At 42.8% G+C, this 576,716-nt stretch overlaps 16 protein-coding genes across 32 annotated transcripts in view; 10 read left to right on the top strand and 6 right to left on the bottom strand.

The window, feature by feature from the left end:
- Positions 1 to 18,781: 18,781 nt before the first annotated feature.
- c1ql2 (complement component 1, q subcomponent-like 2) lies at positions 18,782 to 20,149 on the bottom strand. Its single transcript, XM_085384284.1, has 2 exons — positions 19,443 to 20,149; positions 18,782 to 19,201 (listed from the first exon to the last, which is right to left on the bottom strand). Exons 1-2 carry the CDS (start codon positions 20,022 to 20,024, stop codon positions 19,022 to 19,024), a joined length of 762 nt encoding a protein of 253 aa, XP_085240410.1. The 5' UTR covers positions 20,025 to 20,149; the 3' UTR covers positions 18,782 to 19,021.
- Positions 20,150 to 42,021: 21,872 nt separating this feature from the next.
- Positions 42,022 to 52,138, top strand: lg16h2orf76 (linkage group 16 C2orf76 homolog). The gene is made up of 5 exons (XM_085383787.1): positions 42,022 to 42,215; positions 44,097 to 44,147; positions 49,414 to 49,451; positions 49,839 to 49,920; positions 51,644 to 52,138. The coding sequence occupies exons 1-5, from the start codon at positions 42,086 to 42,088 to the stop codon at positions 51,718 to 51,720; spliced, it is 378 nt and encodes a 125-aa protein (XP_085239913.1). The 5' UTR covers positions 42,022 to 42,085; the 3' UTR covers positions 51,721 to 52,138.
- Positions 52,139 to 61,445: 9,307 nt separating this feature from the next.
- dbi (diazepam binding inhibitor (GABA receptor modulator, acyl-CoA binding protein)) lies at positions 61,446 to 64,787 on the top strand. Its single transcript, XM_085385194.1, has 4 exons — positions 61,446 to 61,591; positions 63,253 to 63,370; positions 63,748 to 63,810; positions 64,440 to 64,787. The coding sequence occupies exons 1-4, from the start codon at positions 61,577 to 61,579 to the stop codon at positions 64,511 to 64,513; spliced, it is 270 nt and encodes an 89-aa protein (XP_085241320.1). The 5' UTR covers positions 61,446 to 61,576; the 3' UTR covers positions 64,514 to 64,787.
- Positions 64,788 to 74,019: 9,232 nt separating this feature from the next.
- On the bottom strand, positions 74,020 to 88,950 carry LOC146650375 (secretin receptor-like). Its single transcript, XM_085383539.1, has 11 exons — positions 88,774 to 88,950; positions 88,485 to 88,580; positions 86,931 to 87,040; positions 84,552 to 84,684; positions 81,318 to 81,471; positions 81,102 to 81,162; positions 79,140 to 79,209; positions 78,361 to 78,452; positions 76,164 to 76,302; positions 75,859 to 75,900; positions 74,020 to 74,193 (listed from the first exon to the last, which is right to left on the bottom strand). The coding sequence occupies exons 1-11, from the start codon at positions 88,948 to 88,950 to the stop codon at positions 74,020 to 74,022; spliced, it is 1,248 nt and encodes a 415-aa protein (XP_085239665.1).
- Positions 88,951 to 116,124: 27,174 nt separating this feature from the next.
- LOC146650374 (uncharacterized) lies at positions 116,125 to 118,087 on the bottom strand. Its single transcript, XM_085385521.1, has 2 exons — positions 117,581 to 118,087; positions 116,125 to 116,691 (listed from the first exon to the last, which is right to left on the bottom strand). Exons 1-2 carry the CDS (start codon positions 117,931 to 117,933, stop codon positions 116,421 to 116,423), a joined length of 624 nt encoding a protein of 207 aa, XP_085241647.1. The 5' UTR covers positions 117,934 to 118,087; the 3' UTR covers positions 116,125 to 116,420.
- Positions 118,088 to 156,964: 38,877 nt separating this feature from the next.
- On the top strand, positions 156,965 to 182,471 carry LOC146650373 (uncharacterized). 5 transcript variants are annotated; one of them, XM_085383843.1, is made up of 25 exons: positions 158,244 to 158,293; positions 159,405 to 159,547; positions 159,962 to 160,120; positions 160,201 to 160,338; positions 160,424 to 160,501; positions 160,607 to 160,665; positions 162,545 to 162,710; positions 162,800 to 162,906; positions 163,105 to 163,476; positions 163,559 to 163,685; positions 165,745 to 165,882; positions 171,289 to 171,437; positions 171,561 to 171,710; positions 171,785 to 171,863; positions 172,334 to 172,411; positions 172,513 to 172,659; positions 172,741 to 172,850; positions 172,948 to 173,244; positions 173,325 to 173,452; positions 174,345 to 176,419; positions 178,302 to 178,421; positions 178,520 to 178,669; positions 179,187 to 179,237; positions 179,377 to 179,439; positions 179,518 to 182,469. In XM_085383843.1, exons 3-25 carry the CDS (start codon positions 159,980 to 159,982, stop codon positions 179,743 to 179,745), a joined length of 5,151 nt encoding a protein of 1,716 aa, XP_085239969.1. In that variant the 5' UTR covers positions 158,244 to 158,293; positions 159,405 to 159,547; positions 159,962 to 159,979; the 3' UTR covers positions 179,746 to 182,469. The 5 variants fall into 5 exon arrangements, with proteins under 5 accessions (XP_085239970.1, XP_085239969.1, XP_085239967.1 ...); XM_085383841.1 differs by having other exon boundaries at positions 158,293 to 158,390; XM_085383844.1 differs by lacking the exons at positions 158,244 to 158,293; positions 159,405 to 159,547 and adding an exon at positions 156,965 to 157,204 and having other exon boundaries at positions 179,518 to 182,470.
- A 14,160-nt stretch (positions 182,472 to 196,631) lies between these two features.
- LOC146650368 (titin-like) lies at positions 196,632 to 415,036 on the top strand. 4 transcript variants are annotated; one of them, XM_085383778.1, is made up of 248 exons: positions 196,632 to 196,886; positions 202,591 to 202,694; positions 202,767 to 202,970; positions 203,921 to 204,208; positions 204,379 to 204,458; positions 204,706 to 204,917; positions 205,002 to 205,077; positions 205,674 to 205,829; positions 208,622 to 208,681; positions 209,406 to 209,664; positions 209,900 to 209,966; positions 210,060 to 210,257; positions 210,912 to 211,051; positions 211,157 to 211,305; positions 211,388 to 211,615; positions 211,901 to 212,142; positions 212,436 to 212,668; positions 212,767 to 212,931; positions 213,017 to 213,185; positions 213,272 to 214,968; positions 215,059 to 215,340; positions 215,424 to 215,690; positions 215,846 to 216,118; positions 216,214 to 216,477; positions 218,039 to 218,299; positions 219,424 to 219,684; positions 221,578 to 221,841; positions 221,942 to 222,202; positions 222,462 to 222,722; positions 222,974 to 223,234; positions 223,315 to 223,459; positions 223,588 to 223,756; positions 224,482 to 224,713; positions 225,880 to 226,164; positions 226,839 to 226,964; positions 227,314 to 227,502; positions 229,402 to 229,452; positions 245,787 to 246,065; positions 246,350 to 246,913; positions 247,149 to 247,430; positions 247,522 to 247,800; positions 247,883 to 248,164; positions 248,259 to 248,537; positions 248,758 to 249,045; positions 249,149 to 249,427; positions 249,544 to 249,825; positions 249,914 to 250,192; positions 250,362 to 250,640; positions 252,250 to 252,528; positions 252,615 to 252,902; positions 253,001 to 253,279; positions 253,570 to 253,851; positions 254,087 to 254,365; positions 254,450 to 254,728; positions 254,809 to 255,087; positions 255,175 to 255,462; positions 255,551 to 255,829; positions 256,140 to 256,421; positions 258,245 to 258,523; positions 258,639 to 258,920; positions 259,022 to 259,300; positions 259,525 to 259,812; positions 263,321 to 263,599; positions 263,884 to 264,165; positions 264,759 to 265,037; positions 265,131 to 265,418; positions 265,795 to 266,082; positions 266,217 to 266,507; positions 266,871 to 267,158; positions 267,308 to 267,418; positions 267,508 to 267,793; positions 267,913 to 268,096; positions 268,175 to 268,258; positions 271,072 to 271,339; positions 271,581 to 271,841; positions 272,206 to 272,415; positions 272,529 to 272,606; positions 272,711 to 272,737; positions 276,074 to 276,130; positions 276,301 to 276,339; positions 277,828 to 277,902; positions 278,072 to 278,119; positions 278,285 to 278,362; positions 278,456 to 278,527; positions 278,761 to 278,976; positions 279,133 to 279,405; positions 279,694 to 279,819; positions 280,064 to 280,162; positions 280,507 to 280,983; positions 281,546 to 281,623; positions 281,811 to 283,037; positions 283,288 to 283,374; positions 285,091 to 285,162; positions 285,402 to 285,509; positions 285,593 to 285,688; positions 286,110 to 286,154; positions 290,051 to 290,101; positions 291,608 to 292,003; positions 292,102 to 292,380; positions 292,717 to 292,986; positions 293,109 to 293,248; positions 293,346 to 293,472; positions 294,421 to 294,687; positions 294,817 to 295,083; positions 295,339 to 295,602; positions 296,152 to 296,291; positions 296,453 to 296,579; positions 296,677 to 296,943; positions 297,079 to 297,345; positions 297,565 to 297,831; positions 298,303 to 298,442; positions 298,556 to 298,682; positions 300,578 to 300,720; positions 302,802 to 302,925; positions 304,470 to 304,736; positions 305,600 to 305,697; positions 305,803 to 305,971; positions 306,486 to 306,755; positions 307,147 to 307,413; positions 307,838 to 308,116; positions 308,462 to 308,870; positions 310,333 to 310,457; positions 310,560 to 310,826; positions 311,000 to 311,269; positions 311,908 to 312,207; positions 312,880 to 313,182; positions 313,440 to 313,627; positions 313,935 to 314,049; positions 314,155 to 314,445; positions 314,546 to 314,697; positions 315,056 to 315,203; positions 315,385 to 315,684; positions 315,891 to 316,178; positions 316,259 to 316,555; positions 317,205 to 317,391; positions 320,406 to 320,521; positions 320,603 to 320,902; positions 321,840 to 322,139; positions 322,248 to 322,353; positions 322,589 to 322,785; positions 323,032 to 323,337; positions 323,422 to 323,575; positions 324,971 to 325,095; positions 325,191 to 325,309; positions 325,413 to 325,593; positions 330,030 to 330,332; positions 330,434 to 330,976; positions 331,086 to 331,388; positions 331,657 to 331,813; positions 331,940 to 332,082; positions 333,345 to 333,463; positions 333,576 to 333,753; positions 333,919 to 334,203; positions 334,288 to 334,581; positions 334,690 to 334,989; positions 335,148 to 335,456; positions 335,593 to 335,819; positions 335,920 to 336,234; positions 336,348 to 336,462; positions 336,597 to 336,905; positions 336,995 to 337,176; positions 337,367 to 337,496; positions 337,606 to 337,757; positions 338,000 to 338,147; positions 338,242 to 338,462; positions 339,930 to 340,026; positions 340,234 to 340,530; positions 341,015 to 341,314; positions 341,680 to 341,994; positions 342,232 to 342,455; positions 344,596 to 344,746; positions 344,834 to 345,115; positions 345,254 to 345,556; positions 346,042 to 346,347; positions 347,324 to 347,605; positions 349,018 to 349,205; positions 349,426 to 349,537; positions 349,644 to 349,782; positions 350,583 to 350,746; positions 350,833 to 350,984; positions 351,142 to 351,298; positions 351,412 to 351,693; positions 351,929 to 352,228; positions 352,490 to 352,783; positions 353,097 to 355,101; positions 355,235 to 355,922; positions 356,048 to 356,312; positions 356,495 to 356,821; positions 356,934 to 357,218; positions 357,343 to 357,642; positions 357,722 to 358,024; positions 358,165 to 358,440; positions 358,544 to 358,843; positions 358,928 to 359,230; positions 360,181 to 360,480; positions 360,566 to 360,853; positions 360,953 to 361,255; positions 361,538 to 361,840; positions 361,922 to 362,227; positions 364,514 to 364,801; positions 365,252 to 365,542; positions 365,686 to 365,973; positions 366,058 to 366,645; positions 366,972 to 367,076; positions 367,165 to 367,362; positions 367,506 to 367,802; positions 368,014 to 368,601; positions 368,999 to 369,301; positions 369,462 to 386,555; positions 386,650 to 386,946; positions 387,049 to 387,636; positions 387,756 to 388,058; positions 388,153 to 388,449; positions 388,580 to 388,867; positions 388,957 to 389,256; positions 389,439 to 389,590; positions 389,691 to 389,841; positions 389,930 to 390,229; positions 390,344 to 392,110; positions 392,259 to 392,552; positions 392,666 to 392,953; positions 393,086 to 393,385; positions 393,542 to 393,876; positions 394,052 to 395,783; positions 395,916 to 396,218; positions 396,607 to 396,918; positions 397,185 to 397,475; positions 397,560 to 397,859; positions 398,001 to 398,142; positions 398,245 to 398,408; positions 399,516 to 399,818; positions 399,913 to 400,194; positions 400,323 to 400,916; positions 401,014 to 401,304; positions 401,457 to 401,756; positions 402,081 to 402,383; positions 402,492 to 402,794; positions 402,916 to 403,184; positions 403,306 to 403,621; positions 403,771 to 404,076; positions 404,559 to 404,858; positions 405,152 to 405,727; positions 405,890 to 406,195; positions 406,423 to 406,805; positions 406,933 to 407,143; positions 407,271 to 413,048; positions 413,174 to 413,464; positions 413,705 to 415,036. In XM_085383778.1, exons 2-248 carry the CDS (start codon positions 202,604 to 202,606, stop codon positions 413,995 to 413,997), a joined length of 89,193 nt encoding a protein of 29,730 aa, XP_085239904.1. In that variant the 5' UTR covers positions 196,632 to 196,886; positions 202,591 to 202,603; the 3' UTR covers positions 413,998 to 415,036. The 4 variants fall into 4 exon arrangements, with proteins under 4 accessions (XP_085239904.1, XP_085239901.1, XP_085239902.1 ...); XM_085383775.1 differs by lacking the exons at positions 247,149 to 247,430; positions 247,522 to 247,800; positions 247,883 to 248,164; ... (29 more) ...; positions 297,079 to 297,345; positions 297,565 to 297,831; XM_085383776.1 differs by lacking the exons at positions 196,632 to 196,886; positions 202,591 to 202,694; positions 202,767 to 202,970; ... (43 more) ...; positions 297,079 to 297,345; positions 297,565 to 297,831 and having other exon boundaries at positions 211,370 to 211,615; positions 271,581 to 271,616.
- Positions 205,840 to 208,608, top strand: LOC146650372 (uncharacterized). The gene is made up of 3 exons (XM_085383786.1): positions 205,840 to 207,361; positions 207,453 to 207,566; positions 208,083 to 208,608. The coding sequence occupies exons 1-3, from the start codon at positions 207,032 to 207,034 to the stop codon at positions 208,410 to 208,412; spliced, it is 774 nt and encodes a 257-aa protein (XP_085239912.1). The 5' UTR covers positions 205,840 to 207,031; the 3' UTR covers positions 208,413 to 208,608.
- On the top strand, positions 229,821 to 238,895 carry LOC146650371 (uncharacterized). Its single transcript, XM_085383779.1, has 2 exons — positions 229,821 to 230,481; positions 230,618 to 238,895. The coding sequence occupies exon 2, from the start codon at positions 230,791 to 230,793 to the stop codon at positions 238,702 to 238,704; it is 7,914 nt and encodes a 2,637-aa protein (XP_085239905.1). The 5' UTR covers positions 229,821 to 230,481; positions 230,618 to 230,790; the 3' UTR covers positions 238,705 to 238,895.
- On the top strand, positions 240,949 to 245,778 carry LOC146650370 (titin-like). Its single transcript, XM_085383538.1, has 2 exons — positions 240,949 to 240,972; positions 241,263 to 245,778. The coding sequence occupies exons 1-2, from the start codon at positions 240,949 to 240,951 to the stop codon at positions 245,241 to 245,243; spliced, it is 4,005 nt and encodes a 1,334-aa protein (XP_085239664.1). The 3' UTR covers positions 245,244 to 245,778.
- Positions 286,161 to 290,044, top strand: LOC146650369 (uncharacterized). The gene has a single exon (XM_085383781.1). The coding sequence runs from the start codon at positions 287,999 to 288,001 to the stop codon at positions 289,616 to 289,618; it is 1,620 nt and encodes a 539-aa protein (XP_085239907.1). The 5' UTR covers positions 286,161 to 287,998; the 3' UTR covers positions 289,619 to 290,044.
- A 14,483-nt stretch (positions 415,037 to 429,519) lies between the features above and the next one.
- On the top strand, positions 429,520 to 438,597 carry LOC146650367 (uncharacterized). 3 transcript variants are annotated; one of them, XM_085383785.1, is made up of 10 exons: positions 429,520 to 429,760; positions 430,435 to 430,924; positions 430,994 to 431,143; positions 431,827 to 431,876; positions 433,014 to 433,145; positions 434,927 to 435,011; positions 435,302 to 435,489; positions 435,607 to 435,693; positions 437,657 to 437,732; positions 438,197 to 438,597. In XM_085383785.1, the coding sequence occupies exons 2-10, from the start codon at positions 430,486 to 430,488 to the stop codon at positions 438,385 to 438,387; spliced, it is 1,398 nt and encodes a 465-aa protein (XP_085239911.1). In that variant the 5' UTR covers positions 429,520 to 429,760; positions 430,435 to 430,485; the 3' UTR covers positions 438,388 to 438,597. The 3 variants fall into 3 exon arrangements, with proteins under 3 accessions (XP_085239911.1, XP_085239910.1, XP_085239909.1); XM_085383784.1 differs by having other exon boundaries at positions 431,737 to 431,876; XM_085383783.1 differs by having other exon boundaries at positions 431,647 to 431,876.
- Positions 438,598 to 439,517: 920 nt separating this feature from the next.
- Positions 439,518 to 515,524, bottom strand: fer1l6 (fer-1 like family member 6). The gene is made up of 45 exons (XM_085383780.1): positions 515,449 to 515,524; positions 511,181 to 511,292; positions 509,746 to 509,800; positions 509,441 to 509,572; positions 509,264 to 509,326; positions 509,077 to 509,155; positions 487,994 to 488,150; positions 480,317 to 480,503; positions 479,929 to 480,030; positions 479,695 to 479,785; positions 479,484 to 479,601; positions 479,095 to 479,317; positions 476,784 to 476,892; positions 476,392 to 476,638; positions 475,169 to 475,289; positions 473,762 to 473,862; positions 469,231 to 469,333; positions 468,773 to 468,892; positions 468,345 to 468,497; positions 468,075 to 468,246; positions 464,624 to 464,748; positions 463,568 to 463,702; positions 463,311 to 463,460; positions 463,127 to 463,234; positions 462,959 to 463,021; positions 462,735 to 462,833; positions 455,248 to 455,473; positions 454,546 to 454,694; positions 454,334 to 454,456; positions 454,192 to 454,234; positions 447,948 to 447,992; positions 447,357 to 447,448; positions 447,090 to 447,218; positions 446,857 to 446,997; positions 444,845 to 444,972; positions 444,600 to 444,770; positions 444,210 to 444,364; positions 443,676 to 443,818; positions 443,472 to 443,560; positions 443,288 to 443,386; positions 442,860 to 442,980; positions 442,632 to 442,752; positions 441,295 to 441,452; positions 441,100 to 441,200; positions 439,518 to 440,157 (listed from the first exon to the last, which is right to left on the bottom strand). Exons 1-45 carry the CDS (start codon positions 515,522 to 515,524, stop codon positions 439,977 to 439,979), a joined length of 5,616 nt encoding a protein of 1,871 aa, XP_085239906.1. The 3' UTR covers positions 439,518 to 439,976.
- A 16,085-nt stretch (positions 515,525 to 531,609) lies between these two features.
- Positions 531,610 to 555,687, bottom strand: prkag3b (protein kinase, AMP-activated, gamma 3b non-catalytic subunit). Of its 2 annotated transcripts, none has more exons than XM_085383753.1 (11): positions 555,410 to 555,687; positions 550,228 to 550,332; positions 550,048 to 550,129; positions 544,658 to 544,716; positions 544,389 to 544,434; positions 538,026 to 538,080; positions 537,552 to 537,678; positions 536,826 to 536,991; positions 534,723 to 534,760; positions 534,343 to 534,489; positions 531,610 to 534,091 (listed from the first exon to the last, which is right to left on the bottom strand). In XM_085383753.1, exons 1-11 carry the CDS (start codon positions 555,494 to 555,496, stop codon positions 533,975 to 533,977), a joined length of 1,029 nt encoding a protein of 342 aa, XP_085239879.1. In that variant the 5' UTR covers positions 555,497 to 555,687; the 3' UTR covers positions 531,610 to 533,974. The 2 variants fall into 2 exon arrangements, with proteins under 2 accessions (XP_085239879.1, XP_085239880.1); XM_085383754.1 differs by lacking the exon at positions 555,410 to 555,687 and adding an exon at positions 551,285 to 551,620.
- Positions 540,285 to 542,855, top strand: LOC146650365 (zinc finger MYM-type protein 1-like). The gene is made up of 3 exons (XM_085383752.1): positions 540,285 to 541,417; positions 541,842 to 541,956; positions 542,164 to 542,855. Exons 1-3 carry the CDS (start codon positions 540,432 to 540,434, stop codon positions 542,689 to 542,691), a joined length of 1,629 nt encoding a protein of 542 aa, XP_085239878.1. The 5' UTR covers positions 540,285 to 540,431; the 3' UTR covers positions 542,692 to 542,855.
- A 6,118-nt stretch (positions 555,688 to 561,805) lies between the features above and the next one.
- Positions 561,806 to 576,716, bottom strand: part of ttll4 (tubulin tyrosine ligase-like family, member 4) — a 19,285-nt gene continuing 4,374 nt past the window's right edge. For 6 of the 7 annotated variants that reach the window (XM_085383794.1, XM_085383793.1, XM_085383798.1 and 3 more), the window contains 18 exons: positions 575,399 to 575,549; positions 575,250 to 575,320; positions 575,053 to 575,107; positions 572,113 to 572,231; positions 568,912 to 569,022; positions 568,529 to 568,605; positions 568,248 to 568,442; positions 566,165 to 566,247; positions 565,950 to 566,078; positions 565,738 to 565,860; positions 565,312 to 565,410; positions 564,698 to 564,832; positions 564,479 to 564,616; positions 564,293 to 564,389; positions 563,817 to 564,027; positions 562,710 to 562,777; positions 562,550 to 562,620; positions 561,806 to 562,429 (listed from right to left, as the gene is read on the bottom strand). In XM_085383794.1, coding sequence (XP_085239920.1) covers positions 562,276 to 562,429; positions 562,550 to 562,620; positions 562,710 to 562,777; positions 563,817 to 564,027; positions 564,293 to 564,389; positions 564,479 to 564,616; positions 564,698 to 564,832; positions 565,312 to 565,410; positions 565,738 to 565,860; positions 565,950 to 566,078; positions 566,165 to 566,247; positions 568,248 to 568,442; positions 568,529 to 568,605; positions 568,912 to 569,022; positions 572,113 to 572,231; positions 575,053 to 575,107; positions 575,250 to 575,320; positions 575,399 to 575,549 — 2,087 coding nt within the window. In that variant the 3' untranslated portion in view covers positions 561,806 to 562,275. The remainder of the gene's footprint in view (positions 562,430 to 562,549; positions 562,621 to 562,709; positions 562,778 to 563,816; positions 564,028 to 564,292; positions 564,390 to 564,478; positions 564,617 to 564,697; positions 564,833 to 565,311; positions 565,411 to 565,737; positions 565,861 to 565,949; positions 566,079 to 566,164; positions 566,248 to 568,247; positions 568,443 to 568,528; positions 568,606 to 568,911; positions 569,023 to 572,112; positions 572,232 to 575,052; positions 575,108 to 575,249; positions 575,321 to 575,398; positions 575,550 to 576,716) is intronic. The other variant, XM_085383799.1, reaches the window with a different exon arrangement.

The raw sequence follows: 576,716 nt of genomic DNA, 5'->3' as shown, positions 1-576,716 counted from the left end.
AGTCCATGCATATGATATCCAGGAGCGGCGCTGCAACAGAGCAAGATTCACAGAGCTGGTGGCCTTCGTTGAACGCCAAGCAAAGATCATGTCCGACCCACTCTTTGGCGATCTTGAAACAGCAGTGTCAGACAAGGTTATAAAAAAGCCACAGCAAGGAAATAAGTTGAAGAAAGACATTAGACATGGGAGCAGCTTTGCTATCAAGGTTAACCAAGGTTCAGAAATGGACAAAAGAAGCAGAGTGAGTAAGAACCAGAGTGACCTTTCACTCAACTGCGCCTTCACAAGACCTTGCATGTTCTGTGGGAAACTTCATACACTGCAAGAGTGTTACAAGATTAGAGAGGAGACTCATAAGGATAGAGTGGACTACTTGAAGAAAAACGGACTTTGCTTTGGATGCCTGCTAAAGGGTCACATGAGCAGAGATTGCAAAAAGAAGATGGTGTGCGAGGTTTGTTCACTCAAGCATCCAAGTTTGTTGCACTTCTCAAGTTATGAGGAAGAGAAGCCTCCCGATGAGGTCAATATGGGTAGCACTGCTAAAGGCCCAGCAGGGTTGTCTGAAGAAAAGGAGACAAGTGCCTGTACTGGGGCTGGAGGCAGCTGCGTGCTTGCCATTGTACCTGTAAGGGTGAAGTCCTGCAAGAGTGACAAGGCTGTGGAGGTTTACGCTTTCATTGACCCAGGTAGCTCTGCATCGTTCTGCACCAAAGCCTTGGCAAGGCAGCTGAAGGTGCAAGGCAGACGAACCGAGCTAACGTTGAGGACCATTAATTCCAAAAGTCGAGAGGAGAGTTATGTGCTCACAGAATTGGAAGTCAGCAGTCTGGCAGACAACAACTTTATCGCACTGTCAAAGGTCTTCACACAGAAAAGTATTCCTGTTTCCAGAGAGAACATCCCACTCCAGAAAGAGGTTGACAAGTGGCCGTACCTACGCGAAGTGAGGTTGCCTCATATTGAGGCTGAAGTGGAGCTTCTCATTGGAACTAAAGAATACACCATATTGGAGCCATGGAAGGTGATCCCAAGTGAGGACAATGGTCCATATGCCGTAAAGACAGCACTTGGATGGATTCTGAATGGACCACTCAGAGAAACGGATACTGCAGCCAATGATGTACAACCATGTGCTATTGTGAACAGAATAGCCATCGACAACGTGGAACAACTGCTTGTACGACAGTATAACCACGACTTTCCAGAGCGTCACTGTGATGATAAAGCAGGAATGTCTCAAGAGGACCACCACTTTATGGAGTCTGTGTCAAGCTCTACTCGTCTCACTGATGGACACTATTCCATAAGTCTTCCTACGAAGAAGTCGTGCGTTCAGATGCCGAACAATCGAAGTGCAGTGTTACAGCGTGCACTGAGCCTTCAGCGCAAGCTGAAGAGGAATCCTGCACTCCATGAAGAATACACTGCCTTCATGAGTGACATGTTGAGCAAGGGATATGCCGTTGAGGTTCCAACAACACAGTTAAACCGCAAGGATGGAAAACAGTGGTATATTCCCCACCATGGGGTATACCATCCACAAAAAAAGAAGCTGAGGGTGGTCTTTGACTGCGCTGCCAGCTACCAAGGAGTTTCACTGAATAGTGAACTTCTACAAGGGCCAGATTTAACAAACTCATTGATCGGAGTGCTGACACGGTTCAGGCAAGAGTCTATAGCCTTTACAGCAGATATTGAAGCAATGTACCATCAGGTGTGTGTCCCGGATGACGATGCTGACCTGCAGCGCTTTCTGTGGTGGCCAGCAGGGGACCTCAATCGAGACATTGCTGAGTACAGGATGATGGTGCATATCTTCGGTGCGACTTCTTCTCCCAGTTGTGCCAACTATGCACTGCGAAGAACAGCAGAGGAGAACCGCAGCAAATCATCACCTGAAGCTGTAAGCACAGTTCTGGAAAATTTTTATGTTGACGACTGCTTGAAGTCTGTTGCCACGGAAACTCAAGGTATGGAGTTATACACAGACCTCACTGAATTGTGTTCTGGTGGAGGATTTCACCTAACAAAATGGACAAGCAACAGTCGTGCCTTGCTCTCATTCATCCCTGAGCATGAGAGAGCCAAAGATGTCAGAGACCTGAACTTGAACCATGACCTGCTGCCTATGGAACGTGCTTTAGGAGTTCTATGGTGCCCTGAGTCTGACGCATTCAAGTTCAGGATTAACATCAAAGAAAGACCTGTGACGAGACGTGGAATACTTTCCGTCACCAGCTCCATCTACGACCCACTGGGATTCCTTTCCCCAGGAACTCTCCCCGCAAAAGTGATCTTGCAGCAGTTATGCAGGGAGGGTCTTGCTTGGGATGATGAGATCCCAGAACAGCTCAGTCATAAGTGGAACAAGTGGTTACAAGAGCTGTGCCAGCTGTCAGAGGTAACCGTACCCAGGTGTGTGAGACCATTGGACTTCGGTCCTGTCGCAACAGCACAGCTCCACCATTTTTCTGATGGGAGCGAAAGTGGATATGGAACAGCATCATACTTGAGGATGACCAGCAATGACGGACGGGTTCACTGTACGTTAATGATGGGAAAATCCCGTGTGGCGCCCCTGAAGCAAACCACTATTCCACGAATAGAGTTGACTGCAGCTATGGTTGCTGCAAAGACAGACAAAATGTTAAGAACGGAGCTTCAGATGAATCTTCTTGAATCTACATTCTGGACTGACAGCACAACTGTGTTGAAGTATATTGAAAATGAAAACCTTCGCTTCAAGACATTCGTGGCCAATCGCGTTGCGGTCATTAGAGAGCTAACAAATCCCCAGCAGTGGAGGTACGTTGGTACAGCAATCAATCCAGCTGATTGTGCATCCAGAGGGCTTGCACCATCTAAGCTCATGAAGAATCTAAGCTGGTTCCACGGCCCAGCTTTCCTGAAAACCCCAGAAAGACAGTGGCCAGAAAGACCTGACAAGGAAAGGATTGATAAAGATGACAGCGAAGTGAGGCATGCAACCATGGTACATCTCACAAATGCAGCTGAGAATGTTCACACGTTGAACAAGCTGATCAATCACTATTCCAGCTGGCATCGAGTGAAGAGAGCTGTGGCATGGATGATCAAACTCAAAGACTTACTGCTACGACGATGTGAAAAAAGGAAAGAGACGTACGTTAAACAGAAAGAACAAGACAACGAATCAATGCAGACAACACTTACCCTGAAAGATTTGGTGCAAGCTGAGACAGAGATCATCAAGTTCTGTCAAGGTCAACAATTCCAAGAAGAGATCACCATGTTAAAGAAAGGCAAGTGTGTGACAAAGACTAGTCACTTGAGGAAACTTGATCCCGTGATGCAGGACGGAGTTTTGAGAGTTGGTGGTCGCCTCGCAGCTGCTGGGATGCCAGAACATGTGAAGCACCCAGTCATTATCCCAAAGGGCTCACATATCACCACACTGATCTTGCAGGATATACATGAGAAGATTGGGCACTGTGGAAGACTGTATATGCTTTCACGGCTGCGACAGAAGTATTGGATTCCATCCGCTAACTCAGAAGTGAGGAAGTTTCTGTCAAGGTGCGTAATCTGCAGGAAAACTAGAGGCAAACCACTGGAACAGAAGATGGCAGATTTGCCAGAGGATAGGCTTCTACCTGATGAACCCCCCTTTTCTAATGTTGGGGTGGATTACTTTGGACCGTTTAATGTGAAGCATGGCCGCAGCACAGTAAAAAGGTATGGTGTGGTGTTTACCTGCCTTACAACAAGAGCAGTGCACATTGAAATCGCGCACACTTTGGACACTGATTCATGTCTGAACGCCATCAGACGCTTTGTGTGTAGAAGAGGTCAGGTATCTGTCATGCGTTCAGATAATGGCACCAACCTAGTTGCTGCTGAACGGGAGTTACGCGAAGCCATTCAAGAGTGGAATCAGTCAAAGATTCTAGATTGTCTCATGCAAAAGGGAATCCAGTGGGTATTTAACCCACCCGCTGGTTCTCACTTTGGAGGGATATGGGAAAGGCAGATCAGAACCGTGAGGAAGGTCCTGAGGTCTATACTGAAGGAACAGTTGGTCAATGATGAAGGTTTACTGACACTAATGTGTGAAGTGGAGTCAGTACTAAATGACAGACCGCTGACTACAGTAACAGATGATCCAACAGACCTGGAACCACTGACGCCTAACCACTTGCTACTAATGAAGAAAAAGCCGGGTTTGCCTCCTGGACTTTTCAGAAAGGAAGACTCATACTCCCGCCGCCGTTGGAAGCAAGTGCAATATCTTGCTGACTTGTTTTGGAAGAGGTGGGTGCGCGAGTATTTGCCTATGCTTCAAGAGCGTCAAAAGTGTACTCAGGTCAGAAGAAATGTAACTGTGGGGGACATTGTAATGGTGGTCGACGAGTCAGCGCCAAGAAGCTCGTGGATGTTGGGGAGAGTTCTTCGTGTCATTCCAGATGCTAAGGGTCTGGTGCGGCGTGTGATCATCAAGACAAAGACTAACACCTTAGAAAGACCCATTGACAAGCTATGCTTGATCTGTGAGAATGTCATGTAACTTGGAATGAGAAAATACAGTATATGTTCTGATCGGTTACAGGTTTTGTGAAAGATAATTTGAATGACCATGTGTGATACAGGAAGTGTTAATGTTATTTGGCTCTTTTGTAAGTGTTCGCTAATTGTCAGTCTTCACGCCCTCCAATTAGGGGGCTGGAAATGTTAGAGCCAATCTATAGAGAAATATTTTTGATACTGTTTCAGTTATTGTTACATGTTTAATTTTGTATGATATGTTGTTAGAGAATAAATGCTGCGTGTTTAATTTGTGTCGGGTAAGAAAACATTACAGCGCATGTGTTGTAGCAGGTTAGAGTGAGCCAGGACGGCAATGGAAGTGTGCGCTGTAGCAGCAAATAGTTTTTTGACCGTGACATCTTTTGTTTGTATGTACGAGTCAGAAATAAATCTGAACAGCTCACATTAAGAAGTGGAAGAATTATTTTTTCGAAGCTTGGGACAGAAATTCGCCACTACATTACTGTACTGTTGTTAATTTATTTCAATCATGTAAACAATAATCAAAGTTCATTTAGCAAAGAAAGAAGAGAAAATCATAACTTCTTTTCTCTCAAAGCAAAAAGGAATTTGTGCTGTTTGGAATTTCACTAGATCGGCAAATTTTAATATTTCATTCGGTAACATAGTGAGTTTAGTCAGTAAGCTGCATTGTGGATGATTCGAGCTGCTTTTTTTTGAAGAGTAAAAAGTGAATGTAATGTAATTTTATAGTTATTGCCCCACACGTCTGCACAATAGCTTAAGTAAGGTGAAACCAGTGAACAGTAGAATAGGAAGTGATGTCCTGTCTAATACCCGCTTTGCCTTGTTTAGGACTGCAGTGCTTTTTGATTCTGAATATATAGTTTTTCATCTTATTACCCCCAGAAATATATTTATTTCACTGACTCTTTCAATATCAGCACCATTTATTTGAATATTTAAATTACTATTTCCAAATAACATCATTTTAGTTTTATTCAAATTTAATGATAATTAGTTTTTATCAAACCAGAACTTCACTTAACTTATTTCATTTGTCATCTCATCTAATAAATGCTGCAAAAAATCTTTGCATCGTCAGCAAAGAGAACCATTTTTAATAGTTTGGACACTTTACAAATGTCATTAATGTACAAGTTGAAGAATTTGGGGCCCAAAACTGACCCTTGGGGTACACCACAAGCAATCTGCATACATAAGGAGCAAAAACATTTAATTTCACAAACTGTCCTGGACTAGCTTAGTGTCAGAGGGCTAGCTTCGATTTAAAGTTAGCCCTCTGACACCATAACGTTCCAGTTTTCTTATTAATATATTATGATCTCTCAAGCCTATGAATAATCCAGCTACATAAAGCTTTTTCTCTATAGAATTTGTGATGTGTTGAATCTAATAGTGCCAGTGATGTTGATGTGCTTGATCTGAACCCATACTGACTTTCGGTGTGTAGTTATTCTTCATGGTCATTATCAGTGAAATGCTTGGGATAGTGTTTAGTCCAGCCCCACATTTTTAACACTGTTCAGTATTTCCCATAATCTTTTAATATTTTTTCTATTATTATCTAATTGCTTCTTATAGTATTCCTTTTTACTATATCTTAGTATATTTATCTAATTTCAGCATCTTCAGTTCTCTTTAAGAAATCTATGTATATTGCATTTTTCTTTTTACATGCATTTTGCAGACCTTTTGTTATCCATGGACAGTCATTATATTTGTTTCCCACTATATTGCTTTATTGGACACTTTGTATTATCCAATAGTGTAAATATTCTAAGGCAGGGGTTGGCAACCCTGCACTGCAAAAACTGTGACTAGAGGTTACTTTAAAAACCTATGGCAACAAAGTGACACTTAATTTACTTAAGTAGATTCTAATTTCAAGTGATTTATGTAAAATGTATATAAAGTGTTAATTAAATTTCAACAAAAAACAAAAGTAGATATTAATAAAATTCAATTGTAAATATGTGTTGGATTTAGGGATAAAATCCCAAATTGGAGGTTAAAATTGCCTAATTGTAACAAAAAATTAATTCATTTGAAATTAATCTCTGAGAAAAATTACTTTGAATTTACTAACAATCTGGCAAATGTTTAGTTAAAAATGACTAAAATATCCATTACAAAGAAAAAAAAATTTGTTTTTAAGTAAAACTCAAATTGGATTCAATAATGTTCCAATTAAACTTTATAAATAATGACTGAATAGTAAGAGAAAATCAAATTAATTTAACTTCTTTTCTGAGTAAAATGAATCAATTTCACAAAGAGAACATTCAAGCAGTAATTGTTTTTATTGTGGAATATAAAACATATACAAAATTTATAATATAACATTTTTCTGCTTAATTTACGTTGTATGCACTGAAATTCTTCACTAGTGCTCGCCCCAAAATAATAGGAAGAATAGGCCATAGGCCTAATTGAAAATAAAGTTTCAGCCAACTTCTCGAGAATGTCTGTACTTTGGAGGTGGGCAGAAGATTTCAACTCTTTTTATACTCCTTTGTGGCTCTTTCCAGGTACATTTCAGTTTCGTATGCAGGCTGTGGAATGGGGAACAGCTTTGGCCAGGGCTCACAACTTTCTGTGAACTTCTGCCTTTTGAGAATAATGGTGTCCTGAGAAGATGTGGTTGCAGCAGAGTCTGCATTGGATACAACTGGATTGGATGATGAGTCATAGTCAGTTGACAGTTGATCAGAGGGGCTCCCAAAAACTGGCAGGATGACCAGGGTGATGCCAACAACCTTCACAGTGTCTTTGTCTCTTATCTGGTCACTTCTGTGAATAGTGAAGTCGTCCTGAAATTCTGGATCAAAATACTGAAGACTGAAGTCGTTTGAAATCCCAAAGGTATCCTTCACAACACTTTGCAGCTCCTCTACTGTTGGTGGGATCCTGATGGAAGAACCAACTTCTCCATTTGGTCAACAGTGATTACATGGAGCTCTGTCTCGTTCAACCTAGAATAAAATGTAAAAGGGCAGAGTTAAGTTAGATTAAGTAGGGTCAACTTAGTCATTTTCTGCTGCTTCAATTTCAAAACTAGTAGTTTAATTTAATACAATCATCCATCACAACCTGTTTAAAATGCATAGTCTACATACTGATCAGCTGAATTTAAGTTGAGGGATTTTCCAACAACTGAAAAGAACAACTTGGTGACAGATCATGACATGAAATAACAGTATTTATATACTGTATATATCTTCCCATACTTGAAAAGAGGTCCTTTTAATCTACACAAGGTCATCTCTGTATCCAAACACCATTGGGTGTTAAACATAGAAATTATGAAAGACTTATGTCAGATTAAACACATATTACTATATTACTTCCTGAATGTACCTTTGTCTTGAAGATCGTTCTACAGAAACATCGTGACTGAGCATGGGTCTCACTGATACATCGACCAAGTTTAACTGGAACCTCCATCATCCCTCTATGTGAGCTGTGCCTGCACTAAAGTCACGGGGCTCCAACAGCATGAAAATGAAAACCAGTTATGTCGCTGGACTGAGCCACTTTAGCTTCATTACCACAGCAGAAAAACACTGCACACAAACACAAAAACACAAAAGCTTTGAAAAACTGTGACTGACAAAACCCCACACAAATGATTTTAACTACATCACTCACCACTCAGTGCAAAACGTTTTTGAAGGAAAAAAATGTCCATCCCGGTTTTCCCTCCAAGGCACGAGCGATAAGCAGAGTTCTGTCCTTTCCTTCTAAGATTCCTAATTATTTAAAGTAACACTCAGGTATGCCATTCAGCGTGTTAGTACGAGCTCGGGAGCAGCTTGGGAGAACAAGAAAACAGAGACTGCTTTAGGTTGCCTTCCCAATCGACTCAAAGGTTTATTAAGTATACAACAGCTTATATAGAGGAAAAAAAGGTTCGTGTGTCAGCAAGTTCTCAGTTCAAACCGGTACAGACCAAATAAGGAAACGTCTTCCTGCCTTGTGAGCAAAGAAGTATCCTGTGTGTAGTTTATCAGTTCAGCTACAATTTATGATCATCCCAGCAAAATACACTCCTAGACATAGAATACAGAGTTCTTTCATTAGTGAATTCTGAAACAAACCACCTGGCCTTTAACGAGCCTTTTTCTAAGAGATAAAGAAAAAGGGAGGATGGGAGTAAGGAAGTGGTCTCGTCTCTGTGGTGTTTTCGACCTTGGGGTACCAGCCTGTGAGTCTTACACATTAATTCTTGGGTCAGAGAGAAAGAGAAAAACAACTAGTAGATGGGCCTTATTGAGTAACAGTTTTCCTGTATAATATCACTATAAAACAATATCCTGTAAATGCTACCATGGTATCAAAATATCACAACAGTTCCCTCCTTTTATCATGAAATGATAACATAGTATAAAGACAGAATGTAGTAACATAATATAAAGACAAATCATAAACATAAAACAAATCATAAATGTAACTGGTCCTTCGAGTAAGCTTAATATCAAAAATTCTGAGAGCGTATACATGGTATCACACAACAGACAATAATTATCAACAACAAATAATACATGCTACAACGGTTACAAAGGCTACAATTAGTTCCTTCCATTTTCCAAACGTGTCCTGTAGCCACTTATGTAGCCACTGACCGTGGCCTGCATTGGCAATTAGTTCTATCTTCAATGCTTCAAGTCTATTCATAGCTTGTGTGAATGGACCGTTAGGGGCGGTGTTATTGGGAATGAAAGTACAGCAAACATCAACGGTTACTAGACCACAGGTACCGGTCCAATTAACAGGTAGGGCTAGTCTAAGAGTATTGTTGCACAACCAATAAGCATGTGGGATTGGTCTAGTTAGGCGCGTGACCATGTGTGATTTAACTAACTCCCCCCAGTCAGTATCATTTAAGACACCCTCTGGGGGAACAATGATCGATTCTCCGCTCGAACTTGAACTGTGTGTGTGTTCCTCCAGATATGATACAACTTCAGCCACAGAGACAGCTAGCCATGTCTCATTACAGCGTGCACCTGGGGAGTCAGAGAAGAATGTATAGTTATCCTTTGTATAATCTATGTGTGTGTCTGGGCCAGTTAACTTTAGTCTGCGCAGACATATCATACTAGTATTAAAATGGAGAGGGATCTGTCCTAATGGCAGTGAGGGTTTTAACCTATTCTTAGGGCGTTTCATTGGGGCGCAGGTCCCTGCGGTGTCATTAGATAACTTCAATAATTCGCCTAATGGAGTCTCAGGGTTAGTTGGTGTGTGTGTGTGTCTAAGTAGGCAGTCGAGAGGGCTCAGAGTCAACTGTAAAGCGTCTTTAAGGAGAGCATTATCTCCGCCAATTTCCTCTAGTCCCTCAGTGAGGGGGAAACCGGATATGGGGTATCCTACTATTACCCGTTCTGGATTAGCCTTTGAACAGACATAACAGTTACTGTTTCCTAAATCACGAGCGGCTGTTCTGGCATTTTCGTACCAGGAGTTGACTCCTGCTCTAGAGGGCGCATAAAATCGTTTATTAGTGGCGTCTATGTTGCTATTTACTGATTTTAGGGAACGTAATGAGTGCATTAAGTAGGTGTCTTGCAAAATAGAGCATGAGGTATAGTCAGCAAAATATGACCTGCAGAAATGTGAACATGGTTGCAGTTTACAATACAAAATAGCAAAGAAAAATCCTAAAGTTAATGCGATAGATATGATAAATAACCTAAATATATAAGAAAGACAGTTCTTCAGTCGTCTTCTGGCCTGGTCCCAGGTTCGAGAGACATAGAATAAGCGTCGTATGATGACAATGGGCATTTCATTTTCTCCATTATCAGGATGGAATAAGTCTAGCTTTATCAGGTTAGACATCATGTGGTACTTTTGGCTTTCTGTTCCTGCTGGATGTTTGAGTACCTTGTTGTTGTTCAGGTGAAGCATCAAAGAGCTCTTTGAGTCTTGGCTCTTTCAGGCGTTGTGTGTTAATCAGTGATTGTGTGTGTATGTGGATTGAATTGGATCCTGGCGTTGGCCCGCCGGAGATGTCATCTGCTTGATCGACGCCTGAGATGGTCCGATTGGGCTGGTCTTAACCCTGCTGGCATGAATCCACTGAGGTTGTCCGTCTGTGAGGATGCTGGTTCTTCGTCACTGCCAGTACAGTCTGGGGCTGGAACACGCGCGGCCTCCCAAAGTGTCCTTGGTTTTAGCGACTTCACCAACACGCATCTCCTTGTCTCCACTGGTGGAACTGTGGAGGGGAGAGGCTGAGAGAGACAAACTTTCTGATAGTTATTATTCAGTTTTTCTACCAGGTTGTGAACATCAGTGGACAATGCAATATACATCACCTTCTACTAGCGGTGCCCCTCTGGAAGCTGACCATGGTGTTGGAAATAGTCTTATTTCAAATGGAAATAATTTGGTTACTGCAGATGGAGTCATAATGTATGAAATGGAAAATCTGGTTTTGGTAAATGCTGATGTTTTGCTTTTGAGCTACCTACATTAGTTCGCGCACATGTTAGACAGGTTGCTAATATGCTTTTTACTGCATGTGATGTTTTCTCAATTACAAATCTTGATTTTATTGCCCCTATTACCCCTCTTTGTCCGACATGACTCACACAGTGAAAATGTCGGGCAAGGACTGGCATCAGGGAATATGGGAGGGCAATCAAACCCTTAAGATTTTGTATAAGCCATCTCTGTCATCTAAGGTACAGTCATTATTCTCCCAATAGGTGTAATCACATGCAGAGGCTTGCTCTTGTATGAATTTTAAATCAACATTTGTTCCTAAATAGTCTGGGAGTGTAACAAGTGGCAGCTGTAGGGGCACAGATAATACATCCTTCGGAGGTGGGAGCTGTGATGCAGCTGCAGCCTTGGCTGTCACGTCTGCTAAGGCATTACCTGTTGCTTCGTCTGTGTCAGCTGTACTGTGTCCTTTCGTTTTTACAACTGCAACGGCCGATGGTAGCTGTATAGCCTGAAAAAGTCTTTGAACAAAATCAGAATTTAGCAATTTATTTTCCATCAGCAGATCTAAATCCTCTCTGTCTCCACAATGTGCCAAAGTCATGCACAACGCCAAATGCATAGCGGCTGTCTGTGTAAATCGTCACATGCTTATCCAAATGTAGCTCACAGGCGCGTATTAAAGCCATGAGCTCTGCTTTTTGTGCTGAGTGAAATGGTAATGAGTGAGCCTCTAGTATGATGTCAGGCAATGTCACCACTGAATAGCCACAAAGAAATGAGTTGTCACTCGGCCTTGAACAGGACCCGTCCACATAAACCGTGGCTGAGTCTGGGATAGGTGTTTGCTCTAAATCTGGACGTGGTGCTGTGGATTCCTGTATACGTGTCATGCAGTCATGAACATCAAGCCTGTCTGAGCCATCCTGTCGGTCAGAAGAACACAGCATAGGATCAATAAATGTGCTGGCGAATCAGGTGTGCTGCTCGCTTTTATAGTGAGATTTGCATATGTTGTGTAGTTATGTTTGCTAGAATGGTCGTGACCTGGTGATTGGTGTGTAGAATAGTGTCATGTGAGAGTGTGAGCTTCTCGCAGTCCCTTATCATGATAGAGCAAGCTGCTACTGCCCTCAGGCAGGCCGGCATTCCCTGAACAATTCAGGCAGCACCTTTGAGTGGCGGAGGTCAGCACTCCCTTTAATGCATTGAAAGAGGCAGTCATTTCTGTGGATCACAGTATTCGAGGAGGCTTCTCTTTTTTACAACAGTCACGCAGAATGTGGTCATGAAAAGAACAGTCTGGTATCCACTGTCTGCAATAGTTCACCATGCCCAGGAAGGACAACATTTCCTTCTGTGTAGTGGGACGAGGGACGGAGGTCACAGCTTTGACCCTGTCTGCAGTCATGGAACGTTTTCCGTGAGACAGTGTGAATCCCAAATATTGAACAGAAGTCTGACAGTACTGCATTTTCTTTGCTGATGCTTTGTGGCCAGTCTTTTGGAGGTGCTGGAGAAGCATGTGTGTAGCAGTTTGACATAGTTTTTCACTTTCAGCACAGAGGAGGAGGTCATCCAGTACAGCCCTGGAGGAGTGAAGCTGTCCAGGGTAGCACGGACCACCATTGAGAAAGCCGCAGGGCTGTCTACCATGCCTTGGGGCAAACGAGTCCAAGTGTACTGCTTATTTCTATGTGTGAATGCAAATAACGGCTGTGTGTCTTACTGAGAAAAAGGAGCGGAGCATAAATCCACCACGGTAAAATGTGTATGCAATGCATGTCAATATGCTGTGAACATCTGAAACGAGAGGTGGCAGAGGAATGTTGACTGCATTAATTTGCCTTAAGTCTTGTATGAAACGCCATACGCCAGGTTTGTTAGGCTTTGGCACAGGATTGACAGGAGTGTGGGCTTTATTACTCCTGTAGTCAATAAATCTCCTATCATGACATCTAGGGCTGAGGCTTTTTCGACAGAAATGGGACATTGCCTGACATATACTGGCTTGTTGTTTTTCATGAGCTGTGCGTGATTAGGTATAAAGCCAATATAAGGTATAAGGTAGATCTATGTGTCGACATGGTTTAGTTATCGTAGCCTATGTCTGAGTTATGTGACAAAATCACTGTTTGACCTTCACTTGTGTGAGCAGTTATCATGTTGTTGAACAGTGTGAGAGAAACAAAAGTGTGGCTCCCAGTCATGGGATTACCTGGTAGTGGCGTCTGTACACGTTTTTTTGGCACAGTGTGTGACATAGAGTACCGGACAAAAAGGATGTTGAGTTCATTCTCTGCTGAGGGTCCAGCTGACACAGAGGATGTTCCTTCTCCATCATGTCGGTACATAGGGCAGAGAAAACATAAGCTGTTATCAGTGTCAGCAAACATTTCACCCTTTATGTTAAATGAAATACACAAATTCATTTTTGCTCTGGGTGTCTGCGGCTGCTGGAAAACTGAGCCACAATAAAAACACATATCTCTACTTTTATCCTTCCGTCCTCTGAAACTTCCTTGCTGTGCTGGAGCGGGTAATCCTGCATACATTAGTTTCTCACTTTCCTCTGAGCCTTCTACATCAAAATTCAACTTTATCTTAACACTTTTAGCTTTCGTGGTAGTATCTGCACTGGCCTTCAGTTTCACTGACCTGTTTTCTGGCGATAATCGTTCGGGATAGGGCTCCGGAAATAAATTAGAATGCATTGAACTTACAGTCCGTAAGTTGTAAACAAAGTCAGTCACATAAGCACTTCCGCATGTTCTGGATACGTGATCATGGAAGTCTTCACCGATTCGCGGACGTAGGTTACACGTAACCGGAAATGGGAGTTGTACTGAGCCGTTATTTGAGACTTTATTTTGTATTTTATTAATTTTTGGTTTTACAGGTACTTTAGATTTTTTATCGGACCTGTCTGTGGTCTTTGAATAATTCTGACCCATGTTCAGTGATTTCCAGAGGGGTTTACACGCTAGGAGGATTTAGGTTAGTATTTTCGCTGCGGCACAGCTGAGGTCACTTTAAATTTATTGCTAGCAATTTTTGTTTGGGTGAGCAACTCTCACTTAACGAGCAACTTCTCGCTTAACGAGCAACTTCTCGCTTAACGAGCAACTCTCACTTAACGAGCAACTCTCACTTAACGAGCAACTTCTCGCTTAATGAGCAACTTCTCGCAAAACAACAGGCAACTTCCTGTGTCTTTCTGCTTTTAATTTACTGCTTTTAACCCTTGAGACCCGTGTTTTTTTTGGGGGTTTTTTCAAAAGAAAAATTAAACAATTAATTATTATTATTATTATTTTTTACGTATAAATGTGTTGTGTCTTTCCACTCACTCCACTTGATTATAACTGATTTATTTATAACATTTTATATAAAAGAAAAACGAGAAGCACATTAATTCATAGTAATTTAACATAAAATTGTTTGATAGTGTTAATTTGGAAAGCCACAACTCTAGCGGGTCCACCAACACCACACAAGGGTTAATTTACTTTATTCGGGGACTGAGGAAGTCGTCAGTGTATCTCTCTGGATCACTAAGTGAAACTTCGTCAGCATATCCCGTTTTTTTATGGATCGATCACTGAGAGAGGTATAATAGGTCTTTATATAAATATGAAAGACGCATATTTACCTTCTGTCAGTCAATCCCACTTCTGACACCAAATTGAAGGAAAAAAATGTCCATCCCGGTTTTCCCTCCAAGGCACGAGCGATAAGCAGAGTTCTGTCCTTTCCTTCTAAGATTCCTAATTATTTAAAGTAACACTCAGGTATGCCATTCAGCGTGTTAGTACGAGCTCGGGAGCAGCTTGGGAGAACAAGAAAACAGAGACTGCTTTAGGTTGCCTTCCCAATCGACTCAAAGGTTTATTTAGTACATAACAGCTTATATAGAGGAAAAAAAGGTTCGTGTGTCAGCAAGTTCTCAGTTCAAACCGGTACAGACCAAATAAGGAAACGTCTTCCTGCCTTGTGAGCAAAGAAGTATCCTGTGTGTAGTTTATCAGTTCAGCTACAATTTATGATCATCCCAGCAAAATACACTCCTAGACATAGAATACAGAGTTCTTTCATTAGTGAATTCTGAAACAAACCACCTGGCCTTTAACGAGCCTTTTCCAGGAGATAAAGAAAAAGGGAGGATGGGAGTAAGGAAGTGGTCTCGTCTCTGTGGTGTTTTCGACCTTGGGGTACCAGCCTGTGAGTCTTACACATTAATTCTTGGGTCAGAGAGAAAGAGAAAAACAACTAGTAAATGGGCCTTATTGAGTAACAGTTTCATGTATGATATCACTATAAAACAATATCCTGTAAATGCTATCATGGTATCAAAATATCACAACAGTTTTCATAAAATGTTAAAAGTAAATGAGGGAGGTTACAGCCCATCAAATACATCATTGATATATTTTTTAATATGGTAAAACGTGGTTAGTCAAAGCTCTGAAGTAACACAGCTGTGAAGGCTTGGAAAGTGACCTTATGCTAGCAGTCCACTTCGTGCCATTTTGTGTAAAAATACGATACTGTCATTACAGTGGTCATTATTAATCTATTTTTGACGTATCATACTGTTTAGAGCTTTAACTGCTATACGTTATTGTTTAAAATGTGTCGTATTTTTGAACAAATTAAGATAATCTTACCTCGGACAAAGTGGAGGTCATCCACTGCTGAAGCCTGTGCGTCCTGCACGTGGCACAAGGACTATGGGCGGAAGTGTAGAATGATTGAAATGAAAATGTTTTCATCAGTTAAATCTATTAGATTTCTTCATGTTTCATGGCACTCATACAATTTTGTTAAATCTGCTCAACAAACTATTGCTTAATTTACCCCAAACAAAATTTAAATAACTGCACATCTCAAAAATGTTTCATTTTGCTTAGATTTAATTAAAACATTTAACTTTTGCAGGGAACTGTCACGGTGTGACCCAGTGTTTGAGTTTTATGTATTTTTTGTATTCATTTTCAATCTAGTTAAATCCCAGGTTGCTGTTCAGACCTTATTTCTTAGTTATTTCTGTCATCTCCGCCTGTACTCAGTCTCCCTGGTTCCTGCATCCATGTTTCATGTCTATACGGTTAAGTTCATGTCATGTTTTATCTCCATGTCTCCGTGTTTCCTGTTTTATTTTGTAAGAGTCTGGTGTTCTTTGTTCATTGTAGCTAGTGTTACTCTCCCCTGTATTGTCATTATGTTTCATTGGAGTCAGCTGTGTTCTCATGTGTCTCCACTTCCCCCACCTTATGTGTGTATTTAAGTCCTCAGTCTTCCTTTGTTCGTTGTCGTGTCGTCTGTGTACCTCCCCTCTGGTCAAGTTAAGTGGTTTTCAGGATTCTGTGCAGTTCATGTTTGCCATTTGGTTTATGTTGTTTTTCATGCAGCCGCACGATGAGGTTCCGTGCAGGTCATGTTCATGTCTGTTTCGTCACGCCACTTGGTTCAGTTTCCATGCATCTGCACAGCATTCTGTTCACAGTGATCATAGTTATTCCTTTCAGTCAGGTTAGTGTTTTCCAGTTTAGGTTTTTGGTTAGTTGCAGTCTCTGTCCCTGTTATGTTTTGTCTACTCCCTTCTGCATCAGCCCAAATAAAGGCTCGCTTTCAGTTTAGGTTCACTCCTGTCTCCTCGCCTGTGTTCGCGCCTGGATCCACCAAACACACTCTCCACACGGTCTGTCCCCGCTGGCCGTGACAGTGACTGTGCAGGGGCGGGTCTACCAAAGTTTTGCCAGGCAAAGGGGCACAAAGAAATACTTTTCTCATTTAAAATGTCTAGTTTTTAATAAATAAGTTTCTGAATCTTACAACTTTTTAACTTGCAAGACTTTAAAAGTTTTTATCGGACGTAAAATGTATAGAAATCCTAGATATATACCAACAAGACAGCGTACATCACTGTCACAACAGCGTTTGTTTTCATTCAAAGGCTTTATGGCTTTTCCTATAATACCTGGTGGGCCGGTCTCTTGTCAAAATGCCGATTTTGTGTCCCAGTCCAGCCCTGGGCACCACACGCAGTGAGTTAATCTGAGCAGGTGCATTAAAAAAATGAATGGGCGGGGCAGCGGTGCACATCGCAAATCAGCTCGCATAGACACATTAGTTGTGCCGCTTCTTAGTGGCGGTATCATACCTAACAACCCCAACTACCAGATTCAACTTGTAATTGGCTAAAAATAACTTAGCCTACTGGTGAGAGGGACGTTGCTAGCTGGCAGTTTTTTCAAGCGATGTTGAAATTTCCACATTCCGACACTTCAAATGCTTCAGGAGCTGTCGGCTCAGTGCAGCATCAGCACCACGGAAATACACGGAGACTGGAGACAGAATTCACAATGTGTTTTCGTGACTTTCAGGTGGACCAATTTTTTTCTTTTCTGATCAAACCAGAAGCTTTAATGAACAGCTGGTTTGTCTCGTATTAACTGGCTGGACACAGAGGACATCAAAATACAGCTGATTGAACTGAAAAGCTCGACTCTGTGGGGGTCAAAGTTTGCAGAACTACAGACGCAGCTGGAATCCACAGCTGTGCGTGTTCATGGAGCTGCATGTTCACCTGCTGGACGTCACTACTTGACAAGTTTAACTGTCTTCAGAACATTGCAGAGGCCTTATTGACAGTATTTGGCTCTACATGTCTGTGTGAGCAGATTTTCTCTCACATGAGTCCTCAGGTAACCCTCTGAATGCTGGACACTCGGAGACCTGTGTCTCTGAGTGGGAGCCCAGAGATCAGATTAACATGTGTATCTCTGTATTAACAAACATGCCATATTGGCTCAGTTTATTTTTCTTATCATTGTTGTGAGGAGACCATAAATAGCATTTGTATTTTCTGTTGTACAGTTCATTTGCTGTTATGGATAAAAAGTCTGTTTTTATTTCAAAATAGCTGAAAACTATTTGCTGACAGCTGCAAACATCTGCGAACAAATATAATTCTATAAAGTTGTTCTATATAGTGTGTAACTGTTCATATAGAGCACATTGACTTCTGAGGAAATTTTAGATGGCACTCATCATCAGAAAGGTTGCCTGCCCCTGTTCTAAGGAATTCATCATACGCACCATTAACGTCTTGTTTCCAATATATTTCTGATATATTTGTATATACCTACTTTTCTTATGTATTTATTACTTTTCACCTGCTCACAGGGGTTCCACTATGTCTACAACATGCTGTTATTACTGACAGTCACAACCCTCCATACCATCATAGAAAACAATCTTTTATTAAAGATAGTAAAGCGCTATATAAATACAGGCCATTTACCATTTATTGAAATTACTGACCAACACTTATACTGGAATGTGAAGCAATCTTGACACATTCGTGCAACAACAGATGGACAGTTAATTACAGCTTATATTAGTAATTTCTTCTTGAATAGATAAATACATAAAAACATACATCTGAATAGACTATATATCCATAAATTAGCACTGCTTCACGCATTAATGTCTTCTGTATAGGGGATGGGGGGCTCATCAACAGTTGAGCCATAGACACGGTGATGCACAAAATCCACACAGTTTGATTGTTTAAATATCTGCACTGTAAACACACACTTATAAACACACACACAGAGTCTTTGTTCCTAACACACACACACACACACACACACACACACACACACACATATATATATATATATATATATATATATATATATATATATATATATATATATATAATTTGCTGAATCTTGTATTATACTCATTTCACTTCTTTCTTCTTCAAAGGGGTTCCTATGCACTGGAAAGGATACGGAAAAATAATTAGCACCCGTGTTTTAAAAGGGAACTCCTAGAATTTAAATAAAAAGAAGAATCCATATCCTTTGAAGAAAGTTAGATTTTTAAAATTGAGTACAATGACAGGGGTTTTGTTGTTGGGTGGCAGCTTTCTTCATCAGTTTGATGAGCTGTGTTTAGAGGCTTTTTTCTCTCGCACGGCCTGTTGGAGTGGGTATACGTTCCCAAATTAGTCCGGGTACAGAAGGAAACCTGAAAACGTGCTGTATTTGTTGTTGTTTCCACCGTGCGCTTTTCCGCCGTCCAGCTTTACATAAATCTCGTCCCCGGAATCAAGATGTAGGACGACGCTGTTACTGGCATAGTCGTAGTTCTGGTCTGCATCCTGCGCTATAGCACTGGCCCGGACCTGCATGAAAGATAATTGGAGATAATTAGTATTACTCAAATCATGACAGGTTAAGCTAAAGCGAGAACAACCCATTCAGAATACAGAACATAGTTCCTCACTAGACTCTTGACTTGAAATGAGAGTGCGTAATTGCGCAGCACAGCTCCGTTGTGAAGTCCATTCATGCAATAAACAATCACTAAGAGTTTACATTTGTGCTTACAAAGCACGGGTTTTTAACAAACAATTGGGTATTTACCTGCCCGTTTTTACACAAGTCTGCCCACATGCTTGTCCCGTCCCCTCCGCGCATCAGCACATGATAGGTGAAGTAATAAATCCCGGACACCTGGCATGTAAACTTGCCGGTCGTCGGGTCATAGTGGTTCCCCAGGTTCGTGACAACGTCGTCGAAGCGCAGCACTTCGTATCCCTCGTGAGGATTTTTCAGTCCCACATAAAACGCTATCTTTGCCCCGCCGATAGCCGTGCCCAATTCTCCGGCAGTCTCAGTCCGCGCTGTGCCCTCTACTCCGGAATACCCGAGCTTTCCAAAATATCCTCTATCCCCTGGTGGCCCCCTCGGACCCGGTGGTCCCGGTTCGCCAGGTGGTCCCCTCGGCCCCGGTTTCCCCGACCGACCTGGCTCGCCCTTAGCTCCTTGAACAAAGCTGGGGGATGGAATGGCGCTCAGGTCCTGCATGACCTCCAAAGCCGCGGTGCTAGGTTTGGGGTTGTACGGGTCACAGATCATCCGACAGGTGCCCATCATCTCGTAGTGCGCATCGGTCTTAGAGGTTTGGACTAACAGGGGAATCACGATAAGGAGAGTCAAAACCATGACGATTCCAACCACAGCAGCGATGAGTCTCTTCCTCTGGAGAGTCCGAGAAGCAAGCGCTATAAAGTCCGTTTTGCTTTGGGACGTAATTATGGAAGGTAGTAAAAGCTCACTTGAAAAGAAAGCGGACCTAAACGAGTCACTCAGTCCCACGATAACATAAAGAGAGAGGGAGGAGAGAGGACAGCAAACGCAACGCCACCCTGAGCCCTCTTCAGCCTGCAGCGTTCAGCGCGGTGCCGCTGTCACTTGACTTTGCGCAGCTGACATATTCGTTTTGGCGTAGCTGGATGGCATCTCGGAGCGAGAAGACGCTTGCAGCAGGTTTTGTTCGTTCCCCCCCCCCCCCCCCCAAAAGTGAGAGGGGAGTCGGGAGCTGTTGACGCAGCAAGTTGAGGGCAAAGCCTGTTGCGTTAAGGCGGCAGCAATAATCATGTCATCTTTATTTATGAATTATAAATCCCTTTGCATAATTCTCAGCGGAAGGAATCAGGACACATTATTGACACTTTGAATCCCCAGGAGACCGTGGCACATTTCCCATTTTTTCTCCGTAAATTCGAGGAAATTACCTTAAAGATGGATTTTGTCTTTGAGAAGAAGGGTCGAATAAATAGTTTCAGATGAACAGTTCAGTGTAGTCACAACTTCAGTCTCTGTGTTTGAGAAAAAAAAGACCATTTGTTTTTTGACTAATGGTGAAACAGAATAAAACAAATTGACTGCTTCAGAAGTATCCAGTTCACAGCCAGTCACAGACGGAACCTTCCTTCGCAGCTTATTAATTCTGTTGGTGTCACCAGCTCCAATACTGCTCCCCTACCAGACCACAGCAAATTGAACACTGCGCTTGCAACAGCTGAGTAATAGAAAATGAGAGTGGTTTTTAGTGAAAACATTACTTTGAATAATTAAACAGATGGGACAAAAAGGCATATTAATGACAAAATGTAGTTTAAAAATAAAGATTTTTTGGAATTTGTTTTTAGAAATGCTTCCATAATAAAATTGAAAGCAACAGGTGAACAATGTGCATCTGTCAGCTTAACATCAAACAGAAGTGGGAAAAAAGCTGATAGAAAAAGTCTCGCTGAGTTTATTTATAGTCCCGGAGTGTTGGGGACCTCCTCAAGGATGTCCAGCTTCTCAAAAACATCAGCGGTTCTGCCTGATAAGATACGTGCGTTCATCTGAGTCATTTGCTGTGACCTCCACAGTCACCACATCTCAGCTTAGCTGAATCATCATCATACGCTATATGTTGACAGTGTTGTCCACTATCATCATTAAAAAAACAAATAAGGGTAAGAATGTAAGAATGGTGTCCATCCCTCCAGCTGAATTCCAGAGAGTGTAAAATACACTGAAGATGTTCTGACAGCACTCTATGCTGGCTTTTTCTTTAATTTTGCATAATCAAGTGTATACAGTGAGTGTAATAATTATTAGATGTCCTGCTAAATTTGTAAGTTTGCTCACTTACAAAAAAATGAATAGTGTCTATTTTTCCTGGTAGATTCATTTTTATGGAGAGAGAGAGACAGAATATAAAATCTAGATGAATAAATGTTATAATTTATAACCAGCTATTAAAGTTATGATTTGCATAAATATTTAATCCATGCAACAGAGTTATGGTTACCACAGATTGGCTGTGTGCCACATGATAATAAATAAATCCTGAACTAGGTGTATAAAGCACACCTTTCCACAGAAAGAATGTCTTCCATCCCAACCTCTGCCACCACAGGCAACAGCAAACAGATGTCAGGGATAACTCTGTAAACCTGCACGTGGAATTGGCTGCAAGACCATCGACAAGGACTTTGTCAAAAAGGTGACAACTGTTGATGTGATTATTTGGAAGTGAAAGAAAATATAAAATATCAATGACAACAATCACCCTCGGTCTCGAACTTCATGTAAGAGTTTGCGGATGAAAACGAGAGAGGTGGATCAGCTATTACACAGAAGGGGCTCATTGAGGATTTGAGGGCAATTAAACTCACAGTGACCAAGAACTATGGTGTAGCAGTAACACACCACACCATAATGGACTGAAATCTTACAGTGCACAAGGTTCCCCTGCTCAATAAGGAACACACACAGCCCATCCTAAGTTTGCCTGTAAACATCTAAATTCAGAGAAAGTTTAGGAGAAAGTGCTATGAAACCAAAATCGAGCTCTTTGGCATCAACTTGATCTGCTGTATTTGGAGGAAGAGAAATGGTGAGTCTGACCCAAAGACACCATCCCTACAGTCAAGCATGGGGATGGAAACATTATGCTTTTCCAATTAGGGGTACAGGAAGACTTATTTCAATTCAAAGCCAAATAACAACAGACAACTTCAAATCACTGTACACTGGAAGTTAAACACTCTATAATGATATATGACATGATACTGGAGAAGATCCAGAAAGTAATACTAATGATTAATTACAAGAAGTTCTATAAACACAGAGTTTAACACACTAAGGGACCAGTGGACAGGGCCACGTACCTCCCAAAGCCAGAACACCGAAGATGGTTTGTGGATGTGTTTTCAAGCATGACGATGATCCAAAACGTACCACAAAGGCAACAACAGATTTGGTGGTAGGAGCTGAATCTTCGAGTTACCAAGCAGCAGCAAGAAAACCCAAAGCAATTAGAGAGTTTCTGCAAACCTGGTGACTACTACAACAAATATCTTACCACTGTGCCAAATTGTGTTTTGCTCATATGACTTTTATTTCATGTTTCTTTTAGATTTTTGGCTGAAATTCTGTCTCCATCCATTAAAATGATTAAGGTTTATTAAAATTGGCCAGATTTCTAGAAACAAGAGCTGCTCTTTCCAAAGTGGGATGGATGCCAACTCTCCTAACAAGGCCAGGTTTTCTTATGGAGAACAAGACATGTCCATGGAAGTACCACCTAAGCTTCTGGGCCATGGCACCATTGAAGATGGCAACCCACCCACCATCTTCAATGGTGTCAACTGTATTTTTTTATGATCCAGAAGCCAATGGCGTGTCCAGCGGGGTGGCCTGGGGGGGCACAGGCCACCCCCCCAACCAGACTGGCCACCCCAGGTGCCACCCCAAAGGCAAAATAATAAAATTCAATCAAATATCAAATGTCCGATTATGTTTTCACGGTGACGCTCAGATATCCGAGTGTAAGTGAATGCAGCATCGGCTTCTGCGCTATGCGCATCACGTTAGCAAAGGTAGGAGAGCCAAGCGCGAAAGACGCACTGCAGGAAACAATTTTTCGGTGAAAGAAAATGACAGAATAAATGTCCCGGTAAGTAATATTAAGTTTGTTGAGTTTAGTAAACTTCGGTGAAATTAGAATACCAAGGAAAAAATAACACTTAAAGAATTATTGCAGCCGTCGAATATTTCAGACAGTATGCTACTGAGGGCAGCTAACATAAGAGTTATGAGTTATAAGATATAATCTAAGTCGTAACATTGCTGTATGGAGCTGCAGATTTGGTTGCAGGTTAACATAGCTGGACTGGCCATCGGGCATACCGGACATATCCCCAGTGACTTATTTTTTATTTTTTTTTGTAATGGCATGAACAATGAGAGGTGGTGGATTGGCCAGATGCAGGTCGATGTGTAGAAATAACTCCGTTGTTTGGTGGTGGCTATGGTGGGGCTTCCACAGAGGCAACAGGTGGATGAGGGAAGGGGAGGCAGGAGGAGAGCCCCGAGGCAGCCGCCAGTCCGAGTGTCAGGTGAACTGAACTTCAGGTAAGAAGTTATGACCTGCAGTCTGTCTGGGTCAGATATAAACCAAGTTTAGGTGGAGTTTATTTTCATGTTGCTGACTTTTTACTGTCAGTTGCAATAACTCATACTGCGTTTTAGCCAGCTGGGTGGGTGCTATGATGTTACTGATAGTGAACTTTATTTTATTCATAAGGTTAGTTAGTAGAGTTCAAGTTCAAGTTCAAGTTCAACTTTATTGTCACTTCAACCATATACAGTTTAAAAATACACAGTGAGGCGAAACAACGTTCCTCCAGGAACCAAGGTGCTACAAGACAAGTTAGTGCAAAAAAGTTGCCAACGGCTCCTTAAAAAAATGGAATGGTCCCTCATTCAGAGAAAATATTACACGTTTCGTATTGAGCTGAGAAGAGACGCAGTTTGTCCCGAACTTTAGCTAGGATGGAAAAAGACACAAAGCTGGATTTATTCTGTCTTTATGCTGCACAGCTGCCTCTTCTTCTCTCATTCTCTCCCCTGCCTCTCCTGTTGCTACTTCAATCATGAAACTGATCAATGATCAGCTGATCGGCTTTTCTCTCTTGTTTATTTATCGCCCACTTTGCACCAGAAAGAGGAAACCAGCGGATGTCGCGCTAAACAACAGCAGCACGTTTAAGCTTGATCAGCTGTTGTTAGAATTTATTTAATATTAATTTCTAGTATCAGCTGTTGTTTGCTGGAGCCACAGCTGTAAAGCTGCTGGTCATGATATCGGTTTGGATATGTGGTGAGAGGGAAACATGAAGATGAAACCAGGAGATGTCCTTACTGAACCATCAGAGCTGAACAGGTGATGGAGAAACAGGTTTACCTTTTAGGTGACATGGATGAGTTGAAGGGAAGTTATGAACTGTTTCTGAGAGACAAATAACACCAGGATCCTTTTTTATGTAGCTGACAGCTGGTAACTGTGCAGGGGCGGGTCTAGGAAAGTTTTGCCAGGGGGGCATGTAGGGCATTAACAGGGAAAGGCACAAAGAAATACTTTTCTTTCTTATTCTCATTTAAAATACCTAGCTTTTATTAAATAATTATCTAAATCTTACAACCAAAGTTTTATCTGACGTAAAATGTATAGAAATCATACATATACCAACAAGACTGTACATCACTGTCACAACAGCATTTGTTTTCAGTCAAAGTCTTTATGGCTTTAATACCTGGGGGGTCGGTCTGTAGTGAAAATGCCCAATTTTTTTGTCCCAGTCCAGCCCTGCAGGTTAATACTGGCAGTGTCACCATGCCAGCTGACTGTATTTCATCATCAGCCAGTGTTGTTCTTTATCAATATTACTAAAGTTTACCATAAGGCAGCATAGAAAGTATTTACTTGCTTTCAGGTTTTATTCAAATGTTAGTCTTTTCATTTGTTTCCCCACTTTTTTCCTGTTTCAAAATCAAACACCAGTTTGTGAGAAGATTATCTTCTTTTTTTAATAAGCAGATAAAGTTTTACATTGGCTAATTTGTCAATTGTATGTTAAAAATGTTCGTATTTTAATATTCAAAAATGTTTTTGCCCAAAACATATGTGCACTATATGTCAGTAAAAATACTATGTAAATATTGATGTCCTTGACTGCTGAGTAAACACTGACAAAGCACTGATTGTATCTCTTGTACTTTATCAACGCAGTATCTAAAAACTTTGCACCGTAGTGGTTAAAATCTCATTCTAATAAGAGTTAAAAGTGCATTTGGTTATTAGGTTTAATGAATTATGGTTAAGGGTTGGTAGAATTTTTTTTTTAAACATTATCTGCCAATTAAATCTGCCACCCTTCTCCAAATCTGTGCCCCTACCTGGCCCCCCCAACAAAAATTTTCTAGACACGCCACTGCCAGAAGCTTAGGTGGTACTGCCAAAAAAGCATTAGCAGCGGCAACGGCATCGCACTATGACCAACTCTATGAAGAACTGGACATGCCCGGGGGAGCGAACAAAGTCTACCGTCTCGCCAAATAAATGCCATCGAGCAATGCAGGACATCGGCCAGGTCAAACATATCAACAATGTCAACCATCAGATCCTTTGCGACCCACCCATCATCTTCAAACATTGGAGCAACTGCTTTTCGGATATCTGTAACTTGGAGTTGCCCCACCAGCCAATCCACAGCACCGAACCCGTCCCAGAACCCATCCCGTCAATTACCATCAAGGAAGTAGAAGTCACCGCCAAGAAAATGAAGAATGGCAAAGCAACTGGAATAGACAACATTCCAGCCAAAGTTTGGAAGCTACTCGGCCGCCAGGATGCCTCAATCCTAACCAACCTGTTCAACAACTTCATCAGAGATGGGGCTGTCCCAGCAGTCTGGTCAACCAGCAGCACAGTGCCCATCTGGAGAGGTAAAGGCAACGTGGCCGACTGCTCCAATTACCACCAATCCGACTCCTGTGCCACACCATGAAGATATTCAATTCAGTTCTATTCAATTCAATTTTTTTTTTTATTTATATAGCGCCAAATCACAACAACAGTTGCCTCAAGGTGCTTTACATTGTACAGTAGATCGTACAATAATACATACAGAGAAAAACCCAACAATCATATGACCCCCTATGAGCAAGCACTTTGGCGACAGTGGGAAGGAAAAACTCCCTTTTAACAGGAAGAAACCTCTGGCAGAACCAGGCTCAGGGAGGGGCGGGGCCATCTGCTGTGACCGGTTCGGGTGAGAGAAGGAAGACAGGATAAAGACATGCTGTGGAAGAGAGACAGAGGTTAATAACAGATATGATTCAATGCAGAGAGGTCTGTTAACACATAGTGAGTGAGAAAGGTGACTGGAAAGGAAAAACTCAATGCATCATGGGAATCCTCGGCAGCCTACGTCTATTGCAGCATAACTAAGGGAGGATTCAGGGTCACCTGGTCCAGCCCTAACTATATGCTTTAGCAAAAAGGAAAGTTTGAAGCCTAATCTTGAAAGTAGAGATAGTGTCTGTCTCCTGAATCCAAACTGGAAGCTGGTTCCACAGAAGAGGGGCCTGAAAACTGAAGGCTCTGCCTCCCATTCTACTTTTAAATACTCTAGGAACAACAAGTAGGCCTGCAGAGCGAGAGCGAAGTGCTCTAATAGGGTGATATGGTACTACAAGGTCATTAAGATAAGATGGGGTCTGATTATTTAAGACCTTATAGTGAGGAGCAGGATTTTGAATTCTGGATTTAGAGAAATCTGCTCTCTCTTTCTAGTCCCTGTCAGGACTCTTGCTGCAGCATTTTGGATTAACTGAAGGCTTTTCAGGGAGTTTTTAGGACTTCCTGATAATAATGAATTACAGTCGTCCAGCCTGGAAGTAATAAATGCATGAACTAGTTTTTCAGCGTCACTCTGAGACAGGATATTTCTAACTTTAGAGATGTTGCACAAATGGAAGAAAACAGTCTTACATATTTGTTTAATATGTGCGTTGAAGGACATGTCCTGGTCAAAAATGACTCCAAGGTTCCTCACAGCGTTACTGGAGGCCAAGGTAATGCCATCCAGAGTAAGAATCTGGTTAGATACCATATTTCTAAGATTTTCAGGGCCGAGTACAATAACCTCAGTTTGATCTGAATTAAGAAGCAGAAAGTTAGTGGCCATCCAGGTCTTTATGTCTTTAAGACGTTCCTGCAGTTTAACTAATTGGTGTGTGTTATCTGGCTTCATGGACAGATAGAGCTGGGTGTCATCTGCATAGCAGTGTAAATGTATGCTATGTCTTCTAATGATGCTGCCTAAGGGAAGCATGTATAATGTAAACAGAATTGGTCCTAGCACTGAACCCTGTGGAACTCCATAATTAACCTCAGTGTGTGAAGAGGACTCTCCATTTACATGCACAAACTGGAGTCTATTAGATAGATATGATACAAACCACTGCAGCACAGTACCTGTAATACCTGCAGCATGTTCTAATCGCTCTAATAGGATATTATGGTCGACAGTATCGAACGCTGCACTGAGGTCTAGCAGGACAAGCACAGAGATGAGTCCACTGTCAGAGGCCATAAGAAGATCATTTGTAACCTTCACTAAAGCTGTTTCTGTGCTGTGATGAGCTCTGAAACCTGACTGAAACTCTTTAAATAAGCCTCTGCAGATGATCTGTTAGCTGTTTGACAACTACTCTTTCAAGGATGTTTGATATAAAGGAAGGTTGGAGATTGGCCTATAATTAGCTAAGACTGCTGGGTCTAGAGATGCTTTTTGAGTACAAAAAGTGTACAAAAACGTGACCAGCACAGTCAGAAGCCCAGTGGGAACATCGCCACCTTTCAGCATCACCGTGGGCGTGCACCAAGGCTCTGCACTGTCCCCGCTTCTCTTCATCCTCTGCATGGACACCGTGACCGCTGACCTCCAAGCACCCCGCCCTTGGACACTCCTCTATGCCATTGATGTCTTCCTCGCAGATGAATCCCGAATGGAGCTGCAACGCCAAACGCAGCAATGGAAGACACGCCAGAGTGAGTACGGGCTGAGGTTGAACACCAAGAAGACTAAGTACTTAGAAGCCGACCCCCAAACCGACAGCACCATCAGCATCGATGGGGAAGACCTGGCAAAAGTATCTCACTTCTGGTACCTCAGATCGATGATCAGCAATGACGGCAACATCCAGCCAGACGTACGAGCCAGGATTAATGCGGCCTGGATGAAGTGGTGCCAAGTCACTGGTGTCCTGTGCGACCGACGAATACCTGACCACCTCAAGTCAAAGATCTACAAAAGCATAGTGCGCCCTGTGGCCCTTTATGGATCAGCGTGTTGGCCGTCCACCGCAAAGCACGAACAGGCCCTTCACACAATGGAAATGCGGATACTGCGATGGTGCCTGGGCCTGAAACTATGGGACCATGTCATGAACACCGACTTCCGAAAGCGGCTGGGCATCGCATCGATCACGGAGAAGATGCAAGGAGCGCAACTGCGATGGTATGGGCACGTGGTCAGAAGTGACAAAAACTTGGTGGCAAGAACAGCACTGCGACTCCGCCCCCAAGGCCGGCAACCAAGGGGCAGACCAATAAGGCGATGGATAGACCGAATCAAAGACGACGTGAAGAGGATCGCACCAACTTGAACGACGACCTTGATTGTGCTGAATGGCGGCGGGTTGCAGAAAAGCGGACCCTGCAGAGCGGGAATAACGCTAGGAGGAAGGTGTTATGGTCCCTCAGTCCTCACCAGGTTTTGATTCTTTCAATTTCACTGCTTCAGTTTCTATCGTCTTTCCTACCTGTGATTGTTAGTTGTTGTCTTTGCTCCTGGACATGACTTATTCGGGGTTCCTGATCTTGGCTCTACACATCTGTCTTCAATTTTCTCATCAGCAGTCATGTTTGAGGTAGTGGCTGGCTGCTGTTCACTGCTGAATTGTTGAACTTCGTAGCTGGTGAAGCCCTGACTCCTTTTGCTTCTGTTTATGCTCCAGTTTTGCCTCAAAGATACCGACTGCGTGTTTCCTTCTGTACAGACCTTCCTGGAGCCCCTCTTTGGTGAGTCTGCATGAGTTGTATAAAAGCAGAGTCAGATGAAGAGTAACGAATGTTTGGATGCCTTTTCTGGGATCCCTAGAGCCCCTTTTCCCCCTTTCACATTGAATATAGCACTGTTGCATTACTGTGGTATTGTAAATAAGTGAACTGTGATTTTCCTGAGACCTCCTCTCGAGTCCACTCTCTCCAGTGAACATGACAGCTGGAGCCATTTAAAAGTTAGCTGGTGCCTATTTCCTATTTGTCTGATCTGTTACAGAGGCACGACTTGCCTTCTGTTGTCAGGATCAGCTAATCCTTATCTCCACAGATCTGGGATTTAATCTCTCCTCATATCCCCTTGTCTCAGCAGGCTAAGCTAGCAACTAACAAAGCACCCATGTTTATTCTCAGGAGCTCCCCTGTACTGCTGATGACAGACACGCACACAAAATCAAGTGTTGATGCTGAACAACAAAGTCAAATGCACAAACATAGTCATAATAGTAATAAGTAAATATAAGTAAATAAGTGCACTGACACAAACAGGAAGCTAAAGAGCCCAAATAAAATCATCCCGTGTTGGTGATGAGCATCCTTAATGAAAAAAGCAAGAGAAGAGAAGCAGAGATTCACTTTCAGCTGGATGTTAAGAAGCTAAATGAATGCATATTGTTTGTTATTAGGTGAGTGTGTGGGGAAAGCAAAGGTATAATATGGCTTCACTGAGCAGTTCCTGGTATTTTGTCACTGTGGTTCCTGCCTGTTTTAGCTAAGTGACCTGATAGCCTTGTGCAGTTTGTTACTGGACTGTCTGTGTTACCTTGTGTTATTTGCACACAGTAAACAAAAGAACAAAAAAGGAAAACGTACTTATGCTATATTTTTATTACATTTATAAGATTTATATATAATATTTACAGATAATATAAAAATGTTTTTGTTATCAACAGATACTTTTTCTGCTCATTTCCAGTTCCGTGTTTTTATTATTTGACTTCATTAGAGTAGTTTTGCATTTACAGTTATGAATAGCCTCTCTTTATACTGTAGTACAAAGCTTCTCTCTCCAGGTTACTCCTGTCACTGTTTGTGTGAAGACCAGTGTTGGGTAAGTTACTTTAAAATAGTAACTTAGTTACATTACTAGTTACTTCTCTCAAAAGTAACTCAGTTACTTCAAGTTACTCGTTACTTTCAAAGTAACTAGTTACTAGGGAAAGTAACTTTGGTTTTACTCAGAATTCTCTTGTTAATGTGTTTCTTCCATAACTTTGCCAGTCTTCTAGCTTGCTTACCTGCCACAAGTGCACTGTGCCACCTACCAATAGAAAGGAAAAGATAATGTGCATATTTCCACGAGAGAAATCCCACGCCTGGACCGTCATTTACTGCTGCCATGATTCTAGCCTACGTCACAGTGTCATGTGCGCCTTTTACATCCAACACAAAAACTGCAGTCGTGGTGCTTTCGATTGTACTCAGAACTCGGAAATTCTGCCTTCTGAATAGGAAGATGTAGGCAACACCAGACTGCAGATGAGCTGCATACAGGGCTGGACTGGGACAGAAAATTGGCCCGGAGAATTTGACTAGAGTCTGGCCCACCATTATAGGAAAAATCATAAAGCCTTTGAATGAAAACAAACACTGTTGTGACAGTGATGTACACTGTTTTGATGGTATATATGCATCAATCTATCAATCGTTTGTTGTAAGATTCAGATAATTATTTTTTAAAAGCGAGACATTTTAAATGAGAATAAGAAAGAAAAGTATTTCTTTGTGCCCCCCTTTCCCTGTTAATGCCCTACATGCCCCCCTGGCAACACTTTGCTAGATCCGCACCTGCACAGTTACCAGCTGTCAGCTACGTAAAAAAGGATCCTGGTGTTATTTGTCTCTCAGAAACAGTTCATAACTTCCCTTCAACTCATTCATGTCACCTAAAAGGTAAACCTGTTTCTCCATCACTGTTCAGCTCTGATGATCCAGTAAGGACATCTCCTGGTTTCATCTTCATGTTTCCCTCTCACCAGATAACCAAACCGATATCATGACCAGCAGCTTTTTTGCAGCTGTGGCTCCAGCAAACATCAGCTGATACTAGAAATTAATATTAAATAAATTCTAACAATAGCTGATCAAGCTTAAACGTGCTGCTGTTGTTTACCGCGACATCCGCTGGTTTCCTCTTTCTGGCGCAAAGTGAGCGATAAACAAACAAGAGAGAAAAGACGATCAGCTGATCATTGATCAGTTTCATGATTGAAGTAGAAACGGGAGAGGGAGGGGGGAGAATGAGAGAAGAAGAGGCAGCTGTGCAGCAAAGACAGAATAACTCCAGCTTTGTGTCTTTTTCATTGTAGCTGAATTACGGGACAAACTGTTCCTTTTCACCTCAATAAGAAACCCGTAATATTTTCTCTGAATACCAGACGGGACGGTTGGCAACTCTAATAACTTATGAACAAAATAAAGTGCAACATCATTAACTTCATAGCACCCACCCAGCTAGAAACTCCGTCATGCTAGCTAGCACGCAGTACGGAAAAAGTCAGAATAACGAAAATAAACTCCGCCTAAACTTGGTTCATATCTGACCCAGATAGACTGCAGGTCATAACTTCTTACCTGAAGTTCAGTTCACACTTGGACCTGCGGCCGCCTCGGGTCTCTTTTCCTTCTGCTTCCCTTTTCCTTCATCCACCTGCTGGCCTCCACCACTTGCTAATGTTACTGAATCTGTGGAAGCTCCGCGATAGCCACCACACGAAGTAACGAGTAACGACCCTATCTAAATCCCAGTAACGAGTAACGCGTTCCTGATTTTGGCATAATAACTAGTTACCGTGCTCGTTACCACAATAATAACGTAGTTACTGTAACGCGTTACTTAATAACGCGTTAGTCCCAACACTGGTGAAGACTAGAGTTAAATACTTCTCCAAGAATAAGCACTTCTCAGCCCTGCTTTGACAGGCACGTCCTCGTGCCCTTAACAAAGAGTGGGCCAGCTGAGAGGCCAGCAGCTGTTTTTCTGGTTGTTTCTGCATCCATATTGTGGATAAACCTTTATTCCTGATAAGAAACTGATGGGAAACCAGCATGCTATTAAGCTGGGTCTGCTTTAACTACTCTGAGATCAATTACCATCTGTGCTTTGTGTAGAAACTGATAGCATTGGCAAGTAATGGAGGATTCTCTGATTTATGATTGTTTCCCTTTGGCCAACATGTTCAAATGTGTATCCTGAACCTCTGTGACGAGAATGTGTTGTGTAGCTACAACCTTTTAAGTTTATATAACATGTTAAGTATAACTTTATATAAATGAAATGTTCTCAGCATTAAAGGATACCAGTTTACATTTTATTTATATATATACAGGGAGTACAGAATTATTAGGCAAATGAGTATTTTGTCCACATCATCCTCTTCATGCATGTTGTCTTACTCCAAGCTGTATAGGCTCGAAAGCCTACTACCAATTAAGCATATTAGGTGATGTGCATCTCTGTAATGAGAAGGAGTGTGGTCTAATGACATCAACACCCTATATCAGGTGTGCATAATTATTAGGCAACGTCCTTTCCTTTGGCAAAATGGGTCAAAAGAAGGACTTGACAGGCTCAGAAAAGTCAAAAATAGTGAGATATCTTGCAGAGGGATGCAGCAGTCTCAAAATTGCAAAGCTTCTGAAGCGTGATCATCGAACAATCAAGCGTTTTATTCAAAATAGTCAACAGGGTCGCAAGAAGCGTGTGGAAAAACCAAGGCACAAAATAACTGCCCATGAACTGAGAAAAGTCAAGCGTGCAGCTGCCAAGATGCCACTTGCCACCAGTTTGGCCATATTTCAGAGCTGCAACATCACTGGAGTGCCCAAAAGCACAAGGTGTGCAATACTCAGAGACATGGCCAAGGTAAGAAAGGCTGAAAGACGACCACCACTGAACAAGACACACAAGCTGAAACGTCAAGACTGGGCCAAGAAATATCTCAAGACTGGTTTTTCTAAGGTTTTATGGACTGATGAAATGAGAGTGAGTCTTGATGGGCCAGATGGATGGGCCCGTGGCTGGATTGGTAAAGGGCAGAGAGCTCCAGTCCGACTCAGACGCCAGCAAGGTGGAGGTGGAGTACTGGTTTGGGCTGGTATCATCAAAGATGAGCTTGTGGGGCCTTTTCAGATTGAGGATGGAGTCAAGCTCAACTCCCAGTCCTACTGCCAGTTTCTGGAAGACACCTTCTTCAAGCAGTGGTACAGGAAGAAGTCTGCATCCTTCAAGAAAAACATGATTTTCATGCAGGACAATGCTCCATCACACGCGTCCAAGTACTCCACAGCGTGGCTGGCAAGAAAGGGTATAAAAGAAGAAAAACTAATGACATGGCCACCTTGTTCACCTGATCTGAACCCCATTGAGAACCTGTGGTCCATCATCAAATGTGAGATTTACAAGGAGGGAAAACAGTACACCTCTCTGAACAGTGTCTGGGAGGCTGTGGTTGCTGCTGCACGCAATGTTGATGGTGAACAGATCAAAACACTGACAGAATCCATGGATGGCAGGCTTTTGAGTGTCCTTGCAAAGAAAGGTGGCTATATTGGTCGCTGATTTGTTTTTGTTTTTGAATGTCAGAAATGTATATTTGTGAATGTGGAGATGTTATATTGGTGTCACTGGTAAAAATAAGTAATTGAAATGGGTATATATTTGTTTTTTGTTAAGTTGCCTAATAATTATGCACAGTAATAGTCACCTGCACACACAGATATCCCCCTAAAATAGCTAAAACTAAAAACAAACTAAAAACTACTTCCAAAAACATTCAGCTTTGATATTAATGAGTTTTTTGGGTTCATTGAGAACATGGTTGTTGTTTAATAATAAAATTATTCCTCAAAAATACAACTTGCCTAATAATTCTGCACTCCCTGTATATATATATTTTTATTTTAGTTTTGTTTTGCAAGAAGCTTGTGACAGTCGTGTGGTTGGCAGGATTTGAGTCCAATGCAGGACTCATGAGGCAGGAAGAAAATTGAAACAAAACTTTACTTTCTGGCAACAGATGGAGGAAAAAAGAAAAACGATAACAGAGCAGGGTCAGAGCAAACTGAGCCTGACGGAAGAACAAACAACCTAGAGGGATATTTTCACCATTGTGGAGGACTTTAACAACACAAACATGAAGTCTGTGTTACCAAAGTTCCACAAAAACATCCACATGGGAACACAGAATGGAAAAACACTGGTCCAGGTTTACACTGAGATCATGGGTGGTTACAAAGTCCACCCAGTCGCACACCTTTGGTCTAACCAGACTGAGGAGGATCTTCGGGTATATTTGATCAGTCTGACCTTCTGCTGAGTAAGAGTGAGCTACCAAATGATGCATCTGCATGTTATGATGTTAACTGTAAAAAAAACCAACATGGGGCTGAGTTGCGTTCCTTATATGAGAATATTTTAGAGTCCCTACCTGTGTCGAGCAGTTCATTGCCATTGCTGTATAAAGCTAAACCAGGCTGGAAGTTGTATGCTGAGGAGGCTTGGGTGGAGTCAGGGCGGCAGCGTTTCGGCCCTCTATTTGATCATAAGAAACACACAAATGTTAAGTTTAAGTTTGCTTCACGTTTTATTAAAAGGAATGAAGCTGCAGTGAGGGCAGACTCCCTCACAAAGATATTGGAGGTCAATTCAGTAAATGATTTCTGGAAAGAAATCAAAAGAATAAATAGTGTTAAAACATCTTTACCAGCTAAGACTGGTGGTGTAAGTGGCTCTGACGAGACATTACTGTGATCTATTTAACTGTGTCAAAAGTTCCATTTTTGCATGGATGAAACTGATAATAAGGAAGATGTTGTAGTGTCATCAAGAGAAATGTATGATGCAATTAGAACATTAAAAGTCAGTAAGGCATGTGGGACGGATAAGATATCTGCTGAACATTTGAAATGTGCTAGTAGGAAACTTTGTCCTGGTTCATAGTTCATTGGATTCTGCTGGAATCAATTGTTGCTGTCATGTTAGCAGCCATTATTCCCACAAGGTGGGAAAAATAAACAGCAAGGATAATTATCGACCTATAGCCTTATGGAGCATGTTGTCCAAGGTCCTTGAAAAGATTGTTTTAAATAGAACTGAAAGTTTCTATGCGGAGCCAAGTGGCAGAAGGCTTTCACTTGGGTGGTCTCAGAATCTCATCTCTGCTTTTCGCAGCTGATGTGGTTCCGTTGGCTTCATCAGGTGATGGCCTCCAGCTCACAGTGGAACGGCTCGCAGCCAAATCAGCACCTCCAAATCTGAGGCCGTGGTCCTCAGCCGGAAAAGGGTGGAGTGCCCACTCCGGGTCAGGGACGAGCTCCTGCCCCAAGTTTAAAGTATTAAAAAGTTTATTTGAAAAACAGTAGTATACTAAAAAAAAATGCTTACACCTTCTTGTTAACTACCGCTCCAACACAGCAGCACCGGCTGTTAATACAGCACAGGTGTGACAGTGCTGTATTAACAGAAAACAAAGCCAGATTCTACAAATAATCACTAATATATCATAATAAGGTCTTAGCGGAGCTTCTAGCTACAGTGTGCGGCACATTCTTTGTCATTTGAATTGAAATATTTGAGATTAAACAGATTTTTTTTTCTTTTTTCTGGTTTATTTTCCCACAAAACACTTCTGCAAAATAGTGCACTGAAGTGGAACAGGACCTGCAGCCAGCTGTGTTCTCACATGAATCTGCATTGTAAAACAGGGCCCAATAGGCAAATGTCTTTATCAAGGTGAACAGGGCTCTGACACTGTGGTCCACTGACCCACTGCTGTTGGGTCAGGGTGAGTAAGTATTCTAATGTGGATTAATGTGACATGGAAACATGCTGCTAATTTGAGCCTTATTACTTATACACTAAAAAAAACAGAGTTAATCAACTAGTCCAGATTCTGCAATCTAAGGTAAGGAATATGTAGGCAGTTAAGAAAATGGATTCTTTAACTTCTCAAAACAACAAAACAACGTTGGTGAAGTCTGGAGAGGCCTCAGAACCATCTCAGGCCACAAACAGCAGAACTCTCTGCCTGGGAGGGATGTGAGGTGGGCAAATGAACTGAATCATTTCTTCAACAGATTTGACTCAGCCATGAGGCAGTCTGCAACATCGGCTGCAGACTCACCCACCCCCACTGCTGCTGTTCCACCTCTGACACTTCACACCTCCTCTATTCACCCTGCTCACTCCCCCCCACCCCCAACAACAGCATCCAATACACACTCAACACAAGGCTCCAGCCTGTCTCTCTCAACCACCCAGGTTAGGAGGGAACTGAGGAGGATTAATGGCAAGAAGGCAGCGGGTCCAGATGGCATCAGCTCGAGGGTCGTCAGGTCCTGCGCGGACCAACTGTGTGGGGTGATGGAGCACCTCTTCAACCTGAGCCTGAGGTTGGGAAGAGTCCCACAGCTCTGGAAAACCTCCTGTGTTGTACCAGTGCCAAAGACTTCACGCCCCAAGGACCTCAACAGCTACAGGTCGGTGGCTCTGACATCCCACCTGATGAAGACCCTGGAGCGGTTGGTCCTGGCTCAGCTTCGGCGCCTAATAAGCTCATCACTGGACCCACTTCAGTTTGCCTACCAGCCTGGCATTGGAGCGGATGATGCCGTCATTCACCTCCTACATCGTTCCCTCGCTCACCTGGAGACCGCTGGAAGCACTGTGAGAATCATGTTCTTTGATTTCTCCAGTGCCTTCAACACTATTCTTCCCTCGGTTCTGAAGGACAAGCTGGTGAACTCTGGAGTGGACCATCACCTCACTACCTGGATCCTGGACTACCTCACCGACCGACCACAGTATGTGAGGACTCAGGGCTGTGTGTCGGACAGGGTCGTCTGCAGTACGGGGGCCCCACAGGGAACGGTTCTGGCTCCGTTCCTCTTCACCATCTACACTGCAGACTTCTCCCACAATTCCACCCAGTGCTTCCTGCAGAAGTTCTCTGATGACTCTGCAATAGTCGGCCTCATCACTGATGGGGACGACAAGGAGTACAGAGGTCTGACCCAAGACTTTGTGGACTGGTGCCAGCTGAACTACCTCCAGATCAACGCCAGTAAAACCAAGGAACTGGTGGTAGACTTCCGCAGGCACAAGCATTCTCCACTGCAACCACTGAACATCCAAGGTATGGACATTGAGGCTGTGGACAGCTACAGGTACCTTGGTGTTCATCTGAACAATAGACTGGACTGGACTCATAACTCAGACGCCCTCTACAGGAAAGGGCAGAGCAGGCTGTACCTGCTGCGGAGACTCAGGTCGTTTGGAGTGGAGGGCCCACTCCTGAAGACCTTCTATGACTCTGTTGTGGCTTCTGCTATCTTTTATGGCGTGGTCTGCTGGGGCGGCAGCATCTCTGCTGGGGACAGGAAGAGACTGAACAGGGTGATCCGAAGGGCCAGCTCTGTTCTAGGATGCCCTCTGGACCCAGTGGAGGTGGTGAGTGACAGGAGAACGGCGGCTAAGCTGTCATCCCTGATGGACAACATCTCCCACCCCATGCAGCAGACTGTGACAGCACTGAGCAGCTCCTTCAGTGGGAGACTGCGGCACCCACGGTGTGGGACGGAGAGATTTCGCAGGTCTTTCCTCCCCACTGCTGTCAGACTCCATAATAAAGACTTTAACTGATCAAGCACACACATCCATACATATGCAATAATACTAAGTGCAATAATCCTTTCTGTCATCGTTGTATTTTTACTCAGTTGTATATAGTATTTGTATTTGTATTCTATTTTATCTTATTGTATATTTATTTTATTTTATTCTACTGTATATAGTATTTTATTTTATTCTATTCTGTACAGTTGTGTACTGTATTTATTCTTATTGTATTCAAATTTTTGCCTCATAACTTTTGCACTGTCCACTTCCTGCTGTGACAAAACAAATTTCCCACGTGTGGGACTAATAAAGGTTATCTTATCTTATCTTATAAAATGATTTGCATCCTTCGTGTACAAAGTACGGTTGTCATGGCCACCTCTAGTACTGAGTAGAGTACATCTGTGTAACTGTAGTCACCTGCCCTGGCCATAATCTGTTTTGGTGGTTGTTTTCTTTGTCTGTGCCTTTAAGTCTTTGCAGGTCCCTGAGTGGATGAGCTGACGGCTGCCGATTGGTCCGCTGATCATGTGGTCGCAATCAAAATCCCTCCACCAGCAGTTGTCCCGGGGGCAGCCACTGACAGCAGCAGCAGACCTTACCCTGGCCTCCAAAGCCTGAGACATTTGTGCGACTTTCTGAGTTCTGTATATAGTGTGTACATTAGTTTTCATTGTAAAGAGCACATTGTAAATAGCACTGGAACAGAAGGGGTGAGCTGCCTTATTGTTTTCCTTGTACTGTTTTATTTTTTTATTTTTTTATTTAGGACAGTGCATGTTAATGAACATAAATGTAAAAAATAAAAATTTCATGAATGTAAACATATCAGATTATAGCCAAGGGCTAATTACCATCTGTTGTCCTTAAGCATAAAAAATAGACATCATTCATAAAAATTCATCATTCATTCATAATAAAAACTCCATCACCAAACTTACACATACACACCATTCTGTTCCCAAATAAAACATTAAAACTATACAACTCATACATGATCACACACTTGATTTGTCCATAACCAGTTTTTAACCTTTGCCTTAAACAAATTGAGTGTAGAGCATTCTCTAATGGGTTGAGGAAGACTGTTCCACAGATGGCCACCCTGGACAGAGAGGACGTTCTGCCCATAAACTGTCCGTCTGTGGGGTATAAACAAGTCTCCTCGGATTGAAGCTCAAGTGGTCCTGTCTGAGCTTTCTTTATGCCTAACAAACTGCTTTAGTGGTGGTGTTTATTTCAGTTAGGGAGTTAGGTGTAGCGCTTGTCTTTTGTTTGATGTTTGATTTCACATAGGGTTTTAGATAGCACCTCCTCCTGACTTAGCTTGTTTTGTTTGTTATTTTGGCCTTTGTTCACCCCGGAGCTTCATTTTTGCAGTGTAGAAAAATAAACCACCATTCACTAAGAGATTGGTTTTCCCTCTGTGTATGGTTTTGGGGACCAGGGCGGGGCAATCTTTTCAAACTTATGTTGCGTTCCTGTACCCCTAGACTGGGGCGTAACATAGATGTACACAGCGGGAGAGAGCTGGTAGTTAGATACAGTCTATATAAGCTTGATTAATTTACCAAACATGTGTGAGCAGATGGCAGTTACAGTGCATTTACAGCAGTTAGACAGTGATTACAACAACAGAGCCAGTGTGAGTGAGAAGAGCTTGTGAGAGTGAGTGGATTTAAGAAAATGGGTGACTCAGGTGTGCTTTTGAGTTTTGAGGTGAGTTGAATTCTAACTTAAGAATTTTCATAATTTAATTTACAAAACTTGCATATGATCTTTATTTTGTAGCTCAATCTATTGACATATGACACAGCAGCTGCAGCAGTCTGCTACTGCCACCTGTGGCAAAGGGCCAGGGCCTACAACCAGATTAACATGGCACACACATCTGCACCTGGCTCTGTCTGAGGGGCTGCATTTACACCTGCTGCATTCAAATCGACCCACAAACATCCTGCTCATAGATGCCAGCACAGCGGATTGTCAAGACTAAAACCAGTCTTTAAGCAAAGACAACGTCTTCAGTCTCAGCTGACTGCAGGTTTCCCCAAACTTAGAAACAGTACATTTGCATAATGACTGAAACCAGCCCACTGAAGGAACAATGGACAGTTCCCCAAAGATAACAGTGATAAATTGTTTAACATGCGTAACATCTGTAATCACCTTCTGCAGTGTCTTTAAAGTGCAAAGGCATGCAGGTTATCTCAACCACATGTTTTCTGTTGGTGCATCAAAGTGACATTTCACCCAGTGATGCTGAGGTGACCCATTCAAGGTGCTTCAGTCTTAGGTATTGATTTGGTTATTTTACCCACTCATCAGTGTCTGCAGCAGAGCTTCTTTCGCCACAGGCACGGCATAGCTGGGAAAGGTAACTGAAAATAGTCACAACAATGAGGATGTATGTATAAATATTTTAAATGAATATCCAGATGTTTCTGGGGTATACCTGAGTGTTTGAGCAGACAGATTGTGCTGGCAGTCCCCTCTTGGTCCACAGAGTACTGTACTGTTGTCCCCAATAGAATTTCTTCAGTAAGCTGGCCGTTTTCTATTCATTAGAATCTGTATTTATTCAAGTAAAATACTCCATGACCATCATAGCTGCCTTGCATACAGACACCACAGGATGTAACGTCCTGCTGTTTGAGATGTTTGTCGCAGACTCGTCCAGCTACTGCGTCACCCACAAATGTTTGTCAAATTAACAAAGTTAACACATCATTTACACAGACTGTATATAACCTCCAGCTCTCTCCAGCTGTGTTGATCAATTAGCTATTTTAGCCCCAAGTGTTTATTTCCAGAGAAAAGACAGAGGCAGACTACTGTAACAGGATGTGACGTTGCAACATGATATTAATGTGGAACATTTCTTGATGTTATGGGGAAAAAAATTAAATCATGAACAATGTTGTGGTAATTTCCAGAACTTTGTGTACATAATTTGGTATTTCTCAAGCACGAAGGCCAAAAATAATGACATAATACTGTTTCATTTGAAAAGCAAATCTACCACACATCTGTTTGACCGTCACTAGTTAATCTGAAACACCGTAAGTCAGTAAGAATGGCTTGCACTGTCAGAGGCTGAAAAGACAACGGCAAAACTTCAGTAACATGAAAATTAGACCTTATTGATTTATTTCAACTCAAGAAGTACACATTTTTAAAGATGGACTATAGTGTTTGACAGGATTTGAGGGTTTTGTTTGTTTGTTTTAACCTTCATTTCCATCCACAGTCCATACCAGTTTGTGGTATGTTTGCTATCTGCCATTAAAACTTAACAAGAAGAAAAAGGACAGCAACAGAGGTTCAGCAAACGTGTTACAGAATAAACATGATGGGACTTAAAAGTTGGCTTTTTATGGATTCCAGCTTATTTTGGAGTCAGAGCACATGAAATGACAGACAGAGCTGCAAAGGAAGCCACAAAAATGTGTTAGTTGACCTGGCTATTAACTTCTGTCAGACAAAGATAAAGAGTATCATAAGGCGAAAAATGAAGAAAAGTTTTGGGCAGACTGGTTTGAACACGACTTTATTCATGGCAGGTAAACATAATACAGGTAAACGTGACTACTGTGGAGAAGAGGAAACAGAACATGTGGGTGATCGTGGCTCAAGAGTTGGCAGTTTGTCTTGTAATTGGAAGGTTGACGGTTCGAGCCCCGGCTCCAACAGTCTCGGTTGTTGTGTCCTTGGGCAAGACACTTCACCCGTTGCCTACTGGTGGTGGTCAGAGGGCCCGGTGGCGCCAGTGTCCGGCAGCTTCGCCTCTGTCAGTGCGCCCCAGGGTGGCTGTGGCTACAATGTAGCTGCCATCACCAGTGTGTGAATGAATGGCAAACACAGGGGAGGTAGAGAGAAGGCAACTGATCCAAAACCTCAGAAACCTACAAATGAAACTGGATCTTATTGAGTAACTGCAAAAGGACCCAAGAAGTGAAAGTTATCAGGCTTTAAAACAGGGTAAATTGTTTTGGAGGATTTGTGAGCGACGTTGCAGTACACACTCCACACCAGTTGGTGGCGGTAATGCACCATTTTATTGTTTGCCAATCGCCAATAAAACTTAGGGGAAGAAGGACAGCTACGCGTTACCAGACGAGTGTTCGGGTTCAGAGCAGCATGACTGCTGAAGCTGTGGTCACCGTCCGCCTGGTGAGGTCCTTCGAACACAGGAACTTCAAGCCGGTTGTGTTTCACGGCGTCCGCTTGGAGCAGACCGTACAGGACTTCATGCAGCTCGTCAAAGACGGTGAGAGCCGTGCGGTGTGTACCCCGTGTCAGCATCTGTTCACCGAAACAAACCTTTAAAAACACTGCGCAGGCAGAAATCCCAGGATTCACTGCAGCTGGACGGGAGAGCTTCAAAACTTAGAGTTCTTTGGTTTTAACTGGATATGAAACACTTCATATATAAAGGTTAATTTACAACAATGAGCCCTGCTCTCTGTGTAGGTGGATATAAGAAACAAGTCCTTAATGTTTTAAGCACATGTTTGGCGCCCTCTTGCGGCAGTACAGAGCGTGACAGGCGGCACAAACCCCAACGTCACAGCTAACAGGCACATTTTCCTGTTTCAGGGCCGAAAAACGAAGACTCGCCTACTGCGCAGTAGACTGAGTGAAAGTGGGCAGTTTATATTATTAACCTAAGAGTGGTTGCTACAGTCAGAGGCAGCACAGAAGCAACGCCCTTAGACTGGTTTTAGTTTGTGTTCTTATTTTGCTGAGTTCTCGGTACTCTGTGGTTAACTAACATAAACTAATGTGAGTCTGTTGACTGCAACAAACAAAACCAGTGATGTCATGTTTAGAATAGAACAGAGTAGAGTAGAATAGAATGCCTTTTATTGTCACTATACACATGTACAGTGAGATTCAGAGCTGCAGTGCAAACGTGTGGGAAAAGAAAAATATACAGATATAGGGCAAAAATAAATGGTGTTATGTATTTACAGTGTGGGTTATTGCACATAAATTAAATATTGCACAGTCGTGATCGTAGTTTGCAGTCTGTGTGGGGGGAGTCCTTGGATTTGGGGTGAAACTGTCTTCAGTGCATGTGTGAGTTCAGGCTCTTGGAAAGAAACTGTTCTTGAGTCTGTGGGTCTTTGGTCTAGAACATAAAGGTGGTCCTTGATGTGCTGAAGCATTAGTATCTCGAAGCATTTCATGAGTACGGCGTGAGGGCCACAGGGCGGTCATCGTTCAGGCTGGTGATGGGAGACTTCTTTGGCACTGGGAATATCCTCTGTTACAGTGAGTGGAGCAGTGCAGGAACCAGGTGAGGATGAGGATGGGAGCAGGGCTGGAGCAGATGAGTGCTGCTGTTGAGATGTTTCTGGGCAAAGAAGTGATTTATCTCGTCTGCCAGCGGCACACTCAGGCTTTCTGTTTTCACAGCCTCTGTAGTTTGTCTCGTATGCCCTCCCACACCTCCTGTGTGTTGGCGCTGGACAGGTGGGACTCTGTGCTCCTTTGTGGTCTGTTTTGACTTTTTTAGTTTCCCTTTTCAGATCGGCTCGAGCAGCCGTGTACAGAGCTCTGACACCTGACCTGAAGATGGCGTCACAGACTTTGAGAAGTGAGCGGACCTGGCTGGTTTTTGGTTTGGGAAAACCCGAATGCTTTTGTCCACAGTCACATTTCTGATACAGAACTTGATGTAGTCCAGTACTGATCCTGTGACTGTTTCTAGCTCCTGGTGTTCAAATCTGTCCCAGTCTGTGTGAAGCAGGCCTGTAGTTTGGAGAGAGCATTTTCAGGCCAGGTTGTAACGGTCTTTGTGGTGGACCTGGCACTGCGTCTGAGGGGAGTGAAGGCTGGGGAGAGCAGGAGGGAGAGGCAGTCGGTCTCGTGGTGTTCGCTGTGTCGAATCGAGCGTAGAATACGTTTAGATCCTCCCACAGAGGCTGAGGTCTGCGCTTTCCCCTCTAAAGTCTGTGATTGTGTTTAGCAAACTGTTGCTCCACCCTGTGTGTGTCCCACATAGACACAAAAACAGCTGTGAGAAACCCCAGTGGGACAGATGGGGAGTCTTTATTAGACGAGTTTTTTAGGATTCTCGACCTTGTGTGTTTTCACACATGAATAAGAAGATAAAATCTTGATTGAATCCAACAATTTCTTTCAGATATTGCAACAAGGCCAGGATTTCCACCTCCTTTCAGGAAATATGGTTATGGTATGTATGCATTACTTCAATTGTCTTCATAATTTTTTACTGCTGTCATTAGAGCAATGTTCTCATCCTACCCACATGTCATGTTTAGATTGCTGTTGTTGTTACATAGAACTCACATAGTTACCTGGAGTTATAGCTAAACATCAGTAGTGATGTGTTTACTTGATACAAAATGATTTAAATAAACACACGAACACCAGAACAGAAATGTAATCACTCTTTCTTTCCGCACCCAAACAAGGACGGAAGTGTTGGTGAAACATCTCACTCTGTTATCAGAGATCCATGAAGTGACCCATCGTTCTTTTTCTAACTTTGCTCTGTTTCACTACGGGAGATATGGCCCACTACCGGATTGTGCCCAAAGCTATGCTCCAGCACTACTCCAGGATCTCAGGTTGGACCTGAGGCGCTAGATTCCAGGACTGACTGACCCAGGGATGACTGTGCAACATCCAGCCTATAAAACCGCACGAACTGGACTGATACACCTCTGAGCAAAGCCCAGGATGTTGCCATCCCGAGTTAGGAGAGGCTGGTCGGTGGTGTTAGAATAAGGGGGCGGAGCCCTGAGCACAGCTCAAACGTGGTGTCATTGGAGCTTCCGTAGTTGGTCATACCAAGGCGATTCCCATAGTGAAACACGGGGCAAAGTTAGATTACGAACTCCTCTCCTAGGTGTCTCACACCACCTCAGCTGGCTGTTTTCAGTGTAGAGGAGTAGCGGCTCTATTCTGACCCTCTCCCCAGTGACTGAGCTACTCACCAAATTTCTAAGACACCAGCCACCCTTTGGGGGAAGGTTATTTCCACACAGCTTGTAGGGCTGCTCAATTAATCGAATTTTAATCACGATTACGATCTGGGCTTTCAACGATCATTAAAAATGACTGAGCCGATTATTAGCCCCTCCCTCATTTATCCGCGACACCTTAAAGGCCAGTCCGTGAAAATATTGTCGGGCATAAACCGTCCGTGGCGCAAAAAAGGTTGGAGACCGCTGATTAAGAGGACCCGAGGGAAGCTCGGAAAGCTAAGCAGAAGTTATTTGGAGAGGAGAGTGACTGCTGTTGGTTGAAAAGAGTTAAAAAAAAAAAAAAAAAAAACTTCAGTGGTGTTGCACACTATTTTACATTATTTTTTTAAAGTCATTGTTAACCCTTTAAAGCCGGTCAGAGCAGCATGCTCCGTTTTGTGTAGCTATTGTTAAATCCCTGTAGAACCTGAACCGTGTAAGCTAGCGCAATAACCCGGAGGAGTTGTACTTACATCTGATGCCATCAGCTTGTCCTCGGTCACGGTTTCCTTCCACATAAAGCTTTACAAAAATTGCATAAAAAGCGCTTGCAGGAACAAAAACATAATATTCCAGAAACACGCTTTGCCGATCCGATCAGCTGTTCGTAACACTTCCCACAGTGAAACAGACGTCAGCGCGAACTACCGCATATCCGCCATTTCCTGCCCGAAACCGGAAGTGACGTCATTTTCGCGGAAATTGTAGTTTTTTACTCGTAGGTCTTAAAAACCTATACTGGTCATGTTTGACCTTTCTGAATAGTTTCTGGGATGCTTAGAACTCGAATTGCACAGCTGGAAATAGTTTATTTTGATGCACCTGCTGTTTTCTTTGCAAATTTGCATCATAGGATTGTTTTTTGTTTTTCCTGCAGTATATAAAAATTGCTGTATCTCCAAAATAAAACTATGAAGACACTCAAAATAAATTTCCTGTTGTTGTAAACTATTTTTTGCAACTTTTTTGTATTTAAAGTTTTGAGGGATAAACCTCTTAAATTTCTCAAAGTAGAAATATATGTAAAAAACAAAAACGATTTTCAATTTTTTTTGTAGTTTATTGCACTTTTTTGCAATTAATGTAGTTACTATGGACTTAATGCAGACATATTATTAAAATATGGGCTATAACAGTTGCATAGCAACTTGAAATGCTCCCACAAACGGCACTACAACATGTAAAAAGATAATAATATAAGCTCTGGCGGACTTGGTTCTATAGTAGGTCTTAAAGGGTTAAATAAATATCGTCAAATAATCGAGATCTCAATTTCAGTGAAAATAATCGTGATTATCATTTTTGCCATAATTGAGCAGCCCTAACAGCTTGTGACCATAGGTGGGTGTAGCCACAGCAGGCGCTGCACCAATCCATTACTCTAGTGATTCACTTTTCTCTTACTTGCAAGCAAGACAGTCCGATACTTAAATTTGCTCCAAATCCAGCGTGGGTCCTTCTGACTGAGAACCATGCCCTCAGACTCGTTTCCCACTCAGCTGCTAGCCTACTGGCTGCACCTGGATTTTCTGTCCATAAATAATATGACAGATGGCAGCCTGGTGGAGTCCAGAACTTCATGGGAGAGAGTTCGACTTGGAGTGTGAACACTGGTGATGTGCAAATCGATATTGAAATATTGATTCTTCTGATACCAGTAATTTATGTTCTAGAATCGATTCTCATCGATATTTTAGTAATTTAGGGTAAATTTGTAGTTTATCATTAACAGGAACACAGTGGAAAGAAACTATATCATTCGGATCGTCTACATAGTCATGTGTGAAACACGGCTGTATAAATGTGTTGCAGCCGCTGGCGTGCGCACTCACAACAATGGCTGAGTGAAACGGAGTCATGTGTGGACGTATTTTATCTCCGCAAACAGCCACGACACGGTTTGCGATACATGTGGCAAGAAAGTGAGCTGTTGTGGCAACACCACTGACCTCGTCAAACACCTCAGAGTAAATCATATCACAGAATATGACGAGCGTATGTTGAGACTGAAGAGGAGGACAGGGACAGGTGCTGCTAGGGCGAGACAGACGTCTCTCACGGAGTCCTTCAGTGCTGCAGGCAGGCAATGTGTTCAAATAGCCACAACTTCAGTTTTTTATTTCTATATGATGAACTCTGCATTATTAAGCAATAAGAACAAGTAATCTGATGTCCTGTAATCATTATGAAGCAATATTATTATATTATTATTACAGTTACATAATACAATTAATTATTGGATTATGAAATACAATGAAAAATTACGTTTTTGTACAGAGTATCGGATCAGTATCGTCGATACCGCCCTGAATTCTACTTGGTATCAGATCAGAAAGATAATCAGTGGAGTTGCACATCACTAGTGAACACAGCTCTCACAAGAGTTGTGAAGGACAGGAAACATGACTAAAGCTAATTATTGCATTATAAAATTGTGTTGTGCAATCCTTTTTGCTCTCTAACGACTTTTCCCTTGTTAATAAAGTGCTTATCTGATTGATTAAGACAATAAAACGAATATATACAAAAGGTAAAGATTGCCCAGTGTAAAAGCTGCACACACCGAGTGCTTCTTGTTCCTGCTGGATCTCAGGGCTGAACGGGACCTTTTTTTTTTTTTTTTTTTTTTTTTTTTTTTTCCCAGCCTGTCCTGTTTGGTTCTTTTGCCATCAGAATTATTGTCTAAAGGCAAAGAAAGATGCCCAACGGATTTACTTTACTAAATGGACCACCCCAGCCTATTTGATTCACCTTTTATTGTTTATTTTATTTTATTTTATTTTCACTTGCTACACACGGGACAGACTTGACTGGGGAAAGAAAAACAGCGGGGAAGAAGGACGGCGATGAAGGGCAAAAACCAAAAAAACAAACAGACAAAAAAATCCATGCTGAACGGGACTTTTAAAGAAATGTACATAGAGTGAGGCGATGCTCTTTTTTTTTTTTTTTTTTTTTTTTTTAAATGACATCAGAAACAGCAGTATGCGACATTACGTGATGGCAGAGCTTCAGTTCATCCTTTGTCATTTTTTTTTTTTTTTTTTAATAAATAGGACAGGGGGAATGAATGAGAGAAAGAGGGGGAGAGAAAGAAAGAAAACCAAAGGGGAGAAGAGACGGTGAGAAGGGGGGGGGAAGAGAGAGAGAGAAAAAAAAAAAAAAGAACTCCTGGGTCACCTGTATGGAGAAAAAAAAAAAAAAACAAACAAAAAAAACAAACAGAGGAGACAGCAAACAACAAAGAGTAACATAATAATAGAGAAAACAAAGCACCATCACAATAAACTAGCTAGCCATAGATATCAATATTTACTTGTGTCTGGGGGTGGGCGTCCGGGTACACACCGGCTCACTCCTTGGCGGCCGCTTGTCGGGGCCTGGGGCCTGGGGCTCGCTCGGGCCCCTTTGGAGGTGGGGTGCCCCCGGCCTCTCGGCCTGGGGCTCGGTCACTCAGGCGCAGCTGGGGGCCGGCGGAGCTCACGGGCGCGTCACTGCAACTCCCCCTGACTTCTGCTCCGCGGCTGCTGGGCGAGCCCTCATCTGGGACTCTCCTCAGCTCTTTCTGGGACAGTGGTGCGGCTGCCCCTCTGTTGGTCTTCCATGGTCTCTTGTGTTCTGGGGGCCTCTGGATGTCTGGAGTTTTGATCTCCTCCATACCCGCTTCACACCCTGGAGGACGGGGCTGTGGCCCCCCCCACACTCCCTAGCAGATCATTACATGGAGAAACCTTTGGAATGCAAGCATGCTGATCCACACAGGTATGCACACATGGGTATTCACAGACGCGGACTAAAGCTTTCTTGGCTGCTGCCTCAAAGCACACTGTGCGCTGTCTATCTTGCGTGCTGCACAATATCGTTTATTATTTAGTAAATATTGATATCTATGGCTAGCTAGTTTATTGTGATGAGGCAATGCTCTTAAGGGCCCGCTAACAGAGCTCTTAAAGTCAGAATCAAATTGTATTTGTATAAATAAATGTAATCACTTTATGAACATTTGGATATAAAAGAAAATGCACATGGGATCATTATATACAGTTGTGGTCAGAGGTTTATACTAGGACTGTTCGATACAACGACATATATCGGATGACGATATAAAAACGTCTGTTTCATTTTACGCTATCGTTTGTTTCGTGGTGTCGCAAAATAAACCGTTTACAGCAATTTTTTTTTTTCATCGTTTTGATGGTCACTGCAAGTCGAGTGACAGCACTGTTGTGTATCGAGCCTGTGTGGATTAGAGACAATGTAAAAATAAATTCACACTTTTGCACCCAGTTCTTGTTTGTTGGTCATTAAAGATGTCTGCTGTACAGTCATTCCACAGTGGGGGAAGAAAAACCATTAACAACTGAAAACAACCTTCATGATATCTGTAAAGTTTTGACCAAAGGTCTATGTAAACTTTGTTGGTGTGAAATTTGTGCTCTGAATCTGACTCCATCCTTTTTCCCCTTACAGACACGATGAAGATTATCCATCAGGCTCATGGAGCAAAGGTATCTGTGTGAAGGCTGTGGAGTGTCCGCTTGTAGGACACACGAGTGTTGTGGTCTGCCCTTAAGGAGTACTTTAAAAAATGACATTTTCAAAGGGACCTGACTATTTTGTCTTCCACTTTAATATAACTTCCCTCTTTTGTAATAGCATGATCCCTGTGAGAGAAAATAAAGGAAATCAAAATCTGTTCACTCAGCTGGTATTTCAACAACTAAATCATTTAATTCCCTTTAATCCACTTTCAGAATTTGGGATTGATCTCAGAATCAACTCAGTAATTTTAGCCGTACATTCCAGAAATATTATTTCAGTTATTATATAATCTTATTTCAGAAATAGTTTGCATTTCAAACTTGCAATTTTTATCTTTTTTCCTTTGTTTTCAGACAAACGAGTTAGTGATGAGTTTAGATGATGATGAAACTCTGGTTCTACATGAAGGCCAAACCCTCAGAGCTGCTGGTGTTGGTAAGATTTGCATTGCTGAGTGTTTGCTGTAGAGCAGTGTTGGTTATAATTTGGTCCAAAGTAACACATTACTGTATTCACTTTACATTTTTTCATGAATGTGGTAATGTAACAACTTACTGTTTTCAATTCATGCGCTATGCTGCTGACACATCAACGCTTTGCAAGCCTGTCCAAAACAAACATGCTAACATGAAGCTAGCAAAGAACACAGTGACACGAAAGCTAAACTTGTGTTGTCCTCAGCACAGCAGCCAGAGCCTGATTATAACAGGCAACAAAATCAGTAACAATGTCTGTCTGAGAGACGGAGAGATTATTTTCAATCATAAATCTAATTTGTCAAAATGAGCCTGATTCGCATCAGCACAGCCACCATCACCAGCCGACCAATGTAACTTTGAGTAACATCCCAGCTAACAGTCAGCTGTGAGCTGTGTTGACCCCAGTGACGTTAGAATTGTACAAGCTGTTTTTGCCCTGTTCTTATTTCCCATTTTCCTAGAAAATACAAAGAAATAAGGGGCGACTCAAAACATCTCTTTTTACATTTGTGCCTGTGATTATATTCACTGTTGCCTTTTGCTCGAGTTCATTGTTTCTAAACCCAAACCTTTCAGTCTATTTGCACAATGCCCCAAAATTCACCCTGTTCAAATTGAATTTCAAATAGAAGTAGTGATACAATAATAACATGTGGTTTGAATATCATGTAGTGAGAAAGGCCCGTGATGCGCATTCAGTGATTTCATCGTTGTTCAGTTTGCTGTTTCCAGAGCAGTCTAAACACAGTTCTTCATAACAACCAAAACTGAGTGGATTTTAGTTTCCTTTGTAAATGAATAAAACATGTCAGACTGAAATATCTGATTGGAGGCCGTATGATTTTTGGGGTTTGCTCAGTTGTCTGTGTATCATTTTAACGTCTTTACCTTATAATAAACAAATGATTTCAATAAATAAATATAAAGATATAAATAGAATTGAATGGCAAAAGTTGTCCTTCAGTGAGGTTCTTCCATCTCTATAAAGGAACTGGACAGTGACTCTCAGGTTTCTGCTTACCTAGCTTCATCATTTTGACTGCGATGCATTGTTTAGACTTGTTTTTTAATCTGTCAGTAGATTTATGCCTTAATCCAGTTTGGGTATGTTACACTCAGCAGGCAAATCTTTAAACATTTTGTTGTTCTTCTCTCGAACATACACGACCAGCTGTGGGACGGGCAGTTTATGAATTTAGTAGCAGTTCAGTCAAGACACATCTCAGATCCCACCTCAACTGTCCATTAAAAAAATAAATGGTAAATGGTAAATGGCCTGCATTTGTATAGCGCTTTTCTAGTCCCTAAGGACCCCAAAGCGCTTTACACTACATTCAGTCATTCACCCATTCACACACACATTCACACACTGGCGATGGCAGCTACATTGTAGCCACAGCTGCCCTGGGGCGCACTGACAGAGGCGAGGCTGCCGGACACTGGCGCCACCGGGCCCTCTGACCACCACCAGTAGGCAAACACGGGGTTAGTATCTTGCCCAAGGATATTTGGCATGCAGCCAGGATAATGAATAAAAATAACTGTCTTCTGACTTATATGAAGGAGAGCTGTGATTGACTGTGATCCATTTCAAACTTCATAAAAATGGAAGACTTTCTGAACATACCTGTTTAAAAATCTGAGGTGTGTTTTAACTTTGACATGTTTGTCCTCTTTAGCTCATGAGACAGAAGTGGCGTTCTTCAGGAAAGCAGACTACAGTCTCTATAAAGCAAACCCCCAAACTGCCTGGTGACTGCGTCAGAGGACAGTTCATATACACAGGTCTGCCTGGAACAAGTTTTGTCATGTTGCTACTGGACTGTTTTCATTTGTGGGATTTTTTTTTCTCCTTTAAAGTCAAAGCTTATTATCCAGCAGACTAACAGGCCTTTTTATTTAATATTAATATTTTTTTTATTTTATGTGAATATGACTTTTATGAACATCTTTCTGTTGTTGGTGATGTTGTAGATATGCTGAAAGTTTTAAAGGTTTTAAGGAACAATGTTACATCTCCAGCATTCGCTCTGCTCTCTGATCATGAGTAAAATGTTTGTGTTCTCAGTGTAATTCAGAGATGTTTTCAGAAGTGTTTATATTTTTTCATACTTTGTTGCCAATGTAATTGTGAGTGGATACTTTTGCTAATAAAATGTTGTGCGGTTCAAGAACACGATGTAGACCTCTTTGAAACACAGATGGAGAGAAAGATGCTTTGACTGTTCTCAGGGGAACATTCGTTTCAATAAATGTGAAATAGAAGAAGTTACATGAAACTTTAGGATTCTCTTGAAGCTCGTCATCCGTATAAACTGAGTGAACCTCGTAGAGCTTTGGAGTTTGTTTCACATTTTAAAGGACTCATACAGTATGACTGTCTGTACCAGAGACCCTGTACCCTTCTATGACTCTGAAAACGACACAAAGGTCTACACCCACAGACACACTTTCACTGAGAAGCTCCTCCCATTTTTGTTGTTTGGGGGGGGGGGGGAACGTTTGAAGCAACAATGGATGGAATAAAGTCTGTCAGACTCAGAATTCTCTATAATGTTCTTGGGAAGTTCCTCAATTGTTCTAATACAAGGGTCTCAAACTCGTGGCCTGGGGCCCGCATGCAGCCCACGTCACCCCTACTTGCAGCCCGTGTATTGATGTGATGGAATGTAATGCAATTTGGCCCTTGAAGTGACGTTTGTTAGGGAGGATTTGTTTGTTGAGTGCAATGTTAAAACAAATTCTCCAAATGACCGAATGTGTTAGTTCAGTGACAGGCAAACACTCATGTGGACACTCATGTCTGCAATTTTATTTTGTTAAATACGAGCAAAATGATAGAAGTGCTGCCACGTGTGTGGACAGGCAGAGAGGACCAATGTGTTTATTTGCTTCAATGAAAGGCTTCGATTAGTAAAGAGTGAGGGGGAAACTGCCTTCACGTTTGCAGTTTTGTCTTTTTATACAATATTTTTAATTTTAAAAGAACAAACACCACGTTTCCAGAAATATTTGTGGTTGTTTTCTTGTTTGTTTAGTGTTCAAGTAGCACAAAAAAACTGCGGCCCTCCAATGAGATGACAGTGCCAGCAATGGCCACAGCTCATTTAAGTCTGAGACTCTGTTCTAACGTTTGCCTTCACATAATGATTATCTGAGGTTTTTTACACTCTTAACTCATCACGTTATAGTCAAAGCAGAGTTAATGTATTTTATTTGAAGTAGGAGTCCCAAAAACTGAAAATGTGCTAAATAAAACCAAAAACATGCCTCTGATTGGTGGCACTTTGTAAAACCCCCTGCCCCTCACACACACACACACACACGTGCACATCCCCACCTAAAACCATTTACAAGTATAGATACAGACACACAGTGTTGTGAGAGTGTATGACTCTGTGTTTCTATGTCAATTAAGCAGTCTGACTAAGTGAGTTCAAATTAAACTCGCAGGGCAGAAAGTTTGAGCGTGGAAAAGTCATTTTTTTAGATTGTCAACCTCAACAGCAGGCGATTATGCAGTGGACGGGGTGATTCATGAAAAATCAAATTCTTCAAAACTTAAACTGTCATTGTTTGAAAACCATACAAGATATAAAACAATATAGAAAACAATCTAGTAATATTTTAATAATCCAAGGTCTTGGGAAAAAGTTTTAATTTTTTCTCTAGCACAAAACATGCTAAAATATTTGAAATATTCAAATTTAAACTTATTGAATGAACTTGCATAAGATCACCAAAATGTCGAGCGTGAGTGTAAAATGCAACAGTACCAAAAACTGAAAAAAGACGTGCTGAAATAAATGACACAGATCTGAAGTCAGCTCAGTGTGACTCTATAAACTCTAAGCAGGATGTTTCTGATTGTGATTGTTTGTAAACACCCCTCTGACACAAACACACACACAGGTGCATGTTCATATTTATAACAATGTTTACAAACATGGACACAGACAAACACACACGTTCTCTCACAGGTGGGTTGCGTGTGTGTGTGTATCCAGTACACAAGTGATGACGTGACGAATCCTGCTTTCGGGTCCAAACGACTCTGCATTTAATAAGGCTGTTGTGTTTTTAACATGTTTTAGTGCTTTGTATCTTGTTCTACACTCAACAAAAATATAAACGCAACACTTTTGTTTTTGCTCCCATTCCCCATGGGATGGACGTAGAGACCTAAAATTCATTCCAGATACACAATATAACCATCCCTCCCAAACAGTGGTCACAAATCAGTCCAAATGTGTGGTAGTGGGCACATCTGCTATATTGAGATAATCCATCCCACCTCACAGGTGTGCCACATCAGGATGCTGATCTGACACCATGAGTAGTGCACAGGTGTACCTCAGACTGCCCACAGCAAAATGCCACAGATGCCACAAGCAATGAGGGAGCGTGCAATTGGCATGCTGACAGCAGGAATGTCAACCAGGGCCCTGTGCTTCGTACGTCGCTTACTACATCCAAGATCAAATGAAACATCCAAGACCAAATCATCGCGCTAACTCTGAGCTCGCTATTCCGGTTCCCCGAACACACCTGTTGTTGACGATTAGTATAGCTGGATGAAGTAATGTGAGATCACTGGGTGGCCCAACAGGGGCTACGCATCGATAGTAGAAACATTGATCGGCAACCCTTTGATTGGTCGGCGAAAATGTCGAAGGAGCGCGCTCGGTATTTTTCGGCAGCAGAGCAAGAACTCTTGATTGAGGGATTTCAGGAGTTTCAGAGTTTAATTAAAACGCAAGGGAACACTGCAAAGGCTGCAAAAGCAAGGAGAGAGGGCTGGCAGAAAGTTGCTGACAAATCAAACTCGTAAGTAATTCAATAATAACAATAATAATGGAGTGGTTTTATATAGCGCTTTTCAAGGCACCCAAAGCGCTTTACAATGCCACTATTCAGTCACTCTCACATTCACACACTGGTGGAGGCAGCTACGGTTGTAGCCACAGCTCCCCTGGGGCAGACTGACAGAAGCCAGGCTGCCATATTGCGCCATCGGCCCCTCTGGCCAACACCAGTAGGCGGTAGGGTAGAATTATCATATCACACCATATTATCCAATATTATATTACATTATATTATATTATAATATGTTATATTATATCCCCTTTCACATTAGAGCCACAACAGGACCCACTAGAACATGGGAACAAGTAAAAGTGAAATATAAGAATATTCTACAGAATGGTAATATTTATCACTTATATTGCTTGTCATCTCTTGGAAAGAGACCCTGGAATACTCTGTTTGTTTGTTCATAACAGCAACCAAGAAAAGGGCAGAGCAAAAAAAAAGACAGGTGGTGGTCCTGCACCCCCTCGTCAACAAGTTGGTTAAGTAAATAATACCCTCACGGGAAAATCGATATCTCTCTATGAGCACACTGTCGCGCTGAGCTAAAGGATCCTGTCTGTCCCGCAATATACGCTGAATTCTGAGGACTCTCCTTATCAATCTTGCACCTTCCGCAATGGGTTGCTCGCGTATACGGACAGGATATGACTGCGACAGACTTCCCAAATCCACCTTCGCTTTTATAGCCGTGGTCTCTCATCTTGATTACACGAAGTAATTTACAATTACTACTCTGAAATATGAATTACATCTGTAATAATCACATACATGTAATAGAATGTTAATAGTACATTTCCCTTTTTTAGGGAATGACCTGTATGTATCTGTGTGAAATCAATAAAAGGATCAAGTGCTGCATTATCTTTGGTTACAGTGATGTTATTTATTTATGGTGAAACAGTGGTGGAATATCGCTGTTGCTTTCGTATGAATGACGCGGACATACCTGCGTGGCCGCGATCTAATCCTGTTTACATAAAGTAAACCTGCTCCCCAGCAGGTTTACGCTTACGGCTCTGTTGCTATGACAGCAAGTCCCGGATGGGCTTCGGGGAACCGAACGATCCAGGATCACGCGAAATCGTCAACAATCAAATCCAGCTAACTTACTTAGCGCGGTACGAAGAACAGGCCCCTGATCTGTCGCCCGTGCATTGAATGTTCATTTCTCAACCATAAGCCGTCTCCACAGGCGTTTCAGAGAATATGGCAGCACATCCAACCGGCCTCACAACCGCAGACCTCGTGTAACCACACCAGCCCAGGACCTCCACATCCAGCAGGTTCACCTCCAAGATCATCTGAGACCAGCCACCCAGACAGCTGCTGGAACAATTGGTTTGCACAACCAAACAATTTCTGCACAAACTGTCAGAAACCGTCTCATGGACGCTCAACTGCATGCCCGTCGTCCTCATCGGGGTCTTGACCTGACTCCAGCTCGTCGCCGTAACAGACTTGTGTGGGCAAATGCTCACATTCGATGGCGTCTGGCACGTTGGAGAGGTGTGCGCTTCACGGATGAATCATGGTTCACATTGTTCAGGGCAGATGGCAGCTGAGAATGTCCCAGTTCTTGCATGGCCAGCATACTCACCGGACATGTCACCCATTGAGCATGTTCGGGATGTGCTTGACCGGCGTATACGACAGCGTGTACCAGTTCCCACGAATATCCAACAACCTCGCACAGCCATTGAAGTGGAGTGGACCAACATTCCACAGGCCACAATTGACAATCTGATAGACTCCATGCGACGATGTGTTGCACTGCATGAGGCAAATGGTGGTCACACCAGATACTGACCGGTTCTGGGTCCCCAGACCCCCAATAGCGCAAAAAACTGCACATTCCAGGGTGGCCTTTTGTTGTGGGCAGTCTGAAGTACACCTGTGCACTACTCATGATGTCAGATCAGCATCCTGATGTGGCACACCTGTGAGGTGGGATGGATTATCTCAATATAGCAGATGTGCCCACTACCACACATTTGGACTGATTTGTGACCACTGTTTGGGAGGGATGGTTATATTGTGTATCTGGAATGAATTTTAGGTCTCTACGTCCATCCCATGGGGAATGGGAGCAGTAACAAAGGTGTTGCGTTTATATTTTTGTTGAGTGTATTTAATCTCAACAAGCCCCTAAAAACAGTCAGTGATCACTGTCTGCCTCTCAAGGTTTTTATTACCCTAATCATTTTAAAGTTCAGTTTTCAAAACCTTAGATGTAGCTACAGCCCAGCCCATGCAGCAGTATATTAATAACTAACGGCGTATTGTGGATGGATTATCTCTGTTGTTCTCCCGACTGGAGTTTGGTCCGTTTACAGCAGGGGTGTCAAACTCAAATACACAGTGGGCCAAAATTCAAAATGGAACAAAGTCGCGGGCTAACATTAATATTTATTGAAAAAAAAAATCTTCCTCCAGATATAAGAATGAATCTTTTCTTATGGACTCAAACAAGTTTAGCTGAAAAACTCAATATGGAACAAGCAAAGCTTAATACTAAACAATATATATATTAGCTGTATAATACCAGTAGGCCAGCTCTAATAGTAATTTGGTATGGCTTCGCGGGCCAAATGTAATTAGGCTGCGGGCCAAATTTGGCCCGCGGGCCAGAGTTTGACACCTATAGTTTACAGCATCCTGCCATGCGATTGCATTTGTCCCTAACCATCGGGAACCCTCATGTTAACTTTTATCGAGTGGTAAAAAATTAGCATTCATCCTCCAGCTTCACTGTGTTTATGTTATGCTAATGTAGCTGTGTAGCTAGCCACCACGTAGCACATCGTTACATATCAGCTAGCCCGACTTCAGTAACCCTACAAACGTCACTGCTGTTTAGTTTTCTGTCTTAATTTATGTCAGAAGTGATAGCAGAGCTGTACGTCTTATTTTGTTTCAGAAATCCCTCAGTCAGGACATGCTATATTGTATTTAGATGGAAGCTAGCGAGCTAACTCCCTGCTAACTTCTAACTCTGTTAAATGTCATAAATCCTGTTTTCATGGATGCCTGGATGTTAAACTTAATTGTTACACCTGGTAGAGCAGCAACGCTGATCATTTTATTACAGATGAAAGAATTTAGACCATTTTTCAACTCTCAGTGATGTTGCAGTGTTCGCTTGACTTATGGACCTGCACCAGAGTTTGGGACCGGACACGGCTAATGACGTCAGACTTAAAGACTGGATTTAAACCAATCAGTCTGAACCTGCTGAATTTGAAACCACCACTCAGGAGAAGCCTGTGTCTGCTTCCTTGGGCCATTTTTATGATGACCACACATTGCTTGTGTCGCAGGTGCTATGTGCATCGGTCAGACGTGCATCTCTTGTTTTTTGGTATGTTGCGCCGCGGCCATTGCAGCTGGGTTGAAGACACGAGTATACAAACATGCCGGTGGATACACTGTATTACCAAACGTATCCACTCACCCATCCAATCACTTCCATGGCCACAGTGGGTGCTCTCAAGAACTTCCGGTGTGGTACTGTTATAGGAGGCAATGCTTCACAAATGTCCTGTCGTCATAAATGCACTGATGAACGATCAAATGTTCCCATAAACGCAGTACTAAACCTTCATTCAAAAAGTGAAATTGGGTGGTTATTATGTTTACAAGAGTCTAACTTGGAATTTGAACAAAATAATTATATGTTTCTGTGGTGAACATAATTAAATCATATACAATCTGCATGAAATTCAACAACTTAACACTTGTTAAATTTATTCTTGTTGAGATGATGTGATACAATCCAGAAAGAGTGGTTAGTTGTCTGGACTCGTCATGTCACACGATCATGCGAGATTTCAAACCTCATTAAAGGTTAGCACTCTTTCCTTTCACCAAGAAGTTTCTGAGTTCAAATCCACTAACTGTCCACACAGAAAAGCCTGTGTGGAGTTTGCATGATGTGTGTGTGTAAGTTTTCTCTGGGTACTCTGGCTGCCTCCCACAGTCCAAAGACTGAAGACTAAATTGTTAGTGGGGTTTGGTTTATTGGTGATTCTAAATTGCCTGTGTGTATGAATAGTTGTCTGTCTCTATGTGTTAGACTGGCGACCTGTCCAGGGTGTACCCTGCCTCTATGACAGCTGGGATAGGCTCCAGACGCCCCTGCAACCCTGATAAGGATAATCAGAAGAGGATGGATGGAGTGGCAGCTATGTGAAAGTTGTTATAAGTCCATTAAAGTTTTATGTTAACCAGACTCTGGACTTGATGTTGAACAATCCAAAGAATAACTCTAATCACACCATGAACTTAAAATAATCATGAAACAGATTTCAACTTTGATAAATTGCTTTCTATTAGCATTAAGTTCTTTTGTTGGAAAATTGTCATTTGTAGGAATCAACTCAATGAAATTAAGTTGGACTCAACTCCAGTAAACAAGTTGATTCATCATTCGCTATTGGTATAAAAGGGGAAACTGATTCACAAGAGGCAAATAAACCATGCAAAAATATCAAAAGAAAATCAGCATCGAAAGCCAGTGAAGTAGCACTGCAAGCTAACTCTAGCCCACCTGAAACTCCAAGGCTACCCTGGACTGACGTAACACCGAGTGACCTTCTGAAAGACCTGAGGTCCGACCTCAAAGGGGACAACGACCAACTCGGAAAGATTATGGATTCCGTACATTTATTACAGTTTATATTAAAAGCAAACACGTTAAAGCAAAAAAAAAAAAACAATGTTGGAGAGAATGTGGTCATATTAAGGCCAATCACCTACACTTCTTTTGGTCATGTGATAAACTACAACCATGCTGGTCAGATGTTGCCGAGCTGATAGACGGACTTAAGACCTGTGGATCCCTGGGAAGTTCACACTGACAGATCCCAGAAGGTACGATTAAAAAAGAGAACATCTACATGTTTAAAATAATGACTGTGGCTGTGAAGAAAGTTATCACAAGAACTGGCTGAAAAGGAGTCGCTGAAAGTGAAATAATGGAGGAGATAAACTGAAGTTTCTATGACGAATCAAACTGGATGCCTTCGAACGGACCTGGTGGAAATGGACACTATATAAAGGGCTTAATGCCACTTCAGTGGTTGAGAACTGTTACCCTTCTTTTATGTTGACTCAAAATAAAGAGTAAAAATAAATAAATAAAATAAAGCAATTTAATCATGTGGATCATTATTGAATTAATGATTCCTTATTTCTTTATGTTTATTTAAATAGTTATTTTTAGTGTTGTGGAAAAGCTTCTTAAAAGAGCTGAAGCCGTTATAGCTGCAAAATGTGAGCCAAAATATTACAAGGCAGATGAGCAAATACTTTTGGTAATGTAGTGTAGTTCCTCTTCATGCTCCTTATCACTGTCTGTCCTCAGCTCCCTGAGGCACAGTTCATCTCAGGGCTTCATCTTCCTGATGTATTCATGCATGCCTCTGACACGCACTAATCCTCACTCTCTCTCTGTCTGTTGCTCATATGTCTTAGGGTGCTAGACCTTGGGTGGAGAAGTCCATGAATTTTATAGAATTTTCAAGTCGCATTTATGTCCTTTTGTGACCAGCTTATTGTTCCAGCTGGGTATCTGGCAGGCCATATATATTTACAGCTTACTGTTGAGGTGGCATCTCAATGCCTGTCTTACCATCTGGGGGTGTTGGAGATCATGTACTGGCAAGCGGGGATAAATGCATGTCTCGTGTTTCGGGTCTCCAGTCACCATAATGGACCTTGTTTTTATGTAGCCTTGCAATAGTTCTTGAAGTTAGCAATATAATCTAGATATAGCAGCACACAAGACTGAGATGTGCTCTTGAAGACAATAAGAGGTTTAAAAGTAAAACTCACCCAGATAAAATGAACTTGTTCTGTACAGTTCACGGTTACCATTAGCAGGACAATAACTGGCGTTTTATCCAATATTACAGAATTAGAGAATAATTCTGTAACAGTAACTGTTCAGGCAAATCCTCACATAGTTTACTGTTAAAGTGCATATATATTGCTGCATCCACATACACAATTGTATATAGTATTGTATATTGTAAATCAATGCATTAATAGTTTTTCCAGAAAGCACTGCTAGTGTTGTACCAAATAGTGATCGTCTGCCAAAAACTGATTGATTGCTCGCATTTAAAATGCTACAAATAACTTGTTAGTCTGTAATATTTGAACCATATGTGTAATGTATGCCTCGTGTATGATATCAAGCCATCTGAGCCACAAACAACATTCCTGTTACAAGGTAGAAGTCGCAATTAGCTGTTGGCAGTGTCCCTTATTTAAGCAGTTAAAAAAAAGTCTCGTTGACATTAAAACTTCATTTTTTAAGTGAGATCTGGCCATGAGGGCAGCAGAAATGATAACACATAAAATAAGAGTTTAGTAAACATATTTTAAGTGGCCAAAAGGACCGGACTGGCTATACACTGGATATATAACTCCTTTGTAAATCCTGCCGAGTGCAGTCTATTTACCAATATGAGTAAAGACATCATACAAACATTGGAAATCACGTGTTGTTGGACGATCACTTTTTGGCATAAGTCTCCGGGTATCACGTGACAGCGTGAATCCTGAACCCCGCTGACACGACTGCTCTGGTTGTAAGTACATGATTGGTTCCAATTGCGGTCACGTCATCCAGTGAACGGCCGAGGTACGTTATTGGTTTAGCCAATAGGAAGGAGGGCGTGAAGGAGGAAATGGTTTGACAGTCAAGTCCCCGGCTTATGTTTGTCTACTAACCGAGCATGGCTGAGCTCCAGGTCTGTATAAAAGAATAAAATTACTGGTTTATATTCCGCCGCCTTCTGTTAAGGAAGACCGTTAGCTGATGTAGCGGTTTAGCTGCAGGCCGTGTGTCCTGAAGTGAAAGCATCCCAGACAGCTGTGCGGAGTCTTTGTTCAACGACTTGTTAGCAGCTACAGAGCAGCTCATGCAGCCCGAGGGCGCAGAAAAAGTCGGTGTGTAACAATGGCTGCGGGGGAGCTATTGTCCCGATGCAGCTTTTCTTCATGTCTGTAGTGTTTGTGCAGGAAGCAGACTGATCTGGAGTACGACTTCAGAAAAATCACCCCACTGGGCATTTATAACGTCTTCTTCAGTCTGCCCTTCAGCCCACTTAGCCAAGAATGGGGCAGCTCCAATGTCGCAACCATGTGAGCAAACTGGGTAAAGGCAAATGTGATGTAAGCTCGAGTAAAACGGTTCTTTATTGCACCGATCACTTGCGAGTTATAAAACAGTGTTTCACTGTCTGGTTGGACTAGACTGATTCTCTATCCTGATTTTACTTTTATGCAGAGGAAGTGAAGCATTTCCTAAATGTCATTTATAAACATCCCAGTTTTCTTTTGAACACAATAACAAATTATTTCAGAAAAAAAATGACCAGGTCAGCCCACAAAAACGGACCTTTCTATTAACCCATAGCACTGAACGTTGGTGTTCACTGATGTGCTTTGTAATACTCAAATCAAGTTAACTTGGACATAAAGCACATCATGTGTAAAGGCTAATTTACACCATGGAGCACCACGTGCTCTCGAAACTGTGTAACCATAACTCAGGGAAAACAGCGGGACTAAGGGGTCACTTTTGTATTTCCCCAAGCTGTAACAATCAGTTTTGTCTACAGAATTTAAGGATATCAGAATACTTTATTGATCGTCAGGGGGAATTATATACAGTCGACTTCCACTCTCTCTCTTAAGCAGTAAGCGGTTCTTTGTGGTTTGGCTGGCTGCACTGACACAGGAAAATCCACCTGTTAGCCGTGATATTTGGTTTTGTAAAGCTTTATAAATGAAAACTGTGCCGAGGAGGAAGGCTCTGGGGTAAATTAGCCTTCATGCATGAAGTGTTTCCACTTTAAAACAGAGTTTTATCTTCTATTTACTCGCAGTATTAAAAACTTCACCTTCAGTCCAGACTGAAGTATGCCATGGGCAATCTGGAGTAAGATTGCACGTACTGGAAACACATCCTTTGAGATTAAGCTAGAGCCCTTTTGGTCATAGAGATGTTTTATGAAAGAAGGGCGGTGTACAACCCCAAAGAACCCCATTCCCACAGTGAAACACTTTGATGGCAGTCTTATGCTGTGGGGATGGACCTGGTAGAATCTCTTCCAGGCAGAAGGAATCATTAAGAAAGAAGGACGTGACAATTTGATTTCAAGCAGTCAGCAGCAAACTGGGCCCGGACAGTCGCTTTGTCTCTCAGCACAAGAGGTCTAATAATTTTGACCCTGGTACATTTAGTTTTTTCTTTCTGTGTGCAAATTAAAATAGTATAAGCATCCAGTGTAAAACAGGGATGTGTGGAAAAGCTGTGTTAAGAAGTCCTTCCTCTTCCAGCTGGGAAGAAAAAAATCTACCTTTTGCACGTAGCACTGTCCCAACGTTGTCGTCCTGTCTTCTACAGACTAAGTTTGATGAAGCAGCAGCAGAGGTCAAGCAGCTGAAGGCGAAGCCGACTGATGAGGAGATGTTGCAGATCTACTCGCTGTTCAAGCAGGCCACCGTGGGTGATGTGAACACAGGTGAGAAATTTCAAATGATACTGCGCTCAGCACTGTTACTGCTGTCACACAAACTGTTGATAAGAGTCTGACACTGGCTACGCTGAACATGCACCCTATAAGAACCACTGGCACATGCATGACGTACACCTGTACTACAGACTCTCTGAGGAGCTAGATCTGCTCCTGTGTATCGTGGTTTCACTTTCAGATTTCCACATAAATGTAAATATTCTAGATAATTATCAGTAGTGTTTATGTTTTTGTGTTGCAATGTAATGCAGCCCTTTGCTCTGTACTGAAGACGCTGGGCCTTAATGAATGTGTCCTATATTTATTTGACCTGCATTACACGGGATTCCACTAAATTGTTTAATTTGCTTTGTTTGTCTTTGAAGCTCGTCCAGGGATGTTTGATTTCACTGGGAAAGCTAAATGGGATGCCTGGGAGAAGCAGAAGGGTGAGTAAGAATGGAGGTGGTGGCTGTGGAGAGGGGGGTCTGGGTCAGGTCCCTGTGACCTGGCCCCAGATAAATGGAAGGAAATGGATGTGTTTAAATGATGTTTAAAGTGAACGCTTACTTGAAATATATCCAGCTGTAATTCTAAAAATATGACCTAATATAAATAAACCTAAAATAAATGTTAAGTTTATTTATATTCATTAATTAAAAATGAATTACAAATTTGTTAATTTTTTGTTTTCTTGTTGTCCTTTATTATTTTACTAAAAGTACAATTTCAGTACATTTTATTGCATAAAGGCTGAATAAGTTGATGTTACCTTAAACATAAAGGATGATTTCCTCAGAGTTAGGAGTGCAGCTCATTTGATTAAAAAAAAGTTGGGCTGGTGCGTTCCTCATCCTTTGTAGTAAATTGGATTATTGCATATTGTACTCGGCTGCATGCAGCCCCCTTTCAGGACTGCATGAGTTGTTGTAGTGTTGAGTTTGTCAAGCAGGGCTTTGAGTCCTCATGTCAACAAACTATGAAAAAGAGTCTCTGAAAGTAAAAGCAGGACTAGCTTGTTCATTAAGTCTGTCTGTCTTTTTTTCCCTCCATAACACATTTTTAATTTGTCTGTAAGGTAAGAGCAATGAGAACGCCATGAACGAGTACATCAGCCTGGTGGAGGAGCTAAAGCAGAAATATGGAATATAATGCTGTGTGATGACGACCAACTGGCCGGGAAATCTGCTCCGTGGACTGTGACTGGCACCAGTCTCCATCCCTGCACCGTTAAAACGCCTTAAAACTCAACAAGTGTGTCCGTAAACAGCTCACATGAACACCTGGTGGATGGCTTCTAGTCCTAGAAACTGACCCAAGTAGCTGCCGATGGACACATTTAAACTGTGTATATATCAGGTTTCAGTATTCATGTGTTTCTGCAGAAAGTCCTGTCATTTCAATAAACAGTAACCTGAAAGTGTGATTTTAGATCTTCAGCTTTTTTTTTTAAGTATTTGTTCAGTTCAATTTAATTTTATTTATATGGCACCAAATCACAACAACAGTTGCCTCATGGCACTTTATGTTGCAAAGAAAAGAGAGAACACCCCGTCATGAGCTTTGGCTACAGTGGGAAGGAAAAACTCCATAACAGGAAACAACCTCCAGCAGAACCAGGCTTGAGTGGAGGAAGACGAGGAAGGCAAGGCGTGGAAGAGAGCCAGAGAGAAGGCTCTGCCTCCCATTCTACATTGAAATACCCAAACCATAAGTAAGCCCCCAGTCTAAGAGTGAGCTGCTCTAATAGGGTGATAAAGTATTATAAAGTTATGGGGCCTGATTATTATTATCATTATTATTATGTAATGGGAAGGATTTAAATTCTGATCCTGGATTTAACGGAGCCAATGAAGAGAAGCCAAATATCAGAGATAAAGGAGATTTTTAGGACGTCCTGATAATTACAAATTACAGGCTATTAGTAACCCAAGGTAATGCCACCCAGAGCAGGAATCTAATTGGATACCATACTGGGCCGAGTACAATAACCTCAGTTTTAGCTGAAAGTAGAAGCAGAAAATTAGAGGCCATAAAGACTTGGATGTGGTTTAGCATTAGTTCTAATTAGTTACAGCACTTTCAGAAAGACATTTACCGTGATGAATGCTGTGTAATCCAAATTTAACAATTTAATAACAATTTGTGCCTTACATTTTATTACTGACTGTGGAATGTAAACCACTGTTGTGTCCTGTTGCTAAGTGGCTATTTTTGCGTATCCAGAGACTTCCCCATTGGTTGTTTTTTATATCTATAAAACTCTACTTGGATTGTTTCCTGCTTATCTGTGTGTTTTGGTATAAAAACAATTTCAATCTCATTGAGACGTTTACGTGGATAAATAAAGGATAACAATTGTCTACACAGAAATGCAGAATGACAGGATGTGGTGGATTTTGTGAAAAAAAAAACTTAATGGCTGTGGTGAAGAAGAACTCAATATAATTCAATTCAGTTTTATTTATATAGCGCCAAATCACAACAAAAGATGCCTCAAGATGCTTCATAGAACTAAGAAGAGGAACAAGGTAATAGTCTCTGATGACGTCATAGAACAGTTTGAGTGTAAGAGACAAGCTTTGGACCCTGTGACACTTTTGTCTTTATGGTCAAACTTGGATCACATGGATCTACTTTCTGAGTAAGCAATGAAACAGGTGTGAATCTGTAGGATCCCTGGACACAGGCAGAAGTGGTCAGTTGTTCACAATGGCTGTGATCGCAACCAACAATGTTATGTGCACCTCATGTGTGAGTTTGGAAGATCCCATATTAGGGTGTATGTACTTCACTGGTTCTCCAATCACCATAAACCTTCTGTATGCATTTTTAAATCTGGATTATCTAAAGACTCAATGAGCTCGATGTCTACAGGTCTGACACAGAGACACTTGAAGAGGACTGCCCACTGCATGGGTCCTCTTGTGCTATGGGCAGATATAGACTCGGGCTCAAAGACATCAAGACACACAACTAACGATGTGTCAGTTGGGAACAAAGCAGTTTGTAGAGCATCTCTGGTTCCTGCCTGGACCCAGAGATGCTTTTCTTTACTTTTTTTCTCTGATGCAGAACACAATGCCCTGTCAAAAAAAACAAAAAAAAACCATGCAAACTTGCACAACAAAAACATCATCGAGGCCATGAAGGGTAAACCACGTTATAGCGTGGTTTACCCTTCTATACTAGTCTATAGTAGAGTTCAAAATACTCTAGTAAAAGTTGAAGCACTGGCTTTGAAATATACTCAAAGTAAGAAAGTAAGAAACAGCTCCATGATGAACATTTCTACCACCTATTTCTATGCCAAACTAACTGAACCTTGTGCAATATTAATGTAATAATAAAACAATATTGAATGCAAACCTTATTTTCACTCTAAATACTGTTTCTAATTAAAGCTACTCAGCTTGAATCACTTAAGCAGAACATCAGGAAAATAAAAATAGCTCTATTTTCTGTTGCCTACATTGTAGAGAGTGACGTTGCCTCTAAACAGGAAAATGAGTAGGGAAAGGGTTAGAGTGGGATTCAGCTGGTGGGGAAACCCTCAAACCTGCAGGACTTGATGTGACTTGACTCTGACCATGAAACAGTCACACACTGCTCTTTACTGTAAATCCATCACAGTGCAGCAAACTGACCTGTTTATCCTGCACTAACCTGCAGAGGATTTTCATGCAACCTTTAAATAACACAGTTAGTCTTGCTGAGATTGTTTTGCAACTGTGTTTCGCAATATAAAAAAACACAATGTTTCATGTACAGGCCCAATATTTGATTTAAGGACTAACATGTAAGCTTCACATTTCCACTGAGCAGCCCTTACCTTTAAATCTAAGCTCTCTTCTTCCTGTCCCATCTTTCTTATCGTCTTCCATCTCTGAGTGAAGTTAGTTCTTTAAAATACAGCAGCTGGACCTTTAGCTAGCAACACATTGTGCGACAGGCTGCGCACAAACAGTTTGTGTGTTTGCTGATGTTTGTTACGCTGATGGAGACTGACTAAGGCACACAGTTTTGCCTCTTTCATCTCTTTTCATGCATCATCCCCTGGTGATTAACACATGAACATGTTACTGTTTAGGATCAAATCACTCTGAGGTTTGAATGCTGAAATAATAACTCCCCTCAGATGCATTAAACAAATGTAACGAGCCTGTTTTTAAAATCCAAGGAGTAGAAAGTACAGATATTTGTGTAAAAATGTAGGGAGTAATTATAAAAATTTATCAGAAAAAAACTACTCAAGTAAAGTGCAGATACCTGAAAATTCTACTTAAATACAGTAACGAAGTATTTGTACTTCATTACTTCCCACCTTTGGCAGTGACTCCATGGTAACTGACAAGTGTTACACACACTGATTATTATTAATTTTAGCAAACTTTGATGGATGTAACCGGATGTCATTACTGAAAATGTAAATTGTAATTTCATTCAGTCTTTCCTGCTCTCGCCCCTTGCACAATCCTTACTGTATGGCTAACTTCATAAGACTCAAAATAGAATTGCAAATAACCAAAGTATTCTCCTAGTGGGCAAAAACAATTAGAGACATGAATAGATTGGTGGTGTACCAGGGGCTTCTGTTTAGGACTATGCTTCCTCCTCACCGTAATCCAGCCAGCCTGTTTTCCTGGCTGCTTGGGACAATCTCTTGGGGGGGAAGCTAATGGTGGCTAAACTACGTTTGTCCAAACTGACTACAGGGGCCTGATTAGCTACAGTATTTTCCAATTCTCCAATTCAGTGAGCAGAACTGTAAAAATGGTACATTTATTATATTATTACAAAAGGAGGCCGAAGTGTAGCTAAAAATCTGCCAAACTGAGCAGGAAAATGAGGCCATCTTGCTAGCGAGTTGACTATGAGCTAAGCTAAGGTAGCAAATCCCTAAAGAAGTGTTTGTTCAGTGAACAAATACTGTGAATATAATCAGTAGGTGATTCAGAAGAGAGTCCATCCATCCATCTTCTTCTGCTTATCCAGGGCCGGGTCGCGGGGGCAGCAGCCTAAGCAGAAAAGCCCAGACCTCCCTCTCCCCAGCCACCTCCTTCTGCTTGTCCGGGGGAACACCAAGGCATTCCCAGGCCAGCCGAGAGATATAATCTCGCCAGCGCGTCCTAGATCTGCCCCGGGGCCTCCTCCCAGTGGGACATGCCCGGAACACTTTACCCAGGAGGCGCCCAGGAGGCATCCTTGTCAGATACCCGAACCATCTCAGCTGGCTCCTTTCGATGTGGAGGAGCAGCGGCTCTACTCCCTCCCGGATGACTGAACTTCTCACCCTATCTCTAAGGGAGAGGCCAGCCACTTTTCAGAGGAAGCTCATTGCTGCTGCTTGTATCCACAATCTCGTACCCAAGAGGAGAGCTGTTATAGATAAAGCACATGAAGTTTACTTTATGAAATAAGTTGTTATTTCATAGTGAAATGGTTATAAGTCCCTAAGTTTTTAATCAAATGGGCTGCATAGCTGCAAGGCTAGCTGTCTAAGCAGAGATACCTAAACCTTACTCTCCCAGTGAGTTCCCAAGCCAGCCAAGAGTTGTACTCTCATATCAAGTTGTAATGTCATGGGTAGGGATGGGTACCGGTATCCGGTGCCATGATGGCACCGGTTCTGACATTAACGGTAGTAACCAAACCGAAAAGCAGCGCACATTTCGGTGCTTTATTTCAGTGCTTTTTTTCCTGAGCTGTGATACACTTTAGATTCTAGCCAATCATTTTACATTTCCGAGGATAGTAGGCGGGCCCAGGTACGTACGTTCTTTTAGGGCAGAGCTACAGATTAAAAATGCCCAAGGCGAAGCGGTCAAAAGTCTGGCTGTACTTCACAGCAAAATATGCAAACTCAGCAGCAACAAGTGCTTTAAGCTGATACTGTGATACTGTCAAAGGAGGTAACACCTCAAATCCGATGAAACACCTGGCGACGCATAGCGTTTTTTTTAAAAGCCGAGAAATGCGCCGTATTTGATAGCTTGCTGCGAGACCTCACACCGAGCACATCTACTGCGGGTGTGGTGCCTGTTATCGGACCCGGAGTTAGCAACATCCCCCGAGAACCCGAAGAGGAGAGTCCTGGCCCCTAGCCCTGCCAGTGTAGCAGAAATGATGAGGATGATGATGCAGCAGCAGCCGTTCTTCTCTGCGTGAGTAGCTTAATGTTGTTCGTGTGTAACTCGCGTTGAGTAGGCTAACCACGTTATTACATTAATGCATGTAAGGTGAACTAGCAAACACCTTCATAGCTACATGCAGCTGTCTTCTTGTTTGATGGCAGATGCTCCCTTCACCCTGGCCAAAAAGGCTAAAATGACCAAAGAAAAAGTGGAAAACAGTTAAACATGAGAGGTTTTTGGATAAAGTTTGTGTTTTTTCCATTGTTTAGGCACTGCTTCCAGCCAAGAGGGATACCATAAATTGCAAAAAAGTGCAATAAACTACAAAAAAATTGAAAATCGTTAATGTTTTTTTTTAACATATATTTCTAGTTAGAGAAATTTAAGAGGCTTATCCCTCAAAACTGTAAATACAAAAAAGTTGCACAAAATAGTTTCCTACCACAGGAAATTTGTTTTGAGTGTCTTCATAGTTTTATTTTTTAAATACACCAATTTTTATATTCTGCAGGAAAAACTAAAATAGATATTATACTGCAAATTTGCAAAAAAGCAGCATATGCATCAAAATAAACTATTTCCAGCAGTGCAATATGAGTCCTAAGCATCCCAGAAAAGACACAGAAAGTCATAAAGTCAAAGATAACTTTTAAAAACACCAGTATAGGCTCATAAGGCCCTGATGGTAAAAAAAACTACATTTCCGCGAAAATGACGTCACTTCCGGTTTCGGGCAGGTAATGGCGGACATGCAAAAGTTCGCGCTGACGTCTATTCCAACGTGGGAAGTGTTATGAACAGCTGATCGGATCGGCAAAGCGTGTTTCTGGAATATTATGTTTTTGTTGCTGCAAGTGCTTTTTATGCAGTTTTTGCAAAGCTATATGTGGAAGGAAACTGTGACCGAGGACAAGCTGATGGCATAAGATGTAAGCACAACTCCTCCGGTTTCATATGCAAAAAAAATTATTGCGCTAGCTTACGTGGTTGCAGAGCTACCGGGATTTAAAAATAGTTACGCAAAACAGAGCGGCCGGCTCTAAAGGGTTAAGCACCGGCACCGTTTCAAAAGTACCAGTTTGGCACCGGTATCGGATAAAACCTAAACGATACCCATCCCTAGTCATGGATCTGCCCCAGTCTCCTTCCAGTAGGGCACGGCTGGAACATTTTACTACCTACAGTCTACCTATGTAGACTTACTTTAATGATTAGCTCTCTGTTCACCACAACAGACTCGGACACATCCCTTTATCTGTCCTGCTCCAGTCTGCTCCAGTTAGATGGCCCTGCCCCTCCCTGAGTCTGGTTCTGCTGGACGTTTCTTCCTCTTTAAGGTGAGCTTTGTGTCATTGTAGGGTCTTTACCTGACCATATAAAGCGCCTTAATCAACTGTTGTTGTGCTTTGCGCTATATAAATAAAATGGAATTGAATCCCAGATTCTTAGATATTGGGAAATAACTTTCCAACCTGGCGAGTGCACACTATCTTTTTCCATCTCATGGCCTGTATTTATATAGCGCTTTACTAGTCCCCAAGGACCCCAAAGCGCTTTACATATCCAGTCATCCACCCATTCACGCACACATTCACACACTGGTGATGGCAGCTACATTGTAGCCACAGCCAATAATAATTTATTTATTACATTAATTAAACATACAAATTCCCAGTTATTTCCAGACCGGACTTACAACACATCCTGCTGATATCCCAGCTGCACATGAGACTTACCACACAAATGGTGTGAAAATTACACAACACTGCAAAGCGTTACACCCCGTTTAGCGACACTGCAATCGATTCACCTGTGGCACGCTCTGCAAATAATTCGGGTCTCAGCACAGCTGGGAAGCAGCGCTATGCATGACCTGTAATCTGGAATATAAAGGGAAGTGGCACAAACAAATAAACAAAAAAACAAAGAAGGAGGTTAGTCCGCCCTTACACAACTCACTCCCAATCAATAACCGTCTTTACAGCTGGACGGACAACACAAACAAAATTCCAAATCAATCAAAAGAACGAAAAAAAAAGGACATCAGAGACAGCGCAGCTGAAAAACACAAACAACACTATCGATTAAAATATTACCCAATAAAATATCAATTTTATGAAACCATTCAAAAGCTAAAACACACTCAATATACCTACAATACTGATCAGTCTCCCTGCGCGCAGTCGATCTAGGGCTTGATCAATTCTTCCATTAAAACTCGTGGTCACACTAAAAAAGTCCAACGACACACATCAAAAATCAGCACCTACAATAACAAATGATCCAAACAAAATGGCAAAAGTCTCTTACCAACAGTAGACCCACTCGCACCCGAGTCAATTAATCGCCTCTGGGTTTTTTCCACAGAAGAGCGCTGACCTCACCCCACACACCCAGTACCTTTTCACAGCTCTTCAGCCAATCACCTGGCAGAGAGCAACAAACTGCCAGGTGACACTTGTTACATTAGCATTTAATTTTTTTCAACATGTTTTACACATTCTCACATTTTATTTTGCAAGTTCTCATAAAACATTAACAAGATCCTGCATGTTGCAACATATTATATATAACTAGTGCTAAGAAAGATAAAATACTAGAATTCTACTTCCTAAAACCACAGAACTGACTTCATATTCAGCAGCATTATCATTCATCAGATAATTCAATTAAAATATTCAAACAACAAACAGGAGAGGTCCACTCAGTGTCCTGCTTTAGCAGAGGCCAGACCGAGCCAACAGAAACTGGCTGACACTGAAGAGAATTATTTAGATACTTATCAATATCCAAATAATGTTGTTTCATCATTTACACACTGTACAGTTATGAATGGGAAACTATATATATATATATATATATATATATATATATATATATATATATATATATATATATATATATGTATATATATATATATATATACACACACACTCAACAAAAATATAAACGCAACACCTTTGTTACTGCTCCCATTCCCCATAGGATGGACGTAGAGACCTAAAATTCATTCCAGATACACAATATAACCATCCCTCCCAAACAGTGGTCACAAATCAGTCCAAATGTGTGGTAGTGGGCACATCTGCTATATTGAGATAATCCATCCCACCTCACAGGTGTGCCACATCAGGATGCTGATCTGACATCATGAGTAGTGCACAGGTGTACTTCAGACTGCCCACAACAAAAGGCCACCCTGGAATGTGCAGTTTTTTGCGCTATTGGGGGTCTGGGGACCCAGAACCGGTCAGTATCTGGTGTGACCACCATTTGCCTCATGCAGTGCAACACATCGTCGCATGGAGTCTATCAGATTGTCAATTGTGGCCTGTGGAATGTTGGTCCACTCCACTTCAATGGCTGTGCGAGGTTGTTGGATATTCGTGGGAACTGGTACACGCTGTCGTATACGCCGGTCAAGCACATCCCGAACATGCTCAATGGGTGACATGTCCGGTGAGTATGCTGGCCATGCAAGAACTGGGACATTCTCAGCTGCCATCTGCCCTGAACAATGTGAACCATGATTCATCCGTGAAGCGCACACCTCTCCAACGTGCCAGACGCCATCGAATGTGAGCTTTTGCCCACACAAGTCTGTTACGGCGACGAGCTGGAGTCAGGTCAAGACCCCGATGAGGACGACGGGCATACAGTTGAGCGTCCCTGAGACGGTTTCTGACAGTTTGTGCAGAAATTGTTTGGTTGTGCAAACCAATTGTTCCAGCAGCTGTCTGGGTGGCTGGTCTCAGACGATCTTGGAGGTGAACCTGCTGGATGTGGAGGTCCTGGGCTGGTGTGGTTACACGAGGTCTGCGGTTGTGAGGCCGGTTGGATGTGCTGCCATATTCTCTGAAACGCCTGTGGAGACGGCTTATGGTTGAGAAATGAACATTCAATGCACGGGCGACAGATCTGGTTGACATTCCTGCTGTCAGCATGCCAATTGCACGCTCCCTCATTGCTTGTGGCATCTGTGGCATTTTGCTGTGAGACAAAACTGCACATTCCAGGGTGGCCTTTTGTTGTGGGCAGTCTGAGGTACACCTGTGCACTACTCATGATGTCAGATCAGCATCCTGATGTGGCACACCTGTGAGGTGGGATGGATTATCTCAATATGGCAGATGTGCCCACTACCACACATTTGGACTGATTTGTGACCACTGTTTGGGAGGGATGGTTATATTGTGTATCTGGAATGAATTTTAGGTCTCTACGTCCATCCCATGGGGAATGGGAGCAGTAACAAAGGTGTTGCGTTTATATTTTTGTTGAGTGTATATATATGTGTGTGTGTGTGTATAGTACTACATTTGTTGTGTCATGATGCAAACATCCCGTTCAGAGGCATTTACCTGGATATTTTAACATGTGAGTGTATGAGGATTGTATATATATTTCAGATACATTTGGAAAAGTGTACTTAGTTTTGTTGCTCTGCCTTCTTTGCACACATTTGTGTCTAAAATGGAGAAGACATCATCTTGTATTTCTCTCGCTGAGGAACCTCGTATCATGCTACACCAGACCAGACTCGGGTGTGGAGGCTGATTTAAATAGAAGAGTGATGTTGGTGGGGCCCCGCTCAGAGCCCCCGCTCTGGCTCATGCTGCCGCACTTCCTCCTGTGCTCCAACTGCACGCGGTGCTTCATCTTCCACCTCCGCCACCTCCTCTGGATCTCGTTCTGCACCTGGAGAACAATTATTGCTATTAATTATTGCTACACTGGGGAAAAGTTGGCTCGCAGTTATATTTTAAGATTAAACACAGTCACAATGGTGATAAAGAAGAAATATTTTCTGTGGATTTAAACTTTTAAATTGCACCAGTTCCTCACTTCTTGGCCATAAAATTAAAAGCCAAGTGTTACTTTCCCAGATATTACATATTAATTACTATATGGGTTTATTATTATTATTGTTTTTATTAGGGCTGTTCGATATAACCACATATATCGGATGATGATATGAAAACGTCTATGTTTCAAATTACGCTATTGTTTGTTTTGCAAAGTAAACTGTTTAAGGTAATATTTATTTTATCGTTTTGATGGTCACTGTGGAGTTTCAAGACGTTCTCTCTTTTTCTTATATTTAATATAACCACACTACGGACGGACAAACGACTGTTTTTATGCGTTGTCGTTAGCAACAACGACGGTAAAACCATCGCGTGGCTCTGTCGTCCACTGTTTATTTCCACATAAACCTTTCACAATAAAGCTGAAGATCCTGTTTAGATTTTTCAAAATAAACGGAATCACATGACATAGAATGCAGAGTGTTTACAAAAGAGAAGCTAAAAAGAGCCGTCAGGTGCTAAAAACAAACAAATTTAGAAGCTTAGAACAGGCTTTTCCCCGCAGCACGCGTGGAATAAATACTCACAAAGAGAATTGAGGCCGTTACAACTTATGTAACACTCGGGTCCAGATACACACGCTGAGCTGAAAACACGTCACGCAAGTCGAGTTGCCCGAGATTCACAGAATTTACAGAAAATGTAAAACTTTTGTTATTATATATTATTGTCGGGACGATAAATGCCTTATATCGGGATATGAGATTTTGGTCATATCACACAGCCCTAGTTGTTATTATTATTATTATTATTATTATTATTATTATTATTATTATTATTATTTTCCATTTGATTTTTCAAGAACTAATCACGTCAGCAATGTCTTGTGTACTGATTGGTGTAAAAGTGCCAAAACTCCAGGAGGTTCAACAGTAAGTTGAATTGAAACTGTAAAAATTCCTGGGTGTACATGGGGAAAGATGTTGTATGAGCCTGAGAAAAATTAACACTGGGACCAGGACTATCAAAGAACCTTAACCTTGTGATTCTTTATTAAATGGCCAGTTTGGGCAATTTTAGTTTTTATTTCATATTTTTCTAAAAGCAGGCTTTTAGAAAAATGTTATGAAGCCTGCAGTCCACACATGCAGTGGTTCCAGGCAAAGTGACACTTGTTACAAATAGTGAAGATCTCATATATTGTTATTGTACAGATCTGGGCCTGCCCTGCCTTTGTGTAAGCTCTTTAAGAAAAACTTGGACGACTGTTTATTTGGTCTGTACCGAATAAATCAAAGTGATTTCTTCTAGGAATCTTTTGCAATTAAATATAAATGCAATGTTTGTTTCTGTGCCAGCTGTTTACCTAATGTGTTCAGTCATTTTTAAAGTTGGACTATTTCCAGGTTGTTTCTAGGATGGATGGTACAACCACCACACTGCTAATTAGACTTTGAAAAGTTTATTTTCTGTAATTTTGCATGTGAACAGTAAGCTTACATCTAGAAATGACAACATAATGTTTCATGGGTATAAAGGGAAAAATAAACCTTACCTCCCCGTTCAGGAAACAGTACAGAAGCGCTACGACAAATCCCTGAAACAACACGTACAGAAACATAACTGACAGGCTGCTGTTAGTGCATGTGGATATTTTTAGAAGCTTCCTGTTCTAGTCTCTCATACAATGAAGCTGCTGAATGCAGCAAATGATTCTTTAAAGAACACTTTCTTTACTGCAGGAACAAATGCACTGTTCAAATACACACCAATGTTCCTGCCGTGTACAAATAGACTTCTGTGTTAGGAGAAAATTAAAGGTGGTGATTAGACAACAGCTTACAGTTGGCTTTACTGTACCTGAGTAGAAGCAAAAGCCAGCTCAATAAAGTTCCAGATTTTATAGGTCCTGCCGCGGACTTTGTGTGGAAGGAAAGCAAAGAGAATGTAGTGTAAGCCAAAGAGCGACACCAGGAGGAAGGATGACTTGGCAAGTTTCCTGTTGTTTGAAGAATAACAGTGTATGAACCATTAGAATTAAAGTGAGAAAGTCTACAAACCTCTTTGAAAATATCAGACAAATAATAATACACAGACCACTGGGAAAAAATAAAAACCTGTGATCAAAAAGAGCAAACTTAAACACAAATGGACCTCAAATCAAAACTGAAGCAGATGTCGGCCCTTTTGCCCATTTTTAGAATATAAGCTAACATTTTTTAAAACTTTGATCAAAAGGTTGAGTGACACAGAAACTCCACAACACCGATTCATCCCGAATGTTAAGGATGAACGTACATGTGTTTTCTTCTCCAGGTTCTGTGAGTCAGGGCATTCGATTTTAAATAAAATAACACATCTAGCTGCAAACTGCAACACAGGGCGTAACTGCTCAGCTGCACAAATTCACCTCAGCAGCTTGATCTGACTATGTTATGAAGCAGTCTCACCTCCACCTCCACCCCAACACCAACAACATGATCTGATCATCCGGGACATAATAATGTCCCAGATGTATCCAATGGATAAAGTTCATGTTCATATTGCTCAGATTCAACTATTTCACTTAGTCCCACTTTTAAAAAAAAACAACAAAGCACAAATGTTATTACTGTGACAGGAGTATGAAGGAATCCAGTGGCTAACTCATGTCTTTCAAACACTTCTTCCATTGCTACAGTGGTTAAACCCGACATAGTCAAGTAGGACCTGAATGATTATCTTATACACATGCAGCTAGAGCTAAGTGGGGAAGTAGCTCACCTTTTATGGTGAGCTTACTGTGGTGTATAAACCCTCAAAGTAATGCATTACTGTAATCATATTGCATTTGTCTACAATGTAAAAATTTATAACAAATACTAAATTCAGGAATCACATTATAGTTACTAATAAAAAAAAGTGCTGCTGCTGCTTTTGTGTTCATCTGGAGTTGCATAGATAGTTAATAAACACTTAAAGCCACAGAATAAAGTATAGTACAAATATGTGTGTGGATGGGTGAATGATGCCTGTAGCAAACTTTTCTCTCCAAGTGTCAGTCCATTTGCTACTTTCCAACCTAGAGCAGGCTTAGATGTAATTACATTTCCTCTTGTCACCATAACGTTTTCCGAGCGTTCTGACTTAGGTGGAAGCTTTATGGTATTACTAAGATCTAAGGTACTAAAAAGAAAAAGATTTGTGAGCATTTGAAAAGTTTAGTGTTACACTGTTAACTGCAAGTGCCCAGGTACTATTACAAAGTAAAGGTAATGTAATGATTCACAAATTACTTTCTACATCAGTAAATCACATGGGTGTTTAAATGCAAATTTAAAACATAAGAGTAATATTTCATACTTTTATTTGAGTAGTGATACGAACACTGGACCTGTTTAATCAATGTTACTGAACTATGAGCATTTTTTTGAATAAAAGAGGCTTTTCTTATTTTCTGCTAGGTGAGCTGAAACCAATTACTTCTTCCACATAAAAGCCAGATTAATCTTTATACACTCATAAAATGCATCACCGCAACTTCTCTGCCTTCAACACGTCAGTGAAGAATGTCTGAGCACTCAAAGCGCTTTATACAACTAATTCATTCATCCAATCACACATTCTTCTAAGCTCTTAAGTGCTCTATCTAACATTCATACACCATTCACACTCTACACCACACACCAACCCCATGTTGGGAGAGCAACATGGGGTTGGTATCTTGCCCAAGGATACTTGACATGCAGACTGGAGCAGACTGGGATCGAACCACTGACCGTGGCTGACCTGCTCTACCACCTGAACTACAGCCACCCCACACATACAGTTTGTATGTCCTCTATCTCATTTCTTGCCTTCAGCAAACAAACGTTGGAGTAAAAGGTTTCATTGAAACAACATTTTGCACCACCCAGCTTCTTTAATTCAATTCGGTTTTATTTTATTCATGTAGTGCCAAATCACAACAACAATTGCCTCAAGGCGCTTCAGAGTCTCTTTCACATAATAGCTGGTTAGCTTTGACTGGGGCCATTTCACAGTTCTGTGGAATAGAAAACTGAAGTAAGTCACTCACCTGTAGTGATTGAATTCATTGCCGGGCATGTCTTGTGTCCTTAGCTTGGCCACCAGTATTTTTAGGATACACAGGAAGAACAACAAGTTCACCTGGAAAACAAAGCAGGCAGAGCTTCAGCTTCAGGCGCTGCTCCCTGGGATGAATGATGCTTTCACACAATTATTAGAAACTGCTGCCTTGCTACAGTGTAAACACTCTTTATTGGATCTCTGCTTTGTTGTTTTTGATGTGACTGTTTCCTGTTGCGCTCATTTCTGGAACCATTAAATCACTGGCCCAATAGTTAATTATATCATAACCCACAGTTTTAATAATGTCTTAAAGTGAAACTGTGTCTATGCTTATCATAAAAGATTAAGTATTTACAGCCATACAGAAATTTTAATACTAAAGATCCACCACAACTTTCTGTGAATGGCTGTCAAGTGATTGCCGGAGAACACCAACATTCTCCTTATACAAGGAAGAACCTGACTTGTCTGGCCATTCCATTTTCATGGAATTATAGTGAAACCTGAAGTTTGTGACCAACACATTTCACAGATACAACTTGTACTGTGAAGGCGAATGTTCTCCATTTCTGGTTTGTGTTGCACTCTTTGCACTTCCAATACCATTTGGTCAGTAGATTGTAGGTCCTTGTATTATGGTCACCAGAAGTTTGCATGAACTTCTGGTTTCCTTAGCAACCTGCTAGTGTCCAGAGCAATCACAAGGAAGCTTTCAGAGCATGCAATCATTTTTTTACAGAAAGATCAACATAAGGAAGAACTGACTATAATGAAGAGTAGAACAGGAAGTCTGAGAATCCACCAGATCCATTCACTCCTTCTCATCTCCCAGCAACTTAAGAGAGGAAACATAAACAAACACGATGTCAGTGACAGTAACTGATCACAGTAATTGGTCAGGATTTCAAGCTACTGAATTAAATATATGGCCAAAAATATCTAGACACAAAATATTTACAGTTGATCCCACCAACCTATATGTGGTAGTTTAACATTCCCAAACCCAATCCAATCAATCCCTAACTGTGGAGAATAACATTGAGTATCCTGCTTTTAAAGGGATATATAATAATAATAATAATAATAATAATAATAATGGTGATAATAATAATAATAATAATAATAACAATAACAACAACAACAATAATAATAATAATAATAATAACAATAATAATAATAATGATGATGATGATGGTGATAATAATAATACTAATAATAATAATAACAATAACAACAATAATAATAATAATAATAATAATAACAATAATAATAATAATGATGATGATGATGGTGATAATAATAATAACAATAACAACAACAACAACACCACCACCACCAACAACAACAACAACAACAATAATCTGACAGATGAGACTCAGGGACAGTCGTTTTTTCAGTCTCTTGATGTCAGCAGCTCCAGTGTTGCTCTCCCAGGACTGTACACTATGCAGACCATAAATTAGTCATAGATATTGTCCATAATTTTACAAACACTGAAGGTTCTCAGCTTTTCTACTCGTCCCCTTTTTGTATAAAGCTTCTGATCTTCCAATTTAGTCTGTTGCTGATACAGATGCATCCTGTCTCAGACGTACGATGGAGTATGAGGGCCACATTAAGAAAAAAAAAAAACAAGATCATTTTGAGAATTAACTCAAAATTTGGAGATTAAAATCAAAAATCTCTTATGAGAAAAAAGTTGAAATACTATTTTGGGAAAAAAATCTAAAAATAAAGATTACAGTTGTTCCTCTGGGTTAGTAAAATTGTACTTTAGAATCAGTTATAGTAACAAGAAGGGAAATTATTCCTGTTTTAGCACTTATATATGTATTTACCCATAAATTGAGCACTCCAGTTTTCAACAATTGGTGAGGGTGTACTCAGAATAGCGCTATCCACCCACAGTAAACTTTGTAGTGGTTTATTTCTAAATGAAATATTCCAAAATGTTATATTGGGCAGAAAATTAAAAGGATGAATTAATGATTTTACTTTATACACAAATTATGACGGTGCATTTTTCTAATAGGACAGTCTGTATCTGTGACATTGTTGCTCAAAGGTCTACCAGTTACATCACGCTTGCTTTAACATTGTTTTTCTTTCAAAACCTAAAGTTTTTCATTTTGCAAGCGGGCAGCTGACCCACAAATGTATGTATTACTGTAGGGTCTACCTTACAATATAAAGCGCCTTGAGGTGACTGTTGTTGTGATTTGGTGCTGTGCAAATAAAATTGAAGTGAAACTGAATTGAAAAGATTATTACCTGGTTATTAATTTGTTATTAAAAATTTAAAAAGCCAGCTTTGTGTTCTGCAGCTCTGTTTCCTGCCTATTACACAGAAACTACCAAAGGTAACTGAGTGGTAACAATTACCACATTATTAGAGTCTTGTTTCTCCTTGTTACTATTACCAATATTTTTATTGACGTGGTGCTAATATTCCTTCATACAAGAGAGATGGGTCATGTAACAATCTTCATTCTGAATTTCATCACCATCTCACTCAAAGTTGCTAATGACAGCACTTAATATGGCCATAAACTCCTGTATTTTAAATAACAGTTTGATATTTGAAATGAAGAGAAATCCTAGGAATCAGAAGAAAGGGAGGTATTTATTCCCAGCATGTAATCATTTTACATTTATTCCTTTAATGTCCAAAAACATGTGATCATGTGTACTGTTTGTACTATACAGTTTAATATGTGTTGAGCTTACCCTTCATCTTCATGGAGGTACTTAGCAAAACTCCAGCCACTCATGATAATCACTGGAGAACCTGGAAGACGAGAGAAACGTTAGCGTTTACCTTCTGCTATTATCAATAAGAGGACTATATAGATCAGCAAAATACTGACATCCAAATAAACAGAGTGAAACAAAGAAAAATAATAATAAAGAATAGTAACAGTGACTGCTACTGAGCTGTCATACCCCAGCCAAGGATGATGTACCACGACAAGTGTTTCCTCTGAGAGAACAGCGAGGCGCTGACAAGTTTGTACAGGTAGTAGCCCTCAGCCAGCAGCCAGCTGTAGTTGGCCATGATGCAGTAGTTAGACAGCACAGTGGCAAATTTACAACTGACCTTCAGGGGGCAGCAGAGGGCAGAGAGAAGATAAGCAGGTGTCTGGCACAGTGCACACAGTGTAACTCAGCGTTATCATGGTCATCTTGAAGCATTCTCAATCATCCAGGTGAGTAAATCTCCAAAAGTTGTTTCTGTTCATCTGGATGTTTTCAGTGGGAGAAACATTTCGTCATCATCCAGGTGACGTCGTCAGCCTCCTGTGAAAACCTGTGAAAACGCTACGTCCAGATGAACAGAATCAACTTTTGGAGGGTTATCATGGCCACATAAAACTAAACTAAAACTAGATTTTAAAAAGAAAAGATGACAGCTGAAACATTATTCACTGATACATTAGTGTTTCTACAGTATTTTAAACATTAACACATTTGGTAACAACTGATAAATATTGCCAAAAACTCGACTCTCGCCAAAAATGACCCACAAACGAGTTCTGTTGTATTATGAGTTCTGACCTGTGGTAGAAGATGAATATTGCCCATTTTAATCCACCACACACATTATGCTAGGTGGTACGTGGACCCAAAATATAATACAGTGTAACAGTAACTCCCCAAATTACATTATCAGTTAGATCTCCCACAGGTGACGTGAATCAGTTGTATAAAGACATACATGCTAGTTTTAACTGGTGATTCTAAATTGGCATTATATAATCATATAGTGATTATATTATATACAGTGGATTATAGAAGTACAGCTTGCTGACATTTTCACTGCAATACTTGGACTTGTGGTCTATTTATATGTTGCATCTGAATTCTTCCTCCAGCACTTATCTACTTGTGCTGGTGTAATCTAATGTTATAGCTGTTGCATCATCTCCTGAGGATTCGTCTCCTCCTTCTTACACTAATCATTGCTGTCAGAGGTTTTTCTTGTGACACAGATGGGCGAGTGTGCAACTGTTCTTCGGAAACATGCCAGAAATATGCGATGCTCAGCTCTAAACACTGTAGGTGAGGAAAAAGCTCAGTGAAAAACTGATCAGTGCAGCTAATCTTAGTGTGATTCATCTTAATATTTTCCTCCAAAAACCTTGGCTGTGACAGGGCCAGACAAAGAGCAATCCTGGAGGCTTGATTTATTGCACTGTGTACCCTGCCCGGGACAGGGTCACCAGGTCCCTACCCTGGAGCTTGGCCCGGCGTAGAGGCTCCAGAGTGAGGGTCTGGTGACTGAGCCTTAATCCGTATGGCCTGACCAGGCTCTGTGTCCATTCTCCTATGGGTCCACTACCACAGGAGTCTATAGGGGTTTGATACTCTTTGGATTGGGTGGCAGTCAGAGGCAGAGGTCCTGGCATTCTGATGCCCAGCTTCCAAAACTGGCCTGTGGCACAGGGAACGTCACCTCTCTGGTGGGGAAGGAGCCTGAGCTGGTGTGTGAGGTCGGGAGATACCGACTATATATAGCTGGGCTCATCTCAGCGCATAATTCTGGCTGTGGAACAAGGTTTCTGGAGAGGGATGGGACTTATTTCCACTGAAGATCCCCTATGTGAAAGGTGGTGGGCTCCTCAGGATTCGCTGCATGCATATTGGGGTTTTCCCTGGTGGACAAGTGGGTAGCTTCCCTGCACCTCAGAGTCAGGGAGTGGGTCCTCATGTTGTTTTTTCCTCTGTGCCAAATGAAGGTTCACTGTACCCAGGCTTCTTAGAGTGGCTTTGTTGTGTGAAGGACTCTAATCCACGGACTCCGCTGTTCTGCTGGGGGTCTGCAGGGTCACCAACATGGGAAGTGATAGTGTGATCTGGGGGGAGTGTGACTGAGAGAAACGGCCTATCTGATCTGCGATGACTCACTTATGACTGGGGGGGAGGTCACTGACATTGAATGTCCTTCACTGACATGCTTGAAGGAGATTCAAAGCTCTTCTTTGCATGTTTCTGCCTTTTGCTCCATTCTCTCTAAACATGATCGCACTTCAATAATGTTGAGGTCTGCGCTCCGGGGAGGCTAAACCCTGACTGATATTTTTTCATTGTGTGTTTGTGTTGGCAGTGTGTTTGAGATCATTGTCATGCTAAAATATGAACTTGCTGCCAATCAGACTCTTTCTACAAGGAAACAGATGGTGGATCAAAATCTGACAGTACTATGTTCATAATTCCCTAAATTTTGACAAGATCCCCAACAACCCCAGTCTGAAATGAACCAACCACGGCACAGCGTCCACTATCTTTTACAGATGACTCTTACTGTTGTGCCTCTTTCCTGATCTCTTGGGATTCATCACTCCATAAAACCCACATTTATCTTTAGTAGTTTTCAAAATGTTCATGTTCAAACTCAGCCTCAGATTTCAATTTGCAAAAAAAGGAAAAGAAAAAATAGCATGAAAGTGTGAAAACCTTTTAAAAAGTATATCTTAAAAACTATAAGATATCATTCTAAAATGAAAAACAATCATTATAACAAACTTTAAACATTTTATTCAGATCAGAGATGGTGCAGCAGAAAATATTCTAAAAATCTGAGACTGAAGGTCTTGAAATTGAAAAACACGCAAACATTTAACAAAATTATTCTCTGATTTATAAAAGTCCACGATCTTGTTCCATCTACTTGTATTTTTGTTTTTGCCATACAACGCGTCATATTTGCTCAGTCAGCATGAAAATTAAATAAAAGTGTCATGTTCTTCATTTTGTATCCAAGAATTTCATATTAAATGCTTTTCAGCGATGTACCATTCAGAAATGGTCACTATAGTGGTGCAGAGCTTGAATCCATAATCTATTTACATTAAACACTTTTTATCTATGACACAAACACAGTAGATAAAAACTGGGGAAAAGCCATGATTGGTGGATAACTTGCTCTACTTCCTGAGGCACAGCAGTGATCACAGGATCAACAGTTGATGCTGTGAAGTAGTAAACTCATTTTTCAGTATCACCCACTTGCATTAATTGAAGAACTTGAAGAAAAAAGTGGCACAGCATTATCTGAATGTGTCTGTCCCCACATGTTAAATGTTAATGTCTTGTCTTGTTAAACGTCTCACGTTACCAAGTCACAACATAGCATGTGCCCTCTCTCTCTCTCTTTGTTAAGACAAAAACAGAAAGTACCGTATAGATGTGACAGTGAAAACTGTCTTCATTTGAGAACAGAACTGCATCCCTAATAAAGATGAGTACGGCTCGGAAGATGAAGGAGAGGAAGAGCTGGACATGGATAAAGTTGCGTGTGCAGTGGAGCCTCCTGAGGATTGTGGGACACAGACATGGATCAAATGTTATAATCGTTCATGTTATTTGATAACATGTATATCATAGATAATGTAAATGTGTATATACATGCATATATTTGGTGGTGATAATATATACATGTTAAATTATAAATTATGTATTGAGAATAGATTATTTAACCCTCTAAGGTCATCGTCACTGGTAAACCTTACCATAACAAAAAAGTTACATTTTTGTTTGTAACCTTTTGGGCTCTACTTCTACTCCAATGAAAAGAAAAAAAAACAGTAATTATTGACAATTATTAACTGACACTTATCGAGTATTTACATTTTTCCACAAACTTTCTTTGCTTTTCTGCAACAGATATCAAAAGTTTAGGGTTTGGAGCTCAGACGGTTAATGTGACAACTGAAGTCTTCATGATTTAAGAGTGATTAAACGTGCTAATTTCTTCTTCTTAGTGAAGTCATCAGTTCATAGATCAAATATATTGTAATAAAAATATATTGTGAGGAATTCCCTATGTTGCATTCATTTCTCCAACAACAAAATTTCTTTATTTCTTCATCGTATTTGTGGCATTTCAGATAAAGTGGAGATTCAGATGCAGCACTGTGTTATTTTGCAACGCTGCAAATGTTTGACTCACAGTAATGACGATTTGTAGTTGGACCTTTAATTACATGTTTTATTATTAAAAGAAAATTATTGTTAAGAAAATAATTATATTGAGTTTTACTAAAAGGGCAAAAATCAGTCATCAACACTTGGGCCATATATGCTTACAGTACATAACCATTTGTAAAGTATAGATAACTTAAGGATTATAAATCTACCCTCTGGATCTATAACTGTGATCTGTAATGATTGTGCTAAGCTAAAAGGTTTGTTGAAGCCTGCAGACTCGAATACTGTACTACTCAGCCAACTCTTCCCTCTTTTTCTACAAACGCTTCACAAATCTACCTTTGCCTGAAGCATTTACCAGTGAGTTGCATAAAAGGTGAGATGCATTCATCAGAGTATAAATGTGTGTGAATGTTGGATAAGAAGCACTTAAGCATAGGAAAAGTGCTTGTGTGAATGGGTAAATGAGGCATGTTGTATAAAGCACTTTGCTCTGGGAGAGTAGAAAAGCACTATATAAGAATCAGTCCATATACCAGACATGCTAAAATTGTTTTCATGGTTCAGCTCTTATCATTTAAAGCTTTAACCTCCTAAGACCTGAACTCTTCCACGGCATGCCATTTGATATTTGGGCTGATTGGGACCCGATCAATGTAAAAACAAAGAAACACCAGATTTTTTTTTTTACCCAATTTTTGTTCCTAAGAAAAATGAGAGCCACGTATGAGGACATTCGTTTTAAAATTTGATGGAACAATGGTAGTATAATGTCCTCGTAAGTGGATATCAGGCCCTTGTAGAGCAAAATTGAGTATTTTGGTCTAGACAACCCAAAATGTGATGCCCACATATGTGGACGCCAGGTCCTAGGAGGTTGAAGTGGGCACAGGTGGTGTTGAAAGTTAGAAAAAAAAATCAGCCACAGATACAGGTTCTCTTTTTTTTCTATAGACTTTTAGATTTTGGCTGGACAAATGGGATGAGAGCAGAGGAACCTCCAGGATGCTGTGTTCATAGTTTAAATGATGAATTAAGACCAGAGTTAGCTGCTAAGGATCTCCATAAATCACTTGATGCTCTTGTTTTCAAAACTTTTTTCAAAAAAAGTGCTAACAAATCAGTATACTTACATCATTGACAAATAGCATAAGTCATTTTATGAGTTAAAAATACTTACACTGTACTTAAATTACTTACACTGTACTTAAATTTCTTGCAGTGCTATTTGTGTCCTGAAAAATACCTCAAAGTTATACAGCCTGCACCCCAGTACAGCATACTTACAGTGTAAGATGGGGAAGTATTGTTTGTTTTTCCAGAAATTACCATGAAATTATGAAGTAATCAACACGCACTTAAAAATACATAGGATGTTTTAAAATTACTTACAAATTACTTACAATATAAGGTGTTTTTTAAAATTCATGTAAATTCAAATGATATTACATTTAGTTACAGGGTAGTTAGTCATGGGCCTAATAGCTCTTATAATGTAAATGTCTTATAATAAATCAAATAACTACTTTCTAATAACATCTGTAATAATTGTGCCTCACACACAGTTGGTAAAGTAACAGACAGTGTTGTACGCAGATATTGTTGTTTGTTAATTCTCTCATCACTGACCTCAGAAGGGAGAGAATAGCAACAGCTGTGATGAGGAAGACAAGGGAAACACTGTAACCCACAGAGTACATGATTCTCACAAACAGGAAGTACCTCTGGGAGCTGTGCACCTGGGAAAAACATGAATATATCCAGTGAGTTCAGCAGCAGCAGATTTTTGCATGACTATGTATCTATTTATCTCATTGGACGAAAGGCAAGAATATTTTTGGTATCATAACTTTCAACACTGCCACAACACTGCCATGTAAACAGGATTAATTCAAACTGAACTGGCAGCCCTCACCCTGCATCTGCAGGGTTCCTGCACGTTCCTTCTATGTGCGGAGAGTGTGAGAAGAGGCAGAGGAAGACAGAAGACTAAGGCTACGTTCACACGTACACGCAGATTTTTCTATGCGTTTGCACCTTTTGTCCCCTCGTAAACGGCGTTTTCGGTCACTGAAAACGGAAAATCTCCATTTTCAAAAAAACAGAATAACGAGGGGATGGGAAACAAAAGGAAAACACAGCTGGAACTAATCTGACACAACGAGAAAGGGAGGAAGCAAAACTGAACACTTTGAACACAGGACAAGGGATTATCAAAAAAATAGGAAACATGAGACACACACTAAGAAGCGGGCTTGACACAAGGACTGGGAGGAAACAGACATGGGGACATAACCGAGTGGGGAGACAGGTTTTGTTACCGCCCCCCGTTCAGTTAGTTCGATGGGTGACTGAGTGCTACAGCATGAAAGGAAGAAGGAAGAGGCTTACTTCTAGAGGAAGGCTTTCATTAAAGCCATACTCGCATGCTATATCATGTGGAGGGTAGGGATCAGTCCAGCCAAGCTCTGTGCAGTTCCTGAAAACTTGCCCTACAGAAATGGAACACATACATACAATGTGTTTTATTGTTAACACATAAAAAACAATAGCAGAAATTTAGGTTTTTTTTTGTAATATATAGGATAAAGGTTAATCTAGTTCAACCCCCTGGAGACAATGAGTGTGTGAATCTAATTATACCACAATCCAAGAGGTTCACTCCAGCTCACCACGGACATCAAGGTAAGACCTACAGTATCTAACATCCCTGTGTTGTTGTTTCTTTGTTGTCAGGAGTGTTGGTCCAGGATCAACATTGCAACTGAACAATCATGTCTTTGTGATGCCATTACTGTGCAATGTGGGGGAAAATGTACTTGTTTATAGAAAACTCTTTTCTGGTAGAAATAGTAAGCATTTCAAGTGTTTTCTTTATTAATTTATACAATATATTAATATATTTATGATACATATAATAAATATATTGTGAACTTGGTTGTGCTGTTATATTAAACTTATGTTAGTTTGTTCATGTTTGCTTTTAATAACATTAGCTTGTTTCTTGGTTAATGCTAACTGAATGCTCAGACAGCATCACTGGTAAATTGTGATACTGATTCTAGACTTACATTATTATTATGATGTAGAAACTACAGCAACACAGGGATATCAAATCATGTGACTAACATAGCCAAGCTATGAGTTTAAAAATATGCACTACTGTATGGCCCTACTACTAACCAGTGGTGTGTAGAAATCCAGGACATGGCTGAGACACAACATCTCCAACTGCAGCATGGGGCCAACAGTTAACATGGTCCCACCATCCCCTGCATTCTGTCAAAAAAAGAAAATCAAATTTTCAAAGAAAATCAAATTTCACTTTGTTCACAGCTCAGGTGATTGCTAAAGCACAGCGTGGGTGTGGGAGGAGTTTGGTGAGGCCATGGAAACAGACTTTTGGCTTGAGGCAATTCTGGTGCAGGTGGAGTGCTGCTGACTTCAACTAGCTGGATGGTGGAGGGAATACTTTGATGACCTCCTTAATCCCACTGACACATTTTCTGTAGAAGAACTCAAACATCACTGGGGTCAAGGTCACTGAGGTAGTTTGATGGCTGGGCCCCTGGATGAGGTTTTCCCGGAGTTCCTTAACACTCTGGCTGTGGTAGAACTGTCTTGTTGACACACCTCTGCAATGTTGCATGGCGATCTGGGGTGGTGCCTGTGAAATGAGAGACTTGAGTGATAGTTTCTATATTTAAGAAGGGGGACTGAAAGGGTGTGCTCCAACTAGAGGGAGACGGCTCTCCTCGGCCTCCCTGGGAATGTTTGTGCTAGGGTAAAGGAAAAGAAAGTTTGTCCATTAGTCGCACTTCAAATCCAGGAAGAACAATTTGGTTTTCATGCTGGACCAGCTCTTTATTGAACTCACACATTTTCAAGTGTTTATGGGAGTTTGGCCATCCAGTCTACATGAGTTTTGTAAACTTGGGGGTGGCATTCAACAGCATCCCTTGGGGTATACTTAGGTGGTGCTTAAGGACTATGGGGCCCGTTACAAGCTACAACCGTGTACAATTGTGACAAGAGCTTGTCTGAAATGCCAACAATAAGAGGGATTCATTTCTGGTGAGGTGCCCTTTTTAGTGAATTTCTAGGTGAAGCCAAGTGACTGAAGGCTTGCGCGTTGGTGGCCTCATCGTCTCATCTGTCCCTTTTTTTGTAGATGATGTGGTCCTGTTGGTTTCATCAGGTAGTGTGAGCATCGAGCTCACACTGGAGCGATTTGCAGTCTATTGTGAGAGAATGGGAATGAGAATCAGGTCTGAGTTCATAGCGGTCAGCCAGAAAAGGCTGGAGTAGCCACTTCGTGTAAGAGAAGAGTTTCTTCTCCAAGTGGAGGAGTTTAGGTATCTCATTTGATCATGAGTGAGAGATCCTGACAGATGGATTGGATAGTGACCGAAAAACAAGTCGGGGAGATTAATTTTCCTCAAAGTTTTTGCTGGGCTTTCCTCTAGAACAGAAAGAAAAGTGAATAGTTCAGTGTGGCTCATTCAAGACAGGCTCAGAGTAGAGCCACTGCTCCTCCACATCGCAAGGTAGTGATGTGCGGATCGATCCTGAAATATCGATTCCTCCGATACCAATCATTTATGTTCTAGAATCATTTCTCACATTAAAATATCGATATTTTAGTAATTTAGGGTTCATTTGTAGTTTATCATTAACAGGAACACAGTGGAAAGAAACTATAACATTCGGATTTTCTAGATTCAAAGGAACTACTTCCTCTTCCGCCTTTCATAGTCATGTGCGAAATACGGCTGTATAAATGTCTCGCAGCCCCTTGGCGTGCGCACTCACGACAATGGCTGAGCGTAATTGTGCGGATGTATTTTACCTCCACAAACAGCTGAGACGTGGTTTGCAATAAATGTGGCAAAAAAGTGAGGTGTTGTGGCTATACTTGCCAACCTTGAGGCCTCAGAATTAGGGAGACATTCAAAAGGGCTGTTTGGGGGGATAAATATATTTTACAGTGTTTATTTATCGGATAAAATACGTTAAATGTCACCGTTATTATTGGCCGGCCCGGAAACAGCGGGGGTGTCCAAATTCAGAGGCTGCTTCCACCTGAGGACCCGGCATTCGCGGTCTAAAGAAAGTCGTCACGTATACGTCACGAGCTCCCTCGGTGGAGTGAAACTCTGCCGTCTGTTCCTTGCTCTCTAAAATATAACCGGGCGCTGACGTAAACTCTCGACCGTCTCTCACTTCTGTTTAATCATTTTCTGTTTGACGTTTATTCAGCTGTGTGAAAACCCCGGAGGAACCCTCCCGAGGGATTAATAAAGTTTAATTTAATTTAATCTAATCTAATAACTTTAATCTCAGCCAAACCGATTTACTCACGAACAAATAAAACACTGAAAAAGCCAACCAATAACATTTTTAAGTTATCAAAGTGACTTGTACATCATGTTTAACCCGAGTGGTGAAAGACCGCGGGGGTTTGAAGACGATGTGTCGGTCGGCTCAGATATTTGAAGTTCACACAGCTACATTCTCACCTGAAAATATGTTAAAAGGTTTTTTGCGACCCAGAAATAAGAGTAATATTAAAACTAAGACGCTGCCGCCATTGTTGGAAACTGGAATTGGCTGGGCCGCGCTATGAATTCTGCGATATGGTTTTTCAACTTTGTTGTCTGGGTGGAAAATCTGGAGAAAGGTGGTATTCTCCCGGAAAAATTGGGAGGGTTGGCATGTATGGTTGTGGCAACATCACTAACCTCGTCAAACACCTCAGAGTAAATCATATCACAAAATATGACGAGCGTATGTTGAGGCGAACTGAAGAGGAGGACAGGGACAGGTGCTGCTAGGGTGAGAGTCTCTCACGGAGTCCTTTAGTCCTGCAGGCAGGCAACGTGTTCAAATAGCACAACTTCAGTTTTTTATTTCTATATGATGAAGTCTGCATCATTAAGTGATAAGAACAAGTAATCTGATGTCCTGTAATCATTATGATGCTATAATTTGAGATACAATAAATAAAATCTGTTTTTGTACAAAGTATCGGTATCGGATCAGTATCGTCGATACCACCCTGGATATTACTTGGTATCGGATCGGAAAGGAAATCAGTGGTATCGCACATCACGATCGCAAGGTAACAGTTGCGGTAGTTCAGCCTTCCAACTAGGTCGGCTCCTGGAAACCTCCCGTGTGAGGCATTCCAAACGTGTCCTTCTGGGAGGAGGCCCCAGGGTAAACCTAAGGTACAATGGAGATATTGTATCTCTTTGATGGCCTGATATATCTCAGTGCTCCGGGGGATACGTTTGATAAGGGGCCTAGGGAGAATGAGGTTTGAGCTTCTCTGCTCAGGCTGCTGCTGCCACCGAATCACAATAACAGGTGCCTTTGGCGTTGTAAAAATAAAATAAAATTGAATTGAATTGCCCCCACAAGGCACCATTGGAGAGATGGAAAAAAGTATTTGGATGGATGGAGGGATAGATAATAATAATAGTCAGGAAAATGTGTAATATGTACAGTACAGACACCTGTTAATTAAAATTGTTCCTTATCTGAACATCTTCCAGGTTTTTGTGTCAAAGAATGTGCAAAAAATAAATCCACTGGTACTTACTGTCTATAGCTAAACTGAGAAATCATAAGGACCTTTTACTACAATCTATTCATGCAACACTTTTATACTATGCCTCTAAAACACTTTCTTACAGGTTCTTAAGGCATAAACTATCATGCACATACCAATGGATGCATCAAGAACTGTCAAAGAGACTGAGCTCCCACACCAGAAATGCCATACCAGGTCGTCATGCAGCCGGACAGAATACTCTCAATGCTGCATCCATATACAGGGAGTGCAGAATTATTAGGCAAGTTGTATTTTTGAGGAATAATTTTATTATTGAACAACAACCATGTTCTCAATGAACCCAAAAAACTCATTAATATCAAAGCTGAATGTTTTTGGAAGTAGTTTTTAGTTTGTTTTTAGTTTTAGCTATTTTAGGGGGATATCTGTGTGTGCAGGTGACTATTACTGTGCATAATTATTAGGCAACTTAACAAAAAACAAATATATACCCATTTCAATTATTTATTTTTACCAGTGAAACCAATATAACATCTCCACATTCACAAATATACATTTCTGACATTCAAAAACAAAACAAAAACAAATCAGCGCCCAATATAGCCACCTTTCTTTGCAAGGACACTCAAAAGCCTGCCATCCATGGATTCTGTCAGTGTTTTGATCTGTTCACCATCAACATTGCGTGCAGCAGCAACCACAGCCTCCCAGACACTGTTCAGAGAGGTGTACTGTTTTCCCTCCTTGTAAATCTCACATTTGATGATGGACCACAGGTTCTCAATGGGGTTCAGATCAGGTGAACAAGGAGGCCATGTCATTAGTTTTTCTTCTTTTATACCCTTTCTTGCCAGCCACGCTGTGGAGTACTTGGACGCGTGTGATGGAGCATTGTCCTGCATGAAAATCATGTTTGTCTTGAAGGATGCAGACTTCTTCCTGTACCACTGCTTGAAGAAGGTGTCTTCCAGAAACTGGCAGTAGGACTGGGAGTTGAGCTTGACTCCATCCTCAACCCGAAAAGGCCCCACAAGCTCATCTTTGATGATACCAGCCCAAACCAGTACTCCACCTCCACCTTGCTGGCGTCTGAGTCGGACTGGAGCTCTCTGCCCTTTACCAATCCAGCCACGGGCCCATCCATCTGGCCCATCAAGACTCACTCTCATTTCATCAGTCCATAAAACCTTAGAAAAACCAGTCTTGAGATATTTCTTGGCCCAGTCTTGACGTTTCAGCTTGTGTGTCTTGTTCAGTGGTGGTTGTCTTTCAGCCTTTCTTACCTTGGCCATGTCTCTGAGTATTGCACACCTTGTGCTTTTGGGCACTCCAGTGATGTTGCAGCTCTGAAATATGGCCAAACTGGTGGCAAGTGGCATCTTGGCAGCTGCACGCTTGACTTTTCTCAGTTCATGGGCAGTTATTTTGTGCCTTGGTTTTTCCACACGCTTCTTGCGACCCTGTTGACTATTTTGAATGAAACGCTTGATTGTTCGATGATCACGCTTCAGAAGCTTTGCAATTTTGAGACTGCTGCATCCCTCTGCAAGATATCTCACTATTTTTGACTTTTCTGAGCCTGTCAAGTCCTTCTTTTGACCCATTTTGCCAAAGGAAAGGACGTTGCCTAATAATTATGCACACCTGATAGAGGGTGTTGTTGTCATTAGACCACACCTCTTCTCATTACAGAGATGCACATCACCTAATATGCTTAATTGGTAGTAGGCTTTCGAGCCTATACAGCTTGGAGTAAGACAACATGCATGAAGAGGATGATGTGGACAAAATACTCATTTGCCTAATAATTCTGCACTCCCTGTAAGTTGGTGAGTATTCTGAGTAGGGTTGCCACGATTAGTCGACTAGTCATGATTACGTCGACTATCAAAATCGTCGACGACTAATTTAATAGTCGACGCGTCGTTTGAAGCTTTGTAAGATCACAAAAGACGCAGGAATAAGTAGCAGGATTTAAGAGTGCAATAAAGGACTGAAACAGAAGATGGCAGCACTGCATGAAGAAGGATGCCAGCTGCCGTTAAACCCCGAAGAAGAAGAAGCTGTGTCCCAGAATTCATAGCGCGGCCCAGCTCAGTTTCCAACAATGGCGGCAGCTAGTTAGTTTTAATATTACTCTTATTATTCTTTCTGGGTCACAAAATAAACGTTTAACATATTTTCAGGCGAGAATGTAGCTGTGTAAACCTCAAATATCTGCTCAGTTTATCAAGACACCACATATTTTCAAAAGCGCTCCGACGTTTTCAAAGACGTCTATTACCCACTAGCTCGATAGTTAGCCGGGGGCAAGGCTCACTAGAGCCGTGAGAACACCGGACTCCCGGCAGATCGTTTTCAAGCCCACCGCCATCTTTCGCTATTCAGGTTAAACATGATATATGAGTCACTTAGATAACTTACAAATGTTATTGTTTGGCTTTTTTTTAGTATTTTATTTGTTCCTGAGTAAATCGGTTTGGCTGAGAGTAAAGTTATAGTTTTTACACAGCTGAATAAACATCAAGCAGACAACTGATGATGTCATGGGGTGGAAAGGGACCAGAGATGGGCAGTAACGCGTAACAAGTAAAGTAAGGGATTACTATTGCAAAAACGGTAATTAGATTACCGTTACTTTCCCGTAGGAACACTGCGTTACTGCGTTACTAAAACCGTGATTTTTTTGCCAGAATGTCTCACGACAGTGACGTAAGCGAGTGTGACGTTAGTGACAACAGCTGTGTGCACATCAACAATGGATCATATATCGAGTGCGGGAGAAAGTATGAGCGTGCAGCGTTTAAAGCGTGGAAGTACTGACCTTACTTTGAGTTTGATTCCATAAAAAGTGACAAAAACATTAGTGTCCGCTGTGCGTGGGAAGAAAACTTCTTTTTACAGCGAAAAAAACCCCTAAACTTCCGAGCAAGCACCGAGTAGCTACGACGTAATGGGAAACTCACAGAGAAACTTACGGATTCTTCCACTGACCGCGGCACACCTGCACCAGGGTAAACCTCCGCCTACCCCACTCCTGCTTTACAGGGAGTGCAGAATTATTAGGCAAGTTGTATTTTTGAGGAATAATTTTATTATTGAACAACAACCATGTTCTCAATGAACCCAAAAAACTCATTAATATCAAAGCTGAATGTTTTTGGAAGTAGTTTTTAGTTTGTTTTTAGTTTTAGCTATTTTAGGGGGATATCTGTGTGTGCAGGTGACTATTACTGTGCATAATTATTAGGCAACTTAACAAAAAACAAATATATACCCATTTCAATGATTTATTTTTACCAGTGAAACCAATATAACATCTCCACATTCACAAATATACATTTCTGACATTCAAAAACAAAACAAAAACAAATCAGCGCCCAATATAGCCACCTTTCTTTGCAAGGACACTCAAAAGCCTGCCATCCATGGATTCTGTCAGTGTTTTGATCTGTTCACCATCAACATTGCGTGCAGCAGCAACCACAGCCTCCCAGACACTGTTCAGAGAGGTGTACTGTTTTCCCTCCTTGTAAATCTCACATTTGATGATGGACCACAGGTTCTCAATGGGGTTCAGATCAGGTGAACAAGGAGGCCATGTCATTAGTTTTTCTTCTTTTATACCCTTTCTTGCAGCCACGCTGTGGAGTACTTGGACGCGTGTGATGGAGCATTGTCCAGCATGAAAATCATGTTTGTCTTGAAGGATGCAGACTTCTTCCTGTACCACTGCTTGAAGAAGGTGTCTTCCAGAAACTGGCAGTAGGACTGAGAGTTGAGCTTGACTCCATCCTCAACCCGAAAAGGCCCCACAAGCTCATCTTTGATGATACCAGCCCAAACCAGTACTCCACCTCCACCTTGCTGGCATCTGAGTCGGACTGGAGCTCTCTGCCCTTTACCAATCCAGCCACGGGCCCATCCATCTGGCCCATCAAGACTCACTCTCATTTCATCAGTCCATAAAACCTTAGAAAAACCAGTCCTGAGATATTTCTTGGCCCAGTCTTGACGTTTCAGCTTGTGTGTCTTGTTCAGTGGTGGTCGTCTTTCAGCCTTTCTTACCTTGGCCATGTCTCTGAGTATTGCACACCTTGTGCTTTTGGGCACTCCAGTGATGTTGCAGCTCTGAAATATGGCCAAACTGGTGGCAAGTGGCATCTTGGCAGCTGCACGCTTGACTTTTCTCAGTTCATGGGCAGTTATTTTACGCCTTGGTTTTTCCACACGCTTCTTGCGACCCTGTTGACTATTTTGAATGAAACGCTTGATTGGTCGATGATCACGCTTCAGAAACTTTGCAATTTTGAGACTGCTGCATCCCTCTGCAAGATATCTCACTATTTTTGACTTTTCTGAGCCTGTCAAGTCCTTCTTTTGACCCATTTTGCCAAAGGAAAGGACGTTGCCTAATAATTATGCACACCTGATATAGGGTGTTGATGTCATTAGACCACACCCCTTCTCATTACAGAGATGCACATCACCTAATATGCTTAATTTCGAGCCTATACAGCTTGGAGTAAGACAACATGCATGAAGAGGATGATGTGGACAAAATACTCATTTGCCTAATAATTCTGCACTCCCTGTACAGGTGAAAATAGAGCAACAGGACCGCTAGTCTTTGATTTTATTTATTTTCTGCTGTGTTTTACTTGCATTTATTTGAAAGACTGAGTGTAAACACAAAATTTTTTTTATTTTAATGCGCTGGAATGTGCAGAAAATAGGTTTAAATATTAAACAAATTTCTTCCAGTCAGAGAATGCTGCATATAATTACATTTTTGCTTGATGCATAAAGTTAAAAGGTTAAAACTGATAAAACAAGTTTTAAAAAGAGACTTTTCCACTTGATTACATTTTGTATGATGAATTATGCAGAAAAAGTAGAATTGGGCTGAAAGATCTATCACTTTATCACCTATTCAGGTTGTAAATCATGTTTTTAAAAAGTAACTAAGCAACTAAGTAATTAATTACTTTTGAAAATAAGTAATCAGTAAAGTAACGGGATTACTTTTTGGGGGAAGTAATCAGTAATTAGTTACTGATTACTTTTTTCAAGTAACTTGACCAACACTGAAAGGGACAAGTTACCTAGGGTTTTATTGTGCATGTTTTGCTGTGTTTTACTATTTTAATATTTTAATATTGACGTCGACATCTGGTTATAGGCAGGTCAAGACATTGTGCTCTGGATGAAGCTCAGGAAGTAGAGATGGTCATCTACTAATCAGAAGGTTGGCGATTTGATCCCTGCATGCTAAATATCCCTGGATAGTAACAAGATAGGAACCCCAGTTTGCTCTTGCTTGCATCCATCACAGTACTAATGTGTGTACAATGGGATTGTATGAATGGGGGAATGAGGCAAGTTGTATAAACTGCTTTGAGAGCTCAGGTAGAGTAGAAAAGTGCTATATAAAAAATCCATATAGGGGAATACCCCTTGGAATCAAAGACTTGGACCCTTTAAATAGCGAGCTGATCCAAACTTCCTGTATTGGAGCAATGGGCCAATCCGAAGCACAATCTTGGGTTAACAACTCAGTTAGGAATATAATATAATGCCCTTCTAGTCCTCTTATTTTTGTAACATATATTCTGGTCAGTGTTTATTTTTCAAAAACACAGTTGTTAGTAAATGAAAAAGCATTGCACATTGTTGGAGCTATTTGTTCTGTTGGATGTTTGGTTGGCCAAATGAAAGGAATCACAACTACACACATAAACATCTTTTTCACTTACTAACAACTGTGTGCCCTTAGACCGCCTTTGCAGATGTGCACAAATTTAAGGAAAGTGTGCATAAAGGGCTTCAAATGTCTTCTAAATAGTCCTCAGATGCTGGGTGGTGGTCTAAGCCCTCACAGGCTTTGTTGAGACTGGAGGTGGAAGTCTGTGTGCCTTTTCTCAGTATTTGTCAGTTTTCATCTTGTGTTCTGCCTGTTCGACTGAGGACATTTTCTAAACACAAGCTAAACCAAACAAAAGATGACAGCTTGACTACTAAATAGTGCCTTTACTGTTAGACTGCTTTCCTCTCCATCAACCTCAAACTTTTTCTCACCAGTGCAGAAGGAGTTACTCTACTCCTTCTCTAGCAATATATACTTCAGAAAATAGACATTTTTCCCTAATTAAATTCTATCTAAGACTTTCTCTAACCTCTAGCTGAATACACAGTCAGAATAAATTAAGACAATTTTATTAAATATATAAAAAAGCTGCTGTTCAGTCAAATGATTTAATAACTAAATATTAATTATTATTTTTATTCATAATAAATTGGTGTCATTCCCCATTAAATTACTAATATAAATATAAAATATAAATATATGCAGCACTTTTTTGGACATTGCAAAATCAGAACTGCAATATTATTGCAATATTATTACTAGTGTTGTTGTATGTTGTACTGTGTATGTGACGAATTTAATTAAATATCTCACTTTTATATAATTCAGCTAATTGTTTTGTCAAACACTATCACCGGCACTACATTTTGTATATGTCAGTTATTATGCAACACCAGATTTAATTAAAAAACTTTTAGGGCGATACAGAGATGGCTCATTAAACATATCTTGTTCGACCTCAGTGATATACAATGTAGGTTTGGTAGGTTTTTCCCCTAAATAATAAACACCTAGAAATGCCACTTTGAGTTTACTTGTCATTTCTGATACTTAGATTAGTTTGATGATATGAAACATATACGTGTGCCAAACATACAAAAAAATAGGAAATCAGGAAGGTGACAAACATCTATGTTTTCTGTAACATAGTTGCAGTGAATGAGAAGTAGATTTCTTCTCTATATATTCATATCCACCCGAAAAGCCAAAGGAAACTTTCACATTAGCTGTAAATGCTGTTGAATTGTGAATTAATTTATATGAGTAAAAAGAAAAAACAACAACAATGTATTTGCTCCTATCACGACACTAGCAGTGAGCTCCACTCTCCTCACACTTTTCCTGACTTTTCCAACTCAGATTCCATCCACATTTCATCTTGGACATGATGAGCCTTGTGGGTGTTTTCAATTTTACATCAAGTGAAGTGCTAACATAGTTGTGTGGATATCCCCGTCTCAATAAACATATTCACCAATGATTCCTCTCACTTGGGATGTGACTAACCAGTATCGGATCGCTGTTGAAAGTACTACAAAATGTTTTTTGTGAGGTTGTCTTGGGATGTATCATGCTTCCTTGCCTGAGGTTAGCTTCTGTTTCTGGGGATGAGGGTAGGGCATGCTCTCTTATCTTCTCCAGGTAAGCCAGGTTAGGCTTATTGTGCAAGCTTTTCAGGTGGACTTTAAGGGTCATGGGATTTTTCTGCCTTTAGAAATGTCCCACATATTTGATCTTGTTCCACTACATGACACTTTTATCTGAAACATAGTCAATGGACTGGTTCTTATATAGCACTTTTCTACTCTGAGCACTCAAAGCGGTTATACAAAACTCGTTCATTTACCAAATCACACCCATTCGCACAAGCACTTTTTCTAAGCTTCCAATCTAACATTCACACACACATTCATACTCCAATGGATGCATCGGAGAGCAACATGGGGTTACTATCTTGTCCAAGGATATTTGGCATGAGGACTGGGGCAGACTGGGAATAGTCACATTCAGTGTGGACAGATCGGCAACACAGACGACGTGACTTTCCATCTGCTGGCATAAAGTAGCACAGCAAGAAAACAAACCAGAAACTGGACTTCATATTCACCCTAGATTAACATATGATCTCCCCACCCGCCCCCGCAAAAAAAAGACAAACGAACAAAAAACCCACACATTTTCTCTATAAATTCAGTTGACTTTAGTCAGTTTTGTGAATGCTCAATATAGTTTCAGTAAAAAAAAAATTCTGTGAAGGCTAATTGTTTTTTTCAGTTATTCAAATGTTTTTTACTTCTAGTTTTAATTATTTTGTTCGTTTCGAACGATAATAACCATGCCTGCAGTTTTTATGACGCTGTCTACCCATCACAGTCACAAACATCTTTATGTTTTTCATTAAGATGTTTGCTGTGGTAAACAGGTAAATGGTAAAACAGACTATTACTCATTGCCTTGTTTACACATTCATGCATGTGCTAAAAACTCTGAAAATATCAAAGGCAACTCAGGATTCAGTACCTACTCAAAGGATACTTCAATACGCATATCGGAGAAGCCGAAAAGAACTTTCAGCCATGTTTACAGTATTATTCTTTAAATAGGCCAGGGATGCCAAATTGTGTCGATATCTCACAACAGAGCAGGACTACTGTTAAAAACATTTAACATGAAGGATGTGTCTGTTATTCATTACTGGAGATTACATGATGCCCTTTGGCCCTATGGAACTCTAAAAATGTGTGATGTCCTTGTGTATGCTATGAATCCACCTATCAACAGAACAGCTAATGTAATTTCTCTTCAGTACTCTCGTTTCCAGAACCAACCTGGGAGTGGAAACCATGGCAACACAAGATTTTTTTGTACTGCAAATGCTGTTAGCTGACAGATCATGCTATTACCTGCTGCAGTAATGGGGAAAAAGTATGCTGGGTTTCTTCTCAAGTTACCACATTCAGTTAAAATCATTACAGTTCACCATACAGCATTGCAATACCATCTACTCTGTCAATCTTCTTTCATCTTCAAACCTGCTGTTGAATCGAAGCTTGGGTTTAAATAGACAGGGAAAGCCTGGATTTAAAGATCTAAACACAGAGGTTTCCTTCACTAAAGTCTTTGCACGGAGTAAAGGAGCCTTTAACTGATATTATTTAACTATAAACCAAGTTTACCCGTAGAAAAGATTTGGAGGGGAATGTTATGACAACAGCACTGCCAAGGGTGGAGAGGGAGCAACACTGGAAAAGCATATGGAAGGATGCAACACATAAGCAGGACCCAGTGACCATCACAGTGGCAGACATCTAAGAAAGAGTCTCACCTATGATGAAGAGTTGTACAGCACAGACCATGACATGAGCCACATATAGTGGATAAAGAAGCTAACTGCACTGTATGAACATCTGGCAGCACAAATGAAAAAGCTGCTAATGAAAGAGATGCAACCAGAAGCGCTAACCAAAGGCCCGGCAGTCCTGATCCCCAAAGATTCCCAGAAGGCTCCGATCCCATCCTACTATTAGCTCAATACATGAGTTGGGCCCATAAAGATCTTTTCTTAAACAGCAGTGGAACGAAACACCACCTGAATTGACTACCAGAAGGCCTATTGATTAATGCCTCATGTAGGGATCCTGGAATGCCTAGAACTATACAAAATCAACAGGCTGTATGAGCCCTCAGCAGGAATTCAATATGGATGTGACGAAAAATACCCTGCTTGGATAATAAGCTGACCATTGACATCAAGATGAGAAAGCTTCTAAAGCAAGTTTTCACTTATTGATTAAACCACTGAATGAACTGCACTGTCACAAGAATATGCATGTATTCATTTGGTGCTTTGGAAAATGTATAAATGTTTTTTAGGTGATTCTAGTCGCCTGATAAGTCTGTTTTACACTACTCAAATTCAAATTCAAATTTTATTTGTCACACACACACAACCATACACAGTATGACATGGGGGTGAAATGCTTGTAGCTGTACAATGCCCGACCATTAAATGACAGAAGAAAAGTTTTACAATATTTACAATTTACTACAAAAGTTTACAAATTAACTTAGGAATTTACAGTAAAGAACGTGCAAATAGCAGAAGAGATTATAAAGATAAGGATTATAAATTATAGGAATTATAGGATTATAGGAAATGTGTGGTGGTGCGTGTGGTGACGTGTGTGAGAGTCCAGTCTTATAGTGACGTGTTTGGGAGAGTCCAGTCCTACACCTGGTTCAGGGCCCGAATAACCTGGGGGAAGAAGCTCCTCTTCATTCTCTCTGTTTTGGCCTTAAGGGAGCGGAGGCGCTTCCCAGACCTCAACAGTGAGAAGAGTCCATTGTTGGGATGGGAGAGGTCCATCATAATCTTCCTAGCTTTGGACTTGCACCGCTTGGTGTAGATGGACAGCAGGTCAGGGAGCTCTGATTGAATGATGCGTTCTGCCGAGCGCACCACCCTTTGCAGATCTCGTCTGTCCTGCTTGGTGCTGTTCCCAAACCAGGTGCAGATGTTTGACGTCAGGACGCTCTCGATGGTGCAGGAGTAGAAGTTCTTGAGCACCTTCAGTGGCAGATGGAAGTCTCTAAGTCTTCTGAGGAAGAAGAGACGCTGACGGGCTTTCTTAACCAGGGTGTTGATGTGACAGGACCATGACAGGTCCTGAGTGATGTGGACACCCAGGTATCGGAAACTGTCCACTCTCTCCACTGGCGTGCCACTGATGATGAGGGGTTTGTAATTCCTCGAGGTGCAAGTGAGAAGAACCTGTTTGTTTTCTCTGGACTGTCCCATGAATCCCTGCCCCCCCCGCCCCACTTTCATATATTGCACCTGGTGACTGTAAATAAAGAACTATTTAATGATAAACAGTTCAGTGTATTCACAGTCTGCGATTGCTCGATCTGCCTGCCCTGACACTATCAGCTGGCCAGTCAGCTGCCTCTTCTCCTCTCATTCTCCTCCCTCTCCTGTTGCTACTTCACTCATGAAACTGATCAATGATCAGCTGATCGTCTCTCTTGTTTGTTTATCTCCCACTTTGCGCCAGAAGGAGGAAATCAGCAGATGTTAAAAGTTTATTTTGTGACCCAGACAGAGTAATATTTCAAACTCCGCCACTGTGTTCCTCCGCCACTGCCTCGTTTGAGTTTTGGACGAAATGGATTCTGGGATATTGCATTTCGTCATTTCGAGCTTATTGGAGACCAAAACAGCCAATCAGATTTTTTTTGCATCCAAGTCTGTGATTGGCTGGTTTTGTGGCACAAATATAACGGTGTAGAGAAAGGGTTGAGCGCGCACGGGCAGAAATGTTGAGGCGAGCGAGCGCAAGTGCAAAAACTGAGCGACAGGGGCTGCTGTTGTGTGTGTGTGTGTTTTTTCATGCAGCAATGAATTTTGTTCACTCAAATTTAGCTTTTCTTCGCTGAAAATAAATTTCTCCTCAAAATGCAACACCTGCAAATTTTTTTTTACGTGCGCTCAGAATAGTGGCACAAAAATAACACCATAGGAAAAGACTTCAGTTCAGCTCTAATACCTCTACAATGACAACAAGAAAATCTTAAGCCATTCTGTCAAACTAGCTGTGAAACTGAAGTTTATATCACAATGCTGGATTCTACTGGAGTGAACAGCCTCAGTTTCACTTTCGCTATTTGTACTTTTTGGTTTTGCTCCTTTTTCAGGTTTATTATCTGCGAGGTCAAATGTGATGTCATGTAATTCCCAGTAAGAAATGTAAATAAATTCAGTAAATTTACTGGCAGCAAAATTTATGAAAGAACAAACATGTGTTACTGGAAAAATACTAAAGTAGTTTGTATAAACAGAAGAAAAAATACTGTCTTGAGATTGCCCACCATTAAGAAGGCACAATAGCTGCCTTTCTGTTGCAAAATACAAATGTATTCAGTAATAACATAAAGTAGATGTTTTTATCAAGCTTAGTGGTTTGTTCATATTTGTTTTTTTAAAACCACATTACAACAGATATGTTTGGGGCAGGTCATGGTGAAATCTTCATTACAATATAAAATACAAGTTCTTTTATTTATTTTTAGTCTTTCTTTCTTATTACGAGATAAAAATGTGGTACTCGCCTTGTTGTTGTCCTTGGCTGATGAAAGTCTTGTTGAGCAGCTCCAAACAGGACACTTCATCTTGGAGCAAAATGTAGTTTGGGTCGCATTCAGGACGAACAGCTTCAACCTGTAAACACACTGAAAGACCTATAACGCTGGATATGCCCTAAGGCAGAGACGAAAACTGCCATTACTGCTATTTTGTGTTTAAAAACCCTACTAAAAGGTGTGTGTGTGTGGGGGGGGGTTAAATATCTGCTCACATGGGGACAGCGCTGCAGAAGAAGTGCAATAACTGTAATTTCTGTCGAGATTCCCATCGAGAGTGCCCTGATGAGCCACCTGATAACAGAAATAAAAATAATAATAATACAAAAATGTTAAAGGAGGAATTGACCGGTTTTACGTGGCGTTTCTAAAAGCAAACACATCTATGTCTCGTTTAAAGGAAGGATACAAATCGGACGTCCTCTTCGCAAACACAGCACAAAGTGTTTCAGTCACCTCCCCAAAGCGTCTGACTGCGTCTGTGTTGATGCGGGTGGTTCACATGATACACTTCACGGCTCACTCTCCGCGTCTGCCTTTTTCTCTCCTCCTTCCTCGGGAAGGACGATCACACATTAACGTTCCGGTGTGGAAATATTGTTTTAATTTGTTTTAATCAAAAACAGTCTTGCGCCTCTCCTGTAGGCGAAGGCGTGGGGTACAAATACATTTACTAATGTGCTAACTAGTTCTAAAGTGAGCTACAACAGTTGTATTCTGTTTCTCTAACCTATATCGTACAAGAGTGCACTTCCACAGCAATTAACATCAACACACAGGAATTACTTGGGAAAATATCACCCTACTGTTTGCAAAATGAAATGGAGCATTCCAGTTTTTGAGGAACAAGAGCAGCCTCCATTAGACTGCTCCACCACTGAACCATAATTTCCCCTTCACATCATCCCTGAATTCAAAAAGATATCTGGGGCTGAGCTCTAGATCTAGATCCTGGCCTAGTTTAGTGATTAAAGTTGAAATATTTTCGTGACAACATTAATTAATATGGTATTTCCCAATATTTGTCATTTGAATGTGTAATATGCAGTTCTGTATTTCTCAGAATTTCAATCTGACACATTCTTCACTCGTACTGATAATCTCTTAACTTCCTGAAAGTTTATCTTCACCCGCGGTTATTTTTCCTGTGATCGCTTCAAGACTTCAGAATGCTTTTAAAAGAAAACATTATGTTTCCACATGATAATTGCAATTATTTACAGCATACGACTTCACGATGGTTCCATGTAAATATCAAGTCAGTCTGATTTTACCTTCCAAAATAAAAGCCCTTTGAAATTGCCCATATATAACCTACTCTTTTAGTGACTTAGGAATGCTGGTGAAAGGAAGATTCCTGTTTCCACAGGCTAATTGCAGTGCATATCAACACCACACAACCTCAGTGGTATCCTGTTAATATCAAGTCTGTCTGATTTTGCATTTCAGAGTAAAAGCCCTTTCACTTTGTCTATATGAGCTACTTTTTCTATTACTTCCAAATGGCATTAAAAGGAAAACTCTTCGTAACTCTTCCACGGCAGCATTTTTAATTTCTCTTTGATATTTGGTCACATTGGGGCCCGATGAATGTAAAAACAAAGAATTGCCAGATTTTTTTTTTATCTTATTTTTGTTTTTAAGAAAAATAAGAGCCACATATGAGGATATTCCTTTAAAATTTCGATAGAACAGTAGCAGTATAATGTCCTCATAAGTGGATATCAGGCCCTTGTAGACCACAATTGAGTATTTTGGTCTAAATAACCCAAAATGTGATGTCCACATATGTGGATGCCAGGTCCTAGGAGGTTAAGGGAGTTATTTACAGTCAAAGGCTTGGATTTAAACACTACCCTTTTTTGCCCTAGCATTAATTAACATGCTATCCACGATATACTTTGCACCTCCTGTTTAGTTTCAATATTATAGGGCTTCGCGGTTTGATTTGATTTATTCAGTTGTGCTACTTTTGAGAATACGACACAATCTGCTTGGTAGAGAAGCTCACTAAGATTATTAAATTCCTCCTTTAGTAATTCAATTGTCATAAAGCCCTTCTTAGATTGTCAGGGGACAGTTCTAACCAACCTGCATAGAGGTGTGTTCAGGTAGCTAAGTGCCAGAATGACTGCTCTCCTCATATTACATTGACTTGTTATGCTGCTGCTGCTGGTGACGGGTCCTGTTTATGACTGTTCGACTGGTCACTGAGTCACGGACCATAAACTTTATGTTTTCTTTTTGGGGCTCATAGCCCACCTGAGGGTGACTAGTGTTCTTGGTCACCTCAGACGTATTTGTTTAAATGTTTATCGGCTGTTATTTTTATTTACTTCCATAACCCCCTATTGTATTTACAGCCAGCCTTCCAAATATTGTCCACTCGGTATTGAACTCCTGGTTTTAATAATAAGTTACTCCACTGTTATATGTCTGATACATACTGCATGATGGCGAATAAGTACCAAAGGGCCCTTATTCGCCATCATGGATAATTAAGACCAACTCATGGATAATTAAGGCCCTTTACATTCCAGGTCATTAAGGTAAGTACCAAAGGGCCCTTACCTTAATGACCTGGAATGTAAAGGGCCTTAATTATCCAGTTAAAAAGAAGAAGATCATGACATTTATCAAATCAAAAAAAGTTGACATTGTCTTTCTTCAAGAGACTCACTTGTCTCCCCAAGAGTCAGAAATACTTTGCTGTGATTGGGTGGGTCAGGTATTTTTTTTTTTGTGTGGCAGCAGTCAGAGTAGGGGTGTAACAATTTTGATTCATAAGCAGCTACAGTTTAAATGCATCCGGATGGTTAAGGACGAAGATGGGCGGACATTCAATCAATCTTTATTTATAAAGCACTTTTCATACAAAAATGTAGCACAAAGTGTTTTACATGGTTACAAGCAGCCCACCCCATCCCGCCCTCCAACTCACTCCCCACACTCTCATTAACATAAACGATCATGGATACGTCCGTCGGGGGGACGGACGTATCCCCCCCCCACACACACACAAGAGTAAAATTGGGCAGGGCACACATGAGCCAGGTGAGGAAACACTATCACAGGAAGCCGTCTGCACGTGGAGTCGGTCACAGACCGCAGCCTCCAGGCTGGGCACACAGCAGGAGGGAGGCAAAGAAGCCCCCCCCCCCCACATTGCTACTCTTGGCTGAGATTCAAGGCCATAGGATGATTTTAAGCAACATCTATGCACCTAACATTGACGACCCCCCCTTTTTTGGAAACTTGGAATGCAAAATTAGTGATATTGGCGACTACCCAATCCTGATAGTGTCATGGTTCTGGGTCGGTTCGACCCAGCATTTTGAGTTCCTTATGTTTTGGTTTATTTTTGAATGATGGATTGTTCTTTATGTTTCTCTGGTGCTTTGATTTTTATTACCGTACTTTCTGGACAATAGAGCGCACCTGTATATAAGCCGCATCCGCTCTATTTTTAAAAATTTTAAAAAAAAAAAGATATACATGCCGCACCCGGCTATAAGCCGCAGATATCTATGATGAAAAAATAGATATTTACTGCATGTACAGAACAATCTTGTACTGCAAATGTACAAGTATGTACCTGAACAGATTCTTTCCGAACAATGCCTTTTAACATGGCAGCAACTTTGCTGATTAAAACGTAACAGAAGCAAGAGAAAATAACCACTATTTATTTACCTCCACTTTTCCTGTATTTGAAACCACAAGTCACTTTAATCATCTTCGCTGAAATCCATGAAGTCGTCTTCTTCAGTGTCAGAGTTGAACAGGCTCAGAAGAGCTTCATCACATCTGCCTCCATCAGTCTCGCTCTCCGTGTCACTGTCATCCTCCGGTGAAGTTGGCTCTGAAGGTGCGCCGCTCTCTTCGCGCAGCAGTCCAGCCTTTTGGAACCCATTGGTGATGGTGGATTCTTTCACAGCACTCCACGCTGTTAGGATCCACTGACAGACATCAGAAAAGGATGCTTTTCGCATCGTCTGGTCCGATGGAGTTTTCTTGTCTTTTTTTCAACGAATTTGTGGAAGTTTTCAACTTTTTCCTGATAGTCAGGGGGGAGTTGCTGACAGAGAGTGGTCCGTGCCCTGATGGACAGGTTTTTACGTTTCATAAATCTGAAACACCATGACGGCCCACCTTTGAAATCTTTAATATTCATTTCGCGGGTGATTGTTTTGGCTTTCAGTCGGATCTGTACAGTGGATACACCTCGGCCACCTGCTCTCTGTGTGTACACCCATTCCTCCAGGACATTTTCAAGTTCAGGCCACTTGCTTTTATGTCCTCTGAAAGCTTTTCTCGACTTTTGGCATTGCATGAGCTCTTCCCGCTGCCGCCTCCAACGTCTCCCCATAGACTCATTGACGCTAAGCTTGCGTGCAGCAGCGCGGTTTCCCTCCTGGATAGCAAGATCGATGGCCTTCAACTTAAAACTTGCATCATACGAACTTCTTAGTGTGGTTTCCATGATGAAGGGGCGAGGATTTGAAAATAATTACCAGTTGGTAATTTGTTGTGCGTGTTCTATCTGCTAAAGAAAAAGTAGTGTATTCTTCTTTGCATTGATTTTTCATCTATCTTGTTTTTTATTCTAATTCTGGTTAGAGTCCCCCTAGTGGTGGAAGAAAAATCCACAGAATAGCCGCACCTTTGTATAAGCCTCATGGCTCAAAACCTAGGGAAAAAGTAGCGGCTTATAGTCCAGAAAGTACGGTATTATGAATCTGTGTTTCTGTATTAGGATCAATGTTCGGGTTGTATTTGGTTGTTATTGCAGGTTTAGCTCAGTGTCTTGTCTGCCTCACTCTGTCGAGTCCGTGTCCTAGTAAAGTGTGTCTTGTTTCCTGCTTTACTTTGGAGGTTCATGTTCCTGTCTTATGTCTGTGTGTCTAGCTTTGCTCCCCGTGTCTCGTTAAGTGTAATTTCTCTCGGCTGTGTTCCCACCTGTTCCTCGTTCCCTCTTATTCCTGCGTCAGTATTTATAGTGCGTGTCCTCCAGTGTTCAGCGTCGCATTGTTAATGTCTTCTGCCCTCACGCCCTCTGTGTGTTCTGTTTGTCAGCCTGCCAACCTGTCTATCCCTGGGGGCAGGGATAGCTCAGTAGGTAAAGTGGTCGCCCCATGATCGGAAGGTCGGCGGTTCGAATCCACTTAACGGCTACCCTGAGGTACCCCTGAGCAAGGTACCGTCCCTACACACTGCTCCCCGGGCGCCTGCTTAGTGGGCTGCCCACTGCTTCACTGAGTGAATGGGTCAAATGCAGAAAAAAACAAGTAATTTCCCCATGGGGATCAATAAAGTATCCATAAAGTATCCATTATTCGGTACTCCCAGTTTAGTTAGTGTTTTTCTGTTCTGCTTCATCCCAGCAATAAAGCTGTGTATTTTGAGTTTTGGGTCCTCTCTTCCTGCCTACCTACACGCAGCCATGACAGAACGACGTGACCACAAAATGGATCCAGCAGACTCAGTGAGGAGGCACCGCTCGGCTTTTGATGGGACCCGGCTGGTTCTTGGGGGTCCTCCGTGTAGCCGGTCGCCTTCATTTGCCACTAACCCCTCTACTCACTCTTCCGTTTCCTCCCCACTGTCGACGCCTGCAACCCGGACTCGAGGAAAGCGCCCGAGGCAGCACCGGGAGGAATACTATGAACCTGCGAGCAGCCGGCTCACACCAGCACAGGCGTTTTATAAGATGCTGGGGATTATCATTGTTCCCCCCAGTGTATCCAACATTTCCACACCGCAGCAGAGTTTGTCCACGCCACCGCAGCAGCCGGGTTTTTTCACATCACCTTCAGCCTGCCCTGCTCCCTCTTCAACAGGGAAGCGGCAGACACCCCGCCAGCGTTCACAGCTCCAGCGGGAGCCTGGATTTCTTTCTGTACAGCCGGCTAGGGTGAGTGGTGGGGCTACTCTTTTGGCTCCTGCTGAAATAAAAACTGTTAATTCCGGGCCGGCTTGTTGTGTAAGCGGCACTGGAGATGAAAGGACTGCTTGTTATCCCGACTCATTGAGCCATACAAACTGTGTCACTCCTGCTCCTTTTGAGCCTATCAATGAAACCAGGAAGATGGGTGTCTCTGTGCTCAATAACTCCAAAGATCCAAAGACTGTTTTTGTATCAGATGATTGTGAGCTACTAACTGAAACGAAGGGTCCTGAGGGTTCTGTTAAAAATGAACTGTGTTCCCCAGCCCTCAGCTCAGTCAGCAACCCAGTTAGCTACTCAGCCACCTTCAGCCCAGTTAGCCGCCCAGCCTGAAGCCCAGTCGCCACCTCCACCACATTCAGCCTCACTTCCCATAGCTCAGTCACTACCACAGCCAGACTTACTACAAACTTTGTTACAGTCCATGGCCCAGGCAGTACCTCAGTTGGTAGAAGAATCATTAACTTTATCATCAGTTCAGCCTCCAGTGTCCTCATTACCTGTAGCTCAATCATCTTCTCCACCACCAGTTTCATTCTCACTTCAACTGCCACCTCAGTCTTTAGCAGCTCCGTCTCTTGTTGAGCCGCCCCCTTTTCTCACTCATGTTAAACAGGAAGACGCACTCATAAAGACTGCTACCCTCTCCAGGGCCTCCCCAGAGGCTGAGCTCCAACCCTTAGCTGACTCTGGACCCCTGGAAACCAGGAAGCTGGCAAATCTCATGTTACCTGAAAACTCTGAGACCTCTCAGCCATCATTCTCCGCTGAGAGCCTGGGAGAGTTAATCCTGCCAGAGGTCTGTGCACCTGCTGGTTCTGTTCTGTCCCTGCCAGGGGCCCCCGTGCCTGCTGGTTCAGCCCTGTGTGTGCCAGGGGCCCTGGTGCCCACTGGTTCTGTGACTGTTTTCGCTGGGGGTCCCGAGGAGCCCGTCCAGCAACCTTCCTCGTCAGCTGGGGGGCCCGAGGAGCCCGTCCAGCCACCAGCTGCTCCACCACCTGCATCACCCACGCCGCCTGCAGCAGCAGCTTCATCCACGCCGCCTGCAGCAGCTTCTGCATCGGCTTCAGCTTCGCCTGGTCCAGCCTCTGTCGCCGCTGTTGCCGTCTGCACGGTCGGCCCCCAGAACTGTTTGCCCGTCACCGCCGTTGCCGTCCGCACGGTCGGCCCCCTGAACTGTTTCCACGCCGCTGCCGTTGCCGACCGTGCGGTCGGCCTCCGGAACTGAACTGTTTTGGCCCCGTGCTGTCTACCTTCGGGTTGACCCCCCGAACTTTTTCGTGGACTCATGGTTTGGCCCAGTCTAGTTTTGTTTTGTATATCTGGACTTGTGCTCCTGGTGTTTTGTTTTGTTTCGCCAGCCTGCCAACCTGTCTAGTTATTCGGTACTCCCGGTTTAGTTAGTGTTTTTCTGTTCTGCTTCATCCCAGCTAAAAAGCTGTGTATTGAGTTTCTTCCACCTCCTTGAGTACTGCATTTTGGGTCCTTGATTCCTGCCTACCTACACACAGCCATGACAGCTATCATGGTCAGGTTAAGAAACAATTATATCTTGCCATGTCTCCATGTTTGCTTTCGTTCACAAGTCTCTGCTGGTGTGGGCAGGCCACGAGTCGCTGGAACTGGTTTGCTGACAATCCGCGATGGCTGGAGAAACTGCCCAAAAGGTTTACAAACCTTCTCCCTGCTTTTCTTACATACAAAAAGGCCATCTCCAAGTCTGTTATGAATGAGCTCAGGAGGACTGGCAAATCTCAGCAGACATGGCAAACCAAATAAATGAACTCATGCACCTCAAGTACGAGCGAGCTCCCCTGGCGTACCTCCATGCCACAGAATCGGTCTGGGATTCTGAGGCAGGAGCCCATGGACAGAGGACCATTGGGAAGTTCCTGAGGAAGGAAAATAAGCCACCGGATTTCAGGTCTTAGGAAGACCCACATGCCTGGTGTGGCATCTCTGTGTCCAGCCATTACTTGACTGACTGCCTGCTCGACGAATTCCGGCGTCAACATCCAGCCATATCCAAACTCCTCCAAGGCACTTTTGGACACATCCACAGGTCTGACCACACCAGGAAGGTGGCACGAAAAGTCATGCTGGCATCTGGGGTCATGTCCAGATTTTCCATAATGAATGGCCTGCATTTGTATAGCGCTTTTTCTAGTCCCTAAGGACCCCAAAGGGACTCACACTACATTCAGTCATTCACCCATTCACACACTGGTGATGGCAGCTACATTGTAGCCACAGCTGCCCTGGGGCGCACTGACAGAGGCGAGGCTGCCGGACACTGGCGCCACAGGGCCCTCTGACCACCACCAGTAGGCAAACATGGGGTTAGTATCTTGCCCAAGGATATTTGGCATGCTGCCAGGAGGCAGCCTGGGATCGAACCACCGACCTTCTGATTAGTGGCTGACCTGCTCTGCCACCTGAGCTACAGCCACCCGCAATGAAAACTGGCTGATTGTTTCATGGGTCATGGTTCAGTCTGAGACGGAAAGGTCCTTGGAGCCCATGTACCAGGGAATGGCCAAGAGGTACAGTGATGCAGGAGTGGAAAAGGTCAGCTACATGTAGGTATGTATGTGCGTGTATGTTTGTATGGGTGTATCGCTGATTGGTTATGTCACAGACACAAACTGAAAATGGCAATCGCTCAAAAGACATATCACACACACGCCCTGAGATACCTGATTCGTCATGTCACACACACACCCTGCGATTCGTGTCTTTTGATCGGTGATCACTCATATGTCACATTAAACCCACGCCCTGCTATCGCTAATACGTCACGTCAAACCCACGCCCAGCGATCGGTGATCGCTGATAAGTTACGTCACAGAAACGCCTTGCAATCAGCGATCACTCATAAGCCATGTCACACACACATCCTGAGATCGGTGATATGTCCCGTCAAACACTTACCCTGCAATGAAACTGACCAATAAGACAAAAAAGGTTCACAAGAAAGGTTCTGCAGATGATCTGTTAGCCGTTTGACAACTACTCTTTCAAGGATGTTTGATATGAAAGGAAGGTTGGAGATTGGCCTATAATTAGCTAAGACTGCTGGGTCTAGAGATGCTTTTTAAGTGACAGTTTATCTACAGCCAGCTTGAAGGCCTGTGGATCATTAGAGAGGGTTTGATCATATTTAAGATCGAAGCATTAATTAATGGCAGGACTTCTTTGAGCAGTTTTGTAGGAATGGGGTCTAAAAGACACGTTAATGGTTTGGAGGAAGTAATTATTGAAGTTAACTCAGAAAGATCAATTGGAGAAAGATCTCTAAAGGAATATCAATGAATGAAAGTGGCTGTAGATAATGTTACATCTGTTACATGATTATGAGTGTTTTTTTCCTCTAATGGTTAAAATTGTATTTGTGAGGAATTTCATAAAGTCATTACTATCCATCTCTCCTTTTCATGGTCGCGGGCGGTGTTGGAGCCTATCCCAGGTGTCATAAGGCAAGAGGTAGGGTACACCCTGGACAGGTCACCTGTCTGTCACAGGGCCAACACACAGGGACAGACAACCATTTGCACTCACATTCACACCTATGGGCAATTTAGATTTTTCAATTAACCTTTCCCCACAAAGTGCATGTCTTTTGGACTGTGGGAGGAAGCCGGAGTACCCAGGGAGAACCCACGCAAACACGGGGAGAACATGCAAACCCTGGCCTGATGGTGGAATTGAACTCTGGCCCTTCTTGCTGGAAGACAACAATGCTAACCACCGTGCTGCCCGGTCTACTTAACGTTAAAGGAATGGTTGGCTGTGCTGAAGTGCAGTGTAGTGCTGAAGAGAAACCTAGGGTTGTTCTCATTTTCTTCAGTCAGTAATGAATAGTAAGATGTTCGAGCTGTACGGTTCGCTTTCTAAATCTGTGATCCTCAATTTCCTCTCCAGCTTACGAGTTATCTGCTTTAAGCTACATGTTTGAGAGTTATACCAGGGAGTTAAGTACTTCTGTTTTGAAGCTCTCTTTTTCACAGGAGCTACAGTATCCAGTGTCATATGTAGTAAGGAGGTAAAATTATAAACAAGTTAATCGACCTCTGGTGGAGTAGCGTTCAGGTAGCTGCTCTGCTCTTTGTTGGTACAAAGCATTGAAGATGATAACAGTGGGTGAATTATATTCTTAAACTCAGTTACAGCACTTTCAGAAAGACATATGAAGACATTCACTGTGATGAAATCTCCCCACTGCTGTGTAATCATTTATTGTATATTAAACTGTTATTAGAAAATGATCAGATAAGAGAGGGTTTTCAGGAAAGACTTTTAAATGTTCAGCTTGCATTAAGACTTATGGCACAAAGTGAAAAGATTTTCTCTTAGAGGTTAGCTTCGAATGTCTATTCAGTTTAACTTGATGGTGAACTGTGGCTGGGCTGTTGCATAATGGCTAAAACTGTTCTCCAGTGGTGTTAGTGTCAGTCATTATGGAAATGTACTGTTGTATAAGTTTGATTAAACCTGCAGTCAGCTGAGGTTGAAGACGTCACTCGGATGAGCGATAAAACGTTTCTCCCACTGAAAACCCTACATCCAGATGCACAGAGCCAACTTTTTGGGATTCCACTCAGTCTCATTAACTGTTTTCAGTAATACAGATGGAGGTTTATCAGAGGAGGAGACTTGATTATTCTACACTCACACTGGCCAGGGCTCCTAAGCTTGTTAAATAAAAAAGTGTAAAATTAAATTTCAATAAACTAACCATAATGCCAGCTCATATGCTCTTAACGCTGCATGTTTAACTCTTTTACAGGATTTGCAGTCTTCTGATTCCTGATGAGTTCAGTAAGTGACAAACTTACTGACTGTGTTTACTCTTCTGTGTATTAGGTATTACGGTGTGTTCACACCGAACGCGATGGACGCGAATAGAGCGTCAGGTTTACATGTAAAGTCAATGGAAAGGCGCGATGACGCGCGATTGCGGGTCCCGCGAAAATTCGGAAGCAGATTTGCGTCGCGAAAACGCCAAAACGCGTGAAACGCGCGTCAGTGTAGCGCGTCTGGCGCGTTTGACTCGCGAATAAAACCACGCGCGTGAGTTTTTGTGTTGCATTTTGTGCATACGCGCGTTTCGCGTCTACCGCTCGAGTTGGAAAAATCTGAACTCCAGCGTCAAATCGCGCCGCGACAACCAATCAGGAGCCTGGTGACGTGGCTGTTACCTAGGTCAAAGGGGCAGATCCAGCCAAAGCCTTTCATACTTCAATGGAGGGGAAGGCTAATCAATGCGGTAGCAAACAACTCGGAGCTGTACAACACCAGCTGCTTTCAGTACCGAGACAGGAATAAAAAGGACCGAGCTTGGAGGAAGATATGTGAAGAGATCGGGCAACCTGGTAAGTTCATTCATTTCTCTTTTGAAAGTTTTCACTGACCCGGGGAAGCCGCACAAAAGCTAGCAAGCCACCGCTATTTTCCCACTGACGTACAAATACCGTTCTGCTTTTATGCATGTTGTCATTTAGGAATATATTTTATTGTTTATTAATAAACAGCACACAGTGGTCCCGCTGTTCATCCGTCACTGCTTTGCTTTTTCGCTGATTTTTTATTGCACAGTACAGCATTGCATTCTGCAGCCTGATTGACAAATCTCCTGCGCTTGCCAAATTTATCACGTTTGGTTTTGATAACCATCGCGTCCAATAGAAAAAACAGCACAAAAACACCCATAACTATGAGCCTCATTCGGAAATAGACACCTGCACCGTGAGGGAAAAAGGCGCACGAAAGTGGCGGGCAGATGAAGACAAACCGCGGCATAATAATACTTTTACGTTTTGCAATCTACAAAGGTTTGCACTTTGAGAATCAATTGTGAGAACTGTGACCAGGGGCTAGTTATTCTGAGAACCCCTGCAATAAATGAGGGACCACTGTCTACTCTACGATTATTATATCCAACCTGTTAACATTTAATACTGTATTGATAGAACGAACTGATTCTGCAGCAGAGCATCCCCAGTCCCTGAGCTCCTGCTGCTGCACCCACAGATATGTACAGCAAGCACTGATACCTTTTTAGTCGGTGGGATTCCCTTGTGATCACCTTTACTAAATATCTACAACCAATCTGATTATATCCTGTTATTGTTTTTTTTTTTTTCAATGTTGAAATTAAAATCTAGTAGCAGCCTTCTCATTTCTTTGTGTTTTGTGCTGTTTTACAGGCCCACAGAGGAGGACGGCTCCGAGGCAGATGAGGGACGGGTCCCAGGACGGTCCATCGGCGGTGGAGCTGGCCATCCTGGAGTCCCTGAAGAGGCCACACCAGTCTCCAATGGAGCATTTCCTCCTCAGCCTTGTTCCTGCTCTGGAGAGCAGCTGGTCCTTTTTATTCCTGTCTCTCTGTAAATTCTTATATTTTATATATTTATGTTTAATGTTTTTCTGTTTGAGAATTTTAATATTATTTCAAATAAATGTTTATAATGACTAATGTCTCAGTTCTACTACACAGCAAATGTTGGCACACAACTTGACACATGTAGAATTTATTTCATATTATACTAATGACAAAATATACTGATACAGTGGGATGCAGAAGTTTGGGCAACCTTGTTAATAGACATTATTTTCCTGTATAAATCGTTGGTTGTTACAATAAAAAATGTCAGTTAAATATCATACAGGAGACACACACAGTGATATTTGAGAAGTGAAAAGAAGTTTACTGGATTTACAGAAAGTGTGCAATAATTGTTTAAACAAAATCAAGCAGGTGCATCAATTTGGGCACCACAAAAAAGAAATGAAATGAATATTTAGTGTATATCAATGTGTGTGTCTCCTATATGATATATGGGGTGCCTTTGTCTGGATGTGCTTCCCATCCAGAGCTGCACAGCACAGAGGGAAGTTCCAGCGCTCCTGGAGTCCCTCTGTGATGGACCGCCAGTCTCCAGGTGAAGGCACAGCCATGAAGTCGTCCACTAGACAGTCCCAGATGGACGTCGCTGCCTGGGGGGTGATCTGGCTCACCGTGGACACACCGACTCTGAAACTGAACGCGATGGTCCTGAAGGAGTCCCCGGTGACAAGGAACCTGGACAAAATTGTTCAAAATCAGTATTATGTGTACTGCAGTTACAAAATACATTATTCAAATTCCAAAATACTTTTGTGATGTCAGATTTAAATCACAAAACTTAAATCTTACATAAAACATTTTGTAATTATAAGGATAATTACAAAATGTATATTAGATAATATCTAAAACAGTTGTGTTTTGTTTTAACTTTAACATATCATAATTTGATTGGTAGCAACTTTCACAACTACAGTGAGCCAATCACTCACAATTCCTAAACATGTCAATCAGGTAGGAATGAAGTGAGACATTAATAGAAATAAAGAGTTGTGTGTTGACATGTAGCCCTTTCCTTGCTTAAATCATTAATATTTTTGAAAAATTAATCTGTGATAAGACAGCTTATCAAGATAGAACCATGTAACTAGAGATGAACCAAACTGTTCACAGTTTTATCTAACTCTGTTTTAATAAAGGCTGGTGACCCCTGTTATAGAGTCTGACAGCTGCAGGGATTATATACAAACATTCAACTATCCCAGAATTAAACCAGGTCTAAATAAAAAGGAGTGAGTATCACTACAAAGGTTAACTCAGTGGTCCTAATGCTACAGTTTGATATCAGCAAACACCGAGCGCATACATTGATGTGACACCACAGCCATGCTATCATGCAAACACTGATAACAGCATAAATCGAATTAAATCGGGACTTGATGAGACCTTCTGAGTATCACTAGAAATATTATAAAGAGTCGTCTCTGTACCACAGTTTGCTTTCAGTAAACACCGACAGCATTCACTGTTAGCATAGCACATCCATGTTAGCAGTGTATAACTGGATGGATTAGCATATTAGCACAGATATCAATAAAGGACTACCGTATTAAATAGTTTTACTAACCTCAGGCAGACGGACAGGCGCTCTGCAGGTGGGATTGAGCGCCTGTAGTTGGTGTCTAGGCGGGCGATGCTGGGACCGACGAGGGAAAGCAGGTCCTCAAACTGGCCGAGTGAATGATGGTGATAGCGCTGGAATCGGCCGTCATCCAGGCGCAGCTCCTGGAGCAAGTGGTGAAACTCACCAAACTGCTCATGCCTCTGGAGGACCTGATGGACCCAGGTACGGCGAGGACGTCTTTTACGCTGCTGCTCTGCTCTCCACAGTACATAGAGAAGGGAGACTCTCTCTTCAAGCGCTAGCTCGATAGCTGCCATCTTGCAAAGATACCGGTCTGGCACAACTCCCTCCCACATTCCTCCCACATTTCCGGTTCACGCGCGTCAAAATATGATATTTTGACGCGCGATGGATTTTTCTTGGACACGCGTTGAGACGCGAATGTACACGCGTCAAATTAGGGGCGTTTGGGGCGTTTTATTCGCGTCCATCGCGTTCGGTGTGAACACACCGTTAGGAGTAGGTACGGGTGCAGGGGAAGGCTGTGTCCTGGCTGACTCTATTCATGAAAAATATAATCTGTCTTACAACAAGATTGAAATTGAGACTCAGCATTGTTTCCCAATTTTCCAAACCCATATGAACTGTAACCTCAGCTTTCTGTGCTTAGCTGACAGGAGGGATAGCAGAACAGATGTGTTATAACATTTTGAGCAATGTCCTTGTACGATATTTAAGCTGCTTGTAAAGTGAAGAAAGTAGACACTTTAATCAGCCCACTCCTACAACCTGAAATGTGTGAAAGTCTAAATATTTATCAGAGGGGCTCACTAAAGATGATTTCAACAGGACAAAACTGCTTAAACTACTTCAATCTCCCACTGTGACCACTGGTGCAGGGCAGGATGAGGGTTTGAAGGTCAGTTCCTGCTATTGCAGCATCACTGAGTGTCTATCTTAAGATAAACATCATTTAGAGGGAAGCGAGCCGGCGCACTCGTGCGTTTGAGGAGACGCGGACTGCGAACTGCTCTTCCTGGGATCTTCCTTTCTAATGTACGCTCACTCGGCAATAAGATTGACGAACTGGCCCTGATGAGAAGCATGAACAGAGACTTTGCCTCCTCCTGTGTCTTATGTTTTACGGAGTCGTGGCTCAGTGAGAACATCCCAGACTGCGCGCTCAAGCTGGAGGGCTTCCATCTGCTGCGCGCGGACCGGCAGGCCGCTCTCTCCGGTAAGTCCAAAGGTGGAGGTCTCTGCTTCTACATCAATAGTGGCTGGTGCACAGATGTGACAGTGATTGCTCAGCACTGCTCTTCCTCTCTGGAATATCTTTTTATCCACTGCAAACCGTTTTATTCTCCGCGGGAGTTTGCTTCATTCATCCTGGCCGCTGTTTACATCCCGCCAGACGCAGATGCGCAGGCAGCTCAGTGCGCATTCGCGGAGCAGATTCTCCACACGGAGCGGACATTCCCGGACTCTCTCATCATTGCTCTTGGGGACTTTAACAAAGCCAATCTGAGCCATGAGCTTCCAAAACATAAGCAGTATATTAAATGCCCGACCAGAGAGGAGAGGACATTAGACCACTGTTACAGCACGATCAGCGGGGCCTATCGCGCGGTGCCCCGCGCTTCTCTCGGACTTTCTGACCACGTCATGATCCACCTAATCCCCGCGTACAGACAGAGGCTGAAGCTCTCCAAACCTGTCGTGAGGACTAAAAAACTGTGGAGCAACGAGGCTGTGGAGGAGCTTCGCACGTGTTTGGAGTCTACAGACTGGGACACATTGAAGGCTGCTTCTAACAGCTTGGACGAGTTTACGGACACTGTCACCTCCTATATCCACTTCTGTGAGGACAGCATTGTGCCATCACGCACCAGGGTGAGTTATAACAATGACAAACCCTGGTTTACTCCTAAACTCAAAAAGCTGTGGCTGGAAAAGAGAAAGGCGTTCAGAAGCGGAGACAGGGACTGCTACAGAGAGGCAAAGTACAGGTTCACTAAAGAAGTGGACATTGCTAAACATCAGCACTCTGAGAAGATGCAGCAGCAGATCTCAGAGAATGACTCGGCCTCTGTGTGGAAAGGTTTTAGGAATATCACCAACTACAAGCCTAAAACCCCCCACTCCACTGATGACTTGCTCTTAGCCAACACCCTTAACGACTTCTACTGCCATTTTGACGAGCCATCAGGCAGCCTTCACACCTCCAACGGCCCCAACAATAGAGACACTTTGGACACTAATTCCCCCACCTCTCCCCCCTCCATAGAGCCATCACCACCTTCAAACCGTTCACCTACAACACCCCCCTCCTCACCCCACACAAAAGAGGATTTCACACCACCTCCTCCCACCACAACTCTTCATATTCATGAAGCAGATGTGAGGAAGCAGTTTAAGAGTCTGAATGCTCGGAAAGCTCCCGGCCCAGACGGTGTGTCTCCTGCCACCCTCAGACACTGTGCAAACGAGCTGGCCCCAGTGTTTTCTGGCATTTTCAACTCCTCACTGCAGGCATGTCATGTGCCTGCCTGCTTCAAGTCCTCCACCATAATCCCTGTCCCCAAGAAACCTAGGATCACTGGACTAAATGACTACAGACCCGTGGCTCTGACATCTGTGGTCATGAAGTCTTTTGAGCACCTAGTTCTCTCCCATCTCAGGACCCTCACGGCCCCCCTCCTGGACCCCCTGCAGTTTGCATATAGAGCCAACAGGTCTGTAGACGACGCCATCAACATGGCCCTACACTTCATCCTGCAGCATCTGGACTCCCCAGGAACCTACGCCAGGATCCTGTTTGTGGACTTCAGCTCTGCCTTCAACACCATCCTTCCAGACCATCTCCGAGACAAGCTTTCCCAGATGAATGTGCCTGATCCCATCTGCCGGTGGATCACTGACTTCCTGACGGACAGGAAGCAGCATGTGAGGCTGGGAAAGAATGTCTCGGACTCCCGGACCATCAGCACCGGCTCCCCTCAGGACTGTGTTCTTTCTCCTCTGCTCTTCTCCCTGTACACCAACTGCTGCACCTCCACCCACCAGTCTGTCAAGCTAATCAAGTTTGCAGATGACACCACCGTTATTGGACTCATCTCGGACGGGGACGAGTCTGCCTACAGGAGGGAGGTTGAACGTCTGGTGTCCTGGTGCAGCCACAACAACCTGGTGCTGAATGCCCAGAAGACAGTGGAGATTATTGTGGACTTCAGGAAGCACACAGCCCCACTCCCCCCCATCATCCTGACTGACACCCCCATCACCTCTGTGGACTCATTCCGCTTCCTGGGTACCACCATCACCCAGGACCTGAAGTGGGAGCCCACCATCACCTCCGTCATCAAGAAAGCCCAGCAGAGGATGTACTTCCTGAGGCAGCTGAAGAAATTCAACCTGCCAACACGGACGATGATGCAGTTCTACACTGCAATCATCGAGTCCATCCTCACCTCCTCCATCACCGTGTGGTACGCTGGAGCCACTATCAGGGACAAACAGAGACTGCAGCGTGTTGTGCGCTCTGCTGAGAAGGTGATTGGCTGCAGACTCCCATCTTTGCAGGACCTGTACACCTCCAGGACACTGCGGCGTGCAGCTCGGATCTCAGCTGACCCTTCTCACCCTGGACACAGTCTGTTTGACCTGCTCCCCTCAGGCAGGAGGCTCCGGTCCATTCGCACCAGAACCTCTCGCCATAAGAACAGTTTCTTCCCCTCTGCTGTTGGACACATGAACAATAACCATATGACTGTACCCGCCACTAACACATGACCCTACGCTGTGTCACTGCATCATTCTATGTTTGGCACTGATCACCACCTGCACTCATGTATATATCTTTCAACGTAGCACTCTTAATTCTTATTCTCATGTATATATCTCATGTATATCTCATGCACATATCTTTCCACGTAGCACTTTTAATTCTTATCCCTACTTTTATTTTTTTCCATGTCTATTTAAGTGCTATTTATGACAGCATGTTTGCACTGAAGCACCGCAGCAATTTCCTAATGTTGTAAACCTGCTCAACATTTGGCAATAAACCCCATTCTGATTCTGATTCTGATTCTGATTATTTTTGAGGTCGGTTTTGATCAAGAACATAAGTATAGCCTGCATGAAACAACCAGAGCAGGAGGTTCAATCAAGAACACATATGACATATGACCAGTGTTGGGTAAGTTACTTTAAATTAGTAACTTAGTTACATTACTAGTTACTTCCATCAAAAGTAACTCAGTTACTTCAAGTTACTCGTTACTTTCAAAGTAACTAGTTACTAGGGAAAGTAACTTTTACTCAGACTTCTCTTGTTAATGTGTTGCTAACTGGATACCCAGCAAGAGTGCCAGTCTTCTAGCTTGCTTACTTGCCACAAGTACACTGTGCCACCTACCAACAGAAAGGAAAAGATAATGTGCATATTTCCACGAGAGAAATCCCACGCCTGGACCGTCATTGACTGCTGCCATGATTCTAGCCTACGTCACAGAGTCATGTGCGCCTTTTACATCCAACACAAAAACTGCAGTCGTGGTGCTTTCGATTGTACTCAGAACTCAGAAATTCTGCCTTCTGGCGCAAAGTGGACGATAAATAAACAAGAGAGAAAAGCCGATCAGATGTAGGTAACAGCAGACTGCAGATGAGCTGCATACAGGGCTGGACTGGGACAAAAAATCAGCCCGGGCATTTTGACTAGAGACCGACCCACCATTATAGCAAAAATCATAAAGCCTTTGAATGAAAACAAACACTGTTGTGAGAGTGATGTACACTGTCTTGATGGTATATATGCATCAATCTATCAATCGTTTGCAGGGGTGGAAGTAACGAATTACAAATACTCACGTTACTGTAATTAAGTACATTTTTTGGGTACTTGTACTTTTACGAGTAATTTTTCAAGTGTGTAATTTTACTCATACTTGAGTACAACTTACACCGTGTAATCTACTTCGCTACTTATAAAATCAAAAGTCACTACTGAGTACGCCCACAATTTGAATTAATATTCAAACCTTTCGTCTGCATTTTTGCAGCCAATAAGGCCGTGCAATCGCAACCGCGCCAATTTAAGACGTAAGCAAAGAATAAACTCCGCTGCAGCAGCAGGCACAGGTGTCTGGAGGTGCTAAATGGTGGAGTATAAACTACTTTATAGACGAAAGATTTGGAGACAAAGAAGCCAAAATGGAGACAGAGGACAACACTGTCAACCATGAAAACGACGTAGAAAAGACGGAGGACGCGTGCCCGTGGCCATACCTGGAGGAATTTTTCGTGTACAGAGGAAGAAAAGGAGACAGCGTCCAGATGCAGTGCAAACTTTGTTTGACCTCTACAGTCATTTCAGCTTACAAGACTTCAGCATCTAATCTAAAAAAACACATTGAGGTAAGAGGTTTTACAACTATACGTGTATGATATTGCTTTCTTATTTTTCATGTGTGTTAAGGTTACTAGTTTGGCTAAGATATTGTCACCGCCATTGGTTAGCCTGATATTAAAATAAGACAGAGCTAGCTAATGTGCGTGTGTGCATGCATAACTGAGCTACAATTCGTAGGAATGTTTTAGCTTATTATTTGGATAACCACCGTCATTACAATAAATTAAACTTGTAGTCATTTAAAAAAACAAACAAACAAAAAAACAAACAAACTTGAACACAATGCTGAGCTGCATCTCAAATTAATCTTCCAGCTCTCAGCTGACATGTACCAGAGCCCGATTGATGGATCAGTTGATCAGTATCATTGGCCTGATATAGGTCTATCATAGTGACATGGCTCTTAATCAGTAGGGTTATATGTTTCCCAATATGATATCTTTTTTTAAAGAACATAATGTGGATTGGTTTTATTTGTTAGCTGTATGGGCAGCATTTTTGTGTATGTGATCCCTTTTCTTAAATTAGATTTGCTAGATACACATATTTTGCTCTCTTAGTATTTTTAGGACCTGACTAATACTGAAAACTTTAGGGTGATACTGATAAAAAGGAGTTAAAAATTTAGATACTGATACATTGGTCGATACTCTTTTTACAGATAGTATACATATTACAGAACTTAGAATGTATACAGAAATTCATGTTTTTTGCAATGATCGTTCAAAATTGGTTTACACTTGTGAATAAATACAGCAATATATCTGCAAAATTTGACCAATTCACCACTCTTTTATACTATGCTCAACAATCAAAGATTAGCTCAAGTCTAGTTGAATGATGTTTTAAAAATGTGTTTTCTTTTAGTGTTAATCACAGTGATGTTATGAAGTAATGTATGAACCTGACGTATGATAATATTTATCTCTACAGAGGAAACATCCATCGAAGACTGAGCAGTACAATATCACTGTGGCATCAACATCTCGACAGCGAAAGACCACAGCCACACCAAACAAGCTCTCAGCAAATACACAAGCCAAGTTACCAGACCTGATGTTGAGAGCTGCAAACAAACATGTTCCACAAGCAACTGTTGACAAGCTTGTCATCAATTTCATATGTGAGGGTCTACAGCCATTTGCAGTGGTAGAACAGCCATCTTTCAAAGAATTGGTTACCACATTACAACCTCAAGCCAAAGTCATCTCCAGACCCGCTGTCCGTGCCAGAATCTGTGAAGCTGCTGATCACATGAAGATGACTTTGGTTGCAGCATTGGATAAAGTCAAATTTGTTGCTACCACTACTGATTGTTGGTCAGCTCATCAGAAAAGTTACCTTGGAGTCACATGCCATTGGATAGAGGAAGCGTCCCTGGAAAGAAGATCTGCAGCACTAGCATGCAAAAGATTGAGAGGGTCTCACACATTTGACATGCTTGCTGGTGCGCTTGATGATATCCATTGCCAATACAAGATTAGAGGCAAAGTTGTAAGAACCACAACTGATAGTGGATCCAACTTTGTCAAGGCCTTCCACATGTTTGGGGCACAAAATGATGCAGATGAAGCTGAAGATGAAGCAGACCCAGAAATTATTGACCTGACTGACCATAGGGACTACCATGAGGCAAGTGCAATTCTTGATGAAGACTCTGGTTTGGAGTATCAACTTCCGCCTCATCAGCGATGTGCATGTCACCTGCTAAACCTTGTGGCAACAACTGATGCTGCCCTAGCAGAGAGCATGAATGAAACCTACAAGAGGCTCTCCCGTGCAACCTTTGCAAAATGCCAGGCCATTTGGAACAAAACTGGCCGATCTCATTTGGCTAATGAAGTGGTAGAGGACAAGTGTGAGCTACAGATCATTCGTCCCAATGCAACACGATGGAATTCAACCTACCTTGCCATTGAAAGGATAATACGCATCATTGATGAGAAGGGGGAAGATGCCATCAGGAGCATTTGTGAGGAGTTCAAGGTGAAAATGTGAGTAAAATTGGACACCTACCAATATGGTTTCAAATTTTGTGAATTTTCCTTAATGGATGGTTAAAAACGTGAGCAGACTCTTAATATTAAATCAGAAGATCCCTATTATAGTCATGGTGGGTTTTGTTGTTGTGTCTTACAGGTTGAGTCCTGCAGAAGTTGCATTCCTAAGGGAGTACTGTACCACCATGAAGCCACTGGTGAAAGCTTCAAACATCCTTCAGTCTGAGTCCACTTCCTTTATGGGATGGCTCCTGCCAGTAATCCAACAACTACTGTCCTTCACTGAAATTTAAATAACAAAATTGTGTTATCTACTTGCAATTACAGCCTTGACATACATCAGACAACATCTTGAAACGACAGAGCATGAGAGTGAGGATCAGCAAAGAGAGTCATCTGATGAAGATGAATTCTTCTCCAGACCAATCTCCAGAAGGCTGCAAAGTGCAGTTGAGCTTGATGGTTATCTTGCTTGTGCCACAGACACCATGGAGCTGCTGCACTCCTTCTCAGCCATCAAAAACCTCTCTCTTAAACTAAACACAGCTCTGCCTGCTTCTGCTGCGTGTGAACGACTTTTTAGCTGTGCTGGTCTACTCTTCACTGCCAAACGAAGTCGGATTGCCTCTGTTAATTTAGAAAACCAGCTCTTGCTGAAACTGAACAAAAGGTTCAGAAAGTAAAGTGTGAAAGAAATGCTAAGACTTTAAGACACTTACCTGCCTGTTGTTCAGTGTATGGGGAAAAGTTTAAATGGTTCTACGCATGTTCAGAAACATTTTTGTCATTGTTTTAACAAACAAAATTCCTCCTTTTATATCTACATTTATTTACAAAACAAGTTACCTTTCTATACCTTGTTCATCTGAAAAATGTGCTTTGAACATAAATATTTATACTGGTGAATCGAGTTGAATGCCTGCTATTGACGACAGAATAAAACATCAGTCTGTTAAAAAGTTATTAATACTTACAGTAGTTTTTGAGAACAGTACTTTGTACTTTTACTCAAGTATTTTTTTAACACCAGTACTTTTACTTGTAATTGAGTACAATTTAACCAGTGTAACAGTACTTGTACTTGAGTACAAATTTTGAGTACTCTTTCCACCTCTGATCGTTTGTTGTAAGACTCAGATAATTATTTATTAAAAGCTAGACATTTGAAATGAGAATAAGAAAATATTTCTTTGTGCCCCCCTCTCCCTGTTAATGCCCTACCTGGCCCCCTGGCAACACTTTGCTAGACCCGCCCCTGCACAGTTACCAGCTGTCAGCTACCTAAAAAAGGATCCTGGTGTTATTTGTCTCTCAGAAACAGTTCATAACTTCCCTTCAACTCATCCATGTCACCTAAAAGGTAAACCTGTTTCTCCATCACCTGTTCAGCTCTGATGATCCAGTAAGGACATCTCCTGGTTTCATCTTCATGTTTCCAAACCGACATCATGACCAGCAGCTTTGCAGCTGTGGCTCCAGCAAACATCAGCTGATACTAGAAATTAATATTAAATAAATTCTGACAACAGCTGATCAAGCTTAAACGTGCTGCTGTTGTTTAGCGCTACATCCGCTGGTTTCCTCTTTCTGGCGCAAAGTGGACGATAAATAAACAAGAGAGAAAAGCCGATCAGCTGATCACTGATCAGTTTCATGATTGAAGTAGAAACAGGAGAGAGAGGGTGAGAGGATGAGAGAAGAAGAGGCAGCTGTGCAGTGTAACGACAGAATAACTCCAGCTTTGTGCCTTTTTCATTGTAGCTGAAGTCCGGGACAAACTGTTCCTTTTCACCTCAATACGAAACGCGTAATAATTTCTCTGAATACGAGACGATTCCATTTTTTACGGGACGGTTGGCAACTCTAATAATTAACCGTATGAACAAAATAAAGTTCCACATCAGTAACATAGCACCACCCAGCTGTATAGAAACTCCGTCATGCTAGCTAGTACGCAGTACGAAAAAGTCAGCACAACGAAAATAAACTCCACCTAAACTTGGTTCATATCTGACCCAGATGGACTGCAGGTCATAACTTCTTACCTGAAGTTCAGTTCACACTTGGACCGGCGGCCGCTTCGGGTCTCTCCTCCTCCTGCGTCCCCTTTCCTTCATCCACCTGCTGGCCTCGACCACTTGCTAATGTTACTGAATCTGTGGGAGCTCCGCGATAGCCACCACACGAAGTAACGAGTAACGAGCCTATCTAAATCCCAGTAACGAGTAACGCGTTCCTGGTTTTGGCATAATAACTAGTTACCGTGCTCGTTACCACAATAATAACGTAGTTACTGTAACGCGTTACTTAATAACGCGTTAGTCCCAACACTGCATATGACACATATCTGCTTGACACGAAAGCAGTGCACACTGAACTCAGGTAACATTTGTTATTAGAGGAGGTCAAAAAGTGTGTCAGTGAGAAATATCCATCAAAAGCATGATTTACACTAGCTGCAGCTCACAGTCAGCAACTCATCAGTTTTGTTGTTCAAACCAAACAAGAATTTTTCACATCATGTTGTCCTGCAGGAACTCACCGGATCACCTCTCCAGCACTTTGATCCCAAGACAGGAATACAATATGCAGAGTTAGTTTAATTGATTGGAATTCAGCTGTCATCTTCAGAGTGTTTCATTTGATAAAGTTAAGAACGAGAAATCAAGTGGTCAGAGCTATCATGGTGATATTCAGGGTCAGATTCTGTGCTAGTGCAAAACCTTCTTTTGGCCTGAAAAAGCTGCTGTGGGGTTTACAACAGAGGAGCAATTGAAAGCCTGCAGGTCAAATTAGCGTCAGGATGCATTTGCAAAAATGTTTCGTGTGAGTAGAAAGTTCTCTGGGTGATCCAACCATGCAATGAGAACATTTCAGTAATTAGCTGTTAAGTGTCACCCAAACATGAGGAGGCCAGTGAAGGAGCCAGTGACGGTTTAACAAAAAGAATACAGTGTGAGTGCAGGTTTACATGTTTCTCTCTGAGAAAAAGAGACGTCGATGTGTTTCTATTAGTGTGAAATCCTTTTTAGAAATTAGGCACTGTGTGAGGTCATTTAGTAAGAGTCAGTGAATCTTTCACAGTTGTAAAACACATAAAAAGAAACAACATAAGTAACGTATGTTTTTTCCCGAGGGTGGTGGGGTAGGACTTCATCGACTATCTCGATTCACCACACTCCTTGCCATTGGTTGATGCCCTCAGGCGTCGGTGTGTTGGTGGTTCTGGTGTCCGGGGCTGGGCGCTCAGGTATGTACCGGCTCACTCCCAGTGACTGCTTGGCGGGGTCTGGCACCCGTGGCTCCGTCAGGCAACTTCCGGGGGGTGGGGGGCTCTCAGTCCTCTGGCCTCTGGGCCTGTGGCTCAGGTCACTCTGGCACAGCTGTCTGCCGGCAGAGCCCACGGCCACATCACGGGCCCCCTGTGCTTCTGCTCCGTGGCTGCTGGGTGACCTCTAATCTGGGGCTCTCCTCAGCGCTTCCCAGGAGGGTGGCATGGCTGCAACTCCAATGGTCCTCCTTGGGCTCTCACATTCTGGGGGCCTCTGGGTGTCTGGGGCCTGGATCTCCTCCATGCCTGCTACATGCACTGGGGGACAGACTATGGCTTCCTGTTAAATCCGGAATTGAATTCAAAATCCTGCTCCTCACATACAAGGTCTTAAATAATCAGGCCCCATCTTATCTTAATGACCTTGTAGTACCATATCACCCTATTAGAGCACTTCGCTCTCACACTGCAGGCTTACTTGTTGTTCCTAGAGTATTTAAAAGTAGAATGGAAGGCAGAGCCTTCAGTTTTATCTTTTGTCCTGTCTTCCTCTGCTCATCCCAACAGGTTGTGGCAGATGGCTGTCCCTTCCTCGGCCTGGTGCTACTGGAGGATTCTTTCTTTTAAAATGGAGTTTTTCCTTCCCACTGTTGCCAAAGCGCATGCTCATCAGAAATCATATGATTATTGGGTTTTTTCTGTATTTTTCTCTCATCCACATCAAAAGGAGCAGGTTAAAGTGGTTCTGGCATCTGACAAGGATTCCTCCTGAGCGTCTCCCAGGTGAGGTGTACTGGACGAGCTCCCACCAGGAGGAGGCCCTGAATCAGACCCAAGACATGATGGAGTTCCCCTAGATAAGCTGGAGGAGGTGGGTGTGGAAAAGGAGGTCTGGAGTTCTCTGCTTAGGCTGCTGCCCCCACAACCCGGCCACAGATAAGTGAAATAAGTAGATCAAATATAACTTGGTGTTCTAAAGAATATTGTTGTTTCCTTGCAGGACACCAGGAGAGATGAGCCCTCCATCACAGATGGTGTGGTCACCTGCAGGTTCAAGGTCATTGCATCTCCAGCCCACATCTACTGCCACTGTACTTAAGGGAAGTTGGGACAATGTTAAAGACTTTCTTCAGACAATTGCATGAATGAGCTAAATTCATGACAGGCACTCAAGCAGTAATGCCTCGACTGACAAACGAACATACCAAGCTTCTGTGTTGTTTGAGCCAGAGACTGCACTTGTGGATGAACAATAAAAACATTTTATATTTATTATATTAGTAATGTAACTTGCAATAAAAGTTATGGGAAGCTTAAACTTAGTTTCAGAATAATTAAATCTGAGACTTTGTTTTATTGAAAAGTTATTAAAGTTTTAAAGTATGTGACAAATAAAATAATAAATTATTAAGTAACACCAGCTACAATATTGGAAATATGTGTGTTGTTCAGCAGAACAGTGTCCAGTATGTTGGCTGAAATGCTTTAAATTTGAAAATAAAAGTTGGGCTGATTTTAACGCATTACAAGGAGTGTTTTAATTATTATTTTCTAAATAAGCAGTGTTTATATTACGTGTAATGAAATAAGTTCAAGGATAATAAAAGGTAATGAGATTTAATTGCATTCAACTTATGTGCAGCAAAACTAAAAATAAGTTACGGAAGTGTTCAAATAATGTGTGCTTTTAAAAATGCTCGTCTATTTAAAGACTACACAATCTGTGTTAATTCTAATTATACCACAATCCCTTGCCTGTTGTGTTAAATATACATAAACAGTATGTGTTATCAGATGAAAGTACAAAACTCTCAAGAACCCCCCTCCTAAATTTCAGGTGGCATTTTAAAAACATGCCATGACATAACACACAGCTGCTATAATCATTCAGTGAGGTCAAATGTCAATTATAGTTATAGGTTCTTGCTATATGTTATAACATAAACACAGCGCAGTTGTAAGAATAATAGTTTCTAGGTTCTAAGGCTTTTTGTCAGTTTAATAGTGAGCTTTACGAGACTCATTTTCGTGCCAAAGGCTCGCACAGGCCTAAGTTCCCTTATGACAACTAGAGCTGGAAACAAGACCTCAAGCGATCCTAAGGCTAATTAGCACGGCTAGCATTTAAAAAACATCTGTTAAATGTTGTCATTGCTAGCATATACCTGTATTACAGCATGGTAAGTAGCGAGAACGCTAAGTTTTTGTTACCTTTGAAAAGAAAAATGTGAAGCTGTAATATTAGCATGAGCTATGCTAATGTTATTCACTGAAACAAACATCTCAGGTACTGACTTACTGCTTTCTAATATCTGTGTTTATTTCTGGATATACCTACATGGTTATTAGACATCCCACATAAAGGGTGACAAAGGCAGTAACTATAAATGACCATAACTTTACTGTAAATTACACTGATGGGCTCAGTTCATATAGTTATATCACGTGCACACGCATGTTAGCAACCGTAACCACGCAGGCTGTTGGTATATGAATGCTGCGCAAGGTTCCAGCTGTTCCTTTACACTTGCTCTTGGATTTGTCTTGACCTGCTCCAAGCTCAGCTTGTGGAAAGATAACTTTTGGAGAATATTTCTACAGAAAGCAGATTTTACTACAAAGCAACAACAACTACTGCATCTTTGGATCTTTTGTACTTGTGTTTCATCATAACAGCAAAGCTTGAAGATCGTGGACCCCGACTCCTCGACAGCCACCAGGTACATTTCAAAATTTCTTCAATTATTTCAAGAGTCACTAGATGACTATAGTAATTTTACAGGTTCCAGTGTGAATATCACGTTTTAATGTGATCAAAATAAGTGTGTTCTAAGACTTTTCCTGGCAAATCGCTTTTATGCTTTAAATTTTCCAGGAGAGGTGTAGAATTTATTACCGACTGGTGTATGAATGTGAAAAAAGGTTTTACTTTGATTTGAAGCCTTCAAATTTGACACTTTTTCCCAATGAAATGGTTAAAATGAGCTTAAAATTCGTAAAATGCCCCCCTCCCCAAATATACATATGTATATGTGTATATCGGTTTCTATGGTAACAGCATCTCCTCACAATGTTAGGACATATAGGAGTAAACACACCAGGTCCCCTGTAGGTCCTGACATCATTTTCTTCTCTGGATCAAAGGCTTCATTTAAATAAACTATAACTTTTTCCCAGCTACATATGCGATGATAAATAAAATAAAATGAAATAATATAAAAAAGAATATTGAAAACATCAATCATAGTAAAAAATATTCATGAAGTCAAACTGTTACAAAAATGTGTTTTATTTTTAAAATTGTGTGTGGAGTTCTACTGCCTTTTTTGTATTAGCAATATTTAGGACATGGAATTGGTACATGGGGAGATTAAATGTTTCGTTATATTTTACATCGTTAATGAAAGAATTAAAAAAAATATGAGAATGAGCTGCTAAATTATTTATGAATTTACTGCAGTATGCTATTCATGTCCAGTTCTTTACAAATCAGTACCTATTATCCATGACCTAGTCCAACGTAGTGTTTGCATAAAGGTTTAAAAAGAACAAATAAACAAAATGAATGTATACAAAATACAATACTGTTACCTTAAAAGTGTAGTGTGCACAGAGTGAGCTGCCTTGGCAGAGATTTGGATGCTTCACTTAATGATTGTGGACATAGTTGAAATCTTGTTTTCTTCTCACATGAACAAGTTATTTTATTTTTTTTATTTAACCTTTATTTAACCAGGAATGTCCCGTTGAGATCAAAGACCTCTTTTTCAAGGGAGTCCTGGCCAAGAGGCAGCACATTTCAAGACAAATACATACGAACAAACAAAGTTAAAATTACACAAAACAATTACACATTATTGAGGCAGCCTGTAGGCCTTTGAGTTTAGTTTTAAAAACATTTAAAGACAACAATTCAGTTAGTAAAGTAAAGTGTCATTCAGTCTGAAATGAATGTAGCCTGTAGCTTTAGCACTGGGTGCTTACTACATTCCTACTGTTATTTTAAACTTTGTTTCCTTACAGGCTGCCTTGACTACATTGTTGAACGTCCCAAGAACGAGACCTTTCTGAAGTCATCAGGATCCTTGATGACAGTCTCCTGAGCGCCATCTCTTCTGATGAAGTGTGGGACACTGATACCGAGCGTGTCAGTAAAGGTGAGTACATCGCCCTCTCATCCTCCCCCTCTTCTCATGAAGAACTGGATGCTGATGCGTGTCAGTGAAGTGGAAGGTGAGTACCCCCTCCCCACCTCGCTTTCTCGCACTGAGGTCTGCTTATTGTAAATATCTTGTACTTGTTTTTACACCTTTTCATGTCAAAGTTGGCCTCTGTGCTTTTTCCGTGTTGGAAAGACTCTTTCTTGCATTGAGGCCTGCTTATTGTAAATGTAGCCCTCATTTACTCAATACCATTAAATAAATGGGCTTTGGGTTCTTTTTCTAGTGTACTCTCGTACGATGTTTTTAAATTAACTTCTCTTTTGTTTCTGGGATCAATGAAGCTTATTCCTTACCAGTAGCACTACACGCGAAAATTAACACTAGTGTCTATAGTGCAGTAAATCATGTCATACACCATGTAAAGTAGAGCATTGCAACCCTCCTTTAATTTACCAAACAATGAAAACAAGAAAATAATAAAATGGCAGATTTCAGTATTCAGGCAAACCAAAAACACACACAGCAATTTACCCACTGTACACAGAATCTCCACACATACAGTGTAAACCACCAGTGATAAAACAATTATAGTCCCAAACTAAACCTAAAGCCGGCAGAGATAAACCCTACGTTGCAGGCCTGTATTGATACAGTATAAATCCAAAATGATCTCCCAACCGGAAGTTCTTCACTCAATGAGCAAAAGATAAATAAATAAACTCAGTACCTTGTGAGACGTGCAATTCCCACCAGCTTAATCCAGGTAACAAGTTGTCTTCACCTCCGTCAGAAACACTCCGCTCTGAATGCAGTAGCACAAAGATGAGGAAGGTCCGTGATCTCCACGTGCTCCACAAGCTACCTGTTTTAGCTTCCCACGTTGCCAGAGGTACTCTGAGTGACGCGGGCACTCAGAGTGACTATCTGGGGTGTGTCCGTCGTTATCCAGTTCGGTAACGATCCTCTGCAGCTTGTTACGTTCCACAACTACAGCGAAACGGCAGCCTACAGTAGTCCTTATTAGCGAACGGCTGGGTTAGCCTCACTTTAACTTAATGCGTGCACGGCCGCAAGAAACAAAGCACACAGTCCAGCAGACTCACGCTGAAACTTTACGTGTTATGTCACTAGCCTACCGACACTGTGACTTATCTGTCCGAAAAGTCAAAACACACTTACTCTTAGTACATAAAAACAAGCTAACTTCTCCGGATGCTCCGTGTAACTCATGCACCACCGCCCTCTCTTCTCGCGCTCTCGTCTCTTTTTTCCTTTTCCTTCTCCACCCTGTGTTACCTTCACAGACCTTACCCCCGTAGGAAATTACAGTTCTCACAAACAATTCACAAGAAAAGAAAGATAACTTATTTTAAACAATGCAAACATGTTTTTAATCATTTTACATGAACTCTTACCTTTTTAAATATACAAGAAAATTTAAATAAATGAACTCTTTGATATTTATATTCTCAGATTTCACTTATCTTTTACTATTTATGCATCTTTTTAACCCGGGTTACACCCTCCCCCCACTAAATGTCTGGTGTCCTCAACAGACTACCAAAGAACTACAAGAACTTGGGAAGTAGGATGACCTTTTTACGTACTATGGCTCTTAGTCTTTGCCTATAGTGATAACAACCCCTCTATGTATAATAGTGATAGGCTGATCTTTAGCTTTTCCTGGCTCATCATAGGTTAAACGAACTACTGGTTTAATCTGTCTCTTAGGCCTTAGTTTAGGAGTGTCACCCAACAAATTACGGTGTGTATTTGGTTTCTGAGTTCAGATCAGGTTCTGGGGCAGAATCTTGATCATCTTCTTCATTTTGGTCAGACTCCTCCTGAATATCCACCATGTGGTCGGGCTCAGTCTCACTGTCCCGATTAACGTCTTCATCCTCCAGTGGCAGTTCCTCCTTTTCACTGCGCTGATCAGAATCAGTTTCATCACTGACGTCATCCTGGTCTCTTGCACAATCCTCTTGTGGCACTGCTTGAGATCTAAGAGCCTGTCTTAATGCTTCTCTCACTCTTTCTTGAGTGTAGTAGTATCTCTGAGGCTCATAGTATTCACTTTCTGAGGACGAATCAGAATCCTGTGACAGCTGAGGGTCAGACGCAACTGTGGCCTGCTTTGGTTTCTTGCCCTTTGGTTTTTGTCTGTCACAACAGTTATTGCTTTCTTCAGGGATTGGCAATTTCACATGTTGGCCAATAGGAAGGATATGGTCTCTGTGGATTGTTTTCAGACGACCACTCCCATTCTCTTTCTTTAGTTGGTAGACAGGAAGGTTGGGCATTTTTCCAACAACTTGGTAAGGTATTGGACTCCATCTTGTTTGCAACTTGTGCTTCCCTTTGAGACCCCAGTTCTTTAGTAGGACTCTGTCTCCTATCTCTAGAGACTGGAAACAAACTCTCTTGTCATAGCCCTTTTTGTTCTTCTGATGGACTTTGTCTGCCGTCTCGGATCCTAGCTTGTAGGCTTGACGGAGATCTTCTTTAAGCTTTGACACATAGCGTGAATGACTTTCCTCAGCTTTGTCAATTGTGGTCCCAAAGCACAAGTCCACTGGCAGTCTGGCTTCACGGCCAAACATTAGGAAGTATGGCGAAAAACCAGTTGCATCACATTTTGTACTGTTATAAGCATGGACCAAATAAGGGACATGCTGGCTCCACTGACGTTTCTTTTCTGTGCTTAGAGTACCCAACATAGAAAGCAGCGTTCGATTGAACCGCTCTGGCTGAGGGTCTCCTTGCGGATGATACGGAGTAGTGCGCGACTTCCGTATTCCCATGTTCTTCAACAAGTCTTTGATCAGACGACTCTCAAAGTCTCGCCCCTGGTCTGAATGGATACGAGCCGGAAGACCATAGTGGACAAAAAACGTATCCACTAGGATTTTGGCCACTGTTTGAGACGTCTGATTCTTGGTCGGTAATGCCTGGGCGTAGCGCGTGAAGTGATCTGTGACCACTAAAACATTTCTCATGCCCTTGGAATCCGTCTCCATTGAGAGAAAGTCAATGCACACCAGATCCATAGGTCCACTGCTGGAGATCTGGTGAAGCGGTGCGGCTCTCTGGGCAGGAGTCTTGCGTGTTATGCATTCACCACAACTTTTGATATGGTCCTCAGTGTCCTGCAACATTCTTGGCCAGTAGAACCTTCGACGGAGTAAATCCAGAGTTCTCTCTATGCCCAGGTGTCCTGAGTCATTGTGTACTGATCTCAACACAACATCATGATACACCTTTGGCAGGACTAGCTGATGGACCTCCTCCCCTGAGTGACGTTTGGTGATGCGATAGAGCAGACCGTCACTCAGCAGGGTCAGCTTATCTTTCTCTCTTTTTAGGAGCGACAGCTCCGGAGTGTTGCCTGTCCATAAATTCTGTTGAACAGCTTTGACCGCTGGACCAATGACTGGATCCTCTTTCTGTGCCTTAGCGAGATCAGCTTTTGAGACGTGTTCCAGTGACTGTAACTCCATTGTAAGAGGAAATGCATAGATGTCAGGGATGCATTCCGGGGAAGCCCCGGTTTGGTCGACACATCTGGTGGGACACCCTGAGCTTTCTGAAACTTGTACTCTTTTGCAGATGGATTTAACAGCTGCTTCTGGTATAGTCTCCCATTCAGCATCAGTGTCAAAGTTTCTGGAGAGGATGTCTGCATCTATGTTATGCTTGCCTGGTCTGTAATGGACATCAAAGTCATACGTGGACAAAGCAGCTAACCATCTGTGTCCCACGGCATTGAGCTTTGCCGTAGACAGAACATAAGTCAAGGGGTTATTATCTGTTCGCACTGTAAAGCGCGCCCCATACAGATAGTCATGAAAGCAATCAACCACAGCCCACTTTAATGACAGGAACTCCAGCTGATGTATGGGGTACCTCTTCTCAGCCTGACTTAACTTCCTGCTGGCAAATGCAACTGGCCTTAGGTCCCCTTCTTGTAGCTGGTATAGGACAGCCCCCAATCCTTTGAAGCTTGCGTCCACGTGGAGCTCATAGGGCTTGGTAGGATCAGCGAAGGCTAATACTGGTGCATGGGTTAGGCAGTGGATGATCTGCTGAAAGGCTTTGCTGCAGGCGTCATCCCACCGATCTCCAAAGGGTTCTGACTCTTTCAAGTAGGACTTGTTGATGTCTGGACTCTTTTTCCTGCTCTTTTGTGTCGGAGCATAACCTTTGGTCAGTTCAGTGAGAGGTCTCACAATGGCAGCATAGTTAGCAATGAATCGCCTATAGTATCCGCAGAAACCTAAGAACGATCTCAGAGTCTTTAGGTCGTGGGGCTGAGGCCAGGTGGTAACAGCCTCAATCTTCTGCTGATCAGGAGAGACACCTTGGGCAGACACAATATGCCCGAGGTACTTCACCTGTGGCTGACAAAACTGGCATTTGTTCAGGGAGATCTTTAGTCCTGCTTCTCCAAGACGATCTAGGACTTTAATGAGCCGCTCTTCGTGTTCCTCCAGCAACTTTCCGAAAACAATCAGGTCGTCCAAGTAAACCAGGACTTGGAGGAGGTTCATGTCTCCGACTGTTTTTTCCATTAGACGCTGGAAAGTCGCAGGTGCTCCTGTTATTCCTTGCGGCATTCTCTCAAATTGGAAAAAGCCTAGGGGACAGATGAACGCCGTCTTCTCTTTATCTTCCTCTGCCATTGGAATCTGGTAGTATCCACTACGCAGATCCAGCACTGTGAACCATTTGCTCCCAGACAAAGAATCCAGTGCTTCGTCAATGCAGGGGGTCGTGTACTGGTCTGGCACGGTCCGACTGTTAAGGAGCCTGTAGTCTATGCACATCCGTATGGTGCCATTTTTCTTTCTAACTATTACAATTGGTGAGGCATAGGGGCTACGGGATTCTTTAATGATGCCGGCACAGAGTAACTCTTGCAGATGTTTTCTTACATCCTCTATGTCTGCAGGTGCCAGACGACGTGATCTTTGCCGAAAAGGTCTTGTGTCAGCCAGGCGGATGGTGTGCTCCACCTCTTTTGCAAGGCCAACGTCCCATTCATGGACTGAGAACACGTGGGAGCGTTCCGCTAGTTTCTGTCTAAGCCGGTCCTCCACTCCTCAGGCACAGGAGAGTCACCAAAGTCGATCTGGCTGCTGTCAAATGCTGTCGTCTCTGGTGCTTTGCTTGGCATGGAGATGACGCTTTCGGTGCGATAAAGGTGACCCATGACTGTTCCAACCGGGATAATGGTTTCCCTGGCGGACTGGTTCTGCACCAGGATCCTGAAGCTGTTAACTTGCACCGCATTGGCGGGCACAACCATGGGTTGAAGCAGGACATCACCCGGCAGAGGAGCTAAGGGAGAAGAGTCAAACATCAAGATCTCTTTGCCAACTGTCTGCTGAAAATGAACTTTGCAGGTTATTTGCAAGTCTTTTCCAAGGGGTAAGGACAAGGGATTTGAACCCTGCCAAGTCACACAGCCAACCTGGTCATCTTGAGAGCCTAGGGTGATGGAGTCTGTGAAAGTGGGTAGCGACTCCCTGTGAATTTGGATGCCCAGGCTTTTGGTTATGTCACGCCCCTCTTTTCTGCATTCCTGCACCAAATTGCGGACATGGCTGGTGTTAGTGCCAACAATGACAGGAATCTGCTCTTCTTTTGGGCTTGGACAGATCAGGGCAAGGACAGGTACTGTGTGTTTGGTGCCAGTCACTTCAGCCGGGTACTCAACATCTACCACAACATAGCCGAGGTAGGGGTAACTGACATTGGACTCACTTAAACCCCAAATGTTGAGACCAGTGACTGGATGCACTGGGGTGGAAGGCAGATGGGCTTTGTACCAGGACTCGAATATTATGGTGACCTGTGATCCACTGTCAAATAAGGCATCACAGGGCTGTCCATTCACTTTAAGTGGCACAATACTTGGGGGCCCAATCAGTCCCTCCGGAATTCCAGCTGGGGTGGGAGAAGTCAGAAGACCCTGCTTGACATGACAGTCAGTGTCAGGGGCATTACTTGTTGAAGTACCTGAACTTTCTTTCAGTGTCTTGACAGTTTGGATGAGCTTTCGAATAACTTTGCTCTGATTTTCAGGATTTTGACACTTTGCGACAAAATGTCCCTTTTCCCCACAACGGTAACAGAACTGCTCATCCAAAGGCGTTCTGTTCTGGTAAGGGGTCCTTGTCTTTGAGTTAGCCTCTACTGCTGCCATGGTAGCCAGTTTTAAAGAGGAGTCTGGAACAGTATCTCTTTGGGCTACTTTCTGCTGCAGTCTTTTCACTTTTTTTTTCAAAGCAGCCAGTTCCTTGGTGTCACTGGGCTCACTTGACTGCACTGAGGACGAGCCTTTCTCTTTGACATCAGGGGACTTAGTCATGCAGGTGGCTAACTTGGCCTTAAGCTCTTTAACTTCAGCTTTGAGACTTTGTATTTCTGTATTGTCAGTCCCTAAAGGTTTTGTCTGTACATGCTGGACTGAGGTATTTAGTTTCCTCCTTGATGCCTCATACTCTTCCTCTGTGCGAATCTCACTTAAGAGTTGGAGGAAAGTTGGGGGTTTGGACTTTCTCTCTCTCAGGCGCAGATTAATTAGCATGAGATCGGAAACAACAGCCCCTCTCAGAAGTTGTTCTAGGCGAGCTTTGTCTTTGCTAGAAGCTGGAAATCCTCCTCTCTGAACAACTTTACTGAGGGCCCTCTCCAGAAGCCTCAGAAAATCAGACAGTTTTTCACTTGGTTGTTGCTGCATTAAGCGGAAAGCAAAATAGAGATCATCCCCAGACTCAGCACTGCCAAAGGCGCTTTCCAAAGCCTCCAGGTATTCAACAGGGCCTGCCTCAGGGTCTGACTCACGGACCGATTTGGCAATCTCCAACGCTGGCCCCTTTAAACTTTCCATCAGCCTGCGCCTTTTCTCCTTGTCTGTACAGTCACTTTCCTCTACCATGAGCCATGCCTGCTCAAGCCAATGGTCAAAGGGGTCTTCACTAGGGGGAACTGGTAAGTTCCCTGAAAACAGCCTCAAACGCCGATAACCACCTTCAGCTTGTGGTTTACGTGCCTTCTCCAAAAAATCACCAACCGCTTGCAAGACAGACTCAGTGGAGTTTATGGAAGGATCAGAGCTGGGCTGCGGAGGAGCAAAGCTGAGAAATAAGCTTTGTATGTCTTCCATAGTCCTACCCTCAGTGTCTAAGAGACTCTTCAACTTCACAGCAAAATCGTCAGGAGCTGCACATTCTTTAAGAGTCACTATCGGCCATTTCTCACCACTGTGCTGGTCCAGCACTTCCTTGGGTGCATTATCTTTAGGTATACTTTGTTTGCACTCGCAGAGAACCATTAGGCAGCTCAAGGGGGTGTGGAACAAGCGTCCTCTAACCCGGACTCGCCCTAGACACTTAATAGTCTCCAAGGTTTCTTCTATCTGGGCTATTTCCACTTCTTCTGGAACCAGAACCAAGGGTGCTTTAGCTTCCTCCAAACCTACACCCCGACACCACCTCTTCAGCTCTGCAGCAAGCACGGTGTGGTCTGCCATACTCATAATAGCCAAAAATACTAAGAAATGTAAACAAGCTACTGTAGGTTAACTTATAACTCTTTTTTTTTTTTTTTTAGTGTGTGGCTCTGTTAATACTTCTATGAGACCCAAAAACATCCCAGCGGTGCCTCCATTTTATGTAGCCCTCATTTACTCAATACCATTAAATAAATGGGCTTTGGTTTATTTTTCTAGTGTACTCTCGTACGATGTTTTTAAATTAACTTCTCTTTTGTTTCTGGGATCAATGAAGCTTATTCCTTACCAGTAGCACTACACGCGAAAATTAACACTAGTGTCTATAGTGCAGTAAATCATGTCATACACCATGTAAAGTAGAGCATTGCAACCCTCCTTTAATTTACCAAACAATGAAAACAAGAAAATAATAAAATGGCAGATTTCAGTATTCAGGCAAACCAAAAACACACACAGCAATTTACCCACTGTACACAGAATCTCCACACATACAGTGTAAACCACCAGTGATAAAACAATTATAGTCCCAAACTAAACCTAAAGCCGGCAGAGATAAACCCTACGTTGCAGGCCTGTATTGATACAGTATAAATCCAAAACGATCTCCCAACCGGAAGTTCTTCACTCAATGAGCAAAAGATAAATAAATAAACTCAGTACCTTGTGAGACGTGCAATTCCCACCAGCTTAATCCAGGTAACAAGTTGTCTTCAGCTCCGTCAGAAACACTCCGCTCTGAATGCAGTAGCACAAAGATGAGGAAGGTCCGTGATCTCCACGTGCTCCACTAGCTACCTGTTTTAGCTTCCCACGTTGCCAGAGGTACTCTGAGTGACGCGGGCACTCAGAGTGACTATCTGGGGTGTGTCCGTCGTTATCCAGTTCGGTAACGATCCTCTGCAGCTTGTTACGTTCCACAACTACAGCGAAACGGCAGCCTACAGTAGTCCTTATTAGCGAACGGCTGGGTTAGCCTCACTTTAACTTAATGCGTGCACGGCCGCAAGAAACAAAGCACACAGTCCAGCAGACTCACGCTGAAACTTTACGTGTTATGTCACTAGCTTACCGACACTGTGACTTATCTGTCCGAAAAGTCAAAACACACTTACTCTTAGTACATAAAAACAAGCTAACTTCTCCGGATGCTCCGTGTAACTCACGCACCACCGCCCTCTCTTCTCGCGCTCTCGTCTCGTTTTTCCTTTTCCTTCTCCACCCTGTGTTACCTTCACAGACCTTACCCCCGTAGGAAATTACAGTTCTCACAAACAATTCACAAGAAAAGAAAGATAACTTATTTTAAACAATGCAAACATGTTTTTAATCATTTTACATGAACTCTTACCTTTTTAAATATACAAGAAAATTTAAATAAATGAACTCTTTGATATTTATATTCTCAGATTTCACTTATCTTTTACTATTTATGCATCTTTTTAACCCGGGTTACATAAATATCTTGTACTTGTTTTTACACCTTTTAATGTCAAAGTTGGCCTCTGGGCTTTTTCAGTGTTGGAAAGACTCTTTCTTGCACTGAGGTCTGCTTATTGTAAATATCTTGTACTTGTTTTTACACTTTTTCATGTCAAAGTTGGCCTCTGTGCTTTTTCAGTGTTGGAAAGACTCTTTCTTGCACTGAGGTCTGCTTATTGTGAATATCTTGTACTTGTTTGAACACCTTTTAATGTCAAAGTTGGCCTCTGTGCTTATCAGTGTTGGAAAGACTCTTTCTTGCACTGAGGTCTGCTTATTGTAAATATCTTGTACTTGTTTTTACACTTTTTCATGTCAAAGTTGGCCTCTGTGCTTTTTCAGTGTTGGAAAGACTCTTTCTTGCACTGAGGTCTGCTTATTGTGAATATCTTGTACTTGTTTGAACACCTTTTAATGTCAAAGTTGGCCTCTGTGCTTATCAGTGTTGGAAAGACTCTTTCTTGCACTGAGGTCTGCTTATTGTTAATATCTTGTACTTGTTTTTACACCTTTTAATGTCAAAGTTGGCCTCTGTGCTTATCAGTGTTGGAAAGACTCTTTCTTGCACTGAGGTCTGCTTATTGTTAATATCTTGTACTTGTTTTTACACCTTTTAATGTCAAAGTTGGCCTCTGTGCTTATCAGTGTTGGAAAGACTCTTTCTTGCACTGAGGTCTGCTTATTGTAAATATCTTGTACTTGTTTTTATACCTTTTAATGTCAAAGTTGCATATGTATGTATATCGTATGCACCTCTCCTTTTCCGGAAATGTAGAATAAAGATGATTTTTGAGCTTTGACCACACTGAGTCTGGTTCTTTCTCTGTCAGTAAAAGAATATCAAAGAACTGGATTTGATAGCATCCTTCATATTGATCGTGGTAAATCAATCCCCTGCATTGATGGCCTGACGCACCCTGGAGACCGTCAGTATCCCAGGGTGAGAGGAGGCAGACAGCAGCGGGGCTTTTCTCCCACTGCTTCCTGGTCTCCAAGTGGGACGGGGGTTTTCGTCCCATTCTGGACCTCAGAGGCTTCAATTGTTATTTCAGGAAGCAGTGGGAGAAAAGCCCCGTTTGGCGGTCCCCAGTGTCTACCTCCTGTATGGCTCTCTTTGCCAGAAGTGTCGCCAGTTCCTTCCGCAGCACCAGGGCCTGCTCTGGGTCGCCCACAGAGGTGAAGGTCGGGACAGTAGTTACAGGGGGTCTGCGGCAAAACTGCAGGCGATAACCCTGGGTCATGGTGGCAATAACCAGGCGATAACCCAAGTGTCCACCCCCAGGGCTGATCAAGCCACCCTGTGCTGCTCTGTAGATAGGGAGGGGGGCTGGGTGACCTGGCTCCAAGAGACGTCAGGAGGGAGGGTGTGGTGGAGGACGGCTGAGCCACATGCCACGACCAAGGAGGGCGTCATACCCCGTACATATGGAATATGTAACGGCGTGGAGAGATAGTCTCGATATGATAGAGAACAACTTTAAGGGTATCTTAGTTTTTTTTTTTTTATCACCTTTTGCATTTTTGTTTCTGCTTGTAGTTATCTTTATAGTTTATTCCCTGAATTTTATTTAATCCTTTCTCCATTGTGGTTCCTGTTGTTTAGTCTTCAGAATTATTTAATGAATAAATATACATTTTGTCACAGATGCAGTAGCAAACGTGTGGAGTTTGTGAGAGAAGGACCCAAACACAGGTACTGGCTTGGATGTGAGCAGACTTTATTTTCACAAGTTGAGGAGACAGACTGGCGTGGCGATGGGAACAACAGGAACTATGAAAAACTTAAATTGGGAAAACCTACAAATGAATCAGAAACCGCAACTCACAGAATGACATGCAGGGAGAAACTTGTACACGCACAGGAGCAATCCAGGAATGGGAGACAGGAGGGAAACACAGCTGGGAAAAATCAGAGCTGACGAGACAAGGAGAAGCAAAACCAGACACACTATACACAGGACAGGGACGATCAAAGTAAAATAGGAAATACAACAGGTATGCACAGACAACAGGGAGGGAACACAGAGACGTAGGACAGAAACAGAACAGAGACTTAACAACTATAAAATTTAATACAAACAGAAGACCATAATTCACAGAATAAACTTGACCGAAAAAATACAAAATACTGGGTCAAATGCATCTAGAGACTTACGCAGAACTTTGGTCAAATGTATTTAAAAAAGCATATTGGCACACAGTGTGTGACAGTCGGATTGCACCTAAATGTTTCATTTCAGCTCGGTGCCATAAGTCTTCCTATGTCTACACATAGCGGATTGAAAAGGTTATTGTTATGAAGATTTTAAACAATGGGAAGAATTACAAACTATTCTACAGGATCTCCACTTCCTGGTGGAGCTTCATGGTGAGTGAGACATCTGAAGAGGAGTTTATGTGTATTTTTCTTCTGCTTTAAACTGACTAGAATGAACTAAGGGATTGACAGGGAACCCAGACTGAAAATCTTTTGTTGGTTTGTTTGTTTCTTTTGTTTTGTGTTGTTTACTGAGATTTATGAGCCTGTAATGAGCTGAGAACTTCAGTGTTAAATAAATCGCTTGGTGGTTACAAAGTATATTGAGCTGGATTTCGTTTAATGTTTAGAGTGGTCTGAAAGAGCTCAAGCATCCCTTGTGCATGGTTTGCAAAACAAACTAGGGTTCATCTTATGTGTCTGCAGAGAAACCTGATTGGCACCACAGAAGAGGCAACTCATTGTCGAACCTCCTTGGCAAGCAAACGGGCACATAACAAAGTGGCATCCCGGATGGGACGCTGGCTTGGGAGAATAGCAAGCAGTATTGAATGTAGGGCTGCTCAATTAATCGAATTTTAATCACGATTACGATCTGGGCTTTCAACGATCATTAAAAATGACTGAGCCGATTATTAGCCCCTCCCTCGTGCTTTACGCTCGCGCTGCTCTGTGTGGCAAATCGAGCGCACCTCTCTGCATTTCGAACATGCGTCACAACAATTAAGAGGACCCGAGGGAAGCTCGGAAAGCTAAGCAGAAGTTATTTGGAGAGGAGAGTGACTGCCGTTGGTTGAAAAGAGAGGTAAAAAAAAAAAACTTCAGTGGTGTGGAAACATTATGGTTCACAGAGTCAGACGTGGATCAAGTAGACACAGTGTGTAAACTTTGCTACGGTGTCGTAGCTGCACCACAGAGCAACACTGCAAAGTTCACTAAACATAGATGTTTACATTTTTCATTTATTTTTTATATTGCAAACATTTGCACTGTTATCAGTATTTGCACACTGTTTTATATTATTTTTTTAAAGTCATTATTCAATACATTGTTATTGTTAACCCTTTAAAGCCGGTCAGAGCTTGGCCGATCCGATCAGCTGTTCGTAACACTTCTCACATTGAAAAAGAAGTCAACGCGAACTATCGCATGTCCGCCATTTCCTGGCCGAAACAGGAAGTGACGTCATTTTCACGGAAAATGTAGTTTTTTACTTGTAGGCCTTAAGAGCCTATACTGGTGTTTTTATAAGTCATGTTTGACTCTATACTTTTCTGAATAGTTGCTGGGATGCTTAGAACTCGAATTGCACAGCTGGAAATAGTTTATTTTGATGCACCTGCTGTTTTCTTTGCAAATTTGCATCATAAGATTGTTTTTTGTTTTTCCTGCAGTATATAAAAATTGCTGTATCTCCAAAATAAAACTATGAAGACACTCAAAATAAATTTCCTGTTGTTGTAAACTATTTTTTGCAACTTTTTTGTATTTAAAGTTTTGAGGGATAAACCCTTAAATTTCTCCAAGTAGAAATGTATGTAAAAAAAAAACAAAAAAAAAGTTTTTCAATTTTTTTGTAGTTTATTGCACTTTTTTGCAATTAATGTAGTTACTATGGACTTAATGCAGACATATTATTAAAATATGGGCTATAACAGTTGTATTGATGTATAGCAACTTGAAATGTTCCCAAAAATGGCACTACAGCATGTAAAAAAAAATAATATAAGCTCTGGCTGACTTGGTTCTATGGTAGGTCTTAAAGGGTTAAATAAATATCGTTAAATAATCGAGATCTCAATTTCAGTGAAAATAATCGTGATTATCATTTTTGCCATAATCGAGCAGCCCTAATTGAATGTAGTTAATAGTTTTGAATAATGATTACTGATAAGTGAAAATAGATGAGGAAAGTCGAGATCAAACGGCCTTCATCTGTCTCTTTGGTTTGTATCAGTTCGAGGTAATGGCATTTGGACTCAAGAATGCAGCCGCTGACTTCCAGAGACTGATGGAAATATTTCTGGGGATTTGCAAGGGGATGACATTATCATCTACTCCCCCGCTCTGGAACAGTATACTTCAGACATCCATGCTGTCCTGGATAAACTATGTGAATCTAAGTTAACTGTCAAAATGACAATTTTTTGGACCTACCTTAGGTTTTTGGGACACCGTTTCTTCTTCAAGGGTGGACGTGGGTCCTGAACAATCCTGAAAAAGAAGATTTCCCTTCTCCTTGAAACATAAAGTAGCTGCAGGTGTTCCTGGGAATGGCATGAGCAGTGTTGGGTAAGTTACTTTAAAAAAGTAATTAATTACTAATTACTTAATCAATATTGTATTTAAAATACTTATTTTATATTGTATTTAAAATACTGTATTTAAAATACTTTAAAATACTGTGTCTGAAAAGTAACTTAATTACTCAATAAGTAATTTAACTAAATACTTCTTAAAATCCCTCTAAACCTTGAGTGGACAAACAATAGAAATTAAACTCTTTAAATAATATTTTTTTAAAGACGGAGACTGTACAGTACGCAGCGGCAGCATCTCTTCCACAGTATAGGCTGCAATCATTTTTTTAAGCTCACCTTCAGACGCTGCTGAAGTAAAATCAAGTTTTGCCCGTGTGAAATGCACTTCACACACGCACACACACGCACAGTTGTTTGTCGCCAGATGCCACGTTTATTTCTAGTTTTCATTTATTATGATAGTCCACAGTCTGACAGCTCCGGTCTCAGCTGATTTCCAGCCTCCCCTCCGCTCCTCTCCCGTCTCACTATAAAAGGGAAGGAAACCATCATCAGTCCAAACGCCATCAGCTGTTCTCACCTGCATCTCCAGCACCGCCCCGTTGAGCTCACTGCACCACTCCTCCCCTGCAGCCGCACCCGGGACCACACCTCCGCCACAGCCTGCTTAGCAGGAGTGTTATCCATGGATGATGAACAAGAATCACTCAGAAGTGTTCGTCTATGCCAGGGGTCTGCAACCTTTAACACTGAAAGAGCCATTTGGATCCGGTTTCCAGAAAACTCTGGGAGCTGCAAATACTTTTTGACATCTAAAATGAAGATAACACTGTATATATTCTTTTTTACCTTTATGCTTTGTGTGAACAACTAAGGTGTGTTGCTTATGAAATCCATGAAGTGCTACAGAGAAAATTACATTTTATTTATGTAATTAACACATTTTGAACTCTTAAAGAAATATAACAAAAGGAAAGCTGAACTAAAATGATCCAGCAAACAAAAACTGTTGTGAGCCGCCCCCCTCATATCGCCTTTGGGCTTTTGGAGCCTTGACCTGACTTTTAAAAAAATAATTGGAAAAAAGCTCGATGCTGCTAAAAAATGAAAAATAGATATTTGCAAAATTCTGCCTAAATATGTATTTTACCTGGTTAAGGTGTGTGGCGGGGCGTGATCTGCAGCACCGCTGCAGGGGAGGCGGACGCACCTGAACGGCACCCGCAATCACGCCTCACCGCCTTAATCTCTGTGCTCTCTCTGCTGTTGTTGATGTGTGTCGGGCTGTGAGCTGAAAAGCTACAGCCGGCTGTGTGCGCACAGCAACCGTGTGTGAAAAGTGGTCAATAAAGAGATGCGGAAAAGGATGTTCATGGAAACATCGTCGGGTCTGCCATGATATGTTTACAACGGGTCTTCTGCTCTGCGCACAGCGTCTGCAGGTCGGGGCTGTACGAAGTGACTTTCATCTCTACAGGACTGTAAGCTGTCGTCTGTGAGGCGTGTTTGTTTTAACATAGTTCACAGTGGAGAACAGCTGCTGACATAATGTGGATCCCAAGATCCATAATTGGCCTACCTGGGGTTGAAAGTCTCGATAAATGCACGCCGTTTCGGCGGGTACACCGGTGTTATAGGCATGGCCCTTTAAGGATGAAGCCTGATGGGAAATGTATTCGGGATGTGTGTAGCGGGACTGTCTGGTGGGTGTGCGAGAGAGAGCGGAGAAGGAAAAAAGTAACGGTTAGCTACGGAAGAGACGAAGAGAAAATAAATAAAAGGAATATAATAACTCCCTCGACAGCCAGAGTTGTGTCGGCGATGCTCGCTGTGAGTAAACTGTTTCAGCCCACTGTACGCGGTGTTCGTGCCTTGGAGAAGAAATAAAGTTCGGTGAAGCAGTTTCCTACGCCTCCTTCAATCTTTTTGCTAGCAGAGTTGACCTGTATAGTAAGCTGTTGCCGGCTACGAGTCAGTTACGGAACCTTCAAGTAACTGCCAGAGGTTTCCTTACTGCGGTTCAGGGCCGCGGATCTGGCGCGGTAACACTGGGGGCTCTTTTCCGGGATTAAACTCCGCAAAGTGCCGAGAGAGAGGGAGCGAACTTTTTTTTTCTCTTTTCCCTCGGACGACAGAGAAAATGGCGGCTCCGGGAGATGCTGAAGGGGATGACATGGTAATGTACTTCAGTAAGAGCAGCAACCCATTTTTGTCAGAAACCCCAGAGAGTGGCACAGCTAATGTGGACCGTGCCACTTATGTAAACAATAGAATCCACAGCAGCAACCCCTTCATCACAGACATAGAGTTAACGCCAGCGGCGAGCATAGCAGCAGTCGATACGACAGAGTTTGAGGCTGCATGGCATCTCACCCCACCACCTTCAGCTCACACCAACCCTTTCTTAACACCAATAGCAAAGCAGAATGCAGTGTGCAGTGAGTTTAAGCAGTTTCAGTGCTCAGACTGCGAATGCCCTGGTAACACTACATCTACACCGATTACAGTGGGACAGCATGGCACACATGATCACCTATCTCGGATTGTTACATCTCTGCCATGCAGCCAGCCATTCACCGCCATGAACTGTACCTGCAGTGTCCCTAGAAAAACACAGTTTACTGAGCCAGCGAAGCTACACATTATGCCGGGTACACCCCAACCTGCGCAATACAGCTATGAAATGCAAGCTCAGGGCTATTTTCCCCAACACCTCGCATGGTAATACCAGCACCAGATGGGGGGTGTGGGCTTTGTAAGCATGGCCAGGGTCACAGTTCAAAACAAGCCACGCCAGTGCCACGCGGCTGTTTTCCTTGTGCAGTGCAAGACGGTGGTTTTGCAGATTGTAGTGCTGATGAACAGACGAGGGGCAAGGAGAAAATTCCCACATTACAACCAGACCAGTTCGATGGGTCAGGGTCATGGAAAGACTTTCTCTATCAGTTTGAGACCTGTGCAAAGGCCAACTGCTGGACGGAGAAGACCATGGCTGTCCAACTGAGATTCAGCCTGAGGGGCGCAGCTGGAGCCATAATCCACAAAAACCCCAAATCTGCTCGCTGGAGTTACCGGAGGATTGTGGAGGAGGTGGAGGCTGCCTATGGGCCGTGTTCAGAGCATGCAGCAGCCATTGGCATTGAGCTACGGCAGAGAATCAGGAAACCAGGTGAGGCCCTGCACACCCTCAGAGATGATATATATGAGAAGGTTTCCATTGTGTATGCCAACCGCTCTGAGCTGGAGCAGGACTGTATTGCTGTAGAGATCTTCACTAATGCTTTGGCAGATGCTGAAATGGTCCAGAAATTGTTGGAAGAACAACCACGCACCCTAGCAAGAGCCTATGAAATCGCCCACAGGTTCGAGACAACGAAAAGGGCCGCCAGGGCACTCACGCAGCTTATGCAGCCAGGGCCACGAGTCTCTGCAGCACAGGGGGCCCGAACAGCTGCATTACGGGAGAATGTTCATATGCTAAGTTATGAACCACCGGAGAGAGCTCAAAGACCTATCCAGCCTGGGCGCCAAAGCTGGAGCACATTTAACAAGTCAAGCAGGAAGGAGGCTGTTTGCCATAACTGCTCCGGCATAGGACATCTACAGAGGAACTGCCCCTCTCCTCGCTCACCTGCCCAAAAGCCTGTAAAAGCTACTAGAGGCCCAGCCCCTGACCCAGGCACAGTGTTCCACAACGGAGGCCAAGATGTGATGTGTGTCCAGATAGTAATACAAGGACGGGAAATACGGGCCTTGCTGGATTCTGGTGCACGGCGGAATGTGCTGCCCCTCTACTATTTTAACACCATCCCCGCAGAGTCAAGACCCCAGGTGCAGGCATCCATTGCTCAGACTCTACAAGGCATTGGTCCAGAGGGATTGGCCGTCCTGGGCGAGGTCATCCTGCCTGTACATGTGGGGAGCGGTGTTAAAAATGTAGACTTTCTTTTGGCCGACATGGCTGAGGGCACTGAAGTTATCCTGGGGCACCCTTTACTGCAACAATCGTGCGCTTGCTTAGACTACGGCCGCCAAGAGATAACCCTGTTTAATGAAAAGATACCATGCTTTGGCTTGTGCCCTCAACCCCAGGTGCTTGTTGTTAGGGTGGCACGCACTACGGTTTTGGAACCAGGCTGCGAGTATGTGGTCCCCGGGTTTTCCAGCTTCCATTGTGCCGCTCATAGAGACATGATGCTAAGCCCCACAAAGGGCTTTGTGGAGAAGCACCAAGTACTGGTGGCTCACGCAGTTGTGCAACCTCGTAAACCCTCTAGCATCCCAATCAGAGTCTTTAACCCTGGGGCCGCAGCTGTCACCTTAAAGCGTGGTGCCGTGGCAGGGGTTCTTCAGCCGGTGCAGGTCCTGGAGGGGTCGGGGAGTCACCCACCAAGGGTCTTGGCAGCCCTCGAGCTTAATGGTACTCCCCCTGCTTCTGTGCCGAGCCATTTGCAGGCCCTTTACGCCGAGAGCAGCCCCGGTTTGACTCACGTTGCCCGCTGCGATCTGGCAGGCCTGCTGAGGTCCTATGGTGATGTCTTCTCCACTGGCCCAAATGACCTTGGTCGCACTGTTGTTGTCCAGCATGACATCCTGACCACGCCAGGGCCACCAGTTAAGCACCCGCCGCGCAGGATGGCAGGGGACAAACAAATAGCGGCCGACCAGCAAGTACAGCAGAGCCTGGAGGCTGGGCTAGCTCAACCTAGCAATAGCGGCTGGGCTGCTCCAATTGTGATGGTGAAGAAGAAAGACCAGAGTCCCAGACTATGTGTGGACTATAGACCATTAAATGAGCGAACCCTTAAAGACGCTTATCCCCTGCCACGCATCCAGGACACCCTTGACACGCTTTCCACTGCCAAGTACTTCAGTACACTAGACCTGACTTCAGGGTACTGGCAGGTAGAGATGACCCCCAGAGCCCAAAAAGCAGCTGCATTTTGTACCCGTAAGGGATTGTTCGAGTGGAATGTGATGCCGTTTGGACTGTGCAATGCACCGGCCACATTCCAAAGGCTTATGGACAGAGTCCTGGCTGGGCTGCAGTGGGAGACGTGCTTAGTGTACCTAGATGACATCATTGTCCTGGGTCAGGATAGCACCCAGATGCTGGAGCGGCTCGAGCAAGTGTTCATCAGATTGCGTGGAGCCAACCTAAAACTGAAGCCATCTAAATGCTGCCTGTTTCGGGAGCAGGTGGCCTATCTGGGCCATATCATCTCTGCTGCAGGTATTTCCACAGATCCCAAGAAAGTTCAGCAGGTGACGGACTGGCCTGCACCGCGGACCGTCACAGAAGTGCGTCAGTTTGTTGGCTTAGCGTCATACTACCGCCGGTTCGTGGAGGACCACAATAGCCAAACCCCTCCACGAACTCACTAAGAAGTATGCCCGTTTTAACTGGACTGCTGAGTGCCAGGAAGCATTCCAGGAATTAAAAAAACGGCTTACAGCAGCCCCTGTCCTGGGTGACCATAGCAGCCTCCGCTGGCTGATCAGGCTAAGGGAGCCCGAGGGCCAGCTGGCCCGCTGGTTGGAGAAGCTGGCAGAGTATAACTTCCAGGTGCTGCACCGACCTGGGAAAAACCACCAGAATGCGGATGCACTTTCCAGGAGACCCAGCCGCGCTTCATGCCCGTGCACACTTCCAGAGCCCACCATCAACAGCGGCCGGTTCGAGCATAAAGGTGTGCAGTGTAACTTAGAGGACTGTTGTACCAGCATAACCCCCCCAGGGCAGCCCCCAGTGGGGGTAGTGGGGCCTGATGGTACCAATGGGAAAAGCCGGGTAGCAGGACCAGAGTGTGCACCCGTAGCAGCAGTGGACTGTTGTTCCGGTAGTAGCCACGACACCCGCCCAAATATCCACCGGGTGGATGAGTCACATCACACTAGCTTGTTCAGTGGCTGGACCCCAGAACAGCTCCTGGCTAGCCAGAAGAACGACGTGGATATAGGCCCAGTTTGGGAATGGAAAGAAAAAGGGGGAGGTCGGCCAGTCTGGGCTGATGTAGCGGCATGCAGCCCCGCAACCAAAGCCTACTGGGCGCAGTGGAAAAGACTGTACCTAAAAGATGGAGTACTGGTGAGGAAATTCCACTGTACAGAAAATAATGTGTTTTTCCCCCAAATCCTTCTGCCTCACGCCTATCGTTACTCCGTAATGCAGCAGATGCACGATGGCCCAGTGGGTGGCCACTTTGGGGCAGAAAGGACCCTGGCACGCCTGAAGAATAGGTACTACTGGTACAACATGAAAGATGATGTGACCCTGTGGTGCCGCACTTGCACCAGTTGTGCTGAAAGGTCGCGGCCCCTAAAAATCCCCCAGGCAGCGATGGGCACGGTACGTGTTGGCGCCCCCATGGAGAGGATTGCAGTCGATCTGATGGGACCGTTGAACGAAACAGAAAGGCATAACCGTTCATATTGGTGGTACAAGACTATTTCAGCAAGTGGGTGGAGGCTTATCCAGTCCCCGATGGACAAGCACCCACGGTGGCCGAAAAGGTTGTTGCGGAGTGGGTGTGTAAATATGGAGCCCCACAGTCTCTGCATAGTGACCAGGGCACCAACTTTGAGTCAGCTGTGTTCCAGGGGATGTGTGAACTGTTCGGAATCAAAAAGACGCGCACCACGCCCTTTCATCCACAGTCCGATGGCCAGGTAGAGCGTTTTAATGCTACCCTTCAGAAGGCCTTAGCCACCACCGCGGAGCGCTGCCACTGGGACTGGGTTATAATGATCCCATATGCTGTCATGGCTTATCGGGCAACTAAACACAGCTCCACAGGACTGACCCCAAACATGATGCTTCTGGGGCGAGAGATAACCGAGCCTATTGACCTGGTCGCGGGTCTGCCGGCCGACGACACCCCCAACTGCACTGCACCACAGTATGTGGTGCAACTCAGGGAAAGGCTGGAGCTTTCCCACCAACTGGCACGGGAGGCTCTCGGGAAATCTGTTGAGCGTGCTAAGAAACAGTACGATAAGAATATCTGCCAAGTTCAGTATCAAGTCGGCGCTGCAGTGTGGCATCTGATCAAAGGGATCAAGAGAGTGCGGCACAAGGTTCGCAAGTTTCTGCCTTCCTATGAGGGCCCCTACTTCGTAGTGGGCCTGCTGGATGATTTGGTCTACTGCATTAAAAAGGGGCCCCGAGCAAAGGCTAAAGTGGTTCATCACGACAGACTCAAGCCTTATCACTCACTCAAGAATGCCGTTGGACAACAGCTGGGTCTTCCAAGACTCCGACCAGGCAGCACCTATCGAGGTGCCTCCTCCAGCGCTCGACGAAAGCGATTCTGACATTGATTTAGGTCGTGTTAAAAGGCATGGCCCTTTAAGGATGAAGCCTGATGGGAAATGTATTCGGGATGTGTGTAGCGGGAGAAGGAAAAAAAGTAACGGTTAGCTACGGAAGAGACGAAGAGAAAATAAATAAAAGGAATATAATAACTCCTATATAATAACTCCCTCGACAGCCAGAGTTGTGTCGGCGATGCTCGCTGTGAGTAAACTGTTTCAGCCCACTGTACGCGGTGTTCGTGCCTTGGAGAAGAAATAAAGTTCGGTGAAGCAGTTTCCTACGCCTCCTTCGATCTTTTTGCTAGCGGAGTTGACCTGTATAGTCAGAATCAGAATCAGAATCAGAATACTTTATTGATCCCTGGGGGAAATTATTTTTTGTTACAGTGCTCCATTTTAAACCAACATTAAGACAAGACAGACAATACGCTAACTAAGAATAGTACAATATATACATATATATACATACATACATACATAAGTCACTTATAAATAAATATTTGGAAAAGAAACATGTGTAGCTGTAGCAGCAAACAGTGTGTTAAGTGGATGCGTTGTACAGGGAGATGGCCACAGGCAGGAATGATTTCCTGTGTCGTTCAGTGGTGCTTTTCAGTAATCTCAGTCTCTCACTGAACGAGCTCCTGTGACTGACCAACATGTCATGGAGTGGGTGGGAGGTGTTATCCAACATTGTCTTTATCTTGGACAGCATCCGCCTCTCCGACACCACCTTGAGGGAGTCCAGCTCCATCCCCACAACATTGCTGGCCTTACGGATCAGTTTATTAAGTCTGTTGGCATCTGCGACCCTCAGCCTGCTCCCCCAGCATGCAACAGCATAGAGGATCGCACTGGCCACCACAGACTCATAGAAAATCCTCAGCATTTTCTGGCAGATGTTGAAGGACCTCAGTCGCCTCAAAAAATAGTAAGCTGTTGCCGGCTATGAGTCAGTTACGGAACCTTCAAGTAACTGCCAGAGGTTTCCTTACTACGGTTCGGGGCCGCGGATCTGGCGTGGTAACACCGGCTTCTGCGAGTGTGACGCTTATTTTGAGCGATGAAAAAATAATAGAATATAACTTAATTTTTATATTTCAATATCACAATAATCTTCCAATGTAGAACTACAAGTTAAAAAATAACTAACATAAATAAAATACGCTTCAGCTAAATACTTCTCATTTATTTTCCCAAACCACGCGGAGCCGCAGTATAAGGACTAAAGAGCCGCATATGGCTCCGGAGCCGCAGGTTGCCGACCCCTGGTCTATGCTCTGTGTCAGGCGCTTCAGTAGATTACTCGTGCTATTAACAGCAGCCGATAGTTTTTTCTCCCCAGGACATAGCTTACATATTACTGTAATGTTCTTGTCTGCTTGTTTCAGAAAAGTGAAGAGACGGGAATATGTCCATGTCATAAAACAGCCACTCGCTTTAGAATACGACTGTGCAGCAAACTGCCGCGAAATGACGTACAGCTGCACTACAACGATTTTTTACAGTGGAATACAAAAAAGGCAGGTTTAACACTATGCCTTGACTATGTCTTTCTAGAGCTTATATGGATGAGTCACAGCCCTGTGCTATGGTACTCTGTTCCAAAACAAAACAAAACACTACCCTTCTGAAAATCACTGCTGAGGACATTTAGAAAACTCACCAGGAATATTTTTGTTGTCCAAAATCTATATGACAAAATTGTGGAAATGAAAGAAAATTCTACCTCAAAAATCATTCTTGTGGAAGATAAGGTTTACAACGTAGTTCAGCTACCCCATAAAACCCTATATCAAGTCCATGTTCCAGCTTTCCTCCATCAACAAGTATTTAATTACTTACTTACTACAATAATCTGGTACAGTCCCAATCAAAAGTTTGAGACCACTTGAAAAATGGCATGAAAATCATATTTTGCATGGTTGGTTCTTAACAAGGTTTGAACTAGAGCTTCAACATGCAACAAGAAGAAATGTTAGTGATACAAAACATATTTTTTCAGCACTCAATTTATTGAAAACATCGCTTAAACTGAAACAGGCTGATAATGGAAAAATGGATGGCTGGAAGTAGGTTTCCTTAACCTTATAGCCAGTTTCAGTCATTTGCATAATGACCGAAACTGACACCACTGACTAGCAATGGCCTGTGAGGTCATGATGCTTATGACTATGAGTACCATACACAGAGAGTTGGGGGATGGCTGCAATCAGAGTACTGTAAGATGGTACCCTCTTACCCTCTCTGAACAGAGGAGACCCACTCTTCATGTTTCAGAGTAGATTTGCCAGTTCATAAAACATGTGGCTTGGAATCCAGCTCCTTTATTGAAATTAAGCGCAAATAACACTTCAGCTCCTGTTTCTATGTAAAGTGCAACAAGAAATAAATTAGATAATAAAGAGATCGTCATCTGCTAAACATGTAATGTAACATATATTTGGACATGAACTTATTTTCCTGCTGCTAATTTCTTAAACCTAATACAGAGAAATAAGTACTTAAAATAAACATAATCTAAAACAACCATGAGGCCTCAATACCTTACTGCTTGCTATACATATACACAGTGCATCCACTGAAATGTGAATGCCTTCGTTTCCTCCATGCTGATATTGGAGAAGGTACATATTAGCGTACATCTTTCCCAATCTTACACTGCTGTGATTGTAGTCATTCCCCACCTCTCTGTGAATGGTACTCATAACCACAGGTGGGAAAAGTGCAGACATTCTGTATTTAAGTAGAAGTACAGGTACCTGTGTTAAAAAAATACTGCAGTATTAGTTGAATTACTGAATTAACTTCTTTATGCAAGTAAAAGTGACAAAGTACCTAAACAGGAAAATGGGTACAGGGTTAAAGTGAGATCTGCCATGTGGGGGAAACTGTAGTCTTGTCACAACTAACCATAATTTCTAATGTGAGCTCTAGTAGATTTTCTTTGTGTACATGCTGTAATCCGCTGACCTACTGCTCTTTGTGGATTTACACAACTGAATTTGCCACCATGTACAGTTTCAAGAGCCAGCTTGGCTGAGTTCCATTTTCTGCACTAACAGTAAACTTGATAATGTCTTTACACAAGACTATAGTTGGTAAAAAAGGGGAATTCACATTTATTTTCACTGCTGTAAAAATAAAACAGCGTGATTCTAGCTTTGTTTGTTAGTGTGTAAAACAAATCTGACGACAACTCCCAGAAAGCTCAAACTAAGATGACCCAGCCCCCAAACAACTACAAACCTTTGTTGTTATCACAACAAGCAGTGTTTTGTGCTTAATTACTAAGCAATTTAAACAACCTAATATATGTTAACAGGGTGAAAATAGTGTTTGCTGAAGGATGTACGTCTTAAAGCAGCTGCAAACGCGCTGACAAAGCGCAGAATAAACAGAGAAATGTAAATATTAGTGATGTGCGGATCGATCCTGAAATATCGATTCCTCCGATACCAATCATTTATGTTCTAGAATCGATTCTCACATTAAAATATCGATATTTTAGTAATTTAGGGTAAATTTGTAGTTTATCATTAACAGGAACACAGTGGAAAGAAACTATAACATTCGGATTTTCTACATTCAAAGGAACTACTTCCCCTTCCGCCTTTCATAGTTATGGGCGAAATACGGCTGTATAAATGTCTTGCAGCCGCTGGCGTGCGCACTCACAACAATGGCTGAGTGTAATTGGAGTCATCTGTGGACGTATTTTACCTCCACAAACAGCTGAGACGTGGTTTGCGATACATGTGGCAAAAAAGTGCTCCAAGAGTGAGGTGTTGTGGCCATACTTGCCAACCTTGAGACCTCAGAATTATGGAGATATTCAAAAGGGCTGTCACCGTTATTATTGACCGGCCTGGAAACAGCAGGAGTGTCCAAATTCAGAGGTTGCTTCCACCTGAGGACTCGGCCTTCGTGGTCTAAAGAAAGCCGGGGTACGTCATGCGCTTCCTCGGTGGAGTGAAACTCTGCCATCTGCTCCTTGCTCTCTAATATAACCGGGCGCTGACGTAAACTCTCCACCGTCTCTCACTTCTGTTTAATCATTTTCAGTTTGACGTTTATTCAGCTGTGTGGAATAATAAAGTTACAATTAATTTAATCTAATCTAATAACTTTAATCTCAGCCAAACCGATTTACTCACGAACAAATAAAACACTGAAAAAGCCAAACAATAACATTTTTAAGTTATCAAAGTGACTTGTACATCATGTTTAACCTGAGTGGTGAAAGACCGCGGGGGTTTGAAGACGATGTGTCGGTCGGCTCAGATGTTTGAAGTTCACACAGCTACATTCTCACCTGAAAAGTTTTTTTGCGACCCAGGAAGAGAAATAAGAGTAATATTAAAACTAAGTAGCTGCCGCCATTGTTGGAAACTGGAATTGGCTGGGCCGCGCTATGAATTCTGCAATATGGTTTTTCAATTCTGTTGTCCGGGTGGAAAATCAAGAGAAATTCGGGAGAATGGTGGCTCCGGGAGATTTTCAGGAGGGGCACTGAAATTTGGGATTCTCCCGGAAAAATCGGGAGGGTTGGCATGTATAGTTGTGGCAACATCACTAACCTTGTCAAACACCTCAGAGTAAATCATATCACAGAATATGACGAGCGTATGTTGAGACTGAGGAGGAGGACAGGGACAGGTGCTGCTGGGGCGAGACAGACGTCTCTCACAGAGTGCTTTAGTGCTGCAGGCAGGCAACGTGTTCAAATAGCACAACTTCAGTTTTTTATTTCTATATGATGAACTCTGCATTATTAAGTGATAAGAACAAGTAATCTGATGTCCTGTGATCATGATGACGCTATAATTTGAAATACAATAAATAAAATAAGTTTTTGTATAAAGTATCGGTATCGGATCAGTATCGTCGACACCATCCTGAATACTACTTGGTATCGGATCGGAAAGGAAATCAGTGGTATCATCACTAGTAAATATTTCCTGCCAGCAGGTGTCGCTCAAAGCGGAAGTTTCCGTTTCGGTGGGATCACATGACTGTCTATGTCCGGGTGAGAGGTGAGGTTCTTGGTTTGAATACGCTGACAACACCAGTTTGTGTTTACACTCTTAATGTTTTATTTCTGACATTTTCTGAACGAGGCAACAGTTTAAGGTACGAACGAATGAATGTATGTTTCCTGGTGTTAGCATGCTGGCAGAAGAAGTGTGCTCCCCGTAGTCAGAGGACGAAACGGGTTGTTGGAGCCATATTAGTCAGACTCTGGGATTATATCCGAGCAGCTACCTGCAGAGGGGAAAACTGCGCTTCCACGTTAACGAACATCCTGCTCAACAGTCAGGTAGTTAGTAGCTAGCTCATATGATGAGGAGGAAATCACGCCAGACCTGCAGAGAGACCAACCTCTGTTATAAAACGTCCTCCGCTTTATTTTGCTCTGGAAATAACGCTGCATAAGTATAAAACCTGCTTAAAACGATTAAACGCATCAAAAGTCCTTCATAACCTTTAAAACACGGTGACCGTTAAGCGACGTACGTTGATCGTGACACCCAGTGTCAATAACGTAATGTACACATACGTCTCCATCCGGTCAGCTGCTACGCCAAATATGGATGTGAGCGTTAATGCTTCCCAAAAGCTACGTGGATGTTGCTAATCCTGGTACCCCAGGCAGGTTATTTACATTCAGCACAAATGTAAAGAAATTTGTGTTTTCTCAGTTATTTCTTTATTGTAACAATAATTGACGGCCAAGCATTTCAATAAAACAGAGGCAGTCAGAAGAAAACCGTTTCCTCACCCTGTCAGCAGCAGTTAGGAAGTGCAGCAAGGTTTGCAGGACGATGTGGCCGAAAGCTCTCGACCCAGACCGAACAGACTGCACGCAGCCAGACGGCAGTGCCGGTGTTTGCAACATGTGCACGGAAACCTGAATATGTGAAGGCACAAGTTCAGCGAATGGTCCAAATTCAGAGTTAGGGTTGTTACCGCACCAGCACTGACTACCAGTTAACTTCTAGTGACAATAGCAACGATTAGTTGACTGGTTGTGCACATCCCTAATCTAAAGTTGTTATGGTTGTGTGTAACTTTTAAATGCCCTATTTGCATCAGCCAAGTCAGCGCTGTGTGTTTATAATTTACCTTGATTGTGTTTCATTTCAGTTCAAGGTTGGACACAAACGCCAAACAGTCGTGTGACATTAGTATGTAGTTTTGGAGGCATCTCAGCTTTGAGGGCTGTACCATGAAGTAAGTTCAGCATAGCTAGTTTGGATCAGCTGGCTCGTCAACACCTGAAATCGCAGGTGGGTCTTACAACAGCGTTTTTCATATTTCCTGCTTCAGTCTCTGCGTGCACTTGCATAAAATCTGTGTGAGACATGTAAGTTTAGTTCTGCACAGAATGAACTGATTGTGTCCCTCCAGCTATGTCAGAGACATGAGGAGGAGTGGGTGATGGAGATCTGTGAAGACCATACAAAATACAGCACAAAAGATTTGCTGCCTTTTCTCCTTTGCCCCATTGCGCGCGCACACACACACACACACACACACACACACACACACACACACACGGTCGAATAAGAAAGCACCTTTTTTTTTGCCAAAAAAAATTTATTGTTTATTTGTGTGTCCCCCCCCCCCCCCCCCCCCCCAAAAAAAAATGTAATTAATTCACTCATTTGCTAAAGTCATGTGTGTCTCCTGGTGCACTGCAGACAGGTGGACTTCCAAACATGGAAGAAGAGTTGTTGATAGGCTGGCAGGAAGAGAAGCTGCATCTTAATCAGGAGGTGTGTCGGCTGCAGGAGGAGCTGGCAGAGAGTCATGCTGAAAAAGATGAGCTGGAATCCAGGAACAGAGCTCTGAAGGACAGGGTGAGAAGGGGCAGGGGAGTTTTGCTGATCATTAGACGAAGTTAAGCCTTTACATCTTTCTCTCTCCATCCTCCCACCAGCTGTGGCGGTCGTTGTCTCCCTCACTTGCTCTCTCTCTGCAACTAGAGGGTGAGCAGAGGGAATGGAAGAAGAAGGTAAGGGAGGGGAGAGAGAGGGAGGCCAGGCAGGCCCTGCTGATCCACAGGCTCCAGAACAAGGTGAGGCCAAACAGTAGTGCTGTACTCATAATTGGAGTAGATGCAGTGGGAGATGGAAAATATACTGATTGTGGTTTTATTGTAGGTGTTGGAATACAGAGAACGATGTCAGCATTTGGAGCTTCGGCTGCAGGATAATCATACACAGATGCTCAGCACCGAGGTCAGACTCAAGTAATAGTATTTGCAGTACCACTAACACACTACGATACAGTAAAACTACCACAGTGAGTGTCGGCATACAGCTGTTGTGTGTTTGCTTTAACAGAGAATCATAGATGACTCTCTGGAAAGCGCCGTTCTCAGACTGGAGGAGGAACAACAGAGGTAAGTGGAGATGTCTGTCTGTGCTGGGTTAGACCTGCTGTGACCACATGAATTTAGACCCTCAAGTTCTGGTGACACGCCTGTGTTTGGAAATCAAAGCATGTAGAACTTAGAAACTATGATTCCCACAGTGTGCTGTGCATTGTCAGTATGTAGAAAGTACTGTGTAGTTTGTCTAATGAGCCTGGAAAGAAAAGCGTCTGGACTTCTTTAAGCTGCAGGTGTGTGCTGGCTCAGAAAAAGTCAGACATGCGAGTTACACCTTACAGCAGGTCTCCAGGGGAAGAAATAATCACCTGTGACAATCTCTGCTTCATACCAGCAAACGGTGGGAACAGTACAGAGGAATAAGCCCGAACTTGCCCCGCCCTCGTTCGTCTTCGGGATCATTTTAAATACCACAGGTGTCATCATTTGCTGCCGTTTAAAAACAGCATCCTCACTAACCTGTGGCATATATCCATCTGTGCTGATCTGACTCTGATCGTCAACTATAATCAGAATCATTTATGATTTTATTCATTTTTGCTCAAAAGTAAGTTAATGTAAAAGAGGTCGCATTGGCCTTACATGTAAAATGGACTAAAGAAATGGTGTGATGGGGTGAACTTTGACCCCAGAGTGTGATTATGTGCTTATTCAAAAACAGCATTCTGACTAAGGTTCAGCATACACCACTCTGTGCTAAGTCAAAGTATTTCCTGTTATTTTCAGTCAAAAACAGGGTGTCTGTGTAGAAGGTCTGCAGGCCCCAAACTGCAAAACGAGAAGAACATGAAACACAGCATTAACAATTTATACTGTATAGTTTAAATAACTGGGATCATTTTGACCCCAGAGGATAAAAGCAGGGCAGCATCAACAACTATTTATTGTTCTTGCTTTTAAGATGTTTCAGAAGTTCTCATCATTTCAAAATTGTGCAAACGTTTTCATGCAGCTGTGCACCAAAAGTGAAACTCTGCAAAGTTATCAGTGCTAATTACTGTCAAATCATTTTGCTGCTTCCTCCATGCCAGCCTCAGGCATTGTACATTTATGTGTTCATCAGTGTTCATGTTGGTCTGAATACTGAATTTTACAGAACACAACAAGCGATGTCAAAGTACAGAGAAGCTGAGGAACAAAGCTGTCAGGACCAGCCTGATGTTAGTTCACATTTATTATATAGTTCAGTGTAGTTTTTATACACGTCTGTGTGGTTAGAATGAAAAAAGTTCATGTGGTAAATTCAGCTCTTGATAGGAGGCTGAATCAGCTTTTGAGAGTTAATGCAATGATTTTATTTCTTAGGGTAATTAAAACACCTACAGTACAGTACATATACTAAACAGTCACAAAAATATTACAATATTTAAATGTAGCTTTTTGCTATTTTACATAAACGTGTATTGTTACTCACTCTAAGGAAACATTTGTTTAATCCTCTTGCTACATGCATAAGGACACTAAGAGAGTCTCGTGTCTGTCAGTCTGCTCCTCGGTCACTGGAGGAGCTTCTCCTCCTGAAACATGAATGAAATTCCACTTTCATGCGTCTGTTTATTTGAAAAGCAAACACAGGAACCATTTGTATTGAAGTTCTCCAAAGCTTTGTCTGAGTAAAGGTGCATCCATCCACTGAAGCTTGCAGTCCTTCATCTTTGTTACAGGTTTTCTTCTAGTGGCCAAAAGTCATAACATCATTTTATTGTATTTAAAAAGGCTTTATCAAACCCAGAGCCAGAATTACTGCTATAGCTGTTTCATTTAATGAAGTTCACTTATAATCGTGATTGTTCTACACAAATATTGTCAGTTTTTTCATGACAGTTTAAAAAAGAAGTTTGTGGTTTTATTTGAAGCTGCTGATTTAATAAATTATTGTCTCCCTCCTCAGGTCAGTCAGTTTAGGTGACACCAATAGTCTCCTTTGTAAGCAACTTGTCCAATCAGAGCAGGCCAACCACGCCCTGAAGGAGGACCTCCAGAAGCTGACGAATGATTGGATGACAGCTGTGGAAGAGGCAGAGCAGCGAGAGGCTGATTTGCAGAAAGAGCGAGAGGTCTGCAGTTTAATTGATTTTAAAAGTGACCATTCAGATGGCAGTTATTGTGTTTCTATATTTGTGTGTGTGTGTGCGTGTGTGTGTAGCGTCGGCTGTGTCTTGTGGGGGAGCAGCAGGCTTGGCTGCTGTCTATCTGGAGATCTGTGGCTGCTCTGAGACGGGACTGCCACGCTATGAAAACGGCTGCTGACAGGTACGTCTGAGGCGAGGCTGCTTCACTCAGAGCACCGTCTCTACAGTTGGTCCAGTTATTAGCACCACCAATCAGCATTCGGACGAATTCAAAGACCCTAAAGAAGAGAGAACTTTAGAAGAGGACAGGGTTCAGACCGTTTTCAAAATGACCAACCTGAGCTTGTAAACATGCTGACCCACCTGTCTGTGTCTGCAGGGACCTGTGGCAGCTGAAGGCCGAGTTTTCTCGCCTCTCATCCGTTCTCCTCTCCAGCTGTGACTCTGTCTCCTCCTCTCTGAGGCTCAGCACACTTTACATTAATCCTCTCTCCTTCTCCGCTTCTCCCCCTCTTCTCGCTTCCCACTTTCCTCCCTTTTCATTCTATTCTCCTCCTCCGTCCTCCGATCTGACCCTTTGTCCTCCGAACTCTTCTGCACCTCCTCTCCTCTCATCCACAATGCGAATCTTTTCTTTGGGAGAGTTGGAACTCAAAGAGGAGAAGGATGAGGAAAGGAGGGACGAGGACGAGCAAGGCACTTCAGAGGTGAAGTCTGTTCAGGAGACTCAAGTTTTACAGCTGCAGCAGAGGTAAATTAGCTTCTACCAGACGTTCAAACACATCCTGCACCTCCCTCTGTTCTCCTCTCGATCATTCTCCTTTCTTTGCCAGGATTGAGGCGCTCACTGGCTCACTGCAGACCGAGGTCAGTCTGAGGGAGGAGAGCGAGAGGGAGGCCGAGAGACATAGAGTAATACAGAGAAGCCTGCAGTCTGTGAGCCATGCTGTGATCAAACTGGTGAGTGTGTTATGTTGGTGAGATGTCCAAGGACAGCGTTTCTATTGTCCTGTTTAACGAAGTCAAATAGAAACTGGATCACTGCTGTTGTTACATGAGTACAGTTATTATTGAACACGTCACCAGTTTTATCAGTCAGTCTATTTCTGAAGGGGGTGTTGGCCAGTAACAACCAGTAACAACCAGTAACAGCCCATCCAATATTCAAAGACATCAAACCATAGATGTTCATACATTAATCTGTAATAATGAGAAATGACACAGGGGGAAATATTAAATACTGAAATGTATTTAATGCTTTGTTGGTGACGACAGCTTCAAGACACCTTTTGTATGGAGAAATTGCTCAGGTGGGATTTTTGACGCGTTCTACAAGCAGCTTTTTAAATCCTGAAGGTTGTAAAAAGAACTCAAGTGCAGAGATTTTCATTTGGATTCAGGTCAGCTGATTGGCCGGCCAGCTGTAACATCATCTCTGAAACCAACTCACCGTCCTCAGCTGTTTGTTTTGCTAAAACAATTTACTATTTATTATATATTCGTCTCTATGAAGCATGCCAGTGCTGTATGCTGAAAAACAGCCCACAAACAGGATGTTCCCACCTCTAGACTTCACTGTGGGTTTGGGGTTTTGGGGCTGATATGCGGTGCCCCTTGACATCCAAACATGGTGGATTACGGCATCTACAGAGTTCATTTTTGGTCTTGTCTGACCAAACTAAAGTTTACACTCACCATTTATAGGCATAGAGACTTCCAGAGACCTTACACGTGGAAATCTTGCCACCACACTGGGAGAGCACCATGAGGTTGTCCTCAGGGTGCTGTATCACTTCGCTCCCACACTGCAGGCTTACTTGTGGTTCCTGGGATGTTCAAAAGTAGAATGGGAGGCAGAGCCTTGAACTTTCAGGTCCCTCTTCTGCGGAAGAAACTCGCAGCTTGGATTCAGGAGACAGACCCCATCTGTACTTTTAAGATTAGGCCTTTTTGACAAAGCTTGAAGTTGGGGCTGGATCAGGTGACCCAGCTTTATTTAAATCCCTGAAAGTGATGACGTCTCTCCCAGGGACATCTACCTGTATCTTGTAGAGAAACGCTCCCCTTATATTGATGCCAGGATTAAAGCTTTCAAAGTGTGGACAGCTGTGTGTTTTCGACCTAGATGGGTAAACAATGCCACTGTGTAGGAGACGAAGAACAAGAGGTTGTTCACTGTTGAAGCACAGGTTAGCGCTACATAGCTAGCTTCAATGAACTCGCACTCGTCTTACGTTTAGTTGACTTTGATATTTACTGTGTAGGGTTAGAAAAGTTGTGTCATAACAGTGAAGTTGACAGAGTATTTTTCCGACGTCAGTAAATCATTCCTGCAGTTTGAATGAGCCACCACAGGGTTGCTGTGGAGAAGCAGGGATCGGTGCGATTTGGCCCGTAAGGCGGGGTTAGGAGAGCTGTGTTCACATACGGGTGCCATACTCTGTGTTCCCTCTGGCAGCTGTAAACGAGCGTCAGTTAGTGCATCCACCAGCTCAGCAGCTGTCTGTCACTTTTGCTATTTTAAACTAAAAGATGTTTGAAGGATCCCTGGAGGGCAAAGGATGCAATACCGTTTTGCCCTCCAGGTGGGCGTGTCCCAGTAGCTCTGTCGTCACGTGGAAGCTATGACGAGTCTGCGAGTGTGGGCAGGATTGGACACAAATATTGTGGGAGTGACAAACGGACAGGAGGGTAATGCTCAGAGGTAAAGTAGTCCCATGCATGGCTCTACTTCCCATGATGCAATGAGCATTCTTCTCTCACCATGTGTTTATACACCACTCTGCATTTAACGGAGTTATTTTTAATCTCTGGCTGTTTCTCTCTGTTATTGTAGGGTCTTTACCTTCCAATATACAGTCTATGAGGCGGCTGTTGTTGTGATTTGGCACTATAGCAATATAATTGAATTCTTGCAGTAGTTCGTGTTGATGGCTGGTCTACATGAAGCCCTAAGAGCCTCTGTCAGCAGCAGTAAGTGAAGCATTTGAAATTAGCTTGTGTTCTACTTTGTGTTCAGTCCAGAGTCCTGACCTCAGCCAGCAGTCAGTCGCTGAACATCTCCTCAGAGGGTGTCCTTAGCCTGGATCTGTCCTGCTTGCTTTCCGTCCTGTCTCAGACTGAGAGCGCCCTACAGTGGAGAAATGAGGAATTACAGGTAAACAACACAATATAGTTCTTATATGCAAAGTCACTACTGTTTTTATGATTGTGTCAGTGTAGCCACAATATCTGCCTCCTGATCCCTGATTGTCTACAGGTTTTCACAGTTTCTGTTGGATTGTGTGTCCACAGGTGTTTGTACTTTGCGTCGTAATAAAATGACGGTAAAAGGCTCCGCCCACTTCCTATCCATGTCTTACCATGCAACGACTCTGTGAATGGACTGGAGAAGTGTAGTGGTAGAGTCCTCCGTCAGGAATGAGATATGTGTGTCGACTTTTTATTCTCCCTTAAAATTATTATGCCATAACGCTGCACAGAGCAGCTCTGCTAACAGGTTATGGGCCCAGAGCAGCAGTAAAGAGATCCTGTAACTGCCAAAGGAAGGGCAGCGTTTCCTGAAACCGCAAGTTACCGGCAGGTGTTAAAAGTTTGGCACGATTGAGTGAGTAAGCGTTTTTGTGCATCATGAGCAGACACACGGCAGAGTCGGGCAGTCGATATTCCCGTTTGCAGTTTGATGGAGATGAAAGGAAATATGAGATATGGGAAACGAAGTTCCTTGGTCATCTCAGACTACAAGGTTTGAAAGATGTCATCTTAAAGGCTGAGGGTGATGAAGAAGCCGATGGTGAAGATGATGACAAAAATGCAGAAGCATATGCAGAGTTGATACAATTTCTGGATGACAAAAGTTTATCGTTAGTTATGAGAGATGCAGTTGATGACGGACGGAAAGCCCTAAAAATTTTGAGAGGTCATTATGCAGGAGTGGGCAAGCCAAGGATCATAAGTCTGTACACCGAACTTACTTCTCTCACAAATGAAAAGAATGAAAGGGTGACGGACTATATTATCCGAGCAGAAGCAATTATCACAGCGTTAAAAAATGCGGGTGAGTCATTAACTGATGGACTTCTGATCGCAATGATAATGAGAGGTCTACCAGAGACGTTTAAACCCCTGATTGTGCACGTTACACAGAGCGAAGCAAAAATCACATTTTCAGAGTTTAAAGTAAAACTCAGAAGTTATGAAGAAACCGAGCGAATGCGTGTGGCTGTAACTGATGACAACGTAATGAGGACAAAAGTGCAATTAGACCAGGATTCTACTTCATGGCGAGCAGATGACCGAAGATCAAAGAATAATGAGATTGTGTGTTTTAAATGTGGACTAAAGGGACACACTGCAAGAACGTGCCGATCCAGAGTATGGTGCAGTTTTTGCCGGAGTAGTACACACAAAGATGCGACCTGTAGAAGGAAGCTAAGACGGGATGAAGCGAGAGGGGTTGTGGAGAAGGACTACGCGTTCAAGACGGGCTCCGAACCCCAGAGGGTCCCGGACGGCGGCCAAGAGATGCTGAATAACCAGCTACTGGTGGATACGGGAGCGACGTCACATATCTTTACGAAGATCGAGAGTTTTAAGACTTTTGATGACACATTTCGACCCGAGGCTCATTGTGTAGAGTTGGCTGACGGAAGGCGGAGCAGAGGAGCTGCAAAGCGGCGAGGAGATGCTGAGATAAGTATGATTGACAGTAAAGGACGCAGTCACAAGGTAACATTGAAACAAGCACTCTACATTCCATCGTTTCCACAGGACATTTTGTCAGTAAAAGCAGCTACTAGTAACGGAGCCACTGTGGTTTTCAAACACGGGGACAGTTTTCTTAAACATGTTGATGGAACAAAATTCCCTATATATGAACACGAGAGACTGTTCTTTATAAACACTGTGCAAGAGTTTGAAGAGAAATGTAATGGATGTTTTGATATGCAAACGTGGCATGAAATCCTAGGACACTGTAATTATGAGGATGTTCAAAATCTGCAAAATGTCGTCGATGGAATGGACATTAAGGGTAAAATCAACAAAAATATGCAATGTGAAGCCTGTATACAAGGGAAGTTTACTCAAACTAGGAACCGAGAACCAGATGAAAAGGCCAGGGCAGCATTAGAGTTGGTACATACGGATTTAGCTGGTCCGATTACGCCAAACTCTAAAGAAGGGTTTAAGTATGTTTTGTCGTTTGTTGATGATTATTCAGGTGCAACATTTGTATATAATCTGAAACACAAAAGTGATACAACTCAAGCAACTGAAAGATTTATTGCAGATGTGGCGTCATATGGGAAAATCAAGTGCATTCGTTCTGATAATGGAACTGAATTTACAAGCAGTCAGTTCAGAGATTTATTAAGTAGACACGGCATTAGGCAGGAAACTTCGGCGCCATATTCGCCTCATCAAAACGGAACAGCAGAGAGGAACTGGCGTACACTTTTTGACATGGCGAGATGCATGTTAGTTGAGAGCGACTTGCCAAAGTCTTTATGGCCATATGCAGTACAAACCGCGGGAGTGATTCGGAACCGATGTTTTAACAAACGCACAGGTCAGACAGCGTATAAGATGTTAACTGGAAAAAGACCTGATCTTTCTAGAATGAAAAAATTCGGATCATTGTGCTATGCTTATAAACAAAATAGGGGAAAGCTGGATCCAAGATGCGACAAAGGTGTTTTCTTGGGATATGACAAAAATAGTCCAGCATATTTGATCTATTTCCCAAAAACCGGGAAAGTTGAAAAGCACAGATTGATAAAAATACTAAATCCCGTGACAATGGATCAACAAACACAGAGTGATCAGATGTATGAAGATGAGGTTTATGAATCCAGAAAAGATGGTGAACCCAAACAGACGAAGGATGAGGATATTCCAGATGGTAGTGAAAGCAGTCAAACTGAGTCCGAGGTTAAAACCGATGATAAAGTAGATGCTGGAGCTACACGTTATCCATCCAGAATCAGAAAGAGACCTGATTATTTGAGTGATTATATCACGGATGTGAAAGAGTGTGAAAATGAACAGATGCAAACCAGTGTTGATTATTGCTACAGATTGTTGTGTGAAATACCCACATCATTTAGCGAAGCTATTGTGTCAAGCAAGTCAAAAGAATGGGGAAAAAACGATGAATGAAGAAATCCAATCCCTTAAGGAGAATGACACATTTACTTTAACCACTTTACCAGAGGGTAAGAAAGCAGTGGGGGGTAAATGGGTTTATGCTGTTAAAAAGAACTCAGACGGATCAGACAGATATAAAGCTCGATTTGTGGCTAAAGGTTTTAGTCAAACAAAAGGAGTTGATTATGAGGAGACTTTTTCACCGACTGCTAACTTATCGAGTGTGAGAGTTTTGATGCAGAAAGTGGTTCAGGATGATATGTTGGTTCACCAGATGGATGTAAAAACCGCCTATCTACACGCACCAATAAATGAAGAAATATATATACAACAACCAGAAGGTTTTGAGACAGAATCAAGTGAGACTAATAAACTGGTGTACAGATTAAAGAAATCACTTTATGGGCTGAAGCAATCGGGTCGTAACTGGAACCAAACCTTACATGACTATTTAAGCAGTTGTGGATTTAGACAAAATATTGCTGATCATTGTGTGTATTCAAAAGAAACTGAAAGTGAAAAAGTAATCATCATAGTGTGGGTGGATGATTTACTCATTGCAGCTAACAATGAAAATGTGCTTTCAGGCGTGAAAGAAATGCTCTCTTCTAAATTCCAAATGAAAGATCTGGGGAAACTTAACCATTTTCTAGGAATAGATTTTCTTCAAGAAAAAGAATGTGTCAGAATGTCACAGAAAATATATATTGAGAACATTTTAAAGAGATTTAACATGCAAAACTGTAAGCCAAGGTTAACACCCTGTGAACAGAAATGGACTCATTCTGATAAATCCGAGACATTACCAGATGTGAGGAGATATCGTGAAGCGGTAGGATGTCTTATTTATCTGAGCTATTGTACGCGACCTGATTTAAGCTATGTTGTCAGCAAACTGTCACAACACTTCAATGCGCCAACTGTTGATGATTGGACAGCAGTGAAACATGTTCTGAGGTATCTAAAAGGTAGTCGAGGAAAAGAACTGTGTTTTAGGAAACGTTCAAGTGGAAAACTAGGTCTACAAGCATACAGTGATGCAGATTGGGCCTCCGATGTTTCTGATAGACGCAGTATGACAGGTTATTGTGTAAGCCTAAATGAAAATGGTCCTTTGATATCATGGAAAACCAAAAAGCAGACAACTACAGCACTATCAACATGTGAAGCCGAATACATGGCATTAGCAGCAACAATTCAGGAATGTATGTATTTGACTTATTTGATTCAAGATCTTGATGAGTTTGAGTATGAAATACCTATGATATTGGAGGACAATCAGGGAACAATCGCTTTGTCAAAAAATCCAGTGAACAGACAAAGATGTAAACACATTGATGTGAAATATCATTTTATAAGGTCAGCTGTACATGAAAGGAAAGTGCTCATTGATTACTGAACAACTGAGTCAATGGTAGCAGATATGATGACGAAACCAGTTTCAAAGTCTAAATTAGAAAAATTCTCTGTATTTGTGTTTGGAATGTAAGATGTTTTTTCCGGAGGATTGTTTTTCCCCAACCTGTGTACAAGTGGGGGTGTTGGATTGTGTGTCCACAGGTGTTTGTACTTTGCGTCGTAATAAAATGACGGTAAAAGGCTCCGCCCACTTCCTATCCATGTCTTACCATGCAACGACTCTGTGAATGGACTGGAGAAGTGTAGTGGGAGAGTCCTCCGTCAGGAATGAGATATGTGTGTCGACTTTTTATTCTCCCTTAAAATTATTATGCCATAACGCTGCACAGAGCAGCTCTGCTAACAGTTTCACACCAGTTTGTTGGAAAGTGTGTATTTGTCATGTGAAATACTTCAAAGTGCAGGTTTTAACACCAAAGTACTGAAGTAGTTAAAATTGTGTATACTGTTCAAAACTTCATGTTACTGAGTGTTGGCTGTGCAAACTGCCAGGATTAGTCCATCATCTTAAGGAGTTGTCTGTTTAGGCCCAGACTCTGCTGTAGTGTGTTACACTGATGTTCATGGTTCCCAGACAAAACAAGTCTGTGTGGACAGCGCTGTGCAGCTGATCCTAAAGTGACATGACAGCGCTTCAAACAAGTACGGACGGCTACATTGTAACTGAAAATGATCATTTTCACACATTTCTGATAAATTCAATTTTCCCTTAATGTTGTATTAAAGCGTAATTTTGTTGTAGGACAGCTCCTTAATTTTAACCAATTTAAATAAATTACATGAAATAAAAAATCATTATCACATTTAAAATATTGCAAATGTATTTTAGATGTCTAAAGTTACTCAGCCTGATGTTCATTATACAGTCAAAAAGCGGCACACGCACGCCTGCAGTCTGAATCAGTATGGTTATGTGTGTGCTAGTCAAAAGCCTTACTGTGTGCGTGTGCGTGCGTGTGTGTGTGTGTGTGCGTGTGTGTGCGTGTGTGTGTGTCAGGGGGCACAGCGATCTCTGCAGCAGCTCGGTGAGCAGAGAGCAGCCCTGCACCTGCGACTGAAGCAGCTGGAGGACGACAACCAGCAGCTACACACACACAAACAACAACAGCAGCAGGAGCTCGGCCACATTATGGACGTACTGAGCAGGTTCACACAGAGAAAATCAATTCAGATTTTTTGCTACACTTTTGTGTCATTCATGCTTGTAAATGAATTAGTGAACGACACTGACAGAGTTGACAGCTCTGTATTTACCGATGTGTGTGACAGAGAGAAGGAGACGGCGTCCTTCCTGCGTCTGCAGGTCGAGGAGCTGCAGAGGAGGGAGGAAGAGCTGAGGAGAGAACATCACAGACTGAGAAAGGAGAAAGACGAACAGGAAGAGAGGAACAGACAGCTGCAGACAGAAATGCGCAGACGGTACTCAGCATAGGTCACCACTGCACTGCACTGTGCTTTACTGGTTCATCAGCAATGCACTGGTTTTGTTTCAGAGTTGAGACTGAGGTGTTGGAGAACGTCCAGCTAACAAAGCGGGAGACTTTGACCCAAGCAGAAATGTATAGTCTGAAGGTAAACAGGCTCAGTCACTCAAGCAGTTTTTATACCTGAACTGAGACGGAGCAGTGATGTGATATTTTACGTGGAGACCAAATATCAGTCAATGAAAAGCATAATAAACTCCTGCGTCACCATTCTGAGAGAACGTTAGCCCAGCAAACGTGGCATAAATCAACAAAAACCATCCAGCATAGAATGACAGACCTGCCAGTCGGACCCCGTTCAGTTACAGACTGATGACTGGCTGTGTGAAAAAGGTGATAAATCACATTAAATGTGATTCAAATACTACGCTTACTGCAAAATGTTAAAAATCACAATCATATATTGTGAAACTATCGTATTGTGGGCGATTTAGCTTTTCTTCCATTTAGCACACAGCAGGAAATGGTCCTCTTCAGAAACTGTTGTCACTAAAATAAGTAGTGCATCATTTAAAACAGCTGAACATCTTCTGGTGTCGTCGTCCTCTTTTCTCGCAGGGAGCACTAGAGAGGGAGCAGCTGGACAAGCAGCGAGCCGAGGAAGATGCTTCTGATATGAGAGATGCCTTACAGAAGGTACAGACATGACACCGAGAACGTGTCTGTCCTCAGAGGAAGACTCGTAGCTTGGTCATTTGCATAGAATGACGCTCTGGCTGCCATCTTTGTCTCATCAGTCCAGGGAGTGCGTGTCGCGTCTGTCGTTGCAAGAGAGCGCGTTAAGACGGGAGGTGGAGGAGGGACGGGATGCGCTAGACAAGCTGTCCACCCTGAACTCTTCTTTGGCCTCAGACAAGAGAGAGCTGCACAAACAGCTGCTGCAGGTACTCCTCCCTACATGCCCCTCTCTGTGGCTTCCAGCTTTAGTGTACATCATGTAAGTCAGTTCACGTGTCTGTTACCAGCTGGAGTCTGAGCTGTCAGAGGGCCAATCACAGCTGCAGGCTCAAAGGTCACAAGTCAGTTCCCTGGAGAGGGAAGTCAAGACCCTAAACATGGATTTCAGCAAGCTCAGGTGAGGTCAGTTTGCACCCAAGTCGTCAGGCCAGAACAGTAAAGTTAATTTGATTTCAATCCTGAATAATTAGTGTGAATTGTGCTGTGTCTGTTAGAGTACAGAGAGAGGCTGAGGAAGATGCTGTTCAGCAGCTGAGAGGACGAGAGTCAGAGGAAGACAGGAGCTTTCCCTCTGTGGGTGAACAGCAGGTGGATGACCGGTCCTTTCAGCATGCCGCAATGTGTGAGGAGCTGAAGGAGGTGCAGGACCGGCTGGGGCACGCAATGGAGGAGGTGAAAAATGGGAGCATACAACAGCAGGAGCAGCTCAGAGAGAGTAGGCGGCTACAAGAGGAGCTGGATAGTCTGCAGAAGCACAAGGAGCAGCTCGAAGTTGATCTGCAGGAGATCCGGTGCTGAGCACGCGAAATAAACTCAGGGTTTGTTTGTACGGGTCGCATCATACTGACATCCTGTTTCTCTCTGCCTGCAGGTCTCTGTCGCTGTCTGCCCACCAGCAGCTCAGTGAGCAGCAGAAGCGTCTCTCACAGTCAGAGGTGGAAAAATGTCAGCTGAACACACACGTCCACACTCTGAAGCAGGCCAAAGACACCTTACATGGTCAGTGACAGTACGCCTAAAGTCATAATATCAAACCTTTAAGAATAATGAAAACATATAAATGTGGCACTTCAAACCAAATTCCAAAAAAGTGATGAAGATATAAAAACAGAATGCAGATCTCATAAACCAACATTTTATTCACAACATTAAACATGTTTGAACTGAGAAAATGGGCCTGTTTTAAGACCACTATTAGTCGGTAACACATCTCAACAAAGGTGGCATCAAAAGGCTGAAAAATAAACAGCACCAGAGATTTTAGCTTAATTGGCAACATGATTGAGTATTAAAAGACATCTTAGAGAGGCTCTCTCCCAGGGTGACCGAGCTCTGACTTGCCTCTCTTCAACCAGCTTCTCAGATGTTCGATGGCTTTATTGCTTCACAGGACTCGTTGTAGTGACTGGGCCCCAGAGCCCCTACACCCCACCTCCACAGGTTTGCAGCATGGCTTTAACCCCTGCCTCCAACAGTTGGCTACCACGTCTGCTTATTTCCCCTCTTTCTTTCCTGAGCCTCCTCTAAGCAGCTTTCCCACGGGACAAGCAACATGACAGGTTTAGACTCCTCAGACAGCAGCAGGCTTGAGTGTGCTGATCACAGTCCTGTCTCCCTCCAGTCTCCCACTGTTCCCAGCAGCCTGTCTCGAGACCACAGCTGCTCTCCTCCTCGGACAGAGTTGTGAGGATTGACTCGATAGCTCTGAGGACAACATGTCTCAAACTTTCTAACGTCCACACACACTCTGATTAAATGCAGTGTGAATGAAGTCATCCCAGTGAACACACTCAAGTGAAACATATCAGTTGTGCTGACATTAATAGGAACAACAGTGATTTTCATGTAAAGTACTTTAGTTGTATTTAAAACTTTTTTTGTCTTTTTAAAGGGGAGATCCAGTGTCTGAGAGGCGAGCTGGAGGAGATGATGTCCAGGGCAGAAGATGAGAAGAAGAGGAGAGAGATGAGTGAGGAGGAGAGGAAGGCACTGCAAGAGGACATGGAGAGGATGACAGAGGAGATAGAGAAGCTGAGGAGGAGGGAGGAAATGGAGAGGAAGGATGAGACGGAGACCGAACAGGAAGAAAGGAGTTTCTTTAGTGAGAACTCGGGGAGAAGAGAAGGAGCTGAGGTGCTGAGGATTTGCATTGAGGGATTAACTGAGGAGGTGGAGGAGAGGCAAAGAGAAGAGGAGAAAATGAGGAAGGAGGTAATAGAGATGAAGACTCGAATCAACCTCATGATAGAAAGAGTACAGCGATTAGAGGGAGAGAAGGAGGAACTGGAAGAGGAGGTAAGGAGGACAGAGGAAAGGCTGAGGGAGGAGAAGGAGTTTTGGGAGGAGAGGAGAAGAGAGGAGACGAAGCAGAGGGACAGAGAAGTGGAAGCCCTCTGTGAGCGGATGGAGAGATTGAAAAGGGAGGAGGAAAGGGAGAAGAAGGTGGACCAGCTGAGGACAGAAGCTGAGAGGGACAGATGGAGGGTGAGAGTGGAAGAACAAGAGGAGGAGATTAACAGACTGAAAAAAGAAATCTCAACATCACAAGAGGATGAAAGGAGAAAGAAAGACAAACTGCTCGAGGAGAAGGAGGAGGTGGTTGCAAAGCTGCTCGAGAAGCTAAAGGAGAAAGCGGCGGAGGCAGAGCTGATGAGGCAAAGGCTGAATGTGGCCAATGAGAAGTTTAATGAATTTAAGGCAGAGGCGAAATGTAAGGAGCAGAGCCTGGAATTACAGGTGAGGGAGAGAGAAGAAGTAGGGGAGGAACATCGGGAACATCTGAAGGAGGGGGAGGAGGAAGGAGAGAGGGACCATCGAGAGGTGAATGCCAGACTAAAGCAAAAGGAGGTGAGAGGAAGTAGGAAAGGTATGGAAAAAGATGACACGATCTCCTCCCAGGTTAGGGAGCTACAGGAGGGACAGACAAAGAGCGAGGGAGCAAGGAAAAGAGTAAGAGAAATGGAGGAAGCCCGTGACAGGCTGCAGGTGGAGATAAAGGAGTGGCAGGAGAGGGCAGAACACAGCGAGAGTGAGGCTACAAAGCTTAACCATATCTGTGTGGAGCAAGAGGAGGAGGTGCAGCGGTTAAGAGCTATACTGGAGGAGAAGGACGAGGAGAGAAGAGAATGGGAGGCACTAAGTAGAACCGAGAAAGAAAACACGAGGAGACTGCAAAGTAAGCTGATGGAGGTCGGGGAGGAGAAGAAGAGATTAGAGGAGAAAGTTAGGGAGGCCGAGGAAGAGAGAGAAGCACTTAGGAGAGCTGGGGAGGAGACAAAGAGGCTGGAGGAACAACTGTCTGAAGTAGAAAGTGACATGAAGGACCAAAGAGAGGTGCTGAGGAAGACGGTGGAGGAGAAGAGGAGACTGGAGAACACGCTAAAGGAAGTTCAGGAGACGACGAAAGGAGAAATGGATGAGCTGATGATACTGAGGGAAGAGAAGAAACGTCTGCAGGATAAATCGATAGAGATGGGAAAAGAAGCTGATGGACCAATGAGAGCCAAAGAGCAGCAAGCAAGGCTGTTGGACACCGAGGAGGAGGAGGCGTGGACTCTTAGGAGGGAAGTGCAGAAGGAGATGGAGAGAAGCAATCTAGAGATGTCGGTGCTTAGGGAGGCGGTACAAAAGGAGAAAAGAAGGAAGGAGGAGGCACAAGATGAGCTGTTAAAATGGAGAGAAGAAGCACAATATCTCAGAGAGGTGTGGGGAGAGGAGACGCAGGAAGAGCTGAGGACGACTAAGATGGAGTTACTGGTTATTAAAAAAGAGCTGCAAAAAGAACAAAATGAGAAGGAGCAGATAAAGGAGAAGCTACGGAGGACGGAGGAAGAGGTGACAGCTCTCAAGGAGGAAGTGCAGGAGATGGAAAACAACAAGCTGACAGAGACGAAAGATGACTTTCCTCAGGAGGAGTTGAGAGGAGTGAAGCAGAGCGTGGAGGTGATGGTGCGAAACTCCCTGCAGGTACTTCAGTCTGTCAGTCACACAAACACTGTAGAAACACAGTCATCCTGACAGTGATACTGCTTGAACTGAAGAAACCAGCCTGAGGTCAAACTGCTTGAACCCTCTGTAGCAGGGGTGTCAAACATACGGCCCGCGGGCCAGTATTCTGTCAGCTCCAGCAGTAACACGAACCATATATCAGTAAGAAGAACAACGTGCTGTCGTTAAAGTAAACCTCGTGTACTCACTGTTTGTCGTCTGTACGCTGAACTGAACGCTGGAGTTATTGTGACTAAAGCATTCTGCATGACTGAACACAGGATGTACAATCACATCCAGCCTGAGAGACGACACGTCAGCGAGCCTGATCGTCATCACTGCTGAGAATCCATGCAGGCAGGGGTGGGACTTTATTTTGATAGGCTCACCATGTGGCCAATCAGATGCACAGACAAACTGGGATCATACCATTACCAGTCTTATGGAATCTCAAATGGTTTGACTTTCCAAAAGACACCAAGTGTAGGTGTACAGGACAGGTACGTAGAAAGACGGGAGAGCAAGCGTGTTGGGAAATAGTGAAGGAAGGCGTGAAAACGTGCAATGAGCAAACATCTGGCTGCATTTCAGTGACACTGGGTGTCTGGATGAGTCTGTGTGCTTGAAGCCATTTGTTAATTCTTAACTTGTTTGATTTCTCACCACAAACAAGCACGAGCAGAAATTTTGAACTTTAACTGTTTGTTTTTCACTTTCTGCTGTAGAACGACTGCAGTTAAAAACCAAAGGACTGTCTGGGCAGTAGGCGGCCAGGACTTTGTCTGTAATTTTGCACATTTCTCAGCCCGTGAAAGTTTATCCATTAGTCAGACCTCAGATTCAGGAGGAACAATGTGGTTTTCACTGTTGTCTCAGAACACCTGACCAACTCTTTATCCTCTCAGGATATTTGAGGTGCAGGAGAGTTTGCACACGTGTGGGTTTTGGCTTGGAGAACTTGGGCAGTTTCTTGGGCAGTGTCCTATTGGGAGTATGAAATGTCTGGCCTGTTGTTACGGGCCACTCTGTCCCTGTACAACCATAGCGAGGGCTTGGTTCATATTGCCGGCAGTAAGACGGTTTCATTTTTGGTGGGTGTTTGACTCTGTCAGGCTCCCTTTTGTCATGATTGTGTTCATAATATTTATGCACAGAATATGTAGCTATAGCCAGGTGGTGGAGGGTCTCCCCCTCGGTGGCCTCAGGATTTCGTCTTTGCTTTTGTGGACGATGTGGTTCTGTCGCCTTGGCGACCTCCAGCTTGTGCTGAAGCGGTTCACAGGCTGGGATCCCATGTTTTACAGTTTTGGGTCGTCGATCTGTAGTTTATAGCACTCTCCCGTGTCCCTGTCTTCTGTCACAGCAACAAACACCAGTGACACAGTGCCAGTGAAAACCACATGCCCACCCATCATGATTCCAGCTGTCCACCCAGAGATTATCCAGATATTGTTTTTTGCAACCTGGAATGATCTCAAGACTCTTTACAAGAAGTAACAAAGAAACAGGTTATACCTGTTAATGAGTGAATTCTCTAACTGAAGCCTAAAACGTGTGTAAGTCCTCGTATAGTGTTTGTTCAATGCCTGAACTCTGCTATCAGATCAAACTGTGAATAATAGCACTGCCCCACTACACTGATCATTCAAACTTGTGTTATCAAGGATTTTATTGAAGTTGATCACAGGGTGTTAAATGCTTCTGAGCTGAAAACGTGCTACATAAGTTCACAAAGATCTGGGGTTGAGCTTAAGCATTATTATAAATAACGTCATCTTGTATATGGGTTGCATGTAATCGCTATGACGCTGTTCTGTTAATTTGACATTGTAATGTAACTGTTTTTATTGCTGATGTGCAGGTGGACACTCCGAGTCAGAGCACAGAGGAGATGGAGGAGGACCGGGATGGAATCGGATTAGCTGGATCACAGCAAACAGATGCAGCTTTGGTGGGCTATAAAAGGAGATCTGATACAGAGGTCAGTTTGTGGTCATGCTGTCAGTGCAGCTGTACTCAAAGTGCATCGACAGGAAACGGGTTGTAAAGTGGAGCTGTGTGGGGAAAATGTGTCTGCAGGGTTTGAAGGAGAGACTGACGGTCCTGCAGAGTCTGGTGGCTGAACTGGAACTGGATCAGAAACGACTGAACAAGAAAAACTTTCATCTGGAAAATCAGAAAGACAAACTGAAAAGAGCGACACACACACTGAGAGAGACGCTGCAACAGGTATACACAACAATGAGACAGGTACACGTGCACGCACCCAGAGAGACGCCGTGTACACTTCTACATTAAGCCACAGGTACACAGCAGGATGCAGTTTGTCTTAAGTGACCTGAGTTGATTGCAACCACATCCCAGCAGATGTGCCGCGGAGCTTTAAAGAAACGTTGCCGTGTCTTTGCTCCACGTCACGTAAAATAGTGTTGGATCTATTTTTAACACAAGAAGTGTCGAGTTGCACACAGCAAGGTAAAGTGGCAAGAACTAGGACCCAGGAGCAGCACAGAGAATCTGGTCAAACTATGTTCTGATATAGGATATAATCTGGTCACCATATTTGCTCCTGGTGTAAACAAAGGGCAAAAGAAGTCTGAGTCACAGACCCAGTGTGAGCCTAGGACGAGACAGATTTCAATATGCAGAGACACCACCTTGGCATACTGAGGCACACAACACTAAGAAAGGTATCCAGATACACAGCAGACACACTGACGTGAGTACACATTATTGTGTATTTCAGGTGGAGGAAGAGCGCTCGAGGCTCAGACAGCAGCTGAGTGAGAGCATCCAGGTGAGACACACAGTTCCCTTATTACAGTAATAATTACAGGTTGTGTTAGTGTAAGTGCATTTGTCCAGACTATGAGGTGTGTGTTTGTGACAAATGTCAATAGAGGCACGTGTGGTTGCAAACCTATTGTGTGTTTTAGGGGTCTTTAACCACCACAGAAGAGCAGCAACTGAGGAGCAAAGTGAGGGAGCTGCAGGACCAGGTGAGTGCAAAGCACCAAAAAGACTTCCTGGTGTTCTGATGTCAGGTGGGTGCTGATGATGTCTCTCCTCTCCTCCAGGTGAAGCAGCTCCAGTTTGCACTGGCTGTCGGTCAGCAACAAAGGGCAGAGTTCATTCAGCAGTCCTCCCGAAACAGCCAGTCAGTGCTCTCTCTGAGACTTGACCTCAGTGATTCACTAGCAACTATCACACAACATCCAATCCCATCCATCCTAGAGTCTGAGACACAGCGATTGGATCGTAGCATGAGGGAGGAGGAGCTCAGAATGTCCTTCAGCCAGCTGTGAAAATTCAGGACCAAATGTTCTTAATTACTTTACACTCATTAAATTGAGAGGTAGAGCCGTCTTGAACATTCAGGTCTCTTCTCTGTGAGCTCTTTACCTCATGTTTATTTATTTAACCTTTATTTATACAGGCAGTCCCACTGAGACCTGCTGTCTCATTTACAATAGAAAGTATAGGCTCTGCCTCGTACTCATCCAAATAGAGCTCTTCCTGTCAGAGGATTCAAAGCAACTAATTAAAACCAGCCAATCAGAATACAAAGGGAAATAATGCACATACACCTGCTTTTCTTGCTATTAAAGCCAAAACAACCTTTTCTGCATTGTTAGAATTACACAGAACTAACACGATTTAATAACAGTTCTGGTGATTATTGCTGCATCGTAGACATTACTTTGGTCTTCTTCTGTGACCTCATGGTTTCTTTTCTCTGCATCACACAAAGCAAAGAAATTCTTATTTTTCAAATTATTGTCAGTGTTTCTGCATATTTATTCTTCTGTTTTTGTTCTGTGGTTATACTGGTCATGTTTCACATGCTGCCACTTTAATACTTTTGTCTCATTTTAGTACCATTATTTCTGTATACAGTCATGTAATAACAACAGCACTTTTTACAGCCACGAAGCTTAAAAAGCTGATAAACGTTTACAGTCCAACAATGCCGCTTATTTATATTTGTTTGTTTTAATGCGCAGCTCTTCCTCGAGCATAAACCCAGACTCACCTGAGTCAGTGGCTCAGGTGAGTCTGGGCCATCATGTTGTCTTTTCTAGATCCAAAAGAGACAATTTTTTTAACACTACCTTATTAAGGTGGCCACCCTGATTACCAAGATGTATTTATGAATTGCACAGGTGTAAGGTGTACCCATTTATACTGAGTACTAATATTAATAAAATAATTGTCACTCTGCAAAACTGAAGGATCATGGATGCAATGTTCACAGCAGCTGTGATGCTTGGACACTGATTAATGCAGAACAAGTGTCACAATTGGCCAGTCTGAGGGGAAGTGCCACTAAATGTTTGCTCCAACCCTGAAATACATTGCAGTGCCTTCCCACAGTCCTCCAGTCTGAGCTTACACAGGCTCATGTTGAAGTCAAAGGTCAACTCGTGGTGTGTATTTGTGTGTAAATATGTGCGGCCAGCTCGAGGAAGCGTCCCGGGGGGGAAGGAAGCTGGTTTAGACAACACCCTGAAATCTGAGAGCTGCACCTGAATCAGCTGACGCGCCCTCCAGTTCATTTCCTGTTTCATCAAATCACTGTCAGTGCGTAGAGCAGCGAATTAACTTGTACAAGTTTACATTTTTACAAACACTGAAATCCCAGATTTATGATAGTTTGCTGTTTTTATAGTTATTCATTTGTCAACATAAGAGCGGAGACGGTGATTACATCACATATTCATCATCATCTCGTCTCATTTTCTGTTACACATTAATCTTGAGTGATTTGTCTTATAAGCTGACTGATGGAAAATTGTCACAGTTGCATCTTAGATGTAAACATGAGGCTAAAATGACTTTAACACTGAACGTGTGTGAAGTAAGGTTTAAAATGCAGCTGCAGACACTTTGTTCTGAACATTAGTTTGAGGTTCAGGTGTGATGCACAGCCCGGACAGCTTTAGTTTGAACTTAACAGCTACTTTTAAAAGTTATTTACTTGTATTTTATAATAAAATTATTCTAAAGTTGTCAAACATTTTATGCTGTCTGATTGTTGAATTCACAGAATGATACTGAAATAAATCATAAATGCTATTTGGATTTTTCTTTGTTACCTTTTTACAAAAATATATTTTAAGCAGCAGAAAAAACAAAAGCTTGTAAATGTTTCCAAAGTGGATGCGGTGGCAGATACCAGTGTGAGAAAATCAGAATAAATGAACATGTTAATAGTGTTTGTTTGTTTTTCGTGGAAACCGGGTCCAAATGGCTCTTTGGGGCTCAAAGGTTGCTGATCCCCTGGCTTAGGAAGACAGAGCCGGAGCCCAGTACGGGACACCTGCCTCTACATGCTTCACCTCTCGCTATCTGTCGCTGGGACTGTAAACAGTGTGGATGTAGATTCAGCACCTGACCGGACCTGCAGTGCAGTACTGAAACAGTTTAACGTGGAGCGCAAGAGGGTGGACCGAGATGCTGATGTCAAGCTGGGCGAAACAGCAGCGCTGTCCCTGTGATCACCATTAAAACCTTTACTGGGAAAAAGCGTGCAGGAGTCCTTCATCAAAGCACCTGATCAACAAACGACGTGAAGTTGTATTAAAATACTCTGGTGAACTGTTAACTTTGATACCATGTTTCAATTATAAGGGTTTCTAAAAGCTGAAGCGAACAGGGCTGAGTCTAAAGGGGGGCACGAGGTGTACTAGACCGTATTTACTTCAAGGTTTTCAAACCTTTTTCAAGTGAAATGATTTAAATTGCCGTCTCAATTAAATAGAATCAATGTTTAAAGTATAAAAATAAAGCTTTTTTCACAAGCCAATAAAAGTGTACAGGACTGGTAAAACACTGAGCCTCTGACCTGAGTGGTTTATTATTAATATTAATTAAAGTCTACACCATCATAACATCTTGTTTTCAGCAGCACAGAAACGTTGCACAGGGCAAACTCCAGGATGCTGATATGCTCCCTTCTCTTCACTGCAGCCTCCACATTCTCCTTTAAAGGCTTACAGACACAAACTCACTTAAACACACAGAAACACATGTAGAAAAACTCAAAGCCTTCCAATGAGAAACCTTAGATTTCATATTTTTCTTATTTTATTTGACTTTGACTGTACTTGAGAGTATTTGTATATATCTGGATCTAAGAAAATGTTTTCTTAAAAAATAAAATGTAATATGGCACGCACATACGAAGGGTTTGTTTTTGTTCTTGACAGATGTTGTAAGCAGTTAAACTTTAAAATGTGATTTATGAAATGGAAACCAATGAGCAGTTCATTCTGAAAGGCCTGTTTCATTGACGGTGAACAATCATGCCAATTTTCTTGTTCTACAATAATCCATCTCAGAGATATGACGAGAAAAAAAAGTTTAAAATCTGAGAGGACGACAGAAAAAGAGTCATAAAAAGCTTAATACTTTAACAAGTATAGAACTTATAAATACCAAAAGATATAGAGGGAAGGAGCAGAATATTTTAAAATTTGAACAGCAAAAATAGCCCAGAGTTTGTGGAAGTCGTTTCATGGCAAAAAACATACGGAAGCAATAAGGACAGATGATTAGAAAGAATGAACATGATATATTTACTTTTTTGTCTGATGATTGGCAGAAAGTTTACAGCGGTTTTCTTCTGAGAGATGCTGCTGAGGCTGAAATTAAGCCAAGAGGAAAAAAGACGTATACATAAAACTCTTGCTGATTGAAACACAGGCAAGGACATACTCAAAAGTTTAGCTCCTCTGGATGTTTCCATGGAAAAGAGTTTTATCACTCATCCAGGTGACTTCTCCAGTGTCACGCTTGAGTGATGAATCTTTCTCCCACTGAAAACCAGTGTGTCCAGTTAAATTCAATCGATTTTTTAAAGGAAAGTTGTTCGATGCTGTGTTCATGAGGACACTGGGTTTAACTTGCAGCACAACACAAAGCTGCCATATTTTGTCCAAGTTTAAAACACTTAATTGAGCAGAATCAAGATGCAGAAAAGCTGAAATGTAACGTCCTCGTATGATGACGCATCACACATGACGCAGCACGGGGTCATGTGTGATGTGTAACTGCCCTCTGCTAAGACTGGAGATAATACAAGGAATGAGACAACTGACAGCTGTTATTTTAATCAGCCTGTTTCAGTTCTGTTAAACTAAGTACCACAAAGTAATGTGGTAACATCTGGACTGACGAGTTTACTGTCAGCATTTTAATCAGCTAGTTTAAAGGCTGTAGGCTGCAGCCGTTGCTCTAACACTGTATAAATGTAACAGGGCTCAGTTCTAACAGTCTGAGCTGCTTCCAGCTTTATTTGTGAAGAGCGCAGCAGCTTCCAAAACACGCAGCGAGCTCGTACAGCTGGGAGGTAATATTTTCATAATCAGCTCCCATCTCTCCTGTGGACTCCTTAATGTCTCCAGTCTGAGATCAGCACAGCCCTGCCCTCCAGCACCACCAGCAGCAGCAGCAACATTGTACCCATCAGGTAAAACATCGGCTTCGTTTGCTTCACACTGTCCCCACATGATGATGATGATATAGTATGATGTGATCTGATTATTAGATTCTTGATGAATGTGGGTTGTTGTGTTTCAGCCTGGTTCTGTTTGCCCCTTTTTAACTCTGAGCCCTGCCCCTTCAAACAATGTCAGCACGGCTTAATCATGTGATTCCTACAGAAAAGCATCAATTTAATGTTTAAAAGGTGAACACTTCAAGAAATCTGTTCCTCAACAGACACATTGTTTGAATAATTCTTTTAAATAACACTAAGTAAAATATAGCAATATACACTTCTTAAGCAACAACCTCCGCCTTCATTTCCTCTGTTACATGCTGTGCTTTTTTTAACCCGTCCATTTGTTCACCTAATGGGTGACACTGTTTCATTGGGGTTTACTCTTTCAGCTGTCCTCAGCTGACGGATTAGTCATTGGACACTGCTGTTCCTCTTGTGAGAGGCTGACATGTCTGGCTGCTGTTAAAGCCTCCGACTCTAAAAATAATCTTACCAAAACTATATTCAGTTACACTAACACCAGGCTGGTTAAAACCCCAAGAAAGCAGTTATAACCAAAGCCCAGCAGTTATAACACAAAATGTGATAAACAATATACTGGATTAAAAAACAGCCCCAGGGCAGCTGTTTCTCACTAACCTTATTCACAATCTCTTGGATAGAATTTCGTGGGACAGTCAAAGGGGTGAACGCTTCAGTTATTTAAGCATCATATTTGCTTTTCATGTAATATGTGCTGCTGGTTTCATTGATGTCCTCCAAATTTCCATCCACGGCTTTGAGCCAGAGAATGTCAGAGACCCCAGTCCAAGTTGGACAGAAACTTTCAGCTCAAAGTGGGAGTTCATCAGTTTTCCCTTCTATGTTCCCGACCTCACCGTATCCACAAACTGTGGGTAGCAACAAAGCAATGAGATTTAGAAAAAGAGGGACAGAACTTCTGAAAGCCAGCTCAACGTATCATGAGTTTGGTAAGAGTTTGGTCATGTGGGAGACGCTCAGTGTGCAGCTGCTACTTCCCCACGTTGGCTGGTGGTGACCACTGAATAGCAGACAGCTGCCTCCTAACACACAGTCATCCATAATAATACTGGCTGACTGCAATATTGTCTAAATCTTTATCTTTAATAAAAGTGTGTGATTTGCATTCTCACCCTTCAGAAGCTCATTTTTAGCCAGGAAATCCCTGATTACTGTAATCCACAATCATGTTAATGCATTCAATCATGATATTAACTTCAGCCTTAACGTTGGTGGTCAGTTATGATTCATAAATACTCGAATCTGGTGACAGTGGTACGGAAAGCCAGCGCAGGATTCAGGATGTTTCTATCTGATAATAAGTTTATTGAACACATCAGATGATTTTTTTAGCTGAATCTTTGCTGTGACTCGTCTGGGAAACTTGATAGATTACACTGGCTTCTTTTTTTTTTAGTATTTCTTGCTGATGATGAATGATGAAAAATACACTGCAGTAGTATTATTATATGTTTATGTATATACAGTGGGAAAAATAAGTATTAAGTACCGATCATCAATTTATGATCGTGTTCATGTTTAAAAAATAAAAATAAGATTAAGAAAACACTTAAAAGCTTTTCTGTGTCCTTTTGCCTGTTAAATAAATGTCAAAGTGCATCACCGACTGCAGATTTGAGTTTTTATTGTGGACTTAGAAACACCTGCATTATATATATATATATATATATATATATATATATATATATATATATATATATATATATATATATATATATATATATATATATATATATATATATATATATATAAGAGCTAAGATACTGCGCAGGACCCTCAAGCTCCCAGGCCTCTGGTAGAGGACCCGAGCTTGAAGGATAAACCGCCCGCAGGGGCGTGCTGGGTGTTTATATATTTACATGCGGCTATAGTCGCTGCATTACCTACTAACTACATGAGATGCTGCACAGATAACAGAGCATCAACTGCTGTGCACCTTTTCCAGAGTGCTGATCTCTTTGGCCTCCCACAACGTGTCAGGGGTGATGAGTGAGAATATTGATATTGCACGGTTTATGATTGAACATCGAGGGCCAAACAAAGGAAGCTTTATGGTTGGACGAAGTGTGCATAATCAAAGAATTGAAAGATTGTGGGGTGAACTAAACAGAGTTGTGTCAGCATACTTTAAAAACCTTTTCCTTTTTATGGAAAATGTTGGGATTTTAGATAGCACTGACCCATTTCATATTAGGGCTCTTCACCATGTATATCTTCCAAGAATGAACAGATCTGTGGATGAATTTGTAAATGAGTGGAACCATCACAGCTTAAGGACAATGGAAAATCACTCCCCGCTGCAGCTGTGGACTGTTGGAATGTTGCAACTTCCTCAGCATCACAGAGTCTCAGTCAAGTGCACTTCAAACATCCTTCTTACCATCACCAGCAGTTGACGGCTGACTAGAGGCAGCTCGACCCCTTGAGTGACGATGGAAATCATGGGATAGAAGTTTTTTGACAGCATGCCGCATGCTTCAGTTAAGTTATTAGTAAATTTGTTTGTGTTAATTAAAAAATGTATTTGAGTGCCAGACACTAAAAATTGTGAAATATCATGATACTGAAAAGGGTCCAAGACTATTATTTAGGTAAAAGTAAGGTAAAAAGACTGGTTTTATCTTCATATTCACTTGTGCCATTTAAATCATAAAAGTAGACAAATAAAGTGTTTAGACTACACTTTTCTTTCATGACAAACCATAATTGTCACAATACAAAATGTTACAGTATATGTTACATATGATTGTATGATGTACTAATTTATCTGTTAATAAACAGGAATTATGATTCATTCATTAAATAAAATATGTTACACATTTTAAACTCTTTAAACTCTTTTTTTTAAAGACACAAATTACATAAAAAGTAGGAACACAGAACCCTTCATTTGTGTATTTCTAGTACCCAGAGGAAGGAAATAATATTCTGCAGTAATAGGGCTGGTCTTAAAAAAACACAAATGAAAGAGGGGGGAAAAAACCCAAACAATCTACAATGAGCCTGTGTTATCAAGTAGTATAGTAAAATATGCAAACAAAATCCTTAAAACACTCCCTGCAAACCAGGTTATGTTTATTATCATTATCATTATTATTGTTTATAATACTTTGACAACATATAATAATTTGATAAGATTGTAATGTCATATAGTGTGATATAATGTTCACATTTCAACCTGTAACATAACCAGGTTTGACCAAACCAATGTCTGTCACATTTATAGACAACTTTGCTGCCAGCGTTGGAGATACTGTCTTTCCACCCAGTGTTGCCAACTCCTCAGTAAGGAAAATCGCTATTGGCTGTCCTAAAAGTCGCTAGAAGTCGCCAAATGACGTCATCGCCTAATTTGCATAATTGGTCATGCTAATGTAATTGTAACCTACGCTGTTGGAGAGAGAAATAGCATCGTGGTAGAGACATAAGGTGAGTAAAAAACGTCCTAAATGCCGTTTGAATTTATTTAGAACTACATATCAGAGACAAAACATGCCATATAAGCAGGAAAACTAATTAACTACAATCACAAAACAAAAAATGCCTCACATGTATAAACTGAAACAAAATTATTCCATCCATTCTCTTCGGCTTATCAAATCCATGTCTGATTTGAAAGTAGTGTACACTGCATGAACTGGTATTTAAGCTGTAATTTGAAAGACACACATGAAGCTTATTTAGGCTATACAGTCCTACTGCTGTCCAGGGTGTACTCTGATGCGGGTTAACAACATTAACAAAAAAAGGAAAATAAAAAATGCATATGCAAAATAGAAAAAAAACCCCAAATCCTCATCATGTCAACAATCCTTAAGAAAACACATCATGCTCTTCCAAATCCTGGTGAATTCCGTATTGCAAAATCCATGTCTGATTTGAAAGTAGTGTACACTGCATGAACTGGTATACGAAGGATATTTTCACAAGTATTGGCCACTGGAAATCTGCAGTTAGTGACGAACTCAAGGCTTGGCTTTGGAGAGAAACCCAGGGCTGGTATGCTGTCACATCCAGTGCAGAAAACAAGAATATCTTCCAAAGAGACATCACTTTCAACTATAAGATAGAAAAATACAAAATGATAATGAGATTCTGACTAAGATGTTGATGTACAGATACATTAAATTACCAAAAGATTAAATCAAAAGTGAAACATGTATATTTTTTTAAAATTAAACTGTAATTTGAAAGACACACATGAAGCTTATTTAGGCTATACAGTAAAACCACAATGTCAAAAAAAGAAGTTAGTGAAGACCACAACATTAAATGTACGTGGATGCAGAAATAGCCTATTATTAGTACTCAGTACACAGGATTGGTAATAATTTATTTATTTAGTTATCCTCCTATTTATCCTGTTATTTATTTATCCTGTTAATACACTGAAGTCAAACTGAAATCACATTTGGATACAATGTTGTAAACCCAGCACTTGCATCGGTACCATCTATCTACCTTTTTTGTTATGGCGCCTATGTCTGTGATTTCATGATGCTGCTGCACAAAAGTGAGAATTTTGATTTATGGTCAAACAATGTGCCAAATAGTAAACTCACATTCTGCCTCCTGAAGATAGTCTTGCCAGAAAGCCAGAGTCCGGCACTCGTAGTGCATTACTCCCTCGATCGGAGTGAATGATCTGGAATAGATTCTCCCTATCAGTTGCTCTCAGAGCCATTCCAGCTTTCACGAAAAGACACTTCATCTGAAGAGGGTATGTCTGTAGAGCATCTAGGAGAGCTACAGACCTCAAGCCATCTCTGAACCTAGCCAAAATAAAACAAAATCAAATTGTATTTTATATTACTATTATTATATTTGTATTTGATGGGATTTGGAACCTGTATCATAACAAGAGGTTTTGAGGTTTTATTAAGAGAAATTTCTGAACTAATTACATTTTGCTTCCCTGTGGACTGCTGTATCAGAGGTGAAGAACATTTTCCCCCTTACAGGGCCAGACTGTCTCAGATACAGATAACGAATGCCTATACATGGAGCAACTGAGCTGAAACATGACACACAGGGACCTGTCATGAACTGGAGTAAAAGTGACACATTGCTTTCAAATACATCTGGTCTCTTGTTCCATTGGCATACATTGGCATTTTTATTTTTATTTTTATTTTTATTCCTATTTATTCTATTTATCCCCTTCGTATATTTTATTTATATTTGTCTCTGTATTTATATATGTGTGTGTGTGTGTGTGTGTGTGTGTGTGTGTGTGTGTGTGTGTGTGTATATATATAATATTCTGTAACTCTGTAACTTCTGTCGGTGCTGTGCTTTTTGGAAACCGAATTTCCCAGAGGAACCCACCCGAGGGATTAATAAAGTTTTATCTTATCTTATCTTATCTTATCTTATCTTATCTTATCTTATCTTATCTTATCTTATCTTATCTTATCTTATACCTTTTCCGTCAGTCTGCAGTCAACCCAAATGCTACTCAGTTTGAATCTATTTTTATTTACATATTTAAACACATGCCTACATCGGCACAGATACAACGTTTTATGTGAATTTTAATCTCATGAATGAAAGATATCTGTTTTGTTATGAACTGTACTAGAATGGAGCGCTACAGACCTGTACCACCCAAACAGGCTAATACCATTGTTTCACAACACAATGACTTTAGTTTGACAGGCTTAATTTTTTACCATGACAGTATGTGTTTAGACATGCCTTTCAAAAGGTGCACGGGTCCGTTGAAGGACATACCAGTGAGCAGTTTCTTGTTTGTTTTGAAGTGTTATGCAAACATTGTGACCAGCAAGACTGATCAAGCTGGCTGCCTGTGCAACTGCATCTTGCAGCTGTAGATCATTCTCGGCCTGTACGATCTAAAAACAATATGAGGAAATTAAAAAATGAATTATCTGACTCTACTATTTAGTAGAACATACAAAACTAATAGCTCCAGTGATTTACATTACATTAACCCTATGAAACCCCATAACCGATCAGGAGGCTGAGGTATAAGTTATTAAGCTGGAAAACAAGTCCAATCATTAAATTCTGAAAACTGAAACTTGGAGTTTCTTGGGCAGTAACCAACAGAACCACAACCTGCCACACACATTTTTATTTCTTCCTTCTTGTAGCCATTAAAATGTTTGATCTTTTACTAGAAAAATAAAAAATAAATAAAGACTGATAGAAAGGTGCAGGACTCGGGCAAGAAAAATTAGGGAAGTGTTAGTAAAAATGTTGGACAAGCAAAAAAAGACCTACAATGAAATTGAAAGAACCAAAGGAAAATATGCTCACAGACTGCACTTGTGACCTCGTGACCCTTTGGTGAATGACTTGCAGAAAACCTGCAGCAGGTAATTCAGTATGATTTCATCATGATGCAAGAAAAACACAGAAATGTTTAAACAATGCTGAGTTGGTACCTAAGTATACAGGGAGTGCAGAATTATTAGGCAAGTTGTATTTTTGAGGAATAATTTTATTATTGAACAACAACCATGTTCTCAATGAACCCAAAAAACTCATTAATATCAAAGCTGAATGTTTGTGGAAGTAGTTTTTAGTTTGGTTTTAGTTTTAGCTATTTTAGGGGGATATCTGTGTGTGCAGGTGACTATTACTGTGCAGAATTATTAGGCAACTTAACAAAAAACAAATATATACCCATTTCAATTATTTATTTTTTACCAGTGAAACCAATATAACATCTCCACATTCACAAATATACATTTCTGACATTCAAAAACAAAACAAAAACAAATCAGCGACCAATATAGCCACCTTTCTTTGCAAGGACACTCAAAAGCCTGCCATCCATGGATTCTGTCAGTGTTTTGATCTGTTCACCATCAACATTGCGTGCAGCAGCAACCACAGCCTCCCAGACACTGTTCAGAGAGGTGTACTGTTTTCCCTCCTTGTAAATCTCACATTTGATGATGGACCACAGGTTCTCAATGGGGTTCAGATCAGGTGAACAAGGTGGCCATGTCATTAGTTTTTCTTCTTTTATACCCTTTCTTGCCAGCCACGCTGTGGAGTACTTGGACGCGTGTGATGGAGCATTGTCCTGCATGAAAATCATGTTTTTCTTGAAGGATGCAGACTTCTTCCTGTACCACTGCTTGAAGAAGGTGTCTTCCAGAAACTGGCAGTAGGACTGGGAGTTGAGCTTGACTCCATCCTCAACCTTTCTGGCGTCTGAGTCGGACTGGAGCTCTCTGCCCTTTACCAATCCAGCCACGGGCCCATCCATCTGGCCCATCAAGACTCACTCTCATGTCATCAGTCCATAAAACCTTAGAAAAACCAGTCTTGAGATATTTCTTGGCCCAGTCTTGACGTTTCAGCTTGTGCGTCTTGTTCAGTGGTGGTCGTCTTTCAGCCTTTCTTACCTTGGCCATGTCTCTGAGTATTGCACACCTTGTGCTTTTGGGCACTCCAGTGATGTTGCAGCTCTGAAATATGGCCAAACTGGTGGCAAGTGGCATCTTGGCAGCTGCACGCTTGACTTTTCTCAGTTCATGGGCAGTTATTTTGCGCCTTGGTTTTTCCACACGCTTCTTGCGACCCTGTTGACTATTTTGAATAAAACGCTTGATTGTTCGATGATCACGCTTCAGAAGCTTTGCAATTTTGAGACTGCTGCATCCCTCTGCAAGATATCTCACTATTTTTGACTTTTCTGAGCCTGTCAAGTCCTTCTTTTGACCCATTTTGCCAACGGAAAGGACGTTGCCTAATAATTATGCACACCTGATATAGGGTGTTGATGTCATTAGACCACACCCCTTCTCATTACAGAGATGCACATCAAATTCAAATTCAAATTCAAATTTTATTTGTCACACACACACAACCATACACAGTATGACATGGGGGTGAAATGCTTGTAGCTGTACAATGCCCGACCATTAAATGACAGAAGAAAAGTTTTACAATATTTACAATTTACTACAAAAATTTACAAATTAACTTAGGAATTTACAGTAAAGAATGTGCAAATAGCAGAAGAGATTATAAAGATAAGGATTATAAATTATAGGAATTATAGGATTATAGGAAATGTGTGGTGGTGCGTGTGGTGATGTGTGTGAGAGTCCAGTCTTATAGTGACGTGTTTGGGAGAGTCCAGTCCTACACCTGGTTCAGGGCCTGAATAGCCTGGGGGAAGAAGCTCCTCCTCATTCTCTCTGTTTTGGCCTTAAGGGAGCGGAAGCGCTTCCCAGACCTCAACAGTGAGAAGAGTCCATTGTTGGGATGGGAGAGGTCCATCATAATCTTCCTAGCTTTGGACTTGCACCGCTTGGTGTAGATGGACAGCAGGTCAGGGAGCTCTGATTGAATGATGTGTTCTGCCGAGCGCACCACCCTTTGCAGATCTCGTCTGTCCTGCTTGGTGCTGTTCCCAAACCAGGTGCAGATGTTTGACGTCAGGACGCTCTCGATGGTGCAGGAGTAGAAGTTCTTGAGCACCTTCAGTGGCAGATGGAAGTCTCTAAGTCTTCTGAGGAAGAAGAGACGCTGACGGGCTTTCTTAACCAGGGTGTTGATGTGACAGGACCATGACAGGTCCTGAGTGATGTGGACACCCAGGTATCGGAAACTGTCCACTCTCTCCACTGGCGTGCCACTGATGATGAGGGGTTTGTAATTCCTCGCCTGCTTTGTAGTGAAGTCCACGATCAGCTCCTTAGTCTTGCTGACGTTTAGGAGGAGGTTATTCTCCTGGCACCAGGTCTCCAGGTTCCTAATCTCCTCCAGGTAGGCCGTCTCGATGTTGTCGGAGATCAGGCCCACAACAGCAGTGTCGTCAGCAAACTTGACAATGGAGGTGGTGTCGGATGTGGCTACACAGTCATAAGTGTACAGTGAGTACAGCAGGGGGCTTAAAACACAGCCCTGAGGCACTCCAGTGCTGAGTGAGATGGAGGGGGAGACTTGTTTTCCTACCCTCACTGATTGGGGTCTGTCTGTGAGGAAGTTGAGGATCCACTGACACAGTGATGAGCTGAGTCCTAGATCCGTCAACTTGGTGAAAAGCTTAGAGGGAATTATTGTGTTGAATACTGAACTGTAGTCCACGAACAGCATCCTAACATAATTCCCTCTGCCAGTGTCCAGGTGACTCAGGGATGTGTGGAGCAGGTGAGATATGGCATCGTCTGTGGAACGATTAGTCCGGTAAGCAAACTGAAGTGAGTCGATGGTGGGAGGAAGTGAAGAAGTGATGTGATCTCTCATCAGTCTTTCAAAACACTTCATCACAATTGAAGTCAGTGCTACTGGACGGTAGTCATTGTGGCAAGCGGGCTGTTGTTTCTTTGGAACAGGGACAATAATGGACCGTTTGAAGCACGTGGGAACCACAGCTTGGGCCAGGGAGAGGTTGAAGATCTCCGTGAACACCGGTGCTAGTTGATCAGCGCAGGCTCTAAGGACCCGGCCAGGGATTGCATCTGGTCCTGCTGCCTTCCTGGTGTTCACCCTCCTGAAGGTGTTCCTCACGGCATGCTCTGTGATGACGAATGCATTTTCTTCACTGGTGCACTCCGAGCGCGCGCAGCCGTTTGTTGTTTTAATTGCTGCGGCGTCGAAGCGAGCATAAAACGTGTTCAGCTCATCAGCCAGTGAAGCATCTGCATTCATCATTGAAGAAGCTGGTCGTTTATAGTCCGTTATAGTCCGCAGTCCTTTCCACAGGCTCCTAGAGTCGCACTGTCGTAGCTGTGACTCTAGTTTTTCCCCGTAGCTCCGCTTTGCCTTTCGGACCGCGCTGCGCACGTTGTAGGACGCAGCCTTGTATAGGTCCATATTACCGGAGACAAGCCCTTCATTGTAGGCAGCGGTGCGTGATCTCAGAGCGTCGCGGATGTTTTTATCCACCCACGGCTTCTGGTTGGGAAACGTTCGGATGATAGTTCTTTCTGCTGTGTCGTCCGCTAGTTTCCCGATAAATCCCACAACCGCTTCCATAAACATGTTGATGTCATCAGAGCTGCGCCGAAACATGTCCCAGTCTGCGTCATCCAGTGCGTCCTGCAGCGCGGCCACCGATTGGTCCGTCCAGCGAGCGACCTCCCTCCTGATTGGTGGTTGCTGCTTTAGCCTTTGTTTGTAATCAGGGATGAGGAAGATGGCGGAATGGTCCTATTTCCAAATGCCGGCAGGGGCTGAGCCTTGTAACAGTTCTTGAACGGGGTGTAGCAGTGGTCTAATGTCCTCGTGCCCCGGGTGGGGCAGTTGATGTGCTGGTGAAGGTTGTGAAATGTCCGTTTGAGATTCACTCTGTTAAAATCTCCCATAACAATGAGTGCGGCATCTCGGTGAAGTGTTTGTTGATGTGTGAGAGCCTCATGTAGCTCACATAAGGCAGTGTCCGAGTCCGCGTGAGGCGGAATGTAAACAGTGCAGGCAATGACCGCAGTGAATTCCCGAGGGAGATAGAAAGGGCGACACTTAACGATCAAAAGCTCCAGATTGGGCGAGCAAGAGCGTGTGAGTGGGGAGATGTTTGTGCTGTTGCACCATCTGTTGTTCACCATCAAACACACTCCACCACCTCTTTTCTTCCCCGACTCCATTGTCCTGTCCATGCGGTAAACCGAAAAGAACCCCGTCGGCTGCACGGCGTGGTCTGGTATCGCTGGGTTCAGCCAAGTCTCAGTGAAGCAGAGGAGGTTGCAGTCCCGAATGTCTCTCTGGAACTTGATTCTGGCTTTGAGGTCATCAAGCTTGTTCTCGATGGATTGAACATTGGCTAGCAGGATACTGGGCATGGGTGCGCGGTGTGCGCGAGCCCGTAGCCTGTTCCTGATGCCGGCTCTTTTACCTCGAGGCCGTCGCTTAGGGTCGCGTCCTTTGTTCTCTCTCAGGATCTCCTTTGGCCAGGTTGGGTCCGGAGTTAAACATGGTGAAATGTTCGTGTACTGCAGACCAATAGAAACCAAAGTGTCTCTACTGTAGCGGATTTGTGTGTTTTGCATGATGCCCATGCAAGATTATCGCAGATATAGCAAAAAGTGACGAAAAACTGCAAAAAGTGGAGAAGTTAGGGCAGAGCATCCAGCACGGCAGCCGACCTCACCGGCGCCATTTTGTATCATCACCTAATATGCTTAATTGGTAGTAGGCTTTCGAGCCTATACAGCTTGGAGTAAGACAACATGCATGAAGAGGATGATGTGGACAAAATACTCATTTGCCTAATAATTCTGCACTCCCTGTATATAAAGTGGTGAGCTATAGAGAAATGTAACAAGAACTTGCCGTGTAGTGATAGAATGTCAAGAGTGTGTTTGATACTGGATGAAAATTGCACAGTACTAAATAAAAGATACAAAACAGTGTTACAACTTGTCAACAGTATTTTGATTCTAACTCTTGTTTCTTACTTGCAGAACTTTCAGTAAAATGTTGGACGTAGTCCGAAGCTCTACCAGATTCAACAAAGGAGGCTCTGGATCCACATTAAAAATGACAATAAATCAGTTATTTACTCTAGACCTAAGAGTGGATAGGACTGACTTTGTGGTTTGCATGTTTGCTATTTTTTACAAATGACTTATTTTTTTGTTTGAGGTTTTTTTAGAGGAGGAATCATCTACATCAGCGGTCCCCAACCCCCGGGCCACAGACCGGTACCGGTCAGTGAGTCGTTTGGTACCGGGCCGCGAGAGTTGAGGCTCGGGTGTGAAATGTATGGTTTTCAGGGTTTTTATCGGTTTTTAGTGTTATTTTGTTATCGTTTTTATCGTTAACTCGGTTTTCCTGGGTCTTTTCACGTGTGTTATGAATAAATCTACTTTTTTCGGTACCGGTACTAGTTTTATTTTGTTGTATTTATCCGTCGTGCAAAAAATATCGTCGGGCATAAACCGGTCCGTGGTGCAAAAAAGGTTGGGGACCGCTGATCTACATGTACTAAATATTATTTTCAGACAGCTAACAATCAATACACAAGTCTCAACAATCGCCAATATTGCCAATAGTAACCTGGCAAGTTTACTAACTTACTTAAGTCAGTTTTTTCTTAGTTTGTAAAGTCGTCTGTCCCTTCAGCCTAATCTGCATCTTCGCACTCGGACCATTTTCACTTTCACTTATGAGAAACAAAAAAGAAGAAATTCACTCTGTGATCCTAGTCGTTAGCAGGTTTTAGACTCAGTTTTAACACCAGGTTAATAACTCTATTAGGCAGGTGGAGATTCTTAACATCAAAGATAAAATCAATACAATACATTTGAAAAGCCTCTTCAACTGATTGTGGAGTACATTAATGCATTCACATAGTGATAAGAAAAATCAACATCCAGGTGTTTGTTAGCGAGAGATAAAAGAGCAAACGTTGTATTATACTACTGAGTCACCATCAGATGAGCCCCCACCCTATCTGCAGAGAAACGTGGAAGGTTGGCATTGATCAGATGATCAGATTGAGTTTATCGATGACTTTTGTAACACTTCAACTTTCAAACAAATCTCCTGATTCTTTGAAGCACATACAGTGAGGAAGAGGCTGCCTTGAGTAAAGCAGCTGACAGGTGTGACGAGTTGCACAAAATGTCTGCCTTTCCTCCCACAATCCCCTGCATTGCTGTACAGAGCTGACCAATGTCATGTGGTGCCCTGTGTGATGTCACAGCAGTATAAAGGCCTCACTCGGCCGACCAGCTGCCCTGAGCAGAGTCAGCGTTCCCAGCCTGGACGCCTCGGCTGGAGGGACTGCTGTTACGAGGAAAACTACAAAACTACACGGCGGCGTAGGCCTGTAGTTTTGTTTTTTTCTTTGGGGTTCCTTTGAGGCTCAACTGTTCCCCTTTTGGATTTTCTGACTCCGTTTTCTGGATAAAGATTTTAGATTTCCTGCTGAGCGCCCAAATCTGGGCTTCCCAGGCATCCTTGTCCAGACAAGTAAGTGTCTTTAAAGTTTTTTAAACTGTTGTGAATAATGAGCTCCAACGGAGAACCAGACAAAGTGATCTTTTTATATTTTTTTAGCTGAAGGTTAGAGCAGGGCATCCCAGAATAGCCGCTGAGAACATCAGATTGGATCCCAGCTGAGTGGCTGATGGCTTTTTAAGGGAATCAGCAGCAGGGCTATCAGTTGCCCCTCCAGATATGTGCCACATGGTGCCTGTCAATCAAACTGAGATGTGTTGGGTTGGAGGTGGTGATATTTTTAGTCGTTGGCTTTAGCGCCCAACCCCCGGGCACGGGGTGGTGGTGACTGACTGCAGCAACACTTCAAGGAAGCTTTTATTTTAGATTTGAGAATAGTCAACAGCTGAGCCGAGTTTGTATTTTAGTTTTATTAAATGTATTTACAATAAATTTAATATCATTTAGTTAATATAATGTTTTGAGCTTGTGTTTTATTTTTCAAGTGGAGGTTCTTGCATTTGGCTCATTTACGCTGTCATTGCTTTTAAGATGTTTCCAGACGTGTCCTATAACGAAACAGCCCAAGAACATTGATTTGCAATCTTAAAAAGTACATAAAATCTGAGTTAAGTGTTTTGTTGTTGCATTAAATATATTTACTTTGGAAAGTAATTTATTTTAACTGTTTATAAAAAGCATATAATATGAATACAAATGAATAAAGTTAATTAGAAAGCAGGACTCAGGTTTCACAGAAAACGTAATAATCCTAAGAATTATTAGCAAGTCATCTTATTTCTGCTTCTAAAGCTGAAATGATTGCAAAATAATAATAATTCATTGTTTACATTATTATTGCTTTTATGCTTATTATAATTGAGCAGCAAACGAACGTTTCAGTCCAAACAGTCTGAACTCTGGAGGGGTGAGAGTGTAACTAATGTGTTATAAACGCTCCCCTTGCTTTGCCTCGGGCTCAGTTTCTGAACTGTGACATCATGTGCATCATGTGCATGTTCAGTGTTTCATTTCATCTGTTTAGCTATATCATGCTGTTATTGTTCAGTAGGTCCCACATCATAACTGTTATGATATTATTACTCCACATGATATAAAGATGAGAACATGTTTCTTAAGAGGTTTAAAAATGTTGAAAAACTCATGTTAATCATTTAAAAGTAAAAAATATATGTCTTTATGTTTTTATTCACATAATGTTTTTAGGGGCTTATGATAGTCCTTTTTGTTATTTATTACACAATGATTAATATAAATTGTTAATTATTTACTAATTTTAAATAAAAAAATTAAAATAATAAAATATATATACTGTTTTATGATGATGACATATATGATTTTATATATAATATTATTAATGTGGTTATTAAAATAATAAATATTAACATTGTGATTCTCTGGATGGAGAGTAAATTTTATGGTATTCAAAAGATCAGATTAATTAGAATGAACTGTCAGATATTCGAATGTTCATCTTTAGCGTGAAGGAAACAAATGAAACTTTACAATTGGAAATGAAATTAAATAAAAAATAAATAGATAAACATTTAAAAATTAATTCTATTAATGGCCCATTCTCCTTACAAAGTGAGATTAAGAATTTTAGCTCCATGGTTACGGCAATAAGATAATTCCACACATCATAACATCTCAAATAAAATTATTGATGTCTTTATGTTGAAATGATTCTTTATTTTCTGATTTGAAGCTCACCATTTTTTGTTTTCTTGAGATTTTCGACTAGTTAGAATAGAATAGAATAGAATAGAATAGAATAGAATAGAATAATCCTTTAATTTTCCCACAAGGGGAAATTTGGGTGTAACAGCAGCCAGAAAGACACATATACAACAAACAGTACACAGGACACAGAACAGAAACATACACAGTTTTTCTTACATATTTACATCGAGGACAGTGGTTACCAAAAACAGATTGCTGTACAGTTATTAAATTAAATAAAATTAAATACAGATAAGAGGCAAACCAGGTTATAATGTGAACCGGTTGATAAGATAGTGCAGTTACAGCGCTGACGTAAACATCTGTGTTTGTTGGGAGCAGTTCTGATCGTGCAGTCTGACAGCTGCAGGGAGGAAGGACCTGCAGAAACACTCCTTCATGCATCGAGGATGCAGCAGTCTGTCACTGAAGCAGCTCTGCAGTTCAGCAACTGTTGAAGTTGCTAAGTTGAAGCTGAATTACCTTAATAACCAGAGTGGGAGTTATTTCATGCCTCCAACAGCAACAGCTGTCAGTCTTTGTGCATTGTAAAGTTGACAAAACTCTCAGGTGGCCTGGACCAGATCCAGGAGGACTCCAGTGCCAGTCAAGACCAGTCAGAGCCAGTTTCACCAAAAAGGGCCAGTAAGACGCCCGGCAGAGCTTAGCAGTGCCAGTGAATGCTGCTGATAACGAATGAAACACTGATAAAGACAAACAAAATCCATAAGTTTTCCCTTCAGGCAGTGGGACAAATTCCTGTGTGACGGGAATGTCGCTGATCAATCAAACTAGGTCAAGTTTCACTGCCCTCGCTGACTCCAGTCTACTGATTTATTGACAGTTCATTAAATAGTGTGAACAGTTTCTAAATAATATAAAGCACATCGTTGACGTTCATCTTCTGATGTTGCCTGAAACAGAATTAATTATAATTAATGTGAAGAAAATTAAGCTCAAATAGGAAATGTATTCAGCCAAGTTAGACAAACAAATGTAATTCTTACCATGTTGTTCGTGTAAGTGTGACTTTTTCTTTCTACTAGCTTCTTCAGAAGGATACTGAGGCACTCCTAAAGCAGCAGAGTAATATTTGACTGATGAGTGGTGCTGTGAAAAACACTTTCTCTGTAGTTTCTGTAGTTTCAGTGCTTTTCCTAAACTTTCTGCCGTGATCCGGGACTAGCCTGGTTCAGGGGCACCTGCAGAGTTTTTCCGTAGGGGTGGCCACATGGGGGGTGGCTCAGCAAAAACAGAATTTTCAGTTTTATTATGCTGTTGTCAAATATAGGTTACTTGAAAAATATGTGTGTGTGGGGGAGGGGGGTTGCCTAGTTAATTTCCTGCTATTAAAGTCGATATCACTTAAAATAGGTAATTGATTGGTTGACTGAAGGTCCCAACCATCACTTTAATGATTCTCAGCACAGCTGAGCAGAAGCAGCTCAAGATTCTCAGACTGGAGCAAACGTGTTCAGGAAATAAGTATAAGATCATGGAAGAGTGTGAACTGCTGCTTGTCTCTTTGTTGGCAGTGATCCGTCCAGGGATTGGCACCAGCCCCCCTTGGTGCCCCCAGCTGGGTTTCCCACTGGTTGGACATAAACCTGAGAAACGTGCAGGATGCAGTCATACGTAACAGCTGCCTAATTTGGCTCCTTTTGAGCCCGGGAAGTTTAGAAGTTCATTTCCAATGCAGGCATCAGCAACAGTATTCGTTTGGTGACTACCAGCAGCTGTTTTGCTTCCACTCTCCCACCACTCGTGAATGAGAATCCAAGACGAAGCAATGCTAAGTGAGCTAGCCACCCTTACAAACATGAACTCAGACATAATGCCTGTGACTGTGGGCTGGAAGATGCCTTTATTAATCTGAAAGTGGCACTAAGAAACTTCTCATTTCAAACTTCCTGTTAATGCAAGTGGCTGATAGCAATGGCTAGAGTCACATTTGTAAAATACAGCCTTTACTGCTATTAAAGGGTCTTTGCCTCACACTATATAACACCTTGAGGCGACTGCTGTGGCTTTCCTTTAAGAATATGTAAAGTAAACATGTAAAATTTTACAATTTCATTTTTTACAAAAAAGTTCAATTATTAGATAAAAACCCTGAGGAAAAGCAAACTATCATAAAATCACAGCCCAGTCTACTGAACGAACTGAAACCTGAGAGCAGTTTCCCAGTTTTAAGCTGGTGTTCTGATCTGCCTGATCAGCTAGTGGTTTATCAGCCAGACTCTGAGGAGCCTGGACTACATCTGGGGATGTCGCTCCTAAAATAAACTCAGCAGAGTTCCTGTCAGCACACTAACCATCAAAGAGAAGCTGTGGACACAACATCTACAGAGCCTCAGATGCAGCTGTTTGTGTTTTTACATATGTTTTATTTACTGGAGTGAGCAGCAGTGGGATATTTGATGCAGTTTAATGAAGACAAAGATAGTGTAGTTTCATAGAGTGCTGAAAGATATTTGTTGTGGTCACATCTGAATATTTAAAAACTGATGCTGTGTATCTGTGTACTGTCTGATGGGCAAACTCTGTATGACATTCTGAGTGGAGATGATCTAATTCATCTGTGGTCGTTACCTAAACACAGGAAGATGTCTTCATTTTTGCAGATAAGAAATATAAAGACATGTATTTGGTACAGAATATGCAAAGGTTCATCCTGAAATATATTTTTCACTCAGATTATAGACCAGTGGTTTTTAACCTTGTTGGAGGTAACGAACCCCACCAGTTTCATGTGCGCATTCACTGAACCCCTCTTTTGTGAAAAATAAAATGTGATTTTTTTCAAATTCAAGACATAGATATGTTTTTTATTGGTGCACAAAATGAGCCGTGCATGTCACGGTGGAGGCTCTGCCGAACCCCTGGGATCGACTCACCGAACCCCTAGGGTTCGATCGACCCCGGGTTGAGAACCACTGTTATAGACGAACGTAATGCTTGTAACGTTGTTCTGCACATCCAAATGTGTCTTTCTTCATATCACCTATATTACCCACAATGCACCTTAAACTCATAGGACTCATATGTGAAGGTTACAGTATTACTCCTGTCACTGCATTATTGGGTAAAACTCTGCTGCAGTGGTGATTCCCTTTGAGATGTCCAAACTGAAGTAAAAGCCATCTTACTAACTTTGGAAGAGACAGCTTGTCTGAAGTCGTGCTGGTTTGACTGACAGCATGAAAAAACCCAAAGTCATCTCCCTTTGTTGCTGTTTCCAATGTAAAGGTAAAGTTAGCTTTAGATTTGTGCTTTACAGCCCTGTCTCTGTGGACAATTCAATAAAAAGGTAAAAACCATGAATTATGTCTATAAACAAAAATAGTTAGAGCCTATTTCTAAAAATCATCTGGACTCGTGAGTTAAACTAAGAAAATCTCAAGTCTTAACCCTATAATGAGTTTCTGAGACCTCGATCTCATCAGCATGATCAATACTTGCCATAATTTCAAAATGTTACGGACAAAACTCTTTTTTTTGTCTAACATTGTTGTTACCAAAAAGTTGCCAAAAACACCCAATATATGACATGCGATAAAAATATATAATAAATATAGAACAAAATATATCATACACAACATGATTTGGCAAAAAATAAATACACTTGTGGATTTTGTTTATGAGGGTTAATAAACATGGCTGGCTATTTTTTGATGGGTTGGGTCTTACAGGGTTAAAGACGACTCCTTAATTTTCTCCCAAACTGTAAAAAGCTAAAAACAAAGGTCTCACAACAATAGTTAGAGGCTGAAAACTGCTGAGCTGAACTGGAGCAGTCTTATAGAGTAGACCTTATTATCTCTCTGGACTGACTCCTGATGTCCACTTCCGAGCATGATGTGGAGTGATACTGATATGTGCTGCCGGGTAATGCCAACAATTCTTTGAAAGGACGTTTCATTTTATGCTGCACTAATTTGTTGATGTTGTTTGACGTGTCCACTGACTGTGTCTTTGTCTTATTTGTGTGTAGGGTGCCAGCCAACATGTCAACACAAGCACCGACATTCACACAGCCGCTACAGAGCGTCGTGGCACTTGAGGGTAGTGCCGCGACGTTTGAGGCTCAAATTAGTGGTAAGACAGCTTCCAGACTGAACCGACTCACATGTTGAACCCGACCATTTGTGACTGTTCTGTCGTCCACAGGTTCTCCAGTTCCCGAGGTGAGCTGGTTCCGCGATGGCCAGGTTCTTTCCACCACCACTCTGCCAGGTATACAGATCTTGTTCAGCGATGGCCGCGCTGTTCTGAGGATTCCTGCTGTGACGGCTGCACACAGCGGAAGGTTTTCTGTTAGAGCCACGAACGGAGCTGGACAAGCCACAAGCACCGCTGAACTCCTCGTTACAGGTGAGAGCAGGGAGGCTGGGACACCGGTGACCTGGGAAAACACAGGAAAAATACACTGAAGTATTTTCCCATTCAAATCACTGAATTCAGGCGTTCCAATCACTTACATAGTCACTGGCTCCTATAGCATTCAGGCTGCTTCTACAAACATTCGTGAAAGAATGGTTTGCTCTCAGACCTCAACCTCAAGGTCCGACAGGCCAAGTTTTCTAAAACCGTGGAAATGCAAAAGCCCAAGAACAACGTGATTTAAGTCATTCATTTCTTATACGTTACCTTTCTAGTACAAATCTCCATCATCTCCATTATCAGTTTGCAGTTTGCCTGCTTGCTCGTTGCTGTATCAGCATGGCAGTATTATAAAGGAATACCATCAAAAGCAACAGAGGCACAAATACATCCAAAAACAAATCATTAATGTTGCTATACGCTACAGTAAAGTGAATCTTAGATGAGATCCTCAAACTCTCTGTGGGTTAGTGCCAGTCTAAATGTATCCTGCTGGTCTTTAACAGGGGGGGGGGTCGTGTAACTTAATCCAGTGATAAACTCAGCATAGATGCAGCTGTTGCAGCACATCATTGCATAAAGTTATTAACAAACTTAAACCCACTGAGGTCTGAATCGTTGATTTTAATTTATTAACGATAATATAAAAGACATCAGGACTCATTTTATTATGTACACAGAGACACTTCTGGTACCAGGCTGGTTCAATTTCTTTCCATTTTTCAGTTTTTCATGAGATAGCAGGTGTTTTTGGTCCACACTGACACGACAGCATCACGTCGTTATAGCAGATTTGTTATCTGCACAGAAATGGATGTAAACTGCAGTTACCAGATTAGAACTCTTCATTTTTGTTTATTAGTCTTTGGTGCTTTTAGTTAGGTTACTGCTTGGTAAGGGCAGGTCAGCATTAAAATCAAGCTAATCTTCTATCTCTGCAGTGGAGACGGCGCCTCCAAATTTCCTTCAAAGACTTCAGAGTTTAACAGTGAGACAAGGCAGCCAGGTGAGGCTGGATGTGCGAGTGACAGGAATCCCAACACCAGCTGTGAAGTTCTACAGAGAAGGGGCCGAGATTCAGAGCTCGGCCGACTTCAGGATCCTCCAAGATGGAGACCTGTATACTTTGTTGATCGCTGAAGCCTTCCCAGAGGACTCTGGGACATATTCTGTGACTGCCACCAACAACAGCGGACGGGCCACCTCCACTGCCGAATTGCTAGTTCAGGGTAAGCACCACAGTTTAATTAATTCTTCAAATACGTCAAGTTTGGTCAAAATATTTTATGTGGACACGCATAATCCTCATAATAATTGAATACTCCAGTTTTTAATATGTGTTAAATGATAATTTACCATAATTAATCAACCTAAACTTTCATTTTTATTGTTGTTGCAGGTGAGGAAGCTGTGCCAGCTAAGAAACTGAAGACTGTTTCCACATCCCAAATATCGGCTTCCCAGAGCAGAGTACAGAGGGTGAGATAACCAAGTGTTCTAGGGAACAATTATCTGAGTTTAAGTTGATTAAAGTAGAAAGCATAGTTCTTAAATAGTAAATATGTCTTTTCCCAGTATTATTCAGGTACTTCTGCCTGATTGTCATGTTATGGTGACAGTACTGCTAAAAAAAATGCATGAAAAAGAAACAGAGTGTGGAATTAATGTTTAAAGGTCATGTTCATATCTCATTTCTTAGTAAATATAAAATGTTCCCCTTTTGAAGGTGGAGACTAGTTTCCAGGCCTCCACTAAGAGGGAGATCCATGTAGGAGAAGGAATGATCACTCAGCATTTGGCTCACAAAACCCCCCCACGGGTTCCTCCAAAGCCGACCTCCAAGTCCCCGCCGTCCTATGTTTCCAAGGTGACGGCAGGACGTCAGCAGTCCCCTTCGCCTGTCAGACATGTGAAAGGGCCAACACCGACACCTGTCAGGTATGCAAATGTGATCTCAGTGAAGGCAGGTGGTCATCTAAATTGACTACATGAACTGACTGATCTACGTGTTGTCGTCTACAGACCAGTGTCTCCATCCACCAAACTGTCTGTTTCTCCCATCCGACCAGTCAAGTCTCCCATCATGACCAGGAAACAGGTCAGAGCATCTATCTGGAGTCCACTTTCACTGTCAAGATGCTGTAACAGTGACTTAGTGTACATGCCTCGGTTTGTTTGGCTTTTCAGTTTGCTCATCAGCAAATACCAAAAAAAAACATGAAACGCTGCATATTCCATGTATTTAACTGTATTAGTGCCATCTTCAGGTGTGGGGTAGCAACACAATTAGTGACTCTGATTTTGAATACCAGCTAGTTTTTGTACAAATATTATTGATCACTGATGGAACAGTCCTGTTTTCTCTGGTATTGTTGTTCTTGTCTTCCTGCAGAGATGCAGGGTGTAAGTTACTGTTAGAAAGTATATATGTATATATGATGTAACTGAAATTACAGCATTTGGCAATAGTAATAACAATTTTTAGAGGCAACATGAAAATCTGCAGGAGATCACATGTAACATCAGGATACAGAGGAAAAATAAAACACAATGAATAAAGTTTGAAAACTGGTTCATAAAGTGGCTTTGATCTGTCTCTCGAAGCACACACACAACAACTGCTGTTAAAATCTGCAGACCTTCATTTTTTGAACGTGTGTTAGATAAAGCGTAACCTCAATCGACTACTTGCAGGTATCTACCTCTGCAGAGGTTCTGCCGCCCTGGAAACAGGGAGACTACGCGACTGAGGCGAGCTATACCAGCATGGCAAGCATGACCGCTGTCAGCAGCACCACTCAGCTTCACATGGAGAAGCACTGGGAGCAGCAGGTGGCTGCCACCAGAGAGGTGAGAGTGGTACAGCCTGCATGCTGGTTAACTCAACTCAATCAGTACATCCAACCTGACATGCGTTTTGTTTGTGACTGCAGAATGAACACGGACAAATACTCTGTTTTTAATTTTGCTTTTTAAACTGACATCACTAACTTTTATGTTGTGAACATGTTGGCCCAGCTGTGCCGATGTATTGGATGTAAAGTGAACATGCATTTATTTTCTGTTCTTTCTGTCTTCTTCTTTTCTTTTCTTTTAATGCAACGTTGTCCTTTCTTGGTTATTAGCTGTGGCTTCTAATGTGATTATCCTGTTTGCCAGAGTGTGACTCTTTGTCATTTTGACCCAGTCTTTCTTCAGGACATTGTTACTGTTTTGAATTCACTCATAACCTTAAAATCATATTTATCGAATTGAACTCATCATAGAGATAATATCAGTAACAATCAAGCTCTGGGCAGCAAAAGGGTCAGTTTTGAAAAATGTATGTTCAATCCAAAGAAAAAACAAAGCTCTTTTTAAGAAGGTGTGGCTGAAAAATTCTAAATCAGTTTGCAAACAAGACGTTTCTGTGAGATCTTTTAGAATTGAGTTTGTAGGCATAAATGGTAAATGGCCTGTATTTGTGCTTTACTTAGTCCCTAAGGACCCCAAAGTGCTTTACACCACATTCAGTCATCCACACATTCACACACATATATACTGCACTAGTGCGCTGCACTAGTCAGCAATGATAAGAGAAAAAAGGAAGGTCCCATTTTAACCATACACAGCAGGTTTATTGACATTCTAGTAAATAAGAAAAGTTTATTTATAGAGCACTTTTTACAGGCAAAAAAATCACAAAGTGCTGTACAAATCACAATTATTAAAATAGCCAGCACTGCATCATTTACATAAGAAGTTTTTGGCTCAGGATAAAGAGAGAGTGTTTGGTCACATTGTTGAGAAAATGACCCACATACTGAGGGCTCGAGTTCCTGCGACAGTGCCCTGGGTTTGTGTCTTCCCACAGCCACCTTATGCATTTAATTCATCAGGTGACTGCAGATCAGGATGGTAGAGCAGCTCATCTAATAACTGGAAGGATGATGAGTTGATCCATGGCTGCTCCGATCTGCATGCCAAGTATCCTTGGACAAGATACTGAACCTCAAGTTGTGAATCTTGGATAGAAGACTGCGTGATATTTCACTTCTGTGTTGCGTGACTTTATGGATGCTTTATTTGTCGTGTTTTTTTCAGTCCTTAAGGCTTTTGGTGGAGCATTGTCTTCTCTGAGATGTGTGTGCTGCTTGTTGTGTCTTCAGGATGAGGGAGAAAAAAAGGCTGAGGCAGTGGCTACAGTGGTGGCCGCTGTTGACCTTGCTCGTGTCCTCAAGCCTGTGCATGGGGAGGGTGTTCGGAAAGAGGAAGAGGAGGATGTGGAGTTGAGGATAAAGCAACAGGCGGCAGCAACTGCAGAGAAACAAGTTATTGCAACAAAAACACTTCCTACTGAGCCTGCTGTGTCTGCAGAGCAGCACAGAGTCCAGGTCTCTCAGGTTGGACGAGTTCCCTGAATTCAGTTACTTACGTCTCATTTTAATGATATGGAGCATCAACTATCCTAACACACTCTGTTGATTACTCCAGATTCAGAGAACAACAGAAATCTTCTCCTGTGTGGACACTGGTGTCGTCCAGCCCCCAGTTCCACATTTCACAGTTTCTAAAGTTTCTGTTCCTAAACATGAACCTAGACATGAGGTAAGAAGAACAGCTTGAGGCCATCGTCGTCCCAAAACCTTCATTTGAATGTGAACATCTTAACATACAGTTTTCCTTCAGTCTAATCCCCGTTGATCCCGTCCTCACAGTATCATCCATCCTACCACAGCATTTGTTTCTTTTGAGGACTACCCCATCATAACATCCACTAGCTATAGTTTGTGGTTATTATATAACAGCAATAGTAACACTGTTTTTTTTTCTTAGATATGACTTTGTGTTTTGGTTCAGAGTAGTAGTCTGTAGAATAGATGAAGCAGTCACCTCGTGGAAAAACCATCTAAATCAGCTATCATCAGATAATCCCACCTCACGGATTAAATCAGTCACAGCAAAGAAACAGTTGCTGTTTCTCAACCTGTTTCAGTTTTAGTCCGTTTTTAGCTGGTTTAGATTTCCTGTTTAGCTTCAGTGTCTCTTGCTCACTAATCCCCAGCAGAATTTGGACTCACTATCTGTGTGTGATGGTTAATGCTGTTCTCATTGGCTGATCAGGTGTCCCTTGCTGGCTCTGCCATCGCTACACTGCACAAAGAGCTATCCTCCCCTTCAACCCCCAGAAAGATCATCAAGCCAGTCAAATCTCCCAGTCCGTCTCGACAGGCGGCGGTGGAGGTTCATGTGATACCTGAGCCCTTCCCACCACCGTTCAGAGATGTGCGATATAAGACTCAACTTGACAGCAGAGGCGCTTATGCGTTTAGTGAGGAAGAATTTGAGGAATGGGAGCCTCAGGTTGGTCTGATGTCCTCACTGCTATCATTCCTATCGTTCCTCAACTTAATCCTGTGTGGATGTTCACCTGAGTTCTTCTACCTATCTTAACGCAGCAGCAACTGATATGCTGCCTTTCACCTGCCTCATGAAGAATCCTCCTCCTCTTATTCCTGTCTTTGCTGCTTCACCTTCATCCCTCTGTCCTCTTTATATGGTTTTTTGTCTACTCTAACCTGTTTTCTCCCTTTATTCTAACAGAACCCCATACTTTGTTTTTTGGGGGACAATTTTTTAAGTTGTCTTGTTGGTTTCTGCAGGAGGTGGCTGCAGTGCCTACAAGATCCCAGGAGCCTGTTGTTCCACCCACTCTTATTGCTGTGAGTACTTTTCCTATCTGCTTCCTGTTTCCAATTAAATTCAGCTTATTTATAAAGAGCTAGTTGGCAAGAATGTACCTTAAATATCAGAGAGAAAACCTGATCCAGCCCTAAACATACACTTTATCAAAAGGAAAGACCCAATGAATGTAAGGTAACATGTTTTGTAGTGAAAACTTTAAAAGATAACTGATCCTTTCACAAAGTGCTGCATCTGACTTCATAACAGCCACTGAAGGTAGCAACATTTAAAGCTCTTCCTGTCATCAGTTTTCATAATAATACTACATAATTACAGTTTGTGATTCAAATGTATCTATTTTACATTCAATGTAAGGAATAATATATTTTTACATTTTTTGCTGAGTGAACCCAATAATGTACGAGAACATGAAAACAATTCACAACATAGAAATATGATCGTTCTTTCTCTCCCTTAGTACTCTCGCTACAGCATGTAGGATCGATTTTTAACCATTTAACAGAGCTTATACAACAGCCTAATAAGGAATTACATTAGTCTGGCCAAGAAGTAACAAATGCATGAACTAGTTTCCAGCATGTGTTTAATTTTGACAATATTACAAGACGAGGACATTTTAACGTGTGAGTTAAAGAGCGTATTCTGATCACTATTTACTCCTAGTAGGCCTTTTTGTCTTCAGAATATAAATGTGATGTAAAATTGCCGTACATCCTATAAACTTCTTTATGACTATTTCAGGGACTGAAGAACCTGACTGTGACCGAAGGTGAGTCAGTGACCTTGGAGTGCAAAATCAGCAGTCACCCTTCCCCGGTCATAATCTGGTTCAGGGAGGACTACAAGATCGAGAGCTCCATTGACTTCCAGATCAGCTACGAGCACGGATTTGCCAGGCTGATTATTCGTGAGGCATTTGCTGAAGACAGTGGCCGGTTTACCTGCACTGCCACCAATGAAGCAGGAACTGTGAGCACCTCCTGCTACCTGCTTGTGAAAGGTATCTATACTGGAATGATAAGCCAAAGTAAAGCTGACAAGCTTGTATGGAAATGAATTTACTGTAGAGGAGAAAAACAACTGGATTTTTGCACGAGCCTGCGGTCACCTGGTACACTTGAAAATTGATGAACACAACAGAGTCAAATGTCCAAGTTGTGGACATGCTAAAACATGTTAAACTACAGATCATCAAGTTTTATACAAACTAATTTGACTTTCACTTTCTCTTGTAGTTTCAGAAGAAATCGAAAGCAGAGAGGAAACAGCTGTCACAGAAATTGCAATCACACAAGAAAAAACGTGAGTTGTAAAAGTCAGATTCATTCTTTGCAGATTTATTGTCATGTAAGAATCCAAAGCTGCAGAATTGATAAAGCTATTGCTCCTCTTCAGTGTTGCAGCTGAAACAAAGCTGCAGACAGTGACAGAGTTGAGCGCAGGAGAACCTGCAGCTCCGTTCTTCATCAAGAAACCCACTGTGCAGAAGCTAGTGGAGGGAGGAAGTGTTGTGTTTGAATGCCAGGTTGGAGGAAATCCAAGACCTCACATTATCTGGAAGAAGAATGGCGTGCTGCTTACCACTGGATACAGGTGATACAGATTATAAAATACATACAGGAAAAAATGGATCCCCTGCTGAATATCTGAGTTTGCTGACTTGCAAAGAAATGAACAGAGACAGATATCAACCAGAAATCTATTGATTTGCATGTCACTGAGTGAAATAAGTATTTGATCTCTTTGATTTCATCTCCTATCTGTGGAACAAACAGGAACAGTTATAGTCCTGCTCCGTTATGAGTCAGCTGTTTTGTAATGTTTGCAATATTTTTAATGTTTTAGATCAGACCTTAAAAATTACCACAACTGTGATAATGATCTTTATTAACATGTAGGTAACTTACGTGTGTTTAGCAGTTCAGATATTTTCTTTATGAGGTCCTTTTAACAGTGGTCCTCTGATGACCATGTCATTGCAAAGCAGGTTAGTGTCTTTGAAAAGACATATTTACATCACCGGCCAATGTTTTTTGTGGATTTGCTTAACTGGAGCTAGCTATCATTGTCTTTTGTACGTTGTACACTCTCTAACATATCGTTTTTTTATTTTTTTAAATAAAAATCCACTTTACTTTGTAAGTAATGGCAGTGACAAACCAAATATTAAGGTAGAACAATTTGTTATTGAGCCTTGAAATCATGCTGTGACGATGAAGCACTAGCTTGTTTTGGTTTTCTTATCAGATACAAAGTTGCCTACAAGGAAACTGGAGAATGTAAACTGGAGATCTCGATGACCTTTGCTGACGATGCCGGAGAATACTCCATCTTTGCTAAAAATCCCCACGGAGAAGCTTCAGCTTCCACCAGCCTGTTGGAGGAAGGTACTAGCATCCTTTTTTTGTTTTTTGCAGTTTTAAACTTTCTTTAAAAATCACTTTGAAAAGATGTGTCTGGCTTTATCTGCGTATCCGTATCTGTGTTTACAGAGGAATATGAAGCACATATGAAGCAGCACGATGTAACATATAAAACTGAAGTGACTACGTCAGTGGTTCAGGAACCCTCCGTGGTCGTGAGTCAGTATGAATTGGAACAGAGGAGGACAATAACCCCGATGAGCTTTGTCTCAGAAACGGTACTTGTGCTATAAACATTTGCAGTGCTGTGATAACAGATCTCAATCTACGGTTCATAATTAATGTCCATCATTTTTGCAGGAATTCCTCATTTCAGCCTTTGAGGAGAGGATAATACAGAAGATCGAACTGTGTATCATGACAATTACTTACAGAGAGCTTGTGGCAGAGGACGGAGAGCTGGTAGTGACTATAGCAGATGAGGAGGCAGTGCAGCCAGCCTTTGACACACCAGTGAAAAACTACAGGATCATGGAGGGAGTGGGAGTCACTTTCCACTGCAAGATGGTTGGAAAACCACTGCCAAAGGTATTGAGACACATTCATATAGTGAAACAACTTTCACTCATCCAACCAAAGTTGGGTATATCAGAGTGATGCTTTATAATAAATAATTTGGTTTGCCAAGAAATATAGGTTTTTGGCCTTTATTTATTATTTTGTAAATACCATTCCAGCGTTGCTGTAAAGAGAAACATTTAAATCTGACAGTACAACAAACAGCTATGTTTCATGCTTTCTGTCGAGTCATCGCACTCTCACAGTTTTATAGCGTTTAGCCAGCTTTGTTGATCTACTGTCATCTTGTGCCAGATTGCCTGGTACAAAGATGGCCAGCGCATCAGGCCCAGTGCGCGTTACCAAATTGAAGTTCTTCAAGATGGGCGAGCCAGTCTTCGTCTGCCTGTGGTGCTGCCAGAGGATGAAGGCGTGTACACTGCTTTTGCCACAAACATGAAGGGAAATGCAGTCAGCTCTGGAAAGCTTTATGTGGAGCCATCCGAAGCTGTAACGCCGCAGAGATACACACCACAGCCAGCAGTACAGAGGATAAGGTAATCTAATGATGGCACAATTAAAAAAGAAATTAAGAAAATCACATATCGCCATGAGAACTGGACGTTGGATGTTTTGGCTTATAGCTTAGCTTTTAAAAAAGGCAGACAATATTGGTGACTAGCAGAATAATAGTAGTGCTTTAATAATACACTAATAATACACACACTTTTAATAAGCACACAATATCAGGTTGAAAGCTTTCAAAGCTTCTATCCACTGCATGTTTTACATTAAAATTTGTTTTGTTTAACTGCAGCCATGTCAAATGACGACACTGCTTTTTTCTCAGATCGACATCTCCTCGTTCTCTGAGCCGCTCCCCAGGGCGTTCTTCCAGCCGATCTCCTCGCCAGTCTCCTGCCCGTCGATTTGACGAAACAGATGAGGCTCAGCTTGAAAGACTATACAAACCTGTATTTGTCATGAAGCCCTCCTCAATAAAATGTTCTGAGGGGCAAACTGCCCGATTTGATTTGAAAGTTGTTGGCAGGCCAATGCCTGACACATACTGGTTCCACAATGGTAAGAACAGAAAAGGTAGCAGAGAAAAATTTCTTGATGTCTACCTTTGTTTTCTGATTCAGCCTCTCAGTCAACTCATTTTGCCCTTCTTTTCCCAGGACAACAAGTGATCAATGATAACACACACAAGATAGTGATTAAAGAGGATGGTACTCAGTCCCTGATCATTGTCCCAGCCCTACCACAAGACTCTGGAGAGTGGACGGTTGTTGCTCAGAATAGAGCTGGACGGGCATCTCTCAATGTAACTCTTACTGTTGATGGTGAGTGATATATAGCACTCTTGAACTTTTTAGTTAACCAAAAGATCATATTGTTAGACATTGTGTTGTTTTTTGCTATCTATAGCTCAAGAAACCCTGGCACGTCCTCAATTTGTTGAAAAGCTGAAAAACATCACTGTAAAGCAGGGCACTCTGGTTGAGTTGGCTGTCAAAGCCATTGGAAACCCCCTGCCAGACATTGTGTGGCTGAAAAACAGTGACATCATCACCCCACACAAGCATCCACAGATAAAGTATGTAATATCTAGTATTTTATATTTTGTTTTCAGTGCAGTATAAAAGTGCTTTCTTCAGTATATGTGACCTTTTACTTTTTCAGGATTGATGGCACCAAAGGAGAAGCCAAATTCCAGATTCCATCTGCTTCAGGCTCAGACAGCGCCTGGTACACTGCTACAGCCATCAACAAGGCTGGTAGAGACACCACTCGTTGCAGAGTCAATGTTGAGGTGGACTTTGCTGCCCCTCAAACCGAGAGGAAGCTCATTATTCCTAGAGGAACCTACAAAGCTAAAGAGATTGCAGCACCCGAGTTGGAGCCGCTTCATTTGCGATACGGCCAAGAGCAGTGGGAGGAGGGTGATCTTTATGACAAGGAGAAGCAACAGAAACCACAATTCAAGAAGAAGTTGACATCTATCAGAATGAAGTGTTTTGGACCAGCCCATTTTGAGTGTAGACTCACTCCTATTGGTGACCCCAATATGGTAGTGGAGTGGCTGCATGATGGCAAACCTCTGGCTGCTGCTAATAGGTTGCATATGGTCAATGAATTTGGATACTGCAGCCTTGATTATGAAGTTGCTTATGCTAGGGACAGTGGTGTTATTACTTGCAGAGCCACAAACAAATGTGGAGTTGACCAGACCTCAGCCACCCTGATTGTCAAGGATGAGAAGGGACTTGTTGAGGAAACACAACTTCCTGAAGGCAGGAAGGGAGCATATAGGATGGATGAGATTGAGCGCATGGCTCATGAGGGAGGACCTGCAGGAGTCGGCGCTGATGAAGAATCTGAAAAGACAAAACCTGATATTGTCTTGCTTCCTGAACCAGCAAGAGTGCTGGAAGGCAACATTGCACGATTCCGCTGCAGAGTAACTGGTTATCCAGCACCAAAGGTTAATTGGTACCTCAACGGACAACTTATCCGCAAAAGCAAGAGATATAGACTCCGTTATGATGGTATTTACTATTTAGAGATTGTTGACATCAAGTCCTATGACTCAGGAGAGGTTAGGGTGGTTGCTGACAATCCTTTAGGAACAGCTGAGCACACAGTAAAGCTAGAGATCCAGCAGAGGGAAGACTTTAGATCTGTCCTGCGTCGTGCACCAGAACCAAAACTTGCAGAGGCTACACACGAGCCTGGCAAGATTGGATTTGATATTGTGAAGATGGACCGACCTAGTGAGGCTTCACAAGACAGGGAAGTGGTTAAGCTGCGTAAGACACAGAGAATTCTTCATGAGAAAACTTCAGAGGAGTCTGAAGAACTGAAGAGCAAGTTCAAGCGCAGAACAGAGGAGGGTTTCTATGAGTCTATCTCGGCTGTAGAGCTTAAGTCTCGCAAGAGGGATGACTCTTATGAAGACCTATTGAAGAAGACTAAAGAGGAGCTGCTCCATCATATGAAAGAGAAAGAAGAAGCTGAAAGGAAGAGGATGGAGGAAGAGGGTAAACTCACTATCCCCACAATAAAACCTGAACGGGTCCTGCTCTCTCCCAGCATGGAAGCACCCAAGATCCTGGAACGCATTGCAAGCAAGACTGTTGCTCCAATGGATGAGGTTCGTTTCAGAGTCAGAGTAGTTGGTAGACCAGAACCTGAGTGTCAGTGGTTCAAGAATGGCATTCAGCTGGAAAAGTCTGACCGTATTTACTGGTACTGGCCTGAGGACAATGTATGTGAATTGGTCATAAGAGATGTCGAAACACAAGATTCTGCTAGCATCATGGTTAAGGCCATTAATATTGCTGGGGAGTCCTCAAGTCATGCCTTCCTGCTTGTACAAGGTAAAGCAAGTTCATCTAAAATCATTTCTGCGCCATGCTAAATTTTCTTTGTCTTGATTTGTTTTTGTCTTCTTCATTTCGCTGTTGCAGCCAAGACAGCAGTTAGCTTTACCCAAAACTTGGAGGATACGAGTGCCAAGGAGAAGGATACCACGGTGACCTTTGAGTGTGAAACCAATGAACCCTTCGTCAGAGTCAAATGGTTTAAGAACAACACGGAGATCTTCTCAGGAGACAAATACAGAATGCACTCTGACAGAAAAGTCCACTTCCTATCTGTGCTAATGATTGAAATGAGGGATGACGCAGAATACACCTGTGTGATTGCAGATGATGAGAACATAAGAACGAGTGCAAGGCTTCACGTGGAAGGTAATTTATCTAGAATATCCACCGGAACTGTCCTGTTCCTGTAAATTACATAAAAATGGTTCGGTATGTTGTTCTGTATCCAGGTGCTGCTCTCGAGCTCATCAAACAAATGGAGAACATTGAGGTACCAGAATCCTATGCTGGCGAGTTTGAGGTCGAGTTATCTCGTGAAGATGCTGAGGGCAGCTGGCTCTTTGGAGACAAAGTTCTCTCACCCAGCAATAAATACATCATATCGTCACGTCGAGGAAGACACACTTTGTCTGTCAAGGATGTCAGGAAAGAGGACCAGGGAAAATACACCTTTGTATGCGGTGATCTGAAGACCAGTGCCTCACTAAAAATGAAACGTAAGCTTAAAATGTGAAGTGCATGTTACTGCTGCTGGCAAACAAGAGAATTTTCATCAGTGTATTTCAACAGCGTTCTGTTGTTTCACAACTTTAACCTGTTGAAAAACATTGTGGGTAATTGTCTGATTGCATGTTTTTACCTCTGCCTTCAGTGCGTCCAGTGACACTGATGCAGCCCCTGACTGATCTGATAGTCTGTGAGGGTGATATTGCTCAGCTGGAGGTCAGGTTTTCCCAAGAGAATGTTGAGGGAACCTGGATGAAGAACGGCCAGGCCATTTCTGCCTCGGAACGTATCCACATTGTCATTGACAAGATGGTTCACAAGCTGCTGGTGGAGAATATCAGCACAGAAGATGCTGCCTTGTACTCTTTTGTGGTTCCTGCCCAGGACATCTCCACCTCAGGCAAACTCAGTGTTCAAAGTAAGAGTTAGAATTGGGTTTGAATATAAACTTAAAAATATTTTGTTAAAAAAAATTGTGACTTTTGACTGTCATCTTGTTGCTCTTTCTTACAGCTATTGACATTGTAGTGCCACTGAAGGATGTATCCTCTATTGAAGGCACAAAGGCTGTCCTGGAGGCTAAGATCTCTGCCCAGGACATCAGCTCTGTCAAATGGTACCATAATGACAAACTGTTGACACCCAGTGACCGAATCCAAATGGTGGCAAAGGGAGCAAAGCAGCGGCTGGTCTTCACCAGAACCTTTGCATCTGATCAGGGTCACTATAAACTAGTTGTTGGCAAGGTTGACACCAGCTGTAGCCTGACGGTTGAAGGTAAGAAAGATTTTTAGTGCAGTGAAAAAGTATATGTAACCTTCTGGATTTTGTTTTTCATATATCTCATATTTAAATATTTCAAATCATTAAACACATTTTAATATTATAACCCAAGTAAAGGCAAAAATTTTTAAAGTTTTTAAATGACGATTTTATCTGTTAAGGCAAAAAGCTATCCAAACCTATCTGGCCTATCCTAACCAAATAACTGGTAAGGCCACTCTTGGCAGGAAGAACTGCAATGAAACATTGAATCTTCCACATCACTGTGTATGAATGTTGTCTGCCGTCTTTGTAGAATTGTTTTAACTCTGCCACATTGGAGGGTTTTTGAACATAAACGGTCTGTTTAAAGTCACGCCAAAGCATCACAACAGGATCCCAGTCCAGATTTTAACTGGATTTGACTGACTCCTGAACCTTTATTTTGTTTTTTGACCAGTTTAAAGGTGGATATGCTAAAGTGCTTCAGATCACCGTGTGGGTGTATAATCATTGTAATGTTTTTTGCCTTTTGGTCAACTGTGTCTTTTGTAGTCAACGTCTCCCTTGGATGCCATATTTGCACTTATGTTTCTTATTGTTAAATCATGAACACTGACTTTAACTGTGGCTGTAAAAGGTTGAAGTTCTTTAGAGGTTGTTTTGGGTTCTTTTGTGACCTCCTGGAAGAGTAATCAGTGCCTTTTTGGAGTCTGTAAACAGTAGGGATGGGTATCGTTTAGGTTTTATACGATACCAGTACCAAACCGGTACTTTTGAAACGGTGCTTGAACCGGTGCTTAAAGAATGGAGAACACACACTTTGTCCAAAAACCTCTCATGTTTAGCAAGCTATCAAATACGGCGCATTTCTCGGCTTTTAACAAAATGCTATACGTCGCCAGGTTCGTCGTCAGATTCGAGGAGTTACCTCCTTTGACAGTATCACAGTATCAGCTTAAAGCACTTGTTGCAGGCTGCTGAGTTTGCATCTTTTGCTGTGAAGTACAGCCAGACTTTTGACCGCTTCGCCTTGGGCATTTTTAATCTGTAGCTCTGCTCTAAAAGAACGTACGTACCTGGGCCCGCCTACTATCCTCGGAAACGTAAAATGATTGGCTAGAATCTAAAGTGTATCACAGCTCAGGAAAAAAAAAGCACCGAAATAAAGCACCGAAATGTGCGCTGCTTTTCGGTGTGGTTACTACCGTTTATGTTAGAACCGATACCCATCCCTAGTCAACAGGTCTGTTGGTAATTAGCTCTGGGTGTGACTATTGAACTCGGCTTTCCAAAATATGTGGCTAATCAGTTAATTAATGATTTAACAAGCGGGGCAATTACTTTTTCACATAAAGCCATGTAAGTTCAGGCACCTTTTTTCCTTAAAGAATTAAATTATCATTTGGTCTAAACTTAGTGTAAATTTTGCTGACTGAAAATATTAGTGTGAGAAAAATATATACAAAAAAATCATGGAGGGGGCAAATACTTTTTCACAGCATTGTACTTTCAGCGTGATACTGTTTTTAGGTTCCAGTCTCACTTTCATACTCTAACCATTTCATTTTTACAGAGGTACACATTGTGAAACACATGGAGGACAAAGTGTGTTCAGAGTCCCAGAATGTGACGTTTAATGTTGAAGTCTCTCACCCTGGAATTGACTCAGTCTGGACATTCAGGAACCAGCAAATCAAACCTGGACCCAAATCCAAGATTGAGTCAAAGGGAAAGGCTCACTCTCTGACAGTCATTGACGCCATGAAAGATGAGGAGGGCCAGTACATGTTTCATGCTGGTGAAAAGACATCTAGTGCCAAGCTTACTGTCTCTGGTATGTCTAACTTTTAAGATATTATGGATATTGTGTGTTTTACTCAGATGAAATCATTTACACAATCACTGATTTTAAAAAAGACTCACTGGCACATTGGGGTGGTAGTGCCCATCTTCAAGAAAGATCGCACTCCTCAGCCTCCCTGGGAGGATCTATGCCAGATTACTGGAGAAGGGAATACATCAGTTAGTTGAACCTCAGATTGAAGATGAACAACGTGGTTGTATTCCTCAACGTAAAGAGCTGGACAAGTTTTCTATCCTCTCAAGAATATTCAAGCATATTCTACAAGTGTTTTGTGGATTAGGAGAAGGCATTCGAGAACATGGGGTATCCATTGCTTGCTTGCTTCTGGGCCAGAGATGAGTTTTTGTGGAGGAATTTAAGAATCCTGGGCTTGTTCAGAGTGAGAGGAGAGGGAAGTAGGGGATTGATGGATTAGTGCAGCGACTACAGCGATTTGGACACTGTAACCCTCCATTGTGATGAAGAGAGAGGTGGGTGTAAAAGCAAAGATGTTGATAAACTGGTTGATCTACGTCCCTACTCTGTTCTATGGTCACACGCTCTGGGTAATGATCAAAAGAATGAGATCTTAACAACAAGGCACAGAAATTAGTTTTCTCTGAAGGATCGCTGTGCTCAGGCTTAGATATAGGAGCTCAGTTATCTGAGAGGGATTCATTCCACATAGAATGGAGCCAGGTAAGGTGGTTCGTGCATCTGATGTTTCCTGGGTGAGGAAGGGTAGACACGAGACATGCTGGAGGGATTATGTCTCTTGGCTGGCCTGGGAATTACTTGGTGCAACCTTGGATGGAGGAAGTGGGTGGGAAGAAGAAGGTTTGGTCTCTTCTCAGACTGCTGCTCCTTGACCTGCCACTTCAGATAAGGGAAATCCACACACTAGATGATAATTTGTTACTTAATTGTTGGTACACATTTCACATTTTGCTGACATTTATACCTACCCATACCCATCTTTGACAAAAACGTGGATTATTTTAAAGCAGCTGTTTTTTTATTATGACAGAAGATTGTGTGTGTTGGCATTTGCTGTTTCTGTGATTAGGACATGTGGTCAGAAGTGAAACAGAAATGTTACTTTCTGCTGCCATTAGGTGGAGCCATTACACGGCCCCTGCAGGATGTGACAGTGGCGGAGTCTCAGACTGCTGAGCTTGAGTGTGAAGTTGCAAATGCCAATGCTGAGGGCAAGTGGCTTAAGGAGGGCCAGCCCATTGACTTCAATGAGAATGTGGTGAGTGAGGTGAACGGAGCCATCAGGCGCCTCATCATCAACATTACCAGGCCACAGGATGTCGGAGAGTATACCTACCAGGTGGCCAACTCCAAAACTACAGCTAATCTCAGGGTGGAGGGTAAGTACTAGCTTCCCACTACCACACACACACACATAGTGTTCACATAACCAAGATAAATAAAACAGGACATTTACCGGGAACATACTGAGGTAAATTAAATACGACAATCAAAATAAAAGTAGTTATTGAAAGAAAATTTAAAAATTAACATTTTGTGGGAAAAATGCAAAGTGAGTGCTGAAAACTGAAAGATTTTGTCTGTTATATACAGCTCTAAAGGTTATCTGGGAATGTCCTGTTCATTTGTCGCAAAAAATAATGACTTGGTAAATGTTTGTTTAAACTTTTATGATAGTTTCAGACAGACTCACTATCACAATATTTGCAGTAGTTATTATACATATTATAGCTCTAGTAACTATAATAAGTGTTATATTTGTACGGTCGATCCATGGGACCAGTACTCCAATACTGGAAGTCGGGATTAATCCTAATCTCTGATCCTATGAGTTTTACCCAGAAGGCGGAGCAGATCTTAGATGGAGCGTATGGGTGAGGGGATTCATCCAGTAATAACTATCCCTCTATAAGTACTAACTACCATGGCTCCTCTCATTTAAAACAAACAAACAAAAAAAATGGGAGCCCTCAGTAACTTAGCAGCTTGTAAATCTAAGAATAATAGGAGCTATTTATACTAATATGGATTCATCCTCAGGTTTTTACATTTACTGTTTCACGAAAGTTTAAAAAGGTTCACAAATGAAACTTTTTGAATACAACGTATTTTATTAAAGCAAAAGCCAAAGTAAATTAGAATAATTATTACAGAATCAAATTACTTGAATTATTCTTACCTAATTAACTGATTCTGAGTTAATGCTGATTTTATTAGAATCTTTGAGAGGAGATGGTCTGAGGAGAGAATGGCCACAGACACACTCATCTCTGTGTGGATATTGTCCAATAGAAATAGAGCCAGGTTCATGGAAGTTGCATCCCATTCAGAAACAATGGAAATCTCAATCCTCTTGGATTTATAATCTCAAACGGCAAAAATAAGTAGAGAAAAAGTCAAAAATCCTAAATCCAATTAGTGAGCCCACAGTGTCGGCATTGGTTGTTCCTCTGGTGTTACTTGCTATAATTTCACCTCAATAACAGTGGCTGTGACATCCATCCACCATTACTGCCACCTCATCTGTCCTAACACATTCATTTTCTCACTTTTTCTCTTCATAACTCTGTTCATTTGTCCCATTATACTCAATATGATTTCTTTTATTAAATCCTGCACATTAAAATCAGACGTTCTTTTAGATTAGTGGCTTCTCCGGCTCGCTCACTTCCCCCTCCCATCCTCCACACCCACACACACCCACAGCCTCTGAGGTCATCTCCACACACACACTCAGTGAGAGGCCTGCACCTAGAATCATTATTATAGATTATATTTTCTTATTTGTATGTTGGTTAAATTTATACCTGATTATATTCTGATCACTATTAGGAAGCGAAACACGATTAACCACCAGCAAAATCCCCTCATGTTAATCTGTGTTTAACACTTGCAACATACTTCATGTATCATACAATCATGTGTGACACCAATGTGCCAAGGATGAAGCTGGATAATATCTGCACATTAGAATAAGTTTCATTCCTCATATTAATTAGACTTATATCTCTATTGTATGTTTGATTTAAAAAAAAGATGATTTATGAGTAAAAGCACATACAGATAGACTCCATTTAGCGCTCTGCATCACTTTTAACATAAGAGGCTGGATGTTAAGAACTTGTACTCTCAGATGTGATGAGAGGTAAGCCGGGGGGACTTCAGTCTCTGTCTGTCCCACCTCTCCTGACAGAACTAAAATGCTTCCAAAACTAACGAATCACCTCCGTGTGTATACATTAAAGTTAGCAGAGCTTTATATTTATATGCAGGAGTGAAGATCAAGAAAACTCTGAGGAACCAGACCGTGACGGAGACCCAGGAAGCAGTGTTCACACTGGAGCTCACACACCCCGATGTGAAAGGATCCCAGTGGATTAAGAACGGGGTGGAACTGCAAAACAGCGAAAAGTACGAGATCGTCTCCAGTGGCATGGTCCAAACACTGAAGGTCAAGGACTGCAACATACAGGACGAGTCTGTTTACTCCTTCAAACTTGGAAAACTTTCTGCCAATGCCAGACTCAACGTAGAGAGTAAGTGTCAGATTTTATCAGCATAACCAAGAATTGTGCACAATGTTGTCAGGTATCATCATATCACATGAGTGGTTTATCTGCTACTTTTTTCCTGCAGAAATCAAAATTGTGAAGAAGATAAAAGATGCGACGTCTCTGTTGGATGGCACAGCCTCCTTTGAGATGAGCCTCTCACATGACAACATCCCTGTTAGGTGGATGTTTAAAGGTTTGGAGCTGAAGTCAAGTGAGAAGTGCAAGATTCTGTCTGAGAGGAAAGCACACAAACTGATCCTGAAGAATCTGGACAGCAGCGATGCAGGAGAGTACGTGGCTGTGGTTGGACACTTGCAGTGCAGTGCTGTACTCACCGTGGAGGGTATGTAGCACTATAAGACAAACTGCATGTGAAGTCTTGCATTTAGATCGCAAGATAGTAACTCCAAGCTGCTCTCTGACACATCCATCAGAGTATGAATGTTAGATCAAAAACACTTAAGCACAGATTGCAGGTAGAGTGAAAAGCAGTCCATCCACTTACTGAAGAATATAAAGAATGTTTATGGTGTTTGAGACGAGAAGAATATTTGTCTAATCTTTTGTTATCCATGTCTTGTGACCTGATTTACTACATGCAGCTCTGCTGGTCACTAAACCCATGAAAAGTGTGGAGGTACCAGAGACTCAAGTGGCCACATTCGAGTGTGAAGTCTCCCACTTCAATGTGCCGTCCACCTGGCTGAAGAACGGAGTGGAGATTGAGATGAGTGACAAGTTCAGGATTGTGGTTCAGGGAAAACTCCATCAGCTGAAGATCATGAACACCAGCAGGGACGACTCTGCAGAGTACACCTTCATTTGTGGCAACGACCAAGTGTCTGCAACACTCACCGTCAACCGTAAGAATTCTGACCTCCCACAACGTGATATGAAAATACTGTATCAGAATGAGACTCAAAAGGGGGGTTAAAATAATTTCTAAATTATATAATCACCTAATTTAACATATTTTAAGCTTTAAAGTTTCAGAATTCTCGCTATATATTTGAGCTGCATATCTGAATAACTGCATACAGTAATAGCTGAAATTCTTCAAAAGCAAACACAGTGAATGTGTCTTTTTGTATTTCCCTCAAATTTCGTCCTCCAGCGGTTCTGATCACCTCCATGCTGAAGGACCTGAATGCCCAAGAGAGAGACACTATCACCTTTGAGGTCACCGTCAACTATGAAGGCATCACGTACAAATGGCTGAAGAACGGCGTGGAAATGAAGTCGTCGGACAGGTGCCAGGTCCGCAGTCGGCAGCTTACGCACTCCCTCACCATCCGAAACGTTCACTTTGGAGACGGAGGAGAGTACAAGTTTGTGGCCGGCTCTGCTGCCACCACTGCTAATCTCTTTGTCGAAGGTAACCTGGTGCTGAGCACGTTTACAGTCTGTAGAGGTGAGAAATGCTACGAAACGTCTCTGAAAATGTTGTTCTTTCAGCTCGTGTGATTGAATTCACCAAGAAGATCAAGGACATAAAGATCACAGAGAAGAAGAAGGCGATTTTTGAGTGTGAGGTTTCTGAGCCAAACATCCAGGTGATGTGGATGAAGGACGGTCAGGAGATGGACATGTCTGAGGAAAGGTCTGTCAGTGCTCGTCAAAGTTTGGCCACACTTAATCTGAAAATCACTATTCCCAGCGTCTCCTTTGGACAATGAAAGCTTTTAGAGGTTAATTGTGAGTTGGATATCTTCTGCCTTGAATCCAAAGGTATATTGTGACAGCAGAGAAGTATGTTCACCGCCTCATGATCCAGACGGTTCGAATGTCTGATGCTGGGGAATATTCAGTGGTAGCTGGATCAAGCGTCTCCAAGGCCCGGCTCACAGTGGAGGGTCGCGACATTCGGATCTCGGAACCTCCTGAGCGGGAAATTACGGTGAAGTGGTTTTAAAGTTCATTTACTGATGTTTCAGAATAAAACTTCTGTCTTTCAGGTAATCACAGTTTGAGGATTAAAGGTGATTCGCTGTTTTTTAAGACTGTTCATTTATTTAATTGCAATGAGTTTCATCTTATTTTAATCCTAAGTTAACTTTTGCAACCAAAGCTGCTCTGTTTCACAACCACAGGCGTTACGCAGAGAAGTTAGTGTCAGTTTGGTGCATCTATATGTTTTAGCTTGGAAAGACACGGGCGAAGTTTACAGATACTGAACCTGACATTAACATTTTTATTTCTCTTTTATTTCTTATTTAGAAATATGCCTTAAAGTAATAAGGCATAAAGATACACTAGAAACAGTGTGTAAATATTTAGATATTATTCTGTTCTCTCTGTGGAAGCAGTGACGATTGGCCATAAAAAAAAAAAAAAACTATTAATGTTTACATATGACCCGCTCAGGTTTGTCAGTCCCCCACAGCATGTTTTACTGCACTCACATTTTAAAAAGCAACTTAAATAGTAGAATTTTGGGTGCTTGGTGATTGTATTTACTGACATTTTCAACAGAAAATAGGGCCTTAACTCTATTATTGTAGGGTCTACCTTACAATATAAAGCACCTTGAGGCGACAGTTGTTGTGATTTGGCGCTATATAAATAAAACTGAATTGAATTGAACAGAGATAGAAATGTAAATATTTCACTATCCCCTCCTAGGTTCTGGAGAAACACCGTGCAACCTTTGAGTTTGAAGTGAATGAAGAAGATGTGGAGGGTCACTGGCTGAAGAACGGTGTGGAGATCCAGTTCTCGATGGAAGAACGATTTAACTACGTGACCATCAGGAAGCTGCATCGCCTCACCATCTCAGAGACCTACAGGAGTGATGCTGGGGAGTACACCTTCATCGCTGGCAAAAATAGAAGCACCATGCAGCTTCGAATAAACAGTAAGTCCAGCGTGACGTCACACAGAAAGAATGATGTACAGTATGAACACATAAAAACTGGTTGTTTCTTGTTTGTTTCTAAAAAGGCCATTTATTTCAAACTTTCTCATCAGTGATACAATTGTGCTTTGAAGGTTACATACACTCATCATTCTCACCATTTTGGCTTTATAATTATTTCTTTGAGCTGCTATTTTTAAGGGTAAAATGTCTGTTCAGCATATATCTTTAATGATTTAAATAAAATTAGAACTGGGTTTGAATTTTTTTAGGACTTTTCTCTAATCACAGGGTTAAACGTATATGTACAAGCTCAAGTATATACAGCGCTCCCTCACTATAACGTGGTTTGCCTTTCGCGGTTTCGCAGATTTTTTTTGGTGCAATTTAGTTTTTTGGGTTTTTTACAGCGCATTGTCAATTAATCTCGTGCTGTGTCTCCTGTACAGTACAGAATGCGTTCAGCTTGTCAAATTTACATAAATCTTCGATTGCTAGCAGCGTGACTCTGACGTGAAGTTTTCTCCCCAACAAACACAACAACGCTGAAAACGTCGTCACCTGCAGGTCCCTTTGGTTTCATTCTGTAATACTGGACTTATTTTTCTACAAGGCCTGAACTTTGAGAATATTTAAATAAGAGAGAAAAGTGTATTAAGTGTGTAGTGAGGGGTTTGACAGCCTTAAAACATCTACGTTAATTGTAAAAAATAAAGTTGGCTACTTTCGCCTATCGCAGGTTATTTTTAGAACGTAACTCCCGCGATAAACGAGGGACCGCTGTACACGCAGCTGAAGGTTCTAGCAGGCCTAAATGCAGACACGGAAGGATGGACACAAGAAAGCAATTTATATTACATCACAAAAGGTCCAGGAAACAAAACATGAAGCACAAAAGGGAAAATTAAATCCACCCACAGAGAACAGCAATCAGGAAAGTGGAGATGTGATGAAAGCAAAACACAGCTGAAAAGAAATGGATGATGAGAAAACTAAAAGCAAGGCACAGAGGACAAAGAATCCAAATAACACAGGAAGTGAAATATGGTGACCAAATACATAGACACACATGAACTTAATACAGGGGAAGTGACATGAGAGGATGGAGCAAGAATATCCGTATATTCCAGTTAAACTTTACCTCTAAAATATTCTGCCTCGTTCAGTCCCCGAGCCTCCTCAGATCCTTCGCCACATGGAGCCCCAGTCGGTGGAGGCTGGAAAACCAGCTCGCTTCTCAGTCCAGGTGAGCGGTGTTCCCCAGCCTCAGGTCTTCTGGTACAAAAACTCCCAGGCTCTCTCCGCTGGCTTCAAGTGCAAGTTCCTGCACGATGGCAACGAGCACACACTGCTGCTCATCGAGGTCTTTCCTGAAGACGCTGCTGTCTACACCTGTGAGGCCAAGAACGAGTATGGCACTGCCACAAGCACTGCAACACTCAATGTTGAAGGTGAGACATGGATGTGACTTGATAGTCAGTTTTGTATAAAACAGATTGTTGGTTTCTGCTGAAATCGGCATTTTTTCCTGAGTAGAGTGCATGCTCTCGCCATTAGCCCAACATCACAGTTTTCATGGACACAACTCTCCACCAGAAATAGGTCAGATCGTACCAGAAGGTGGAAATGACTTCTGCATATTTTTAAGTTGCACTTTATTATTAATTCAACGTGATCATTAAGAGGTGATGATAGCTTCAATATAATGCAAATGATGTAGGGCAGCAGAACAACAAGCACTAAAATACGAAAAGAAAAAAGTTTTCCTAAAGTTTTGGAAAAGATAAAGAAGAAGACTATTTGTATAAGAGTGTTCTTACCTGACAGCGTGTGGAGTTTTTGCATCGCTAACCAACCAGCTAATTAGAAAGTGTATGAATATGCAGTGCAAGCCTGCAGGGAGCCTCCACACTGCTCCCCCTGGTGGATACACATGCTTTTACCACTGATTGCTCATTAAGGGCGTTACTACTCATAGTTGTGTCGTCCACGTCACAGGCGGCAATATAGCAACCGTCAAGGAGACCAGTCAAGGATTGGCCGAGGACCCACCATTGCCCTGCCAGGGTCCAGGCAGACATTGTAAGTGGCTGTATCTGTACTGATTCAGGTTCTTGTGTTGCAGTTTCAGAGGTGGTTTCTCCAGACTCCCCCGCCACTGTTGCTCCCCCTGTCATCATCTCACCCATGGCCAGCACTTCAGCCTGCGAGGGCGCACCAGCTTGCTTCCAGTGCAAAGTCCGTGGAGATGGTAAAAAATACAATTTCTTATTGAGTGATGCTGTGATTTTTTTAATACTGAAACAAAGTGATGGTATTGCTCAGTTCCTGGTAGTTACGCTGCACAGAATTTTAAGTTGAAACTTTATTCAAACCTGTGGCCACTTCCTGTGAATGGAATTTCCTACCTACGCATAAGTTTCAGTAGTAGTGTGTCCTTTGGTCTTCTCTTGAAGCCATTGGGACTTCACTGAAACTTGATTATGGCACGCGACTAATTAACCACCTTCTGACTTATTTACTCTTGCTGTTGACCCACAGTGCAAATTTACTGCAGTATATTTACACAAGCCGTGCTTTTTCCTTTGTCAACCATCAAGATGTGAAGATAAGCTGGTTCCACAAGAAAAAGGAAATCAAACAGTCCGAATTCTTCAGGATATCTCAGTTTGATGACAGCTGTCAGCTGGAGATCTCCAGGGTTTATCCAGAGGACGAGGGCGAGTATACCTGCATGGCCACAAACAATGGAGGGACGGTGTCCTGCTCTGCAACTCTTACATTAGACGGTGAGTTTATTACTAAAAAGAAAGGCTGCTTTTCTTACTCTGAGACAATTGAAGTGTCACTAACAGAAGCTCACAGCAGTGCTGGTTTCAGATCAACACACTCTCACTGAATCTGTAGATTATGATTTGGTGTTGTGCTGTCTGGCGATAACAAATCCTGCACATTCAGTTTTCAGAACTTGTTCTTTGAGGTTAGGATTAAGTTATACATTAAAGTGAATCTCAACAGCAACAACAGTGGGCAAAGGAAAAAGGGAAAAAATCTGCCTGTGTAATGATGGCATTCATCCATCCATCGGCTGGAGCCCATCCCAGCTGTCTAAGGAAGGGCACACCCTGGACAGATCGCGAGTCTGTTGCAGGGCTAGCACATAGAGACAGACAACCATCCACACTCACATTCACACCTTTAGAGGTGTTCACAATTTAGAGTTACCAATTAACCTATCACTACTAATTGCATCACTTTGGACTGTGGGAGGAAGCTGGAGTACCCGGAAAGAACCCATCGTACTGCCTATGGTGGCATTGGAGGATCATAAAATGAATAATAATAAAAATGAGAAAAATGTGGGCTTTTGTGTTGGAAGTGTTTATTAACCATGTAGAATTAACTTTGTAAAATTACTCCCATTGCAATGTGTTTTATAGTTATATAGGAATGCAATGAAAGGTGACCAAGGCTCAGGGAACAATCTTTCATAAAAATACAAACAAGTAAATATCATTGTGTATACCTTTTCCTTTTTCACCTGAGTTCTGTGTCAAAGTTTTTATCCACGCTTTCTTTACTGAAATATGACCTCATGAGCCCTCAGTCAGTTTCAGTTTAGTGATTTGAAATGCTAGTGGGGACGCTCAGCCATGATAGTGAGGGATCATTTGCTCTGGTCCAAGTAGTTTTGGTTGTTTTGAGTATTTTTGTAGTTAGTTAGTTTAGTTTGTAGTTTTTGTTATGCTGTGAAAGGACAGAAGATATTCCCTTATTCCCAGCTCCTGACAGATCACACAAATGGTGCTTACTGGGATGTAAATAGAACAAAGTACACTGAGCCAATGAACATGCGTTATTTCAGGGCAAAAGCAAACGTGGGACAGATCAGCCACCACCAACATCACTCACCTAACGATACCTTCAATTTGCCAAAAGCCAATTTCATCCAACCAATCACAAGCTGTACAGTGCCACATGGGGGGAGGCCCACTTTTATCTGTGTGTAGCTAGCATGCCAAAATCAGAAATAAGCTGGTTCCACAACCAACACTCGGTTTAGCCTAACAAGAATGAAAACACTGTCTGATGAAAACACTCTCGTCGTAGTGGATGATTTGGCCAGTACTCCTGTAAGACTGCTAATACTGCTGAACAGGCCAGGTGCTCAGCCACACTCACCATAAACGAAGAAGGTAACCCGTCCTAATTAGCTCCAAGCAAAACTTGAGAGGATGTCCTGAACTGAGGTGCAACATTCACTGTCACATTAGTTACTAGTGGGTTTGATTCTCTGAAATTATTTTTCAATCAGAAAAATTTAACAAAAAAGCCTCAAAACAGGAACTGACAGAAGTTAGTAACCTGACTCATTTTCAGATACAGAATGTGAATTTGCTTCAAGGCAGCTACAGTAAGACTTACATTCATTTGAGTGTGTTTGAGCGCACTGCAGTATTAAAAACAGAAAAGAAAAAAATAGAAAATTATCCAAACACTCTGAGACCTGCTCAGAATAAAGATATGGAAGCAATACTTTCTGTAGGGAAAGACATTAAGAGGGGTAGAAAACTGTCAGTACACATGTAAATGTACATTATATGTGAAAGAAATGTGTGTCTACATCTGCCCATGTTGGGATCAGTGTGTTGATGAAAAGGGAATAAATGTCATGGCTTTCTTCACAGTGACTCACGTGAGAGAGCAGGCTGAAACCAAGACTGAGCTGGAAGTCAAAGGTAAGGTCATAAAGTTAACTTTTCACCACATATTAGAGCGAGAGCATTGCTCCATCATGGCTGGAGTGGAAAAACTACAGCTGGAGCAGATTTCTCTCAACTGAATTTTGATTTGAAAGTAGTCTGTCACTGGATAACTCCAAGCTGTGGCTCACTGAAGCAGATAAATTGTTTGTGAGAGCAAAGTGATAACCGCTACATGAGTGGATGCTTTGTGTTGGATCGTACTTGTCATGCGTCCATGCTTTTATCATCATTTCTATATTTCAGGATGAACTTTGACCCTCCACAGTTGCATGACATCTTTATATATATATATATATATATATATATATATATATATATATATACATATATATGTATAAACACTTTCTAAATTATCTTTCATATTCCATCTGGTCTTACTTTGATAATGTTGTGTGGTTTCCCTCAGGTGAGAATTTGTTGAACTTGAGCAGTTTGCATTCAAAAGTTTATTTATCTTTGGCATGAAAGTTCATCTGATTTTCTTCCCAGAAAAACGCGGGTCTGTATTTTTTAAAGACATGGAGGATTGCCGAATCTGGAACTGATACCTTCCTCCTGCAAAATATTTCTTAGCCTGGCTTGCAGATAGTGGAATGTGATTCCTGTGGTTTGCTTTCTAAATAACCCCAGTAAACCTATATTAGTTCGAATAAACGCCGTCTCACCAAATTCTGCTGCTTCATTGGTTAATTTTGGAATATAATATTTGTTTTTAGAGAGTTCTGCATCTCATACGTGTGCATCTTTCATTCCCTGTTTAAGTTTAAGGATTAGAAAGGGCGTTTATTCTTCTGTCTGCAAGTCAGGTAAGAAATATTCTAGCATAAAACAAGTTTCAAGAACTAAAACACGCAAACGGTAGCAGTCCATCTTGAAAATATGCTTCTTTAATCACAACAAAATAATATATGTTTTGAAGAAATTTCCACAGACGAAGGATCAAAACTTCCTGCAGGTTTCTAATAAAAAGAATCAAGTCTTGCGTTTATTCGAACAAATATGGTGAGTGAATTTTCTTATGGCATTGTGAGTCCTTGCATGCATTTAATATTTCCATTAATGATTCATTCAAGTCCTTTTTGCAGTTTTTACCCCTGGAAGCTGTGTTGGTCTGACAGTTGTCCATTTCTGTTTGCAGAACTGTTCTGTCCTCAAAGAAAAGAAGAAACTGTGCATTGCAGCACAGAACTCACTGCCACTTGGCAGCTTAGAGGAGCCTTCTCCGACACTGAGGATTTCATAGATCATGGCCTGGTGTCAGCCAATCGTTGCTCCAGCAGGACTTCATCCATCAGCTCATGGACAGAAAACATGAAACCATCTTTCACAAAGAAACTTAAGTTTCAGTCCGTCTTAGAAGGGGAGGCAGCAGAGTTCAAATGTAAACTGATTGCCTGCCCTCCTCCTACTATCCTCTGGTTTCATAATAACAGATCTATACCTAAAGAGCATAGACGCAGGATCTACACTGACAGCAAAATGCATGTTCACACTACCAGTCTAGTTATTCATGGTGTCAAAGAAAAGGACTCGGGCAGTTATAAGGTAATGGCAATAAACATAGAGGGTTCTGCAGAATCCACAGCATCACTTCTGGTGTCACTGAGGGAAGAGCAGTCTGCTAACTATCTTGGCTTTATTAGACGCACTGCTAAAGCCCACGAGAGCATCGATACCATGGCAGAGCAGAGGAAAGAGAGGAAGTTTAGGGTTGACCTCAGATATGTCGGGTCTCCTTTTGACAAAATGTCCAAGGTCCATCAGGGTAGATCTCGATCTAAGAGTGCTCTTGTGCGTACTGTGTACTTCATGCCTGGTTCCCATTCAGAAGACAAGGAACCAGAAAAGGAGTCTAAGCAGTTAGAAACTGCCTCTGAGCGTGCCCTGTCTCCTACCCCGATGTTTGACAGATCTGAGCGCTTCAACGACAGATTCAGTGACATCTACTGTGACCGACGCACTGGCACCAGATTCAGTGATAAGTTCAGTGACAGGTGCAGTGACAGATACAGTGAGAGGTTCAGTGACACTGAGAGTCTCCACAATGAGGTAAGAACAAAACTTACTACACTCCAAAAAGCTGTCAAACAGAAAAAGAGGCTTTCTATTTCCACCATGTCTTCCTCTGAGTTTGAGTTAGAATCTGTCGCCAGCGAGTCAAGCTATGCAGATTATGTCGAGAGACTTAGGGTCAAGCCTGCTTCTCTGCCTGATGTTCAGCATTTCAATCGACCCTTTGATTTGGGTGAGACGTACAGGGAGTTTCAAGGTAAAACCTCTAGCAGGGATCCCGCTGAGCCTTGTGTTAGACATTCATTCGAGCCTCAGTCGAGAACCAGGGCCATCCAATTAATGAGAGGTGAGCTGGTCAGTACAAGTGTGTCAGAAACAGAAAAGACATCAGACGACAAACATTCAGAGAAACTAGAGGATAAAACAGTCAAGGGTTTTGTTGAAATACAAGCAGATGTGGTTGATGACCATAAGGTGCAGGTTACAAATGTTGGGATGACAGCATGCAACCTTGAAGGACCGCTCGGTGAGAAAGCGGTTAATCCAGAAGCTACAATGTACACTGAAAGTGGGGAACGTGTTAAAAGTCTGCCTTCTCAAGAAGCAACATTACTCATACAGTCAACCATGCCAAAGTCAGTCACATCTACCAGAGAGAGGTTTCTTAGAGAAGACACAGCAGCAACAGAAACAGCTGATCTGTGTAAAGAAGCATTTGCTGGGGAGGATTTGAGGGCTTGTTACGAGAAGAGCCTGGAAGCTGAACGAATAGCTTGTGAGGAGAAACTCCTTGCCCTGAGGATCAGGAAATGGCAGCAAGGGAGTAGGATGTCAGGAGAGGAGACATATGATCCTGAAACTGATCTGCCCATTGTCCCTGAGGCAAAGTCCACAGAGCCCACAGGGCACATTTACAACCAGCAGGAGAAAAGAGCAACTGTGGAAACTGAGGCCATGCACTCCTCTTTTCATGAATCACTCAAAAAAGAGGCATGGGAAGATAATCCTGAAGGAATGGCTCAATCAACACCCACATCTACAATAAAGATGAGAAGCAGAGAGGTGGAAAGGTCTGCCTCTGTGGGTACAAAAGCTTCCACAGTGACAATTGGGCTAGAAGAAGACACAGCACCACAGACACTGATGCAAAAGTCCCAAAAGTCACCAAGAACAAGACCAAGGCCAGAGGACAGATTAAGAATTTCAGAGAGATTTATTAGTGAAAAACAAACACCAGACAGCAAAGGGGAAAAACAGGTTGAGCCATGTGATCAGTTTGCAGGCAAGTTTTTTAGAGCTCCGTATGAGAAGAAGCTAGAAACTGGAGGAACTGAATGCGAAGAGAAACGCCTTCCCTTAGGGATCAGGCAGGAAGGCATGAGAATATCAGAAGAGGAGACATTTAACTCAGAAACCGATCTGCCTATTCCAGCAGGCACACAGTACAAGGAGAGTGAGAAGCACATTCACACCCCACAAGAAGTAATGGAGAAAAAGATAGCTCCTGTGCCAATGCCTATGGCACCTAAAGTCAAAGGTGTAGCAGAGCAGCTTGAAACATCTGCCCAGTTGGTCAAAGGACAAATGAAAACAAAAGTAGAAGAACTGGAACATGAGAAACAAAAATTGCAGAGATTTAAAGCTAAAGCAGCAGAAGCTGAATATGAGTCTAGATCTGAAAGAAAAGCTAGAGCAGAGAAGATGCTGTTTGAGAAGACGAGAGCAGAAAAGGAGCTCCAGCTGTCGAGGGAAAACATCTCAGACCTGAAGAGTGAGAGTGAGAAGTTTATTAGTGAAGAGGAGGCTTTGACTCAGCGAATAAGAAAGTGGCAACAGGATGTTTTACTGGAACAAGAGCAGACTGCAGAACTTCAAGGTTACTCACCTTTCCAGGCAGGGAAGACCACTGAGGCAGGAACAAATCTCGCAGAGGCCTCTGCTTTAGAATTGGCAAACACAGTCAGAGAGAAATGTGTTTCTAGTGAGTCTGCTCCTGCTGGTTTCCAAGACCAGGAGGGTGAAACTCTGCAGTGGCCTCTGGCTGGTGAACTGCCAACAGAGGGCCGTGTGACAAGGCTGCAGAGGGACAGTGAGTACTTTGTAAGTGAGGAAGAAGCACTGGCTCAGCGCATATTAAAATGGCAACAGGATGCAGTAGAACAAGAGGATACAGCTGAGCTTGAGTCTGAGTGGCCCCAACTGCCCCTGACTTATTGTGAGCCCCATCATAGTGGCATGTCTCATGAAGCCCACCCCAGTGAACCCCCGCCTCCACATTTATTTTCAGCAGAAAAACCGTCAGTTTTTCAGCCCATTGCAAAGTGTGACCTGTCACCTCCTTTTGAGGCTTCTATGGCCAGGCACCCTGCTGCAGATGCTAGTTTGCTACACCATGTGGGTGCACCTGATGCCCCTGTAAGATATCAAAAGGACTCTCAGGCTTCATCAGTCCAGAAATACTCTCCAACCCAGCTCACTGGGCGTCCTTATGAGGAATATGAACTTACCTCTGCCTCTTATGAAAGCCATCGTGAGCCTTCCCCAGTCAGGAGAAGCTCCCCATCCCTTAGTCGACAGGATGATTCAGAAAGAGAGGGAGTGGTGAGGTTTAGAAGGGAGAAGCATGCTATGCATGTTGATAAATCCAGCAGGCAACACTTCCAGTCAGAAGTAAGAGAAGAGAGAGCTATGGAAAAGGAGATGGGAACTGCAAGAGAAAACACTGAATGGAAACAACAGAGGGATGAAAGAAGTGGAGATTTGAGAAATCTGAGATCTACACAGGGTAAGGAGATGAGTACTGAAATAGGTGCTATAAAGAAGGAAGAGAGAAGAGTTGAAAATGTGGAGTTAAACATAAAAGATCTTGGAAGTCTGGGAGGCTCACATCCAGTATTTGTTAAAGAAATATCTTCACTTAAAGTAAAAGTTGGCGAGATGTCTGAGTTTATCTGCCAGTTCCAAGGTGATCCTCCACCTACTGTGAACTGGCTCAAAGACGGCCATCCACTCGACCACAATCCTGACTATGATATCATACAGAAATCTAACAACTCAAAGCTCACCATATTCTATCCAACAACAGATCACGAGGGCACATATGACTGTATCATAACCAATAAACATGGCAAATCCATCTGCAGTGCTACTCTTGAAATCTCTAACAAAAAGGTGCCAAAAGTGTCAGGAGTCACACCGGATGTGGTAAAAATACAAGCACCAATGAAGGAGGAAAACCAGGAGAGTCTGATTGAGGAGCAGTTTCAGACCTACACTGATTCAGGAAAGGTAACGTTAAAGGTGCCTCGGATGGAGATCATTAAACGCCGCAGCTCAGACGAATCTTTTAGCACCTCACCCGTGGAAATTCGAATTACAGCTGCCACCCCCATCCCTGAGATGGCTGAGGATATTCGTGTGGACAAACCTCAGGTTTTTACAGAGGGAATGTCATCTGGACCGAGTAGTGAAGCAGCATCCCAGACCGTCAGACACAAATTTACTTTCTCATTTGATGTGGTTGGTGAAGCTCCCTGTGTGGTCACTGAATTAGAGAATATAACCTGTTCCGAGGGTGAAACAGCTGTCTTGAAGTGTGTTATAACTGGTGAACCTGCTCCAGACGTCACATGGTATCATGACCATATTTGCCTTGAAGCCACTGTTGGAAAATATAGTACTGAGATACATGATAAAATGTACATGCTGTATATCAGCAATTTTACATACCCTGATGCTGGACTGTACAAATGTGTTGCTAGAAATAAGTTGGGAGAGGTAACCAGTATCTCTGAAGTCTCCTATCAAGTTGAAAAACCTAAGAAGTTTTCAGGTGTTGATTTCACCCCATCGCAGACAGAGAGGAAGTCTCCTTATGGCTTAACTGAGGATTTCAAGAAACCTGACATCTTCCAAAAAGCTCAGGATAGTGTTGTGCTGCCAAAAGTTAAACCTCCGAGTTCACAAGCTCCAACAGACGTGCCTGTCAAAACTACTGTATCCAGACCCAGTCTCTCTAGAGAGCCTCAGGTTATATCCGGCTGTGGTCTGCAAGGTTCTGCTGCTGTAATTAAAGTTTCTCAGATTAAACAGACTTTCGAATCAACATCACCAATTAGATTAACGGAAAATCTTTCTCTGGAAGAGGAAAGAAAGAAAACACTGTTCCCAGAGGAGTTTATACCGTCTGTTACCATGTCTCTTAACCAGCAGGAAGAGGTAATGCCACATAAACCTGATACTATGCATACAGAGAGCTGTGTTCAGCTTGCTTCACCTACAACCAGAAGTGAAAGTTCTTACAAAGCCTCTCATGCTCCAGTAGAATCCAACAAGCCCGTCTCTTTTGAAACCTCCCAGGTCACTGATGTCAGTAAGGAAGTTATTTCAGGAGTAAGTTGTGGTGCAGTTAAACAGTTTCTTGAGGAAATGCGGGAGTCTCCAGAGGTGGTGAGACCAGGGTCACAGGAACTTGGCCTACTCCCTCAACACACTGAGGCGGGTGAAGCGGAGAGATTTAGATGGGAAACATTTGACAAAACTGGCAGCCACATTGCTTTCGAGTCTGAGAAAGTACCTGCAGGAAGCTGCCTTCCCACACTTTCTTCTCAACCTGAAGGAACTGTTAAGCCCAAACAAATTTCTAAATCTCTAAAACCAGCAAGCCAAAGTGCAGTTCCAAGGGTTTGCTCTGTAGAAAGTGAGGCTAAAATCTCACGTACGGCAAATTATTCTGACCATACTAGTGTTGGGGGGGTTTTAGAAGAAGTAGAAAAACATGTGAAGCGTGATGTGAAAGGATTAGAAGAGGAATTTGATTTAATGTTAGAGTATGTGCATAAGGAGGGTGAACTTTCTGGCGATAAGCTTATTTCCATACAGGAGCCCACTAAGGACAAAGCTCATAATGAGGAGCTGATTTCGTTCCCAGAAGTATCTATTGACAGCGGTGTTTTTGGTAGTATGCTAGAATCCCAGGATGACAAGAGAGAAGTATCAGAAAACACAGTGGCTGATGATCTAATTGAGTCTCCTACACAAATTAAGGGTGAATATGAGAAAATTGAGGTTCGCTTGAAGTCAGAACCAGAAACATTTATTGTCAAGCCTAAAGTACTCACAACAGCAAACCCACTTGGTCGGTCTAGAGCTGCTGCTGACCGTGGAAAGGAAGGAGATAGTATGGAAAGAGACTCAGCAGATCAAGCTGGGGGAGCAGCAGCAGCTGGCTCCATAGAGGAAGAGGAGGTCACTTTTGGTGCAGTGTACAACTACTATAGTCCTCCTCCAGACTGGGGGAGGCCGCTGTCCCCTGAGTCTGAGATGTCCATAGAGATTGGCAGCACTGTGAGTGAAGACATAGTTGAGGTAGCTGAGAGGTTCTACACCCCAGGCTCCTCTACTGAAGTCTCACAACCAATTGCACAGTCCTTTCACACTCCGAAGTCTCCCGTGTTCTTTCATACTCCAAGTTCTGATGAATCTGGTGGGTTTAAGACCCCTCAGGAATATCCATTCTCCCCTGTAGAATACAAAAGACCATCAACAGAAGACTCAAGTGAGAGGTTCTTCTCACCTGTTCAATTCCTAACCTCTCCTACTGACGAGGGCATCGAAAAAACTCTATCTGGAATGAATGTGGAAGAAAATCAAATCCTCAGCCAGGCCAGAGGGTCTTTGGGGTTGTCAACCCTGCAGGAGAAAGTGCAGGGGATCCCTCCGGCCTTCCTAAAACCTCTCATGAAGAAAAACGTGTTTGAGAACGACACATTAACATTTTATGCTGAGGTGTTTGGCCTACCTTCCCCCCAGGTGAATTGGTTCCGCAACAAAACCCAGCTGGTAGCGGATGACAGAGTTACTATAGAGCGGGATGGTGACAGCATCTCACTAACAATTCAAAATGTCACTAGAGCTGATCAGGGGGAGTATATTTGCGAAGCTGTGAATTATGTTGGCGAAGCCAGAAGTGTTGCTGTAGTGATCGTTGTATCACAGGAAGTAAGGTTTACACCCGTCCCACCTGCTGTCTCCCATCAGCACGTCATGAAATTTGATGTGGAGGAAGATGACTCTTCTCGTTCACCATCTCCTCAAGAGATTCTGCTTGAAGTAGAGCTGGATGAAAATGAAGTCAAAGAATTTGAGAAACAGGTGAAGATCATCACCATACCTGAATACACAGCTGACAATAAGAGTATGATCATATCTCTGAATGTGTTACCAAGTATTTATGAGGAGGGTGCTGTGGACTTTGTCACCCAGGAGCACGATGACTTGAAAATAGCATTTGAGGTCACCGAGATGCCCCCACGGTTCATCAATCCAATCTGTGACATGGAAAACCCAGAAGGCACCACTGTAATGTTTGAGTGCTCACTTATGGGAATTCCATCTCCCATCGTATCCTGGTTCAAAGGTGATAGAAAAATTCCTCAAAATAACAAAAAATACTTGCACTTTTCTGATAGTGACAATCATTTCCTGAAGATTTGCAAAGTCACAACACAGGATAGTGGCGTGTATACCTGCAGGGCAATCAACATTGTCGGAGAGACTCTATGTAGGGCTTCCCTAGTGGTGTTAAGTGCCAAGGATTTCTCGGGAAAGACCAGGGGCAGGGAGCTGACCGCTGTGTCCCTCGGCAGTGCCAAAGTCCAGCCCCAGAGGTTTGACTTGATGGTTGGCAACACATCATTTGATGGTGAACAGGTGTCAGAAATTGAGCTGGAGTTTGATTTTGAACAAGAAGCTGATGAGTCACAGCGGGCAGTCAGGTTGGTGGCCAACACTGACAATAAAACAAGTGAAGAGGGAGAGAAATATGTCAGCATTGACTTTGATGTATTTGCTGACACAGCAAAAGATGAAAAGATAGAATTTAAAGGTAAGTCCAGTGATATGTGTAGCTTCCAGTTTCAGGTGACTGAGACACCCCCGAAATGTATCATACCATTGACTGATGTAACGGCAGCAGTAGGGACACCTGTCATTCTCCAGTGTCTGGTTAATGGTAAGCCAAACCCCACTGCTGAATGGTACAAAGACGGAGACCGTATCACAGATAGCAGGTATATAATCCAGGTGAAAACTGCAGGCCACTTCAATCTGCTCATTACTAACGTGACCCAGAGTGATGCTGGTGAATACAAGTGCATAATCCAAAACACAGCTGGCTGCATTGAAACTGCAGCACTGCTGAAGGTGTTTTAGGGGTAAAGGTGCTGGGACAGGTCATATATTCATATTTTGTGTTGTATCTAAATTTTGCTTTCACAGTAGAATTAGATTTTGATTTGGGGAGGAAAAAGATGAATGAATGAAAAACAGAGTGTGAAGGAAAAGCTTATATTCAAAGAGACCGTCTGTGCAATTTATCTATACTATACTATATATATATATATATATATGTATATATATATATATATATATATATATATATATATATATATATATATATATATATATATATATATATATATATATATATATATATATATATATATATATATATAGTACATGAGGCGTAAGTTTTCTAGAAGTTTCCAGATAAGACTGGATAGAGGTTGGATGAAGGAGAAACATTATTTTTATAGAGAGCTTTTATAGAGAGCATAAAAATGTCATATTTCTCTGAAAAGAGAATGTTTTCATACTAACTAGTTTCTTAAAATTTTCTTACTGGTTTAGGATTGTGGCTAACAATAATATGGTTACCTGTCGTACATATAGGACATGTCTAAGAACAAAGCTAGCGCTCAAATAACTGAGTATGTATGTAGTAAATGTTTCTTTTAGCGTGTCAGTGACGGTAATGTGATACTTTACACTTTTGTTCAAAAAACATGGCTTTATGTGTTTCTCTATTTTCCGGTAACTCTTTGAAAGCAACATTATTGCCATAATGTCTTTACAATTCAGTGACAAAGTGTTGCATCCAAAATCTAAAAATGTTAGCAGCCTGTTTTTTTTTGTTATTTTGGTGTTAAGAGAAATTTGCACTAATGGAGATGATAGCAACAACACTATTATTTGTATTAGGCAAATTCTTTTTATCAGGCAAATATCACAAATACAAAAACCTGTGTGTTTGCTCAAAGGCAGCACCTATGAATAACTAACAAATAAAACATCATCTTCAAAATATTACTGATGTGCATCGGTGAGTTCGTCCCAGCCCTAACAACGCTAAGACAACACATTTTAAGCAGTGATCTTATCACAAATCAATTTGGAAACTTGAAGCTCTTTAGTTTGGATGAGACAGAAGTTTTTCTAGCAGAGTTTTTCTTTTTGTGGATTTTGTGTGATTCTAAGTTCTTGCTGTTTCTAAATGAAATTTATGGCTTTTTGAAGCATTTTTAAATGTCACAGAAGAGCAACTTGATAACTTATTTTAAAAATAGATAATACTGTGAAAAACCTTTTAAAAACAAAATATAAGTTTGGCATCTTGTAAATATGTGTAATTTTAGGGGTGTATGAATGTTTACCCAGTAAAATGCAAGATTCTGATATTAAGGTTGAAATCTTTCATTTATATGTACAGCTGTCATCTTGGTTTGTCTCAGTTTATATAATAAAATTTCTGATGCAGTCTGAGCTTGCTTTTTTAAACCAGCTTTCAAATGGATGATTTATCACTATGAACATTAAAAGAGAAAATTAAGTCATTAAAAGTGATGTTTTGTAGAAAAGTTTGCTGAAAATTCCTGATTCTGGGAGTCATACCAAACAGTCTTTATTCTGTGCAACATTCCAGAATGAAAGACAAAAATATTCAAGAAAATATAAATGCATGAAATACAGTTGCCTTATATGTCATGAATAAGAATGTAACAGATGATAATTATATACAGACTAATTGTCAATAAAAATCAAAGAAAGTATTTAAAAAACTTACTGAATTCAATGCACTGAGTTAATATTTTTATTCCCAAATTCAAGCTGCACACTGGACTTACGTGAGAAATCAGACATTAATCAAGCATTACTGGGGCTTAACTGGTAATCTGAAATATTGGGTATTTTCCCAATGGGCCGTGCACTTTTGAGCCGATGGGTCAATTAAAGGGCCGCTACTAACCAGCCGTACAAGTACTGACTTGACCATTCATTTATTTTCATTACTGATACTGCATTGCCCAATCAAATCTCTTAATGCAACCAGGCCCTCCCCAACCTTCACTGTGTGCACACCATGCAGAGCAGAATTTAGTGTGGAATAAGTGGTTAAAAAACAAAAGCTAAAAGAGAAAAAGAATATCAATTATCAAAGAAAATAAAATATATACGGAATATACGTAGAAGAAATTTTAGACATAAAACAAATTTCAGAATTATAAAAAATTGATACTAGTTCTGCTAATTAAGGGCAGCTGTGACACAATTCTTGCACTAGGTGGTGATCTGATAAATTAACACTGTAAATGGGTCGGAAGTCAAAAACAAACCAGAATGGTCAGAGCGTTTGTGTTTCATGTAATTGTTAATAGTTAATGTGCTTATTGTAGTTTTGTCACATGTCCTAGGATTGTCCTCATAATTACTTCAGCAGCTAAAGCAAAATTTTAATGTTTTTAAACTGAGACATTATTATAAGACTTTTCATTATTGTAATTTAAATATAAAGATATGTTTGCTTTCACTTTTACAAAGCAAAATACGGATTGAACTCAACAACTGACTGCAAAAGTCCTCTCTGCTGAGATTTGTTTTACATGAGGACAGTCCTAATATCTGATTTTGTGAATGAAGTGCTAAAACCATAGCTGCTGTCTTTGGATATTATTATCCAATGTCCTGCTCAATATTTCCTGACAGAGGAAACCACCATCACCACTGTGGAAGAACAAGAGGAAACCTACTACACTGGTGTCCAGTTACCACAAAAAGCTAAAACACTTGAACTCAAGCCAGATTCTAAACTTTACTCTTCCACTTTAGAGAAAAGAAAAGAAAAGCCCGTTTTCCTTACTCAGCTCTCCGGAGCAGCTGTAAACACGGGGGAAACCGCCAGGTTTACAGTTAGAGTATCTGGCTTTCCAAAGCCAACTGTGCAATGGTCTCACAATGGAAAGGTTGTAAAGAGCTCTTCTGTATACAAGCTGATAGAGGAGAAGGATGAGTACACACTGGTTATCACCCAAGTCACGTCTGAATATGAGGGCAAGTACTCGTGCACTGCCACGAATAGATTTGGCCAGACGACATGCACCACATACCTGGAGGTGAAAAAGCCTGAAGCCAGCCAGGCAGAGAAATGGGTTGAGAAGATGTTTAAGCTCACAGGTCAGCCTGCTAGTTTCACACTTCAGATACAACCCGTGAGGTGCTCAGAAGGAACAGAGGCTTCTTTTAATTACAAAGTCAGTGGTGATCCGGTCCCTGATATAAAGTGGTTCAAGGGGCCTTTCCAGATCCAGCCCAGTAGAAACTGTACCATTAGAACCAATTCAGATGGATCTGGTTTCATCATTATTAAGAATGTCAAACAACAGGACAGTGGCTTATACACATGTAAAGCCTCCAACCAATTTGGTGAGACCGCTTGTAGTGCAGAGCTTGTTGTATTCAAAGAATCAGTCTCTGCTTCTCACAAACAGGAGACAGCCGTTCAGAAGAAAAGTTACAAGGTTTTAGTGACAGAACAAGCAACAGAGTCACGCTTGTACCAGGTCAGCCTCCCAGGCCAGGATAAAGCTAAGTCAGATCAGATGGTTTACACCATCGGCACAGAAGATCGGCAGATCATTCCCAGCGAGCAAGTGAGCTCCCTTAGAGAAGTAGATGTCTCCACTGCCACCGTGTACTGTGAGAGGGTTACCCACCAGGCAGCAATACTTCAGGCACATGAGACAGAGGAACGGGTGTCTGTGGTTCCTACTCACCCAGACCAAGTGTCAGCTGTTCCTGCGAAACAGCTTCACATGGCAGCATTCACATCGTCTGTTGAAGAGAGTCAGGACCTCACAGAGCAGCACTGTGATGACATTCAAAGGCCAGATCTCATTGAGCTTCAGGCAGTCAGTGAAAAAAAGTCAAAACAGAAGTTAGCAGTTGTCGAGGAGCTCACACCACTTTCTGCTGTTAGCACAGAGCCACTGGGTGACAGGAAGTCTGCTACTGTTAAAATCACTTCAGAACCTAAACATCTAGTCAGTGGTCATCAAGTGAAAACACAACTGTCAATCCTGAAGGAGGAGTCTCAAGAGATCCCCAAACCACAGGAAGAGATGGGTTATAAGGTTAAGGAAGGTATTAAGATTTTATATTCGGCCCAGTCCACAGAAAAGCAGGTGCTTGCAGAGGGTCACACAACTGAGTTAGCAACAGCAGAATCTGCTGTTAAGTCTGCAATTAGAAAAGAACATAAGCCACCTGTCACAGCTTTAGTGAACGAGTCTAAGCAAACTCTTTGCAAGGAGTCAGAATTCTCTATTCAGAGGCCTGCTGAGGAAGCAGCCCATACCTGTAAAGATACGATGATGAAAGCAGCTCTAACTGCTGAAGAGACACGAATGCTGCAGGGTGAGTCCACACAGTTGCTTCCTAATCTAGACAGTGCCATGTCCATTAAGTCCCAGATAGAAGGAAAGCAGTTGCTACACCTGCAGGTTATAACAGAACAGGACCTCCTTCCATCTGAGAAAAGACTAACATATGAAAAACCAACACCAGAGCACGCAGGGACCAGAAAGAGTCCCACTTTGCTACATACTGTTAGTCAGGATGAGCAGAGAACAGTAGTTTGTGAGGCTACATCAGAGTTTGACTCCAAGGCAGACACTATAACCATAGAGCACCAGAAAGAGGCCCCTACCCTGCTGCATCTCCAGTCAACCCAGCCTGTGGAGGTCCTACCCAAAGAGGGCATTCTCACAGTTGAGAAGCCTGACCAGCTGGTGGCAATGCAGAAACAAGAAAAGGCAAGAAGCCATGCAGCTCTTTCAGAAGAGAAACCAGAGCTCACAGCTGATTTTTACTCAGAACTGGATTTGTCCTTGTCTGGAGTTCAGTCTCAGTCTCGAACTGAGCCCAAGCCACAAAGTATCCTCCAACTGTGCTACCAGCCTGTGCAGTTGTCAAAAGAGACACCAGTTAGCACAGAGTGCAAGCATCAGCGAGCTCTACTACAGAAGGAGGATCGCTGGAACGTGATGCATGTCACTTCTGTGACAGATGAACAGGCTTTGGAGGAGGGCCACACAGATCATTTAACAGCTATAGACAGATTCACATGTCAGACAACAGTAGAGCCAAAAGTACCCACTGAGCCAATCCAGATTGAGGAGAAAGAGATCTCCACTGAGAGTAGCGTCTTTCTAAAGGCAGCAGAACAGGACTTTGCTGTTCAGATCCAAGAGGGTCAGTCAGTCAGGCAGTCAGTAATGATGGACGAGAAGCGAGTGCTGACAGGTGAATTCTCTCAAGAGATCACCAAGTCTGAGACCACCAAAGTTGCTGTTAATGCACAGCAAAAGTTGTCCCTTTTGGCACCAGAATCTAAAGATATTACAGCTCTGCCTAAAGAGATGACATTTGTGATCCAGATCCCTAAATCATCCACTTCAAATATACAGCGTCAGCTCAGAGATGCTCTTCAGTCTGCTGTAGCCAGTGAACAGCCAGTGTTACTGGCTGACGTTGTAGGATACCTAAACGCTGTAGAAGTACAGGAAGTCAAGGTTCAAAGAGAGCCCAAGTGGGCCATGTTCACATATCTGATCACAACAACAGGTGCCCCTGTGGAGATCACTCTAGCTTTTGAGGGTGAATACCCTCAGACAGCTGACCTCAGGACTGAGGTTCAGGCAGCATTTCACTCCATGGTGTATCAGGAGGCCCATGTTCTTACTTCAGAACAGCAAGGTACTATGCAACTAGACAAACCTCAGAGGGCACAAGCCACCTCAGCTCGCTCTAGCGAAACAGTGTCATCCATGGTAAAGACTGTGAGCGTGACAGAGAGCACAGCGGATTTTACTGCTGTTAAATCTCATTCTGCATCGCTTCAAACTGAGTCTAAAATGGCAGTTGAGCATGCTACATTGGAGGAACAGGTTGTAGTGCAGGAATCCATGGACACAAAGGTAAAACGGTCATCCCATATCAAAAGTCAAACTGAAGCTCACATAGCTTCTGAGCAGTCAGAGCAAGTTTCAAGACAGGAGGTGAGGTCAACAATCATTACAAGTCAAGAAAAAGATGTAGAAGTGTCTATCATTACCACTTCTACTACCACTGAGCAGGCAGTGGATGTCAGCATTTCCAAAGAGGGCATCGAAGTATCCAGACCAGAACCGAGAGAATATCCTGTAATTGTTAATTCTCTCAATGACATACTGATAGAAGAAGATAGTAGAGTAACCTTCAGCACTACCATTAAGTACGTCACAAAGGTTAACTGGTTTTTCAATGGGCAATTGGTGCAATCTGGCAAAGAGTTCAAGTGTTCCAAAGACCATGACACGTACACAATGGTTATCAACAAAGTTGTCAAGGAGAGGCATCAAGGAGAATATGTTTGTGAGGCTGAGAATGAAGCCGGCAGGACAACAACATCTTCAAGGCTCACTGTGGTCTCAAGAGGTTTGATAACAGGACAAATCTATGTATCATTCACTCATTCATCCAATTCATTTTCTTTGACAGCAACTAATCATTCAGTGGATCATTCCAAACCTTTGTCTTCACATGAATATATGCATTTGTCACCTTGGTTCCTCTATTCATTTCATAGCTTGGCATGAGCAGTCTAAGCAGGGCACTGGATGGTACTAACTCACTCTCTTCTTTTTTCCACATCATCTTGGTCAGTATTTCCTTAAAGGCCAGAACCATCGCAGTCGTAATGTAATTTTATTTCTGAAGTGCATAAGCTTCTTGCTATAATGTTTGTCATGATCTGGCCATTAGGATGTTTACATTGGCATGCAAGTGGCACCAGACTGCTTTGTTTTAAACGTGTTTTCCCATGATCTGTCGCCATTCTCCACGTCCACAATGTCTCTCTGCATGTTTTAAGGGCTTCAGATTGCCTCATCTTTCACAAACCAAGAAAATCACGTACACTGATATCATCTTCTTTCAGGCTGCTTTTGGTAAAACCATGGGGCTAATGTTCTGGCATTTTTTTGGTTTTGTTTTTCTCCACAGTCACCTTGGCTTGCCATCCACCATTATTGTACATTCCACCATTCCTTTTCCTAATCTTTTGTTTGTTTGTTTTTACCTAAAGAGTAGCAGTAAATTTCATTACTAAAATGTGCTTTTTTTGTCTGTGTCTGCAACAGTGCCCCCTGTCTTTAGGCAGAAAATCACACCTCTGGAGATAAATGTCGGCAGTCACACCAAGTTTGAATGTGAGATTGAAGAAGCTCCGGACGTGGCGTTCAAATGGTACAAATCTGGCACCGAAATCAGACAGAGTGAAAAGTATCGGATCGTCAGCCGCCACACTAGTTCCTCTTTAGAGCTCCTGAACCCTGTCAAAGCTGATAGTGGAGAATACACCTGCAAAGCTTCAAATCAACACGGCACAGACAGCTGCACTGCCTCGCTCATTGTCACCGGTAAGATCCCAAAAGGACCTCATTTAAATTATCGCTATGCATATATGTGTTTGAGAGAGAGAGAATTATATACAAACACTGTGTTGTACTGTGAATTATCAAGGTCAAGTGTGGAAGGTATGCTTAGTTTATAGCGCTAAGCTGCTGTATTATTTGGCAGTATATCACTATTAAGAAGCAAAATGTTGCCATGTCATATTGATCACTGAGTTGCACAGGTTTATTTTTAATGGTGGTTTTTTAAACCTGTTGAACTTTTTGTGTGCTCTGCCTGCTCTCCATAGAGATGTACCCACCAGTATTTGTATCAAAACCAGACCCAATGACTTTATATGTGGGAAAACAAGCTGTGTTCCAGTGCTCACTTACTGGATCCTCGCCTATGGAAGTTGTCTGGCACAAGGACAACATAACAATTTCCTCTGAAAGGAACTATGTCATGAAATGTGAAAAGAACAAGTATTCCCTTCACATTAAAAGTCTTGAACTGACTGATCAGGGAGTGTACCTGTGCAAGGCTTCCAACAGTGTTGGTGTAGCTACTTTTGCAGTAGAGCTCAAGGTTATTGACAAGCCCCGGTTTGTTACGGTCATTGAGCCAGTATCTGCAGCTGTTAATGACCCACTGAGGCTGGAGTGCCACGTGAATGAGGACACTGGTGTGGCTGTCACCTGGACCAGGGATGGCAAAAAAGTCCACCAGAGTATGGAGAGTAAACTGTCCTTTGAGGACAAGGTCGCTGTTCTGGAGATCCCCAAGTCCAAACTAAAGGACTCTGGGAAATATGTGTGCACAGCTGCAAACGAGGCTGGCAGCTCCTCCTGTGAGGCTGTGGTAACAGTTCAAGGTAAGATCGTAACGGTGATCTTTCCATTTGCTGTGATGAAAACCTATGCATTTACCTGAAGTGAGGTCAATGTTGACAAGAGTTTTTAGCTAGCTCCAAGCTGATACTAATACTGTGCTGCTGTCTTATGCCTTTTTTGCATTCTTTTTTGCTTTCTTATGTCTTGGTTGACTTTTTTCTATATTTCACCAATGTATAAAAAGTCTTAGTGTTTTTGAACAAAACACTCTTTCAGAGCCCCCTGCCTTTGTGAAGAAAATGGAATCTAAGCTCACGTGGAAACAGGGCATAGCTGCACGCTTACAGTGCACAATCAAAGGATCGCCTGAACTTCACATCCACTGGTTCTGGAATGAAAGAGAGCTGAATAATGGAGACAAATATAAAATATCTTTCAAGAGTGGAGTCGCTACTGTGGAGATCATGAACCTTCTGGTCACAGACAGTGGCAGATACACCTGTGAGGTGTCAAATAATGCTGGGAGTGAAAGCTGCAGTACTCTTTTAGCTGTTAAAGGTTTGTCCAAGGATTTACTTTACATTTACTTCAGTTCAGACAAAAAACAAACTTTGGCATTAACTGCATTTACTTTACCTATGATGCATAGAGCCACCGTGCATTAGAAAAGACCTGCAGACAGTAGAGGCAGTGAAGGGAGCAGCTGCTCACCTGGAGTGCGAGGTCACAGGAACAGCTCCTTTTGAAATCACTTGGGTAAAAAATAAGAAACCCATCACCAGTGATCAGAAATATAAATTGATTTCCCAAGACTCAATAGCAAGGCTGGAGATTCAAACATTTGACACTACAGATATTGGAGATTATCAGTGTGTCATATCAAATGATGTGGGAAAAGTCACCACTAAGGCTATGGCTAAACTTAAAGGTTAGTAAACTCAAGCCCATCACAGCAGTTGCGGAATCAGATTTAATTCTGTCCATTTTTAACTTGTAATGTGTTTCTGTAGATCCACCAACTTTCTCAAAAAGGGTTGAGAGTGTTACAGCAGTCTTGGGAAATACAGTAAAACTACAAGGAATGATTAAAGGTTCAACTCCCATCACTGTGAAATGGATGAAAGACTCCAAGATGCTAAGAGATGATGATCCAAATATCAAGATGGTTTTTGAGAACGGTGTTGTGAGTTTGTCGATAACAACAGTTGCCATCAGCCATGGTGGCAAGTATTCATGCCAAGCGGAGAACGAGGCTGGGCAACAAAAGTGTGAAGCGATCTTGACTGTGCAAGGTCAGATAGCATCTTTGATGCAGCGATGCCTTTACATATTGTAATACAGGTTTTTATGTCTAAACTCTTTGTCTTAAAAACTGTCTTATCCCAGAACCTGCCAGGATTGTAGAACCTGCAGAGTCCATTAGTGTGACGGCAGGGGACTCAGCCGCATTGGAGTGCACGGTCTCTGGAAGCCCAGATCTCAAAGTGAAATGGTTTAAAGATGGGAAGGAGATCATTAGTGGCCGTAAATATAAGATGACTCTGAAGGATAATATTGCCACCCTGAAAATTCTTACTGCAGAAAAAGGAGATACTTCAGAGTATAAAATGGAAGTGGCAAATAAAGTCGCGACAGACCAGTGCACATGCTCAGTCACTGTCTTAGGTTGGCTGCTGGTTTCAGCTACTTCTGAAATTTCTTAAAACCTTTGTTTTAGCTGTGTGTGTTTACACGGAAAACACATTGTATTCATACATTTTGGGAAATGCATTATGCTATAGCCCTAAAATGTTGTGTGTACAATGTTATTTGCTTTTGGATTTTGCTCAGTGGTTCCTGTCAGTGTGAAACTGCAAATAAATGATTTTTCTTCTTTAACGTCCAGATCGGATAATGCCTCCAGCTTTCACCAAGTCGCTGAAAAGAGTTGACGGTAACATTGATAATCCTGTCTCCATGGATTGCAAGGTGTCTGGGTCACAGCCCATGACCGTGACTTGGTTCAAAGACGACCAGGAGATTGTTTCTGGAGACAAATTCCAGCCTGAATTTAAAGACAGCTCTGCTATACTGAGAATCATGTGGCTAGAAAAGGCTGACTCTGGTGTTTACAAATGCAGAGCCACCAACTCAGCTGGCTTTAAAGAAACCAGTGGCACGCTCTATGTGAAAGGTCACGAAGGCTTGGCTTATCTTATGCATTTGGTTTTTTTACGTGTAATCTCTGAATCATTTCATACTAACGTAAAATGTAAATTTGTGTTATTGGCCTCCAGAACCGCCAGCGTTCACAGTGAAACCACACGACCAGGATGTTATTCCAGGAACTACAGTTTCCTTAAGAACAGCATTCACTGGAACAGCTCCTTTAACTGTGAAGTGGTTCAGGGAAGAAAAAGACATAATTACAGGAGGCACTTATTTCATTAAAAAAGATGCCTCTTCAAGCTCTTTGGAGCTTCACTCTGTAAAGCCCACTGATACCTCGAAATACACGTGCGAAGTATCCAACGATGCTGGGAAGGTAGACTGCACGGTAGTCCTCTTTGTGAAAGGTGCAGTCTTTAGTATCATGTGCAACTTCATAAACCTGACTTCAGATTATGCCACTGATATGATATTAACCATAAATCTCTTCTGTCTCATACTGAATATTAACCTCTTCTATCAGAACCTCCCGTGTTTGTGAGGAAACCCGAGGCAACCAAGCTCATCACCAGTGGTGACTCTGCCAGGCTGGAGTGCAAAGTAACTGGCAGCCCAGTCATCGGTTTCAAATGGTTCAAGGATGAAATGGAGATCAGTGCCAGTACTAAATACACAATGAGCTTGATCGACTTGATGGCAACTCTAGAAATAGCTAATTGTACAGTAGAGGACACTGGAGATTATGTGTGTGTGGCATCAAGTGAGGCTGGAAGTGACCGTTGCACCTGCACAGTTATAGTCAAAGGTTGGTTTAGTGTTAGTTTTAACGATTTTACTTCTTCTTTTCTTGGTGATGTAACTATTTATATTACATGTCTGTTGTTTTGTTGTAGAACCGCCATTGTTTCTGCGTAGCTTGGAGCACAGGGACGTGGTGAAAGGTTCTGAGCTGATGCTAGAGTGCCAAGTCTCTGGTTCTGCTCCTTTTACTGTGTCATTTCATAAAAACTCCAAATTGATTCGGAACGACAAAAGACACAGGATTACTGTGAAAGATGACCTGCTAGCACTTCAGGTTCTGGTAGTAGAAACAGGAGATGTTGGTTTGTACCAGTGTAGTGTTGAGAATGAAGTGGGAAGGGCCTCCTGTGATTGTCACGTAACGCTAAAAGGTTAGTTTAGGTGCTTTTGTTGTTAGCTGCCATAAGCTCTTCTCCTTACATTTCAAAAGGCTGCATTTTAATCTGTATCATATTTTTGAAATCTTAGCAAGCACAGTTCTCTTTTTGTTCAGAAGGAATTTACTTGAGATTGCTCAGCTTTTTACATTTTTCTTTGCAGAACCACCATCATTTGTTCGAAAGCTGGAGAACCTCAGCTCATTGGCTGGCAGCGAGGTTTCTCTGATTTGCAGTCTGAAAGGTTCTGAGCCCATAACTGTGGCCTGGCTAAAAGACAACCATGAGCTCAAAGAGGCTGAAAACATTCAGATTACATATGAGAACAAGACTGCTCTACTGCAGATCACCAACTTACAGAGCAGTCACTGTGGTAAATACTCTTGCCAGGTGCAGAATCAGGCTGGCAGCCAGACATGCTCTGCTGTGCTGACAGTCAAAGGTTGGTTAAGATATTAAACTCAACTTTGTTTGCACCCTTATTAAAATCTTTGTATGCCTTCACAGGTTGATAAACTTGACTGTTTTCTTGCAGTCCTGTAAAATGGGAAGTGCACCCTCCTTCAATTCTAAGAGTCCACATATTTGGACATAATAAAAATGTAACTGGCCCTTAGTAGGTCTTAAAATTAGGAATTACCATAGGAATTACCGGGGTAAATAGCAGTCAGGAAGGAAGGTATGAATGCATTACAGGGTCCCTAATTGGCAGAAATTATTAATTTAAGCAGCAAATATATATTTAAATGTAAACGTGTTCCTGTGATCATTATGTTGGCTTGCAAAAAATGTCTCCCTCTGCTGGCATGGCAGCTTACTGCAACATATTGCAACTTTTGCAAGAGTGTCCATGTCACACTTTGAATAATATTAATTATTATTATAATGATTATAATGTAATTATTGGTCATCAGTCAGTTTTTTTCAAACACCATAAGACACAAAGTGCTCAGAATTACAATTAGATTAAAAAAAATACATGTAAAGCATATAAAATATTCAAGGTAAGGATGCAGGCTTTTACCTTTTAATCTAAACATATAACAGTATTCCTTATTTTAAATGGTCTTAAATTAAAAATTACTTATATCATCATCTGTGATTTTGCATGTAGACTTTTTGCACAAAGTAGGAACATTTCCATGCACATATTAGTAAATAAGGGTCAGTATTCCCAAGTACACCAGCAAAACTACAACATCATGGCCGAAAAAGAAAATAAAGGTATTGCAAAGGCTTAGTCAAAGTCCAGAAATCAGAAGATAAGAATTTAGTGATATCACTTATCAATCTTCTTCACATTTCAATTTGATTCTCTTCGATTCTTGCTTCGCTCTCATTGGCTCTCGTCACTAAATAGCATATCAGAGACATCACATTACTTAATTACTCACCGGAGAAAGTCATTCGTTACACAACTCTTTCCATTACTTTCTTGTTGCCTCGTAAAATGCCCTGAAATGTCTCATTAATGCCAGTTAAGAATATAAAAATCGGGCTAAAGTTCCACACACCAACACACATTTCTGTCCTAATGAGAGCAAACATACGCTCTTTCCTTCAGAAATGAACACACAACGCTGACAATAAAAGCAAAAAAGAAACTCGGCACACAGAGACTTCAAAGTGATTGTCACACAGATTCTACTGTAAAGCAGAAACAGGAATCTGATATAAATAGTTTGGTGGGACATTAAGAAAGTTATGCATAAACAAATGCTGGCAAACATCAGTAAACTGAGTTAAGCGAGAATGTCCTGATATGTGGAACCTTAGAATGAAGGTGTACTTTTTTTCACATGGCTTTCTAAAATCTGAATATATTAGCAGGAAGTTTCACTCAAGACAATGAGATTTGACTGAAACATTGATGACTTTTATACTCATTCATGCTTGAAATTACATGAATGTGACCTTGTAAGCTGACAAGAACCAAAGTGTAGAATCTTTAGTGTTCTGGAGGCTCAGGTTGAGGTTTGTAATTGATGTGTTGTAATATAGGAAGCTTTAAGATCTTTGCTGACTGTTTTTCTTTTTTTGGGACACCCCAGAACCAGCAAAAATCACAGAAGAGGTAAAGTCTATCAGTGTGACTCAGGGGGATCCGGCTACTCTGGAAGCCAGGTTCTCAGGCACAAAACCCCTGAAGGTCAGATGGCTAAAGGCTGGCAAGGAGCTGACCTCAGGCCAGAGATATAAAGTACAGAGCAAAGATACCAGTTCTGTGTTGAAGATTATTAAAACTCAGAAAAGTGATGGTGGTGAATATGTCTTTGAGGTTTCAAACGATGTTGGACAAAGTTCGTGTGATGCCACACTCACCATTCTCGGTCTGTTCTTAATGTCTGTCACCTTAGTTTTGTTTAATTTAATCTTGCTTTGTTTCTCACTCGCCTTTTTCTTTTGTCCATGTTAGATCAAATAATTCCTCCGTCTTTTACAAGAAAACTGAAACAGACAGAGGGTGTCAAAGGATCATTTGCGCATCTGGAGTGTCTCGTGTCTGGTTCTCTTCCAATAACCATACAGTGGTACAAAGATGAGAAAGAGATCCAGACCGATGACAAACACAAATGCACATTCTTTGAAAATGTTCCGTTTCTAGAAATCTCCAATCTTGACACTAAAGACAGTGGCAATTATACCTGCATTGCTACAAATAAAGCAGGAACGGTCCAGTGCTCTGGAGTCTTATTTGTGAAAGGTCTGAACACATTTTTGTACCATTGAGCAGATGGATGTGTACAAAGAAATATAGTTAGAAGCATTTTTACCCAGAATTGCTTTGTCTCTGTCTTTCAGAATCCCCGTGCATTCTTGAAAAACCTGAATCCATAAATGTTTTGCCTGGCTCAAAAGTCCAATTTAGTGTACTGTTCTCTGGCACACCACCACTCACCACCAAATGGTTTAAAAGCAGTAAAGAGATCCTGTCCAGTGCTGACTGGTCAGTGATCAAAGATAACACCTCGAGCACACTGGAACTCTTCTTCGCAAAAACCACAGATTCTGGAGACTATGTCTGCCAAATACAGAACGATGTTGGCTCCGCTTCATGCCAAGCAACACTCTTTGTCAAAGGTTATTAATCTTTATGTGAAACTGAGTTGCCAAGTATGCCTCCAGCCATCTGTTGGAGACATTTTTCTCACATTATATTTGACCTTTTCCCTTTGATTCACATTAAATCTCCACTTTCGACTGATAATTCGTACCTAAATTTTCCAAAACACCCCCCTTGCAAGTTCCCAAAACTTGCTATGAGTTTGCTTAAAATGTTATCAACACTTGGATGGAAACATGCACTTTGTGAATGTGTCCCCCATGTTGTTCATCTGATGGTTTATCAGTCACTCTCTTTTATTCCTTAGTGCCTCCAAAGTTTACACACATCCCAGCCCGTGTGTCTGTAGTTTGTCCTGGTCAGAGTAAGGTTTTTGAGTGCCAGGTGACCGGCACACCTGAGATTGACATCTACTGGTTCAAAGAAGGCTCTGAAATCAGCCCCACTGATCACTATAAGATGGCCTTTGTCAACTCTGTGGCAACACTGGAAGTCTGTGGGGCTGAAGTTAAACATAGTGGGCTTTACTACTGCGAAGCTCGTAATGAAGCTGGCAGTGAGAGCTGCAGCATGGAGTTGAAGGTCAAAGGTGTGTTGAATCAAAGTACACGATGTTCATTGTGCTAGAATTACAACAGCATTGAATTCAAAGCAGTGGTTTCCCTCAAACAAAGAGCTAGACTGATCTGATTTAAGTTAAACATAAAATAAACAACAGGGCTATCCAATATTTTTACCTATATGAACTGTAAACCTCTGGACCAGCAAGTATGGACCTGCTGGAGTAGAATAGGTTCATGACCGTTTGCTCTCCCTCATTTCAGAACCGCCATCATTTATTAGAGAACTGGCTCGAGCTGATGTTGTGAAGGGCTCCACTGCCATGTTAGAGTGTCAAGTTGCTGGGACGGGTCCCTTTGAGATAACATGGCACAAAGATGGAAAGGAGCTCAAACCCAGTGCTAAACATGCCTTCTCTCAGTTAAATGACACTGTGTGTCTTGAAGTGCACAAATGTGATGCTGTAGATATTGGTGAATATCAATGCACTGTTGCTAACGAGGTGGAAAGCTGTACTTGTAAGACTACACTAAGCCTCAAAGGTTGGTCTAAGCAGAAGAATAATTCTGCATATTTTCATTTGAGGTGAGGTCTTTAAACTTTAATATTTCATTCTTTCCTAATAGAACCACCAACATTCATCAAGACAATTGAGAACACTGCTACTGTTCTGGGTAAAATGGCAGAGTTTCAGTGCATTGTGAAAGGCTCTCCCATCACCTCTGTACAGTGGAAAAAAGATGAGAATTGGATATTGGAGGATCCAAAGATTCAGAGAACATTTGAAAGCAATGTGGCTACACTCCGGATCCCTGCCTGTGAGGCGATACACAGTGGCAAATACACCTGCCAGGTGGTAAATGAGGCTGGGCAGGATAAGTGTTTTGCCGCCCTCACAGTGCAAGGTAACTAGTTGCAGCTATAAAATCTTTTTACACTCTGGCTCAGAAACGTTCTGAATTGTTGACTTTGCTTGGGATTTTAGTGCCTCCGCAGATCACAGAGAAACCTGAGGTGGTAAAGGTTACAGTTGGAGATCCAGTCAGTCTGGACTGTAAGGTTACAGGCTCCCCTGAACTCAGGGTGAAATGGATGAAAGATGGCAGGGAGCTTAAGTCCATCAGGCAGCACAAGCTGATCTTTGAGAACAATATCAGCAGCTTAAAGATTCAGGCTGCGCAGACAGAGGATGAAGGAGAGTATGTCTTTGAGGTGGTAAACTACATCAGTAGCTGTACCTGCAAAGTCAAGCTAATTGTATTAGGTTAGTTTCAAAAACACGCCGCTGCTGCTATACATAATAATATGTTCACAAAGTCTAACTTGTGTCTTGGTGTTCTCTTGGCAACAGAGCAAGTAATTGCCCCAAGCTTCATCAAACCCCTGGTAGACATGCACGAGATATTGGGGTCCTTTGTTCAGATATGTTGCAAAATATCTGGTTCTCTCCCCATCTCTGTGGAATGGAAGAAAGATGGAACCAAAATCTCTAGTGGTCTAAAGCACAAGCTCATTCAGCAGGACAACTCTGTGTCCATTGAAATTGAACAGCTAGAGAGAGCTGACGCAGGGTTATACTCTTGCAAACTGACTAACGCAGCAGGAAGCTGTGAATGCAGTGGGTCCATCGTGGTCAAAGGTCAGACACTGCTTTTTTTAACATGATTGGTCATATGATCCTAAACCAAAGGTGAGTACATCTTTAACCTTGTTCATCTTGTGTTCAGAACCTCCAAGCTTTGTGACAGTGCCCGAGTCGCAGACAGCTCTACCCAAAGCCACTGCACGCTTCAAAGGCACTTTTAAGGGAACTCCTCCCTTCACAGTCAAATGGTTTAAGGACGACACAGAGCTTATGACTGGGCCTACTTGTTTAATAGGGCTTGATGGGCTGTCCTGTTTCTTAGAGCTCTATTCAGTGGGCGTCACACAGAGTGGAGTCTACTCTTGCCAAGTCAGCAATGATGCTGGCTCCGTACACTGTAGTGCAAACCTGACAGTAAAAGGTTGGATTTACATGTTTTAAATCAATCCTTGCAGAGATGTATTTATCTCATTTCTTCATCGCTGGCAATCCTTCAGTTACATTTTGTGTAGCTTTGCAGCATTTTGTTTATTATGTACAGCTTTTCCACTGCTGCGTTTTCTATGAAGCAATATATTTAGCATTTGTATGGCATTCACGCAGCCATTTTGCTTTTCCTTCTAACCCGTCATTCTTGGCTTATCTCATCTGCTCACCTCCTGCCCATCTTAACCATGTTAAATGGTGAGTGTTTCCTCAGCTGATAACATATCTGTGTTTTGGCTTTCCAGAACCACCTGAATTTCTACTGAAACTCCCTGCCAATAAGTTTTTGAAGCAGGGTGAGTCACTCCGCCTGGAGTGCAAAGTCAGTGGCACAGTCCCTCTGAAAATTACCTGGTACAAAAACGACACCAAAGTTACAGACGGTGGCAACTACAGGACGTCGTTTGTTGACTCAGTAGCAGTGCTAGCACTGGTCTCCACTAGTTTTGAGGATGATGGAGTTTACACCTGTGAGGCTCAGAATGATGCTGGCAGTGTGAGCTGCAGCACTACACTTACCATTAAAGGTTAGCATCCCGTGGACTTCTGAAATATATTTTATTATTCTGATCACAGTGGCTGTTCAGTGTATTGGTGGGTTATATAGCTGTGTTCCACTGCTTAAAGCTGGTATCCATAACTGATTGCACTACTTTATTTAACAATCCAGTATGGTCGAGGGTCATCTGAGGCTTTTCCCTTTCTTGTACCGCTGAAAATGTTAATCTGCAAGTCAAAACAGATCATTTCACTTGAGCCAATACATTTTACATAACGCTTCACGCTTACCGAGATGGAACCGTTTAAGTTAACTGTAATGCTCTTTGTTAAAATCCAAGCCATTCTACCTGTAGCTCCAGCAACATATGCTTGAACTTCTACAACTCTAAAGGAATTCACCATCCTGTCTGCAGTACAACAAATAGGTTTTTTTCCACAAACGTGCTGGCTTGTTGTAGTTTCTGATACATTTCTATCATTCCATGATCTTAGCTGCAGTGCAAGATAACATAACATCTCTACACATCTCAATAGTCTTACAACTGTGTCCATTTGTACTTAGAGCAACCGTTTTGGTATAAAAATATTTGAAGGTACATTTCTAAACTCCGACCCCAGTTCCATCAAAGATGAGACACTGTGTAAAATGTCAATAAAAACAGAATGCAGTAGTTCGTACAAGCCCTTATTTTAATTAACGATAGAACAAAAATGACACAGTCTCAGATGTATTTCCAGCAGACTGCGCAGCAGCATACCAAATATGTGTTTACAACTCTAACAGCTCATCTGCATCATAGTTCAAATTCACTTTCCCCAAAATTCCACACCAGTTTAGAAAAATTCCAAGTTCCGTAACAAATTTCAACAATTCCAAAATTTTCACTGAACTTAAACCACACTTAAATTACGCATTTGCTGTCACTACAACTTCCAACTTCATTTTCCACATTTCTTAGAGATCTGCTATTCTAATTGCAGTTCCAACAAATTCTAAGACCCCAGCAAAATTCCACATTCCAATTTTGTGTTAGGAACATGACCCAAACTCAGGACTTTCCTGGTAGCGACTGTGAATTTATTTACAGTATTAGAATAAACAGTGAGAAGCAAAAAGTGTTCAAAACAGTGGGATTTCCAAAATTCCCGTGATTACCTGACAAAACAAGACGTAACGATTTAGTAAACGTTTTCACCAGACGATGGCCTGAGACAGCTTTCAGTTTCCGCGAGCCGGGCTTGTGCTAACTTTGCCACTCAGCGATAGAGCGTTGATCGAAGCCCAGCCACACTGTTAAATAGCAGACAGTTGATGAGGATCGCTGGCAGCAGATGGATCCTGATTGAAGAGCAGGTGTGGCTGTTCGCTGAACGCCACCAGAGAACCGGCACACTGGCCACACACACAAACGCACACAGAGGGAAAGATAAGACAAGATAAGATAACCTTTATTAGTCCCACACGTGGGAAATTTGTTTTGTCACAGCAGGAAGTGGACAGTGCAAAAGTTATGAAGCAAAAATTAGAATACAATAAGAATAAATACAGTACAGTACAGAAACAGGGGACTAAAAACAAACCATACAAATGACATAACATTAAAAGCAGTTCGACCAGCGAGGACTGACGGACCATGACAAATTGTTCCATAAAATTTCCACATGAAATATACAATCTTTTCTAAGACTTAATGTTCTTACAAAAATTCCACCCGTTAATCTATAGTAACGTTTTCAACACTGGCAGCTTTGAGCTTCATTCAACAGTTATGGATTCCAGTTTTAAGATCTAGATATGAATTGTTTCCCTCGTGTATTCCTCTTTAACGGTTCCATCATCTTTCTATAGACCCCCCATCTTTTGTCAAAATACCCCAGCCTGTTGAAGGGCTGAAGGGTAAGGACGTAAGTTTGTACTGCGAGATCAGTGGTACAGCTCCATTCCAGATCACCTGGTTTAAAGACAGAAAACCTCTCATGGAGAGCAGGAAGTTTAAGCTGGTGAGCGAGGGCAGCTCAGCCACACTGCATGTCATTGGAATAGAGCCCTCAGACGCCGGCGAATACGAGTGCAAAGTGTCAAACAGTGTAGGAAGCGATACCTGCCAGACATCAATTAAACTCAGAGGTCAGTAGAAATCGCGATAGCATTAAATTAAAATAGTATAAAATAAAATTAGATTTTCAAATGACTTTGTCACCTTGCTGACTTTGCCTTTGCGCTGTTTTTCTCCTCTCTTCAGAGCCACCATCATTTGTGAAGAGACTGTCAAACATTACAGTGATACTGGGAGGGGAGGTGACCCTTGTGGCCACTGTTAAAGGCTCTGAACCCATTACTGTGTCCTGGGTTCAAGACAAGGATCACATTCTCAGGGACAGTGACAACAGGAAAATCACCTATGAAAACAACCAGGTGGCAGTTAAAATCTTTAACGCTGATGCAACTACGGCAGGCAAATATACCTGCCAACTCAGAAACGATGCTGGGAGTGTGGAGTGTTTCGCTAACTTGACTGTTCTAGGTTTGTAATCATATAATTCTCTCTCTTTCTGTTTTGTTTTTCTACCTGGAGCCTGAATGTGTGATTTTAAGTATTTTCTGCTCCCTCTCTGTTGACTCCAGAGCCTGCTAAAATAGTGGACAAGCCGGATGCTCTGAGTGTGACGGCAGGTGATATGGCTGCCCTGGAGGTCAAAGTGTGTGGAACCCCAGAGCTCATACCCAAGTGGTTCAAAGATGGTGCTGAGCTGGCTTCTGGGAGAAAATACAAAATCTCATTTTCCCGGATGATTTCGAGCCTGAATGTGCTGTCTGCTGAGAAAGTTGACTCTGGAGAATACACATTTGAGATTATGAATGAAGTTGGGAAGGACCTGAGTAAAATCAATCTCACGGTTTTAGGTAGGTAACGTCTTCGTACCTTGAGCTGGAATATGCTGATCAGTGTGTTCATGAGGGAAGAGGATTCATTGAAAGTACTTTTACCCTAGTATCGTATTTTTCAGACTATAAGGCGCACTGTCGATTTTGGAGATTTTAAGTGCGCCTTATAGTCCAAAAATTACGGTACTTTTCTTGACAAATGGATACTCTTTAACAGCATTGTTTGTTTCCCTCTGAAACAGATAAGACGATTCCTCCAACATTCTCACGGAAACTGAAAGACTGTACCACTGTTGTTGGAACACCTTTAGAAATGGAGTGCAAAGTGTCAGGCTCATCTCCTTTTACCATTTCATGGTACCACAATGACGAGGAGATAAAGAGTGGGCCAAATTATGAGATTTCATTCAGTGACAACAACTGTACACTAAGGGTGCTCACGCTGAAGCTGGCTGACTCTGGAGCATACAAATGTAAGGCTGTCAACAAGGCGGGAACCACAGAAACTACAGCCTTCCTGGTTGTTCGAGGTCAGTATCCCAATCCCAGTATCCCAGTCAAAGAAGTCTTTATGTTGCTGCTGTCTGTTGAATGTTTCAGCACCCGTTTCTCTGAGCTGCCTCCAATTAATTCAGTGAAAAGCAGTGGCGTGTCTAGAAAATTTTTGTTGGGGGGGCCAAGAAGGGGCACATATTTGGAGAAGGGTGGCAGATGTAATTGGCAGATAATGTTAAAAAAAATGTCTACCAACCATTAACCATAATTCAATAACCCTGTAAGCCTAAAAATCCGAATGTGCTTTTAACTGTTATTAGAATGAGATTTTAACCACTACGGTGCAAAGTTTTTAGATACTGCGTTGATAAAGTACAAGAGATACAATCAGTGCTTTGTCAGTGCTTACTCAGCATTCAAGGACAGCAATATTTGCATAGTAGTTTTACTGACATATAGTGCACATATGTTTTGGGCAAAAACATTTTTGAATATTAAAATACGAACATTTGTAACAAACAATTGGCATATTGGCCAATGCAAAACTTTATCTGCTTATTAGAAACAGAAGATAATCTTCTCACAAACTGATGTTTGATTTTGAAACAGGAAAAAAGTGGGGAAACAAATGAAAAGACTAACATTTGAATAAAACCTGAAAGCAAGTAAATACTTTCTATGCTGCCTTATGGTAAACTTTGGTAATATTGATCAAGAACAACACTGGCTGATGATGAAATACAGTCAGCTGGCATGGTGACACTGCCAGTATTAACCTGCAGGGCTGGACTGGGACAAAAAAATTGGGCATTTTCACTACAGACCGACCCACCAGGTATTAAAGCCATAAAGCCTTTGACTGAAAACAAACGTTGTGGTGACAGTGATGTACACTTGATATCTTTTTGGTATATGTATGATTTCTATACATTTTACGTCAGATAAAAACTTTGTTCACAAGATTCAGATAATTATTTAATAAAAGCTAGACATTTTAAATGAGAATAAGAAAGAAAAGTATTTCTTTGTGCCCCCCTCTCCCTGTTAATGCCCTACCTGGCCCCCTGGCAAAACTTTGCTAGACCCGCCCCTGCGCAGTTACCAGCTGTCAGCTGCTTAGAAAAGGATCCTGGTGTTATTTGTCTCTCAGAAACAGTTCATAACTTCCCTTCAACTCATTCCTGTCACCTAAAAGGTAAACCATCACCTGCTCAGCTCTGATGATTCAGTAAGGACATCTCCTGGTTTCACCTTCATGTTTCCCTCTCATTAGGGTGGCTGTGGCTACAATGTAGCTGCCATCACCAGTGTGTGAATGTGTGTGTGAATGGGTGGATGACTGGATGTGTAAAGCGCTTTGGGGTCCTTAGGGACTAGTAAAGTGCTATACAAATACGGACCATTTAGGATATCCAAACCGACATCATGACCAGCAGCTTTACAGCTGTGGCTCCAGCAAACAACAGCTGATACTAGAAATTAATATTAAATAAATTCTAACAACAGCTGATCAAGCTTAAACGTGCTGCTGTTGTTTAGCGCGACATCCGCTGGTTTCCTCTTTCTGGCGCAAAGTGGGCGATAAACAAACAAGAGAGAAAAGCCGATCAGCTGATCATTGATCAGTTTCATGATTGAAGTAGGAACAGGAGAGGGCGGGGGAGAGAATGAGAGAAGAAGAGGCAGCTGTGCAGCATAAAGACAGAATAAATCCAACTTTGTGTCTTTTTTTCATTATAGCTGAAAAAAACTGTGTCTCTTCTCAGCTCAATACGAAACGCGTAACATTTTCTCTGAATGCGGGACCATTTCATTTTTACAGGACGGTTGGCAACTCTACTAACTAACCTTATGAATAAAGTTCACTATCAGTAACATCATAGCACCCACCCAGCTGTATAAAAAGTTTGTCATGCTAGCTAGCACGCAGTACGAGTTATTGTAACTGACTGTAAAGAGTCAGCACAAGGAAAATGAACTCCACCTAAACTTGGTTGATATCTGACCCAGATAGACTGCAGGTCATAACTTCTTACCTGAAGTTCAGTTCACCTGACACTCGGACCGGCGGCCGCTGTTCCAGGTTAACTGGCGCTTAGATTAACTGGATTTGGTCGAACAGATGTGTGCCACACTTGCGTTTCAGGAGCTGCTACCGACAAGCCAGCAAAAAAAACGCCAAGTGTGTCACCTGTGAGGTTATCTCCAACACACTTTACCGACAGTCTCGGTCGTTGTGTCCCTGGGCAAGACACTTCACCGTTACCTACGGGTCAGAGGGCCCGGTGGCGCCAGTTTCCGGCAGCCTCGCCTCTGTCAGTGCGCCCCTGGGCAGCTGTGGCTACAATGTAGCTTGCCATCACCAGTGTGTGAATGACTGACTGTAAAGCGCTTTGGGGTCCACAGGGACTAAATAAAGCACTATACAAATACAGGCCATTTACCATTTACAATGAAAAACAGTTCTGTGACAAATAAATCCTACAGTCCATGCACAAAACCATCTGTGTCTGTTCTCATCAGAGTATGCACACAGAGCTCTGCAACATCACAAATCAAATCTAAAGTGACAATGTTCTTTGATTACTGTCTTTGTACTTATGACAACTAATCATAAAAAATGTGTTAAAAATAGTGAACTGATAAACTTGTAAAAATCTATATTTATGCAGAATGTATCTGATATATTCTTGGATTTTGACTGTTGTTAGAATGTTAGAAAACGGTTTCAGGCGTAACAGGTGGTGTTTTATATCAAAATTCACAATAACAGAATTCAATAAAATTTTATTTATTCATAAAGCACCAAATTATAACAACAGTTGCCTCAAGGTGCTTTATATTGTAAGGTAAAGACCCTAAAATATAGTGTTCACTACTGGCAGACCCCACTCCCAGTGGCTCTGCAGGTTCAAATGCACTGCAACCTAAGAAAACACCAGCAAATAGACAATTGCAGCAAAAGCACACAAAACAAACGGAAATATAATTACATTAAAAATTATTTAGGCGAGACAAGAGCTGTGGATTGAAAGAAGTGTTGGAGTAATGTGTGTGCTCAACACATGATTCATGCAATCCTGTAGATACACATTTGCTATCAGTCACCTTCTCAGCTGTTCCGTCACATTATTGTCTCCTTTAAATCAATATTGTTTTTGTGAGGTTTTGTTTTATTCCACTGTGAACATTAATTTGCAGTTTTCTACTTGCTGATGTTTTCTTTGGTTGCAAGGTGTTTGACTTGTCTGGACCACTGTACCAACCAGGTTGGGAAAAGATACAAGCACCCCACAGGAGACCACCTGTCCTCTGTGGTGCCCACACATGTGACGGGCCCCACCTCCTGCCCCCCAATACCTTTATTAAACAGTTAAGATAGAAGTAGAATCAGAATCCTTTATTATTCACTGAGGCAAAAATCACAGTTTTTGGCAACAATTCAGATTGTAATGCAGTCATCTTATCGTTTTAGCCCGTTCTGTTATTGCCCTGACAATTCTATGTCTGATAGAAATGTTTGATATTTCTGTTTGGACCCAGAACCTCCAACGTTTGTGGTGCCACCGCAGCCAGTGGAGGCCATGCCAGGCTCTAATGTGACGTTCTCAGCCATGGTGAAAGGCAGCGCCCCTCTCAAACTCAAGTGGTTCAGAGGGACGAAAGAGATCGTAGCTGGACATGGCTACGATTTCTCCCTGGATGATAACAAAGTTCTATTAGAGCTTTACAACGTGGACAAATCTCATGCTGGAGAGTACACCTGTCAGATCATTAATGACGCAGGAAAAGAAAGCTATCCAGTGAATCTCACTGTCAAAGGTTGGCCAGAAAGAACTTATTTCTTATTTCACTAAAAAATATATATTTTTAAAATGTGGTTAATCCCAGGTAAGGTTTGGGTAACTTTGTTACCTTTGGTTAATATTAAAACACGTACATGTGACAGATATTTTAAGATCAGGAAAGGGGCAAATATCTTTTCAGTGGCACCACACACCTTTCTGCTAGCAACATTAATTAGTTAAATGCAATCGACTTTAGGTTTTTCTTGTCTATAAATTTCTTCTAACGCAATCATTTTAATAACATATTGTGTTTTTCAGAGCCAGCAACTTTCTCAAAGAAGCTGAAGGACATATCAGTTGAGAAGGGCAAACCATTAACCCTGGAGTGTACATACACGGGCACCCCCATGATCACTGTGAGCTGGTACAAAGATGGCCAGCAGATCTTTGCTTCATACAAATACAACATTACCACAACAGAAAGCTCCTGTATCTTAGAGTGTCTCAGCACTGATGACAAGGAGGCTGCAGGAAAATACTGCTGCCAAGTGTGCAACGATGCTGGGAAAGACACGTGTGAGGCAGTGGTTTCTATCCTCGGTTAGTACAAGATCACTGAACCCACTCTGTTTGGGTTCATTTGTTGATTTGTTCCTGCAAAATATTCTTGGGCAAGCGTCCGATGCATCCACCAGAGTACAAATGTGTGTGAATGTTAGATAGAAAGAGCAACACAAACTGAATAGTTAAAAGAATGAAAAATGCCCCTTATTAGGTAATAATCGAGAGTCAAACTTTATACTCTCTTCAGAGCCGACCACCTCAACAAAGTCTTTCCTTCTGATTAGGCAAATCAGGAGACTCTACTTAGAAGCAGTGTGCAGTGGTTGTAAACCTGCAGTAATAAGTAACAAACTGATATCAGCACATTGCAAAGGTATAAAAATATGGAAACCTCAAACATACAGAAGCCAGAGGTTTTGCATTATGGATGTTACAGTCGCCCACTTTTATTCAGTAAAATTGCATATAAGACTATATGATGAGGAAAAGCCTGATAGGTTAATCTATAAGCAATAATACATACAACCACACTCAAAGCAAGACTTATTATATGTGTAGCTGTCCCAAAGCCTGCAGATCTGATTTAATTTACAGTGTGTCCCTATGTTTTCTGGCGTTTGCACACACAGAGCCACCATATTTTACTGAGTCACTGGAGCCCATGGAGGTGACAGCTGGAGATGCTGTCTGTCTGAAATGTCAGGTTGCAGGCACACCTGAGATCAAGGTGTCCTGGTTCAAGGCTGATGGCAAAGTCAGGTCTAGCCCCACCTGCAAGCTGGAGTACACAAAGGGTGTTGCCTGTTTGAAGCTAAGTAAAGCCACCAAGTCCGATATCGGAGAGTACACCTGCAAGGCAGAGAACAGGATTGGCTCTGCTTCCTCCAGCTGCAGACTCAATGTGCAAGGTAAAACCTAGTTTTCCAGATTACTGAATTTATACCTTTGTAAAAATCACTGGCTTTTCAGACTAATGTCTGCCATGTGTTTATCTTTTACAGAAGCTAAAACGCCACCATCATTCCCAAAGAAGATCACCAGCCTGCAGCAAACTGAGGGCCAGCCAGTGCGCTTTGAGTGCCGCGTGGCTGGCTCATTGCCCATCGAGGTGTCCTGGCTGAAAGATGGCAAACCTCTGAGTCAGGGGGAGGAGTTTTCCATGCTGTACGATGATAACACAGCTGTTCTGCAGATCAACAACAGTGAGATGAGGCACTCTGGGGAGTACACTTGTGTGGCCACCAACAGTGTGGGCTCAGCTTCATGCAGAGCCAAGCTCACTCTGCAAGGTGTGTGACGCATGATTGGATGGTTGATTCATTAATACTGGATGCTTATGAAGCAAACAGTGTAACGTTTAGATATCTCACCGTCACCTACTGATTCTGACTAGACAAAAACGAGTCTTCTATTTATTGTGAAACTGTGTTAGGAGACCTCATGACTTCTGGTCACTGCTCCTCACGTTTCTGAAAATGCCCCACTCTGTTGTACTTAACCACCTTTCTCTTTCACGTTCTAGACGTTCTAAATGTCTTTTGTTTATTATTTTTGACAGCACTTTGGTCAGATGGTGCTGGGCTGTTTAAGGCCCCAAACTGTTTAATCGTGTCCATCTAAAGATTTGTTCTTTTATCTTCCTTTCATTCATTCGCCACTCTGCAGAACCCAGATACCCTCCGGTATTTGACAGGAAATTGTCACTACAGGAGGTGACAGTGGGTGACAGCATTGAGCTGGAATGTCACATGACTGGTTCTACCCCCATTAAAGTCACTTGGTCCAAAGACCACAAAGATATTCGCTCTGGGGGGAATTATAAGATTAGCTGTGTGGATAATACACCTCACCTGACCATTCTGAAGGCAGATAAGTCAGATACAGGGAGGTACTTCTGCCACGCCTCTAATGACATGGGGAAGGACTCTTGTTCCTCTGATATCACTGTCAAAGGTATTTGAACCTGGGGCACACTCATGCCATCTCGGCTCTCTCTTCTAAAGCATTCACGTCTCTCGAAGGACATTGTTTTGTCTTTGAAAGCTGCTCCCCTTCTCATCATTCTTACTTTCTTGTCTTGATTTCAGAGCGCAAAAATCCTCCAGTGTTCACCAAAAAGCCCTCAGAGCACATCGAGGACATGGAGGGCAAACTGGTGAAGATTGAGGGCCGAGTCTCCGGGTCGCAGCCCATTTCAGTCAGCTGGTTCAAAGATGACATGGAGATACAGAGTTCTGACAAGTATGACATCAGCTTTAAGAGTAATGTGGCAGTGCTGTGCATTAAAAACAGCCAAGTGATTGACAGCGGAAGGTACTCGTGCCAGGCCTCTAATGAAGCTGGGAAAGCCTCCTGTGATGTCACTGTTGGCATCTCAGGTATGTTTGATTTAAAGTCGAAGCATAATTGATGCTCACAGAATGACAGCTAGCAGGAATGATTAAAAAATGACGGAGCTTATTTAGTGGTTTGGTATGTTTATCGAAGTCTCTGGTTTTCTTTATTCCATTGTTATAATCTTTGATGATTTGGACTGTTGGTTAAACATCTTGCTTAAATTGTTAACTAATGAAGGCTTCAAGTCAGACTTTTTCTCTTCATGTATATTTGCTTTTTAACCCTGTTATTCGAATTTACTTTGAAGTCTTTGTTTAAAGGTCTTCAGATGTGTTTATGAATCTGAATCTGAGCACTGACAGCAGTACAGTCAGATAAATCAGACTGGCTTATCTCTCTTTCAGAGGCCAAGAAGCCCCCAGTGTTTGACGTACCTCTCAAACCAGCAACTGTGGATGACGGCGAAAAGCTAATTCTCAGGTGCCATGTCTGTGGATCTTCCCCTCTGAAGATCCAGTGGATGAAGGACAGGAAGGAGTTGACACCATCCAGCAGCACTAGAATCAGCTTTTCTGATGGCACAGCATGTCTGGAGATCAGCACAGTCTCTAAACTCAATGCTGGTGACTACCTCTGCAAGGCTACCAATGAGGCTGGCAGCGAATTCTGCAAAGCCAAAGTCACTGTCAAAGGTAAAAAAAAAAAAAAAAAAGGTTAAATCCCCTCAGATCTGTACTCTAAGATTTTATTTATTTGTAATTGTTTTTATTTCTCAAAAGTTGAAAAATTCAGATTTTTGTTGCTTTTGAGAATCTTTCATTTGTAGTTTGTCATCTTGCAGAGAAACCTGGAGCAGCTCTGTCTCCTGCTGAAGCTCCAGCAGCTTCTCCATCCAAAAAACTGGACAATCTGTTCTTCATTGAAGAGCCTAAAACTGCACACGTTACCGAGAGTGAGGGTCTCAACATTTGCACAATGCACAATCCAAATGTGTAAAAACGTAGGCATTTCTGATCTAACTCCTCTACCTGTTGCTCACAGAGGGAACCGCCACCTTCATCGCAAAGGTGGGTGGTGACCCCATTCCCAGTGTGAAGTGGATGAAAGGGAAGTGGAGGCAAGTGACCCATGGTGGCCGGATCTCCATTGAACAGAAGGGCCAAGAGGCCAAACTGGAGATCAAAGAAGTGACGAAATCGGACTCTGGTCAGTACAGGTGTGTCGCCTCCAACAAACATGGCGAGATCGAGTGCAGTACTGACATGCACGTAGAGGAAAAGAAGGACGTAGTGATGCTTGAGGGAGACCTCCGCGCTAAACTGAAGAAGTGAGTTTAGAATCTGACAACACAGAATCATTCAGACTGAAATGTTGTTTAAATGTCGTTCAATTTGTCATTGTCATTTTGTTTATCTTTAAAAATGTATGACATCTCCTTGTTCTCAGAACTCCATCAAAGCAAAAGAGCCCACAGGAGGAAAAAGACATTGACATAGTTGAGCTGTTGAGAAACGTGGACCCGAAAGAGTATGAGAAATACGCCCGGATGTACGGTATCACTGACTACCGAGGTCTACTGCATGCAATTGAGCAGCTCAAAAAAGAGAGAGCTGAAGAAAGTGGAAGACAAGTAAGGGTCTCCACAATCACTTGGTCCGATGATTTTGAATCTGTGGATGTCTAATGCACTTGTTTGTGTTGCTGACAGGAGGTAGACCGTGGAGACAGAGAGTCTGATGAGGACATGGCCAGGCTGGTGGCTGACCTGCAGAAGAGGATGGAACGGACTGAGGTCAGGACATGTGCAAAGTCCGTTTTGAAAACCAAAGCTTTACTGTTAATGCAACTTGAAATTCATCGTTTCATAATGTTTGTAAAGAATTTAGAAATGGATTTCAGAGAGGAAGATGCAGTAAGGTAAATATAACTTTTGTTTGTGCAGGTCATCAGTATAAAAATAAAAATAAAGGAGATTTATTCACCAATAACATCAATTTACAAAATCTTTCTGAAGCTGAATCTTACGGTGGCCCTGAGAGGCCAAACGGACTGAAAGCATCTGCAAAAGCACGCACAAATCACAAACAGACAAAAAGACAATAAAGAAAATACAGAAAACAATCAGAAAGAAAACGGAAATGTTTCCGTCAAGTTATTGTGTCCCCTGAAACACTTCTGTTTTCCTTTCTGATTTTGTTTTTGTAGTTTTTGTCATGTTTCTTTCATTCCCGTTGTCTTTTTTCTGTTTCCATTGTGTATTGTGTGCTTTTGCAGCGTTTTCCTATTTGCTGGTGTTTTCTTAAATCCGTTTGCCCTCCTTGGGCCACCGTAATACTCTTAGGCCCACAGTAGAATCCAAAGTTTTACATTTTGTTTTAGTTGAATCACAGTACAATTAATATTTAACTTTATTGAGTAAAGCTTTTACTTGCAACGGTCGGAAAGAGTTGCTTATTTAATCGTGATCGTGAACTGGGTGTCTACAGCTCTCTAAAGTGTTTTCCAGCAGCAATTAGAAATCTCTCACTGATTTCTTTGTTAGTCAGCTAACTTCTTTTTACTCCCCTGAGCCTTTTAGTAGATACACCTATGGTATCGATTTCAAAATCCTACGTTGCCTTGTTCTCAAATGATCACATTTACAAGTTTTTCAGAAAACTTGACTTCTGACCTTTGACCTTGAGGTCAAGGTCACTGAGATTTGATAAATGGTCTGTATTTGTATAGCGCTTTACTTGGTCCTAAGTACCCCAAAGCGCTTTACACTATACACAATCATCCACCCATTCACACACACATTCACACACTGGTGATGGCAGCTACATGTAGCCACAGCCACCCTGGGGCACACTGACAGAGGGGAGGCTGCCGGACACTGGCGCCACTGGGCCCTCTGACCACCACCAGTAGGCAACGGGTGAAGTGTCTTGCCCAAGGACACAACGACCGAGACTGTCGGAGCCGGGGCTCGAACCGGCAACCTTCCGATTACAAGACGAACGCCCAACTCTTGAGCCACGAACGCCCCATTTGAACTCATCTGATATTTTTAGCATATTCACCAATTTCAAAGGTGACTTCCATCTCAAGTTATTACAGCCACACAATTTTCAGAAAACCTGACCTCTGACGTTCAGGTCAACCAAGACAGCCCTACAACTTCCAGAGCCTTCAAGAACTCATGGTGAACCTCACACACCCTAGAGCAGAGGTCTCCAACCTTTTTTGCGCCTCGGACCGGTTTATGCCTGACAATATTTTCATGGACCGGCCTTTAAGGTGTTGCGGATAAATAGAACAAAATAAAACTAGTACCGGTACCGAAAAAGAGAAGATTTATTCATAACACACGTGAAAAGACCCAGGAAAACCGAGTTAACGATAAAAACGATAACAAAATAACGCTGAAAACCGATAAAAACTCTGAAAACCATACATTTCATACCTGAGCCTCAACTCTCGCGGCCCGGTACCAAACGACTCACGGACCGGTACCGGTCCGAGGCCCGGGGGTTGGGGACCGCTGCCCTAGAGGACCTGCCACCAAGGATTTCTAGGAGTAACCAAGTGGTGGAAGGTTTCCACTTTGATGGTCTCAGAATCTCGTCGCTGTACCAGTCCGTTGTGGTAAAGAGAGAGCTAAGCGTAAAAGCAAAACTCTTAATTTACCGGCCAATGTACACCCTTACCCTTACCAACGGTCATGACCTCTGGGTAGTGGCTGAAATCATGGATACAAGCGACGGAAGGAGTTCAGCCATCCGGGTGAAGTGTTCTAGACAAGTCCCACCAGGAAGAAGCCCCGGGACAGACCCAGGACAAGCTAAGGACATTATATATCTTGGCTGGCTAGGGTGAAGGAGGTCTGGGCTTTTCTGCTTAGGCTGAAGCCCCAGCAACCCAGTCCTAGATAAGCGGAAGAAAATCAATGGACTTCCTTCTAGAATTATCACAAGCACAAGATTTTCAGAAAACTTCACCTATGACCTCAGACCTTGAGGTCAAGGTCACTGAGTTTTGAACTCATCAGCGATAGTAGATACACCTGTGGTATTAATTTGTAAATCCTACGCCTTGTTTTGTTCTCAGGTTTTGCATTGACAAACTTGGGTATCCACGTGACACACCCACATGCCCGGCAGGGTGTGCGGGTGGGGCGACAATACCTTATAAGCCTTTTACAGCTGAAGGCTAAAAATCCTCAAAGCATATTTAAAGGATAATTGGCTTTGTTATTAATGATAAGACCAGTGGTTGATGTGCCGTTGATGTGTTTTTGTCAGTCAACAGTTATAGGATGCATCAGCATTTATATCAGTCCAACTTTATTCTGAAATCGTTGCAATGGTCTTTTTTGCTGAATTAACAAAACTAATGTTGGTACAGGGTCAACATTGCAAGTGATCAATTACGTTGTAGCCATAGACCCAGTTTATTTTCTTTGGTCCTTAACATATGTTGTGCACATAAACATTATTAGAAAAAGCTGTTGAGCCATCAGAGACTCTTTCCTTTACTGCAGTGTACACTTAATAGAAATAATCACAACGATGAAAAACTGTTTGTCTGGCATGTACTTCATAATGCTCTTTGTCATTATTGCAGCCTGTCACTGTGGTGAAGGACATTTCCAATCAATCTGTCTTCATTAATGAAGAAGCAGTGTTCGAGTGTGAGATCAAGATCAACTACCTAGAGATCACGCTGTCCTGGTACAAAGGCACACAGAAACTTGATACTAGCGACAAGTACAATATCACCATCAGCGGCGACCGCCATCTGCTCAGGATCAAGAACTGCCAGTCATCTGACCAGGGCAACTACAGGGTGGTGTGCGGGCCCCACATATCCAGCGCCAAGCTCAGTGTCATGGGTCAGTACTGACAGCTTTACTGCATCTGTTAAAAAGTATCTGTTGTTTGATAAAGGGTAATTAGCATTTCACCTCGGCAGTTGTCTAGTTTAGCTTAGAGGCTTTAGCTTTTAAGTGGTTGTAAATGTTCTGTCTTCTTGGCTGATTGAGAACAAAGCCTCCTTACAGTAAAAACTCGATTATCTTAAATAAACTATTTTCTTTTGACTTCATTTTTGTTTTTATGTGTTTTGTCCTTTAGAGGTGGAGGTTGAGAAACATCTACAGGACACAATGGGTAAGGAAGGCCAGTCATGTACTATGTCTTGTCAGATGTCCATCCCTAATGTAGAGGCTCAGTGGTTTAAAAATGGAAAGCAGTTAGAAATGAAGGACAGGTACACATCTGAGGTGAAACACAAGGTTCAGAAGCTACTGATCAGAGACCTGAAGCCTGAAGACCAAGGAAGATACACCTGCAAGTACCAACAGCTGGAGTCTTCAGCAGACCTCTGGGTGGAAGGTTTGTACCTGGAACCCATCCTGCAAACTTATAGACATGTTTTACGTAGTTCCCAGTTACTAACCTCTTTGACTTCCATTATCAAACTCTTAAAATAATGTTGGCAATTTGAAGATTGCCCTCTTTTTTCCTCTTTGATTTTGTCCTTCTCTTTCGTAACTTTCTTCATGATCGTGTTCCAAAAGCATGCCCCATTGTCCCACTTGTTGTATTTTTACATGCATTTTGATAACTGTCCCATAAACGATGATCATCATTTTTAACCATCTAGATGATATTTTGATGAAAAATGACCATTTAGCTATTGTCATACACTCCCAATTGTGATGCCATTTACCCATTCCCGTCTTTATCTTTTTTTTAGCTGAACAAATTCATTTCACCAAACGCATCCACAACATCGAAGTCAATGAGCGACAGTCAGCCACCTTTGAGTGTGAAGTGTCCTTTGACAATGCCATTGTTTCATGGTACAAAGACACCTGGGAACTGAAAGAGAGCCCTAAGTACAACTTCAGAAGCGAGGGCCGAAGACATTTCATGGTCATTCAAAACGTGACCGTTGAAGACGAAGGTGTGTAGTGTGCCATCAAGCTACAAAGGCTCGTCACAAAGTCCTGTAGATTTTTTTCCTCGTTGTTTGTTGAGACCTGAGTGTAAAAGATCTTCATTACTAATTCCTTATAGGCGTGTACTCAGTAATTGTGAGGTTGGAACCCAGGGGAGAGGCTAAGAGCACAGCTGAGCTTTATTTGTCTGGCAAAGGTACAGTTCAGTCAGGCAACACTTTTTATGCTTCTGCTCACCTTTTATCGAAGTGTTTAACACTCTGTTTATTCTATATTTTCTTTTTCTTTTTTTTTTTACAGAAATTGAATTAGCAATGGTCCCCATTGGTAGGTATTTTATTTTCAAGACCCTCGATGACTTTAATCATTCAGGAACATCTTTGGAAAACCTCTTTCTGCCCTCTTTATCACAGTCAGATATGGACACAGTCCACCACTCTAGTTCACCACTGCAGGTTTTTACGAATTCAGACACAATCAAAAATGATCTGACTCTTACCAGGTTCTAAAACTAGGCAAATGCAACCTCAGAGGAATAGCATCACATGACATATTACATCATGTCATAATGTATTTAAAAGATTTAAGGCAAAATTTAGGACCAATGTGTGAAAAAATAAGCCCACACTGTGATTCACTAGCGTGTAGAACCACTTTTTTGAACTATTTTCTCACATTGTTCTGGGTGAATCTCCTGTTGCATGACCCAATTTTAGCCAAATGGCTTTACATTTGACAATATCTGTGTGCAATGCCTGTGTTCATTTGAGCCACCATTAATCATGGAGTCTATGTTAAACTCACATGGCTGCCAGGTGCCCAAGTCCTGTTAGCGCCAAACAATGATCACGGCTTCTGATATGATGTGTTTGGCTTTGATTTGGTAGACCGGGTGTGGTTTGACTAGGAGGAAAAGGCTGCCCAATCTAAAGTGGTGTTCTGTTATTGGACTTCTATGATAATCACAGTGTGTCCATAACGAACACATGTTCAAGTATAAGGGTGTTCCTAGGTGGAGGTGACACCAGGACACGCTAGGTTGCAGGTTGGTGATTAATTTCATATCTGTGTCATGAGTTTAGCTGTCAACTGATCACCACCTGGTAGTGAGTTGGATGAGGTGAGAGCAAAGGATGCTGGCCATGCACGCCCAGATATATGGGGAAGGTGCATTGGGAGCATCTAGCCGAAGCCCTGGTCAATTTCCACTTCTGGCATAACTTTGAATACATTCCGAGAGAGACTGAGGGCATTGAGCCATTGGGGCAAGCATAGCAGATGGTGGACACTGGAGCTAAAGAGAGCTGTTAGAGGGACTCCTAGTGGACTTGGTTAGCCTGTGGCGTCACAAATACTCCTCATAGAGGAAGCAGAGTCTGGGGATGAGGTGGATGATTTGCAATCACTAGAGGTGAGTTTACTGGGATAAGACAGCTTCTTGTAAGTGGTAAGACCCCCAGGGTGGAGATTTGCCTTGTTCCTTAAGGCTTTGGATGTTGTGGCACTACACTGATTGACACGCTTCTGCAACTTTGCATGGCACTGTGGGGTGATGCCTCTAGATTAGAAGACTAGAGCGATGGTTCCCTGAGCAAGGTTCCTTAAACGGACTCAGGCGCAGACCAGGGATTTCTTTGGCAAGAAAACAGTGCGTTTATTTACAGTGAAGGAAACACCAGGTGAATATATATATACAGAGTGCCAGGGGAAAGGAGTCCGGGGCTCCAGGGTCCACAGGGACACAGAGGATGAGTCAAAAACGCTCCTCTCTCTCTCCAGAAAGTCCAACACCTCTCTTTCGCCGCTCCTCTATCTCACTCGTCCAAACACAGTCACAAACGGGTTCAGGGATGATGCCGATAGCCCAACGAACCAAGAATAGCAAAGGTCCGCCATCTTAAGTACTGCTTTAATCCACTGGAATCGGCAGCAGGTGTGATGACAAGTGCAGGTGCGTGGCAGCAGGTGTGATGACAAGTGCAGGTGCGTGGGCCCAGGGCGGGAGCCTGCAGTGAGCACCACCCCGGCGGAGGGAAGAGGGAGAGAGAGCAAAACAAAAACAAACATGTCCCCTGACACGGAGTCAGCCGGCGAGACACGGGGACCATGACATAAGGTCTGTATTGTCAGTAATGAGTCAGACCTGTCCCCACTGGCTGTTGGACTCTGTTAGTGGTTTTTCAGTGATTTTGTACATAATGTTTGTGGACAAAATTTGTAGACATAGCTAAGAAGCAAATTTTGACTTCAGTGGCCTCAGGGACTCATCTATGTTTCTCTGCATGATGAGATTCTCTTGGCTTCATCACATGGTCGTTTCCAGCCTGCACTGAGCTGTTTTACAGGAGAGTCTGAAGATGTGGGAATGAGAATTACAACCTACAGGTTTTTCTTATCTGGAAAACTGTGAGTTCCTGTCCCAAGTAGAAAGGGTCTGTCTCAGGGTCGTGTTCCTACAGTAACCGAGAAACGAGTGGCGTGGCAGCAGTTATTAGGAGTCATTACCAATTTGTTGTGGTGAACTGAGAGCTGAAGGTGTTGACTAGTAATTTATGTTACTGCCCTCACCTATTGCAGTTCTGAGTAGTGACTTAAATAACGAATGATGGTAATGAGCTTTCTTCAAAGGGTAGCTCGGCCCTTCTTTAGAGACAGGGTGAGGGACTCAAAAGAGCAGCTCTGCTCAGAGAAGCTGTGGCAACTTCTGCACACAGGAACCAGGCGAGGTGGCTCAGGCATGTGAGTAGGATACCTCCTGCCTGCTATATTAGGTCTCCTGGCCATTTACCACAGGAAGGAGACCTTGGCGGAAGACCAAGGACAAATTGCCTGTCTTTAAGACGCCTCAGTCACCCACCCGAAGAGTTGGAGGTGGTGGCTAAGGAGTCTCTGGGCTTGTCTGGGCATGGATGGATCAGTGGGTGGATGTCATTGCCATTTGTCATTTGTCCTTGAGGGGAATTTGATGTCCACTCATGGGATTTTCCACTTGCTTTCCAATTCCACCTCAATGCATCAGATTAGCAAACTGCTAACACTTCTGCTTTTACAGTTGTAGACACACTTGTGTCGATCATCATTTAATCTATTGAATGTGAGCAGCAGCAACTTTCTGTTACTTACATGCTTTATTCCTATAAAGGAAGTAGGGGTATTTCATACTGTGTCTGCCTTTTTGCTCAGTGTTTGTTAAATATGTAATGACACAATGTATATTGTTGTTCATCTGAGGTTGTATTTGACCAAATTTAAGACCTTCTAGGACCAGATGCATTTTTCCATTACCTATAACACTATTATCTATGATTTTATAAAAGTGAAACCAATTAGCTTATTTTTGGGAAGCTGTTAAAATGTTGAACTTAAGCTCCAGGCCTAAAGGGCCGGATATGGAGTTACTAGTTTCAAGTTAGGTGGTTAGGTATGGTACCCACTAGCCTGTGTTACTACAGGACTACGCTAGCTGGTTGTACTTAATTGATGTTATGGTTGAAATGTGCCTATCTATACTTTTTATCTTGTAACTGGCAAATGCTACCAAGCAAGAGGATTTTCCAAAATGTCCTACACTTCTACTCACACAGTGGTTTTGTTTTGTTTTTAATAGTTAACCAATAGTTAACCACTTAACCAAAACAGAACTTTTGGTACCATACTCTGTAGATATGCCAGATTCCTCTGTTCAGAGGCCTGAAGTGCCTACGTCAGTTGCAATTCAAGGTAAGGCATCATAAGCAGCTCACTTTGTTCCATTTATTACATCAGGGAATTTACAGAGCAGTTTCTGTTATAGAAATTTCATAGTAGTTTTGTGGCCCACATAGAATTAAGACAATGTTTACCTGAATTTAACAATGAAATGGAATAAAAATGTTTTTTGTCTTTTAAAGAATCTTATGAATTCTATCATTATGAAGAAGAGATTGAAGGTATTTACTATTTGTTTTTATGCTCCTGCGTTTTGTCTTTTTTCCTGTTAATTTGTATCTGTTCTTCTTTCTTTCTTTGTGCCTAATGTTCTGAATGTGTTTTGTTGTCACTTTGTAACTTTAATCCAGTTTTCCATCTTGATGCCACACTCACTAACTTTTACTTATGTTTTGCCATTTAATGGTAAATGGCCTGTATTTATATAGCGCTTTACTAGTCCCTAAGGACCCCAAAGCGCTTTACATATCCAGTCATCCACCCATTCACACACTGGTGATGGCAGCTACATTGTAGCCACAGCCACCCTGGGGCGCACTGACAGAGGCGAGGCTGCCGGACACTGGCGCCACCGGGCCAGTGTCCGGGCCCTCTGACCAACATTTAACATTAAAAGTGTGTGAGTCTGGTTTTAGGGATGAGATTTATTACATAAAATACGTTGTGTTCAGTTCTGTTCCATTAGGTTTAAGCACACTAAAATACATTTTGCACTCTTGCTTTTACACTTTTTGGATTTTGGCTAGGCTTAGTAAGAAAAGTACAATATTAGGTAAGAGTTCTATCTCCACCAGCTGAACAACAACAAGTATATATGGACCCTCTCCACACACACATTTGTATTAGCTTTTTCTATGCCTGTAAATGGTGTTTGGTGTGTAATGGATCACTAAGAATAGAGCTTTTTAAAAAAGTCGTTCCAGTTTGAAGATTTTAAGAAGTTCAACTTCTGTTTTTAAACGAGGACAAATAAAATGTAGATTTTTGTCCTGCATCTCAAAGATGTGCGGCTTTATCTCTTTTTTTCTTTAACATCAGACTGTACAGGTGTTAGGGTATTGATTGGCCCGGGCTTGAGGCCTTTGACTGGCCAGCAGTTTTGTATGATGTGCTCATCATGCTCTTGTCAGCACAATGTCGAGAGCATGCACAGCAATACCTGTGTGCGTTTGAGCCACATTACTCATGTCTATCTTGACATTTGTCTTTTTTTAAATGTATGTTTTTTCTTATCTTATATATTTGTGCTTGCATACGTCTCTCTTTTTTATCCCTCATTTCACTACCAGCCTTTGTGTGCTTGTTTTTTTAATAACCACTTTTGGTTCAGTAACAGCCTAATATCTGATGATCTGGTTTTGCTTACTGTCGAGCTTCTGAATCTTTTAGTTTCTTATCACAAATACATTGTTCTGCATTATCATTCTGGCTCCTATCAGAGTGCTTTGCACAGTTTAGGTTTGCACTGATCTTTTGACCTCTCTTGTCCCGTCTAAAACACACCACATACTAATGACCAAATGCTTTAGATTGTACTGACTTATGTCCAAATGCTTAAAAAGCTTATCTAGAAATTCTGAGCTTAAAAGAAAAAAAATAATTAAAAGTGTTGGATTCCATGTTTGACTTATGAAGACTTAAGAATGTTTATGTTTTATGACACTTACCTTCGATCTTGGATGTGTTCCTTTGTGCATGTGTTTTTCCAGCAGTTGTAAGAGTTGCCATTGAGGAGACAATGGAGACCAAACAAGTTCAAATGAGAGAGGAAATCCCAACAAAAGGTACAGCAGAGCTGAGCATATTCTGCTTTCCCTCATCCTACAACTGTGTCTTTTTGTTCTTTTATTACATTATCTACTGTAGTGGCGTTTTCAGTTTTTAAAATGGCGCCGTGTATTCTGCTGCACTTCTCTTCTTCACCTAATTGTGTTTTTTTTTAATTTCCCAAAGTTGAGGAAAGGCCTGAAGAGAAACCAACACCAGCATCACCACAGAGAGGTACTGACAAACTGTTGATGTTGACACGTAAATTTATTAATTACATTTCTAGCTTCTTTTGTTTTTACTGTTATCTCAACTATACTTTGTGTTTGTTTGATCTTTTACTTCCTAAACCTCTTTAATGTTGCTTGACCTTCACTTAATTTAACTGCACATTTGAAGAGCCTGAAGCCAGAAAGCAAGTGGAGGAAAAGATTGCTGTGGTTTCAGTCCCAGAAAAGGATGTTCCTGTTCCCAGAGGTAGGGATTCCTACAAATGTCTTTAGAACATCTTTGCTAAGGGCAATCTGTTGTCTCATTTGATTATTATATGTTTGAATATTTCCTTAAAAGAAACAGAGGAAGTTAAAAGGCCGACTGCTTCCCCACCTCCACCTACGGAGAAGCCTGGAGTGCCAAAGAAAGGTACTTCATGTTGCTTAATGTTTCTTTGATGTCTTATCAACTGTGTGCCACACTATACAGTTTCCCACCACGCTGAGTCAGTCTGGCTTCATTGAAACCTTTATCTGTTTTATATGTCATGCTGTTTCTATATACGATTCTGGTGATTTTCTCATTCTCTGAAGCACTTCTTGCAAAATTATAGATTCTCCTGCTGCGTAATCCTAACAAAGAATGTTTTTACCCATTTAAAGATGAACCCAAGCCTCAGGTGCCAGCAGACTCCAAAGTAGTGGCCCCTGAAGCTAAGCCTGAAGCTGAGCCCAAGCCCAAACCCAAAGCAGAACCAGAAGCAAAGCCAGTGCCTACACCCAAAGCAGAACCCAAGGTTAAACCTGAACAAATCCCCGAGCAGGAGCCTGAAGCTAAACCAGTACCAGTAAAGAAAATGGTGACGCCACCATCCAAAGGTATTTCCTGTTTTGTTTGGATGTTTGTGTTGAGTTTGTAGTCTACTGTGTATGCTTCTGTCTTTAGTATTAAGATCTTCAAACTGTTCATTTAGCTTCAAGAGTGGAAGCGAAGTCTTTGTCTTTGTTTATCTAAACAAATCTAAATGTTGCTAGTCCCTGAAGAAGCTGCAAAACCAGATCCATCAAAGACCAGGCGCAAGCCAGCTGAAACCAGGCTAGAACCAGACAAACCTAAACCAGAAGCTCATAAACCCGAGCCTTCTCTAACAAAACCAGAACCAAAAGAACCTGCAGTGGTTCCCAAGCCTGAACCTGTGGTGAAAAAATCAGCAGAAATAACAGCACCAAAGCCTGTGGTGCCAAAACCGGAACCCCCAGTGACCAAACCAGAACCAACTCCTGCACCAAAGGAACCTGCAAAAAAAGGTAAATGGCTGTGGAGTTTTTCTTAATGTGGTGTTTTTTCTTTAATCTTCTTAACTCCACTGTCCAACCTTAACTCATCTGAGGTGTCTTCACATTAGTGTTTTTGATGGTAGTGCGAACAAATCTCGTATTAACCTTTGAGTACCACAGATTCTTTTCAGGGATTTATCTGTGAGTACATTTTGATGTTGATATCTGCCGACTGCATATTTACCTAACTATAATAATAATAATTATAATTATTATTATTATTATAATAATGATAGTAAACGGAATTTTATTTTGAAGCATCAGAAGAACCAGCAAAGAAGGAGGTTTCAGCTCCAATCCAACCACCCCAACCTTCACTTGCACAACCAGAAAAGTTTGAGACAGGGGAACAAGCGCCACAGAAGAAACCTGTGGCAGTTAAAGGTACCTGAAGCTAATTCAGTCATCCGGAAACTTCTAACTAAAACCAAAACTCTCATACTAACCCTAAACTCTTCAGGTTCTGTGGCATATTATTTTATAATGGCTAACCTCTCTCATTTTGTTGCTGCATGTTGTGATTGTTCTTGTCTTGCACTCGATAGAGTGTTTCATTGTTCTCTAATGAAACTCTTCAACTTGAATTTGCTAAAAGACTTTTAATATATGCCAATAATACTCTTTAAAGTTCCTGTGGAGGAAAAAATAACTGAGCTTCCAAAAGCAGCCAAGAAAGCAGAGCCTGCTGTCGTTCCACCAAAGGAAGAACCAACAAGGAAAGAGAAAGGTACATTTCTATTTCACATATGAAGTTTCTTTAATACAGGGGCAGACTTCATTCACTGTCTTTTGAGTCTCTTTAAGTAAAGAAATGCTATGATGATATATACTCATACCCAGCTCAAATTATTCATTTTATATCCAAAATGTACATTTAGAGGTGCCTTTCAATGTCTTTACTCTATGAGATTTCCTTTTTAACACATAGTCATATATTATTCTCCACAGGGTGACCCTTTTGTGTCTAAATGACTTCATGAACTTATAAAGGATTTGTTTCTTGTGTGAAAGCACATTTGTGTTCTTTATTGTCATGTCTTTTGCATGTTCTTGTGTCACACCCTCTTAAAGCTTTGAAGCTCGAACCTAAACCTGTACCTGAAAAAAGCTATCAGAAGGTGTTTGATGAGGTTGCTGTGTTGGAGCCTGAACCTGTGAAGCTTCCTGAGAAAATATCTGAATCAGTACCCGAGAGACGCTTGGAGAAAGTGCTGAAACCCGAGAAAGCCATGAAGGAAATTCCAAAGCTGGAGCCAGAAAAATTACCTGAGAAAGTACCAGAAAAACCACGTGAGGAAAAAGTCCCAGAGGAGGCTCTTCCTAAGAGGAAGCCTGTAAAGGTTCCTCAGAAGGTGGTTGAAGAAGCTTTGATTACTGAGAAGCAGACATCTGTAAGCACTGAGGAAATCAAAGTTGAGCTCATTTCAAAGAAGCAAACAGAGAAGATCTCTGTAGAGAAAACAGTTCACGTAAAGGCCCCTGATGCAATACCTGATATTGTATCTAAGGCCAAGCCTAAACAAGAGGTAGAAGAAATTCTTCCTAAAGGTACAGCAGACTTCAGCTGTTTTTGTCTTTCTTTGTATCTTCATCATGCATGTTTGAGCATGAGGACTGCCAAGATTTGAACTGAAGCCAGAATCTCAACAATCACTTAAATGTTATCAAATGATGCTCTTTTATTTGAGTGTTTAATATTCAAAAACTTTTGATCACGTAAAAAGAAATCTCTTTATTGTTCTTAATTATCACTTAAAGTTTTCAGTGCAAAGAAATTATTTTTTCTTTGTTACATTTCCGTCTTTAATGCAACAAGATAACAAAATGCTATCAGAGCTGAATTCATTTGGCCTCAGTGGTGAGGAGAATCAGTAAATGTGACATCTATCGATGTGTCATCAAATATTGGTGGTAAGAAATTCCAGCTGACTAAATGTGTGCATTGAGTTCAGACTGAACTGCTGCCACAAGGTTTTGTCAACATCTTCCATCTCTTGGCTTGTTTGTGTTATTTGACATGTGTTTGTTGACTGTCTACATTTTTCTCTTTCCAAATTGTTTTCTTCACCACACACCATCTTGGAATCAATTTTGATTCATTGCTTAAAAGAAACCGAAGCTAAGAAGATTGAGAGGATTCTGCACACAGAGATTGAACAGGATATAAAAATTTATGCTACTAAAAAAGGTACTACATGGATCTTAAACACATCTTATTCTTTAATGCTTGAAACAAGTGGATTGTCATCTAAAGCATGTGGTTCTTCATTTCTGTGTTGTCTCCTAACACTGATGATTGTCTTTGTGTTTTGCTGTCAAATCTTGGCGCCGCCACATGACGCCTCTTCTTCTACACCTCTTAAATCATCTCACAGCTGCAAGTTTTGAGAAGACTGAAGAAGAACAATGGGAAAGGAAAGGAGCTCAGGAGATACAGGAAATGTATTATGTGACAGAACAAGTACCTTTTACAGAAGCTGTCTGGGAGCGTGAACAAGTAGTAGAAGAACATGCTGAAGTCTGGTATGAAGATGTGGCTCCACTGGACAGGGCAGTGGTGGTATTGGTAGAAACAGATGTCTTAAGTACAACAGAAACACAGAGCCAACAAGATAACAGGTCTGAAGTGAGAGGTGAGCTATCTGCTACTGATACTTCAAAGAGGAAGGAAAGCAGCGTGGCTAAACAAAGAATCAGCCCGAAAAAACCCCAAGCTGTAGTTTTAGCCCAGGACTCTGAATCGAAGCTCGCAATACTACAAGATAAACCTTCAAAAGAAAAAACAGAGTATTTTGTCAAAGCAGTTGAGTCACCAAGCAAAGAAATTACAGATGAAAGGAAAGACAGTGCATCAGTTAGCCACCAACAAGACAAAAAAGCTATACACGAAGCCAGCTTTGAACCTAAAAAGAAAGCGAAGAGCACTGAAACAGAAAGCAAAGAGAGACGCGCGAAAGAAAAATCCGAGGAGCCTACTTCATTCAAAGAGAAGGAAACACTGAAAGATGTCACGGTGGTGACAAAGGCAGATGAAACCAAACCTTCCTCGGTTGTGATCACCACAGAAGCAAGAAAACTGACTGAAAACCTGGAAGCTGAAACAAAGGCTTTAGCTGAAGTCACCTTTAAGGAAGCAGTCGATCGTGACGTATCAGTGACTCCACATGAAAAACACAGCAATGAAGTTTCAGAGATGACAAGAGCGCTGAGGGAAGACACAGTTAAAGGTAAAGAAGCAACAATGGTTCCCACTGCAGTGAAAATGGAAGAAAAGAGAAAAGAGGAAGCACTTGTCACCCCTGAACGTGAGCAAAGTGCACACAAAGTATTTGAAAAGAAAATGGAGAAAAAGGTGAAATCTGAGGAAATGTTTTATGCAGAAACAGAGATTGTTGCTGTAAAACCCTCAGTAACAGATACTGACGTGACAAAAATGATCAAACAGGGGTTGGAATTTGAATCTGTTTCTGCAAAAACTGAACTCAAATACAAGACGACAAAGGAAACAAAAGAATCTTTATCCGAGGATCCTCTTCAGACAGTTCCTTCAGTGCCATTAAAGCCAGACGAGAAAAGGATTCCTTCAAAAAAGTCTTCCAGAGGTACCAAACGTACCGTTCTTATTGCATTGTTAATCTGTACCTGTGTCATTCGACTCCATGTTTGCAGTCTTTGTTCTGGTGTGTGTTCAGACTGAGTCCATCATCAACCTCAGTTTGTAAACCTCTCTTCATGTCACGTGTTCATAGTTGGTCTTTTTCATTCCTCTTAAAATCTTTTTTCCTGCCCTTTGTTATTCTACTAAAATCTACTCGTGCCTTCCTTTGAATAAGAACTGATTCTTTTTTAAAGAAACAGAAGACACGATTCTCACTGCTGCTCCTGATGCTTTGTCGCCTGAAACACAAGTTGCAGCTAAAACAGAAAGAATAGAGAGAGGTAAAGTCGCAGCACATTTCACATCTTTTTTCAGCTCCTGATATTCCTTTTTACAGCAGCGTCTGTCTTACTTAACTAAAAATGTTTGTGTCTGTATTTTTTACTGTGATGTCTTTGCACCACTACACTTCACGCCATTTAAATTTCTCAATGTCAATGCGAGAAAACATCTTCTACAAAGAAGAGAAGAGGAAGCAACAAACCACAAAGATAATGACGACACTGTAGGCAAGGATATTGTTTCTGTACGGCAAGAGGAGATTTTAAGAACTATACAAGAACCCAACAAAGTGTCAGGGTAATAAAATAAATGTCATGGTAACATTTCTGTCACTAATGGTTTGAAGACAAATTAAGTTATTCTTAAAACTAAGGAAAAGGTGAAAAATACAAGAAAATTGTCAGTTAATAAAAAGTCCATCTCCAGAAAAGATCACATGACCAAGGAGAGAAAACGTTACAGGCTGGAATTAGTGAAACATCTGCAAAATCTCAATAAACTGAAACAACAGAAGATATTTTTTCTATGTTTTCAATGAAAAACAGGACAGAATTAGAGGAATTAAACTTGAAGAAGACCAGTTCAACAAAGAAACACACTGAGAGAAACCTCATGTTTAGGCCTTTAATGGAAGACGAAGTCTAAGAATGAAGTTCAATACATCTTCAAAGAAACCAGATTCTTTGAAAGACCGAGGACAGCAAAGACATCCAGTCTAAACTGAATGTGAAAAGACAATTTTATCACCATTAATACAAAGCAGCAACAAACGGAAAGAAAGGGTTCAATGATCCCTGCAATGGATCTGCAAAACAATTAACTGCAGAGGAGCACGAGTTTTTATTAGAGCCTCTAGTAAAATATATTTTCCCAGATGATACTGTAAAAGTGAGTTTTATATGAAAGGCAAATCTACAGAAGATGAACAGCAGAAATCTGGTGAAAATGATAAATCAAAGGTAATAATAGGAGAAATTCAGTCAAAGTGAAGAAGACACTGAAAGCAAAGCCAAAGTTACGCCGGTGTTGTCTTAGCAATCACATGTAGCAGATGACAGGCCTGAAAAATATGTGAAAATGGAATCACTCAAAGAAAAAGTCATTGCAAACAAGTATGTCAGCTAAAAAAGACGTGAAGAAGATGTAAGCAGAATGTAAGCAGGAAGTCCCGCTTGCTAGACGCATGTCTCCTCATGAACTTCAAGCCATCACCAGAAAGAAGGGAGAAGCTCGAATGATTCACTCCATTACAGACAAATGGATTTGACACTGGAAATAGAAGAGAGAAAAGAAACTCTTCCTTCAGGAAATTTCCAGAGGTATCGAGGCAAAAAGAAACACTCTTGATATGAGAGCCAGTCATTGTTTTGATTCTTAAAAGACTTTGAACTCATAACTCCTCGTCTTCATCATATTAGCCATTTCATCTGGGCACAAACTGCTCGTCATGCTGTTTGCTTTCTTATCACTACAGTTAAATCACAAAAGGTTTCTACTGAATGCTGTTTCAGTTACTTCTAGTTCTGTATTTGAAGTGAATATTTCTTTATCAATAGTTTTGGACGGTGAGGTCAAATGTCCAGCTGTCATATGGAGTTGAAACTCAGTCATCCAGCTTTCTATGCAGTGTCACGTGGTTTTAGTCTTTAAATGGTCTCATGCTTCCCACATCTGTCTTTGTGAGGCGCTAATTGTCTTGTGATTTCATTTTCAAGTACTTGTAAAGGAGAAGGAGTTGGTGCCAGAAATCAAAGAATCACTGGTAAAGCCAGCTGCTCCACAAAAAGGTACCCAGCCACTTCTTTAAAGCTCTTTCTGTGTTTCTGTGGAGGGTTTATTAAGGCATTCAGAAAAGAATGCCACTCTTATGCAGATATAAATCTTTGACTGTGTCTTGAAACAAAATAGACAAAAACAAGGTGTTTATAGAAAAAATGCAACATGAACTTCTGGTTCTCTTTGTGTAGGATGATGTAGATTAGATAGAGCACTGTTGCTGAAATTCCTGTATACTTTTTACTTTAAGTGAGCAAACCACAAGCTGCTGTTAAAGATCAAGAAGCTGCCAAAAAGCCTGAAGTCACTGATAATGCCAAGTTGAAAAAGACAATTACTCCACCAGAAGAAAAGCCAGGTATTCAGACAGTGATTCCAGCTTTGAGAAATATTACGTGCTTTGGTGATTATACATCAATTCTTTCTTTTTTATACTTAAAGTGGTCGTGACAAAGCCCGTTATGGCGGCTGAAGAACCAACTAAGATGATTGCAGAGGAGGAAAAACCACTAACAAAAAAGATATCACCTGGAACAGGTAGAGGACTGAGATGGAAATGTTCTCTTTGTTTAAGGTCTTTAGTCTGTTCCAGTTTCTTTTTTTAAACTTCTTGTTTGATAACAGCAATTTTATTTATACTCCACTGTGTATGTGTACTGGTGTTGCTATGAGTCTTTCTTATGTTGGAGGATAGGACCCTTAGCCAAAGTAAAGCCTCTCTGTCTGTTGTTGCAGTGTTTGTGTCTGTTGGTGATTGAATTCAACATAAGCTACTGTGTCCTTGTACTCAGCCTAACTTCATTTCATTCTTTGTGTTTATTTACGGTGTTATTTCTTTTCTGTTGCTCTTCATCTAAATGATAGCACAGTGAATTCTTTGCTCTGCACATGAGTCACATCTGTGTTTGTGTCTCCTCCACATTAAGTTACAACTTTTTGAACTATGTTTTTATATTAGATGAATCCAAGGGGCCAGTCCAAGCACCAGGAGGAGTCAAGAAAGGTAGGAGTACACTCAGTATAGAGCTACTAGCATGTATGGAGTAAACATGTCTCAAAAGGGTTACAAATGGTGTGATCCACAAGCTTACACTTAAATGTATAAATGTGTACAATTATTTGTGTGTAACTCTTTAGGACTCACAAGTGTGTGCTTCAGTCCACACACGTACAAAACAATTTGAACACACATCAAAAACACAAATTCAAATACACAAGCCTGGATAAATGTAATGATCTGCATGCAGTTTATTAAGTTCAGCTTCATAAATTGGATACGTTTGTCTTTCATAAAGCTCCCACTCGTACAAAACCTTAAGTAGGAGTGCACGAATCACCTGATATGCACAGATCACGCCGCATGCCTATGTGGGCTGCCAGCTTCACATGGATCCACAAACACAAGCGCTGTCAACGTGCTGGTGTAAAACAGGGACATCCTCTATAGTCCTTTTTGTTCTTTTTTTCAAATGGAGTGGTCATTGTTCTTCTAAATAAACAGAACAACTTGTCACCCCTCTGCTAGCAAACATAGATTACAGATAACACAGCGTAGCCTGTAAATATTAATAGTTTAAATAAGCTGCTGCTACATGCTGGACAATCTGCTGGGAAGACTCATTCAGTGCTCAGCTGCAGATGGGGGGACATCATGGTTGTACATCACTGTGGATCATTCTCTGGAGTGAGTATGTGCTAAATAATCTCTGTATATTTTAAATAATCATATAATCCAGGTAATGTGGAATAACACTTTCATGTTAATCCTACCATTCTCTAATAACAGTAGGTTAACATTAATGTTAGCTTAATGACTCATTCTTAACTTTTCAGGATGTAGCAGCAGCTTATTTAAGTGATATATTACCTTTTATAGGTTACTGCGTTGTGTCTGTAATTAGTGATGAGTTGTTCTGTTTATTTAGAAAAGAAACACCCACTTCAAGTAATACAGAGGAAACCCAGACGTCCCAGTTTTGCACTGGGACGTCTGAACGATCTGTGAGAAGCTGGCAGCCTGAAATTTATCTCAAAACCTCACGTGGGCATGCAACATGATCTTTGCGTATCAGGCGATTCATGCACTCAAATTTAAGGTTTGGTAAGTGCGCAAGTGAGAGGATATGTCTAGTTTTAGATGTTTGTGTGCACAGAGAGCTTTTGAAAGAGAAAATGATCCAATTTGTGAAGCAAAACATAATCACAACGTAAATGATCAGTATTTATTCAGGTTTGGGTGCAGGCATTTGTAAAATAGTTGGAGGTGTGGTCAAATTGCTTTGTATTTGTGGATTGAAGCATGCTCGCATGAGGTCTCAAAAGTTAGCATTTGTAGCCTTTTTTGAAACCTGTCTCCAAATGCACGTATATAACCATGCATGTATACCTCCTATATCTGTAACTTTTCAGTCATCAGTCCAACACTGTTTTTTTTAATTAAGCTGATCACTAATTTGCAAATTTCCTATTAGCTCTACTAAATGCAACATTAAACTTTCTGTCCTTTGTTGGAGAAACTGGAAATGTCCCTGTCATCTTTTGTTTGTTGTTCTTAAATCATTCAAAGTTATCTTCCTAAAATCCCTGATTACATTTTTATCCCTTGTATATTAATATTTATTTATTTATACTCTTTTTCACGAGTTGCTATTTTCTTTGTTTGTACAAATTGTGATATGAGTTTAGTTTACTGACACTAAACTATATTATACATACAGCCGATGTTTAACCAAGTAATATGAAACGTTTGATGCCTCAGAAACAGTTCTACACAAAAAAGGTCAAAAGGTCAAATTGGAAGAGGATGTGACGTTTGAGATCCCCACGTTGAGAAAGACAACCAGGGTCATGAGAGAGGTGGAAGAAGAACAAGAGATTATCATATTGAAGAAGATCCCATCAGTTCCACAAAAAGAGCCTGAACAAGAGGAATTACCTCTGGTCACCAAGACCACAGTTGTTAATGTTGAGGAGATGGTACATAAAGAAGAAGCTGCTGAGATTATGTTTGTCACCACGAGATATGAGGAGGAGAAGAAGCTAAAAGAGAAAGCAGATGTGGTGAAAAAGCCAAAAGTTATTCAACCTAAAGAAGCAAAGGAACAAAAAGAGACTCCTAAAGATGCGTGGACCCGGCAGAAGCCTGGCCCAAAAGATGAGAAACCCAAAGATACCATTTCTCTGAAGAAAACTCCCAAGACACCTAAGGAGGAGGAAAGTGCCCCACCCAGTACAGCCCTAAAGAAAGTTAAAAAATTGCCTTTGGATGAAGTGGAACCAGAAGTAGTCAAACTGAAACCCTTCGAGAAGCCTCTTAAACCAGCAGAGGATCCAGAGAAAGACAAGAAGGAGAGGCCAGAGAAGGACACGTCACCTTTTCAGAAGGGGGAAAGGCTTCCCAGACAGGTGGAAACCACAGAACCTCCAAAGCAATCTGAGAAAGAACCTGTTGAAGTAAAAGAGCCACCAGCCAAGGTGCCAAAACCAGGAGACCAAAAGAAATCTCCAGAGAAGGAGCCTGAAGAGGACAAAAGGCCAAAAAAGGTGAAGAAGATTCCAACAGTGGAACCAGAGATAGAAACAGTCAAGTTGAAGCCCTTTGACAGGCTGGCCAAACAGGCTACAGAGCCTGAGAAGAAACCCGCAGAGGAGAAAGAAAGGAGGCCAACTGATGATCTGCCAAAACGTCACACAAGTCCAGCTGAGACCCCTGAAGAACGGAAACAACAGGCTAAACCAAAGAAATCTGAGATCCCAGAAGCTCCAGAGAAGAAGCCGGTGAAACCGGAGAAGGTAGATGTAGCTCCGTTGGAAAAGACCATACTTCCTGTTCCAGCCCCCGCTGAGAAACCTGAAAAGGTTCTCGAGGAGAAAAAACCTCTGCAAGTGAAGAAAAAAGTGTTATCAAAGGAAAAAGAGGAAGTATCTCTAAAACCTGTAGAGCAGCTCAAGAAGGTAGAGCTCAAAAAGACTCCCTCCCCGAAAGTTGAGAAACTTAAAGAAGCAGAGACAGTTGCAGCTGAGAGAAGGCCAAGTCTTGACAAACTCAAAAAGCTTCCTAAAACTGTTTCACCCAAAGAATCTATTGAGGATGTGATTCTAAAAAAAGTCCCAAAGAAGCCTTTGCAAGAGGAAGCCAAGGTTAAGGAACCGGCAAAGCCTGATGAAGGAAAGCTTCCCTTGGTAAAGGAAGTCTCTCCTGGAGCCGTGGAGATGAAGAAGGTTGCCACTCAGGCAGAGGAGGAAGTATTTGAAGAGGAGTTTGAAGCTGAGAATGAGGCTGTGCCAGAGGGAGAGGAGGCATGGGGCTGGGAGCTGGTTCCAGAGGAGAGTTACGAGCTAGAGGACTGGGAAGGTGAAGCAGAGGAAGGTGCTGTGAAGGTTCCAGGGGTGGCCAGGAGAGGTGAGATGGTGGCATCTTCGGTGACAACCAAAAAAGAAAAAACCCTGCCTCCCTGCCATCAATAATATCCACTCATCTTCGCTTCCATAACCTCATTTTCCCTCCATCGTATTTTAAGTGTGATGCGATTTCTTCATCTTTTCCTTAGACTTGTGTAATCATTCCGTGTCCGACTGCCGGTCACGTTTACCACTTTGTTTCATTTTTGTTATGTCGTTTATGTTTCTGCTATTTGACCATTCTCCATTATGTATTGTCCCCACTCATTGCATTCGTCTTTGTTCTTCCATTTATTTTAATTTTAATGTATCGTCTTCCTCATCGTGTTTTTGTCGACCCCCATGTGAGTGTCAATACTTCATAAACTTACCATCAGAACCATTTCATAATCCCCAGTCCATTCACTACACTGGATTTCCTTACCCTGGCATGTTTAGCATGATAAGTATGTATGATTAGCCTGTGAGCATAAAATAATTTATATTCTTCCTGAACAGAGGGACAACCAACAGAGGAAGCAGGAAGAGGTAGAGGTAGAGGGCTGAAACGTAAGTTTTACCTTGATAAAACAATGGTGTTCCAGCAAAACCAATGTTACCGTTTATCCAGAAAGGATTCACAGCGCTTCATTTGTTCACAATTTGTCACATGACAGCATTATTCAAAAATGGATTAAATTCATTGTTCACTTAAAAATCTGAACCCAGTACACTTTAATGACAAAGCCCAGATGTCCCAGCTTTACACTGGGACATTGAAACACTGCTGGCAGCCTGCAATTTGTCTCAAAACCTCACGTGGACATGCAACGTAATCTGTGTGCATCAGGCTATTCATGCACTCAAAGTTAAGGTTTGGTAAGTGAGCACGTGAGACGTTATGTGTCGTTTTAGACATCTGTATGCACAGCAAACTTTTTGAAAGAGAAATTGATTCAATTCGTGAAGCTAAACTTAATGAGTTGTGCATAAATAATCGGTATTTAGCCCTGCTAAATGCACTGTTACATTTTCAGTGTTTTCTTTGAGAAGAATGTCTTTGTGCTCTTGTTTTGCCTCTGTCAAAATAAATTAAATTAATTTGTTACCTTAAAATTTGACACATAGTACCCAATAGTGACAAAGTAAAAAAGGTTGCTTTGAATTATTCCCATTTGATTCAGATTGAAAAACAAAAACATGTACATAAGTATTCAGAGCCTTTGCCATGGCACTCAGACTTGAGCTTAGGTGCATCCTGACCACCTCCCAGATGTTTCTTACCACTTCCAGAAGAACAACTGGGCCTGCATGGTAGATGGTAGCACATGACAGCCCACCTGGAGTTTGCTAAAAGCCACCTGAAGTGCTGTCAGACCACGAGAAACAAAATTCTCTGGTCTGGTGAACCAGACTTTAAACTATTTGGCCTGAATGCCAAGTGTCATGTCTAGAGGAAGCTAGGTATCCCTCATCACCTGGCCAATGCCATCACTACAGTAAAGCATGGTGGTGGTAGCATCATGCTGGGGGATGTTTTTCAGCAGCAGGAGCCTAGTCAGGAAAGACAGTACAGAGACATCCTTGATGACAGTTTGCTGCAGAGCGCTCCGGACCTCTGCAGCAAAGGTTCATGTTCCAACAGGACAACACACCTGGAGAGATCTGAAAATGGCTGTGAACCACCCAAGTAACCTGAAGAATGGGAGAAACTGCCCAAAAATCGGTGTACCAAGCTTGTAGCATCATACTCAAAAAACCTTGAGCCTGTATTTGCTGTTAAAGGTGCTTCAACAAAGTATTGAGCATAAATACTTTGATGTAAATTGTTGGGGGTTTTTAAGAAACTTGAGAAAAGTTTCTAGCTTTTGTCAGTTTGCCAGTTTTGTGGGTTATTCTGTGTCAAACCTTGAGGTGAAAAAAAAAATGGATCCATTTTGCTGTAACATCACAAAATGTGGGACAAGTAAAGCGCTGTGAATACTTTACTGATGCAGATACAGATATGATGACGTGAGCATGCCATTCTATTTTCAAATGAAATGTGAATTGATGGTCTTCAATTTGTTTATTCAGCTAAGCAGACCCCATCTCCTGGAGAGGGCAGGGGTCGGGGGCTGAGGCCTGGTGGGAAAGGACCACCACCACCAGAGGAACCTTTTGCAGGGTTCAAGCTCAAAGCTGTCCCGCTGAAGTTTATCAAAAAGCTTCAGAACATTGTTCTGCAGGAAGCCGAGTCTATCGGCTCATCTGCTGTCTTTGAATGTGAGGTCTCACCTTCCACTGCTGTTACTTCTTGGATGAAAGATGGTAGCAATCTCCGTGAGAGCCCCAAGCACAAGTTCACTTCGGATGGCAAAGATCGCAAATTGAACATCATTGATGTCCAGCTGTCTGACACTGGGGAATATACGTGCGTGGCCAAGAACGCTGGCAAAGAGATATCTTGCACCGCCAAGCTTATCGTTGAAGGTATAATAATGTTTTGGCAGTCCTGAGATGCACAAAATGTAACCATTGGAATCCCCTCAAATAATGTGTGATGTCTCTGCTATTTTGTCATGTTAAAGAGCTACCTGTGAAATGGATCAAAGAACTGGGAGAGGAGACATCAGCAATCAAGGGTCAGCCTCTGTATATGACCTGCGAGCTGAACAAAGAGAGGGATGTGATATGGAAGAAGAATGGTGAGGTCCTCAAGAAAAAGGAGGGCAAGATTCAGATCAATATCATTGGTATGCAGCACGCGGTGACCATCCAGAACTCCACGGAGGAGGACGCCGGTGTTTTCTCATGTGAAGTGGCTGGACAGGAACACGTTAAGACTACAACAAACGTCAAAGTGATTGGTAAGCAGAATGAGACGTGCTGCACGCTCCTACATGTCTCAGTACACATTTTTATCAAATTTTGTGGCTTGTTTGTAGTTTGCCTAAACAAACATAAATATCATAACATTATTATGCATCTTTATATCCTATTGAAAAAGATTGCCGCAAAGTGTCCTGCAGCTAAATGTGATTTATTTCCACAGCTTGGACATTAAATAGAGATCCTTGGAATTTTCAAACTGAATATCGCTTAAAATTTTAACCACGTTAAGACTGAGCTGATTTTGTCATGCAATGTTTTATTTGTGCAAATTCTGAAACATATGATTGTCATTGACTCTCAAAATTCAACAGAAATTGTCAAAGACTGGATAGTGAAACCACTGAGAGATCAGCATGTAAAACCAAAGGCTGCTGCAACATTTAAATGCGAGCTTTTCAAGGAAACTCCCAACTGGAAGTGGCTCAAAGGAGAGAATGAAGTCCAGCCATCTGACAAGATTGAGATCAAGAAGGAAGGAAAGGAGCTGACGCTCGTCATTAAGAACTGCCAGCCTGATGACGTAGCAGAATATGCGCTGGAGGTGGAAGGACGCATCTACACTGCCAAGCTAACACTTGGAGGTTCATCCATTTACTTACTTATATCCATAGTAACTGTAATCATTTAAATCATTGCAATAGTTTTCTGTTGCTGATGCATAAGATTTAATATTGAGTACTAATTTCTAATAATGTGTTCACAGAGCGGGAGGCTGAGATCCTAAAGCCTTTGGTCAGCGTCGAGGTGGTTGAGAAGGAAGATGCCATGTTTGAGACTGAGATTTCTGAGGACGACATTCCTGGGGAATGGAAGCTCAAAGGAGAGGTTTTGACCAGATCCCCGGTGAGGCACAAAGGGCTTGTCTTATATTGCTGCACATGTAGTCTTTAATTTGTATGTTCACTCTTTATTCGCGAGTATATTGTAATGTTTTCACTAGACATGCGACATCCAAATGGAGGGTACAGTGCGTAGACTCAAGCTAAAAAACTGCCAGCTGGACCAGGCGGGAGAAGTGACCTACACGGCTCTGAACGCCATAACCAGCGCCATGCTTAATGTCAAAGGTAAGGGGAACGCCTGTAACCAAGAACTGCAAATTCTGTGTGCTGTAAAAGTGTCCTGTAAAAATAAAGGTGTGAGGTCTTAACCGAGGCGTCCTGTGAGAGTGGACCTTACACCTTTACTGAAAAGGATCGACAACTCAACTTGATCATTTGTGCCACTATATCAGTCTGGTGTGGGATCTTAGCTATTTTCACTGGTTGAATTGGTGTGCTGTATCTGTTGTTGTTGTAAAGTCTTGTACTGGAAAATATAAAGTATAAATGTGTCAGATTTTGTCTCCCTCTAAAGTTTATTTGTATCTTTTATGATTAAATGTTCTATGTTAAATCTGTGGACATGGACAGTTTATTAGTTAGCACATGTTAGTGAATGTGTTACGGGACTCAATTTGAAAGGGACTTGGTTTTAACAACAGCAGTGGAGTTCTGCAACAAATCATTGATTTTCCCTGGCAAACATCTGCTGGAGTGCAGACTTTAAGAAGTGGACAGAAGACACCTCTTATTTGCCTTCTCTGGGAACTATGTTCAGAAGATGTTTTTTCTACCCTGTGGCAAAACTTGAATGTGAATATTTTGAATTCTTGTTACTAACAACATGGTGTTCCTTAATAATAACTTCAATATAGGAGGTCCTTCAACACCTTGTGAGAAAGAGGACTGATGTAGTTCAAGATGGGAAGAACACTGTGAGCTGGCAACAGCACCTTTGTTGTCTTACTGACCATTTTAAGCACTTTGGAGTGATCTTCAGTTTAGTCAATAGCAAGAAGTAACTTAGTGTTTTAATAGTCCCTGATACTACGTGCTTCCTGATTCGGGGTAATTATACAGCTAGAGGGACATTTAAAGAGATACAGAAGGTACAGCGACCTCAGGCTGTAGACTCCAGTCCTGTTGTTGTGTTCTGTTGTTGACATATTGTGCCTATGTCACTTTTTATCTCAGAAGTCGAAATGGACTTTGTTGTCCCGCTGAAGGATGTTTCTGTGCCAGAAAAGAAACAAGCTAAGTTTGAATGCACCATCACAAAAGATGTTTTTAAAGTCATGTGGTATAAAGGGGCTGACATCATCACCCAAGACCAAAAATATGACATCATCGACGACGGAAAGAAGCACATGCTGATTATAAACTGCTGTGAGTTTGATGACGAGGACGAATACATGATTGAAGTTTTAGGCAAAACCTCAAAAGCTAGACTCACAGTGGAGGGTAAGTAATGGTCCACGTTTACTGGAAAAAAGGCCAGAACACGATTGTTTTCACTGCATTCATTGTCTTGGTTACCCCACCATCATATGAGCTAACTCATATGACCCTGTTTTATTAATGTAATTGTAGGTATCAGGCTGAAATTTATCTCACCAATAAAGGATCAAACTGTAAAGGAAGGCAAAACAGCTCGCTTTGAGCTGGAGCTTTCTCACGAGAACATCCCCATCACCTGGTACAAGAACGACAACAAAATTCATCCGAGCAGAACTGTTGTCATTCACGTGGATGGAAAGAAGCACGCACTAGAAATGAGAGAAGTGACTCTAGATGATATCTGCCAAATTAAGGCTGAGGCCAAAGGAATTCTTTCCATGGCCAACCTGACAGTTATAGGTAATCCAAGAATAACGACCTGTCCTTTCTGTCCTTATTGTCAAGTGTGTCGTCCTTCCCACAGCTTTGTGTACACTTTGTCCATTGTTGTGTCTGTCTGGGTCTACAAAAGTACTGTATCCTTGTCTCTGTGATATATACGAAATCATTTTTTGTGGTTTTCATTTGTGTTTCTCGTGTGTCTTCACTGTCGTGTTTTGTGCACTGTATATTTGTGGTGTATTGTGGAATTACCCAAAAATATTCCCATTCTAGAGGGAGATCCGTACTTCACAGTTAAGCTGCAGGACTATACTGCAGTGGAGAAAGATGAGGTGGTTCTAGATTGCGAGCTCAGCAAAGATGTCAATGTCATGTGGTACCACAATGAGGCCGAGATCAAAGCTTCTAAGACGGTGAACATTAAAGCTGAAGGCAAACGCAGAGTCCTCATAATCAAGAGAGTTGGGGACAAAGACAAAGGACAGTACCTATGTGACTGTGGAACAGACAAGACGACAGCGACTCTTCACATTGAAGGTAAAGACCCAGAAATCTCTTGATTTTGATATTCGGTCATTTTGAGGCAGCTTCCTTCCCTTCTTGATACTCGTCTTCACTTGCACAGCCCGTGCATCGCGTCCTATCGCTCACTCTTTTTTGCAATTTTTTACTTGAAGCACTTCACTTTCCAATCAGCGTTTACTGGTTTTTTTTCCGTCTCTCTCCATTAACAGCAGAAACTGGAAGACTAAAAACTAAAAGATTTAAAGTTTCCAAGAAGCTAAACTGTATTCGAATCTATGTGTCAGTCCTGTGGTGTCGTTGTCATGTCGCTGACTTCTGGTTATGAGATTTCCTTTTCAAAACACATCACTTATTGTCTTTTGAAGCACTTTGTCACTTTAGTAATCACACAGTTTCAAACTGGATCAAATCATCACAACATTTTATTACCGGGACCACGAGGCACTGGTTTCTGTATGTGTGTCTGTCTGATGTTGACTTGTTTTTGTGTGTACATTGTGTGTACATGTTTGTATATGTTTATATGTTTATGATTTCTTTGTCCCCTCTTCAAAACGTCAGCTCGTCACATAAAGGTGGTTCGGCCGATGTATGGCGCTGAGGTGTTTGACGGAGAGACAGCTCGATTTGAGGTTGAGCTCAGTGAAGACGATGTCCATGGCCAGTGGAAACTGAATGGGGAACTCCTCAGTCCATCCACTGTATGTCACTGCATCTCAGCAGATATTCATTTATCTGTGGTTTCATTCTTTTACTTAAATCTAGATGTCGATACACTAGTAGAGATAAACCGTAGTTGTGTCCTCATCACGTTTCTTTCACTCTCACAATTTTGCTGAAAACGTTTGTTGGCCATCTGCAGGATGTTGAAATCGTGGAGGACGGTGCCAAACATACTGTGGTCTTGTACAACTGCAGAGTACCTCAGACCGGCGAGGTCATGTTCACTGCTGCTAATGCCAAATGTTCTGCTAACCTGAAAGTGAAGGGTGAGCTTTCCACCTTCCTTTTTTTGAGTCAGCGTGGAAAGTCTCTGCCCACTCAGATATTTTGATTTTTTTATTAACTATCTGTCTGAATCAACAGAGGTCCCAGTGTCATTCATTACACCTCTGGCTGATGTACACGTGTATGAAAAGGATGAAGCGAAATTTGAACTAGAAATTTCCCGGGAGCCCAAAAGCTTCCGTTGGCTGAAGGGATCTCAAGAGTTGTCAACAGATGACAAGTTTGAACTCCACGTGGAAGGAAAGAGACACAGTCTTTTTGTAAAATCTGCCAGATATGAAGATGAAGGTAAATACATGTTCGAGGCTGAAGATAAGAGGACATCCGGAAAGTTGATTATCAAAGGTAAACAAAGTTGGATCTCTTTAGTGTTTTTAGGAGAAGATTTGTTTGGGTACGTGGCTGAATTCTTCTTTTGCGTGCTCGCTAAACTTTGTATGCCAAAAGCCTTTTAACGACAAACGCCACATTTCTTGTCAGGTATTCGCCTTGCATTTATCAAGCCAATAAGAGATGTGACCGTAAAGGAACGTGAAACTGCAGAGTTCAGCGTTGAACTCTCTCATGAAAAAATCCCAGTCGTCTGGTACAAAAATGACGTCCGTTTGCACCCCAGCAAAGTGGTGCACATGTCCGAGGAAGGAAAAGTGCACACGCTGGCCTTCAAGGAGGTCACAATTGATGACACGTCTATGATCAAAGTGGAGGCGATGGCCAAGACTTCAGAGGCCATGCTCACCGTTCTCGGTTAGTATCGTCCCGCAGAGGGATGCATCCAGATTTCCATAAAGAATGTACTGAGTGCAGGACTCGTGTACTTGTTGCCATGAAAAAACTGCATCTTCCCCTTACTGTATTAAAATGGAATTAACGTGTGACATTTTTGGGTGAATGTATACGCTGCACTTGCCATGACTTTAGCCAGTGAATGTTTTCAGCTGATATAATCCTGGTGTCTGCCCACAGAGGGCGACCTGTACTTCACAGTGAAGCTCCAGAATTACACCGCTGTTGAGAAAGATGAGGTGATTTTGTCCTGCGAGTTGAGTAAGGCCGCTGCTGAGGTCAAATGGTTCAAAGATGGCGAAGAAATCTTTCCCTCCAAGAACATTTCCTTCAAATCTGATGGCAAGAAACATATGCTGGTCATCAAGAAGGCAGCAAAGAGCAACATGGGCGCTTACAGCTGCGACTGTGGAACTGACAAAACTACCGCTGACCTTAACATCGAAGGTAATACCTGTGGTGATCCAGCCCCTCAGACTCCACCGGGACTGCAGAGACAGGCCCCGCCCACCAGCATTCACCAAACCCCGCCTCCTGTTATCTCCATTTGTCCTGCACTACTGCAGCTTCCACTTTATTTCTAAATGCTTGTAAAAGTTATCATTATAATACTTGAGAATAATTCAACCTTGCACATCTTACAGTGCATGGTATTATGGATCTGTAGATGTGTAGATGTGGATATACTTTGAAATGTTTTATGGGGTTAATTATTCTCAAGCGTTCCTCAACTTCTGTTTTTACACAAATTGTAAGCTTGTCTTCTGATTTTAACTCTCCCGTCTTGTCCTATGTTTAGTTCATCTGTTACACTGTATCTGACAATGGGAAACTCTTTTCACAGATGTCGTCTAATACGTTTCCGTTCGCTTCCCTTCACTTGTAAGTCTCGCTAACATATTTTAACAAACTTTACAGAACGTGACATCAAGGTCGTCCGCCCACTGTACAGCGTGGAAGTTACAGAGACCGAGACGGCGAAGTTTGAGACAGAGATTTCTGAGGAGGACCTTCATGCCACCTGGAAACTGAAGGGCGAGACACTTCATCCGTCTGCTGTAAGATTTTACACCTATAAAATATAATTTCAACACATTTGTTGGAAATTCCATGAAAATGTTTTGAACTGGCACAGTCATCTCTTGTTGGTTTGCACATTGTTTGTTCTCAGAATGTGGAGATCAAGGAGGAAGGAACCCGGCACTTATTGATCCTCTATAACTGCAAAATGGACATGGCTGGAAGTGTTGACTTTGCAGCAGCGAATGCCAAATCCTCAGCTCAGCTCAGGGTCAAAGGTGACTGAAACAAGTCTGAAGTCAATCACAGCGATTTTTGAAATGTCTGTGATAACATTTGCTAGTATGAAACTAAGGCTACGTTCACACTGCAGGTCTTGATGCTCAATTCCGATTTTTTTGTCTGCTCGTTCACACTACAAATAAAATGCGACAGCAAACGCGCTCTAGTGTGAACGCTCAAATCGGCCTGCATGCGCAAAAGAAGATGTCAGACACAACGCGCTCTGTTTAGACCCAGACCAAACTATTGTTTGACTGATGGCCCTTAATATAAAGACTTCAGACTTTACGTTTCCCAATTTTTGCTTTAAGTTATTTTGTTATTTGTTATTTACATAATAATGTAATAATGATCCTTATTGCTGTTTTAGAGGATAGCAGCAGATTTCTGTCAGAATCTGCAGATTATACAGGACAAATAAAATGTTCACGTTGTCTTCCCAACAGTTTCACTGACATCTACACTGGATGGTCAGGAAGTGTTCGCGACGTCTTCTGCGGCGCTGATAATTGGCGTCTGTCTTGTGTCGGTGACGTAAAAGGCGGATTTAATGCGACCTGACCATCAAACAGCAGTCGCTTTCTGAAACATCAGATATGTATCAGATTCAGCACCACATACGAAAGTGACCCAGATCGGATTTGAAAATATCGGATTTGTGCCGTTCACACTGTCACACCATGATCAGATAGATGGTCGCATAGGGTCAGAAAAGTCGGATTTGATGCGCGTTCGCCTGCAGTGTGAACGTAGCCTAAAATTTCCTGAAATTCCTCCTCTTGATTTGAGTTATCAACCCATCCCGTGATCCTCTTCAGTAATAGAATTAACACAAGGAGCACTATTTGATCAGATGATAATTTGTTGTTTTTAATAATTCAATAAATAATTAAAAGTTAGTGATGCAGTTGTTTTAATAATATTTCCCTTCACATGATTCATTTTGATTGATCTTGTTCCAACTTGTCTCTGAACTAGAATTTAATTCAGTGCAATATTTAAATAACTCAGCGACTGATTGAAAGCTCCTATAATGGCGCAGGCTTACAAGTTTCTAGAATTAAAAACTATTTCATATTTTGCTTCTCTCTCACTTTTAGATTTATCAAATCAGTAAATGTTCAGAAATAAAAGAAAGTTCAGCAGTCCAGCTACACAATCATAAACAGTCATTCTTGTTCAGAGTGTAGGGATTTAAATGTGAATTAACTTTAATAGATGAGTCATTTTGACGGTGAGACTGCAAACTCTTCAGACTGACAGCTTTCTGATTGCATGAGCTGTCATGCTGCCAGAGTGCATTTCAACAGGCTGTAAAGGGGCCTTAATTCAGGCATGTGAAGAAGCCTGTTATAAATAATTGATGTGGCTTGTTAATCCACACTGACTTCCTAGAGCTCTGTATGTCCCGTGTTACCAAACTCCCCAGTAGTGTGACGTTGGGTAACTCCTGTGAGGACATTCACATTCTCCTTTTCCTGGGAAATTGCAATCTTGTGATTGACAGGAGCAGACCGGCTTCCCTCAGTGGATTTGGCAGATGTGGGCTCTCAGCCTATCAGGCTCCTTAGTTATTTTTGAAGCCACATTCCTTATCTAGAGAAGGGTTGCAGTGATTGGCAGGGGGGAAGGGTAGAACCCCAACTCTCACTGGCTCTGCCTGCCGTTTACATCTGACAGTAGGATTCATGCTAATGAGCTTGGACACCTAATGCCAAGTCTCAGGGCAGCTTGTTTCAGTTGTCCAAGGTCTTGCACCAGCAGCCTTCAGCTCAAAACACCATGAGGAATAGCCACTGAGGATTAGCCATGTCTCTCTGGGCGTTTTTTGGTTTTCATTGACCTGTTTTTCGGTCAGGGGCGCTAACCATGTTTTCTTCCCAATCTAAAGCCCGAGTGATTGGCCTCCAGAGGCCTCTGAAGGATGTCACCGTGACTGCTGGGGAGACTGCCACCTTTGAGTGCGAGCTGTCATACGAAGGCATCGCTGTCGAGTGGTTCCTGGGGGGTACAAAGCTGGAGCCAAGCGATAGAGTAAGTCTCAACACATCTGACTGAGCCCACGCAATGTTTCTTTACTGCGGACAGGATCACTAGGAGATTCGCTTCCTGAAACACAAGACCCATTAACATTCAGTTACAAACCACTACAGAAGTCCAGGCCTCATGATTGTGTCCCACAGCCAGAATTTCCCTTTCCATTTGTACACAATGTTCGTTTTTTGTGTCCAATGAACTGCTCCGGCTTCATATAAGGCTCTGCTGGTGTGGGTTTGGGATTCCTGGTTTTGAGATAACATAGGCAGGAAGGCTTTTCTGCCCCACAAGCGTTTCTGCAGGGTTATTTTTAACAGCTGAAGGAGGCTGAGGTGCAGGGCAAGTGGCAGCAGAGCTATGACAGCTACAGCTACAAAACACATGGACTGCTATAAGTGTTTTGCTTGAGCTGATGCACTTGCTGTTTCCACATTGTAATTCAGAGTTGAACAGTGAATAGTCCAGGCCCTGAAATGAAATCGAGTCATATCCAGATCCAAGTGTTTAAAGTTTGAAGTAACCCGAGAACGGCGTGGTCCTTATGAATCGTTCCCTCCTTCTCGGTTGCACTGCATGTTGCATGTTTAGCATAGGTGGAGGTTTCAGCCACAGTAGTAGCTGAAGCACAGAAGAATGTAAAGCTGAATGTTTCCTTGGGCTCAATGAATAGCTTTTCCATCTCAGCGCGTGTTTTTCTTGGGTAATACCAAAAGTGGCTGATTTGTTCAGCAGCGCATTTAAATACAAACAAACAGAAGAGTGTCGTTGGTACATGTGGTAGCAGATTATGAAGAACTGCACTTCCTCGAGTTCAGTTAAGATTCATAAAAGTGTCAGTATGAAGGGCAAACATGTAACTTTCTAAATTAAAACCAAAGGAAGAAACACCCCCAAAAAAATCTAGGTTTAGAGTTGGTCAAAGCAAATGTTACAGCGTTATGGCAGATATAAACTCACAAAGAGTTTAAAGTAAAATTGATAAAAAAGCAGCAGTTTGTCTTTCTTCTTATAGAAAAGTGCTTCAGGCCTCACATGACAACCCAATTAATCTAATCTTATCTTTTATGTTGAAGAAAAAATATGCAGGTTTTCAGCTGAAGATGTTACAAATAAAGTTTTTTTATAGAGCTAAATAAACTTTATTATCAGTTTGTCTTGTTTTTACTTTTTCTGTCACATTTCTGCTTATCAGCAAAAGTGTTTTTCTGATCAAGCAGCATTTTAACTATGACACTAATAGGCCACTTTATCCTCCACACATGAATGTACTGTCTACTTGTTGACAGCTGATGTGTCTTTTCATGCACACAGCACAGAAAAATATCATTGTACCTTCATCTTAAACGGTTCTGACAAATATCATTGTTAGGAATGAAAAATCGAACCAAGTTCATTTGATGTCACATAAATTTCAGTTGTGCTTATTTTGTTAGTCTGATAAAGAAATGCTGCACGTTTCATTTGTGAGTGTGTTGTGAGGCAGCTCTGTCACATGCAGGACACAGTGGTAAAAGCAGCTGTTGGGTGTTATAGGTCGTGTAGTTTAAATTGGGAAAATGGGGAGGGGTGGAGGGGGAGGGGTGCCTATATTCATTTTGGCCGTCCAGGCTTAACCGAGAAAATCTCTGTGCTTCACATTCTGTAGATGTGGAGAAACAAAGGAACCTCCAAAGAACAAAGACTGTTGATCACATATAAACCTGTCTTACCATTAGCAATTATTGCTTTGCTAACAGGAGGAGGAGGACTAGGGTTTGAACCTCACGGGCAATGTTCAGTGACACTGCAATACCTAATCCTTGCAGCAATGAGGTTTAATGTCATATATTCATTCATAGTCTGTGAAAAAAACAGAAAAATCCAAATTAGATTGGAAATTAGTGAGTTGGTTTAGTGAGATAAGATTTATACAGACAAAAACTGAATCTCTAAACTTGATATAAGATCTTCAGAGAAGTTAAAACCTGTGACATGTTGTGACATTCAGGGCAGGAAAATACTAAATATGAATGAATCTATCAACCTGACAGGAAGTATACAGGACAGATTAAACCCTGTGATTATCGACTCTGTTGCAGGTGGTGTTGAAGGCGGAGGGTAAAGTCCACACCCTGACTCTACGCAATGTCGAGCAAAACGAAGCCGGACAAATCAAACTCGCAGCCAAAGACTTCCAGACTGAGGCCAGTCTTACTGTCAAAGGTAACCCAACAACACTATTTCAGGATTTTTAACTTAATTCCAGACACCCTCTCTACTTTTAAGATTAGGCTTAAAACTTATAGTCAGGACTGGATCAGGTGACCCTGAATCCACCCTGGTTATGCTGCATTAGACTTAGGCTGCTGGTGCCTTCCATTGATGCACTGACTGTTTCTCCTCTCATCCCTTTTGTGTTCATAGGCCACTCCAGATTTAATTATGAGTTATTATTAATCTCTGGCTCACTTCCACAGCATGTCTTTTATCTTGTTTCCCTCCCCTCACCTCCAACTGGTGGCAGCAGATGGCCCCGCCCCTCCCTGAGCCTGGTTCTGCTGGTTCCTCGTCGCTAAAAGGGAGGTTTTCCTTCCCACTGTTGCCAAAGCGCTTGCTCACAGGGGTCATATGATTGTTGGGGATTCTCTGTATTATGGTTGGCTCTTTACCTCACAATGTTAAGCCGCTTGAGACGACTGTTGTTGTGATTTGGCGCTATATAAACAAAATGGAATTGAATTAAATTGAATTGATGTCACCAGCTTTTTTAGTGTCCTTCTAGAAGACAGCAGCAATGAACACTGCACTTGCCACAGCTGACTGATAGAAAATCTCCAGCATTTTACTCTGCAAGTTGATATATCTTGGTGTCTTTATAAAATCGAGCATGCAGTGGTTGTGTTGGTTGGTCTTCCAGTTCAATTTGTTTGTTTGTCAATGTGGATGGATACTGTTAAATGCACTTAAGATATTCAATTCAATTTAATTCATATAGCGCAAAATCACAACAACAGTCACCTCAAGGTGCTTTATATTGTAGGGTAGACCCTACAATGATATATAGAGAGAAAAACCCAACAATCATATGACCCTATGATCCTACGAGCAAGCAGTTTGGCGACAGTGGGAAGGAAAAACTCCCTTTTAACAGGAAGAAACCTCCGGCAGAACCAGGCTCAGGGAGGGACTTTGTCAGTGCATGGTCCAAGTAGTTTCCACTACAATGGTAAGTTTTCTGTTTCAGATTGTAAACATGACTCAGGATCACAGACAGCTCACTGGCACAGGTCCTTATCATTTGTATTGCTGATTGTTTTACTTAGGTCTGTAATTTGGGTAGGTACATATCTCACAGAAAAAAGAAAACTTTATACTGTGAGATATGAAAAAAAAGGTTAATTAAAAAGGTCATTATGAATGTATAAACTTTACTTGTGGAGGCTGCACAGGTGTATTATCAAATCCCCAAGATTATTTTGCACTTACCCATCTAACGCCAAAAAACACAATTGGCTTGGACCGCAGCTACTCTCTTACTGCAGCTTACTGAGACTTTACATTGTTAACTTACATTTTTCTGTGGGCATTTTAAGACTAGAAGAGGTGAAACGTTGCACTGATAAATCAACCACAATATGTGACTATCACTGCAGCCTTATTTTATTGGCCAGGATGAAATCCCACGAAAAATAAACTGATCTTTAGTGTTCAGTTTCTACTTCACTGAAATTCAAACTGCTGTCTTCTCTGTTTCTTTGTTCATCCAGAACCACCAGTGGAGTTCACTAAGCCTCTGGAGGACCAGACAGTGGAAGAGGAGGCCACGGCCACACTCGAATGTGAAGTTTCCAGGGAAAATGCAGAAGTGCGATGGTTCAGGGATGGACAGGAGATCCGCAAGACAAAGAAATATGAGATGATCGTTGACGGCTGCAAGCGAGCGCTGGTCATCCACGACTGCACTTTGGACGACTCAAAAACATATGCTTGTGATGCTAAAGACTTCAAAACCTCATGCTTCCTCAATGTTGAACGTAAGTATAGTTGTGAAATGGGAAGAAAATTAAGTTAGAAGTTATTAGGCATGAAAAGGAACCCCAATTAGACTGTGACTCACCCCTTATTGGCCTAAAACAACCCTCTCAATGAGAAGGGGTCCCCACGGTAACTAATGGGCCCAAAATGGGACAGAAGTACTGGGCCAGCTGCCGACTGTCTCTATGCCTTCAAGGAACTGTTTCGTCATAAAAACCCATCCTATGACTCTCCAGATCTGTGCTGATATTAATCCTGGCAGAGATTTGGAAAGCCGCAGGTTTTGAGCTGAATGCTCATAAATTTGAATCTCAGCACTGAGCAGCCCCATTCTGTCACTTTATGGCTGAGTTGCAGTGTTTCTTCCACTTTGCAAAAATACCATTTATAGTTTCAGTCAGTGAGAGCCTTTGACTTGAAATCTGTGGGTGCGTCAAAACAACCCATTGTTTCACAAATGTTGGTAAAGGTGGGTCCTTGATTTTATACAGCTGTGGCAATGGGACTGAAAGCACCGGATTTCAAAGATTAAGAGGTGTGGCCCAGTAGTGTTGGTCATTAAGGAAACAGTCTCTGTTTTTGTTAAGGAACCCTTTTTAAGAGATAGATGGCACTCTGAGATTTGTGATTTTAAGCTCCAAATTAAAATCAAATTACTTTTAACATGCCTGTATACATACTCATTTGTCAAATCACAAATCACAAACTCCCCACAAAAGTTAAAGTGCCTTTTAAAACAGTAAAGAAACTTCCACATGAAGCCCAGAGGATACATTGGCCTTGCTCTTCTATTAAGGTAACCTCCCCTCCAGGAGGTGGTAAACTGAGTGTATTAACGAGTCTCTTCTCTTTGTCTGAATAGCTCCACACATTGAGTTCTCAAAGCCACTCCACGACGTCGAGGTTGTAGAGAAGGAATCAGCCAGGTTTGAATGTGAAGTGTCCAGAGAAGACGTCAAAGTGAGAACACACGCTTTTGCCAGATGAGCTTACAGTAAAGGTTACATTTCATGTTTTCTTTGGACTGATCTTGCTCTCAGTGACCTCTTCCTTCACATCTCACAGGTCCGCTGGTTTAAGGATGGAAATGAAATCAGAAAGGGAAAGAAATACGAAATTATTGCACAAGGTCGCCAGCACATCCTCATCATCCACAAGTCTGTGTTTGACGATGAGGCTGAATACGAATGTGATGCAAAGACCTCAAAGTCCTCTGGCATGCTCACTGTCGTTGGTAAGAATCAAGAAGTTCTTCTTCGATCACAGCCTCTTTCTTCACACACGTATTAATGTGTTTGGTTACTTGATTTTATTATTTAACGTTAGATGTAATTGTTCAGTTCTTCAAAGCTAAAGATAATATTAGACAATTTCTGATGCTCAAAGTAAAGTTTTTCTCAGATATTTGAACCATCACAAGAACAGAAAATTACAATTTTCTTCAGTTTGGTTTAGTTGGATTAAATTAAATAAATCAAGGAAAACAGCACATTTTACATTTGTGTGACCAATAAATGTTTGTGATTTGGAGATCAGTCAGTGAAATTAGAATATGAGTTGGATAAGCAGAAGTGGACAGATTGATTTGATAATTTAACATAATTTTGCTGAAGCTGAATGAGTTTTATGAATTAGATATAAATGATGTGAGCATGATAGCAGTTATGGCAGTTTACTGCTAAAATATATGTTGTTAAAAATGTATTAAAAGGTTTTAAGCAACTAATGGAGGATTCCTTTCATTGCAGAGGAGGAGACAAGGTTCACCAAGAACCTGTTCAATGTGGAGGGAACTGAGTCTGACAGTGTAAAACTTATTTGTGAAGTCTCCAAACCCAGCGCAGACGTTATCTGGTACAAAGGAGACACGGAGCTGCCAGAGGGTGGCCGCTATGAGCAAATTGTAGATGGGAAGAGAAGGATACTCCTGATCAAGGATCTGAACATGTCTGATGCTGGAGAGTACAACTGCAGGCTAAGTTCCAGCAACAAAACTTCAGGAAACCTCAAGATTAATGGTACGCAAAAAATGTTAAAGGCACTTGGAACAAAGTAACAGCGAGAGCAGTAACACACACAACAAAGAAAATGCAGAGAAATAAATCTAAAATCAGGATTTATTATTTTAAACCCTTACCTTTCAACATCTATCACTCCATTTGCAACCCATCTTGGGTAAAGGTTAGGTTTTGGTTAATTTCAGGCCATTGTTATAGGATATTTTACAATTTGAAGCACCTAAATACAAACCTTTTCTCAGATAACTTGATTGATTTGACTTGATTTGAAATGTGACAGCCTCTAGGAAATGTTCGTTTTTAGCATGTGGCTAAAAGAAACCCGATTCTAAGCCTTAGTCTCACTGAAATAAATCCATCTCTAAGCTCTGAAATGCTTCCTGTGTTGCAGAATTAGCTGCTGAATTCATCTCAAGGCCACAAAGCCTAGAAGTGGTGGAAGGAGAGAAGGCAGCGTTCACGTGCTCCGTATCCAAGGAGACCTATGAAGTCAAATGGATGAAGGATGACGTGGAGCTCGAGGCCGGAGAGAAATACCAGATAGTCACCGATGGCAAGAAACGAATCCTTGAAATCAAGGACTGTGAACTTAAAGATGAGGGTGGATACATAGTTATGATTGGACCAACTAGAGCCAGCGCCGACCTTACTGTGCTCGGTAAGCCCTGCCCACTTTAAGTTTATCTCAGTTAATGGGAAGAAAACCTGCTCCCGGGAGACCAAATGAAGTTTTAAATTAGTTTGTTTTTCAAGTACACTAAGCATTTTCCCTGAATCTGTATTTAACAATTTACATTCGAGATCAGTCTTGTTCAACATTGGCAGCATGAAGCAAAATATAGGAATTTATTGAAGTAAAATTTCTTTTTCATATTGAATGTATATCTTTTTTTATTAATAATATTTTTGGCAACACATTCTGAAACGTAATATTAGCTAGAAGTACTTGCAGTGCAGGAAGGTGTCATTTTTGGGTTTTGTTTCTTCCCCGGCTCAAGGAGTTCAGCCGTTTGAAATTAAAGTCTTTTGTCCAGATGACCCAGAAATATTCTCATTGGTGTCTGCTCTATTATTTTCTGCAGAGAGACTGAAAATCATCACTCCTCTAAAAGACACAGAGGGCAAAGAAGGTCAGGAGGTCGTCCTGAACTGTGAGGTCAACACAGAGGGAGCAAAGGCCAAGTGGCTGAAGAACGACGACACCATATTTGAGAGCAGCAAGTACGTAATAACCCAGAGAGACAATGTCTTCTCCCTGAGAATCAAAGATGTCCAGAAGGGAGACGAATCCAACTACAGCATCAACTTGACCAATCAGAGAGGAGAGCATGCCAAGAGCAACTGCAGCCTGACCATCAGGGGTGAGTGGTTCCTGGCAGCAGCATGGCTGCATGTTTTGTTGTGTTTGCAGTCCCACTGTCACATAAAGTGAAACATCACCGAGTATTGTTGCTGAACATGTACATCACTTGATGATTTCTACTTTGAGCACTTAATGTATCACATTATAAGACTCACATCATCTCTAACATGATGATGGGTTCACCAAACAACAGTCCTCAGACTTGGTCCAGTAGATCACCTTTGGCATGAGAAGGAGAATTGTAGGATGTCCAATGTATTATTAGCAAAGTATATAAATGCAAAGTACCAAAGTACCTACAGTATTAATGTCTGAAATATGACTGTACTTTGTGTTTTTTCAGAGGAGAGTCTAAGAATAGTGGTTCCCCCGGAGGACATTGACACTCAGGAGAAGAAGACCATCAGCTTCTCTTGTAAGGTCAACAGGCCCAATGCTACTCTGAAGTGGATGAAGGCCGGTGAGGAGATTACCCTCAGCAAACGCATTGTCTACAGAGTTGACAAAGACAAGCATACTCTTACCATCAAAGACTGCACCCTGGCCGATGAGGGTGAATACACAGCTGTAGCCGGAGATGACAAAGCCACAGCAGAGCTCATCATCAGCGAGGCACCGACGGATTTCAACGTGCACCTAAAAGACCAAACAATCACCGAGTTCGAGGACGCAGAATTTACATGCAAGTTGACCAAAGAGAAAGCTGAAGTCAAGTGGTACAGAAATGGCCGAGAGATCAGAGAAGGACCCAGGTGTGTGAAACGTTTCTTTTTCTCTGTGAATGATGTGAACACACTCTGTTCATTTAATTTTAAACTGTGACCAACACAACAAAGACCAAACTGATTTCACTGTTAATATATTTCATTATAGAACCTTATTATATTTATATTATAAGTAAATACAGAGTACTAAATATATACTGTACTGTGCAAAGGTCTCGAGCCGCCCCTTATTTCTTCATACTTTGGTTCCAAGGAGCCATACTATGTCCTATTGTTTGGAGTAGTCCTGAGCAATAGATCTCCAGGCCTTCTGAAGGTTTTTTATTGTTTGTGTTTGAGCACTGGCTGCTTTTTTTTACTCACTTTCAGCCCAGTCCATTTTCCATCTGTCCATCTATCCATTTTCTTCTGCTTATCCGGGGCCGGGTAAACCCTGAATAAGTGGAATGTCAAGGAGTTCACAGAGATGTCACCTCTCTGGCGTGTGCTGGGTCTTCACCAGGCCTCGTTCTAGTCGGACATGCCCGAAACACTTCACCCAGGGGGGCATCCTTTACAGCACGTCCCATTTAGTGCTGCAGTCATTTCTATTACTTGCACCACACAATAACGGTTTACCACTTTGCAGAGAAAGGCAAAGCACATGCACGCCATCAAGGAGTACTCCTGCATGCCACGGCCAAAGTTTAAGCAAGTTGGACGCTGGTTTAGCTCACTGGGATGAGCAGGCAACCATATGCTGTGTGGCTGGCCCGGGTTTGAGTCCAACCTGCCGCCCTTTACTGTATGTTCCCTCTTTCAATCTGCTTTCCCTTCAGCCTCTCCGTCTAGCCAATAAAAAGGCCAAAAAAACCCAGTTCAAACCAGTTGACCGCTGCACCCTGTGACTTGCCTTTGCTCAGCCAATAGAAATGAAGCCTACAGCTATGCCAGGTTCAACCACACAATGAAGGAAAACGTTCTGTGCAGATCCAAGTTCAGTGAACTTTTAGACATACATATGTAGGGACCTCCAGTCCTTAGGGAAGCTTTTTTCCTCATACTGTAATCCATACATGTGTGCACGTGTTTTAATAAATCACCACACCTGTTTCCCACTGTCATAACAAAAGATAAAGAAATGAGGGGTGGCTGAGTCTTTTGCATGGTACTGTATAAATACAAATTAATCAACAAAAACAAAGGGAGAAGTTGCCCTCAGTAATTTCACTGTTTTTGAACACACGTTCCTGCACAATTACTCTCAGTTAGCAGCCGTAATCGGAGCAGGACAAATTAGCATGGCCAGCTACACTGCACCCCCAAATCACAAACTGCAGTAACTCCCAGACTTAATGACTTTACACATTTACAAAGGAGAAAAAACAAAAGTTTATTTTTGTATCCACACAGAATTCTTCCTGATGAACAGTGTCCTCCGTTTTTACACTTTACTGTTTTGGAATCTGTCTCCTTCTTTACTTTTAAACAATTCACTATTTTGTCTCAGATACATATTTGAACGAGATGGAAAGATTTGCACTTTGCGCATCAAGGAATGCAGACCTGATGATGAATGTGAATATGCCTGTGGTGTGGAGGAGAAGAAATCCAGGGCCAGGCTTTTTGTTGAAGGTGAAATCCTCAGCGTTGCCTCCAAGAGTTTTCAGTAGAATGTAGTTCCTCTTCTGTTCCTGCTTGGTGTGACCGCTTTAAAAATGTTATTTTGTCCTGCAGAGACCCCAGTGGAAATCATCAGACCCCCGCAGAACGTGTTTGAACCTCCAGGCTCGGACGTTGTATTTGAGGTGGAGCTCAACAAAGACAGAGTGGAGGTGAAGTGGTTGAGGAACAATATGACCGTTGTCCAGGGAGACAAATACCAGATGATGAGCGAGGGTAAAGTCCACAGATTGCAGGTCTGTGAGATCAGACCTCGGGACCAGGGAGAGTACAGAGTCATTGCCAAGGATAAAGATGCAAAGGCCAGGCTGGAACTGGCAGGTGAGAGTGCAGACACAAAAAATACAATAACTGTCACTGCAGTCACTGCTACTGCAGTCCAAGTCCAAGGCATTGTCCAGTGAGCCATGGGTTACTTAGAAAAATCAGTGTTGTGTTCAGTAGTTATTGTACCTGCTACATGTGCTACTGATGATATTCCTCACCTCTTGCAGCTGTGCCTCAGATAAAGACCACTGACCAGAACTACGTCACAGATGTTGGAAAGCCTGTTATCATGGTCGTCCCCTACAGTGCCTATCCACAAGCTGAAGCTGACTGGCTGTACAACAACCTGAGTCTGCAAAAAGACAACATCTACACCTCAGCTGAGCACACAGAGTACCGATTAAAGAACCCCAAGAAGGTCGACGAGGGCTCCTACAAGATCATCATCAAAAACAAACATGGAGCGGGAGAAGCTTTCATCAACCTGAATGTCATTGGTAAGGTCTCCTTTGTTATGTAGAAGCAGCTGGTTAACTACAAGTAAACAAAATTATACTAAATTAGTGTTAAGACAGTTTACAATTAAAATTACACTGAACTGCAGCTTCCACAAGGATTTTATAGTAATTACGTGTGATATTAGAGATAAAATAGTTACTAGTACAAGCTAGTTTTTTTAAATAGTCTGACCACTATTGGGATCATTAATGTTAAATGTGAAGCCAAATCTGGACAACACGTCGTCAAAAGCTGTGTTCTGCTATATTAATCTAATTCAGATGATACATAGTGCCTCAGTATTTCTCACCCCATACATAATGAATGTTACTTAAATCTGCAGGTTGTTTCCTTCAAAAGTAGCTGAAGCAGCATGAAAAGGTGCAAAACATTATTTTTAATTGTCAAAAAGAAAAGCATAAAAATTCTCAAATCCCATAATAACGAGTGAACTTTAAAAGCACCAGTCATACTTAAAACAACAAAATAATGGGTGTCGTGTGGTATTTTCACATCTGCTGTTTCTGTGATTAAGAATAAACTTTAGAACGGGTTTCTCTTCATTCAGAGCTGATACTGTAGTGTAGATGTCCATAGGCTGCTTATCTTATCCTATAATGTGATTTTCTTTTTCCAGATGTCCCAGGACCTGTGAAGAACCTCCAGGTGACTGACACTGCAGATGGTGAGATCAGCCTCGCATGGGAGGAGCCTGAGAGCGATGGCGGCAGTAAAGTCATCGGCTACGTAGTGGAGAGACGTGATGAGAAACGTAAGACCTGGACACTGGCCACCGACCATGCCGAAAGTCCTGAGTACACAGTGACCGGCCTCCAGAAGGAGTCCAAGTACCTATTCAGAGTCTGTGCCCGAAACCGGGTTGGCAGCGGACCCACTGTGGAGACTGACGAAGCTGTGCAAGCTAAGAACAAGTTTGGTGAGATTTACTGTATTTATCTTTTGCACACATTTAAATAATGATGTAAAGTAGTTCTGATGTTAGACAGTAAGCTTCACTTTAAGGTAACAAAAAAGATATAAAACTAAGTTGAAGAGATGTTACTTTTTTAGGTAAAATAAAAACAAACAATAGTTTAACTTTATAAATATAGAGACTTTATATTGCAAAATACTGATAAAAATTTGTAGTGCATGAACTGATATCTTGGTAATGTTAGCTTATTGTTCTCGTAACTGAATTAGACGGAGGCTAAATCAAATTATCTGAATATGGTGAGTATGGTGTTAATATAACAAACATGCCAAATCTTTGAAGTTAAGTTGACCTGTTCTGCTCATATCCTTGTTTCTTTTTTAAAATCTTTACTCTGTTAGAGTTCAAAATAACCCATGATATTTTATTTTAAACTGTTCCTTTACACAGCCACCAACTTTCTCTTAGCTTCTTTATGAGCCACAGGATGTTTCAGATTAAACAGAAGCATTGATATTTTGATGAAAGGAAATTAAACAGTCTAGTTAAGTGGACAAAAGTAGCCCAAACTTCCAAGTTCAAGATCTTTGAGGTGCAAATTTAACTTGATATATACTTTAATACTTGGATGCTTGAACACATGTTCACTAAAATATATTTTGTTTATCTCTGTAGATGTTCCTGAAGCTCCTCTGAATGTGATCGTGGGAAACGTCACCAAGTTTGGCTGCACTCTGTCTTGGGAGCCTCCCACGTCAGATGGAGGCTCTCCCATTACCTCTTATATCATTGAGCTCCGCGACAGGACGTCAGTGAAGTGGTCTCCTGTCCTGGTGGCCAAACCTGATGACCTCAGTGCCATCATTAATGATGTCATTGAGAATAAAGAGTACATTTTTAGAGTGAAAGCTGAGAACAGAGCCGGTGTCGGCAAACCCAGTGCTGCCTCACAGCCCGTCAAAATCATGGATCCAATCGGTGAGTTTGGCTCATGGAAAGATGATTGGTTACCCTTTCAAGTAAGAAAATGATTATCTAATGGTTAGATAAGGTTAGTCTGTCCCTCAAAATCAGGGAAAATCAATATTGAACAGAAAGAAGCTAGCACTCCAAAGCAACTTAACTAGTTCAGTGTCAACCTTTCTTGCCTGGTAAAACGTAGCACACACACTGGTTTACCCTAGGATACTTCTAACTTAACAGGTTTAAAATTGGTGTTTTCTGATCACCTGCAGAGCGTCCCAGCCCCCCTCTGAACCTGTCCTGGCAGGACCAGAACAAGAGCTCAGTGCAGCTCACCTGGGAGACTCCACTGAAGAACGGAGGCAGCATGATCACCGGATACATCATTGAACGCTGTGAGGACGGTTCTGACAAGTGGCTCCGCTGCAACGCCCGTCTCTGCCCTGACCTCTTCTACAAGGTACAAATCAAAGAAAATCATCTGCAAACCTGAGTAGCTGTTTCGTTGATGTTCAGTGTCTTGTGACCAAAAACAACCTTTGAGTAAAAGCCCTTTATCAGCTGCTTCGGGCTAAAAGCGTGTCATTAGATAATTGACAAAACAAGCCTTCCAGCGAGGGTTTAAAAAAACCTGTCATTTAAAAAAGGCATACCAGTTATTTCAAAGTAAAAACCTCCCAAAACTGTCTTTTAAAGTCTTTTAAATAAAAGGTTTTTTAAAAGTTTGACATTTCTTTGTTGTAATCCCTCACTGACGTTTGCCTCAGGTGTCAGGTCTGAAATATGGGACTAAGTACAACTACAGAGTGTTTGCTGAAAACGCTGCCGGAGTCTCTGAGCCTTCAAACATCATCGGACCTCTGCTAGCTGACGACCCACATGGTGAGATTAATGAATTAGTTCATAGTTATTTTATTCATATGCTATTCCTTCATAGTAAAATCCTTGGCAAAGGCAGGCACGTTAAAACCTCTGTCTCTTCTCCAGTTGGTCCAAGCTTTGACCTGAGTGCTTTTAAAGATGGCCTGGAAGTGATTGTTCCCCAGCCTCTCACCATCAGAGTCCCCATAACTGGATATCCAGTACCTGTTGCTAAGTGGACCTTCGGAGAGAAGGAGCTATCCAGCGTGCATGATGAGCGGGTTTTCCTCATGACAAAGTCAACATTTACAGAACTAATGGTCACTCCGAGTGTCCGTCCAGACAAAGGCATCTACACGCTACAGCTGGAGAATGATGTCACATCGGTCTCTGGAGAGATTGAAGTCAATGTTATTGGTACACCTTAAAAATCTTCCCTAAAAAAACTGAGCAGAGCCTTGACAAATGTTACATTTTTGTTAAAATTGTGTCATCGGATTTCTGTTTGTGTCTCCAGCTGCACCCAGTGCTCCAAAGGACTTCAAGGTCCTTGAGGTGACTCGGCAGCATGTCCACCTGAGCTGGGAGGCTCCAGAGCATGATGGAGGAAGTCCTCTGATTGGCTACCAGGTGGAGAAACGAGACGTGTCCCGCAAGACCTGGGTCAAGGTACAACAGTGACATCGGCTTTCAGAGTGTGCTGAACCAGCTGATCACTACATAATGTGTCATCTAATATTTAAATTAAAAAAGTGTAATTTTATATTTTAAAACACACACACGTGTAAGAGAGAGAGTGCTCTGTAATTAGCTGGCTCTGGGTATTCATGAACAAGTAACAGCCGAATCGTAACAACACCTGCTGACTGGCACTCGTATAGTGCATTTCCAGTATTATCACCCACTCAATAATATCTCCCCTCATACTATTTCCATGGCCCCAGCCTGTCATGAAGAAATGTTTAGCTGGACTGCACATGGTGATGAAGGACCAGTTAAGCCTGATGTTAATTCTTCTTTCTCTAAGGTGACCACAGGGATCCAGGATCTGGAGTTCACCGTTACTGACGTGGTTGAAGGGAAGGAGTATTTGTTCAGAGTCACCGCCTGCAACAAATGTGGACCGGGAGAGCCAGCGTATATTGACGAGCCAGTTAACGTCTCCTCTCCTGCAAGTGAGTAAAGGCAGTGTTCAATGTGTAACATTGATGTTAATGACAATACTGGCTGTCTCTATTAATCAAAATACTTAAACACATTCTTCGTACACGTAGAGTCAGAACAACACGAGACTTCCTTTCGATTAAACTGCTTCTGAGAAACTTTCTAAGCGCTCCAACTGTTTTTTTTCTCCAGCTGTCCCCGACCCTCCAGAAAACCTGAGGTGGAGGGACAAGTCAGCCAGTGGCATCTTCCTGACCTGGGAGCCGCCAAAGTATGATGGCGGAAGCGGCATCCGGGGCTACAATGTTGAACGCTGTCAGAGAGGAACGGATAAGTGGGAGCCCTGTGGGGACTTGGTACCTGAGCTGAAGTGCCAGGTGACGAATCTTATTGAGGGTCAGTGGTACTCTTACAGAATCAGAGCCCTGAACCGACTTGGAGCCAGCCGGCCCTGCAAAGCCACTGATGAGATCCAGGCTGTTGATCCTAAAGGTACTTGTGATGTAGTCCTCTTAGGACCATGAAATTTCATATGGTGTAATCCAACGTTACAAGTTATTCCCTCGTATAAACTCCGTATAAGCAAGCCATTAGTTTTATGTGGTCACACTGAGCTTGCTGTCCTCTTTACTCTATTGTGACTATGGCATCTCAATGCCCACCTACTGACTGACTTCTTGTCCTTAATTTCTATGCAGAGCCTCCAGAGATCCAGCTGGATGCCAAGCTTCTGGCTGGTCTGACTGCTAAGGCTGGCAGCAAGATTGAACTTCCTGCTGATGTGACAGGTAAGCCTGAGCCACGAGTCAAGTGGACCAAAGCCGACCTGGTCCTCAAACCAGACGACAGGGTGTCCATCGACACCAAGCCAGGACACTCCATGGTTACCATCGCCAAGACAAAGAGAGATGACAGTTCCACTTATATCATCGAAGCCACCAACAGCAGCGGTCGTGCCACTGCCACTGTGGATGTCAACATCCTTGGTAAGATCAATTAACGACCGAGAAAGGTACAGATTCTCCGTTTCTGCTGATTACAATTTTAAATCTGCTCTTCAAAACAGATAAGCCTGGTCCCCCTGCTGCTTTTGACATTTCTGAAATCACCAATGAGTCCTGCTTTCTGGCTTGGAACCCTCCACGTGATGATGGTGGCTCCAAAGTTACCAACTATATTGTTGAACGGCGAGCTGCTGATAGTGAGATCTGGCACAGACTGTCCTCCACTGTGAAGCTGACCACATACAAAGCTACCAGTCTGATCAAGTTCAAGGACTATATCTTCAGAGTATTTGCTGAAAACCAGTTTGGTGTTGGTCCAGCTGCTGAACACCCATCAATCACTGCTAAATACCCCTTTGGTAGGCTACCTTACATCTAATATCTTAGAAACAGAAATTTCCATTTGTAGATGAGTCCATTTCCAGTTTTCTTTTATGTATAGATTCATATACAGTAGTATTTTTTCTGTTTGTTTGGATTGAAATGTCTGATGCAGCATTAACCTCCTAGGACCTGCGTCCACATATGTGGACATCACATTTTGGGTTATTTAGACCATAATACTCAATTTTGCTCTACAAGGGCCTGATATCCACTTACGAGGATATTATCCTGCTACTGTTCTAATGAAATTTTAAACGAATATCCTCATTTGTGGCTCTCATTTTTCTTAGAAACAAAAATCAGGTAAAAAAAATAATCTGGTAATTCTTTGTTTTTACATTCATCAGGTCCCAATCAGCCCAAATATCAAAGAGAAATTAAAAATGCTGCCGTGGAAGAGTTCGGGTCTTAGGAGGTTAAGATGGAAAAACAGCTTAATCGTACAGGTTTTTTTTTATAAGATCCTGTGAGAGATTCTTGTTCTTGTTGATTCTCAGCTAACTGAAGAGTTTAGTGTGGAACATTTATCATAATCAGGCTTTTTTACTTTCAGGTCCCTAGTTGGTCAAGTACATCAAGTCTTCATGACTTGGACTAACCTGATGCATCTGATCTTGTCCTCAGATACTCCCGGGGCTCCTTACAAGCTGGAGGCTTCAGATATTGCAAAGGACTCTCTGAATCTGAACTGGTATGAGCCCGATGAGGATGGAGGAAGCCCAATTACTGGATACTGGGTGGAGAGATACGAAGCTGACCATGACAAGTGGATAAGATGCAACAAGCTGCCAGTCAAAGACACAAACTACAGGTGAGCCTAGCTGTCACATTTCAGAACTGATGTTTACACATTGAGCTTCTTTGGTAGATTAGTGTGCTGATGTACATTTCCAACAGAAAAGTTTAAACTCAGGAATATTAGAAAAAGTACTGGTGCTCCTGATGTTTTCTGTTTTCTCTGATACTTCACTGAAATGAAATGTGTTCTTAACTATAAAAACACAGTACAACTACGTGGGATAGGTGGCTGGTCAAAACAAGTTATAGCATCTAAAAGGTTTTCACTGTTACCAGGTTCACCTTCTATCCAGGACTCTCTGGATCAAATCCATTTTTGGAGATAAGAACTTTAGACTTAATTTATGAGCGACCCCTGTACACGGACAAATGTGTGGTTTAGTAACACCAGACTGAAACTGACTGAACTGATCTGGTTACTTTTGTTGTTTTCACAAAGCACCTGTCCCATAAGTTAACCTATTAGAAAAAAAGTTAATTCAGTGATTTTGATTCCAACAGACAAAGGCTGACTGAAGCAATCAATTCATACAGCCGTCACAGCTGTGCTTCAGTCTCTTACACCGAGCTGAAAAATTGTCTGGCAAATAGATCTGATGAATTAAATCCCTGGATTTTAGCATGTCTCTTTAGCATGCAGTTTAGGGTTCATTTTAAAATTTTAGGTGTAACTTTTAGAGCTCTGCACGGTGAAGCTCCCCAGTATATCTCTGACCTGTTGAAACCTCATGTTTCATCCCGAGCACTTAGGTCTTCAAGTCAGAGGCTACTGGTGGTCCCACGTACTAGGTTTAAAACACGTGGGGATCGGGCTTTTCAGGCACCGAGGCTGTGGAACTCTCTGCCGTTGTCTTTACGCTGTCTAGACTCTACTGACTCCTTTAAAAAGCAGCTGAAGACATTTTTATACAAACGGGCTTTTAATTAATTTAAACTTGTATGTCTGATCTTATTGTAAAGCACTTTGTGATTTTTATCTGTGAAATGTGCTATATAAATAAATTTTACTTACTTACTTAGACAAATGGTGGGGGTCTGGTAAGGAAGTTGGGGGGAAGCAGACAAGCAGACAACTCCACAGGAAGAGTCTTTTGTCTCTTCGAGGACTCTGGGAGGTAGCAAGGGAGTGCGAACCTTAAGCTGTGAAACAGCTGTGTACTGCCTTTAGTTCCTGGAGACGGTATTTAGCTGAGTCTGCCCCACGATCATGCAGGCTCCACCAAGCTTGGTTTTCTGTTCTTTGTTTGTGATTAAAGAATGTTAGCTTTTTTTTTTTTAAAGAATGTTAGCTACCGCTCACCGCTCGTCTGCAGGCTTTACTTACAGTTTTTTCTGATTGCTTAAGCACATTTTTTGTAACTATTGGCTAATTTTGCAAAACTCTTCACACAAATAAGAAAACCTGTCACCCAATCATCAAAACATTGTAGTTCTCTTGCAAAAGCAAACACAGCTAGATTAACTCTTCACACCTTCATAAAAATGGTGTTTCCGTATCAAACAGTACACACAAGCCATCATCTACTAAGCACACAATGCGCCAACTGCACACTGATGGTATGAATACAAAACACATCTGGCTTTTGCTTTCTCTGTGCACAAGGTAGGCTATGTCAGTTTGAGCTCATACTGCTGTCATAGATCCATAAGCATAGAGGGATCCAAACTTCAAGTACTGGTGTTTATTCAAACACATCAAAACAAACACAAGTGTTTATTTCCAAGTATAGGATTATTTGCAATTGCCATAATGACTATATGGGTTACTTGGTCTGCAGTGAACATGCTTCCTCTGCCCCAGCATCTGGTCATCTAGCAATTCTGTAAAGTAACAATTTCAGTATTTTTACATCAATGGTATTGGTGTGTTTCTCATTGGCATATGGCAGTGCTACAAATCTTTGTGCAAAGTGACTGTACTAACCGATTCTCATTTCAAGATGTCCTTATGGTGCTTGCTACAGTGTAGCGGCTCGAGTTAGGCTGGACCCGTTGGCCAGCTACCCTCAGGGTCATTCCACGGTTGATTACATGGTCCACTATTGTAGCTCTGATGTCATCAGCAATTCTATTTCTTACTCTTCCTACCCTTCCTCTCCCCCCTCCTCATCTTCCTCTCCCCCCTTCTCGTCTTCCTCTTGCTCCTCCTTGTCCTTGTCGTCCTCTTCATCCTACTTCTTCACCTCCACGTCCTCTTCCTCGGCCTCCTCTACTTCTCACTCTTTCTGCTCCCTCCATTGTACTCTGCACACACAGCTTACCTGTATTATAGTGCTTAGGCTGATTGCAAAGTGAACTGATTATCTAAAGAAGTTTTCACATGTGAAAGTGTGCCAGACAGTTGGCAAATTAGTGTTAATGATAGCCATACATGTGTATACTTTTGCTAGGAGTGTGTTGGAAATTTGGTAATTGAGTGTTGTGCAGTGAATTGTGCCTACAGTTTTGCAAAGTGTGTGTTACAAAATTGCAAACTGAGTGCAAAGCAGTTTTTGTGCTTTTAGTTTTGCAAACTCAGTGAGTGGTTTTGCTATAAGTCTGAATAGTTTTAGAGATTGTGCTACAGGAATCACAGTTAGGGTTTAAGCATTCAGAAAAAACTGTAATGGAAAACTTCCACAACAATCTCCATCGTTCACATTTGCAACACTACAGCAGCAACACAGCAGTGTTGATACTGGCCACTGAGTCTTCATCCGAAATGCACTGCACCTTGTGATGGTTCCCAAAGTTAAAAACAATTGATTTGTGTAAAAGCATATGGGAAACTAAGATTATGCATCATCTCTATTATTCAACATCTGACAATGGAAATGAGGCAACAGTATAAACTGAAAAACAAAACGTTATTGAAGTTTTTTATATTTGCATTAAAATGCAGGTAAAAAGAGAACTTTCATATGCTATAACTTTTTTGACCAGTCAAAGACACAAAAAAGGTTAGCCTAGCTACTCTGCTGTCGAATTTCAAAACTGACTCTTGCATTAAGCTTCTTTGGTAGATTACAGTGTACTTTTCTTCATTAGGGTCAAAGGTCTTCCAACCAGGAAGAAGTATAAGTTCCGAGTCCTTGCTGAGAATCTGGCCGGAACTGGGAAACCCAGCAAGGAGACAGATCCAATCCTTGTTAAAGATCCTATTGGTACTAAATTTCCCTTACTTCTATAAGCACTTTAAATCTGTTTAGAATAGATAAATATGTCACGGTTGTTTTTCCTACCAGACCCTCCATGGCCCCCTGGCAAACCCACAGTGAAGGACGTAGCTAAGACGTCATGCTTCCTAATGTGGACCAAACCAGAGCATGATGGCGGAGCAAAGATTGATAGCTATGTCATTGAGATGCTAAAGACCGGCACCACGGACTGGATCCGTGTGGCAGAGAACATCCCCATGCTGGAATATTTCCTAAAGGGCCTGATGGAGAAGCAGGAGTACTCGTTCAGAGTGCGAGCTGTTAACGTGGCTGGAGAGAGCGAACCCAGTGAACCCAGTGACCCAGTGCTCTGCAAAGAGAGACTCAGTAAGAATAACTCATGATCTAAAAACAGAAAAACATACTGGAGTAAAACATAGATCAATGATCTGTTCTGCACTGACTGCCACATAATACAAGAGGGGTGAGCTTAAAAAAATGTGCAATTTATAACACACACACAAATAAACATAGATATTTAGTGTGTGTGGTTCTATAACACAGGTGCTGTCAGACAATTTAGACAAACATGAAATAAAAACAAATGTCCAGAACACAAACGGTTAACTGTACAATAAGCATACGTGGGGTTCTCTGAGAAAGGTTCCCACATAAGCCTCTCAGAGTGCTAATAAAACTGCCATAAAAATACACAGAGGTGGGTTGATTATTATTTTTTATGTTCAAAATAAGGTTAAAATTTTGCATTTATTCAGGGTGGGTTTAAATCTATGTCCAATCATGAGCATCAGTACAGTGGGATATATCATTGCTTCAGTACCAAAACTGAAAACCAAAACTTAAATGCACGCTTGGATAATTGGTAAAAATGGAACGCCCTCGGGAAAACGTCTATGTGGGGAGTACAAGACAGGAGGGCCGTTCAACAGCTGACCTCTCAGACTGGCAGCTCAGCATTTACTGTTGTAGGACAGCTGATCAGTGTTCAAACTCTGAGTACGTTCACCCTGAATTAAACAGGTTTTTTAGGTGAAATGTGTTTTTCATCTGGAAAAGACGAATGATGTGACATGTAAAGCACAGTTTCACATTTTCTTAAATTGAGTTTAATTGTTTAAATTTAGTTTTAATTGTTGGAATATTTGAAGTTTTAAACAGTCAAAACATTTCCCTGTAAGACAAACTGGTAGAGAATAAGCGTGGTACACTATGGTATATGGGCGACACATCCGACAGCTGGTGCTCTGAAGCTGGCCAGGTCACACCGACAGATTAAAACTGTGGTTTGTCTTCCTTTCCCCAGACCCTCCCTCAGCTCCACGCTGGTTAGAGGTTGTCAACATCAGCAGGAACAGTGCTGAGCTGAAATGGGCGGTTCCTGAGCGCAATGGAGGTTCAGCCATCACCAACTACATTGTGGAGAAACGTGATGTGAGGCGTAAAGGTTGGCAGACTGTGGACACCACAGTCAAAGAGCTGAAGTGCGACGTGAAACCGCTCAATGAAGGGTCGCTTTATGTGTTCCGTGTTGCTGCTGAGAACGCTGTGGGTGTCGGACCCTTCTGTGAGATGGAGGACTCTGTGCTGGCAAAAGACACTTTCAGTAAGTTAGAAAGGATGCGCAGTCGCACAAATCATTTCAATTTGAAGGCAATGAAAATCCTCACTGCTGATCTGTCAAAGAACGACGATAATGTTTCCTCATTTCCAGGTACTCCTGGCCCACCCTACGCTCTCGCTGTCAGTGCTGTGACCAAAAGATATGTGGACTTGCAGTGGGAGGCACCGAAAAACGATGGTGGAAGACCCATCCTCAGGTTACATTTTACCATTTTATCACATTTTATCTTGTACCCTGTATGTGACATTGCACAACTTAAGTCCCGTGCAACTTAAACATTTCTGCAAAACTGATTTCCTTACGTTTCTCATGCAGGATAGGCACTTAGTAGATCACCATGTAAATGGCACCTGCAGCAGAAGCAGCAGATTTGTTTCCTCGACCTAGTATGTATAAAGGTCTATTTCCCTTGTATTCCATTGGCTGTTCAGGTATTCCATTGAGAAAAAAGAGAAGCTTGGAACTCGCTGGGTGAAATGTGGGAAGACCTCGGGTCCAGACTGTAAGTACAGGGTAACAGACGTCATTGAGGGAACAGAGGTTCAGTTCCAGGTCCGAGCTGAGAACGAGGCTGGCAGTGGACACCCAAGTGAACCCACCGAGATTCTCACCATAGAAGATCCAACAGGTCAGCTCAGGAAATAGATAAAAAAATAAATAAATAAGCTTCATATATTTACAGTAAGTATATAGTTAAATTATTGTATAGTTTTTATAAAATGCTATAAGCATGTGTGCACTTTTATAGAGCTGTTTCTAATCTCGTTATACTATGTATAATGACAATAAAGGCTTTCAATTCATTAATAATTATATTGTAACAGTAAAAACAATTTAAAGTGCGGAGAGTCTGAGTTTATATTCTCCCCTCCAGGCATCCCATCACCACCCATTGAATTACACGTGACTGGAGCCAGCCGAGACTTCCTGGCAATTGCCTGGAAACCTCCACAAACAGATGGCGGTGCCCCTGTCAGAGGATACCACATTGAGATGTGCGAGGCTGGAACTGAGAAGTGGATGAGGGTGAACTCCCGTCCAGTGAAGGAGCTCAAGTACCGTGTAGAGGAGGGTGTGACCCCTGAAAAGGAGTACATTCTGAGAGTGAGGGCCGTTAATGCTATCGGAGAGAGCGAACCGTCGGACATCTCTGAAAATGTCTTTGCCAAAGACTCTGACTGTAAGAATCTTCATATTTGTTTCTGAGAGTCACCGGTGCCCTTCATTTGTGGCTGAGAAAGATTTTGTTTTTCTGTGTTTTCAGGCAACCCAACTCTGGAATTCCAGACTCTGGATCTAGTTGTTGTGGAAACAGAAAAGCTGCACATCCCAGTTCCCTTTAGAGCAGTCCCCTTACCTAAAATCACCTGGCACAAAGATGGCAAAGAGCTGAAGGCGGATGAACGCCTTGGCTTTAGGTGAGTGTTCTGTGCGAATCCTTTCATCTAGAACTTTTGTCATATCGGTTATTTCATTTCACACCAGCACAGGCCTTACACTCATCCATCTCTGATTTGCATAAAAACTTTATGCTTGCTGTGAAATTTAATCCTAATATAACAAACAAAAAAATAAATAAAAATCTACAATCCACCCACTTTCAAGCCATTTTTCACACATTTAAATGTGAGGAAAAGTTTGAACATGAATATTTGAGTCTAAAATTTTCATTTTTCTTACCATCAAAATGCATCAAGATCCTTAATTTGGGACCGATGTGTAAATGTCTGAGTAGTGGCAAGTTAAGGTAAGAAAAATATAGAAAAAAAATCTAGCGTATCCAGGTATTGCTTTTTGTGATAACTGAAAAATAATGTTGTTAAAACATATTCATAGTTTTCATTTTTGACACTTGCTCTACCCAACAGTTTGAGACTTAATGCATTCAGTCTGATATTTAAAATTAAGTTTAAAATATACTAAGAGGTAGAAGAGTGCTGTCCAAGAAACTGAGCAGGACCCTCAAACTCCCAGCCTCTACTAGCACCCGATCTGGGAATATAAAGAATGGGGAATTTATATGTATTTACATGCCTGATCTCTGCTTACCTGTAGAAGTCATGCCAGGTTTAGGGTTGGGTTAGGGATAGATTAGGGATTTAGGGTCAGAGGGGTTAGTAGGCAATTTTTTTATGTGCGTATCTGTCCCAAATTGATCTATTTCAGCTGTTAGAAAGACCAGTTTTTATTAGTTTTTGACACATATATTTATATTTCAGTTAGCAAAACAATGGTCTGAAAGTGACCATTTAAAAAATATTTCTTTTTTAATTTTAATGTCAAAAACTAAAATTTCATGTTTTAGGGTTGCACAGCGTCAAAGTGTTAGCACGGTTAGCCTGTTAGCGCGTTAGTGCCGTGCAGCCCCTAACATGGGCCAATCCGTGCTAACAGAGATCTGCCGCGTGAATGCGGTTATGACGTTAACGTCATTATAACGAGAGTAACTCTGACAGCACTAATTCTAATGTATAAAACTAAAATTTCACAGCACTCACTATATATGGGTAAACTTTGGACCATAAAACATTTAAGAAAATTGGAGTTGTTTAAGTAGAAATGTTACCAAACATGTAATAAAATAATAATAATAATACATTTTATTTATAGACGCCTTTCAGACCCTCATGGATGTACTGATTTGAGATGGAATGACTGATATAATAGAAGAACATATTCTTTAAAGAATACTATATTGAAATTACTCTTCAAACAAACAGTAGAAAACTGATCTTTTTTTGCTGGGAAAAAGCCCAACATGAGCTCCATTAAAATGGCTTTGTGTCTTTTCTTTCTTGGTTGGTGCTCAACAGGAAGGAGTATACCTCCTGTCACCTGGAGATTGACAGCAGTCTTCATGCCGATGCTGGAGTGTACAAAGTGACACTAGAAAACAAGCTGGGAAGTGCCAGTGCCACCATCAATGTCAAAGTCATCGGTATTTAAACACACATGGCCAGTTTGTACATCACTGGAGAGACACACTGAACCTGGAGCCAATGTTTTTTCATGTCTCTATGTCTTTGTGTTCAGGGCTTCCTGGTCCTTGCAAGGAAATTGTGGCTTCTGAGATCACAAAGAGCTCCTGTAAAGTTTCATGGGATCCACCAGATTATGATGGTGGTAGTCCAATTCTTCACTATGTCTTGCAGGTCTGAGATGGCAGCGTGTTTTTACTGATCACGTTAGAAATCTGACAGTGAAAATAAAATGCTCATGTGTTTTTTCATTTGTTCCTTTTGTGGTGCCGCACAGCGGCGTGAGGCCGGCAGGAGGACATACGTCAACATAATGTCAGGAGAGTGCAAGGTGAGCTGGGTGGTCAAAGATCTCATCCACAATGGAGAGTACTACTTCAGGGTCCAGGCCGTTAACAAGATTGGAGGAGGAGAGTTCATCGAGCTCCGCAACCCAGTCATCGCCGAGGACCAGAAACGTAAGGAAATCGAATCTGGTGATGTCATACAAGGATTATACTTCCTGCTGTGAGAATGCCAGTAGAGAATATGATCACTTGGGATGGAGATGGAGATTAGCTAAAGCATTCACCCTTAACCATTCGAGGGATAGCAGCAGGAGTCAGCACAGATGATACTGTGTGATTTTCCCAGTTTTAGATTATTATTTCTTAAAGTTTTATAGCACTTGTACTCAGTGTTGGGGAGTAACGGAGTACATGTACCAGCGTTACGTATTTAAAATACAAAATATGAGTAACTGTATTCCATTACAGTTACTGTTTAAAAAGGTGGTATTTAGAATACAGTTACTTTGTTGAAGTAAAGGGATTACACAGCGTTTTTTTCCTGTTTCATATGTTAGGCTATGCCCTCTCTATTTTGGTGATTCCACGCCGATGGAAACCCAAACAAAACACGCATTAGGAGGCTCTAATGTCTTTGTCTCAATCTCGCGGCCCATGTCACCCCTAGTTGCATAATGACATGAAGAAATATTTTTTTAAATTATTACCATCCATCCATCTTCATCCGCTTTATCCGAGGCCGGGTCGCGGGGGCAGCAGACTAAGCAAAGAGGCACAGACCTCCCTCTCCCCAGCCACCTCCTCCAGCTTATCCGGGGGAATACCAAGGCGTTCCCAGGCCAGCCGAGAGATATAATCTCTCCAGCGTGTCCTGGGTCTGCCCTGGGGCCTCCTCCCGATGGGACATGCCTGGAACACCTCACCCAGGAGGCGCCCAGGGGGCATCCTTGTCAGATGCCCGAACCACCTCAGCTGGCTCCTTTTGATGTGGAGCAGCAGCTGCTCTACTCTGAGCCCCTCCCGGATGGCCGAACTTCTCACCCTATCTCTAAGGGAGAGGCCAGCCACCCTTCGGAGGAAGCTCATTTCTGCCGCTTGTATCCGCGATCTCGTTCTTTCGGTCACTACCCACAGCTCGTGGCCATAGGTGAGGGTAGGGACATAGATCGACCGGTAAATTGAGAGCTTCGCTTTTACACTGAGCTCCCTCTTCACCACGACGGACCGGTGCAGCGTCTGCATTACTGCAGCTGCAGCCCCAATCCGTCTGTTGATCTCTGGCTCCCTTCTCCCATCACTCGCGAACAAGACCCCGAGATACTTGAACTCCTCCACTTGGGGCAGGAACTCATCCCCGACCTGGAGTGGGCACTCCACCCTTTTCCGGCTGAGAACCATGGCCTCAGATTTGGAGGTGCTGATCCTCACTCCCGCTGCTTCACACTCGGCTGCGAACCGTTCCAGTGCGAGCTGGAGGCCCGCCCCCGATGAAGCCAACAGAACCACATCATCCGCAAAAATCAGAGATGAGATTCTGAGGCCACCAAAGCGAAAGCCCTCCGCCACTTGGCTGCGCCTATAAATCCTGTCAATAAAAATTATGAACAGAACCGGAGACAAAGGGCAGCCCTGGCGGAGCCCATCACCCACCGGGAACGAGTCCGACTTATTGCCGGCAATGCGAACCAAGCTCTTGCAACGGTTGTATAGGGATCGAATGGCCCGTAGCAATGGGCCAGACACCCCATACTCCCGCAACACCTCCCACAGGACACCCCGAGGGACACGGTCGAATGCCTTCTCCAAGTCCACAAAACACATGTAGACTGGTTGGGAAAACTCCCATGCACCCTCAAGTATCCTCGAGAGGATAAAGAGCTGGTCCAGTGTTCCGCGACCAGGACGAAAACCGCATTGTTCCTCCTGTATCCGAGGTTCGACTAGCGGACGAACTCCCCTCTCCAGCACCCTGGCATAGACTTTCCCAGGGAGGCTGAGGAGTGTGATCCCCCTGTAGTTGGAACACACCCTCCGGTCCCCCTTCTTAAAGATGGGGACCACCACCCCAGTCTGCCAGTCCACAGGTACTGCCCCTGATCTCCACGCAACATTGCAGAGGTGTGTCAACCAGGACAGCCCTACAACATCCAGAGCCTTCAGGAACTCGGGGCGGACCTCATCAACACCAGGGGCTCTGCCACCAAGGAGTTGTTTAACTGCCTCAGTGACCTCGCCCCCGGAAATTGGCGGGTCATTCCCCTCATCCCCAGACTCTGCTTCCTCCTCGGAAGACATGTCAGTGGGATTAAGGAGGTCCTCAAAGTATTCCTTCCACCACCTGACAATTTTCTCAGCCGACGTCAGCAGCGCTCCGCCAGCACTATACACAGTGCAGGTAGAGCACCGCTTTCCCCTCCTGAGACGCCTGACGGTTTGCCAGAATCTCTTCGAGACAGTCCGAAAGTCTTTTTCCATGGCCTCTCCGAACTCCTCCCACACCCGAGTTTTTGCTTCAGCCACTGCCCGAGCCGCATTCCGCTTGGCCTGTCGATACCTGTCAGCTGCCTCCGGAGTCCCACAGGCTAACCAAGCCCGATAGGACTCCTTCTTCAGCCTGGTGGCTCCCTTCACCTCAGGTGTCCACCATTTGGTTCGGGGATTACCACCACGGCAGGCACCAACCACCTTGCGGCCGCAGCTCAATGCAGCAGCTTCGGCAATGGAGACGCTGAACATGGTCCATTCGGACTCAATTTCCCCAGTCTCCCTCGGAATGCTGTTGAAGCTCTGCCGGAGGTGTGCGTTGAAGACCTCGTGGACTGGGGCCTCTGCTAGACGTTCCCAGCACACCCTCACTACGCGTTTAGGTGCACCAGGTCTGTCCAGCGTCCTCCCCCGCCACCTGATCCAACTCACCACCAGGTGGTGATCAGTTGACAGCTCAGCCCCTCTCTTTACCCGAGTGTCCAGAACATATGGTCGCAGGTCTGGTGATACGATTACAAAATCGATCATCGACCTACAGCCTAGAGCGTCCTGGTGCCACGTGCACTTATGGACACTCTTATGTTCGAACAGGGTGTTCGTTATGGCCAAACTGTGATTAGCACAGAAGTCCAATAACAAAGCACCGCTCGGGTTCAGATCAGGGAGGCCGTTCCTCCCAATCACGCCCCTCCAGGTCTCGCTGTCGTTACCCACGTGAGCATTGAAGTGTCCCAGCAGGACAACAGAGTCTCCAGATGGAGCACCTTCCAGCACCCCCCCCCCCCCCCCCCCCCCCCAGGGACTCTAGGAAGGCTGGGTACTCCGAACTGCCACTCGGCGCATAAGCGCAGATGACAGTCAGGACCCGTTCCCCGACCCTAAGGCGCAGGGAACAAACCCTCTCGTCCACCGGGAAAAACCCCAAAGTACCGGCAGCAAGCCGAGGAGATATTAGAATACCCACCCCAGCCCGCCGCCTCTCACCAGGGGCAACTCCAGACTGAGACAGAGTCCAGCCCCTCTCCAGGAGACTGGTTCCAGAGCCCAAGCCATGTGTAGAGGTGAGCCCGACTATATCTAGCCGGTACCTCTCAACCTCACGCACTAACTCAGGCTCCTTCCCCACCAGAGAGGTGACATTCCATGTCCCTATTGCCAGTCTTGGCAGCCGGAGGTCAGTCCGCCAGGGCCTCCGCTCCTGGCCGCCACCCGGCACACAATGCACCCGACCCCTATGGCGCCTCCTGCGGGTGGTGGGCCTGCGGGAGGATGGGCCCATGTCTCCTCTTCAGCTTGTCACCGAGCAGAAACGGAAGCTGGAAGCATGTAAATATAATAATAATAATAATAATAATAATAATAATAATGGATTGCATTTATATAGCGCTTTTTCGAGAACCTCAAAGCGCTTTACAATTCCACTATTCATTCACTCTCACATTCACACACTGGTGGAGGCAAGCTACAGTTGTAGCCACAGCTGCCCTGGGGCAGACTGACAGAAGCAAGGCTGCCATATCGCGCCATCGGCCCCTCTGGCCAACACCAGTAGGCAAGCAGGGTAAAGTGTCTTGCCCAAGGACACAACGACCCGGACAGAGAGCCCAGGGATCGAACCGGCGACCTTCCGGTTACAGATGCGATTCCCAACCCCCTGAGCCACGGTCGCCCGTTAATAATAATAATAACCACTGCAGCCTGACAAGCCCAGCTGTAAGTAAGCTATTAAGACTCGACTGTACACCGTGTTCCTGTTTTCCTCTGAAACAATAAGTTCTGTTGGAGCAGCCTTTCAACGCCTCTCTGTCTGAAACTTGACCCAGACAACAAAGTAAAGCTCGTTTTCAGCTACGAGCCCGACACGAACCCGACGTATCAGCCAGAGGTCCCTGTACTACAGTTCGGAGCCACGGACCTGTTTTATATATGCGCAGAATAGTTTTCTATACGAGATCGCTGCAAAAAGTGCAGCCTTACCTAATGTCCACCTACTGTTACTCATTTATATCAAGATTCTAGTTGGTGTTGGTATGAAAATGAATATTTAGTTTTCCTAAGTTTTCAATGTTTGACATTTTGCTTCCAAGAGAAATCTAACTGAATGCAAAATCTTGTTCCAGATGCTCCTGACCCACCAGTGGATGTGGAAACCCACAACCCAACATCCAGTACTGTTACTCTAACCTGGAAGCCTCCCATGTATGATGGTGGCTCCAAAATCATGGGCTACATCCTAGAGAAGCAGCAGAAAGGAGAGGACAAGTGGGAGAGGTGCAATGACTTCCTGGTGCCTGTAGTATCCTACACCGTCAGAGGATTGATTGAAGGAAAGAACTTCACCTTTAGAGTCAGAGCTGAAAATGCTGCTGGGATCAGTGAGCCATCACGCAACACGCCATTTATCAAGGCCGCTGATACCATTGGTATGTATCAGCTGTGTGGTCTCGTTCTCTCTCGATCTATCTCTCACTTTCTTTATTTCTAGGTACGCATTTCGGTTTGTCTGATTTTATTTCTCTCTTAGATCCTCCAAAGGTTTTCCTGAGTGGCAGCTTGCAGTCTGGTCTCGCCGTGAAGCGAGGCTACGAGATCTGCCTGGATGCCAACATTTCAGGATCTCCGTACCCTCAGATCACCTGGTACTGGAACAACCAATCAATTCAGCCTGAGCCACTCCGGAAGAGACCTGAAAAACCCCTGAAGAAGAAGGTGGAAAAGAAGGAAGAGGAAAAGAAGGAGGAAAAGGAGAAAGAAGAGGGGACAGCTGAGAAGAAAGAGGAGAAGGAGGGAGAGGTGAAAGAACCTGAGGAAAAAGAAGGCGAGGTGAAAAAAGAAGGCGAGGTGAAAAAAGAAGGCGAGGTGAAAAAGGAGGAGGAAGTTCCACAACCAGAGGTCGAGGAGCCAGACTACCCCACCATAAATGAACGCCTGGCCATCGACAATAGCCACAAGGGTGTATCCTCTATCGTTATCAGGGACTCGATTCGCCCTGATCATGGTGTCTACATGGTGAAGGTGGAGAACGACCATGGCATTGCCTCGGCAACCTGCGAGGTCAACATACTCGGTGCGAGTTCTTTTGTGTTTTCTATAACCAAAGCTTTATACTTTAAAGCTAATCATGTGTTAAAAAAAGATACAAAAAGTTCAAATCTGAACATTTATTCTGTCTACAGATACTCCCGGGCCTCCCGTAAACTTTAGATTCGAGGAGGTGAGGAAGAACTCTGTGATCTGCAAGTGGGATCCCCCTCTGGATGATGGTGGCAGCGAGATTCTCAACTACACCCTGGAACAGAAAGACAACTCCAAGCTGGAGATTGGTTGGAGCACCGTTACCGCAATATTGAAAGGATGTCGTTACTTGGTGCCCAAACTCATTGAAAAGAAGGAGTACATCTTTAGGGTCGTGGCTGAGAACAAGTATGGTGCAGGCCCACCCTGTGTCTCCAAACCGGTCATTGCCAAGAATCCTTTTGGTATGGGTGCATTTATTATTATTCTGGTCTATGCTGTAAGCTAGTTTTTGGTTTTGTTTTATTTGTTTGTTGTTTTTTTCAGCTTGGTTTGTAAAGTTTTAAAGCACAAAAATGTTTGTAACTGATTAAAGGTCAACTGAAATTAAATATATGTCATTATGTAGATTAATTAACAGATAACTGTGCTATTAATGAACTTAAAGGTATATAAACAATAGTAACATACCACTTATTTTTGTTCTGCTATTTCATCTCGGTATGTCCTTAGAACCTCCCGAAGCACCTGATAAACCACAAGTTGATGACATCACAGCCAATAGCATGCTGGTCACATGGAATGAACCAAATGATAATGGCAGCCCCATCTTGGGATACTGGGTGGAGCGCCGTGAGATCAACAGCTCACACTGGGCACGTGTAAATAGGTGAGAAAACCATACAATGTAACCATTTTCTTTCTTTCTTTTCCAATTTGCAACAAGACACATGAAAGTGCATATTGGCTTGTGTGAGGGTAATAACAAAGCCTTCATGGTACCTTTGGTCTTCAGGAACATCATCCCTGTCCCTGAGCTAAATGTTGAAGGTCTGATCGAGGGGCTGACTTACATCTTTAGAGTTGCTGCCGAAAACCAGGCCGGCCCTGGAAAGTTCAGTGTTCCCTCTGAACCCAAGACTGCCCAGCCAGCAATTTGTACGTAAACTGTTCTAAATCCTTTGTTCGACAGAACTGTGAGTTGTCACTAAATGTTTTATTCTTAGTTATATCCATCTATAACATTTATTTAATATTTGAAAAATGAGCAACTGGCAATTTTTAGAATTTAGAAGTATGAAGAAGAAAAAGTTATGGTAAAATTATTTGCTCCTTTTAAGATTTTCTTTTGGGTTTTTTTAATACTTGTCACATTTATATGTTTCAGATAAAATTTCAAACAAATTTTAATATTAGAAATTGGTAACCTGAGTAAATAGAAAATATTTTTTAAAAGATTATTTCATTCACATTCACATTACAGGGCCTCGAAAGAGTCCTGTATTGTTATTTTTCATCACTACCTCCCTGAGTCGGGAGGGGATCATTGGTGCGTGTGCTGCCTTCCTTGGATGTGGTAGTCGTTTGTCAGGTTCTCTCCGGAATCGAACCCTGATTCCCCATTATCTGTGGTCAAACATGGCAGGCAGATAAAGTGCCATCGAAAGTTAATATGGCAAGCATTCGAATGAGACATCGCCGCCGTGGAGGGAAAGGGTTACAGTTTAACATTTTGAAGAGTCCTGTTGCATCTGGCATAAAATGAGCAAATGAATGGAACCATGAATTCTCTTCTCTACTAGAAAATCCTGAAAGAGAATATTCAGCCATCACTTTGTGCCCTGAAGCTCAAGCACACCCAGGTTATGGAGCAGTACGATGATACAAAACACACCAGCAAGTTCACGTTTGGATGGCCTAAAAAGCCCAACTGAAGGTTTAGGAGTAGCCAAGAGTAACTCCAGACTTAAAACATATAGAAATGGATTGACATGACTTCAAACAGGGCAATATGGCTGAATTCAAACATCTGCAAAGAAGAGTAGACCAAAATTCTTCCACACCAATATAAAAGATTCATTGCCAGTTATTGCAAACACCTGATTGCAGTTCTTGCTGCGAGAGGTGGTAGAACCAGCTGTTAGGTTCACTTTTTCATATAGGGCCAGGTAGGTTTGGATTCTTGTACTAAATGAAATCATCATGAAAAAAACAGCATTTTCTATTTACTTATGTTGTCTTTGTTAAATACAATTTGTTTGATGATCTAAAACATTAGATTAGATGATTTCCAAGTGTTTTTTTGTTTTAGTATAATATTCGAACTGAATTACTTCCTACCTCATCTGGGTATAGTTATTCTCACTGAAATATAGTCAATCGTAGGGTGAGATTCATCTGTGTTTACTTTGACCCTACAGTGCCTCCAGGTCCTCCAGTTGCCCGAGTGGCAGCAACTACTGACCACTCCATCGAAGTTGAGTGGGACCCGCCTGCTGACAATGGAGGTGGGGAAATCCTGGGATATCATGTGGATAAGGTGAAAAAAGTTACTTCTCATAGGTTTTTAACTTTGTTTTTGAGATTCTGTCATGTTAGAAGTTGATTTCAGTCCTGATGGATGTTCTTGTTTGTTTTGTGGTGTTATTCAGGCTATGGCTGGTACCAAGGACTGGTCAAGATCTACGGAACGTCCGTGGAAGACTCGGAACTTCACTGTTTATGGAGTCAGAGAGGGAGCAAAGTACACGGTCAGAGTCATTGCCTGTAATGCTGCTGGAGAGGGAACACCAGGATTCACAGAGTCTGTATTCGTCAGAAATCCTGCAGGTTAGCTGAAAAACTCAGAAATTTTTTTTTAAAAATGTAGAAATTTGAACCAGTGTTCAATTAGATCAAATCTTGTTTAATTTCGTATTGATGTATATCTTCTTCTTCTTGTATTTTATTTGTTTGTTTTTCATTCTTTGCTTCTTTGCTGGTCATCACTAACAGAGATCCCAGTAATTGAATTGGATCTGTCTGTCAAGAATGGCGTCGTGATCAGAGCTGGAGAAAACCTCCTTATACCTGCTACAGTCACAGGTAAACCCTACCCAGCCATCACCTGGACCAAGGATGATGGCAAACCCGACAAAGACCGTGCGGAGATCCTCACTGAGGACAACAACAGCATCTTTTCAGTCAAGAATGTCCAGAGGAAAGACTGCGGAAAATATCAAATCTCCGCTTGCAACCCCAGTGGCATCAAGTCTGCATGGACCAGAGTGGAGGTCATGGGTGAGTCCAGGACGTTAGAATTCAGTCTGAACTTGTAATTAGTTGAACAAATGATCAAACAGGATAATATTGTTTTATTTTCAGATGTCCCGGGACCTGTCACAGACCTGAAGCCTGTTGTTGTCACTCGTAAGATGATCTTTCTGAACTGGGATGATCCTGAAGACGATGGAGGCAGTGACTTGACCGGCTTCCTCGTGGAGCGAAGAGATCCCAAGATGCACACATGGAGGCAACCTGTTGAAACCGCCTCGTCCAAGTGTGAGTGTGTGGGCATTATGGAGGGACAAGAATACCTGTTCCGTGTCATCGCCAAGAACAAATACGGCCTGGGCCCACCTGTTGAGCTAGGACCCATCAAGGCTGTAGACCCACAGGGTGAGTGCTACGTTTATTTTCATTCTATGGATGTTGGGGATTTTGTGTTTAGAAGCAGTGTGAAATGTGGAAGTGTATTTGAAACAAGTTTCTTGTGTGGTTTTGCAGGCCCGCCATCATATCCTGAGAAGTTCCACTACACTGAACGCACAAAGAACTCCATCACGTTCGCCTGGAAACCACCACGTAATGATGGCGGCAGCCCTATCATTGGTTACTTTGTTGAGAAAAAGAGGCAGGACCAGCAGGCCTTTGAGCCCTGCAACACTGAGATCTGTCCCAACATGACTATGACTGTGGAGGGCCTGGATGATGCCTGGATGTACGAGTTCAGAATCAAGTGTGCCAACCTTATTGGAGAGAGTGAGCCATCCATCCCACTGACTGTGGTTATCCAAGATGATGAAGGTAAAGCCTGAAAACTTCTACTTGTTCAAGTAATGGATGGAAGAGTTTTCTCCAGAGAAATGTATATAAAATAAAGAGGTCAACCCTGGTGGACGCTAATAACTTGGCTCATGGCTCATGCATTCTGATTTGGTTGATTTCTGTCTTGCCTTTCTCAGTGTCTCCTGAGATTCACATGCTGAAGCAGTTCAAAGGGGACACCATTACTGTGAAGAAGGGTGAATCCATCGAGATCCCAGCTGATGTCCTGGGACTCCCCATCCCTAAGATTGAGTGGTCTAAGGATGACGTAGTGATCGAGAAGCCTACTGAGACTCTACTGATGGAGACAAATGTGACTGGCAGAATGAATTGCAAGACCATGCTGTCTATCCCAGCAGCCAACAGGAGGGACCGTGGCAGTTACACTGTGGCTGCCTCCAACAACATGGGTTCAGCCACGCACACGGTCTATGTCATGGTGCTTGGTGAGTTGAAATCATGTCACTGTGGTGGTACTTTATAACATAAAATATGGTGTTATGTTATTAGTTATGCTAGTTCTGTTTGTATCAGAGTAACCAGCTGACAGTGTCCTGACTGAACTCATGCTCTTCTCTTCAGACCGACCAACTCCACCAAGGAAAGTGACAGTAACCAATATCAGAGGTGAGTCCTGCTACCTCAACTGGGACGCACCACTTGATAATGGCGGAAGTGAACTGACCAACTACATCATTGAGAAGAAGGAAGTGGTAACAGAGGTGCCTGAGGTGGAAGAGGGACAGGAAGCTCCACCTGAACCGCAGTGGGAGGAGGTTACAAATAGTATAATTGAGAGAAAATATGGGGTATGTCTTTATAATAGTAGCACCAACTACAAGTTATATTAATAATAATAAATGTAGTCCAATTGGTTTCCAATGGTAACATCACCTACATCTTTTGAAGGTCTGGAACCTGGAAGACAAAAAGACCTACCTTTTCCGGGTACGGGCTGAGAACCGCTACGGTAAATCTGATCCCTGCACAACTGAGGAAGTTCAAATTATAGACCCCTTCGGCCTTCCTGGCCCTCCAGAGAAACCAACAATTGCAGAGTACTGCAAGACCTCCATGACTCTAACCTGGGAACCTCCCAGAGATAATGGAGGCTCCACGATTATTGGTTACTGGCTGGAAAAAAGAGAGAAAGGTACTGCTTACTGGGCTAAAGTCAATAAGATGCCCATCACAAAGAGGGGCATGAAAGGCTGGGAGTACCAGGTGAGCTGTGGGGCTTTCTAGTAATTTTAGCATTTATTTTAAGGAAAGCACTGCCTCGGTGTGTACAACTCCTTGTTTAGAAATTGAATACTGTTGCATTATGTGTCTCTCAGGTGACACGTCTGTTTGAAGGAACAGAGTACGAGTTTAGGGTCGCAGCCTGTAATTCAGCAGGAACCGGACCTTTCAGTGGACCATCTGACTCTGCCTTTGCTGTTGACCCTCTCAGTAAGTAAAGGACAATGCATGTCTTTTTAAAACCCACCAGCTTACTTAAGTCTGGTGTTGGCCACCAGATTCAGGGGGATGATGAATGATAGAATTTGGATACGTTTTTCACATTCTGTTGCTTTTCCCTGCAGCTCCTCCAAGCATGCCTGCTGCTCCCGAGGTGGCCGATAAGACAAAACACAATGTCACACTCTCCTGGAAACCACCAGAGAGTGATGGTGGCAGTCCCATCAAGGGCTACATTATCCAGATACAGGATGAGGGGACATCAGAGTGGGTGAGAGTAAATGATCCTGAAACCCTGCACCCCACTACTGAGTTTACAGTGCCAAGCCTCCGCGAGCTGAAGCGCTACCGGTTCAGGATCATTGCTGTCAATGACATTGGAGAGTCTGATCCCAGCCCCCGCACTAGTGAAGTTCTTATTGAGGATGTCCAACGTATGTCTGAATTTAAAGTAATTTTCCCTACAATAAGTAGATACTGTGTATTTCATCCACTGATGTGTTTATCAATTCCTACTCAACAGTTCCACCTTCAATCACACTTGATGTGATGGCAGATGACCTGGTTTCCATCCGTGCTGGAGATCCCATTAGAATCCCCACCACCATCAAAGGCCGGCCCACTCCTAAGGTAACCTGGGACTTTGACGGCAAAGCCAAGTCGCACAAGAAAAACAAACTCCACACACTGCCTGTGGACTCTGAGGTGAGACCTTAATACCACATTTTCAGGAAAAAAAAAATCACCTTTCTGAAGAGTTCTTGCCCTTCTTTCCCTTATTTTTCACTTGTCTGTTACAATTTTATGAAACCATTGCATTATTATGTTTGTGTTTGTATATCTTACAAAATACATAAGACAATTCTTTAAATATTTTTTTGTTTTGCTTGTTCAGGTGGAGTCCACAGACACCACTTCTGTTGTGACTATACCTGTCAGTCTGAGGACTCACTCTGGACGTTACACCATCACAGCCAAGAACAAGTCTGGACAGAAACACCTCAACATCAGGGTCATTGTCCTCGGTATGTTTGTGACTTTTTTTTAAGAGAAGCATACTTATAGATGACTAGCAATGGCAGAGTGGCATCTTTTTCCTGTGTCCTAAATGTTTTACTGTGCTTGTGCCTGCAGATGTTCCCGGACCTCCAAAGGACTTAAAGATTACTGACATCACCCGATCAACCATGAGGCTGATCTGGAAGCTCCCCAATACAGATGGAGGAGAGCGAATCAAGAGTTACTTTATTGAGAAGAAATCTGTGACCGACAAGGCCTGGACCAAGGTAAACATCACCTTGTTGTCAGTTTCTCTATTCTATTTTGCTAAGTTTCAAAAGTAATGTATGGAAATAGTCCCTTTGATTAGATGTTGCAGGAATGGATAGAGACTCCCAGGCTAAATAGTAAGCTGCTTCTATGATTCTAATATGTCCATGACTCAGAAGCACTAGATATAACAGCTAAGTTTAACTTTAAGATTCTGCTGTTTGTGATTGATTAGCTGCGTTTTTTGCTTTGTTATCAGGTTAATGTAGCCTGTGCTAGCCAGGCCTACGTGGTGCCAGGACTGCTAGAGGGTCAGGACTACCTGTTCAGAGTGCGAGCAGAGAACCGATTGGGATTCGGCCCGTTCACTGTCACCACTGAACCTGTCCGGGCCAGAGACCCCATCTGTGAGGACTTGTTTGGAATTTCAGCTCCAGATATGCAGCACATACTTCCAAAGTTTATATGAATTGCCCTAACATTAACCATCCTCTTTCTCAGACCCACCTGACCCCCCCACCAAGCTGAAGGTTAACCTGGTGACAAAGAACACTGTCACCTTGAGCTGGGAGGCTCCCAAAAATAATGGTGGCTCTCCTGTGAAGCATTACATCATTGAACGATTGAGCTGGGACACCACCGGCAAGGAGAAAGAGACCTGGAAACAGTGCAACAAGAGAGATGTGGAAGAGCTCACCTTCGTGGTGGAGGATCTCAAAGAGGTCAGGCTTTCCTCTTCAAAGTATTCCTCCATGTACTGCTTGTTTCCTGTATTAATTAGAATCACATTTATGAATACATGGCTGGAGAAAGGCATATTTTAAATGTCACTTTTTGTCCTAGTTTTAAGATTGATCATTTTCTTTCTGGAAGTTATTTAAGATGATTTCTAGAAAACTCAAACTGATAACTGATGAAAATGTAATGCAATAAAAGTTGATTCTGTTCATCGGGGTGTAGCGTTTTCAGTGGGAGAAACGTTTCGTCACTCATCCAGCTGACGTCTTCAGTCTCAGCTGACTGCAGGTTTCCCACCTTATAAACAGGAAATTTGCCCAATAACTGAAACAAGCACCACCAGTGAAAAATGGTCAGTTTCAAGATCATTAATATGCAAATTCTCATGACCACTGATCAATGGCCATGAGTCCCATTCACAGAGAGTTGGGGAATGGCTGCAATCACAGCATTGTAAGATGGTGACAGATGTACCCTTAGGCCCCCTCCTCGATTCAGAGATGGTCTTTCCCTTTTCACGTAAATGGCCTCCTTGACTCCGCCCTCAAACCAGCATCCCTCCCTGTCCAGGATGTTACATCCTCATCCTTGAAAGAGTGTCCACTGGCCTGTAGGTGTAAATAGACTGCAGAGTCCTGGCCTGACGAGGTGGCTCTTCTGTGTTGTGCCATCCACTTAGCCCAGGGGTGGGCAATTCCAGGCCCCAAGGGCCGGTGTCCTGCAGGTTTTAGATCTCACCTTGGGTCAACACACCTGAATCACATGATTAGTTCGTTACCAGGCCTCTGGAGAACTTCAGGACATGTTGAAGAGCTAATTTAGCCATTTAAATCAGCTGTGTTGGTTCAAGGACACATCTAAAACCTCCAGGGACACCGGCCTGGAATTGCCCACCCCTGTCTTAGCCAGAGGTTGTTTGTTTTCCCTGATGTATAAATCCTGGCATTCCTCCTGGCACGTAACAGCGTACACTATGTTACTCTGTTTGTGTCGGGGGACCCGATCCTTGGGGTGGACCAATTTTTGGCAAAACTCTTCTCCCACTGAAAACGTTACCTCCAGATGAACAGAATCAGCTTTTTGGGATTTCCTTAGCTGGATGATCAAGGATGCATTAAGATATAATGCAATAAAGATTGCTTCTTTTACTTTAAAGTTTTTTAAGATGATTAATATTTAGTGCATAATCTTTAACCCACTCTATCTCTTTGCGATGTTACTGTCATTTTAACTTGTATTTCTCCAACACAAAATTTGAGAATTAAGCCAAAATGTATCCTGCAGAGAGAGTTGCTTCTGAAGGACATCTATATTTTTTACAAAAAAAACTAACAACAAAAAATAACAGGAGAGGATAAAACCTGAGCTTTCAGCCCACTTTCCACAGTGATTTGGGAATTTCTACTGGAATTTTACCCAAACTTTGTGTTGACTGTCTTGTTAATCTACAGGGAGGAGAATATGAGTTCAGAGTAAAAGCTGTAAATGCTGCTGGACCCAGCCGACCCTCTGCCACCATTGGACCCATGGTCATCAAGGATCAGACATGTGAGCAACAGCCTCTTCAGCCAATGACAGGCTACTCATATTCCACTCTATTTGACCAGCACGTTTGTTTTTTCAGTCAAATATTCATAGGGGCTGTTTCACGAACATCTGTGGGTGCCTGAGAATGTTGCATTCAGTTAACTTTATGATGGTGATTAACAAACAGTTTGTTTTGTCGATCATAACAAACGGATCATCTCTCTGCAGGTCCGCCCACTATTGAACTACGTGAGGCTATGGAGGGAGAGGAGGGCTGTGACATCAGCATTGTCGCAAAAGTTAGCGGCTGTCCGTTCCCCAGCCTCGTTTGGCACAAAGCCAGTCTGGACAAACCTGAGGAGAAGTCTGCCATTCAGTATGACCAACACATCAACAAACTAGTAACCCAGGATAAGTGCACCCTTCTAATACAGCAAGCCAGCAGGCATGACAGCTCACTCTACAGCCTGACCGCCACTAATAGTCTGGGCACTGTTTGCAAGGGCATCAAGCTCTCAGTGTTTGGTAAGAAATTCAACCTAAAGATGTTACATGTGTCTTTTCAACTCTTAAAAAATATTTGGATTTTATTTCTCAACAAAGCTGAATCACAGCAAACCATATTTCTCATCAGATAATTTAATTTAAAGGCAACAGCAGTACAAGTTTCATTACCAGACGCTTGGCCTGGCAGAGCGCTGTGTCACCTTCAAATCAACAGCGCTATGCCCGACTCAAAGCCTTTGCAGTATCCAAAGTTCTTTGTCTAAAAAAGTTTGTAATGTTCAATTAAAAACAGCAATCTTCAGAGAGAATGAGAATGTCATTTTGTCCACTTGTATTTTGAAACAGAGACTCAGTTTATTCAAATTGTGTGATGTTCTCAAATCAAGGTTAAAAGTCTCGTAGCAGTTTAATTATCAGGTGATAGCAGGTTTGATCACTGGTTGAAGTGATTTCCAGGTCTCTTCAGATATACATATATGACTCAGCCTCCCTCCCTATGTAGGGCCTCCCGGTCCCCCAGTCGGACCAGTCAAGTTCACGGAGGTGTTTGCAGAAAGAATAGGCCTCGCCTGGAACCCTCCCATCGATGACGGTGGATCTAAGATCACCAACTACGTGGTTGAGAAGCGTGAGGAGAACAGGAAATCGTGGGTCCATGTCTCCAATGATCCCAAAGAGTGTACCTATGTGGTAACCCGGCTGACCGAGAACCATGAGTATGAGTTCAGAGTCATGGCTCAAAACAAGTTTGGAGTAGGCCCACCACTGGTCAGTGATCCAGAGAAGGCCAGAAATCTCTTCAGTGAGTTTAGACCATCACGTCTTCACCCTCATTACACAAATGAGGACAAATAACTTGTATTACACTTTGTTAATATTATCTATTACATGTTAAATTATTTATTTACGGTCCACTTACTGCATAACTTACCGTCATCATTTTCTAATATTAAAAAAACTACTGTCAGTTCTATGGTTTTATATATCAGGATATATTAAAAAAAGAAATTGGCCTTTAACAGGCCAAACATAGACAATATTACATATTACACTGTGTCACTAACACCCACAGCTCTAGAGGATTCTGATCTGTCTGTCTGGTAATTCATAGACAAATGATGTATTGATTATGGGTGGATCGTGGATAACAGCCCTGTCCTCTTGCAGCTGTCCCCGGTCAGTGTGAGAAGCCCACTGTGACCGAAGTCTGTCTGGAGTCAATGACTGTCAACTGGGAAGAACCCAAGTACGATGGCGGGTCCCCCGTCACTGGCTACATCATCGAGAAGAAGGAGACCACTGCCAAGCGCTGGATCCGTGTCAACCGTGAGCCCATTAGGGCACTGCCACTGGGCAACAACTGGGATGTCACTGGGCTACTGGAAGGGGCCCTATACCAGTTCAGGGTCATTGCTGTCAATGCTGCTGGCTGTGGACTGCCCAGTATACCTTCTGACCCCATACTCTGCAGAGACCCCATCAGTAAGACAGAAGTTATTATTGTGTTAAAGCATGTTAGCAGCAACATTGCAACAGAGATTAGATCCTGTTAAATAATTCTCGAGCAAAACTAAAATAAATGATCCCAAATGAAATGTCAAACTCCAGACAGCAAATTGTGTTGGTGCTGAAACATGTTTTACCATTGTGTATGCTTCTAATCACATTTGTGATTTAGCAGAAACTGGAGCTTTACAGTATTTCAATTTGTGCATGCAGAGCCTCCTGGACCGCCCACTCCAAAGGTAACAGACTGGACAAAGTCTACAGTTGAGCTCGAGTGGATACCGCCTCTGGTGGACGGAGGGTCAAAAGTCACAGGCTACATTGTGGAGTTCAAGGAGGTGAACAAGGAGGAAGAGGAGAAGAAAGCTCAGAGGAGGCTACTCCTGAGTGTAGCTGAAGAGGAGAAGGAAACAGAAACTGAAGAGGCCTGGGAGAAGGTAAAAAGAGAAACAGATTGTGACCAGGTGTTCGGCGGGGTTATAAAAGAAATCGAAAAATGACAACGCCACCTAGGGGAATTTCACCCCCAGGAAATATACATTTAAGAAAAATAGATAAAAGGAATAAAAAGAGGCCGCACAGATTCGAGGATGCACACCGAGGCAGGTTGGCTCCAATATTAATACAGTTTTATTTACGGTTAAAATAAATAAAATATTAGAAAGCAAAAGGTAGCGTCGTTGTTGACAGTGTCCTCAAGTTAAAAATAAAACAATCATGGAACTTGGACTTACCAGCAGCCGTGGACCCAAAAGAAAATCACACAAAAAGAAAATCACTACAGCCCACCCGGTGCTGTGCAAAAGAAAGTGTGAAAACGACCCCCCACCTGAGGTCCCAGGGCCACTGGCACGTCCTCCGTCCACTGAAATACAACACAGAGCAATACGTTAAAAGAATAAAAGGACACTGAGCGTCAGGCTCGCTACAGATCATAAAAACTAAAACCAACTGTGATTACTTTAATAAAAGACACACACACACACACACCAAACTGGAAGGCTTGCGCCCCACGAGTCAAACTACAACTCGTGCTGGTGGTAATTGTCCAGGTTCAAAATAAAATGGGCAGCAAAACACAGCTGATTTCCCACTTACTACTACTTACTTCCGAAAAGAAAACCTAATTTCTGCAGTTCAATAGGCTTCTGAACAAATGTAAACTTTTTAACATTATGCAAAATTGCAAAACGCTCAGCTGTGTCTCTAATAAAACCTCTGTAATTTGCTCTGCTTCAGTTCAGCAGCATCAGGTAATGTTCATTTATTGATTAATAGTTTTCTTCCTTCTTTTTTGATCTACTGCAGAATATTTTTGTAAAATCGTTTTTCTGTTTTAGCCTCAGCTACGTTGACACAAAGGCATCTGCTGTGATGCTCACACCTTAGATAAAGTCTCGAAAGTGTCAGCTTCCTTTTTATGGTTATAAAAATATGTAAATGTACTGATCTATGATCTGAATTATACTATTGACTGAGTGTCTGAGGCTAACAGTTACACAGTCATACCAAGACTCTGTCCTGATAGTTTCCACTTTCTCTTTTGTATCAGAGATACTGAGACAATATTCAGGATAAATAACCATGAAAACAATTTATTCAGTTTAGAGGTTTACACATCACATCATTATAATCACAGAGCCCGTTTCACTTGAATCGTCCACTTGATGGCGCAGTAGAGCAAATGAAGCATCACAATGCTTCGAACCATGAGTCGACCGGTTGGATGGAAGCTTCAGTTCATCTCACCATCACTACCTGTAGCTGTCATATGATCTACTCGCTTGCTGATCAATCCGTCGCGGTGTGCCAGCATTTACTGCTGCTTTGCGCCAAACGCACGGGAGGAACGATCCAGAAAAACACCGGCTTAGCTTTATACGGGCTGACAGCACCCTGCAATCAATATGCAGGAGGGTTCCCAATTAACCTAGTTGCGCAGGAGAGAGCGAGGGCGGTAGAGCGAGAGAGAAAGAGGAAAAGACTAACATAAGACACCAATGCATTAAATCTATGAAGAGATAGAGCACTATGGTTGTAATGATGCAGTAAAATAATGTAATCTGTGTATATATGTAAATGGTAAATGGCCTGCATTTGTATAGCGCTTTTCTAGTCCATAGGACCCCAAAGCGCTTCACACTACATTCAGTCATTCACCCATTCACACACACATTCACACACTGGCGATGGCAAGCTACATTGTAGCCACAGCTGCCCTGGGGCGCACTGACAGAGGCGAGGCTGCCGGACACAGGCGCCACCGGGCCCTCTGACCACCACCAGTAGGCAAACACGGGGTTAGTATCTTGCCCAAGGATATTTGACATGCAGCCAGGATGCAGCCTGGGATCGAACCACCGACCTTCTGATTAGTGGCTGACCTGCTCTGCCACCTGAGCTACAGCCACCCACATCTTTACTTTACAGAGTGACATCAGTTGCTCTGAACTCATCTTTAATGTTGTAATGTTGACTTCAGGATTTGAGACATCTCCACAAAGCCAATGAAGATCCAGTATGTAGTGTTTTTAACATGATTAAATGAACGTTAATTTGCATTTCGCCTCTGCCCAGGCAAAGGACACTGAGATCAGAGGAACTAAATTTGTGGTGGCTGGCCTTAAGGAAGGTGGTCTGTACCGCTTCAGAGTCCGAGCTGTGAATGCTGCTGGAGTAGGAGACCCTGGATTAGTGTCTGAGCTAATTGAGGTCAAAGACAGAACAAGTAAGATACAGATCCAACTTTAACATCTGGCAAAGCAATATTTTTTGTCAATAACACAAACGTAAAAATTGTCCCCGTCTCGTGCAGTTCCTCCTGAGATGGATCTTGACGCCTCAGTGAAGGAGAAAATCGTAGTCCATGCCGGTGGCACCATCCGCATTATCGCCTACGTGTCCGGCAAACCTGCCCCACAGATCACTTGGTGCCGGGATGACAGTGAGGTGCCCAAAGAGGCCGTGGTGGAGACGACAGGCATCTCTAATTCACTGGTCATTAAGAACTGCAGACGCCAACACCAGGGCATTTATACACTAAGTGCAAAGAACGACGGCGGAGAGAGGAAGAAGGCGGTCATTGTTGAGGTCCTGGGTGGGTAATCACATTCACCTCAAACAATTTGAACATGCTGATGCATAAAGAGCTGTCCCATCCACTTTCTTAACCACGTATCCAAGTAGAATATGGAAGCTTTATGTGCAGAGTCTGACTCCGTCCTTATCTCTACAGACGTTCCTGGACCAGTTGGTCTTCCCTTCGCTGGAGAGAACCTGACCAATGACTCCTGCAAGCTGACCTGGTACTCCCCTGAGGATGATGGCGGCTCAGCCATTACCAACTATATTATTGAGAAGAGAGAGTCAGACCGCATGGGTTGGACCTCTGTATCTTACACAGTGACAAGAAACAATGCTGTAGTACAAGGACTCATCGATGGCAAGGGCTACTTCTTCAGGATTGCAGCTGAGAACATCATAGGCATGGGACCTTTCGTCGAGACCGACAAGATGGTTCTCATCAAAGATCCCATCTGTAAGTCCAACATGTAGTAACCTGAAAGGAAAAGAGTCCCTTATTTAACATTTTAGTTGTAACTTCTTTACAATTTTAAGGGTAATCACCAAACTAGAAAAAACATAATAGGAGTTATTACTGAATTGTTATATACAAAGTTTTTTCTTAAATCCTCATTTCAAAGTTGCAACTATTAGGCATGAAATCTAGAAGACGCTGATTTTATGTCGTTTTAAAAATTAATTAATTCATCAATTAATTATTACAAATTTGTTTTAAATCTATGGAAGCGCAAAAATAGTTTTTCAATTATATACTTTCAATAATTTGAATGTTAATTATAACCTGGAAGTAAATCTTTTTTACAAGTCAACTCCTCACAATTTGTGCAGAATATCTACAGGAAAACAACAACAACCGCTCGTGAGGCACGAAACCCTTTGACAGTCATTTGGGTAGAACAAAAAAAAACTGCTGTCACTCTGTGTTTGTATCTTCTGCAGCTGTCCCAGAGCGTCCTGAGGATCTAATCATCACAGCTATTACCAAAGACTCCATCTCCGTCACCTGGAGACCACCCAAATATGATGGTGGTGCAGATGTGACCAGCTATGTCCTTGAGTCCCGAATGATAGGCCATGACAGCTTTGTGAGAGTAGGCGGAGAGGACAAGCTGATGGACAGACGGTTCACACTAACTGGGCTGAAGGAAGGCTCAAGCCATGAGTTCAGAGTCTCAGCTGTCAACCAGGTGGGACAAGGCAAACCATCTTTTGCCACCAAACCTGTGCAGTGCAAGGATGAACTTGGTAAGTGACACAACATGACAACATTAATTTTATCATAAAAACTAGTGACTCACCAATGTGAAAACCAAGGATGGTAACTATGATTCAACATTGCTTATGAGGTATAACAGTTGTTTCAGCAAGTTGGTTTTGGGATGTAATTCGAGGTTTGTCAGTGTTTTGCCATGTAATGGCATAAAGAGATGTTTTAATGCTTCAGTTGTCAGCAAAGGCCAGAGCTTGTATGTTTTTATTCAGCCGTTCTATTCTGATAATGGAGATAACTTGAGTTTTCCTGGTCTCACGGATAAACTGATTAGATTCTGATTGTCAAAGATCACGGTTACCTTAATCTCACTAAACATACTTTTGGCCAATATGTTATTTGCTAATTATGAGAAAATTTAATACAAATATCTAAATGGCAGAGTCTCACCGTAGTGTGTGTGGAAGTCTTGTGTTAACCCTGCTTCTCCAAATAATGTGAAAAGACAAAATTATGACATTTTATATTCAAAAGGTCATATTCATGTGTAAAAATACATTTTTAGGTCAGGTTCTTCTAGGTCGTATTTGAGCAAATGAAGGGAAGTCCAAATATGGTTAGATACTGAACTGATGACATTCACTCATTTTTGAACCCCACCTTCATGTGTACAGATTGTGGGGTTTAAGCTACAGTATGTGTGAACATTCCTGTTGCCTATGTTTGTTCATACAGAATAACTGTAAATATATTTTTATTTTAAGTTATTTTTAAAGGCTTCAATGCATCTGTTGTATGATTTTCAACACACATGGACTGGAACTTGATCTTCGTGGTTGTTGTGGAAATACAATAAACAGGATTAAATAATTTGATATGAAGTAAGAAAATGTGACAAAATGTGCCATTATAACTGTTGTAGGTATGGAAATGGTCTTTTAAATCAGAGAAAATGATCTAGGGGAAGATTTTCAGCTGATATAATAACTAGCTTAACTGTTACCCCTGCAGAGCCACCGACTCTGGACCTGGACTTCAGGGAAAAGCTCATGGTAAAGGTGGGAGACACCTGCATGCTGTCGGGACGCTACAGTGGCAAACCGGCCCCTGCTATCACCTGGGCAAAGAATGATGAGGACCTGAAGGCAGATGAGGAAATCAGCCTCCACAGCACCACCCACCACCTCAGCCTCAACATCAGCAAGGCCAAGAGAGAACACAGCGGCCGCTATTGTGTCAGCGTGGAGAATGCTGCTGGCACTCGCTCGGGAATCTGCACCATCACTGTGGTCGGTGAGTCACAGCAAAGAGCTAATGACCTGACCAGCTGTGGAACTAACACAACACAAAAGTAGCATTGATCCGAACCAACACCTAACACCAGAAATGAAGGATATGTTAATGGATGTATCGAGATGAGTGATCAGCTGCTTGTACATGACTCAAAATCAAATCAGAGGTTTAAAAACTAAAATTCAGAAAAGGCACTTAAAACAGTGCCTCTGTCTGTCTGAGCAACCCGTTCTCACTCCCAAAGCGTAACATTTTACGCTAGGTGACAAATCGTCACCATATTACGTTTTCGGCTACCCACCACGTTCCTAAATGACGACCTCGGAAAAAGAGGAAATATGAGAACCGTCTGGACTGAACCTACACATGTTCGCTCTTTTTCTTCAAATCGCTTAGAAACACGCTATTTAACATCATTAAAGTCCTGGTTAAGGTCAGGAATAAGGTTATGGTCAGGGCTAGGGATAAGGTTAGGTTTAGGGCTGGAATACAGGGCTGGAACGTCTACTACCGCGGGAGCGTCATTGCACTGGATTCCAGCCATAACCCGCCGCGTACCATAAGAACGCCGAAGGTCTCCTTTCGCGTTCCTCAGGAACGCCGCGGGACATGACAAAACGTCGACATGTTACGCCTCGGGAGTGAGAACGCTCTGGTCTGAGCATTTAAGACCGAATGGCCACGTGTAGTCTGGAAAAAGTCAAGATTTTTTAGACTACTTGGATACACAACACATCAAAATCAGACAGAAAATTAGAGTAGTAAGTATACTGGAGCTGCAATATGGACCATAAGAGAGATTTATGGTATATTATCAGGAAAAATGAGTGACAGATCCACATATGAGGGGCCTGAAAGGCTCTCTCTTTTTAAATACTATAGGAAACAAAAATAAGCAATCTGAGGGTGACGTACTGTTTGGGCAATGTGCAACATATTCAAGATAAGAAGAGGCCTGGTTTTTTCGAGAACTTGTATATAAGGAGGAAAGTTTTTTATTTGATTCTGGGGTTAACAGGGAGCCACTGATGAGAAGCTAATATGAGAACATTATAGCCTCTTTTTCTAGTTTTCTTTTCTCGTTTCTTTTGCTGCATTATTTTGGATCAAGCGAAGGCTTTTGGGGGAACTTAGAACAACCTGATAACTACAGTAACTGAGCCTAGAAGTAAAAAAGGCTTGAACTTGTTTTTTAGAATTACTCTGAAACAGAATGTTTCTATACTGCAGAAATACTAATGCTTTAGACTTTAGATATTTTCCTTTACTTAGCATGTTGAACAAGTAACTGTTTAAATGTGTAATAAATGTTACATTTGAGTATCCCAGTATTATAACCTTTTATAAGCCAAGGCGTGAAAATAAATGAAGATTTTCATGTTGCTGATCGCTGTAAATTATTTTCCTGTCAGACCGTCCTCAGCCACCAGAGGGACCCGTAGAGTTCAACGAAGTCTACAGGAATTACATGGTAATCACCTGGAAGCCGCCTCTGGATGACGGAGGCTGTGCTGTCTCCAACTACATCATTGAGAAGAGAGATACCAACAGAGACCTATGGATGCCTGTCACCTCATCCTGTACCAGAACCACCTGCAGAGTGAGTAGAGATATTTTAAGCACAGAAAATGTTGGAAACAGTGACGAGAAGTGCAAATCTGGGCCAGACTTTTAGTATGCACCTTATATGTAAGAAGATCCTGTGAAAATCTTTGATAAAAAAGTTTGTTTGAAATGCCTGAATTTTTACCATTCTGTTTTTTTATTCTTTTGTTATCAAGACAATAGTACAAAGGCTTTGATTACTAATATCCTTTCAGGTGCCAAAGCTAATCGAGGGCCGGGAGTACATCATTCGTATAATGGCTCAAAACATCTATGGCATCAGTGACCCTCTTCTGTCTACAGAGAGTAAAGCTAGAGACATTTTCAGTAAGTGATATTCACAGAGAACGACACACAAAGCCAGCAAGCAATCCGCTTTTGTGTTTATAAAGTAAAAACAGCATGTAATTGCATTTCATTGTGTCTATTACAGAGACACCAGATGCTCCCAAGCAGCCTCTGGTGAAGGAAGTTTACCATGACTCTGCCCTAATCAGCTGGGAGCCACCTGCTGATGGAGGGAAACCAATCACAGGCTACATTGTGGAGAGGAAGGAGACCATGGCCAACAGGTTCATAAATACATATAACACTAATAATTTAGGGCCCAGGCAATGTTTGTAGGCTTTTCTTCTAATTGCTTTTTCGTGTACTTACACAGCCATGACTGGCATGTCAAAGTACACAATCCAGACTTGTAACACGCTTATGAATTATTAACAGCACATTTCAGCTAGTTGTTAAAGTTATTTGTTTTAGTTGCTGATAATGTAACTACTGCTCTGTGAGTGTGTAATGTTTTACCACTGGTCTTGTGTGGTGGGCACCAGTCTGTGGGAGCTATGTCAAACTCTTTCTTCCAGTGTGTGTGTGGCCTCACAAACTCTGATGCCACAGTCAGCCCAATGCCTAATAAATCAAACTTTTTTAGAAAACTGAGATTAAACCTGTTGCAACACAGCAGTGTGGTAGTTAGCTCTGTCACCCCAGAGCAAGAAGGACCCAGGTTTGAGTTTATTTGCCTGCCTTGTCTTTCTATGTGGAGTTTGCATGTTCTCATGCAAACCATGTGTTGTTGTTTTTTTCTGAGTACTCTGGCTTCCTTTATTCCTCACGTTAAAAAAATTTATGTTATTTATATTTATATAAATGCATTCTTACAAACAAATTGTTAGACTTCATCTGAATTTTCATTTCATTCCATTCGATTTCAGCGTTTTCAGTGGGAGAAACTCATCCAAGAAGTCACGTTGATGAGCAAGGAAATATTTCTCCAACTGAAAACGCATCGTCAAGATGAACAAAATCAACTTTCTGGAATTTACTTAGCTGACATGCATCAAGACATCAGCCTTTATGTTTCTCTTCTCAGGTGGGTTCGCTGCAACACAGAAAGAATCCATCCTAAGGTGGAGTATTGGGTGACCGACCTCCTGAAAGGCTGCGAGTATGAGTTCAGGGTCAGTGCTGAGAATGAAGTGGGAGCTGGAGACCCAAGCCCACCATCTAAACCGGTCTTTGCCAAAGATCCCATTGGTGAGTTGTTCTCTTACAATTACACTCCATGTTATTATTAGTGGATGTAAATGCAGCACAAGAATATTCCTTCTTCTTTTCCCTAGTGAAACCTAGTCCGCCAGTGAATCTAAAGGCTATCGACTTTACCAAAGAGTCAGTTACCCTGTCATGGGAGCCACCCACCGACACTGGCAGAGGAAAAATCTTTGGATACTTGCTGGAGTTCCAGGCAGCTGGAAAGGAGGAATGGCTCAAGGTGAGGAAGTTACCTTGAGCCATTGAGGCGAGAGATATAACATGTAGACCACCCCTACAACTACATTTAACCTTTTAATTTCTTCATTTCAATTCTAATGTTCTTTCTTTCTTTCTTTCTTTTTTATTTCACTGAATTTTGTCAATTTGGACAACAGGTGAACCAGACTCCAGACTCCTGCAAAGAAACCAAGTTTAAGGTTATCAACTTGGAAGATGGTGTTTTGTACCGCTTCAGAGTCATGGCTGTCAACGCTGCTGGGGAGTCCAACCCAGCCAACCTTACTGAGCCGATTAGAGTACAGGACAGACTTGGTGAGTTGTTATTTCAGTATCATAGAATGCTACATAATGCTACATATGTGTGTTGAGGTACTATAGTGTTTGTAGTCATTAATTCTCTCACTTCCTTCTTCTACATCTTTCAGAGCCTCCAGAGTTGATTCTGGATGCCGGAATGACCCGAGAAATTAAAGCCATGGCTGGCACTCATATTGCTCTGATAGCCGGCATCAAAGGTGTCCCATTTCCCACTGTCACCTGGAAGAAGAATGACGCAGAAGTTCCCCCTCGGGCAGATATCGAAACCAACCAGACAGGCACCAAGCTGGAGATGAGGTTCTGCCATCGTGGTGACTGTGGAGATTACACCCTAACTGTGGAGAATCCAGCAGGAACCAAGACTGTCACCTGCACTGTGCTAGTTCTTGGTAAGTACGGAATTATTTGTAGAATTGGATTATTAACTAAAATTCAGTGGTGGTTTGAAGGGACACATCTGGAGCTGAATCGTCTGTGTGGTTTTTAATTTTGAAAAAGTGACTGTGATTAAGCACATTTTATTTTTGTGAGCCATCACCCCTGTGATACAAAGTCAGTTTCATTTTTGTGTCTTCCCCTAATGAAGGATCAGACTTTAGTGATGTTCTTTGTATGTTTCTTCAGACAAACCTGGTCCTGTACAGCACCTCCGTGTGTCTGATGTCAGGAGTGACTCTGCCTACCTGTCCTGGAAAGATCCAGAGGATAATGGTGGTACTCGCATCACTAACTTTGTGGTAGAGAAGAAAGACACAGCTTCCACTCAGTGGGTCCCTGTCTGCTCTACATCAAAGAAACGCAGTATGATGTTGAAGCACCTGATGGAGGGCACGTCCTACTCGTTTAGAGTTGCCGCTGAAAACCAGTTCGGCCGCAGCGAATATGTCGAGACACCAAAGGCCATCAAGGCAATGAACCCACTCTGTGAGTAACAACACAGTGACTATTTATCCTTCAAATTCATCTATATTATTTTGGTGTTGGAAAATTCCACAGATGCTTGTTTAATCATCCAAAATCTTACCTGGCGTAGGGTTTTCTGGCGATGCTATTCCCAGATTATGAACAGAATCAACTTTCTGGGATACTAAAAATAAATTTCCTTAAGCACCAAAGAAAACTGTGTTGCACAAAGAGTGAGTAGTTGAAGCCTGAATCGCTCTCATTTTGCTTTCATCCCTCCAGTCCCTCCTGGTCCTCCCAAAGACCTGCATCATGTTGATGTGGACAAGACTGAGGTATGGTTAGCATGGAACTGGCCTGATCGCAATGGAGGAAGTGAAATCATAGGCTTTCTGGTTGAGTACCAGGAAGAGGGAGAGAAAGAGTGGTATGAATGGAAAACTGTCAGCATCCCTGAGAGTCATGTGACTGGTCTGGAGGAAGGAAAAACCTACCGCTTCAGAGTGAGGGCTGAGAATGCCATTGGCCTCAGCAGACCTGATACCACAGTGCCTATCCTCTGCCAGGAGAAACTAGGTAGGGCAGAAGACAGTATTTGCATGACCCCTATTGGATTTCACATATAACTAATAGCATGAAATTAGTGTTCCAGTTGTTTGTTTTCACCTGAAATTAGATATTTACTTAATAGTGTAGGAATTGTGGTGCAGATGTGTGTTCCATGATAGTGTCTCGAGTGAGTACTTAGAATTAGAGGAGGCAGATGATCTTAATGAAAAAAAGAAACTGTTGATAAGGCTGGTAAACTGGTAAAGTTTGAATAATTTAACTTTGTTTCATATTTGTTTCATATGAGTCTAGTAATGTGAGGTGACCTCTTTTTGCACAGTGCCCCCAATTGTTGAAGTTGATGTTAAACTCACTGAAGGCATCATTGTGAAGGCCGGGACTACCATCAGACTGCCAGCTATAATGAGAGGAATCCCTGTCCCAACTGCCAAGTGGTCCATCGAAGGAGAGGAGATCACCAGCCAGGGCAACATTAAGATTGACACTGATAATTTCTCCACTATTCTCAGCATTAATGAGTGCACCAGAAACCACACTGGAACCTACCTGCTCACTGTGTCCAACCCAGCAGGAACCAAGACGGTGGCCTTAAATGTCACTGTACTCGATGTTCCAGCTGCTCCGATTGGACCTGTCAACATATTGGAGGTCATGCCAGATTCCATGACAATTGAATGGCGTCCTCCTAAAGATGATGGTGGGAGCCCTATAACCAATTACATTGTGGAGAAAAGAGAGTCCAACAAAGAGACATGGGGAGGTGTGAGTTCTGGTAGTCTTGCAACGCAGCTCCGGATCGCTCGCCTTCAGAAAGGAGTAGAATATGTAGTCCGCATTCGTGCTGAGAACAAGATGGGCATTGGTGCTCCTCTGGAGAGCAAGCCCACTGTTGCTGAGCACTCATTCATGCCCCCTAGTGCACCTGGTAAGCCACAATCCTATGATACCTCAGAGGATGCTGTTACACTTGGCTGGACTATGCCCCTAACTGATGGTGGCAGTCAGATCACTGGCTACATCATTGAGCGCAGACACAAGGGAGGAAAGTGGATCCGTGTCAACAAGACACCTTGCAAGGACCTGAGGTACCGAGTCCTGGGCCTCTACGAGGGCAGCGAGTATGAGTTCAGAGTGTTTGCTGAAAATATTGCTGGATTTAGTGGCCCCTCCCCAGTCTCCGACCCCTGCAAGCCCTGCAGGCCCATCACTGTCCCGAGTCCCCCTGTCAATCCTAAAGTTAAAGATTACAGCAGGGCCACTGCTGACCTGGTGTGGACCAAACCTACCAAAGATGGAGGCAGCCCAATCCTTGGTTACACTGTGGAGATGAAGAAAGCTAGCGCTGAAGAATGGAAAAAAGTCAACCTGGATGACTTGATCAAGCAGTGTGCCTACAGGGTGAAGGGTCTGGAAGAGGGTGTGACCTATAGATTCAGAGTCTTTGCTTCAAACATGATTGGAGACGGGGAGCCAAGAGAAATCCCAGAATCAGTCACTGCTCAGGATATTCTTATACCTCCAGAGATTGAGATGGAGGCCACTTGTCGAGATTGTGTTACTGTGCGTGTTGGACACAACATCAACATCATTGGTTACATCAAGGCTCGCCCTGATCCTGAAGTTTTTTGGTCAAAAGAAGAGACTATTCTAGAGAACAGCAAACGTGTTACCATCCTGCAGAATCTTCCTTTAGTCCACCTAAAGATCAAGGAAGCTACAAGGAATGACCATGGCAAATATATTCTGAAAGCTTCAAATGAAGGTGGTGAGGCTTCCCGCACAATCACAGTTAATGTTCTAGACCGACCCAGCCACTGCCAGAATCTGAATGTGACCTATGTCACTAAGGGCTCATGCATGATCAACTGGGAGAGCCCTAAGGACAATGGTGGATCCGAGATCACCAACTACATTGTGGAGTGCAGAGAGCCTAGTATTAGCATGTGGTCTATGATCTCTTCCCACTGCACTAATCGTAAGATCAAGGCAAAGCTGATGGAAGGCCATGAGTACCTGTTCCGTGTCTGTGCTGAGAACAAAATAGGACCAGGACCCTCCGTGGAGATCAAAACTCCTACATTGGCCATGGACCCTATTGACAAGCCCGGCGAGCCTGAGAACTTCAGAGCAATTGACATTGGTAAGAACTATGTCAATTTGAGGTGGCGGAAGCCTGACTATGATGGTGGAAGCCCCCATCTCTCCTACAACCTGGAGTGTAAAACTAAAGATGCGGAGGAGTGGGAAAAACTCAACACCACTACTCTCACAGACACCTTCTTTTTGGCTGATAAATGTGTGGAAAATCAGACGTACACCTTCAGGTAGGTTACTTCATTTCTAATTTGTAATTACTGATTGTTTTGTTGGGTGTTTATCTGATCAGAAATTGTGTTCTGTAAGGGTTATCCAGCTATCTACCTTTATTTACCTTTTTTTTTACAATTTGTTATCCAGAGTGCAGACTGTCAGTGAAGGAGGTGAGAGTGCCTGGGTAAAACTTGCAGATATTCTGGTGAGGGAGGAGATCCAGAAGCCTGTCATTGACCTGAAGTTGGCTGGAACACTGACAGTAAAAGCTGGAGAGTCAGTCAGGATGGAGGCTGCTCTGAGAGGAAAGCCCCAGCCTGAGGTTAAATGGATGAAAGATAAGGCTACTGGAGACAATCCCAGAATAAGCTATGAAACTGGCCCAGACTACTCAAAATTTCTGATGACTAAGTCCAAGCGTAGTGACACAGGAAAATACATTATCACTGCCACCAACTCGGGTGGGACTTTCACAGCATATGCCAATGTTAATGTCCTGGATGTTCCCGGCCCAGTGAGAGACCTGAGGATTACTGGCATTGGAGCTGACAAGTGCAGAGTGGTTTGGGATGCTCCAGAGGATGATGGAGGTTGTGAGGTGGACAGCTACATTCTAGAGAAATGTGAAACCAGGAGGATGGTTTGGTCCACATATTCAGCCTCTGTGGTCACACCATACTGCAACGTCACTCGTTTGGTGGAGGGCAATGAATACATATTCAGAGTGCGGGCAGAAAACAAGATGGGAACTGGCCCTGCCATGGACAGTAAGCCTATAACTGTCAAGACTCAGTTCAACAAACCTGGACCCCCTGATGCCCCTGAAGTCACCAAGGTAAATTTTTGTATACTCTCTACTCGGTTTTATTTCAAATTGTGTCTCGTGGAAAACATTTCAACATCTTCAAGCTTTTATAACATAGTAATTAACATAGCTATAATAATTGGTTGTGATTAAAGGTGAGCAAAGATGAGATGACTGTGGTCTGGGCTCCTCCTGAGAATGATGGAGGAAAGTCAATCACTGGCTACATCCTTGAAAGGAAGGAGAAGAGGGCAGTGCGCTGGGTGCCCTGCACTAAGAGCCCAATCTCTGAGAGACGCATGAAAGTAACCAACCTGATTCCAAACCATGAGTACCAGTTCAGAGTGAGAGCTGAGAATGATGTCGGTCTGGGAGATCCCAGTAAACCCTGCAGACCAGTTGCAGCCAAAGATCCTATTGGTGAGTTTGCTGTCACAACTTTACTATTAAGAAGTTCAAGTGGGGGGGTTGTTTTGTTTTGTTTTTTTGTGGTAGAGCTGAAGAACATGTAAAATGCCAGACAATGGGGTTTAAGATTTGACAAGCTTCGTCTTTTATTTCTGCATTCATAATAAGTTTTGTTTCACTGTCTCCACCTACAGAGCCACCTGGTCCCCCTGCAGCCCTGAAGGTGGCCGACAGCACAAAAACCTCTATCACTCTGTCCTGGTCTAAACCTGTCTATGACGGTGGCGCCCCCATTATTGGCTATAGCTTGGACATGAGGCTGAAAAGTGAGGCGGACCCTGAGAATCCCACAGTGGGCTGGAAGAGAATTGATACTCATGGACCACTGGTGCTCACAGAATTTACTATTGGCCAGCTTGATGAAAAGCAGGAGTATGAGTTCAAGGTGTCAGCCCAAAACCAGGTGGGCTGGGGACGCCATGCTTATTTGAAGGAGGCAGTGTCTCCCAAGGAGATCCTGGGTAAGAAGTCATCAGATTCTGTGCCTCAATAAATGTTTTATAGTACAGTAGTCTTGTAAATTTTCCAAAAGCTGATGACACTAAACATTCATTTGTTTTTCATGTAAAACAGAGGCTCCAGAAATTGAGCTGGATGCCAGTCTGAGGAAAGGCCTTTCTGTGAGGGCTGGTTGTCCTATAAGGCTTTTCGCCGTGATCAGAGGAAGGCCTGCCCCCAAGGTTACGTGGAAGCGGTTGGGTGTGGACAATGTAATCCGCCGAGGTCACGTGGACCAGGTTGACACCATGTCCTTCCTTGTTATCCCTGAGAGCACCAGAGAGGATTCTGGAAAATATTCACTCACTCTGTCCAACTCAGCTGGAGAGAAAGCAATATTTGTCCGTGTCAAAGTCCTTGGTGAGAAACAAAAAACGAATGTCAAATGGTGTATTTTCTTTTAATAACTTTTAAACCCGTTTAAAAAGACTGGTCACTAATGAGGAGGCTGTCATGTCTTTGATTTAAAAAATTTTGTCCACAGACACACCTGGTCCGGTTGGCAGCCTGGATGCCACTGACATCACCAAAACAACAGCTCAACTCTCCTGGTTGCCACCAGAGAATGACGGAGGCAGCCTCATCCTCAATTACGTTGTGGAGAAACGAGAGGTTGATAGGAAGACCTGGACCAAGTGCACAGAGGACCTGAAGAAGACTAGCTTTAAGGTCACCAACCTTACACCTGGCATTGAGTATTACTTCAGAGTCATGGCCTGCAACAAGTATGGCATTGGAGTTCCTCAGGACTCACCCAGGTCCTACTTGGCTGTTGACCCAATCAGTAAGTTCCGTGTTCTTCTGACTCTGAATTTAGTCTGTTTTGTTAATTGTTCCTAATCCCTGCTTTGTTTTGGATTCAGGTGAGCCAGACCCTCCAAAGAAGATGGACGTGTTAGAGATCACCAAGAATAGTGCTACACTGGGCTGGCTAAAACCACTCAGGGATGGAGGTGCCAAAATCAATGGTTATGTGGTGGATTACCAGGAGGAGGGTGCACCTGAGGACAAATGGACACCATATTCTGTGGTCAAAGACCTGACTATCGTGGTAGTTGGTCTGAAAGAAGGAAAGAAGTATAAGTTCAGAGTGGCTGCTAGGAACTCAGTGGGAGTCAGTTTGGCTCGAGAGGCTGAGGGAATGTTTGAAGTTAAGGAGCAGCTCAGTGAGTAGACAAGTTTAAACATTTCCTCATACTAGTATGGATAATAGTAACTGAGACACTGTCATTTATGTAGGTCAATCAAAAAGTTTAAATCATCATGAAATACAGAAGTAACTATTGATATTTTGTCTTCCTCTCAGTGGCTCCGAAGATAATCATGCCTGACATTGTGACAGTCAGAGCTGGATCCAAGATGACGATTGAGGCTATTGTGGCAGGTAAACCTGCTCCTGTCTGCAAGTGGAAGCAGGGCAATGAGGATGTGCTAACCTCTGATCGCCTGTCCATTGTAAAGACGCTGACAACTACCTCACTTATTATAAAGAATGTCACAAGAAAGGATAGTGGTTACTACAGCCTGTCAGCTGAGAACAGTACTGCCAAGATTAATCAGATCCTCAAAGTCATCGTCATGGGTAAGTTAGAACGGAGACTTTTTACACCGCTGGTTCTTGTAAACACATCAGCAGTGCTTTGCCCTGCCTTCCATTATCAACATGTGTGCTGTCTGTGTCTCAGACATCCCTGGACCCCCTGAAGCTCCTTTGGAGATCACTGAACTGGACATGGATGCGTGCACACTGCTCTGGAACTCGCCACAGGAGGATGGTGGTAGCAACATCACCAACTACATTGTAGAGAAGTGTGATGTTAGCCAGGGTGATTGGATCACCGTTTCTACATCTTGCACAAAGACGAGCTTCAGAATGACCAAACTGACACCTGGCAAAGAGTACAGCTTCCGTGTTCGTGCTGAAAACAGGTTTGGCGTCTCTGGGCCTACCTACTCTGAGAAGATGATTGCCAGATATCCATTTGGTGAGCATTTGTATTCTAATATGTATCATAGCTTCCCAACATTACAAGAATAACATTATGTGTTAATGGCTTTTTTCCCCAAAGATCCTCCGAGTGAACCCAGAAACCTGCAGATAAACAAGATCAACAAGGATTTCGTCATCCTATCATGGGAGCGTCCCAGCTCTGATGGTGGGAGCCCCATCCGTGGATATTGCATTGAAAAGAAGGAGAGGAATAGCCTTCTGTGGGTGAAGGCTAATGAGACTCTGGTCAAAGCCACTCAGTACACCTGCACAGGCCTGATCGATGGCCTGGAGTACACCTTCAGGGTGTCAGCACAAAACCAGGCCGGACAGGGCAAACCTTGTAAACAGACAGACTTCATCACTGCCAGGACTGCTGTCGGTATGAACACTTCTTATAACTAGAAAAACATCATAATTTTTCTCACCATTTCACCATATTGTTGATAAATTTCAGTTAAAACCAATAGCACAAAAATGACAACTTTAAATTCAAAGAGCTCTTCACAACACAACTGCACTTTTATGTCATTCATGTTTTTATTAACTGGAAAAAATATCATATACATCATTTTATGTATGCCCTCTGTTGTTTTTAACATTTCCCAATCAGTTTGTTGAAGCTAGCAAACATTTGATTTTTTAAAAATTATTTTTAACCACGGAATAAAAATGTATCTCCCCTTTTAGATAACGTGCTCCATGTAACAAGGCTAAATATTTAATAGTGATTCAGTTCAGCAGCCCCAGGCCCTTTAATACATGTCAAACAAAAAGATAAGGAAATTTATTTTTAAAATACCTACTTCCGTTACAAGTTAACTAACCAAACACATCTGAAATACAGAAGCCCATTTTAGCCCTAACATTAAAGTGGTGAATTCTATTTTTCTGTCTATCAGTTGATCAATCAGTTACATTTTTTTTTTAATTATCAATCAATCAATGTCAACTCAACAGTAATATAGTAAAGTATATAACAGTAAAGCTAGGGAACCCTTCCTTTAAATAAACATGCTGTAGTTGATTTAATACCCACAAAAACTGAGGAGAAAGCAATTAAATGATTACAGATGCTGCAATTCAATGATAAAATCAGTAGTTTAATTATTCCATGTCAAAATCACCTACACAATACTCCCCACCCACAATCGTCTTTGACTCATATCAGAATGATTCAAATTCTACTTTTTCTGGTTAATATATTTTCTTTTTAATTTCAGGATATATTGCTATATATATTTGCACTCTTTTGCATTCAAGTTCATTCTTTGTTATTTAAACTGTATCGTCTACAACTGTTCATTTGTGGGGGGTTTTGTTTCTATCTAGACCCACCAGGAAAACCCGAGCCCATGGATGTGACCAAGAGCACTGTATCATTAGTGTGGGGCCGTCCAAAGCATGACGGTGGCAGCAAGTTGATTGGCTACTACGTGGAATATACAAAGCTTCCAGAAGAGAAGTGGACTCGCTGCAATGCCAACTGCATGAACATCCAGACAGAGAACTATGTGGTGACTAACCTACAGGAGGGTCAACAATACCAGTTTAGAGTCATCGCCAAGACCGCAATTAACAGCAGCCTTCCATCTGAGCTGTCTGACCCTATTCCTGTCATCGCAGAGAATGGTACAACTCTGCATAGTAACGAAAGTGATACACAAATACAGTCATATACAAATAATCATGAGGGTTTTTTTCCTCTTCTATGCAGTTGCTCCTCGTGTGGAATTAGGTGTTAACATGAAGAACCTGATTGTGGTGAAAGCTGGAGAAAATGTCTTCCTGGATGCTGAGGTCTTTGGCAAACCACTTCCCAAAGTGAGCTGGAAGAAGGATGGAGTACCTCTGGTCCTTGCTGAGGGAATGAAGATGTCCCAAAAGAAACATCTTCATCTGCTGGAGCTATACTCTGTCACCAGGAAAGAGACTGGGGACTACACTATCACAGCTGAAAATGTCAATGGCACCAAGTACGCCACCATAAAGGTCAAAGTACTCGGTAAGCTAAAGTTATGTTAGTTCATTTTATTGTAGTGCTTAAGCTAGCGTTTCATGTTTTGAGAGAAAAAAGCTTATCCTTGTGTTTTTTCTACCACAGACAAACCAGGCCCTCCAGCCTCAGTGAAAATTTCTAAGGTGTTTGCTGACCGTGTTAAGCTGCGATGGGTGCCACCACTTGCAGATGGCGGTTCTGAAATCACTAACTACATCATTGAGAAGCGTGAGACTAGCAGGGCCAACTGGGCATTGGTCACCTCAAACATCCATGGACACATCACTGACTGTTCAGTGGAGAAACTTATTGAAGGACACGAATATCAGTTCCGAGTCAGTGCTGAGAACCAGTATGGTGTGGGAGATCCCATTATGACTGATGCCGTCACGGTCAAGAATCCGTATGGTAAGAAAACTCACTGTATTCTACTTGAGGAGAATGAAATGAAAAAATGAAAGCATGCATGTTTTACTGACTGCATAAAGTCTCATATTAGCTTGACCATGTTTAAATCATTAAAATTACTGTGATTTGATATATATCTTGACATTTTTTTGCTTAAATTCAATTTTTCAAATTGTGAATTGTGTGACATGGCTAATGTGTAAGTTTTTTATTCCTTTATAACACCATGTTGATCAAAGTTGGTGTAGCCCATCAGAGAATTAAAACATTATCTCTTGTCAGATGTTCCTGGTCCATGTGAGCCACCTGTCATCACCAACATCACACAGAACTCCATGACAGTCAGCTGGAAGGCCCCAGCCAATGATGGCAAGTCTCCCATCCTTGGCTACATGGTGGAGAAACGTGAGGCCACTGAGCTGAGCTGGGCTAAGGTTAACCGCCGACCAGTCATTGATAGGACCATCAAGGCCATTCAACTGACTGAGGGCTCTGAGTATGAGTTCAGAGTAATTGCTATAAACAAGGCTGGTCTTGGGAAACCCAGCGACGCTTCAAATGGTGCCCTGGCTGTTGACCCTGTCTGTGAGTATCTGCTTTAAAACACACTTTCTAAATGAAAGTAAAACGCTTCAGACAACTAATTATTCATAAATAATTATTTAGATCCTCCCGGGCCACCTGCCTTCCCCAAGGTGGTGGACTCTACCAAGACGTCAGTTAGCCTTAGCTGGACCAAACCAGCATACGATGGTGGCTGTGAGATCATTGGATACTTGGTTGAGTGCAAGCGAGTTGATGCAGAGAGCTGGACAAGATGCAATGTGCCGAAGAAACTCCAGGCCACGAAATTCCTGCTGACAGGCCTGATGGACAACACTGAGTACCAGTTCAGAGTCACGGCTGTTAACAAGATTGGCTACAGTGAGCCCAGCGAGGTGCCTGGAAACTACATGCCTAAGGATATTCTAAGTATGTTCCCAGCTGTCTCTGATTCAACACTATTTAGATAAATAATTTCCAAAAGGAAAATTGTTTAGTTTACTGGTTTAATTTAATGGTTTTCTGTGGGGTGTTTCCACTGGAGATCAACAGCTTATGTCTAAATCATTGTTATGAATACGTGTGGCTATTGCTGAATCTCTAAAAGAAAAAAGAATTAAATCAAGAGGCAATATAAAAATCAATCAAGTTAGCTTGGCTTTGAAGGAGAGACTGTGTCAGCAAATACAGTAGTACACCTTATCTCTCATTACTATATCACAGTTTATCACTGTGAAAGAGGAACTCAATTTCATTAAATAACTTTAATGCATATGACATTATGGAGATCAGATTGTATGACTACTAACTGGCTCAGTGGTAATCGAAGAAAATGAAATAACCATTTACCTAATCCAACATAGAATTTCTCATATCAAGTCCAACTATTAGAAAAATTTGACCAACCAGCAATTTGCTAGCGTAATTGAAATTGCTGGTCTGGCCTTTGTGGTTATCTTTTTAATCTATATATTATATTACTTGTTTCCGCTAGCGAATTAACTTTATTAATTAAACATATTGTCAATAATTAGTATCATTCTTGGTGAACTTGATAAACTAAGACTTTCTTGGTATTAGCCAAAATTAACACTTAATATTTTCAGGAGGACAAATTAGCAAAAAGAGAGTACTGCCAAATGGGCAAGACAGATTAACAGAAGAAATAATGGCAACTAACAGACGACATAACAGTTAAGTTAGTCACTGTGATTAATGACCAGTGATGGGAATAACGGCGTTACAAGTAACGGCGTTACAAGTAACGGCGTTACTTTTTTCAGTAACGAGTAATCTAACTAATTACTATTCCTATCGTTACAACGCCGTTACCGTTACTAACAAGAAAATGCGGTCCGTTACTATTTCAACAAACAGACAGTTGAAGCTGTGTTCAGTTTACCGCATCTTATATCAGCTGCAGGAAGTAGCTGTAAGTAATCTGGGCGCTGCAGCTTTAAGCAGCTGCGCTTCCGCGGATGGTGATCACGATCACTGTCTGGCACAACACCTGGAGCACAGGGGGCAAAACAATGGCATGAGTGCTGCTGTTTGACTGAGGAAGAATAAAGTAGTCGTGGTCAATTACATGACCACTTAAAGACAAAGCAACAAGGTGACAAGGCCACGTAAAACCAGAGTCATGATAAACTATATATACGCAGCGTTTTTTCCTCAATACTTTCGTCACGTTTACTGTCTAAGGACAGCACAGCGAACACTCTCTGCTTATGAGCAAACAATAAGAAAAACAAAACAAAAACTGCCCGTTTGTGTTGGTGGGAAAATGCACCATGTGGACCAATGAAAAAATGATATGGCAACATGACATTTGGTTGTTTAGGAAGAGGCAGAAGTTTCAGGAGTGACGGCAAGAGAGAGAGAGAGAGAGAGAGAGAGAGTTTTGAGATGTGAGAGATTTGTGACGTTTAGCGTGTTTGGAGTGTGTAGTTAATGTGTTGTCTTGTGTAGTTAGTGTGTAGTTTTGTGTTGTGTGTCAGAACAATGAGGCGACTGCTGTCTCCAGGTAAAACAGGAGTGATACACCTGCTGCTGTCAGACCTGCAGGTATCAGGCTGTGATGTTCTCCTTTATAGTAGACAGAAATGATGTTTTTGCAGTGGCACAAATAATTTGTGGCATCTTATTGAAGAACAGCTGATTGTTCTGTAAATAGTTTGAAATGGTTATTAAAAAGAGGGTAAAAGGTAAATGGATGCAAATAACTTTGTTATTTGTAAAACGTGCATATGATTTAAACATTGACAATTTATATTTGCATTTAAAGTTATGAAATATGATTCATTAAACATGTTTGTGGTTGTTACAGTAAAAATATAACTTTTTCTACTCTGATTTTATGTTTTTTGTCTGATTTTAGATCAATTGTGTTAATACAGTTTGTCAAAATGAAAACATGACTGTAAATTCAGACATGTGAGGTTGTGCTGAAAAGGATGAGACCAAACAAAGTAAATAGTTTTTAAAGGTGAAATGTGGAGGAAACATCAAAAGTAGTTAAAATGGCCAATTATACCCTGGATTTTTTTAAAGTAACACAATAGTTACTTTTCAAGTAATTATTACTTTTAGAATCTTGTAACTCAGTTACTAACTCAATTACTTTTTTGAAGAAGTAACTAGTAACTATAATTAATTACCTTTTCAAAGTAACTTATCCAACACTGTTAATGACCCACCCTTTGTTTCCTCCAGTTGCTCCTGATGCTGAGCTTGACGCTGACCTGAGAAAAGCTTTGGTTCTGCGAGCTGGAGTAACCATGAGGCTCTATGTACCACTGAGAGGACGCCCAGCACCGAAGGTGACATGGACTAAAGTTGATGCTAATTTGAAGGAAAGGCAAGGACTACTGATCAAGACATCGGACTGGGACACCCTACTGATGATTGAGGATGTTAACAGATGTGATTCTGGCAAATATGTTCTGTCACTGGAGAACAGCAGCGGCTCTAAGAGCTACACCATCGTAGTAAAGGTCCTTGGTAAGAATTTCTGTCATATAAAATGTTGAGTACACACACTCCAGTGAGTTGTACTGTCACATGCAATGTAGACATGTAAATGAAACCAAGTAAGTGAAAAACCTTTTCACTGATTTATAGTTCAAATCTATCAAGAGGTTTTTCTTAACCTGCATCGAGCTGAAATACAATTCTTGAAATGGTGGTTTTAAAAATTAAACATTAAATGTATTAAATGGAGTCGAACCTAGTTTTCACCTTAAAATGTGTAAAAAAGTAGAACATATATATGATTATATAAGATATATCAGAAATATCAGCATGAAGAAAGAAAATGTTTTTTTTTAAATAAATATAGAGTGTACACATAGGCCTAATGTGTGTTTTCACTTCAGACATGCATTTGTACTCGTGCTTGTATAACTTTCTGAAAGCTATAAGGCAAAGAAATTGCTTCTCTTGCCCACTTAGATTCTCCGGGCCCACCCTTAAACCTGACTGTGAAGGAAACCTCCAGAACCCATGCCTGCATCACCTGGGATGCCCCACTGATTGATGGTGGTAGTCCAGTTAAGAACTACATCGTAGAGAAACGTTTGGCTGAGAGGAAAGCCTGGACCTGTGTGTCAGCAGATTGTCCTAAGATTTCCTTCAGGATCACCAACCTGGAGGCAGGACAGGCCTACTGCTTCAGAGTTCTAGCTGAAAATGCATACGGCATTGGAGAAGGCTGTGAGACCCCAGGCAGCATCAGGGCCTCTGGTAGTTACAAGATATTTGATACTTAAATTTAAATATACTCATGCTGTATAGCCACTGCATTCATGAGCTCAAAGAAAGACACTATATATGTAGCTAAAAAAACACAAACGTTCAACCTTCGTCCATTTGTCCTTCCTGTGCAGAGCAACCTGGTCCAGTGACAGACTTCAAAGCTCAGAAGACTACAAAGAACTCTATCACCCTGTCCTGGAAGAAGCCCATCAATGATGGTGGGAGTTTTATTACTGCATACATCTTGGAGCAGGGTGAAGGCGAGGAGAAGTGGAAGCAGATCCTGAAAGGCAAGAATACCTCACACACTATTGGAGAACTGACAGAAGGCAAGGAGTATTCTTTCAGGGTCAAGGCACTCAACGAGTCTGGAGAGGGACCACCCACTGAGCTCACTGCTGTTGCAAAGGACCAATTTGGTAAAAATGCCTTCATGCTATTCTTAGTTATACTAAAATTATAATGTTGAACTTTTTAATGATGATTATCCTTTTGAACTTCAGTGCTACCCGACTGCAACTTAAGTGATCTGCACGATGGCTGCTGTGTGGTTAAGGAGGGCAGCACAACACGCATTAACATCCCCATCACTGGAGTTCCAAACCCCACTGCTACCTGGAAGAAGGGCGATATGGGAGTGGGTGATACTGGCCGGATGTGTGTTGAAGCATCTCAGGGCATCACCACCTTACTGATTAGAGACTCCCAGAGAGGAGATGCTGACACCTACACTATAAATGTCAGGAACAGTGCTGGCTCAAAGGACTGCAAGTTCCAGCTGAAGGTGGTTGGCAAACCCGGTATTTGCACTGGACCCATTACGTTTGATGAGATAACTGCCGATGCCATCACACTAGAGTGGGGACCACCCAAAGATGATGGTGGTGCAGAGGTGTCTAATTACATTGTGGAGAAGAGGAGAACAACAGATAACAAGTGGACTACAGTGGCTTCTGCCATCCAGAAGACCACCATGAGAGTGATCAGACTCCATGACGGGATAGAATACATCTTTAGAGTGTTTGCTGAGAACAAGTATGGGGTTGGAGAACATCTGAGGTCTGACCCAGTCGTTGCCCAGCATCCTTTCAGTAAGTATGGCCATTGTCTACTACCACTGTTAATTTATAACTGATTATACTTCAGATCTTTTTGTCTTGTCAAGACATTGTCTCTAATTTTTTTTTGAAAAAGGGCAAAATTATCTCTAGTAATAACATTTAGTGCTCATTATAAGACCTGATGTATTTGTTTTACAAATGTACTTTTAAAATACTAGTAAATGAAATGAAACTATAGCTTTGTTTAGGGATTTTTTAAATCAGTCTTTCTCGTGTAATGACATCATCTGCATTATACTGAACTGATTTTATTACACATATTAATGTCTTCCTCTCGCTTTCTCTTCTTCCTCCAGATGTTCCCGGGGCACCTGCTCCACCAGAAATTGTGAGCATCAGGCATGAATCAGCCATCCTGACTTGGGTTGATCCAAAGGACACTGGTGGTGCCCCAGTTACTGGTAACAAACAGTGATCAATGTACATGCTAAGTATGAGCAAACAGCAAATAACAATCAGTCTGATCAAGTAATTTTGTGTTTTCCCTAGGATATCACATAGAGTATAAGGAAAAGAACAGTCTGATGTGGAAACGGGCGAGTAATACTCCTCTGAGAGTAAAAGAATGTAGAGTCACTGGACTGACAGAAGGATTAGAATATGAGTTCAGGGTAATGGCCATGAACATGGCTGGCCTGGGAAAGGCTAGCAAAGTAACTGAGGCCGTGGTTGCTCTGGATCCTATTGGTGAGTCCACTGTTATTGGAATCTTTTTTTTGCTCTAATCTTATTCAACTATGTACTGTTTACAGTACTTGTTACCTGAGCTATGGCAACCATGTCTCTTTTTGAAATGTTTTACAACCGTCTTCTCTTTTGTGTCATGTCAGATCCTCCTGGCAAGCCTGAAGTAATCAGTGTCACCAGGAGCACAGTCACTCTGATGTGGACAGCTCCCAAATATGACGGTGGCTACAAGCTTACTGGTTATATCATAGAGAAACTTGAGGCCAGTGGTAAGGCCTGGATGAAAGCAAATCATGTCAACATTCAGGGCTGTGCTTTTACCATCACTGACCTGACTGAAGGATCCCAGTATGAATTTAGAGTCAGAGCTAGGAATGCTGCAGGTGCCATCAGTATTCCTTCAGAGCCTACTCCGCTTTTGACCTGCAAGGATGAATATGGTGAGCTAAGTAGTAAACAGTTTGACTAGTTTTGGAGTTGACTGTAGATTATTGATTCCCCCCCCCCCCCCCCCCCCCCCCTTTATGTATATATGTACAGTTAGGACTTAAAAATATTTGTCAAAAGTTTGAAATTTTGAGTTGTTGAACGTTTAAAATGTCAACAACTGTCTACAATGCAAAATACAACTTTTTTTTGTCATCTCTACAGAGCCCCCAACCATCACTATTGACCCAGAAATGAAAGATGGTATAGCCATCAGAGCAGGAGACACAATTGTAATCTCAGCTTCTAAAATTGTGGGCAAACCTCCACCTACTGCAGCGTGGTCCAAGGGAGGACGTGAGTTGAAGACTTCTGACATTGTCACCATCACCAGTACCCCAACCTCCTCTACTCTGGCTATTAAGTACGCAAGTCGGAAGAACACAGGGGAGTACACTATCACTGCCAGCAACCCCTTTGGCATTAAGGAAGAACATGTTAAGGTGAAGGTCTTAGATGTTCCTGGACCTCCAGGCCCAGTTGAAGCCAGTAACATTTCAGCCGAAAAGTGTACCCTGACCTGGCTTCCACCAGAGGAGGATGGAGGCTCTACTATCAAATCCTACATCCTTGAGAAGAGAGAAACCAGCCGACTACAGTGGACCAAGCTAGCTGAAAATGTCATGGATTGCAGACACGTAGTCAGCAAACTGATTAAAGGCAATGAATACATTTTCAGAGTGTCTGCTGTGAACCAGTATGGCACAGGAGATTCAACCCAGTCTGCTCCAGTCAAAATGGTTGATAGTTTCTGTAAGTTTATATTTTTTATGTGGTTTATATCTGTGTATTAATAATTAAACAATAAAAGCAACTTAGCTATAGGATCTTGCAGATCCTTTAAAATAAAAATATAGCTAATAGACATGTCTAATAGTAGTGTACACATCCAGAAAATTTTTTTTTACATATACTATTATATATTGTACACATATTTATTAGTTTCAGATTTAGCCATTCATATATTTTGCCTGTTTATGTTATTGTATTTTGCACAACTCTGTTGCTTGTGAAGCTCGCACACAAGAATTTCACTCGCATGTGCTGTACCAATGTACCTGCACATGTGATGTGACAGTCAAAGTGATTTGATTTGATTTGATTTGATTTGATTTGATTTGATTTGTCCTTCCTGTTTCTGTTTCCCCAGCACCACCAGGTCCGCCCTCAACCCCAGAGATTGATAATGTTAGTAGGAATGCTGTCACCATTTCATGGAAGAGACCAGTACGAGATGGGGGAAGTGACATTAGGGGATACTGTGTTGAGAGGAAAGAGAGAAAAGGACTGAGATGGGTCAGAGCCTGTAAGCGGACTATCCCTGACCTGCGGTTTAAGGTGCAAGGCCTGAGTGAGGGAGTAGAGTACGAGTTTAGAGTCACTGCTGAGAACAAGGCTGGATTTGGGGAGCCAAGTGAACCATCGCGCCCTGTCATGACAAAAGATATTGTGTGTAAGTAAAACTCACAGCAATGTTCTCACGGCAATGTGAATTGTATTTTAAAACTGTAAAACTGCAATGCAGGAGAGTTAGAAAATACAAATCAAGCTTTGTCAAATACATAATTACCTATATTAACTTTGTTACCATATTTTGTTTTTGTGTTTATTAGATCCACCCGGTCCCCCATCCAACCCTAGAATTACAGAAACCACCAAAACCTCAGCCACATTCACCTGGGGCCGACCCCACTATGATGGTGGTCTTGAAGTAGAGGGCTACATTGTTGAATATAAAAAGGAAGGACATGATGATTGGGAGACAGAGACACAGTACCCACTAAAAGCTTCAGAATACGTGATTGGTAAACTACAAAAAGGAGGCAAATACCACTTCAGGGTTAGTGCTGTAAACTCTGAGGGAATAGGCGAGCCTGCAGAGGTTGAGAAAGTGACTGAATTGGTGGACCAGGAGATGTTGCCAGACTTTGAGCTGGATGCTGAACTCAGAAGAACTCTGGTAGTTAGAGTTCGTGCTTCAATCCGTATGTTTGTTCCTATCAAGGGTCGTCCTGTCCCTGAAGTCACATGGAGTAAAGATGATGCTAACCTGAAAACACGTGCACATATTGACAACACAGAGTCGTACACTCTTCTGGTTATTCCTGACTGCACAAGATATGATGCTGGAAAATACCACCTTTCTCTAGAGAATGTTGCTGGAAAGAAGACTGGGTTTGTTAATGTGAAAGTTCTGGATACACCGGGACCACCAGTCAATCTCAAACCTAGAGAGATCACGAAGAACAGCATCACCCTACAGTGGGAAATTCCCATTATTGACGGTGGTTCTAAGATTCGTAACTACATTATTGAGAAAAGAGCAGCCACTAAGAAGGCCTACACAGTGCTTAGCACCACATGGCAGAAGTGTTCCTTCAAGATTCCAGACCTCGAGGAGGGAGCTTACTACTATTTCCGTGTCTCAGCTGAGAATGACCTGGGTGTGGGTGAGCCAGCTGAAACCCCAGAGCCAATCAGGGTATCCCAGGCCCCCTCTGCCCCAGAAAATTTGTATGTCACCGATGTTACCTCTGATAGTGCCAGCCTTGCATGGACCAAGCCTTTGCATGATGGTGGCAGCTTGATCACTGGGTATGTCATTGAGGCTCAAAAGAAGGACACTGATCAGTGGGTCCATGTGGCCACCATTAAGGCTCTGGATTATACTGTTACAGATCTAATTGAGGGTGCTGAATATACCTTCCGTATAATGGCAGTCAATGCATCAGGCAGGAGTGATCCCCGTGAGAGCAGACCAGCTGTTATCAAAGAGCAGACTTCTGCTCCTTCATTTGACCTGCGTGGGGTCTACCAGAAAACGATCATTGCTAAGGCAGGAGATCGGTTGAAGGTGGAGATTCCAGTGTTGGGCAAACCAAGGCCTGTGGTTTCATGGAAGAAAGGAGATACAGTGCTCAAGGAGACACAAAGACTCAACATTGAAACCACACCAACATCAACTATTCTCAACATCAATGAGATAAAAAAGAAAGATGGAGGCCAGTATTCTATGACTGGTAAAAACATGCTGGGGGCAATGACAGAGACAATCACAATCCTGGTTCATGACATTCCTGGACCTCCAACTGGTCCTATTAAGCTGGAAGAAATTTCATGTGATTATGTGCTGATGTCCTGGGACCCACCAGAAAATGATGGAGGTGTTCCTATTAACAACTATATTGTTGAGATGCGGGAGACCACTGGTACTTCATGGGTAGAGCTGGCAGCTACAGTCATCCGCACCACATTTAAGGCAGCCAGACTCACTACAGGAACTCAGTATCAGTTCCGCATCAAGGCCCAGAACAGATATGGGATTGGACCAAGCATTATCTCTGAACCAGTGGTAGCTGTCTATCCATTTGATGTACCAAGCCAGCCTGGCACTCCCGTGGTCACCTCTTTCAACAAGGATGCTATGACCCTTAGTTGGAATGAGCCACCCTCTGATGGAGGTAGTGCCATTCTGGGCTATCATGTGGAAAGGAAAGAGAAAAACAGTATTCTGTGGCAGAGGATCAGCAAAGCCCTTGTTGTTGGAAATCTGTTTAAATCAACGGGCCTTATTGATGGAATTGCATATGAACACCGTGTTATTGCTGAAAATATGGCTGGTCTCAGCAAAGCCAGCAAACCCTCTGAGCCCATGTATGCTTTGGACCCAGTTGATCCACCAGGCAGGCCAGTAGCACTAAATATTACTAGGCATGAAGTGACCTTGTCATGGACCAAGCCAGAGGGAGATGGAGGATTTTCTATTACTGGATACACCGTAGAGAGGAGGGAGATGCCCAATGGACGTTGGCTCAAAGCAAACTTCAACAACATTCTGGAAACTATCTACACAGTCAGTGGTCTAACTGAAGATGCAACCTATGAATTCCGTGTGTTTGCTAGGAACTCAGCTGGTGCTGTTAGTGCTCCATCCCAGTCATCTGAAGCAATCTTGTGCAGAGATGACATTGAAGAGCCCCGGCTTGATGTAGATGCATCATATAGCAGCACTGTTGTTGTCATGGCAGGAGAGGTATTCAAGCTGGAAGCCAGTGTAACTGGAAGGCCAATCCCATCTCTGGTATGGACCAAAGAAGGAAAGGAGCTTGAGGATACAGCCAAAATTGAGATAAAAACATCCGAGTTCCACACAACTTTAACAAACAAAGATTCGCTCAGGAGGGATGGTGGTGCTTTCACTTTGATTGCCAGCAATCCTGGTGGCTTTGCTAAGTTCATATACAATGTCAAGGTGTTAGATAGACCAGGACCTCCCAACTCCCTCACTGTAACAGATGTCACTGCTGAGAAATGTGTCCTTAATTGGCTCCATCCAACACATGATGGTGGTGCCAAGATTGAGTACTTTATCATTCAGAGACGAGAGACCAGCAGGTTGGCTTGGACAAATGTGGCCACAGACCTTCAAGCTAATAGGTTCAAGGTCACCAAGCTTCTAAAGGGCAATGAATACATTTTCAGAGTTATGGCTGTTAACAAGTATGGTGTGGGTGAACCTGTGGAGTCGGAACCTGTCATCTGTGCCAACCCCTATGTACCCAGTGACCCACCACAGCAACCTGAAGTCACCATAATCACCAAGGACTCTATGGTTGTCTGCTGGGATCGCCCTGAACATGATGGTGGCAGTAGAATAAACACATACATAATTGAAAGACGGGACAAAACTGGCCTGCGCTGGGTGAAGTGCAACAAGAGGACTGTAACTGACTTGCGATTCAAAGTCTCAGGCCTCACACCAGGGCATGAATATGAATTCAGAGTTCTTGCTGAGAATAATGCTGGGCTAAGTCAGCCCAGTCCTTCCAGTCCATTCTACAAAGCCATTGACACCATCTTCCAACCTGGACCTCCAGGGAACCCCAGAGTGCTGGACACAACCAAGTCTTCTATCACACTTGCATGGAACAAGCCTGTCTATGATGGTGGTTCAGAAATCACTGGTTACATAGTGGAGACCTGCCTGCCTGAGGAGGATGAATGGACAATTCACACTCCCAAGAATGGTTGGACTGCCACTTCTTTCACCATCACCAATTTGAGGGAAAACCAAGAGTATAAAATCAATATTTCTGCAACTAATTGTGAAGGAGTGGGAGAGCCTGCAGCTGTTCCTGGAACACCCAAGTCTGAAGACAGACTAGTTCCTCCAGAAATTGAACTTGGAGCAGAACTACGTAAGGTGGTCTGCATCAGAGCCTGCAGCACACTCAGACTTTTTGTCCCTATCAAGGGAAGACCAGCACCTGAAATAAAATGGTCTAGAGAGCATGGGGAATCTCTAGATAAAGCTAACATTGAAATCACCTCATCATTCACCACTCTTCAGGTAGAGAATGTTGACAGATTTGATGGGGGTAAATACATTGTGACTGTAGAGAATGCCTCAGGAAGTAAGACAGCCTTTGTTAATGTCAGAGTGCTAGACAGTCCTGGAGCACCTCAGAATCTGATTGTCAGGGAGGTCACTAGAGATTCAGTTTCTCTTGCTTGGGATGCTCCTGTCATTGATGGTGGTTCCAGAGTCCGCAATTACATCGTGGAGAAGCGTGAATCAACCAGAAAGGCTTATTCAACTGTGTGTGCCAGCTGCCATAAGTCAAGTTGGAAAGTTGGAGACCTAGAGGAGGGAAAGATGTACTTCTTTAGAATTTTGGCTGAGAATGAATATGGCATTGGCCTCCCAGTAGAGACTCTTGAACCAATTAAAGCATCAGAGAGGCCTCTTCCCCCAGGCAAAGTGTCTCTCCGTGAAGTTACCAGCAAAAGTGTCACATTAAGTTGGGAAAAGCCTGACCATGACGGTGGAAGCAGAATCACTGGCTATATAGTTGAGATGCAGGGAAAAGGCAGTGAGAAGTGGACCCAGGTTATGGTTGTAAAAAGCAATGAAGCTCATGTTACTGGCCTTACACAGGGAGAGGAGTATACATTCCGTATTTCATCCATTAATGAAAAGGGAGTCAGTGACCCCCGCCCTCTCAATGTGCCTGTGGTTGCCAAGGATCTGGTCATCTCACCAACCTTCAAACTTCTTTTCAGCACATTTAGTGTGCTAGCAGGGGATGATCTGAAAATAGATGTACCATATGCTGCCCATCCCAAGGCTACAGCAACTTGGCTCAAAGATGGTGTTGCTCTCAAAGAGACGACAAGAGTGAATGCAGATGCCACAGACAAAAATCTTCTCCTGGTTATTAAGGAGGCTTGCAGAGATGATGTGGGAACATATACTGTCAAACTTACTAACACAGCTGGAGAGGCATCTACAGATATCAGTGTTATTGTTTTAGATAAGCCTGGCCCTCCAACTGGCCCAATTAAGCTAGATGAGGTCACTGCTGATAGCGTGATCCTGTCCTGGGATCCACCTCAGTATGATGGCGGTTGTGCCATCAATAATTACATCGTTGAGAAGAGAGACACATCTACCACTAACTGGCAGATTGTGTCAGCTACAGTAGCCAGAACCACTATCAAGGCAGCACGTCTGAAAACTGGATCTGAGTACCAATTCAGGATTGCTGCAGAGAACAGATATGGCAAATCTTCAGCCCTGTTATCTGATACTATTGTTGCTCAGTATCCTTTTGAGGTTCCTAGTTCACCACGTTCTGTTACCGTTCAGTCAACCACCAAGGAAAGTATGGTGGTTGTATGGGAAAAACCCAGCAATGATGGTGGAAGCAAGATTTTGGGATACCATTTAGAGCTAAAAGAGAGAAACAATATATTGTGGGTGAAACAGAACAAACAACTTGTCCCAGAAACTAGATTCAAGGTTATTGGCCTGGAGGAGGGTATTGAATATGAGTTCAGAGTTTATGCTGAGAACATTGTTGGCCTCAGCAAAGCCAGCAAAGTGAGTGAAATACAAGTTGCCCGAGATCCTTGTGACAGACCAGGAAAACCAGAAGCTGTCATTGTAACACGGAACCAAGTGACACTAAGATGGACAAAACCCCAATATGATGGTGGAATCAAGATCACAGGTTATGTTATTGAGAAGAAGGAGGGAGCTGGTCGCTGGATGAAGGCCAGTTTCACTAACATCACTGAAACAGAATTTGTTGTCACAGGACTTATTGAGAATCAGACTTATGAATTCCGTGTCATTGCCAAAAATGCAGCAGGTGTTTTTAGCCAGCCATCTGATTCTACTGGAGCCATCACTGCCAAGGATGAGGTGGATCCACCCAAAATTGACTTGGAAGTTAAATACTCCCAAACTGTGGTAGTTAATGCTGGAGAGACATTTAAACTTGAGGCTGCTGTTTACGGTAAACCTGTACCCACAATTCATTGGCTGAAAGAGGGCCAGGAGATCACCGAAGCAGCTCGCTTAGAGCTTAAGAACACAGATTTTACAGCTTGTCTTGTTGTTAAAGAAGCCATCCGTGTTGATGGAGGTCAGTACATACTTCTAGTAAAGAATGTTGGAGGAGAGAAATCTGTTAACATTAATGTTAAGGTTTTAGATAGACCTGGTGCACCCGAAGGCCCTATATCCATTTATGGTGTCACTAATGAAAAATGCTCAATTTCCTGGAAACCTCCCTTGCAAGACGGAGGAAGTGATGTTTCCCATTATATTGTTGAGAGGAGGGAAACCAGCAGATTGGTTTGGACTGTAGTTGAACCAAAAGTTCAGACACTGAACTTGAAGATCACCAAATTACTTCCTGGTAATGAATATATTTTCAGAGTGATTCCTGTTAACAAATATGGAGTTGGAGAGCCACTGGAATCTGAGCCAATGGTTGCCAGGAATCCATTTGTCACTCCCAACCCACCAACAAATGTGGAAGTTTCCACAATCACCAAAGACTCTATGGTGGTGACCTGGGAGAGACCAACTAATGATGGTGGCAGCCCAATCCAGGGATACATTGTTGAGAAACGTGACAAGGATGGTGTGCGATGGACTAGATGCAACAAGCGCAATATTAGTGAGCTGCGCTTTAGAGTTACCGGGCTTCTTGAAAACCATAGCTATGAATTCAGAGTTGCTGCTGAGAATGCTGCAGGTGTTGGCATGCCTAGTGCACCAACAGTGTACTACAAAGCACTGGATCCTGTCTTCAAACCAGGCCCACCAAACAACCCCAAGGTGGTAGACACATCTAGATCCACTGTTTCTCTAACATGGGGCAAACCCATCTATGACGGTGGCTGCGAGGTTCAGTCTTACATTGTAGAGGCATGTAATGGTGCATCTGATGAGTGGTTTATGTGTACTCCACCAACTGGAATCATGGACACAAAATATACTGTGAAAAAACTTCTGGAAAAGCATGAGTACCAATTTAGAGTGTGTGCAATCAACAAGGTTGGTGTTGGTGAGCATGCTGATGTTCCTGGAAAAATTCTTTTGGAGGAGAAACTTGAAGCACCTGATCTTGATCTTGATGCAGATATGAGAAAGATGATCAACATCAGAGCAGCAAGTACGCTCAGATTGTTTGTTCCTGTAAGGGGTCGTCCAGCTCCAGAGGTGAAATGGGGCAAGGCTGATGGTGAGATTAAGGAGACTGCTCAGATTGACAATACAGGCAACTATGCATCACTTGTCATTGAGAATGTTGACAGATTTGATAGTGGCAAGTACACCCTGACTGCTGAGAATGCTAGTGGAGTAAAATCAGTCTTCATAAGTGTCAGAGTGCTGGACTCCCCTAGTCCACCAACTAACTTCGTGGTGAAAGAGATTACCAAGAATTCTGTCACTCTCACATGGGAGCCTCCACATCTGGATGGTGGCTCAAAGATTAAGCACTATATTGTTGAAAAGCGTGAGAGCACCAGGAAAGTGTACTCTCCCATCACGACATGCAACAAGATGTCATGGAAAGTTGAACCTCTTCCAGAGGGTGGAATCTTTTTCTTTAGAGTATTGGCTGAGAATGAATATGGTGTGGGTCTCCCTGCTAAAACTATAGAACCAGTTAAGATATCTGAGAAACCTCAGCCACCTGGCAAGGTCAGTGTTGTTGATGTTACTCACAGCACTGTAACTTTAACTTGGGAAAAGCCTCTGCATGACGGTGGTAGTAGAATCACCCACTATGAAGTTGAACTAGCTCCCAAGGACAGTGAAGCTTGGTCTATATGTGCTAGTGTGAAAGCACTGGAAACATTAGTGACAAACCTTCTCAAGGGAGAGGAGTACCAGTTCAGAGTTGTTGCTGTAAATGACAAGGGCAAAAGTGACCCACGACAGTTGGCTCATTCTGTTGTAGCAAAGGACCTTGTTATTGAACCTGCTGTTAGACCCAAGGCAAGTTCTTACAGTGTCCAGGTGGGGTATGACCTCAAGTTAGAGGTCCCGGTCGCTGGTCACCCTAAACCAATTATCACCTGGACCAAAGATGGCGTAGCCCTTAAGCAGACTACCAGAGTCAATGTCACCGACTCAGCACAAACTACCACTCTTACCATAAAGGATGCTACCAGAGAAGATGGAGGTATGTACACTATCGGTGTCTCCAATGACCTTGGTTCAAAGGATGCCACTGTAGAGGTGATCACCTTGGACAAACCAGGCCCACCCACAGGCCCTGTAAAGTTGGAGGATATCAGTGCTGAGAGCATCACCCTCAGCTGGGAACCTCCTACATACACAGGTGGTTGTCCAATCTCAAACTATGTGGTGGAGAAGAAAGACACAACCACAACAAACTGGTCGGTTGTGTCTGCCACTGTGGCTAGAACCACTCTAAAAGTCAGCAATCTGAAGACAGGCACTGAGTACCAGTTCAGAATCTATGCTGAAAATAGATATGGAAAGAGCTATGCAATTGATTCACAGCCTGTTGTGGCACAGTATCCATTCCAGGAGCCAGGACCACCAGGAACACCATTTGTTTCTTCATACACTAAAGACTACATGGTAGTTGAGTGGCATAAACCCCCAAGTGATGGTGGCAGTGCCATCTTGGGCTACCATCTGGAAAGAAAAGAAAGGAACAGTATCCTCTGGACAAAGATAAACAAAATGCTCATCCAAGATTGTAGATTCAAATCTACTCCACTCGAGGAAGGCATTGAGTATGAGTATAGAGTCTATGCAGAGAACATTGTTGGCATTGGTGAATGTAGCAAAGTGTCTGAGGTTTATGTTGCCCGTGATCCATGTGATCCTCCTAGCCGTCCTGAGGCTGTGATTGTGACCAGGCACTCAGTGAAACTCAAGTGGAACCCCCCGGCGTACGATGGTGGGAGTTTAGTTACAGGTTATCTAGTAGAGAAACGTGATCTTCCTGAAGGAAAATGGATGAAGGCTAGCTTCACAAACATCATTGAACACGAATTCACAGTTACTGGCCTCACAGAAGATAGCAAATATGACTTCAGAGTAATTGCAAAGAATGCTGCAGGTGCCGTTAGCAAGCCCTCTGAGAGCACAGGATCCATAACTGCTAAGGATGAAGTTGTACCACCTAAGAGTGAGACAGATCCTATGTACAACCAGACCATTGTTATAAATGCAGGAGAGACATTCAATCTTGAGGCCAGTGTGGAAGGAAAGCCTATTCCAACTGCTCAGTGGTTCAAGGGGAATCTTGAAGTTGAAAACTCAGCAAGAGCGGAGATCAGAAACACAGATTTTAAAGCTTTGCTTGTTGTAAAGGATGCTATCAGAGTTGATGGTGGACAGTATACTCTGGTTCTCACAAATGTGGCAGGAAGTAAGACTATCCCCTTCAGTGTGAAGGTTCTGGACAGACCAGGGCCTTCAGAAGGACCTCTTACTATCAGCAATGTTACTGAGGAAAAATGCTCACTGTCGTGGCTGCCACCCAGGCATGACGGAGGCGCCAGCATTTCTCACTACATCATTCAGAAAAGAGAAACTAGCCGCTTGGCATGGACTGTGGTCTGCAGTGATTGTAAAGCTACCATGTTTAAAGTTACAAAACTACTGAAGGGAAATGAGTACATCTTCAGAGTCATGGCTGTCAACAAATATGGCACAGGTGAGCCGCTTGAATCAGCACCAGTTATCATGAGAAATCCATTTGTTCCACCTGGAGCACCTCAGGATCTTGAGATCACAAATATCACCAGGGATTCTATGACTGTATGTTGGAACCGTCCTGAGACATCAGGAGGCAGTGACATTGTTGGCTACATTGTTGAGAAGAGAGACAGAGCAGGAGTGAGGTGGACCAAGTGCAACAAACGCAGAGTGACAGACTTGCGTTTCAGAGTAACAGGACTGACTGAGGACCATGAATATGAATTCAGGATATCTGCTGAGAATGCAGCTGGAGTGGGCCAGCCAAGTCCATCGACAACCTATCTTAAAGCATGTGACCCCACCTTCGAGCCAGGCTGTCCCACCAATGTCCATGTGGTAGACACTACTAGAGACTCCATTTGTCTGGCTTGGCACAGACCTATCTATGATGGTGGCTGTGAGATTCAAGGCTACGCTGTGGAAATAACCAAGGCTGATGAGGAGGAATGGGCCATATGCACCCCACCTTGTGGAGTCAATGCTACCAAGTTTACTATCAAAAAGTTGATTGAACACCAAGAATACAAAGTCCGCATTTGTGCCATCAACAAGGTGGGTGTTGGTGAGCCCACTGAGATTCAGGGAGTCGTCAAACCTATGGATAAAATTGACCCTCCAGAAGTGATTCTGGATTCAGAGCTCAGGAAGGGAATAGTTGTCCGTGCAGGAGGCTCGATGAGAGTCTGCATTCCATTCAAAGGCCGTCCTACTCCTGAGATAAACTGGGCCAAAGAGGATGGAGAGTTACCCAGTAAAGTTCAGGTTGAGACTGGTGAAGATTACACACAGCTCTCAATTGAAATCTGTGACAAATATGATGCTGGAAAGTACGTGCTCAATTTAGAAAACAGTGCTGGCACCAAATCAGCTTTTGTTTCCGTTAAGGTGCTAGACACTCCAGGGGCTCCTTTAAACCTAACAGTAACAGACATCAAGAGGGAAAGTGTGACTCTGACCTGGGAGCCTCCTCTTATTGATGGTGGTGCAAGAATCAAGAATTACCTTGTTGAAAAGAGGGAGTCCACAAGGAAGGTTTACTCTAATGTGGACAACAAGTGCACAAAGACAAGCTATCATATAACTGGCCTGACAGAGGGAACTATATATTATTTCAGAGTCTTAGCAGAGAATGAGTTTGGTGTGGGACAGCCAGCTGAGACAGAAGAATCAGTAAAAACATCTGAGCCCCCCCTGCCTGTGGGTAAGGTCACATTGACCGAAGTGACAAAAACAACTGCTTCACTCTCCTGGGAGAAGCCAGATCATGATGGAGGTAGCAGAATAATTGGTTACTACATTGAGATGCAGCCTGTTGGCTCAGAGGAATGGGTGGTAGCTGCCACATGCAAAACTTGTGAAGGCACTGTCACAGGCCTCAGTGCAGGACATGAGTACCTATTTCGAATCTTAGCCTTCAATGAGAAGGGCAAGAGTGACCCTAGACCTTTGGCTGCGCCAGTCACTGCTAAAGATATAACCATTGAACCCAAATTCAAGATTCAATTTAACACTTATAGTTTACAGCACGGTGAGGATTTGAAGATTGAGATTCCAGTGATTGGACGACCTGTTCCCAAGGTTGAATGGAAGAAGGATGGACAAGCTCTTAAAGAGACAACAAGAATTAATGTTTCCAGCACATTGTCATGCACTAAGCTGTACATCAAAGATGCAAATAAGGACGACTCTGGCAAATACACTGTCACAGCCACCAGTAGCATTGGAACAGCTACAGAGGAGATTACTGTTATTATTCTTGATAAGCCTGGGCCACCCACGGGCCCTGTAAAGATAGAAGAGGTGAGCTCTAATTATGTCACTCTCTCTTGGGAGCCACCAGAGTATACCGGAGGCTGTCCCATCAATAATTACATCGTGGAGAAGAGAGATACTACCACCACAGCATGGCAGATTGTTTCTGCTACTATTGCCAGGACAACCATCAAAGTCACCAAGTTGAAGACTGGTGTTGAATATCAATTCAGAGTGTCAGCTGAAAATAGATACGGGAAGAGTTCTGCAATTGTCTCTCCTGCTGTTATTGCTCAGTATCCATTTAGTGAGCCTGTGGCCCCAGGAACACCAGTCATTTCTTCTGTAACCAAGGATAGCATGGTCGTTGAGTGGAAACCTCCTACCAACAATGGGGGCAGTCCAATTCTTGGCTATCACCTTGAGAGAAAAGAAAAGAATAGCCTCTTGTGGACTAAATTAAACAAGCTTCTAATCCCAGACACACGTTTCAGAACTACAGAACTTGAAGAAGGTATTGAGTATGAATTCAGGGTTTATGCTGAAAACGTTGCTGGTCTCAGCCCAGCTAGCAAGCTGTCTGAGAGCACAGTAGCAAGGGACCCTTGTGACTCACCAGGAACTCCTGAGCCTATTGAAATCACCAGAAACCATGTGACACTCCAGTGGACCAAGCCCCAGTATGATGGAGGGAGTGTAATTACTGGCTATGTGATTGAGAGAAGGAAGCACCCAGACACCCGCTGGATGAAGGCCAGCTTCACTAACATCATTGATACACAATTTACACTTACTGGTCTGACTGAAGACTGTGTGTATGAGTTCAGGGTCATTGCCAGAAATGGTGCTGGGATTTTGAGCCAACCCTCTCAGAGCACAGGGGAAATTACTGCCAAAGATGAAATTGAGGCTCCAGCAGCCACCATGGATTCGAAATTCAAGGATATGACTATTGTTCACGCAGGTGAGACATTTGTCATTGATGCTGACTATACTGGAAAACCTTTGCCTGGGGTCATTTGGTTAAAGGATGGAAAAGAGATTGACAAAGCCACACCAAGAATGGAAATCAAGACTACCCTTACACGTACCATCCTGACAGTCAAGGATTGCATCAGAGTGGATGGTGGCCACTTTGTCCTCAAGCTTATTAATGTGGGAGGAGTCAAGATGATCCCAGTTAATGTCAAAGTTCTGGATAGACCTGGGCCTCCAGATGGACCTCTAGAAGTCAAAGGGGTCACAGCTGAGAAATGTTATCTGCATTGGAATCATCCCTCACATGACGGAGGAGCTGGCATCTCTCACTATATCATTGAGAAGAGAGAGACTAGTCGTTTGTCATGGACTATGGTTGAGCCCAAGATTCAGGCAATCAGCCACAAAATCACAAAACTATTGCCTGGCAATGAATATATCTTTCGAGTTACTGCTGTAAATAAATATGGTGTTGGCGAGCCTTTAGAATCAGAAGCTGTTGTTGCTCGTAACCCTTTCACCACTCCCAGTGCCCCCTCAAACCTTGAGGTCGGTGCCATCACTAGGGACTCCATGGTGCTTTCCTGGGAGAGGCCCAATGATAATGGAGGTGCAGAGATTGAGGGATATGTCCTTGAAAAACGTGATAAAGATGGTATCAGATGGAGTAAATGCAACAAGAAGAGGCTGAATGACCTGCGATTCAGATGCACTGGTCTCACAGAGGGCCACTCATATGAATTCAGGGTTTCGGCTGAAAATGCTGCTGGTGTAGGAAAGCCTAGTGCACCAACTCCGTACATCAAGGCCTGTGATGCCACTTATCCACCTGGACCCCCAAATAATCCAAAGGTCACTGACCATTCAAGTACCACAGTTTCCCTTTCATGGTCCAGGCCTATATATGATGGTGGTGCACAGATCACTGGGTATATTATTGAAATGAAAGAGGCAACAGATGATGAATGGATCATTAGCACACCACACACTGGCGTCCAAGCCACTAACTACACAGTAAAGAAACTTAAGGAGAATGCGGAATACAACTTCCGCATAAGTGCTGTTAATTGTGAGGGAGTAGGAGAACATGTAGATTTGCCTTGTTCTGTGATTGCTGCAGAGAAGCTGGAGGCTCCTGAAATTGAACTAGATTGTGACCTAAGAAAGATGGTCAACGTCCGTGCCTCTGCTACCTTGCGTCTGTTTGTGACAACCAGAGGGAAGCCTGAGCCTGAAGTCAGATGGTCAAAGGCTGATGGCACTCTAAATGAACGTGCCCAGATAGAAGTCACAAGCTCTTACACAATGCTGGTGATTGAGAATGTTGACAGATTTGACACTGGCAAATATGTGCTGACCCTTGAAAACCTCAGTGGCTCTAAATCAGCCTTTATCAATGTCAGAGTTCTGGATTCTCCTAGTGCTCCTACTAACCTCGGAGTTAAGGATGTTAAAAGAAATTCTGTCTCTCTCTCCTGGGAGCCTCCTCTAATTGATGGTGGGGCTAAGATATCACATTATATAGTGGAGAAGAGAGAACAGAAGAGAATGGCTTTCACCAGTGTTTGCACTAACTGCGTCAGAAACTCCTACATTATTTCAGACCTGCAGGAAGGAGGCCGATACTATTTCCGTGTGTTAGCTGTGAATGAACTCGGAGTAGGTCTGCCTGCATCCACAGATCAAGTTAAGGTGTCTGAGCCTCCTCTGCCTCCTGGTAAGATTGTGGTTGTTGACATTACTCGTCATGCTGTTACACTCTCTTGGGAGAAACCTGATCATGATGGAGGCAGTAAGATTACAAACTATATTGTGGAGATGCAGCCCAAGGGAGATGACAAATGGACGGTGTGCAGTGAAGTCAAAGCACTTGAAGCTACCATTGATGGACTCACAACTGGAGAGGAATACTCCTTCAGGGTAACTGCTGTGAATGATAAGGGTAGAAGCGATGCTAAGCCTCTGGCTACTCCTGTGGTGGTAAGGGACATCACGATGGAGCCCATCATCAACCTGTTATTCACCACATACAGTGTAAAAGCAGGAGATGATTTGAAGATTGACGTTCCCTTCAAAAGCAGACCACAGCCTGAGGTGTGCTGGAAGAAGGATGGCCAAGTGCTTAAGCAGACAACCAGGGTAAATGTTCTCAATTCAAAAACCTCATCTAAGATTGTCATCAAGGATGCCACGAAGGAGGATGTAGGGAAGTATGTGATTACCCTGACTAACTCAGTTGGTACCAAGTCAGCTGAAATCTCTGTTATAATCCTGGATAAACCTGGACCACCTAGTAACATTAAGGTTGATGAGGTGAGCGCTGACTTTATTTCTCTGTCTTGGGATCCTCCAACCTATGATGGTGGTTGTCAGATTAACAACTATGTAGTTGAGAAGAGAGACACTACTACTACAACATGGCAAATCGTGTCAGCCACAGTGGCCAGAACATCAATAAAGGTTTCTCGACTTACTCAGGGGACAGAGTACCAGTTCCGCATTGCAGCTGAGAACCGTTATGGGAAGAGTCCTGCCATAGATTCTGCTCCTGTTGTTGCTCAGTATCCATTTGAGCCTCCTGGCCCTCCAACCCAACTTCATGTTGTCCATGCCACCAAAACTGGGATGCTCGTGGTATGGGGCAGACCTGCAAGTGATGGTGGAAGTCCTGTTATTGGTTATCACATTGAAAGCAAAGACCAAAGCAGCATCTTGTGGACCAAGGTCAACAGAGGTCTGGTGACTGAGAACCAGTTTAAGATGACAGGAATGGAAGAAGGTCTGTTGTATCAGTTCAGAGTGTATGCTGAGAATATTGCTGGAATTGGTCCATGCACTAGGGCAAGTGACCCTGTGGCAGCCAGGGATCCATGTGAATCTCCACATAACCTTAGAGTCACAAACATCACTAGAAATTCAGTTTCTCTTTTTTGGGAAAGACCTGAATATGATGGCAGTGCAAAAATTACTGGCTACATTGTTGAGCGTCAAGAGCTTCCCAATGGTCGCTGGCTGAAATGCAACTTCACCAATGTTCAAGACACTTACTTCGATGTCACTGGTCTCACAGAAGATGTCCGGTATGATTTCCGTGTTATTGCTAAAAATTCTGCAGAGCAATTGAGTGCTCCTTCAGAAAGCACTGGACCCGTCACTGTCAAAGATGATGTAGATCCTCCCACCATTATACTGGAAGATAAATTCAGACAGTTGGTTGTCATTAAGGCTGGAGAAATCATTAGAATTGATGCCGAAATTACTGGGCGTCCACTCCCAGTTGTTTCATGGTCTAAGGATGGTAAGGAGATTGAGGCCAAGGCTAGATGTGAAATCACATCCACTAACTTCACAACCACGCTCATTGTCAAAGATGCTATCAGAAGGGACTCTGGACAGTATGTTCTTACTCTGCACAATGTAGCTGGAACCAGATCTGTGGCTATCAACTGTAAGGTTCTGGACAGACCTGGACCTGCATCAGGACCTTTAACAGTTTCTGGTCTCACAGCAGAGAAATGCACCCTGTCATGGGGACCACCTCAGGAAAATGGTGGTGCTGAAATTATGCACTACATTGTTGAGAAACGTGAGACCAGTCGTCTTGCCTGGACTCTTGTCTATGGTGACATGAAGGCAACTACCTGCAAAGTGACTAAACTGCTCAAAGGAAATGAGTACATCTTCCGAGTTAGGGGAGTCAACAAATATGGAGATGGTGAAAGCCTGGAGAGTGAGCCAACAAAGGCCACTGATCCATTCACTGTCCCTTCAGCTCCCACTAATGTCCAGGTCACCTCTGTTACAAGTGAGGCAATGACCATTTGCTGGGAAAGACCTGTTTCTGATGGTGGCAGCAGTATTGCTGGCTATGTAATTGAGAAGCGAGAGAAGACTGGCCTCCGCTGGTGCCGTGTCAACAAGAAACCTGTTTATGACCTTAGAGTGAAAGCTTCACACCTTCGCGAGGGCTGTGAGTACGAATACAGAGTTTTTGCAGAGAATACTGCTGGCCTCAGTGCTCCTAGCACTCCTTGCCCACTCACCAGGGCAGAAGACCCACAGTTTTTACCCTCACCTCCAGCTAAGCCTAGGATAATTGACTCCACAAAGACTACAGTCACCCTGTCATGGAATAAGCCACTTTTTGATGGTGGAGCACCTGTGACTGGTTACAGAGTAGAATACAGGAAGACATTAGATGATGAATGGATTGTTGGAGTACAGAACACCAAAAACACAGAATTTACAGTGGTGGGATTATCACCTGGAACTGAATATGTGTTTGTTGTCAAATCCATTAACAAGATTGGAGTGAGTGAGCCCAGTCCTGAGTCAGACAAACAAGTTGCCAAAGAAAGAGAGGAGGAGCCAACCTTTGATGTTAGCAATGAAATGAGAAAGACTCTTATTGTAAAGGATGGAAGCTCTTTCACAATGAAAGTTCCTTTCAAAGGCAAACCCATCCCTAGTGTTACTTGGGCTAAGCCTGATGTAGACCTTAGAGTTCGTGCTGTAATTGACACCACAGATACCTTTACTTCCATCACCTTAGAAAAAGCAACTCGAAATGACTCTGGAAAATACACTGTCACTCTATCCAATGTAGCTGGTACCTCCTCCTTGACGCTCACTGTCCGTGTTTTGGACTCACCTGGGCCTCCTAGTCATATAGAGGTCAAGGAAGTCACAAAGACCTCTGCTACTATAACCTGGGATACTCCTGAGATTGAGGGAGGAGGACCAGTCAAGAATTACCTTATTGATTACCGTGAGGCTAGCAAGAAAGGCTGGACTAGATTGACTGACACATGCCACAGACTGACATACAAGGTGGCAGACCTGCAGGAGGGAGAAGTCTACTACTTCAGAGTGACAGGCGAGAATGAATATGGTATTGGTGTTCCTGCTGAGACCAAAGAGGGGACCAAGATCACAGGTATTAAATCCTGAGTTGGTATTTTTTTTTTAATTTTTACAGAAAATATATATCAAAATTTGTTTTAATTGAAAGACATATTTTCTTTCTCCAGAAAAACCAAGTTCACCACCAAAACTGGGTGTAACGGATGTGACCAAGGAAAGTGTGTCCTTGGCATGGGCCAAGCCAGAACATGATGGAGGCAGCAGAATTACTAGCTACCTAGTAGAAGCACTGGAGAATGGACAAGAGAAGTGGGTTAAATGTGGTACAACAAAGTCCATCCACTTCACAGTGTCTGGTCTGAGGGAGAATGCGGAGTACTTCTTCAGAATCAGAGCTGAGAACTATGCTGGATTCAGTGATGCTAAGGAAATGATTACTCCTGTAGTGGTCAAAGACCAGCTTGGTAAACTACAAGCTTGTTATAATAATCAGAACATGCCATGCAATTAGTAGAGACTACACCTAATTTCTCCTGTTGTAACTCTTTGGTACTTTTCTGTTCTAGAATCTCCTGAGATCAACATGAAGGACTTCCCCCACAATACAGTATATGTTAGAGCTGGATCTACCCTAAAATGTGAGATTCCATTGACAGGCCGGCCTTTACCTAAAGTGACTCTGTCCAAGGATAATGTGCTGCTCAAATCAACAATGAGGTTTAACTCAGAAGTCACTCCTGACAGTATCAAGATTAGTGTGCGTGAGAGCATTGCAGGAGACTCAGGCCGCTATGATATTATTGCCTCCAACTCCAGTGGAACCACCAAGTCCTTTGTAAATATTGTGGTTCTTGACCGCCCCAGTGTCCCACTTGGACCAGTGGAGCTGTATGATGTCACAGAAGACAGTGTAAGCTTAAAGTGGCTCCCACCAGCATATGATGGTGGCAGTCCCATCACCAACTACATCATCCAGAAGCGAGAGACAACTACAGCCAACTGGATGGACGTGTCTTCAGCTGTGGCCCGTTGCACCATGAAAATTATGAAGCTGACCACTGGCCTGGAGTACCAATTCAGAATTAGGGCAGAGAACAGATATGGAATCAGTGAACATATTGACTCCCCAGCTGTCGCTGTCAGTCTTCCTTACAGTAAGAAGTTTTTGCTTTTCTTATTATTATACATAAACATAATAATTTTGCTACTCATTCTTTACACCTTCACTATGTGAGCATGCCAAAATTCTCAAACTCTGCCTCTTGTCCTCCAGCTATACCAGATGTGCCATCAACTCCAGAAATTACTGCTGTAACCAGGGAAAGCATTACCGTTGCATGGAAGGAGCCAAAGTCAGATGGAGGCAGCCATGTGTTTGGTTACCATCTCCAAATGAAAGACAAAAACAGCATCCTTTGGCAGCGAGTCAACAAAACAGTGATCCGTGCCACACACTTTAAAGTCACCAACATAAATGCTGGACTTATTTATGAGTTCAAGGTAGCAGCAGAAAACTCTGCTGGAATTAGTGCCTTCAGCAAGATTTCTGATGCTGTATTGGCTATTGATGCCTGCGGTGAGTTTATAGTCGATAAAATGCATGAAAAATTCTTTGACTTAAGATTTTCTGCAATATTTATTAAAATCATCCTCACTGTATCTTCCTATAGAGCCACCCCTATACTTGCGTATAACTGACATCACTAAGAACTCCATTAGTCTGGCCTGGCAGAAGCCTGACTATGATGGTGGATCCCCAATAACTGGTTACATCATTGAGAAGAGAGAGGGTGTTAGCCCCAAATGGTCTAAAGCTAACCTCACCAATATCACAGACACCCGCTTCATTGTTACTGGCCTCACCCAGGATGAAACATATGAGTTTCGAGTCATGGCAAAGAATGCAGTTGGTTCAGTGAGCAATCCGTCTATCACTGTGGGGCCAGCCACATGTGTGGACACTTATGGTAGGTCTTTTCATGTTGGGTTATATTTGTGTATTTTTTTCTGCAATTATGCATTGTCTTGTATTCTAAGATATTTATTCCACACCCTACATATTCTACATCCTGACTTGTTTTACCATCTCTGGTCCAGGTGCCCCAGAGATTGAAATACCTCAGGAGTATCTTAATGAGGTCAAGCACAAGGCTGGCTCTAATGTGGAACTCAAATTTAATATAAGAGCCAAACCTGCTCCCAGTATTGAGTGGTTTAAAGATGGCAGAGAGCTTAAGCCTACTTCTCAGCTCTCTTTTAAACACACTTTCGAGTCCACAAGTGTGTTCGTGAAGGAAACAACTCGTCTTAACTCTGGAACCTATGAAGTCAAGGTGAAGAACTCCCTCGGATCTTCATGTGCCATTGTCAGGCTGCTCATTCAAGGTATTTATTTAATATTTATTTTTCATTGTATAACATGTATCATATATGCAGTATACACCCTGAGTCAAATGTTTTCCTTGTCTAATCAGATAAGCCAGGCCCACCTGCTGGAGAGATTCAGTTTAAGAAGGTGACAGCTGACAACATCACCATCATGTGGTCACCACCTGCTGATGAAGGTGGTGCCATGGTGACACATTACATTGTAGAAAAGCGGGAGACCAGCAGGGTAATGTGGTCGATTGTCTCAGAGAAACTGGTTGACTGCATTGTGAATGTGCCCAGACTCATAATGGGCAATGAGTACATCTTTAGAGTCCGTGGAGTCAACAAGTATGGCATTGGAGAGCCACTGGAGTCTGAGCCCATTATTGCCAAGAATGCATTTGGTAAGCAAATAGAATAAAGTCACCTCATCAGTCACCCCATATGTGACTGATGAGGTGTATCTCTCCCTCTCTCTCTCTCTCTTGCTCTCATGTTTGAAAATATATCAACTTTCATTATAGACAGTGGTAAATTACAATGGTAAACTTAAAAGCTTTAACCTTATCGTTTTTATTTTGCACAGTACCTCCCAGCGAGCCATCTAAGCCTAAAGTTACTATGATCACTAAGTCTACCATGACAGTGATCTGGGAAAGACCAGCGTTGGACGGAGGCAGTGATATTGATGGCTACTATCTAGAGAAAAGGGAGAAGAGGAGTCTGCAATGGTTCAAGGTTTGTTTGCTGCCCCAAATCTAAAAAGTTCAAGCATAAAGAAAATCTACCAATGAATAGGAGATGTTAGCTTTAATACATCCATTTTTTTTTTATCAAGGTGGTGAAGGGCACTATCAGAGACACCAGGCAGAAAGTGGCTAACCTGGTGGAGAACAATGAGTACCAGTACAGAGTGTGTGCTGTCAACAAGGCTGGAGCAGGGAACTACTCTGAACCTTCTGAGCTCTATAAAGCCTATGACCCAATAGGTATATGACTTTAATTTGCAGTTATCCTCATCTCGTCAGCATTTGAGGAATTCCTTTATTGTTTACATTTTCCTTTTTTCTTCTCCAGATCTACCAGGTGAACCCACTAAGCTGCGTGTGGTTGACTCTACAAAGACATCTATCACACTTGGATGGGAGAAGCCCGTCTATGATGGTGGCAGCGAAATTACACACTATATTTTAGAGCAGATGAATACAGAGGACAAAGAATGGGTGATTACCAACCCACAAGTCAAGACATGTGAGTATGTCGTGTCCCACCTCAAACCTGGCATCTACTACTTCTTCAGAGTATCTGCTGTCAACTGTAAAGGCAAAGGAGAAGACATCAAAATGTACCAGCCTGTGCAAGCCAAAGATATTTTAGGTTAGTATTGATATAGTTCCCTTTATAGTACAAGATATTAGTCTTGAGACGAATCAATAATAAAATCAAAATTAATATTCTTTTCCATCTTTGTATGACATTTGTGTCCAACAGAGGAGGCTGATCTGGACTTGGATGTTGCTATGACAACTCAATACACAGCAAAGGCTGGCCGTGATGTGGAAGTCTTTATCCCCCTGAAGGGTCGTCCTACACCAAATGTCACCTGGCGCCGTGGTGACCGTAACATGGCTGGTGATAACCGCTACACAGTCACAAGCACTGAAAGAGCTACCACACTTCTCATCCCCAAGGTCACCCGTGATGACTGTGGAAAGTATGTGCTGGAAATTGAGAATGGTGTTGGAGAACCTAAGATAGTTACTGTTTCCCTCAAGGTTCTGGACAGTCCATCCACCTGCCAGAAACTGATGATAAAGAATGTCACAAGAGGAAAGCTGACACTAAGCTGGGAGCCTCCGCTCATAGATGGTGGCTCCCCTGTGACTAATTACATTGTCGAAAAGAAGGCCTCCACTATGAAAGCTTATCAAGTGATTACTGATGAGTGTTTAAATACAAGTTACAAGGTGTCAGGGCTGGAGGAAGATATAGCTTACTTCTTCCGTGTGTCTGCTCAAAATGAGTTTGGTGTGGGTGACCCTTGTGAAACCACTGATGCTGTCCGAGCAACTGAAACTCCAGGAGCTGTTAAAGACCTAATAATGGTGGACTCCACAAAGAACTCTGTCACCCTTCAGTGGAGAAGACCTGACCACGATGGTGGCAGCCACATCACTGACTACATCATTGAGAAGAGAGCCCAGGATGAAGTCAAATGGACTTTAGCTGCTAAATGCAAGCGGTGCAGCTGTGAAGTGACGGGACTCAAGGAAAATGCTATCCTGGATTTCAGAGTGTTTGCAAAGAATGAGAAAGGCAACAGTGACTTCTCCCAAATTGGTCCGATCACAGTGATGGACCTCATCATTCCACCTGAAGCCAAACTGAATGATTATCCCAATGGAGAGCTTGCTGTTCGTATAGGTCAAAACATCCATATTGAGTTACCATTCAAGGGAAAACCAAGACCTACAATCAGCTGGCTAAAGGATAATTTCCCACTAAAGGAAAGTGAGAAGATTCGCTTTAGGACCACTGACAACAAGACTTCAGTTACAGTCAGAGGGGTTAAGAAAGAACATGCTGGACAATACACCTTGGTTCTGGATAACAGAGTCATTAAGAACTACTTTGACATCAATGTGATCACTCTGGGACCCCCTTCAGTCCCTACTGGCCCCATCCGTTTTGACGAGATAAAAGCTCAGAGTATTATTATCTCCTGGGATGAGCCGAAGGAAGATGGAGGTGGCGAGATCACCTGCTACAGTGTGGAGAAACGTGAAACCTCCCAGGCCAACTGGAAGATGGTCTGCTCCAGTGTTGTCAGGACTACCTTTAAGATTCCTAACCTGGTCAAAGGAACTCAGTACCAGTTCAGAGTCCGTGCAGAAAATAAGTATGGGGTCAGTGAGCCACTCATCTCTTCAGATGTTGTTGCCCAGCACCAGTACAAACCTCCAGGTCCTCCAGGAAAACCAGTTGCCTACAACATCACCAGTGATGGTATGTCAATAAAGTGGGATGCCCCAGATTTTGACGGGGGTTCCCCAGTCTTAGGTTATCATGTCGAGAAGAAGGACAGGAACAGCCTCTTATGGCAGAAAGTGAATTCCACAACCATCTCTAACAGAGAGTACAGGATAATTGGTCTTGTGGAGGGTCTGGAGTACTCCTTTAGAGTCTATGCAGAGAACAATGCCGGACTCAGCCCTTGCAGTGAGCAGAGCAAACATGCACTCGCTATCTCCCCTGTTGGTAAGTAGACGTTGCTCAGTACATCGGTCTATATTTAGGAGTTGTTTTGTATTTACTGTTTAGACATTATGATTCTTTCATTTTGTCCTATTTAGTTACTCTTTACATCTAAATTATTATGGATTAATTGCTTTCTTCCCTCAATTAGATCCACCTGGTACCCCAGTCTGCATTGATGTAACCAGAGACTCAGTCACCCTCCAATGGGACATTCCCAAGAGGGATGGTGGAAGCAAAATTGTAGCCTATAGTGTGGAGAGGCGTCAAGGCAGAGGCAAATGGCTACGGTGCAACTTCACTGATATCAGTGAGACCCAGTTCACTGTAACTGGTCTCTCACCTGGAGAAAGAATTGAGTTCAGAGTGATTGCCAGGAATGCTGTTGGCACAGTCAGCCCACCATCCAACTCCTCTGGATACATAATGACCAAGGATGAGAGCAGTAAGTATTTTTAATATAAAAACATGTTAGAAGAACGCAAATCGTTGATTGTTTTTTAATTAATCACATCTTACTTGATGCTGATTCATAATTTTTTTTGTCTGCATCTCCAGTTGCTCCTGAGATTGAGTGGTCTCCAGACCAGGTGCTCACCATGAGGGCTGGAGATAACATCAGTCTCAGCTGCAAAATCACCGGACGTCCAGTCCCACAGGTTCTTTGGTACAAGGAGGGTAAAGAGATCGACAAGAGGACTATGATTGACATTGAGATTACTACTGGCATTGGCACCAGTAGTCTGTTTATTCGCGATTCTAACAGGAACCACCGTGGAATTTACACTGTAGAGGCCAAAAATAGCTCTGGAACCAGGAAAGCTGACATTAACGTTAGAGTCCAAGGTTTGTAAATGTGTGCAATTTGTTATAATATCTGTTAAAAAACACTGTTTTAGACAAATCTGTTTCTGTTGACACAAGTGATACAAATGTTTTTACCGTAACAAGTCTCCTCAATCAACTGTTTCCTTGCAGATACCCCTGGACCCGTCGAGGGCCCAATCCGTTTCACAGGCATCACAGCTGAGAAGTGCACTGTGTGGTGGAGCCCACCAGAGAACGATGGCTGTGCTGCCATTTCTCACTATGTGGTGGAGAAAAGGGAGACATCCAGGATCACTTGGGCCTTGGTCACCTCCAAGTGTGAAGCTTGCTCTTATAATGCCACCAACCTCATCAAAGGCAATGAGTACCAGTTCAGAATCTCTGCTGTCAACAAGTTTGGTGTCGGAAAACCACTGGACTCTGATCCTATAATTGCGAAGATGCAATACAGTAAGTAAAGTTACTCAGTGCTGTCTGTCTGACTTGTTGGGAAACTCTTAAAAGTAATCTGAATTTTCTATTGAACATAAGCACTAATGGAAGAAATGCTTTCCACCATTCAAAGATATTACTTTAAAAAAATTATATTTTTGTTCTGTTACTCAGCTGTTCCTGATGCCCCTGGTACACCAGATGCCACCCATGTTACTGGAGACAGCATAACGCTGTGTTGGACCAGGCCACGGTCAGACGGAGGCAATGAGATTAAATGCTACATCCTAGAGAGGAGAGAGAAGAAGAGCTTGCGCTGGGTTAAGGTCTCCTCCAAGAGGCCCATTACAGAGTTAAGGCACCGTGTGACCAAACTTACTGAGGGCAATGAGTATGAGTTCCGTGTTATGGCTGAAAATGGTGCTGGTGTTGGACCAGCCAGCAGCACCTCCAGGCTCTTCAGATGCAGAGAACCAACAAGTGCTCCCAGTGCTCCCACTGTAATCAAGGTAGATCTTGTGGTAACACTCATTGAATTATACATGTTTCATATTCATACACAAGAGGCAATTTGGATACAAAACAGGTGCAGCATTGTAGTGAAGAACGCTGAGTTCAACTCAATATTAGATTGTAGAAACAAAACGCATTAAAAAAATTGTAACTATGCTTTTTGTTCATCAGGTCATTGACTCCACTAAGTCCTCTGTCACCCTGGAATGGACCAAGCCAGTCTTTGATGGTGGCATGGAAATAATTGGCTACAATATAGATATGTGTAAGGCCAGTCTGGAGGAGTGGCACAGAGTCAACAGACAGATTTGTATTCACACCAGGTATACTGTCACAGGTCTAGTACCTGGAGAACTCTACAAGTTCAGAGTCAGTGCTGTAAATGGATCAGGAGAGGGCGAAGCATCAGTGATGCCAAACCCTGTTCAGTCTTTGGACAGACTTACATCTCCTGAAATTGATCTTGGTCCTGACTTCAAGCAAACTCATATTGTGAAGAATGGAGGCACTATAACCCTACATATTGCTTTCCGAGGAAAGCCAGCTCCTCTAGCCACGTGGTCTAAATTAGACAGTGAGCTTCCGATAATGGCTGATATCAACACCACAGATTCATTTTCCACTCTGACCATAGAGAACTGCACCAGGTATGAGGCAGGCAAATACACCCTGTCCCTGGAGAACAACAGTGGGCGCAAATCCATCACATTCACTGTTAAAGTACTGGATACTCCTGGACCTCCAGGAGCCATAACCTTCAAAGATATTACTCGCGGAGCCTTGACAGTGATGTGGGACGCTCCTGCCACTGACGGTGGATCCCGAATCCACCACTACATTGTGGATAAGCGTGAAGCAAGCCGCCTTGCCTGGCAAGAAGTCAGCACCAAGTGCTCACGGCAGATGATCAGAGTAACTGGTCTGGAAATTGGTGTACCGTATTTGTTCAGAGTGATTGCCGTTAACCATTATGGCCAGGGAGAACCAAAAGAGATGACTGAGCCTATAATTGCCACAGAAGAACCTGCGCCACCCAAGAGATTGGATGTTGTTGACACAACCAATTCCACAGCCTCACTGGTATGGCTAAAACCCGAGCATGATGGAGGCAGCCGCATTAGAGGCTATATTGTTGAATTCAGGGCTAAGGGCACTGACCACTGGGTTGTTAGTGGAGAGACTAAGTCTCAGAAGATGTTGGTAGAGGGTCTGATTGAGAACACAGAATATGACTTTAGAGTTAAAGCCAAGAATGATGCTGGAATTAGCGAACCTCAGGGCACCTTTAGCTCTGTGGTCATAAAGGAGCCTTGCATAGAACCAACTGCTGATCTCAGCAGCATCACCAACCAGCTCATCACTTGCAAGACTTCCAACACCTTCACAATTGATGTCCCTATCAGTGGCAGACCTGCACCTAAAGTTACCTGGAAACTGGAAGAGATGAAGCTGAAGGAGACTGACAGAGTCTCCATTAAGACCTCAAAGGAAAGAACCATTTTGGTAGTGAAAGACAGCAAGAGAAGCGACAGTGGCAAGTACTACCTGACACTGGAGAATGCTGCTGGTGTGAAGACATTCACAGTGACTGTGGTCATAGTTGGCAGACCAAGTCCACCCACAGGACCAGTAGAAATTTCTGGAATCTCTTCAGAGTCCTGCACCCTTTCTTGGTCTGAGCCAGCTGATGATGGTGGTACTGACATCAGCAACTACATTGTAGAAAAACGGGAATCTGGCTCTGCTTCTTGGCAAGTGGTGAACTCCAGTGTGAAGAGAACCACCATCAAAGTCACACATCTCACCAAATACATGGAGTACACATTTAGAGTCTGTGCTGAGAACAAGTTTGGAGTCAGCAAGTCCGTTGAGTCTGCCCCTGTTGTCATTGAGCATCCATTTGGTAGGTGCTGTCCAACAGTTTAAATATCTGATCCTGATTTTATATATGTGTGTGCCAACATTGGTTTTGTTTTTTAATGCTTTGGATTTCTTCTAAACAAACCATATTCTCATCTCCACTTGATTTTCATAGTTCCACCAAGTCCTCCAACTCGCCCAGATGTGATATCTATATCTGCCAATGCCATTAGCATCAAATGGGATGTTCCATATGCTGATGGTGGCAGCAAGGTGACAGGCTACTGGATTGAGAAAAAGGAGAGGAACACGATCCTGTGGGTGAGGGAGAACAAGCTACCCTGCCTGGATTGCCAATACAAGGTCTCGAACCTGATTGAGGGGCTAGAGTATCAGTTCAGGGTGTATGCCATGAACCTTGCTGGGCTCAGCAAAGCCAGCGAAGCCTCCAGACCTGTAGTGGCACTCAATCCTGTTGGTAAGAAAATATTCACATTCACATTCATCCTAACTATGAAGATGTATTATGAAATGACAGATGGTCAATACTCAATTTTGCTTAAGGTCCTAAAAACAGATCTATTGTTATTACTGTTGATATTGCCCAACTAAAATGCATAATGGAGACTTTAAGAGCATAGTCGGAAGTGTTTGAGTTGAAGTCAATTGTACTTCTTTTTTCTGAACTTCTGAAGCTAGAGAACACTTTTGGATGATAGATAAAACATCTTCAAGAACTTCTTTTCAACTCAAGCCCTTAGGACTACTCTGACCTGAATGACTGAGAACCTACACAAATTTTAACAATATCTGACGTTGTGTGAATAAACTTATATAAATGTTTTATGATCATTTCTACCCTCCAGATCCTCCTGGCAAACCCGAGGTGACAGACATCACCCGCTCTTCTGTGTCATTGTGCTGGACAGTGCCCTTCAATGATGGTGGCAGTAAGATCATTGGTTATGTGGTGGAGAGAAAAGTCTACAGCACAGATGAGTGGGATGACAACCGCTGGCTCAAGTGCAACTATACCACAATCACAGAGAACTACTTCACCATCACAAACCTAGGTGAAGGAGAGACCTATGAATACCGTGTCGTTGCCAAGAATGCTGCAGGTGTTCAAAGTGTCCCTTCAGAGACCACTGGACCAGTCACATGCAAGGATGAATATTGTAAGTTCAAGGGTTTTGTTTGGGTTTGTTTTTTTTTACCTTGATAGTATTTAAATAAGTTAATCTACATTTCCTGTTATTTTAGAAACAATAAATAACTATGAATGAATGTAACTTTAAAGAAAAAAAAGCTCCCCTGCTTGGTGTACCAGGCAGAATATCAATAAAAATGACTAAAACAAAGATTGTTTTCAGGGTTCAGTTCATTATACTGGTATATGTTGTTATTTTTTAATGTAACACTAATCATCCCTTACTTTTTGCAGCTCCTCCCAAAGCTGAACTTGACAGCAAACTGATAGGTGAGACTGTCACTGTTACTGCTGGTTCTGACCTTGTCTTGGACGGTGCTGTGGGTGGTAAACCAGAGCCTACAGTGTACTGGTCAAAGGGTGACAAGATTTTAGAACTTGGAGAAAAATATTCACTGACCTACACTGCCACTAGAGCCATGGCTGTCATCAAGAGCTGTGACAGATACGACACAGGTAGATACATTCTAACTGTCAAGAATGCCAGTGGAATTAAGACGGCAGCTGTCAGCGTTAAAGTTCTAGGTGAGCAGCCAAAAGGACACTAATTAATTAGTGTGTCGTAATAGTTTGAACTTTCTGATTGAAATGTTGCTTTCTGTCTGTTAGACACTCCTGGAGCTCCAGCTGATAGGATTGTAATCAGCAGAGTCACAGAGGAAAAATGTACAGTGTCTTGGAAGATACCTCTGGAGGATGGTGGAGACTCTGTCACCCATTACATTGTGGAACGTCGTGAGACCAGCCGCCTCAACTGGGTCATCATGGAGACTGAGTGCAAGACCCTGTCATGTGTCAGCACTAGGTTGATCAAGAACAATGAGTACATCTTTAGGGTTAGAGGTGTCAATAAGTATGGGGCTGGAGTTCCTTTGGAATCTGATCCCATCATCGCCAGAAACGCTTACAGTAAGCTGCAGCATTTTTCCAAGTCTTACTTACAATTTCAATTTTGGATTTAGGTGTTATGGATTATATTACATCTTATAAAAGGGAAAACGTAATGTAGATGTGTTTGCGTGACTCTGACCTGTTCCCACTCTTCCACAGCAATCCCCTCCCAGCCAGGCACACCAGAGGCGACTGCAGTGGGTAAGGAGCACGTTATCATCGAGTGGCTGAAGCCTGAGAGTGATGGAGGAAGCGAGCTCAAAAACTACATCGTTGAAAAACGAGAGAAGAACAGTAGCAGGTCAGAACAAATTCTGGATTCACTGAAGATGTTGAGACATCATTTCTTAAATAAAGATACTTATCCTTCTCTTTCATGATGTTGTTTTGTTGTTTGGACCAGGTGGACTCGAGTGAATAAGACCTACACCATCTATGACACCCGCCTGAAGATCACAGGCCTACTGGAGGGAAGCGAGTACCAGTTCAGAGTTACAGCAGTCAACTCTGCTGGATACAGCCAGCCAAGTGACACCTCAGTATACATCCTCTGTAAAGACCCCACATGTAAGACATTTTTACTTAAAAAAAAGAAAGAAAGAAAGAAAACTGTAGACATTGTCCTTTTAATGCCAAGAGAAAAGTGATATTATTTAATATTTTTCAGTTCCATTCAGTTCACTTTTATTTATATAGCACCAATTCACAGCAGAAGTCACCATAAGGTGTTTTATATTGTAAGGTAAAAATGCTAAAATGATGGAAAGAAACACAACAATCATACTAACCACTAATAGCAAGCACTTGGCAACAATGGGAAGGAAACTTTTAACAGGAAGAAACCTCCATCAGAACCAGGTTCAGGGGAAGAGCAGCAATCCCCACGATCAGCTGGGAGTAAGGGGAAAGAGAGGAGAAAGATACCGGAAAAAGGCAAACTAAAGGATAGGCAGAGTTTAATATTTACTAAAGATTTAATACAGTAGGCAATGAAGGCTGTCCAACATACAGTGTTAATGTGGACATATGCTGATTAAAAAAGACTCCAAGATTCTTCAGTGTTATTGGAAGCCAAGGTAAGTATCTGGTTAGACACCATGTTTCGATGTCTCCACCATGTTGTTTTAGGCCTGAGTACATCAAGCCCTGTTTTCTCTGAAATTAGTAAATGAACAAAGTAGTAAATTAGAGGTATTTCAGGTCTCGTGTCTTTAAGACATGCCTTTGGTTTAACTAGTTGTGGAACTTCATAATTAACCTTTTTGTGCGAAGAAAACTCCCCATTTACATGCACATAGCACAGTGCTATTGAACCCCACATTGTGGTGTAGTTGCACAGCAAGATAAGTACTGACAGAGGCCATTTGATCATCTGTAACCTTCACTAGTGATATATTTATATTGTGATACACTCTAAATCCTGGCTTTAGAGTGTATTAAGATAAGATGGGCCTGATTATTTAAGACCTTGTATGTGAGGAGCAGAATTTCGAATTCTGGATTTAACAGGTGAACAGATGAAGTCACTATGTTTGTTGTTAATCAAGTGGCACACACTGTGCTTTGCAACAGGATGAGGAAGTGATACCAATGCTGAAAGCACCACCCCAAACATATTTTACAACATATTTGTTTAGATAAAATACATTTTCAAAAATTCCATTTCATCTACAGACACCCCAGCTCCTCCATCAGTGCCTCGCATCACAGACACAACGAAACACAGCATCACCATGACTTGGACCAGGCCCATGTATGATGGTGGATCAGATGTCACCGGCTACATTGTGGAGATCCTAGAGGAGGGTTCTGAGCAGTGGTACCGTGCCACTGCCAAAGCCCTCAAGACTAATGAGTATGTGGCTGCTGGTTTGGCTGCCAATAAGAAGTACAGATTCAGGGTTGCTGCCATTAACAGCAATGGGACTGGAGAGTTCAGTGAACCAAGTGCTGAAATCGAACCACTTGAGAAAATTGGTAAGTAGGTGTAGATTTCTGTTGAAAAAAATCAATATTTGAACTACATCTGAACTTTTTAATGTTCTATGTAAACTATGCTCCATCCACTCAGAAATACCCGATTTGGAGTTGGCTGATGACCTAAAGAAAACAGTGTGCCTCCGCGCTGGAGGTACTCTGCGCCTATTTGTGTCTGTCACTGGTCGTCCGACGCCAGTAGTGGCCTGGAGGAAGACGGGGGTGGAACTACAGAGCCGTGGTTATATTGAGACTACTGACAAGTACACATCACTGGTAGTAGAGAAGGTTGATCGCTACGACTCTGGAAAATACATTGTAGAGGCAGAGAACCCATCTGGAAAAAAGACTGCCATCATCCTTGTTAAAGTCTATGGTATGTCAACCAAAGTTTCCACAGAGTTTGTTAAAAGATTTTGGATATCAAATATGTACAGTCACCATACAGTTAGTAAAGTAATATAGTTTCGAAATATGATCTTTTTACTTGCCTCTCTTTGTCAGACACTCCTGGTCCTCCAGGTTCAGTGAAAGTGAAGGACTACACCAAGGAATCTGTTGTGATCACCTGGGATGTCCCAAGCATTGATGGTGGTGCTCATGTCAGCAACTATATTATAGAGAAGCGTGAGGCCAACATGAAGTCCTATAAGACTGTTACCACTGAGTGTAGGAAAACACTGTACAGAATCAGTGGACTGGAGGAGGGTGTGTACTACTTTTTCAGAGTCCTGCCAGAGAATATCTATGGTGTCGGTGAGCCCTGTGAGACAGCGGAGGCTGTGCTGGTGTGTGAAGTGCCCTCAGTGCCTGTGAAGCTTGAGATTGTTGATGTTTCCAAATCTTCTGTCACCCTGCACTGGGAGAAGCCTTTGAATGATGGTGGCAGCAGATTGACAGGCTACATTATTGAGGCCTGCAAAGTAGGCTCCGACAGATGGAGTGCTGTGGCGACAGTTAAGGCCTCAGTATCCCAGCACACCATCCAGTCTCTGACAGAAAATGACCAGTATCTGTTCAGAATCCGCGCCACGAACAGCAGGGGAGCCAGTGAATCCACTGACATTGTCACTCCAGTGATCATCCAAGAGATCAAGGGTAAGATATCAAAACACAAATCATCACATCATTTCTGTTTTTACTAAGCTGTGAAAAGCTTTCATAAGTCATATGAAAAATTTTGTGTTTACTGCAGTTATGCCCAAGATTGACATGACAAGTATCCCTCAGAAGATAGTTCATGTGAATTGCGGCAAACCCATTGACCTCAACATCCCAATAAGGGGCAGACCACAGCCAGTCTGCTCGTGGTACTTTGGTGGTGTGAAGCTGAAGGACACCCTGGACCGCATCAAGATTGACAGCACCAGCAAATATACCCATCTCGTCATCCGTGAGACGACCATCTCTGACACAGGAGACTACACACTAGAGGTGAAGAATACCATAGGCATGGCAACTGAAGTTATCAAGGTTATCATCCTGGGTAAGCAGACATTCTTTACTAAACTGAATGTTTTATATTTTCAGTTTTTATTTAGTAAGGTGTATTTTTCCTTCAGAGAAAAATCAAAAGACAAAGAAATAAAAAAGACAAAAACTGTCTTCCTAAATAGCTGCCTTGTTGTTTCTGTTCAGACAAACCGAGTATTCCTATGGGTCCAGTAAAGATCGAGGAAGTCGACGGTGTTTCAGTGACAGTTAGTTGGCTACCTCCAGAGAATGATGGTGGTGCCAATGTCAGCGGATATGTTGTTGAGCAGCGTGATGCCCACCGGCCTGGCTGGACCACCATCTCCGAGTCTGTGACAAGGCCTTGCTTTAAATTCACTAGGCTCTCTGAAGGAACTGAGTACGTGTTCCGTGTTGCAGCCATGAATCGTTTTGGCATTGGTGGCTTCCTGCAGTCTGATGTGGTGGAATGCAAGAGCGCCAAGAGTAAGTTCTCTTTCCATAAGATGTTCTTCATATGCACCTTCAATGAGAATTGTGCTGCCTTTGATAACTTGCACTGTTGCTTTGAAAACCTTCTTCTTGTTCTTTTCAAGCCCACAAGTCCAACTTCTTTCTGAAGCATTTTTTTACAGTTTCAGTTTCACACTGTTATTGGTGGTCACTGTATACAATTACAAGTAGACAGGTTCTGATTTGATATATAAACTTAAAAATCCTATTAAACTGTGGATTGTTTATTCTCACTGAACTATATGGTACTATGTCTTGTTTGTTATTCATCTCTGATTGTTTTTCTTTTCTATGTAGCCATCCCCGGACCCCCAAGCAGGCCAGAAGTGCTTGATGTCACCCATGAGGGCATGACCCTGACCTGGAAACCACCTGAGGACAATGGTGGCTCCACTATTGCGGGCTATATCATAGAACGGAAAGAGGCCCATTCTGACAGGTGGTTGAGGATCAACAAAAACCCTGTTACTATGACCAGGTACCGTTCCTCCGGACTGATTGAGGGCCTGGAGTATGAACACCGTATCACAGCCATTAACTCTAGAGGGGCTGGGAAACCCAGCGAGAGTTCTGTCATTACCATCGCTTTAGACCCCATTGGTATGTCCCGCAAAAGATCACTGTAACAGTTGTACTGCTTTTCTGTTTTAAATTAGCCATACCACTGTGGGGTCACTATCTTTACCTATTCTCTCTGTTATTAAACAGAACCTCCAGGTCCTCCAGTTCAGGCCAGAGTCACAGACACTACCAGGACTTCTGTTTCTCTAGCTTGGCTTCCACCAGAAGAGGAGGGTGGTTCTGTCATTACTGGCTACTTTATTGAAATGCAGAAGGTAGACCAGCTGGAATGGACACTGTGTAACACAACTCCCACGAAGATGTGCGAGTACATCATCACCCACATGCCACAGGGGGCTGAATACAAATTTAGGATCATCGCCTGCAATGCTGGTGGTTGTGGAGAAGCTGCTGAGATTCCTGGAGTGGTTAAAGTCCAGGAGATGCTTGGTAAAGAAAGAATTTGAAATATTTATAAATCCTTTACTTCAGTTTTTTGGTGGCATGGCATATAGCATCCTGGCATTTTTAGCTTTAGTTAAAAAAAAAATCAAACCTCTGTCTTCTTCAGATTATCCTGACTATGAGCTGGATCCTAAATATGAAGAGGGCTATGTGGTCAGACAAGGTGGTGTCATCCACCTGTCTGTACCCATTAAGGGTAAACCCATCCCTACATGCAAGTGGACCAAGGATGGTCGTGACATCTCCCATCGGGCCATGATTGCTACGCATGATGACATCACTGAGCTGGTCATCAAAGAGGCGCATAAAGATGACACTGGTACCTACGACTTGGTGCTGGAAAACAAATGTGGCAGGAAGGCTGTTTATATCAAGGTGGGGAGTGTGTCTGAAAGACTTTATTAAAGAATGGCTAATGAAATGAAAACATATATTGTATAAAATCTAATAATATTTGCAGCCTTAAAAACGAACTCTCTGTACCTCCTCTCTGTAGGTGAAAGTGATTGGTCGCCCAGATGTCCCAGAAGGGCCTCTGGAATTTGACGACATTCAGGCCCGATCAGTAAGAGTCAGTTGGAGGCCACCATCAGATGACGGTGGAGCAGACATCCTGGGATACATAGTGGAAAGGCGGGAGGTACCCAAGGCTGCCTGGTATACAGTGGATGCTCGAGTAATTGGGAACTCTCTAGTGGTGAAGGGCCTAAAGGAGAATGTGGAGTACCACTTCAGGGTTGCTGCTGAGAATCAGTTTGGTGTCAGCAGAGCTTTAAAATCTGAAGAGTCTGTCACACCAAAGACTCCACTTTGTGAGTAGTGATATATTTGTTATTAGTCCAACTTTCTCAGTCGAACTGGGAAAATTTTGTATTTAATAAACCTATTGTTGTGATAATCATACACTCTGAACATACTGTAACTCTGATAATTTAATTTGTAAAACCATCCTTTATCACAGGCCCACCTGAACCTCCCAGCAACCCACCAGAGATCATGGATGTTACCAAGTCCACAGTTTCTCTCTCCTGGGCCAGGCCCCGCGACGATGGAGGCTCTCGTGTCACTGGATATTATGTTGAGAGAAGGGAGGTTTCAACAGAGAAGTGGGTCCGCCACAACAAGACCCACATCACCACCACCATGTTCAATGCCACTGGTCTCATCCCTGATGCAGAGTACATGTTCAGAGTTGTCGCACAAAATGACATTGGACAGAGCGAACCTGGTCCTGCTTCTGAATCTGTAGTCTGCAAAGATCCATTTGGTGAGTTATGGCTCAGTCACACTAGAGTACAAATAGGGCAACAACCTCCTTGCAACTCTTCCTTTACTTAGTGACTGTTAATTTTTAAGTTACTGGCATTTGTCAACCATTTGCATGTAGTAACGGTGACTAGTCACCCCGAGATTGAACGTGTAACACCCTCAACCTCTGTGTCACCACTTTTGACTGCAAGGTGATTGCACAGGTCGCCTGGTAGGAGGTGACACCACCTCCAAACAGTCACAGTCCAACTCAGAGTGACTGCAATTACTTTAAGAGATACTGATGAAATTTTGCAAATAACTGCTATCTAATTTATAAATGCAGACAGATTGCCAACTCATTGCAATCAATCTAAATCAGTCTGTGCTGATAAGGGAAACGTATGAGATCAATACATTCTAAAATACTTTTAGAATGTATTGATGTTAGAATGAATTTATCCAAGATTATTGACCCTTTTCCTTTCTGTTTTCCTGTAGACAAACCTAACCAACCAGGAGAGATTGACATTGTCTCTGTCACTAAAGACTGTATCACCATCCACTGGCTCAGGCCTGAGCATGATGGTGGCAAGGAGATCCTAGGTTACTGGATTGAGTTCAGGCAGGCTGGAGAGAGTGCCTGGAAAAAATGCAATAAGGAGCGCTCGAAGGATCGTCAGTTCACCATGGGTGGCTTAATGGAAGCCACTGAGTATGAGTTTAGAGTCTTTGCTGAGAACGAGACTGGACTCAGCCGACCTCGTCGCACACCTATGGGCATCAAGACCAAATTGAGTGGTAAGCTGTTGCAGGATTGAGGTCTATCAAAACAAATGACCTCGTTGCAGTAGAATTTGACATTCAATGTATAACATATCTGGCAAGTTCAATACAAATGTTGTTTAACTGACAACAGAAAAATATATCTTAGAACCAAATTTTGACCAAGATTTAATGTTAAAGTCAAAATCGTGTAAAATCTAATGTTTAAAGGGAAAGACAACCAATTTATTTGTAATTCCTTTCAATTTACAACAAAAAGTAAAAATTAAATACATTTAGTGTGATTAAACATTGCTGTCTTTCTGCAGTTGGTGAGGCTCCAGCTTTGACAGAAGACATCCAAGATGTAACAACTAAACTTGGCGAGTCTGGCACTCTGACCTGTGGCATTATTGGCAGACCTCTGCCTGAGATTAAGTGGTACCGCTTTGGCAAGGAACTGATCCAGAGCCGCAAGTACAAAATGAGCTCAGATGGTCGAAACCACTCCCTCAGCATTCTAACAGATGAACAGGAAGATGAGGGCCTGTACACCTGTAGGGCAATCAATGAGGCTGGAGAGATCGAGAGCAGTGGTAAACTGCGTTTACAGGCAGCTCCCCAGTTTCACCCTGGCTTTCCCCTGAAGGAAAAATACTTTGCTGGGGCTGGCACCAGTCTCCGCCTTCATGTCGTATACATTGGCCGTCCCATCCCACAGATCATGTGGTTCTATGGCAAGAAGCCTCTGAATCCATCTGAAAATGTGATCATTGAAAACACAGAGAGCTACACCCACCTCGTGGTGAGGAATGTTCAGAGAAAGACCAACGCTGGTCGCTATAAGGTGCAGCTCAGCAATTTCTTTGGAACTATTGACACTGTGCTTCGTGTAGAAATCCAAGGTGAGATCAAACTATAAACAAATTGCTTAAGGGCTCCACATCCATCCATCCATCTATCCATAAATTTAAAATCAAAGTTACAAATGAAAGCCCTTTGCATGAGTTTTCAGTTTCAGTCTACAAATCTTTCATATATATATGCGCGTGTGTGTGTGTTTCTAGACAAGCCATGCATGCCTGAGGGGCCCCTAATTGTTGAAGCCCTGCTTAAGAGCTCAGTTGTCATCAGCTGGAAGGCTCCCAAGGATGATGGAGGATCAATGATTACCAACTACATTGTGGAGAAACGGGAGGCCAAAGAAGGGGAACAGTGGTACCTGGTGTCCTCCTCTTTGTCTGGAACCACCTGCCGTGTCCTCAATCTGACGGAGAATGCTGGCTACTACTTCAGGGTTTCAGCTCAGAATCAATATGGAGTCAGCGAGCCTCTAGAGATCCCATCAGTGGTTATAATCAAGAGTCCATTTGGTAAGTTTATTTATATTTTATTTTGGTGTCCTCTTCACAGATGGCTTATTCTGTCTCAAATCAACCACAGCTTCTACTCGACCGTCTCCTATTTGCATAAGTTATAGAGTACCATCTAGAAACTTAAATGTGTTCATTTTGTAAGGAGCGTATTTAGTTTTCAAGATCTGCCACTGCATAGAATATGGGACTTCTGCACTATAGTAACTTTCCTATTTGTTTTTCAGAAAAACCTGGCATCCCACAGCAGCCTTTCATTATCAGCTCCACAAAGGACTCTTGTGTTGTCTGTTGGAAGCCTCCAAGCAGCGATGGTGGAGCTAAAATCACAAACTACTACCTGGAGAAACGTGAGAAGAAACAGAACAAGTGGATGTCAGTAACTACCAAGAAGATTGCAGAGACCAACTATGAGGTCACAGGCTTGATTGAAGGCTTCGAGTATGAGTTCCGTGTCAAATGTGAGAACATGGGCGGTGAGAGCGAATGGAGTGAGATTTCTGAACCCATCATCCCCAAGTCTGACCAGCCTCCTCGCACTCCCACATTCAGGGAGGAGATCAGAGACATGACTGTCAAATACCATGCCAGTGCAACATTTGTCACTAAGGTACCTTTTTTAAAACTACATTGCTTATTCCTTTAAAATCTCTCAGTTTTTAAGTCAAAAATACAATCATAACATCATTGTTCAGTGGACACCAGTTATTTATTTTGTCTCTTTTTCCTCCAACAAGGTGTTGGGCTATCCAAAGCCTGTTGTGAAATGGTACCGTAGTGGAAAGGAGATCCTGGCAGATGGAACTAAGATCAAAGCGCTGGAGTTCAAGGGAGGCTACTATCAGCTTGTCATCACTTCTGCTGATGAGAATGATGCCACAGTTTACCAAGTCAGAGCAACTAATTCCTCAGGATCCATCTCTACCACAGCCAACTTGGAGGTGGAAGGTAATATCATAATTTCCAAATATTTTCTAGAATGCACTAAATGCATGATATCTTCTTTCCAATTCCTGATTTTAAAAAAGCCCACATTCATGAGAATAAGTCATGATTTTGGTCATTTTTATTGTAGTTCCTGCTAAGATCTATCTGCCTCAAGAGCTCCAAGGAATGGGCGCAGTCCATGCTGTCCGTGGTGATCACATCACCATCAAGATCCCCATCTCTGGCAAACCTGAGCCAACAATCACTTGGCAGAAAGGTCAGGAGATCCTCTCCAACTCTCCTTATCACCAAGTCATCACCACAAGGTCTTTCACATCCCTGGTATTCCAGAAGGGAGTCCAGAGGAAAGATACTGGCTACTACATTATTACTGCAAAGAACAGGTTTGGAATGGACAAGCAAACCATCGAGGTGAATGTGGCCGACATTCCTGAAGCTCCAAAAGGCCTTGTGGTTAGTGAAATTGCAAGGGATTCTATCACTCTTGTCTGGGAGCCCCCTGTCAGTGATGGTGGAAGCAACATTATTAACTACATTGTGGAGAAGTGCCCCACCACCAGTGATAGGTGGATTCGTGCTGGACAAACGACTGACTGTAGTATCACTATCATCAACATATTTGGAAAGGCCAAATACCAGTTCCGTGTTATTGCAGAGAACCAGTTTGGTCTGAGCCCACCATCTGAACCAACTGAGCCTATCACCACAAAGGAAGACAAGTCTGTAATTAGGAACTATGATGAGGAAGTGGACGAAACAAGAGAAATTACTAAAGAGGAGGCTCTTTTCTACAAGGTGAAGGAGCTGTCCTCAAAGTACATTATCTCTGAGGAGCTTGCTCACTGCCAGTTTGGTGTGGTTCACCGTTGTATTGAGATTGCCACAAAGAAAACCTACATGGCCAAGTTTATCAAAGTCAAAGGAACTGATCGTGAGTTGGTTTTGAGGGAAATTGAAGCTCTTAATGTGGGAAGGCATAAGAATATCATCTACTTGCATGAATACTTTGAAAGCATGGAGGAGATCATCCTTATCTTTGAATTCATTTCTGGAGTTGACATCTTTGAGCGGCTTGGCACCAGCAACTTTGAGCTTACAGAGCAGGAGATTGTCAAGTACCTTAGACAAGTCTGCTCTGCTCTCAAGTTCCTGCATTCCCACAACTTTGGCCACTTTGATATCCGCCCAGACAACATTGTGTACACTACAAGGAAAAGTACCAACATAAAGATCATTGAGATGGGCCAGGCTAGGCTTCTGGTGCCGGGAGAAAACATCAGAATGCTCTTTTCAGCACCGGAGTACTGCGCCCCAGAGGTCCACCGCCATGATTTGGTCACAACGGCCACAGATATGTGGTCTGTTGGTGTTATGGCCTATGTTCTACTCAGTGGCCTTAATCCATTTGCAGCAGAGTCTACCACAAAGATGATTGAGAATATCACCAACTGTGAGTATGTCTTCGACAGTGAAGCATTTAAGGATATCAGCCTGGAGGCTATGGACTTTGTTGACAGACTTCTTGTCAAGGACAGGAAGCTTCGTATGACAGCCCATGAGGCTCTGGAGCACCCATGGCTCAAGATGAAAATAGAGCATATTAGCAACAAGGCTATCAGGACACTGAGACACAGAAGGTACTATCAGACTCTGGTAAAGAGGGTTGATACTATTGTATCAGCAGCTCGTGTGGCCTATGGTGGTGCTTTCAAGAACCAGAGGGGATTGGCTGTTGGTAAAGTGAAGATTGGAACTGAGTGCCATGGCTTCCGTGCTGGCCCAGTCATGCATGCCTCAGCTGAAGAAGGTGGTTATGCAAGATTCACTTGCAGCATTGCCAAGCATGACAAGAGTACACAGGTGTCATGGTACTTTGGTAACTGCCAGCTACACACAAGCCACAAGTATGAGATTACTTATAGTAATGGCTTTGCCAGTATCTACGTAAAGGACATTGAAGAAAGTGATGATGGTGTGTACAGATGCAAAGTGCTGAGTGATGATGGAGAAGACAGTGCTTATGGAGAGCTTTTTGTCGAGACAGTGAGGAGTATCAAAGAGTACTATCTTAGCCGCTCCATCAAGAAATTAAGGAGGAGAGTTGACAAGACTAAGCTTCTGCAGAGACCACCAGAGTTCACTTTGCCTCTCTACAACCGCACCGCTTTCATTGGCGAAGATGTGCGTTTTGGTGTTACTGTTACTGTGCATCCAGAGCCTTGCATAATTTGGCTTAAGAATGGTGAAAAAATCAAGCCAGGTGATAATGACAGCAAGTACACGTTCACCAGTGATAAGGGTCTATACCAGCTCATGATCCATAACCTGGACATGACTGATGATGCTGAATACACCGTTATGGCCCACAACAAGTTTGGAGAAGACAGCTGCAAGGCCCGTCTCACTGTGGCACCACATCCTGTGACAGAAGAAACTATGAAGCCCATGTTCAAACGCCTGCTGGCTAATGTTGAGTGCATGGAGGGACAGAGTGTCCATTTTGAGCTCAGAGTCTCAGGTGTACCACCTCCTACTCTTAAATGGCAAAAGGATGGTCATCCACTACAGTTTGGTCCCAAGGTGGTTGTCATACAGGAGGACGTTGACTCTCATGTCCTTCACATTAGAGAGACTCTACTTGAGGACTCTGGTGTTTACAAAGTTACTGCAACCAACTCTGCTGGCACCGCCAGCTGTCAGGCAACATTGAAGGTGGACCGCCTTACCTATACAAGGAGAGAATATAGGAGTGAGGAAGAGAAATACATGCACATACAGAAACAAATTGAAAAGACCAACAAGATGGCTCAGAAAATCGTTGCTACTGAGGAGCTTGTACCGCTTAATCCCACTGCTCAAGAAGCTCTCAAATATGCTGCAGAGATTTACAAGCCAGCAGTGAGCACGAAGAATGTCGAGGGTGAGTTTGACATCAAAGAGGAGAAGTCAGAGACCAAGAAGTTGGAGGAGGAGAGGAGGATCTTCATGCCCTATGAAATTCCTGAGCCTGTGGTTCATGATCCCAGAGTTCTTGATGAGAACAAAGGTATCAAACTGTTTGTACCTCTGTCAGATATGAAGTGGTACAGAAAGCTAAAAGATCAATATGAGATTTCAGAGAGGATGGAGAGGATTGTGCAGAAGAGACAGAAACGTATTCGTTTGTCCAGATGGGAACAGTTCTACGTCATGCCCCTTCCTAGAATCACTGACCAGTATAGGCCAAGATGGCGTATTCCAAAACTCACTCTAGATGATCTGGAGACTGTCAGACCTGCACGCCGCTCTCCCAGTCCTGTGTCAGAGGCGTTGTTCAGATCTAGGAGGAGATCTCTGGGAGACCTTAGCGATGAGGAGCTGATGAGAACAGAGGAAGAAGAAGGAATGATGTTGGAGGATGAACTGGAGCTTGGCTTTTCTGCCTCACCTGCTGGCAGCCCTGTACGCATTGAGCGACGTGCCATGGAGCATGAGGAAAGAAGGCAGGAAGGTAGACATGAAACCGTTGAGGTTGCTGAGACAAAGAAGAAACGTACCATCTCTCAGTATATGAGGAGGAGAAGGTCACTGTCACCCACTTACATTGAGCTAATGCGTCCAGTTTCAGAACTGATAAGACAACCACATGCTAGGCATCCTGTGGAAGTAGAGGGAGAGATTGTGGGGAGGAGGTCCCCTACCCCAGAGAGGACCCGACCACGTTCCCCCAGCCCCATCAAGTCAGTTGAAAGGTCTTCACGCTCCTCCTCGAGGTTTGAGCGGTCTGCCCGTTTTGATATCATGTCCCGTTACGAGGCCAGAAAGGCTGCTCTGAAATCTGAAAGGAAGTATCAGTTGGTCAGTCAGACACCTTTCAGTTTGGACCATGCCCCGCGTGTCACTGTTAGGATGCGTTCTCATCGTATCCCAGTTGGTCAAGATACAAAATTCACCCTAAATGTACAAGCTAAACCAGAGGCTGAGGTCACGTGGTTCCACAATGGAACTGCGATCTCTGAATCCAGTGAGAAATTCATCTTTACCAACATGACTGGTGTCTTGACCATCACTATTCTGGACTGTCAGGAAGAGGATAGTGGCACGTATCGCTGTGTATGTTCCAACTCTAAGGGAGAGGCTTCAGACTATGCTACCCTGGAGGTGTCAGGTGGTAGCTACACAACTTTCTCTTCTCGCCGCAAGGATGAGGAAGCTCCCAAAGCATATGTCCCTGAAGTCACTCGAACAGACCACTACCACATCTCCCACTTCAAAGCTGGCTATGCTTCACAGACCCACTTTGAGGTAGAAGAAACCAAATCTAAGTTAACCGAAACACATGAGGTATTCACACATGAGAGATATGGCGCCTCCTCTGAAAGGTACTCCTCTGCTGAGAGGTATGACTCATCTATCAAGTATGCTTCTGCTGAATACCTGTCATCTAGTTCCTCTTATTCATCTGACAAATTTTCTCTGAGTGGGAAACACACCATATCTGAAGCTAAACTGAAATCCTCTACCACTGCTGGTGATGAGGAAGTTTCTGTCCAGAAGGCAAAACTTTCTCTTCCAGCTAGAATCCTCACTAAGCCTCAGTCTGTGACAGTTGAGGAGGGAGAGACTGTCAGATTTACCTGTGATATTGATGGTGAGCCTGCACCCACTGTGACATGGATACATGAGAGCAGAACCATTGTCTCATCCCACCACATTCAGGTCACCACAACTCAGTATAAATCCAGTTTGGAAATCTCCTCTGTGACAGCCTCCCATGAGGGCAGTTACACAGTAGTGGTAGAGAATTCAGAAGGCAGACAGGAAGCTCATTTTACTTTAACCATCCATAGAGCAACCCCCAAGCAGGAAGTTAAAATAGTCAAACCCCCTGAGCCATCCGTGAAGTCACCCACTCCCAGTGTAAAGTCAACTGCACCTTCAGCCACATCCCCTATTCCCTCCACAACCTCTGCTGTTCCCAGTGTGAAGTCACCAGAACCTAGCACCAAATCCATCGAGCCTTCAGTTACATCACCAGCTTCAAGTATAAAATCTCCTGAACCAAGTGCAACATCTCCTGCTCCAAGTGTGAAGTCCCCAACACCAAGTGTGAAGTCTCCTGAACCCGAGGGGATTAAGTCTCCTAAGACCATAAAGTCTCCTGAACCAACTGCACCTTCTCCTGCACCGAGCTTAAAATCACCGACTCCAGGTGTCAAATCTCCTGAGCCTGAGGGACCTAAGTCACCACGAGGTCTAAAATCTCCTGAGCCACGACTCAAGTCACCACCGCCAACTAAGACCCTGGGGACTGGAAAGTCACTGGAATCTGAGGAAGTAAAATCACCCCGGGGTATCAAATCTCCAGAACCTACAGGAATCAAAATGCCAAGAGGTGTCAAGTCCCCAGAACCTCCTGGACTCAAAACACCAAAAGGCATCAAGTCCCCAGAACCAGCAGGCATCAAATCACCAAGGGCACTGAAGTCCCCTGAACCTGAAGGGATCAAATCACCTCCTAGAATGAAGTCTCCTCCTCCCACCATGTCCCCCAAGAGAGTTGTATCTCCACCCACCGTAAAATCCCCAATCCCAAAACCCCCCAAGGTCATGAGTCAGCTAACAGCAGAAGCCTGTGAGGGGTCAGTGAGGATGTCCTGTGTTTGTGAGAGCTCCGTCAGAGAGGTGGTATGGTATGTGAATGGGAGGAGGCTTTCACAAAGCAGTCGCCTAGAGATGCACTATTCTGAGGGTTCTTGCAGCCTTTTGATCCATAATTTAACAGACAGTGATCAGGGAGAGTACATCTGTGAGATGAAATCAGAAGGAGGAGTATCCAAGTCTTCTTTCAACTTCACTGGACAAGTGTTTCAGTCAATTCGCAAGAAGATTACAGCTTATTGTGAACAGCAGCTGGGACTTCAAGGTAGGCTTTTTCTATCACCATCCAGAAAATCTGATCCAGTTTAATGCTTTAAAGAAATTATAACAGAGCCCTAACATTGAAGTCATTCTTAACAATGACATGTGTGTTATCGTTTCTTCTGCCAGAATCAGTATTGATGAGTCAAAAGGAGTCATCGTCATCCTTGAGTTCATCGGTGATGATGAAGAAAGAAATCCATACAATGGAGGAGTCGTCTGCCTTTTCTTCTACTTCCCAGCAGGCAGTGATGTCATCCATGACGGATTCCCGCTCCTTCAGCAGCATGGCAGCTGAAATGAAGTTTGAGACCATGTCCATGTCCAGCATGTCCTCCGTGTCATCTGAGGCATATGCCATGAGCTCCAGTAGCCTCATGGAGATGGCCTCCCACATGGAGGGATCACTTAGAGCTCTTGGTAAGATCATAAGACTCTTGGTAATCTGTAAAACTGTACTTAGCTTCCTTGCATCCACCAGCAACACAATTATCCTTCTTTTGAAATGAAACCTCATAAAGATGCTGAATTAAGCTCAATTAGCAAAACATGCTTTTTTGTCATAACATTTTTTTGTTTGTGTCTGTTGTGAAATTGTGTGCCTGCCTTACTCTAAATGAAAAAAAGGTTCTTGTTCTGTGCATATATCATGGGTTCCAGGTTCTGCTCCAAGGATTGAAGCTCTGCCAGAGGACATCAGCATTGAGCCTGGCAAAGTCCTGACAGTCGCCTGTGCCTTCTCTGGTGATGCCAGACACATTGAGTGGTCGCACGACGGCAAAAGGATTGAGTTGACTGCTGCCGGACGCTTCCATATTGAGACCACTGAGGACTTGACCACGCTCATTATCACTGGGGTGAAGAAGGAGGATGCTGGAAGCTACACCCTCAAACTGTCAAATGAGCTGGGATCTGATACAGCAACTGTTCACATTAGTATTCGATCGGTGTAAGGAAAAAAAAACAACTCTTCAAAACTTCCCCTTTTTCCTTTTCTCATGCGTTTTTATTTAATCAAGCAAAAGAATCTACTTGATAAAGATCTGGATTTCTGTTCTTGTAAATATGAACTATTTTTGTAACTATCTTGACATTAATTTTTGCCAAACTAGACTAAAGTCTAAAGGTGTTATAAAATGTACCATATTGGATAACTGTGACTTAGGATTTTTGATCCATTATTCTGTGACATGTACATAATGTATATAGCCGAATTTACCGGTTATGGGAAGTGTATGCATTGTTATTTATGACAATAATATTAACTAAAACAAAATGAAACTGTATATGGTTTAACAGGAGAAAGTTCCAACAGGAACGAATACTCTGTTAAACTAAGAAACTAAACTTTGTGCCTCAACGATAAGTTGAAGTCTTAAGATTGCCTCAACAGGTAGAGAGGCTCCCTGTTGATGTTAACTCAATCAGAGACAAAACTATGAATACACTGCTTTAGAGAGCAGTGCATTAGCATTGTGAAAGCAGTGTGAGATCCTGAATGCTGTTTGCATTTACCCTCATGTAAGCAGGATGACTGGACCTCGCACTCCGACTGATTCTGTCGTACTGCTATTTCACTGACGTGCTCAGAGTGCAAGCGGCCTGCACTCCCTGAGCACAAGTGTTTCTTTTATATTTTGTGCTCTGCATCTGGCAAACAACCACTGATGAGACTTTTCACTTGTACCACCAACCTGGCCAGTCACTTTAAATAAGAGTCCCTCCTGTGCTTGTTTGCAGAAACAGAGCTGTCTCTCGGAGGTATGCAGTGTGTTTGTGTGCTAGTTTTTAGAAGTTCACCTGTCAGTCAAGGTGGGTGCGGCAAAGCAGATGTATGAAACCACCTACTGCTGCGTTCAACAACAAGTCCCACATGTCGCCCTGCAGTTTAAGGGTTTGATTGAAGTTTGAGTTGTAGTTTTGACTATTTTCGCACCCTCCTTGAGTCTTTCCTCCAGTTATTTCTTTAATAAAGCATGATTATCAGCACTACAGTATGTTTCTGCTGTGGTTATTCGTCACATTAAAACACATCGTTTAACACATTTAGGTTTCTATTTTCAGGAATTAACCTGTTATTCAGGGGCAAGTGTCTGAGTTATATGACATGTGGCTCAACAGCACACTGAGTAGGTGGCGAGGTAGGCTGCACGCAATGTGAGAAACAGAAGTGACTCCATCTGTAATTGTGACTTTTTGCTCAGTTTATGTGAGGATTTTTCTAACCATGAGAGCCACAGAAAATTGGGATTGTGGGTAGAACAAAGAACACAAAGAATCTGATCACTTTATAGTGGTTAGGTGAAGGAATCAGCTGAGCTGGCACTCTCTGGTGAGTTCTGGTGGTAAAATATTGACCATTATGTGCTGTGACAACCATGGGTAAATCCAGAGGTTCGAGGGCAATTCTAAGCTGGTGAATTAGTTGTTTGTCCAGACAGTTTTGTTCAGGCCTCAAATTATCATGCCCTATGTTGACAGAACGTTGAATGTGGGGAAGTTTTGACCCTGCCTGCCAGTTTCCCCATCTTTAATTATTGGGATGCAGGCTGGTGGCTAACCACAATATACGCAAATATAATCAGTTCCTCTGATTTTAAGTTAGCTCTCCCCAACTGCTTTGGCTCTTCAGTGTTAGCAGCTGGGGGACTGTAAAAAAACAACAACAACAAAAAGATGAGAAGAATCAACCACTGGAAGCAGAAATGGGGCTATAACTGGAAGTTGGTCGGGACTTGTAGTGTCTTTCCCTATGTATTGGCCAAAATGGCCAAAGTTATAATTTCCTCCAAGCTTTTAGGTTCATCACAGGTTGCCATTTGATCTTTCATGGTATCATTTAAGGTATTTTAAAATGTTCTGCTCTTTAGTTTTAGTTTCCATATTCACTGAGTTACTAGTTCTGTCACTAGCTGGCTAACATAGACTAATGTAAGTCTATTAACTGCAACCACCAACCAGCCAGTCTAGAGAGTTCCACATTCTGTACTGGAACAAAGTTGTGTCTAAAAACTTTAAACACTTCTTAAATCCAGCTTCATAACAGTGTTAAATCTATGACAGTTTTGTTTTACAGTGGGGCTCCATGGTGTAAATTAGCATTAATAGGTGTCTACTTTTCATATCTAATTTAAACTGTACCAAAGTGAAAGTGATCTCTCTTTTCATATCAAACAGTGTTCTGTCATAAAGCTTCCAGCCTGTGGAATGTGGATAAACCTCCACTCTTTTGATGAGAGAATGATGGGAGATTAGCTGGATAAGCTAACACTGGTTATGCTTTTAACTAATCAGTTAGGAGATGCACTTTATGTGGAAACAGGGCAAAACAGACATGCCTGTGTCATTATAACAGATAAGTTTTCTCCTGCAGTGTGGAAGAGTTTTCAATAACACCTTTGACACAGAAAGCATTGATGATGTAGAGGAATGTCAAATCCAATCTTTAAATAAATACATGTGGATCAGTTGCAGGCTCAACCACTACCACTTCTCTTTGAAATCTGACCAAATGTGCAAAGTTCAACCAGCTGTTTTGCTAATATATCATGTATTCATTTTTCATTAATATTTTTAATCCCCCTGTTGACAGTTAACCATGTCCCTTAGTCCTCACGACTTACCTATGATTTTTTTGCCTATATTTTAATACCCATCTGTCCACCCATCCACCTATTTTCTTAGGAGCAGAAGCACTTTTGTGATAAAAGATTAATCCTAATGTCCTAACAACCAAATGGAACCTCCCAACAAATATTTTAACACTGTACAATCATCGGGTGGCATTTTAAAAAAATTTCTAGTCCTAGAATTTTGAAAGCCGAACCAAAACTGTGACTATTAGGCCAACATACTGTTGAGGTAACTCTTCAGCATCTGTGAAGGTTCTCAGTCATCCAGGTCATTGTAGTCTGAGCTTGGAAAGAAAAGCGTCTGGACTTCTTTAAGTTTCTTGAAGTTCCCCCGTCTAACATCACAATACAAGAAAAGAAGGCCGTTACATCCCTGAGCAAAGACTATAACATCACCATATCAACAAAAAGAAAGTTATCAGTTGCCTACAAGAACTTAAAAAGGATAAAGTCATTGACTGCTCAACATACCATCATCTATACGCTGTATTTTGTAAAATCTTCCAAAGATCCACAGTCCCACTCAGACCCATTGATAGCAGTATAAACTCAGCCACCTACAACATTTCCAAACACCTTGCCACCATCCTAGCGCCCCTTGTGGGGAACACTCCTCATTCTATCGCCAATAAGGCCAAGAAAGGACATGCCATTGGAGGAAGTGGAAAGAATGGCTCTTGGCTCTTTCAAAGGGAGAGTACCCAGCTACTGGTACAGATATGTAGACGACACCTGGGTCAAAATCAAGACACAAGAAGTGGAATCCCTCACTGCTCACATCAACGCTGTGGATAAAAACAAAGTTCACCACGGAAGACACAAAGGATAACTGTTTGCTATTCCTGGACTGTGCTGTGCACATTGAGGAGAATGGAAACGTCAACACTGAAGTTTACCAGAAGCCCACACACATGGACCAGTACCACCTCTTTTACTCCCACCACCTTGCATCACTGGGCAGAAAATGTTCCCTCTAAGCCTGAAGGAAAAAAGAAGGAACACACACATGTAAAGGAAACGCTTATCTTAACGGTTATCTTAATTGGGCTTTCATCAAGTCAGCAAAGAGGCACAGAAAAGAAGATCAGACACCAGCGAGGGAGGAAAAGAAAGACAAACGCAACAACATTGTCATCCCCTATGTAGCCGGTGTTCAGAAAAACTCAGGAGAGTTTTCTCCAAGCACGACATCCCAGTTTACTTCAGACCCAGCAACACGCTCAGACACAACCTGGTTCATCCCAAAGACAAAACTTCAAAACACAAACTTAACAATGTGGTGTTTGCTGTACAGTGCAGCGAGGAATGCTCAGACCTCTACATTGGAGAGACCAAACAGCCACTTCACAAGCGCATGGCACAACACAGAAGAGCCACCTCCACAGGACAAGACTCAGCAGTCCATCTGCATCTTAAGGATAAAGGACACTCTTTCGAGGATGCCAATGTTCACATTTTTGGACAGAGAGGACAGATGGTTTGAAAGAGGAGTGAAAGAAGCATCTATGTCCACTGTGGGCGACCATCTTTGAACAGAGGGCGGGGCTTATGACACCAACTGTCTGCCATCTATAATCCAGTTTTTAAATTTCTTTTGTACCAACAACCCCTTTTATAAGGCAACAACATAGAATGGTTAATTTTCGTGGACAACCAGCATGAATCCTCCATTACTCTGAGGATTACCCACAATTCTTTGCCCTTCTTAGTCAATGTAGGGTGACATTTGTGACAGTAGGTGGTGCTATTGTCCCATTTAGTGGGATTAACTTGAACCTTTTTAAACTATGTGTTGCGGGAATTGCTGTCTTGTGTGTGACTGGGTGCAGTAAGGAGTGTATGTAATGTGTGTGTGAGCATGCGCGTGAAGGAAACGCGGGGAGCGAAAGAGGGAAAAGAGAGTGAGAGAGTGTGTCATGGGTAGAGAGGGCGACCGGGAGCAGCGTTCTAACGGGCTACAGGCTATGCAGTGTGTTTCCAAAGTGTGCAGTACTGTTATTAAAGCCTCATCTCTTCAGTACTCTCCGGTGCCTCGGCTGATTTCTGTCTGCCTCACTACTCCACAAAAGTGAAGGGAGTTAACTCCGAAGGAGGACAAACTTCGGCCCTGGAGGAAGCATCTCCCCTCGTGTCTCCCGACCACGGTCAGGGGAGTGACGGCGAGGAATGGTTAACACTGGCGACCACGAAGGGACCCTCTCACGTTGTTAAAGAAGTGGTGAGCACAGAGAAAAACCGACAGGCTAAAGCGGCTAACGATAAAGCCGAGTGACTGTAATTACAAGTGTATTAGCCCGCAGCTAAGCTAATTCGCGATGGCCGCTGCTCGCCATTCTCCCGAAAAGTACGGACTTGAGACCAATTACTCCAACCCGTTCATGTCGCTGACCAGTGTCTCCGAGGGTGCCGCGAGCATTAGGGAAGCTAACAGAGACAGAGCTGTGACTAAATGTGAATATATGAACCCATTCCTGTGTGCCGAAAGTTGTGCTAACACGCATGCTAATGGAGAGGGTGTATTCGCGCCGCCCGATGGTCCTGCCCAGCCGCAGTTTTCCCGCACGAATCCCTTCGTTGATGCTGAATGCCGCAGCTACGGCCGTGAGAGAAACACTGGCAGCAGCATGAACTATTATCCAGTCCCTACTCCCCAAATGAAAATCCACTATCCAGACTCAAACCCATTTTCCTCCGCTCACATGGACAGTTTTGTACACAGCACACCGGCTCAATTTAACGCAATGTTAAATACACCCATGCAATGTATGCCTTCCAGTAGCCTTAATGAAGCCATAAGCTATGGGCAAACCACTGCACAGCATAAACCCCGCTCGAAACCAGGCAAGACCCGCTGTGTGCCCCGTCAGCCCCCATCTGACAGTGAAGAGGACAGTGATCCTAGAGAGAGAGTCCCCACCCTACGTCCGGGCCAATATGACGGAAGGAATTTCTGCACAGGTTTGAGAGCTGCGCTGAAGCTAACTATTGGTCAGAAAAAACAATGACAACTCAGCTTAAATTCTGCCTAGTTGGAGCAGCAGGGGCCATTATCCACAGAAATCCCCGCTCATCCAAATGGGATTACCGCCGCCTGGTGGACGAACTGGAAACTGCATATGGCCCTTCTTCTGACCATGCAGCTGCTGTTGCTGTAGAACTGAGGCAGCGAGTGCGTAAACCTGGTGAGGCCCTGCATGTTTTCAGAGATGACATTTATGGAAAAGTGGCTGTTGCATATGGTAATAGAGCAGAGATTGAACAAGACTCTATAGCTGTTGAAGTTTTCACCAATGGGCTGGGTGATGCAGAAATAGTACAGAAGTTGCTAGAGAGGCACCCAGCCACACTCACCTGTGCATACGAAATAGCCCACCGACACGAAACCACTAAAAGGGCTGCATCTTATGTAACCAGTGCCATGCAGCAAGGAGCCCGTAACGCAGCTGAACGCCGGCCCCGAGCTGCCGTCGTCAGAGAAAAAGACAAAGATGAGACTGTTGCTGAGCATGAGCATGCACCTGCAGCTAGCCCCTCACCGAATCGTTTTGCCCCACACACACCCTCGACAACACCGAACAATCACAGAAACTTTAAAAGGAGTGGGGTTTGCTGCCATAACTGTCAAGGTTGGGGCCATGTCCAAAAGCAGTGCCCTTCCCCTCACAAAACCACCAAGGCCTTAACACTGAACAGTAGCCCTTGGGACAGCCCAAAACCCACTGTACTCCACCTTAAGTGCCAAAGCCAAGAAATGAGTATCCCCATGCGCCTCTACGAAGTGGAGGTATGTGCTGTTTTGGACAGTGGAGCCCGGAGGAGCGTGCTGCCGCTGCCCTACTACAACTCCATCCACCCAGACGTGAGACCACCACTACAGCCCTCAGTTGTTGAGACCTTGCTTGGTGTGGGACCTGGGGACGTGCCGGTGTTGGTGAAGCCCAGATACCTGTCAATATCAACAATCGACAGGTGGATGTTGATTTCTTGGTGGCAGATATAGCAGGAAATGAGGTGCTGCTTGGGCATCCCTTCCTCACTCAAGCTGAAGCACGTCTTGATTTCGGCAAACGCCGCATCATCCTTTTCGGTGAAGAGGTGCTCTACTACCAAACCGAAGCCAGTACAAAGTCACACGCAGTGAGAATAGCTAGAACTGTGGTGGTGGAACCGGGGCAAGAGTATATGGTGAAAGGAAACGTGCATCCTGGTGCAGCAGCTCGAGGTGACATGATGCTTAGTCCCACCAAAGGTTTTGTTGAGAAGCACAAAGTACTTATCGCCAGAGTCCTAGTCAACGCACAGCCTTCTAAAGCTGTCCCACTTCGCCTTTTTAACCTTGGCAATAAAGCAGTAACAATTAAGGCGGGATCCATTGCCGGGCTCCTCCAGCCAGCTGAGGCCGTGGAACCCTCCATGGTCTCTCCAGCTGCAGACTCTCTGACCAGCCCTCCTGTGGTTCCTCTGCACCTGCAGGAGCTCTATGCCCAGAGCTCCACAGACCTCAATGACTATGAACAGCTCCAACTGAAACGCTTGCTTTGCACTTATGGACATGTGTTTTCTACAGGGCCTGCTGACCTGGGCCGAACCAGCCTGGTGCAGCATGACATCATAACCCGTCCTGGTGCCCCAGTCAAACAAAATCCGCGAAGAATGGCAGGGGAAAAGCAGCAAAATGCTGATCAGCAGATCTACGACAGTCTACAGAGCGGTCTCGCCCAACGCAGCTGCAGCAGCTGGGCCTTGCCCATCGTTATGGTGCGTAAGAAAGATGGGACATACCGTCTCTGCATTGACTACAGGGCTCTCAACGACCGCACCATAACAGACGCCTACCCGCTGCCCCGCATCCAGGACACGCTGGACACACTCTCAACTGCCAGATGGTTCAGCACATTAGACCTCGCATCTGGCTACTGGCAGGTTGAGCTGACGCCTAGAGCAGGCAGGGCCGCCACTTTCTGCACTAGGACAGGCCTCTTTGAGTGGAACGTCATGCCATTTGGACTATGCAATGCCCCGGCAACGTTCCAGCGGCTGATGGACCGCGTCCTGGCTGGTATGCAGTGGGAGACCTGCCTGGTCTACTTAGACGACATCATCGTGCTGGCTAAGGACGTGTCGGGGATGCTGCAACGGCTTGGCCAGGTATTCTATAGACTTCAACAAGCTAACTTGAAACTGAAACCTGCCAAATGCTGCCTCTTTCGCCGCGAAGTTGCTTATCTTGGCCATGTGGTATCGGAGCATGGTGTGGCTACCGACCCCAGCAAAGTTCAAAAGGTTCAGATGTGGCCCACACCTACGTCCATCCAGGAGGTCAGACGCTTCATCGGCCTGGCCTCATATTACCGCCGGTTTGTGAAAGATTTTGCCTCTATAGCCGAACCCCTGCACAACCTGACCAAGAAGAATGCACATTTTCAGTGGCATGCTGAGCACCAAGCAGCTTTCGACAAGCTGAAGTGTCGACTCACCTCTGCCCCTGTTCTTGGCTATCCACTTGACCATGGAGAAATGACACTAGACACTGATGCCAGCGACACTGGCATCGGCGCGGTGCTGTCACAGGTGCAACAGGGCGTGGAACGTGTGCTGGGATATGGCAGTCGTAAGCTATCAAGAACTGAACAAAACTACTGCACCACACGACGTGAACTACTAGCCGTCGTGGATTTCACGTCCCATTTTTATGGGCAGAAGTCTGTGCCATCAGAAACTGAATTTGAATAAGTTAAATTTGAATTGCTTAGATTGAATCTGAATTGTAACTTGAATAAATGCTTTTGAAAACTGAATTTGAATTAGTCTAATTTGAAATTGAATTTATGGTTTGAAAATGATCATCACTAAATTGAAATTGAATTTTATATTTTGAAAATGAATTGATTTGCTTTGAAACTGCATTTTATCCTTTAAAAATTCAGCTCTCGAATAATTTCGGTTTCACTTCTCACCATTCAATTTCAGTTCCAAAATTCAGTTTTTTGGAACTTACATCCGGTTCCGGTTCAAGCACAGATTAATAGAACTACGTTTTACTAGCTGACCGAAAGTGTTACTGACGGGAATCTACAGCGTCTTGAGCTGAATTAAGACTTCAGAAGTCATTCGTCATGTCGAATGACCAGCGGATAAACTCTCAGGTTGGTAATAAATGTATTACATGTATAAGAACAAGCGTCATGTTAACAAATGATAGCCGTAAGGTAACTTTTATGCTTATTGTAGCTGTTAGCTAAAAACGCTAATTTAGCATAGTTTGCCCTGGATTCAGCTTTGACAAATATGATCGACTGTTTCTAGTAGAATTCCTAAGTTGTCATCTTAGACCCTCTCAGAGTACCCCCTCTGTATGCTTGCAGAGACCCCTACAGTAGGGAAACATGCAAAACGGTGTCCAAACCTTTGTGTTTTAGCTTTATTTATGTCTTACACAGCATCCCAACTCTTTAGCTAACTTAATAACTTTAGCTAAAGTGAATAGTTAGTCTAATTCATTAGTGCAGCATTACTGGATCACCTCTGTTTGAAGTGGTATAATGTGATATACAAATATCACTGAAACAGCAAACTTTGTAAATAAGCAAACAACACTTCTCATTCTCTAAACGTTTGGCCACAGCTGTAGATTACACTATCAGTGCTTGTTCATTCTTGACAATAATTACATTTCTAAATTCTCTTTGTGCATTTACAGGTAAACAATATCTAATATTTTATCTAAATGACTGCTTTGTCTTTGAAAAGGGTGAAGAGCCTGAGGCCGGTGACAGTCCAGTTCTACTCTAAGTACATCCTTACAGTGGCTCACAGGACAAGGCCACATTCCTGTCCTGCCAGAAGAGAAGAGAAACTTCAGAGTCTTCATGCAGTTCAACCACACCTGTCATATTCCATATGACAGGGGTCTCAAACTCCAGTCCTCAAGGGTCAAAGTGTCATGCAACTTTTCCATGCCCTCGAGGACTGGAGTTTGAGACCCCTGCCGTATGGTGTTCATGCTGTTTTCCACCCCACAGTTACAGCATGTCTGACTGCCTGTTCAGCATATGCAAAAATATATGATGAGTTTAAGCATGTGATGACTAAGGCCTTCCATTACGGTGTTTGTCATCACATGTCACAGACATCTGGATGATCATTTGGAATAAACAAAACTAAAAACTTGTTACTTCATCTTTTATCTTTATTATTATTATTATTATTATTGTTCTTATTTTACATTTTTCATTGTTAGGCATTGGGTTTATTTGTACTAGTCCTTTCCAACTTCTTTCCCTCTTCCATGTTACTGTGTCAGCTTGTCAGCATCTATTTGGGTTTGGAAGTGGAACAGAAAGTAAGGAAATCCAAAGTGCCATTAAAACCAGGAGAGGTTCTTATATTTCAGAAGAAGGGATTAATTCAAAAGAAATGACCTCAATGCCATATTTTATTTAGGAACCCTAGAGAGCACTTTGCAAAATAACACATTCTTATAATTTCACCCTGTCAAACATAGTAATGGAGCAGTATGCTTTAAAAAAAAATCTAATTAAGCATGCACTCAGTACCCTAAGAATTATTATGGTAGTTAAACACTGATAGTTGTATATCATATTATATCACTTCAAACAGAGGTGACCCAGTAATGCTGCACTAATGAATTAGACTAACTATTCACTTTAGCTAAAGTTATTAAGTTAGCTACAGAGTTGGGATGCTGTGTAAGACATAAATAAAGCTAAAACACAAAGGTTTGGACACCGTTTTGCATGTTTCCCTACTGTAGGGGTCTCTGCAAGCATACAGAGGGGGTACTCTGAGAGGGTCTAAGATGACAACTTAGGAATTCTACTAGAAACAGTCGATCATATTTGTTGTCAAAGCTGAATCCAGGGCAAACTACGCTAAATTAGCGTTTTTAGCTAACAGCTACAATAAGCATAAAAGTTACCTTACGGCTATCATTTGTTAACATGACGCTTGTTCTTATAGATGTAATACATTTATTACCAACCTGAGAGTTTATCCGCTGGTCATTCGACATGACGAATGACTTCTGAAGTCTTAATTCAGCTCAAGACGCTGTAGATTCCCGTCAGTAACACTTTCGGTCAGCTAGTAAAACGTAGTTCTATTAATCTGCGCTTGAACCGGAACCGGATGTAAGTTCCAAAAAACTGAATTTTGGAACTGAAACTGAATGGTGAGAAGTGAAACCGAAATTATTCGAGAGCTGAATTTTTAAAGGATAAAATGCAGTTTCAAAGCAAATCAATTCATTTTCAAAATATAAAATTCAATTTCAATTTAGTGATGATCATTTTCAAACCATAAATTCAATTTCAAATTAGACTAATTCAAATTCAGTTTTCAAAAGCATTTATTCAAGTTACAATTCAGATTCAATCTAAGCAATTCAAATTCAAATTTAACTTATTCAAATTCAGTTTCTGATGGCACAGACTTCTGCCCATACATTTTCGCCAGTACCTCCTTGGACGGCCTTTCAAAGTGCGCACAGACCACAGCAGTCTACGGTGGCTAACAAAAATGAAAGAGCCAGAGGGACAATTAGCTCGATGGCTCGAGAAGCTTGCCGAGTACAACTTTGAGATCATCCACCGTCCAGGTCGAGTGCACACCAATGCTGATAGCCTCTCCAGAAGACCCTGTCGCCAGTCCTGTCCATGCAGAGTGCAGGACCCCCCCAAGCATCTCGGGGGGACCAGTCATCAGGCAGTTCAATGCGAGTTGGACTCTGACACCAGCTCCCTGTTGCTGAGTCCGGTGAGGGTGGAGGGACAACCGGCTACTACAGCGGTGTGTCTAGTGGGGATAAGTCATAACACCACCACACCAGAAACAAAGACTTTAGACCAAACTGCTCTTACAAAGTCAGACATTTCATGTCAAAACACTCCTATCAACACAGACATCTCAGAACAGACAATTCACACTAGAACAGACATATCACACCAGAACATGTCCACTAATACACACACTGTAAAGCTGACCGAGAAAGTATATGTGGCTAAAACCCTTGATACTGAAGATTCATTCATTCATTCTTTATTTATTTGTCACATGTAGTTATAGCTAGTACAACATACAGTGAAATGTTTTTCCTGGCTAAAAAATACTCCCCCCGACTGTGAGAAACATACTAGAAAAACTTTTACCTAAACTAAGAGAAAGGAAAAAACTATAAAAAATATACATATTTACATAAGTACAAATGTATATAATATGATAAGATAAGATAAGATACTGCTTCTCTGTTTCATGGCTGGACCATGGGGAAGCTGAGCCAAGCCCAGGACGCTGATGCAGACATTGCACCCATACGCGCCTGGATGGAGGCCAGCAGTGAGCGCCCCCCATGGACTATCGTTTCACCATGCAGCCCAGCCACTAAGACATACTGGGCTCAATGGAAACGGCTCTACCTCAGAGATGGAGTTCTGGTCCGTCGCTTCTACTGCCTTGACGAGACCCAGTTCTATCCCCAAATCGTACTGCCACGCAAGCTACAACCAGAAGTGATGGGCCAGATGCATGAAGGGCCAGTGGGTGGACATTTTGGTGTCGAGAGGACTGTGGCCAGACTACGAACCCGATTCTATTGGTATCACATGAGGGAAGACGTCGCTCTTTGGTGCCATACTTGTACCAGCTGTGCATCCAGGGCCCGACCCCAGAAGACACCGCAAGCTCCGATGGGAACTGTCCGGGTAGGAGCCCCAATGGAGCGCGTTGCGCTGAACATTATGGGACCACTGAATGAGACAGAGCGCAGAAACCGATATGTGCTTGTGATACAAGACTACTTTACAAAGTGGACTGAAGCCTTTCCTATCCCAGATGAACGGGCTGCAACCGTTGCCGAGGTCGTTGCATCTGAGTGGGTGTGCCGCTACGGGATACCTCAAGCACTACACAGTGACCAGGGACGCAATTTTGAATCTGATGTGTTCCAAGGGGTGTGCAGTTTGTTTGGCATAGATAAGACTCATACCACGCCATTCCAACCCCAGTCAGATGGCCAGGTTGAACGTTTCAATGCCACTCTCCAGAAGATCCTGGCCTCCACAGCAGAGCGTTGTCATTGGGACTGGGACCTGATGATCCCGTACGCTGTTATGGCCTACAGGGCGACCAAACACAGTGCTACAGGTTTCACCCCGAACTTCATGATGTTTGGCCGAGAACTGAGTGAGCCAGTGGACCTTGTCGCAGGTCTACCTCCTGATCCAGGCAACCAACCCTCAGTTCCAGAGTATGTGCAGCAAATGCGTGAGCGGCTGGAGCTGGCCCACCTCATCGCCAGGGAAGCCCTGGGTGAGTCAGTCAAGCGCGCAAAAAGGCAATATGACAAGAACTGTTGCCACACACAGTATAAGACTGGAGATCCTGTGTGGTATCTCATCAAAGGAACACGTCACGTCAAGAACAAGGTCAGAAAGTTCCTCCCATCGTATGAAGGACCATTCTTTGTCCTGGGACAATTGGATGACCTAGTTTATCGGATCCAGAAGAACCCAAGGTCTAAAGTGAAAGTTGTCCACCATGACCAGCTAAAGCATTATCGCTGCCGCGAGCCACTGGACAATACCTGGGTCCTTGATCAGGCTCATCAGTGGTCCCCTACAGAGGTCCCACCACCAGCTTTAGAAGATGACCCAGCAGACCGTGATCTGGGTCTGCACAGTCTGTTCTCTACTGCAACTGGCAGTACTCCTCTCAGCCTTCTGTCTCAGTTGCAGCTGATCCCGCTCTGGTTGTGGTTGTCCCATCGTCCCCTTCCCATGTAGACCATGAGAATGGTGGGGGTGTGGTGGGTGAGCCAGACCACCCGGGCCAGCAGTTTCAGCGACCAACTCGTCGGCGCAGAGCTCCAGACCGGTATGGAGTGTGGATCACTTAACTTGGTTTACCTACCATGGACAGTTCCAAGTAGGACTGAAGATTCGGTTCAAGTTTAAATCGTTTCAGCCTCCTATACTGTTAGCTACAATGGTTTAAAAGAGTAATATTTTTTTCATTGTTCCAGTGTTTACATTTAAAAAAAAGTATCTGAAGGACCTACGGGGTTATCTACATGCACTTATCCATTTGTATTTGTGCCTTATTTTGCACATGTATGTACACCTTACTTGAGCCAACCTCTTTGTCACTGAAGTGCACTCGTTGATACTATACCTCACCTTTTATGCGGTAATGGCTAACACTTTTATCTCCTGTGGGCTCCAAGTGGTAAAGGGGATTGTGTACCAGTTTTATGCATTACAATGCTGGAGTGGAATTATTGTTTAATTGCCATCCAGAGTGGGGGTAGTGTTGCGGGAATTGCTGTCTTGTGTGTGACTGGGTGCAGTAAGGAGTGTATGTAATGTGTGTGTGAGCATGCGCGTGAAGGAAACGCGGGGAGCGAAAGAGGGAAAAGAGAGTGAGAGAGTGTGTCATGGGTAGAGAGGGCGACCGGGAGCAGCGTTCTAACGGGCTACAGGCTATGCAGTGTGTTTCCAAAGTGTGCAGTACTGTTATTAAAGCCTCATCTCTTCAGTACTCTCCGGTGCCTCGGCTGATTTCTGTCTGCCTCACTACTCCACAAAAGTGAAGGGAGTTAACCCCGAAGGAGGACAAACTTCGGCCCTGGAGGAAGCATCTCCCCTCGTGTCTCCCGACCACGGTCAGGGGACTGACGGCGAGGAATAGTTAACATATGTTACACTTACAGTAACTCTTCAGATCTTTTTGTTAGACTTTCTAACAAGATAAAAAACAATTTTTTGTTAAGAAGTATTTTCTACTATCTCTTTATCAAGTATTTATCAAGTATTTATAAAAACAAATCTTGACAGAAAATTGTTCTTTATGTCATAGAACTAAGTGACTTCAGACCTAACTAATTCAATCCCAGAGTGTATGATGCTGACATCTGGAACAGAGAAGTGATACTTAAGTGATACATAACACTCTGACGAGTTCACCCTGCAACAAATGAGTCAGAACTTAGATGTAGACTGCATGAACATAAATAGCTTAAAAGTGTTTCTTTTTTTCTTAAGAAACAGACTCTGTGCAATTGGCAAACACATAGTGTGAGTGTTTGTTTAGAACTATATAGTAACCAAAGTAGTTTTTTTTGTTTTCAAATAAAGCCAGATAAATTTCATTCTCTTACTGCAATAATAAGATCTGTAGTTCTTGCTTTGTAAGCACTAAACCTCTGGTTCACTTAGAAATAATGTCAACATCTTTTTCAGTTTTTGCACTCATGCTGTAACTAGTTTTGGTGGCCTGTATGATGATGTCAAACACATTACAGAGCTGGTTCATTTTCACATATTTGACGACTCTCAGTCTCAAAAGTATGCTGCTGATCTTAATTTAATTCAATTCAATTTGCCTCTAGGTGCTTTATATTCTGAGATAAAGACCTCACAATAATACAGTAAATGAACTGGGTCGCCATGTTCCCTGTAAAAAGATTAACAGATATAGGAATAAAATGAGCAATCCACTGCAGATAAAGCTCAGCAGGAAAGCTGGAAAAGTCTGTCGTCAGAGTGTTTCATGTGCTTTGATTAGGCTCCGTTGTGGACATATACACGGACAACTGGAAACCCAACAGCTGATTAGTCCTTTTACAAAGACTGGATTTTAGAAAATAATATATAGATATCAAGTATGTAATAAAACCCATACCTTCACTGTTAAGAAGTTATATTGCAGCATCTTGGACTCAATTGTTTGCGTTTGACTGTTTTAATTTTTGAATGCTCCAAATACCACTATTGGCATTCACACTCCATAGCACTAGGTGGCGATAATGCTACTTGCCAGAAACAAAAGTGCATCCGCTTCTGTTGCTAAAATTATGCTACACATAAAAAATGTTCAGAGCATGCCAGGTCTTACAAGTTTAACCTTCTTCTGTTACACTGTTTGTCTGTTAAGCTTTAACTGGAAGTTAGCATTAACAGCCATTTAAGAAATCTAACGATAACCTAAGCTAGTTAGCTGTCTACTCGTATAAGTTCTGATAGCAGCTAAGATAACGGTCATCTAACCGGGCTAATAGCGAGAGTAAACGGTAAGTGGTGTGTTTGTCTCCCATCTGATTTGGGCGTTAAATAGAATTATTTAACGCCCAAATCAGCGCTTTTATCAATGAAAGGAGCCTCGGATACAGAGAAATAGTCTTTATAGCGGCGGTTAATGTTACCAGAATCTGTCAAGTTCGATGTTGTTTCCCATACACAGTGTGGCGTCTATGTCAATACAACGCAACTAAAACTTAACTGAACATTTGTACACTGTCTTTCTTTCGAACCCATTCATAGTCACCTTATTAAAGTTGCTGTAAAGTACAACGTCGTTCTCTTGTAGTCTTTAATGCTACAGTCACTGGTATATGTCGGCATAAAGTCTCTGAAACTAAACAAGTTGGTCCATGGTTGAGACATCCAGCACCTCCTTTTGCATTTATGTGGTATGGTCAGATGAAGTAGTGTTTGTTTGTTTGTTTGTTTGTTTTGTCCATGCTTCTCGTGTCTGTAATTCCGATTACCCAGCTTTGAGTTCAGGGTCTTATTGACTCTTGCATTCTTGCATTCAAGGGGCTTTTTTGAGTGTTAACAGTATTATTTCAAAGTGTACTGTAACCTGAGCTAAATTATCTGTGAAAACGTTTGCGTAAATGTGGACGTGACTATTGTAACGTAACGTAATGTAATATACGTGTTTAAACTGCTTCTGTGCATGCAGGTAAAACGCACGAACCATCTCCTGCAGTTTCTCGGTCCGAACTCATTCTCAATGGATGTCAGCATTGCTGTATCACTAATTCGAGGCCAGATGGGGACCGTAGTCGAGCGAGCAGTAAATGGAGCGGTCGAGACGGTGCTGGCCGAGATGCTTAAAGTGGTCGGAGTCAAATTTGAGGAGTTAAAGGCTCAAGTGGTGCAGATGAAGAGGGACATGATGACGCTGCAGAGTGAGAAGGCTCAAAAAGAGAAGGAGAACGATAACATTCGGGCCAAGCTGCGTTACACGGAGCTGAAGCTAAAGTACTACAGGCAAGGAGTGGAGGAGGAGCTGCAGCAGAGAGCCTCTGCTTCTACCCTAGTCTGGATTCAGCCACCAACTCTAACACGAACACAGAGAAGCAGATCTGGCATTTCCCCAACAAAGACCCTGTCATCGTTCTCAGTTCAGGCCAGGACTGCTGAGGGAGCGTTGATGAGGAACAGCAACAGTACGTACCAATGAAATGCTTGAGTCCTGGTTTCTCTTGTGCTGACTGTACTCTTTCTTATGTTTCTAGTCCCAGAATGCACCTCACCAAACAGCATGAACAGGCAAAAAGTCAGAGTGTCCTGCCCTTCAAACGTGGCCCACGCTGACTCATCTGACCTGCTGCTTCCTGCTTCACTCACTTTGAATGTGGCTGGAGAATCTCTGGACAGCAGTACAGGTACACAGTGCGTGCGTACATGTTTTCTCTCTCATCACTGAGAACATCACTAAATCTTTAGATGAACATTACCGTAGTTTTACTATTACTTTATTTTTTATTTATATAGCACTGCATCACAGCAGCAGTTTACTCAAGGCGGGTGTTGCTACTTAGGAGAATAGCAAGCCCTTAGGCAATGAGCTTAATGTAGGTTGGCATGTTGTGACACAATGTAGCCTTACACCAGTGGTTCTTAACCTTGTTGGGGGTACAGAACCCCACCAGTTTCATATGTGCATTCACTGAACCCCTCTTTAGTGAAAAATAAAATAGGATTTTTTTCAAATTCAAGACATACATATATTTTTTACTGGTGCACAAAATGAGCCTTGCATATCACGGCTGAGGCTCTGCCGAACCCCTGAGACAGACTCACCGAACCCCTAGGGTTCGATCGAACCCAGGTTAAGAACCACTGCCTTACACTGATATGTTAGACTAAGTACATGTTGTTTCTACAGTGTTGTTCTGTCCTAGCTCAGACCCAGTTCAGTGTAAGAAAGTTGAAGAGGTGGATGAGTGTGAATGGGCCATTCTGCACTCTAATACAGAAGGCATGGATAGTGCCATAGCCTCGTCTCCTGCCCCGGCTCCGAATTTAGATGATGGGCAGCAGTCAGGGGATTCCTCTCTGTCTCCAGATGGCGCCACCTATGCAGCTAGCTCCACGCTGCTCTTCTCTGTTCCAGAGGTAACAGCTCATTCAAATCAAGTTTTCCAGATTTGATATATCACAAGGTTTTGTTTTGTTTTTTAATTTACATTTCTTTAAAGAAAAACCCTGATAAAACGTGTTTTTGGAGTATTAAAGGAAATCCTGGTAGGTAAAAAGGAAACCAGGGATATATTGTCAGGAGTCACTGAAGTAGGGCTGTTCGATATAACGATATATATCGGATGACGATATAGAAACGTCTATCGTTTCATTTTACGCTATCGTTTGTTTTGTGGTGTCGCAAAATAAACTGTTTACAGCAATATTTTTTTCATGGTTCTGATGTCACTGTAGTTATTATTAATTTCTTAAAGTTCTCTCTTTCTCTTATATTTAATATCACCACACTACGGACGGACAAGCGCCTGTTTTTATGCGTTGTCGTTAGCAACAACCACAGTAAAACCATCGCATGTCCGCTTGTTTATTTTCCACATAAACCTTTCACAATAAAGCTCTAGATCCTGTTGAGACTTTTCAAAATAAATGGAATCACATGAAAAAGTATGCAGAGTATTTACGGATGAGAAGTAAAAAAGAGCCGCCAGGTGCTAAAAAATAAACCTTAGACTCCAACGTTAGAACAGGCTTCTCCCCGCAGCACGCCGTGTAAGAAATACTCACAAAGGAAACGGCGCCGTTACAACTTCTGTCTAAAAATGCATCGTTAAAACACTCGACTCCAGCTACACGACACCCAGCTGGAAACACTTCACCTGCCCGAGATTCACAGAATTTACAGAATATCGGGATATGAGAGTTTGGTCATATCGCACAGCCCTACACTGAAGCTTGTCAGGAAGCATGGAAGCAGAAAAGTGTAATGGCACAGAGTCAAAACATTTGCCTCAGGGCTCGATCTCATCCTGCTGGCAAGGTTTATATCGTATGAGACAATGCGCTACAGAAATGAATGCATGTGTAAATGACCTGAAATGAATACAGTTCCTAAAACTGTATTTTTACATTCTAACACAGAAATATTTAGACTTTCTTTTCAGTTCAGTTTTATTAAGCCTTATGTAGGTATTTTAATAAAGTACAGGCTCTTTTATTTTCAATTTCCAAGCTAATGCACTTGTAAATTCCAGTTTGTCTCCTGTTTCAAACTAGGTGAAGCATGAGGCACAGGAAGAAGAGAAGGAGGTGATCTATATAAAAGAGGAGCCAGAGGAAGAGCAAGAGGTGATGGCCACCCTGCTGCTTGACTGCCACGAACAGCAGGGTCATCAGCCAGAGTCAGAGGTGAGGTTACAGTTGTGGGGCACAATTTTCAAGAACATAAGTTACATTTGTGTTCACTGTAACTTTTATTTAATCTAAGAGCTGTAGGGCACTCGGGGAGTACATGTCCCATCGTGGTCAAGTCTCTATTTGTTTTAAAGGTTTAACAAGTGGTTCTTCCTTTTCTCCATCTATTGTCAAAGACCAAAGAGAATATATTGATAAACAGCCACTTTATTCAACCTTAAAGATGTTCTAACTTTAAATATTTATTTTTGGCTAGGATGTCCTTATCTAAAGAGCTTGCATGAAGCAGAGACAAAGACAGAATGCATGGGACATTTTCTTGGGGGAAAGATCATCTCCCCCTCCTTTTTTTTTTTTCTCCTCCATAAGTTGCATCCTGGACGATGAGCATTTGGATGTCAGTCTTTGCACCATTGTAGTTTAATCCCAGCCGTTATCTGACACCACGCTGTGAAGAAGTCTTCTATAAGCTGGATTGTCTGAGCGCTCCAGGTCTTTTAAAGGATTCTTAGTAAACGCTCGTTCACAGCTTTGCTGGAATTCATGACGTTGAAAGATGGTCAAACAAAAAAGATAAGGAAACGTCAAAGGACCAAACATTGAGCGAGTGCACTGACATTTATATGAAGTGGTGTTAAAAACTGTTTGCCCCCTTCCTGACTCTACATGTTTCATCTCAAAAGCCACACATCATGCCGAGATCTAAGAAACACCTGAGAAACAAAGTCACTGACATCTGAAAAGGTTACAAATGCATTGTTGAACCACACTGGGAGCCATTAAACACAAATGTGGTGAAGCTTCCCAGGAGTGCGGCCGGCCTACCAAACATTAACGAACCGCAGGCTTTACGTGTCTCAGTTAAGGTCAGAGTTCATGATTCAACAATAAGGAGTCTGGGCAAAAATGGCCTACATGGGAGAGTTGAAGGAAAAAGCCTCTGCTACACACAAAAGCTCATCTCACATTTGTCAGAAAACATCTTGATGATGCCCCGGACTTTTGGGAAAATACTCTGCGGACTGACGAGACAAAAGCTGAACTTTTTGTTCAGTTTGAGTCGCATTACACGTGGCTAGCACAGAAAAGAAACATCACAGCAACCTGTGGTGGTGGTAGTGTGGTGGTCTCTGGCTGTTTTGCTGCCTTAAGAAAAACAAAATAAAGACGTTGGAGGAGCCTGGTCCTGACCTGAATCTGCCTGAGGTGCTGGGATGTGAGGCTGTTCACTCTGCTACGTGACTGAATCACAAACAAGATTCCTCCACAGCGCTGTAAAAAACCTCTTTGCCAGTTATTGCAAATGTTTGATTGCTAAGAGTCGTCCAACTAATTATTATGTTTAGGGGGCAGTAAGTTTTTCACACAGGATCGTGTAGGTTTGGATTTTTCCCCCTTCATTTAGAAACTGCATTTTGTGTTTAGTTCTGATATTTTTGTCTAATATTTACATTTGTTTGATGATCTGAAACATTTTACTGTGACAAACATTCAAAAAAACTCTTTTTCACACCACTGTACTTCTTTTTGTGTTTCTGACCATTTAAAGCAGTTTACACTACAAAACACTTTGACTCAGGCACGTGCCACTGTTACTTTATGACATATCCACAGCTACGGCCATTTTAGCATTACCAGTTGCACGTGCATGTCATTGGACTGAACAAATGGTTGTAAGCTCAACAACAGACTGAAGGACAGTTTTGGAAAACTCTCGTGGAATCCTGTTATTGCAGACTATCGAATACAATGAATGCTTTCATCTCTGTGCTCAGCCTCAACCGTCAGTGACAGAGTGCCCAAGTGCTGCAGGAAGCCAAAGAAATACTACAGCCTTCAGCTCAGCTGGACGAAGCACCCGTGAGTTGATGTGAATAACTGTCGATCATGTCTGTATGCTTCTAGTCTAATTTTACTAGATATGATAAAAAGTTCTGGGACTTGTCCTAAAACCTTTTATCCCTCAGCTGTAAAAGGCTTTCGGGATGGTATCGTCACCCTGCTGGGTTTCCAGGTGATGTTGACACTCGAGTTTTTGGTTGCTATAGCTCGAGAACAAAGTGATGAAGGAGGTTTATCGCTGTGACGTGGCTTAATATAGCCTCACAACTGGAACTTAGAGTGGGCGCTTTCTGTGTGTGCACTCTCAGATTCAGCACCTCAGTCAGCTGCCATCTTGCCACCTGGCGTCCCACCTCGCCAAGCCGTGCGACCCTGGGCTAAAGACCTTAGTCTTTATGAAGAATACAAAATGCGGAGGAGTGAGCTTCGTCGCCGAAACATGACAAAGCGCAGAGAACTGGAGAAATCGTTACCTCAACCGCTGCTGGCAGATCTGGTCAGTCCACCTCAAATTATTGAGGACAGAAGGTTTCTGCATATTTACGTTAAAAAAGTGCCTCATTTATAAAGGCATCAAGTGAACCTGAAAAATAAAGGTGATTTTGTGTTGAAGGTGCGGGAGCGTCGAGAGAAGACCAGACTGAGGGTAGCCAGGTGGAGGGCAAAACGGAAACTCCAGGCCTGCCTTAACCAGATGCAGGTCGGTGATTCCACCACAGTCTCTGCACTCAGACATTTCTTTTGGAAATGGTCTGTTTCTTTCTCATGAATGAGATCTCCATCTCTCAGGGCTTAAGGTGGAAATTGATTAAAAACATTTGCATGGAGATTTTGGTGGTCAGTGAATAAAAACATTTTTGCAAACTATTTTTGACGTATTTCAGTAATATCAAGAATTTAAAACGTGTATATGACAATCAAAAAGAAATTTCACAATATTTTTCATTTTTACCCAAAGTTACCTTGAATGCTTTGGGAGGCATTTCTCTGGTAGCTGCCAGAGTATTGTTTACCTCAGTGGGTGTTGACTGTTCACAACTATTCAGTGTAGAGCAGAGGTCTCGGACCCCGGTCCTCGAGCTCCGGTGTCGTGCAACTTTCTACACCTGAATACAATTAGCAGGTCATTAGCAAGACTCTATAGAACTTGACTGCACGCTGAGGTGGCAGCTCAGCCATTTGATTCATGTTACAGCAGCTCATGTGTGGATGAACAATAAAAGTGCTTTTAGAAGGACATTTTTCCAAACACTTACTTCAACTTACTTGAGTAGGGTTAGGGGTCGCCACCTCAGCATGCAGCCAAGTGCTATAGAGTCTTGCTAATGACATGCTAATTGTAACAAGGACACATGGAAAAGTTTCAGGACAGCGGCCCTCGAGGACCGGAGTTTGAGACCCTGCCATCGAACATACATTCCTGGCAGGTATTAAATCTCGAGTTGGTCGTGTGACTGTTGTCTGTGTCAGCGACACACCGCTGCGTGATCACTGACAGTGATGAGTGTTAGTGTCTGTGATATCCAGTGTTGCTCAAGTTAGTAAGTAATTAGTTACTGATTACTTCTCCAAGAAAGTAATCCCGGTACTTTACTGATTACTTATTTTCAAAAGTAATTAGTTTCATTACTTGCCTTTTATGAATGTGTTACACAACCTGAAGACGTAATAAAGCAACAGACCTTTCAGCCCAATTCTGTTTTTTCTGCATAATCCATCTTTCATCTGTCATACTGGAGCTGCTAACATAAAGTAGTGTAAGTGAGAATGTGAGGGCTGTACCGTGGGAAACACAACCTGCTTTGGATTCCTGGATTCAAAGGGAGTGTTTTCTGTTTCCATTGCATTGTTTTTCAACGGACAACAAAGATGGCACAGAGACATTCAGCAACACAAACTCAAGTCCATATCTGACGACCTGTCCGTTCATGTTTTGGAGATTATCATCATTTTATCAGTTTGTGGCTGCCTTAACAGGTGTGCCGAGAAAACGTAGCCAGCTGTTTGATTTGATCATCTGTGTGATCTGCATATATTTGTTCTTGATTGTGTCCACACAGTGTCTCTGCCTGCCTCACAGACTCTTGTCTCCACCCGGTTTCCATCACATTATTCTGATACTAAAATCTTTGTCTGCTATAGATATAGATGTAGATGTATACATACATCTCTCTCTACATCATGTATGTATGTGGTTAGAGAGAGATGTATGTGTAGAGATATAGTTTATTTTATTATTTATATGTATATCTATGATATTTTCAGAATTGAATATAGGAGCGTGAGACTAACAGGAGTGGCCTCCACCTCTGCTGTTAACTCCAGTTTCAACGTTTCTCCTCAGTCGAAAGCAAAAGGAGAATCAGGCACTTTGTAATTCACATTAGAAGTTCAGTGGTGCAGCGATTAGCCTCACAGCAAGAAGGTCCTGAGTTCGATTCCACAGTCCAAAGACATGCAGTTAATTGTTATTCTTTGTCCTTCTGTAACTGTAACCCTCAGAGAGCCTCTCAGTCTCGCTGGTTATTGACCTGTAGTTGTAGATCTGTTAGAAACCTTCTTTGGCAAATTGAAATTCACACCCATTCTCTCTGTCTGTTTAAAGTTGAATAATTAAGCTGCTTACCAATCAGCCACGCCTTTGCTGCTTTGTTCCCTGTCAGGCCTTTGGAGACACTCAAGGTCTTTCTCAGACTGGCTTTGCCATCAGCAGTCAGCAGCAGCCCAGATCAGCTTGTGGTAAGTTGTGGCTCAGATGACTTTTCACACATCTTTTCAAACTGCCTGCTGCTCCTCAAAAACACACTTTGGAGCTCAAGTTCCAAACTGTGAATATTTAATGTTCATGTTATATTTTTCCTTTTTATTTTAAATAAATTTGCAGGAATTACAGTAATTATGAGGTATCGTTTATAGACTTGTGAGAATTTTTCTCCATTTTGGAATAAGGCAGTATGACTAAATGGGAACTGTTGAATCTCCAAATACTTTCCAGATGTACTGCACACTGGAGCCTGGATGGTCAACCCTTCCTTTTACTTTGCCAGATGGAAACTGTAAAAGAAGTCATGTTCACAGAGAAAACTTTCTAAGCCAGCCGTATATAAGTCCAGTAAAGCTCACTGTCTGCTCAGTGAGGCTCAGCAGGTGGTGCTACACTTTTCGTTTGTCACTTCAACCAGCTGCTCTATGTTGTGTTTCAGCTTCCACCTCCAGCACTCAGCAGAGACAGAGCTCGGCATCGAATAACATCCCACGGATGTCTACATCCACTTCCACCCTGGTTCTGAAAGGCCCCAACATGGCTCCACATGAGCACGCTGTGGCACTTTCCTACCCCCATGGCAACATCTCTCCACAGAGACTCTCTCTGACAGACACTATCTTACAGTGAGCTAACACTGCTCCATTCACAGAACTCAGGTTTATCTTTACTCGACACGTAAGGAAACCAAGGTTTCGGGTCAGCGTTTGCAGCGGCCACTATGGATCATTTTGTCTTAAATGTTGTAATCCGGTACTGTCAGTATCAGAAAGCCCCAAATCCTTAAACTAACATCCATCACACAGTTAAATACACAATAAACATTTGCCATACCCTTCACGAGGACTATTGTTATTTTCATCAAATCTCTGTGTTTATATGTACAAACCTTCACTGTATCCTTTAACATATCAATACTGAACGTGCAGCTAGACTGGATCATGCCAACTGATACAAGACTGCCAAATCACAACAGTGTTTATAGTGTAAGGCAAATACTGTAACCTCAACAGTAGGATGATCCCTTTAAGCAAGCACTCTAATAGGAGGAAATGAGGCTCAGGGTGGGCAGCCATCTGCTGCAACCAGTTTGGGAAGAAAAGAGGAAGACGGGACAAAGGACATGCTGTGGAAGAGAGCCAGAGATTAATAAGTAATGATTAAATGCAAAGTGGCGTATCAATGCCAAAAAGTGAGTGAAGAAGAAACATTTAGGCCTATTGCAGCATAACTAAGAGGACTCAGGGTCACCTGATCAACCCAAAATACGTGCTTTATCTAAACTGAAAGTCTGAAGCCTAATCTTAATAGTAGAGAGGGTGTCCATCTCCTGAATCCAAACTGGAAGCTGGTTCCACAGAAGAGGCGCCTGAAAGCTGAAGCCTGATCCCATTCTTCTTTTAAACATCCTATTTAGGACAGAGGACAATAACCTTGTTTTAACTGAATTTAGAAACAGGAAATTGGAGGTTATCCACGTGTTTAATTACTTTAAGACATTCCTGTAGTTTAACTAATTGTTGTGTGTTATCTGTCTTCATGGACAGATAAAGCTGAGTATCATTTGCATAGTGAAAATATGTCTTCTAATGATACGGCCTAGGTTAAGCATATATAACTTAAACAGAATTGGTCCTTGTACAGAACCCTGTGGAGTCTGTATAGGATTCCCTATTTATATGGACAAACTGGAGTCTGTTAGATATGATTCAAACCACCGCAGCACAGTATTTTAATTCCCAAAGCATGCTCTTATCACTGTAATAATATATCATGGTCAACAGTATTGAAGCTTTAGTTAATGGTAGGACTTCAAAGACATGTAAAGTAATTACAGAAGTAATTACTGTAAGTAATAATGTGTTTGTACTCGGTCTTTGCTGAATGACGTGTGCCTGATAAATGAAGGTATGAAATCCAGACGTGTTATTGACTCACATTTATTTATTCTGGTTAAACAGATTTTGTTTTCCATTTTCATCATCTTAAAATGTTAATATGTTAACTTTCACTGGTTAGTAACATTTGGAAAACATTTATTCAGACACAGAACGAATTAAAAGCAAATGGCCAGCCTTCATTCTTATTCCCGTTGATGTAAATGACTGTTTTAAAAAGTGAGACCAAACATCTACACAACTTCAATATTCAAAAAATGGAGACTTTGATCATTTGGAAAAGCTGTAGAGCTGCAGCATACACACACATAGTTTATCCGTTTAGCCGCTGATAATCTTGTTGGAGATGGCTCCGGGTAGTGTGTAGAAGAGCAGGGCAAGGAACAGCGCTGTGATCAGCAGAATGATGCCGATGATGATGTACTTCTTGTAGCTTCGCCACACCAAGTGAAAGAAACATTTGAAAGGGTTAACGAACCACGAGAAGGAGGTGTCTGGACGACTGCGGGAAAGAGGAGAAAAGCAAATGAAGTGGTTTAGTTCATTACAGATTCTTACAGGCTGAGATGATTACGATGCTTTAGCAACCCTGAATGGGTCACCTGAGAAAGTGTCTAATGTTACGACATTAAAAACGTGATTCCAGAAATCATAACGGCGTCCTGGTGCATCCAGATGATGTGCATTATAAACTGACGGCATTTTCATATTAAATACTAAGGTTAAATGGAACAGCTCAAGTGGGAGAGGGATTTTATTCTGGCACATTAAACCAGTGAATCTCCTGTGTCTGAAAATTAAAGCATATGAGTAATAAGACTAAAACTTTGAATGGAGCAGCTCTCATTTATAGAAACCAAACTGTGAACCCCTGAACACATGACTTCATTTGGACCAGAAACCTCTCTGCAGCTTCTCTCCCACCATAACAGCCTCACAGACATCGTGTCTGCTCCCAGACAATAAAAAAACCAAACAAACCTGAGCAAAAATTACTAAAAAGATAAATGACTCGAGCATCAAAAAGTATAGAATAGAAAAGAATAGAATACATAAGAGAAAGTAATATGATATCCTCAACTGCACCAAAAAGTAAATGAGTAAAATGTGGATCTAGTGTTGTGCAGTCTCTGGTCTGGGAGCGTCTGGCCGTGTGTTATTGTTCTCTTGTAAATGAGATTACACCTGGATTGATCTTTGGGAACAGGCCGTTTATTCTCTCTATATCTATGTGTGCATTGATGCACACATAGATATAGCTCCAGGTTGGGGGGTTGACTCTGTATCCAGTAAGGACCCCCAGGCTACCCAAATATTGTTATTGAAAATGTGTAAATATACCTCAGATTTACAGAAATGTCCCTGTATTCCTTTGACGCATTTTTCGTACATAAATTAGATTGTATTCTGACAGATAAACAGAGCCTTGTGTGGTTATGGTTACTTTGGTTTTGGTAGTGGCTCTGGCTCCTTGCGGGCACGGCCAACAGGATTTTTCTCCGACTCCTCAGCTGTCACAAGATGGAACTCTGCTTCCACTTTCCCCTGGAGGAAGATCGATTGTTTGATGATCTGTATTTGCCTGACTTTATTTTTACATTTGTTTATACACTGCATGTGTGTGTTACTGTGTACTTACGGTCAACTCTCCTGACTTGGTGAAGGGCCACCAGCCTCGTGCTCTCTTCTGCTGAAAGATGGAGATTCTCTCAGTCCCATCTGTCAGCATGTCCGCCTTACACAACTTGGCTGTTTTAGCTCCCCGAGTAAATCCATGGAGGTCTAATTCTAGTGTGCCTGCAGACACACAGTCAGTCAGGTGCACTGCCGTGTTTTATGCAGCCAACACCAGAATCTCTGAATCTCTTTTGTCAAGTTGTTTTTGCCTTCATTCAAGTCATGCACATTTTATCTCCATTATTCATCCTGACTCTCCAGTGCGACTTCTAATACTTTTTGCCATTAAAGATTGTCTTAGAAGGTTTGTCATGTCTTCATGTTTCTTCTGCTTTCAGTGCTTTAAACATTTAGCACCATCTTCAGGTTTTGGGGGTAATTGTTAATAGTTAGCAGGAGTAGTCTTCCTGAATTTCTGCTGTTTCCTGTCCTCCACAGGAATGATTCAAGCATGCTCCTTATACGTTCAAATTGGCAATATGTCCCTGTATTTAATGCCATTATAGCAGCATTTCCCTGAACACAATGCAGTAACACTTTCTATTCTTCAGTGATTGTGAACTAAAGGTGCATCGGGGCACATCACTGTGAAAGAACAGCTCTGCAGCAGAGACATTGAGCTGTTAGCCGTTAAAATGTGTCTGTACTACCTGCCCCGGGAATTCTCGCATGTTATCGCGATAACAGCGTAGCCCCCCCTCAGCCAATGCGGATGCAGCCTCTTACTCCGCTCTGTGGTCAGCAGACTGCAAACGCAATCTCTGAGAGCCCTTTTTGAACATCTGGGGACTATATTGCATCACTGGACTCAACACTGCCCACCTTCACCCAGTATGTGACATGGCCCACCAGAGACAATAAAACATTGGACTTACTGTATGCCAACGCAAAAGAGGCATACAGTTTATCACTTCTGCCACCCCTGGAAAGATCTGATCACAACCTGGTGCACAGGGAGCCACCAGCCACCCGCACAGTGCAGAGATAGTCGGAGGAGAGCGAGGAGGCTCTAGAAGATTGTTTTGAGTCTACTGTGTGGGAGGTGCTTTGTGACGACCACAGGGAGACTCGCAACTTTCAGCCTTTTCGCGGCCTTGAACCTTACTGCAGGCTCTTTCTTGTCTTCTTCTCTCCTATCTGTCCAATAACCAGTCCGTTTAGCATAGTGAAGTCAAACTCTGGACCTTTTTTGTGACGCAACAGTGCTAACCACTGTATCACCTTAGTATTTTATGTTCATCACTGAAATGTGTGTGTATAATTGCCTCTCCGTGTGAATAGGCACTTATGCATACCCACCTAGAAAGTCGTCAGAGGAGAGTGTCTCAAAGTCCCAGACCTGCAGAATGAGGATAGCAGGAATCTTCTGCTCTGTTTTATCTAGAGAGAAAATACTCTCTCTCTTCCTCACCACCACTACCTGTCAGAGGTAAAGTTGGTAACGATGTGATTCTGTAGCAGCTATTTTATCTACATCAGGCTTGGAGCCGGAGCTCCTAGGACCAAAGATCACACAAATATGAGTACCTTTTCAGCAGGCAGGTAGCTGAAGGGGAACACGAAGCGCCAGTTGAAGTTTCCTTCTCCAGTCAGAGAGTTGTAATGCACATCAGTTTCTTGTCGGTCATCTTCTAAACCTTTCAGCCAGCTACAACGGTAGATTTGGTAAGGTGAGAGATTTTCTAGCAGTGCTTTTTATATAAAGGTTTAGCTAGCTAGTTTAGCTTTTTGGGCTGCAAGGCGCTAACGTGTTGACACCGTGCAGCCCTCACACGATCCACGTTAACTCGCTAACAGAGATATATTCAGTACATTCAATGTGCTGTTCAATAAGGAATCAGCCAAGCTTACACAACAGACAGCAAACGTCACTTTAGTTTTGGAATTATTATTTCCAAAGCTAAAAAAAATATTTATATTGCCAAAAAATACCAGGAACAAATAGATTTTTTTACCCCTTGATGTAAATATCACTGAACTGTTGACCAGTGAGGAAGTGGCTGTCCTCCAAAATGACGTCCTCTGTGTTCCAGATGATAATACGCAGCTCGTATCTGCACAAACACATCTGAGTTTGAATGACCGCATGCCAAAACAACGTTGACAGACATTGTTTTATTACGTTTTGGTAAGTCTCACCCTTTTGGTTTTCGAGGTGAAATGTCCACTGGAGGTCCTGGATGTGGCAGGTCCATTGGAAACATGTCTACCCACATCTGGACCTGACCCTACATGTACATGCACACAGATGTAGGCAGTTGACCCAGAAAACCCAAAAAGCTTAAAGGTTGTAAATGCATGAATAACGATTATTTTTTACCAGAATACTAAACTCAAACATACCTGGTCCATTCCAGGCCGGGCCTTATTAAACAGAGTTCTGGTCTCAATGTGCTCTGGTACCAGTGTGCATCCTACACCTGGGATCTCAGCCCAGCGGTGTAGGATCTTCAGTGACAAGTGTTCATAGGACTCCACTGGCTCGTCTGAGGGATACACACGACAATGACAAATCAGACTCCTATATACATGTTCTAGCTCCAGCATATTTTCTTGATCTATACTATCTTTCCCCACAGTGTTGGATCATAGGGATCGAGTGATTGTTGGTGTTCTCTCTAAAACTGAAATGACATCTCCAGCTACTGATGGGGATATTTATTACTTATGCAACTGTTCTCACATTGTGTTGTACTTACATTTTATATAGCGCTTTTCCTACTCATACTGACAGACAAGTGCTTTAGACTACAAAGATGGAATTGCACCTGATTAAAAGGTATCACGTGGACTCATGCAGTAAATGTCTGAATACTGTTTCTAAATGTTAAGTTAAAAAAATAATCATGCAGCTGATCTAGAATGCCCTATATCTACCTTCATGCATGAAGAGCGTTTTGCCAGTGAAAACCTTCTCTGACACAATGATGCGTCCTGGACTGAAGTGAGGACCGTCCAAACCGCTCTCTCTGCACATCTTTGCCAACAGCTCTGATGGCTTCAAACAGTCTCTCCAGGCATTGTAACCCTCACTGACAGACAACAAGGAAGGAACAGGAAACGCTTCAGTGCGAGGGATTCATAGAATGCAGAGTTGTAGATGGATATAAATGCCTGGAATTTCTACTCCTTTAGTTGAATTTGGTAGTTTAATGTAATAGAAAAAAAGTAATGTAACTATGAGGTAGGATAGTAATTTATTGAAGTGACCAAATGGAATAAATAACTCGGACTTTGATCTGAAAGAGTTCAAACGTCCAGGCTTACAGACTATACTCAGCAGGGAGTCCACAGGTGCCTCTGTGTTTGCTGTAATATCGGTTCTCAAGGTCAATGCGGGTCTCTCCAATCAGATCGTCCCCTCCCACCAGGTCGTGGTCATAGATGAACACTGACAGCAGAGACTCCTGAGGAAGTGTTGCCTGCATCTCAAAAGATCTGGAAGAAGGAGAATAGAAGAAGTCATATTTAAAATGTGAGACAATTCCTGAGAAGCTTTACCAGTTATTTACCTTCCAAAAACAGGGTTTAGCTGTTTGGGAATGTAGTTGTCTCTGTCTTTGATTTCATTTTTGCCAAGTCGTAGAACAATGTAAGGGTCCGCCTTCCCATCCGGGTCAGCTGGGTGCAGGTTAGAGGCCTGGAAAGAGAAGGGGTATCATAAAAGAACTCACAAACAAGGACTAAAACTAGTACTTTTAACGGCACTATTTGTAAATTATTCTGTTTACTTTTTTTTAAAACCTTCCATTATAAAATATGCTATAGTTCAAGATGTCTACTGCTTAATGTTATTATTTCAGCTGCTCCTTTTAGAGGTCACCAAAGCGTGATCAACAGGCAAGTGTAAGAGATGTTCATGCACAGGAAGGGGAGAGTACAGTCCTCCTTTAGGTAACAAGGGACTGGGAATCAGGGATTGACCTTTTGTCTGAGTGTAAATCTTGAGGAAGACTGTGCGAGACATCCTCCCGCCCTCGCTGTGGTGTTCACAGTCGGGCTTTTGTGGTTGTCAAGTGTTGCAGTGCTTGTTTGGGCTGTAAGGACAGCCTATATTAAAGTACTGGTTGCTTACGAAAAGCTCCGTTTGAAATGTAATTAAGTGCTTTGCTACAGCTTTTAATGAGCTTGGTGCTGAATGTTATTTGGCCTCTGAATATGAGACCAGATGGGTTTAACAAATGTGGTGACAGTTTTAACGAAGGTACTTTTGTGTAATACCAGTTTCCATCACAGAGTGGTGCAGCTAGTCAATGAGCCTAAAGGAATAGAGGTCCTAATGTGATTGGTCACTTTCAAAACAGTGACACCACAGGCTCTGTGATGGACGGGTTCAGTGTTAAATGGAGTTAGGCTGCAGGAGTAACATAGGCGCTGTTTTAAACTGCATTTGTTTGAAAAATGAAGCTTTGAGAACAGAGCTGATGTGAGAGCCTGAATCTCTGGCATCACTCGCACAGCAGGCTCTCACATGTGTGATGGCTTCCTTGAAAACTCAGGCTGCTGAGTTCTCCAGGAAGTTAAATTTAATTGTGTGGCAATCAGAGATGGGCAGTCTGATTACTTTTCTCAGGTAATGTTCACTCTGTGTGGGAAGAAAACTTCCTTCTACAGAGAAAAATTAAACTTCAAATCTGAGCGAGCAGCGAGCACGCTGCCACGGGAATGTGACATTCACAGAGAAACCCCCGGACCCCCCCACTGACATGACCGCTGTTGGCAAGCCTCCACCCACCCCAATAGACAATAGATTTAAGAGCTGCTGAATGTTTGAATTGGTTTATTTTTGCTGTGTTTTACTTGCATCTATTTGAAAGAGTGTAAACACAAAAAATTATTTTTTGGAATATGCAGAAAATAGGTTTACATGTTAGAAAATTTCTTCAAGTCAAAGACTGTTGCATATAATTACATTTTTGCTTGATGCAATGTGCATAAAGGTAAAAGATTAAAACTCATGAAACAATTTTTAAAAGGAGACTTTTTCATTGGATTACATTGCAAACGATGGATTATGCAGAAAAATAGAATTGGGCTGAAAGGTCTGTTGCTTTATTACGTATTCGGGTTGTGTATCATGTTTTTTAAAAGTAACTAAGTAACTAATTACTTTTGAAAATGAGTTATCAGTAAAGTAATGGGAATACCTTTTGGAGAAGTAATTAGTAAGTAATTACTATTTCTAAGTAACTTGACCAATACTAATAATAATTTGCTTGTCATTATGTTTTTTCTTGCATGCGACTTTTGACATAGTTAAGTCTGCAGAAGCACTTTGAGAGCGAAGGCAGACGTGTAACTACACATCCAGGAAGTGCTTTCAATCAGGTCCACACAGGAAGGAGCTAGACCAGTTTAAACCTCTAACGTTGGTGTTAGGCGATGTACTAACTGCTGTATCACGTCAGCCTCACTAAACGCTGCTCTTTTTGTTTCTCAGTACAATGGAAAACTATTCTACAACTTTCAAGTAAAACATTCCAAAGAGAACTCAGCAGAAAATTCCCATGTGAGCAGGACTCACACAGACAATGTAAACCCGTATGAGAACTTGGACTGAGCTGTTGGGAGGGATTCCTCTGTTGACTTTAAAGCTCCCAGCGTCTATTGCTTCATGCCAGTCCTCCTCCTCCTCCTCAGCGAGCTTATAGAGGCAGAATCGACCCTAAGAGACAGCATGAAGATTTATGTGTAGATATGCTAGTTGTTGAGCAGTACCAAAGTAGTACCCGCAAAGAACATTACTTAGTATCTCACCTTAAATTTTCCAACAAACCTCTCCTCATTTGATCCCTCTTCCTCACTGGCTTTCCCTCGGAACAACTCGTATGTTTTCACCCAGTCATCAAAGGACCCAAACTCTGACTCCAACTCCTTGTTGTACAGCTGCAGAGCCAAGATCAGACTCACTCAAGCTTTTCTTTCTAGCATATGGTACCCCTTTTATTCTTTGGTTGGACAGTAAAAGCATAACAGGGCCCAGTAAACCTGTACAAGAATTGTATCATCTCTGAAAAAAATTACCTTGAGTGTAGCTAATTTGGTATGAGGGCTGATGCTCGTTCCCTTTACTTTCTGTTGCCTCTTCTTCTTATCTCCATCGGACTGGCTGCTGACTGATGAAATAGACAAGGGTTATTTTCAAATGTGAAAACTAAAGGCCCAAACACAGCAGAAATCATATTGAAAATGTGACTACAGTATTTAACAGCAGGTAACAAAGTGAGCCACCGAGCTTAGTTAAGAAGTGCCATGCCCTGAGCTCAGAACTGTCCTATTCACCAGAAGCAACAGTTCAAAAGTTGTCTGTTATTTAACGACATTTGCAGTCATTCTCTTGCAGGGTTTTTCAGAAGAACTTGTCAAATCTTTCAAATGCTGCCATCTTAAATATCCAGTCATACCAATCAGATCATGCAGTGAGAGGACCACATCCAGTAACATCATAAACTAGCCAAAACACAGCTGCTAAAACCTGTCTGCAGGATCGTAGCACCAAAACCAGACAGTTCCCAGAACCTCAACTCCCAGAAAGTAAAAATGACCCTCAATGACACGGCGTTGTATCTTTTTTCAAATCTTTTTGTCTCTTTTTTTGCAGATCTTAATCCTTACCCAAAGATTCTATTCCATCGCTGAGCAAGCTGTGGTACAACAAAGCTGCAATGCACAACAGTGTGTGTGGGTCAGTGGGGAGAAAAGGGGTGATTATTTCTAAAACCAGTGCGTACCAATTGATATTTCCCAATTTCATGATATTTAGGTTATCGCAGAAAACAATACTTTGACACCAAGTCTTTGACACATTATCATTTATTTGTCTCTTTTTATGTTATTATAAAGTATCACAAAGCGATCCCGGTCTCATGGCTTAAGCTGGAATGTGAACAGTTCTCAGCTGCTGGGAGAATTTAGCTAATGCTGATACAAAGATAAGCTTCTGCCCCTGAAGCACAGGCAGTTTATGGGGCCAACCGTGTTACACTTTTGGAGCCAGAGTCTGTCCACTAGTGACTTGAGGTGGAGTTGCTGTGTTGAACTCCCACCCAGCGGACGTAACTGCAAACACAACCCCTGCCCCTGCCTGGCTGCTCCAGTTTTAATGATTTCTGCTATTGGTTTTATCGCAACTATTTTTAAAAAGGCACACAGCTTAAAATCAGTCAAAATCAGTGTCAGCAGCTTAGCTGCAGTTCACACGTTTCATTGTTTTTAATATTTTGTTTCACTTCAGCTCTTAGTATGGTATAACTTCGTTCTCTTCATGATGGCTGGCTCACGGACCAACAACATTAGGAACAAGAGCGGCCCACAGACCGACTGTAGCACATACTGCTTCAAGATGGTAGTGGACACCGAGTTGGGAAGAAAGAGGAGAAAAGAAACCTGTCAGATCACCATCCAGTTTGTCAACAATACAGGGGTGAAGATTTGGAAGTGTTAGGAATCCTGACTTTGGTCTTTGGAAGATCTTACCATGGCAGATAAACAAGCCAGAGAAGCTCTGTGGTCTCAGATGCAGGAAGCAACAAAGATGAAGACGAAGGTGCACTTTTGCATTATACATGGTTCATTAACAGTCAACAGATCTCAGTGATTCTATGAGTTTAATTTGTTTAACCTCAAATTAAAAAAATAAAAATAAATTCAGGACATTAAAAAAACTACTATTTAATGCCCTAAATGAAAGTATAGAAAACATTAATTTGATGTCAACCATGAAACAAGGTATCATGACTCTGTTACCTAAACCTGGTAAAGACAAGAGCCTAACCCTCCTCTCTGAGGTTGATTTGAGAAGATGTAAGTTATTACTGGGAGATATCATGTCAAAATGCTCTCTAACTGCTCTCTAACTGCTGAGCGTTTGGTCTTGGCATGATGGAGGCACAGATGGTGGAGCAGGTGCAGGGAGCTGGAGAAACTGCTGGACTAGGCATCACGTCGAACAGAAGTGTTGGCAAACCTCACGTGGTCTGGTTCCTCGCCTGCACAGCTGCTGGGTTTTTTCCCCTCTCCTGTCCGGAAATGTGTCAGAATTGTTGTCTGAAGGTCAAAAAATGCCCAACAGATTTACTTTCCCAAGTGGACCATTTGCTATAATGGTCTACTTGTAAAATGGCGCCGGTGAGGTCGGCTGCCGTGCTGGATGCTCTGCCCTAACTTCTCCACTTTTTGCAGTTTTTCGTCACTTTTTGCTATATCTGCGATAATCTTGCATGGGCATCATGCAAAACACACAAATCCGCTACAGTAGAGACATTCTGGTTTCTATTGGTCTGCAATACGTGAACATTTCACCATGTTTAACTCCGGACCCAAACTGGCCAAAGGAGATCCTGAGAGAGAACAAAGGACGCGGCCCTAAGCGACGGCCTCGAGGTAAAAGAGCCGGCATCAGGAACAGGCTACGGGCTCGCGCACACCGCGCACCCATGCCCAGTATCCTGCTAGCCAATGTTCAATCCATCGACAACAAGCTTGATGACCTCAAAGCCAGAATCAAGTTCCTGTCATGTATCGCTGTGTGGCAGGCAGGAGGAGGACCCAAAATGCAAAACTCACAGACACGGGGATGAACTCAAAAATTACAGCTTTAATGCTGGAGAGGCAGAACGTAGGAAATACGAAACTAAACTGGGAAAACTAAATACAAAGCTCGCCAAGAAACACAGGGAGGAACACACACAACATGAGGGAGAACGTGACTCCGAACAGAGGGAGACGCAGACAGAAATACACAGAGGGTTAACGAGGAAAGTGGGAACACACGGGGAACACAGCTGACACAGATAACCATAACGAGACAGGGCGGGGTGAACATAACACTGACGGGAGACAGGCAGAGTCAAACAGGAAGTACAGAGGTTCAAACAGGAGGAGAGAGAGCACGGGGAAAAACACAGACATAACGGGCTGAGGAAGACATGGAATAAAACACGAGGGCTCACAGTTACACAGGGGCACACAGGAGGTAACCAAATAAGGAACATCTTAACAGAAGAACCTAGGAACCAAGGCATGACTAGGGGATGAAATACAAAACATACAAAAACCGAGAATACCGGGCCCACATGGCCCGGGTCCATGACAGTTCCAGAGAGACATTCGGGACTGCAACCTCCTCTGCTTCACTGAGACTTGGCTGAACCCAGCGATACCAGACCACGCCGTGCAGCCGACGGGGTTCTTTTCGGTTTACCGCATGGACAGGACAATGGAGTAGGGGAAGAAAAGAGGTGGTGGAGTGTGTTTGATGGTGAACAACAGATGGTGCGACAGCACAAACATCTCCCCACTCACACGCTCTTGCTCGCCCAATCTGGAGCTTTTGATCGTTAAGTGTCGCCCTTTCTATCTCCCTCGGGAATTCACTGCGGTCATTGCCTGCACTGTTTACATTCCGCCTCACGCGGACTCGGACACTGCCTTATGTGAGCTACATGAGGCTCTCACACATCAACAAACACTTCACCAAGATGCCGCACTCATTGTTATGGGAGATTTTAACAGAGTGAATCTCAAACGGACATTTCACAACCTTCACCAGCACATCAACTGCCCCACCCGGGGCATGAGGACATTAGACCACTGCTACACCCCGTTCAAGAACTGTTACAAGGCTCAGCCCCTGCCGGCATTTGGAAATAGGACCATTCTGCCATCTTCCTCATACCTGCTTACAAACAAAGGCTAAAGCAGCAACCACCAATCAGGAGGGAGGTCGCTCGCTGGACGGACCAATCGGTGGCCACGCTGCAGGACGCACTGGATGACGCAGACTGGGACATGTTTCGGCGCAGCTCTGATGACATCAACATGTTTACGGAAGCGGTTGTGGGATTTATCGGGAAACTAGCGGACGACACAGCAGAAAGAACTATCATCCGAACGTTTCCCAACCAGAAGCCGTGGGTGGATAAAAACATCCGCGACGCTCTGAGATCACGCACCGCTGCCTACAATGAAGGGCTTGTCTCCGGTAATATGGACCTATACAAGGCTGCGTCCTACAACGTGCGCAGCGCGGTCCGAAAGGCAAAGCGGAACTACGGGGAAAAATTAGAGTCACAGCTACGACAGTGCGACTCTAGGAGCCTGTGGAAAGGACTGCGGACTATAACGGACTATAAACGACCAGCTTCTTCAATGATGAATGCCGATGCTTCACTGGCTGATGAGCTGAACACGTTTTATGCTCGCTTCGACGCCGCAGCAATTAAAACAACAAACGGCTGCGCGCGCTCGGAGTGCACCAGTGAAGAAAATGCATTCGTCATCACAGAGCATGCCGTGAGGAACACCTTCAGGAGGGTGAACACCAGGAAGGCAGCAGGACCAGATGCAATCCCTGGCCGGGTCCTTAGAGCCTGCGCTGATCAACTAGCACCGGTGTTCACGGAGATCTTCAACCTCTCCCTGGCCCAAGCTGTGGTTCCCGCGTGCTTCAAACGGTCCATTATTGTCCCTGTTCCAAAGAAACAACAGCCCGCTTGCCACAATGACTACCGTCCAGTAGCACTGACTTCAATTGTGATGAAGTGTTTTGAAAGACTGATGAGAGATCACATCACTTCTTCACTTCCTCCCACCATCGACTCACTTCAGTTTGCTTACCGGACTAATCGTTCCACAGACGATGCCATAGCTCACCTGCTCCACACATCCCTGAGTCACCTGGACACTGGCAGAGGGAATTATGTTAGGATGCTGTTCGTGGACTACAGTTCAACATTCAACACAATAATTCCCTCTAAGCTTTTCACCAAGTTGACGGATCTAGGACTCAGCTCATCACTGTGTCAGTGGATCCTCAACTTCCTCACAGACAGACCCCAATCAGTGAGGGTGGGAAAACAAGTCTCCCCCTCCATCTCACTCAGCACTGGAGTGCCTCAGGGCTGTGTTTTAAGCCCCCTGCTGTACTCACTGTACACTTATGACTGTGTAGCCACATCCGACACCACCTCCATTGTCAAGTTTGCTGACGACACTGCTGTTGTGGGCCTGATCTCCGACAACATCGAGACGGCCTACCTGGAGGACATTAGGAACCTGGAGACCTGGTGCCAGGAGAATAACCTCCTCCTAAACATCAGCAAGACTAAGGAGCTGATCGTGGACTTCACTACAAAGCAGGCGAGGAATTACAAACCCCTCATCATCAGTGGCACGCCAGTGGAGAGAGTGGACAGTTTCCGATACCTGGGTGTCCACATCACTCAGGACCTGTCATGGTCCTGTCACATCAACACCCTGGTTAAGAAAGCCCGTCAGCGTCTCTTCTTCCTCAGAAGACTTAGAGACTTCCATCTGCCACTGAAGGTGCTCAAGAACTTCTACTCCTGCACCATCGAGAGCATCCTGACGGCAAACATCTGCACCTGGTTTGGGAACAGCACCAAGCAGGACAGACGAGATCTGCAAAGGGTGGTGCGCTCGGCAGAACGCATCATTCAATCAGAGCTCCCTGACCTGCTGTCCATCTACACCAAGCGGTGCAAGTCCAAAGCTAGGAAGATTATGATGGACCTCTCCCATCCCAACAATGGACTCTTCTCACTGTTGAGGTCTGGGAAGCGCTTCCGCTCCCTTAAGGCCAAAACAGAGAGAATGAGGAGGAGCTTCTTCCCCCAGGCTATTCGGGGCCTGAACCAGGTGTAGGACTGGACTCTCACACACATCACCACACGCACCACCACACATTTCCTATAATCCTATAATTCCTATAATTTATAATCCTTATCTTTATAATCTCTTCTGCTATTTGCACATTTTTTACTGTAAATTCCTAAGTTAATTTGTAAATTTTTGTAGTAAACTGTAAATTGTAAATATTGTAAAACTTTTCTTCTGTCATTTAATGGTCGGGCATTGTACAGCTACAAGCATTTCACCCCCATGTCATACTGTGTATGGTTGTGTGTGTGTGACAAATAAAATTTGAATTTGAATTTGAATTTGATAGTCATATTTTGTTAGAACTTTTAGGATTTTTGAGGCATTACAAATTTAAATTGAGATTAAACTGGAAACGGAGTAACCAGGCTACATAAAGAGTTCCACGACTCCACCTCAAGTCCCCACTGTGCAGACTCCAAAAATGCAACATGGTAGCACCTAGAAACTGAAAATGTTGGCTTCAATTTTGTGTTCTCATTTTTTATATATGGTCCAGACACTTAAGATGGTGGGTCAAAAATACTTTTTCTCACAATCAAATCACAAGAAGAATGACTGAGAGTGGTTAGAGGCTATTTTCTGCACATTATTCAGTTCACACAAGGCACATTTCTGAAATTGTTCCTCGTCTATTGTAGGGTAAAGATCCTACAATACTCCAGGGAAAACCTGAACACTCAGACGATCAACTATGAGCAAGTACTTAGCAACGATGGAGAAACTCCTTTTCAACAGGAAGGAAGCACTGATAGAACTTTGGGAGGGGCAGCTCTGTTCTGCGACCGGTTGGGATGAGGGGAAAGAGAAGACAGCAGAGGGAGGCAGGACAAAAGGCACACTATGGGAGAGAGACAGTTTAATAATTACTAATATCGATGTAAACGTCCAGAAGTTGTCTGTAAACATGTGCAAAGTGAAAAGAGTGATCAGACCCCAACTATAAGCTTTTTATGCAAAATCTGGATACCATTATCCTGAATCCAAACTGGGAGAGAGGAGAGGTATCTTATAAGATTGAGTTTTTACCCAATTTGATAATTTCAGATTTTTCAATTTTCCCAAATTTTGTAAACTGTGTCACTCACACCTTGCAAAATAGGGAGCCGGTCCTCTAATACTGACCCTTGACCCTGAACAAAACACAAGCAGCTGCTCAAAAAGCACTGATCATATGTACCTTTGGAGACCTCAGAAAATGGAGAGTTGTCCCGTCGTTTGATCTGGAACATAATCAGGGAAGCATATGTTCACATCACATTTTAAAATTACTTAAATAATTGTTTGATCTTTTTAGACAACAGCCCAGCAATCTTAGATACCTCTCTCTCTACTGAGGCGTAGTATTTGGACCACCAGTCGATGACACTCTCAGCTGATTCATCTGCGATAGTCCGCTTCCTGCGTTTGGTGGAACGACTACGGGTGGACTTTGCCTTGCTCTCCTGGATTTAAAACATGTATACATATTTGAAAAATGTATAGAGAGCAGTTTATGTGACTGACAGAAACATTTTTTATTGTGTGAACTAACTATCATCTTCTTCTTCCTGGCTTCTTGCTTAGGAATGGGTGGAGCAGGTGGTGGAGCGGGTGGTAGGGGTTCATCCTCTACAGTGATCCGGAAATCTTGGTTAGCCACTGCTACAGCCGAACTAGTCTCTGGAGAATCCTGTGACCGTCCTGGTGGACAAGAGGCAGCTTTTAGGATGCTGTCATGTGAACCTACTATTGGAAATATCCTCAAAAGAAAATCTTTGTGGAAGGAGGGAATCGGACAAACGGCACATGGACACATCAGGTAATTCAGTCTGTCTAGGTTGACCAAAAAGGGTATTTCTATTACGTGAACCACAGTCTAATTGTCCTTTAATTAAATATGAATTAAGTAATTATTCATTAAGCAAGTTGTTAATCTAGCACAATGCGTGCTTTGTACAAGAATGGTCAGTTCTACAGGAAAATGTAGTGGCTGCTTTTGACCCTCTACAGCCATCAGTGGAAATAATTGCATTGTTGTTGTTGTTGTTTTTACCTCTTTATAGTCATTTTGTGGTTCATTTGTATTCTTTATGTACTTTTGTGTCAGGTGATCTTTTCCAAAGTCTCAGCAAAATACCATCCTCTGCAAGACTGCCACTGTTCTCCATAATGCATATGGATCATAACTAGTTGAATTAATATGCATGTCATAACCAATAATTATGTAATGAACAAATACACACACTAGCATTACCCTCAGCACTGTGTGGCTCTACTGTCATGGCAGGTCCAGGGGTGCTGATGTCTTTGGGTGGTTTGTGTGTCTGTATGGGTGCAGGAAGGGCTGGAAGTGGAATCGGTTTGAAAGCTTTGAGGTTGTTGATGATGTGGTTCCCAACAAGCGTACTGCGACCAAAAGCACGCCAGTCAACAACCGTGATACTGAGCGGAGGATGGAGATGTTCATTTTCTGGTAACTCCTACAGAACAGTAACAGAGTGCAGGTTTTTAAGTTGTACACAGTTACACGGTTGTGTTTTTCACAAATTCAGTCGATGCAGAAATAGGTCAGTATTTCCTCATCATAGCTGATTCAATTTACAGACCACCAAGTCACACCACATGTCACCTCAAGACACTTTATATTGGTAAATACCCTTCAACAATAGAGAGAAAACCCAACAGTCCTGTCGTGCTCTCTGGCTCCAGGTTTTGAGATTTGAGGTTTCTTCTGTATTTTAGACCATTGTGGTTCTTTACTATGTGCTGTTGAAATTTAACCTTGTGTTTATGTGCTTGCTCATAGGGAGTCATTTGTTGGGGTTTTCACTCTATTGTGTAGTTTCTTTCCTTACAATAAAAGTGCCTTGATGGGATTATTGTTATATACATAACATAAATAAAACTGAATTGAATTCCTTGTATTTGTGCCTTTAACTTTAATTTGCTGACGTCGACTGAGAAAATTGTCAGGCGGTGGAAGGAATACTTCGAGGACCTCCTTAATCCCACTGACACGTCTTCCGAGGAGGAAGCAGAGTCTGGGGATGAGGGGAATGACCCGCCAATTTCCGGGGGTGAGGTCACTGAGCCAGTTAAACAACTCCTTGGTGGCAGAGCCCCTGGTGTTGATGAGGTCCGCCCCGAGTTCCTGAAGGCTCTGGATGTTGTAGGGCTGTCCTGGTTGACACGCCTCTGCAATGTTGCGTGGAGATCAGGGGCAGTACCTGTGGACTGGCAGACCGGGGTGGTGGTCCCCATCTTTAAGAAGGGGGACCAGAGGGTGTGTTCCAACTACAGGGGGATCACACTCCTCAGCCTCCCTGGGAAAGTCTATGCCAGGGTGCTGGAAAGGAGAGTTCGTCCGTTAGTCGAACCTCGGATACAGGGGGAACAATGCGGTTTTCGTCCTGGTCGTGGAACACTGGACCAGCTCTTTATCCTCTCGAGGATACTTGAGGGTGCATGGGAGTTTGCCCAGCCAGTCTACATGTGTTTTGTGGACTTGGAGAAGGCATTCGACTGTGTCCCTCGGGGTGTCCTGTGGGAGGTGTTGTGGGAGTATGGGGTATCTGGCCCATTGCTACGGGCCATTCGATCCCTATACAACTGTTGCAAGAGCTTGGTTCGCATTGCCGGCAATAAGTCGGACTCGTTCCCGGTGGGTGATGGGCTCCGCCAGGGCTGCCCTTTGTCTCCGGTTCTGTTCATAATTTTTATGGACAGGATTTATAGGCGCAGCCAAGTGGCGGAGGGCTTTCGCTTTGGTGGCCTCAGAATCTCATCTCTGATTTTTGCAGATGATGTGGTTCTGTTGGCTTCATCGGGTGAGGGCCTCCAGCTCGCACTGGAATGGTTCACAGCCGAGTGTGAAGCAGCGGGAATGAGGATCAGCACCTCCAAATCTGAGGCCATGGTTCTCAGCCGGAAAAGGGTGGAGTGCCCACTCCAGGTCAGGGATGAGTTCCTGCCCCAAGTGGAGGAGTTCAAGTATCTCGGGGTCTTGTTCGCGAGTGATGGGAGAAGGGAGATCGACAGACGGATTGGGGCTGCAGCTGCAGTAATGCAGACGCTGCACCGGTCCGTCGTGGTGAAGAGGGAGCTGAGTGTAAAAGCGAAGCTCTCAATTTACCGGGCCCCCTTTCCCTGGCGGGTCGCGGAGTATGGGGGTGCCTACTGGGGTCAGCGGGGGAGCTGGCCCCAGGGAGGGGTCACCTGCCCCTCCCTTCCTTCCCTCCCCATCTCCAGCTGCCTCCCTCCTCCCGCTCCACCACAACCACCCACACATGCAGGACCTTGGAGTAGGGGTATGTCACCAGGGTGCAGAGGAGGCTACCCCCCCCCCTCTGTCCCCTTCTGGCTGCCTCTGCCTCAATTTTATCCCACAACTTAGACATTCACATTACTCACACTCTCATTACACATACATATAGGATCTTGGGGGTGGGCACGATGCACGGAATCCAAATTACCATCAGGGTGTACACCTCACCCCTGGCGTCGTTGCCCACCTCTCAATTTTGAATACACGTAGACATTGAGGGCTAGCAGGAGGGACTATGCGCTCACCTGCTGCTCTCTGGCAGGTAGCTCCATGCCCTCCTGGGTTTTAAATGCACCTTAGAACACACATGCATCAACACTACAATGAGCGGGTGGAGGGAGGTTTGGAGTCTTCTCTCACCCCCGTTCTCTGCGGCCTGCTGGAGCGGGGGGGCTAGGAGGAGGAGTTGGCCGTCCGACTGCGGTCTGGAGTGTGGGGCCTCCCTGCTGCTGCGGAGTCGGGGCGGTCTGCCTCTCCCCACCGCAGGGAAAAGGGTAACACCACCTGGGTCTGGGTGCAGTTCCCCCCTCCAGGGGCAAGGGTACCTAGACCCGGTTTGTAGAGTACGCTTGGGGAGTGTGATCGTGTGTACAGCGTCTCTTTATGTCTGTCTCCACGTTGGTTGAGTGTGGAGTAAGTGCATATGAGAGCATGAGGGTGGGAATGGATGTTTGTGTCTGTGTGTGCCTGTATGTCTGTGTCTATATGTCAGGTTGGGTGTCAGGCGCCACCTCTCTGGGGACATCTCAGGCCCTCCAAGGTTTGGAGGCCTATCTCCACCCACCACCACTTCCCCTGCCAGTGGCGGACTCCCTCAGGTGTCGGTGCGTTGGTGGTTCTTTGTGTCTGGGGGTGGGCGTCCGGGTACACACCGGCTCACTCCTTGGCGGCCGCTTATCGGGGCCTGGAGCCTGGGGCTCGCTCGGGCCACTTCGGAGGTGGGGTGCCCCCGGCCTCTCGGCCTGGGGCTCAGTCACTCAGGCACGGCTGGCTGCCGGCGGAGCTCACGGGCGCGTCACTGCAACTCCCCCTGCCTTCTGCTCCGCGGCTGCTGAGTGAGCCCTCATCTGGGACTCTCCTCAGCTCTTTCTGGGACAGTGGTGCGGCTGCCCCTCTGTTGGTCTTCCTTGGTCTCTTGTGTTCTGGGGGCCTCTGGATGTCTGGAGTTTTGATCTCCTCCATACCTGCTTCATGCCCTGGAGGACGGGGCTGTGGCCCCCCCACACTCCCTAGCAGATCATTACATGGAGAAACCTGTGGAATGCAAGCATGCTGATCCACACAGGTGTACACACGGGTCTTCACAGACGCGGACTACAGCTTTCTTGGCTGCTGCCTCAAAGCACATTGTACGCTGTCTATCTTGCGTGCTGCACAATATCGTTTATTACTTAGCATCTACTGATATCTACTGCTAGCTAGTCTATTGTGATGGTGCCGTGTTTTTTATTATGTTGCTCTTTGTTGTTTGCTTTCTCTTCTGTTTTTTTTCTCCATACAGGTGACCCAGGTGTTTGTTTTTTTGTTGTTGTTTGTTTGTTTTTTTTCTTTCTTCCCCCCCTTCTCACCGTCTCTTCTCCCCTTTGGTTTTCTTTCTCTCCCTCTCTTTCTTTCATTCTTTCTCCCTGTCCTATCCCCCAGTCATGTCTGTCCCGTTTGTAGCAACTGAAAATAAAATAAATTCATAATTATAATAAAGGTCAATCAAATGGACCAATATGGCAAGGCCATGATGATCCACTTGGTAAAATAAATCCGCTTGGCATCTTTCTTGGCCTTAAGACAACAATTCTGATGGCTAAAGATCCAAACGGGACACAAAAAATAAAAAAAAAATAAAAATTTTACCGGTCGATCTACGTCTCTACCCTCACCTATGGCCACGAGCTGTGGGTAGTGACCGAAAGAACGAGATCGCGGATACAAGCGGCAGAAATGAGCTTCCTCTGAAGGGTGGCTGGCCTCTCCCTTAGAGATAGGGTGAGAAGTTCGGCCATCCGGGAGGGGCTCAGAGTAGAGCAGCTGCTGCTCCACATCGAAAGGAGCCAGCTGAGGTGGTTCGGACATCTGACAAGGATGCCTCCTGGGCGCCTCCTGGGTGAGGTGTTCCAGGCATGTCCCACCGGGAGGAGGCCCCGGGGCAGACCCAGGACACGCTGGAGAGATTATATCTCTCGGCTGGCCTGGGAACGCCTTGGTATTCCCCCGGATAAGCTGGAGGAGGTGGCTGGGGAGGAGGAGTCCTGGGCTTCTCTGCTTAGGCTGCTGCCCCCGCGACCCGGCCTCGGATAAAGCGGATGAAGATGGATGGATGGATGGATGTGCCTTTAACTCCTTGCTTAGTTGACAACAGGTTTGTTCAGCCTCTTTTGGATTCTGCTCCTCCAACGTCATCTCGTATCTTCTCTTTCTGAGCTACTTCAGCGTTAACCCTGAGTTTTCTGTACGAAAGGTTTCTAATAGTGTCTACTGTCTTTGTTTCCCTAATGAGCATCAGTAATAAATAAATAATATAGATTTTTAGACCCATCTTTATTGTGTCTGTGGTGTTCGTGGTCAGAGTTACATTACATAAAGCAGGGGTGGGCAACTCCAGGCCTCGAGTGCCGGTGTCCTGCAGGATTTAGACATTACCCTGGGTCAACACACCTGAATCAAATGATTAGTTATTTAAGAAACACAAGTATTTGTACTTCTTCTTAAGTACACTATGGCTTTAATTTTGCCCCCTCTGTTAATCAGTGAAGCCATGAGACATGAGCCTGAGACATGTCTTAGGTTTTAGAGATCTTAAACATTAGATTTTAGTTTTGGGAGGATGAGACATTTTTAGTGTAGTAAGCAGACTGTGTCTGGAAAAATGAAGCGATTATGAACAGATCCAGACAGCATGAGCTGGGAAATAAACTCTGGGCCTGATCCTATCTGAATCTGTCTAATTTGTTTTTTCTAAAAACACAACAATAAAAAGAAAACTCTTTAGAATAGAGGCTCCAAATTTAATCCTATTACTAAAAAATCTTATAATAATATTATTTTTAGTATTATTGTTATTATTAGCTATGTATGTGGCTACATTAAGGGCTACATATACAGCAGGGCATATTAGTCATACAGCCACATCATGTGGAAATAATCACAGATACCTGAGAACGTACGGTTACTCTGTAACCTTGGTTCACTGAGTAACAGAGGCTTCACTCCTACATATTCCATGTGTATGGGATAAGTGCAGATCAAATGATCACCGGTTTCAGGTCGCACAGCTGTTTTATAGGTAAGCTGTGGGCGTGGCCAGGCCAGCCAGAGTGTCTTAAAGAAGTATCCACATGCCAGGACCCAGGGGGGGTCCTACCCCATACATACGGAATATGTAACAGGGTGGAGGGATCTCGATATAACAGAGAATATGTTTAACCCTCTCAGGCTCAAATTAAACTTTTTGTTGCTAATACACAACCAAGTCCTGAAGTGGTACTTCTGAGTAAAAAAACACTCATACATTATGTATGTGGGGTAATCAGGTTGTTAGTTTTTAACTACTGCTTCGAGAGGGTTAATAAGAACATGTGGGTGTCTGCGGAAAACAAGTTGATTTCCATTTTGTATGAAATCTTGAATTTGTCCTGATGCAGTGAATGTGGAAAGTCTTGTGATTTCTAGGATGTTAGAATTTCAAAAAGCTGCAGCTATAAAACTTGAAAATGATCATGGATTCACTTGAAGACAGCTTGAACATGAATATATGACGGTTGATAACGGCTTGGTTGTTATGTTCTTAGATATGGGTAAATGTTCCTATGTATCAGTGTATATTGTCAGGCAGGCAGGATTGGACCTAAACGCTGAACTCGTAAACGGAAAACAAAACTTTATTAACAGAGAGGCAAAGGGCAATACGAAACTATACTGGGACAAACTAAAACTAACTCACAAGGAGGCACGGGTAAACCACGGGGAAATGCACACAACACCGAGGGACGACGCGACTCAGAACAGAGGGAGATTCTGACATAAATACACAGAAGGTAATGAGGGATGTGGGAACACACGGCGAGCACAGCTGAGGACAATTACGCACAACGAGACAGGAAGGACACGGAACTGAAAATACTGACCCAGTACGTGGACCTTAAACGTAGCACAGGAAGAACACAGAGATGCAGAGAGAGAGGGCACAGAGATAACGGCTGGGGAAACATGGAATAAAACACGAGGGGAAACAAGGCGCAGGAACTCAGAGCTATATGAACACAGATACACAGAGGAAGATACAGGAGCAAAGACACAGGGAGATCTAACAACCAAAAGCTAAACATATCCACCGAGGGACAAGGACTGTAAACTGACAAGGTGGACTCAATACAAAATGATAAAACACAAGAAAAACCGCTGGGTCATAAGACCCAGGATCGTGCCATATGTGTCGCATTTCCCTTTTAGTTTTTGCAAGACTTTAAAGACTTCAAAGGGTCATGTGCTAAATAAAGAAATGTTGTGGAATTCTGTGATAGAAATTAAAAGTAGCCGTGAGATCGAGTAGAACTAAGACTGAAAGTCTCAATGACTGCATGACAGGTCCTGAGATGGTTACGTATCACAAGTACAGTCAGTTGATTATTAAGTATTAATTCAGTTATATATTTTGTCCAAATATTTTGGAAAAAAAAGTTTATAACTACGACTACATTATTTGTTCTTGAGTAGTCGAGTGATTTTAGTACATTTCAGAGAAAAATGCCAGTCTCTAAAGAGCTGTTGATGGTTACTAAATGAAATAACTTTTTTACCAAATTGTGTTCTGATTTTAGAAAAAATGTTACAGAAAAAGTGTTTGCATGGTACAGGTGTGCACTCGAGACTTGGCTCCAAAACTTGGACCATGTGTCCTCTTTGTGAACGGAAATAACACGACTTGCTTCGAAATGAAGAATGAATCTGTCAGAAGTTAATTCTCCAGGATTCGGTAGAGGTCACAAACTTGACCTTCCAGCTGAACTACTTTCTGACTGTGGCATTGGTAGCAGCACTTGGGTCTCACCTGTGTTTACTGTGAAGGTAGTAATGCACGTTAAGTAATTACAGAGTTATTTAAAAAAATAAAGTAAGCAGTGAGTAAAACAATATGATATTAAATGGACAGCAGTCAACCAGATCATGTTGTGTAGTAATGACGTCAAACAGTTTTGTATCTTGTGCTATATTTGCTGATATAAACTGAGATACTATAACCCACACTACACTGTACTGTTTAAAATGGATCGAATTCCTAATTAGTTTACTGAATAATACTGAAAGTCTGAACTTCAATCACATCTTGATTATTTGAAAATCATTGATGCAAAATGAAAATCAGTAGCAGCCCTGGGTAATGGCTGGGCTCCAGTTTTAAAATGTTAGAGATCTGTTTGTCTTACCAGCTCGATGGCATCAACGAGTGTGGTGAAGTTTGGGTTGGACTTGTACTTCTGAATAACAGAAGAGCGTAACGTCTTACCAGCACACTCTATAATGACCTAGAGAAAGGCAGATATTAAGTATTAATATCTGGCAGATATTAATTAAGCATATTGTGATCCTGGACACCAGCATATCAGGTCCTAGAGAGAACACAGGTACATTGTAAAGATTGTGTTTGTACCTGTGGCCTATCCACAGACAGAAGTTGGACTTTCTTCAGTTCCCTCAGACCCCAGAATAATACCTATTGAAAAAATACAGTTTTTATATATTTATTTGGGGGGGTGAGAAAAAAGATAGGGTTACTAGTCTCAAATCCAGACACGTGCACACATTCATGTACTCAAACCTCTAGTCTGTAGGTGCTGAGGACAGGCCTGATATATGCAGGAACTGTGTAGATGCCTCCATCTTGTTCCTCTAAGTCTGGCAGACTCTGCTGTTCAGAGTGTGAGATCTACACAATCATAATAAGTCAGGAGTCACTCATGCAATATTATGATGGAGCATGTATGGTTATTTAAAAGACTGACCTGCAGCAATTCAAATGCAGCCAGCAATTCTCCCCCTGGCTGGCTGCCACAGTGCAGAGCGTTGTACTGGAGAGTTGGAGGTGTGTAGGGAGCAGAGGACAGACAGACCTCGGGCACTGCCACTGTGGCACCCAGATACTCAGCCTTTCCCTGCACACACCAGAGTGAGCTCAGAGAGGGGAGAGTCAGGCAGGAACATAGCTAAAAATAATAGTTCAAATAACTTGATTGAGTCTTTTATTTGAATTAGGGATTACCAATGCGTCGTCATCATACACCTCTATGAGGATATGTGGTGGCTCTCGCTGGATATACTGCAAATCTCCACTCAGCAGCAGATGGCTCATTGGCAAACACTGATTCCATGTAGGACTGAGAGTCTGACTGATAATCTGACAACACAGTATCACCAAGCAAATCAGACTTGGACACGACCAGCTTGAAAGCAAACAAAAGCAGCAAATTCTGGAAGTCCAGGAAGGTCCAAGTTGGACCTTCATGGAACAGAACTGCTTTTCCAGCATATCCTCAAATGTTGAGTCAGACTGGGGTACTTGAATTTGACATTTACAATTTGGCAGGGCACATTAACCTACCGAACGAAGCCAACCAGGACATATTGCTGCCATGAAGGAGTATCTATGGCTACATAGTCCCATACACATCTGTAAAGCACTGTGTGTCCATTTTAAACTTTTAACCGTCTGACCACCATTTGGACATATTATAATGAACCATGTTATCATCTATTACCTAATTATCATCTTTCCACAAATGGAAACACATGTTATAAACAGACAAAATATACTGCTCAAAAATATTAAAGGAATACTTTTTAATCAGTCTCTAGATGCAAACAGCAAATGCCTCTGGGGCTTCATGGTGCCAAATCTGGGATGCTCTACCAATTGCTCTTAGAACTGAAGAAGCTTCTCGGATGACAGGTGAACATCTTCAAGAAACTTAAAGAAGTCTGGTCGCTTTTCTTTCCAAGCTCTTTAGATCGCCACGACCTGCATGATTGAGAACCTTTACAGAACTGTTGCATCGTTTTGATTTCCTTTTATTACTTTGGTGTTTGGGGTCTTTGAAATCAGCCCTCTGTAGGTCGTGGCATCTTGCTGTTACTAACACATTACTCAGTGCATATTAGTGTAGATACCACATTATTTTTCCCTGCGGAGATCTTTTTTCTAAGTGTTCCTTTAATTTTTTTTCCACACACACACACACACACACACACACACACACACACACACACACACACACACACACACACACACACACACACACACACACACACACACACTTACATTGGTGGTTTGACTGTGTGACAGAAAGGTGACTCGAGCAAAGGGATCTGACAAGCCAGTGTTGTCAGCAGCGATCAGGCCACGAGCCTGATACATGTGGCACCTCAACTGGAACTGATGCTGCTCTGCAGACACACAGACACAGCTGGAAATGTAAAACCTTAAGGATGAACTGCCTGGTCCAGAACAAAACTGAAAGTTTGTTAAAAAGTTATTGTTAGGGTTTACTACAGGTGCAATGTCAACGTTGTCTCTAAATGGTGGGTACACATAAATTGCTGTAGTTGAATTATTTCCATGTGTATTACAAGAGTTTTGCTTTCAGAAGGAAACATTTAATTCAATGCAGTTGAGTTGTCATGATCATGCATTCCTCCTGGTACTCCTGCCATCTCTCCCACTGTAACAAAAAATAATTTCCCCCAGGGATCAATAAAGTATTCTGATTCTGATTCTGATTCTCCCTCGGCTCTCTCTTTTCTCTCTGTGTATGTGCGTGTATGCGATAACCACACCACATCTTCCAGGGGCACGATCCCCCTGGGTCTCCTCCCTCTGACCAGTGACACACCTGCAGTAATCAACTCACCTGTTCCTCATCTGACGTTCCTTTAAATACAGAGGACGTTCTTTCAGCCATCGCTTGAGCGTTAAACCAACTGCAGTAGATACTCACCTCCAATCTGTAAGTCTGTTTACCTATTTCCATGTTCCCTTTTCCTCATCCATCCTTTCTTCTGTCCAGGAGACTGATATGTTTGTCTCGTGGACGGTTCTGTTCAGAGGAGAGGATCCCGTTTCACGGTCCTGTTTGAAGACGGAGGATAAATCTACCGGACTATTGTAAATAGAGACTGTGGATTTTTCCCCTTTTGATAGACACTGTAAATAGTACCTGCACTTCACTGTAAATAAATTCGCTGAACTGGCATCCTGGGTCTCGCTTTTGAGTCCGTCTGCTCAAAGGTTATGACAGAGTGCTTGGACTCCGTTCAGCACTCTCTTGTCCAACAGTAAGCTCAGCTGGTGAGTGTTTTCCAAGCCCTGCTCAACGACGTGCTAAGACACTACCTCAATAGGTTTGTTTTCATTTATTTAGATGACATTCTGATTTTTCCCAAATCTCTTTCTTTACACGAGTCACATATCCGTTTGGTGCTGCAGCATCTCCTAGATAACCTATCTGTGGAGGGAGAGAAAGTTTCACGTTGACTCCGTCTCCTTTTTAAGCTACATTGTTGAGAAAGGACAAATTAGGGCTGACCCAGCAAAGATCCAGACGATAAATGATTGTCTCACACCAACAACCATCGATATCGTGTCGGATTGTGGTCCCCAGTTCACCTCCAGTATATGGAAAGAGTTTTGCACTGTCCCGGGACCCCTGGCTAGTCTTTCCTCTGGTTTTCCCTGCAGACCAGCAGCGAGCTGGTGTGTGGTGTCCTCCAATCCTTCCCAGCTAGCTGCAGGGCTCTCATCGTTCAAGGCTTCCCTGGGGTATCAGCCGCCTTTGTTTTCAACTGTTGAAGGTGAGTTCTTTGTACCTTCTGTTGAACACCATCTCTGCAGGTGTCAATGACTTTGGAGGGCAACACAGGCTGCTCTGCATCAGACCAAAGAACTGAATAAACGATGTGTCGTCACAGGACTACTTACCGGGTCAAAAAGCATGGCGTGGTGGGTTGGTGCAGCCGACTCAGGGGGCAGTGAGCCCACTTGACTCGTTATACCGTTAGCTTCTAGGGTTAGCTTCTCTGCCATATTTCATCCCAAATTTACTTTAAATCTTTCCAGTTTAGTTAGAGTGCTAACCAGTATCGAGTGGTAGACTAGTAGGAGTTGTTTCAAAACCTCACCATGTGACTCACCATGACTCCCCTAAATGGCCTCCTACTACCAGGCAGTACACTTAGCCTTCATTCCTAGGTGTAAGGTATGTGAAGACCTTTGCTCAACTTCCTGCCTACAACCACATTAGCTCCGGCTGACTCTTTAATCAAGCCAATGATGAAAGTCAATGCTTGGGCTACGCAGTGATTGTCCCAATGATACCTTGGGTTATAACCATTGCCCAGTCTTCTACACCATGCCAGTGTGGCCACACTAGCTGGGATGAACCTCTCACAGTACCCTTCTTGCCACTTGAACAGAGTAGAAGAAGGAGCCGACAGGACCTACCTTACCAAGGTGAAATATGCCACGAGTTACAGAGTCACCAACTCTCACTTTTGAGGTGCATGTGTTCTGTGACACAGAAAAAACTAATGAATCTGTAACTTATCTGAGGATCACATGTTTCCATGGAAATATTCACACTTCACCCGTGATGGCCAGATCCCGTGTCTCCGTCATCTCAAACGAAGTTGTCTTCTCGGGCTCGGTGCTGCTCTGACTGGAATACAGGTGGCTAAGACTCTCAAAAGTGAGCTCATGGTACCACTGCAGACCGATTATACTGTTGTGCTGGTTTGGTCTGAGTCCTGCTGTTAAAAAGTCTTTGTTGAAACTTGAATTACTGAAATTCATGGTAAATGGTAAATGGCCTGTGTTTGTATAGCGCTTTACTAGTCCCTAAGGACCCCAAAGCGCTTTACACAACCAGTCATCCACCCATTCACACACACATTCACACACTGGTGATGGCAGCTACGTTGTAGCCACAGCCACCCTGGGGCGCACTGACAGAGGCGAGGCTGCCGGACACTGGCGCCACCGGGCCCTCTGACCACCACCAGTAGGCAACGGGTGAAGTGTTGCCTACTGGACAAAACAGCTCTGGTCTTCGTGCTGATTGCTTCAGTCCCTTCACCATCAACATAGGCGCAAGAAGAAGTACCTAACCACCAGCTGTGTAGACCTGGACTTACTGCTGAGTCTTGACTCAGACTCTGTGTCGACTAATCTCCTGTCAGGGAACTGAAATATAGTCATATCATAGTACCAGTTTCTTAGGTGTGACCAAGTTGTCATCATTATGGCCATGGTCTCTTAGCTGCCAAGCTTATTCCTCTGCTTCATATGCAAGATGAGATGTCCTTGTCCTAGTACAACAGAAAGTTTTGGGGTATGATGTGTATTTGCTGTTCAAGGGCCCAGTAGCCCTTGGTGAGTCATGGGGCTGCCCTGAGCTGACTGGTGTGACTTATCAGTGTGTTTGTTTCTACACCTAAGCACTTTTATTTAAGTTGAGTTGAGTCCGTGACAATTATAGGGTTGTGTTTTTAATGAATTCTATGAGCCATTTGAAACACTGGTTTCACGTTTTAGACCTGGAAACTATGTACATATTTTCCATGTCTCTACATATCATAACGCAGGAAACTGTCTTGTCAGTATGGACTGATTTCTGGTTCTAGGTAGTGATCAAAAGAAATGGAAAGCCTATACACTGCAAAAGCACAATAGATAAAACAAGGTAAATAGACACTGCAAAAGTTAGCTTCAGTCTCACCTTCGCAGTGCAAGTGTGTGGGAGGGCTGTTGGCATCAGCGCCCCCTGTAGCTGGAGTGAATCCTGCAGGCAGGTTATCCAGCATGTGGCTAGAGTCCCTGCAAGCTCCAAACCACAGATACACATCCAGTTTCGCTTGGACTGATAAGCCTGCAACACGCTTACCTGGAGGCTGCGTGCACACAGACACACACACATCCACACACAGAGATTATTTTTCATCTGGAAGCCTTCCTATGGATAAGACATGTTCTGCGTATGTGAGTTTACCTTGAGAAACAGGGTTATGACCTTGCCACAGTTAATTCCTCGGGCCTCCTGCCTGCTGGAGTACAGCAGGTCTCTGGTTCGAACCCGGGCGTATGCAACACGCTTGTTGTTGCTCAGCAGCCACACAAACATGTCTGGAACTGTGTGCTGGGGCTAGAGATTGTGAGGATGTACATGTGTGAATGAGAAAAGTTGTCATATATAAGGCAAATTTAAAAAAAATGACATTTCAAAATTCACACTTTTTCCTGTGCCTGCATCCCAATTTTGACTTCGATTTTTCCATTTATTTTACTTATATACAGTAATACAACTTCACAGCATCAGTCATCTGAAGTTTCCTTATATCACAAGACAAACACTCTGCAATGTCAGTGAGAGAACCAGAACCATCAGACGAATCCCTGTGACAACTAACAGATACAAACCTCCTCCACAAGAAAGCGGAGTTTATGTGTGAGTTTTGCTGCGTCCTGTAGCATTTCTTTCACACCACCAGCATTTTTCTTCCTCCCTACCAGGGACTGTGCCTCCCCTATCATACTTTCCTGCAATACACATACATCCATTATTGTATGCGGTGTTGTATAAATGCTGTGTATGCTGTTGTTAAGATTGTGTAATGCACATTATGCATATGGAATACTAAACTGCAAATCTGGTCGCACCTGCCCAGGAGTTGTAAATAAATATCTTACATACTGGACATTTTTGCCAACAAACATCAATATCCAAAACAGTTTAAGTCTGCAATGTGATTGAAATGTATTATAATTGGTGGTCTGTGAGGCTTGTTGTTCATTTTGCATAGGTACTGAGGTAAAAGCAGACAAAAGTTAATTGAGATGTAAAGGAATGTGATAAGAATTGTACTTAGTTTTCCTACCAGCTCCTGTTTACACATGGTCAGGCGTTTCTTGTCCAGCTGTGTTAGATAAGTCGACTTCAGCTCAGCCTTCAACTTAGCCTCCGCTGCTTCAATGAAACTCCTGACAAACAGCCAAAAACATATTTAGCACAAACAGAATAAAATTCTTTTTCCAAATTTTTTCCAGCCCTCTCTAGTTTGCAGTGTTGACTAAGACTGCTGCAAAATGTTAACAATTACTGAGCTTTCAAAACTAAAGTAAAATAAAGAAAAGAACATTTGTGCTGACAGGAAGAGAAAAGTCTGTAATGAAGATCTCAAGTTTCTCAAAGAGACCGTAGTTCAAAAAGCTCAGGATCGTATCGTTTGCATTTTGTTTAATAAGGTGGTAAACTTGGAAAACCTGCCTGAAACATTGCTGTTATTTCCCCAGTCAAAAAACTGGTCAAGGTAGGACAACAAAAACAGAACCATAGGGTGAATGGTAAATGGACTGGTTCTTATTTAGCATTTATCTGCTCTATGCAAGTAGTTCCTGTCTAACATTCACACACATTCATACTCAGATCCACTGGCGAGAAACCTGGGGTTAGTATGTTGCCCAAGGACATTTGCCATACAGACTGAAGCAGTCAAGGATCAAACCACCAACCTTCTGATAAGCAGATGACCTGCTCTACCTCCCGAGTCACAGTAAAAATAGATGCCACCTACATGTGACCAGTATGGCTGGGGTGCTGGATGTGAATCAATTTTAGAATAACGCTGTAATGTGACAAAATGTGAAATAAGTGAAGCACTGTGAATAGTTTCTGGATGTGCTAGTGACTTTAACCTCTATTGTACATCCACTTTAGATTCAACTGCTGTACTTGGTAGCCTGAATTAATAAAGACATCAGAAGCAGCGGATTAAAGGTGCTGGCGCAGATGATGGTGGAGCTGCCTGCCATGTATCAGGAGTAGGTGGAGGAGCACCAGCAGCAGCTGGACCAGGCCAAATGCCAGACAGAAATTCTGGAAAATTTAATTGTTCATGCTGGGATCATTAACACCGCCCAAAGATCACTGGCTGCCCTCTCCCCACACTGGAAGTTCTACACAACGCCCACTGTTTTAAAAAGGCCCAAAACATCATAAAAGACACCTCACATCCTGGCCACTCCCTGTTCGAACTGTTGCCCTCAGGCAGACGGTACAGGGCAATCAGAGCAAGGACTAATAGACTCAAACACAGCTGTTATCCAACTGCAATAACACATCTGAATACTACAAAAAAATGTCCATCACGCCACTCTTGTGTTAATCTATGCACGGTCTGAAGCATGTGTGTGGGAATGTATGTGAATGTTTTACTGTTATATCTTATTAGTATTTTAAGTATTCTATCTATTTTATTTATTGAATTTTATTGTTTTATTTATATTTTGATATTGCTAGGGATGATGCAATGATCGGGGACCATTCTTAATTTCGTTGTTCTCATGACAATGACAATAAAGTTTCTGATTCTGATTCTGATGATTCTGGGTCTCTAGCAGTGCCACCACTTCACCCAGGCTCTGCAGTGAGGCTCCACAAGATGGGGGAAGGAGATAACACCTGCCCCAGTCATTCCAAGAATGGTTTCGGTCACGGCACAGGAAAGCCGGTGTCCTGTGGGGGAATGGTCGCTGTGGCAGCTGTCAGGGGAGACCCAGGTGTCAGCACTCAGCAAGCCTGACAGCAAGGAAGTGATTCCCGGATGTCTGTTGGGCAGCCCTGGACCAGCTGTGCCTCACCTGAAGACCACTGCCATCAGTTCTGGAAATGGGACCGAGGGATCAGACCTTTGTGTTGCTCTCACCGGTGATGTGAGCTTGTCCGACACAGACCTTGTGGAGGATGAAAAGCGATGATTCGCTCCAGAAAAGATTTCCCACTAGAACGGTCTTGTGACGACACTCTAAGCTCAGCCTTCGATCAAGCGATGAAAATTGATGGTCAAATGATGTGCACTGACATAACCCTGACATTTTCACATTTTGTGTTTATTAGGGACAGACTGTATTGAGACACCACTACACAGAAAGAGCACACCCAGTTATGTCAAAAGTCTGCTGGGAAACTTTTTTCCAGTTGGCTCATTATAACCTGATGTCTGGTCACATGGGATATGACGAAACTCCGGATCCAGTCCTGGCCCGATTGTCTTAGCCAGGCATCCACAGGGAGGTGGTGGATATCCTATCTGGAATGTCAGCTGGTGAACCAGTCAACCATTCTGAGAGCGTGTTTGTGCCCATTACCAGTAACGGAGGTTACCAGGATGATTGAGCATGTATCAAGACACTGAACTGAGGTCTGTTAGCTGTCCCCCCACAATCCACTGGGCATTTTGACCAGGCCAAGTCTTTTTTGTCCTGGGCTGTGCGGCTGCCGTACCCCACAGTCGTGCCGTGGCAGAGTATGCTCTTGATCACAGCTCTGTAAAAGTACTTGTGCAAGTGAGGTCCTATTCAGGACCAGGGTGGATGATGTTCTGTTCTACTCTCACCACCTGAGGCTGGTTGGTGAGAAAGTCCCTGATCCATGGTATCCAGGTAATCAAACAGAGAGCAGCTCTCAAGCTCCACCACAGTGTCGGGGATGTTGTTATCTCGGTGACAATCACAACACAACTGTTCAGCTGGATCTGGTCTGGCTTGTTAGCGCGGGTCCTGGTATTGGCGACAAAAAGGATGGGGAGAGATGGTCTGTATGGGTTAGCTTGTTAGCTAGCACGTAAGGCGCTCCGCTTGCCTCACTTCTCACTGCGGTGTCTCCTCCGTCTCTGGAGCCACAGAGGGGAAATGGTGAAAATCTCTTCCATCTGTTGTAGCTCCAGTGGATAAAAATCCTGCTTCAAATGTACGAATTGGATATTCTGTTCGTTAATTTCTAGTAATTCCTCCCATACTGTCTAAGTGTCCAGCCCACAGTTGTCCAGCCTAGAAGTAATAAATGCAATTTATATAGGCAGGAATGCTTCGAGGAACTCCTTAATCCTTTCTGTAGAGGAAGCAGAACTTGGAGATGAGTGGAGTGGGCTGATTCGTCTATCACTGCCCATCACTGGGGATGAGGTCACTGAGTTAGTTAAACAACTCCTTGGTGGCCAGGCCCCTGGGGTGTATGACGTTCCCCCTGTGTGTTTCAGGAATTTGGGGTTATGGGCCATTTAGTCCCCGTACAAGCGTTGCAGGAGTTTGGTCTCCAGCATGGAAGGATGGTGTCATTATGAAGACATTCTAAGCTTCAATTCCATGGACAAAGTTAATGTCTGTTAAGTCTGTCATGGCTTAAAATGTGACAATGGAGTTTGAATGTCTAAAATTAGAACAATGACAACTATTAAGTAAACTGTTTTTGCTGTAGGAGTTCTGTTCTCAGTATTTATTGACTTGTAATGTCAGATCACATTTGCTGCTATGCTCTGTGCTATAAAATAATACATTTTTATTCAAATTTAAATTAATTATTTAAGTTGATTGTTTGGCCTTTATTTTCCCAGGAAGTGAACCACGTGAGACAGTTAGCTCACAAAGTAGCATTACAGTTTTTTCTGATTGCTTAAGCACATTTTTTGTAACTATTGGCTAATTTTGCAAAACTCTTCACACAAATAAGAAAACCTGTCACCCAATCATCAAAACATTGTAGTTCTCTTGCAAAAGCAAACACAGCTAAATTAACTCCTCACACCTTCGTAAAAATGGTGTTTCCGTATCAAACAGTACACACAAGCCATCATCTACTAAGCACACAATGCGCCAACTGCACACTGATGGTATGAATACAAAACACATCTGGCTTTTGCTTTCTCTGTGCACAAGGTAGGCTATGTCAGTTTGAGCTCATACTTCTGTCATAGATCCATAAGCATAGAGGGATCCAAACTTCAAGTACTGGTGTTTATTCAAACACATCAAAACAAACACAAGTGTTTATTTCCAAGTATAGGATTATTTGCAATCGCCATAATGACTATATGGGTTACTTGGTCTGCAGTGAACATGCTTCCTCTGCCCCCTCCTCGTCTTCCTCTTGCTCCTCCTTGTCCTTGTCGTCCTCTTCATCCTACTTCTTCACCTCCACGTCCTCTTCCTCGGCCTCCTCTACTTCTCACTCTTTCTGCTCCCACCATTGTACTCCGCACACACAGCTTACCTGTATTATAGTGCTTAGGCTGATTGCAAAGTGAACGAATTATCTAAGAAAGTTTTCACATGTGAAAGTGTGCCAGACAGTTGGCAAATTAGTGTTAATGATAGCCATACATGTGTATACTTTTGCTAGGAGTGTGTTGGAAATTTGGAAATTGAGTGTTGTGCAGTGAATTGTGCCTACAGTTTTGCAAAGTGTGTGTTACAAAATTGCAAACTGAGTGCAAAGCAGTTTTTGTGCTTTTAGTTTTGCACACTCAGTGAGTGGTTTTGCTATAAGTCTGACTAGTTTTAGAAATTGTGCTACAGGATTCACAGTTAGTGTTTAGGCATTCGGTAAAAACTGTAAAGAGTTGCTGTGATTACCTGGCATCTGCACAAAAGTCCTGGAGGACAGATTTCATCAGCAGCTCGGCTGCAGGATCTGACTTTCTGTGGAGCTCCCATGCATTTGTCACCCCCTCCTCCTGCAAGACATGAAGATGAAGTTTCTCTCACGAGTGTAGGTGAGTGTAGGTGAGTGTAGGTGATATGTTGACACAGTTATCAGGTCAGTCAAAGCCAAGTCACTTTTTCACTTTAACAAATGTATCAAGTGTCACTGTGTCTTAATATACAGTAGAATGAAGTTTTAACACACTCATCAACACACATCAGTTGTTGACAGTCCATTTCTTTAAGATATGATGTGAGTGAAGTTGCCCCCCCCCCCACCTTCTTCAAATCCAACAAAAGTGGTATCAAACATTTGTGCTACGTTTGTGCTGGTTTGTGCTGGTTTGTGCTGCAGAAATTTTTGTTTGTGCCGCTATTATTTTAAAGATATTAACAAAAATTTCTAGAGGTCAACTAGCCCCCCCATATTAATGGAATCAAACAAAATTGATGTCAAACATTTGTGCTGGTTTGTGCTGCAAAAATGTTTGTTTGTGCTGCTAACATTTTAAAATGTTTAATAAAATAACGTCTTGATGCGTGCTTAATCATCCAGGTAAGTAAATCCCAAAAGGTTGATTCTGTTCATCTGGACATTTTCAGTTGGAGAAACGTTTCGTCACTCATCCAAGTGACTTCTTCAGTCTCAGCTGACTGTAGGTTTCCCCAACCTTATAAACACATGTGAGTGAAGTTGCCCCCCCTACCTTCTTCAAATCGAACAAAATTGATGTCAACCATTTGTCCTGCAAATTATTTTGTTTGTGCAGGTTATGTTTCCCTAATTTTATAAACAGTACATGTACAGTGAGAGAGAGATGTTACATCTGTCTTCACTTGCATCCCAGTCATAGAAGCGTTGGAGGTCGTTCATAAGAGATTACAGGATCATCCCAACCTCAGCAACAGGACCACTCTCAGCACTGATCAGTTGTGTTTGCTTTTGGAACTGTGTCTTAATTCCACCTATTTTGCATAAGGGTCAGTACAGGCAGAAACCTAGGTGTGCCATGGGTTCCCACAGGCCCCTGGTCAAAGTCACCAAACCAGTTCGTAAGCAGGTACAGGTGTGGCCAGAAGGGTCCTCAGAGGCACTGCTTTTCCACCACAGGCCGCCACACACGACAACACCACAGACTTTCAGGAATATACAGAAACTGTCACTGCCTACATCCCAAGAATAAGAATTTGCATACTAACAATCATGGAACTAACACTGAAAGAGATGAGATGTGTTTCGCTCTGTGTGTGTGTGTGTGTGTGTGTGTGTGTGTGTGTGTGTGTGTGTGTGTGTGTGTGTGTGTGTGTGTGTGTGTGTGTGTGTGTGTGTATACATACAAGAAGAACTGCTATGTTGTCCAGCATGTTTGAGTTGTGCATTCGGTAGGTTCTTTCTTCCCAGTGACTCAGCACATTAATACATGGCTTCTGCTTCTCCAGAGGCAAGTACATGTAGTACCTACACACACACACACACTGTAAACTTGAAACTTTACAAAAAGAAAAAAAATGATACTGTTTCAGTCCACTACTGTTAATGATTTGTTAATATCAATAGGTTTGGCTAGGAGTGATTTATTATTATTAAATATTATTGACTCTCCTTTATTAACATCATTAGCACCAGTAACCTAATCCATCCATCCATCCATGCAACCTCTTATTCAACAACAGGGGAGAAGCCCAGACCTCCATCCCCCCCCCCAGCCACCTCCTCCAGCTTATGTGAGGAATCACAGAGGCGATAAAAGGCCTGCTGACACGCCCAGAACACCTCACCAGGAGGTCAAATCAGATGCCTGAATCACCTCAACTGGCTCCTTTCAATGTGGAGGAGTAGCAGCTCTACTCTAAGCTGAACTCCTCACCCTGTCAGTAAGTGAGAGGCCAGGAGAAAGCTCATTTCGGATACTTGGGGGGGCGACCGTGGCTCAGGGGGTTGGGAAGCGCATCTGTAACCGGAAGGTCGCCGGTTCGGTCCCCAGGCTCTCTGTCCTGGTCGTTGTGTCTTTGGGCAAGACACTTTACCCTACCGCCTACTGGTGATGGCCAGAGGGGCCGATGGCGCGATATGGCAGCCTCGCCTCTGTCAGGGCAGCTGAGGCTACAACTGTAGCTTGCCTCTACCAGTGTGTGAATGTGAGAGTGAATGAATAGTGGCATTGTAAAGCGCTTTGGGTGCCTTGAAAAGCGCTATACATATCCAATCCATTACCATTACTTGTATAGGAAATCTTGTTCTTTTAGTCCCTGCACAAAGCTCGTGAGCCTAGGTAATGGTAGGGACGTAGCTCGACCAGTACACTGACAGCTTATGATGCGTGACTTCCTGTTGGCTGAACCTTTGCTGCATGTCACTCACCCGCTCTCTTTCCATCTGTCTATCTGTGCTTTCTAATAAAGGCACTGTTTATGTTTTATTGCAAATTTTAAAAAGAAATCCACGGTTTGCAATGACTGTCCAATGAAAATTAAACGTGCTGTCTTTGGTGCATAGAACAGAGTTTCTGACATCCACAAGAACTTTAATGTTTTTCAAAGGATCAGCAAAGTGACTCAACCTGTTTCCTTCCACAATGATTGGTTTTTCTGGAGATGTGGTGGATTTTGAAGTCATGGCAGCGTCTTGAGTTTCTCTGGGTAGCAGGGGGGAAGTAGGACTGTTAGGGGAGGTGCTGAGAGAGAACGAGCCGAACACATCACTAGTGTCTGGGAAATCCAGCACTCTTGGCATCCTCCGAGGGACTGCAGGACTGGTGAAACTGATAGTGGGCTGAGGGGCAGACTCTAAGGTGTTACCATAGTTACCTGATAGTGGGAGGAATAGTAAATGATAGTTTCATTATATATTAACCACATAAATGCAAGACTGGTATTATTCTTCATGTTTGGATTATGTGACTAAATGATTAGCAGGACACTAAACTCCTTAACACTCCACACATCCACTTACCGAGAGAGAACTCAAAGCTGATAGGCCTGTCTCCAATTTTCCTGTCAATCATGGTGGCCTCAAACAACGCACCAAACAGCAGGAAGCTCTCATTGTCGTCTGCATTAAGCTGGACACAGAAACATCTTCATGTATTCATTTCTCTGAAATTTGCACAATACTCTTTTTGCACAACCTAAATGGAGAAAGTAATTATCCATCTGGAGACACGGAGGTTTCCAGAATTTTTCAGTGAGGTGATACACGAGGGACCAAGTACCAGGTACAAGCGTGTAGAAAAATGTGAAACCTGTGTTTAATTTTCAAGCTCATGTGCCTTTGTATAGAAAAATAGATGAAAAGTGGCACTGTACAAATGGTAAAACATGTATTTACACTTTTTAATCATAATTAGATGCTATTAGGCTATTTATTAGGATGCTGCATGTTGCATAAAGCGCTTTGAATCCCCAGACACAAAAGAGAATCACTAGAACCATATTTTAAAATCTGCATGAAAGGAGAAATCTAAACAATTAAAAAGTGGTTTGAAGTACAATAATGAAGAAAACTAGAAAGCAGCATAAAATTGAAATATTTAAAGTATGACTACATTTCAACCATACTTAATTACTTTACTAAATGCATTCTTACGCTTCACTATGCTCTCATCCAGAGGGAGACATTGCAGGTCAGTAAAACTACTAAAATCATGAACTGTTTGCAAGTCCTGCCAAAAGTCCTGGAATTTTATCTGACTTTAGAAAAAGGCAGCATGATGTTGCCCCATTAGATGCTTTTTCAGCATGTTGTTAACGCAATGGTTTTATGGTTCCCAGTTAGAAAAATCTTTTGTGTAATTGATATATTTAGCTTTGGTGGAAGCTCTCAGAATTAGGTTCAATTCAACTCAATTGTACTTGTATACTGCCAAATCACAGCAACAGTAGCCTCAAGGTGCTTTATATTGTAAGGTAGACCCTACAATAATACAGACAAAACAATCATATGACCCTATATGAGCAAGTGCTCTGGCGACAGTGGGAAGGAAAAACTCCCGTTTAACAGGAAGAAACCTTCAGCAGAACCAGGTTCAGGGAGGGGCGGGGCCATCTGCTGTGATTGGTTGGGGTGAGAGAAGGAAGACAGGATAAAGACATGCTGTGGAAGAGAGACAGAGGTTAATAACAGATATGATTCAATGCAGAGAGGTCTGTTAACACATAGTGAGTGAGAAAGGTGACTGGAAAGGAAAAACCCAGTGCATCATGGGAATCCCTGGCAGTCTACGTCTATTGCAGCATAACTAAGGGAGGATTCAGGGTCACCTGGTCCAGCCCTAACTATGTGCTTTAGCAAAAAGGAAAGTTTGAAGCCTAATCTTGAAAGTAGAGATAGTGTCTGTCTCCTGAATCCAAACTGGAAGCTGGTTCCACAGAAGAGGGGCCTGAAAACTGAAGGCTCTGCCTCCCATTCTACTTTTAAATACTCTAGGAACAACAAGTAGGCCTGCAGAGCGAGAGCGAAGTGCTCTAATAGGGTGATATGGTACTACAAGGTCATTAAGATAAGATGGGGCCTGATTATTTAAGACCTTGTATGTGAGGAGCAGGATTTTGAATTCTTTGTTTAATATGTGCATTGAAGGACATGTCCTGGTCAAAAATGACTCCAAGGTTCCTCACAGTGTTACTGGAGGCCAAGGTAATGCCATGCTGAGTAGGCACCTGGTTGTATATCATATTGCTGGGTTTTTTTGTATTTTTTATTTGGGGCCTTTTACAACTTTATTGACAGATACAGTGAAGAAATGGCAGGAAAGCAGAGGAAAAGAAAGAGGGGAAGACATGCAGTAAAGGGCGGCAGGTTGGACTCACACCTGGGCTGGCCACTTTCAGTTGTACGACATGTGGTTGCCTGTTCAATGCACTGAGCTAAATGGCACCCATTGCTAAAGTACAATAACCTCAGTTTTATCTGAATTAAGAAGCAGAAAGTTAGCGGCCATCCAGGTCTTTATGTCTTTAAGACATTCCTGCAGTTTAACTCATTGGTGTGTGTTATCTGGCTTCATGGACAGATAGAGCTGGGTGTCATCTGCATAGCAGTGTAAATGTATGCTATGTCTTCTAATGATGCTGCCTAAGGGAAGCATGTATAATGTAAACAGAATTGGTCCTAGCACTGAACCCTGTGGAACTCCATAATTAACCTCAGTGTGTAAATACTGATAAAATACTGGAACACACACACACACACACACACACACACACACACACACACACACACACACACACACACACACACACACACACACACACACTCCTCTTACCACAGGAGGAGGATCCACAGGCAGGACCTCTGCTGCAGCTCTTCCTTTGTCATCATCAGCAGCTCCACCTGTGCCTGCTCCTCCTGCAGGGGTTTTCCCATCTTTCCCTCCAGCTTTTCCTGCTTTAGCATCTTTTATTGGCTTCATAATACGGCTAAGTTTGGAGTCTGACCCTGTCCCTCCCGACAGAATCTCAACAGCCAGCTCCATGTAGAGTCGGCCCCTGATACCAACAGAAATCGGGCAGCTCATTGGTTTCAGTTTAATTCAGTTCCTTTCCATTCAATTCAGTTTTACTTACATAGTGCCAAATCACAACAACAGACACTTTATGTTGTAAGGTAAAGACCCCAAAATAAGTTTTTCTCAGAATGAACTTTTAATATTACCTGTACGACACACCTTCTCCAATGCCCTCATTAAGCTCCCCTGTGTCATCACCCAAAGAAAAATTTCGAGCAGACCCATACAGGTTGATCCAAGCAGGGCCAAATGTTGGTAAAAACCCTGGAGAAATAATAAAAACAAGAGATATAAAAGTCACCACAGATCAACTAACAGTTCCTCAGTAATTCTTGTGTCATGGACTTTGTTTCCTACCTCTGTCACCATCCTGTTCATTGGAGATGCATCTCAGGTCAAAGTAATGGGTTCCAATGGCAACGTCGTTCATGCTTCCCTCATCCCAAACCTACGAGGAAAGAGAAGCCAGAATTCTAGAAACATTAGTTTGCTATGAGGTCAGTGATTATGGACTTAAAACATGACTCTTTCTAAGTGTAAATTACAGTGAAACTACATACAAACATGAAGTGAGCACTTCTGCGTTCATACCTGGATCTTCAGTCTCTGACACAGAGGAGGAAACATTTCAGTGAAGACAATCTGCTCATTCCACACTGGATCTGCTGTCGACTTTTGTGTTGACGTCCGACCCTGAAGGGACGAGTAAATGATTAGAACGTGATATTGATTTGCACAGTGGCGAGTACTGCCACTTCACTGCGAGGGGGCTCCTGGTGCAAAGTGCTTATGATGTAAATAGTAAAACACTGTATAAATGTATAATTTTACACTCTAGTGTAAAAGCCTCCCAAATCACCTGCAGAGATACCAGCCCCAGTGACCCTCAGAACAAGGAGGCAGTGAAAAGTAGCTTTTATGTTTAATTTCTAAATATAAATGATCAGACTTATCTGCTAATAAATGACATTTAACCAACCACTTGTTTGAAGAAGCTGACCACAACATATGGGTCTATGAGTGCTGTGTTTTCTCCTATGAAGGCCTTGGTGACATTAGCCATGATGCTGGAGTTGTTGCGGGGAAGGCCTTCAGCTCGATACACCTTCACACAGAAACGAGCCCATGGTCGTTCAGAAGGAAACCCCTCTGGAATCAACAGGTTCCTGAGGATGACAATAAACCATACACTTATATCAAATTTGCTACGAATTATGAGCAACAAGTGGAGGGATGAGCAGCACAAAGGCAAGTCTCATAATAGCTTAAGCTTTTGCATATACAGGGAGTGCAGAATTATTAGGCAAGTTGTATTTTTGAGGAATAATTTTATTATTGAACAACAACCATGTTCTCAATGAACCCAAAAAACTCATTAATATCAAAGCTGAATGTTTTTGGAAGTAGTTTTTAGTTTGTTTTTAGTTTTAGCTATTTTAGGGGGATATCTGTGTGTGCAGGTGACTATTACTGTGCATAATTATTAGGCAACTTAACAAAAAACAAATATATACCCATTTCAATTATTTATTTTTACCAGTGACACCAATATAACATCTCCACATTCACAAATATACATTTCTGACATTCAAAAACAAAAACAAATCAGCGACCAATATAGCCACCTTTCTTTGCAAGGACACTCAAAAGCCTGCCATCCATGGATTCTGTCAGTGTTTTGATCTGTTCACCATCAACATTGCGTGCAGCAGCAACCACAGCCTCCCAGACACTGTTCAGAGAGGTGTACTGTTTTCCCTCCTTGTAAATCTCACATTTGATGATGGACCACAGGTTCTCAATGGGGTTCAGATCAGGTGAACAAGGAGGCCATGTCATTAGTTTTTCTTCTTTTATACCCTTTCTTGCAGCCACGCTGTGGAGTACTTGGACGCGTGTGATGGAGCATTGTCCTGCATGAAAATCATGTTTTTCTTGAAGGATGCAGACTTCTTCCTGTACCACTGCTTGAAGAAGGTGTCTTCCAGATACTGGCAGTAGGACTGGGAGTTGAGCTTGACTCCATCCTCAACCCGAAAAGGCCCCACAAGCTCATCTTTGATGATACCAGCCCAAACCAGTACTCCACCTCCACCTTGCTGGCGTCTGAGTGGGACTGGAGCTCTCTGCCCTTTACCAATCCAGCCACGGGCCCATCCATCTGGCCCATCAAGACTCACTCTCATTTCATCAGTCCATAAAACCTTAGAAAAACCAGTCTTGAGATATTTCTTGGCCCAGTCTTGACGTTTCAGCTTGTGTGTCTTGTTCAGTGGTGGTCGTCTTTCAGCCTTTCTTACCTTGGCCATGTCTCTGAGTATTGCACACCTTGTGCTTTTGGGCACTCCAGTGATGTTGCAGCTCTGAAATATGGCCAAACTGGTGGCAAGTGGCATCTTGGCAGCTGCACGCTTGACTTTTCTCAGTTCATGGGCAGTTATTTTGTGCCTTGGTTTTTCCACACGCTTCTTGCGACCCTGTTGACTATTTTGAATGAAACGCTTGATTGGTCGATGATCACGCTTCAGAAGCTTTGCAATTTTGAGACTGCTGCATCCCTCTGCAAGATATCTCACTATTTTTGACTTTTCTGAGCCTGTCAACTCCTTCTTTTGACCCATTTTGCCAAAGGAACAGACGTTGGTCCGTTGCCTAATAATTATGCACACCTGATATAGGGTGTTGATGTCATTAGACCACACCTCTTCTCATTACAGAGATGCACATCACCTAATATGCTTAATTGGTAGCAGGCTTTCGAGCCTATACAGCTTGGAGTAAGACAACATGCATGAAGAGGATGATGTGGACAAAATACTCATTTGCCTAATAATTCTGCACTCCCTGTACATCATCTGTCTGTAGCACTGAGCATGAGTAACATGAATCTCGATTGAAGCTTGAGCTCCCCCGATACAACCTTCAGTGGTTTATTAATTCTTTATAATCCAAGCCGCTCTGCAAATGCTTTTCCAGCTTGGAGTAAGACAACATGCATGAAGAGGATGATGTGGACAAAATACTCATTTGCCTAATAATTCTGCACTCCCTGTACTGATATCTCTGATTCGAGCAGCCCTTGGACTGGCTCAAAGATGTTCATTTCAAGAGGAGAAAATCCCGTGGACGCCTGGATCACCTCCTGCACTGCAAACAACAGAGGGTCTAACCAGCGATCCCAATTGTGTCCATCCAAATGAAAGAACTTACTAATCATGGATTTTATAGTCTTATTCAGCCGCTCCCCCAACTTGTCAGCTTGAGGGTGGCAGACGCTGGTCCGAACATATTTACTACTCAATAATTCGTACAGCTCTTTTAGTGTGACAATGAACAATGTGTTCTGGTCAACTAGTACCTCTTTCGGGATAACGACTCGGGAGATGACCTGAAACAGCACCTGGGCCACACTCTTTGCAGAAATGCTGCACAGCGGCACTGCCTCCGGATATCATGTTGCATAACCCAGCAGAACTAATACAAAGTGATATTTAATACTCACCACAGCACTGAGTGTGCCTTGAACATCCCACGGAGCACTGTTCAAGCGATCATTCAGAAATGGAAGGAGTATGGCACAACTGTAAACCTACCAAGACAAGGCCGTCCACCTAAACTCACAGGCCCAACAAGGAGAGCGCTGATCAGAAATGCAGCCAAGAGGCCCATGGTGACTCTGGACGAGCTGCAGAGATCTACAGCTCATAAAAAAAGTGTGCGTGTTAGTCCCCATAGGGAAATAGTTCCTCTGCATTTAACCCATTCACCCAGTGAAGCTGGGGGAATCTGTCCATAGGACAACTATTAGTCGTGCACTGCACAAAGTTGGCCTTTATGGTAATTTACCATTTTATGGTGGCAAGAAGAAAGCCATTGTTAACAGAAAACCAGAAGAAGTCCCGTTTGCAATTTGCCACAAGCCATGTGGGGGACACAGCAAACATGTGGAAGAAGCTGCTCTGGTCAGATGAGACCAAAATGGAACTTAGTGGCTAAAATGCAAAACGCTATGTGTGGCAGAAAACTAACACTGCACATCACTCTGAACACACCATCCCCACTGTCAGATATGGTGGTGGCAGCATCATGCTCTGGGGGGGCTTCTCTTCAGCAGGGACAGGGAAGCTGGTCAGAGTTGATGGGACGACGAATGGAGCCAAATACAGGGCAGTCTTGGAAGAAAACCTCTTAGAGTCTGCAAAAGACTTGAGACTGGGGCGGAGGTTCACAACGACCCTAAACATAAAGCCAGGGCAACAATGCAATGGTTTAAAACAAAACATATCCATGTGTTAGACTGGCCCAGTCAAAGTCCAGATCTAAATCCAATCCAGAATCTGTGGCAAGATCTGAAAACTGCTGTTCACAAACGCTGCCCATCTAATCTGACTGAGCTGGAGCTGTTTTGCAAAGAAGAATGGGCAAAGATTTCAGTCTGTAGATGTGCAAAGCTGGTAGAGACAGACCCTAAAAGACTGGCAGCTGGAACTGCAGCAAAAGCTGGTTCTACACAGTATTGACTCAGGGGGCTGAATAATTACCACACCCCACTCTGCAGTTATTTATTTGTAAAACATGTTTGGAGTCATGTATGACTTCTCACGTGTACACCACTTTGTGTTGGTCTTTGTGAGTACAAGAAAATAATTATTATAATATGATGTGTTAAATTTGTTTAGATCAGAGGAATAAGGAGGGATTGGTCTGTGTTTCAGTTTGGCTTAGCTGTAGCCTGAGAGTGTAATTGTTTAGAGAGAAAGGAATTTATGGACACTGGGGGTCTGCCTGCCTGCCAGGAGACAGGAAGCTACAGTTGGGGGTTGCTGATGCTGATGCTTGTACCTTTAATAAAAACTCATAATTGTTATAAACTTAGAAGTAGGTTTGCAGGAGACTCTCCACATGCTTATCTGTAAATGTAAGACAACAAGAGGCCAACGACCCAGTGGATGCAGAATGGGGGTCTCGGTGTTTATAATATGTTAACTCTGTTTTCTATGTTGTGTAGAGGAATTTGGTGTAGCTTGGGTGAGGAGATTACTTTTATGACCCCCAGGAAGTCACGTATGCAGAGACACACACAGTGCTTTAACTGTTACGACACACCCACACCTACATGCACACTCACTCACTCACGTACACACACATACACACAGGTACGCGCACACAGTCACTCACGTGCACTCACATAGACACGCGGGTATGCACACACACAGGCACTCACATGCTCGTGCATAAACACAGACACACAGGGTTTGCAGCGCACCATGGGGGTTTCATGATGGGGTCACTTCTATAAAGCTGGCTGTAACTAACAAAGAGGTGGAAGATTCTGCAGAGGGACACCGGCCTGGCACGTCTTCCCTTCTAGAAGATGCATGCTTAAATGAAGATGAATAAAGGTTTTGTGGAATGACTACTGAGTTCCGGTGCCATCTCTGGATGCTTCGAGGAATAAAAAGAACCGGGTGAAACTGATTTCGTAACATCTTTCACGTGGAATTCCAATAAAATTGATTCATGTTTGTGGCTGTAATGTGACAAAATGTGGAAAAGTTCAAGGGGGCCGAATACTTTTGCATGCCACTGCATGTTACTGATGCCTTTGACACTGTGGATCATGACTGGTGGGTGGGCATCACTGCCTCAGCTCTCCAATGGTTTAGGTCCTTCCTCTCTGATAAGTTTCTGTGTCAGCACTGATAGTTTTAGCTGCACCTCTGCTTCCCTCCCTTGAGGAGTAACATAAGTTTCCATTCTTGGACCACCTTTTGTCTTTGTACCAGGTGCCACTTGGCACTATTTTCCAGAAGAACAATATTTCTTTTCATTGTGATGTGGACAACAGTCAAGTTTGTTTTTCACGTAAGCACAGTGGTGCTCACAGCATCTCCTTGACTGATTTATTTACATAAATGACATTAAAAAATGTGTCTCAATACGGGAAAGTACGGGAGGATAAGAAGTGCTATACTATACAACAACTATACTAAGACCTTGATGTTTTATGCTGATGTAAGTATTAGTGATATGGAAATCTCCAATAATGATGTGCATTATTTTCATAGATCAGGTGATGTCAACATAACACATAAACACATTTCATTGCAATGTTGACCCTGTGCTAACTTGCATATGACAAAAAAAACCTGAAAACTGAAACTGAAACATTGTTAACATGGACATTTAGAGTAATATATCAATTAATTGTCATTATGAAGTCAAATAATAATGTTAAATAATGTTGTATTGAAAAAATGTGTCCCTTAATGATAAATATATTGCTCTAACGTTTGGAAATGATTCAAGAGAAAGATTTTCCTAATTCGTCTGACCTGGAGCTTCTACCTATGACTTTGAAGCGTTACATTCTAAAATGAAAATGAAACAGGTGTCATTTTTTACTCATATGATCGGAGCAACTTGAATGAAATCTTTAGCTTCTATAAGCAGTAAAAACTTTAGACTTTAAGATATATTCATGGAATTTTGTAACATTGTAGGGCTTTGTACTGAAAAAAAGTGTGTTGATGCATCTCAATCATCCAGGAAAGTAAATCTCCAAAAGTTGGTTCTGTTCATCTGGACGTAGCGTTTTGTGGGAGAAACGTTTCATCATCATCAGGTGACGTCTTCAGTCTCAGCTGACTGCAGGTTTCAATCTTAGTACATTTGCATAATGACTGAAACCAGCCCACTGAAGGAACAATGAACTGGGAGGTGTTTTGCAGCTTTCTCCATGCCCTGTCATGTGATATATTATTCAATATAGGTCTACTTTGACTTTTAGCATTTATAATAAAGGTGAAGATCAAATGCTTTGCCAACCAATGGTACTCATGTACATCAAAACATAGTATATTGTTTTGATGTTCATAAAAATTGTGGGTAATGTAAAATCTTTGGTGGCCTTGACATTAACCTGGTTTTCAGAAAAATTTAATCAGTTCGAGCTGGTACTGGCATCTACCATCACACAAAATTTGAAAATGATAGTCTAAGGAGCTTGGAAAGAAAAGCGTCTGGACTTCTTTAAGTTGCTTGAAGACGTTTCACCTCTCATCCGAGAAGCTTCTTCAGTTCTAAGGTCAAATGGTGGAGAGTCCCAGATTTACAGTTTTTTCTGAATGCTTAAACCCTAACTGTGATTCCTGTAGCACAATCTCTAAAACTATTCAGACTTATAGCAAAACCACTCACTGAGTTTGCAAAACTAAAAGCACAAAAACTGCTTTGCACTCAGTTTGCAATTTTGTAACACACACTTTGCAAAACTGTAGGCACAATTCACTGCACAACACTCAATTACCAAATTTCCAACACACTCCTAGCAAAAGTATACACATGTATGGCTATCATTAACACTAATTTGCCAACTGTCTGGCACACTTTCACATGTCAAAACTTTTTTAGATAATTAGTTCACTTTGCAATCAGCCTAAGCACTATAATACAGGTAAGCTGTGTGTGCGGAGTACAATGGAGGGAGCAGAAAGAGTGAGAAGTAGAGGAGGCCGAGGAAGAGGACGTGGAGGTGAAGAAGTAGGATGAAGAGGACGACAAGGACAAGGAGGAGCAAGAGGAAGACGAGGAAGGGGGAGAGGAAGATGAGGAGGGGGGAGAGGAAGGGTAGGAAGAGTAAGAAATAGAATTGCTGATGACATCAGAGCTACAATAGTGGACCATGTAATCAACCGTGGAATGACCCTGAGGGTAGCTGGCCAACGGGTCCAGCCTAACTCGAGCCGCTACACTGTAGCAAGCACCATAAGGACATCTTGAAATGAGAATCGGTGAGTACAGTCACTTTGCACAAAGATTTGTAGCACTGCCATATGCTGATGAGAAACACACCAATACCATTGATGTAAAAATACTGAAATTGTTACTTTACAGAATTGCTAGATGACCAGATGCTGGGGCAGAGGAAGCATGTTCACTGCAGACCAAGTAACCCATATAGTCATTATGGCGATTGCAAATAATCCTATACTTGGAAATAAACACTTGTGTTTGTTTTGATGTGTTTGAATAAACACCAGTACTTGAAGTTTGGATCCCTCTATGCTTATGGATCTATGACAGCAGTATGAGCTCAAACTGACATAGCCTACCTTGTGCACAGAGAAAGCAAAAGCCAGATGTGTTTTGTATTCATACCATCAGTGTGCAGTTGGCGCATTGTGTGCTTAGTAGATGATGGCTTGTGTGTACTGTTTGATACGGAAACACCATTTTTACGAAGGTGTGAAGAGTTAATCTAGCTGTGTTTGCTTTTACAAGAGAACTACAATGTTTTGATTATTGGGTGACAGGTTTTCTTATTTGTGTGAAGAGTTTTGCAAAATTAGCCAATAGTTACAAAAAATGTGCTTAAGCAATCAGAAAAAACTGTAAGCCCTATGGGAGTGATATGGAAATCTAAAATAATTATGTGCATTATTATTTTAAAAAGTCCTGACTTTTCTTTCCAAGCTCCTTAGACTACCGTGACCTGGATGACTGAGAACCTTCACAGACATATTGAAAATGATATCTTGAAAACTGGATCCTAGACTGAAAACAAACAAACAGACAATTTATGTTTCTTTCTACGAAATCTACAAAAACATCGGGTCAGTTAAATTATGAATGACATTAAAAAGATGGTTCATACTTGTCTATCTGCTCCTCGGCATCACTTGCTTTTTGTCCTGGCTGCATGGTATCTCCCTTCGATGAAAGGCTGATGTCACACTTGATATAACCTTTGACCCCAGTGCTAATGTCACCACCTTCGGTTAGCATTGCCCACTTATTGATGAACTGGTGACCTACAGGAGTAAGGAAGAGACACTAGTGTGATTTATGAACAGGTAAATTCAATAAATGAAATTAAATCAATAATCTGAGAAATAAATGGTCTGTATTTGTATAGTGCTTTTCTAGTCCCTAAGGACCCCAAAGCGCTTTACACAACCTGTCATCCACCCATTCACGCACACATTCACACTCTGGTGATGGCAGCTACAGTGTAGCCACAACCACCCTGCGGCGCACTGACAGAGGCGAGGCTGCCGGACACTGGCGCCACCGGACCCTCTGACCACCACCAGTAGGCAATGGGTGAAGTGTCTTGCCCAAGGACTCAACGACCGAGACTGTCCGAGCCGGGGCTCGAACCGGCAACCTTCCGATTACAAGGCGAACTCCCAACTCTTGAGCCACAATCGCCCCGAACTATAACCAGACATGAGTCTGTGCCAAGTTGGCACAAACACATTTCTGTAGAAGATCACTTCATTAGAATTTGGCACTGAGTCTTGTTGTTGGTTTGTTTTTTGTGACAGTCAAACAGGTCAGAGTTCGTCACAAAGCAAACAGTTTTCAAAGGCTGCTTTGCCTTTATCTTGACCAATCTGCTAAAACTCTCCACTAGAAAAGCTACTTTACATACGCTATGTTGCCAAAATTATTCCCTCGTCTGTCTTCACACACCTATGAACTTGAGTAAATGGTCTGATTATCAGAGGTGGGACCAAGTCATTGTTTTGCAAGTCTCAAGTAAGTCTCAAGTCTTTATCCTCAAGTCTCAAGTCAAGTCTCAAGTAATGTCAGGCAAGTCAGAGTCGAGTCTCAAGTCACTGGTGTAAAAGTCTGAGTCAAGTCACAAGTCTGAAACTTTGAATTTCAAGTCCTTTCGAGTCTTTAAAAAAAAAACGAAAAAATAATGTTGCAGTTATGCTAAATGTAAATATTAGACCATGTAATTTTAAAATCTGTGTTTTTCTCAACACATGACAAAATAGTGAACTTAGAAAATATACACAAATTGTGAAATTGCACCTCTTTAAAATGCAGCTCAATTAAACCTAGCTCCAAGAATAATTTTCACCGACAGTTCTGAGATAAGCTGCATGTTATTCTTGGATGCGGTTGTAGGACCAGCTTTAAAATCGCATGACAAAAATATCATACACATTAAAAAAAACTGTATCACCAACGTAGCCTGGAAAACATTTGCTAGTTAGATGAAGTCAGCTATCTCATCTTAGCATATTTATATGCATATTTATAATTATACGGTTCTTGGAGTGAGTGCATACACTCATGAAGTTTAGTAACTTCCGGTCACTGCAACAAGCCCAGGTACAGTTTACCGACGGATGGGTGCAGGACCTTGAAATGCACCGTGTAGAACGAAAGACCATCGTACGTATCATAAGTTTACCAGTCTCACAAATTGTCGTCATAAATACACATTCCTTAACCGTTTATTAATAGGACCTTTGAGCTCAACGGTAATTAATTAGTAGTGGAAATAATTTCTGGTAGCATCACAGAAATGTAGCAGTGACAATAATACTGTATGCTGTAATCGTACTGGGCAATTAGTGATACAAAAAACCTGTTTTATCCTGTGAATAAAAGTATATGTTTTTGTCAATGTACCATAATAACAGAAGCGAAACACAATATTGTGTCAGGACAATTCACTATTTATGCACAATAAACACAATAAACAAAGGAGCATAGCGCGACAATTTCTGTTCAGCGCCAGACTTGCTTGTAACCTATATCACTAATTATGTTATGAAAATGACGTATTAACTACTAAAAAACACTGACCTTCGTGTAAATGCTTGGAGCAGACTAACCTGTGAGCTGGAGTGTTCTGGGACGTTATATTTGATCTTTGAATGGCTGCAATCCAGGCCATCCGTCGCGTCTTTGTTACTTCGGAAACATGGCTGAACAATTTCTCTTCAACGACGTAATCCGATAACAACCGATCTCTTTACCCGTCGGCTTCCCGTGGCTGTCATGCGACCGGCTATTGCAGTTAATAATACAACAGCTTCTTGCCATTTTTGTGTTTCTTTTTATCGCTGTGTGACTGATTTCAATTGAAAGCCTGCGTGCGCTAGTACCGCTTGCCACAAGTTCCCAGAATCCTTTGCGGTTCTACCCGTGAATGACGTCACATTTTCAATCTCTATATAATATGCATGTTAAATTTTATATTTGGGGTAAAATATCAAGTCTTTTCAAGTAAACCGGTTCAAGTCCAATTCAAGTCCCAAGTCATTGGTGTAAAAGTCCAAGTCAAGTCACAAGTCTTAGAACATTTTTTCAAGTCAAGTCTAAAGTCATAAAATTAATGACTCGAGTCTGACTCGAGTCCAAGTCATGTGACTCGAGTCCACACCTCTGCTGATTATTATATGGCTCTTTCCTGCTCTCTCGGAGCACTCCAAGAGCTTTACACATCATGTGTTTTTCACCCATTCATACAAGCACTTTTTTCTGTGCTGAAGTGCTTTCTATCTAACATCCGCACACACTGAGCAACTTGGTGTTAGTATCGTTCCCAAGGATATTTGGCATGAAGACCTGAGCAGCCAGTGAATGAAACACCACCCTTCCCTAAAGTCAATCATCTGTGCTACCGCGTGAGCTACATCCACCCTAAAGTGAGAGACATGCCATTCTAAAACCACAGGGCTTAATGTGGTGTTGGCCCAGCATTTACGTTGTACGTTCAAGATGGCGCCGAGTATGGCAGCCTCGTCGCGAGCTCCCCCAAGCAACGGCTTTCTTCTGTGTTTAATTTTACTTTTCCTTTATTTTTTCACGAGCAGCACTTGTCTCCTTGTGTACGACCAACAAACCTTACTGGACATAAAAGACGGTCTTTCTTATAACTTTCCGGAGTTCAAGTTTTGCAACACGGACGCTCCGTTTGCAGACCCCCCATTCATCTCACCTGAGACGCCTTTGTTCTCTGGCCCTGGAGGCCGCAAACGCCGACGCAGAGGGAGAAGATCTGGCGTTCTGGTTCGACTGAGACGGCGCACTTACAGACCACCGTTACCCAGTTTATTACTGGCTAATATGCAGTCTCTGGAGAACAAGCTGTGCGAGCTTCGGGCACGGATCTCATTCCAGCGAGAGATGCGGGACTGCTGCGTGATCTGCCTCACAGAAACCTGGCTATCGGACAAAGTACCGGACTCCGCAATACAACTGCCGGGGTTCTCTGTGCACCGCGCGGACAGGTCACAGGATCTTACTGGGAAAAGCAGAGGCGGTGGTGTGTGTTTCATGATCAACAACAGCTGGTGTGATTATGCGAACGTGCACCCGGTCAAATCCTTCTGCTCACCGGACCTGGAGTACCTGATTATTAAGTGCCGGCCATTCTGGCTACCGAGGGAATTTACAGCAGTGATTATTACGGCTGTTTACATTCCCCCACAAGCCGACACTGACCGAGCACTCAGGGAACTGTACAGCGCGATCAGCAGCGAGGAAACCGCACACCCAGAGGCGGCGTTTATCACAGCCGGAGACTTTAATAAGGGAAACCTGAAGAAAGTCTCACCCAAACTCCACCAACACATCCATTTTAACACGCGTGGAAACCGGCAACTCGACCACTGTTACACCTCTTTCCGGGATGCGTACAAAGCCCTCCCCCGCGCCCCATTCGGCCAATCAGATCACCGCTCCATCCTGCTCCTGCCCGCCTACAGGCAGAAGCTGAAACAGGAAGCTCCAACCCGGAGGGCGGTGCACTGTTGGACGGACCAATCGGAGTCTGCGCTGCGGGACTGTTTTGATCACGCGGACTGGGAAATGTTTCACGTGGCCGCCAGAGACATTGATGAATACACAGACTCAGTCTGTGGATTTATCAGGAAATGCGTGGAAGATGTCGTCCCATCCAGAACAGTCAAATCCTTCCCAAATCAAAAACCCTGGATTAACGGGGATGTTCGCGCGGCACTGGCGGCACGGAACACCGCCTTTGCCTCCGCGAACACATCGGACTACAAACACGCACATTACCAACTCCGGAAGACGATCAAAGCAGCCAAACGTGAGTACAGGGACAGGGTGGAGCAACAGTTTGACAACCCTCGGAGTATGTGGCAGGGACTAAACACGATCACAGACTTTAGAGGGAAAATCCAAATCCAAATCCTCCACCATCTCCTCATTGAACGACTGGCGACCTGTAGCCCTGACCCCCATCGTAAGCAAATGCTTCGAGAAGCTGGTCAGGGACTTCATCTGCTCTGCACTACCCGACTCACTGGACCCTCTACAGTTTGCATACCGCCACAACAGGTCCACTGATGATGCCATAGCCCTGACACTACACACTGCCCTGTCACACCTGGAGAAGAGAGACACGTATGTGAGGATGCTGTTTGTAGATTACAGCTCAGCATTCAATACCATCGTTCCCTCGAAGCTGGACAGGAAACTGCAGGATCTAGGACTGAGCAGCTCCCTCTGCAGCTGGATCCTTAGCTTCCTGTCTGACAGACGCCAGGTGGTCAGACTGGGCAGCATCACCTCATCCCCCATCACACTGAACACTGGTGCTCCACAGGGGTGTGTACTGAGCCCTCTCCTGTACTCACTCTACACCTACGACTGCACAGCCACTAACAGCTCCAACATCATTGTGAAGTTTGCGGACGACACTACAGTGGTGGGTCTTATCACCAACGGTGATGAGACGGCTTACAGGGAGGAGGTCAGCGCCCTGACCCACTGGTGTCAAGACAACCATCTCACCCTCAACGTCGCAAAGACAAAGGAGTTGATAGTGGACTTCCGGAGGTGCAGAGAAGTACACACCCCCATCACCATCAGCGGCGCTGCTGTGGAGAGAGTGAGCAGCTTCCGGTTCCTTGGAGTACATCTGGCTGAGGATCTTACGTGGTCAGTACACACAAACAAAACAGTGAAGAAGGCGCAGCAGCGCCTCTTCTTTCTCAGGAGACTGAAAAGATTCGGCATGAGCCCCCGCATCCTCAGGACCTTCTATCACTGTGCCATTGAGAGCATCCTCACTGGATGCATCACCACCTGGTATGGCAACAGCACCGCCTACAACTGCAAAACTCTCCAGCGAGTAGTGCGGTGCTCTGATTGGATAATTGGAGGTGAGCTTCCCTCCCTCCAAGACATCTACAGGAAGCGCTGCCTGAGGAAAGCGGGGAGGATCATCAAGGACTCCAGTCACCCCAGCCATAAACTGTTCAGACTGCTTCCATCAGGAAGGAGGTTCTGCAGCATCCGGTCCCGTACCAGCAGACTGAGAGACAGCTTTTTCCATCAGGCCATCAGACTGCTGAACACGTCATAGACACCTCAGCTTCACTACTGGAACTTCAACATTATGCACTCCACACTGTACAGTAATGCCACTTGTTCTGCACATATTCAACTCTGTATATTTTATATATTTTATTATTATTATTATTTTATTATTTTTTTTTTTTTACTATTTAATTTGTAAAAATGTGTATACACACACACACACACACACACACACACACACACACACACACACACGTAGGAAAATATTTAGTATACACATCCAGAAATGCATACACTATTATATATTGTACATATATTTATTAGTTTCAGGTTGGCCATTCTTGTATTTTGCTCGTTTGTGTTGTTGTGTTTGCACATCTCTGTTGCTTGTGGGGCTCGCACACAAGAATTTCACTCGCATGTGCTGTGCCAGTGTGCCTGCACATGTGATGTGACAATAAAAGTGATTTGATTTGATTTGATTTGATTTGATTTACAGCTGTAACAGCTTCAGCTCTTCTGGGAAGGCTTTCCAGAAGAAATTTTCTGGAACATTCTTCCAGAAGCACATTTCACTCTTAGTCCACAGGGGTTAATAGGATGTTGCTCAACCTTTCCAGCTACAATAGCTTCAACTCTTGTAAGAAAGCTTTCCACAGGGTTTAGGAGTGTTGAGGGTTACAGTTGCTAACAGACTCAATAAACTAATCCACAGGGCCAGTAATGTTGTGAGCATGGAGCTGGACTCCTTTAAGGCGGTGTTGGAGAGGCGGATGTTGTCCAGGTGCTGGAGAGTGCCTCGCACCTACTCCATGATGTTTTTTCATTAGGTTTTACACTTTATAGTAAAATATGAATCATACAGGGGGGTCTGCTAGGGGGCGCGTTATGGAGTAGACGCGCAAACCACGAGGTCCCATTTATCTGTTAAATTACTTTATGGTTCACCTATTGTGGCCCAATTCAGAGATTTCTTAAGCTCTATTAAGAAAGTCAGCATTGTTTTAGCTGTTGTTCTTTCCGTCTTTTTGCCTTATCTCGAAGTGAAATGCCTCCTAAGCAGTCTGCTAAAGGAGTGCAGGCTAGCTGCTCAGGGACCGCTAGCAAAACTACCGTTGACCCAGCGACACTGCTAGCTTTCCGCGACATTGTCAAAGAAGTGATTCAAGAGGAAAATGACAACCTACGGGACGAAATTAAACGAGCCATTTCGCCCATCCAAACCACTCTTGACGAATGTACTGAGAAGTTGGGCGAACACGAAGAAGGCTTGAATAATCTGGACAAGCGGCTAGAAGTTATGGAGACATGTTTCGCAGATCTGAGTAACCAATACAAGAAGTTGCTGCTGAAAACTGACGACTTGGAGAATCGGGGAAGACGATGCAACTTGCATATATTAGGAGTGCTGGAGGGAGCCGAACAAGGGAATCCCACTAAATTTGTTGCTGATCTGTTGCACGTTGTACTGGGTGGTCCCGGCGGTTTGGAGCAGGCTCCGATCCTGGACAGAGCTCACCGGGCAGCGGTTGCGCTGCCCACGGAGGGAGGGCGACCGCGGCCGTTCATTGTTCGCATTCATTACTACCAGGAAAAGGAGCGGATACAGCGCTTAGCCAGACAGAAAGGCCGGCTGGAGTTTCAAGGGAAGCAGATCTTCATCTTTCCTGACTACAGCGCCGACCTGGCCAGACGCCGGGCTGCTTTCAGCGAGGTGAAGGGACTACTACGGAAAAAAGACGGAGTTCGCTACGGTCTTCTTTATCCTGCCCGGCTTCGGATCTCGTTTAATGGAGAAACACAGGTATTCGACTCTCCTAAAGCAGTGAAAGATTTCATTGACTCCAAGTTTGAGTCATCTCCCGAATGACATTTCATAAGAACCACCGGGACTTTCATACCATCGTGACTATATTTTTGTCAATCAATAAACGGATGATCTTTGGTTTAGCTTAGTTTCATGTTCAATGTTCATTTAGAAATCTCAGATGTTGGTGAGTTTGCCCTTGTTTCCTGGGAGGTTAACTATATTCCAGTACTTGTCACTTAAAAGGGACTCCGGGGTCAGCTTTGATGAGAAGTGAAACAGGTCCGTTTTTCGGTTACGGGTAAATGCGACGTGGGAGTTTTTCTCTTTCCTTCTCTTAATTATTTTACTCTATTGTGTTGGACTTTGTGACTTTCTAATTTGAATATGTTTTGGACTACATGTGTGATTCATAGTTCAGATGCTTCTGCTCATGTGGGGCTGTGGTTATGAATAAGGTGATTGGGACTCTTAATAGAAGCAGGGGAGCTTTGGGAAATTGGTGTGTGTCGTTTGGGGACAACACTGAACACGGGGTGGTGGGTGGGAGGGACTTATCTACTTTTTCTTTTCCTTTTTTTTTTTTTTTTTTTTTTTTTTTTTGTTGTATATTATTTGCTCAGATTATTGTTAACAACAACATTTCAGTGTGCACCCATGATAGGATTGGTACTTGCGTTTGGAACCGCCTTTTTCATCATGTACTTATATGGTGATGACTTCTGTTGATGACACTTCAACTGCTGTGAGTAATGGCTGCCATGTTAACTTTATTAGTTGGAATGTGAAGGGATTGAACCACCCAGTGAAACGAAATAAGGTACTCTCTCATCTTCTTTATCTTAAAGTACATGTAGCGTTTCTTCAAGAAACACACCTTAAGCATACAGATCATGCCAGATTAAGACGAAATTGGGTTGGACAAATTTTTCATTCCAAATTCAATGGTAAAGCCAAAGGTGCAGCAATTTTGATTAATAAGAATACTCCGTTTATAGTCTCTCACACAATAGCTGACCCAAATGGTCGCTATGTAGTTGTGACAGGGTCCCTGTTTAATACTTCACTTATTTTAGCAAACGTCTATGCTCCGAATTGGAATGACTCAACTTTTTTCAATGACTTTCTTAATTCCCTTCCACAGATCAATACACACCAATTGATCCTTGGAGGTGACATGAATACTGTTATGGATCCAGTACTAGATCGCTCCTCAGATAAAAGACTTCCACTCCCTAAATCCTCATTAGTGTTACAGTCTTATTTACAAACCTATGGGGCTGTTGATGCGTGGCGATTTCTCTACCCCTCCACTAAACAATATTCCTTTTTTTCTGCAGTGCATCAAACGTATTCTCGTATAGACTACTTTTTTGTTGACAAAAAATTGCTTCCCAATATCAAGACTTGTAAATACAATAGCATAGTAATATCTGATCACAGTCCACTTGTTTTGGAACTCGGCTTCCCGGATGAACCCTTTGTGTACTCCTGGAGACTCAATCCTCTTTCTTTGTCGGATAAGGAGTTTGTGGAATATCTTTCCAAACAAATTGATATCTTTATAAGAACAAACATTACGCCTGGCATGGCCTATAGTACGGTTTGGGAAAGCTTAAAAGCATTCTTACGGGGCCATATTATATCATACTGTTCATATACTAGAAAACAGAAACAGAAACGTCTTTCTGAATTGATACACCTTATTTCGCAATTGGATGAGCAACACTCTACAACCCCCTCTCCAGTTTTGTATAAACAAAGACTAACGTTACAGACTGAATTTAATTTAATCTCAACCCAGCAGTCAGAGTCTATGTAAGGCCAGCAATGTTGTGGGGATGGAGCTGGACTCCCTCAAGGTGGTGTCGGAGAGGCGGATGCTGTCCAAGATAAAGACAATGTTGGATAACACCTCCCACCCACTCCATGACATGTTGGTCAGTCACAGGAGCACGTTCAGTGAGAGACTGAGATTACCGAAAAGCACCACTGAACGACACAGGAAATCATTCCTGCCTGTGGCCATGTCCCTGTACAACGCATCCACTTAACACACTGTTTGCTGCTACAGCTACACATGTTTCTTTTCCAGATATTTATTTATAAGTGACTTATGTATGTATGTATGTATGTATATATATGTATATATTGTACTATTCTTAGTTAGCGTATTGTCTGTCTTGTCTTAATGTTGGTTTAAAATGGAGCACTGTAACAAAAAATAATTTCCCCCAGGGATCAATAAAGTATTCTGATTCTGATTCTGATTCTGATGATTCTTAAATCTAGAGGAAGATGGTATGAGCACGGAGAAAAAGCATCTAAAATTTTAGCACATCAGCTTCGTAAATCAGAAGCAACTCGTATAATCCCTGAAATTAGGACTGAATCTGGACATGTCACCACTACACCACAAAAAATAAATGAGAGTTTCAAAGTATTCTATTCCAGTCTCTATGATTCTGAATCTTTAAACACGCCTGGACTGTTTGAGGCTTTTTTTGATGGAATGACAGTTCCGACTTTAACCTCGGCATTCAGAGACCAATTGGAGGAGCAAATTACAGTGGAAGAAATTAAATTGGCGATTAGCTCAATGCAGAATGGCAAATCCCCGGGTCCGGATGGGTATCCGGTTGAATTTTACAAGACCTTTAAAGACAGTTTATCACCTTTATTACGAGACATGTTCATTGAGTCATTGGTTTCAAAATGTCTTCCCCTAACGCTTCGACAAGCGACCATCTCACTCCTATTGCATGCCAAATAAGGATCCATTAGAGTGTTCATCATATCGTCCTATATCACTCTTAAATGTAGATTTAAAAATACTGTCAAAAACACTTGCTCTCAGGCTAGAGCAATATCTACCATTGTTAATCTCTCCAGATCAGACAGGTTTCGTGAAGGGTAGGCATGGTTTTTTCAACCTGCGCAGGTTTTTAAACATATTACACACCAAGTCAACTACAACCCCTGAAATTGCCTTATTACTCGATGCTGAGAAGGCATTTGACCGGGTGGAGTGGGATTATCTGTTTTATACTCTGCATAAATTTGGATTTGGCCCTAATTTCATTTCATGGATTCAGTTACTTTACTCCTCACCTATGGCACGTGTTAGAACAAATTTGTTATTCTCTTCTTATTTCCCACTTCTCCGTGGTACGAGACAAGGTTGTGCCTTATCCCCTCTTCTTTTTGCATTATCAATTGAACCACTGGCGATTAAACTGCGAGCTGACAGTTGCATTAAGGGCATCTTCAGAGGTGACCAGGAGCACAAAATATCCTTATATGCTGACGACCTCCTGCTGTATATGTCAGAGCCTTTATGCTCTCTTCCCCGTGCTCTTGCCATTTTTGAATGTTTTGGTAATATTTCAGGTTACAAGTTGAATCTGCATAAAAGTGAACTTCTCTGTGTCAACTCTATAGCCAGAAAGATTTCATTTTCAGGTTTTCAATTTAACGTTAACTACCTGAGGAAACTTCTTTGGATAAAATTATTAATATAAACGTTCATAAGAGAGGGGCGATTAAAGAAATCTATGCTATACTATTAGATCTTCAATCTCCTTCTCTCTCCATCCTTAAAGCACAGTGGGAGAAAGACCTTGGGATGACTATAACAGATGAGCTCTGGCAATCTTTTCTCCAGAGGGTACACTCTTCTTCGATATGTGCCAGGCATGGGCTCCTTCAATTTAAGGTCCTACACCGATTACATATCTCCAAGGAAAAGTTAGCCAAGTTCTATCCAGGAGCTGACCCTCTGTGTAACAGATGTAAAGCAGAAACAGGTTCGCTCCTTCATACCTTTTGGACATGCCCCAATCTTCATACCTATTGGGTGTCTATATTTAACACTCTGTCAGAGATGTATAACGTTAAATATGAGCCTTCTGCTCTAACGGCTATCTTTGGGGTGATACCTCAAGACATCACTTTGCCAAAATGCTATTCGAATTCTATTGCCTTTGCTTCACTTATCGCAAGGCGCCTTATACTTTTAAGATGGAAGCAGGAAGCTCCTCCCACACATGAACAGTGGCTTGCGGAGCTCATGAGGTTTTTACATTTAGAAAAGATGAGATATACACTGGCAGGTTCAACCACCAAATTTCTTAGGGCATGGCAGCCATTCTTGATGTACATGGAAACATTTAAAATGACCACCTTATCATGACCAGATACCATATCTCTATATCGCTATCATAGCTAACTGTACGCTGAATGTCCCTTATACATTTTATTTTTCTATTTGTTTGTTGTTGTTTGTTTGTTTTTTGTTGTTTTGTAGGGGTTTCTTTGGTTTGTTTGTTTGCTTCATAGATACAGAGAAAAACCCAACAATCATATGACCCCTTATGCGCAAGCACTTTGGCAACAGTGGGAAGGAAAAACTCCCTTTTAACAGGAAGAAACCTCCGGCAGAACCAGGCTCAGTGAGGGGCGGGGCCATCTGCTGCGACCGGTTGGGGTGAAAGAAGGAAGACGGGATAAAAGACATGCTGTGGAAGAGAGACAGAGATTAATAACAGATATGATTCAATGCAGAGAGGTCTGTTAACACATAGTGAGTGAGAAAGGTGACTGGAAAGGAAAAACTCAATGCATCATGGGAATCCCCGGCAGCCTACACCTATTGCAGCATAACTAAGGGAGGATTCAGGGTCACCTGGTCCAGCCCTAACTATATGCTTTAGCAAAAAGGAAAGTTTGAAGCCTAATCTTAAAAGTAGAGATAGTGTCTGTCTGGGATCGAAATGGAACGAGGCGCAACCTCTCACAACGAACGTAATATGGTCAACACCTTGGAGACGCTTGCAGCTGCTGTGAAGGCTCAAAACAACACCATTGAGCGTATGAGGGGAAACATCAGAGAAAGGCCTGCTCAAAATGAGACCCTTGAGCGACAGTTGGAAAACATCACGGAACGGATCACTGCAGTTGTGAGGTCTCAGAATCAAAAGAACGATAACACCATGGAACAGAAGTTTGATACCATCATGGGGAGGCTCGCGACTCTCCAACGGGAGATTGAGAGGCCAGTGTCGGAGTGTTAAAGAGCAGCCTGAAAAATTCTCCTGGGCTGCTCGCATGAAATTAACAAAACCAACATAAACATTGCGGATCCCCATCACGGCGCCAGCTGCAGGCCCAAGGCTGGAGCCGAACAATCACTCCCTGATAATGACTGTGTTACGGCTATTCTTCCCATCCCATGCAAGGACACCTGGATTGGCTGGAGGACTGTTTACTTAGCCTGATAGGCCAAAGGACACTGTCTCAGCTAAACTATGGACACGCACACACACACACTTACACTGATAAGCACTCACTCATCCCCCCTCCCTTTCCAAACGCCTTCGATGCTTGTGCCCTACCGGGGAAGATAGCAGTCAACTGGACCAGCACAGATGCTGCAGGACCGGATGCGCTGTCTACACCGGCTCTCTCTTACCCTTTACCCGCCCCTGTTGCTTGTCTTGTGTTTCTATGGTGTATTGATAGTCATGTGCTTTGTGCTGAGGTGTTTTTTCAGTTATCAAACTGTTCTCCCACTAGGAGCTCAGTCTGAGTGGAGTTTTTTTTTCTCCTCCTCTTACCTCATGTAGTGTATTTTCGTTGTTTTTTCCTGGATTTTTTCCATGAATAAAGTATTCTGATTCTGTCTCCTGAATCCAAACTGGAAGCTGGTTCCACAGAAGAGGGGCCTGAAAACTGAAGGCTCTGCCTCCCATTCTACTTTTAAATACTCTAGGAACAACAAGTAGGCCTGCAGAGGGAGAGCGAAGTGCTCTAATAGGGTGATATGGTACTACAAGGTCATTAAGATAAGATGGGGCCTGATTTGTCATGGTCCCTGTGCCTGCCCAGCCGGCCTCACAAGGCTACACTTGTGTTTTTGCTTTTTCTCTCTCTCCCCTACCTCTCTGCCTGGGCGGAGCTCACAGCTGGCTCCCACCCTTGGCTCACACAGCTGTTGGCGATCGGCTGATTACCGATCTACTATTTGAGGCTGGGTCACAGATCCTCTCATCGCTGGATGATTGAGCTACTGACGTTAGTCTTTCTTTTGGTCTTATACCTTTACGCCCTACCTTCGTGATTTGTGAGTGATTTCTCCCTTCCCTATTCCAGTTTATCTTCCCGGACCTGTGACCTCCCCGCGGTACGGACGTGTGTGAGTCGGATGTGAGGACGTGAGCGAGCGTGAGAGAGAGAGCCTTCCCCTAATCCCCTGGAACCCTGGACTTTCCCCGTCACTGTATATAGTATTGCACTGGTGTGTAAATAAATCGTGTTCTGATACGTCAACCTGCTCTGCGCTTGAGTCCCTGCTTTCAGTTTGTGACAGAATCATCCAGCCAGGAAATGGACTCAGCAGACTCGGCGGCCTCCACTCCCACTCTCGCCACCCTGGCAGCTATGCTGGAGCGACACGAGCAGATGTTTGTTCATCTCCGTGGCGAGATCGCTGCTCTCACTCAGGCTGTGGCCCAACGAACACCCCTGCCGGCAACTCCACCTGCCGTCGCTCCTCTCCAGGAAGCCTCGGCCTCCGCAGTAAGTGCCACACCTCCTGCTTCTTCACTTATCCAATCTAACAGATTTCTACCCACACCGAAAGCTTTCTCCGGAGAAATTGATAAGTGTGCTGGCTTCCTCACTCAATGTGCCCTTCAGTTTCGTCAGCAACCGCAAGCTTTCGCTAATGATGGTGATAAGATTGCATATACAGTGGGGCAAAAAAGTATTTAGTCAGCCACCGATTGTGCAAGTTCCCCCACTTAAAATGATGACAGAGGTCAGTAATTTGCACCAGAGGTACACTTCAACTGTGAGAGACAGAATGTGAAAAAAAAATCCATGAATCCACATGGTAGGATTTGTAAAGAATTTATTGGTAAATCAGGGTGGAAAATAAGTATTTGGTCAATAACAAAAATACAACTCAATACTTTGTAACATAACCTTTGTTGGCAATAACAGAGGTCAAACGTTTACTATAGGTCTTTACCAGGTTTGCACACACAGTAGCTGGTATTTTGGCCCATTCCTCCATGCAGATCTTCTCGAGAGCAGTGATGTTTTGGGGCTGTCGCCGAGCAACACGGACTTTCAACTTTTCTATGGGGTTGAGGTCTGGAGACTGGCTAGGCCACTCCAGGACTTTCAAATGCTTCTTACGGAGCCACTCCTTTGTTGCCCGGGCGGTGTGTTTTGGATCATTGTCATGTTGGAAGACCCAGCCTCGTTTCATCTTCAAAGTTCTCACTGATGGAAGGAGGTTTTGGCTCAAAATCTCACGATACATGGCCCCATTCATTCTGTCCTTAACACGGATCAGTCGTCCTGTCCCCTTGGCAGAAAAACAGCCCCATAGCATGATGTTTCCACCCCCATGCTTCACAGTAGGTATGGTGTTCTTGGGATGCAACTCAGTATTCGTCTTCCTCCAAACACGACGAGTTGAGTTTATACCAAAAAGTTCTACTTTGGTTTCATCTGACCACATGACATTCTCCCAATCCTCTGCTGCATCATCCATGTGCTCTCTGGCAAACTTCAGACGGGCCTGGACATGCACTGGCTTCAGCAGCGGAACACGTCTGTTACTGCGGGATTTGATTCCCTGCCGTTGTAGTGTGTTACTGATGGTGACCTTTGTTACTTTGGTCCCAGCTCTCTGCAGGTCATTCACCAGGTCCCCCCGTGTGGTTCTGGGATCTTTGCTCACCGTTCTCATGATCATTTTGACCCCACGGGATGAGATCTTGCGTGGAGCCCCAGATCGAGGGAGATTATCAGTGGTCTTGTATGTCTTCCATTTTCTGATGATTGCTCCCACAGTTGATTTTTTCACACCAAGCTGCTTGCCTATTGTAGATTCACTCTTCCCAGTCTGGTGCAGGTCTACAATACTTTTCCTGGTGTCCTTCGAAAGCTCTTTGGTCTTGGCCATGGCGGAGTTTGGAGTCTGACTGTTTGAGGCTGTGGACAGGTGTCTTTTATACAGATGATGAGTTCAAACAGGTGCCATTCATACAGGTAACGAGTGGGGGACAGAAAAGCTTCTTACAGAAGACGTTACAGGTCTGTGAGAGCCAGAGATTTTCCTTGTTTGAGGTGACCAAATACTTATTTTCCACCCTGATTTACGAATAAATTCTTTACAAATCCTACCATGTGGATTCATGGATTTTTTTTTCACATTCTGTCTCTCACAGTTGAAGTGTACCTCTGGTGCAAATTACTGACCTCTGTCATCATTTTAGGTGGGGGAACTTGCACAATCGGTGGCTGACTAAATACTTTTTTGCCCCACTGTATATTTCAGCTACTCCAGGATCGGGCTCTGATTTGGGCTCAAGCTGTGCTTCACGCCAACCCTGAAATAACGTATTCTGACTTTCTGGATAAGTTCAAAGGCGTCTTCGACAGAAAATCCACCATGCTCACAGCCGGCCAGCGCCTGCTCGCGCTCAAACAAGGCAAGCGGAGTGTGGCTGATTTCTCTATTGACTTCCTCACCTTGGCTGAACAGACAATGTGGGGGGAGGAGGCTCCTAAGAGCACTTTGCTTTCTAATGTTAACGAAGATATAAAGAAAGAACTGATGCTTCGTGAACTGCCTTCTTCCCTAGACGCGCTTATGACTCTGTGCGTCCGGTTGGATGACCGCGTGCGCGCACACCGGAGCGCACACACACGGACGGGACAGGAATCACTGGAGTATCACGGGGCCTCTCCTGCCGGCCGCGGGCCGCGCGACTCCGACACCTGTGATGAGGAGGAGCCCATGCAGCTTGGACGCTCGCGGCTGACGCCTGCAGAGCGCCAGCGCCGTCTGGCCGCCGGTGAGTGCGTCTATTGCAGCTGTAAGGGTCACTCTGTCTCCTCGTGCCCGACGCTGGCAAAAGGGCGCGCTCACCAGTGATTGAGAGGGTGCTGGTGGGCGATCTGTCTAGTAAAAACCCTCTCCCCAGACTTCTCTTACCAGCCAAACTTCGAGTACAATCTGTTTTTCACTCGCTTTCAGTACTCATTGACTCTGGGGCTGAGCAGAACTTTATTGACACCTCGCTCGCTGCCAAACTGAACATCGCCTTGGAGCCCTTGTCGTGCCCTCTCCGCGTGCACGCGCTCTCTGGTCACCGCCTGCCCGATATCACTCATGTCTCGGAATTCCTTTCGCTGTCTCTCTCGGACAATCACATGGAGAGGATTTGTTTCTTTGCATTCACGGCTCCGCTCACCCCGCTGGTTCTCGGTCACCCCTGGCTGGTGCTCCATAACCCGCACATTGACTGGGAGAAAGGTGACATCCTAGGTTGGAGTGTGAATTGTCACATGTCTTGCCTTCGGGCGGCCACGTCACCCGTTCCGCTTCTGCCCTCTGGTTCGCCGTCCGACCCCCCGGATCTTTCGGCGGTCCCGCGGGTCTATCATGACTTGCGAGGCGTGTTCTGCAAGGATCGGGCGCGGTCCCTTCCCCCCCACCGCCCGTATGACTGCGCTATCGATCTCCTTCCGGGGGCTCCGTTGCCGTCTAGCCGCCTGTACAGCCTCTCCCAGCCGGAGCGGGTCGCTATGGAACGTTACATCTCTGAGTCGCTTGCTGCGGGCTTGATCCGTCCCTCCTCCTCCCCGGTTGCGGCTGGGTTCTTCTTCGTGGACAAGAAAGATGGTTCGTTGCGCCCGTGTATCGATTATCGGGGCCTTAATCTGATCACTGTCAGGAACAGGTATCCTTTGCCGCTGCTTTCCTCTGCTTTTGAGCTGCTCCAGGGCATGACTGTTTTTACTAAGCTGGACCTGCGCAACGCCTACCACCTGGTTCGCATCAGGGAGGGGGATGAGTGGAAGACGGCCTTCAATACTCACCAGGGGCACTTTAAGTACCTTGTTATGCCCTTCGGCCTCACCAACGCTCCCGCGGTTTTTCAAACCATGGTGAACGAGGTGCTTCGTGACTTTGTTAATCGCTGTGTCTTTGTGTACTTGGATGATATTCTCATCTTTTCTAAGACGCTCGCGGAACATCAGGTGCATGTGAGACAGGTCCTGCAACGCCTCTTGGAGAACCGGCTGTTTGTGAAGGGGGAGAAGTGTGAGTTCCACGTGCCTGCAGTAGCTTTCCTGGGCTATATAGTTGCGAGGGGAAATCTACGGACTGACCCTGGAAAGGTGCGTGTGGTGGTTGAATGGCCTGTTCCTCCTGATCGCCGCCAACTGCAACGTTTTCTGGGATTCGCTAATTTCTACAGGAGATTCATTCGCGATTTTAGTAGGATCTCCCTCCCTCTCACTAAACTCACCTCTCCGAAGGTTCCTTTTCAGCGGGATCCTGCCACTCAGCGAGCCTTCGCCCAGCTCAAGGAGAGGTTTTCCTCGGCACCCATCCTCCGGCAACCGGACCTCACACGGCAGTTTGTGGTGGAAGTCGACGCTTCTGACTCCGGGGTGGGGGCGGTTCTCTCGCAACAAGAGGACGGTAAGCTTCACCCGTGTGCTTTCTTCTCTCGCCGTCTCTCGCCCGCAGAAAGCAATTACAACGTCCGGGATCGGGAACTCTTGGCCACAAAACTCGCCCTGGAGGAATGGAGACATTGGCTGGAGGGAGCTGCTCACCCGTTCATTGTTTGGACGGATCACAAGAACCTGGAGTACATCCGTTCGGCCAGACGTCTCAGTTCTCGGCAAGCCAGGTGGGCATTGTTCTTTGCTCGCTTTGATTTCACCACCACCTACAGGCCAGGATCTCGCAACGTGAAGCCAGACGCCCTGTCCCGGCAGTTTTCCACCACGGAGGAGGAGTCGGACCCCGAACCCATTCTGCCGGCGGCCTGGGTGGTTGGAGCCGTTTCCTGGGAGATTGAATCCCTCATTCAGGAGGCACAAGAGACTGAACCGGATCCTGGTACTGGCCCGACTGGCCGCCTCTTCGTCCCCTCGGCGGTCCGCTCCCAGGTACTCCAGTGGGCTCACACTGCTCGTTTCTCATGTCACCCCGGGGTCCTCCGCACCCTGTCCTTCCTTCGACGCTACTTCTGGTGGCCCACCATGGCGAGGGACGTCAGGGAGTTTGTGTCCGCCTGTCCGACCTGCACCCAGAACAAGCGGTCAAAACAACCGCCGTCGGGCCGTCTTCTGCCTTTCCCTACGCCGGCCCGACCATGGTCACACATCGCTCTAGACTTCATCACTGGACTGCCTCCCTCTGCAGGTTACACCGCTATACTAACTATCATCGACCGTTTCTCTAAGGCCGCACACTTTGTCGCCCTTCCTAAACTCCCTACTGCTCTGGAGACGGCTCGGCTCCTCACCTCACATGTGTTCAGGCTCCACGGGATCCCTGAGGACATCGTCTCGGACAGAGGACCACAATTCACTTCCCGAGTATGGAAGGAATTTTGCACTGCGCTGGGAGCCAAGGTCAGCCTCTCTTCCGGTTTCCACCCGCAGAGCAACGGACAGTCCGAACGGGCTAACCAGGAGTTGGAAGCTGCCCTCCGATGTGTTGCCTCCCACAATCAATCAACCTGGAGTGAACAGCTGCCATGGATTGAATACGCCCACAACAGCCACACCTCCGCCGCCACGGGCAGGTCACCCTTTGAGGCATCCCTGGGCTACCAACCACCCCTGCTCCCAGCTGTCGAAGGTGAGCACTCTGTCCCCTCTGTTCAGGCTCACCTCCGCAGGTGCCGCCGGGCCTGGCGTGCTATTCGGGCCGCTCTACTCCGCACTAAGGAGCGCAACAAAGCCCTCGCTGACCGCCACCGGACACCGGCCCCTGAATACTCCGTCGTTCAACAGGTATGGCTGTCTACCCGTTTTGTGCCGTTACGGACAGAGTCTAGGAAGCTGTCACCTCAGTTCATTGGCCCCTTTCCCGTAGACTCCATTGTCAACCCTGTGTCCGTTCGCCTCAAGCTGCCACGTACCATGCGGATACTGTTGACCATAATATCCTATTAGAGCGTTAGAACATGCTGTAGGTATTACCATATGTACTGCACTGCAGTGGTTTGTATCATATCTATCTAATAGACTCCAGTTTGTGCATGTAAATGGAGAGTCCTCTTCACACACTGAGGTTAATTATGGAGTTCCACAGGGTTCAGTGCTAGGACCAATTCTGTTTACATTATACATGCTTCCCTTAGGCAGCATCATTAGAAGACATAGCATACATTTACACTGCTATGCAGATGACACCCAGCTCTATCTGTCCATGAAGCCAGATAACACACACCAATGAGTTAAACTGCAGGAATGTCTTAAAGACATAAAGACCTGGATGGCCGCTAACTTTCTGCTTCTTAATTCAGATAAAACTGAGGTTATTGTACTCGGCCCTGAAAATCTTAGAAATATGGTATCTAACCAGATTCTTACTCTGGATGGCATTACCTTGGCCTCCAGTAACGCTGTGAGGAACCTTGGAGTCATTTTTGACCAGGACATGTCCTTCAATGCACATATTAAACAAATATGTAAGACTGCTTTCTTCCATTTGTGCAACATCTCTAATGTTAGAAATATCCTGTCTCAGAGTGACGCTGAAAAACTAGTTCATGCATTTATTACTTCCAGGCTGGACTACTGTAATTCATTATTATCAGGAAGTCCTAAAAACTCCCTGAAAAGCCTTCAGCTAATCCAAAATGCTGCAGCAAGAGTCCTGACAGGGACTAGAAAGAGAGAGCAGATTTCTCCTGTTTTGGCTTCCCTTCATTGGCTTCCTGTTAAATCCAGAATTCAAAATCCTGCTCCTCACATACAAGGTCTTAAATAATCAGGCCCCATCTTATCTTAATGACCTTGTAGTACCATATCACCCTATTAGAGCACTTCGCTCTCGCTCTGCAGGCCTACTTGTTGTTCCTAGAGTATTTAAAAGTAGAATGGGAGGCAGAGCCTTCAGTTTTCAGGCCCCTCTTCTGTGGAACCAGCTTCCAGTTTGGATTCGGGAGACAGACACTATCTCTACTTTCAAGATCAGGCTTCAAATTTTCCTTTTTGCTAAAGCATATAGTTAGGGCTGGACCAGGTGACCCTGAATCCTCCCTTAGTTATGCTGCAATAGACGTAGGCTGCCGGGGATTCCCATGATGCATTGAGTTTTTCCTTTCCAGTCACCTTTCTCACTCACTATGTATTAACAGACCTCTCTGCATTGAATCATATCTGTTATTAACCTCTGTCTCTCTTCCACAGCATGTCTTTATCCTGTCTTCCTTCTCTCACCCCAACCAATCACAGCAGATGGCCCCGCCCCTCCCCGAGCCTGGTTCTGCTGGAGGTTTCTTCCTGTTAAAAGGGAGTTTTTCCTTCCCACTGTTGCCAAAGTGCTGCTCATAGGGGGTCATATGATTGTTGGGTTTTTCTCTGTATCTATGAAGCGCCTTGAGGCGACTTTTGTTGTGATTTGGCGCTATATAAATAAAATTGAATTGAAGTTAATTGTGGAATATTTAGTAGTGAGGAAATTTCATGACTGGACTTGTAGCACAGGTAGCATCCTATCACCTGACCTCACAAGGGACTATACTGATGCAAATTAGCTTTAGCTAACTTTGGTAAAATGCACTGAACAGCAACATTTGTGTTAATATTGTACATTAATACTTTCTTAAATAACATTAATTAAGTAATATTGATAATCACATCTCACACTGGAATTTACTGAGAACGGGTTGTTCTAAGTTGTTTTCTAATGTTTGTAGTCTCCATGCTGATAACTGAATTCCGTTATTTGGACTGGTGTGTATGATACGTTTGGCAACATATTGCATATTAAAAATTTAGGATACCTGGCTGTTTGTAGACTGTCCACACATCTAACTTAAAGGATCCGACAGAGAAACTCCTCAGCATTTTAGAGTGTAAAACCTGGAGAGAGAATGAAGGCAGAATTAAAATTACTTAAAAGCTAAACTGTGGATTTTTGAACCAATCGTTTAGGGATGCCAGAAACGTTTCGCTGCAGTCTTTACCCACCGTCAGCTTGATCACTTTGTCGAAGAAGACATCTTTGAGGGCAAAAAAGTCAAACACGAAATACTGATGGAAAGAAATGACAGGACAGGGTGACAGATTGTGTTAATGCACAGTAAACTATTGTACTGATGCACAGCTGGTTCAAATGGGTTCTTTTTGTTTATTTTTATTTTTTACCTCATTGTAAAAAGGAGCATTGGTTCCTTCCTTGACTGATGTCTGTTTCTTCTCATCACCAATCTCTATCACTATGCTCGGGTCAATGTTTTCCCCCACAAGCTGTCTGGCCTCTGTGATATTAATGGCAATCTATGAGCCAGATAAACAATAGCATGTGTTATTAGAGCATGTGTTCCCATCAGGGTTAAGACAATTGTCCAGTTTACATACAACTGAAAATATGAAATACCAGCACTCACATTTCTCAGTACATTAAAAGAAACACATCTAGTAGACTACCAGCGAATTGTGGATGCGATTACCTGGAAGCTCTGGGGTTTCGCTTCACTGTCCTGAATGCGAGTATTCAGTTTGGACCTATGGAAAGAGAGTCAGAGACAAATGAGGTTATTGCTAGTAGAGAAACACAGTTCAGGTGTATTTAGGCACACGGTTACTTCTCTAGTTGGCTATTGTTTCTACAATTAAATATTACAGTGAAGGAAATAATTATTTGATCACCTGCTGAATTTTTAAGTTGGCTTACTTCCAAAAACTTAAAAATTTTCAATTTTTATAGTATTTTCATTTTGATGGAGAAGGACATCAACCAAAACTCCAAAAACATAAATGTAAAGTAAGACTATAATTAGCTAAGAGCACGGTGGCACAGTGGTTAGCACTGTTGCCGCACAGCAAGAAGGTCCTGAGTTCAATTCCACCATCAGGCCGGGGTCATTCTGTGAGGAGTTTGCATGTTCTCCCCGTGTTTGCGTGGGTTCTCTCCGGGTACTCCGGCTTCCTCCCACTGTCCAAAGATATGCACTTAGTGGGGATAGGTTAATTGGTTAATCCAAATTGCCCATAGGTGTGAATGTGAGTGCGAATGGTTGTCTGTCCCTGTGTGTTAGCCCTGCGACAGACTGGCGACCTGTCCAGGGTGTACCCCGCCTCTCGCCCTATGACAGCTGGGATAGGCTCCAGCGCCCCCCGCGACCCTGAAAAGGATAAGCGGACGCGAATGGATGGATGGATGGATGGATGGACCTGAGTCCAGCGATGGGTTTTTAGGTAATGGTTTAACTACCGCCAGCTTGAAAGCCCGTGGTACGTAGCTGATAGCATAGACAGGCTGATCATATTTAAGATTAACTGTTGGTAGGACGTCTTTGATCAATCTTGAAATGGAGGCTAAAAGACTCCAGTGTTATCCTCTGTGCTGTTGCAAGCTGGGCAGCACATTGAGGGTCACTAAGATACTCAAAAAAACGGATCCTTAAGGACAGTAACCCTTTGGAGTGTGGAGCTGGACTCTCCAACAGCGGTGCTAGAGAGGGCAATGTTGTCCAGTCCAGCAGCTTTCAAGACGTCTACAGGAGAGAGTATCTGTAGAGCGAGGAGTCGGCTAAAACCCCTCCTGAGATGGATGCAAACCTGGTGACCAACTACAAGAAACACTGTACCGCTGTGCATACCAACAATTTATAACTTTTATGTTATACAATGAAACTACCATAAAATTAGAGACTGTTCGTTTCTTTCTCAGAGAGCTAACTTATCAATTCACTGGGAGAGGAAAGGATTATTTCCCCCATTGTCGGGTTCATAACATCTTCTTTTATTGACCCAGTTCCAACCCCAAAATGTTGTTACCACCAGTCACCACTGACGCATAATATTTTCCTAGAAGTGTTACCATGGAAACACCTGTGTAGACAGAGATAATCTGATTGGTACTGTAAGCATGAAAACTCGTACCTGTTAGTGTTCGGGATTGTTCTGGTTCTTGCTGCAGATTGTTTTGGTTTATCGTCAGTGTTTTCTCCCTCCAGTAGGAGAGAAGCTTCAGGAGCGGCCTCCACCTCACTGTCTATAAGCATAAACAAACAATTTCAGGATTCTTTCCTGACTGAAAAGATCTTAAAGGCCAGTCAGTAGTGATAGTTTGGTGGAATTGTGTGTACATGAAAAATGCGCAACCATGCGCATATACTGTTTTTGCATGAGTGCCCCCATCCCCTTTGTCTCTGGCCACATGTCTTTATTAGTTTATTGTAATGCTTTAATTTGATTCAGTTCTGCTGCCTATTATTCAATTAATTTAGTCTTTTTCAAAAATAACCCTAAAGCTCCTCTTGGTATTTTCAACTCCTTCTTATTTTTGTAATTCATTTGTGGATCTTAAACGTCTCAGGTTTTCAAGTTTTGCATCTGTTCAAAATGTAAGTGAAAAAATTAAAATGGGTTTATTCTTCTTGAAAGTAACGTTGTGCTAATCTGTTTATTTACATGGTGTAAACGTCTGATGTGAGCATTGTTTCCAAAAGTTAAAGTAACACTCACTTAAATTTAAGTCCAGACGTTATCACATAGAGCAACATACACATTACAGTAACTAAATGTGTAACCCTGCTGAAGAAGCTGACGACTCAGAGCAACAAGGAGCGAGATCCAGCTATCGTGAAAGGCATGTAACTGAAAAGGGCAAAGAAATGAAGGAATATGAGGCAAAGAAAAATGACATGTCATTGTGCAAATTTTAAATTAATTTTAAAATAATTTAAATTTTGAACTCAATCTATTACTTTTGGATTAGCTCAGTACCACGATTCATTAGATAATTTAGATTTTCCTAAAGGTGAAGTGAGTATATTTCTTTTCTATTCTTTTTAATGCTGGATCAAGAAGGCAGCCATCACCCATCTTTAACGCACGCAAGATGACAGGAAAGATACGCACATAAAAGTCACAGTAGTACAAGAATTTCCAAGTAGAAGAGAGTAAACATCAGACAGTGGTTATTGTAGTGCTACCATACACATCAGTCACTGTAATGTTGGCTTGTGTATGTGTCTTATTTATAGCTGAGATATATACTGTGAAGAGCAGATGATAATGAAATCCTCCTCAAACCACTTGTAACACACAGTTAATTCTGAAACTGAAACATGAATGTGACAACTACTTTTTAAAAAGGAATTTAGGAGAAAAAAAACCTCATAATTAACTCATTCACTGCCAGCCATTGGCAGTGAATGAGTTAAACCCATTGACTCATTCACTGCAATTGACGGCTATAGACGTCAATGGCAGTGAATGAGTTAAAAACCATAACACTAGATTTGTTATAGTAATTCAACTCCCTACTTACTGAGTTTAAAGCTGCCTGTCATGGTACTGAAATAGACAAGAAACATGTTTTGAGATGGATTTTATTTGATTGTTAATTTGAAACCTAAACGGAGTTTGTGCATCTGTTTTATTTATAAAAGACCAAAAGCTGCTGCACACGTTTTTAATTATTGAGCTCTGTCTCTCTGCGTGTGAGTGTGTTTACAATGTGATGTTCAGATGTGTGTTAATCAAACAGTTTATAAAAAATATCAGCAGGTTATGGCCTTGAATGGAATATGTGTAAAGGTCTGTTTTTCGTTTATTGATATAAGCCTGTACAGCTACAGCTAGTGTCCAGTAGAGGGCTCTGTCGCTTAGTTAGTGGCAAGCTGCACTTCAAGCTCAGACCGCATTTTGTGGTGCACATGTGCTGGTAGGCAGCTCTCAATGAAGCGCGAAGCAGCGTGATACCGAACTCTCGCGACATTAACACATTGCAGCCCTTGGAACTAAAAGATGTATTTTGTATTTCTGTTTAGTTTTCACGGTGTATTGGCACACCTCAGCACTGTTAGATTCTGAATGAATCTTGAAGTGGAAATATTCCTTGGTCTGGGGGACTGCTACAGTGAAAACTCAGTCGCTGAGTGAAGGCTAGTTGCTAACCCCATGCCAGATGAGTGCAGCCTGTCAAGCAGGGTCCGTGTGTCAGCTGTGAGAGACTTTTACACCAGTCAAGATCATCATTCGTTGCCTTCCTCTACTTTGAACTCTGATGGTCACCTTACAAAGGTGCAGGTATTACACCCATTAAGGACTTTGCTGATTACAAAGTTAAAATGTCTGCACACTAATTCAGAGTTACTTTCCTTAAATATTTTTGTGGTGTACAGCCTTAAAGTCTGTGAAGACTCATCCAGGTCATTGTAGTCAAAGGAGCTTGCAAAGAAAAGCGTTTGGACTTCTTTAAGTTGCTTGAAGACGTTTCACCTCTCATCCAAGAAGCTTCTTCAGTTCTAAGGTCAAATGGTGGAGAGTCCCAGATATAAACCTAGTGGGAGTTTCCCCCCACAGAGGGACAAAAGGACCCCTGATGATCCTCTAATCGCCTGAGCCAAGGTGGGAAACTGGGTGTGGGTCACAATCAGCCAGAGTTTCGGGTGAGTTCATTGTGAAACCTGGCCCCACCTTATCATGCGAATTCCTGAGGTCAGATGGCCCAGGATGTGAGTGGGCGTTAAGGCGTCTGGGAAGGATCTCAAAACTGGATTATAGATGGCAGAGAGTTGGTGTCGTAAACCCCGCCTCTGTTCAAAGATGGTCGCTCACAGTGGACATAGATGCTTCTTTCACTCCTCTTTCAAACCATCTGTCCTCTCTGTCCAAAATGTGAACATTGGCATCCTCGAAGCGTGACCTTTGACCTTAAGATGCAGATGGACTGCTGAGTCTTGTCCTGTGGAGGTGGCTCTTCTGTGTTGTGCCATGCGCTTGTGAAGTGGCTGTTTGGTCTCTCCAATGTAGAGGTCTGAGCATTCCTCGCTGCACTGTACAGCAAACACCACATTGTTAAGTCTGTGTTTTGGTGTTTTGTCTTTGGTGAACCAGTATTTGTCTGAGCGTGTTGCTGGGATGTCGTTCACATTTTTGGAGGTGAAACGTCTTCAAGCAACTCAAAGAAGTCCAGACGCTTTTCTTTCCAAGCTCCTCAGACTACGATGACCTGGATGACTGAGAACCTTCACAGTTCTCTTGATGTTATATACGTTGTTCTAGCTTTTAGTTTCAGTCACTGTCTTTCCTGTGTTCCGTGTTTCGTATCCAGGCAGTCGCGTCTCTGTGTATACGTCATGTTTTAACATGTTCTATGTAAGTGTGTTCAGTTCAAGGTTCAAGGTTCAAGGTTCTTTATTTGTCACATGCATAGTTATACAAGTATAACACACAGTGAAATGTAGCCTGACACGCTCCTCGACATGTGCAAAAAAATTGGGGGGGGGTGTGTAGAGGAAAAACATTATATATATATATATATATATATATATATATATATATATATATATATATATATATATATATGTGTAGTATATACATTGGGTGAATGTAAGTTTTGCTTCCCCTTTGTCCTGTTATGTCCAATTAGTCCCAGCGGTGTTTCTATCTGTTCCCTATCGTCTGGTTATCCGGTGTATTTAAGTCCTCAGTCTTCCCCCGTTTCTTGTCACATCCTCATTAGCTGTGTGTTCCTCGCTCATCATGTTTTATCATGTCATGTCATATCCTCACTTTTTAGGTCATTTTTCCTAGTTTGAGTTTTTGTTTTATTTCTACTGCTCGTGTGCTGTGTTTCTCAGTTTGCTTTTGCCAGTGAATAAAAGCTGTTTGGGTCCAACCTCTGCCTGCCACACAGCAAACCTTGATAAATAGAATTGTGCTAAAGGTTGCTTTATAACATTCAGGATGTGTATCGTGTTTTTAAAAAGTAACTATTTAATAATATAACTAATTCATTTTGAAAACAAGTAGTCAGTAAAGTAGCAGGATTACTTCCTTTGAGAAATAATAAGTAATTAGTAACTAATTACTATATAAGTAACTTGAGTGAGGGAGCCCATTAGGACCAAACTGGCTCTGGATTCATGATTTCAAGTAAAAAGTATAATGAGCATGAAAAGTTCTTCATTCAACAGTTTTTAAGTATTTATTAGTTTTATGAAACTTTGCATTAATATCACTAAGATGTTTATATGCTTTATATATGTTAATGTAAGGTCATCTACAGCACGACATCATATTTTTAAGGATGTTGTGTGTGTGTGTGTGTGTGTGTGTGTGTGTGTGTGTGTGTGTGTGTGTGTGTGTGTGTGTGTGTGTGTGTGTGTGTGTGTGTGTGTGTGTGTTGCAGGCCTTACCTGTGGCTCCCCTGTTTGCCAGAACCAGATCTTCATTGTCTTTCTTCTTCTTCTTCTTCACTTTCAGGCCAAACATTTTTTTGGGCTTTCTGCTCACAGGAGAGTAGACCTTTCATGTAGTCAGGACTTATTTTTACCCTTATCAGCTTTATCTTTATGTTGAAATGCAGGTCAGCTAATAAACATGAGAGCACAGACAAAGGAAAAGCCAGATACATCTTTGTGTCTGATCCCTTTTTTTAACCTTTTAACATCCAACAGGTCACTGGCAACATATAATTGTATGTTATTGTTAATTTATTGAGTAAAATAACTCAGTTTTAAGATCTGTTTTTAGCCACTGATGAGCATAGGCTTGATGTCTTTCCTGCAGCACGAGAAGCTGAAATATGTAAACTATCATTCATTTCTATTAAACTGCTCTTTGATGTGTTTGCTTAATGTGGCTTCACTGAAAAAAAAAGTCATTTAAACTCAAACTTTCAAGGCAAAAATCGTTGCCTGTTTAACTCCTTTGCATATAGTAAATATATAATCATAGAAACAGAGGTTTAACCATAGACCTAGTCCAAAACTAGAATGTGAGCTTTAGCTCTCACGCCCATCTACTATGGATCAGGAGAGACATCCTCTCCATTTTCAAGAATAAGCTTCATAATTTCAAATAAGACAAATAAGCTAAACATCGCAGCAGTGAGAAGTTTCCTACCTTTGTTTGGGATCCAGTGTTAGTCACCAGACCGCACTCTTCACTTTTGTCAGTTGGACACGCAAGACTGCATGTTATATGCTTTCGGTGACTCAGAGTCAGAGCTGTTGAAGCAACGCATTGAATAGCAGCCCGATTATGTGATTGGTGGTTGAAATGTTTGTTCAAAAAGTTCTGTTGTAAAACTGAGGGAGCATGTGGTTCATGCACGCACCAACCCTTCATACAGGCCACCAAGGAAAACAGGAATTATCCTGTTTTCCTTGGTGGCCTGTATGAAAGTTTAGAAGCATCCTCCTACCAATTTCTTTGGTCTAATATTTGTGTTTTTACATTAAATAGTAATGCTAGCAGATGTACCTCGTACATCGTGCTACAAGTACCTGAAGCTGTAGCAAAACTAATGCTAGTTTACTGCTAGTAAAGGTGCAGTAGTAGTATTATTGACAGCAGTGCTAATATTTGTTTTTTCTATTTATCTGTCATTGGATGTCAAATAATCTAATCTGCTGGTCACCTGAAAATAAGTTACTGTCTCTAATTTGAGGCTAATAAATTAATACATAAGCAAAGCTGTTTATCTAGCACTGTATGTGTGTGCTTATCCTGAACCTTGTAATCATGTGACCAGGATGTATGATATTTGGAGAGTTAACAAACCCACCCATGGTAAACAGAGGAACTCACACCCTGTCAGTGCAATCATCCAGATGATGACAGATGCTCATGTCATGTTTTTACATATCAGCTGGAGCATTTCGGACTAAGCTAAATGCTAATTGAGCACATTTTATTTACATTTTGCATGTGTGCGTTTATATTGGATGCCAAAGAAATCCTTGTAGTTGTTATGTATGTTCTACACTGTGGCCTTTTATTAAATAGAACATCAGATTTTAGGGAAACAAATGTCTGCTCATTTTAATATGATCTGTGCTTATATGTGAAAAATTTTACCCATTTAAATACACTAAATAAAAGTATGTTTTTCTATTATTACATATAGTTAGAAAATTTCCCATTATCATTATTTTACCCATTTCATTTAAACTTATTTTGATCTACTGTAATGCATCCTATGCATTACCACAAATATCTCAAAAAGTATAATATAATTACATAAGAATAAAATTAAAAAGCCTTAACACTATGGGACATAGCTAACTTGAGTATTATGTGACATATTTATATTAACAGGGACATATTAAAAATGAATTAAAAATGAAAATTCAAGATGAAGTGTTGTCTTGATGCATGCTCAATCATCCAGGAAAAGAAATCCCAAAATTTGATTCTGTTCCTCTGGACGTGGCGTTTTCACTCTTCTTCCGTCTCAGCTGACTGCAGGTTTCCAACCTTAGAAACAGTGCATTTGCATAATGACTGAAACCAGCACCACTGACAGAACAAGTGAGGTCAGTTTCTCATGAAGATGATGTCAGGGTCCTGGGTCTGAGCGACCCAGGAGCTCTGAGCAGCTATGGACTTATGTTATATTAGGCAAGGCAAGGAAAGGCAAATTTATTTGTATAGCACAATTCAACAACAAGGTGATTCAAAGTGCTTTACAGAGACATTAGAAACAAAAACAAATAAAAAGCATGATTTAAAATTGATTAAAACAAGCAAACAAACAAACAAACTAAACACACACATTTCACACCTGTTCGCGCGATCTGAACCCTTATCGTAAGGGGAGCTACCAGTCCTTCTGTGGACGAGCTACTTTCTATTTTAAATTCCCTGAATTTAAAATACTCTCTAGACCCAGTCTAGACCCAGTCTAGACAATACATATTATATGTATTGTATATGTATGTTTGGTGTTGCTGCCACTGTGTGTGTGTGTGTGTGTGTGTGTGTGTGTGTGTGTGTGTGTGTGTGTGTGTGTGTGTGTGTGTGTGTGTGTGTGTGTGTGTGTGTGTACGGATGCTGGTGTTTCTGCAAACACCGATTTGCGGGCGCCTTCAGGCCTGGTGGGTGTGGCCCTGTTGGCGGACTGGCCACACCCGAAGCCATACACCTGCCGCTGATCAGGGCTCGTCGGGAGAGCTACTTAGGAGAGTCTTGGAGCTCCCACCGACGCGGGATCATTGCGTGAGACTCCACGTTAGTCACCCAGTTTAGGTTTAGTCGTTTAGTGCATGCCTGCTATTGTTACGTGTCCTGACAGCTGCCGCTATTGTTTCCCGCAGGAGGAGCGTGGGAGGCCCGAAGGGCAGCGAGCACCGGGAGTGCAGACACGGAGCAGAGAGCACAAGGAGGACACGACACGGGAGTCTTGGGAAACACGGGGATTTATTGTTGTTTTGCACCATACACTGTAAATAAACGCACTGTTCGCACACAGAGCACCGTGCCTGGGTCCTCCTTCCCTACACCCCCACGGTCTGCCTGCCAGACCGTGACACATGAAGTATTAGCAAAAACATTTATTAAGCTTAGTAAATCTGCTCAGCCAACAGATGTACTAATTTTTAATTTTTTCTTTTCTTTTTGCCTGTCCCGTTCAGCTACCCAAAGATGAATAAAGTACTTCTTACCATTAATGCGACCTCTGGCGCTGCATGGTTTTGCTGATGGCTTTGTAGTCTGGTTGATACGTGGTGAGGTTAAGCTTCATGCAGGCGTTGAGAGTTCCATCCATTAAACACGATTGTAGGTTGGTCTTAATGTTCTTTAGATGTGAGAACGACTGCTCACATGCATATGAAGAGCCAAACATTGTCAGTACAGCAATACTCACATGCTGCAGTGTGTGGTGACGGGAAGCGCGTTCCAAGTTTTGACATTCAGCTGGCTGAAGTTTTTTCATTTCTCCCCACTTGTGTTTGCTCGCCAACTCTGCTTGCTGTCGTGCAAGTGTTTCCAAATCTTCATTAAGTGACTTGAACTTATTCACCCACATGTCGAGGCCTTCAGGTCAGCAGCATGTAGCTCAAAATCTCTGACGGAGACACCGGGGATGTAACTCAGGTCTTTGCTGTCCACTGCACACTTGTGTGGATGGGTGATGCACTTAAAAAGACGAGTGCGCTCACAAAATTCTCCAAAGCACACTTTGAATGACTGCAGGAGATTAAATGTGAAGCCTGCTAGCTGCTGACGATTAAGATGTTGAGCAGGGTCATTTGCTGTGCATGCCTCTTTAAACTCTCCCAGTTTTTCAAAGTGTAATAAATGACCTGTTGTAATGTTGGCGACGAAGAGTTTGTTTTCAAACGCAAACTGCTTGTTGGAGGGATAAGACTGTATTTCTAAAGTTCAACATCAAGCACGAATGTTTTGGCATACCCCTCATCTGTGAATGGCTTTCCGTTTCTCACAATTGTTAAAACACCAGCAAAGCTAACCGAATTCCAGTCACCTTGTTGGGTCCAAACATGGAGTTGCTGCTGACTAGCTTGCACTCTGCACAGTAGCTCTTGCAGTCGCTCCTTATATACAAAGTGAGAAACAAAGAACATTCCCCAACTTTCCCAGCTCAGCGCCTCAACCTCAATAAGAGCGAGCTACAGCCTTGTTTTCCTCTTAAGAGTCAGATGTAGATTTAGCTTCAGAGGCCCCCTCCTCCCTGAGGGTTAGAGAGGGGTCTCGCTATCTGCCTAACATCTCTACTATCTAATGGTGCCTGGGTGTGCCAGTCTACATCTAACTTACAATACATAACTGTGTGTGGAACTGTGAGATTATTACACTATTTTATGCCACCCTATACTTCTAATCAAAGAATTGTTGAATCATTATATGGCTATAGGCCACATTATGCCTTGGAGTAAAGATTGGGAAATCATTATGTAGTTTTAGTTTGCATTATACTCCTTACTTAGAAGAAGGTGATAACTATTAGATTTATTAGACTGATTTGTATTACATTGGACTGCTGATTTATTGTGAATGAGTTTTATGATGCATTATACTGTTGATTTATAAGAAATGCTGTTTTCAGAGAATCATGGCCTTATTTGTCTGATTAGAAAGAACAGAACATACTGCACAGGAAGCCGAGGTCAGAACTCAGGCTCACTGAGAGAGAAAGAATGTGGATGTTTAGGTTTTATGACTTTGGAGGGCGGCTGAAGCTATAAGAATGTGAGAAACGCTCAGACACTTTGAGACACTCTCCTGTCCACATCTCCCATCTAGACGTTTTTTAAGTGTTGTATGGAATATGGAATAAAGAGATTGTTGATTGAGCATTTATACACCGAGTGTTGTTCTTCCTTCAGCCCAAAGATGAAAGAATTGGGAAATTTAACAGAACAAAATATAAAACAAATATATGATGCTATCTTTTATATCTAACCTAATACATCTATTTGTATACTATTGTCAAAGCACATGATCAATACACTAATGCAAAATAAGTTTCCATCACAGTGGTTATAAATGTCTGAAAAACGGACAGAAATGGAGTTTTCATTTGGCTTCTTTTGGCTATGACATGACTAAAGACTTTGAAATGAATGTGAGCAGACTGAGCTTTGAAAAACAAAAGGCGTCACCATATGTAGTGTTTCAGCTCTTACTGGTGGAGACTTCTTGGTGTCTATTAGGACAGAATTTTACTGTCCTAATAGACCTTGTCATCGACTCAGATGGACAGTGTGGTACCGCTGACATGCATTCATTTCTGTTGTCCTTTCTTCAGGTCCACTTGGAGCTGCATTATTACAGTGACAATCTATAACATTGTTGGCTGACATGAAGAGTCCTGAAAGTGCCAAACTTCTGCCAGTTCAAACTTACTGGACGAAGCACTTTATGTTTTCATGCCCTTGCATTTATCTAAGCCTCATAGCAGTTTTATCACAGTGATGTTCATTGAGGTATTACATTGTGCTGTTTTATTTTTTCTGACGTTCATTGTGAATTGCAAGTTTTTCTCTTCCTAAACTCTTGTCTAATTGGTTTTGCCTGCCACAAGCAGATTACAGATATCTTGTTTTCCCTTCTATAATCTTGTCCTGTTTGGCAGCTTTTGGAGTCTGAATTATGATGTGAATGCACTGTTGTGCCAAACACATTTGGCTTTTCCAAGATCAGTTCTTCCACAGCATGTCTTTATCCTGTCTCCTTTTCCTCACTCCAGTCAGTCGCAGCAGATGGCCCTGTTTAATACTTCATTTCTATTCATGTTATTTTAGTTACTAAAAAAAAAGTTCTAGCACCTGGAACGCAAAAGTTCAAAAATGCACAGGTACATAAATCAACAATGTTTTTTAGTGTGTGGGTGTGTGCATGTGTGAGCGAGTGAGTGTGAATGTGTATGTAGGAGTGTGTTCAAAGTTCTCCAAAATGGAGCCTTTGCATCAGAAATTGATGCATGATGATGAATGATGTATTAAATTTCCACCTCCTAGGACAGACACCGGAGATAGACACTGGTGCATGATCACTGATAGGATGAATCTGAGTGTCTATAATATCCCTCATAATGGAGCTACTAACTAAAAAGTAAGTGAGATTGTGAGTGGTGTACAGGTGAAAAGAAGGTGTAATCCCAGAGAGTGGGGGGATGTGAACGCCAAGCATCACAAAGACCAAAATCACTCATGTATTGTTTAAGACTGTGTGTTGAATACCAGTTCCTTTGACTCACTGCTGTACTGATCCTGTCAATTTTTGGATTAAATACAAATTTGAAATCTGCTCCTACTACCAGCGTGGTATCAAAGAGATCGAAATGTGAAGAAAAGAAGGTATTAATGCAAGTATAATTCCTGTAAAATGAAATAAAGTAATAAATAAAGTAAAATAAATAAAGTCACCTCTTCATCTGAGCCACCAGTCTGTTCAGAGGACACTGTGTGAATCAGGTGAAGGATGGTCTCTACATGCATGGTTCCACCACCACTGTGAAGCATCGAGGAGGAGGTGTGATGGTGTGGGGGGGCTTTGATGGTGACACTGTTGGGGAATTATTCAAAACTGAAGGGACACTGAACCAGCATGGCTACCACAGCCTCCTGCAGCGACATGCCATCCCATCCAGATTGCATTTAGTTGGATTCATTTGTTTTTCAACAGCACAATGACCCCAAACACCTCCAGGCTGTGTGAGGGCTCTGTGACCAAGAAGGAGAGTGATGGAGTGCTGCGCCAGATGGCGCAAATACAGTTGGAAAGTTAATTGACATCCTCTCTGTAAAATTTCTCACCACTCCTCCCCTGCAGCCGAGCCAGAGACCACACCTCTGCCACACACCCCCACCGCCCGACTGAGGTTGGGGAGCCATCCGGCCGAACCTACTCCCCCCCGCCCAGAGCGAGAGAGGAAATCGGCCACAGCTATCTGCGCCCCCGGCCTATGGACCACCTTGAATTTAAAGGGCTGCAAAGCCAGATAACACCAGGTGATCCTGGCATTGGTATCCTTCATGCGGTGGAGCCACTGTAGCGGGGCATGGTCCGAGCAGAGGGTGAAGGAGCACCCCAGGAGGTAATGGCGAAGGGAGTCGACCGCCTACCGGATAGCCAGGCATTCCTTCTCTATGGTGCTGTACCACCTTTCACACTCCGTCGGCTTCCGGCTGATGTAAAGAATGGGCCGGTCGACCCCCCTTACCAGCTGCGACAAAACGGCCCTCTGTTCAAGGCGTCAGTCTGCAGAACAAAAGGGAGGGCAAAGTTAGGAGTCTGGAGCAGCGGCTCCGCACAGAGAGCTTTTTTTACCTGCACAAACAACATCTGGCACGGCCCCCGTCCACTGGACCAGATCTGGAGCACCCTTCCGGGTGAGCTTGGTCAAGGGGCTGGTCAGCTCCGCAAACCCGGGCACAAAACGGCGGTAGTAACCTGCCAACCCCAGGAACCATCTCACCTCCTTTTTAGTCTTGGGGCGGGCGGGGGCAGGATGCGATAGCTGCCATCTTCTCCACCTGTGGATGCACCTGCCCGAACAAACAGGCCATGCCCAACCGGTCCAGGAGCTCGTCGACCCGGGCCATGGGATAAGCATCAAAGCGTGACACTTCATTCACCTTGCGATAGTCGACACAGAACCGTATAGACCCATCCTTCTTCACCACAAGAACTACGGGGCTACACTAGACGCTGTGCGACTCTTCTATCACTCCCATTTTCAGCATTTTGGCCAATTTACTGAAATGCTGAGCACAAACAATTTGCGGTTTTTGCTCAGGAAGCCTGTAGGGCCGTGAACGCACCGTCATGCCAGGCTGCATTTCAAAATGATGCTCAATGAGAGACGTTCGGCCTGGAGCAAATTCTCCCGTGACAACCTCCTCAAACTGTGGAGTTTTGCTCTCAGGTCCAACACGTACTGAATCTCATTCTTTTTTTTTTAAACAACGTCTTTTTTATTAAGAGGTTTCCTTTTGTACACATAAGCATCAACATATATATTATACATATAGACAGAAAGAAAAGAGAAGGATTACAGATGATCTGTACATTGAGGTTAAGTAGTACATTTAAGCTGTGAAATGAGTCCAAAAATGTATCTTCGGCTGTGAAATAAAAGAAAGAAAAAAAAAAAAGGAAAAAGGGAAAGAAAGAGAAAAAAAAATAATATAAACAAATGTATAATATATCCCAAAGTAACATAATCCCTGCAAAACAATCCCATTCATTCCCACCCAGGTCACTGCCTGCACCCGCACACTGTATTTCCACACCTGACTTAAGAGTTCGCTGAAAAATTCTTATAGATTTTGAAAAGCATCAAGAAAGGGTCCCCACATGTCTTGAAATTTCCCAGTGGAGTTCTGAAGTGAGTGTCTTATCTTTTCCAGTTTTAGACAGGCCATGAGGTCATATAACCACTGTTTGTGAGTGGGAGGGGCAGCGTCCCGCCACCTCAGTAGGATTGCCCTTCTGGCCAACAGGGAACAGAATGATAATGCCTGTTTTTTAGAGGCCGGTAGAAGCACCTCATTCCCACTGATGCCAAACAGAGCAAGAAGGGGGCCGGGGGCCAGCGTCACACTGAGAATTCCGGACAGGGTACGAAAAACCTCTGACCAGAACTGAGTGAGATTGGGACAAGGCCAGTACATGTGGACCAGTGAGGCTTCAGCAGTTTTGCATCTGTCACAGTATGGAGTGATTTCAGGGTAGATACGGGATAATCTGGATTTTGAGAAATGGGCTCTATGCACCACTTTGAACTGGATTAAACAATGGCGGGCACATAGTGATGTAGTGTTGACATGTTTGAGTATAGAGGCCCATGTTTCATCAGAGATTGTCATGTTTAAGTCCTCTTCCCACAGTGTCTTGAGCTTGGATGAAGAGGTATGTGTCAAATTTAACATTTTATTGTAAAGCAAGGAAATCAGCCCTCTATTGGTTGGATTGAGTTGTAGAATAGTTTCTAGTAGTGTAGGCTCTGGTGGAGGGCTTGAGCCTGAAATCTGGGAACAAATAAAGTGCCTGACTTGCAAGTATCTGAAAAAGTGTGATGGTGGAAGAATATATTTATTAGCAAGTTGTTCAAATGATGCTAGTTTGTTGGCTATGAATAGGTCCTTAAAGCAAGTTATTCCACTTCTGTGCCATTCCGCAAACCCACTGTCCTGGGTAGAAGGTTTAAAGAAATGGTTAGATGCAATGGGGCTGAGGAGGGAGAAGTCACAAAGTTTAAAATATTTCCTAAACTGGCCCCATATTTTTAATGAGTGCACCACTACAGGGTTGGGAATGAAGTTGAATGAAGAGGATGGGAGTGGAGAACAAAGTGCAGCTGGTAAGGATATACTGTTGTCACTATGCAATTCCATAGTGACCCAGTCAGGACAACCACTTCGATTATGGTAAAAATACCAAAACACCAAACATCGTATGTTAGCAGCCCAATAATAAAAACGAAAGTTGGGAAGTGCAAACCCACCCTCAATTTTAGATTTTTGAAGATGCATCTTATTGAGCCTTGGGCGTTTACCCTGCCATAGATAAGATGAGATGACAGAGTCCAGCTTATTGAAAAAAGTGTTGGGAATGAAAATGGGTATGGCCTGGAAAAGGTATAGAAATTTGGGTAGAATGGTCATTTTAATTGAATTGATACGTCCTACCAGAGACATAGAGAGTGGTGTCCAGTGGGTAAGGGACCGCTTCACTTGGTTCAGCAAAGCACTCACATTTTCTGTGAAAAGGTTTTTATGTTTTTTTGTCACTGTGATTCCCAAATATGTAATTTTTGTCATTTCAACTCTGAAGGGCAAGCAGGTGAAGTCTAACATACTGGCTTTGCTACTCAGCGGGAAGAGCTCACTTTTATTAAGGTTCAGTTTATACCCTGAAATCTGACCAAATTGACTAAGCAGATTCAATGCAGATGGTAGTGAGGCTAAGGGCTTAGAAATAAAGAGCAGGAGATCATCTGCATAGAGCGAGACCTTATGTTCTGTATTGTTTCTCCAAATGCCATGTACCTCTTTGCAACTGCGGAACGCAATGGCAAGGGGTTCTATGGCCAGATCAAAAAGCAGGGGGCTGAGAGGACATCCCTGGCGTGTGCCTCTGTGAAGTTTGAAGGGTTTTGACAATTGGAGGTTAGTTCGTATTGTAGCAGATGGTTGAGAATAGAGTAATTTGATCCATGAAGTAAATTTCGCTCCAAAGCCAAATCTATCAAGGACTGCAAAGAGATAATCAAACTCAACTCGATCAAAGGCCTTTTCAGCGTCAAGCGAGACCACACATTCATCAGAGTCTGTAGAGCTGGAGTAGACTATGTTAAATAGCCTCCTTATGTTAAAATATGAATGACGACCTTTAATGAAGCCTGTCTGGTCTTTCGAAATAATTTTTGGAAGAACTATTTCTAGTCTACGGGCAAGTATCTTGGCTAATATTTTAGCGTCTGTGTTCAGTAGAGAAATGGGTCTATAGGAGGCACATTCCAACGGATCTTTTCCTTTCTTTTTAATAAGTGTAATACAGGCTTCATAGAATGATCGAGGAAGAGATCCTTGTTCCTTGCAGTCCGTGAGGGTTGCACTAAGCTGCGTGGACAGTAATGAAGAGAAGTGTTTGAAAAATTCTGGCGGAAAGCCATCTGGACCTGGACACTTACCAGAAGGAAACTTCTAACTGGGAGATGGGTTCATCCAGCCTTGTTTTAAGTTCTGGTGGAATTTCAGGACTGTCAAGTTTAGCTAAAAACTCATTAATTGCATTACAGTCAGTTTGGGACTCTGAGGTGTAAAGCTGTGAGTAAAAATCACTGAACACTTCATTGATTTTTTCATGATCTGTGACTATGTTGCCATCTTGTTGTCGAATTTTAAGAATACTTTGCCTTGCCCGAGAACCTTTTAGAAGGCTCGCCAGTAATTTATCAGGTTTGTCACCATGCATATAAAATTTGGATTTGTCATGTAAGAGTAAACGTTCAGTCGAGTACGTTGTGAGTAGGTCAAGTCTTGTTTTAAGTTCTACACGCTTTTTAAATATTTCATGACTCTGTTTGAGAGCATACTGTTCATCAGTCTCCTTAATTTGTTGCATTAACTTGTTCCTTTCAAGGGTGGACTGTTTTTTGATTCTTGCCGAATAAGCAATAATCTGGCCTCTGATATACGCCTTAAAGGCATCCCATACGACAAGGCTGGAAGTCTCTGGGGAAGAGTTGGTGGCAAAGTAAATGCGTATCTCATCCTGGATAAACTTTACAAAATTTTCATCCGACAAGAGGGTCGAGTTGAAACGCCATTGTGCAGCTTTAACAGGAGGATGTGGAAGAGACAGAGACAAAGTAAGAGGGGCGTGATCTGAAATAACTATGCTATGGTAGGCACAGGAGTGGACCTGCTGCAGACAATTAGTGTCAATGATAAAGTAATCAATTCTTGAATATGTATGGTGCACATGTGAAAAATAGGAGTAATCTCTTTTATGAGGATTTAGAGTACGCCAAACATCACACACTCCATATTCTGATAGAAAGGCATGAATGACAGATGCAGATTTGCTTAAAACATTGCTCTTAGTGGATGAGCGATCCAGGGCTGGGTCTAACCAGCAGTTAAAGTCACCCCCCAGAAAAAGAGAGTAGACATTTAAGTCAGGCAAAGAGGAGAATAGTTGTTTAAAGAAATTCTCGTCATCTGTATTAGGAGCATACACATTTACTAGAGCAACAAGACTGTTATACAGTTTCCCACTGACTATGACATATCTACCATATTTGTCTGCTATGACATTGTGGGCCTCAAAGGGAATGTTCTGCCTGACCAATATAGAGACCCCACGTGCCCTAGCTTGGAAAAGTGAGTGAAAACACTGGCCCCTCCAACGGGAGAAGAGACGGACATTATCAGAGGCCCTGACGTGGGTCTCCTGCAGGAAAGCCACGTCAGTGTTATGGTGTTTAACATGTGACCAAACCCTCCTTCTCTTGACTGGATGATTTAGACCTTTAACATTCCAGCTTAGAAAGTTCAATTGCAGACTCATCTGATTTGTAGAGCAAAGAAACTATGCACACTGGCCTTAGATGATAAGAACAGAATAACTTTACAGTGGGTGGAAATTAGTTCAGAACAGGTTAAAAAAAAGAACAGTGTATGAGGTTCAAAGCAGTGACTCTTACCCTCCCCAAGCCCTCCCCACAACAGAAAATGGCTGCTAAAAAAAAGAACAAGAACAAGCAGCGAGCTCTTCAAACTTAACATATTTAGAGTGTTACTCCTCCTGTCTATGATACCAATAACCTAGGTATTGAAGCAGTTGAACCACTGCTCCGGTGGCCATAGCATAGTAAGCTGAAACCCCGTATAATACTGTTAAGTTTCGAAACTGTATCAGCCACCAAGTCCAAATGTAATTGCTGGAGTGTTTCAAAGCAGAGTCCAAGTATGTAAACAAACAACCAAACACAAAAAGATGATGTAGTTCAATAAGTACTACCGGTATAACTGAATTATTGAATAAGAACAGACAGAAGGCTACGAGTAGATAACAAAACTCCCCGTCTCCGTGCAACAGGTATTACGTCATTAGCCAACGGGTAGAAGTCAATGAGGTTGTCTCCTTATTTAACAAAGAAAACAAAATAAGATTATCGAGTTAAATTAAAGTAATAATCAGCATTTCAGTGCTATAGCACTCAGACTACATCGCTACACTCGGAGGGGAGAAGCAACGTCTTACGTGGATCCCGACTGCGCCTCCATACCTATATGGAATGTTTGGTACCTGCATTTGGTGCCATTGTTTTATCAGTAATAATTCTTCACGGGGCTTCCGGAGCCTTTGGGAGCCTCTCAATGTACTGTTGAGCCTGGTCCACGGAGCTGAAAAACTTTCTGGCGCCGCTGGCCTGCGTTATGCGAAGCCGTGCTGGGAAGAGGAGAGCTGGCCTCAGGCCTCGCCCGTAGAGCTCCGACATAATGTCCTTGTACTGCGCCCGCTGATTGAGGACCTCGGGGCTGTAGTCTTCCACAATTCGGATAGGCACGCCTCGGTAGTCGAATTTCCCTCTCCTCCTAGCTTCTCGGATGATGAGGTCCTTGATCTGGTATCGGTGCAGGCGGATGATCACCGGGCGAGGTGGGCGTCCCACGGGCGGCTTCGCTGCGAGGGAACGGTGCGCTCTATCGAGCTCCGGTGGAGACTGAAGTATTTCTTTGCCCAATAACTCACAGAGAAGGTTGGAAAAGAAGTGAGTGGGGCGCCCACTTTCAGTGTCTTCAGGCAGTCCAAGGACGCGGATGTTCTGACGCCTGCTACGGCTCTCCAGGTCAGTGACTTTGTTCTTTAGCTGGTTGTTGTCTTCGCGAAGAGCGGCACACGTGTTTTCAAGGTCAGCGACACGTTGGCTCAGGTCTTCAGTTGCAAGCTCCAAGGATGAAACTCTCTCGGCCTGTTCCTCTTGGGCTTGTCGTACCTGGTCCAGTTTCGAATCGAGGGCGTTAAATGAGGTCTTAAATTCAGATGCCAACTCATCTCGGTGCTGCTGGAGCAGCATGGTGATAGCCTCCAGTGTTAAGCTAGTGTCCTCCTTTTTGTTCGCTTTTGCACTCTTAGCAGCCATTGGAAAGGGTCAAAAGTGTTCAAAACACTAGAAAAGCAGTTACGAGTGTAAGCGACTTAAAGGTGGCAGTTGAAGGGGTGAAACTGGTCAAAGCGGAGTTAAGTTCACCGGAGCAGCTTGTTCCTGCGTCTATTCGGGTCACATGCTGACCGGAAGACCCTGAATCTCATTCTTGGCGGGGCTCGGACCTTCCTCCCAGCTTTCTTTAATCAGGTCGAGCACCCCACGCGGCTTCCTGCCGAACAGTAGTTCAAAGGAAGAAATTCCCGTGGAGGCCTGGGGCACCTCCCGCACTGCAAATAACAGAGGGTCTAACCAGCAATCCCAATTGCGTTCATCCTTGTGAATTAACTTACGAATCATGGACTTTAAAGTCTTGTTCAGACGCTCCACTAGAGGGCGCTGGTCCAAATAGATTTAATGCCCAGTAATTCATACAGTTCCCACAGTGTGCGAGACATGAATGAAGTGCCCTGGTCAGTCAGTATCTCTTTCGGGATTCTAACTCAGGAGATGACCTGAAACAGTGCCTGCGCCACACTCTTAGCAGAGATGGTGCGCAGCGGGACTGCTTCCGTGTATCGCGTTGCATAATCCACCAGAACTAATACAAAGTGATAGCCACGTGCACTCCGGTGAAACGGCCCGATGAGGTCCATGCCAATGTGCTCAAACGGGATCTCCATGAGTGTGAGCGGGTGCAAAGGCGCTCTAAGTATGGCCGGCTGATTAACAAGTTGGCAGTCAGGGCAGGACGCGCACCAGCGGTGCACATCTGCTTGGATGCTCAGCCAATAAAATCTGGCCGTTATTCCCTTCAGAGTTTTTTCATATCTCATATGCCCTGCCATGGGGTTATAATGAGCCGCCTGAAAAATCATTTCCCGGTGGCTCTGCGGCACCAACAACTGGGTGTGTGTCTCCTCTGTGCAAGTGTCATGACTCACTCGATATAACCTATCTTTCAATAACATGAAGCGCGGCTTCAGGGATCACCATGTGACCATCAATCTCAATCACCTGGTCGAAGGCTGAGCGTAGGGTGTCATCACGAGACTGCTCCAGTGGGAAATCTCCCGTGGGGGGAATTTCCGGAGCCGGCAGGGCCTCCCATGAAGGACCAGCAGTGCCCCAGGACGAACCAAGCTTCGGTGCACGAGGGTCTGCGCACAGCCCCTGCCCACCAAAGCATGGCGTATACCCCCTCGAGTCCTTATGCTATATGTCCCTCCTGGACTGGGAAAGGGTGCTGGGGCACGGGTGACGCGGAACACCTGCCTTACTTCCATCCGAGGACAGTTCCTCTTCAGGCGTCCCGGTTGGCTGCACTTCCAGCATTCCTGCCCCGGCGTCTGTGCCACTCTCCGTGGCTCAGGGGCAGCACTGGTTACCTCCAATCCCTGGGAAGGCACAAAGGAAGTGAATGGGTTAGTGGGGCTCAACACCGGTGCCCACTCTCCCTGTGCAGGCGGAGGTGCCTTGGTGCCGGCACTGGGGCTTGTTTGCTCGGTGTCTGGCTGCCTCCTCCGGGCTCCTCTGCTTTGGCGACGAGATGGTCCTCCACCAGTGTGACCGCGATCTCCAGACTCGCGGGTCGGTGGCACCGGACCCATCTTGTCTTCTCCGCTGGCAGCCACTCCATGAACTGCTCCAGCACCACCTTGTCCACCAGCCGGGGGTCCCTGTCGCCCATCCGGTGCATTGCCACAAATAGTGAAGGGGCCTTCAGCGGCACAGTGGCCCCGAACAGCCGCTCCAGAACCTGAGTCTGCCGGTCCGCTTGCTCCTGCAGCTTTGCCAGGTAGACCCGCTGGGCAGCCGCCTGGTCTTGGCTCATCTTTGCCATCTCCGCCAGGAACGGCAAAGGCTGGGTAGGTGGCGCAGCATGTGGGTCTGACATCCCCACGTTTCCTGGGTTTCGGCACCACTTGTAGAATGCAGTCAACACACACACAGTTTGATGCACAGAGATGTGACGTTTATTTGTGACTTTTTGTGCGACAGTTCACAGTCTGGTCAGCGCCAGTCTCAGCTTTTTCAAGCACCCTTCGCTTGTCTTCTGCCTCAATAAAAAATGGAAAATAAAACTGTCATCAGTCCAAACGCCACCAGCTGTGTTCTCATCTGCCTCCCCTGCACCGCCCCGTTGAGCTCACTGCACCACTCCTCCCCTGCAGCCAAGCCAGGGACCACACCACCACAACATGTCATCTCCATTCATATAAATTATATGATTGCCTGGAATAAAGACCTATCCAACCAATTCTTCAGCCAGACACAGGTGGGAATAGTACAACATTGGAATTCACAATGTCATCGCATCACTAATATTAATGACCAAGTATACTTCTTTATCTGAAGTCATGTAAGAGCTATGTAACGTCAGCGCCAGTTAAAAGTTCAGACACAAATACTGATTTAAGAATTGTTATTTATTTTCAACAGTGTACAACAAAACTAAAGACATCAGAAATATGAAATAAGACATATTAAATTATATGATTAATACAAAAGTATGAAACATTATTTCACAGTAGCCTGGAACTTTTCCAACAGTATTTAAGGCATTCTTAGAAAAATTAGGGAAGCCTCATAAAATGAATAGATGCAAGTTTCTGACTGATACTGTAGCCTTAGACAGCACATTCTTTTGCATTGTTCATGGAAACAATACAAAACAGATCTGAATTACATCTTAATCGTAAGATGTCCAAACTCCTTTAAAAAAAGTATAACTTTTGATAAATTAACAGAAGAATCACAACAGCGTGTACTCACATGTGCTAAGTTTAGGCTTATGGCATGCTGATGCTGATGGCATAGTGGATTCAGAGGAAGAATTACACAGTGAAGCTGCTTGTGGAGTATTAATGTCAGATTTGTCAAACTAAGAGTTTGAAGAAGAGCTAATAAGTGAATAGAGTTCAGAAGATTTGCTTGACTGTTTGGTGAAATAACAACAAATTGGCAGAGATACAGAATTTGTCAGTATTTGACAGCTGAAGCAAAAGATTTAAGGAGACCATTCAAATCATGTAACTGTTTTAGAATAAATTGTTCTTGAAGAAAGTAGTTCCCAATGAGACAGTTAAGTGAATAAGCACAATTATTCTTGTTAGGAGTCAGAAAAGGAAAACTGAAAGAATTAGGAGGAGATATTATGAAGGAGGACTATAGCAGGGTTAGAACACTGATGCCAGAAAGAAAAAATCTCCATTGCCTTCAGAAGGAAGGCAAGAACACCAGAAAGAGCAGGAAACCTTTAAGGATTTCAAGGCAAATAGGTCGATGGGTGGCTCCTCAAAGGAGAGCATGGGTTGGACTTAGGAGCCATGTTCCCTCTAAGCTGCGTGTGCAATCGCACACTGCTGGCATGGTCTCCAATCTGTGTTGCACACACAAAAAAAAATCTAACCTGAATTGAAATTAAAATAAATACGTTAACAATTCTGTTTTGCAGTGTGCGTCAGTAAGTGACCCGTGACTGGCTGCTCCAGCCAATGATGCGATTCACATTCGTATATACGCAGCTAATCAACGTGGTTGACAGGCTCTAACAGCGTCCTTATGTCCCGACGCCGGTGTTTTAGCGAGCAAAGTGGCGTGGCTGATGTGGAGTGAAGCCACGTTAATGACAACGTGTACAACCATTGGAGATGTGAGCAGGACAGACGGAACAACTGACGGACAAAGTGTGGACTTTATACCAGTTTTTAAATTGTGTTGATCGGCCACGTAAAACCAGAGTTATGATAAAATATCTGCAATGTTTGTTTTTCTTCCTGAATACTGTCGTTGTTTATACTTTATATAGAAACTGCGTTTTATAAGGAAAACACTCAAAAGCCTGTGAGCTAAAACAACACCAAAAAAACCAGCCTTTCCTATTGGTGGAAAAATGTACCTCGTGGACCAATCAAAAAATGATATGGCAACATGGCATTTAGATGTTTAGGGAGGGGGAAGTTTTAGGAGTGACGGCGTGTTTGAGATGTGACAGATTTGCCACGTTTAGCCTGTTTGGAGTCTAAAGTTAGTGTGTTGTCTTGTGTAGTTAGTGTGTAGTTAGTGTGTAGTTAGTGTGTAGTTAGTGTGTAGTGTAGTCAACAGTTTTGTTGTGTGTCAGAGCAATGAGGCGACTGCTGAGTGTTACAGGTGTTACAGCAGTGATACATCTGCTGCTGTCAGGCCTGCAGGTATCAGGCTGTTGTTCTCCTTCATCTCATAGTGGACAGAAATTATTTTTGGAGCGGCACAAATAATTTGTGTGGCATCAGATTTGATGCAGAACAGCTGATTGTTCTGTAAATAGTTTGAAATGTTTGTTTAAAAACGCCTTGGCTGCATTTTTAGGTAAACAGCTGCAAAAAACTTTGTTGTTTGCATAACTCAGTTACTTTTTTGAAGAAGTAACTATATAATTAATTACCCAACATTGGTCATTATATATTATATTTTGCAGACAGAGTTACAGACTCTCTCCCAGACCACAGACTCAGACTCATAATACAAGCCAGAGCTTTTAAAAAATAAAAAAAAAAGTTGTGTTTTCAAAATTGGAGTTCAAGTTATTTTTACTTCCAATAGTGTTAACATGCTACACAGGTGATGAACAAGATTTTTTAAATTTTCATTGTAAGTGGGCTAAAGCAGTTAATTAAAAGTAGTCTAACATAAATGCTGTAATTTGATTATTTTAATAAACATGTAACTTGGATGATTCGATGCTGGCGTGACTACAGTGCACACGTCTGCTGTTGCTCAGGGAGTTTGTGTGTTCGCTCAGACACATGAAACATTACAGGGAACATTGCTTAGGAGTACAGTGCATCAATGCCTGCAGGAGAGAGAACGAGGGCTTGGAGAAGGTCAGATAAAGACACAATCCCTCTGACCACATCATCACTGTCAACCAACACCAACCGATGTACCTGGTGAAACAAAAGATAACATTTTTCAGCTCCACTCTGCTGGATACATCAGTACACCCTGACACATTAAGTATCGAAGCTGTATTTTAAGTACTTATGTTGTGCATCTACCTAATGTACCTGAGCCTAATGGACTAACTTTGATTACACAGTCAAGAGCTCTCACGTCTGACTCATATTGCCACCAAAAGTATCCCAGCAGTTTGTGTATAAGTATTATTTTTGCAGCACTGCAGGCTGCACTGTATTACCTCAGCCTGTGCAATGCGATCGATGATGGTCTCCAGTGTTTCATGAGGGTAGCACTTAAGGACCCCCTCAACACAGCAGAATCTGGATGCAATGACTTCCCGCATTGTCATATTTAAGTTGTTATAGTTTTTCTGGGCTGCAAGGTTCTTAGGGACAGAAGAAAACCCAACAATGTTGTTAGCAGCTACTGATTTTACTTTCATAAGATAATAACATTTCTGGATTAACTGCTTATATATAAAGTATTTAACTGTTTCTATTTTTTCTTTAATAAATTTATGGTATTTTAATCAGAAATTGTGTGTGAAGATATACAGTGTAACACATGTGGGTCCTATGTACCATACATAATACATGGGGAAAAAAAACAGCAACTTACAATAACATCAAATCTGGAGTACAGCGCCACCACTTTACCTACAGAGGATATACACAGAAAGGCCATGAGGTAAGTTTTTGTTGTTTTACCTTTTTCCAAAGTATGCATCCAAACTGAAGAAGAACAATAAAAAAATTTTAATTAAATTATGTAGCAAACAAACCAAAAACCTTCATATTATGACTCTTCGTAATATGAAGGTTTTTGGTCTAATGTGGCTATTGTTTGTCTTGATAACAGCTTTACAAACTGTTGTCATTATTGTCAGCCTTGTCAAAAATCAATTGGTAGAATTTTATTCTTAACTCCTTTGCATCCACCAGGTCTCTGATTAGGGTTAGTGGCAGGGCTAGGCTCACCTCTGCTGCTTTGTATGGAATTTACATCTATATAGCATATGCACATGAAAATGTTATAACAGAAGGCCTTGAAGCGTTGAAGCCTTTAATTGTCAAATAGCAAAAAAAAAAAAGCTGATCGTCTTTAGTAATCTGTATTATGACAAGACCAAGGACTGAAAGCTTTACATGCTGGTAAGAGAATAAAGACTACCATGAGCGGTAATGTAAACGTATCAAGCTTTTTCATATATTACAAAATTCAGTTAGTTGCATGTGATTACCTGCTGATGACTCATGATCATGCAAACTTCAAATTTTCCAGGTGAATAACAACATTAACTTAGCATGACAATTCAGAGCACCCAGCCTTCTTGGAGTCCCTGGGTGGTGTGCTGTAGGCTGCTCAACCTGGGGACTTTGTTGTCCTACTGTGAGACTTTCAATTCAATTCAATTCAATTTTATTTATGTAGCGCCAAATCACAACAAAAGTCGCCTCAAGGCGCTTCATAGGTACAGAGAAAAACCCAACAATCATATGACCCCTTATGAGCAAGCACTTTGGCGACAGTGGGAAAGAAAAACTCCCTTTTAACAGGAAGAAACCTCCGGCAGAACCAGGCTCAGGGAGGGGCGGGGCCATCTGCTGTGACTGGCTGGGGTGAGAGAAGGAAGACAGGATAAAGACATGCTGTGGGCAACAACAGTGACACCTGGAGGGACGTGATTGGGAGGAACGGCCTCCCAGATCTGAACCTAAGTGGTGTTTTGTTCTTGGACTTCTGTGCCAACCACAGTTTGTCCATAACAAACACTAAGTTCAAACATAAGAGTGTCCGTAAGTGCGCGTAGCACCAGGACGCTCTAGGCCACAGGTTGATAATCGATTTTGTAATCGTATCACCAGACCTGCCGCCATATGTTCTAGACACTCGGGTAAAGAGAGGGGCTGGTGGTGAGTTGGATCAGGTAGTGGGGGAGGATGCTGGACAGACCTGGCGCTGGGAGTGCCTGGCAGAGGCCCCAGTCTACGAGATCTTCAACGCATACCTCCCACAGAGCTTCAGTAACATTCTGAGGGAGATGGTCAATTCACTGAGTCTGAATTCACCGTGTTCAGGACCTCCATTGCCGAGGCTGCACTGAGCTGCAGCCACAAGGTGGCCACAACCCCTGAACCAAATGGTGGACACAGAGGTGAAGGGAGCCACCAGGCTGAAGGAGGAGTCCTCTCTGGCTTGGTTAGCCTGTGGAACTTTGAAGGCAGCTGAAAGGTACCAACAGGCCAAGAGGAACGTGGCTCAGGCAGTGGCTGAAGCTCAAACTCAAGTGTGGGAGGAGTTGTCCGGTGGTGGAAGGAATACTTTGAGGATCTCCTTAATCCCACTGACACATTTTCCGTGGAGGAAGCAGAGTCTGATACTGATGCGGGGGACAACTCACCTATCTTCAGGAGCAAGGTCATTGAGGCAGTTAAACAACTCCTGGGGTGGATGAGGTTCGCCCTGAGTTCCTGAAGTGGAGATCAGGGGCGGTACCTCTGGACTGGCAGACTGGGGTGGTGGTTCCCATTTTTAAGAAGGGAGACTGGAGGGTGTGTTCCAACTATTGAAGGATCACACTCCATAGCCTCCCTGGGAAAGTCTATGTTAGGGTGCTGGAAAGGGGAGTCTGTCCATTAGTAGAACCTCAGATACAGGAGGAAGAATGCAGTTTTCAGCTTAAGTCTATCAATAGGAACAGTTAGCATGATATCAAACTACCTCGTTCATTGACCACAGGCAGAGCTGACACTCTTCTCTCCACAAAAAGGCTCAGAGCATCATAGACGGAAGCCGATTCCTGGATTGTTGCAATATGTTTAAAGGTACCAATCGGCACTTCACGGATTTGCCTTTGAAGAAACCTGGGTCTGGGAATCATAGATCCCTTAAGGGAAAAGACATAATAAAAGATAATATATTGTGATTTTGAGATTTTGCATTTCACTATTATTATTCTTAATATATAAAGTCTCAATATCATGAAAAAATATAATGCATCAATTAAAATGGAAAAGTAGACATCTTCAAACAGTGATGACAGCCCTTTTTGTGAGCATATAGAGGGCATGCAGATGTATCCAGGCTCCGATTTGTATCATACGTTACACAAAGGAGCTACATGTTTCTACCTCTGTCTACTATGTGCCATGAGAAATCACTGCATCTCAAGACCAATGCTGTTCAAGAAAAACAAACATTATCAAGCACAGCAGTGGTCCAGAGTAATTTACCATGATTTTTTTTTAACCATATCTGATGTATTTCTGGGCACCTGTAGCCCCTCAAAATTACAATTCATTTGGGAAAAAAAGATAATGAAAAGAAGTCTTTCAAATACCAACATACAGGAGAATAAAGATTTCTTTTCTTTGAGCCAGGTCTTTTAACTGCAATTAAATTATGGGATTAAGTTAACGGTGTGCTGCACAAGAAGTGTCTCCTTACAAAAATGTGGAGAAACTTGAGTATGCGTTTGTGAGTGAGGATGTGGAGGACGTTTCCTGATGCTGGGTCAATAACTGGCAGGCGGTGGATCTTATTCTTTAACAGGGAGTATATGGCATCAAACAAACTGAAAAGACAAACACGATTTGTGATTAGGATTTTAAGAATTTCAGAATAAACAGGCTATCCATGGTAAATTTCCTACATCTGCTTATTATTTTATATGGCTTTCAAACAGCCCAGTTAAGCTCTTTTAACAAGCAGACCACAGCTCAGATTAGTTAGCTCCAGCAATGAACACTGGTCGGAAGTCAATAGATACCAAATTCCCTAAATGTTGATATTTTGTACTTTGTTTGAAATTGTAGTTGTAAATCTGGTGTAATTTAAGCAAAAGAACTGTAGCCTTTAAAATGATAAAGTGTGACTACATTATGACTAAATTAAATAAATCTATTTTAGGGCTGGCCTTACCTGGACTCTGGTGTAATGCTGATTAGTCTGTTAAATGAGTACTGGAGATAGATTTCTGCAAACAGAAAAAAAAAAAACAAACCACAAACTACTTGGAAACACAGCCTAAAGCTCATTTAAATGTTTAAAAAACAGCCATTCCCAAACTAAAGACCATTGTAGCCTATGAACATCATTTGTGGTGCAGCCAAACCTTTGATCAGAACCTGATCATTACACACGCCGAAGATCAAGTGTTTGCTTCTTGTGCTTCAGTTTTTTTATGCAACTAATTATTGTAAATAATGTCTCACTGCTCTTCCACACTACCTTCAGATCCCACCAGTGGGCCACAATGCAAGTTTTGGGAATAGTTGGTTTAAAAGAATTAGAATCCCATTTCCAAAAATGTTGGGATGCTGTCAGTAATGTGAATAAAAACAGAATGTAGTGATTAGCAAGTTATTTGAACTGTATATTTAACTTAAAATATAACAACTCAGAAACTGAACAGCAGGCTTACTTGTAGTTCCTAGGATTTAAAAGTAGAACGGGAGGCAAAGCCTTCAGGTTTAGAATAGAATAGAATAGCCCTTTATTGTCATTCTACATGTACAATGGAGTTATGGCTGCTCCATGCACAGTGTTTGTAACACTGTGCATGGAGCAGCAACATTATGAGGGACAGTGCTTGTTAACAGTAGAATGGCCGAGGGGAAAAGGCTGTTTGTGAGACTGACCACAGGCGCAGAACAGAGGGCAGTGCATCAAACAGGTGGTGGGCCGGATGAAAGGGATCACCTGTGATGGCCATGGTTTTTCTGAGACAGGATGATCTGTCGATGGCCTACGGGTGGCAGAGTTCAGCCAGTGATTTTCTGCGCTGTTTTAATTACCCTCTGTGCAGCCTTCCTGTTCTCAGTAGTGGCCCCCATGTGCTGAACACCCAGGCAGTAGGAGAGCACGCTCTCCACTGAGGAGCGGTAGAAGGCCAGCACCAGCTTCCAGTCCAGGTTATTCTTCCTCAGGACACAGAGGAAGTGCAGCCATTGGTGAGCCTTCTTTAAAAGGGCAGAGACGCCCAGAAACCTGAATGTGGAGACTGATTCCACCCATTGCAATGAACTGGTCTGCATTGTTGCATCATATCTTTATTCTCTTCCCCCTCCTGCCCCCCCCCCCCCCCCCTCTTTCTTAAATAGATAACTATCATATCTGATATCATATCTCACAGTACAATAATATTGAATGGGTTGCATTGTTGTATTTCTGTCATGTTTCTCAGGTCTTTGTCTGAATTTCTACGAACATTATTGCTAAGGATTGTCTTATTGCATTGGAGTCACACTGGGTTAAATATGTACACTTGGGTTTTAAGGGGTATTTATTATTTTCTTCTTTTTTTGGGTTGTATGGAAGCCCCAAACGCAATTTCATTGTTCTTGACAATGACAATAAATAAATACTACTACACAGTGGCGGCTGGCCCATAGGGGGCGCTCGGGCTCCGCCCCCCCAAATGTGGAGGAGTAAAAATATATATTTTTAAAAAATTCATCAATGATAGTTTTACTATGTGTGTGCCCATATACAGCCAGGCGTATTTTAACATTTTCACCAGCTGACTCATTAAAGTTCAACCAACAAACGGTGTTTTTCTTCTTCTGGGGCGCTCGTCAAAGCGCCCTTGATATGCAGCGAAATAGCCTATCATTAAATGGTTGCCAGGGGAAAATAATAAATATTTGACCTATCAGCGTCGCTGAATTAAATGGTTTGGGGGCGCTTAAAATTGCGCCCCTGCAGAAAACGCGCGAAGATTTGCTGTTCTAGAATTTTACCTCAGTCAGTAGCCTAAGTGAGCTATAAGGTCAGAGAGAGACGATGGCAGCGGTATTGTTAACGGTTGAGGCACAGCCTCCCCCAAATTCGGTTAGATCGCTTCTAACCTACCCTTTTGCCAGAAGGACAATGGCAGAAAAACTGCAAGTTAAAGAGTTGGGACCTGACAAGCCCGAAATTCAACTAACCCAGGCAACGAAGGAGAAGTCAAAAGCATACAACAGGACTTTTTGTCGGAGTTGGTTCCAGCGCAAGTCGTGGCTGACAGGCTGTGGAACAGCTAATGCACTTTTTTGTTTCCCGTGCATACTGTTCAAAAGTGACAAGTGTGATTTGACGTGGACACAATCTGGACAAACCGACTTAAAGCACCTCTCCGAACGAATCAAGAAACATGAAAGCTCACGAGTTCATATGGACAACAGTGTAAAGCTAGCTGTGCTAGGGAAAACTAGCATAGCGGCGCAGCTAGATGATGGACATCGGATTGCTTTAAGAAGGCACAACGAAGAGGTAGATAAAAACCGTCATATTTTATCTAAAATCATCGATTGTATTAAGTTTTGTGGTGCTTTTGAGCTAGCAATGCGGGGACATGATGAAAGTGATTCCTCAGACAATCCAGGGATTTTTAGAGGTTTAGTCGACTTGATGGCATCAATTGATCACGACTTGAGGCAACACCTTGAAAATGCTACTGTATTTAAAGGCACCTCGAAAACAGTCCAGAACGAGATCCTGGATTGCATGTTGGCAGTTCTGAGAGAAAGGATCGTGGAAGAAGTAAAGGCAGCGAAGTTTTTAGCCATTCAAGCTGATGAAACCACTGACATTTCTACACACTGTCAGTTAGTCATGGTGCTAAGATACATTGACCAACGAAACCGTATTCAAGAGCGTTTTTTTGAATTCATCAAGCTACCCAATGCTTGTGCAGATGCAATAGCCAGTGCCTTATCGGAGAGGCTGCGCTTCATCCTCCCCCAGGGACAAGAGAGAAAGTTGATCGCCCAGGCCTACGATGGGGCCGCTGTAATGAGGGGTACCACTGGAGGAGTGCAGCGTAAGATACAGGACATTTATGCTAACGCTCACTACGTACATTGTTATGCCCATCAGTTAAACCTGGTAATGCAACAAGCAACCTCCCACATCCCTCAAATCAGTCACTTTTTTTCCGACATAGCAGGATTCGCTTCTTTTTTTACTAAATCGAGCAAGAGGACTGCAGTGCTTGACGAGGTGGTGGCGCACCGACTTCCAAGTGCATCGGCAACCCGTTGGAACTTCAACAGTCGTGCTGTGAATACAGTGTATGAACATAAAGACGATCTGGTGAGGTGTTTTCAGACCATCCGTAACAGTGAAGGATTTGATGCCCCTACAAAGAGAGATGCCGGTGGTTTCGTGAGAATGCTGGAAGACGAAGCTTTCTGTTTTTTCCTGGCCTTGTTTCACAAGATAATGCCACATGTAGACATGCTGTATAACCACCTACAGAAGAGAAACATCGATTCTGTCACCATCGCAGGGATCACCCAGACATTCATCAGCCGCATGCAGGCTATCAGGTAGGCATAAAAGCATAAATATGTAACCTAGAATAAATGTTAATTATCTATGCATAGATTCTATCAAATTCTCTGCATATATTCTGTGTTCTGTGACTTAAATGTTTAATGGAATTCAGATAATTTTGATTTATATCAGCCTTTGAAGTAATTTTATGAAAAATATTTGATTAAGTATATTTGATGAAGTATATTCCCAGTAATGATTTGATGTAGCCTATACCATAGGCTATTTCCTGAAATTATGGCCAGGGCCTTTATTTACTTGCACTGGTTTTCCCCCAGCCATTAAACCAGGTCCGGTTATTAATTAAATCCGGTAATTCCCGGTAATTAGAACACAACCTTTGTTTGGTTTGTGTTTGGTTAATATATCCCTATTCAGTTTTCAGAAGCCATTAATGAAACTTATGTATTGGATCAGGGAGGCACTTCCTAATCTGGTTGTGGATGAGGAGTACAGGGGACCTGTTCAAGACCCACCCACAAAGAGACGGAGAACATTGGGGGAAGACAGGCAACACCATTTGGCACTGGAGGTAAGCACTAGCTGCTTGGTCTGATTTAAATCGGATCATCAGATAAAATCTAATGACGATGCTGTCAGATGTCATTTGATATAGTGGTCATGACTGTTTTGTTTTGTTATGGACAGATTTTTTTTTTCAGAATAATGATTAACATGAGACATGTGCCAAAGTCTTACCACTGAATCTAACTCTTACCAATTATATATTATTGGATAGGTGTGCGACACCATTATGAGCCATGCCAAGGAGAGGTTTTCTTTCACCAAGCACCTTGTCAGCGCCACTCTGTTGCAAGGAGACTTGTTCCAACAACACAGCAAAAATTTTCCAGATGCAGCACTACAAACCACAGTGGAAGCCTATCCCTCATTGGACAAAGCCAGACTTAAAACAGAACTGTCCCTGATCTACGACAACGAGGAGTTTCAGAGTTGTAGTGGTGCGCTGGCGCTCTATCAGGTTCTGATGGAAAACAACCTTCAAGACACATTCACCGAAACTGTAAGTCTTCTTAACATCCTCATCACCACACCAATGACAACATCAGAATCGGAGAGGTGTTTCTCTACTTTAAAGAGGATAAAAACTTTCCTGAGAAACAATATGGCTCAGGATCGGCTCAACGCTCTGGCTATGCTGTCCATAGAGAAAAAACTCACACAAGAACTTCCTGATTTCAACACCAGGGTCATCGAGAAATTTGCCACTCAGAAAGACAGACGAGCAAAGTTCTTGTACAAATAAGAACCCTTAACCATATTTACTCTCTTTCTCCATCCCTCTCTCTTTCTCTCTTTAGCCCACCCCCCCAATCAGTTTACAGTTGTTGTTTTCAATAGTTATTTTTCATTCATTCAAAAAAAAAAAAAAAAATCTGTTCATGTTCATTTTTACAAATCTATACAAATGGCCAGAATATGGTTGTTCATTTTTACAAATCTATACAAATGGCCAGAATATGGTTGTTCATTTTAAATTTAAATTAAAATTGTGTTGTTTGATGTACTCATTAAATGGGTCATTTTAGTCGATATCATAAAAATTGCCCCCCCTGAGATTTTTTTCAGGAGCCGCCACTGCTACTACATTCTCCATTTATAATGAGAAGAGAGTGGACCTGTCTGTGCCCCCTGAAGTGCATTATGAGTTCTTTTGTTTTAAGGATGCCTGTGGACAAGGCTGGCACTGGTGGTCAGGAAAAGCTGCAGACAGCTCAAGCTGTGCCGGGTGGGGGGCACTCCTACAGGAAAAACCAAAGTCTGTCAGCCCGGTGGTAGGCGGACAGCTGCAGAAGAGGGCCTGGGCCGGCACCACTTGATCATGCAGGACATGTGCAGGCTTAAGTCTATCAATAGGAACAACCTCCTGCCGACTTCCAAAGTCCAAAAAGGAAAGGCTTTCGGCCTGGTTGAATAACCCTGAACGGGCCGTCAAACAGAACAATAGGGTCGGGCAGGCAGTGGTGCACCAGGAATGGAAAACGAGTCTCTGGTGGAACGGAGAGACAGCATAGAGGTATTGAAACACGAAGGGGGGGGGCTCGCAGGCATGAATTCCCCAGGATCCCGGAGCGGCTGGCCAAGGACCAGTTCAGCTGGAGAATCCCAGAGGTCTTCCCTAACCGCGCAGCGCAAACCTGTAAGAGAACCCCAGAGAGCGGCCTTGAGTGACTCGTGAAGCTGCTTGCACATCCCGTTGGTTTGCGGGTGGTATGCTGTGGTTTGGTGGACCTTGACCCCCAGGCTGTCAGCCATGGCAGACCAAAGCTCCAAAACGAACTGGGGGGGGGGAATGAAACGCGAAATCAACAAAAATTCCCTGGCCACCACCGCCGCTGTCATGGATGCCATCCCTGTAAGGTCTATGTCAGGGCGTTTGAAAGGAGAGTTCATACATTAGTCAAACTTCAGATCCAGGAGGAACAATGCTGTTTTGTCCTGTTCACAGAACACTAGACCAGCAGGAATCCTCTTGAGGATATTCGAGTGTGTGTGTGAGCTTATCAATCCAGTCTACATCCAGGCAGGAGCACCCAAACTCCTACTTCAGTGCTATGCTGTTGGAATACTATGTAATGAGGTTACTGTCTTGTTAAAATAAGCAAGAACATCTAAGGGGGAGGAAAAACCAAAAACATCATCTGGATGGCAACATGAGCATGTTGCTCCATGAGCTGTACTGTTGAGGATCAATCAATAATGTCTCTAATACGCATAGATGACCTCTAAATGTTTGTGGAAGCAGTGATAAACAGTATAATGGGCACATTTCCAAGCCAATAAGAAAAGATTGATTCATTTAAAAAAAAAAAACATATTTAAAATATTTATAAACCACAGCATTCTGTTTTTATTTACATCCTGTTGAATGTCACAACTTTTTTGGAAAGCTGTTCTAAATTCTTATTCTTTCATGCTTGCGGACAGCATCGTTGAACAGACCTCTCCATGTCTCTATCTTGTGATCCTCAAGCTCATATATCTGAACCTGCAGACAAACCAAACATTTCAGATCCAATGATTATGGCAACATCCGACATGATGGAGGATTTTTACTTATTTTTTTAATCAGTATGGTTTTTGTATTATAACATGATTTGAAAGCACAGTGTGAATGCATTTGACAAAAGCATCCATCCATTTTCTTCTGCTAAAACACAAAGCAGCTAAATATATACAATAAATTTATAGTACTCAGAAACTCAGCTCACCAGAGGAGACTTATAGTATCGATGTAGTATGTTAATGAAGTCAGTGATGGTCAGCATACCTGGACAGAAACATATAGATCATGTTTAGCCTGAGTGACACTGGACGTACTGAACATGGATTCATCATGTTATGATGCTAACTGACACATATCTGGAAGTTTCTTATTTAGGACAAGTGAGCATGAAATGCTGTCTACTTTCCTTACTAACTAAATCGACACCATCAGAGCTTAATAACTATTGACCGCACCTCACGTCTCATGTAGTCAAGGTACTGGAAGACTAGTCTTGGATCTACTTGGATCTGACCTTTGATTTCAAGTGAATTTAATACCATCCAGCTGATGTTACTGATGCTGATGGAAGTGTCAGTAAGCCATCATGGATGACTGACTATGTGACTAGATATAAGACAGCGAGATGGTCTCTCTGGTCTTACACATAAAATAGAAGGGAAAAGCTACATAACCTGTGTCTCTTATGGAATAGGATGTAGATGTAATAGTGGTATACAGGCACTACAGTGACCAGGTCAACAACGGGCTGAATGGGAAGACCAATAGAGAGGCTTTATAGAAGACGGAGGTGAGCAGGCTCTATTTTCTTGGAAAGCTGTGGTCCTTAAATCCTAAAATGTTGAATATCTTTAATCACCCATTTGTGGCCAACACAGTGTACCTCACGATGGTCTTCTGGAGGAGCAGCATCCGAGCTGGTGACACCAACCATAAAATGATCATGGAGGCTGGCTCTGTGGCTAGAAACTGGACACTTTTAAAGATATGTATTATATACAGTGGGGCAAAAAAGTATTTAGTCAGCCACCGATTGTGCAAGTTCCCCCACTTAAAATGATGACAGAGGTCAGTAATTTGCACCAGAGGTACACTTCAACTGTGAGAGACAGAATGTGAAAAAAAATCCATGAATCCACATGGTAGGATTTGTAAAGAATTTATTCGTAAATTAGGGTGGAAAATAAGTATTTGGTCACCTCAAACAAGGAAAATCTCTGGCTCTCACAGACCTGTAACGTCTTCTGTAAGAAGCTTTTCTGTCCCCCACTCGTTACCTGTATGAATGGCACCTGTTTGAACTCATCATCTGTATAAAAGACACCTGTCCACAGCCTCAAACAGTCAGACTCCAAACTCCGCCATGGCCAAGACCAAAGAGCTTTCGAAGGACACCAGGAAAAGTATTGTAGACCTGCACCAGACTGGGAAGAGTGAATCTACAATAGGCAAGCAGCTTGGTGTGAAAAAATCAACTGTGGGAGCAATCATCAGAAAATGGAAGACATACAAGACCACTGATAATCTCCCTCCATCTGGGGCTCCACGCTAGATCTCATCCCGTGGGGTCAAAATGATCATGAGAACGGTGAGCAAAGATCCCAGAACCACACGGGGGGACCTGGTGAATGACCTGCAGAGAGCTGGGACCAAAGTAACAAAGGTCACCATCAGTAACACACTACAACGGCAGGGAATCAAATCCCGCAGTGCCAGACGTGTTCCGCTGCTGAAGCCAGTGCATGTCCAGGCCCGTCTGAAGTTTGCCAGAGAGCACATGGATGATACAGCAGAGGATTGGGAGAATGTCATGTGGTCAGATGAAACCAAAGTAGAACTTTTTGGTATAAACTCAACTCGTCGTGTTTGGAGGAAGAAGAATACTGAGTTGCATCCCAAGAACACCATACCTACTGTGAAGCATGGGGGTGGAAACATCATGCTATGGGGCTGTTTTTCTGCCAAGGGGACAGGACGACTGATCCGTGTTAAGGACAGAATGAATGGGGCCATGTATCGTGAGATTTTGAGCCAAAACCTCCTTCCATCAGTGAGAACTTTGAAGATGAAACGAGGCTGGGTCTCCCAACATGACAATGATCCAAAACACACCACCCGGGCAACAAAGGAGTGGCTCCGTAAGAAGCATTTGAAAGTCCTGGAGTGGCCTAGCCAGTCTCCAGACCTCAACCCCATAGAAAATCTGTGGCGGGAGTTGAAAGTCCGTGTTGCTCGGCGACAGCCCCAAAACATCACTGCTCTCGAGAAGATCTGCATGGAGGAATGGGCCAAAATACCAGCTACTGTGTGTGCAAACCTGGTAAAGACCTATAGTAAACGTTTGACCTCTGTTATTGCCAACAAAGGTTATGTTACAAAGTATTGAGTTGTATTTTTGTTATTGACCAAATACTTATTTTCCACCCTGATTTACCAATAAATTCTTTACAAATCCTACCATGTGGATTCATGGATTTTTTTTTTCACATTCTGTCTCTCACAGTTGAAGTGTACCTCTGGTGCAAATTACTGACCTCTGTCATCATTTTAAGTGGGGGAACTTGCACAATCGGTGGCTGACTAAATACTTTTTTGCCCCACTGTATCCACGTTCCTAGATGCTTTGCATATAATCTGCACCTGGCTGAACTGGCATAGTAACATACAATTATGAAATTATTTTTCTGTCGAGTCGTGTGCAAGGAAAACATAATCCAAGCAGATAATTTCATTTCACGACCGCAAGTATTCAGTGCCGCTCAATACAATTTGTTAAACAAAGTTTGCCAAATTAATTATCAACAGTTATTGTTTACTGTGTAGCTGTGGAAACCCTGACACCTGTCACTGGTTATGCTGAAGAAACCAGTAAAAAGGCTTTTGACTCAAGCCAGCAGGATTTCACTGCGAGCACAAAGAGCTACCTGTGGGAGTGACACTGTAGCAGCGTGTGCAACGCAAACGCTCAGTGTGCGCGATGGTTTCTTTGTGCGCTAAGTTCTACCCCTGCAGGCTCTTGAATTTATGCCTGAGGAATTTAAATGAGTGGGTGGCACCTGTGCCCGGGAAATGAAATTATTTAGTGATGTTTTTTCCCATGAAACGTATAACAGAAAAAGTTTTTAGTCCTTGTCCTTGATTGTTGCAGCGGTCCACTTGTTATTAGCATTTCTTGGTTTCCCTGATGCAGACCTTGTTCAGTCCAATGGCAAGGTGTTCTGATCTGAGCAATCATTTACTTTACTGGTGCTCTGCATGGGCTTCAACCCCTTAACCCAGCTCATCATTAATAATAGATATTGATATAGAGTTAGGAGTGGAGTGACCATCAGCCGCCTCCTGCACACAGAAACAGGTCCTAAGCACCATATTCATAAAGGGGGGACCACAGCCAACAGCACTCAAGTAGCAGATTGTGCACAGCTACCCCAGACACCATCTAACACACAGGGGCAGAATGTAAGATGCAAGCTGGAAAAGCATTTGCAGAGCGGCTTGGATTATAAAGAATTAATAAACCACTGAAGGTTGTATCGGGGGAGCTCAAGCTTCAATCGAGATTCATGTTACTCATGCTCAGTGCTACAGACAGATGATGTACAGGGAGTGCAGAATTATTAGACAAATGAGTATTTTGTCCACATCATCCTCTTCATGCATGTTGTCTTACTCCAAGCTGTATAGGCTCGAAAGCCTACTACCAATTAAGCATATTAGGTGATGTGCATCTCTGTAATGAGAAGGGGTGTGGTCTAATGACATCAACACCCTATATCAGGTGTGCATAATTATTAGGTAACGTCCTTTCCTTTAGCAAAATGGGTCAAAAGAAGGAGTTGACAGGCTCAGAAAAGTCAAAAATAGTGAGATATCTTGCAGAGGGATGCAGCAGTCTCAAAATTGCAAAGCTTCTGAAGCGTGATCATCGAACAATCAAGCGTTTCATTCAAAATAGTCAACAGGGTCGCAAGAAGCGTGTGGAAAAACCAAGGCACAAAATAACTGCCCATGAACTGAGAAAAGTCAAGCGTGCAGCTGCCAAGATGCCACTTGCCACCAGTTTGGCCATATTTCAGAGCTGCAACATCACTGGAGTGCCCAAAAGCACAAGGTGTGCAATACTCAGAGACATGGCCAAGGTAAGAAAGGCTGAAAGACGACCACCACTGAACAAGACACACAAGCTGAAACGTCAAGACTGGGCCAAGAAATATCTCAAGACTGGTTTTTCTAAGGTTCTATGGACTGATGCCCGGGCGGTGTGTTTTGGATCGTTGTCATGTTGGAAGACCCAGCCTCGTTTCATCTTCAAAGTTCTCACTGATGGAAGGAGGTTTTGGCTCAAAATCTCATGATATATGGCCGCATTCATTCTGTCCTTAACACGGATCAGTCGTCCTGTCCCCTTGGCAGAAAAACAGCCCCATAGCATGATGTTTCCACCCCCATGCTTCACAGTAGGTATGGTGTTCTTGGGATGCAACTCAGTATTCTTCTTCCTCCAAACACGACAAGTTGAGTTTATACCAAAAAGTTCTACTTTGGTTTCATCTGACCACATGACATTCTCCCAATCCTCTGCTGTATCATCCATGTGCTCTCTGGCAAACTTCAGACGGGCCTGGACATGCACTGGCTTCAGCAGCGGAACACGTCTGGCACTGCGGGATTTGATTCCCTGCCGTTGTAGTGTGTTACTGATGGTGACCTTTGTTACTTTGGTCCCAGCTCTCTGCAGGTCATTCACCAGGTCCCCCCGTGTGGTTCTGGGATCTTTGCTCACCGTTCTCATGATCATTTTGACCCCACGGGATGAGATCTTGCGTGGAGCCCCAGATGGAGGGAGATTATCAGTGGTCTTGTATGTCTTCCATTTTCTGATGATTGCTCCCACAGTTGATTTTTTCACACCAAGCTGCTTGCCTATTGTAGATTCACTCTTCCCAGTCTGGTGCAGGTCTACAATACTTTTCCTGGTGTCCTTCGAAAGCTCTTTGGTCTTGGCCATGGCGGAGTTTGGAGTCTGACTGTTTGAGGCTGTGGACAGGTGTCTTTTATACAGATGATGAGTTCAAACAGGTGCCATTCATACAGGTAACGAGTGGGGGACAGAGAAGCTTCTTACAGAAGACGTTACAGGTCTGTGAGAGCCAGAGATTTTCCTTGTTTGAGGTGACCAAATACTTATTTTCCACCCTGATTTACGAATAAATTCTTTACAAATCCTACCATGTGGATTCATGGATTTTTTTTTCACATTCTGTCTCTCACAGTTGAAGTGTACCTTTGGTGCAAATTACTGACCTCTGTCATCATTTTAAGTGGGGGAACTTGCACAATCGGTGGCTGACTAAATACTTTTTTGCCCCACTGTAGTTGCCTAATAATTATGCACAGTAATAGTCACCTGCACACACAGATATCCCCCTAAAATAGCTCAAACTAAAAACAAACTAAAAACTACTTCCAAAAACATTCAGCTTTGATATTAATGAGTTTTTTGGGTTCATTGAGAACATGGTTGTTGATCAATAATAAAATTATTCCTCAAAAATACAACTTGCCTAATAATTCTGCACTCCCTGTATGGCTCACCTACAAAACACTGAAGCTTGCTGTCCCACAGCGGCGCTGCCCTCACACCATTAGCCACCAGAGCAAAGAAAGCCTTCTTCACCTGCCAAACAGACACCCAGTCACTGAAACCATGAACATGTTTTGTAACTGTGGCTTGTTTTACTGGCAGAATAAGAGGATGTGTTGTGAACATTCGACCTGCAGTGTTGTGTCAAAGATGACCAGTTTGGAGCTGGTTGGGATGGCATCGTAGCAGGAGTGACTCTTCATGAAGTTCATGTAAATGAATGTGTCAGTCTGGACCTGTGGAGAAGAGCAGGTGTTGCTTATGCCACAGACAAATAAGAAATATAATATACACTGCTGTTAAAAATGTTGGTTTCATGTTGGGTATTTATATGAGGGTTTTTATTTTTTTATAAGGGCATCATAATGTTTTCACAAAAAAAGATTATATGTTCTTCAAGCTTGGGTCTAACAGTGTTTTGAGAGTTTGAGGATGCTGACAGCATCTGCAGTCTCCTGGACAGAGACGTCTGATGTGATGATGTGATGTTTGGACCACCTTTTACATTTACTCTGGTTATTTCTTTGGCCCCTGGTAAGTTTTGATTTGCTCGTGCTCCATCTTTCCTTGATCTTACCGGTAGCTGGGACAGCTCCATCTACAATCCCAATTTAAAAAAAAAAATACAAAAAAAAATAAAAATACAAAAGAAAAAAAAAGGGCAACAGGGCAAATTTACCACCGTGTAGCAATATTTGAAAATAGCAACTGCAGTTTCAATACTTCTAAAGTGACCAGAAACAGTGGATCAAGTATGCAGCAGAATAAATATTATGGGGAATTCAGCAAACACAAGCCACATCTCCCGTCGGATTTCTTTCCCGTTTTCAGGACATATGTGTGTTACAGTTACCAGGCAACCTGGTGAACCCTAAAGCTTCAAGTCATCGCTATTTCAGTTAGGTGTCTGTACCCGACTGTCCACTGCTTCAGATTACACCTGGAATTTAGTTGGGTAAACAAGGTTGCACATTATTTTATAAAGTAATTATCAGAATCAGAATACGTTATTAATCCCTAAGGAAACTGTGTGGTTACAGTAACAATCTGAACTAATTAAATAATACAGTACGTTACAAAGTTACAAAACATAAGAAATAGCTCTAATATATACAAATAGCTATCCAGAATACTACAGAGGTTCAATATATTGACATTTGACTCTAAACCTCAAACTGTAAAACTCACTGTAAAGGACAGCCACAGGCAGGAATGATTTCCTGTGTCGTTCAGTGGTGCATTATGGGTAGTATGTCAGTGAAGGCGCTCCTGTGACTGGCTGGCACATCGTGGAGTGGGTGGGAGGTATTGTCCAGCATTGTCCTTATCACCGTATCCTTAACATCTGCCTCTCAGACACCACCTTAAGGAAGTCCAGCTCCATCCCCACATTGCTGGCCTTAGTGTTCACACCGAACGCGATGGACGCGAATAGAGCGTCAGGTTTACATGTAAAGTCAATGGAAAGGCGCGATGACGCGCGATTGCGGGTCCCGCGAAAATTCGGAAGCAGATTTGCGTCGCGAAAACGCCAAAACGCGTGAAACGCGCGTCAGTGCAGCGCGTCTGGCGCGTTTGACTCGCGAATAAAACCACGCGCGTGAGTTTTTGTGTTGCATTTTGTGCATACGCGCGTTTCGCGTCTACCGCTCGAGTTGGAAAAATCTGAACTCCAGCGTCAAATCGCGCCGCGACAACCAATCAGGAGCCTGGTGACGTGGCTGTTACCTAGGTCAAAGGGGCAGATCCAGCCAAAGCCTTTCATACTTCAATGGAGGGGAAGGCTAATCAATGCGGTAGCAAACAACTCGGAGCTGTACAACACCAGCTGCTTTCAGTACCGAGACAGGAATAAAAAGGACCGAGCTTGGAGGAAGATATGTGAAGAGATCGGGCAACCTGGTAAGTTCATTCATTTCTCTTTTGAAAGTTTTCACTGACCCGGGGAAGCCGCACAAAAGCTAGCAAGCCACCGCTATTTTCCCACTGACGTACAAATACCGTTCTGCTTTTATGCATGTTATCATTTAGGAATATATTTTATTGTTTATTAATAAACAGCACACAGTGGTCCCGCTGTTCATCCGTCACTGCTTTGCTTTTTCGCTGATTTTTTATTGCACAGTACAGCATTGCATTCTGCAGCCTGATTGACAAATCTCCTGCGCTTGCCAAATTTATCACGTTTGGTTTTGATAACCATCGCGTCCAATAGAAAAAACAGCACAAAAACACCCATAACTATGAGCCTCATTCGGAAATAGACACCTGCACCGTGAGGGAAAAAGGCGCACGAAAGTGGCGGGCAGATGAAGACAAACCGCGGCATAATAATACTTTTACGTTTTGCAATCTACAAAGGTTTGCACTTTGAGAATCAATTGTGAGAACTGTGACCAGGGGCTAGTTATTCTGAGAACCCCTGCAATAAATGAGGGACCACTGTCTACTCTACGATTATTATATCAAACCTGTTAACATTTAATACTGTATTGATAGAACCAACTGATTCTGCAGCAGAGCATCCCCAGTCCCTGAGCTCCTGCTGCTGCACCCACAGATATGTACAGCAAGCACTGATACCTTTTTAGTCGGTGGGATTCCCTTGTGATCACCTTTACTAAATATCTACAACCAATCTGATTATATCCTGTTATTGTTTTTTTTTTTTTTCAATGTTGAAATTAAAATCTAGTAGCAGCCTTCTCATTTCTTTGTGTTTTGTGCTGTTTTACAGGCCCACAGAGGAGGACGGCTCCGAGGCAGATGAGGGACGGGTCCCAGGACGGTCCATCGGCGGTGGAGCTGGCCATCCTGGAGTCCCTGAAGAGTCCACACCAGTCTCCAATGGAGCATTTCCTCCTCAGCCTTGTTCCTGCTCTGGAGAGCAGCTGGTCCTTTTTATTCCTGTCTCTCTGTAAATTCTTATATTTTATATATTTATGTTTAATGTTTTTCTGTTTGAGAATTTTAATATTATTTTAAATAAATGTTTATAATGACTAATGTCTCAGTTCTACTACACAGCAAATGTTGGCACACAACTTGACACATGTAGAATTTATTTCATATTATACTAATGACAAAATATACTGATACAGTGGGATGCAGAAGTTTGGGCAACCTTGTTAATAGACATTATTTTCCTGTATAAATCGTTGGTTGTTACAATAAAAAATGTCAGTTAAATATCATACAGGAGACACACACAGTGATATTTGAGAAGTGAAAAGAAGTTCACTGGATTTACAGAAAGTGTGCAATAATTGTTTAAACAAAATCAAGCAGGTGCATAAATTTGGGCACCACAAAAAAGAAATGAAATGAATATTTAGTGTATATCAATGTGTGTGTCTCCTATATGATATATGGGGTGCCTTTGTCTGGATGTGCTTCCCATCCAGAGCTGCACCGCACAGAGGAAAGTTCCAGCGCTCCTGGAATCCCTCTGTGATGGAGCGCCAGTCTCCAGGTGAAGGCACAGCCATGAAGTCGTCCACTAGACAGTCCCAGATGGACGTCGCTGCCTGGGGGGTGATCTGGCTCACCGTGGACACACCGACTCTGAAACTGAACGCGATGGTCCTGAAGGAGTCCCCGGTGACAAGGAACCTGGACAAAATTGTTCAAAATCAGTATTATGTGTACTGCAGTTACAAAATACATTATTCAAATTCCAAAATACTTTTGTGATGTCAGATTTAAATCACAAAACTTAAATCTTACATAAAACATTTTGTAATTATAAGGATAATAACAAAATGTATATTAGATCATATCTAAAACAGTTGTGTTTTGTTTTAACTTTAACATATCATAATTTGATTGGTAGCAACTTTCACAACTACAGTGAGCCAATCACTCATAATTCCTAAACATGTCAATCAGGTAGGAATGAAGTGAGACATTAATAGAAATAAAGAGTTGTGTGTTGACATGTAGCCCTTTCCTTGCTTAAATCATTAATATTTTTGAAAAATTAATCTGTGATAAGACAGCTTATCAAGATAGAACCATGTAACTAGAGATGAACCAAACTGTTCACAGTTTTATCTAACTCTGTTTTAATAAAGGCTGTGACCCCTGCTATAGAGTCTGACAGCTGCAGGGATTATATACAAATATTCAACTATCCCAGAATTAAACCAGGTCTAAATAAAAAGGAGTGAGTATCACTACAAAGGTTAACTCAGTGGTGCTAATGCTACAGTTTGATATCAGCAAACACCGAGCGCATACATTGATGTGACACCACAGCCATGCTATCATTGCAAACACTGATAACAGCATAAATCGAATTAAATCGGGACTTGATGAGACCTTCTGAGTATCACTAGAAATATTATAAACAGTCGTCTCTGTACCACAGTTTGCTTTCAGTAAACACCGACAGCATTCACTGTTAGCATAGCACATCCATGTTAGCAGTGTATAACTGGATGGATTAGCATATTAGCACAGATATCAATAAAGGACTACCGTATTAAATAGTTTTACTAACCTCAGGCAGACGGACAGGCGCTCTGCAGGTGGGATTGAGCGCCTGTAGTTGGTGTCTAGGCGGGCGATGCTGGGACCGACGAGGGAAAGCAGGTCCTCAAACTGGCCGACGGTGATAGCGCTGGAATCGGCCGTCATCCAGGCGCAGCTCCTGGAGCAAGTGGTGAAACTCACCAAACTGCTCATGCCTCTGGAGGACCTGATGGACCCAGGTACGGCGAGGATGTCCTTTACGCCGCTACTCTGCTCTCCACAGTACATAGAGAAGGGAGACTCTCTCTTCAAGTGCTAGCTCGATAGCTGCCATCTTGCAAAGATACCGGTCTGGCACAACTCCCTCCCACATTCCTCCCACATTTCCGGTTCACGCGCGTCAAAATATCATATTTTGACGCGCGATGGATTTTTCTTGGACACGCGTTGAGACGCGAATGTACACGCGTCAAATTAGGGGCGTTTGGGGCGTTTTATTCGCGTCCATCGCGTTCGGTGTGAACACAGTTTTATTGAGTCTGCTGGCATCTGCGGCCCTCAACCTGCTGCCCCAGCATGCAACAGCAGAGGATCGCACTGGCCACAACAGACAGACAATCCTGAGTGTTGTCTGACAGATGTTAAAAGACCTCAGTTGACGACTCTGACCCTTCCTGTAGACTGCAGTAGTGTTTTTAACCCAGTCCAGTTCATTATCTATGTGTAATCTGAGGTAATATAAAAGTAGGTCCAGTGTTTTTTCTTAGCAACTTTTCAAAGTCACGTAGAACAAACAGCAGCACACGAGGTGCGAGGTGGAGGGTGAGGACAGTGTCTTACCTCTGCCAGAGGTTCCATAGCCTGCAGACAACAGCAATAAGAGGTCTGCACACGTAGAATCACACTGACCCACAAAACCCTGGGCATCAAAATGACAGACAGCAGCACTGTGACGGACTGTCTACCTGGAGGAGCTGTGAGACTTTGCTGCCAAGTCAGATAAAGAGGTGTTGAAAGAGTCCAGACATGGTGAGAAGGACGGAAAACTGGACAAATTGAGAGGGAGACAAATTGCTCTGTGAAGCTTGAGACAGCTGGGACAGAATGTCTGGGAAAGACTGAAGTCTAAATCTGGACTGAAGTGTGAGAGTGGCATTTAGAGGGACAGAGGAAGAGTGGGTGGAGACGGGGGGGGGGGGGGGTATTGCCTTATTAACATTTGTAGCAGAGCAGAGGACGCTCATCCCGGTCACTTCATCTTCTGAAAGTGGAAACTAAACACAGATTTAATAAGCAGTTTGTATGTACGAGATGTCTGCATATCCAATAATCCATCCTCTCCTCCACCTCTGGCTCCATGAAAACAGCCAAAGTGCCAACATTTATACTGGTTCTTGAGTGCAGACTCGAGAACCAGTGGGTGATACAGCAATGACAACATCCAGCTACGGTAGCAACCAGCGCACTTCAGCACATTCGTTAGCTTCAATGTCATGAACTATTTGTGTGTTTTTAAGATTAGCTATCAGATCATCAGACATGTTTTAACAGTAGACATAACTTCTCTGTCCAAAGTGTCATTTTTACTCTTAAAGAATTTTACATTACTTTTAGTTTTGTTTCCAATTCTTGTGAAACAGCTGCTAGTGATATTAGCTAATATGTGTCTTGATGCTCAATCATCCAGGTAAGTAAATCCCAGAGGCTGATTCTGCTAATCTTGACTTGGATGAGCAGAATCAACCTTCATTAGCTAATATTACTTTGATTTTAAGTGTGGAAATGTTCATATTTTAGCTTACATTTTTAATAACCAACTTTGATGTAGGGCTTTTAATGAGGTGCATTTAACTTCTCCCAGGATAGCTGAACTTTATACTTCTGTGTTACAGGAAGAAAGAAGTGCTCAGTACAGCTTTAAGACTTTGCTGGTACTACTGTGGGAGACATTCAAAGTTTACTGGGCCAGTAACTATTTATAAATCTAGTAAACCATCTCCTACTTTGCACCGTAGTCAGTTTACATGCAGCTTCTAACATCACTAAACACATAGTCAACATTCACATTTTTACAGAAAAGATTTAAACTTTGCCAAAAAACCCTTTGAAACCTGAAACCATGTGTTCTCTCTTAATTTCCAACAAAACATAACAAAATAAACTCTGCAGTTTGTTGACTAAAAATGAAGAAACTGTTGGCAAACGCACACAGATTCAGCACTTCTTCTCAGGTGTTAACACAGCTCAAACATGTAGATCATTCTCTGAATCCAGTTTACATTGTAATTCAGATTCACAGCCAGCTTGTACAACGTCGTGCTAATAATAACTGCAAGTGTCCAAACAGGCTGTGCTGCTGGTTACAGGAGACCTCACATATTAATAGTTTACAGCTATTTACAGAGTCCTTTTAAAATGTTGTTGGAGTATCACAGTTGCAAAGAAAAGTTGTCAGCGCCCTGAAAACGCATAGAAGCTGCAGTGATTGGACAGAAGAACAAACACAATGTGATTAAACTAAAAAACAGCAAATCTGTAAAATCTATGTCTGCAAAAAGTGAATAAAGGTGAGCATCAGAACACATCTGTGGAGAGATGCTCAAACTTAACCACGTTAAATGAGATGAGCCATTTCTTTTTAAATGCCAGAATCCCACTGTTGGTAATTTATGTTTGAATAGAGTTGATCTGAAGTGGGTCAAAACTCGTGACAACCCAGAAGGTGAGCTGCAATAATTTCACTGGGTGGTGGCATAATCCATTCTCATAAACCACTTAGAAAAATACATAGCATAGCATTGGAGTGCTATGACTTCTTAGAGCAGAACGAACGAAAAAATTTATATATAATATAAAAATCATCATTGCAGATCAGTCAATGCCAGGAACAGTAACACTGATTCTTATTCATATTTATGTAGTTTTCCTTGTTTTTTCATTATTAGTTCTTTTACACAGTGACTAAAAAAGACACTTCCACTTGATGTGCTAGTATAATATAGTGAAGTCAGGGCACTTGCAGTGCAGTAGTTCTCCTGTAGAAGGGCGCAGTCCGAGGAACAGCAAAGATACTGCACAGGCCTCTGGTAGAGAGGCCTGAAGGATAAAGATCACCCCAGGGTGAGAAGGGAATTATATACATGTCTATGTTTGATCCTGAAATCCTGACAGATTTTTTTATTACGAATGTCTCAGTGCATTTTCCTATTCACCTTTTCTTGAGTTACATGAAGCGTGACAGTTCCATATGCTGAACGACAGCCCACAAGCATTGACTGACTGATTGTCACTAGTAATGAAACACGTACATGCATCTACTGTTCACTACAAAGCGTCTTAAGGCGACTGCTGTTGTGATTTGGCGCTATATAAATAAAATTGAATTGAATGCAGTGAAACAGGCCCCCTTCCGACCGTAAATACAGGCACAAACATGACGTTGGTAAGACAGGTCGGAGAGGTAGGAGGGTAAGAAAAACAATGAAATACACAATACATGAGGGGAGAGGAGGGAAAAAAACTCCACCCAGACTGAGCTCCTCAGGGGAGAGCAGTTTGGGAACAAAACCCTCAATGAAGCACATGAGTCTTCACACCTTACAACATAAAAAACACGGGACTTGCGATGGGTGGGGTTTGGGAGAGAGGCGACGTAGACAACAGCCATCCGGTCCTGCAGCCGGACCCTGGCCCTGGACACAGACTCGCCTGACTGCATTGGGTGGAAGTTCGAAGCCGTTGGAGGGGGGAGGTTATTGTATATCTGTCTGAGTACATGTGTATGCGTGCGTGTATCCTGTATCCAACTCGAGAGAGTTCCCTTTCACCTAGTTTTAAGCAAAAGTCAACAATCCCCCAGCCAACACAGGTGACCTTGAGGAAGTAGGAGGATAGGGCAGAGTCACACACCGTCTTTAATCTGGAAGGATTTGTTGTTCCAGCTTCGGCTCTGGAGCTTCCAGCTGGTGAGGGGAGGCCGTGTGAAGATGCATCCCAATTTTGCAGTTGATCTACTGTCCATCACTGGTCCCAGGTCTATTGATTTCCCATTGCAGAGTCGTGAGCTTCTCCATGATTTTATCTATAGTGCGTTCAATAAGCACAGTCTGAGTACTCACTGCATCAGTCATGCCGGTCAACCTTTTTGGGCAGCTGTAACCGCTTTCATTAGTCGTAGATAAGCCAGGGCTATGCCAGCTCCAATCAGCAGGAACCCCGTTATCATGGTTCCAAATAGGTAGATGTCTTCAACGTCCTCCATCGAGTGTTGCCAGGCACAAGACCCGCCAACCCCCAGCCGTCCATTGTGTATGCAGCAGCCAACATTCCTGCAGGACATTCAGGCTCCCCCGGTCTTCTCGGTGAGAAGAAGATGTCAGTCGCGTTAAGAGACTAGTTGATCAAATCCAGAATTTCTTGATTTTAGAGAACAAGACGGAGCGAGTCGCTGAGTTAGAGCAGACGAGACAAAAGAAGCCAAACAGGAAAGATAAGGGAGGGAGAGAGGAAGATGTGACCGCCTCCGTCGAGAGCCAAGCCTTTATTGTTAGTATGGTATATTGAGATGATATGCAGTGCCCTTTGACCTCCAAACATGGTGTGTATAATGGCTTCCAGAGTTCAGTTTTGGTCTCAGGCTATATTCTCCCAGTATTTCACAGGCGTCTATTGTTATTCAGCAAACTTTTAATGCTCAACATACTTTTTCTTTAGCAATGGAGTCTTGCATGGCGAGCGTGCATACAGGCCATGGTGTGCATCTCTTATTGTTTTCTTTGAAACCATTGCACCTGATGATTCCAGCTCCTTTTGTAGTTTTGGTCCTCAGCACTTGGACAACTCTTCTGAGAATTTTCACTTCTCTGTCTGAAATCTTGTGGGGAGCAACTGGTCATGGCTGGTTTATGGTGAAATTATGTTCTTTCTTGTTCCAGATTATGGCTCCCATAGTACTCACAGGAACCTTATTTGATCCACTGTATAGTGACTGGAACATGTAGTTAATCTGTATAAATTCATATCTAAAACTACGTTTTTTCCCACCCCCACTAATGGAGGCGCCCTCACTCATTTCCTCCAATAAAAGAGTAGCACCACAAAACTGCTAGTTCCAAACTACCGAAATGATGTCCCCGTTAATTTCCATGGAGAAACAAACACCAGAAAACATTTGTTTGTTAGATCTGCTGAATGCAGGCTGCTTCTCAAAAGGCACCAAGTGAAAAAGAAGCTACTATTTATAAGCAGCCCAACTCTCTTTAATATTCATCAAATCAGAGTAAGTGACAAAAAAAAGGGAAAGACCCAAACCAACACCTCTTACCTGGACTGACCGATTTTACACAAAGCCTGGTTGGGGCAAAGAAAAACCCCAAACTTCATGACTTTTCTTTCAGATTTGTTGCTATTGTCATTGTCACACTGTGCTCAGGAGTTAGAGCATGTCGTATACTAATCTGGAAGGTCGATGGTTCGATCCTTCCAGTATGCACACCATCCTTGGACAGGATACCGAACCACAAGTTGCTCCTGATGTGTCCAGAGTGTCAGTCTTAGAAAGCCCTTAGGAATAGAAACAACTATTTGCATGAATGTAGGTGTAAGTGCTTTGAGTGTTCAAGCAGAGTAGAAAAGCACTATATAGGAACCAGTCAGTTCATTCTGTGTTTGTCAGACATTCATATTGTGGTTTCAAATAATGCAGTAAAGTGCTCCCTTTGAGCCAAAACTCTTTAAACTGCTTCAAAGGCTAGATTCATTGTTACCTGTAAGACGGATTTGTCATAATTAGCATCACATATTTGTGTTTTGTCTTTTACTGCCCACACTGTACCGTGGAGAAGGTTTATCACACATAATAAAAAACATGAACCGTCTGGCTGTGGGGCTTTTGTTCGTTTGGATCTCCCGAGGCAGCAAAGAGACACGGCAGCCGTTTTTGGACTTGAACCTTCAACTGCTTCTTAAATGTAAGAAAATGCACTTTGGGCATATTCGTCTTCTCTCTCCTGCCAACATCAATTTGTTCATCTGCCACCCAGCAGAGGATGTCTCCCAAGTACAGTTCAAGAATCAAACACGTCTCCTTTAAAGTTCCTGCTATGACGAAGAGAACTGAAAATAATTATGCAGTAGTGACAAACATCTGGCAGCTACAACACTGTTGCAATAGCGTTGCTTGTGATATTTTTCAGTTTTAACAGAAGATGTACCAAAACATTTTTATCAGTTTATTCTTGAATCAAAATCACCTTAAAAGAACATCAGCAGCTTTTTTTTCTCCTGAAAATGAGGAACTCCCTACCAACAACAACTCAGCTCTGTCCAGTTTACCCCATTCATGTTTACTGTGGCTCTTTGGCTCAGTCTAACACTGCACTCGCCGTGTTTGGGGGAACAAACAGTCTTTGAATCTAACAGAGAGCAATGCAAGTGTAACTCATAGAAACACAAAGTATTGGGAGATGCACTGTGTTCAAAGAAGCTATGGTTACCTATTACTACGGATGGGTACTGGTGGTTCTGACATAAACGGTAGTAACCAGACCGAAAAGCAGCGCACATTTCGGTGCTTTTTTTCCCTGAGATGTCACACACTTTGGATTCCAGCCAATCATTTTACCTTTCCGAGGATAGTAGGCGGGCCCAGGTACGTACGTTCTTTTAGAGCAGAGCTACAGAGTAAAAATGCCCAAAGCGAAGCGGTCAAAGTCTGGCTGTACTTCACAGCAAAAGATGCAAACTCAGCAGCCTGCAACAAGTGCTTTAAGCTGATACTGTGATACTGTCAAAGGAGGTAACACCTCGAATCCGATGAAACGCCTGGTGACGCATAGCGTTTTGATAAAAGCCGAGAAATGCACCATATTTGACAGCTTGCTGCGAGACCTCACACCGAGCACATCTACTGCGGGTGTGGTAAATCTCCATTAGTGAGTTAGCGCGGATCGCCCCGTGTGTGGGGCTGGACGGTCCTTATCATTTTGCAGAAAAAAAGAGACTGCTAAAAATGAAAACATGAGAGGTTTTTAGACAAAGTTTGTGTTCTCCATTGTTTAAGCACCGGTTCGAGCACCGTTTAAGCACCGGCACCATTTCAAAAGTACCGATTTGGCACCGGTATCGGATAAAACCTAAACAATACCCATCTCTACCTGTTACCTAGATTCTGGTGCTTTACTTGCACTTGGCAGCCTCCATGAAACACTGTGTGTAAAGGACAGTCCGTTTTGCAAGTTCAAGTCAAACTGCTCAAATTTTAATACCATCAATTTGCACATCATAGGCCATTTAGTAAATATTTGATCATCAAGCACCCTGTAAGTCACTATCATCAGAACAAGATTCTGTCAAACACCAGGTAACACCTTCACCCAGAGAAACCCCCAAAGTTAGCAGTGACACACAAACAGCTCCCAGTCCCACACAGATGTTTGTGACTCTTTTTAAAAACCAACAGTCATTTTTAAAGACACAAGAATTACAGTGCTGTGCCATTACTCATCACCTCACCTTCGAGATGCTTAACAAATGATATATTATTAATCTTTAGTTTAAAACGAGACAAAATAGGGGGTTAAACCCTAAAAATCCACTCCCTCCCTCCAACAGTTTGTTTGCTGTTTCTGGTGATTGGTGAGGGCTAAATGACAGCACTGGTTAGAGGATGGGAAGAAACAGACCCTGAGCTTTCAGTGTATTCTGGGTTAGGAAATCAGATCATCAGAGTTAGGCCGACTGCTGGGACAGCAGGCTGTGGGTGAGGCCGGGCCGAGGCACTGCTGGTGATCCAGGCACTGCTGGTGATCCTCGTCAATACTGCTGTTGCGTTGAGACCAGAGCTGATGGCTGACCACCACCCTGAAGGACAACACAGGAGAGGGCAGCAGAGTTCACTTAGAGACCGGTGTGCAATAAACCCACATCCTTTATTACTCTAACTTCCATATGATAGGTGTATTACTGGAATAAACCCTGTACCTGGCTCTGGAAGGGCTAACCACGTCCTGTCTGTTGTGTTCAAACCTGGAGCTGTAGCTGTACTTACACCACTACAAAGACAGACTGATTTCAGCATTTTAAAGGAGCCACTTTCTCTTCTAGTTTTATGTTTTCCTTTCATTGTTCTGCAGTTTCTCACCATGTGAGCAGGGTCACTGGTTCCCAGATGGACTCCTTGCTGGCAGAGAGGTCTCAGTAGGCTGATACCTGCACGTAAGACAAAGCAAACCTGAGCTGCAGTTTCACTGTTTTCCCTTCCCTCTGTGGCTACACGCCAAAGTCACAGCAGTCCAGCTGAATACATAACAGTGAAGTTGCACATGGACCAGCAGGAGATGAACAAACCATACTACAAGGTTAGTGCCCCCCAGCCCACTGGAGTACCGACAGCTTAAAATAAATAAATCAGAAATAACAGATAACAATCATGAGTCGCATGAGCTGCAATACTTTTTCTATGTTTGTTTGATGTTATTATTAGTTCATTTTGCCAGAATGGTTTTTACCACCATACACACGAGGGATGGGTGATATGTAAAAATTCATCAGTCCAATAACCGACGATAGGCGATATATGCACAGACCATTTGATGGGCGGAGCAATGCAATCATGCACGGACTGATTTGCGTGTTTAGGTCCAGCAGGACAAGCACAGAGGTGAGTCCACTGTCAGAGGCCATAAGAAGATCATCTGTAACCTTCACTAAAGCTGTTTCTGTGCTGTGATGGTACAGCGCATTGAAGAGGATAACAGTGGGTGAATTATATCCTTAAACTTAGTTACAGCACTTTAGAAAGACAAATACTGTGGGATATAGATTCATGTAATCCGACATAATCATCCTGCTATCACCAGGTTTCTGTGAGGTTCATCAATTATTAGCTCATGACCTGATGTTTAACAATCCACATTTCACTGATTTACTCTTTGGTGCAGATGTGGAAGATGCTGAAATAGTTACTGATTTATGGTTGTTTCTTCGGTGGTCTGGAAGCAGACGCAGGCTCTAAGGGGGTGGGCGTTTTCTCCCAAATATCTATACTGCCTGCTTCATTTTTGGACATCACTCAGACAGACAGCTAAACATATCAATCCTGTTCCAAATGGGGAAAGGGATCAGAGAAAACTACAGAATCTGACAGTGTTTTGATAAAGTTACAGTTATCAAGAACTGCAAAACCTAAAAGAAAAGTTAACATCAGTCAGGTGACCGTTATCTTATTTCAAAGCAGCAGTGCACATACATTTCGCCCTGTTGTTCCAGTACTTCTGCTCCCACTCATCCAGTAAGATGTTGAGGTATCTTGGACACTCAAAGAAGCGAAGGTAGCGAGATGATGATGGTGATGGGAAAACGCGCTCGAACTCTCCTCGACGGTTCAGCTCATCTTCACTCTCTGCCAGAACCCGGATTTCCTCTGGAGTCAAAACATCCAACACCGTGTGCATCAAGTCCTGAGAGAGAGAAAATGAAGGGCACAAGGTCATAACTGCTTCTTTGTGTTATTGCTAACAATGAAACCAGTGCTTGTTTCCACCACAAGCAACCAATTAATAAATAATAATAACCAAAAAACCTGTAGCTGTATGCACTTACGTTTCCTGTTAAACTATTAAAGTCACTGTGTAAACCTGTGTGTGTGTGTGTGTGTGTGTGTGTGTGTGTGTGTGTGTGTGTGTGTGTGTGTGTGTGTGTGTGTGTGTGTGTGTGTGTGTGTACCCGGTTAGCTTCACCCTGTTTCAGATAAAAGGCTCTTTTGACCTTCTCATCAGCAGACAGATCCACTTTGGGCCTCTCTCCATTCCCTGCGCACAAACTACAAACAAACAAGTGCACGCATGTTCATGACGAGGTCATTTCTGAGGCTGCAGCTAAAAACCCAGAGGGGTAGTGTCTTATTGTTACCTGCTGGTGGAGCTGGATGCACTGCTGCAGGGGGTAACCACATCTTCTCTTGAAGGAATACGAAAGCCAGCCAAGTTCAGGAGATCTTTGATCATCTGACCCTTTATGGAAACATCGAGCCCCGTGTTGGAGTGAAGGCTGGATCAGAGTTACAGATGTAGTTAAAGGTAACTTTTTTTTTTTAAAGAAATGTGTTATTTTAATGTGGGCATTTGTTACCTAGGCGATATGTTCACTTCTAGAATCCAGGGTTTGAGATTCTCGTCCAGCAGGATGTCGAAGCCAAACAGCTCGTGGCAGCTGTAAGGTGTCCGAACGTGCAGCTTCATCAGGCTGTTAACATACGGCTCTGACCTGGCCACGACACGGGAGGGAGGAAGCTGATTTCAGCATCTTAATCCTTGTCCTAATGCACAGTTTAATCTTCAGAAATACATACAGGGGTCTTTTCTTTTAACAACCTTTTTAGCTTTAAAGGTGCAGCATGTTTGTGAGGTTAGCACCTTTTAGAGCATTTTTAAGGACATGTTCCTCAGTGGAAAGATATCACAATTTCTGCATTGAAATACACATCTAAAGAAATATCACAGGCTATAAAAATAAAAACAAAGATTCAAATCAAATACCAATATTTACTCTAGATAGGGACTCAGCTGTGAAGCAATCAAAACTGGGAAAAGAACCTTTGAGCTCGAACAGTTAAACAATGGGTGGGAATCTGTCTGCGAGTCTGTCTGTTGCACGAGTAGTTTACGGATGCAGATGGTTTTAGCTAAAAGATATAATACAAACAAACTGATCTCTGCAGCCAGTCACTGAGCAGGCAAACTTACGCTATGATAGTTTTGATCACGATGTCTTTAATCTTCTCCCATATCAGGGTGGTATTGACTCCCTTTGACCCGAGGTACTGCCACAAGGCCTTCAGAGCCCTGAAAACACAAAGTAATATCCTCCCAAGTCATACATACAGAAACAGCAAAGACATTCTACACTACACTGTTGCATTTCCTTATCAGGTTATACTAAAAGCCCCTTGATAAGCTGTCCACTGGTCCAAAACGCTACAGCCAGAGAACGGACGAGGAGTAGAAACGGGCTCATTCAAAAAAGCTTAACAACACGGCGTATGCTGTGCAGCGAGGAGAGCTCAGACAAAAAAGCCTGGCACAGCATTGAAAAGCCGCCTACATCTGTGTCCAAAGGTCAAAAGGTCACATTCTCTACAATTCACACTTCAGCTCGATTCTCTGTGTTACCATTTGTGCCCCTGGCAGGCCTTGTAATCACTGTTGGTCTGGTACTCAGAGTTCTTCTTGTTGACACTGTAGTTGGTCAGGTGCATGAACTTATTACTCAGAGTCTTCATGGAAGACGAATACCTAGAGGCATGGAGGGGTGATAACTGAATCTCATTCATATGCATCCCATGTGAAATTAAGTGGCACGATCAACGTGGTGGAAAACTCACTTGCAGCTAGCAAATCGAACCAGTCCGTCTGAGAACATGTAGACTCTGAGTGGGTTGTAAGATGTCACATAGACGTAGAGCCGCAAGTCAAACTTGTTCCCACTGATGAGGTAGGGCTTATCTAGATACCTGCAAACATCCAGTTAGAGCATGTTAATGCAGCAACACTGAGTTACTTAGGCTGCTGAGCTCTAAACTATTAAAGGATTACTCACTTCTGAACAAGTAGAGGTCTTTTACGAGGCATCTGACTCCACTTGTGAATAACCTGAATGCCTATTCCTCTGGCTGATGCGGGCTATGGAAGAAAAAAAAGAGAGGAAACAAGTAATAACAATAAACTAAAACATAAATAAAACACATTTTACTCGATTCATATACAAATCATGTGTAATATGTGCAGGTGGATCCACACAGTGGTTTTACTCAGACTACAGGAAGCCTCTGTGTGTTAACAGTGCCAACACACAGAGCTGTACAATGACACTTTGTTTTTTCCATAGTTCAACCTGTCTCTAGTTTCTAATCTATAACATAACATATTTAATTATCTTAAGGAAATAAAGCTAATGTGCGTCAGACAGTTGTATTGTTGCACATGTTTGTTGCCCCGTAGGTGTTTGTGACTTTAATAAACCAGCTGCTTCCACCTCCACAACAACAAACCATCTCAGCTGTAATGGGAAGTTCATCTGAACTGTTGTTTCCACAAAGACAGTGAAATTTCTGTTATTAGATTACTCGCTCCATCTGAGCAGCTAGTTTCCTTTAGTCGATGAAATGAACTGGAAGCTCCTGCATGAATGTGTGCTGTGTATGTTTTTTATGCTACTATCCCTGCTAAGTAAATCTGGCAGATAGTGTGCTGTCTATTACAATCACAGACGTGCCTGCAGATTTTCAGTACATAAAATTCAAAGGTGGAAAGTAAAGAATTACATTTACTTGCGTTACTGTAATTGAGTAGTTTTTTTGTGTATTTGTACTTTTTAAAGTCATTTTTCAAGTCGGTAATTTTACTTTTACTTAAGTATATTTTTTAAAAAGTATTGTACTTCGCTACATTTTCAATCACACCCGTTACTGAGTAAATTAAAAGAACAAACAAAAAAAACAACAACATTGCGCTTCGGAAATACTGCAGGGAATGATGGGTAGTAGAACAAATTAGCGTTGGGTCAGGATAAAGATGGAGTCTGACATCGGCAGTATGGATCCAGCGAAAAAAGAAACCCCGTCGAATTCTGCTGACCCTGAACTCGAAGAAACGGATGTGAACCCCTGGCCGTATTTAAGGGACCATTTTGGCTTCAAGTGCAAGAAAGGCAGCAGCTTTATTATGCAGTGCAAGCTGTGTTTGCCCAGAGAGACCGACTTAGCAGCTTTTAAAAATTTCACATCAAACCTGCGCAAGCATGTAGAGGTAAGTTTACTTACATTTTTCCTGTTTGTTAATAATAATAATTTCTTTTTAAAAAAAATAGTTAAATTAGACAGAAGACAGAAGCGGCTACTTTCTTACTTAACCCACATTTGTTCACACATGTGCAGAGGTGATTTTTTTGTTCTCAAACTGATCTCCCTGTTGGAGCTCAGTCTGGGGGGAGTTATTTTTTTCTCCTTATCTTTCCTCGTGTGGTGCATTTTCCATTGTTATACCTCTCTGACTCGTCTTCCCCATGTGATGTTTGTGTAATGTATGTATGGTCGGAGGGTAAGTCGGTGCTGGCAAAGGTCGGCATCCTTAACCCAATTTCCTTCGGGGTCAACCTTCAGGATCAATAAAGTTTTATTGAATTGAATTGCTCCTCAAAATTAACAGAGCAGGGCCAAGTATAAAAAATGAAAACACATTTTTATAGCAGCTGCCGTACAGCTCAATTCAGTACTTGTTCTCTTATTTGACATTAGAACACATTCTCATGTAAAAGAATTGGTTGGTTTGGTGACCATTATCCATTTTGATGTGTAGACTTGCAGTTTAACTGCCACTGCGCTTTAATTTGTAAAGTTTTTCTTTTAATTAAAAAACAACTACTTTGAGATTTATCCCATTGTCTGTTTCGCACTACTCAGAAGAGGCTGTCCTCCTGCTGACAAAAAAGTAACTATGTAACTTTTACTCTGAGTAAATTTTAAATGAGCTACTTTTTACTTTTACTTGAGTACATTTTTAGACAGGTAATTTTACTTGTACTTGAGTAAAATTTCAGCAAAGTAATAGTACTTTTACTTGAGTAAAATATTTTAGTACTCTTTCCACCTCTGATAAAGTTACACTCTATGACCTGAACGTACAGGTTTGATGATCCATTTTTGTTTGGTGCCCCCTTCCTCCCAGGCTTTGCGGAGCAGCTTGATGTCTTGAGGAAGAACAAAGGTCTGGGGGAAAAAACTGAACTCTTGTTTGCCGAAGCGGACTTGCATCTTGGATAGGTTCCTCCACAGCCGGTCCTTTCTCCCAATCTGAAATGTTCCTGGAAAATGGTTCAGCTGGGACACACAAATACACAAAAGTACAGTCAAAATCTGGACTTTCTCAGCGTACTATCAAGAGTAGTCCATGTGCAGGTGCTGACCTTCTGGTGTTCTCCAAGAGCTTTGAAGCCAGGTGACTTCATGTGGTGTCCCCAGCAGCCCAGCCAGTCATGGCTTTCTATGTGACAACAAGTGTTTATCAGCCAGGGTCAGGAGTTACCTTTTTATCTTAGCCTTTAAATATTAGACTGAAATTCTTCACCATCTAATGTTTTTGTTGCCCCCATAGATATACACTAACCTCAACAATCATATGACCCCTATGAGCAAGCACTCAGCGACAGTGGGAAGGAAAAACTGCTTTTTAACTGTACACAAATCGTTTTAGAAAAAAGCAATCTTGTCACAGCTAATCCCAGAGACTTTCAAAGAACCAGTTTCAGCAATATCTGTGTGTGACATGTAGCGACATGTAACAACTTACTCTTTGTGACTCTGAAGTGTGATCTGCCGATGGTTTGCTTGACAATATTAGGAGTTACGGTGCTCATCTTCCATTTTAACAGTCGCCTTTGCTCTGCAGGAAGCAGTTCCACTGCAAAGAACACCGATTCATTCTTTTAACAGGTAACACATGCTGTAAAATACAGTATCCAGAGGTGTATACAGTGAAGAAGTGAAAATATTAACATAATAATCAACACGTTCAGGCAGCTGCTCTGCTCTGTGTTGGTACAGGGCATTGAAGATAATAACAGTGGGTGGATTATATTCTTAAACTTAGTTACAGCGCTTTCAGAAAGACATCTACTGTGATAAAGTCCACTCCCCACTGCTGTGTAATCAATTATTGTAAATGTTATCAGGAAATGATCAGACAGGAAATAGTTTTCTCTGTTAAGAGGGTACAGAGGCAGGAGAGTGTGCTCTGTTTGTTCTGAGAGGAACAGGAAGTGCTACTCTACTGCAGAGAGAGCTCAAACTAAGTGAGAGCGCCCCCCAGAGGATTGTTCTCTGCCTGGGTTATCCTCATTATCTGAGGGTGGGCTCTACAGATGTATGCTGGAGTTTTCTGGGCACATACAATGGTCTACATACTGTGATAGACCAGAAATCTACAGATCACTGAATATTACTCTTGTAACAATGCACCACGTTTGATTGATGAGTAAACCTCTGTCATGGGTTTTATCTTACCCAGCAGCATTAATGTAGGCTCTGAAGTAGCCACGACTATTTTAACAGTCGACGCGTCGTTTGAAGCTTTGTAAGATCCTGCAGTAGGATTTAAGAGTGTAGTAAGGGACTGAAACAGAAGGTGGCAGCACTGCATCTAAGAAGGATGCCAGCTGCCGTTAAACGCCTTCTGTCCAAATTCAGGGGCCGCATCGTCCTGAGGCCGCATTTGAAGGCCGATTACAGTGACGCGACGAAGCCTGTCCAAATTCGGCTGTCAAATGCGTCCTCCTTTTCCCCAGATCTGGAGGATGGGTCGGGTGTATCCTTCGTGACCCACCATATCCCAGAATTCATAGCGCGGCCCTGCCAATTCCAGTTTCCAACAATGGCAGCAGCTGCTTAGTTTTAATATCACTCTTATTAATCTTTCTGGGTCACAAAATAAACGTTTAAGATATTTTCAGGTGAGACTGTAGCTGTGTAAACTTCAAATATCTGCTCGGTTCATCAAGTAATCACATTTTTCCAAAAGTGCTCCAACGTTTTCAGAGACATCCGTTACCCACCAGCTCGATAGCAGACAGGGAGGTCAAGGGTCACTAGAGCCGGCAAGAGCAGCGAACTCCTGGAACATCATTTTCAAACCCCTGTGGTCTTTGGCTACTCAGGTTAAACATGATACATAAGTCACTCAGATAACTTAAACATTTGATTGTTTGGCTTTTTCCAGTGTTTTATTTGTTCCTGAGTAAATCTGTTTGGCTGAGATTAAAGTTCTAGTTTTTACACAGCTGAATAAACGTCAAGCAGACAGCTGATCATCAGAAGTGTGAGATGGTTGGGAGTTTACTCCAGTGTCCTGTTATATTTTACATATGAAGGAGCAGACGGCCGAGTTTATTAAACTCCACCGAGACAATCTGCAAATCTGCAAACTATCATCTTGTCTTTATTGTTAGTTAGCACATACCTTAAACACATCGAGCTGTAAGCTAATGATCGTTATATAAGAGCAGATGCTGCTGGTGCAAGCAGCTGTACGTTTTACGTCCAATGGATGATGATCTGATTAGTCGACTATCAAAATAATCGTTTGTGGCAGCCCTACTTTGGAGACTGCTGGTATTATGCACTTGTCTGGAGTGCTCTGTTACAACCACACCATAAAGACTTGTGGTATCGGTCACACTAACCAGCAACCTACAAGTATGGAGAAACTAATGCAGATCTTTCAAAGTTTCTTTCTTGGCAATACTGGTTGGTTTCTGGTGGTGTTGCATGGCTGTAGGTATGAATGACAGACAGCATAGTTCAGGTGGTGTGTGGATTTGGGTGGCTTGTCTGTGTCCCTCTTACTGAAGTTGTAAAAAAGCTTGATGGACTGTAAAGGCTGGAGCATGGTTGGTCCTCCAGCACACAGCCAGCTTTGCAGACCGATCTTCACGTGTTGTAGCAGTTTACGGTCACCAGGGGACAGAGTCACTAACAACATGTCTGTGGGCTTCTCCTGCTCGTGCTGATGTTGGGACTTCAGACACGTGTTATGACAAACAAAGCGCTGAACAGTGCAGCCACTCTTTCCTTCTCATCCTGTTTTCTAAGCTCCTTTTCTGTTCCAGGCCTGAATTCACCCATCAGCATCTGACCTATGCACAGTGCCATCCAAAGCTATGTGCTGCTGGTTTTTATGAGAGCTGCATGCAAGTACGACTGCGTAGGTGTCCCTCACTCTGTGCTGGAAAATAGTTATGCAAATGGACACAAACCTAGTAACATAACTAACAGGTGACAGCTGCTCAAACCACTGATGTTCCCGGTTTGTCAGCTGACACAGAAGGTCAGCATCTGTCGAGGGGTCGTGTGCATTCTGTACAGGTGTGTGGATGTTAACATGACAGAAAAGCTCTCACTGCTAACATGACTTCAGAGGCTGATCTGATGTTGTGTGTATATCATGTTAAACACAGCATAAAGTGCCACAAATTTGATTATTGAAAAAAAATGTGATTACAGTCTTCAAATAGGTCTTTTAAAAAAAATAAAAAAAAATAAAAAAAAATTATATATATATATATAAATAAATAAATATTCATCTGGGTTAAACTTTTTCGACTACTTTTTGATTAGCTAACAAGTCACAAATTAGACCGATTCAGTGCAAATTCAGTGGTAAATTAACCAGAAGTGCAATCTTCCAGCTAAGAGCAAACATTTTTTAGACAAACAAGCATTGTAAATATCTGCAACGCAGTAACAGTGGAGTCTAAAAATACTTCTTAAACATATCTAAACGATTCAGCTATTTTCCATGCTGTTTTAGCCCCGGCAGCGACTGAGGCTGTGGAACCAAACGTTTGGTGACCCCAAAATGAAAAAAGCCATAAATGAGATCATGTGGACGTGTTGTAAAGATATAAATCAAGAAGTTACAGGGTGTTGCAGAGACACATAAATAACTGAATGATCTGTGATAGTAAACTTCTTATATTACAGTTACAACTCTGACCTTTCTCATTGGCGGTGCTGAAGTAGAGGGTCGGAGGGATACGGGGAAACAGACTGGGAACTAGTGCTGGTTGCTCCTCTTGACTGTCTCCTGGTTCCAACGACATTGGCTCCTCGATGCTGACAGAAAGACAAAGTAATGAACATCATCCCTATGCCCACATCTCATGGTTAGAGTTACGTTTGCCAACTTCTAACTACGAGACGCTGGCATCTGGTTCACAGTTGTAATGTCAAGTCTCCTCTGCTCATAGAGAGCAAGCAAATACACCATCTCATAGGACAGTATTTCAAAGGCGGTTCAAAATAGGGCTGTGCGATATGACCAAAATCTCATATCCCGATATAAGACATCTATCGTCCGATAACGATATAAATCACACAAATGTAACATTTTCTGTAAAGTCTGTGAATCTCGGGCAGGTGAAGTGTTTCCAGCTGGGTGTCGTGTAGGTGAGTCGAGTGTTTTAACGATGCATGAAACGATACATTTTTAGACAGAAGTTGTAACGGCGCCGTTTCCTTTGTGAGTATTTCTTACACGGTGTGCTGCGGGGAGAAGCCTGTTCTAACGTTTTAGTCTAAGGTTTATTTTTTAGCACCTGGCGGCTCTTTTTTGCTTCTCATCCGTAAATAATCTGCATCTTTCACGTGATTCAGTTTATTTTGAAAAGTCTCAACAGGATCTTGAGCTTTATTGTGAAAGGTTTATGTGAAAAATAAACAAGCGGACACGCCGTGGTGTTACCGCCGTTGTTGCTAACGACAACGCATAAAAACAGGCGCTTGTCCGTCCGTAGTGTGGTGATATTAAATATAAGAGAAAGAGAGAACTTTAAGAAATTAATAATAACTACAGTGACATCAGAACATGAAAAATATTGCTGTAAACAGTTTATTTTGCGACACCACGAAACAAACGATAGCGTAAAATGAAACGATGTTTTTATATCGTCATCCGATATATATCGTTGTATCGAACAGCCCTAGTTCAAAATGACAAGTTAAATGATAAACAGTCAACCTGATCAGACAAACATGCCAGAACACTCACATGACAGTCATAGGAAGCAGAGATCTTCTTCCAGTGATGACAGGTAAGCTTGACGGGAGCTTTAGCTTTCAGGGAGGGGTGTTATTTTATTTAGAGTGCCAGTCTATTTAGATCAACACAAACCAATCAGCTGGATGGGTTAAAAGGAACAAATGTGACAATAGCAGTCCTGATCCAGAGTGGTTTTACAGAGAATCAGTTCCTAGTCTTTGGTAGGCAGTTCTACTGTTCACGCCATAACAGAGGATAACAATATGATGCACAATGCTGCAGACCTTTCCACCACTCTCCAGCTGTCTGCCCCTTTGAACTGAAAGAGTTCACAAGCTCTGATGGACAGAGGGACATTTGACACTACTTTAGGAGAACAATCAGAAAGCACCAGGCCCTGAAAGGAACGTTCAAATCTTTAAAGGTTTCTGATGGAAATTAAAGTGGGTAAAGTGCTTTATAAATAAAGCTGGTATGGTATGGAAAATGGTAAAAAAGCTAGCTGAAGGTCAGAGTAAAAGCACAGGTTACTGAAGTACTGGAACTGCTGTAATTGTGGTGGTATACAGTCTCATATGTGTCCCAAATAACTGCTGTGGCGGAGCAGCATAACATGGGAAGCAGGTGCTGGAGCTACAGCCACTAATGTTGCGACTCTTAATAAATCAGTAACAGCCAGCTGCAGGAAAAAGTTGAAATACTTCGGAATTAACAGGATTTCTGCAACAACCCGTCTGGAATCTGCTCTCGTCTCCTCTACTTCAGGTATTCCAGTTAGGAGAGGAGGCTGGAGTTTGGACAGTTTCTTTAGACTAGGTGGTGAAGGACGGCTTTAAGCAGAAGAGGAATCATTTCTACCGGGGATTCTTCTAATTCAGTTTCATTTTATAAATGACAAAATTGTGTCAGCAGATGAGATAAAAGCAATCATTACTGTTGATAAACTAGTATTAAATAAATTATTACTTAAAGTTTCTCAGGAAAAACTTGCATAGACTGTTTTGGTGCTTACATTTTATTTATGTCATCAGTTTTCCTTTTATTTTTTTGCATCCTTGTCACACTTGCATGTTTCAGATCATCAAACAAATTGTAATATTAGACAAAGATAACCCAAGTAAATAAAAAGTGCTAATTGGATTTAAGAACACACTTTGACTGCAAAACCATTATTGTGATGCATTTATTTATTTTCTTCAGTGATTCAGAGAGCTGGTGTTTTGGATCTTTATCCTCCTACGTAACTACACTGGATGCCAGTGTCACGGCTGGCTCACAAGGAGGATTACAACACCTGTTTACTCTGATAAATGCTGATAAACACGCTACCAAAAAGTGCAGAGATCAAGCACAAAGGCTGGCTAGCAAAAGTGGGCAGAATTCATGGTTTCATCAGTTACTGCAAGACCTCCAGGTCCTGAAGCAGCAGAGCAGCAACACACCATCACATGACCACCACTATATCTGACTGTTGGTATGATGGTGTTCTTATGAGATGGGTGTAATGAGGAATGCAAACTTGTCAGTCCACAGAATATTTTCCCAAAACTCAAGATGTGCTTTGGCAAACATGAGACGAGCCTTCGTTCTGACACCACTGCTACGTCTACAGTGTTGTACCACAATGCTGCTGCCACGCTTGTGGCAACAGGTTCACATTTTAAGTGAGCGCACTGATAAAAAGGATGTGCTGAAGAATGTGTTTATGTTAGGTTTTAAATATCGCTTAAGTAAATGTGCCTGTGCAGCATGTTTGCGTGTTTTTTGTTGTTTTTTTACTTTTACTTCCCTTTCAATTGACAAAGAACCATATTTGGAATTGGAAGAATTTTTGTTCTATGAAGGTCACAGTAAATAAACCAGTGATGGTGTGTGTATGGTTACTGCATGTCTTACCAGGAGGGGAGAGTGATGCACCCTCCGGATGAAGTGCCAGTGATGGAGGAGCTGTCTGACTCAACAACAAATAACAATGTTCTCATCAGTACTATATTATTACATAATTATACAACATGTCATAATATCATCAACAAAAAACTGACCAGCTGATTAACTACAGCACAAGTATGATAGAGTTTACTTAAACGTCTCACCGTCATCACTGCAGGCAAGCTCATCAGCCAGCTCCTCTTCTTCTACATCCGCCTGTGCAGCATGCTCTGGGCTGAGCAAAATCAAGTGTAATCACTAAAGGAAAGATGTGAAGGAGGGAAACCTGAAATGTGATGTAGCTGATTCTCACCCAGGCGGAGGGGGAGTCTCTTCAAGCAGGGATTCCTGTGTCGGTGAAGGAGAGGAAAGGGATGGAAAGAAATCTGATGTGGAGGCTGGCTGTCCCTGTCTTGTGAGGCGAATGGCTGAAATCTGATTGGTCATTGAGCCCACCAAGGCTCCTGCAGGACAGGAGGAAACATCTGCATGTGAACTACAGGATTGTGCTACATAACTACACAGTACTGTAAATACAAAACTGGGGCCCATTAAAAATCTTTAAATTAAAAGAAAAACATACAAACAAATGAATAAATAAATAAAAAGGCCTCCTTTGTTTTAATAAGGATATTCAATTATTGAGAATGAAAATATATCTAAAGACTCATAATGCTGGGTACGGTTGACCGAGTATGTGTTTTTAAAAATTTGTGACTTTTTTTTTTGCAACATTTGAAACAAAGAACAGTGGGTGGAAACATATTAACCCAGTGGTTCCCAAACTTTTTTTGCTAGGCCCCCCTTTGTTTTAGAAGAAAAATCCCCCCCCCCCCCAAAACATCTCCAACATGTCAGGAGTAGTTAGTCTTTATAAGAAGTGTTTGTGAACTAAAAATCAAGAATGTGGGATTCTGTTTGCCCGTGATTTGAACAGCCCAGCGCTGCTCCCGACGCAGGGAAACCCAATCCTGCAGGGAGACCTACCTCCACACTTGTGCAGGTGAAGCCAAAGGGAAGGTCTGCCTCACCATATTTTCTAGTGTTTGGCTCAAAATGAAGTTGGTTTGGAAACATATTCAGTGATGCTTCATCTCCTGCTTTGCGTTTGTGTGGGAGCTCCGTCAAAAGCCTGTCCGTTATGCTAGCAGTGTCAACCCTAACCCTTTGTATTAACCAAAGACAGCCTGTGTAAAACACGACCTATGCTGCTGTGTTGACTTGTATAAGGATCCCAGACACAGAGTTAAAAGTCCAACATTTTGCTTGGGCTTCCCAAAGGTTGATTCTGTTCATCTGGGCGTAGCATCAGTGGGAGAAACGAGTTGTCATCATCCAGGTGACTGTCTCAGCTGACTGCAGGTTTCCAACCTTATAAACAGGACATCTGCACAATGACTAAAACTAGCCCACTGATGAACAATGGGCTGGGAGGTCAGCTCCTTGGCTTGTCTGTATTGAGCAGCAACTCAAACCAGTTTAGAATTATAAATGCTTATTTAGACACTGAGCCATGGCTCTGTACTATACGCACACATTTCTGCATCTTTGCCATTCAAAGACACTTTGTTTCGCAGCTTTGTTTGCTAGTTTAACTTTTCCATTACGGGAGAAAAGATGTTCCTACAGCC

This window comes from Rhamphochromis longiceps, linkage group LG16 (genome assembly GCF_057381845.1).
Source record: "Rhamphochromis longiceps isolate RC_006_pf linkage group LG16, R_longiceps_female_GT1.1, whole genome shotgun sequence".
Classification (NCBI taxonomy): Eukaryota; Metazoa; Chordata; class Actinopteri; order Cichliformes; family Cichlidae; genus Rhamphochromis; species Rhamphochromis longiceps.
The sequence above is the reverse complement of the archived record's forward strand: the minus strand, read 5'-3'. Positions and strand labels throughout refer to the sequence as shown.

Excerpts from the sequence above, each read along its gene's own strand:
- LOC146650368 (XM_085383778.1), top strand. The coding sequence starts at position 202,604 with ATGTCAACACAAGCACCGACATTCACACAGCCGCTACAGAGCGTCGTG. Across the intron at positions 366,646-366,971 it reads CGTTGCCCAGCATCCTTTCA|ATGTTCCCGGGGCACCTGCT; the intron begins GTAAGTATGGCC and ends TTCTTCCTCCAG. Across the intron at positions 413,049-413,173 it reads ACAGCAGCTGGGACTTCAAG|AATCAGTATTGATGAGTCAA; the intron begins GTAGGCTTTTTC and ends TTCTTCTGCCAG.
- LOC146650375 (XM_085383539.1), bottom strand. The coding sequence starts at position 88,950 with ATGCAACATTGCAGAGGTGTGTCAACAAGACAGTTCTACCACAGCCAG. Across the intron at positions 88,581-88,773 it reads GGATTAAGGAGGTCATCAAA|AATGCAGGGGATGGTGGGAC; the intron begins GTATTCCCTCCA and ends TTTTTTTGACAG. Across the intron at positions 87,041-88,484 it reads TGGATTTCTACACACCACTG|GTGCACAGCTCCCAGAGGTA; the intron begins GTTAGTAGTAGG and ends TGTTTTTCCCAG.
- prkag3b (XM_085383753.1), bottom strand. The coding sequence starts at position 555,496 with ATGCCCAGGGTTTTGTGGGTCAGTGTGATTCTACGTGTGCAGACCTCT. Across the intron at positions 550,130-550,227 it reads TCTTTGACACAACACTGCAG|GTGAAGAAGGCTTTCTTTGC; the intron begins GTCGAATGTTCA and ends TCTGTTTGGCAG. Across the intron at positions 534,092-534,342 it reads ATCGCATTGCACAGGCTGAG|GTACATCGGTTGGTGTTGGT; the intron begins GTAATACAGTGC and ends TTGTTTCACCAG.
- fer1l6 (XM_085383780.1), bottom strand. The coding sequence starts at position 515,524 with ATGTTTGGCCTGAAAGTGAAGAAGAAGAAGAAGAAAGACAATGAAGAT. Across the intron at positions 464,749-468,074 it reads CACACACTTGCACTGCGAAG|AGCAGCATCAGTTCCAGTTG; the intron begins GTGAGACTGAAG and ends GTGTGTCTGCAG. Across the intron at positions 444,973-446,856 it reads TACGGGTTTACATTGTCTGT|GCCTCTAACCTGCACCCAGC; the intron begins GTGAGTCCTGCT and ends TTCTCTTTCCAG.
- LOC146650370 (XM_085383538.1), top strand. The coding sequence starts at position 240,949 with ATGGTCAGAGCGTTTGTGTTTCAT. Across the intron at positions 240,973-241,262 it reads TCAGAGCGTTTGTGTTTCAT|CTGCTGTCTTTGGATATTAT; the intron begins GTAATTGTTAAT and ends CTAAAACCATAG.
- LOC146650374 (XM_085385521.1), bottom strand. The coding sequence starts at position 117,933 with ATGTGGGAGGGAGTTGTGCCAGACCGGTATCTTTGCAAGATGGCAGCT. Across the intron at positions 116,692-117,580 it reads CGCCTGTCCGTCTGCCTGAG|GTTCCTTGTCACCGGGGACT; the intron begins GTTAGTAAAACT and ends AATTTTGTCCAG.
- lg16h2orf76 (XM_085383787.1), top strand. The coding sequence starts at position 42,086 with ATGACTGCTGAAGCTGTGGTCACCGTCCGCCTGGTGAGGTCCTTCGAA. Across the intron at positions 44,148-49,413 it reads TTTCAGGAAATATGGTTATG|ACACGATGAAGATTATCCAT; the intron begins GTATGTATGCAT and ends TTCCCCTTACAG. Across the intron at positions 49,452-49,838 it reads ATCAGGCTCATGGAGCAAAG|ACAAACGAGTTAGTGATGAG; the intron begins GTATCTGTGTGA and ends CTTTGTTTTCAG.
- LOC146650367 (XM_085383783.1), top strand. The coding sequence starts at position 430,486 with ATGGATGTCAGCATTGCTGTATCACTAATTCGAGGCCAGATGGGGACC. Across the intron at positions 433,146-434,926 it reads GTCATCAGCCAGAGTCAGAG|CCTCAACCGTCAGTGACAGA; the intron begins GTGAGGTTACAG and ends CTCTGTGCTCAG. Across the intron at positions 435,694-437,656 it reads CCTGCCTTAACCAGATGCAG|GCCTTTGGAGACACTCAAGG; the intron begins GTCGGTGATTCC and ends GTTCCCTGTCAG.
- LOC146650372 (XM_085383786.1), top strand. The coding sequence starts at position 207,032 with ATGGATGCTTTATTTGTCGTGTTTTTTTCAGTCCTTAAGGCTTTTGGT. Across the intron at positions 207,362-207,452 it reads ACAGAGTCCAGGTCTCTCAG|ATTCAGAGAACAACAGAAAT; the intron begins GTTGGACGAGTT and ends TGATTACTCCAG. Across the intron at positions 207,567-208,082 it reads AACATGAACCTAGACATGAG|GTGTCCCTTGCTGGCTCTGC; the intron begins GTAAGAAGAACA and ends TTGGCTGATCAG.
- LOC146650373 (XM_085383840.1), top strand. The coding sequence starts at position 158,401 with ATGAATGTATGTTTCCTGGTGTTAGCATGCTGGCAGAAGAAGTGTGCT. Across the intron at positions 160,666-162,544 it reads CTGGAGGAGGAACAACAGAG|GTCAGTCAGTTTAGGTGACA; the intron begins GTAAGTGGAGAT and ends CTCCCTCCTCAG. Across the intron at positions 172,412-172,512 it reads TGAGAGATGCCTTACAGAAG|TCCAGGGAGTGCGTGTCGCG; the intron begins GTACAGACATGA and ends TTGTCTCATCAG.
- LOC146650369 (XM_085383781.1), top strand. The coding sequence starts at position 287,999 with ATGAGAGAGGTGGAAGAAGAACAAGAGATTATCATATTGAAGAAGATC.
- dbi (XM_085385194.1), top strand. Across the intron at positions 63,371-63,747 it reads CGTGGGTGATGTGAACACAG|CTCGTCCAGGGATGTTTGAT; the intron begins GTGAGAAATTTC and ends TTGTCTTTGAAG. Across the intron at positions 63,811-64,439 it reads TGCCTGGGAGAAGCAGAAGG|GTAAGAGCAATGAGAACGCC; the intron begins GTGAGTAAGAAT and ends TTTGTCTGTAAG.
- LOC146650365 (XM_085383752.1), top strand. The coding sequence starts at position 540,432 with ATGCGGGGACATGATGAAAGTGATTCCTCAGACAATCCAGGGATTTTT. Across the intron at positions 541,418-541,841 it reads AGCCGCATGCAGGCTATCAG|GGAGGCACTTCCTAATCTGG; the intron begins GTAGGCATAAAA and ends GTATTGGATCAG. Across the intron at positions 541,957-542,163 it reads AACACCATTTGGCACTGGAG|GTGTGCGACACCATTATGAG; the intron begins GTAAGCACTAGC and ends ATTATTGGATAG.
- c1ql2 (XM_085384284.1), bottom strand. The coding sequence starts at position 20,024 with ATGGTTTTGACTCTCCTTATCGTGATTCCCCTGTTAGTCCAAACCTCT. Across the intron at positions 19,202-19,442 it reads ACTTGTGTAAAAACGGGCAG|GTCCGGGCCAGTGCTATAGC; the intron begins GTAAATACCCAA and ends TCTTTCATGCAG.
- LOC146650371 (XM_085383779.1), top strand. The coding sequence starts at position 230,791 with ATGAAACCATCTTTCACAAAGAAACTTAAGTTTCAGTCCGTCTTAGAA.